At 43.5% G+C, this 538,119-nt stretch overlaps 2 protein-coding genes across 10 annotated transcripts; one reads left to right on the forward strand and one right to left on the reverse strand.

Moving 5' to 3' along the window:
• Window positions 1–160,001: 160,001 nt before the first annotated feature.
• Window positions 160,002–242,553, reverse strand: LOC115473568 (zinc finger protein 124-like). Of its 4 annotated transcripts, XM_030208654.1 has the most exons (7): window positions 242,080–242,467; window positions 236,447–237,633; window positions 221,604–221,700; window positions 214,453–214,695; window positions 184,067–184,200; window positions 175,282–175,452; window positions 160,007–160,085 (listed from the first exon to the last, which is right to left on the reverse strand). In XM_030208654.1, exons 2-5 carry the CDS (start codon window positions 237,606–237,608, stop codon window positions 184,149–184,151), a joined length of 1,554 nt encoding a protein of 517 aa, XP_030064514.1. In that variant the 5' UTR covers window positions 237,609–237,633; window positions 242,080–242,467; the 3' UTR covers window positions 160,007–160,085; window positions 175,282–175,452; window positions 184,067–184,148. The 4 variants fall into 4 exon arrangements, with proteins under 4 accessions (XP_030064506.1, XP_030064496.1, XP_030064514.1 ...); XM_030208646.1 differs by lacking the exons at window positions 175,282–175,452; window positions 242,080–242,467 and adding an exon at window positions 242,507–242,553 and having other exon boundaries at window positions 160,002–160,085; XM_030208636.1 differs by lacking the exon at window positions 175,282–175,452 and having other exon boundaries at window positions 160,002–160,085.
• A 21,530-nt stretch (window positions 242,554–264,083) lies between these two features.
• PRPF4B (pre-mRNA processing factor 4B) lies at window positions 264,084–465,590 on the forward strand. Of its 6 annotated transcripts, none has more exons than XM_030208675.1 (18): window positions 264,084–264,154; window positions 290,288–291,553; window positions 330,043–330,216; window positions 331,408–331,563; window positions 363,102–363,183; window positions 378,541–378,751; window positions 395,804–395,877; window positions 407,278–407,368; window positions 407,547–407,694; window positions 423,640–423,777; window positions 424,102–424,255; window positions 436,596–436,710; window positions 441,723–441,874; window positions 452,114–452,200; window positions 454,136–454,871; window positions 455,394–456,004; window positions 456,843–456,888; window positions 465,449–465,590. In XM_030208675.1, the coding sequence occupies exons 1-15, from the start codon at window positions 264,120–264,122 to the stop codon at window positions 454,337–454,339; spliced, it is 3,087 nt and encodes a 1,028-aa protein (XP_030064535.1). In that variant the 5' UTR covers window positions 264,084–264,119; the 3' UTR covers window positions 454,340–454,871; window positions 455,394–456,004; window positions 456,843–456,888; window positions 465,449–465,590. The 6 variants fall into 6 exon arrangements, with proteins under 6 accessions (XP_030064535.1, XP_030064537.1, XP_030064538.1 ...); XM_030208677.1 differs by having other exon boundaries at window positions 454,136–454,456; window positions 454,738–456,004; XM_030208678.1 differs by having other exon boundaries at window positions 454,136–454,411; window positions 454,738–456,004.
• The last annotated feature ends 72,529 nt before the right edge of the window (window positions 465,591–538,119 follow it).

Here is a 538,119-nt window from a genome sequence, read left to right on the forward strand (position 1 = left end):
AAATTAAAAAAAAAAAAAGATTAGAATGAGAAACCTCCACTCTCCCAACTAGTGTTGGGACTCTCCAACTAGTGTTGAACTAGTGTTCATTTTTAGCCCCAGTTTAATAGAACCGAGAGCCTTGTTAGATTCTTGCTTGTCTGTGGGTTTGTGTGTGTGCCTCCTCCCCTTATTTCTTGGAAATGACTATAGCCTTCATTCCCGAAATTTGCACATTTGTAGGACTGTGGAAGGAAATGTGTCTTTTGTGGTTTTTCTTGTGGCCTGTAGTATTTAAAGGAGCAAGAATCCTGTCTGGAAATCTATGTGCATTGACTGCACATCGGCAACACCAGAGTATTATGAAAGCAATTGAACTGAGGCTGTTTGGATGGCCCACCTTCTTCTTCTACCATTGCTAAACTGTCTTTTATGTCTAAATCATACTTGACAAAATATGTAGAAAGCAATAGTTAGTGCACTTGTGGTGTACTTCATCTGTATTTTATTCTACAGACAAGGGGGTCTTTTACTAAGCGGCGGTAAGCCAAACGTGGGCTTACCGCTCAATAAACCGGAAGTACCATCGGGCTACCTCAGCAGGCCGGCGGTAGTTTCCACCCCCCAGAAAGCGCCATTTCCAGCGTTACAAAAATATTTTTATTTTTGTAGCGTCGGTGTTTACCCGATGCAGGAGCCCTTACCACCACCTCAATGGGTGTCTGTCACTTACTTCTGCTGCACGGCCATTTCTTAAAAAAAAAAAAAACCCAGCCTTTTACCCACTGCAGTAAAAGGGGGCCTCAGCACGCATCAAAAATATATGCTGGCACCAGCGTAGGCCCCCTTTTGCCGCAGCTTAGTAAAAGGACCCCACAGGTTGTGTGACCTAAAATGACTATTCTACTACATTACCACATTATAACTGTGGAATTTCTGTGATCTGTTGATAATACATTTTAAAAATTGTACTCTACTTTGATGCTTTTCTGAGAACACCAGTAATCAAGTTTGATAAATGAAACAAATGCACAGAATAATATAGTACTCATCAACAGACATGAACTTCTTGGCCTCTTAGGTACTCTTGTCTGTTGAGACCCTACATGTTCTTCATCATCTCTCTCTATCTCTATCTCTTTTTTTTTTTTTTTGGTCTTAATCTGTCCCCTCCGTGTCTGTCCAGAGTGTGATTGGAGTCTGTCACTTACTTCTGAAGTGTGCTCATGGCGGCAGGAGCCTACATTCTCTGCTTTACTGATTTGTAACTTGAAACTTTTCAAATTTAGCTCGCCTTCCTGTTATGCTGTCCTTACATAAATATGTCTTTGCAGCTCAAATAAATTCCATGGAAAAGGAAATGCAGAACATATTTATGCTTTGTCTGAAATGGCACATTTTTGCAATAGCTCCCTTTTAGAAGAAAACAGTCTCAAAGGGCACTCATCTAAATTATTTTTGATGTCTGGACTGCAAAAATCTGAAAACTTTGTTATGATCATTATCACAAAAGCAGAATATCAGGAAAAGTTTAGCAAACACATAATATTTGTTATGGCCTGCAAATAGATCTTTGAAGTTTGCATTACTAGAAGCCGATACAGTTCTATTGATGAACTTCACTCTGCCCACAAACTTAGACCTAAAGTGACTTACTGGGTTAAAAACTGGTTAAATGGAAGGAGACAGAGGGTAGTGGTAAATGAAGCTTGCTCTGTGGAAAGGGATGCTATCAGTGGTGCACCACAGGGATCAGACCTTGGGCTGCCTCTTTTTGACATTTTTGTGAGTGATATTGCGGAAGGACTGTTTGGTAAGGTTTGTCTCTTTGTGGATGATACCAGACTCTGTAATAGGGTGTACACCCCAGAGGATGTGGATAGCATGAGGAAGGATCTGGCAAAGCTTGAAGAATGGTCCAGAAATTGGCAACTGAGATTTAATGCTAAAAAAAAATGCAGGGTCATGTGCTTGGGTTACAAAAATCAAAGGAAACAGTACAATATTTATTTAGATTTTGCTCACACCTTTTTCAGTAGTAGCTCAAAGTGAGTCACATTCAGGTACACTGGATATTTCTTTGTCCCAGGAAGGCTCACAATCTAAGTTTGTACTGAGGCAATGGAGGGTTAAGTGACTTGCCCAAGATCACAAGGAGCAGCAGTGGGATTTATTTTTATTTATTTATTGCATTTGTATCCCACATTTTCCCACCTATTTGCAGGCTCAATGTGGCTTACATGATTATGTTAACATTGTCATATCAGGATCAAATTCAGTAGAATTGTGCATAGTTTAAGTAAGGGAGGATAGAAGAAGGAGGGAGTGATTAGGATAGATTTGAACTGGCCACCTCTGGATTGCAAGACTAGTGCTCTAACCACTAGACCACTCCTCCTAGGGGGTGAAGTGTTTCTGTATATGAAAGAAGAGTGGGACTTGAAGGTGATTATGCCTGATGATCTTAAGGTGGCCAAACAGGTAGAAAAGGTGAGGGTCAAAGCCATAAGGATGCTCTGATGCATAAGGAGAGGAATAGCCAGTAGGAAAAAAAAAAAAAGAGGTGATAGTGCCTTTGTATAAGTCTCTGGTCAGGCCCCATTTAGAGTACTGTATGCAATTTTGGAGACCGCAGCTATGAAAAGATATAAGTAGGATGGAGTCAGTCCAGAGGGCAGCTACAAAACTGGTCAGCAATCTCGGTAATAGAATATATAGGGACATGTTTACACTGGAAGAAAGGTGGGAGAGAGGGGCTATGAAAGAGACATTTACATACCTCAGTACAGGAGGTGAGCCCAGAGGCGTAGCTAGGTTTTGATGTCTGGGGGAGCAGACTTTTGTAAAATAGGCGCCAGAAGGATAGGCAGGCCAAAGCATCCCACAGTAGAGAAGGTGCAACTAGACATTCTTGGAAAAGACAGGGCAATGCTAACGTGCCCCAAACCTAGAGGACACTGGTGGCTGCTTTGGAGTCTCATTGGGATTAGCACATCTTCCAAGGCTCTGATTCTCCTATAAAGGTAACAACCAAACAGGAACTTCTCTGACCTTTTACACTATACTGCCAAGTGGCAGCCACGTGCAAACACTAATACAAACATAGACCGAACAAATATTTTTTACACTTGTAGCCTATATTAGCATGGCAAGATGTTGGCATTTGTGTACTGTGACGTGGAATTTCATACAATAGGAAGCAGTTAGGAAAATGCTGAGGTGGATTTAGTGATAGTGCTGGTACAATACTGAATCTGAATGCACAAAAATACAGGTTAATAAATACAAAACAAATATATACACTGATATCTTTTTACTGAAGTAACTTAAGACACTTTAATCAACTTACAAGTTTTGTATTATGCCTCTTAAAACAGAGAGAAAAACCGTAGTTGGATAAATAAATTTGAACTCAACTAAATGCAGAAAACCCAGCATAAAGTACCAATTATGAGCTCAATATTCAAAGGATTTATGCTATTTACTGAGAGTTATGCCCACCTCTGAGCATTTCGATTGCCTTGCTCTCCCCTCCCATTTTCCCTTTTGCCTAGTTTTCTTTTCACCAGTCTATCCTTGGTACAATTGCGATAGAATGCATGGATATCCCTTCCCTCAGTAACAGCAACACAAAACCACTTCACTGCCAGATACTATGAAGCATCACAAAAACCTGCAAATATGCTACTCAAACTATATAGCAAATAGAATCTGTGGATAGCAGACCTGCAACGTTATCAGTTGGGGCTGGAGGAAGTGGTTATTATTGGGGGAGGGGGTAATGAGGAAGCAGAAATAGGGACCACTTATGGGGATTTCAAGAATGTGACTTTCAAGATTGCTGGTCTTCCCAGCTTGCAGGCACTGATGGTTGTAAAGGAAACACAAGCTTGCTTTCTACACAAAATATTTTTGGCATCACCCCTCCCACCTCTAGTCCGACATCAAGAAGGTTGAAGAAAACAGGAGACGGGATGACATCAAAAAGTTGAAGCCAATTAAGTTAGTCTATGTTTCCCCCTTCCCCCACGCAGCCATCATCTAGTAAATTCAAAACAAAGCAAGCAAACCTATGAGCTGCTACATCCTTGTTATTCTTTATTGCTGATAGCATTTTTATTTAATCTCACTTATATTTTCAAACATGTTGGCTTCTGCAGCATATGGTAAACGGAGGAAGTATTGGTTTCATTGGTTAGAGTACTAATTTCACTTTAAATCATTGTGTCATTTGGAGGGGCTGGCTATAGGGACTCCCCCTATATTCGTGCAGAGATGTTTTCACCTAGTTTAGGGCCACCAAAACAGACATCAGATGCAGATTTGATTCCATGTCTCCCAATGAAAGGAGAGTTTAATTTTGCTTCCATTTAATTTCAGTATATTCCATCTTGGATATGTGGAATGCCTTCCCACGGGAGGTTGTAGAGATGAAAACAGTAATGGAATTCAAACATGCGTGGGATAAACACAAAGGAATCCTGCTTAGAAGGAATGGACCCACAAAATTTTAGCGGAGATTGGGTGGCAACGCCGGTAATTGGGAACCAAAACCGGTACTGGGCGGATTTCTACGGTCTACGTCCTGATAGTGACTAAATAGATATAGATGGGCTGGAGTGTAAATTTTAAGGGGTTTCAACCTTAGCTTCAGAAGTGAATTTAGTACAAGAACAGTGCTGGGCAGACTTCTATGGTCTGTGCCTTGAGAATGGCAAGGACAAATCAAACTCGGATATAAAGTATCACATACCATGTAAAATGAGTTTATCTTACTGGGCAGACTGGATGGACCATACAGGTCTTTATCTGCCGTCATTTACTATGTTACTTTATAACACCAGGCTTCCCAAAGGCAGATTACAGAAACAGTTAAGATGAACAGTTAAGATCAAGAAATAGAATATTCTCACTGAAACTTTGCCATCTATATTGTATAGAACAGCGTAGATAAATGAGCACAAAATACAAACATTATCACTGCTATTTCTACCAGCTATAATAATTTTTAAGCTGTTTTAGTGATGTTCAATTTTTAATTTATGATATTTAAATCTAGATATAGGAAGCTTTCAAATACATTAAAAAGCTGTTAAATAAGTAAAAAACGAAAACAAAATCCCACCTCCACCGAAGCAAAGAATTCATGTAATCTCTCTGCTACGGCTTTGTCTTCCCTGATCACCCCTTTTACTCCTCAGTCATCTAGCGGTCCAACCGATTCTTTTGCTGGCTTCCTGTTTTTAATATACCTAAAAAGTTTTTATACTATGTGTTTTTGCCTCCAACACAATCTTTTTTTCGAAGTCCCTCTTAGCCTTCCTTATCAGCTCTTTGCATTTGACTTGACATTCTTTATGCCGTTTCTTATTATTATCAGTCTGTTCCTTCTTCCATTTTCTGAAGGATTTTCTTTTAGCTCTAATAGCTTCCTTCACCTCACTTTTTAACCACACCGGCTGTCGTTTGGTCTTCCGTCCTCCTTTTTTAATACGCAGAATATATTTGGCCTGGGCTTCCAGGATAGTGTTTTTGAACAGCATCCACGCCTGATGTAAATTTTTGACCCTCGCAGTCGCTCCTCTAAGTTTTCTTTTCACCGTTCTTGTCATTTTATCAAAGTCTCCTTTTTTAAAGTTAAACGCTAACATATTTGATTTCCTATGTATACTTACTTCAAAGCTAATATCAAATCCGATCATATTATGATCACTGTTATCAAGTGGTCCCAGCACCATTACCTCTCGCACCAGATCATGCGCTCCACTAAGGACTAGGTCTAGAATTTTTCCTTCTCTCGTTGGTTCCTGTACCAGCTTCTCCATAAAGCTGTCCTTGATTTCATCAAGGAATTTTACCTCCCTAGCGTGTGCTGATGTTACATTTACCCAGTCAATATCGGGGTAATTGAAATCACCCATTATTATTGTGTTGCCCAGTTTGTTTGCGTCCCTAATTTCTGCATCCGTCTATTCATCCTGGCCAGGCGGACGGTAGTACACTCCTATCACTATCCTTTTCCCCTTTACACATGGAATTTCAATCCACAGTGATTCCAAGAAGTGTTTTGTTTCCTGCAGAAATTTCAATCTATTTGATTCAAGGCTCTCGTTAATATACAATGCTACCCCTCCACCAATTCGATCCACCCTATCACTACGAAATAATTTGTACCCCGGTATGATAGTGTCCCACTGGTTATCTTCCTTCCACCAGGTCTCAGAGATGCCTATTATATCTAATTTTTAATTTAGTGCAATATATTCTAACTCTCCCATCTTATTTCTTGTTGCTCCTATTTACATCATGCTCAGTACTTGACAGTATTAATTTGCAATCTTTTGTCTGATTTTTATTTTTATTTAAGGACACCTGATTTACTACGGTCTCTTTTGCAACCTCACTATCAGGATAGACTATCTTCCCTGTTTTGGTGATATCTTTGAAAGATACCTTATCCTGAACCATGCGCTTTTGAGTGACTGTCGGCCTTCCCCCCATTTCTAGTTTAAAAGCTGCTCTATCTCCTTTTTAAATGCTGATGCCAGCAGCCTGGTCCCACCCTGGTTAAGGTGGAGCCCATCCAGGGCCGTGCCTAGGGTCTCTGGCGCCCCCCTGCAGACTATCAGTTGCCCCCCCCCCCCCCCCCCGTGAAAATGATCGCTCACCACTTGCCACACTGACAGGAATTGTCAGCAATATTCTTAGATACAAATTACTATACATTGCAAAATAAGATAGCAGATGTAAATTCTCAAAGTGGACATATTCCAAACACTAAAATGAAAATAAAATGATTTTTTTCTACCTTTGTTGTCTGGTGACTTTCTTTTTCTGATCATGCTGGCCCAGTATCTGATTCTGCTGCTATCTGTCCTCTTAACTCCGTTTCCAGGGCTTCCTTTCCATTTATTTCTTTCCTTTCTTCTTCATTTCTGGTCCTGAGCTTCTGCCTATTTTCTTCATCCATGTGCAGTTTTTCTCCTCGCTTCCTTTTCCCTCATTTCATCTCCTTCATCTCTCTTCCCTCCCCTCTATGTCCAGCAATTTCTCCTCTCTCCCTGAGCCCTGCCCTCCCATCCATGCCCATCCATGCTCCTCTGTCCCCTGCCCCCTCCATTCATTCCTATCCAGCAATTTCCCTCTCTCCCTGAGCCCTGCCCTCCCATCCATGCTCCTCTGTCCCCTGCCCACCTCCATCCATCCATATTAAGCAATTTCTCCTCTCTCCCTGGGCCCTGCCCTCCCATCCATGCTCCTCTGTCCCCTCCATTCATCCCTATTCAGCAATTCCCCTCTCTCCCTGAGCCCTGCCCTCTCATCCATGCTCCTCTGTCCCCTCCATTCATCCCTATCCAGCAATTCCCCTCTCTCTGAGCCCTGCCCTCCCATCCATGCTCCTCTGTCCCCTCCATTCATTCCTACCCAGCAATTTCCCTCTCTCCCTGAGCCCTGCCCTCCCATCCATGCTCCTCTGACCCCTCCATTCATCCCTATCCAGCAATTCCCCTCTCTCTTCCATGAACCCTGCTGCCCTCGCATCCATGCTCCTCTCTCCCCTGCACTCCCACTCCCATGTCCCGCCCTCTTCTCCCCCCCCCCCAACATCCCTTTCCTTTTTTTTCTTTTAAATTTACCTCCGTCCGGCAGCACAGGCGCAGCGTCAGTGAAGGAGGTGGTGCTCCCGATGTGTCTAGCCTTCCCTTCGCTCAGTGTCCCACCTTCTTCTGATGTCATTTCCTTGACGTCAGAAGAAGGCGGAACACTGAGCGAAGGGAAGGCTAGACACGTTGGGAGTGCCGCCTCCTTCACTGACGCTGCGCTGCCGGACGGAGATAAATTTAAAAGGAGAAAAAAAAGGAAAGGGATCTTGTGGGAGAGAAGAGGGCGGGCAGTTGGGCAATGGGAGCGGGAGAGCGAGGTAAGCATGGTGCGGCGGCGCCCCCCAGAGGACAGTGCCCCCTGCCGTGCTTACCCCGCTTACCATGTTGGCACGGCCCTGAGCCCATCCTTTCGGAATAGGCTCCCCCTTCCCCAGAATGTTGCCCAGTTCCTAAAACCTATGTCATTGGTACCCACATATACCAAAACAGCCGACTCCTCCCCAGCACTATCTAAAATCCTATCTAGGTGACGTGTGAGATCCGCCACCTTCGTAAAAGGCAGGCAAGTCACCAGGCGATCCTCACGTCCACCAGCCACCCAGCTATGCCTAATGATCGAATCACCAACTACAACAGCTGTCCTAACTTTTCCCTCCCGGGTAGCACTTGGAGACATATCCTTGGTGCGAGAGGATAGTACATCCCCTGGTGGGCAGGTCCTGGCTACAGGAGTACTTCCTACTTCACCAGGGTGATGCTCTCCTTCTAGGAGACCTCCCTCCTCCAAGGGAGCACAAGGGCTACCAGACTGAAGGTGGGACTTCTCTACAACATCCCTGTAGGTCTCCTCTATGTACCTCTCTGTCTCCCTCAGCTCCACCAAGTCTGCTACTCTAGCCTCAAGAGAACGGACACGTTCTCTGAGAGCTAGGAGCTCTTTGCATCGGGCACATACGTATGACATCTCACCTACTGGGAGATAATCATACATGTGACACTCAATGCAAAAGACTGGATGGCACCCCTCTCACTGCTGGACTGATGACTCCATCTTAGTGTTTTTGAGTTTTTCAATAATTTAGAACTTGCTACAGTATTAAGGATATTGGCCTAATATAAGTGTCTTTTAAATTATATAGTATATTGTATGATTTATTTAGTGTTTCCTTCTTAGATGGTAATGCAATGTATTTAAAACTCTGTAAGATCACTCCTTGCTTATTACCCTAATTACAATAACTGACTATAAATGAAGAGTTGTCCTAAGGGTGGGTGGGAAGATTAAACTGGATCCTGCAGTGCCTGCTAGATTCTGTTAATGCTGTGGTACAAAGTTTTTTAAAACTAAGTGGAAAAGACTATGGAGATTAACATTTGCTTTTTATATTTTTACTTTGCCTAACACTAACCTACAATTCCTCCTTTAAACCCCAATCTTTAAGTTCCCAAAGCACAAAGCAAAATAGCGTTCACTTACCAGAGAAATGTCCTCTTCTCTCGGAACTTCTCAGAAAGAAAGTTCAGTGGGACCTTTCCTCTTTATATAGTTTTGAATCTAAGGGGCCTCTTTTAAACAGGCTCTTTGAAGCTGACTCAGCAACCTATGCAAGTATTCTACTTACCCACACCTTAATTATCACTTAATTGAGGTCGCTACCTCTCCAGCAGCCAAGGAACAGAAAATAACTGCCTTTTAGAACAAGAGTTTTTGGCTGTTTAGTTTCTACCTCAGAGAAATGTCCTCTTCTCTCAGGACTTCATTGGCTCCCAATCAAAGAACGAATTGCGTTCAAAATCTGCACCCTGGTTCATAAAATTATTCACGGCGAGGCCCCGGTCTACATGGCAGATCTCATAGACTTACCAACCAGAAACACAAAAAGGTCAGTATGCACATACCTAAATTTCCACTACCCAAGCTGCGAAGGACTAAAATATAAATCAACATATGCATCTAGCTTCTCCTACATAAGCACGCAACTATGGAATGCACTACCAAACGTCATGAAAACAAAGCACGACCTAACAAACTTCCGGAAATCATTAAAAACCAAATTGTTCAAAAAGGCATACCATAACGATCCAACCTAAACACCTGAACCCTGCAACACAACGAAACTTATACCAGAATTGGACAAAACTTAACTCTTCCTCCTTGACCACCTAATTTACTCTCACGCTTATTTTTGAAAGAGAAGGACGCCCGTCTTTCGACACAAATTGGGAGATGGGCGTCCTTCTCGCAAGGTCGTCCAAATCGGCATAATTGATTTTTTGACACCCTCGACTGCTTTCCATCGCGGGGATGACCAAAGTTCACGGGGCGCATCGGCAGGGTAGTGAAGGCAGGACTGGGGCGTGATTAGGAGATGGTCGTCCTAGGCCGATAATAGAAAAAAGAAGGGCGTCCCTGACGAGCACTTGGCCGATTTCTTTTCACGACCAAGCCTCAAAAAGTTGCCCCAACTGACCAGATGACCACCGGAGGGAATTGGGGATCACCTCCCCTTACTCCCCGAGTGGTCACTAACCCCCTCCCACCATAAAAAAAACAATTTTAAAAATACTTTTTTGCCAGCCTCTATGCCAGCCTCAAATGCCATACTCAGGTATATCGCAGCAGTATACAGGTCCCTGGAGCAGTTGTAGTGGGTGCAGTGTACTTCAGGCAGGCGGACCTGAGGGTGGGGGTTTGGGGGGCTCAGCACCCAAGGTAAAGGAGCTATGCATCCGGGAGCAATTTCTAAAGTCCACTGCAGTGCCCCCTAGTGTGCCCAGTTGGTGTCCTGGCATGTGAGGGGGACCAGTGCACTACAAATGCTGGCTCCTCCCATGACTGAAGGGCTTGGATTTGGACGTTTTTGAGATAGATGTCTTTGGTTCCCATTATCACCGAAAACCGAGGACGACCATCTCTAAAGTCGACCTAAATGTTGGGATTTGTGCGTGCAGTAACTACTCTTTGTGATCTAAGGGCTCTTTTCATTTCTCCTCTTCCCTGCCCTGCCATCCGTCTCCCACAATTCTCTCCTGTACTGTCCTCCCATCCCATCCATGTCCATCAATTCTCCTCTGCCCTGCCCTCCCCTTCCTCCCTCCCACCCCTCGATGTCCCGCGATTCTCTCTTCCTGACATCTTGCCTCCGGCGATTACTTCCCCCTCATTGTTATGCCCTCTGATGTCATTACGTTTTGACGCGAGGGCGGGGCAATGAGTGGGAATGGATGTTACGAACCCAGGCATCCAGACATAGAATGTTGGAGGTGCAAATTATTATATAGGATATCTAATGGTCAGTTTATAATCGGGGCTCCTGGTCTCCTGCAGGGCCAAGGTAAGAACAGCAAAGTCTAGCCCTTACTCTAGAATTCCTCAATCTCTGCAGACCTGCTGTGCAATGTTCCCTCTAAGGGGAGCGCATGAGCGATCACTCATACATTTTAGGAGCGTTGCTAACAGATTTTATATGGTTGCTCACAAAAATGATGCATTGCTAATACTGGTGCTCAAAAATTGTTGGTTTTTAAAACTTGTTGCTCATACCCCAACGACCCTACGTAAACCTCTTCACCCAAAGCACAGCATGCCTAATGATCGCACTGGACAACACACAACCTTCATCCCTTCCGACCCTCCATATATATCTCATTTGATCACTATACAACCTTGTATTTGTTATCAACCAACTGGGCAAACGCCTTTGACGGTACTATGTAAGCCACATTCAGCCTGCAAATAGGTGGGAAAATATGGGATACAAATGCAACAAATAATAATACAAAAAGAAATTTGCACACACCAGGCCACTCCTTAGAGGAAACATTGCTGCTATGTCTCTGGTGGTTCAAGCATGCTGCTCGGACAGTGGGCACTGCTCTTGTCCTACTGTATATTAAATTTACAATCTTCAATCATTTTAAGCCATTAACTTCAGATGCAATATTTTCAGTCTTATTTCGTTCACCTTTATGTTCAAAATATTAATTTGAGGGCACATTGAGGGGCATTTTCGACCGGGGACACCCATCTCTAAGGGCGTCCATCTCCGAGAATGGCGCCATTAAGGGGCAGGGTCAACCATATTTTCGAACGAGATAGGCGTCCATCTTTCATTTCGATAATACGGTTGGGGCCGGCCAAATGTCAGAGATGGCCAGGTTTGAGATGGGCGGCCTTGGCTTTCGCCGATAATGGAAACTGAGGCCGGTGATCTCAAACCCAGCCAAATCCAAGGCATTTGGTCATGGGAGGAGCCAGCATTTGTAATGCACTGGTCCCCCTGACATGCCAGGACACCAACCGGGCACCCTAGGGGGCACTTCTAAAAATTAAAAACAAAATAGCTCCCAGGTGCATAGCTCCCTTACCTTGGGTGCTGAGCCCCCCCCAAAACCCACTCCCCACAACTGTACAACACTACCATAGCCCTAAGGGGTGAAGGGGGCACCTACATGTGGGTACAGTGGGTTTCAGGTGGGTTTTGAAGGGCTCCAATATTCCACCACAAGTGTAACAGGTGAGGGGGATGGGCCTGGGTCCGTCTGCCTGAAGTCCACTGTACCCACTAAAACTGCTCCAGGGACCTGTAGTATACTGCTGCGATGGACCTGAGTATGACATTTGAGGCCAGCGATCTCTTTCGAAAATAAGCTGGATTGTCTGTCCCAGTTCTGAAATAGCAGTCTATATTGTTTCTAATAGAAACTGCTCCAGATGCTGAAGATAAAAAGGAAATTGATGAAAAACGTCTGGTTCTCCTATTAAATTTTTTTCAGTCACCTTAGAGGAAGATACCATCTGTAAAGAAACATCTGCCTCAAATATTTTGCCTGCAATGGCTCCAACACTCATGCAGCAAACAGCTCACACTCATTGGTGACATTGAGAGAATATCATCCTTGCGCCTGATGATCACAAACCAGATCAGTACACAATTTCTCTGGCTGTGCATTAGCTAGACAGGAAACCCCTGGTTGAAAAGGCAGTGTTCAGTTATCAAGGCTCAGAGTGACATCCAATGCTGAGGAGGCTGCCAGTCTACTTGTCTCTGGCATGCTCCAATCAGCCTTGCACCAGATTCTCTAGCCTGCAGTGAGGGTCTCTGAGGGACAAACTTGAGCTTTACCCTTGTTTGCCCATTAAAAGGAAACTTCCCTCCAGAGGTAAGAGAGCACGGATAAATAGTCATTCCACTGCCATCCTCCTCCACAAGGAAATCACAAACCATTTACATCAGCCATGTGAATAGTCACATAAAAGCAAGAAATCATGCTCTATCAACTATATCTCTCACCATACCCTTACTGTTACAGCTTTACTTTCACATGCCATGTTTATAACATTTATTTCTTTTTATATATTATTGAATACATATAAATAATAATTTCCACCTTTCCTTCAGTACCTGGTGAACATACCCTTCACTGCTCCTTGTAAGAGGTGACTTGTTTCTTGTGTCAACCTCCAGCTCTCTTTATTAATATCCCCAATCCCCACCCCTATCCACTAGGTTGTTCTAGAACTCACTAGCTACAGAAAAAACAGTCATTGAGTCTTTAACAAGGTACTATGTAACCTAGGCGAGAGTTGGGCTCATTTTCAAAAGGAAAAACGTCCAAAAAGTGGCATAAATCTACATTTGGATGTTTTTCTCACAAAAACGTCCAAATTGGTATTTTCAAAACCAATTTTCAGATGTTTTTCTATGAAGTCCACCAGAGGTAAGTTCAAATCACAAGGGGATGTGTTAGGGGCGTAGTAAGGGTGAGATTTGGGCGTTCCTAACACTTAGACGTTTTTCAGCCATAAAAGAACAGAACAAAACCGTCCAAGACTAACACTAAGATGTTTTGAGCTAGACCTGTTTTTATAATGAATAAGGCATAAAAAGGTGCCCTAAATGACCATATGACCACTGGAGGGAGTCAGGGGTGACTTCCCCTTACTCCCCCAGTAGTCACTAACTCCCTCCCACCCCCCACAGGAGGTGGTATAAATGAAAACGGTAATGGAATTCAAACATGCGTGGGATAAACACAAAGGAATCCTGTTTAGAAGGAATGGATCCACGGAATCTTAGCAGAGATTGGATGGCAACACTGGTAATTAGGAAGCAAAACCAGACTTCTACAGTCTGTACTGATCGTAACTGAGTGTACATTTTAAGCGGCATTGACGTTAACTTCAGAAATTTTAGTACAAGAACAGTACTGGACAGACTTCTATGGTCTGTGCCCTGAAAATGGCAAGGACAAATCAAACTTGGGTATACATATAAAATATCGCATACCATGTATATAATGAGTTTATCTTGTTGGGCAGACTGGATGGACCGTACAGGTCTTTATCTGCTATCATTTACTATGTTACCTATAAACCGCCAACTCTCCGAGTAGAATTCAAGGCAGGATACAACAAAATAAAAACTGATACAACCATCGGGAATTACAAATAGCAAACAAGAATTTAACTATAAAATTTTTTTTAAATGCATTAATTATATTGAGAATAAATAAGTCTTTAAAGCCTTACAAAATTTTTTTAAATGCCTCAAAAGATGAAGATCAACGGGAAGGCGATTCCAAAGCCAAACCGCAAGGAAATGAAATGAATGTGAGAAAACAACTTTAAATCTAATTTGTGTAACAGAAGGTAAAGCTAAAATTAATGAGTTACAAGTCTGAGACCTAGCACTAGATTGTAAAATTCTAAAAGATTGTGAAAGATCTTCTGCACAGACACCATACAGAAATTTAAAAATCAGGCATAGTGCTTTGAAAGCAATCCTTGAGATCTGTAAAATCCTGCATGCAGTTGAAAGAGTAAATGTAAACTGATTGTGGACCCTTTGAAAAAGTACAAAGACTAAGGGACACACCATGAAGTTACAAAGTATTACATTTAAAACAAATAGGAGAAAATGTATTTTTTTTCACGAGTGCATAGTTAAGCTCTTGAATTCATTGCCAGAAAATGTAGTTAAAGCAGTTAGCATAGCTGGGTTTTAAAAAGGTTTAGACAAGTTCCTGGAGGAAAAATCTATAAACCATTATTAAGGTAGACTTGGGGGGGAAACCACTGCTTATCCCTAGGGGTAAGCCGTGTGAAATTTTGATATTTTGGAGATCCTGCCAGGTACTTGCGACTTGGATTAGCCACTGTTGGAAACAGGATTCTCGGCTTGATGAACCTTTGCTCAGACCCAATATGGAAGTTCTTATATTCTTATGTTAACCTGTTCAGAAACTGGTGTGTGATCTACTAGGAAAATGTTTTGATACTTCCTATAGGAGTGAACCTGAAGAACATAATTGCAGAGTTGCTGCATTTGACTGAATGCTATGAAGTTACAGGTTAGATAGGGTATATTCTGTATCAGAATAACCTGGACTTGAGGTGCTGCTGCTTGTATGACCGTGATAAGTTTTGAATACACAATCTGAATAAAAAGCTGGTTATTCTAACAGCACTCAGACAGCCCCATACTGTGAGGGGGTGAAGTAAAGGGAACTTGTTTATGAGTATTCTTCAGATTGTCTTTTCAAAGGTCAGAATGATGTAAAGTGCATTCTGGGCATACCACTACACTCCAGCTAGCCAGCAACCCAGTTGTAGGAGTCATCTTTCCAAAACAATTGAGGAGTCAAGCTGAATACAAATTACACTTCTCTGGGCAGAGTGAGGGGATTTGCTCAAAATTTGGGTATTCAAGCATCCACAGAATTGACACAGATTTAAGTGAATGTTTTATACAGTTGAAGGCATGATTTTAACTTCTCTTTCAAGGGGGTGATTGAAGAGCAGCACTATTCCTCAGTAGAACTCTGCAAAGTTATCGATTTCTGCATCTATGAAATAGGAACTGAGACCTTTGTCCCACTTACAGTGTGTAGTGTGCAATCTGTGCAAGTTGCTGAGTAAATAAAGTTATTCCCAGTTCCGTTTACGCTGACTCACTACATTCCCAGCTGTAAGCAAGGTGAAAAGTGACCTCTTAGTAATTAAGAATGTGTTCATTATTTCCTGAAAGGAACATGAAACCCTTCAGTTTGCATATGAAACGCAACACTTTCTCCAAACTTCAGACAAAATATGTATATTTTTTTGTTTGAAGTCTTTTTTTTTTATATGCATTGGGTATAATTTATTGCACAATAAAACTATGAAACCAGTCTCTTGTCTAATTATACATTTCCTACAGCTTCAGATAGCTGTTCAAGAGTGATATAATGCTGCCCATCAGGTCACACACCAGACTGTTTTGTAACCTGGAGAAGTGATTGATAAATATTTAAATTCAGTTACATTAGAGAGCACACTCTTAGTACATCGAAAATGAAGCTCCACTTGCTAATCCTTTTTATTGAGAACTGTGAAGGTCTACAAGAAGTTCATAGCATGTCCTAGTTTGGTATCATTGGGTTGTGAAACGTTCTTTGCCATTCGCCAAGGCCCAAACCATCAGACAGTAGCCAGCAGAGACCAAGGAACAGCCACCACATAGTAAGAAACCAACTTGAGTGGCCAGGGTCAGGAGATTCTAATTGAGCTGGGTAAGAGATTTGTGGAATGAAAACCAACACAGCTAGTGGAGTGGAGTGGAGGAATAATCTAATAGAGCAGCAGGCTGAGAACCAGGGAAGCCAAGTTCAAATCCCACTGCAGCTTCTGGTGACATTGGGCAAGTTGCTTAGGGCCCATTTTACCAAGCTGCAGCAAAAGGGGGCCTGCGTTGGCACATGTTTTTGATGCGTGTCGAGGTCCCCTTTTACCGCAGCTGGGTAAAAAGTAGATCTTTCTTTTCTGCAGGAAATGGCCGTGTGGCAAGTAAAGCACTTGCTATGTGGCCATTTGGAGGGGGGAGGGGAGCGCTTACTGCCACCCATTTAAAGAAGGTGCTCACATCATCATGACAAGATAGAAAAGGAGAGACTGATCTGCTTGCTGAAATGCAATGATCATCTGCTATTTCAATTTCTCATACGAGCATTGCCTTCAAATGGGTTAGTTTTGTGCACAAATACACTTACAGGGATGAGCTGTGTCTTACATAGAAAATCGCAAAAATTACTTCAGCTCACATATAGGCAATAGAGACCACTGTGTGAAGATAATACAAATAACCAGGCAACAGTGGGGAAAAAAGACCTCAGGAAAAAACGCACACAGTTCTACACTCAAAAAGCCAAAACTGGGACTGAACCATGTACATCACTAGTCAGAAAAAAAAAAGCCTCCACTACAAAAAACTATGCAATTCAAAAATTTTCGTATTGCTTAGAAAGAAAATCTTTCAATTACATGAGTTCTTTACACAGGTGCTTACATGCTGAAAACAATATGAAAGTTTTTGAATTACATAGGGGGTCTTTTACTAAAGCTTAGCTCGAGTTATCTGCAGCAGAGCCCATTTTATTCCTATGGGCCCTGCTGCAGATAACTTGAGCTAAGCTTTAGTAAAGGACCCCCATAAAGTTTTAGTTTTGTGTGTCCCATGAAAGGGATCCAGGAGAGTTCTAATTATTCAATATTGTACTACAGGCATAGGGCATGAGAGTAGGTGCAGCTACTATGAGGTAAGATGTTTTGCAAACTGCAATTGAAGATTATAGCCTCAGACTTAGCTACTTGGTCAGAGATGACTGGACGCTAAATTGGAGTTCTCTACTTACTGATGCAGGATACTGAAACATGATCATGTCAAAGGGAAGAATGCTCTGAAAAATAAGGTTTTTCTACAAATGTAAAGATTTTTGAAAATCTGTCAACAAAATGATGAAGTTATTATGAACATAATAATAGTATAGAAACATAGAAAAATGAAGGCAGATAAAGACCATATGGCCTATCTAGTCTGCCCATCCATGCCATCCACTATCCCATCCTCTCCCTTAGAGATCCAATGTATTTGTACCAAGCTTGCTTGAATTCAGATACAGTGTCTCTCTACCACCTCCACTGGGAGGCCATTCCACAAATTCACCACCATTTTTGTAAAAAAGTATTTCCTGAGGTTACTTCTGAGTCTATCCCCTTTCACCTTCATCCTATGCCCCCTCGTTCCAAAGTTTCCTTTCACGTGAAAGAGACTCGCCTTCTGTGCTTGGGGTGAGGTATAGGGATGGGGTGGAATGATGAAGGGTGGAGGGGGATATCTAACAGAAGGTGCAGTTCATTAAACCATGGGATAATTGAAAATGTTTTTACAGGTAGGCTGTTGATAACAAATGGCATTTGTATTGGATAATGGTTTGAAAACTAGATAAGCAGAAGTTCTTAAAAAGCTGAATGCCCACAGAACAGTCTACTGTGATCAGCCTCCAAATCATTCCTTCATCTGTAAAAACGCCTTCTATTTCTTACAGTATTTAATATAACGCCTGTATGTTGTAATAACTCCCATTACTCTGTAGAGTACTGATTTTTACTCACCTGTGCAGTATAATCTCTCATTACTCTGTACAGCATTTGCTATTATTACTCACCTGTGTATGAGTGAGTAACTAACTTCTCTCTCTTCTGATTCCTTTGGATCCCAGACATGTGACTCTTCCTCATGTTTAATCTTTGCTAATACTTCAGAATGGATGTTTTTATGGTCTGTGCCTAGGAATTACAAAGATGAATCACAATGCAAATTTTTGCATTAAATGGGCTAATGATTTTATTATGCTATATGGCTTAACTGTAGTTTGATAACCTAATATAATTAGAGAACCAGGGTTCTAGAACAGAGGAGGAACCAATGAGAGAACAGCCTTAACTATTTCAATAATCAAAGACTTAATTAATAATTAATGTGTGTAGGGAGTAGTCTCAGAGTAAAAACTCACCCAAGCAAGGAAACACCAAAGTGATTTATACCTCTAAGGGTGAATAAGCTTCTCAATCATTGATCTACTCCACAACTTGTTATTTTTAATTTTTCTCAAATGAGCAAACACCCAGTGCTCTAAAATTGAACTCAACTTCACACTTAATAGTAATGCCTATTCTCTCATTAGCCCCCCTCGACATAAAACTCACACTAGCACCCCTTAATGGTACTATGGAAGTACTTTCTTATATGTGAAATCTCCAATCCCCTCGGCAATTAAAATGCCTGAAAGTGTCACTCTGAAGCGATAAAGGAGGAAAATTCCCTAAGGCACTTAGCTTGTGTAAAGGTGGAACGTTGTGTATCTCATCCTTCAATCCAAGATCCCCTCTTGTAACAGCATTCAACACTCCCTCTGATATATCTTTCAGACAAATAGCAGACGCTGGAAAAGTCACAATCCTTTAATCATTCCCATGCGTTGCCAAAAATCCTTTATAATCCTTTGTAATCTTAATAATCCACGCTTAACCATTCCAAATAATATTCAATAACCAAAGAGTCCACACCAAACCTCTGCAAGTTCGACTCTGCAGGGTTTTATATTAACTTCATCAGGAAATCCAGAGAGGTGTGGATAAGCTGGAAATGATGTGCCTCTCCAAAATTAATGATTGAGAAGCTTATTCACCCTTAGAAGTATAAATCACTTTGGTGTTTCCTTGCTTGGGTGAGTTTTTGCTCTGAGATTACTCCCTACACACATTAATTATTAATTAAGTCTTTGATTATTGAAATAGTTAAGACTGTTCTCTCATTGGTTCCTCCTCTGTTCTAGAACCCTGGTTCTCTAATTATATTAGGTTATCATATTACCAGTGGTTTATTCTGGGATTTGGGAAGTTTTAAAGTTGGTTAACTGTAGTTTGGGCATGTTGAAGTTCATGTACTTATTGTAAAAATGTAAACAAAATAATAGGAGTATTATATAGCCTTATTTTTTGTATCTCTGTTGACAGGCTAATCATATGTGGAGTGCTATATTTTTTTCATTTTGGACTGGGAAAAGGCATATCTATGTCTGAGACCTCATACGTCCCTGATTCAGGGGGTCTTTTACTAAGCAGTGGTAGCATTTTTAGCTCACGGTAGAAATCAGCTGGTGGTAAATAATGAGACACCCATAGGAATATTTTTTGTTTGTTTGTTACATTTGTACCCTGCACTTTTTCCCACTCATGGCAGGCTCAATGTGGCAAGCAATGGAGGGTTAAGTGACTTGCCCAGAGTCACATGGAGCTGCCTGTGCCCAGAATCAAACTCAGTTTCTCAGGACCAAAGTCCACCACCCTAACCACTAGGCCACTCCTCCACGCCAAGCTCAGAGTAAAAACTCACCCAAGCAAGGAAACATCAAAGTGATTTATACCTCTAAGGGTGAATAATGGGTGTCTCATCGTTTACTGCCAGCTGATTTCTATTGCGAGCTAAAAATGCTACCACTGCTTACTAAAAGATCCCCTCGGTGCCTGAGGATAGAAAAAGAGAGGGAAATTAACCACCCAAGTCAGAGGCTTGGCACAAAACATTCCACCCAACTCCTATTTGCTAATCACAGATATTTCTGAAGTGGAAAAAATGTGGCATGTATAAGATAGAAGAAACAGTCACAACAAGGGTGACAAAGGAAAGGGCAGCAGACGATGTCCAAAATAACACCTCCATTGAAACATCCAGAGACTCAACACGAGTTGTGTTTTGGCCTAACAAGGCCTTCCTCAGGAGTCTACAAACATATGTACATACAAATTAAAATCAATATAAACATAAAATACAATAAAATATATCATTTGACACAGTATAAATAAGTAAAATGATCAGATAAACATATAAGCAACATATATACATGAAATAAATATAAAATCATAACAATAATAATAACAAAAATATGTGACTATGAATGTATATATATATATATATATATATATATATATATATATATATATATATATATATATATATATATAAAATGTGGTCCAAGTAAATACCTTTGGTTGAATGTGTTTTTGACACGTGCCAAAGCCCTCTTTTACCACAATGGGTAAAAAGGCAAGGTTTTTTTTAAAGAAATGGGCATGTGGCAAGTGAAGCACTTGCCGCAAGCCCATTTCAGATGGAAGCACTTACCGCTACCCATTGAGGTGGCTGTAAGGGCTCCCATCTACCCCGGCGCTAACTGGGCAGAGTGTGGCACTGCCTGATTATCACTAAGTACACACTGGCACTACAAAAATTAAATTATTTTTGTATTGACAGAAATGGCGTGTGCTGGGGGTGGGAACTACTGCTGGGCTGCTGTAGTAGCCCAGCGGTACTTCCCTTTTAGCAAGTGGTAAGCCTGCATTGGGCTTACTGCCACTTTATAAAAGGGCCCCTTAATGCACATTAAGCCCCTAACGCTGCTTGATAAGTTCCCCCCTAAGTCACTTAACAATAGTAAAAAGTCAATAGAATGAATCTAAATCAATACAACAAAAATTGCAAGTAGAATAAAATACCAGTAAATAACAAAGTAAAACTGATTATGCACTGTGGGAAAAAATCTTTCTATGATCTGTATTCAATCTGCTGGGTACCAGTGATATTCAGACCATTGCTTGAATAACTACCCAGATATAGTCAGGGCAGCCTCTGTCCTAACTTAAGAATACACAAGCACAAAAGAGAGGGAAAACAGTATACAAATACAACAAGGTAAACAAAAAAAGCAAACACTGGGCCTTCAGGATTGAGAATAAAATGGAGTCCTTTAATATCACAGATACCCGACACGGGCCGTGTTTCGGCGTATAACCGCCTGCATCAGGGGTCTGACATGAAAATACATAAAAAAAAATTTTTTTAAACCATAAATTGATTCAACAATATCAGTAAAGCAAAATTACACATCATTGTCACACCTTAAAGACATATACATATACTGTACATATATATTCTCATTATACTACATACACACCACGCACAAATTTATATATACATATAAAAAAACATTTAAAAGAACATTCAGATAAAATTATAATTTTATCTGAATGTTCTTTTAAATTTTTTTATGTATTTTCATGTCAGACCCCTGATGCAGGCGGTTATACGCCGAAACACGGCCCGTGTCGGGTATCTGTGATATTAAAGGACTCCATTTTATTCTCAATCCTGAAGGCCCAGTGTTTGCTTTTTTTGTTTACCTAACTTAAGAATAGCCATACTGGGTCAGGCTAATGGTCCATCCAGCCCAGTATCTTGCTTCCAACAGTAGCCAATCTGGGTCACGGATACCTGGCAGAAACTGAAATAGTAGCAACATTCCATGGTGGGGCAAGCATCGGCTTCCCCCTTGTCTATCTCAATAGCAGACTGTGGACTTTTCCTCCAGGAACTTGTCCAGATCTTTTAAAAACCAGATACGCTAACCGCTGTTACCATATCTTCTGGCAATGAGTTCCAGAGCTTAACTATTCTTTGAGTGAAAACATTTTTCCTCCTATTTGTTTTAAAAGTATTTCTATGCAATTTCATTGAGTGTCCCCTGGTCTTTGTACCTTTTGAAAGAGTAAAAAAAAAATCGATTTACTTCTACTTGTTCTATACTACTCAGAATTTTGTAGACCTCAATCATATTCCCTCTCATCCGCCTCTTTTCCAAAGCTGAAGAGCCCTAACCTCTTTAGCCTTTCCTCATATGAGATGAGTTCCATCCCCTTTATCATTTTGGTCACTCTTCTTTGAACCTTTTGCAATTCCATTATTTCTTTTTTTGAGAAACAGCGACCAGAACTGAACACAATACTCAAGGTGAGGTCACACCATGGAGCGATACAGAGGCATTATAATATTATTGGTCTTATTTACCATCCCTTTCCTAATAATTTCTAGCATCCTGTTTGCTTTTTTGACTGCAGCCACATGCTGGGCAGAAGACTGTAGCGTATTGTCTACAGTGACACCTAGATCTTGTCCTTGGGTGCTGACTCCTAAGGTGGACCCTAGCATCAGACTGTTACCCAGTTATCAGACTGAATATTGCCACTAACTGGGTAATTGGAAACTCTGTCCAGGCTCTGTCCTCAGACTGTTCTGGCACTACTAAGATAGTAATGAGATGTCTGTCTGGATTTTGGCCTGTCTGGATTTTCAGTGGCACTATCAGGGTAATTCTGCTGAAAATTTGGATATGGGGCTGTGAGCAGTGCGTCAGTGGAGAAGTGCCACTGAATACTGACTGCTATACAGTGCCAAAAAGCAATGTTAATCTGATGTGAACGTGTTTGCAGTTCTGCAAATGTGCCAAGCAATTTGTACAAACATCTCACTAGCAAGAGCCAAGAAAGTTTCAAAGAAATTTCCAAACAGGTCACTGTGTATATATGTAATCTGTGATCTATGGATGTACAAAGCTATATAAAAAATGGCACAGTGACAGGCTGGAGGCTTCTGCAGTAACCAACCACACAACAGTCCAGTAACCCAATCCAGAATTTAAGCTACCAGATAAACAGACAATGGAGGTCGTTTTAGAAGGTTTTACAAGTGTAAAGGATGCCGAATGTACCTTCTTAGATAGTAGCAGAAAGAACATTCTCAGTCCTTGCTCCAGAGTAGTGCCAGTCAAACCAATGAAGGGTGATCTAGTCTGGAAATACAGCCCAATAGAACAGAAGCTTTAGTTTTTAGAGGGAAGTGTAAGACCCAGAGTTGAGGGAGGGTGTTGAGGTTTCTTCCCTCCTTTTAGATGGGTCCAGTTAGGAATATATAAAACCTGCACAGCGTGGGCTTCCCACTTTGAGACCCATTTGAGCCTTGTCTCCCTGCTTTAGGGGCTGAGAGGAGAAGGAAAAAGCACAGAGGCTACCATTCTGGTCCACAGCTGTGCCTTGGGGCCACCGAGATAAAGAAATGCCTGTTTCCCCATGAGAGTAATAAGAATTAGGGGTTCCCAGCTTAGTACTCGGTCCTTGAGTCCTAAAAAGGAAGAGGGATAGATCAGTGGGGAGATGATCCTGTATTCAGGAGAGAGAAAGAGTGAGAGAGAGAGAGAGAGAGAGAGAGAGAGAGAGAGAGAGAGATGCCACTGATAATCTACCATCCTAAAGGGGAAAGGATTGAAGCTGGTGGATCTGGTGCGTGCTTCAGCCTTATACAAGGTCTTGGATTTAGACAGGTCAGGATGTACCCAAGATGTGGACCCTACCTCCTATCTCATACTAGGGCCCACATCTTGGGTTAATCCTGGTCTAAGTCCAAGAAAAGGGAGGCGTTGGGTAACATAGAATCATTGAGCACTGAGAATGGAGAGAGGCACATTGAGAATACACAGTAACAGTTCTATATAAAAGAGTATGAGAGGAGTGAAAACCAGGGTGAAAGGCTAACTAGTACTTGAGAGTTCCAGGAAAGAGGAGAGTGGCTGCTAACCAGTACCACCCTGAGAGAAAAAGAGGCACTGACAGAGTGACAGAGAAGTGCAACATTCATCAAGCATAGACGCAGACCAGAGAGAGCACATCTCGGAGGAGTCCAAGAACTACTAACACTTGGAACATCTTTGATACATTTTTGCAACTACTTTACTTTGTTTTATGGACTGTTTGCCTCATTGTTTTCATGCCCTTGTTACTATATATGTTTTGGCACTTGGGGTAGATTAAATATATCGGGGTTTTATTTATACCCTTTACTAGCCTCCTCTTTTCTTGAAAGGTGGCATTAGTATACCTGCCAGAAACTGTTAGCAGTGAATACCCAGTCATCAGGGACCTTTCTCATAGTCTGTGTGCTTAGGGAAAAGGTTTTTATTTTTTTGTTACATTTGTACCCCACACTTTCCCACTCATGGCAGGCTCAATGTGGCTTACATGGGGCAATGGAGGGCTAAGTGACTTGCCCAGAGTCACAAGGAGCTGCCTGTGCCTGAAGGGGGACTTGAACTCAGTTCCTCAGGAACAAAGTCCACCTCCCTAACCACTAGGCCACTTGAGGAGTTTTCTGTGTTTTTGCCACAGAGACCCTTAAAATTGTTTGTGCATTTGCCTCAACCTATCTGAGAGGTCCATTACCTGTACATAATCAATGCTACTGTAGAAAGCTGCAGTTTATACGTGTTGAGCCACAACATTCACAGTTTCCAAGGGGGAGTGTTGTGGATGAATTCTGGGCAAAACAGAAAAGTATTTACATATATCTAAAACACTGGCACCTACACATGCAAGTACCAGCATTTACATGTTTAAAGCCCCACATGATGCTGCTTTTTCTTAGTAGGTTTATTTTTTACTAAAATAGCTGTGCTGGACAAACTCAAACTCGCACGTGTATTTCCAGACGTCTCTATATGTATTTTGGAAAAGTTTTTCCCCCTGTTATTCAAAACTATTTAACCTGACAGGAACGGCACCTGGCTAGTTAAATGGTACTTAGCTGGCTATGTGGCGATATTCAGCGGGAGATAGCCAGCTGTCTCCCACTGAACATCGCCAGTTAGGAGCTAGCGGCTAGCCAATTATATCATCCAATATAACCAGCTATCTGCCAATTTTTAGTGTGAGTTTGGCAGCCATATTTGGCCATGTGAATACCTAAAATATATTTGGCTAGTTTAAATATAACCAGCCAGTGCTGAATATTGGCTTGGCCAGTTATGTTTAAACTGGTCAAAAATAAACTGGATATTTAATGCCTGCCACCGTAAATGGCCCGGCATTGAATATCCGGGTTCAACGCTCACTGCAGGAGGCAGCCTGGCTACCTCCTGTGGTCTGAATATTGGCCTCTCTCTGTTTAGTGAGCCTTTTGAAAAATAGATAATTGTGTACTTCCCAAACTGAATGTCCACTTACAAAACTAGGAGACTGGGCGTCTAAATGACAGATGACGTTTAATGTGAGCAAGTGCAAAGTGAATCATATGGGAAAGAGGAACCCATATTATGGCTACATAATGCAAGGTTCCACGTTAGGCGTCACCAACCAAGAAAGGGATCCAGGCGTCATTGTTGACGATACGTTGAAACCCTCTGCACAGTGTGCAGCAGCGGCTAAGAAAGCAAATAGAATGTTAGGTATTATTAGGAAAGGAATGGAGAACAAAAATGAGGACGTTATAATGCCCTTGTATCGCTCCATCGTGCAACCGCACCTTGAATATTGTGTTTAATTCTGGTCACCGCATCTCAAAAAAGATATAGTGGAATTAGAAAAGATACAGTGAAGGGCAACAAAAATTATAAAGGGGATGGGATGACTTCCCTATGAGGAAAGGCTGAAGCGGCTAGGGCTCTTCAGCTTGGGAAAAAAGACGGCTGAGATATAAAAGAGGTCTATAAAATTATGAGTGGAGTGGAACAGGTAGATGTGAATCGTTTGTTTACTCTTTCCAAAAATACTAGGATTAGGGGGCATGGAATGAAGCTACAAAGTAGTAAATTTCAAATGAATCAGAGAAAACTTTTCTTCATTCAATGTGTAATTAAATTCTGGAATTCTTTGCCAAAGAATGTGGTAAAGGCGGTTAGCTTAGCAGGGTTTAAAAAAGGTTTGGCTGGCTTCCTAAAGGAAAAGTTCATAGACCATTATTAAAATGGACTTGGGGAAAATCCACTGCTTATTTCTGGAATAAGCAGCATAAAATGTTTTGTACTTTTTTGTTATCTTGCCAGGTATTTGTGACCTGGATTAGCCACTGTTGGAAACAGGATGCTGGGCTTGATGGACCTTTGGTCTGTCCCAGTATGGAAATACTTATGTACTTGTGTACTTATGTACCTAGATGCTCTTTCCAAAATTGGATTTAATACTTTTAAAGAAAACTTCAACAATACATCATACTGGACAATCTTCAGACTAACACATTAATATAACCTCTGCATGTCAGAGTTCATGGGTGTGCATCAAGTTCCATACAGCTGTTTGGCCATCTAAATGCTGGAAATGCCTTCCTAGCATCCCAACATACCTTTTGGATCCTTAAGGATCCATCCAGATCCTGGGGAATGAGCCATATATCAGGCTATCAGCAATTTGAGCCTGCATGTTTCTTAGCCATTCTGTGGCCCTGCAGACAGCACACTGGCCCTCAACTAAGCTCACCCAGTTCAAGTCACTCAAAGTAATTCTTGTTCTAAAACACAGAGGATGTTCAAAGTCTTTATCTTGAAAAGCCTGGTAAAGTCTGAGAGATCTCCCCACCAAATCTGGTCTACAGGATATAGGATAGCCTATATTGCATGATAATTTAACACTTATTTTCTGTTACATAATCAGATGATACCCCAAATGAATGCAGATATCTAAATACCCTGTAATGCAAATGGTATTATAATTGTAGAATGTATAAAGAATTAGTCTCTTAATTACTTCCTGATCTCTAGGAATTGTTTTATCACAATTCTTATTTTTTTATTCCTCTAACTCTCAAAAAGAAAATATAACATCTCTACTATAGTACAGGTGTTATTACAAAGCTAGCTTAAACAATAGTTTTTTGATTGGTCAGGATTTGGTTGGATAGGTGTCTTTAGCTTCATAACAAAATGTGTTCCCATTATCCTGTGTGTAATCTTCAGCAGCAAAAAGCATATATTATAGAATAAAAGTTTTGCAGTCATAAATACAAACTAAAGGTGGTGGTTCTAAAACCAAAAGGGATTATAAATTCACCATCCTTCTAAAATGACTGAATAGTTTCCAAACAGCACAAACCTCTGCTTTATCTCATTTGTTACTCCAACAAAACAGAAGACACTAATCCTCACAAGAATATGTAAATTAAAAAAAACAGCGAAGTTGACACAAAAAAAAAAATAATATTAAACCGAAAAATATAATACAACTCAAAGTTTATTAGAAAATGATGTGACTCGACACAGCTGTGTTTCGGCCCAACTGGCCTGCGTCAGGAGTCTGTTCAAAACAAATGAAAAAAGCGACATCAATATAATAAACATCATAAATTGACAGTAAGTTGACACCCACCAACAAATGGTAACAGCCAATGTGCAATCTACTACATAGTACAGTCTATTAAAATACCTGATAAATTACAAAAACATAACTTTAATGAAAAAATTGGATATATTTGATATTCATTCAAACATACTTATCGTATATATTGTTTTACACGATGCGACAAAATATAAAATCCATTATGTATATTTTTTATTTTATTTTTAAAAAATAACAACTAGCACTTAATAATAAACAATAAAAATACATATGTATGAACCCATATGGAATACCCATATTTTATATATACTAATAACACTACTTGGAATGTCTAAATCCTTTGCTACTAGACAATATAACATATAAAATTAAAATATCAAATTGCCAAACTGTAATGATCTAAAGAAACACACTCCAATCAAGTATGATATAATACAGTGTATAATGAAGTACAATAAAAAAATGGAAATGTAGAAAACAAACAACGTAATTACCTTTATATCATATGTGTATTTTCTGGTCATATACAATTATACATGAAGAAAGTTCTATCACACGAACTCTAGTTCAGAAAAGGACCTGTGCAAAAAGACTATCCAGCTTATAATTGAAAAAGAAAAACGTCTATATTGCGACCCAAATCGGGAGATAGACGTTTATCTCACAAAAATGAATAAAGCGGTATAATCGAAAGCCGAATTTGGACGTTTTCAACTGCACTCCGTCGCGGATGTGGACAAAGTTGATGGGGGCATGTCGAAGGCGTGGTGAAGGCGGAACTGGGGCGTGGTTATCGGGCGATCAGAGATGGGCGCCTTTCGCCGATAATGGAAGAAAAATATGCGTTTTTAGCGAGAATTTAGGGCACTTTTCCTGGACCCTGTTTTTCCACGAATAAGGCCCCAAAAAGTGCCCTAAATGACCAGATGACCACTGGAAGGAATCGGGGATGACCTCCCCTGACTCCCCCAGTGGTCACAAACCCCCTCCCACCACAAAATATGCCGTTTCACAACTTTTTATTTTCAACCTCAAATGTCATACCCACCTCCCTGGCAGCAGTATGCAGGTCACTGGAGCAGTTATTAGGGGGTGCAGTGGACTTCAGGCAGGTGGAACCCAGGCCCATCCCCCCCCCCCCCACATGTTACACTGTGCTGGTAAATGGGAGCCCTCCAAACCGCCCCCCAAACCCACTGTACCCACATGTAGGTGCCCCCCTTCACCCCTTAGGGCTATAGTAATGGTGTAGACTTGTGGGCGGTGGGTTTTGAGGGGCATTTGGGGGGCTCAACACCCAAGGGAAGGGTGCTATGCACCTGGGAGCTCTTTTACCTTTTTTTTTTGTTTTTGTAAAAGTGCCCCCCTGGTCACGATCCAAGATGGCGCAGGTGAACAGACGTGCGTCGTGAGAGCTCCCGTACCTCCGCTGTATGTTTGGCAGTGCGGCGCGTCCCCAGTGAAATGGGCAAAAGAAAGGGTAAAACCGGTACCCCTGCCTCCTCGGGACCGGTTGGGCACCCCACCTCGCGCCAATCTACTTTGGAGGCATATGGGATCCGGGCGCCGGAGACTCCAATGCCTACTTCAACAGCGCAAACATCCGCTTACAGCAGTAGTGAGGGAGTGACGCTCAGTCCTCCTTCGCAAGGCCTAACCCCGCCGCAACCCGGAAGCAGTGTTGTTCTAAGTAGCGACCGCTTGAGGACGTCCGAAGTGGGCTTGTTCCCTATAGCGCTCGGAGGAGGCTTACTCGCTGAATCTTTCTCTGGAGAAACATCAACCGAGGGTTTGAGATCTACCTCGACGCCGTTGCAGCCCAGAGAAGGTATTTCCGGGGGAATTTGTGGTTTGGAAAAACCGGCCTCAGTCACAATTGACATGCTCTGGAATGTCATACAGAGGCTTGACTCATCCTTAATAAAAATCTCTGAATCTCTTCAAGGAGAGACTCAGGAATTAAGAAATAATTTTCAACAACTATCCAGTAAAGTAGAGGGAAATACAGATGGTTTAAAAAAGCTGGAAATTGAAATGGTATCTTCAAAAGAAACTACAACAGCACTAATTAAGGAAAGAAATGTAGTTGCTAGAAAATATGAGTTCCTTGAGAACCAACTCAGGAAGAACAATTTACGATTATTGAATTTTCCTGTTACAACATTTATTTCCCCAATGGAGCTGCTAAAGAAATATTTCTTACAAATTCTGAATTTTACAAATGACAATTTTCCTCCAGTGACAAAAGCTTATTATGTTAAAGGAAAAAGTGTGATTGAACAACTACCAAATGCAGGTGAAGAACCTTTAAACGTAACAGAACTCTTAGAATCCTCTGTGATAACAGAGAGAGCTACTTTATTGGTATCCTTCGCTTTTGAACTGGATAAAATTAATGTTCAACGTATATATTTTCAACATATGAAAGAAGATTTCATGGGGGGACAGATAAAAATTTTTCCTGATTTATCATGGGAAACCCAGTCAAGGAGGAAAAAGCTTTTGGCCTTTAGGGCAAGAGTTTTAGCCCTAGGGGGATCTTTTTTTATTAAGTTCCCATGTAAATGTTTAATTTCTTATGAGTCTAATAATTTTCTTTTTACCGACCCCATGAAACTTCAAGAATTTGTAATTGCTAAAGAAAGTTTGAGAAATCCCTCAGGGGCAATTAACCAGAATAATGCTGCTGTTTGATTGTATAGTTGGTTTAACCTCTGTTCAATAATTTAAGATGATATTGTGTTTAAGTATAATTTCTGATTCTTGGATCCTACCGGTTGTGGTTTTTGAAAATAAGAATATTTTCCTGTATGCCATTTTCAGTAATGATCTAATTTCTAATAATTTCTGTTATTACGTTCTTTTGTGAATGTTATATGTAAAACTAATAAAGAAATCAAACATAAAAAAAAAAGTGCCCCCTAGGGTGCCTGGTTGGTGTCCTGGCATGTGAGGGGGACCAGTGCACTACGACTCCTGGACCCTCCCACGAACAAATGCCTTGGATTTATTCGTTTTTGACCTGGGCGCTTTCATTTTCCATTATCACTGAAAAACAAAAACGCCCAGCTCACAAATTGTCGAATAAAACATGGACGTCTATTTTTTTCGAAAATACGGTTCGGTCCGCCCTTTCACGGACCCGTTCTCGGAGATAAACGCCCATGGAGATAGACGTTTGTGTTCAGTTATGCCCCTCTATATGCACTGACCTTCAAAAGGCTGTATAGAAAGAAAGAACAAATAAATCACGCCATTTTTCAAAAGTCACATATGGTATATAAAACTAAAACTATGGTTGTATATGTATCAAATAAACAAAAATAAGAGGAGACCAAAATGTGTAAGAATAGCGCAAAATACTACTTGAAGCTAAAGGAACTAGCATCTCTAACTAAGTATAGCAATGAAATAAATTTAAAATGTACCAGAATAAAACACTCAAAAATAATAAACTTTGAGTTGTATTATATTTTTCGGTTTAATATTATTATTTTTTTTTGTGTCATCTTCGCTGTTTTTTGTAATTCTCAATTGTTAAACATATCTTAATTTCTGTAGCCTATGCTTCTCAAGTATATGCATACAATATGTACGCTATACAAATACAAGTCCACCTATACAACCAGCTTTTCCTACCTAAGCGCACAACTATGGAACGCATTGCCAAAAGCAGTAAAAACTACGCTCAACCACCTAAATTTTCAGAAAGCACTGAAGATAGACCTGTTCAGAAGAGCATACCCCACTGACCCAACATAAATATACCGGTCACTTGCGACACAATACAACCAAAGACCGTAACGGACATTACCTGACTCTTCTTCCCCCTTTCCCTCTCTAAGTTCCCCCCAACTGTTTCCTACCATACATATACCTCATTATACCACAATATCACTTTGTATTCATTCATACTATGTATTTGTTCAGACCGTAATCGGCTAACGCCGTTAACGGTTATATGTAAGCCACATTGAGCCTGCAAAAGGTGGGAAAATGTGGGATACAAATGTAACAAATAATAATAATAATTATATATATATATATATATATATATATATATATATATATATATATACACTGTCCCCCTGATATTCAACCGCCGGTGGTCAGCAGATTTTTAAATGTCTACTGTTGCTGGCTAGATTAGCCCCCAATATTCACTGCCTGGCCATGTCAGGACACTGGCACTGAATATTGGGGGCTAATTTCTGTAGGGTTGGCCACCAGAGACCAGAGGGTCTCTGCCAATATTAAGCCGGGGCCCACATAAATAGTTATGAAGCACCAGCTGAATATTGGCCAGGACCCACATAACTTCTTTTTTTCTTTAACATGAAAGCATCCCCCCCTCCCCCGATCCTCTTCTTAGCTTCCAAAATAACCCCCTCCCTTCTCCCCCCAGTTCATGAGAATCATATGTCCTCCCCCCACCAACAAAACAAGCCTTCCCCACTCCCCTGAGCTCTAGTTAGGCTCTCTTGGGCTTACCTGATATCCCTGGTGGTCTGTGAGGTTTGTTGAGTCCATGAACAAAGCCCGTTCAAGTGGCCTTTGCTTCTCCTCCAACAACCCTCATGGACCACCAGGGACATCAGTTACACCCGGGGGGGCTTACCTAGAGCTCAGGGGTTGGGAGTGGGGAAGGCTTGTTTTATTGGGGGAGGAGGACCTTTGATTCTCACAGACTGGGGGAAGTTCCGTGAGGCTGCCACTGGAAGTCTTGGCAGCCATTTAAAAAAAGTGGCAACAGTGAGAGGATCAGTGGCAGTGGGCAGGAAAGAGTGGGGATCTTTCTTGCCCCGAGGAAGCCACTTGACCACCATAGAGCCTTGAGGTATGTGCCAGGAGAGCACCCTGTGGCTTGGGGGAGGGAAAGCAAAGCTTGGATTGTCATGCACTCCAGCGGGGACCCCGCATGACCTGGGTTCATCCCACTATCTCCACTCCCATGCAGCTCTCTAGTTCAATTCCTACTGAAGTTCTTTATGACTCTGGGTAAGTCACGTAATCCTCCTTTGCCCCAGGTAAAAAAATAAGTAACTATATATAACATGTAAATTGCTTTGATTGCAACCACAGTAAAGCAGTATAACAAATGCCACCCCCTTTCCCATGTAAATACATACACACACTCTTTCTCTCTCTCTTTTTGAATGTACTGCTTTCAATTCATTCTTGTAAATTATTCTTGATATTGTACTTATTACTGCATTTGAATGTGAAAGCACTGACTCTTTTAAAGGCTCAGCAGAATGACAGATAACATATGGGACCCACATAACAGTTTTGGTGGTTAGGATGGAGAGTGGGGGAGATAGCGTGAAGCTAATTTATTAAATCTGCACAGTTGTGGTAACAGTTCATTATTTTATACAGACCATTTCTTTTGAACATTTTCATTTCTTTCTTTTGATTTTAACTGTGTAGGATTCAAAGTCATTTTTAGGGTGGGGGTAGTAGGATCAGTTACACAGTTGATACTAGCACCTTATATTATGGGGACAAATTATATGAGCCTGGCTTCTGTCTATATACTGCAGTTCAGTCTTGGAGCACCTCTTCAAAGCAGCCAATAAAAGAATGAATGAAAACATGGAGAGCTAGAGCACAATGTATAAACTGAGTGTCATGCAAGCACTGCAATGTGCATTTTTCCATTCACATGAAAAGTATTTTGGAAAACGATGAATGCATTTGATTTGCACTAGAAAGCTGCAATGGAATGGAAATTGTGGGAATCTCGCGGGGATGGACGACATTACCATGGCATTTCCGCAAAGATGGAAAAAGTTGCTGTGGGATTGCTGCGGGAGTGTAGTCAAAATCACTCGTGACTCCAGAATGAGGCTTGCAATGCACTGAGAGAGGCAGTTGGAGCACCAGAATGAGGCTTGGAACACTCATTGGTTGAAGAGTGAATACCATCCAAAAACCCATGGGAGGCTGTCGGGGTCGAGAGGAAACAGAGAACTGTGAGCAAGTAAATAATAGCATTGACTCCTGTGGGTATGGGTGGGGATGGAAGAGATTAATTGTGGGAATGGGTGAACATGGAATGGATCTTAGCAGGTATGGGTAGGTAGGTATGGGTTATATTCCATTGGGGATGGGCAGGGACGGATGAAACTTAAGTTCCGGTGCAATGCTCTAAAGATAGAGCACTTCTGGTACTTACTGAGCACAGATGGCCACACCCATACACATCCTTGCATTGTAAATACCACAAAACTATTCACCATTATCCATTCCTCTCAAGGACAGGAAGTCATATATTCATCTTTTCAGCTGATAAACACCACTTGATTGACTCACTCTGTCCATTTGTACTTGCTAACTGTTCTGGTATAGATGTAAACCCCCTTCTCCCCCTCTATATGCAGGCTTGAGAGAACGCTGTAGATAACAACAAAAGTAGGATATACAAAACATTTTAAAAATATTTTTGTATATAAGTTGTCATTAACTGTGGGGTCACAAAGACTTACACTTGATCTACAAGCCAAACCACTTACCTTACCCTGTACCTAACACAGAAGGTCACATTATAAGTGAGTTGATCATGCAGAACAGAGTTTTATTGTTCGACAAAGCTCTTATAAAATTGCCCGATAGATACACACAAATAAAAAGTAGACACCAAGAAGTCAGAGCACCTATTTTTACATGATATGTCAAAAATTATATATAATCACTCTCTCAAATATAAAATCTAAAATTATAATAAAAATTCAGAAACCAAATCAGATTTCAATTCTTTCCAAAACTGAATATAAGATGGGGACACTCTAAAATCTACAGTAAGCACATTCCATGACTTCACCATTTCAGATATTATAGATCTTTCCTGAACACTTTTAAATGTAATTCCTTTAAAAGAAGGGAATCTCAACATGAGGTAGGAGCAAATCCATTGTGCTGTTCCCGATGGAGGGGCGGGGAAACCCGTATTATCGAAACAAGATGGACGTCCATCTTTCATTTCGATAATTCAGTCAGGGACGCCCAAATCTTGACATTTAGGTCGTCCTTACAGATGGTCGTCTCTAGACTTGGTCGTTTCTGATTTTCGGCGATAATGGAAACCAAGGACGCCCATCTCAGAAACGACCAAATGCAAGCCCTTTGGTCATGGGAGGAGCCAGCATTCGTAGTGCACTGGTCCTCCTGGCATGCCAGGACACCAACTGGGCACCCTAGGAGGCACTGCAGTTGACTTCATAAATTGCTCCCAGGAACATAGCTCCCTTACCTTGTGTGCTGAGCCCCCCAAAACCCACTACCCACAATTGTACACCACTACCATAGCCCTTACAGGTGAAGGGGGGCACCTAGATTGGGTACAGTGGGTTTGTGGTAGGTTTTGGAGGGTTCACATTTACCACCACAAGTGTAACAGGTAGGGGGGATGGGCCTGGGTCCGCCTGTTTGAAATGCACTGCACCCACTAAAACTTTTCCAGGGACCTGCATACTGCTGTGATGGACCTGAGTATGACATTTGAGGCTGGCATAGAGGCTGGCACAAAATATTTTGAAAGATTTCTTTTGAGGGTGGGAGGGAGTTAGTGACCACTGAGGGAGTAAAGGGAGGTCAACCCCAATTCTCTCCGGTGGTCATCTGGTCAGTTTGGGCACCTTTTTGTGCCTTGGTCGTAAGAAAAACAGGACCAGATAAAGTCGTCAGGGACACTCTTTTTTTTCCATTATGGGTCGAGGACGTCCATGTGTTAGGCACGCCCAAGTCCCATCTTCGCTACGCTTCCAACACGCCCCATGAACTTTGGTCGTCCCTGCAACAGAAAGCAGTTGGGGACGTCCAAAATTGGCTTTCGATTATACCGATTTGGGCGACCCTGTGAGAAGGACTCCCATCTTCCGATTTGTGTCGAAAGATTGGCATCCTTCTCTTTCAAAAATGAGCCTGTTTGTAGTTCAAGCCTGATAAAGTCTGTTAAAAGACTCAGAAGCTTTTTCCTAAACACATGCTCCCATTTTTCCAGTAGCATCAGAGAACGCACTGAATGTGGTATTTATGCACAGTATGTTTTTACAAGTCTTTGGGAAATGAATACAGAATACTTTTTCTTGCTTCTTAAGCACATCGCTGAAAATGAAGCATTAAATGTCAGCATACCAGAGGCTCATGTCTTACATAATAAACAAGTGTGCAGTACTACAAAAGAAAACAGTCTATCAATTTATATGTCATGCTGAAATTTCATTACTCAATAAAGCATGATTGATGACTTCTTGTCCATCATAAACATGCTAATAGAGTTATATATGTTCACTACTGTGTTATCACATGATAATACAGTTGCTGTAAGATGGAAATCTAGAGGCTTTTTACTAAAGCACATTAAGTTTCTACATTCACTACCCTAGTGGAGGAGTAGCCTAGTGGTTAGTGCAGTAGACTTTGAGCCTGGGGAACTGGGTTCAATTCCCACTGGAGCGCCTTGTGACTGTGGGTAAGTCACTTAATCTTCCATTGCCCTAGGTACAAAATAAGTACCTGTATATATATATAAACTACTTTGAAAGTAGTTGCAAAATACCCTAGAAAGGTGGTATATCAAGTCCCATTTCCCTTTAAGTTCAAAACTTAATGCATATGCTAAACCCATATGGTAAATACAGGGGCTGTCTAGTGTCACAACACCCCTGGTCATTAGCATTTCAGAGAAACTAAAGACCTGCCTCCCCCAGATTAAGAGACAGGTCTGGTCTCTGATCCTTGATGTCAAGCTAAGGGCCCTACCTCTTTTTTAAAAAAAGGATAAAAGACAATATGGTATATAAAATACCTTCAGTAACAGTAGTGCATATTCCTGGCAGCTTGTACACTCATGGTGAATTCCCATCACTGGTCAAACATCTGCTTCCCCAAATTCTACACTACTTCTGTGAGCTAGAATAATTTCCTTTTAATATTCTGCACCTTTTTTTAATTTTTATTTTTAAAGTTTTTGCTACAATTCCAAGAATAAATCTTGTTACAGAAAAAAAGGAATATTAACACAATACTTTTACATTTACAAATCATAAGAAGAAAAAATTATATAATATCCTAAGTTAGTCCACTATTCCAAACCAGGAGCAAGGCACTATACTAAGGAAAAGAGATTATCAATCACTAATACACAATTAGAGGCATGAAAGGAGAATCACAGGAACAAATCTAAATCTGATTACGGTGTAGATGTCAATAACACTTCTGGAGTTGGGGATGGAGTTATAACCTTCTTAGATTCTAAAAAAGAACTTAAATGTGAGGGATCAAAGAAAACGTATCTCACTGAATTCAGTTTCACTACGCATTTACATGGAAAATTCAACAAAAACAAACCACCTAACTGAAAAACAGAAAGGCGTAATCTAAGAAAACATTGATGCCTCTTTTGGATTGCTCTAGATACATCAGGAAATATTCTAATCTTATAATTCAAGAAAGACTCTTCCCTGTGTCGAAAAAATTGTTTTAATATGCAATCCCTATGAGGCTGTAGTACAAAAGTCATAATAAGCGTTGCTGGTTTTAAACTCATAATATTCTGTACTTCTGAGACATATGCTGAGAAAGGAAAAACAGGAAAACAACATACAAGAGTTCCTTGATTATGCAAATTAGGTCTTGTTCTTTCTCACAGCCTTACATGCAAATTAACTTTCCTCTAGCAGGCTCAGCAGGGTTGGGGGGGGGGGTGTTCTTTTTCCTGATTTCCTTAAAACAGTGTTCAAAACACAAGACTGACTCCTGAGTAATGAAAAGAAGCTCAGTCTAACAGACTCCTCACCCTGGCTAGGACAAAACTCAACATGACTTTACCATCCTATCCTTCATCCATGGCTGATGTTCTTAGTCTAAAACTTGAAAACTCTATGGTTCAATCAATTAAAGGTGTCTTTCATAGTTTCCTCTTCTCTGTCCATCTTTGGCTCTTTCTGGCTACCCTTTCTCCACAGGGCTTCCTTGCTCAGGCCTTCTTCAAGTCTTATGGCTGTGGGCTGTATCACTTCCTCTCTTCCTCCTCCCTTCTAGCATTCTCTGCCTCTTGGAAGATATTTTCAAGGGACACCAGGGTACCAACCTCTCCCTTTTTCTTATCTCATATCCTATCCATGGGCCTGACTCATTACATCCCCAATTAGGACACTTGCTTTGCTCCTCTCCAGTCTTTTCTAATTTGACTACAGCTTCCTCCTGAGTTGAAGACTTCCCAGCTCTCACTCTTCTGGATCACACCTCCCACTTATTCTCAGCATGGGCTAACCCATTCTTAAAGGGTCCTCTCCCTTTCCTAGATTCTTTGATATAATTGCCTTTGAGAAATGCATTATGGGACTCATAGCTTTGGCTTCCTTAAAAGAGAAACCCCTTTTCCTGTCCTGATAGGTCCTGTACCTGTCAGATTAGCATCACATTACAGGCATTCATAGTTATTGTAATAGTGCAAGTGTGCCATGCTATTTGACAATACACTAGCCTAAACAAATAGGTTATCTGCCACTGTGATGATCTGCCACATCTAAAGTACTGCTTTACTCAGGCGGACACCTTTGAAAATTGCTCTGTAAGAAACAATCTTGAAGAGACATGCCTACTTCGGAGTGGAGGAGTAGCCTAGTGGTTAGTGCAGCAGACCTTGATCCTGGGGAAGTGGGTTTGAATCCTGCTGTAGCTCCCTGTGACTCCAGGCAAATCACCTAACCCCTCCATTGCCCGAGGTACAAAATAAGTACCTGTATATACTATGTAAACCACCTTGAATGTAGTTGCAAAAAAAAAAAAAAATCACAGAAAGGCAGTATATCAAGACCCATTCCCTTTCCCTACTTTCAAGCAGATACCTCAGGTCTGTATTTCTAACAGAACCCCCAGGCTTTAGCAATGCACCTTGCACATATGGTGGGCAGAGAACACCTCACTGAGGCCCTGACCTTTGGATTCAAATAAAAGAAATATGTAACCCCTTTTCCATTTAAAATGCTCAAAGTGAGGTACAGCAAAACAAAAGTATATACAAACTAAAAATTATTACAATTTTTAAAAACCTATCTTTAATATATGAATAAAATAGGAAAGGTGAGGGAAATTCTGGTAGCACATCTTTCTTGCAAATGCTGAAACTTTCTGATCTCTGCAGCAGGATATGACTTGTTGCAATGGGTATTTTCACAAAATCAAAACAATGAAAATGTTTTTAAAGAGACATCATGGAATGTGAAAATTGGAGTGGCATTTCACTTCTGATGGTCCTCAGCAAGGTCTTCTGTTATGCAGTTGTGAAATGCTGTTGATGCAAGGTGGGCAAGCAGATTTTTGCAGGGGATCATCATGCACCAAACAATTTTTGACTCTGTGGAACATCATTGAACAAAGCCTCAGGTTTCAAAACCCAATGTCAATACATTTCAATGACTTCAAAAAGGGAGTGACTATTGTGTACAGGGACTCTGTCTGGAACACAGCAAGAATATACAGCATCCCTCAAACAGTATATTAACATATTCAAGAACATTCACCTGAACTCTAGATCTTATGTTAAAGATAGACATCAGCACCACAGACTTCTTTAATATCATCACTGTGTATGAAAAGGCTGCATGCTCCCATCACTGTTGTTTCTTCTACCTATAGACTTTTATCATGCAGAAAACATTGAAAAGGCCAAATGTTGGCATCTAGTGGAAAGATCAGAACTAACTCACAGACTTGGACGTTGCTGATGATATAGCACTGCTAGGAGAAACACGATGAGAGCCTGTAGGAATTGACCACCAGCTTGGAGAAGTCTGCTGGGAAGACTGGATCGAGAATTAGCAATGAAAAGGCCGAGATCACGCAATCCAGTGGTTAAGCCTGTACATGAATATCCATTAACCAGCAACCTGTCAAAGATGTGGACAACTTCACTTACCTTGGCAACATTTAGGTTCATTGTGTAACAGGACACCAAGGTTATGTGAGCAGGGAGGTGCCTCTTTTTGGCAATATTTTATTTATTTATTTTATAAACTTATATGCCACCTAATAACTACGGTAAGTGGTTTACAAAAAAAAACCATAATCATATCCTACATACTAAAAACACATTTTCTATAAGAATCACAACACCAGTCCAAAATATATCAAAACACTCCAGAAACTCAATAAAATGCAGTCACAAACAACTGTGTTTTAAGAAGTCTCTTAAATTTCATCATATTGCTACAGAGCCACAAATGTCCCTTAAGAGCATTCCATAACAGAGTACCTGCAACAGTGAAAGAAAAGGTACTGGTTTCCATACAACATGTCTGCACCACTGGATCTAAGGACAGCAGCATCATACTGTCTGATCTCAAATGCATTTTTGGATGATACACTTTGAGAACTTGTTGAAAATACACAGGGGCAACAGCATAAATAGTTTGATGCACCAAAGCCAGCACTTTATATTGAATATGCTGATTGATTTGTAAACAGTGCAAATATAGTAACATAACATAGTAACATAGTAGATGACGGCAGAAAACGACCTGCACGGTCCATCCAGTCTGCCCAACAAGATAAACTCATATGTGCTACTGACAGGAATAAACCTCACTCCTAAGTCAGGGTACGTGGAGCATGATTTCGGTCTCAAACTTACTGATAGCACTCACTGTAAAACTTGCATCATGCCAAAGGAGCTTCCCTCTGGAATTAGCAAGATATAACATACAACTTATCCATGCACTCTTACAGCAGAAGGGAACATCCTTAAGAACCGGAAATATAGGTGAATATTTTAATACACCAACAATAAGTCTTGCCAATATTTTATAAAGACAGAGATGCCAAGTTACCCAGTTCCAGGCTGGAGATTTTGGGACGATTTTGGTTTTCTGGGACTTGCAGCATTTATTTCAATGGGTAAGATCAGACATTACAAATCCCACACTGCTTTGGGATGTGTAAGTTGAAAATCAGGACTGTCTCAAAATTTCCAGCCTGGTACTTGGTAACTTGGCACCTTTGTATTGTAAAGACATGTGAGGCACAAATGCAGCAGCAATAGCTCCTATATTTAAGGCACAGACATTACGCCTTGCCAAAAGTAGGTGTATATATTAGTGCCCATGTTTCACACATATTTTATAAAATATTTAACTAAATTGCAATTTTGCCCGTGCCCTGCCCTAACTCCTCCCCTGAGCATACCTACTGTAAAAGCATGCACCGCAATACTCTTAGCCAAGACCTAATTTAATAAGAGCACATTTATGCACATAAAAGTGTTAGACATTAAAAAAATGGTTTATAAAAATAAAACAACATCAAAACAACGAAAAGGTTTTTAAAGCTCATTCTTAGCTTTTTCATTTCCCCATTCACTTGGTGCCTGTGTTTCTCCTGTGAATTTGGTTTTTACTTTCTAATGAGTCACTGACTAATTTTATCTTAAGACGATCCACCCTTCAGAAAGAAAATTAAAAAAAATGAAAGGGGCCAAGCGTTTGGGAAGATTATAGGATTGCAAGTGCTGCAAAACCCAGCCTTCTTTTTAAATGAAGCTGCAGCAGTGATGCAAAAGTGAGGTTCCAGCTCACACCACCCTATCAATTTCCTGAACCCGCAACATAGTGTAAAATAACACTCATTTGAAAGAAACCTCATGATTTATCCTCTTTCTAAAGAGAGGACCGCAAACAAAAAGATGTCTTCTCTCTGAGTTATTTCATCTTGTCCCTAGTTAGTCAACTAACTAGAAAGAACTAACTTTCGCAAATCTCTGAAAACCTATCTCTTCAACAAGGCCTACCTTGAGAATCCTTAACTTAATTATAACACACCACCCTATTCGGAAGGTCTTCTTTCTATAACTGTTGCTTAGTTCTTTTATGTTAGCCTTAATCTTTTTGTAACATCAATTGTATCTTTTACCCTGGAATGGCGCTGCCATAACAGGTCTTTGTAAGTCACATTGAGCCTGCAAATAGGTGGGAAAATGTGGGATACAAGTGCAATAAATAAATAAAATAAATAAACTAGGCCTGTGTACAGTTTTGGAAATTTGGCTGTGGCAGTTTGGAGGCACAGGCTGACTTTTTTTGATTCTGCTGCTGAACTGAGATCTCTTTGTTTGCTTTGGATTAGATACTGGACTCTTCGGTGATTTCAGGGGTGAATGGATAGTTTTATCCCCCAAACTATCCAACTTCCTCTATATCCAGTATGGTGGCCTAGGCAGCTGATAAGGGGGATGAAGTACTGGGTTATAGTGATTATGAGGGCTTAGAAAAACAGGATAACCAGCCTAAGGAGAGATCACCAGTCTCAATCAAACAAAAGAAAAAAACCTGTGGTTCACAGATTTAGATTAGGGGTTCTCAGCCCAATCCTGGAGACACACCTAGTCAGTCAGGTTTTCAGGATATCCACAATGAATATGCATGAGTTAGATTTGCCTACACTGCCGCCATTGTATGTCATGCAAATTCATTGTGGATATCCTGAAAACCTGACTAGCTAGGTGTGTCCTGAGGACTGGGTTGAGAATCCCTGGGTTCGTTTGTTTATTTTATTAGGATTTATTAAGTCAGTGGTTCCCAAACCTGGTCCTGGAGGCACCCCAGCCAATTAGATTTTCAGGATATTCACAATGAATATTCCTGAGAGAGATCTGCGTGCACTGCCTCCACTGCATGTAAATCTATCTCATGGATATCCATTGTGAATATGCTGAAAAACCTGACTGGCTGGGGTGCCTTCAGGATCAAGTTTGGGAACCACTGTATTAATTGCATTGATGAACAGATTCACCCAAGGCGGTGTACAGCCAAACTGGTAATTCATCCTTCTAGGCCAGGGGTTCTCAATCTATTCCTTAGGACACTCCTAACCAGTCAGGTTGTTCAGGATACCCACAATGAATATGCATAAGACAGATTTGCATACCATGGAGGCAGAGTATGCAAATCTATTTCATGCATATGTATTCTGGATATCCTAAAAAAACTGACTGGCTGGGTGTACCCTGAGGACTGGGTTGAGAACCACTGCTCTAATGTAGAGTACTAGCTGTAATTATTGTATTTTCTAGCAAGTTCTTTCAATAAAAGTTCTATCTAGGAACAGCGGTCTTAATATATTAGAGATGTGTTTTGTCATACATTAGAGCCCCTTTCCCACTCCATCAAAGAAAACTTTGCAGCCTTCCCACAGCTTCTTAATATCTGAGAAACCTCTCATACAATATGAAACAGACTATACAGCTCTGCTGGCCTGATCACAGTGCTATCAAATCTGTTTCCTGCATCATTTCTTGTTTTCATTTTATGACCCTCAGTTTTTGGAGACTGCGGATTACTGCACTTAATGGAACATCTGTGCATATATCTCCCCAGCCCCTGACGGAGGAAACGTCTCAGAGCAGATGACTCAGTTCAGTGTTCTGAATACTAGCCAAGAAAAGCAGGACAAACTGTTTAAAAACACTAGCAGCTTTAGACATGAAGAATAATAAGAAGAAATAGAGACCTTGCGGAAAGGAAGCCAACAGTCCTCCAGAGCTGGGACTGAATGCCACACCGATGAGCTCAGTATTTCAGCCACTCTCTCCTTTTTTGTTGCTGTTTTCTGACAGAGTTGGAAATGGCTCTGACCAAACCACAAGATTAAAGGTTGCTTCCCTGCTTTATGTTTGTTTGAAAGGAGGAAGGAGATTAAGATTTAATTTAAATAAAGATAAGAATAAAAAGATTAAATGTAATTTAAAAAAAAAAAAATATATATATATATATATATATAAAAGAGACATCTGTCTTAAATGTTTCCCATAGCACTGGCACAGTATTGGGTGTTTTCAGTCAAAGCTGGTGTGTCATAGTCTGCTCTCCAGGACAGGTCATGATGATATTATTTCCAGACAGTTTAATAAATGCTGTTAGACTGAGCCTGTATTCTTCATGCAGTAAACTGGTACAGTATGTACATAAGTACATAAGTACCGCCATACTGGGAAAAGACCAAGGGGCCATCAAGCCCAGCATCCTGTCTCTGACAGCGGCCAATCCAGGCTTCAAGAACCCCCCCTCAAAAAAAAATGTTTTTTTAATAATGTTCAATGGACTTTTCCCTCAGGAATCTGTCAAAACCCCCTTTAAATTCCGTAAGGCCAGCTGCTGTCACTACATTCTCTGGCAACGAGTTCCAGAGTCTAACTACACGCTGAGTAAAGAAAAACTTTCTCCTATTTGTTTTAAATCTACCATAATCTACCATGCTTAGCTGATTAACTAGTTCTTGCCTGATTTTGAATAGACAGTAAGTGAAAACTACTGTTATTGTATGCCAGCGTACCTCACTTCCCTCTTACAGAAATGAACAGATGAAAAGTGTTTCCTAAATGTGGAGGGATAGCATACCTTTATAATATTTAAATGTCATAAGGAGGGGAATGACATTATATAGCTTAAATGATTCTCAGGAAGTAGTTATTTATTTAAATGTATGTAAAAATTCTCTCCATCAACTTCCTGACTCTAAAAAGGGCCATCCAAAGCAGTAGACAAAATTAAAGCATTATTATAGTCTGTGGTAGCTAAGCCCCACCCAGTGCATCCCAGGATGCACTGTACTGGGCAGGGCGCCACCATCTTGAAGATGGTGGCCCAGAGAAGCAGAAGAGAGTGGGCATCATTCCTGCTTCCTTCAAGGTATGGAGGTCTGGGTGGTGGGTTGATCTTCACTAGACTATCAGGCCAAGGTGACTGGGAGGGCCAAGTCTTACTTGGCCAGCCAGGGGGCCACCAGGCAGGCAAGAGCAGGGCCGTGCCTCCATCCCCGATTCCCTGGCGCTTTAAATTTACCTCGCTCCATCTCCGACGTGTGCGCAGCATCAGTGAAAGCGCTGCCTGTCTGACATCTCTCCACCAGCCCAGCCTTCCCTTCGCTCATTCATTCCCTCTGTGTCCCGCCCTCAAGGAAATGACGTCAGAAGAAGGCGGGACACAGAGGGAACGAATGAGCGAAGGGAAGGCTGGGCTGGTGGAGAGACGTCAGACAGACAGCGCTTTCACTGACGCTGCGCAGACGTCGGAGGGAGGTAAATTTAAAAGTCCGGGGGGGCGCACACACACCAACTGATAGTCTGCAGGGGGCGCCAACTGATGGTCTGCAGGGGGGCGCCAGAGACCCTAGGCACAGCCCTGGGTGAGAGGGGTAGCCAATGGACTACTAGGGCATATTTTGTAAGGCTGGGGTAAGGGGGGTGATTGGGTCTGGATAGGTGTCGCTAGACATCAGGGATATGTTTACGGGGATGGGAAGAGGTGTTGGGTCAGATTGACGGTAAGGGGCTATTGCCGCAGTATGCTTTTTTTTTTAATGTCATCTTTCCCATCAGTACCTGAGCCAATCACTGCTCAGGCACTGACAGGAAAATTAGTGCTGCCTGCATTTTAACATGACATTAATTCGCATGCATTGTATCATCCCTATAGTTCCATACTCACATCTACCCCAACCATACTCCATACACTCCCACAACCATCCCCAACCAGGGCTACCTAGGGGGGAGGTGGGGGGGGGGGCAAGATTCCGCCAAGTCTAGCCTCCAAGAGGGACCTGGTGCCAGCAAGGCTTCTGGTGGCAGGCAGGCACACACAGGCAGAAGAAATTGGATTGGACTCCTGCTCCTGTGTGTCAAGCCCAGGGTCCAGGACTCAGGTTATCGCCTTAACTCTGCTCTGCCACCACAGGTTCTTCTTATTCTTGCCTTGTCTCATCTCCTCCCATGTGAATGTAGCGCCCCCTAGGTTTCAGCGCTGCTTCGTTTCACAACAATAACAAAACTTGCTATCGGTCACAGCACCAGGTTCCCCTGAAACGAAGCACACTTCCACCCTTGTCATTACTGCTGCTAAAAATATCAACCAGTGTTGATTTGTCAGAGTGAGTGAGACCGCCACACAGGCAACAGGCAATAAAAGGCTTCCGCAGGCTTTATAGGTATTTCAAGTTTTTATTGCACATAAACATTAAAAAAAATCCTAAACAGTTTTAAAATAGTGAGCTAATACCACTAGCCAAAGTGCATTTTTACATTTTAAGTCATTTTAAAATTCTTAAAACTCAAAGACATTTAAATACTTCAACTAAGCCTTCTAAAGTGCAGAATGTATTCAAGTCAACTATTGTTCTTTCTCTTGCAGGTCGTTTGATCAACACATCAGGCAAGTACTTTTTAAAATATTCTTTTAACCTTTTTCAAACCTTGCATGTATGTGCTACTAAAACTCTCCTTTTTCTTTACAGACCCTTGAACTGCTTTACTTCAACAGGAGTCTTCACAATGAACTAGGCTTAAGCAGCCTCTGTGTTCCTGAATGTGCTACTACATCTTTTCACTTGCTTATTGCTCTACCCTGGCCCAATGTCCATGTAAAAATGCCACCAATACTGATATTTGCATTTAAAATCAAAAACTGAGTGTGCACACCAAAAAGAAATAAAAATATTTTAAAAACTTCACCAGCTCCGGCGCTTTCTTGCAGTGGGTACCATAGGTTCTCAGAGACAGGTTCAATCTCTGGATCCCCTCCTTGGATCTTTAGAGTGTCCTCAGAACCTACTAACCTTCTCAACGAAATCAAAGAAGGAAGACCCTGACTGCCTGTGTGTACAGCTGAATCAGTATCGTCTTTGGCAGAAAAGCAGTGTATACTAACTAATTCAGAAAACAAAATATAATTATTTGTCCTTGTGCTAATATCCCAAAATCTCATAAAGATTTTTTTAATGCACACTAAACAGTTCACTCTCAGCAACGCTCCAAACAACAATGCAGCACACAAATCTTTCTCACTTAAGAAACCATAAATTCTACAAAATAGCAAGGTTCAAGTTTTGTCAGTCTCTAAGCAGCTTCCAGCACAGCTCAGATTCCAACACTCTAAAGGTGCTTCAAGCTTAAGGTCACTTCAGCTTCAATGCAGCACTGGGTATTCTAAACAGTTTTTCAGCTCGGCTTTTCTTTTTCTCCCCAGAAACTCAGGAAAGCAATCAGAAATTACTCTTAAAACCCCCCACAGTATTTCATATGCCTTAACTTCTAAATGAATACTGCAAAAAGCAGTGAATAGCAGTATCGCTATAAATCAAAATGAAATTCTCTGCACAAAAACCAATACGGTAAATAAATAATATGAACAGCTACATAACAGAGGTGCCCTCGAACATTTTCTTACCCATTGCACAGCCTTCACAATTGCACCCATTTATTGGTTGGTCATATCTGCTCTCATTTACTGGGCTGTCTCCGAGCGCATCCTACTAAACTAAACACTTGTGCTCAGGATCCAAAAATGTAAACTGTTCAAATGATGTACATACAACTATAACAATTTCCAGAGCCTTAAAGAATAGTTAAGCTCTGGAACTCATTGCCGGAGGATGTGGTAGCATTGGTTAGCATATCTGGGTTTAAAAAAGGTTTGGACAAGTTCCTGGAGGAAAAGTTCATAGTCTGTTGAGATGGACATGGGGAAGCCACTGCTTGCTCCGGCATTCGTAGCATGGAATGTTGCTACTATTTATTGGGTTTCTGCCAGGTACGTGTGACCTGGCTTGTACTTGGCTTGGAAACAAGATACTGGGTTAGATAGATCATTGGTCTGGCCCAGAATGGCTTTTCTTATGTTCTATATTAAAGATAAAATAGAAAGCCTAAATAAGATATTAAATCTAAATATGAAATAATATTCAAAATATACACTCTATTACAAGATTAGGGGGTATACTGTACTGTGCACTTTTTAATATTAGAGTTTGGTTAAGTGTCATATTTTTTGATCTTGTAATAAAGTTGATATTTTGTATTTTAGTTTGTATCTAGATTTAGTATCTTATTTAGGCTTTCTATTTTATCTTTAATGTGTAATATGAGAAAGTCATGTTTTTTTTTATTCCTATGTTGTATTGTTGATATTCTTATGTTCTAACCAGTGGTATCGCAGGCAGAATACTTATCTGCTGTCAAACTCTTGGCACTGATGCCTTTGTCAATGTCATGCTGAAACTGCTCCCCTCAACACCATGGGTTTCGGTTTCATGACTCCCTCAGGCGCTTGGGTGAGTGCAAACTTTCATCTCCAACAGAATCTCATGGGCATTGGTTCCACTTTACTTCAACATGGCATGACAGCATTCTCACTCCCAGTGGATTTCAAGACTTCCTGAAATTGACATCAGCAAAGTTGGATAAGCAAAGCTTTATTGATACCAAAAACTTCCTAAATGAGACTGCTATTGCATTTAAACTACATAGCACTGCACCGTTTAAAATGCAAGCCACATTAAAAATATTATTAATAACGATAATGATAATAACATCAACAATGAAGGTAATGAAGATGATGAAGATAGTTTTTACCCTCCCCCGTGCCCTATGTTAAACTGAGATAATACTTGTTGACTGATGACTTTAAATTATAGAATTCCACTCAATGCACTCATTTATACCCAATGGACTTACTGTCTATGCTTCAAAGATCCAGAACTGCTCTCAGTGAGCTAACAACAAATCAATATCACCTCCTCGGAAAGGAGGTGAAATCTGTTGAATGATAACCTACTGCAAGTTCTCAAATACATGCTGTTTCTCCAAACAGTGTACTTTAAGAGGCACAAAGACACTGCCTATCTTCAAACGACTTTTATGTTCTGTCAAACGTATTTTCATTTTTCTACTAGTATGTTCTATGTGTATATCAGGTAACAAGGACAGTGAATATCATAAATAATATAAGAAGATGTACAAGTAGTAGATTAGTTAATGATTAGCACTCGCTAAGCGCTAAGTTGCCCATAGGAATATATCAGCGACTAGCTTTTTGTGCGTGCTAATTTTAGCATGGGCTAAAAACGCTAGCGCGGCTTAGTAAACAGGGCCCAAAACCAAATGGCTAAGGACAGCAAAAAAATCAGTGGGGACACATGTCAATGATAATCTTTCACTGCAGAGCACAATGTTCAGTGCTGCTGCCTGAGGTATATTAGAATATAATGAGTTGGGATTTTTTAATTTTTGGGTTAATTTACAAATTAATATTTCACAATCAATTTAAGAGAAATTCTGTAAACTGGGGCTCTAACATTTATGTGTCCATTGCGTGCATAAATGTTTAGAATAGTAGCATATATGCATGTAGGTGCCCACTTATGGTATACATAGAGGGGCATAATCGAACGGGGCACCCAAGTTTTCCTGAGGACGTCCTCGCAGGATGTCCCCGCGAAGGGGTGGGGAGACCCGTATTATCGAAACAAGATGGGCGTCCATCTTTCGTTTCGATAATACGGTCGGGGACGCCCAAATCTCAACATTTAGGTCACCCTTAGAGATGGTCATCCTAAGAGATGGTTGCCCCAGACCTGCCTTCGCTATGCTTCCGACAAGCCCACGAGAACTTTGGTCATCCCCGTGATGGAAAGCAGTTGAGGGCGCCCAAAATCGGCTTTCGATTATGCCAATTTGGGCGACCCTGGGAGAAGGACGCCCATCTCCCGATTTGTGTTGAAAGATGGGCGCCCTTCTCTTTCGAAAATAAGCCTGTTAGGCAACTATCTTGCTTGGCATGAATTTGCAAGTGGGGCTTACACATGGGTGAAGCATGGGTGGTACATAGGCGGGGCTCCCATATGTGAGCCTACCGAATACTATGAGTTATATGTGTCCCTGCTGCATTTAGGTGCCTATATTTACGCCAGCTCTGTGACTCTAATTGTTTGTCAATAATGACAGTGATTGATAGTTATATGAGATTAAAGAGCTTTAAGTGTCATCATCATAAACATACTATTTCAATGGCTAAAGAATTAAGCATAAGCATAAACACCGCCATACTGGGAAAAGACCAAGGGTCCATCAAGCCCAGCATCCTGTCTCTGACAGCGGCCAATCCAGGCTTCAAGAACCCGGCAACCCCCCCCCCCCCCCCCCCAAATTAATAATGTTCAATGGACTTTTCCCTCAGGAATCTGTCCAACCCCCCTTTAAATTCCGTAAGGCCAGCTGCTGTCACTTCCGGCAACGAGTTCCAGAGTCTAACTACACGCTGAGTAAAGAAAAACTTTCTCCTATTTGTTTTAAATCTACCGTATTCTAGCTTTATCTTGTGTCCCCTTGTTTTGTTGTTGTTTGAAAGTGTAAACAAACGCTTCACATCTCTCCGCTCTACTCCGCTCATTATCTTGTAGACTTCTATCATATCACCCCTTAGCCGCCTTTTCTCCAAGCTAAAGAGCCCTAACCTTCTCAGCCTTTCCTCATAGGGTAGTCGTTCTAGTCCCTTTATCATTTTGATCCAACACAGTCTTTAACAATCCCACAATATGTCTGAAATCCAGCAGTTCTTTTAGTGTCTAGTACAAAAGACCTCAGCTGTGCCACTCAGTGGGAAATCTTATGCACTATATTCTTCATTAGTCTTTTAAATATAATTTTTCTTCACACGCTACTACTTTTTATTCTGGGTAACATTAAACATTATACTTAGCTTTGTCAGCTCAGGGGTAATTCATCCTAGATACTTTTGTACTAGATACTAAGAGTACTGCTGGATTTCAGACATATTGTGGGATCATCCTGATGAAGGTGTCTGCTGAAATGTGGCCATGTCAGGTTTTTGGGTTTATGTCAACAATAAATATTTGATTTTTCTGGTGGTTTGTTGTTCATCTGCTTGTGGTTTTTCATTCAGTTCCTGTTATCTTTGGTTAACATTTGCATGCCTATCATGTGCATAAATGTTTAGAGTATTTACACACCTATCAGCCTTATTTTTAAAAGTGATGGGCGCCCAGATTTCGACCCAAATTGGGAGATAGGCACCCATCTTGCAAAGGCGCCCAAATCGGTATAATCGAAAGCCAATTTTGGGCGTCTTCAACTGCAATCTGTCGCGGAAACAGGCAAAGTTGACGGGGGCGTGTCGGAGGCGTGGTGAAAGCGGGACTGGGGCGTGTTTATCGGCCGAGGAGAGATGGGCGCCTTCGGCAGATATTGGAAAAAAGAAAGTCGTTTTTAGCGTGAATTTGGGTCATTTTTATTGGACCCTTTTTTCACGAACAAGTCCCAAAAAAGTGCCTTAAATGACCACATGACCACTGAAGGGAATCGGGGATGATCACCCCTGACTTCCCCAGTGGTCACTAACCCTCTCCCAGCATTAAAAAACAACTTTAACAATTTTTTTCCAGCCTGTATGCCAGCCTCAAATGCCATACCCAGCTCCATCACAGCAGTATGCAAGTCCCTGGAGCAGTTGTTAGTGGGTGCAGTGGACTTCACCCAGGTGGACCCAGGCCCATCCCCCCCCACCTGTTACACTTGTGGTGGTAAATGGGAGCCCTCCAAACCGCCCCCAAAACCCACTGTACCCACATCTAGGTGCCCCCCTTCAGCCATAAGTGCTATGGTAATGGTTTAGAGTTGTGGGCAGTGGGTTTTGGGGGGGATTTGAGGGACTCAGCACCCAAGGGATGGACTTGAGAGGTATTTAAATTTTTTTTTCTAATTGTTACAAGTGCCCCCTAGGGTGCCCGGTTGGTGTCCTGGCATGTGAGGGGGACCAGTGCACTACGAATCCTGGCCTCTCCCACGATCCAATGCCTTGGATTTGTTCGTTTTTGAGCTGGGTACCTTCGGTTTCCATTGTCGCTGAAAAACAAAACCGCCCAGCTCAAATCTGCACCAACCCGTTCACGGACATAGACGCCCATGGAGATGGGCGTTCGCGTTCGATTATGCCCCTCTATGTGTGCACATATGCACATAAATTTCAAAATTGCAGATAAATTTCAAAATTCCACCTAAGCACTATTCTGCAAATACCCACTTAATTACATAGTGGATATTTGCAATGGACTTGTACACATGGGCAGGGCTCAAGTATGCATAAATTATAGACTATTATAATTTACATACATAGCTCCCACACTCTGAAATGCGCTCCAGAAAGGCTTTGTCTAACACAAGACTATCTCTACTTCAGGAAGCAAGTGAAAGTTTGGTTCTTCTCACAAGCCTTTAATGAAAGAAGCAACTAACTAGTTAGTCACACACACAAGGACTAACATCAGCTGCACATATTATAGCACTTACTCCACTTCTACTCCAGATGAAATCATTCCTGCACCTTTTCTGAATTGGAGGAGTAACCTAATGGTTAGTGCAGTGCCCTGAAAACCAGGGGAACTGGGTTCATTTCCCACTGCAATTCTGACTCTGGACAAGTCACTTAACCTTCAATTGTCTCAGGTACAAAATAAATACCTGTATATAATATGTAAACCACTTTGATTGTAACCACAGAAAGGTGGTATATCAAATCCCATTCCATCACCTTTCCTTTTTGACTCCATATGTTTTAATGAGCATCGTGTTAACTTTGTAAGTAGCTTACTATGCCAGTGGTTCCCAAACCTGATCCTGGAGGTAGGTTTTCAGGATATCCACAATGAATATTCATGAGAGGTATATTTGCATGCACTGCCTCCACTGCATGCAAATCTCTCTCATGAATATTATCAAATCTATTACAACTACCTCTATTCAAATATCTTTATTGTAACACTTATAACAAACTATCCTCAATCTAATGTATCAAAAACCAAACACACAACTCACACACTTCACTCAATCACTCAACCTCTCTACATACTTGAAGTCCATGAGGGGCATAATCGAACGTCGCCGGTGAAATAGATCGCCGGCAATCTATTTTGGCGGCGGCGCTACAGCTGGCCGGAACCATATTATCGAAAAAGATGGCCGGCCATCTTTTCTTTTCGATAATACGGTTTAGCCCGGCCAAATGCCAGAGTTTGCCGGGTTTGAGATGGCTGGTTTTGTTTTTCAGCGATAATGGAAAAAAATGCCGGTGATCTCCAACCCGGCGACATCCAAGGCATTTGGTCGTGGGAGGAGCCAGCATTTGTAGTGCACTGGTCCCCCTGACATGCCAGGACAGCAAGCCTAGGGGGCATTTCAAAAAAGTTTGAAAAAATATACAAATACCTCCCAGGTGCATAGCTCCCTTACCTTGGGTGCTGAGCCCCCCAAATCCCCCCCCAAAACCCACTCCCCACAAGTCTACACCACTACCATAGCCCTTATGGGTGAGGGGGGGCACCTACATGTGGGTACAGTGGGTTTTGGGGGGGTTTGGAGGGCTCAACACTTACCACCACAAGTGTAACAGGTAGGGGGGGATGGGCCTGGGTCCACCTGCCTGAAGTCCACTGCAACCAACATAAACTGTTCCAGGGACCTGCATACTGCTGTCAGGGAGCTGGGTATGACATTTGAGGTTGGCATACAGGCTGGCAAAAAAGGTTTTTATTTTTATTGTTTTAGTGTGGGAGGGAGTTGGTGACCACTGGGGGAGTATGGGGAGGTCATCCCCCATTCCCTCCGGTGGTTATCTGGTGAGTTGGGGCACCTTTTTGAGGCTTGGTTGTGAAAATAAAAGGACCAAGTAAAAGCAGCGAAATACTGATTAACGCCACTTTTTTTTTTCCATTATCCGCAAAAGCTGGCCATCTGGTAGCCACGCCCATGTCCTGCCTTTGCTTCGCCGCCAACACGCCCCCTTGAACTTTCGCCAGCTTGGCGACAGGAAAGCGGCGATGGTATCAAAAAAGCAGCTTTCAATTATACCGATTTCACCGCTTTTCCGAGATCGCCAGCCATCTCCCGATTTATGGCGGAAGATCGCCGGTGATCACTTTCAAAAATAAGCCTGCATATCATATATATACACATCATCTTTGATAAACCATAAATACATGCAATATTTTCAAATGGCACGGTGTGTGGATGAAGATTGAGAGCCTCTGTACTTACCTAACAGTTCTCTGACTTGAAGATGATGACAGCATACAATATACATCCTCAAAAATGAATCTCTCTTGTCCAAGTCATTGCAATTCATGCACGCTTTAAAAATATGTTCCACAGTTATCTTGGCTGAATCTTCACACTCCAAGAATTTATTCCACAGGCCGTGTCCAACCATCTCTATCCAATGCTCTTCAGGCTCTTCAATGCTCTTTTAGGTTCCCTGTTATAGATTTGTCTTCCATGTGGCTATTTGCATAACTTTTGGTCCCAGCTTTGGAATGCCATTAGCCTTTCCTCAATATATACAGATACATTTTGGCCAGATACTGACTTATATAAACAAAATGTATTCAATCTTTTTCAACCAGTGTACCATGGCACATTGGTGTGCCGCGGGAGTTGGGTCAGTTTAATTTGTGCCAGAAAGGACTTTTTTTTGTCTCTAGCAATTGGTGGCAGGGAGCAGCGATTCATTCAGCCTGATAGCGCCAACCCTGGAGCCTTCTCTCTGATGTAACTTCCTGTTTCCACAAAAGTGGGAAGCGTCAGAGAGAAGGCTCTGGGGTTGGCATGAGCATGCTGTATGAAATCGCTGCTAGTTGCCGTCAATTGCTAGAGACAAGAAAACTTTTAAAAGGTACATGGGGGGGGGGGGGGGGGAGATTAATAGAGACAAGAAGAGATGCCTGGTTGCCAGCTGGAGAGGGGACAGGAGGGAGAGATACTGGACTATTTTTGTGGTTCTGGAGGGAAAAAAAGGTAAACGCTGGACTATTTGTGAGGGAGGGGGAAGAGAAGGTAAATGCTGGACTTTAAATGGGAGCTGAAGAAGGTCAAATGCTGCACTATGTGTGGAGATACGGGTGGGGGGAAAGAAGGTAAAATGCTGGACCATGTGTGGAGATAGGGGTGGGGTGGGAATGGGAGGGGGAAGGAGGTAAAATGTTGGACCATGTGTAGGGGTGAGGTGGGAATAAGAGGGGGAATAAGTTAACATGCTAGACCATATGTGGGGGTGGGAATGGGAGGGGGAAGACGGTAAAATGCTAGAACATGTGTGGGGGTGGGGGTGGGAAAGGGAGGGGGAAGAAGGTAAAATGCTGGCCAATGTGTTGGGGTGTGCCTTGACAATTTTAGCACCGTATAAGTGTGCCGTGAGATGAAAAAGGTTGAAAATCTCTGTAGCACATTTTAAAAGCAAATCACTTACAGAGCCAGCACCCAGAGCCAGCTGACCGCATATGAGCTTCAAATGCTGAACTACAAGCTAGTATTTAACTGGTGCCTTAGAAATTGTTGTTTTACTGAAATGAAAAGCAACACACTAAAATGCATTGTCTTTTGAAGATAGCTGAAGTGGCTAACAGCTTCTCCCAGATCTACAAACATGGCATCTATTCCTATGAGTCACAGACTGACTCATAGGGCCACAAGTAGCTGTAGCAAATGCTGCCTGTGTGAGAATTGTTCAATTGCACTGTAATTTGTGAAGCAAGATAGTAAATGGTATGACACTTCGTACTAGGTGATCACTAGGAGACGGACAACAAAATATATTGAAAACAGTTTAGGTCTTGATGTTCAATTCAGTCCTGGCCTTCTTTTTCAGCTGTACAATTTGCGTAACGAGTGAAAAGGAAGTTACTTGTTTCCTTTCTCATACTTTATTGTTTGAACATTGCAGCCCATAATCCATTTTTTACAAACACTCAGCGCTGGGCAAGAGAGGAAAGAGATGTGAGGGCTTCAGGAAAGAAGTTTAAAAGATTGTTTTGAATGCTACCACCTATGAAGCAGCTGGGTGTTAAGGTGTCAGAGGATTTATAGGTCTTCCCATTAAATAAACGGAAACAAAGCAGTTCAACTTTCGACTCATAGTTTGAACCCCTGACATCTGATCTTCTGCACCTCATTCTTGCTGATCTACAGCACTTCACATGTCCAATTTTGAACTGTGCAGCTGAAGAAAAAAGCTTTCCGTGGAACAATTAGATTTCCAGGGCCAAGAATTATAGATGTGAATATATGCATAGCAGGATGTCAGGAGGGGCAGAGAGATGACATAAATCCCTGTGTGCTCCAATGACGGCTGCCAGCAAACCAAGAGGCCTCAGAGCAGAAGAACTGGAATTTCTCTTATCCCAACCCCCTACAGACCATTTTTACAGAGCCAGCTACAATAAAAAGAAATAAAACAGAAGCACACAATTGTATCCAAGGGCCAAAAGCAAAGGAGTCCCCTACCGCTCTGTCTCCTTTCTATTGATGAAATGCTTTTGTCACACACAAATAAAATATTTAGAAAGCATTTTAATTTTGCCTTTTTTCCCTTTATTTGTTTTCACTGCTTTTTTGTGTAGCTTTAAAAATGCTGCACCTTTATGGCTGAAATATGGGCACTCTTCAAAGTTAGGCAAAGACTGAGTGGAGGAGTAGCTCAGTGGTTAGAGAAGCAGGTTCTGAATTGAGAAAGACAGGGTTCAAAGTCCATGCGTCCCACTGTGAGCTTGGGCAAGTCACTTCAGCCTCCATGATCTCAGGTACAGCTAGACTGTAAGCCAATTTGGGCAGGAAAGTAATTCAGGACCTGAATATGTAGCTCAAATTTTGGAAAAGACTAGTAAGAAGTCTAAAATCAAAACCCAGGAGAGCACAGTATGTGATGTCATTTTACAGTCAAATGATAAATACAGCTGCATCATAGGAGGCCTACGATATTTAACTCCGTAACAACAACAACAACAACAAATATATATATATATATATAAAAAGTAAGCTGTGCAAAGCTAGGGTCTGGCTCTCATCCAGCATGAGGCTCCAACAGAAGGCAGACTAAGCTTGATCTAAGCCAAAGAAATTCCCCTAGCTAACCAGGAATTCAAAGTGCTTGGATTCAAAGGGATGAGGAGTCTTTAACTTCCTATTAGAGAGGCTGCGACTTAACTGTATAAGCTACTGCAAAGGGAAGTGTGAAGTTGTGTAGGGAGGAAGCTAACAGAGACTGCCCAAGTTTGCATTACTGACATTATAGCAAGTTGGGGTGGGGTCTGTTCCAGTATGGCAATACTTATGTACTATTTTATTATGTGTGTTTTTTGTTCCTTATCTAGTCAATAGAAGGGTTATAAATGACATAAATAAAATGAATAAATAATTGAGCACTAACAATTAATGATTAGCTTCAATTGGCAATAATTGAAATTTCCGTGTACATCTTTATAGTCTGTCCAATTTGGACCGCCCTTTATACAGTAATGTTTAGCGCTGATTTTTTTTTGGACTGATGTTTTTGGCACCATATACAGAATGTAGCCCAAAAGGGGGTAATTCTATAACAGAGTATCAATTTGTAGGTGCCCAGAGGGTTCCATTCCATAAAGTAGGCACCCACTTTCCTTTATAGAATATTAACGTAAGCAGTGAAATTCACACCTATAATCTAGGTGTGAGCACTTACACCAGCCATAGAGCTGGTGTAAGAGGTGTAAGTGCATGTGCCTAAATGCCAGAGATACAACTCATACTATTCTATACGTTACATGTATGTAAGTTCCACCAATGCTCTACCTTGACTACCTGTGAAATGCCCGCTAGGTAAAATATGTGTATTTACAAAATAACACTGTTGGATTTTTGGCATTCACTTGTGTATGTGCGCTCATATGCACATATATGACGTGCTAAATATTTACTCACATAACTGGCATGTCAATGTTAGGATCTCTTTTATAGAGTTACCCACAAAGATGATATAACATAGGCACAGGAGAGTTCCCCATCCCCCTTTCCAGCCTCTCCCTGGCCCCACCCCCCACAACCATGGAACAAGAGGCTGAGCCTCCTCTATTCCAATCTAGTGATAAACTGCTGTATTTTAAATACTGAACTCTATTTTCTCTGCTGGCTTTTAATAAGGGTTTAGGGATAGCTTCCAGCTTAGACATGGTGTACAGGCCCTGGACAATTAAAATCTATCTGGTTAATATTCAAAGCAATTTAATTGGGCAACAAAGCTTCCTGCCCATTTAAATGACGTGTGCCTATCTAACCACTGATATTCACAGGGGTGGCCCTATAATTTGGTCAACTTAGGCGGCGACCTCAGGTAGCACTTTTAAGGGAGCGGTATCTTGCCATCAGCAGGCCTGCTTGCTTGCTAGCTAGCTTTGGTTCCCCTCCTCAGAGTCCATCTCTCCCTCTTTCCAAAGCTTTAGTCATCACATCCCTCCCCCAACATCTTGGGGTTCCCAGTCCAATTTTTGTCTTTATATTTTTATTTTGGGATTCTCCTGGTTTACACCATCCTCCCAGATTATGTGGCATAAGGACCCAGATTATGTGGCATAAGGAAGAAACAAGTGGCTGTGCATCAGACCACTTCCTCCTCCTCTGCTGGTTTGGGCCTAACTGCTGGACAGAGGCCTATGTGATTCAAATAAGCCAGCACAAGAGGAGGAAGTGGTCTGATTGTGAAGCTGCTTGTTCCTTCCTTATGCCACGTTATCCAGGAGGAAAACATGGTAATTTATTTATTTTAAAAAATGTATAGACCACCTATATCTAGGGCGACCTTCTTTCATGGGGACGCCCATGTGCCTTTTGTGTCACTTTTTGGACACCCTTTTCTTTCGAAAATGAGCCAGATAGTATCCCATTGATTGTCCTCCTTCCACCAGGTCTCTGAGTTGCCTATTATGACTACCTCTTCATTTAATGCTATATACTCTCCCATCTTATTTTTTTAGGCTTCTAGTATTTGTATATAAACACTTCAAATAGTGTTTTTTCTCTTGCCTCTACAAGCTGCTTTGAATTTGGCAGGGATAATTTGAATCCTGTACTCTGCTCTCCCATTAAATGTTCCTGACTTTCTTTCACCATTATTGAAGCCTAAAGATCTTGTTTCAATAGTATCCTTCGAGGATACTCCACACCGAACCATGCGCTCCTGGGTGACTTTGCCCCCCCCCCCCCACCATTTTAGTTTAAATGCTGCTCTATCCCCCTTTTAAAAGTTAGCATAGCAGCCTGATTCCCTCCCAGTTAAGGTGGAGTCCATTCTTTCGGAAGAGGCTCCCCCATTCCCAGAATGTTGCCTAGCTCCTAACAAATCTAAATCCCTCCTCCCTACACCATTGTCTCAAACACATTGAGATTTCGGAGTTCTGCCTGTTTCTTGAGTCCTTCTGGGATTAAGGTGGAAAAAAGTTAAATATTGGAGAAGGAGATGAGTGGATGCTGGGAAAGTGGAGAAGGAACTATAGGAGAAGAGATAGGGACAGTGGCTGCTGGGGAAAGGAGAAAAAGAGGGCTATAAAGAATGTTTGAAGGATAAAAGAAGGCAACATAGGTGAGAGAATGTGGAAATAGGGGAGGCAAAAAGGGGGAATGGAAAACTGAATAAGGAGATAAGACTTAAGAACAGGACTCGAGGTGGGGAGGGGATGAATAACAGGGAGAAGCAGAGGTTGGTAAGGAGATGACAGCCTGAGATTGATGAAGCTGCGGAGGCGATGAATACAGAGGCTGGAAATGGGGGCCTGGAAAATGAGTGACATTCAGGGAATAGGAAGCTGGGAAAGGAATGAGAGAGAGGTAGGAATAGAAGGAGAAGGGAAGAAAGTGTAGGAAGTAAAAAGCTGATAAGGAGGTAAAAGAGAAAACTAAGGATTGTGGGGAGAAGGAGGGATGAAATCTAGTTACAGGTTCACAAAAGGCAGATGAGAGAAATGGAGACAAAAATGAAACAGAAGGATCAGTGTCAGAGTCAGGCATTAGGAAGAAGACAGGGCAGTAAAGAAAATGGAAATGAGATCCTAGAAAGGGACTTGGAGAAAAGCAACAAAAGAAAGTAGTAGAGAGAGACCAGGACCAACCCAATTGGGGAAAAAAAAAGGAAATGGCCATGTGGTAAGTTAAAAAAAACTATTTTCTAGCACGCTAATCGGCATGCGCCGGAAGCCGGAACTACTGCCGGGCTCCTAAGGGAGCCTGGCAGTAGGGCCAATTTGGCACATGGTGATGTGGCAATACGACTACCCCACATTGTAAAAGGGCCCCATAATGTTGTAATTCTCTACTGGTCTTCCTTGTATTCTTCTCTAATCCTTTGATCTATCTAGTCTCTGCTGGGCTATACTGTTTATATCACTGCCTTTGTTCCCTATTTCTTTAATGACCCCTCTTAAGGGAACCTTGTTTAGGACACATGTAGATTTAGCAATGTCAGCTCACATACACACACAAAATCTGTTTTAACTTTTCACATTCTTTCTCTACTAACTTAGTTTTTTGCAGGAACATGATAACAACTCTTTCATCCCTAATATGTTTTAGTATTCTTTTCCTTTTAATCAGGTTGTTAAACCCTCCCACGTTCCAGGTAACCACTTTAAGCCTTTCAGACTCAATTACTTAGAATAATATCCAGAATTGTTTCTCCCCCTCCTCCCTCTTATGATTTTCTGTCCACACTTTCCATCCTGGAGCCATGCACTAATCCAATGAGATTTTCCTTCACCAATTCGGGATCTTGCCAGGTCTTGAGACCTGAATTGACCACTGTTGGAAACAGGATACTGGGCTTGATGGACCTTTGATCTGTTCCAGTATGGCAATGCTTGTGTTCTTAATTCCAAATCAGCCCCTCACCTCTTCACTTGCTCTTCCCCTTCTCCATCCACTCTCACCCTCTCCCTTCTATTTCACATACAGTACCATCACTCATGCATCTCCCCCAGCACTTGAACCTTTCATACCACAAAGTTACTCCCCACCCCATCTAATTCACACAATCGCAGTGATATGTTAATACATTCCTATAGTACATGCACTATCAGATAGTAAGATTGGAACCTGTTCTCTTGTCTTTTAAAAAAACTACTTTTAGTGTACACTTCAGAACGGCCTGGCTCTCCTCTCATCGCAAGAAGGCCTTGGTTATATCAGCTGTCAAGAGGTCTTCACTGGTAGTGCCTTCTTGGGTGAGCAGAGTGGCCTAGTGGTTAGGGTGGTGGACTTTGGTCCTGAGGAACTGAGTTCAATTCCCACCTCAGGCACAGGCAGCTCCTTGTGACTCTGGGCAAGTCACTTAACCTTCTGTTGCCCCATGTAAGCTGCATTGAGCCTGCCATGAGTGGGAAAGCACAGGGTACAAATGTAACAAAAATAAATAAAAAGCCCCCCTTTTCCTGGGAATCTTACACATTGCAAGTCTGTTGAGGTCAGACCACAGTGTAATCCAATCCACTTTCTCGTGGAATCATTACTGCAAATTATGATTACTCTCTTTTTTTAATCTTCCTTTGGAGTTCTAGGTTGCTGAGCCCCCTCCCCCCTCCAAGGAGCTCGATTCTCAAGCTAATGTTCCATTGAGGCATTTAAAGACTAACAAAGGACCTTGTTGCCTTTGGGATAATAAGAAATTTTCATCTGCTATTAATCTTAACCACCAGTTTGGCAGGAAAACACATCCTGATTCTCACACTTTTTTTCTTACAGCTCTTCCTTATATTGTGAAAGTTCCTTCCCTTTTGTAGAGTTTCTACGGCTAATTCTGGGGAGATCCCTCTTGTCCACATTGTCATATCTGCATGTTTTTACATTCTTTGATTTCCTCAGGACAAGGTCTGTTTCCTGGAATCAGAGAAGCTTCACGAGGTGCTATGTTGGGGTCTGGCCCTAGTCTCAGTTCCCTGTGGAGGGATGCATTCATTTAAACAGGCCCTGAACCGAATGTGCAGTCTTTGCAAAAAACTTGCACGCTCTTTCAACAGAGCGAACATTTTTAACAACACTGCTTCTGTAATGAAAAATACCCCCAAACTCCAAACAAAACAAGTATTTCTGTAAATGACAAGGAAAAAGGCACAAAGTGAACATTTTCTGGCTTCACACCCTTAGAATATGGAGGGCTAGGGAGGGTATAAGAAAGTGGGGGAGATAAGGAAGGAACAAGAGGATGGAGAAGAGATGGAGAGGTTGGAAAAGTTCATGGTGAGAGAAGGGGAGCGAGTGAAATGGTGAAGGACAAGACAGATAAAAGAATTTGTGCCATATTGATTAATATCTCGGAATCTGCTATTTTATAGCAAATTATCTAACTAATAAGAAATAGGAATTTGGAGAGTTCCAGAAAAGAAGCCTGGAGTAGAATTACAAAATCAGCACAGAGTTAGACATAATCAACTAGATTTTATATAGCACGCCTAAAAATTTGGTACAAAAATGCAATTTGTCTAAGCGCATTCTATAAAGTATGCCTTAATTTTAATTTAGGTGTACTTTATGTGTGGAGGAGTAGCCTAGTGGTTAGTGCAGTGGACTTTGATCCTGGGGAGCTGAGCTTAATTCCCACTGCAGCTCCTTGTGACTCTGGGCAAGTCACTTAACCCTCCATTGCCCCTGGTACAAATAAGTCCCTGAATATACTATGTACACCACTTTGAATGTACTTGCAAAAAAAAAAAAAAAAGCCACAGAAAGGCAATATATCAAGTCCCATTTCCCTTTCCCTTTATAGATTAAGCCTAAATTTCCACACAGTTTATAGAATGCACTGAGTGCCTGTCCGCTTGACTAAATTTAGTCATGGGCAGTTATGCCAAATAAAACCTGGTGTAAATTCTGACGCACGAATAGATTTTAGAAATGCCCATGACCCGCCCATTCCATGCCCATGGCCACACCCCATTTTCAACTGTGAAACTTAGAATTTATATGCAGCATGTTATAGAATACGTCTAGACAGTTCTGCATGTAAATTCTAATTGATGCCAATTAGTGTCAATAATTGCTTGTTAATTGGCAATTATCAACACTCGGCTTGTTAACCAATTAGGTTACACGCATTGTTATTGAATACGCTTTGATTTCTGCACGTAAATCTCTGCACAATATATACAATCTGGCAGATTGAGGTAGAAAGCACAGCAGCATTCACAGAGCCGAAAGCTCAGGAGTGAGATTCATTACTGTCACGGTATGCACAAAAACAACCTATTTGGAGAAAGTTCCCCCAAAACTTTCTTACATGGGTCTGGTTATGGACACATAGGTCTGGTTACAGACATGAGACACTGCTCCAACCCTTAGCAGCCAGGCGGCCCCCTAAGAAAGGATTACATAAACTGAACGAATGATTGACTGAATGATTAGCCTGTTCTTTCAGTCTAATTCTGGTTTTGTCTATTGCCTCCTACAGCTACAATCCTCAGTATCTGAATTTGTGCATTTAAGAGTATATGATATTCCCCCTTCAAGTTTTCTTTTCTTTCTATCCCTGCCTACCCCACTTCTAGCAATCATTATGTCCAAACTTCAAATCTTTTGCTGTCTCCAAAAGTCAAACAGCAACAAGGTGCTATCAGGTATAAAAGAAACTTCTACAGTACTCTGGGAGAAATGCATAAGTCAGTCTGGGTTTGAATATCAACATTAGGAAAGCTGAGCAGGCCTGATTGCACCACGGTCATTTGTATCTTTCCATATTCCTCTAGCTTTCTAAGTTCTCAATTTTAAGCATGCTGGTTTTCTTGAGTTGCAGACTGGCACTGATTTGTCAACTCGCTTCATACCCCCCCCCCCCCCCCCCCCAACCTCCCCGGTCATTAAAAAACCATGGTGAATGCTGGCAGCCTTCCCAGGACACCACAGAAATTTCTCATTCAATCACTATAAATCCAGGACAAGAATAACCATTTTATGGCTATGGCAGATGTCAGCCATGCTCTGTTTGTGGAAAGGATGGCACCTGCCGTTCAGATCGTGGCCATAAAAATTATAAAGACTGGAACAAAGCAAAGATGCATCTGTTGAGAAACAAAGAACATCTGTCTTGAGACCCAGCAGCTTTTGGCAAAGCCTTCCCAAAGCACAAAGGTTCAGGTTGAGTAGTTCAGGCCTCTGCGCTATAAAACAGTCTGTAGGAAGAACCCAGGCAAGGTTGCTTCTTCAATGGACCTTGGGTCCAGCAGGCATGGACTTGCATTCTTCTTCAAAACAACAGGAAAGTGGAATGGGATGGACACTATCACTGTGGAAAGCCCTCTGCAGTGCATCTGTTAGTTGTATTTTATATCCCTTTGTAGACATTGTAGAAAATTTAAATTAACTCTCTCACATATGTCAGTGGTTTGAATAAAGATGGAAGTGGAGGAACAAAGCTGACATTCAGTTTCAAGGCAAACACTTGAAATGATGCCTACCCACTGTATCAGAGATAGGACTTTGATTGGTTATACCTTACATCAAAATTCTAAACACTTGTGATTTGGGGGTTCTGTTACTAAGCTGCGCTAAGAAATGGGCTTAACGCATTCTTACTGGGACTTTCTTGCACCCTAAGTCCATTTTTAGTGTGGCCATCAAAAGGGCTTTTCTCCCTTTCTTGAGTATATGGCCGTGCACTAATGTTAGCATTGATATGTGAAAACACAAAAAGGCACAAATAGACCTTCAGGAGCAGGACAATGAAAAGTTTTTTTTATTAAGAAGACCCGACACGGACCATGTTTCGACGACTAGTCGCCTGCATCGGGGTAAAAAAATTGCAGAATTTCTTATTAAACAATGCATGTCTGCCACTCGCAAAACAGAACAGTACAATCCTGCTCAAAATATCGCTATAAACACATACAATATGGCAGCATTTTCTTGTGTGGCAAAGACTCTTAACAGTTATCTTTATTGCACGCCTATACTGTTTACTAACCGTGTGGCAATGACAACACAGCCCAATAATTAGCGCACGGCAGCCGCTAGTGCAGCTTAGTAAACAGGGGGGTATATTTGGAGCATGCAGGAAGCAGAAACTAAACTACTGTCAGGGTAAGAACCTAATGGGATCTTGAGCCATGGTTATCCCTGGAGTGTTTAACAGCATTAGGCCAGCATTAGCCCTGGAGTGTATAACATAAGTACTAAGCATTAGGCCAGTTAGTGGCCAGAATCAAGTAAAAGCAATAGAAAAGACAACTGTAGTCCATAAGGTCATATTCCTAAGTATCAGGGGTGTAGTTGCAGCTCAATCAAAAGGGGCTACTGGGAAGTTGTTACAAGTTGTTCCAAACTGTGCAGCCTGTTTGAATGCTGGAGTGAAGAAATGTGAGCGCGTGACAACTATTTTGAAACAACTCCACTGGTTACTAGTGGAGCATAGCATACAGTATAAGGTCCCGAAAATTGTCCATCAGGCGCTATATGTCAAAATAGAAGAATGTATCTCAAGAATTTTGACTGTTTATCGACCTAGAAGAGCATTACATTCTGAGGCTGCAATGCACCTATCTGAGGAAATGATGTCCACAGTACGTAATGCCTCTACAAAGGCTCCACCATTTTCTGTGGCTGGTCCACAGTTGTGGAATAAATTGCCAGGTCTATTGCATTTATGTGCAGATAAGATGCAATTTAAAACGTTATTGAAGACTCGCTTTTTTGTGCAGGCCTTTGTTTTTTTAAAGTGGGTTCTTCTGTAATAGACTCTTGCAGAGGCTGTTCACAGTATAGTGGAAGGTGGTTCAGCAGTATTTAAATGTTTGTGATTGTTTTTGTGGATTTATGATCTTATATTTGAATTCTTTTGCAAACCGCTTAGGTGTAAGCGGGGTACAAATTTTTAAATAAATAAATAAGATGTTTGCAGCATTCTGAAGGCCAATCAGCCTCTTTGTTGCTCCTTTTCAGAGTCCTTCTTGCCAGGTCACTCTGCTCTAGGCTGATGTGCTACCTGCTTGCTTACTTCAGTTCCAGCCACTCCTGCAGTTACAGTTCACTTCTAGCCATTGCTCTAGCCTTGTGATTTGCTTGCTGACTCTCATTTCAGGCCCAACACACAAACAGAAAAAAGGAAGAAGAAGAGGGTAGACCAATGTGATACCAACACGTATAGTTTATTAAAAAGGAATTGTAGTAGTCACTTGACGTAGTCCTGCGTTTCAGCGCCACATGCGCTTGCCTCCGGAGCCGAGCGATACTTTCTGTAAAATAATATATGTATAGTATAAACAATACATCAATAATTTATCAAAACTCATATATACATAGACATGAATAATTTATATAAATAGGAATAAAAAGAATATATCTTTAAAAATAATGATACAAAAGCATTAAAAAAGCTGTTACAAACTTATGTGCGTCTTGAACATGACTGAAAAAATAAAACAAAAGAAGAATAATGGAATTAAAATAAGTAACAATAAAAGTAAGCAATTATGCAATATTAGCCTGCTATTGAGGCAGACATGGGAAGCAACTGCTTGCCCTGGGATTTGTAGTATGGAGTGTTGCCACGATTTGGGTTTCTGCCAGGTACTTGTGACCTGGCTTGGCCACTGTTTGGAAAACAGGATATGTTGACACGTGTAACAAGAATGTACATTCAAATCAAGGTTGATGATTAATGATTGATAAAGCAGAAAAGCATCTAAAAGGACAGCACATCCAGGTGTCTAATGCAGAGGATATATGAGGTTAGCATAAAATGGTAAGAACATGGAGAAATAACATAAAGACCTAGAGTGGGGGTGTGTTTAGGGCGCACGCTGGGCCACGGCTGTGAAAAAAGGCATTTTTAATGGGGACAGGAAATGACCCTGCGCTAAAATTAAATGTAGCATGTGGCTATTTACTGCCTAAGCCCTTACCACCACCCATTGACCTAGCAGTAAGGGCTCATATGCTACATGCACAGTACTCATACAGCGTGCGCCAATGTAGCTGCGCTGCCAATTACTGCCGGGAATGGCCCCGCAGTAGAAAATAGAAAACTATTTTCTACTGTGGGAAACAGCACGTGTCAACTTCAAAATTACTGTCAGGTGGGCGTGCTAACCGGGCGCTAGTGTTGATTTAGTGCATACTATATGCACGGTAGCCCTACCGCCGCTTTGTAAAAGGGCCCCTCAGTGCAATAGCCTTGTAAATTGCAAAATGGAAAAATGTGATGAAGAAAGACAGGACAAATAAAATTCAAAATGGGAAAAATATGGTTGAAAAGGATTGCCCCAAAACCACAGATATTTATGCAGATATGTTGTGTATTAAAAATGAGTGAAGAGACACAAAACCAAAAATGACCTAAAAAAGAATTGTAGAAAAGGTAAATCTAAACGACAATGTGTTTCACAAGAAATATTGTTTATATAACCAAGGGGCCCTTTTACTAAGCCGCGTAAGGCTCTAGGTGCGCCCAACATACACCAAAGTGGAGTTACCACCAGGCTACTACGTGGCTCTTGTGGTAATTTCATTTTTGGTGCGCGTCCAATATGTGCAGCCGAAAAATCATTTTTGTTTTCGGACACGCGCCGTGGCATTTGGCGCGTGTGAATCATTACCACCCGGTTACCGTATGAGACTTTACCGCTAGGTCAATGGCTGGTGGTAAGGTCGCAGACCCAAAATGGACACGCAGCAATTTTGATTTTGCCACACTTCCATTTTCAGCAAAAAATTTTAAGTGCTGAAAAATAGATCGGCGCACCCAAAACCCACACCTACACTACCGCATGTCATTTTTCAGCACTTGGCATCAAACATACTATATTGTATACCTGCAAATCGGGAAGACCTAGAGGGGCATAATTGAACACGAACGCCTATCTCCATGGGCGTCTATGTCCAAAAACGGGTAAGTGAAGAGGAGGGACAGACCGTATTTTCGAAAAAAATGGACATCTTTTTTTTCCCGAAAATACGGTTTGTACGGACCAAATGCCATGGATTTGTTCATTTCTGAGCTGGGCGGGGTTTTTTTTAGCGATAATGGAAACTAAAACTGGCCAGCTCAAAAACGTCCTAATCCGAGCCATTTGGTCATGGGAGGGGCCAGGATTCGTAGTACACTGGCCCCCCTGACATGCCAGGACACTGGGCACCCTAGAGGTCAGTGCGGTGGACTTCAGAAACAGCTCCCACATGCAAAGCTCCCTTAACACGGGTGCTGAGCCCCCAACCCCTCCCCCAAAACCCACTATCCACAAATGTACAACACTACCATAGCTCTTAGGGGTGAAGGGGGCACCTACATGTGGGTACAGTGGGTTTTGGATGCCTCCCATTTACCAGCACAAGTGTTACAGGTAGGGGGGATGGGCCTGTGTCCGCCTGCCTGAAGTGCACGGTGGTACCCACTAAAAGTGCTCCAGGGACCTGCATACACTCAGGCCTCTAGGACTTGTTGCTGCTGTAGAACCTTGGCACACCAGTTGATGCCTGAAGACTAATCTCGCTGAAAACATCCTTTATTTGAATAAGCATGTTTACTCACAGTTAACTGCAGATCAGAGGTTGTGCCCCACTGGCAAAGAGTCTCCCTGGTACTGAGATTAGCAGTAGGTCAGAGCTGGCAGAATGCTGTACAATGGCCACTTTCAGTAACATGGGTAACACATGAAAGGGAGCTAAAACTGGCTTACAAAAATGGCCACTACCTCATGGACTACCGGAAACAAAACAAGGCGCACTCTGACCCAGTAAGCAGGGGGGAAAGCATTATGGGAGTAGAGCCTACCAACATCATGAGCATTGAACACAAGCTAGTGGAATCACGGAGCCCAATACCCTACACCCACCACAATGCATTGCTGATGTAACTCTGCAGTGCGCATAACAGAAATGGTGTCACACTCACCTGAGAGCCACATCAGAACCAGGGAAAGGCTGTCACAGGATAGAACACATTCTGCTGTCATGGAGGTGAGTACGGCATTTGAGACTGGCATACAGGCTGGGAAAAAAGTTTGTAAAGTGGAGTTTTTTTTGGTGAGAGGGGGTTAGTGACCACTGGGGGAGTCAGGGGAGGTGATCCCCGATTCCCTCCGGTGGTCATCTGGTCAGTTGGGGCACTTTTTTGGGACTTGGACCTGAACAAAAAGGGTCCAAATAAAGCGGACCAAATTCACGTCAAAAACGCCCTTCTTGTTTCGATTATCAGCTAAAGACGCCCATCTCTCGGCTGATAACCACTCCCCAACCCCGCCTTCACCACGCCTCCGACACGCCCCATTCACTTTGTTCATTCCTGCAATGGAGTGCAGTTGAAGACGACCAAAATCAGCTTTCGATTATACCGATTTGTTCGCCCACGGGAGAAAGACGCCCATCTCCCGATTTGGGTCGAAATATGGGCGTCTTTCTCTTTCGAAAATAAGCTGGCTAGTGTCCTGTATACCAAGGAGCATTAGAGTTTTTAATGTGCCTACAATTAGCGCATGAGCTACTGTGTAGGCACCTGCAGGGATATTATAAGCATGTACACAGTTAACACGTGTTAATGACATTAACGCACCTATAATGCATTTTCCCTCCTCACTCAAAACCTGCAATAAAGGAGGTCTCATTCTACATTTCTCACCCTTCCACAAAAATGTTACCAATGTTTATTCCATAACTGGATACCCTTGTTCAGCAATCTAAAGGGAAGTGTCTGGAGGACATACAACCATTTGGGCAAAAATATCATTTTAATCAAATGTATTCAACCTCCCAACGATAAAGGCAAATCTTCTCAGTTACACATTCATTTCTTCAGTTCCTCTAGTAAGGGCCATATATTTAAATCATAGAGTTTACTCAAATCCCTAAGTATAAATAGTACAAAATATTTCAAACGTCACTTGGCCAAAATAAGGAGAAAGACTCGCTGCCATTTTCCTTCCTTAGCTGCCAACAAAGGCAACATAGAGGATTTATCCTTATTAACTTGTAGACCAGTAAAGGTGCCAAACTGATCAAAAGGAACTACCATGGGGAGTGTATGATGTGGATGATATAAAAATAAAGGATGTTATCTGCAAATAAAATTATCTTAACCTCATATTGGCCGATCTGAATACCCTCTATAGCAGCATGGGGGAAAATGGGGGAGGGGAACCCAACCATCAGTTAGTACTTGGGTTAGGATAGGCATATAATAATTTACATGTAATATTTTTAAATGTTAAATTTATATTATTAATTAAAGGGTACTTCAAACTTTAATTAGAGGGCTTGTTAGCCTGTACCCTATGCCTGCTTCTATTTGAAATGCCGAAATCAATTTCTTTATTTTGTTTTTATAATTCATAATTGTTCCTTGGTTTTGGATGTATTTAATTAATGCTTTTGGCTTATTCATGTGCTTATTTGTTCAATATGTGATTTATATATGACTAGTGGAACCATGCCCGTTTCCTCAACAATGAAACAGGCCCTAGGAAGGCTGTCATGTAAGCTTTTTTCTCTCTCTCCCCTGCCCTCCCTTCCATGTTCAGCGATTCTTCTCTTCCTTGCCCTCCCATCCGTGTCCCGCGATTCTCTCCTCTACTGTCCTCCCATCCCATCCATGTCCATCAATTCTGCTCTGCCCTGCCCTCCCCTCCCCTTCCCTTCCCTTCCTTCCTCCCCTCGATGTCCCATGATTCTCTCCTCCCCTTGATTTGTACCTGAACATTCTCTGGCTGGCTGGCGCTGGCTTCTGTTCCGTTCGTAACATCCCTCCTGACGTCAGCTCGCCTCCAGCATTCCCTTCCCTCTCACTGTTCCGTCCTCTGACATCATTACGTCTTGATGCGAGGGCGGGACAGTGAGGGGGAATGGAACGCTGGAGGCTGGCTGACGTCAGGAGATGTGTGAATTAGGTGTAAATAGTTGCAGCTACTTTTTCTGGGATAATAAGTGTGTGCATAGTTTTATTTTGAAAATCTTTTAAAGTCTGCTATTCACCAGTGAAAGGCAGTTATAAATTACTCCTGGCGTGTATCTGAGGCCTAAAACCTAAAAAATGAAAAGACCTGCTTAGAAACAAGCTGAACAGCATTTTTTGTATTTATAAACTAAGCAGTTCAAAAGATAAGAGTAACAGTGGCTTATTTCCTATTGTATTATTATTATAAATATTTAGAAATAATTAACCACAGCTAAAAATGAATCCATTGAACTCCAAAATTTGAGTTCATCAGCTGCAACACAGTGAGACAGACTGAGCATCTAGGAATCAAAAACTAAACAGAGAGCATTGTGCATGTGCTTCTGATATTGACAAAGGATCTCTATACTCTTCACAGACCACAATGAAAACCACATTCAAGTACATATGACTACTGACAGTGGAAAGAGTACTTGATTGGTGGCTTGTATATGATGCCTTTTGTCAAAGGAATTTTGCCATAAATACAGAACAAGAATAAATCTTTTGAAAGCAATATCATTGTACTTCTCTGTGAAAGACGGGTTGAGAAATGGCTCTGGGGCACTACAGGCCAGTAACATACTTGAGTTACTAGGAGCAGAAAAGACTATTGGTTAGCTGCCCGCAGTACAGATGTCTTTGGAGCTTGTCATAGGAAAGGAAGCTTCGTGTGTCTGAGTGTAACCTTTCTGTTGCCTCTAATTATCGGGGAAAGTTTTGCTGATGCCTAGTGTGAATCCTACTCCAAGAAAACATGTTGATGGGAAGCAGATTACTAAGGGGGATGTTTACTAAACTGCTCTAAGCAGCTAGTTCAGGTGCTAACATGTCGTAGCTGTCAGCATACTGCCTTTCTGTGGTTTTTCTAACTACATTCAAAGCAGTTTGCATATTATATACAGGTACTTATTTTGTACCTGGGACAATGGAGGGTTAAGTGACTTGCCCAGAGTCACAAGGAGCTGTAGTGGGAATTAAACCCAGTTCCCCAGGATCAGAGTCTGCTGCACTAACCACTAGGCTACTCCTAGTAAGGTAAAAATTCAATTCTAGTTGCTTAAGAGCGACAGGGGTGGAATCTGGCTGGGCCATTGTCAGCAATAGGGCATGCCTGACATTGATAGAATGCAAGACAATGCCACATGTTAGCTGTCACAACTGCTGATAGCGTGGTTCTATTTAAAGCCATCTGAAGAAGTGGCATTAAGTGCAGTCATGCTACCAGCAATCCAGCGGCACAACCACAGCCCAACAGAAAAATAAAACATTTGTGAAGTTTCCTTCCCCTGAGTCACTCATCTGGTCCTCAGAACATTTTCCCCCCTCAAATCTCCCTGGCCATCCCCCCGCCTTTCTGGACAACATCTGTCCCCATAAGCAAGTTCCTTGAGATGGTAACTTCCCTCAACAATCCATCCGCCCCCTAGGACCACCCCACCCCAATAGGCCCTCCTCCCGGGATTCCCTGATCAGAAGACCCCCCCCCCCCCCCACTCCCTGCAACACCAGAACCTACCCTTGTATGAAGAATGACTCACTAGGCTGAGTTGTATGCACATCTATCTTATTCATATTTATCAGGGACTGAAAACCTAAATGGACTGTTATTCAAAGGGCTGGATATTTCCTACCACTTCTGGGTGAATATACTTCATTTATAACAATAATTTATGTATATATATGTATCCCTTTGTCAGATCACAGAGACTCATAGCCCCTCTGCATATGTCCTGGCAAACTACTTAGACTGCTATGTTATGGTATTCATCACTATACCAAAGCTACGTTGTTCCTTTTACATAAAGAGGTCCTTTAACAAAGCCGCTGTAAAAAGTGGCCTGCGGTAGTGCAGGCGCATTTTTAGATACACACTGGGCCATTTTTTTACCGCGGCTGGGAAAAAGTTTTTTTTTGGGGGGGGGCTCACACTTTCCACCACGAGTGTAACAGCTAGAATGGATTATGGGCCTAGGTCCTCTTCTCCATAGTGCACTGAAATGACCTCTAGGCTACTCCAGGGACCTGCTTGCTGCTCTAATAGGACTGGCCATAACATCTGAGGTTGTTATAGAGGCTGGTATGTACTGTTAGTTTCACATCTTTGAGGGTGGAAGGGGGTCAATGACAGACAGACAGACTGGAGTTGATATATCCAGCGTTGTTCCTTTTGTAGTAATTTTTTACCCCATCCCCCCCCCCCCATAGAATTCTCCACCTTATCAGTAACGAAATGTCTTAATTCTTCAAAATTATGTGAAACTTCCAAACAATGTGATACCATAGGAGATTCCCTTCTAGACTGTTTTAAACAGGACCTGTGTTCATTCATCCTAATATGTAATGCTCGCTCTGTCTTACCCACATAGATTTTATCTTAAGGGCAACGAATAATGCAAATAACAAATTCACTCTTACAGTTGGTATAATTTCTCAATATATATTTTTTAGAGTCTATTGGATTTACAAACTCTCTTAATTCTTCAGTGATTAGACATGCTTTACAACTGCCACGTCTAAAGTGGCCATATTCTCCCAGGAACAACGCTGGATATATCAACTCCAATCTGTCTTTCCTACAGGATATAAATATTCGCTTGGATTGGAAACCTTTTTGTGAAGAATTCATAACTGGTAAAACATTTAGAATATGCGTTAGTGAACTGACAGTTGAGTTTTAGGTAGTATGAGAAAACAAGCAGACCCTTTAAAGATAATGATACACGTTATTTACTGACAATTGATTGGAGGGCACTCTGACTGCGTCAATTTAAATATCAGAAGCGCCATTTTGTTAAACTTTCAGAGGCTGAATGTATGGTGAAAACTAAGCTGGTGTTACATAAGGCATGGGTTTGAGCTCAAGCTCATCTGCTAATAAATGCCTGTAGCTTTATAAGTTTTATACTCAGTGCCTTAGCGAGGGCTACTGACACCCGGGCTAGTCGCCACTGCGCACCCCCCCCCCCCCCCGGGTGCAGCACGGTGCACCCCCCCCTCGGCGCGCATTCTTACTAGCATAGGAAAGCAGGGAGCGGGCGGGAGGGCCGATCCACCCCGACTGCACGTCGCTGGGAGCTGCGTCGGCTCCGCTGGTTCCCTGCTCTCTCTGTTACTTCCTGTTCCGGGGCAGAAGGAGCAGGGAACCAGTGGAGCCGACACCCCCCCCCCCCCCCAGCGGCATGCACCTGGGGCGGACCGGCCCACCGCCCCCCGCCTTCCTACGCCACTGTTTATACTGAATCTGATTATTTTCATAGGACCGACTGGTGGTGATACTATCAGAGCTCTTGAAAAAGCGGTAATGAAACAGCGGAACACTCTTGAGCTAACAGGAAAATTTATGTGCCAGTTAAGTTTTTTCATTTTCAGTCCATGTGTTATTGTACATAAAGAAGTAAGGGGTCCCTTATCGAAGAAGCGGCAAAAGGGGGCATGTGCTGGTGTCAGCATGTGTTTTTGATGCACACCAAGGCCCCCTTTTACCACAGTGGGTAAAAGGTAGGTCTTTCTGTTTTAAAAGAGATGGCCGTGCAGCAAGTGAATCACTTGCCGTGCAGCCATTTTGGGGGGAGCACTTACTGTCACCCATTGAGGTGGCGGTAAGGGCTCCCACGCTAACCTGATGGTATCCGTGCAGCATGCAGCACTGCCTGATTACCGCTGGGTACACACCAGGGCTACAAAAATAGAAATATTTTTGTAGCAACCGAAATGGTGCATGCTGGGGGTGGGAACTACAGCCGAGATGCTGCGGTAGCCCGGCAGGACTTCTGTTTTAGTGAGCAGTAAGCCCGCGTTGGGCTCACCGCTGCTTTATAAAAGGACCCCTAAAAGCATTATGCAAAGTTTATATTTATACTGAAGCAGTTTTGAAAAACCGAAACTTCATATTAAAAAACTAACACTTATCAGGGTAGGAAGGAGGTTTTTCTGACCAATGAAGAGAAGACTCAACTGGATATAAGGCAGTAAGCTAATATTAGCATATGTTGAGCGTCTGAAGTCTTTTCCTCCTTCTAGCTTATTTTTCTGGATCAGATCAATATTTCCTCTTGTAATTTGATGATATGACTGATCTTGACAAGAGGTTTGCCTCATAGGTTTTGAGTAATAATCCTGAGTAAAAGCCATAGCAAAGCATTCACTTAATGGAATATCTGGGTAGGTAATCAGTGCTGGGGAACAGACAGTCCAGCTAGAAATCCATCCTGGTTTAAGGTTTCGCCAGAGGTCTGCATATGGGCTGAAGATAATACTGAGGGGGGGGGGGGGCAGTGTAAATACCTTCAGATTAGATTGAAGTCAAGCCTAAAGCGGCTTGTAGGCAGAGACAGACAAGCCAGGAGCAGCAACTGAGATTAGGAAAGCTATAATTGGTATTTGTAAATACACTTTGAGATAAGTTGTGTACAGAGCTGTAGGTTTGCTGCAATAGTAAAGCTGTGGTTTCAACTACAAATGGTCAGAGCAGCTGTGATTAGGGAATGCTATTGTTTGTAATTGGATTTTGGATTAAATTGTACAAGGGAAACTGTATGTTAGATGTGCAAATTCCTAATCAGGATCCTATGGTAAAGCATGAAGCAAGCTCTAGGGCAGCTAGACAAAGGAGCCACCACGGATGAGCAGTTGGAGATCTACATCTAATCATTTGAATTGTTTTAGGCTGTATGAATGACATCATTATGCCTGAACTGATACATTTAAATTTTCTCATTGTCAGCAGCATTAGCGGAGATACTGGCCTGGTTGTTTTGTCTTCTTACTCAAGAAACTGTCCACTAATTTGCATAGCTGCTCAGTAACTTGCACAAACTTTTGAGCTGGTCGGAAATGGAGTGGGAGCCAGGTGTCTCCCATATAAGTATTATTATGCCTGAACTGGAATACTTCAATGTGCATCAGGGACAGAATGCTGATGGTGCACAGTTGAAGGAGTATTCTCCTTTATGTGGTCCTTGCTGCGTGCCAGAGGTGTGCCAGGGATTTTTCCATCATGGTGTAAGTCTATTTTTAGAAAGATGGGTGGTGTAATTTTTTTTTAGATAGTAGTCTTTTATGCACGATGAGACTATCTACTACCATGTATGTAGTCCTTCTTAATGGGACTGGGGAGCTATGCCATTATAGTTGGTGGTTCTACCCCTCTTTTTTTGCATTAGAACCTTGGGTATTCCTTTCTTCCGTCTATTGTTGGCTCTGAGAAATATAATTATAGTTGGACTAGGAATAAGTATGAGATTAATGAAAATATTAAAAATGTGTACTTTAAAGCCCATTTTGTTATTTAAAACAAAAGATATTAATGATATCTGACTTTATTTCCAAAGATATTCCCTATTTAAACATAATGGTAGAATCATGGCTTACATCTGACAATGGGCCAGTGATAGCAGTAGAATACTAGTCTTTATGCATCTACAGTTAGACATGAGTGCTTACAGTAGCCATTGAGCTCGCACTTAGTAAGCTCTTTTGTAAGCTAATTGTACCATCTTTTATGGATAACCATAAGCTTGAAATTGAGAAGCCACGTGCTGAGCTTCAGGATGTATATATAGACCTTATAATTTCAATAATTGCCCCACTGGATGTTCTCTCTCAGAGACAGCTGTGTAGAAGATAATACTTATATGTAGATTTTTCTGTATATTTATTTATTTATTTTAAACACTTCTGATCCACTTATACCCTAAGTGGTTTCCATAAAAACATACATACTAAAAATAACACAAGCTCAAAAACATGAGTGAAGAAGTGACCTAGTGGTTAGAGCATCAGTCTTGGCATCCAGAGTTGGTTGGCTCAAATCCCACTGCTGCTCCTTGTGATCTTGGGCGAGTCACTTAACCCTTCCTTAGATTGTGAGCCCTCCAAGGACAGGGAAATATCTATTGTACCTGAAAGTAACTCACCCTGAGCTGCTATTGAAAAAGGTGTGAGCAAAAAATCCAATTCAAAGTGTTCATCTTCCATCAACATACATAACATCAAGGTGCTGCCATTATAAATTGTCCATAATAAAAAAAGCTGCATTTTTAACATCTTCTTAAATTGCTGAAAACTAGCATGCATACATAGTTGGCCAGTTAAAGCATTTCACATAAGCGCTCCTGCAACTGAAAATGCTGATGCTCTTGTAGCAGCATAATGCACAGAGGACACTAATCCTAAAGCTAAAAGTTTAGTAAAATTAGAACTTAACAGCCTCCCAGAAGAGGCCAAGTAATAAATGTTCCAAATACTATGGCATCAAACATATAAATGAGATGTGACTGACTCACCTGCAAATGCGCAGTAGAGTCCGAACGTTGAAAGAGCAACAGTCTAGATGCGGGGCGACTCCGCCACAAACACCCGTCGAGTTCCACTCCCCCTCCCTCTGAAGTTTACACGTCATTACGTCGTCCAGAGGCGGGGCGACTCCGCCCCGACCACCCGTCAAGTTCCACTCCCCCCTCCCTCAGAATTGTAATGTCATCAAAATTACGTCGTCGGGGTTCTGGCGGCAGGCGGCGGCAGTGAAATGCGTGCAAGCTGCGAGCTGCTCGGCATTTCAGTAGCCTTCCCTTCCCTCTCTCAGGTGTGGTCCCGCCCTCCCGGAAACAGGAAATGAGGGCGGAACCAGAGCAGAGAGAAAGGAAGGCTCCTGAAGCGCACAGCTCACATGCGTTTCACTGCTGCTGCCTGCTGCTGTAACCCGACGAGGTAAGATGACGTTTACAATACGGAGGGAGGGGGACTGGAGCTCAGAGGGAGGGGAGCCTCGGAAGGAGGGGGCCTTGGAGGGGGAGGGAGGGGGCCTTGGAGCTGGGAGAGAGGGATGGAGCTGGGAGAGAGGGGGGAGGGAGGGGGGAGGGAGGGGGGCCTTGGAGCTGGGAGACAGGGGGGAGGGGGGCCTTGGAGCTGGGAGAGAGGGGGGAGAGGGAGGGGATGACCATGGAGCTCGGAGGGAGGGGTGGCCGGCCCTGGAGCTCAGAAGGAGCTCAGAGGGTGGAGCTAGGGTGGGGCGGGGCTAAGATGGGGCCCCATCAAATTGGTCTGCACTAATACGTGCCCGTTTTATGGGCTTAACGGCTAGTATTAGCATAAACCACCTGATGAATAAGTGTCAAAACTTTATACTGCACTCTATATTTCACAGGCAACCAATAGAGTTGCCTCAACGCTGGCATAATATGATCAAATAAGGAGATTCCAGCAACCAACCTGGCAGCTGCATTCTGCACCATTTGCAACGTTTTAAGCCTATACTCTGGAACGCCCAAATAAAGAGAGTTGCAATAGTGATCCATTTTTGCTCTGCTCATTGTTCTACATACTTGATGGTAATGCCCAGCAAACAAGAAATAATTTTTTTGTCAAGGCCCAAGTGGCAAGTTCTACTCTGAGAAATCAGCGACTACTTGATCAGAGATGAACACTGATTCAACAAAGTTCTAGTAACCTCTTTGCTTCCAATTGTAATCATATGTTCAGAATCTAGAGCATAGAGACAGAAAATTATGGTAGAAAAAGACCATAAAGCCTATTCAGTCTACTCATTCCAACCAATAGCTTAGTCTCTACAACCTCTTCCTCAGAATTCCTCTGTGCTTGTGACATGCTTTCTTATTTTATCTTGTAAGTGGTTTATAAAAACAACAACCTTACAATCCTCTCTACAATCACCTCCCTCTTCCCCACAAACCAATATATAACATATACAATTATACCCCAAAATTAAAAATCCTAAAAATTATTTAAAATTCCTCCTTCCCAACAGCATAATCCAACTCCTCGTCAGCCTCTACCACCCTGTCCAGGGAATAACCAGTTTTTTAAGTCTTTCCAAAATCTTTCATAATGATCAGTCATATAGAAACAGAAAAATCTAGGCAGATAAAAACTATATGGCCTTTCCAGTCTGCCCATCCATGCCATCTACTCTCCCTATCCATGCCATCTACTCTCCCTATTGCTCTCTTAAAGATCCTATGTACTTGTCCCAAGCTCTCCTGTATTTAGATACTGTTTTCGTCTCCACCACTTCCACCGGGAGGCCATTCCACAAATTCACTATCTTTTCTGTGAAGAAGTATTTCCTCAGGTTACTCCCGAGTCTATACCCTTTGAGCTTCATCCTATGCCTCCTCATTCCAGAGCTTCCTTTCAACTGAAAGAGACTCTACTCTTGTGCATTTATGCCACGTAGGTATTTAAATATCTCTATCATGTCTCCCCCTCTCTCTCCTTTCTTCCAAATAATACATAGTGCGATCTTTAAGTCTGGCCTCATAAGCTTTATAATAAAGAACACTGACCATTTTAGTAGCCACCCTCTGGACTAACTCCATCCTGTTTATGTGGTCCTTGCTGCGTGCAATCTCCAGAATTGTTCACAATATTTTAAATGAGGTCTCATCAGAATCTTATACAGGGGCATCATCATTTCCTTTTCCTACTGGCCATTCCTCTCTCTATATGTGCCCAAGCATCCTTCTAGATTTCACCATCGCCTTTTCTACCTGTTTGGCCACCTTAAGATCATCACATACGATCACACCCATGTCCTGCTCCTCTTTCATGCACAAAAGTTCTTCACCTCTAAACTGTACCGTTCCCTAGGGTTTTTGCAGCCCAAATGCTTGACCCTGCATTTTTAAGCATTATATCTATTTATTTATTTATTACATTTGTATCCCACATTTTCCCACCTCTTTGCAGGCTCAATGTGGCTTACAATACTTCATGAATGGTGGAATTACATTAGAAGATAGACATTTTGTGTTACAGAGGATCTTGGGTAACATGATAATGGCTTACAAAGCTGCCAAATTCCAGACCATTCCTCCAGCTTCATGTTATCCTTCCTTCTTTCCTTCCTTCCTTCCTTCCTCATGTTATCCACACCAACAGGTGTGTCTACCCTATTGCCGGTTTTGGTATTATCCACAAACGGACAAAACTTACCAGACAGCCCTTCAAAAATATTGCTTACAAAATGTCAAAAAGAACCAGTCCAAGAACCAAACCTTGAGGCACACCACTGGTAACATCCTTTTCCTCAGAATGAACTCCATTTATCACTACCCTCTGTCGCCTTCCACTCAACCAGTTCCTAACCCAGTCAGTCACTTTAGGGCCTATACCGAGGCCACTCAGTATATTTATTAGTCATCTATGCAGTACTATGTCAAAGGCTTTGCTAAAATGTAAATACACCACATCTAGCATTCTCCCTCGATCCAACTCTCTGATCATCCAGTCAAAGAAATTAATCAGATCAGGCTATCAAGACTGCCTCTAGTGAAACCATGTTGCCTCGGGTCCTTTAATCCATTGGATTCCAAAAACTTTACTATTCCATTAATTTACTTACCACAGAAGTAAGACTTACCAGTCTGTAGTTTCCAACCTCTTTCTTATTTCCACTTTTGTGGAGAGGTACCACATCTGCTCTTTTCCAGTCCTTCGGGACCACTCCTGACTCTAGAGAAGCATTGAAAAGGTCAGCCAGCAGAGCCGCTAGAACTTCCCTAAGTTCCTTCAGAACCCTCAAATGTATGCCATCTGGCCCATCGCATTGTCCACCTTTAGCTAGCTAACTCCTCATGAATACTGTGCTTGTCCCATGCTTTCTTCAAGGAAAATCGTACGAGGACTACCACCCCTCTATTCCTATTTGTGTTTGTCTTCTGTGGTCCTGCTCCTGGGCCTTCAGCTGTGAATACAGAATGGAAATATTTGTTCCACTTCATGAGGGTCACCACAGAAAAAACTCAGACTTGTGAGTGACATAGCCAAAGGTTTAGAAGGTAAGGTCTGATTTTTGCAGACAATACCAAGATTTGTAACAGAGTGGACACTCTGGAGGGAGTGGAAAACATGAAAAAGGATCTGCAGAAGTTAGAAGAATGGTCTAATGTTTGGCAATTAAAATTCAATGCAAAGAAGTGCAAAGTGAAGCACTTAGGGAGTAGAAATCCAAGGGAGACATATCTGCTAGGCAGTGAGAGACTGATATGCACATACTGGGAGAGGGATCTTGGGGTGACAGTATCTGAGTATCTGAAACAGTGTGACAAGGCAATGGCCATAGCCACAAGGATACTAGGCTGTATACAGAGAGAGGTGTAACTAGCAGAAGAAAGGAGGTGTTGATGCCCCTGTACAAGTCATTGGTGAGGCCCCACCTGGAGTGTTGTGTTCAGTTTTGGAGGCCGTATCTTGCTAATGATGTAAGAAGACTTGAAGTGGTCCAGAGGAAGGCGACAAGAATGGTATGGGTCTTGCACCAAAAGACATATGAGAACAGAATGGACGACCTGAATATGTATATCCTAGAGGAGAGGAGGAACAGAGGAGATATGATACAAACATTTAAATACTTGAAAGGTACCAATATAGAAACAAATATTTTCTAGAGAAGGAAAAGTGGTAAAACTAGAGGACATGAATTGAGGTTGAGGAGTGGTAGACTTAGGAGTAATGTCAGAAAATTCTTTTTCACAGTGATGGTGGTGGATGCCTGGAATGGTGGGGGAAAAAACTGTGACAATTTCAAAAAGGAGTGGAATGAACACAGAGGATCTCTAATCAGAAATAAATTATATAAAAGCCAAAACTTAGAGGGTTACATATGTGTTTGCATGTCAAGTAGTACTTAGATGGTGACTCTGGCTGCATCAACAAAGGGCCGGTGCTAGGCTGGCTTGTACAGTCTGAGTCCCGCATATGGTGATCTGGTTTAGGGTGGGCTACAGAGAGCTTTGACGGAAACTCCAGTGGTTTGGAATGTGAGGACAAAGCCGAGCAGACTTTTACAGTCTTTGTCCCACAAATGACAAGACGGACTTGGATAGGCTGGAGTGGGCTTTGACGGCTTGTCTGGCCCACCAGCTGTGGTTATCTATCTGATCCTCTGGGCCGATGATTTCTTCTGCGCTGTAGGTCTCCCCCCGTCGACGACCTGCTGCTCGATTGATCACTGGCTGTTGGCCGTGGCGGCGGTGTTGTTGGGACCCTTTCGTGTCTGAGGATCTACAGGTGAAGGAGAGTACATCTTCTGGTGAAGTGCCTTGTCTCCTGGTGTCTTGCTGCTCTCATCTGCGTAAATGGCTTGCTTTGTCTGCTTGCCGGCCTCCATTTTTCAATCAGCTGTTTTCATCGACGATGTTGTACACGTGAGCTGAAGTGGTCGGTTAAAGGAGCAGATTTCAACTCCATTTTCACCATGCACGGTCAACTTGGATTGTTCAGACGGTTTTCATCTCTTCCAGCCAAGCGATTCAGCCTACTTCAAGGATCCCATATACAACCTGAAGCCCTTCCCAACAACATTTCCTGGGACCATTTTGGACTCTCTTACCCTTTCCCTATTTCTTCTTCCCTGTTTCTTCTATTCTTTCTTATCTAACTTAATTGTAATTGTTTCACCACTTGTCTGGCGATAGATTAATTGGTACATTGTAAGCCACTTTGAGCCTGCTCACATGTGGGAAAAATGTGGGATATAAATGTGCTAAAATAAATAATAAATAAACTCTAGCAGTTGGAATATAAGGACAGAGCTGGGCAGACTTCTGTGGTCGATGTCCCAGAAACATCAAAGAAAGACCACGATCAAGTAAATAATATCACGTTTATTGTTGATTTAAATCTTGAATTGATAATGAATGTGACTGCTGGGCAGACTGGATGGACCATTCAGATCTTTATCTGCAATCACTTACTATGCTACTATGTTGTTTTATGTAGATCAGAGCCTCCAATATGTTTCACCAATGGGACTTCCAATAACATCCCTTGGCTGGAAAGAAGTTGATGCACTCAGGTGTGGCAGACCAACTTTTTAGCCAAATACAAAGGACCTTTATCAGGTAAGAAGGATAGCCAGCTGGTCTACTAGCCAAAATAAGAGATTAAAAAAAGGCCTTAACCGTACAACATTTTCAATCTAAAAAACACTGTTCTCATGGGGGGTCTTTTACTAAGGTGTGTTAGCATCATTAGCACACGCTAAAAATGCTAGCGCACCTTAGTAAAAAGACCCCCCATAGTCTTAGACTCCCCTGCAAAGGTCTGGTCCCCACACCAGCCCAAATTTCATACATGTCCTCCAAGATAAATTAAAGTTGAAGGTGTTAAACAAGGGCCAGCTCCTACCAACAGGATCTCTTCTTTTAGTCTTAGAACATCTCATCAGAGCATAACCAATCTTTAATTATTTGTACATTGGTATTAAATTCCTCCATAAGGGATTTCCCCCTTCCAGGGGAAGAAAATCTGGATATAAAAAATGTTAAATATCAAAGGGGAAGAACAAAATCCCTGTGGTACCCCACAAGGTAAAGTGGCGAAAGCAATCTCAGAACCATTCACCACAACCTGCACTTGCCATTTCTACACAAATGAATCAAGCCAGTCCTGCACAATCCTCCTAAAGCCAATCTCATCACAGTGCTGCATTCAAAATCTGGATCAACGAGACTAAAAGTGGAGGCAAGACCCAATAAAATAAATAGACCTAGTAAGGCTACTAAAACAGTCTCTGTATTGTCCTCATCTCCGCCACTTCCACTGGAAGGCTGTTCCACATGTTCACTGCCCTCTTGGTAAAGAAATATTTCCCAACATTAGCCTGAGCCTGCAAATATTTACTTTCACCTCCCCTTGGCCCATGGCTGCCTAACCAGCATGATGAAGATATTGATAGATCACTTTTAGAACCATACAACAAAGCAGTTTCCATGAAACAAGAAATAATGGAAATATCTGAGGTTACAATAAGAACCAAAGAAAATTTTAAGCAGAGAAGACATGATATAGCTGATCCAGTAACCCCCATGAAGAGGCTTGTGGGTATCAGTCAGTAGGTGTGTCTATTTCTGGACCAACAAGATGTCAAATTGAAAGCTTACTTAAATGGCCAAGTTTTTAAGCCACATTTGAAAGCAGAATAGGTGAGGTTAACTCTCAGGTTAGTAGGGATAGAATTTCAGAGATAAAATACAGTGTAATTAAATAATGAATGACTAGTGGATTCAAGCCAGATATTACTTGAAGGAAGAATAGAAGTTGAGAAGACTTTAAGGAGAGTAGTGAGGGAAGGAGGGGGCTAGGATACAAAAGGTCAACTAAGAATCCAGATCAGTTAGTAAGGCCAAGGTTTTGAATTTGATTCTGTAGCTGGTAGAGAGCCAATGAAGTAACAAGAGGTGACAGAAAGAGATTAAAAAGGGTAGCGGCAAGAATGAAATATTGAAGGACCGAATATAACAATGTGGATTTCCATTGTACCTAGAGAGTGCATTGTAACAAAATGGGTTAAATCAGCTCAGCACACTGCAATCTATGCAGCAGGAGGAATTTGTTTTGTATAAACTAAATTTTAAAGACATGATAGCAAACCGAATGTGTGCTAATGAATGCATATCTTTGTAGAAGCTATAGCCTAGGGTATCCTACTATGAGAAATGGATCTACGTTTTGGGATCTGCCTGGTACTTGTGACTTGGACTGGCCACTGTTGGAGACAGGATGCTGGGCTTGATAGACCTTGGTCTAATTCAGCATTGTTTTTCTTATGTACTTAAATTGGATTCCCTTTCCCTGTGCAACCAGGAATTTATTACTTGGCTTAGACTTAAACATGTTTTCTCTTCTACAAGACTGTGCTTCGAGCATATCCATGGATATTCATTGGTATCATAAAGGACTGTATGTCCTCGAGAGCCAAGCATGCCACACTGAAAGACAGTGATGAAAGAATAAATCCATGTCAAGTAAGAGGTTATTGGAGTGTTCTTTGCATAGCCATGAAACTACAGTCACAGAAGCTAGAAAGGAATACTATACCTGGCTCTTAAATCGTTATTCCAGTCACCCTAAGAAACTTTTCTTACTGCTCTCTGGACTTGGCAACATCTACAGAAGCCTATAATGGAAGAAGCAACTGACTAGCTAATCACATACACAAGGACTAACATTGGCTGCACTTCCTGCAATAGGATTAGCTTACAATACATGCACCTTTTCTGACCCTCCTGTTGCTCTGTCTTATCTGTCTATATGTTCCATTTTTGCTTATATCCTATGCCATCCATTAAGATGTTTTAATGTATATTGTGTTGACATTGTAAGTAGCATACTATGCCATAATCCCCCTAATTTTATAATCTTGATTTAGTGTGCAAATTTGCACATGTAAGTTATAGGCCCTATGTGAACCACGTTTAGAAGTTCGCTTTTCTGAATTTTGTCACAAAGAGTGTTCTGTTTGGTACCTTTTGTGTCAGCTGACAGTGCTACTTGAGCTTGACAGTGATCGTTTCATACATTGCTGTACTCCTGACACCAATTCAAGTTGGCATATTGATCCACCCTTAAAATATTAGACTCCTGAGGCAGGCGCCTCCAGCGCTGAAACACAGGACTGTGTCGAGTCATCTTTAGGGTGTTTTTATATTGTGTTTTTGGTTTATTAATAAACATCCCTGAGTTGTAACATTAGTGGTTGCTCCCCCCCCCCCTTTTTTTTTATTTGTGTAAGATGATGGTCAGACCAGGAAATATCAGTTGGACTGATCATGCAAGGAAGAGGAAACTGAATTCTAAGGAAAAGATACAAAATCTTGATATGTGAAGAAGTTACTATGTTGTGCACACCCCAGTGCATTTAAGAGGGATAGTGGATGGTGCATCAAAATGAATATTAAAGTCTCCAAGCACTAATAGATTCTGGCTATGGGTGGAAGTATCACCTATCACATCCAAAAATTAATAAAAGTATTTCCCTGCTACAGGTGGATGATAAATTAGCAAGAGATTAAGACAAGGGGAGAAGGAGAATTGAACAAAAACTATTTCAAAAATGATGTAGAAGTAGGAAGAACTAATTCTACCAAAGACACAATATTAAAGTAGATAATTCTCACTCCAACACTTTTTTTCTCTATCTAAATTTAAAAAGGAAAGAATAGTTTGGTGGATAGGCAGTTTGAAGGGCCAGGGCTGCTCCCTTTTTTAACCAGATTTCTGAAAAGAGCTATAGGTTATGTTCAAGAATGAAGTCACAGTTGAGGAAGCTTTAGACTTTACAGATGGAGAATTGAGGAGACCAAAATGCAGGGTGGCACATAGAGGAAGCTTATTGTTGGGTTTGTTCCCATGTTGGCCTACAATGTTGGTGGAAGAGGGGAGAACTGGACTAAGACATTTAGGTTTGAACATGAACCACAGCTTACCTATGTTGGAGCTGGATAAACATTAAGGCTAAATGACAATAATGCTGGGGGGGGAGGAGGACAACTCCATAGAAGAGGAATTGGAAAATTCAAAGTGGAGGAGTTCATACAAAGAGGCAGCAATCCCAGGAAGCAGGGCATACTCAGTAGGAGCACAAAGGAGTCTGCTCCTTAATTGTGCTCTTTTAGCACATGCCCTCAATAAGTAGGGTTACCATATGGCTCCAGAAAAAGGAGGACGGATTGAGCCAGCCGGGTTTTACTTCCATTGCTTTCCATTGAAAGCAATGGAAGTAAAACCCGGCTGGCTCAATCCTTTACTTCCATTGCTTTCCATTGAAAGCAATGGAAGTAAAACCCGGCTGGCTCAATCCGTCCTCCTTTTTCTGGAGCCATATGGTAACCCTATCAATAAGGGAGTCTTTTCAAATTCTGGCAGTATTGCCTGACTTGGTAAGTGGTTGAGGTTAAAACTGGATGGGAGGCCAGACTCCCACTTGCTGGCCACAATCACGGCAGTGGTTAGCTCTGCCCTCTTCCTGATGCAGGAAGGTGACCTCACGCTTCAAGATTTTTTAATTCCATTGCCTACTGCGATGCACGCTAGAATTCCGAGTTTAATTATTTTTTTTTCTACTTGCTGTGCTCTATTGTGCAGACTGACAGTTCTGTGCCTCTCACCTGCTGGCCGTGAATGAGGCAGTGGTTAGCCCCGCCCACTTCCCTGATGCAGGAAAGTGACCTCAGGTTTCAAGATTTTAAAACTCCAGTGTTTCTTGTGGTACACGCTTAAGGAGTGCACACAAAGAACAAGACATGCTCCTTAGTGTGCTCCTTTGTGCGCACCCTATATGTCTGTCCCCCTGCTCAATTACAGCATTATGTATTTATGCTTTGCTACTTGTAGATAGAATGTATTTGGATACAGGCAGCAGATGATGTTTTGTATATTCCTGAGAATCTAGCATGTGATGTTTTTGTTCTTTCCTGAGAAAGTAGCAGAATAGCAGGTGATGTTTGTACATTCCTGAGCAGGTTCACGAGCTGTTCATGTAGAGTTGTTCTTGTAAGCAATGCATGATCATGGTTGTGTAAGCAAAATGTAACCAATAGTAATGATAATACATGTAATATCCATGAATATTCATAGAGTATATAAGAAGGGGATTGACTCCCAAATAAAGAGTTTTTTGCCCAGACACACGAGAGGAGAGTTATTTTGCAACATCTGGTGATCCCCGACGTGATCGGTGAAAACGTGACGTACTTACTACGACTGGAACAGTCAGCGCGCCATTCCTTCTACGGAACACTGTAAGTATGGGGGGAAATTTAACATCATCACATAAACAACATGCACAGGAGCTATATACTATAACGCAAAGATATGGTTCCTCCCGAAATCCAATAACTCTTAAAGATATAGAGCGTTTAATTGAGGAAATAGTTTGTCAATGTCCCTGGTATCCAGAGAAGGGATCATTCGATCCTCAAACATGGGAAAAGATAGGGCAGCAGTTTCGTTTAGAGCCTAGAGTTTCGACTCCTATATTATTGACTTGGAGAGAGATATATTCTACTATAGTAATTCTCTCTTCTGGATTGACAGGCATTACTAACGAAAATATATCCAACAAATTGCCAGGCAAGACCTGGTCTCTTTTACCTCCCGCGACTCTTGGACCTACACCTTCTCCTCCTTCTTGTCGGCTGGCCACCGATATGGGAAGGGAAGAGCAAAACAAAACTCCTGACTTTACTACTACTACCCCTAATAAACCAATTGAAAATATCCAAAACAACAACGCTAATGATAGCGTTATTATTACCAAAACACCAAAGAGCGTAGAACGACCTAGTTTAATTCAATTAGGTATACAGCAAGCACGAAAAAATGGTGAATTCATTTGGAACGATGATCTATGGGATAATTCGGAACCTAATCCTAATTTATACCCAGTTACTAGAACTACAACAATAGAGGCAGGGAACGAAACACATCATGCAGAATGGACTGCTCTACCTTATCAAGTTTTGAGAGAATTACGTAGAGCTATCGTAGAATCAGGTTTAAAAAGTTCATTTGTTCAAGGCATGATAGAAGGGATTAGTAACGGTTACTTAATGACTCCAAAAGATTGGAAAGACCTTTTCCGTATGCTGTTAACTCCTGCGCAATATGTAGTGTGGGATAATGAATATAAGCAAGCAGCACAACTTATCACTGGGACTAATTTGGTGCCTGATCAAATTTATGGATCGGGACCATTTTCAACCCTTGATATGCAAATTCAACAAAACGATACCTGTTTTCAAGCCATAGGCACTTGTATCTTGCGAGCATTTAAAAGAACACCAGAAGGGAATAAACCAACAAAATCTTTTGCATCAATTAAACAGGGTGCAACCGAATCTTACCTTCAATTTGTTAATCGATTGCAGGAAGCTGTAACTAGGCAAATTGATAATCTTGATGCGCAAACAGAGTTATTGATTAAATTAGCCCAAGAAAATGCAAATTCAGATTGCAAAAAGGCATTGCAGACTGTAGCTCATCGCCCAGGAATTACTTTAGCAGATTTATTGAGCGCATGTGCAGATGTGGGGACTCATGGTTATTCTATGAATTTGTTAGCAGGAGCTATACAAAAAGGTAATAAGCCACAGGGGACGTGTTTTAATTGTAAGAAACCAGGACATTTTCGAGCTCAGTGTAGAGCCCCAGGAGGGGGTGCCAACTTTGCAAAAGGACCTTCTCGACCTTCTCGAAAATGTCCTCGATGTCAAAAAGGATATCATTGGGCCAATCAATGTCGCTCTAATCCAATTAATTCCACACCGCCACCCCCAAAAAACTTTGCTCCGGGTTAACTCCTAACCTCGGTCCAAAGGGAGTGCAAGGGTCTTTTGCTCATAGTACTACTGCTACACAAGGTAGTGCAGGAATTGACCTTATTGCAGCGGAATGTAAAACTGCCATCTTACCTCATGAAGTTTTGGTATATAATACTACCTTTAAAGGACCCATTCCAGCGGCTACTGTAGGTTTAGTATTACCTCGCTCCTCTGCATCGAAGGCAGGTATTCATGTTATCCCTGGAGTTATTGATGCTGATTACACAGGCATTGTTAAAATTCAAGTATGGTCCTCATCACCTTTAACAATTTCTCCCGGGGACTCGTGGGCACAATTAATTATTTTACCATATTTTACAGCACCTATTCCTTCTACTGTCTCTCGTACAGGGGGCTTTGGATCTACGCGACAGGTAAGTGCAGTTTTAAAACCGGTTTCTAATGCACGACCCACTGCTCAATTTTTATTGCAACAAAAGCCCTTTGTTGGTATATTAGATACCGGGGCGGATGTTTCTGTCATAGCTTATAAACAATGGCCTGTGGAATGGCCCATTGAAGATACTTCACATGTGACAGGAATAGGGGGAACTCAGTCAGCCTCCCAAAGTTCTCAATGGTTATCTATTACATATCCTAACGATACCAAGGTTCTAGGACATATTAAGCCCTGTATTTTACAAGTACCCTTTAATTTATGGGGTCGTGACCTTTTGGAACAATTAGATGCATCATTGATCCTACCTGATTAACAGTTCATAAATATGTCTTTTTCTCTTCCTTTGGAATGGAAAACTGACAAACCTGTTTGGGTAGAGCAGTGGCCGATTACCAGAGAAAAACTGTTGATTTTACATCAATTGGTGGAAGAACAATTACAATTAAATCACATTGAGCCTACCAATTCTCCATATAATACTCCGGTATTTGTGATCAAGAAAAAATCCGGAAAATGGAGATTTTTACATGACCTACGAGCTATTAATGCGATTTTAGAACCAATGGGCCCGTTACAATGTGGTATTCCAAATCCTAATTTGATTCCTTATGATTATCAATTAGCTATTATAGATCTGAAGGATTGTTTTTTTTCAATTCCTCTCCAGGAAAAAGATTATAAATACTTTGCTTTTACTGTACCTGTTTACAATAATGCACACCCTACTACTAGGTATTGTTGGAAAGTTTTGCCCCAGGGAATGTTAAATTCACCCACTATTTGTCAATACTATGTTCATCAAGCCTTGCAACCATTTCGTGCCTATTTCCCTCAACTTTTGGTATATCATTATATGGATGATATACTAATTGCAGGGATAACTCTTCCCCCTTCTTGGAAATCTACTTTAATTTCTATCTTGGCCTCCTCAGGATTAACAATTGCCTCAGAGAAGGTTCAAGAAAAGGAACCCTATTTATATCTAGGTTTCCGTATGACTAAAGCTGCAGCCCAACCTGTCGCTCCTCATCTCAATTTACAGTCTCCCACGACATTACATCAATTACAAGAGATTTTAGGAAATCTCAATTGGTTACGTCCCTACTTGAAACTTCCTACAGAATTTTTACAACCCCTGTTTCTCGCATTAAAAGGTCATAAAACACCTGCTGAATTAATTACACTCACTGCATCGCAACAAACAATTCTGTCACAATTGGATCAAATCTTACAAACAAAATGGACAGATAGACGAGATGCATTTGCCCTTTTTTGTTTTTGCGTTCTCAAAGACCCCACCCACCGACAACCGTTTGGTGTCTTATATCAAGATACAACTCCTCCGAAATTGATAGAATGGGTCTATTTACAGAATACTCTCCATTCTACTATTACACAATGGCCCCAGCAACTAGCCTTGCTGATTACTAAAGCTCGAGAGCGAGCAACATTCATGACTGGTTTCGACATTCTTAAACTCATCATTCCTCATTCTTTGTGGCAGTGGGAAAAAATGATTCAGTTCTCCGACGACTTGCAATTTATTTTAGCCACTTATGTTGGTATTATAGATTGCCACTATCCTAAAGACCCTCGCATACAGGGCACATCCATTTTGCCAATCACTCTTCATGATCCCATTTCTTTACGTCCACTCCCTACTGCTCTCACCGTCTTTACAGATGGTAGTCCCACTCGTGGGGTGGTTACTTGGTACAATCTGAACAAATGGCACGTCAAATTTACCTCTCCACAAACCTCTGCTCAACGTTCAGAGCTTGCTGCCATCATCCTGGCTCTTTCTTTATTTTCAGATCAACCACTGAATCTTATTGTTGACAGTCAATATTGTGCTAATCTTGTCCGTCGCATGCCCGACAGTTATGTATCATTCAAAATGGATGCCTCTTTTTATGCTTTACTGTTAACCCTCCAAGGTTACTTGGAGAATCGCCTTTCTTCTCTCTTTATAGGTCATATCCGCAGTCATCAACCTTTTCCTGGTGGTCTGTCTGAAGGGAATGCTCGAGCGGATCGCCATCTTCATTTTTTCTCCACAGCACACTGCAGTCATGAACTTCATCATCAAAATGCACCTAGCCTAGCTCGCCAGTTTCAAATTTCTTTAGAAGAAGCTAGAGCTATTATCAAAAATTGTCCACAATGTTCCTTTTCAGCTCCTACTACCTTTTTTCCTGGAGTTAATCCTCGTGGTCTGGAAGTTAATAGCCTCTGGCAAATGGACGTTACTCACTTTCCCCCTTTTGGTCAATGGTCTAAGCTTCATGTGGTTGTTGATACTCATTCTGGATTTTTGTGGGTCACTGCACAAAAAGGGGAAACTACATCTCATGTCCGCTCTCATCTTCTCCAAGCTTTTGCGGTCATGGGTGTTCCTAAAACTCTCAAGACAGACAATGCCCCTGCTTATACTTCCACCTCCTTACAGGAGTTCCTGACCCTCTGGCATATTGAGCACCTTTTTGGTATCCCCTATAACTCCACTGGTCAAGCTATTGTTGAACGTGCTAATCGCACACTGAAAACTGCTTTAAGTAATCTGACTACAAAAAAAGACGGTATTCTCCGTCATAGAGTAAGCATTGATGAATGCTTAGCACAAATCCTTTACACACTGAATCATCTCAATCTCATCAATAATCCTGCTACAAAAACTTTTTCTTCCAGATTTGAACAACATTTTCGTACTCCTGCCCCACCTTTATCTCGTCCTTTGGTCATATACCGACAACTACCTTCTGATCAGTGGAGTTCCCCTGTGCCTCTCCTTACCTGGGGTCGTGGTTACGCTGCTGTTCAAACAGATTCTGGCCCGGTGTGGATTCCAGCAAAGTGGGTGAAACCTCATGTCGTGGCATCAAGGTCTTCACAACCCAATTCCCAATTTCACACTCACCCTTCAAGGACCGCAGATGCAAACACGCAAACGGTCAGTGACTCGTCAACCTAATGCTCCTGTTACTTGGGGACAAATTAAAGCCTTGAGTCAACAAGCTACAGAGACTTTAGAAAAAGCTCATATTGAAAAGACTGATGATAACTTCGTAGTGGCTATTATTGCAGCGCTTAATGCTAATTCCATTACATTGCTTCTACTGTGTTGTTGTTTGTACATACCTTGTGGACAGTCACAATTACTTCCCACAAAAAATATTTGGGAAGCGTTTGCAATTTCACTGAACCAAACTGATTTCTGTCTTTCTCATCAAAAGGCAGTTGGAGAAGTTTTGGCAACTTGCCTGATTCCAGTATGTCATGATCCTAAAGATATGCAAAATGATACTTGGTTTTATTCACAGCTTCCTGTTAATTCATCCTATCGAAATGCTTCTTATGAATACCATAATTGGGGAACACAAACCCTGTTGCCGCCTACTTTGGCAATGCATGTGAGAACCAATCAAATAGCTAGTATCAATATGACATGTGCTCGTATGGTTAATTGTACCCGATCAAATTGTGTTAATTTTGGACCAACTTTGTTAAATTGTAGCTCCTACGAAAATGTTTCATATATTTATAAATTTACTCATTTACCCCCTGGCTGGTTTTGGTCATGTGGAATGTATACCTTTAATTATATTCCAGCTAATATATCTGATGGTACTACATGCTGTCTAAGTCGACTCACTATGGTACTTCCCAGTAAACATATTTTATTTTCTAACTCCTCACATATGCGATCCAAGCGTATGACCCTTGCTGCCAATTGCAATGATAATGTTAAATTTCTGAGTCAAACTGAATATCTGGCACTTGCATTTTCATTAATAGGTGTCCCTGCATTGGCAGCGGCAAATGCAAAAAATATTCGTGAATTAGCCTGTTGGGCAATTAAATCAATCAATGCAACCTCCACTGCTATTAGTTTACTTAATGCTGAGCAACAGCAATTACGTCATGGAGTTTTACAAAATCGAGCAGCCATTGATTATCTTTTATTACTTAACCATCATGGTTGCGAAGAGTTTCAGGACATGTGCTGTTTTAATTTATCTGACAATTCAAAGGCCATTGACAAACAATTAGCTTTCCTACGGAATTTAACTACTCATATTACTATTCATAATAACCTACTCTCTGATGTATGGGATCAATTGTGGCAATGGATCCCTTGGACCTGGCTCCGCCCTATTATCCAGTATTTAGTCATTGGTATTTTTGTTTTCACTATTTTTTGCTGTTGTATACAATGCATTCCTAACCTTTTTTCTTTATGTTTTCCTCGTCCATTCGCTCCAACACGTCACTCTGCTCAATATGTTTATAAGCTATTACAAACATCTCCACCTCCATCTCCAGCTGGCACACCACGGAGATTTCATTAAAAAAAAAAAAAAAAAAAAAAAAAAAAAAGGTGGAGATGTAGATAGAATGTATTTGGATACAGGCAGCAGATGATGTTTTGTATATTCCTGAGAATCTAGCATGTGATGTTTTTGTTCTTTCCTGAGAAAGTAGCAGAATAGCAGGTGATGTTTGTACATTCCTGAGCAGGTTCACGAGCTGTTCATGTAGAGTTGTTCTTGTAAGCAATGCATGATCATGGTTGTGTAAGCAAAATGTAACCAATAGTAATGATAATACATGTAATATCCATGAATATTCATAGAGTATATAAGAAGGGGATTGACTCCCAAATAAAGAGTTTTTTGCCCAGACACACGAGAGGAGAGTTATTTTGCAACAGCTACTCTTCTTTTATTCCATTCTATATCCCCTAACTATAATATCCCAGTCTTCCAGGGTCACAGACCACCATGCCCATCATGCCCAACTCGCCCTCAGGTAAGGGCATTAATCTCAGTGACTGATAATTCCTCCTCTAAACATTCACCTCACTCTTTTAATTATACTCTTCACATTGCCCATCTTAACATATGTTTGTTACATGGTAAGCAGCTGTGAATTACCAACCTCATTTTTACACATCACTCAGATATTTTGGGATGATATTCAAAGCAATTTAAGTGGCCAGTGGGATACATGAAGTACCACGAGCTGCTGTGAGAGGTCACAACAGCCATTTTGGCAGGCAGCTGTGAGGGGCAGGAGTAAGGGGGCTGCCCTCCTGCCCTCAATGTTCTCCACTGGACCACTAGGGATAGAGGTAGGCCTGGGGGGACTACCTGGATGACTGGGGGGTTGGAACGCATTACAACAGGAAGGGAGGATTGCTTCCTGGCTGGGGGAGGAGGAGGGAATGAGGGGGTTCCATGGACTCAAATTTGCTTTAAAAATTTTATACGGGTCCTAGACCGCCCACAATTAGCCCCCAATATTCATGGCCTGGCACTGAATATTGGGGGCTAATTCAGTCGGCAACAGTAAGTGTTTAAAAAATTGCTGACTGTCACCGGCTGAATATCAAGGGGTTAATGTTTAGTTGAAATTTGGCTTACATATTCGGATTTGGCTTATATTGCCCAGGTCATTCCCACAGATTATTAATTTCACTTCTGTAATCGCAAAGGTAGGAAAGGTGGGGGTGTAGCAGGGGCGTAGCTACGGGTGGGCCTGAGTGGGCCCAGGCCCACCCAATTTCACCTCTGGCCCGCCCACCCAATCGCACACAACACGCCCGCCCACTTTTCTTCCAGGCCCACGCCAGCCCCAGCTCCCATTGCCGGCCACTGCTGCTTTTCTAGTTGAGCAGCAGGGCCGGCGCTACAAAAAGAAGCGCTCAGCTGATTGAGCTGAGCGCCAACGCTAAGGAGAAAAATGTTAAAAAAAAAAAAAAAGCGCGGCACCAGGTCTGCTGGCTCTGCAGGCTCCGCCCTTCTCTTACGTCACTGCCCCTGGAGCGAAACAGGGCAGTGATGTAGGGAGACGGGAGGAGCCTGCAGAGCCCGCAGACCTGGTGCCGCGCTTTTTTTTTTTTTTTTTTTAACATTTTTCTCGTTAGCGTTGGCGCTCAGCTCAATCAGCTGAGCGCTTCTTCTTTTTGTAGCGCCGGCCCTGCTGCTCAACTGGAAAAGCAGCAGTGGCCGGCAATGGGAGCTGGGGCTGGCGGGCCTGAATCAGGAGAGGGGAAAACAGATGGAAGGATGGGGAGAGAGAGGGAAAACGGATGGAAGGATGGGGAGAGAGAGGGAAAACGGATGGAAGGATGAGGAGAGAGAGGGGAAACGGATGGAAGGATAGGGAGAGAGAGGGGAAACGGATGGAAGGATAGGGAGAGAGAGGGGAAACGGATGGAAGGATGAGGAGAGAGAGGGGAAACGGATGGAAGGATGAGGAGAGAGAGGGGAAACGGATGGAAGGATAGGGAGAGAGAGGGGAAACGGATGGAAGGATGAGGAGAGAGAGGGGAAACGGATGGAAGGATGAGGAGAGAGAGGGGAAACGGATGGAAGGATAGGGAGAGAGAGGGGAAACGGATGGAAGGATAGGGAGAGAGAGGGAAAACGGATGGAAGGATGGGGAGAAAGAGGGAAACGGATGGAATGATGGCAGAGAGAGAGAGAGAAAACAGATGGAATGATGGCAGAGAAAGAGGGAAAACGGATGGAAGGATGGGGAGAGAGAGGGAAAAAAGATGGAAGGATGGCAGAGAGAGGGAAAACAGATGGAAGGATGGGGAGAAAGAGGGAAACGGATGGAAGGATGGGGAGAGAAAGAGGGAAAACAGATGGAATGATGGCAGAGAAAGAGGGAAAACAGATGGAAGGATGGGGAGAAAGAGGGAAAACAGATGGAAGAATGGGGAGAAAGAGGGGAGATGGATGAAAGGATGCAGAGAGAAAGGGGAGAGACTGGAAGGATGTGGAGAGAGAAGGGACACTGAACAGAAAAGGGTAGAGAGATAGAGAGACATTAGATGGAAGGATCAGGAGAGAGGGTAGATGGGTGGAAGGATGGGGAGAGAGAGGGAAGACGCTGGATGGAAGGGTAGGGAGAAAGAGGTGACACTGGATGGAAGGATGCAGAAAGAAAGAGGGGAGACTATTGGAAGGATGGGGAGAGAGAGGGGAGACACTGGAAGGATGGGGAGAGAAAGAGGAGAGCTGCTGCATGGAAAGGAGGAGTAGTGAAAGATTGGAGAATAAGAGGAAGGGGCATGGGGAGAACAAGGGTGATAAAAAGATGAAAAGCCATAAGTAGATGAAGGAAATTAGAGAATGGATAGTAAGAATGAATTAAATCAGGACAGAGAGAGAGAGAGGCAGAAAAATATTGAAGAAAGCTAAGAAAAAGGAGAGAAAAATGAGAAATGGCCAGGAAACCGTGGCAGAAGAGTTAAGCGAAAACGAAGGAAAGCAGAATCTAGAGACTGGGAGCAACACAATGAGAAAGAGTAAATGGCCATACAACAAAGGTAAAGAAAATTATTTTATTTTTAATTTAGGATAAAGTAATATGGTACCTGTGTTAATAAAGTTTCAGAGACCAATACTTCCTTCCTTAGGTCAGGAGAGGATACCATAACAGCATTATACTGACCTGAGGCAGGAGGTTTTGGCCTCTGAAAGCTCACTGAAAATGTGACTAGATTTTGCTGGGGGAGGGGGGTAGAGAGAAAATTTTGTGCCCACCCACTTTGGGTTCAGGCCCACCCAAAATCAGCAGTCTGGCTACGCCACTGGGGTGTAGAAGTTTTATTCTCCACCTCTCCCTCATTGACTGTTCTAGAATCATAGTCCAATGCCTTGATTGAAAATTTCTCTTTCAAGTTTCCTTTCCAATTACTTTATCACTCACCACCTCCTTCTTTATACACAACTACTGATCTTCAGACTATGATTGCCTACTGACTAATGGAATCTTCCAATTTAGTGATTTTAGGTGATCTCAACTTACATATGGATGACTTACAAGCACCATTTGTTGAGGACTTTCAGTTATTCTTAGACAACTTAGATCTTATACAATATATTGCCACTCCTACGCCCTTAATAGCTATGACCATGCGTATTTCCAGAAACTGGTAAGCCTCTGCTCCCCCAGGTTGAACGTCCCATTGCTTGAGGTGGGAGACTTAACCTGACTCATGACCCTCAAATTGATAGAACTAATTCTTGAACAAGGAATCCCATTTATCTGCACATCTCTAATCCTGACAAACCCATGGCACTTATTACATCTGGGAGAATGGGACTATACCCACATGTCACATGCATACGGGTCCTTATACACCTGCTAGGGCTTTAAGATCTCTGCAAGATAACAGACTGGTTATGCCTTGCCTCTTAGGGCTAAGTGGGAATCTACTTGCAAAATGGCCTCCATTATTATGGAACTCATTACCTAAAGAGCTAAGAGCAGAAGCAAATTTAAAAAAAAATTAAGGGCTTATTAAACACCCATTTTTAAAACAAGCTTTTCATATTAGTATGGAAAACGAGGGCAAAATGTATTAGCTACTCTGTGTTTCATGACTTCCAATTGTACCTCCTTTTATTTTATGCTTGCTTCTTGTGTGATTGTTGTTAGGGCTTTACTATATATTATATGGAGTTATTTTCTTTTGGGTAATTATATATTTTCTATTGTAAACCACTTTCATAGTAACGTGAGTAACATAGTAGATGATGGCAGAGAAAGACCTGCACGGTCCATCCAGTCTGCTCAACAAGATAAACTCATATGTGCTACTTTTTGTGTATACCTGACCTTGATTTGTATCTGCCATTTTCAGGGCACAGACCGTAGAAGTCTGCCCAGCACTAGCCCCACCTCCCAACTACTAGCCCCGCCTCCCCCCACCGGCTCTGCCACCCAATCCCCGCTAAGCTTCTGAGGATCTATTCCTTCCGAACAGGATTCCTTTATGTTTATCCCATGCATTTTTTTAATTCCGTTACTGTTTTCATCTCCACCACCATCCATGGGAGGGCATTCCAAGTATCCACCACTCTCTCCCTGAAAAAATACTTCCTGACATTTTTCTTGAGTCTGCCCCCCTTCAATCTCATTTCATGTCCTCTAGCTCTATCACCTTCCCATCTCCGGAAAAGGTTCATTTGTGGATTAATACCTTTCAAGTATTTGAACGTCTGTATCACATCACCCCTGTTTCTCCTTTCCTCCAGGGTGTACATGTTCAGGTCAGCAAGTCTTTCCTCATACGTCTTGTAACGCAAATCCCATACCATTCTCATAGCTTTTCTTTGCACCGTTTCAATTTTTTTTACATCCTTAGTAAGATACGGCCTCCAAAACTGAATACAATACTCCAGGTGGGGCCTCACCAACGACTTACACAGGGGCATCAACACCTCCTTTCTTCTGCTGGTCACACCTCTCTCTATACAGCCTAGTAACCTTCTAGTTACGACCACCGCCTTGTCACACTGTTTCGTCACCTTCAGATCCTCTAATACTATCATCCCAAGATCCCTCTCCCCGTCCGTACATATCAGACTCTCACCGCCTAACACATACGTCTCCAGTGGATTTCTACTCCCTAAGTGCATCACTTTGCATTTCTTCACATTGAATTTTAATTGCCAAACCTTAGACCATTCTTCTAGCTTCCGCAGATCCTTTTTCATGCTTTCCACTCCCTCCCGGGTGTCCACTCTGTTACAAATCTTAGTATCATCCGCAAAAAGGCAAACTTTACCTTCTAACTCTTCGGCAATGTCACTCAGAAACATATTGAACAGAATCGGCCCCAGCACCGATCCCTGAGGCACTCCACTACTCACCTTTCCCTCATCTGAGCGAATTCCATTAACCACCACCCTCTGGCGTCTGTCTGTCAATCAGTTTCTAATCCAGTTCACCACGTCGGGTCCTATCTTCAGCCTGTCAAGTTTATTCAAGATCCTGCTGTGGGGAACCGTGTCAAAAGCTTTGCTGAAATCTAAGTAAATTACGTCCATTGCACGTCCATGATTCAATTCTCCAGTCACCCAGTCAAAGAATTCAATGAGATTCGTTTGGCACGATTTACCTTTGGTAAAACCATGTTGTCTTGGATCTTGCAACTTATTGGCTTCCAGGAAATTCACTATCCTTTCCTTCAGCATCGCTTCCATTACTTTCCAAAAGCTGAAGTGAGGCTTACCGGCCTGTAGTTTCCAGCTTCTTCCCTATCACCACTTTTGTGAAGAGGGACCACATCCGCTGTTCTCCAATCCCACGGAACCTCTCCCGTCTCCAAGGATTTATTAAACAAATCCTTAAGAGGACCCGCCAGAACCTCTCTGAACTCCCTCAATATCCTAGGGTGGATCCCGTCCGGTCCCATGGCTACTACTACTACTACTACTTATCATTTCTATAGCGCTACTAGATATACGCAGCACTGTACACTTGAACATGAAGAGACAGACCCTGCTCGACAGAGCTTACAATCTAATTCCACTGTTTCCCCAGAAACTGCGTTTCTGTCGAGGCTTATCCATATCCTGTGTTCCAAACTCTGGAACAGCTGGTAATGTCTGAGTGATCTCCATGGCTGTGCTGCTGCTGACTGGCAATGGTACATCGATTGAATTAATCAGGTGTTCAACCAGTGGATGAACAACTGACACAGTAACAATACTGTTCTCCAGATGCAATTGTTGTGGATTCCTCTAAAGCTGCAAGACATCAACGAGTTTTTGGGCAAGATCATAAGTCACGTTCGGCAGGTACACCTTTCTTTGTTTGTCCTGTTTGTCTGTCCTAATTAGATTGTGAGCTCATACGAGCAGGGACTGTCTCTTCATGTTCAAGTGTACAGCGCTGCGTACAGCTAGTAGTGCTATAAAAATGATAAGTAGTAGTAGTAGTCTTTGTGGTTTTATTGCTGCTGCTCAAAGCTAAACCAATGGGTTGCTTCAATTCAACTGCACTTTGCAACATAATGCAAGTACTGTTCCAGCGTGTTTTCACGTCACCAATTAGTTTCTTCACTGGCATTCCCAGCATTTCTTGAGCAGTTTTCAAGCTTTCTGTAAGTATAGTACTTTGATGGAAAGTGCTGACGATATCACAGAATTTACCTATGACATCAGAGATTGCTGGATGAGACCGCAGCCCTTCTTCCACAGATAACTGCAAAGTGTGTCCGAAGCACCAACAGTGAGCGGTACAGATTTCTTTTCAAATAAGTTTCCCTACTGCTTTTTTCTTTGATGCAGCATTATCAATAACAATTTCAAAAACTTTGCCTTCTAGCTGCCATTTCTTCACTGCACTTTCCACGGCATCTGCTGTATTGTCACGACTATGAAGGAGGGGTGCCACTGGGGAAGGTGGGAACATGGTGGCATGGAGGGGGGCGGGACACGCATCCTGTGCGAAGAAGACGGAACTGCAATCTTCCCTGCTTCCCTCCAGCAGAGTGTGCCCTTTAGGCTTGGGGAACAGAGAGCCACCAGGTGTTAGGAGGGGCGCTGTGGTGGAAGGTGGTAACGTGGTGGCATGGAAGAGGGCGGGACACGCATCCTGCGCAAACAAGACAGAAGATGTAGAGGAAGGCGGAAAGGTGGCTGGTGGCAGAGGAAGTGGCTAATAGTGAGTTATTAAAAAAACTAATTTTTAAAAAATGAATTGATTTGAATCTATTCACCATAGTGGCGTTCCTGGCCTGGATGGCACCCGGGGCGGATCGCCGATGCGCCCCCCCCCCCCCCCCGGGGGCAGCGCGCCCCCCCCCCCCCCCCCCGCTGGCGAAATGACCCCCCCCCCCCGGGTGCATGCTGCTGGGGGGGTGCCGCGGTGCGCGCCTGCTCCAAGTTCGCTAACTTGCTCGTTCGCTGCAGCTCCCTCTGCCCTGGAACAGGAAGTAACCTGTTCCGGGATAGAGGGAGCTCCAGCGAACGAGCAAGTTAGCGAACTCGGAGCAGGCGCGCGCTGCGGCACCCCCCAGCAGCGTGCACCCGGGGCGGACCGCCCCCACTGCCCCCCCTTGGTACGCCACTGATTCACCGAAAATGAATTGCTGAATCATGAATTGGACAGCATTACTCCCTCCTAACCCCCTGCCCAAGTCACAGGTTTCCAAGGCCTGGAGGACCCTTCTCCAAGCTGGAGTACTTAGATGGATTCCAAATGTTCAACAATTCAAAATCTAAGCACAATGTGGTATAACAGACCAAAATGGTTCCTATATCTGTTGAAATTGTTTCCACTATGCAGGTAAAGTCCATCCAGCTTTATAGCACTCCATTATCATAATAGCATATAATGCATTGAGCCATTGTGTTATATTTGGTGGTACATTACTCAACCATTGAGTCAAGATTGTCCTCCACACTACCAGAAACATATAATACAACATTCTTTTGGTTTTAGATGGTATGGGGGCTGGAGCCACATAGTAATTATGGCAAAAGACCCAAAGATCCTTATCATATACTTCCCTCCAAACATCTTGAATGACAGGGGAAGACCAGAACACATGTCCTAAGGTAGCCAATGTAGCAGCACACTTAAAACAGTGACCATCTGGAATAATTCCAATCTGAAAGGTCCTCTTAAGAGATATATGCTCTATAGAGGAACTTAAATTGATGTTCTCTATGAATCGCAGAGGACAACCAGACCAAAGATTTATGCACAAACTGCTTAGACTCCTCCTCAGGAATATCCACCCCCAAATCCTTCAACCAAGCCTTTGCCCAATATTGAAAACCCAAGGAAGATAGAACTGCTTGTAAAACCTATAATAAAAGGAAATTATTTGAGGTTTTCCCTGACCAGCAGAAAAACTTCCTGAACGTGTTCACTCATATCTTCTGTTCACTCAAAATTAAGTTGCCAAAGACCTCCAGGTTCCACTAATAATTGCCCAATGTGAGGAAAATTTAGAGAAGTCCAGGAGCTCCTGAAAAATACGTCTGTCTCTCTCAGCACATCACGTGATCTCTCAACACATTGCCCTTTTATCAAACCTCAAAAATGTTGCCAACTTCTCGGTTCCTTAAACATAATCTCAGCTCTTAAGTTCCCACCTTTCCATTAGGTTCTGGCAAGTAAGCCATAAGCATTTCCATCTGCGGATGTTTCTCTCTAATGTATTTTTCTAGTTGCCTTGCTGGTACTCCTCTGGCCTCGGGTCCTCTTCTCTGTCTTATCTTTGCAAATAGGCTGGCTTTTTCTTTAGATCAGGTTGTTTAATTGGGCACAAGTGCTTAACTGCCTCCTCCTGTGGTCTGAGCTCATGCTCTTTTTCTACTACAGTTCCCAGCGCAGTGGTGTAGCCACAGATGGGCCAGGTCCTACCCACTTAGGTCTCAGGCCCACCCAACAGTAGCACACATTTAACGGTAGCTGGTGGGGATCCTAAGCTCTGCCAGCTGAAGACTTCCCTCTGATGGTAACAAAGCCATTACTCTCCACGATACTGGCACCTGCGCATGCTCAGTTTTCAGTGCATGCCTGCTGCAGACTGCCAAGGTGGAAAGAAATGTTTTCCCGCCAGCTGAGATATTGGTGGTGGGAGGGGGGGAAGGGAGAACACTTGGTTTCCACCCATTTCTTGCCTAGGCCCACCCAAAATCTGTTTTCTGGCTATGAACTCACTGCCCTTTGGAGCTCTCCTATGTTTTCTAGAGCTTCCCCTAGTGTCAGGCTTATATATACACAGTGGTAAACTCTTCAGCTTACCCCATTTGTGCATCACAAAGAAATCTCCACTGGGGTAGAGAACCCCCCCCCCCCCAAACATGAACACACATGCATGGACACACATGTGCACATACTACAATCTGTAAATGTAAAGAGGAATGGAGGATGCTGCTTGAACAGTGATCCTACTGGAGTTTGGAGGACCTGTATTGCCTTTTGGTGAAGTGAATGCTATATACCATAAGGATTGGTCCTTCAAAACCCCTGAAGCAGCAGCTATTTGCCCATGAAACGCTGGCCAATGTTGGGAGGACCTCAAGAAAGCACGATAAACTAAGCTAAGTCCTTTAATTTGTGAATATTTGTAAATGAAAGTAAATATTTAAGTAAATAAGAATACCAAAGGAGGATTTTTATGCCAGTGATTGGAAGTGGATGGCACATTTTGAAGTTCTTATGAAACTCTGAAGTGCTTATGGTATTCTGAGGCTTTTTCCTCCTTTGAATTTGAATGTCCCTAGTTTATGCCGATTAATTTGTTTTTGGAGGTTGTTTTATTTTAGTTGAGACACACATGCACATACACACCCACACCCACACCAACATAGATGTACACACAAACACACATCATCCAGGTTAGGCTCAAATTGAGAGCTCCAGTGCTATTTGTGTCATTTCTGGTAGTTTCTTATGCAAGTAAATTGCTGGTTTACTTGATCTTACATGTGTTTGTATTTAAGCTACAGCCTTGTAAAGATGTTAGCCATACCTTTGGAAGCTTCAGAGAATCATCGTGCTGTCTGCTTGCATTTCCCACATTACATATATAGCATGACCTCAATTATAGTTGCAAACCTAACAGGGTATTCTCCCAGTGACTGGACGGTATTCCTGGGACACTTTCCAGGCTTTTTTCAGTGGTTAGTCACCAGGCATTTCTTTTATTTTTAACTTGTCAAAATCAAACAGATGCTGATGTATAGCAGGGGAAAATATTCCAGGAAAGGTAAATGTAGAAGTATAAAAGACAGTAATGCAGTACAGGAAACAATGTAAAACAGACTAATACAGAACATAAGTGTGTAAAACAGAGGGAACAAGGCTCACCACAACCTTACTGTGCAAGAGAAAAGTGTTAAATAAAGACTGCTTTAGGAACAGCAAATGAAGGGTTGTCATGTTTAATGGAGAAATGCTGGTGCAGGACAGGAGTAAGAGGGTGGTTAGATGTGCTGCTTTATGAATGCTCTGCTCTTTAGTTTGGCTACACATGAAAAAAAGAAATAAACGAATCACTGTGCATGAGGCATGCATGAGCTACTACTGAAAAGGCATGAGCTAAATCCAAAAGTTTCCAAACGAGGCACCTGGGCAGATTTAGGTTTTTAAAGCAGGGATTGTGAATGGTATGAAGCATCATCAACCTCCCTATTCCGTCACCACTTTTGTTCCCCCTCTTGTTTTCAATAATCATCATTCAGAGCATCTTTAGCCCTTTCCTATATGTAGTTGCTTTTATTGACTCTTATTTTAAAATTTGTACACTGCCTTGATACCATTGAGTTCTATAAGAATAAATAAATACAAACTTATTCTTTCTCTTTCCCTCTGAACTTTCTGGGTTCCTCTCCATCTCTACCACACCCCCCCCCCAAATGTTTCTCTCCTCCTGCTGCCTTTCATTTCCATCCCCTCCTGTATCTTTACCTCTTCTCCCCCCCCCCCTGTTTAAGATCTTCTCCATCTTCCTCCATCCCCTCTTCTCTCTTTATCTTTACCACCTTATGATTCCTCTCTATCTCTTCTCCAGGCTTCTTCTCATTTCCTTTCCCATAGTTTCCTCTTCATTGAGTGGAGTAGTGGCCTAGTGGTTAGGGTGGTGGACTTTGGTCCTGGAAAACTGAGGAACTGAGTTCAATTCCCAGCACAGGCAGCTCCTTTTGACTCTGGGCAAGTCACTTAACCCTCCATTGCCCCTTGTAAGCCACATTGAACCTGCCATGAGTGGGAAAGCACAGGATACAAATGTAACAAAGGTTGCTTCTTTGCCAGTTGGGGCTCTACCTTTATTCTAGGGATGCATCAGTGGCCACCCTAAATAAGCAAGATCCTCCAGTAAGAACTAATGGAGGAAAAGAAGGGTGATGTTTTCCACTTTCCTAGACCAGCGATTCCCAAATATGTCCTGGAGGAACCCCAGCCAGTCAGGTTTTCAGAATGTCTACAATGAATATTCATGAAATCGATTTGTATACACTGTTTCCTTGGTATGCAAATCTATCTCATACATATTCATTCTGGATATCCTGAAAACCTGACTGGATGGGGTTCCCCCCAGAACATATTTGGGAACTCCTGTCCTACACGCTGGCCAGTACACAGAAGCAGTTTGTGAGTGTGTCTGTGTGCTCCTAACATGTAGTTTTGCTTTGAAAGTGCCTACTTCAGTAATATGACTTGAAAAAAGAAAGCCAGCTTGGTGAGCTCCTGCAGATGTGTGGCAGAGAGGGCTGTGCCACAGGAGTAGTTCTTGCTCTACACCAGCAGTTAACAATTAGGCAACATCTCTGTTTCACATAGTACACAGTGGGAAATGGACCGAGGCTGCCAAAAACACAGTTTCTGCTGCGTGGCACTTGGAAAGCAGCAACAGTGTAATTTCCTTCTGTGTATCTCTAGAAGCTCAGAATAGAAGCAAAACAAGGATTGCTTTCTGGGGGGCTTTTAAGACCAGTAGTTTTATTTACATTGAAATTTTAATTTGCATTTGATAGTAGCTAGGTACAAAACATTCAGCAACAGCACAGGGCCAAGGTGAATAAATTAAAGCTTTGTTTAGAAGATTTGAGAACCTGTGTGGAAGTGTTTGCAATCCTGTATTGATCAGAAGCAGGATAGGGATGATTGTATTCTAACCGGTCAAAGTGTTTTTGCCTTCCTTTTGTCTGTTATTTTCTTGTTTTTCAAGCTCAAGCAGGGGAATCATTAGCAGGGCACCTCCTACATCCCTTAGCAGATGGGTGTTGCTGTTTTTTATTTATTTATAAATAGATATCAAGATTCCAAATGAATACTAGTGTGGCTCCCAAACCTAAGCTCTCAATCAATAAAAACAAGATGTTTCTAGTATAGGGTTATTTGTATTTGCTTTTATTAATTGTGCATGATTTATGAGTTTCTAATGCTGCAGATTTATTGATTTTAAGTCCTATATTGCCTAGGATGTCTGTAGGAATTAAAATGTCCAGGTTAGGATATTCACAAAACATACAAAAGAAAAACTCTTGCATAGGAAAAACAGCCACGTACTGAAATTTATTTTGTTGCATTTGTATCCCACATTTTCCCACCTCTTTGCAGGCTCAATGTGGTTTACAATACATCATGAGTAGTGGAAATACATGAGAAAGTATACATTTAGTAATAACAGAAGGATTTTGGGTAACATGCTAATCATAAGACATAATAGTATTTTAACGAGCAAACATAGTAAGAAATATTTAAGAAATGTATAAGAATTATATAAGAAAATATACATTTTGTAATAGCAAAAGGCTCTTAGGTAACATGATAGTGAAAAACATGATAATAGTTTGGCAAGTAAATATTGTAGAGGCAGTTCTGGATATGTGTATAGGAGTTCATATTTGTTGATCATTGTTGTATGCTTTGTTAAAGAGATGAGTCTTCAGTAGAATTCGGAAGTTAGCTAGTTCATAAATCGTTTTTAAGTTGCGCGGCAGCGCATTCCAGAATTGTGTGCTCAGGTTGGAAAAGGTTGACGCATGCGTTAGTTTGTATTTAAGATCTTTACAGTTTGGGAAGTGAAAATTAAGGAATATACGGGATGATTTTTTAACATTCCTGGGTGGTAGGTCTATCAGGTCTGACATATAGGCTGGTGTGTCTCCGTGAATAATTTTATGAGCTAGGGTGCATATTTTGAATGTGATACATTCTTTGAGTGGGAGCCAATGCAGCTTTTTCCGTAAGGGTTTAGCGCTTTCGTATTTTGTTTTACAGAATATGAGTCTAGCTACAGTGTTCTGAGCTGTCTGTAGTTTCTTGATTATTTGCTCTTTGCAGCCAGCATAGAGTGCATTGCAGTAGTCTAGGTGACTGAGTACCATTGATTGTACCAGGTTGCGGAAGACGGTTCTTGGGAAGAAAGGTCTTACTCTTTTTATCTTCTTGGTTGTGTTTTTCGCGTGACTCTCAAGTATTAGTTGTCGATCAATGGTAACTCCAAGAATTTTTAGGGTGTCTGAAATTGGAAGATTCAGTTTTGGTGTGTCAATGGTGGTGAATTTGCTTGTGTTGTGTTGTGAGGTGAGTATTAGGCATTGGGTTTTTTCTGCATTGAATTTCAGCTTGAATGTGTCCGCCCATGTGTGCATGATATGGCTTTGGTTGATGTCATTGGAAATTTCCTTTAGATCTTGTTTAAATGGAATGTAGATCGTTACGTCGTCTGCGTATATGTATGGGTTAACGTTTTGGTTTGATAGTAGTTTTGCCAATTCAGTGTGCTGTTTGTAGTCCCTCTGGGTAACTTGGTAGTTCAGTCAGTAATACAAATCAATCTTTATTATAGGGTAAACATCCCAATAAAAAATGCCCGACAGGCTGTGTTTCGCCAAAGAGGCTGAGTCAGGGGCTTTATAATAATGTCTTCATTCGCAGCAAATGTTAAAAAGTATATGCCCTAGTTGCCACCAAATGTAGTAAATGGACAAAGAACTAAAGCACAATAGTAGCATAGTAGATGACGGCAGAAAAAGACCTGCCTGGTCCACCCAGTCTCTCAACAAGATAAACTCATATGTGCTACTTTTTGTGTATACCTTACCTTGATTTGTATCTGCCAGTTTCACGGCACAGATCGTAGAAGTCTGCCCAGCACTAGCCCCGCCTCCCACCACCGGCTCTGCCATCCAATCTCCGCTAAGCTTCTGAGGATCCATTCGTTCTGAACAGGATTCCTTTATGTTTATCCCATGCATTTTTGAATTCCGTTACCGTTTTCATCTCCACCACCTTCCACGGGAGGGCATTCCAAGTATCCACCACTCTCTCCGTGAAAAAATACTTCCTGACATTTTTCTTGAGTCTGCCCCCCTTCAATCTCATTTCATGTCCTCTAGTTCTACCGCCTTCCCATCTCCAGAAAAGGTTCGTTTGCGGATTAATACCTTTCAAATATTTGAATGTCTGTATTATATCACCCCTGTTTCTCCTTTCCTCCAGGGTATACATGTTCAGGTCAGCAAGTCTCTCCTCATACGTCTTGTAACGCAAATCCCATACCATTCTTGTAGCTTTTCTTTGCACCGCTTCAATTCTTTTTACATCCTTAGCAAGATACGGCCTCCAAAACTGAACACAATACTCCAGGTGGGGCCTCACCAACGACTTATACAGGGGCATTAAAACCTCTTTTCTTCTGCTGATCACACCTCTCTCTATACAGCCTAGCAACCTTATAGCTACGGCCACCGCCTTGTCACACTGTTTCATCGTCTTCAGATCCTCAGATACTATCAGCCCAAGATCCCTCTCCCCATCCGTACATATCAGACTCTCACCCCTAACACGTACGTCTCCCTAACTCATACATCTCCCGTGGATTTCTACTCCCTAAGTGCATCACTTTGCATTTCTTTGCATTGAATTTTAATTGCCAAACCTTAGACCAGCTTCCACAGATCGTTTTTCATGTTTTCCACTCCATCCAAGGTGTCTACTCTGTTACAAATCTTAGTATCATCCGCAAAAAGGCAAACTTTACCTTCTAACCCTTCGGCAATGTCACTCACAAATATATTGAACAGAATCGGCCCCAGCACCGATCCCTGAGGCACTCCACTACTCACCTTTCCCTCATCTGAGCGAATTCCATTAACCACCACCCTCTGGCATCTGTCCGTCAACCAGTTCCTAATCCAGTTCACCACGTTGGGTCCTATCTTCAGTCTGTCAAGTTTATTTAACAGCCTCCTGTGGGGAACCGTGTCAAAAGCTTTGCTGAAATCTAAGTAGATTACGTCTGTAGCAGGCAAAAGACTAGCGTACAGGCTTCCTCAGAGATAAAATCACACTCCAGAGAATTCCAGCGTGTAACTGCACTCTTCAATTTCGCTGGAATTCTCTGGAGTGTGACTTTATCCCTGACGAAGCCTGTATGCTGGTTTTTTGCCTGCTATTGTGCCTTAGTTCTTTGTCCATTTGCTACATTTGGTGGCAACTAGGGCATATAGAGTGTGTGAGGGATGCCCCTGCTTTTCATCTTTTGGTCCTCCTCCCTCAGCCCTAGTACCTACAGAAACAATCCTTAAAGAAACAGAGAGGAAGTCCCTGTAAAATATCAGAGTTGTTGAGGCATTTTAGAATGCTAGAAGATCAGCATTATGCAGAATGTATATACTGTCACTGTCAAAGGCCATTAGTACAGGAAAGCTAATACACCATCTTTCATGAAGTGACATGCTTCATCATTTGCGGAAACACCCTTTGCAGCTACATTCAAGTTAGGGCCCTGATACTAAGCTGGGGATTCTCTTCTGCCCTGCATGTAGAAGCAGCAGGACAACTACAAAAAAGAGCTAATCTGTTTCCCAAGTTATGTCCTTGGCCTCCTCTCCTAGGGAGGTTGCAGGCAAGCAGCTCTGATGTTTATCTAAGTCAACATGGAGAAAATGGTGTATTGTTTAGCATCAGGGACAAGTGGCAGGCAACACTGAAGGTGGTGACACAGAGCATTAGAAAAATGATTACCCTGGATAACTAGCTGCTGCTGGTGATTGAAGGTATGGGGTTTAAGAGGCTATTGCATTTTTTAGCCCCCAATTGCCAAGTGCTCTCCAGGATAGCTTTCAAGTAAGTATACACAGGAAATCCAATACGTTAGCGTTTAACTTTTAAAAAGAAGACTTTGATAAAATGAGAAGAATGGTGAAAAAAAATGTAGAGGAGCAGCTTCAAGGGTCAAAAATTTACATCAGGCGTGGATGCTGTTCAAAAACACCATCCTGGAAGCCCAGGCCAAATATATTCCATGTATTAAAAAAGGAGGACGGAAGACCAAACGACAGCCGGCATGGTTAAAAAGTGAGGTGAAGGAAGCTATTAGAGCTAAAAGAATGGAAATGGAAAATGGAAGAAGGAACCGACTGAAAATAATAAGAAATAGCATAAGGAATGTCAAGTCAAATGCAAAGCGCTGATAAGGAAGGCTAAGAGGGACTTTGAAAAAAAGATTGCATTGGAGGCAAAAAACATATAGTAAAATTTTTTTTTAGGTATATTAAAAGCAGGAAGCCAGCAAAAGAATCGGTTGGACCACTAGATGACCGAGGAGTAAAAGGGGCGATCAGGGAAGACAAAGCTGTATCGGAGAGATTAAATGAATTCTTTGCTTCGGTCTTCACTGAGGAAGATTTGGGAGAGATACCAGTGCCAGAAATGGTATTCAAAGCTGGCGAGTCAGAGAAACTGAATGAAATCTCTATAAACCTGGAGGATGTAATGGGGCAGTTTTACAAATTGAAGAGTATCAAATCTCCTGAACCAGATGGTATTCATCCCAGAGTACTGATAGAACTGAAAAATGAACTGGCAGAACTATTGTTAGTAATATGTAATTTATCCGTAAAATCGAGAGTGGTACCAGAAGATTGGAGGGTGGCCAATGTAACGCTGATTTTAAAAAAGGTTCCAGAGGAGATCTGGGAAATTGTAGACCGGTGAGCCTCACGTTGGTGCTGGGCAAAATGGTAGAGACTATTATAATGAACAAAATTACAGAGTATATTCAAAAGCATGGATTAATATGACAAAACCAACATGGATTTAGTGAAGGGAAACCTTGCCTCACCAATCTATTACATTTCTTTGAAGGGGTGAACAAAAATGTGGATAAAGGTGAGCCGGGTGAAATTGTGGATCTTCAGCTTGGAGAAAAGACGGCTGAGGTGAGATATGATAGAGGTCTATAAAATAATGAGTGGAGTGGAACGGGTAGATGTGAAGCGTCTGTTTACACTTTCCAAAAATACTAGGTCTAGGGGGCATGCGATTTAGCTGCAGAGTGGTAAATTTAAAATGAATCAGAGAAAATGTTTCTTCACTCAACATGTAATTAAACTCTGGAATTCGTTGCCAGAGAATGTGGTAAAGGCAGTTAGCTTAGCACAGTTTAAAAAAGGTTTGGACGGCTTCCTAAAGGAAAAGTCCATAGACCATTATTAAAATGGACTTGGGGAAAATCCATTATTTCTAGGATAAGCACCTTAAAATGTTTTGTACTTTTTTGGGATCTTGCCAGGTATTTATGACCTGGATTGGCCACTGTTGGAAACAGGATGCTGGACTTGATGGACCTTTGGTCTGTCCCAGTATGGCAATACTTATGTAGTTATGATACATTTTAGTAAGTGGATGATCTTCAGCCTCTATATTAAGCATCATAACCAGCTGCAGGCACAGCTTGCCAAGACAGAGAGTAGTAGCATGCATATTACCAGCAGTCAGAATGCTACACATGCCTACATCTCCCTGATGGCAGATGGATGAGGCAAAGGCAGACTGTGGGTATAGCGGTGGCACACAAGTAGCAGGATACAAGTGAGCTGTGCCTCATACCCAGATAAGAGATGATAGCCATACTTTGTCCATTTCTTAGTGGAAACAAGGGCAATGATGAAAGGCTGGCAATTTCATCAGAGAGAGAAAAGCAACTGAGCTTCCAGCTTATTTTGTAACAGACAGCGGGAAAAGCATGGTTAAAGGATTGAAGAAGGGGGCTCTATGGTATCTGATGCTTTGCACACTTCTACTATAATAATTTCCACCTCCAACGTTCTGAAGCTGACTCCGTGACTTCACTGAAGTGAAGGGTTCGTAAGGTTCGTTAGGTTCGTCAGTCTGTCACCATCTCTCTCTGTCCCGCCCTCGCGTCAAAACGTGATGACGTTGAGGGTGGAACAGTGAGAGGCAAGGAAACCAACCAACGAAAACAGTTGTAAGTGCGCCTGCACACCGCCTACCCTCTCTGTGTCTCGCGGTAGTCGTTCATTGGTTTTTTGCGGCCCAGTGAGCGAAGAACTTGGCAAACAAGAAAGGCGGTGTGGCGGTGAAAGCCGCATTGAAATATCTGACAGCTGCATACGCGGAGACGGGAGGCAAACTTTATCCTGCTGAGTGCCCGTGGCTGCGTCAGTCCCGCCGTTGCCTCTCAATGTGTGTGAGTGAGACAGTATGAGGGAGCTCCTGCTGGCTGTGGGTCAGGCCAGGACTTAGCTGGTGGACGGGAGAAGCACTGTGGTAGGGTGGGAGGCAGGGGACCCTGGAACTGGGTGGGTGGGAGGACCATAAAACTCGGAGGGAGGGAGGGAGGGGACCCTGAAACTCGGAGGGAGGGAGGGACCTTGAAACTCGGAGGAGGTGAGGGGACCCAGAAACTCGGAGGGAGGGGGTGGACCATGAAACTCGGAGGGAGGGGGTGGGGACCCCTGGCACACACTCTCTCTCACACAGACACACTCACACCCAGTCTCACTCGCACCCAGTCTCACTCTCTCTCTGTCACACACACACACACTCGCACATTCACTTTCTCCAGGGCCGTGCCAACATGGTAAGTGGGGTAAGCACCGCAGGGGGGCGCCAACCTCTGGAGGGCTCCGCCGCAGTGCTTACCCTCACCGCTTACCTCAGCTCCGCGCCGGCCTGGGGGCTTTAAATCTTTTACCTCCGATGGTCACAGCAGCTGAGCAGCGTCAGTGAAAGCGCTGCTGACGTCTCCAGCCTTCCCTTCACGCTCGCTCGTTCGTTCCCTCAGTGTCCCGCCCTCGCAAGCAAATGATGTCAGAAGAAGGCGGGACACTGAGGGAACGAATGAGCGAGCGCGAAGGGAAGGCTGGAGACATCGGCAGTGCTTTCACTGACGCTGCTCTGCTGCTGCGACCGTCAGAGGTAAAAGATTTAAAGCCCCCAGGGCGGTGCGGAGCTGAGGTAAGGGAAGGGCAGAGAGGGACATGGATGGGAGGGCAAGGCCCAGGGAGAGGAGAAATTGCTGGAAATGGAGTGGAGGGGAGAGAGGAGAATTGCTGGATATGGATGGAGGAGGAAAGGGCAGAGAAGGACAAGGATGGACATGGATGGGAGGGCAGGGTCCAGGGAGAGAGGAGAAATTGCTGGAAATGGAGGAGAGTGGAGACAGGAGAATTGCTGGATATGGATGGAGGAGGGAAGGGCAGAGAGAGACAAGGATGGACATGGATGGGAGGGCAGGGCCCAGGGAGAGAGGAGAAATTGCTGGACATGGAGGGGAGGGGAGAGAGGACAATTGTTAGACATGGATGGAGGGGAGGGAAGGGAAGACAGAGGAAGGAGATGCACATGGATGGAGGGGAAGGGAGAGAGAAAAAATGCTGGGCATGGATGGAAGGGAGGGAAGAGAGAGGAAGGAGATGAGATGAGGGGAAAGGAAGAGAGAAGAAAAACTGCACATAGATGGAGAAAATAGGCAGAAGCTGGATCCACTGGACAGTCAAGTCTGCGGAGGACCCAGCTTTTACTTATGGATATAGAGCAAGAAATGAAGAAGAAAGGAGGAAAGTAAAGAAATAAATGGAAAGGAAGCCCTGGAAACGGAGTTAAGAGGACAGATAGCAGCAGAATCAGATACTGGGCCAGCATGATCAGAAAAAGAAAGTCACCAGACAACAAAGGTAGAAAAAAATCATTTCATTTTCATTTTAGTGTTTGGAATATGTCCACTTTGAGAATTTACATCTGCTATCTTATTTTGCAACGTATAGCAATTTGTTTCTAAGAATATTGCTGACAATTCCTGTCAGTGTGGCAAGTGGTGAGCGATCATTTTCATGGTTAAAAATCATAAAAAATTATTTGTGATCAAGTATTTCGCAAGAAAGGCTTGTAAGCCTTGCCATGATTGCTATTGAGAATGATATATGTGCCCAGTTAGATATCAAAGATTTAATTACTAATTTCATAAACATGAAAGCACGAAAAGCTAAGTGGTTGTAAACCCTCTATTTGTTGAGCAATCCCACAAAGATGCCATCTTTCAGCTCCTATTTCCTTTGCATCTTGTGCCACATGGGGGGGGGGGGCAACTGATAGTCTGCAGGGGGCCACCAGAGATCCTAGGCACAGCCCTGACTTTCTCTCTCTCACACACACAGTCACTCTCACACACACTCTCTCAAACATACACACTTCGAGGAAAACCTTGCTAGCGCCCGTTTCATTCGTGTCAGAAACGGGCCTTTTTTACTACTGAGTAATAAGAGACTTCCAAGACCTGGGAAACAGGGAAGCAGCAGCCCTGTTCTGCTTAGCAAGTACTGAAAAATAATGGGGTATTTCCATTGGAGTTTAAGGGTGGGCATGAACTGCATCCGAAACAGGGATGCCTGTGCCCCAGCTCATTCTGGATATTGGCAATAGGTGGAATGCCACGAAGCAGGGATGCCTGTGCCCCAGCTCATTCTGGATATTGGCAATAGGTGGAATGCCATCTATTGCTGGAGAGGTAATGGAGAAATGAGCATCCTTCCATCAGATTCCATTGGATACAGAAATTGGTATTGAAAATCTTCCTGGGCATCAGCAAGGAATAAACATGACTCAGATCATAGAAGCTGTTCAAGGATACCAGAAGGACCACTGTGTGTGTTGTCTTCCCAAATATCCTGGATGTAAATTTAGAGAGTTCTCTGGGGCAGTGTCTCCACATGCGTTGGTTTTGCACATAGCATTACAGTAATGAACCTCACTCCTAAGCCAAGGTATGAGGAGTATATCAACTCTCAGACTGACATATACATATATAAATATGCACTCAGTTAAGATAACCCACCTCCTATAATTACCCTACTCATCCCCTTCCTTCTTCTCTCTTCCCTCACTTAATTTCTACACAACACTAAATGTATCTGCTATCCTGTAATGACAATGTTTACAAACCTATGTAAGCCACATTGAGCCTGCAAATAGGTGGGATAATGTGGGATACAAATGCAATAAATAAAAATAAGTTCTGACTGCGTATGTATATGTGTGTGTGTGTGTGTGTGTGTTTGGTTCTGGTGGACTCCTTGTGGCTAGAAGTGCAAAATAAATTCAAACCTTGTAACAAGGAACAGCTTATTGGGAATTGGGATCGGAAGCAAAGCCAGTGCTGGGCAGACTTCTACAGTCTGTGCCTTGAAAATGTCAAGGACATATCAGAATCAAGTATATGTATCATACTTTATATTATTAGTTTATCTTGTTGGGTAGACTGGATGGACCATACAGGTCTTTATTTGCCATCATCTACTATGTTAATATGTTAGCCACCTGTGTGAGCCAGAGAAACACCACACAAAGTGTGGAGGTGCACTTAATCCCCACGAGACAAATAGGAGGGAACAAAGAAAGGGTGAGGAAGATAGGCTCTATCAAAACAATGGGGGAGACGTATAATTTAATTAAACAATGATATTTATTGCAAATGGTTGACTCAACACAGCCGTGTTTCGGCGCCGTAGCACCTTCTTCAGGAGTCTATAAAAACAAATATAGATCCAAGATGGCCGCTAAGCACTTGTGACTGGCTGCACGCTCAGATTCCTATTACCAATATGCCTAAACGGAGAGGGAAAAGTACTGCCCGAACTACCCCTTTACCTCCCTCGATTTCGGGACCGATGGATCGGTTCTTGAGCCTGCAGGGGACTGCGGTACAGGTCGGGAGTAGACCCTTGATGGGCGCTGCTAATTTAGAGGAGTCGACGGCGTCCCTCGGGTTGGATACAACTCTGAGCCCCGATCATAGAGCTCCGCCCCCGCAACCGCCGTTCACGAGTTCGCCGCTCCAGGGAGAGCAGGGGCCGACGCAAGAAAGCGCTGAGACCCCGTTTGCTCTGGGGAATCGATTTCAACTTGATGGGAGTAGGCGAACAGGATCGACTGAAGTAACGGGGGAAGAAGACGCTGGAAGAGAGCAAGAGGAGGAGCAGGAGGACATATTTCTAGCAGAGCTAACCAACAAACCAATAGAGGTAACTTTAGATTCCCTCTGGGAGTTAATGTCCCAGTTGGGGAAAGTATTTATTTCCCAAACAACTAAAGGGGCTCAGAAACTTAAAGCTCTAGAGCAAAAAGTGGTAGAAATTGACAATTCTCAGCAAGCTTTGGTAACTCGCATGGATAAATTAGAACAAGAATCAAAAAAGACAGAAAATCTTCAGATGATCATGGTTAAAGATATTTCTAACCTAAGATTGAAAGCTGAAACATATGAAAATCATATGAGAAACCTTAACTTGCGATTTGTAAACTTCCCAAGAGTTCAAATGATTCAACCATACGATATGTTGAAAAGATATTTGCGGGAAAACTTGGGAATTCCTCAGGACAATATTCCACCTTTCACTAAAGTTTACTACCTACCCAATAAACAAGATATTCAGCAAAATCAACAGGAACAGAGACTTGAAAATTTGTCACAATTTCTAGAGACATCAGATACTGAAATAGCCACAGCGGCCACTTTGGTGGCAACTGTGGCTTTACCACATGATAAACAGTGGTTGTTCTCAATGTTTTTTAAGCATAGGGAAACCCTGTTTTTGGGTTTAAAAATTTCCTTGTTTCCTGATCTCTCTAGAGAGACTCAACGTAAGCGAAAACAGTTCCTTATTATGAGACCAGCAATTCAACAGTTGGGAGGTGTTTTCTTTCTGAGATACCCATGCAAATGTGTTGTTAGGATTGACTCTGTTAAATATGTCTTTTTAGATCCTTCTCAGCTCTCGGCCTTTATAGCGTCCAAAAGAACATCTAGTAGCCTTAGAGAAAGTTAGCACTCTCTTCACAAGTACTTGATTTCCTTTTTTTGTATTTTGTATTTCCTAATCTCCTCATATATTAGGATCTTGGATCTCCTTATTGTTAGGACTTGAGTATTGTATCAGAAAATATTTTCTTTAACATAATGTTTTTTCTTTTCTTATTGTTTCTTTCCTATGATATAATGCTATCCGTCAAGTTATATCTTGAATAATTGTTTGTAAAAATTTATAAATAAATAAATAAATAAAAAAAAAAAAAAAAAAAAAAAAAAAAAATATAATAACAGATATAAAACATAAATATTGCAAACAAAAGAAATATATCTATGTGTATATATATTAAATCTCAAATACACATCTCAAAAGCATATATGAATAAAAACAGGTAAACATACATAAAATGTCATAAGTACAAAAACATAGCGCATTCAAATCAATAAAAAATAAAGATAAATAATGTCAAATAATATCAATTGGTGTCTAAAAGTATCAAATGTCATTAAAATGGTGTTCCAAGGTAAATGAATACATGAATAATACAAAGACAATTGCATATAAAAGAAACCATAAAAGAATATATATAAAAACTCATGTAAATTGTGGTATATTTTCCATGTATGATTTTCATATACATAATAGACAGCAAAAAACAAATAATGTATGATGGTTTACGTATATAAATGTCCAGAGGTCTTTTGCCAGAAGAACATATAAGAAGTATGCAAATTGTGACAGATAAACCACATTACATATAGGCTGTAGATCAATATATGGTCTATGGGCAGGGTAATTACATATGAACAGTGTCTGAAAGGTAATGTATAAAGAACATAAAAAATGAGGTTTGCTTACAACATTTCGCCAATAAAAAATGGATCAATATTTGTGAATATGAAGAAGGAAGATGATGAAACAATATATACTGTATATGAAGGGGGCTCAAAAGAAGGGAGGGGAGGGGAAGGGAGGGGGAGGAGGGGGAAGGGGAAAAGGAAGGGAAGAAAAGAGAGGGAGAGCTACAAAGGAGTGGGAAAAGGACAGAAGGTACCTAGAGGGAAACATATCAAAGAAAATGTATTACTAACCTTCCAAAGGTATATTCAGTGTTTGGGTGGTTAACACACTGGGAGAAAAGCACTGAGGAATACACAATTCCTTCTGAAAAAATAATAATAATGAAAATATATATATAAAAAAAATAGAAATACTAAGTTTATGAAGGGGGCTCAAAAAAGGGGGGAGGGGTTGAAGGAAAGAAAAGAGGAAAAAAAGAGGGGGGAGGAGAGGAGGGGAGGACCCATGGGTAAAAGGCAATGTTACCCTTCAGTACAATGCACTAGTGCACTAGAGGAATAAACTGGTGATTCACATGGAGGAAAGGGAGCAACAGAGGAAGGACAGTGGGACTACAGCAAGGAAAACAATGAGCATGCATCCTTGCACTTCCAGCCACAAGGAGTCCACCAGCTCCAAACACACACACATACATTCATAAGCAGTTTGAACTTATTTTTCATATATATGTAAATGTCAGCAATAAACTGAAAGTTGATATCATACTGCTCATACCTTGGCTTAGGAGTGAGGTTCATTACTGTCATGCTATGTGCAAAACCAACCCATTTGGAGACACTGTCCCAGAAAACTCTCTAACTGTACCTCCAGGATACTCTGCCCAACTTTTGGTGCCCTGGCTTATTCGTGCCATCCTAGCTGCTTCTGCCCAATGTGATCAGCTGCCCTGCCACTCTCTTCTTTCCACTGGGTGCTTTGTTCATTAAGGGAGGAGTGTTGTTGAGGTCATTATTATGATTGTTCTGTTTAATGTTCAGATTCTGGGTAGAGCGCTAAGGGCCTGGAAGTTAATTGAAGGGGACACAAAGCTCCAGGTTCATCTCTACAGATGTGTATATTCCCCATTTTAGATGCATACTGAGTGAGTATCTTTTATCAAATTGCTCTTGTATATAAAACAGCCAGAAAGGTGCGTGGGTGTAGGGTGGAAAATACAATAGACATTGCCAGCTGAAAATAGCATCCCATGATGAGAAAGACCATTCCAAAGAATTTATGATGTCTTTTATGTAAAACAATGTTTTATACTTTCAAGCTGGCTCTTAAAAAATTGAATTGCTTGGCATTATATGCATTATAAAGCAGGCACACAGGCATGTGTGTGTGTGTGTGGGGGGGGGGGGGGGGGGGGTCATTTCACAACACAATGCCTAGCTCTAAGTACCTACAGTGGGGGAAATAAGTATTTGATCCCTTGCTGATTTTGTAAGTTTGCCCACTGACAAAGACATGAGCAGCCCATAATTGAAGGGTAGGTTATTGGTAACAGTGAGAGATAGCACATCACAAATTAAATCCGGAAAATCACATTGTGGAAAGTATATGAATTTATTTGCATTCTGCAGAGGGAAATAAGTATTTAATCCCTCTGGCAAACAAGACCTAATACTTGGTGGCAAAACCCTTGTTGGCAAGCACAGCGGTCAGACGTCTTCTGTAGTTGATGATGAGGTTTGCACACATGTCAGGAGGAATTTTGGTCCACTCCTCTTTGCAGATCATCTCTAAATCATTAAGAGTTCTGGGCTGTCGCTTGGCAACTCGCAGCTTCAGCTCCCTCCATAAGTTTTCAATGGGATTAAGGTCTGGTGACTGGCTAGGCCACTCCATGACCCTAATGTGCTTCTTCCTGAGCCACTCCTTTGTTGCCTTGGCTGTATGTTTTGGGTCATTGTCGTGCTGGAAGACCCAGCCACGACCCATTTTTAAGGCCCTGGCGGAGGGAAGGAGGTTGTCACTCAGAATTGTACGGTACATGGCCCCATCCATTCTCCCATTGATGCGGTGAAGTAGTCCTGTGCCCTTAGCAGAGAAACACCCCCAAAACATAACATTTCCACCTCCATGCTTGACAGTGGGGACGGTGTTCTTTGGGTCATAGGCAGCATTTCTCTTCCTCCAAACACGGCGAGTTGAGTTCATGCCAAAGAGCTCAATTTTTGTCTCATCTGACCACAGCACCTTCTCCCAATCACTCTCGGCATCATCCAGGTGTTCACTGGCAAACTTCAGACGGGCCGTCACATGTGCCTTCCGGAGCAGGGGGACCTTGCGGGCACTGCAGGATTGCAATCCGTTATGTCGTAATGTGTTACCAATGGTTTTCGTGGTGACAGTGGTCCCAGCTGCCTTGAGATCATTGACAAGTTCCCCCCTTGTAGTTGTAGGCTGATTTCTAACCTTCCTCATGATCAAGGATACCCCACGAGGTGAGATTTTGCGTGGAGCCCCAGATCTTTGTCGATTGACAGTCATTTTGTACTTCTTCCATTTTCTTACTATGGCACCAACAGTTGTCTCCTTCTCGCCCAGCGTCTTACTGATGGTTTTGTAGCCCATTCCAGCCTTGTGCAGGTGTATGATCTTGTCCCTGACATCCTTAGACAGCTCCTTGCTCTTGGCCATTTTGTAGAGGTTAGAGTCTGACTGATTCACTGAGTCTGTGGACAGGTGTCTTTCATACAGGTGACCATTGCCGACAGCTGTCTGTCATGCAGGTAACGAGTTGATTTGGAGCATCTACCTGGTCTGTAGGGGCCAGATCTCTTACTGGTTGGTGGGGGATCAAATACTTATTTCCCTCTGCAGAATGCAAATAAATTCATATACTTTCCACAATGTGATTTTCCGGATTTAATTTGTGATGTGCTATCTCTCACTGTTACCAATAACCTACCCTTCAATTATGGGCTGCTCATGTCTTTGTCAGTGGGCAAACTTACAAAATCAGCAAGGGATCAAATACTTATTTCCCCCACTGTATTTATACAAGCAATAAAGGTGTCCAGGTGCCTTTATAATAGGCATCCAGAACTATCACCAATAGTGCATAGAATCTCACATGCAAATTTATACTTGCTCAAAAGGTGTATGCATGTATACATATCCTATATAATAATTCTCACCACCAACGTTCTAATGTGGGACTGCCTATGTCCGTCTGTGGCTCCTGGAGTTGCTGAGCTAGGCTCCGTAGCCAGGATGACATCACTAACAGCTGATTCCCAGGCAGGGGGAGGTACTCCTCCCCCTGCCTGGGAATCAGCTGTCAATATGCCGCTCCCTGCCACTTCGGAGCAAGTGGCAGGGAGCGGCGCATCAAAAAACTACAAGCGCGGCACCACAGAACCCCCCTCCCCGGCCCCCGGTGCATCACCCATTCCCCCCCAGCACATCAAACACCACCTCCCCGCCAAAGCACATCAACCCCCCCCCCCCCCCCCAGCGCATCAAACCCCATCGTAACCCGCAGATGCCAGTAGTAACGCTGTCCGGCCACTGCTGCTTCTCCTGTTGAGCAGCAGCAGCCACTACAAAAAGAAAAGAAGCCATAAATGAGCGCAGTGACATGACAGGTGAGAGGAGGAGCGGCTGCAGAGACTGCATTGTAAGACTCGGGCATTTCCGAATGATTTGGGCTAGGTTTAAAAACATTTATCACTTCTTTTCTTTTTGTAGTGGCCGCTGCTGCTCAACAAGGGAAGCAGCAGCAGCCAGACAGCGTTACCACTGGCAGCTGCGGATTGCAAGGGGGTTTGATGTGCCGGGGGGAAGGGGAGGGTCGCTGGACATGGGTAGCTGCAGGGGGGGTAGGGGGAGAGCAGGATCGCCGGACATGGATGGCTGGAGGCGGGGCAGGGGAGAGGAAGGTGCGGAGGGGGTCCTGAGACCAGAGAGGTGGGGGTGGGGAGGGGGGCCCTGTGAGAGGGGGGGTGGGGGCTCACACTCACTCACTCACTGTCTCTCACATACATTCTCTCTGACACACTCCCTGTCTATCACACTCACATCTCTCTGACACACACACACACATTCTCACACACACACAGACACTCTGTCTCTCACACACTCTCTCTCACACAAACATACACACACGCTGCCTCTGTCTCTCTCTCTCTCATTCTCTCTATGACACACACACTCCATCTCTCACACACACTCTCTCTCTCAAACATACACACTCCGAGGAAAACCTTGCTAGCGCCCGTTTCATTTGTGTCAGAAACGGGCCTTTTTTACTAGTATTGTATAAAATATATGCTCAGACTGTAACTCTGATCTAGGCAGAGGCATTCCCATGGTCAAGATTGGTGAGGAGTTTGGATTTCACACATACTTTATGAGTAAAGTGGTGTGATGGCCGTTTTAGTCCACTTTTAAAGGTAATAAATAGAAATAAATCAAAGCATAGCAAAGAAAATAAGATGATACCTTTTTATTGGACTAAGTACATCTTTTGATTAGCTTTTGAAGGTAACCCTTCTTCTTCAGATCAGAAATAAGCAAATGTTGACAAATACCAGTATGTATAAGTGAAACACAAAAGCATTCCAATCACAGTCTCACAAGAAGAGGGAGGGGTAGGTTAGGTGAGAAACAGGGGGAGCTGGGTGGATGAGAGACAGGGAGAGATGGTTGGTAGAATTCTAATTTTATGGTTTATAATGGGCTAGGAAACCTAGATCTTGTTGAGTTCTGTCTGGTGGATGTCAAAATATTTCATCATTTTGACTTCTAAGGTCTTACGTTCTTGAATTGTCTTAAAATTTCCTTTTAGTATTCTTACCATAAGATTATCGATAAGGTGTTCTGGTTTTGTGAAGTGCTGTCCCACAGAGGTGACATCCTGGTTGGCATTGGAATGTTTAATATTGTATCTATGTAAATTGAGCCTCGTCTTTTTCATCTGGCTTGTTTCTCCAATGTAGCACCCTTCTTCACACTTTTTGCATTGAATGATATATACCACATTTGAGGATGAGCACGTGAAGGATCCCCTTATGCTGAATATTTTTCCCATGTGACTGTGGGATCCTGCGAGATGTATTGGCACAGTTTGCAGCTAGGTATATTGCAGGTACATGTGCCATTCTCTTCTTTTTGAGCTTGTATTGGGAGTTTGCTTTTCACTAATTTCTGTTTCAAATTAGGTGACTGTCGGAAGACCAGCACTGGTGGGGCTGGGAATATCTCTTTCAGTAGTCCATCCTCCTGGAATACTAGCTGTAGATCTTTAATGATTCTTCTCAATTTCCCTAGCTCTGGATTGTATGTCACTACAAGAGGAATTCTCTCTGTAGCTTTCTTGTTTTTGTACTGCAGTAGGTTTTCTCTAGGTGTTTTAATGAAAGAAGCAATATTCTTGGAGATTGTATATTAAAGAGAGCCTTGACTCAGATAGATTACAAATTCAGCAGGACACAAATCACACCTTTGAATCACTGTGGGTTGAAATTCCATGTATAAAAGGGAAAAAAATGGCGATAGGAGTGTACTACCGTCCACCTCGCCAGGATGAGCAGGTAGACACAGAAATGATAAAAGAAATCAGAGACGCGAACAAAATGGGCAATGTGATAATAATGGGTGACTTCAATTCTCCGAGGACAAGCAGGCTGCTTGTTCTCACTGATGGGTGACGTCCACGGCAGCCCCTCCAATCGGAAACTTCACTAGCAAAGTCCTTTGCTAGCCCTCGCGCGCCCGCGCGCACCGCGCATGCGCGGCCGTCTTCCCGCCCGAAACCGGCTCGAGCCGGCCAGTCTTCTTTTGTCCGCACTCGGTACGGTCGTGTTTTCGCCGTGTCGAGCCCCGGAAAGTCGACCTCGCGCGTCCAATTTGTTTGAACGTGTTTTTTTCCTTCGGGAAAGCTTTGTCCTTGTCGGGAAGTGCTCCGGAAACCCCCCGCCGGGTTTCGTGTAAATCCTCCCCGTACTTCCAGCTTTTTTGCCCCGGTAAGTTTTCTTTCGTCGTCGGGGTAGGCCTTTTTTCGGCCTCGGTCGAGATTTTTTCTCCCTCTAAATTTGGTGCTTCGAATTTCGCCATTTCGGCTTTTGATTTCGCCGGCGTGATTTTTCCGCCCATGACATCGAAGCCTTCCAGCGGCTTCAAGAAGTGCACCCAGTGCGCCCGGGTTATCTCGCTCACTGATCGACACTCGTCGTGTCTTCAGTGTCTGGGGGCCGAGCACCGCCCTCAGAACTGCAGTCTGTGTTCCCTGCTTCAAAGGCGGACTCAGGTAGCGAGACTAGCCCAGTGGAACGTGTTGTTCTCGGGCTCTTCGTCGGCATCGGCACCGGGATCTTCGAGTGCATCGACGTCGTCAGCGTCCAGACCATCTTCCTCGGCCGCCCCTGCATCGAGTGCATCGAGGCATCGGGCCTCTGCATCGGCGCCGAGACATCGGATAGCTGCATCGACGTCGGTGGTACCAGGACCTCGTCTGCTGATGTCGTCGGACGGTGGTGCATCGGGTGGAGTGCAGGTGAGGGCTGTCCATTCCCCTGCTGGTGGCGGTGAGCCCTCGGGTGGGTCTCCGCCTACCCTGAGGGCTCCTGCGGTACAGCCCCCCCGAGATCGACCTTCTTCAGTCTCGGCCCCGAGGAAGCGACGGGTGGATTCGACGTCCTCCTCGTCGGTGCCGGGGAGCTCCGGTGACATGCTTCGGAAGAAATCGAAGAAGCATCGACACCGGTCTCCTCCCCGTGTCGGCACCGAGAGCTCTGGGTCGCCGAGGGATTCGGCACCCAGCAGGCATCGGCACCGAGAGGACCGCTCACCCTCTGTTCAGGAGGTGTCGATGCGCTCCGCTCTGGACAGCCCGGAACAGCCTCCACGCCCGGAACAGGTACTGACGTCGACGCCTGCATCGACCTCTCAGCCTTTCTCTGCAGCCGCTCTAAACGAGAGCCTCCGGGCCGTTCTCCCAGAGATTCTGGGAGAGCTGTTGCGCCCTACCCCTCCGGTACCGGCGGTGCTTGCGCCACCGGTACCGTCGAGCGTGGCGCCGGCTGGCCCATCGCCCAGGTTGAGGTCCCCGACGTCGGTACCGCGTGCGGTACCGACCGCGGCCACCTCCCAGGAAGGCTCCCCGACTACGTCGGCGGAGGGAGCTTCGCCGATGCGGGCGAGGGAGTCTACCTCTCGACGCCCCCATCGTGGACAGGGTTCCACGGAGTCGAGCAGGGCGAGGTTGCAGACACAGGTCCGTGAACTTGTGTCTGACACCGAGGGTGAGGCCTCGTGGGAGGAAGAGGAAGATCCCAGATATTTCTCTGACGAGGAGTCTGGGGGTCTTCCGTCTGATCCCACTCCCTCTCCTGAGAGACAGTTTTCTCCTCCCGAGAGTCTGTCTTTTGCCTCCTTTGTCCGGGAGATGTCTACGGCCATCCCCTTCCCGGTGGTTGTGGAGGACGAGCCCAGGGCTGAAATGTTTGAGCTCCTGGACTATCCTTCTCCACCTAAGGAAGCGTCCACTGTTCCCTTGCACCATGTCCTGAAGAAGACATTGCTTGCGAACTGGACCAAACCATTAACTAATCCCCACATTCCCAAGAAGATCGAGTCCCAGTACCGGATCCATGGGGACCCAGAGCTGATGCGCACTCAGTTGCCTCATGACTCTGGAGTTGTGGATTTGGCCCTAAAGAAGGCTAAGAGTTCTAGGGAACATGCTTCGGCGCCCCCGGGCAAGGACGCTAGAACCTTAGACTCCTTTGGGAGGAAGGCCTACCATTCCTCTATGCTCGTGTCCAAGATCCAGTCTTACCAGCTCTACACGAGCATACACATGCGGAATAATGTGCGGCAGTTGGCGGGCTTGGTTGATGCTCTTCCCCCTGAGCAAGCCAAGCCTTTTCAGGAGGTGGTCAGGCAGCTGAAGGCGTGCAGAAAATTCCTGGCCAGAGGAGTTTATGACACTTTTGATGTTGCGTCCAGGGCCGCTGCTCAAGGTGTGGTGATGCGCAGGCTCTCATGGCTGCGTGCCGCCGACCTGGAGAATAGAGTCCAGCAGCGGATTACGGACTTGCCTTGCCGTGCGGATAACATTTTTGGCGAAAAAGTCGAGCAGGTGGTAGAGTCTCTCCACCAGCGGGACACCGCATTCGACAAGTTCGCCCGCCGGCAGCCTTCAGCTTCTACCTCTACAGGTAGACGATTTTTCGGGGGAAGGAAGACTGTTCCCTATACTTCTGGCAAGCGTAGGTACAATCCTCCTTCCCGACAGCCTGCGGCCCAGGCTAAGCCCCAGCGCGCTCGCTCTCGTCAGCAGCGTGCGAATCAGCAAGGCCCCGCGGCTCCCCAGCAAAAGCAAGGGGCGAGCTTTTGACTGGCTCCAGCAGAGCATAGCCGACATCCAAGTGTCAGTGCCGGGCGACCTGCCTGTCGGAGGGAGGTTGAAAGCTTTTCACCAAAGGTGGCCTCTTATAACCTCCGATCAGTGGGTTCTCCAAATAGTCCGGCAAGGATACACCCTCAATTTGGCCTCTCAACCTCCAAATTGTCCACCGGGAGCTCAGTCCTACAGCTTCCAGCACAAGCAGGTACTTGCAGAGGAACTCTCCGCCCTTCTCAGCGCCAATGCGGTCGAGCCCGTGCCATCCGGGCAAGAAGGGCTGGGGTTCTATTCCAGGTACTTCCTTGTGGAAAAGAAAACAGGGGGGATGCGTCCCATCCTAGACCTAAGGGCCCTGAACAAATATCTCGTAAAAGAAAAGTTCAGGATGCTTTCCCTGGGCACCCTTCTCCCCATGATTCAGCAAAACGATTGGCTATGCTCTCTGGACTTGAAGGATGCCTACACACACATCCCGATACTGCCAGCTCACAGACAGTATCTGCGATTTCAGCTGGGCGCACGCCACTTCCAGTACTGTGTGCTACCCTTTGGGCTCGCCTCTGCGCCCAGGGTGTTCACAAAGTGCCTAGCTGTGGTAGCAGCGGCGCTTCGCAGGCTGGGGGTGCACGTGTTCCCATATCTCGACGATTGGCTGGTGAAGAACACATCCGAGGCAGGAGCCCTGCAGTCCATGCAGATGACTATTCGCCTCCTGGAGCTACTGGGGTTTGTGATAAATTACCCAAAGTCCCATCTTCTCCCAGTGCAGAAACTCGAATTCATCGGAGCCCTGCTGGATTCTCGGACGGCTCGCGCCTATCTCCCAGAGGCGAGGGCCAACAACTTGTTGTCCCTCGTCTCGCGGGTGCGAGCGTCCCAGCAGATCACAGCTCGGCAGATGTTGAGATTGCTGGGCCACATGGCCTCCACAGTTCATGTGACTCCCATGGCCCGCCTTCACATGAGATCTGCTCAATGGACCCTAGCCTCCCAGTGGTATCAGGCCGCCGGGGGTCTAGAGGACGTGATCCACCTGTCCACGAGTTTTCTCGAAACCCTGTATTGGTGGACGATTTGCTCCAATTTGACTCTGGGACGTCCCTTCCAAATTCCTCAGCCTCAAAAAGTGCTGACCACGGATGCGTCTCTCCTGGGATGGGGAGCTCATGTCGATGGGCTTCACACCCAAGGAAGGTGGTCCCTCCAAGAAAGCGATCTACAGATCAATCTTCTGGAGTTGCGAGCGATCTGGAACGCTCTGAAGGCTTTCAGAGATCGGCTGTCCCACCAAATTATCCAAATTCAGACAGACAATCAGGTTGCCATGTACTATGTCAACAAGCAGGGGGGCACCGGATCTCGCCCCCTGTGTCAGGAAGCCGTCAGCATGTGGCTCTGGGCTCGCCGTCAAGGCATGGTGCTCCAAGCCACATATCTGGCAGGCGTAAACAACAGTCTGGCCGACAGGTTGAGCAGGATTATGCAACCTCACGAGTGGTCGCTCAATTCCCGTGTGGTGCGACAGATCTTCCGGGCGTGGGGCACCCCCCTGGTAGATCTCTTCGCATCTCAAGTGAACCACAAGGTCCCTCAGTTCTGTTCCAGGCTTCAGGCCCACGGCAGACTGGCGTCGGATGCCTTCCTCCTGGATTGGGGGGAAGGTCTGCTGTATGCTTATCCTCCCATTCCTCTGGTGGGGAAGACTTTGTTGAAACTCAAGCAAGACCGAGGCACCATGATTCTGATTGCTCCCTTTTGGCCGCGTCAGATCTGGTTCCCTCTTCTTCTGGAGTTATCCTCCGAAGAACCGTGGAGATTGGAGTGTTTTCCGACCCTCATCACGCAGGACGAAGGGGCTCTGCTGCATCCCAACCTCCAGTCCCTGGCTCTCACGGCCTGGATGTTGAGGGCGTAGACTTTGCCTCTTTGGGTCTGCCAGAGGGTGTCTCCCGCATCTTGCTTGCTTCCAGGAAAGACTCCACTAAGAGAAGTTACTTCTTTCATTGGAGGAGGTTTGCCGTCTGGTGTGACAGCAAGGCCCTAGATCCTCGCTCTTGTCCTACACAGACCCTGCTTGAATACCTTCTCCACTTGTCTGAGTCTGGTCTGAAGACCAACTCCGTAAGGGTTCACCTTAGTGCAATCAGTGCATACCATTACCAAGTGGAAGGTAAGCCGATCTCAGGACAGCCTTTAGTTGTTCGCTTCATGAGAGGTTTGCTTTTGTCAAAGCCCCCTGTCAAGCCTCCTACAGTGTCATGGGATCTCAATGTCGTTCTCACCCAGCTGATGAAACCTCCTTTCGAGCCACTGAATTCCTGCCATCCGAAGTACTTGACCTGGAAGGTCATTTTCTTGGTGGCAGTTACCTCGGCTCGTAGAGTCAGTGAGCTTCAGGCCCTGGTAGCCCAGGCCCCTTACACCAAATTTCATCACAACAGAGTAGTCCTCCGCACTCACCCTAAGTTTCTGCCAAAGGTTGTGTCGGAGTTCCATCTGAACCAGTCAATTGTCTTGCCAACTTTCTTTCCCCGTCCTCATTCCTGCCCTGCTGAACGTCAGCTGCACACATTGGACTGCAAGAGAGCATTGGCCTTCTATCTGGAGCGGACACAGCCCCACAGACAGTCCGCCCAATTGTTTGTTTCTTTTGATCCCAACAAGAGGGGAGTGGCTGTAGGGAAACGCACCATATCCAATTGGCTAGCAGATTGCATTTCCTTCACTTACGCCCAGGCTGGGCTGGCTCTTGAGGGTCATGTCACGGCTCATAATGTTAGAGCCATGGCAGCGTCGGTAGCCCACTTGAAGTCAGCCACCATGGAGGAAATTTGCAAAGCTGCGACGTGGTCATCTGTCCACACATTCACATCTCATTACTGCCTGCAGCAGGATACCCGACGTGACAGTCGGTTCGGGCAGTCAGTTCTTCAGAACCTGTTTGGGCTTTAGGATCCAACTCCACCCCCCGAGGGCCCTGTTTGTTCTGTTCCAGGCTACACTCTCAGTTAGTTGGTAAATTTTTTAGGTCAATCTCAGTTATGTCCTCGCCGTTGCGAGGCCCAATTGACCAATGTTGTTGTTTTGAGTGAGCCTGGGGGCTAGGGATACCCCATCAGTGAGAACAAGCAGCCTGCTTGTCCTCGGAGAAAGCGAATGCTACATACCTGTAGAAGGTATTCTCCGAGGACAGCAGGCTGATTGTTCTCACAAACCCGCCCGCCTCCCCTTTGGAGTTGTGTCTTCCCTTGAAGTGTATTGTCTTGCTACATACTGGACTGGCCGGCTCGAGCCGGTTTCGGGCGGGAAGACGGCCGCGCATGCGCGGTGCGCGCGGGCGCGCGAGGGCTAGCAAAGGACTTTGCTAGTGAAGTTTCCGATTGGAGGGGCTGCCGTGGACGTCACCCATCAGTGAGAACAATCAGCCTGCTGTCCTCGGAGAATACCTTCTACAGGTATGTAGCATTCGCTTTATCCAAATATAGACTGGGTAAATGTAACATCGGGACACGCTACAGAGATACAATTCCTTGATGAAATCAAGGACAGCTTTATGGAGCAACTGGTGCAGGAGCCGACGAGAGAAGGAAAAATTCTAGACTTGGTCCTTAGTGGAGCGCATGATCTGGTGAGGGACGTTATGGTACTGGGGCCGCTTGATAACAGTGACCATAATTTGATCAGTTTTGACATCAACCTTGAAGTAACTGTACACAGAAAGTCAAATACGTTAGCGTTTAACTTTAAAAAAGGAGACTATGATAAAATGAGACGAATGGTAAAAAAAAAACTTAGGGGGGCAACTGAGAGAGTAAAAACTGTACAACAGGCGTGGACGCTGTTCAAAAATACCATCCTGGAGGCCCAGGCCATACATATTCCGCGAATTAGAAAAGAAAGACGGAAGTCCAAAAGACACCCGGCCTGGTTGAAAAGTGAGGTGAAGGAAGCTATTAGGGCTAAAAGAAACGCCTTCAGAAAATGGAAGAAGGAACCGTCTGAAAATAACAAGAAACAGCATAAGGAGTGTCAAAGCAAATGCAAGGCGCAGATTAAGAAGGCCAAGAGGGAGTATGAAAAAAAGATAGCATTAGAGGCAAAAAAACATAGTAAAAATTTTTTTTCGGTATATTAAAAGCAGGAAGTCGGCAAAAGAATCGGTTGGGCCGCTGGATGACCGAGGGGTAAAAGGGGCGATCAAGGAAGACAAAGACGTAGCGGAGAGACTGAATGAATTCTTTGCTTCGGTCTTCACCGAGGAAGATTTGGCTGGGATACCGGTGTCGCAAATGGTATTTCAAGCGGACGAGTCGGAGAAACTTACTGACTTCACGGTAAACCTGGAGGACGTAATGGGGCAGTTCGGCAAACTGAAGAGTAGCAAATCTTCTGGACCGGATGGTATTCATCCTAGAGTACTGATAGAACTGAAAAACGAGCTTGCGGAGCTACTGCTAGTGATATGCAACTTATCCTTAAAATCGAGCGTGGTACCGGAAGATTGGAGGGTGGCCAATGTAACGCCCATTTTTAAAAAAGGCTCCAGGGGAGATCCGGGAAATTATAGACCGGTGAGTCTGACGTCGGTGCCGGGGAAAATGGTAGAGGCTATTATCAAAAACAAAATTACAGAGCACATCCGAGGACATGGATTACTGAGACCAAGTCAGCATGGCTTTTGTGTGGGGAAATCTTGCCTGACCAATTTACTTCAATTCTTTGAAGGAGTGAACAAACATGTGGACAAAGGGGAGTCGGTTGATATTGTGTATCTGGATTTTCAAAAGGCGTTTGACAAGGTACCTCATGAAAGGCTACAGAGGAAATTGGAGGGTCATGGGATAGGAGGAAATGTCCTATTGTGGATTAAAAACTGGTTGAAGGATAGGAAACAGAGAGTGGGGTTAAATGGGCAGTATTCACAATGGAGAAGGGTAGTTAGTGGGGTTCCTCAGGGGTCCGTGCTAGGACCGCTGCTTTTTAATATATTTATAAATGATTTAGAGATGGGAGTAACTAGCGAGGTAATTAAATTTGCTGATGACACAAAGTTATTCAAAGTCGTTAAATCGCGACAGGATTGTGAAAAATTACAAGAGGACCTTACAAGACTGGGAGACTGGGCGGCTAAATGGCAGATGATGTTTAATGTGAGCAAGTGCAAGGTGATGCATGTGGGAAAAAAGAACCCGAATTATAGCTACGTCATGCAAGGTTCCACGTTAGGAGTTACGGACCAAGAAAGGGATCTGGGTGTCGTCGTCGATAACACACTGAAACCTTCTGCTCAGTGTGCTGCTGCGGCTAAGAAAGCGAATAGAATGTTGGGTATTATCAGGAAAGGTATGGAAAACAGGTGTGAGGATGTTATAATGCCGTTGTATCGCTCCATGGTGCGACCGCACCTTGAGTATTATGTTCAATTCTGGTCGCCGCATCTCAAGAAAGATATAGTAGAATTGGAAAAGGTGCAGCGAAGGGCGACTAAAATGATAGCGGGGATGGGACTTCCCTATGAAGAAAGACTAAGGAGGCTAGGGCTATACAGCTTGGAGAAGAGACGGCTGAGGGGAGACATGATAGAGGTATATAAAATAATGAGTGGAGTGGAACAGGTGGATGTGAAGCGTCTGTTCACGCTTTCCAAAAATACTAGGACTAGGGGGCATGCGATGAAACTACAGTGTAGTAAATTTAAAACAAATCGGAGAAAGTTTTTCTTCACCCAACGTGTAATTAAACTCTGGAATTTGTTGCCGGAGAAAGTGGTGAAGGCAGTTAGCTTAGCAGAGTTTAAAAAGCGGTTGGACGGTTTCCTAAAGGACAAGTCCATAAACCGCTACTAAACGGACTTGGAAAACTCCAAAATTCCAGGAATAACATGTATAGAATGTTTGTACGTTTGGGAAGCTTGCCAGGTGCCCTTGGCCTGGATTGGCCGCTGTCGTGGACAGGATGCTGGGCTCGATGGACTCTTGTTCTTTTCCCAGTATGGCATTACTTATGTACTTATTTTGGGGTTGTGGCCTTTTTGTTTGAAGGAATCAGTCAGGATTTTGAAGTTTTTATCTCTGTTTCTTGGCCCAGAGTAGATATGGTGGTATCTTCTGGCTTGGCTGTGTATAATGGATTTTTTGTGTGTGTGTGAAGGGTGGAAGCTGGAGTTGTGGATATAGCTCCATCTGTCTGTAGGTTTCCTGTATATCGATGTATGTCTATAGCCATTGCTGATGGAAACTGTGGTGTCTAGAAAGTTGACTTTCTCTGAGGAGTAGTCAATTTTCAATTTGATTATAGGATGGTATGTATTGAAGGAACTGTAAAATTGTTTGCGAGTCTCTTCTCCCTCAGCCCAAATCATGAAAATGTCATCAATATACCAGTAGTATTTTAAGGGTTTAGTTTGATATGTATTCAAAAACGTCTCTTCCAGTTCTGCTATGAAGAGGATAGCATATTGGGGTGCCATTCTGGTGCCCATAGCAGTGCCCTTAAGTTACAGATAGATATCGTTGTTAAAACCGATCTGAAGAAGAAGGGTTACCTTCTAAAGCTAATCAAAATATATACTAAGTTGGTCCAATAAAAAAGGTATCATCTAATTTTCTTTTCTATGTTTTGATTTATTCCTATTTATTGCACATACTTTATAAAATATACACATATTTACTTAAATAAACTGAGAAATTTAGCATTTGTTCTGTAAGATGTGCCCTGTTTTGCCAGAATATTCTTTGCTGATTAACTTAAAATGATCTTTATGATGTGTTAGGATTCCACTCTGATTTAAATTATACTCTTTGTGGATGCACACTATTCAATCTTGAGCATGTGCATGTGTGAGCTGGCAGAGAAAGGAGGAGGGGTGTGTTGTCATAATTGCAGACTTTAGAAACTGGTCATCTGTTTGAAGTTAATGATACAGCTAACACAGAGGGGATAATTAAGGTTCTGCCCATTTGAAATGCCATGGCTTCCCTCTAAGTACAATATTCATCGGTGACACCACTTCCAGTTAGCTGCACTGCTCTGATTGTATGTTGACTGGGAAGAAGATGCAGACAATTGAGTCATATAGGTGCTCATTTCAAAGTACATAGACTTACAAAGTTACATGGAGGGTTCATTTTCAATATTACATCCAAGTTGGACTTTGTATGTTTCGCGCTAAACGTCCCATATCCGAATAGGAAATATAGCCATTTTTGAAACAGCAAAATGTCTATCTTTTCTTTTTTCAAAAATGGCCACATGGAAGATGTTTTTTGTGCTCTGTGAGTTTATCTGTTTGGTCCATTTGGAAAAAAAAAGTCCAAGTGAAAAACGCATAAAATGAAGCCATTGGGATGTAACAGAAGCCAGCATTCTTAGTACACTGGCCACACAGACATCCCTAGGGGGCACTGCTGTGGACTTCATATAAAAGCTCCATGGTACACATCTCACTGTTGTTCCCTTAGCTTATCTGCTGAGCCCTCCAAAACTCCCCCAAAACCCACCGCCCCCAACTGTACACCACTACAATGGCCCTTATGGGTGAAGGGGTCACCCATAAGTGGTACAGTAGGTTTCTGATGTGTGTGGGATGACTCACACTTTCCACCACAAGTGTAATAGGCAGAGTGGGATATGGGTCTGAGTTCTCCTCTCTACAGTGCACTGCACCAAACTACTATACTACTCTAGGAACCTGCTTGCTGCTCTAATGGAACTGGCTATGACATCTGAAGCTGGCATAGAAGCTGGTATGTGCTGTAGGGGGGGGGGGGGGGTCATCCCCGGGGGGGGTCATCCCCAATTCCCTCCAGTGGTTATTTAGGGCACCTTTTTGTGCCTTATTCATCCTAAAAACAAGTATAGACCAAAACATTGAAGTTGTAGCCCTAAATGTTTTCATTTGACTGTAAAATGTCCATGTGTTAGGAATGCCCTAAGCCCGCTCCCAACATGCTGCCGACATGCCCCCTTGTAATTTGGATGCAAAATAAGTTTTGAAAATACCGATTTGGACGTTTTGAGAAGAAATCAATCCAAATGCTGCTTTATGACACTTTTTGGACATTTTTCTCTTTTGAAAATGAGCCCCATAGTAACCTATATAACTTTGTAAGTCTATGTACTTTGTAAATGAGCCTCATAATATGCCACACAGCAACCTACATTTCATTTCAAAGACAGGGACAGCAGAGGTCATCGTGTTCCCTTATGATTACATAGCTTTGCAAAGACCTACATATTGGAGGAAGGGTTTATTTTTGAGATACGAGTCAGTTCCATTAGAATAGCAACTCTTGTGGCTATGACTCTGTTGCTCTGCATAACACTTTTTGGTCTTTCAGTCTGAAGAAACGTGGGTGTGCATGGGATATGCCTGCTTTTTAAGGCATTGTTCATTGTGTTTCTTGGATCTTTACCTTATATAATTCTTTTATAAATGTAATCCTGGGGTACCTCCTCTGTAGAACTGGGCCTAGGTTAGAGTTATAAGCAGCCATATTACACTCCATACCTCTGGGGGCATTGCTGGGCAGGAGAAGTTCTCTTTTAGGGCCCTGATTTTGTAGATCTCACTGGAAAATGTTACAAATAGATATATGCTTTCAAGATCACCCAATTTGTGTGTTTAAACAAGGTAGAACTATTGGGGAATCATTGACATATAAAGGACTAGACTATGAAGTGATGACATTGATGAATATAGGACATGTAAAATGTGGATCATGTCAGTGGTGTATGTATACCATTGAAGGTATTTCATGGACACCACCGGGAGGCTCACGAGCTATTTGCACACGCTCCTTTACGAACTGTAACACTTCTAATATAATAAATGCGATTGTGTGCCCATGTCAATTAGTATATATAGGGCGTTCTAGTCATCCTATTAAAAAACGTATAAAAACGAGCATAAATCGAGGATAAAAAAACAGATATTAACTGCTCCAGTAGTTCAGCATTGGGTGGATTTTCAGCATACCCTTGAAGATATCCGATGGCGTATCATTGATCATGTCCAGCTGGGATGGGAGGGTGGGAATGCTGGACGTTTATTAAATTTTAAAGAACAAAGGTGGATATTTTATTTCCATACTCTAAGCCCGGGAGGGTTGAACTCGGAGATTGATTGGTGGTCCCTGCTGTGGTAAGTTATGAATGGCGATTTTTTGCCCTATTAGAATGGACGATTCCTGATCAGCTGAGAGCTATTTAAATGGAGGAGTCCACGTCAGACGCCACGGCCATTTTTTGTAGTTGCAGAGCAAATGGTGAAATGGTAAAACTACTTAGTTGTATGTTAAGAAGAACAAAATATAAGTCTTGTGAAGGGAAGATCAAATGATTAATAATATATATATATATATATATATATATATATATTTTTTTTTTTTATAGCAAACCTCTACCCTGATGAAGGAATTCGAAACCTGGCCAAGTTGGCGGAGGTTTAGCTTTGACAAAATTTGCTGCGAAAAAAGCTAAGTACTCTGTTACTTCATTGAAGACTTTACTTTATTTAAATTGTTAGATGACAATATGAAGACTTAAAGAAAGATAAGATAAAATTAAAAGGAGAAAAAAAGAAAAAATGTATAACATTGGGTTGATCTATGAGGAGTTATAAGGCGCCCTAAAATGAGGGACGCTGTACCCGCAAGGGATTGCTGTTAAAGATTCTGATGATCCCCATAAAGAAATGTTCTTCTACATACATTTGAGAGTACAGTTCATATATTTAAATAATAGAAAAGAGTGGATGTTTGGGAAATAATTGTAATATATATGCTATTCTTACTGGCACTGTGGCACATATACACAATTATTCTCTATGTGCCCAATAATCAGTGCTATTTAACCGGCCAGGAACAGCTCCTGGCCTGTTAAATGATACTTAGCAGAGCTGCCAAGAGGGGGGTACAGGGGGGGCAAAAGTCCTCGGGCCCGGGCCTCCGGAGGGGGCCCGGCGCCGCCGATGTCCGGTCCGCCCTCCTTCCATCGCTCCCGGAAATGAGTTTAAGTGCCTCCCTCACCTTCGTGCAGCAAGCAGCGGCAGGCCACTCCTTCCTTCTGTGTCCCGCCCTCGCCTGATGTAACGTCCGTGAGGGCGGAGCATGGAAGGAAGGAGAGGTTTGCCGGTGCCGGTGCTTACTGCGTCTAGGTGAGGGAGGCGCTAAGGTTAGTGCAGAGGGCCCACCCGGTAGCGGGTGGAGGGGGGGCCCGGCGAGCTCGGGGAGGGACCCGGGGGCGGCCCTGTCCCAGGCCCAGCCCAGTCTCTCGGCGGCCCTGATACTTAGCTAATATTCAGCACGAGATAGTCGGTTATCTCCACTAAATATTAGCGCTTAGTGGCTAGCTGCTAACCGGCTATGCCACACAACTTATCCAGCTAAGCATGAATACTCAATGCTAAACTGGCTAAGTTGATTGGTTAAGATAAGCTGCTTAAATAGTAGACCTATCTTTAACCGCTATTAACTTAACCGGCTAGAACTGAATATTTGCTTAGCCAGTTAAGTTGCCGCGGCCCAATGCTAAAACTGGATATTTAATGCGGGTCACCAGATACGAATATCTGGGGTCAGCACTGGTGGTGGATTTTGATTTGTGAAATTACTCAATCTTCTGACAATTACTCAGATTGCCATCAGTGTCAAGTGTAGCTCTGTAAGCAGGTGAACTTATGATCTCCTCTGGCTGTCGAAAGTCCATCTGGGCTGGCCATTTGCATTGCTCCCATTTTATATCCGTCCACAGGTCTTGTGACTCTTGCTGGGTACCTACTACCCTAGTTTAATCAAATAATATGTGAAACATCTTCTCTGTTCTAGTCTAATGGGGTATCACTTTGCTTTGGACAACTCTCAATAGCTATTAAAAAAAAAGAGGAGTTCAGAATGTCTATCTAGGATACAAGGGAAAAGGATATGATATTGTATTTATTTATTGGGATTTAATAACTGCCTTTATGAAGAGATTCACCCAAGGTGGTGTACAGCAGGTACAGTTTAACATAAAACATACTATTTTATTAACAGCATAACAATAGTAAAATAACCAAGAATAAACATAAATACAATAAATGAGGTAAACTTGAAAAAAGTAAACTGACATTCACTTAGACAGGAGCTTTTATTTTCACAAGCGTGGCTTCAGTAGTGGTGCGCTCAGGATTATCTGGAACCCATCACTCTCTCTCTCTCTCTCTCTCTTGCTGGCCTCTCACTGGCTCGGATCCTCAGGCTCTTGTAGTTCTTCATCTGCATTCAGCTTAAGCAGGCAGTCTCTCTGTCTCTGTATGGCTCCCTAGGCCAGTCTTCAGTCCACACCACCAGATGTTCAGCAGAGTTGCTTGACACAATTTCCTCCAAATTACTTGCTCAGGCCTCTCAGCCCCAAGACCAGCTCTACCACTAGATAGATTAGCCCCCTAATTCTAGAAAGTTATGTGCTCAAATTTGTGACTAGCATGCAGATTTGCACACACACGTTATAGAATGTCAGTTGCGTGCATAACAATTTAATAATGAGGCAAGGAGTGGCCTAGTGGTTAGGGTGGTAGACTTTGGTCCTGAGGAAGTGAGTTCAATTCCCGGCACAGGCAGCTCCTTGTGACTCTGGGCAAGTCACTTAACGCTCCATGTAAAGCCACATTGAGCCTGCCATGAGTGGGAAAGTGCAGGATACAAATGTAATAAAAAATAATATAAAGGGTCATGGATTTAATATATTACCTTTCTGTGGGTACAACCAAAGTGGTTTACATATATTATATGCAGGTTCCATGGGCTTCCTTTTTTTTCTCTCCTGTCTTCCTGGGTACCTCAATGTTCTTATTTTTCATCTTCAGGGGAAATCAAACTTCAGCCCTCCTCTGGGCCTGCTTGGAGGAAGCCTTTTTCACTTCACCCATGTTTTCAAAGTGGGGGGCTCCATCGGTGTATTGCATTTCTTCTTAAGGCCTGCCTGGTGGTCACTGTTGGCTTAAGTCAACTGTCAGGGCTGAGGAAATGTATATCATGGAGATTGCTTATTTATTATCCAATTTTATGATCACCTCTCCTGCTGTGGTACTGTTTACCTCCCCTGCAGCTCTCTCTCAATGTGGTGGTTGGAAGGCATTAGGTCACTGCTGCTGATGCTACATGCCCAGTCTGTAACTGACTTTCCCTACTGTACCCACAGCTGCTACTTTTTTTTTTTCTTTTTTGCTGCTACCACCACGGTTCTGCTTCTCCCCAAAGTGTGGTTCTGGTGCTGCTGATTCTCTTCTTACATTCCATTGCTGTCTTCTTCTCAGCTGCTGTATTCTCTCTCCCTCGCCAGTTTTATTTGCAGCTGCAGTTAGTGGCTGAAGCAGCATCTGCTGCTCTTTTCCTGCCTGCTACTGCCTCTCCCTGCTGCTGTGCATGGCAGTGGCTGTGGTGCTTTGGTTTCTGCTGCAGCCGTTTCTGTGGCTCTGCAATTCCTAAGTGAATAAATAAATTTGTTTAACCCCAGGCTGCAATAAAATAGACACAAGATATGTGCCTATGTGTTTTTCCTGTCCACACGCCCTGTAATAAAATTATCCTTTATTTACCTTGATCGCTAGGCCCATGTGGTGCCCTTCTTTTTATGGTTTATTGGTTTGTAATTTTTTTCCATGCATGTTGACTCCTTTGCATCCTAACTGGAACAGCTGTTTCGAATACTGCAGAGCCTTGTTTACGGTGGTTGTGATCATAAGGGTTATGATCTCTGAGATTTCCTTCCCATATGGCTGCAGCTGACTGTTTCCATTGTTCCTACCTGACGCACAAATGTAAAATTTCTTTCAGTTCCAGAGAATAGTCTAAAAACCACAGTAGATACAGCCAAGAAGACTCACCACAACTAGATGGGGGGAATTTCTCAATTAGCCACACCAACAGCTGAACTGAGACTCAGGCAAGATGTAATTCCACTTGTACACTGCAGTTACTTAAGCAAAAGAATGCACTATGTGATTAGGATAAGCTGCACACTATTAGATAATTATATGTGGTTTGTTTATTTTATTTTTTATATATTTTAAAGTGCTTATAGTCTGCTGACTGACGTAGTCTGCAAGGCTGTTCACAGTACATCACAGCATAACCACACATAATCATCAGACTAATAAAACATTGCAAAGCTACAATCCAAAAAAAAAAAAATAATCTGAACAGAGATTATAAATAAAACAAATGAGTTCCAAAATAAATCCTCTGCCTTGAAGCTGTGCCTGTTGTAAAGTCACATTATCATCGAATGATTTCCAATGCATCCGGATACTCAGCTAGTACTAAAATTTAGCTTTTAGCCTTATGTATATTGCACAGAATCTTTTGGGTTTGTTTTTCTGCTTTGTTTTCATCATCATATTGTTAAGAAGTTGTTGATGTTTGGCTCTCTGTACTGCAAATAAAAATTATTTTCATGAAAACAATCAAACTAGCTAAACACCTAATGGAATAAATTGGTTTTTTGTTGTTTCTTAAAAGCCAGAAAATCCTTTCCAAATGAAAGACATCTAGCAAGGAATTCCTTAATATGACATCGGCCACCAAAAATGAAGAGTTTCATGTGGTAGTGAAAGGAGCAACCTTCATGGACAGGACCGGTAACCTATGTTCCCTTGTGGAATGCAAGGAGTGAAGCACCAACTTATCCCTCAAATAGCTTGCTTTTGAAAATTAAAGTGCACATTTTAATGATTCTCTGGTATGCTGGGAACAAATATAATATCTGAAGATGAGTTGCGATGTGTAAAACTGAAAACAAACACTTCTCCTGTAAAATTGCTGCAAGAGGCTGTCATAAATACTAAAATGGACAATCTCAGTGGCTGCCATGAGGATTATCATTGCCCACTACCCGATTCTGAACCAGCCCAGTCAAAAATGAATGAAACTACTACTACTACTGCTTATCATTTCTATAGCGCTACTAGACTTATGCAGCGCTGTACACTTGAACATGAAGAGACAGTACCTGCTCGACAGAGATTACTACTACTACTACTAATAATAATAACAAAATTTGTATAGCGCTACCAGGCGTACACAGCGCTGAACATGAGACACACAGAGACAGTCCCTGCTCAAAGAGCTTACAATCTAGGTAAAACCAGACAGACAAGACATTTACGGGCAAGGGAATTACTGGTAAAGAAGAACAGGAGAGAAGGAGGGTAAATGAGTAGGGTTAGGAGCCAAAAGCAGTAGTGAAAAGGTGTTTTTTTTTTTTTTGTTACATTTGTACCCTGCACTTTCCCACTCATGGCAGGCTCAATGTGGTGGGCAATGGAGGGTTAAATGACTTGCCCAGAGTCTCAAGGAGTTGCCTGTGCTGGGAATTGAACTCAGTTCCTCAGGACCAAAGTCCACCACCCTAACCACTAGGCCACTCCTCCACCCGCTTGCAGATTTTAGTCCCTTCTCTTACCTCAGTCTCACTCCTTCTCATCCTTTGAAGTCCATTCCATCCGCTTATTCAACCCGCTGCCACTCCGAATTGCAGTCATTTACCGACCCCCCCCCCCCCCCCCGATAAGTCCCTTTCTTCTTTCCTCACTGACTTCGACGCCTGGCTCTCCGTTTTTCTGGAACCTTCATCTCCGTCCCTCATTCTTGGTGACTTCAACATCCACGTTGATAATTCCTCTGATTCTTCTGCTTCCCAATTCCTTGCCTTAGTGTCCTCATTCAGTCTTCAGTTGTGTTCCTCTGCACCCACTCACCAAAATGGTCACTGTCTCGACCTTATCCTCTCCTCTAACTGCATTCCCTCCAGCTTCTGTTCCTCAGATCTCCCCCTTTCTGACCATCACCTGTTAACCTTCACAATTAAGCACCCTCCTCTCTGATCCCACCCAATCTCAATCCCCACATCTAGAAATCTTCAGGCTATTGACTCCCTTACTCTATCCTCTTATGTCTCTAACCTTTTCTCTACTGCCACTCTATCTAAGTCTGTCAATGAAGCTGTTTCCTCCTATGATACTATTCTCTCCTCTGCACTGGACACTCTTGCCCCTCCCATGCCCCGTCCTACTACTACTACTATTAAACATTTCTATAGCGCTACTAGACTTACGCAGCGCTGTACAAATTAACATGAAAAGACAGTCCCTGCTCAACAGAGCTTACAATCTAAATTGGACAGACGAACAGACAGCTAGAGGTGGGGAAATTGCAGTGGTAGGGGTGATAAGTGAGGGTGTTGAGTAAGAGAGTCATGGTTAGGAGTTGAAAGCAGTAGCAAAGAGGTGGGCTTTAAGCCTAGACTTGAAGACAGCCAGAGACTGAGCCTGACGTACTGGCTCAGGGAGTCTATTCCAGGCATAGGGAGCAGCGAGATAGAAGGAACTGAGCCGGAAGTTAGCAGTGGGGGAGAAGGGGGACAACAGGAGACATTTACTCAGCAAACAGAGTTCACGGAGAGGAGTGTAGGGAGAGATGAGAGCGGAAAGGTACTGAGGAGCTGCGGAGTGGATGCACTTGTAGGTCAAAAGGAGAAGTTTGAACCGTATGCGGAAGCGGATAGGGAGCCAGTGAAGCGACCTGAGGAGAGGGCTAACGTGAGTATAGCGACTCTGGCGGAATATAAGACACGCAGCAGAGTTTTGGACAGATTGAAGAGGAGATAGATGGCTGAGCGGGAGACCAGCGAGAAGCAAATTGCAGTAGTCTAGGCGAGAGGTGATAAGGGTGTGGGTAAGGGTTTTGGTAGCGTCCTCGGAGAGGAAAGGGCGAATTTTGTTAATATTATAGAGAAGGAGAGAGCGGAGTCAAAGATGACTCCAAGGTTGTCCTACTAGGTGTGCCAAACCCCAGCCTTGGCTGACCTCTAAAATCTGCTACTTTCGTTCCTGTGCCCGCTCTGCTGAACGCTCTTGGCTTAAATCCCGCACCCTTGCCGACTTCATTCTTTTTAAATTCAGGCTTAACTCCTTCCAGTCTGCCCTTTCACTTGCCAAACAGGATTACTTCACCCAATTGACAAATTCCCTTGGCTCCAACCCTCGACTCCTCTTCACCACACTGAACTCTCTTCTCAAGGTACCTCCGCCCCCAATTCCCCCATCTCTTTCTCCTCAGACCCCAGCTGAGCACTTCCACGATAAAATATGTAAGATTAACCATGACTTTTCATCCAAACCCTCCCCACCTCTCTCTCCCTTAGTCCTCACCCCCTACTCTCCTTCTTTTTCCTCCTTCTCTGAAGTGTCTATTGAGGAAACTACCCTTCTTCTTTCCTCCTCTAAATGTACTACCTGTTCCTCTGATCCCATCCCCACTTATCTACTTAACACTATCTCTCCTACTATCATCCCAGTCATCTGTCACATCCTTAATCTTTCACTCTCCACTGCAACTGTTCCTATGGCCTTCAAACATGCTGTGGTCACTCCACTCCTTAAAAACCCCTCACTTGACCCTACCTGTCCCTCCAACTATCGCCCCATCTCTCTTCTCCCTTTCCTCTCCAAATTACTGGAACGTGTCATTCACTGCCGATGTCTTGACTTTCTTTTTTCGCAACCTATTCTTGACCCACTCCAGTCTGGTTTTTGCCCTCTTCACTCTACTGAAACTGTACTTACCAAAGTCTCTAATGACTTACTACTGGCTAAATCCAGAGGTCTCTATTCTATCCTTATCCTTCTTGACCTATCTGCTGCTTTCAACACTGTTGACCACACTATACTTCTGGATACGCTGTCCTCGCTTGGATTCCAGGGCCCTGTTCTTTCCTGGTTCTCCTCTTACCTCTCGCTTTGTTCTTTCAGTGTTCACTCTGGTGGATCCTCTTCAACTTCCATCCCGCTTTCTGTTGGTGTGCCTCAGTGTTCTGTCCTTGGACCCCTCCTCTTCTCCATCTATACCTCTTCCCTTGGCACCCTGATTTCATCCCATGGCTTCCAGTACCATCTTTACGCTGATGACTCTCAGATCTACATCTCCACCTCTGAAATCTCAACCTTGATCCAGGACAAAATCTCAGCCTGCTTGTCTGACATTGCTGCTTGGATGTCTCAACGCCATCTAAAGCTCAACATGACCAAAACAGAACTTCTCATTTTTCCCCCTAAACCCACCTCCCCTCTCCCCCTTTCTCTATCTCTGTTAATGGCTCTCACATCCTCCTTGTCTCCTCGGCTCATAACCTTGGAGTCATTTTTGATTCCTCTCTCTCCTTCTCTGCCCATATTCAACAGATCGCCAAAACCTGTCTTTGTTCAGAGAGCGGAGTTCACGGGGAGGAATGTAGGGAGAAATGAGAGATGAGAGGTAGTGAAAGGTCATAGAGTGGATGCATTGAAAGGTAAGCAAGAGGAGTTTGAACTGAATATGGAAGCGGACAGGGAGCCAGTGAAGTGACTTGAGGAGTGGGCTAGTGTGGGCATAATGATTCTGGCGGAAAATAAGTCGTGCTGCAGAATTCTGGACAGACTGGAGAGGAGTGAGATGGCTGAGCGGAAGACCAGTGAGAAGTAAATTGCAATAGTCTAAGCGGCAGCATAAGGAATGGCATAAGTACATAAGTAATGCCATACTGGGAAAAGACCAAGGGTCCATCGAGCCCAGCATCTTGTCCACGACAGCGGCCAATCCAGGCCAAGGGCACCTGGCAAGCTTCCCAAACGTACAAACATTCTATACATGTTATTCCTGGAATTTTGGATTTTTCCAAGTCCATTTAGTAGCGGTTTATGGACTTGTCCTTTAGGAAACCGTCCAACCCCTTTTTAAACTCTGCTAAGCTAACCGCCTTCACCACATTTTCCGGCAACGAATTCCAGAGTTTAATTACACGTTGGGTGAAGAAAAATTTTCTCCGATTTGTTTTAAATTTACTACACTGTAGTTTAATCGCATGCCCCCTAGTCCTAGTATTTTTGTAAAGCGTGAACAAACGCTTCACATCCACCTGTTCCACTCCACTCATTATTTTATATACCTCTATCATGTCTCTCCTCAGCCATCTCTTCTCCAAGCTGAATAGCCCTAGCCTCCTTAGTCTTTCTTCATAGGGAAGTCGTCCCATCCCCGCTATCATTTTAGTCGCCCTTCTCTGCACCTTTTCCAATTCTACTATATCTTTCTTGAGATGCGGCGACCAGAATTGACACAATACTCAAGGTGCCATGGAGCGATACAACGGCATTATAACATCCTCACACCTGTTTTCCATACCTTTCCTAATAATACCCAACATTCTATTCGCTTTCCTAGCCGCAGCAGCACACTGAGCAGAAGGTTTCAGTGTGTTATCGACAACGACACCCAGATCCCTTTCTTGGTCCTAATAAATAAATAATAAATTTGTCCAAAAAATCTTGATTGTCACAAGCAATCTTAGTGCCTTTATAAACCTGAAGCCTCTTGGTATCCTTTGAACTCTACACGATTCAAAAGTGTTGCATAATTAATTACCTTTTCAATATTGGTGAGTTTGGCCCATTTGTGAATAATAGATTCTTGTTCAGATTCATTTTGTTCAAACAATTGAGGTTCTTGTAATAGCTGATTCAGCCTATCTTCTGTGAAGCTGTAAAATTGGCCCCAGGGCTTGAAACCCATGGCTATTCTTCAAAATGCTGCGATAGAAGCCAAAAGAAGAATCAAATTCTGCAGATTCGATCAAACAATAAATGAGTAGCAGTAGCCAGGAAGAGGTGAACCAAAATGGAATAAACATTTATTAACCAAGCCATTCAAGTTGGTGTCATCAACCCAATACGGACGGCCCCATGACTTCATCAGAAGGGGTCAGATTTGTTTACAAAAAGAACTGTTCCTTGTGGTGCATGGCCACATGTGTGTTCTTAAAGGGGCATGTATCGCCCCTTTAGAGTCACAATCAGGCTCATTTTCGAAAAAGATGGACATCCATCTTTCGACATAAATTGGAAGATGGACGTCCTTCTCCCAGAGACATCCAAATCGGTATAATTGAAACCCGATTTTGGATGTCTCCAACTTCAGTCCATCGCAAGGACGTCCAAATTTCTAAGGGGCATGTCAGAGGCGTAGCAAAGGCAGGACTTGGGCGTGCCTAACACTTGGACGTCTTTGACCCATGATCGAAAAAAGCAAGGACGTCCCTGACGAACACTTTGGACGTTTTCACCGAGACGTGATTTTTTTACGAATAAGGCACAAAAAGGTGCACGAAATGACCAGATGACCACCGGAGAGAATCGGGGATGAGCTCCTGTTACTCCCCCAGTGGTCACTAACCCCCCTTCCACCCTCAAAAACATCTTTAAAAATATGTCTTACCAGCCTCTATACCAGACTCAGATGTCATACTCAGTACCATGGCAGCACATGAAGGTCCCAGGAGCAGTTATAGTGGGTACTGCAGTGCACTTCAGACAGGCAGACCCAGTCCCATACCCCCAACTACCTGTTACATTTGTGGAGGAAACAGTGAGCTCTCCAAAACCCACCACAAACCCACTGTACCCATATATACAAAGTAACATATTAGATGGCGGCAGAAAAAGACCTGCACGGTCCATCTAGTCTGCCCAACAATTTAAACTCATATGTGCTACTTTATGTGTATACCTGACCTTGATTTATTTCTGCCATTTTCAGGGCACAGACTGTAGAAGTCTGCCCAGAACAAGGCCCACCTCCCAACCACCAGCCCCGCCTCCCAATCTCGGCTAAGCTTCTGAGGATCAATTCCTTCCGAACAGGATTAATTTATGTTTATCCCACACATTTTTGAATTCCGTTACCGTTTTCATCTCCACCACCTCCCGCGGGAGAGCATTCCAAGTATCCACCACTCTCTCCGTGAAAAAATACTTCCTGACATTTTTCTTGAGTCTACCCCCTTCAATCTCATTTCATGTCCTCTTGTTTTACTGCCTTCCCATCTCCGGAAAAGGTTCGTTTGCAGATTTGTACCTTTCAAATATGCCCCTCTTCACCCGTAAGGGCTACGGTAGTGGTGTATAGTTGTGGGTAGTGGGTTTTGGGGGGCTCAGCACACAAGGTAAGGGAGCTATGTTCCTGGGTGTCACGCTTTCCAAAGCAGGAAACTCGGTTGTGAGCCCTTGGGCCACTGCCAAGGAGCGGCAGCGGCAGGCAAAACCACCCTCAAACTACGGACAGGGCAGAACAGGACTGGAACCCCGGACTGGGGTTGCAGCAGAGGCAAACAAGCTGGAACAGGCAGAGTAGGAACCCTAGTCTTCACCTGCGCTTAACCACTTTTCCCCAGGAGTTGAGCCCCTGGGTGCAGGCGGCCGGCAGGGCTTTGCAGGACAGGGCAGGGGCAGGATACCAACAGGCAACACACAACAGAGAAGGACTAAAAGCTGCCAGCGCAGCCACTAAACAAGAAACACAAACAGATAAGAAATATGACTGAAAGCTGCCAGGCAGCCACCAAACAAGACATACAAAGAACCAAGAACTAGACACAGAAATACAAACAAGAGTCAAGACTAGGACAGTACAAGCTAAACTACACAAAGACTAAACTAAAATCAGGCAGGAAACTTGAACCAGAAACTAAACTAGGCAGAAGTGCCACAAGCACCAACATACCAGGGCCTTAGGCGATGCAAAGGCAGAAAGGTTCTAAGTGGCTAATAAGCCCAGCAGCAGCTGAGGCTCAAGCTGCAGCAATCACCAGGCAACTACGGGTGCTGTGAATGTCCAAACAAAACAAGTCTGGCAGCCCGGAAGATCCAGACCGGACTGGGCTGAAATCTGGAACGGATGACAGTAACCAAACAGTTCATCGCAGCCACCAGGTCTGGCCACCAGGTGGCGAGAAGGAGAGCACAAAACATGGGCACAACCCTGACACTGGGAGCATTTTATGAAGTCCACTGCAGTGCCCCCTAGGGTGCCGGTTGGTGTCCTGGCGTGTCAGAGGGACCAGTGCACTACAAATGCTGGCTCCTCCCATCTCCAAATGGCTTGCATTTGGACGTCTTTGACATGGACGTCTTTGGTTTCGAAAATCACCGAAAGTCAGAAATGTCCATGTCTAGGGACGTCCAAATTTAAGGATTTGGATGTCTCTGACGGTATTTTTGAAATTAAAGGTGGATGTCCATCTATTTTCGAAAATACGGTTTTCTCTGCCCCTGGATTTGGACGTTTTGCAAAGATGTCCAAATCGCAACATGGACATTTCTGTTGAAAATGCCCCTCATTATAAGCCAATTATTTAAGTTATGATGAGGGTGCTTCAACTGAAGATACTTCTTCTTTTTTCTCCATCTCTACTGTTCAAGTAGAGGTCTCTCCTACTAATGTGGATAACTTAGTCACATCGGGTGCATCCTTAAGTTCTGAGGGATGATCCCCCTGTCTTTTTTTCTTGAATGATGGAACAGATCTTCCTATAATAGGTTCTCCAATTTCCAGCATTCCTACTGTTCTGCCCTTGTATCTAGTTCTGCCCATGTCAAGGTTCCTCCTCCCATGGCAGGAGGTTTCTCTTGCAGAGATTTGGACTATCATTACTAGAATTGAAAAGATTCTGACCTCACTAATTATTCAGTTGGCTGAATTTTCTAAACAGACTGCAGATAAACTGAGTTAGACTTTAGATTTTCTACTACGGACAGACAATTCAAATTGAAGCTCGGTTAATTTGCAAGGGACTGCCACATCTGCAATTAAAGATAATTTAGTTTAGTTGGAGATTTTAGAAAACCAGTGTAGACCAAAGAATCTACATTACCTGAGTTTTCCAATTTGTCCTTTACTTTTCATTGAAATTCAGCTTAGAAAATTCTTTAAGGAGAACTATTCTTCTTGGAAACTGTCCAGCAAAATGAGACTGAGGGTGCTTTAGTTATCTTAAATGCACCCAATTCTTTCAGTTTTACTAATTTCTTTTCTACTCTACTTAATATGGACAAGGACTTCATTGGTGTGTTTATTTATTTGGAGTTTTTCTTTGACTTATTAACTGATCCATTGTTAATCATTCTTTATGATGAGTTTACAAGTGTAAAAAAAAACCCATTCTAATAAAAAAAAAGTTTAAAGATTACTGCACAAATTCAGCCTAAAGAAGCCACTGCTGAATAAAAGCCATAGGGGGCTACATTTTATATATGGTGCCTAAAATATCAGTGCTGAAAAATACCCACATAAGCAGTATTATATAACTCATGCCTAACGTTTGGTGCAGTTTATAGAATAACTGCTTAAGCGGAGAGGTCACACAAATTTAGGAACCACCATTTGCACCAACAAAAACATGGTACAAATGCCCATGCCTGAATTTATATGCGGAGCATCCATATTCTGTAATTACATGCACAACTCAAAACCACGCCCCCATTCTGCCACGAAACACTCATGACCCTCCCAATTCTATGTCCCCTTTTTTGTACAGCATCTAATTTTACACGTCAGTTCCAATTAAATCTAATTAGTGCCAATAATTGCTTGTTATAAAGCCAATTGGCACTAATTGGCTCAATATTCTATTAAATTGAACGTGCAAATCGGGAACGCATCTCGTGCAATTTTTGGCAACCTTTATAGAATCAGGGGGATGATGTGCAGCATAACAATGTTTGCAGAGAAACACTTACTGAACATTGCATAAATGTGGGCGAAGGCTTTGGGGCCCTTTCCTAAGGTGTGTAGGCTCCTAAGTGCATCCGAGCATCAATTTGGAACTATTGCCCGGCTACCGTAAGCCCCGGGCAGCAAATTCCATTTTTTACACGTGTCCAATATGCACGGCAGAAAATATTTTTTATTTTCTACCGTGTGGCACTAACCAGGCGGTAATCGGCAGTATACGCAAACTGATGATTACTGCCCGGTTAACACGCGAGACCTTACCGCTAAGTCAATGAGCAGTGGTAAGGTCTTGAGCCCAAAATAGATGCATGACAATTTTTATTTTGCTGCATGTCCATTTTTGGCCAAAAAAAAGGCTTTTTTTTGCAGGTGCGCTGAAAAATGGACCTGCACGCATCCAATACACGTGCCTATAAGAGCGCAGGCCATTTTTCAGTGCACCTTAGTGACCTGATGAGAACAAAGTGGAACTTTTTTGTCTCATTGTGAAGCAATGTGTGTGCTATAAAAAAAATAATGCACATCACCCTCCTAACATTATCACTACAGCAAAGCATTATATTGTGGCAAAGCTTTGCAACAGCAAAGTAGCCTTGTGGAGATCAAGGTGAAGATATTCAAAGCAAAATATTGGCAGATTCTGGAGAAAAAGCTGTTCTAGTCTGCCACAGACCTAGGACTAAGGAAAAGATTCATCTTTCAGCAGTACAATGATCCTAAGCAGAAAGCAAAAGCAACAATGGAATGATTGAGTAGGAAGAAAGTAAATGTCTTGAAATAGTCCTGTGAAAGCTTAGACCAGCATCTAGTAGAAAATTTGTGGCACGATTTGAAGGCTGTAGTCCAGAGATGATCCACAGCCAACATGTAAGATTTTGAACTAGGTAAAAGTGCACCATCCACTGTCAAGGCTGGTAGCCATCTATCCTAAATAACTTATAGCAAAATGGGCTTCCACCAATTATCAAGTCAAGGGATATGAAGATATATGCAGTCAAAACTCTTTGGTTGCTTATTCTTAATTCATTTTTGAATACATCTACACTTACTTTCTGTTGAAAATGTAGTGTGTGCATCATTGATCAAACTCCTACTTTAATGCATTCTAAACTGTATTTTTTAGACAGCAAAATGTGAAAAATATACAAGGTTGCAAAGGCTTTTCAAGTTCTGTGTGTGGTGGGTGTTTTATGTATAGATGTAGATATGCATTGTATATGTCTGTTTAGTGCAATATAGCATTTTTAATTTAGTGGACAGTCTCTTCTGTGCTTCATTTCCTTTGTTCTTGTACATACTGAAAATATTAATTTTTCTTATACAGTTGTTTTTTTTCTCATAAATAACATGCACCAATAATCTGCATTTAATCTACTTCACACTTATTTTTATTTCTTCTTTTGTCACACATTTTGCCATCCCTCATGGAGTGATGACTAAGAGTCCACAGTAGATAAGTTACAAAGGGTGACAAGTCAGAAAATAACTGGTCAGAAGTACTGTAATTTACTTTTGTACATGCTTTCCCTTTCAGATATTTGTAAAGGTCCCACCACTCTTCAGCAAACAAAAGCATATCTGGTGAAAGCACTACCTACAAATCTGATTGAGATAATTCGAGGGCAGCATCAAGGCACTTCAGCTCTCGTAGCATAAAAATCTCCAGTCTAGGTCATCCGGCATGCCAGTCTCTTCCATACACTTCCGCAGTGTTACAGCACAAACTGTGAGATGTCCGTTCATTCCGGTGGCCGTCCTTCCTTCTCTCTCCCACTGTCTGTTCCACTTTATAGCAGCCTAACAGTCCATTAGAAATTATAGCAGGCCACAGGTGCTTCTAGGTGCTCTTTAATGATGCCTCCATATTGAGGTGGTTTTTCTTTGTATGTTTCTGGAGAAGCTGCTTGTCAGGAGAGGAATAGGAACAAAAACTACAACTGAACACCTCCCCAGTGTGATGTCTACGCACATGCAGGTCCAGACTCTTCTTCTGAATGCTGTAAGAAAAGATATAATGTATTTTACTTACAACTCACCACTTTATACACGCAGGTGATTCATCCAATTTAAGTATGAACAAGGGTGATACATGATTTGGAGGGGCATAATCTAACGGGGACGACCATCTCTAAGGGCGCCCATCTCTAAGGACGTCCCGGTGAAGGGGCGGGGCAACCCGTATTATCGAAACAAGATGGACATCCATCTTTTGTTTCGATAATACGGTCGGGGACGCCCAAATCATGAAATTTAGGTCGACCTTAGAGATGGTCGTCCTTAGGTCGTTTTTGAGATGGTTGTCCCCGGTTTTCACCGATAATGGAAACCGAGGATGCCCATCTCAAAAACGACCAAATCCAAGCCATTTGGTCATGGGAGGAGCCAGCATTCGTAGTGCACTGGTCCCCCTCATATGCCAGGACACCAACCAAGCACCCTAGGGGGCACTGCAGTGGTCTTCAAAAATTGCTCCCAGGTGCATTGCTTCCTTACCTTGTATGCTGAGCCCTCCAACCCCCACCCCCAAAAAAAAAAAAAACCCACTCCCCACAACTGTACACCACTACCATAGCCCTTAGGGATGAAGGGGGGCATCTAGATGTGGGTATGGTGGGTTTTGGAGGGCTCACATTTACCAGCACAAGTAGGGAGGGGATGGGCCTGGGTCCGCCTACCTGAAGTACACTGCACCCATTACAACTGCTCCAGGTACCTGTATACTGCTGCGATGGACCTGAGTATGGCATTTGAGGCTGGCAAAAAAGTTTTTAAAGTTGTTTTTTTGAGGGTGGGAGGGGGTTAGTGACTACTGGGGGAGTCAGGGGCAGGGCCATGCCAACATGGTAAGCGCCACAGGGGTCGCCTGCCTTCAAGGGCGCCGCGCCATAGTTGTATTTTTTATAAAAAAAAACCTTACTCCTCCGCTCCATCCCCGATTCCCCGGCGCTTTAAATTTACCTCGCTCTGCCTCAGACGTCTGCGCAGCATCAGTGAAAGCGCTGCCTGACGTCTCTCCACCAGCCTTCCCTTCACTCGTTCGTTCCCTCTGTGTCCCGCTTTCACTGACGCTGCGCAGACGTCGGAGGCGGAGAGAGGTAAATTTAAAGTGCCGGGGCGCGCGCCAACTGATAGTCTGCAGGGGGGCACCAACTGATGGTCTGCAGGGGGTCGCCAGAGACCCTAGGCACGGCCCTGGTCAGGGGAGGTGATCCCTGATTCCCTCCGGTGGTCATCTGGTCAGTTCGGGCACCTTTTTGAGGCTTGGTCGTGAAAACAAATGGACCAAGTAAAGTCGGCCAAGTGTTCATCAGGGACACCCTTCTTTTTTCCATTATCGGCCGAGGACGCCCATCATGTTAAGCACGCCCCCGTCCCACCTTTGGTACGCTGTCGACACGCCCCCGGGAACTTTGGTAGTCCCCACGACGGAAAGCAGTTCAGGGGGCCCAAAACCAGCTTTCGATTATGCCAATTTGGGTGACCTTGGGAGGACGCCCATCTCCCGATCTGTGTCGGAAGATGGGCACCCTTCTCTTTCGAAAATAAGCTAGTTGCTCACACAGCACATAGTAGAATCTGGATCTATAGGTGTCACAGCAGTGTGCTATAATCCTTACATTTCCAGGTTTAAAATCAAAGGTAAAATGAAAATTTCACTTTAGCTTCATTTTAAAGAGCCAGCAGTATAGGGATTATCCCCCATATTCTACATATGGGGCCCAAATTCAAGATGTGTGTGTAACTTAATTGGATGAGTCATTAGCAAGCAATAATTGAGGGCTAACCAATTATTGATGTTAATTGGCACCAGATTTCTGTGCACATCTGATTGTGCGCCATTTTATAACGCGAAGCACCCAAATCCCATAGCATGCAACCCAAAAGTGGGTGTGGCCATGGGAGGGGCACTCTCAAAACTTGGGTGCATTATTATAGAGTATGGGGGATCTACCAGGATTTACACCAGGTTTCAGATGGCTTAAGTCTGGCACCCAGAATTGGATGTGAAAATCAACGCTAAGTGCTAGTCTATAAAGAGCGCAAGCCCTTTATAAAACACCATCAGTGCTGATTTTTTACAGAGCCAAATTCTGAGCAGCATTTATAGAATTTCCCCCCCTGTGTGTCACAGTGTGCCCCTCCTGAACAAGTTATACATTCTGCCTGGTTTTGCCCTGGATTTTGTCATTATAGCCTGCTCCTTTACTTATTTTGGTGAATGGCTTGGTTCTGGGTAGCATCCTGTGAAAATTTGCCCTTTGCAAAACTGGTCATCTTTGTAGATCAAATATGTGTTGTGATCTATACCAGGATTTCTGCAGGCAGTGACAATTTTTACTAGTCCAAAATGATTTCTTTATATGTATACATACCGGAATAATTTTATGAAGGTTTTTCTGCACATAAAGCAGGCTTTGTGGGTGGAAAAGGCCTTTTAGAAAATTACATGGCTGTTTATAAATGATCACTTCATACCCAACAAAAGAAAAGGATCCACAAATCACTATGATCTACTCTTACTGTACACCGCCTTGAGTGAATTCCTTGAAAAAGGCAGTAAATAAATCCTAATAAATAAATAAATATGTACAAACTCAAATTATCCCTTGTGGAATTATTGTAGCTATTCTAAGGCTCCATCTAGTGTTAGGAATACACACACCAGCTTTCATACCTCTCTTCCCTGTGGTAAGGCATCCAAATGTGCTCTTTCCTTCTGACATCTGATATAATCTCTTCATCTCTGCAATTGTCCCATTTAGGTTTTTTTTTTCTATTTTCTTCATTTTATCACAGTTACCCTTTTAAGCGTTAAATGTTGGTGCAGTAGATTTTCTTTTCTTTCTAGTTATTAAGTCAGATTTCTTCATATTATGACACTTTTATCAAATGGGCCCACTATCATTCCCTCTTGCACCAAATCCTGTTTTTTTTTACTGAGGAGTAGGTCTAAAACAGCTCTGTCAGTTCCTGAACCTGTGCTTTATAAAGCAGTCATTTATTTCATGTAGAAACTTTACCTCCCTAGCATGAAATAACCCATTTATTATTGTGAAACCTGTCTTAAATTGAATGCTGGCCATTTTTTGTTGTTGTAGGCCATTCCCCTGCCTTGTGTCCTGCAGGCCTCTGTCTAATGGATTTTCTATCATCCTATATGTTTGAGACCTTGTGTCTAGTCCTCTGTTTACTTTTTAGTTCGGTTTGTCTTTTATTGCTTTTGTCTTGCTCTCTTTGTTCAGTCATTTTCATTGAAACTTTACATGGTCATGATATGCTTCAGATGTGTGGTCTATAAATTATGCAAATAAAATAAAAATAAATTAAGAGAAAGCAGCTGGCATATTTTGTTCCCTTCTGTTTCAAACTGACCACAACAGGAATATCCAGTGCAGTGCCCAATGTCTCATGGCACGTCTGATTAAATGGTGTCACCTGAGGTGCTACTGAATTTCTGAACTGCAGCTGCGTTAAGCCAAAAAATAATGCAGCAATATCTAAGCAGAAGATGTCTAACTTTACATTTCCCTGGACATAAATGCATTGGAAGCTATGAGTAACAAATCTCTGTTTGAAAACAATTTGGAACGAGACCATGGCAAATAAGCTGTAACTACATCCAGGAAAATTAGAGGTCTTTCCTACGGGTGCGACTCTTGGGTGGTTTAGAATAAATGACGTTCTCCTCTCACTGAAGAGGGAGGTCATAATTTGGGAATGTTTCTGGAATGGGATTCGAGTTTAACTAAGATACTAGAAGTTCATTTTGCAATCTTCTGATTAGAACACTTAAGTCTTTCTTTGCTTACAAAGAATTGGCTAGTTAAAGTTCATGTATCGGAGACATCCTGATTGGATTATTATATGCTTGTGATGTAGTGTATAAGAAGTTGCCAGACCCCCTTAACAACACTCCCTCACAGAGCCACATTAAAAAGCCAGGTCCTGCAGTACAGAAAAAGGAGGGTATGGCTCAATCAGGTCAGAGCAGGGGAGGCATGGTTCAGGCAGCACAGACAAGCCAGGGAGGCCCAAGAAAGAGAGAAACAGCCCTACAGTGTACATCTCATATATGTGTAAGCTATCAGAAACCTGGCAAAGCTTTATCTGGAGTCTTGTGAGAATCCTGTTTCTCAAGACAGGCAAAGATCTATGTAACACTACAGATAGGCCTGTATTAAGACTGAACCTGAATCCCAAGAGACTATCAGGCTCATTTTCAAACGAGAAAAACATCCAAAAAGTGACATAAGTTTGCATTTGGACGTTTATCTCACAAAAACGTCGAAATCAGTATTTTTGAAACCTCTTTTTAGACGTTTTTCTCTGAAGTCCATCAGAAGGACATCTAAATCTCAAGGGTGTGTGTTGAAGGCGGGGCTTGAGTGTTCCTAAGACTTAGATGTCTTTCAGCCATAATGGAACAAAACAAAAACGTCCAAGACTAAACTTGGACGTTTTGAGCTAGACCTGTTTTTATAACAAATAGCTGCAGTGGGACTTGAACCCACTTCCCCAGGATCAAAGTCTGCTGCACTAACCACTAGGCTACTCCTCTACTCCATACAAGAGGTGCCCCAAGTGACCAGATGACCACTGGAGGGAATCGGGGATCACCTCCCCTTACTCCCTGAACTGCTATGGATTTACAGCCTGCTTCACTGACACAGGCTACTCAATAATTACTGTAGATTCTTTTGGATTCGTATTAAGTAAATGAGACCTTTATTAGAGGAGCTAAATTCTACAATGATTAAGATATATACAATGGTTAGCACATATACAATGATTAGCTCTATAAACACAATGATTAGCTATATAACTGAAAAGAAACAATACCTATCTATAAACAATTATTACATCACTGGTCTTTACATCATCTAGGCTCCTAACATCAGCTGGGGGCCCCGTTACAGCGAAAGCCAGGAGCTTTTTAGACCAGGAACAGATCCGCTGTGCAGTACGCACGTTACTCACAGATGAGCTCCCACTCTGCTGTGACAAGCCCTCCTTTTTATTAGGCTCTGAGCTCATGTTCAGAGCTAAGAGAAAATTACAGAATGCTTCTCTGTTTAGGTAAACAAGCCATACTTTGGGAACGTGGTCACATGCTCTCCAACTCCAGGTGGCCAGGCTGGACCTGGAAAGCAAGCCATCCTCCCCTTCACATACCAAATTAATTAGAGCTGTGTCTTATTTTCTGCATTCCAACTTATTTTCACATAATCAAAGTTAAACAATCATTTTTTAAACAGAATTACTTCTAATCAACAATACAGACCCCGAGTGCACTAGTCAGTCAAGACAGAGATGAAAAACAATCTTTAAAATTCACTTCCATTACACTCCCCCAGTGGTCACTATCCCCTTCCCACCCCAAAAAATGTGATTAAAAATATTATTTGCCAGCTTCTATGCCACCCTCAGATGTTATACTCAGGTTCACTAGAATAGCATGCAGGTCCCTGGAGTAGTCTAGTAGTGGTGCAGTGCGCTGCAGACAGGTGGACCAAGTCTTCTACCTCCCCATACTTGTTACACTTCTGAAGGAAACTGTGAGCCCTCCAAAATCCACCAGAAACCCACTGTACCTACATATAGGTGCTCCCGTCACCTGTAAGGGCAATGGAAGTGGTGTACAGTTGGGGGGGGGGGTGTTTTTTGGGGGGGAGGGGGCTCGGCAGACAAGGTAAGGGAGCAATGGTGAGATGTGTAGCTGGGAGCATTTTATAAAGTCCACTGCAGTGCCCCCAAGGATGCCCTATTGCTTTCCTGGGATGTCACTTTTCCATTATTCTACCTGATGCCAAGCTATTTTTTTTATAACATCTGAGCCTTGTGTCTATTGTTTATCATTAGAATTGGGCTTTGAATTCAGATCTATAGATGAAAAGGAGGTCTCATTACATATATCTAAATACCAGAGTGCTATTTTTCCATACTTCATAGCAAGAGTGTAATTACCTGTCCCAATGCAACTGAAGCTTTTTACCTCCTCAGTGCATGTAAATGGTTTCATCCCTGTGTGGATTCTCGGATGCCATGTGAGGCTTTCTTTCCAACCAAAGCTTTTACCACACTCAGGACATGTAAATGGTTTCTCTCCTGTGTGTATTCTCTGGTGCATTGTGAGGTTTATCTTCCGACCAAAGCTTTTACCAGACTCAATATATGCAAATGGTTTCTCTCCCATGTGGACTTTCTGATGTACTTTGAGATTTACATTACAACCAAAGCTTTTACCACACTTAGAACATGTGAATGGTTTCACTTTATTGTGGATTTTCTTGTGTATTTTGTACGTTTTGCATTTGGATGTTTTTTTATTTGAAAATGGACCAAAAAAAATAAAACATCCAAATCACAAAACATTTTTCGAAACTGCATTTTCAAAAGGAAAAGATCGACTTTTTTTTGTAGAAAATGACCTTTCCTGTTCTGATTTTGAATGTTTTACAAAAAATGTCCAAATTCAGACTTAGATGTCATATCCAAAAATGCTCTTGTGCATTTGACTTGCCCAAAGTCACAAGGAGCAGCAGTGGGAATTGAACCCATGTTGCCAGGACCAATGCCCACTGCACTAACCATTAACCCCCTCCTACTTTGTTTTGGATGTTTTGCGTTCGAAAATGGACCCAAAAGAAGACGTCCAAATCACAAGATACCCATAGTATTTTCGAACATAAAAGATAGATGTCTATCTTTTTCGAAAATGACCTTCTTTCCTGTTCAGAATTTGGACGTTTTTGGAAAACGTCCAAATTCTGATTAAGACGTTCTATTGAAAATGCCCCTCCACAAGGCTCACTTACTATCAGGGACATTTTCGAAAGAGAAGGGTGCCCATCTTCCGACACAAATCGGGAGATAGGCGTCCTTCTCTCAGGGTCGCCCAAATCGGCATAATCAAAAGCTGATTTTGGGCATCCTCAACTGCTTTCCGTCGCGGGGACAACCAAAGTTCACGGGGGCATGTTGGAAGCGTTGCAAAGGCAGGACTGGGGCATGCCTAACACATGGGCGTCCTCGACTGATAATGGAAAAAAAGAAGGGCGTCCCTGATGAGCATTTGGCCGACTTTTCTTGGTCCATTTGTTTTCACGACCAAGCCTCAAAAAGGTGCACAAACTGACCAGATGACCACCGGAGGAAATCAGAGATGACCTCCCCTGACTCCCCCAGTGGTGACTAACCCCTCCCACCCTGAAAAAAAACAACTTAAAAAACTTTTTTTGCCAGCCTGAAATGTCATACTCAGGTCCATCGCAGCAGTATGCAGGTCCCTGGGAGGGGAGGTATGTGTGTGTCAGCGGAGGCATAGCGAAGGCATGGACATTCTTCTTTCAAACATTTTGGACATCCTGAACTGCCCCCCCCCCCCCCCCCCCCACAGGGACAGCCAAATTTCAAAGGAGTGGAGGAGTGGCCTAGTGGTTAGAGCAAGTCTTACAACCCAGAGGTGGCCAGTTCAAATCCCACTGCTGCTACTTGTGATCCAAAATCCAAATAAATAAAGGGGGTGTCAGAGGCATAGCAGGCTTGGACATCCTTCTCACAGAAACATCACATTTTGGACATCCTCAACTGCCATCGCAGGGAGAGAGGCATAGCGAAGGACGTCCTTCACCCATACGCTAAAAAAAAAAAAAAAAAAGACATCCCTGACAAGCACTTGAGACGTTTTCACCTGGACTCGTATTTTTCTAAGGTTGTAGATGGCAATTTATTTAAGGTTGTAGACAGCTATTATACACACAGCTTGTCTGCATGTATGAAGCCGTCTTTGGCATGCGCAGAGCAGCCACTCATAATGCTTGGCTGCTCTGCACTGGCTTCCCCTCCTTAGGAAGGAAATCGTGTGCAAATGAGCTAACAGTGATCAGCTCATTTGCATGCCCGTTCCTTTCCGAATCGCTAAGGGATCAGTAAGAGAAGGGCTTTTTCCATTCAGTTAGTGCATCAGTTAGTCCACTGCAGTGCCCCCTAGGGTGCCCGGTTGGTGTCCAGGCATGTCAGGGGGACCAGTGCAGTACGAATGCTGGCTCCTCCTACAACCAAATGAGTTGGATTTGGTTGTTTTTGAGATGGGCATCTTCGGTTTCCATTATGGCTGAAAACCGGGGACGACCATTTCTAAGGTCGACCTAAATGTTGAGATTTGGGCATCCCCGACCGTATTATCGAAATGAAAGATGGACGCCCACCTTGTTTCAATAATACAGGAAAACTTGGGCGCCATTCAATTATGCCCCTCCACGTAACTTTGTAAGTCTATGTGCTTTGGAAATGAAAACCTATATTTACAATTTACAGGTAACACCCATATATTTCTATGGGTATCTCTAGAATTAGCACGCGTTAAAAACACTAGCACACCTTAGTAAACAGGGTCCTAAATGTTCCTAAAAGATTGATTGCTCAGTTATACTCCAACTTATGTCTTCAGATTCAAAGAAATGGCTTCATTTAAAGTACCTACCATTAGGCAGAAAAAAATAATTATCTGCCAAGAGTCCAGCTTTTTCATGTGGTGCACCAAAATCTTGACATGATCTTTCAAGGAAGATTTCATTAATTAGATTACCATCCTTTACAAAAGTTATTTAAGACATGGCTGTTTACTTACACGTTTGGTTAGGTTTTTATTTCTGTATTATTTTTTTAGGGGGATTCTTGGTTTTAATCATTTTTGGATGGTTTGACTATGATGTCAGGAATGTGTTTATTATGGATGTAATTTATTGTAATAAATTATCATGTGCTTGATAGGGTGGTTTTATTTTTGGGTATATGGTTTGATGTTATTGTGTATTTATGTTTGTTTATATATTGTTTGCATGCTGGCACTGATGATTTCATCAAATAAGCTTCCTAAATAAACAAATGAATAGATCACAGAATACCCTGATAAGTTTATTTATTAGGATTTATTTACCACCTTTTTGAAAGAATTCACTCAGGCCCTCTTTTACAAAGTCTCGCTATCTATTCTCGGTACGGCAAATGAGAGGAAGCCCATTCAATTCCTATGGCCTTCCTCTCATTTGCGCGCAGCTTTGTAAAACAAGCCCTCAAGGAGGTGTATAGAAAAAAATAAATCAAATATGTTTCACTCCCACAGGATCCGTATCATAGTGCAGTGGGATGAAATCCTGGGGAACTGGGTTCAATTCCCACTGCAGCTCTTTGTGATGCTGGACAAGTCACTCAACCCTTCATTGCCCCAGATACAAATAACTTTAGAATGTGAGCCCGTTAGGGACAGAAAAGTACCTACAAAAATAGTATATGTAAACCGCTTTGACTGTATCAAGGCAGTATATCAAGTGTGGAATAAACAAACAAACATCCCTTTCTCTCCCATCAATCTGTGTTATACAGAAAAGGTCAATCCTATGGCATCTTGGAGTACAGATTTTTTTTGACAGCCATCTTGAACTACATATCCCAAACCATTCATTATATATAACAAACAAAAATACAGTTGGAGATAAAACCAGCTTACTGTGGCCTCCTTTACCTTTTGTTCATTAATATAAAGATGTCCGGCCACGCTCCATGTTAGCCACATGATAAACACAAATGATATTGTTCCTTTCTGAGTCAAGAAGCTGGTTATTTGCAACTGCTAGTGCTCACATTGTTCTTACCAGATATACTATACATTGTGCCCTATTTACTTGCACATTGAGGGGTCAAATTTTTAAAACCTGTGCCACTGTGATATAATAGATTCCACACCCTAGAATACCTACTCGTTAACGACTCACTATAAGTTAGATATAAGTACATAACTGTTCCCATACTAAGACAGACCGAAGGTCCATCAAGCCCAGCATCCGGTTTCCAACAGTGGCCAATCCAGGTTACAAGTACCTGGCAAGAACCCCAAACAGTACAATACATTTTATGCTGCTTATGGATTTTCCCAGGTCCATCTTTAATGGCTTATGGACTTTAATTTTAGGAAGCTAGCCAAACTTTTTTTAAACCCAGTTAAGCTAACTGCTTTTACCACATTCTCTGGCAACGAATTCCAGAATCTAACTATAGTTGAATGAAGAAATATTTTATACATTTTTGGTATGCAAGTATTTTTCCTAGAGTTATGTGTAGACGTCTCAGTCTACGAGATATAAAATCTTAGAAGAAATCAAATGAGAGAGAATACTGAATAGCTACTTCTACTGCTGTTGCCCATGGGAAATTCCACCTAATGAATCCAAAACTCAGTTCATTCTAGTGCTCCTTATTTCCACAAGACGAACTACTGGAAACAGCAGATGCTAATTAATTTTTTTACTTTCTTGAGGAATAGGAATCATTCACACTTACCAACTGTATGAACAAAGCTGGCATTTGTATGGCCTCTCACGGGTATGAGTCCTAAAATGCCTGCGCAAAGAGCTGGAATCAATTGAGGCATAAGAACAGAGCTCACATTTGAAAGGCTTCTCACCTAGAAAAATACAGCATTGAATGTTATTCTATTTGGTCTTCTGTGCTGTTCATCGTTGTCATTTCTACTGTACGCCTTATTTACTGCTCGTAACTCACCCCTTTCTAGGGTCCAAGAGTTCTGCCATATCTGTTAAGCATTTTAAAAATAATTCCTGCCCTGACTAGAACACTAATATCACAAAAATACAGAACACTGCCTTCACACAGCTCTACCTAATAACCAATCTTTTGGTTTGCTATCACACTGTTATCACAATAAAAATAATAGAATTTGAAAGCATGTACAACATTTACCTGCCTATACCACAATGCAATGAATGAAGATGTTTATAATGGAGTGGAGTGGCCTAGTGGCTACAGCACCCAGAGGTGGCCGGTTCAAATCCCACTGCTGCTCCTTGTGATCTTGGGCAAGTCACTTAACCTTCCATTGCCTCAGGTACAAAAATTTAGATTGTGAGTCTTCCAGGGACAAAGAAATACCTGAATGTAACTCACCTTGAGCTACTACTGAAAAAGGTGTTTGAGCAAAATCCTAACAAATAATTTAGGCATGATCACTTATACCAGCTTTACAGCTGATGCACCTAAATTTCATAGTAGATGATGGCAGAAAAAGACCTGCACAGTCCATCTAGACTGCCCAACAAGATAAACTCATATGTGCTACTTCTTATGTATACCTTACCTTGATTTGTATCTGCCATTTTCAGGACACAGACCGTAGAAGTCTTGCCCAGAACTAGCCCCACCACCCAAACACCAGCCCCACCTCCCAATCTTGGCTAAGCTTCTGTAAATTAATAATAAATAATGTCACTCATTACTTCCTCTCATCTGCTTAAAGAACAGTAATGGTGGGACCAGTTCAGCGTGGTAAATAGCAAGTGGTACGCACTGCATTTAGGATGACCTAGGCTTGACATTTGGGCCACACCGCGTTTAATTTTTAGGAATGCCAGGACCCGCCCATGCCCCTCCCATGGCCACACCCCTTTTTGAGATCCACACATTACAATTTACATGCAGCATTTTACAGAATATGCTTAGAATGTTATGTGCATAAATTCCGATTAGTGCCGATAATTGCTTGTTATTGGCACCAATTGGCTTCTTAATCAATTAAGTTGCGCGTGCAATTTGGCTGCACTGCCAAATTTGCACGAGCAACTTTAGTTGCCATATACAGAACCCGGGCCACAGTGTATAAAGGAATGTAGGTGCCTATTTTACTTTATAGAATACTAGCATAACTGGTCACATGCGTGCGTATGCGCTTAGACGCGAGCACTCAATCCATCCATACAGTTGGCATGTACATATCTCCATTCTAAGTGCTGGAGATATGTTCATAACTTACACTATTCTATAAGTTACACACATAAGTGTGAGTTCCGCCCTGTCATGTAACATATGCAGATATTAAGGGAATAAAAGTTAGGCACGTATGACATTTATTCAACAGACTGTACTTGCTCAGCGGTGGGCAGGGATCACATTGCCCAGTGCCCACTCAGTTTACAAGTTATCCTTGCCCCCATTCAAAACAATGAAAAGGCCTCTGTAGGTCCACTTGATCTATTTTCACCTTCAGTGCTCAAGGGAAGACTGGTCTCTATGCATCACGTAAAGCTGCAGTCAGCACAGCATCAATGCACCTGTCTGTAGAGCCAGTCTTGCGGTATCAACAGCAAGACCCAATGATCCCACGACTCATACCATTAGACTGGCCATCTGAACAGAAGTTGATGCTGTGCTTAACGCCTGTGTTTCTCCTGTTGACCAGTGGAGTAGGATGGCAAGGAGATGATGTGCTCACATGCCCCTCCTTTGATTCTACAGGCTGGCTCTGCTGTAACACACTCTCAGAGCTGCCATCATCTACCGCACAAGTTTCTTTTATCAGGTGGGAATTTCCTGCTTTTGTGCAGGACAGTGGGATATTTCAAAGGCAGCTACCCTGTTCACTTAGTGCTTCCATTGGTCTTGAGTACAAAAATGTTCTTAAGTCAGTCATTAGACATCAGTGTTCAGTGATGACGGGGACTTCCTTCATTCTAGGAGTAGTATGTGCTGCTTCCACAGTATTCTCATTCTCTACTCAAGTACCAGTTGTGGGGTTTATTTTTTCAGGAGGCACAGTCTGTGGGATGGTGGAGCAGTAATGGGGGGGGGGGGGAGTTAGTTTTTGGAGGTTCAGAAGTTTGTGGTGTGGTAGAGCATTTGTAGGATAGTTTTTGGGGTTGGGGCAATTACAGAGGTAGAGGGGTAATTTTTGCAAGTGGGGCAATTTGTGGGGTGCTAGAGGAAGATGATGAAGGGTCAGTTGGGGGGGGGGGCAGTTTAAAGGTAAAGATAGTAGAGAATGGTAAGAGAGAATTTGAAAAGGAACAATTCCCTAACTGCTGTGTTTCATTATAAATTATTTTTTACACTGCAGAAGCTGAAACTGCTTCTCCCATAGAAATGCACTGAACCTTTTTTTTTTTTTTTGGGGGGGGGGGGGGGGGGGGGGAAGGCATATTAATCTGGAACCTCCATCTGACCTGGCCCATTTTTTAACTCTTGTCTTTTCACTGTTTTTTTCCCCTCAATGCCAAGTTTCATCCCATTCTGCTAACTTTTTGGAGTTGTTTTACCTCCACACAGACGGATGCACACACATTCATTCATTCTTGACCACTTTTGTATAAGTCTTTCCAACTTCCGTTGGGTGGGAAAAAATAAAAACTGTGGATGAAAACATGTATTGCTATCAAAAAACACATACTACATTGTTGCTTTAAACTGTACATGTCAAGTTGAAGGGGGTTCTTCATGTGTCCCCTGTCAACATTTCAAAACAGACAGCAGTAAATATATCAAACAACCTTTATTAACAGTTATTTGTACAGTACTACCAGGTACATGCAGCAATCAGCATGGCCATTAACACAAAAAATAAAAAAATTGCCATTTTTTTTTAAACAATAACCCCCTTGTTTACTAAGCTGCGCTAGCGGGTGCAATCCGCTAATATCAATACAGCCTCTTCACTTTGAACAGGCTATGTCGGCATATTTTAATACATACCCAAAAAATGTCCAAATGAAGGAACAATAATACAAAGCAAAAACATTATAAACCAAGCTGTGTAAATAAAAGAAAATAGAAATCCCCATCACACTACCCATAAGACCTCATACCCCCCACCCACCAAACATAACCCCCACACCTCTAAAACCCAACTAACCCCAAACCCTACCCCAGCAAAACGAGATTCCTCATGACGCCAAGCACTCAGTGGACTCTTCAGAGTGCCCAGCCAACTATCCTAAAGACCTCAACTCCCTCCCCCAATAAAAAAATAGCCATTTTTACAACTGCGGTATAAATGGCCTTAGCGCGAGGAAAGACCTGTGTAAGAGCGTGCCAAGGCCACTTTTTAATCACAGCTTAGTCAAAGGACCCCTTAAGAAATAAAAGGATATCAAACATTACAGGTACTGATAAATGACCATGAAAGTGTGGCCACTTATCAGAGCTGGTCACTTGATTCTGTCTGAATGGATTCCTGCATTATTTTCAGTCATTAATGAAACTGCAAATGTATTTCTCCTAACCCTTTAAAACCTTGACCCTATTGTGAAGGATTACACTTTTCCTTCACTTGAAATCACATCAAATCTGGAACAAAATAGCATTCAAGGAACTGCATTTCTGGTGTAACACTTCTCGTATCAAGGTAGGCATTGAGAACATTTGTGCTGTAATTCAGTATTATTTATTTATTCAAAAACATTTATATCCCACATTTTCCCACTGGATGCATTATGCATCACTTCATTGCTTACATAACAAGCTGTATATAAAATGAATAAATGGAACAGAATGGAAAGCAGAACTCTTACAGCACTTTTTTTTCCTTTGGCAGAAAGAATGACTTTTGAGTAGCTATAGAAACGTAACTTGTATATACAGCAATCCCTTCAACAAAGCTCAAAGCCCAAGAGCATCAGCAAAGAAAAGGTTCTTGAGCTTTCTTCCTGGAACCTGTTACAGAGAAATGAATTAATCCTTCCAGAAATGAAAAGAAAGTTCATTTGTACAGCAGCAAAGTGTTCCTTCCTTACCCAAGGAGGGAAAATGATTTGTACGTTTTTTTTATTCTCATAGCATTTAAGAATTTGCTTTGTGAGAATCAGAGCCAAATGACTTTTAGAACAGAAACAAAGCAGCTTCCCTAAGGCAATATAAATAAGATGGATGAGAACATGGTTTGTACTGTGATATCAGGGTTTTGTTTCAGTTAAGTCCTGGTATAGAAGACAAATAAATGTACAAATTCATGTAAAATAATAATGTGTAAGATTTGCCACTGTTGTATACACTGTATAAAAATGACCACCAGGAAAGCTTTTGAGGAGGAAATAACGTCACCACCAAACATGGATTCCCTAGGAAAGCAGTGCCTGGGCTGCTGTTCTGAACAGGCAAAAGGAGCAGCTTCCCCCGGCCCTTGCATAAAGGGGGCCCAGCCACACAATTACCCATTGATAAATTTAGCCCTCGCTCTATGTTGCTTTCTTCCCCCGCTTCCAGGCAGTAGAAAGATGCTGGCTACAGGGTGCGGGAATAAGGGAAGAGAGAGGGGAAAAGCTGAGCATGTGGATAAACAGGGACAGAGAGAAGGGGCAGACAGGAACTATAAGGACAGGGACATAGAGTGGGGCAATGCTGAAAGGGAGGGGTTGATTGAGACCCCGAGGGGAATGATGCTGAAAAAGGGGAGGATAAGAATACAGAGGGGAAATGGTAAACACAGAGGAAGAACAGGGACAGGGACCCAGAGGGGCAATACCGGAAAAGAAGTGGAATGGGGACACAGAGGGCAGATGCTGAACATGGGAGGAGGATATGTACAAAGACACATAAGAGAAATACTGGACAGGAAGAACAGGGATGCAGAGGGAAGATGGATGGTGGACACGGAGAAAGAAAAAAAATGTCAAATGGAAAGAGACCCGGCAAAGACAAGGAAAAAAAATACAGAGGAAAGTAAAAGAGAGATACTGGAACTAAAGTGAATGGGGAAAAAAACCCAAAATGTTCAGACAAAAGGCAGAAAAAAATTATTTTAAATTCATTAATTGGAGTATGTCAGATTTTAGAAATGCACATTTTTGATATCTTGCATTTCAGTTTCTTTTTCTCTATGTTGCTGTACGCAGAGTTTGACTTCTTGAGGTTCCAGTTCAGTCTTTTACCTTCAACTCTATTACTGATCTGTGGTACCTTGTGTTTCATATTTCTTGAAGTTCTGTCTGTATTTTGTGCATATTACCAAGGTGCAGTATTCTGCTAGTATGTAGTTTCTGTATAGTGATAAATAGCAGTTCCATTTGTTCTATTTTCTCACTAGTTGGTGTATTGGTGTTTTAGGGTCCAGTGTAATATTTAGTGCTGCCTTTTCATGGATAAGGTTGTTGCTGTTTGAGTCCTGGAAGGTAGTGCTGTTATAGTATGGTAAGGTTCTAAATGTGTTTATGAATAGTGCTTGCAGTGGATGGATTGTGTGTTGGTCTTACTTAGACATCCAAACTTTAATATAGTTTTACTTTGTTATATCAGACTAGTAAAAAAGGCCCGTTTCTGTAGGCAAGGAAACGGGCCTTAGGCAGGAAATTTCCCCCCCCGCCCACCCGTGCTACGGCCCCCTCGAACCCCCCCTTCCGCGAACCTGTCGATCCCCCCCCCCCGGAACGCCGAAAACTGCCGCCACCGCCGCCACCGTTGTTGTGCTACCTTCCCTTCCCGTAGGTTCTTCAATCATCTTCTTAGAAAGTTTAACTCCGTGCGTCTGACGTCAGACGCACTGAGTTAAACTTTCTAAGAAGATGATTCAAGAACCTACGGGAAGGGAAGGTAGCACAACGGCGGCGGTAGTTTTCGGCGTTCCGGGGGGGGGGGGGGGGATCGACAGGTTTGCGGGAGGGGTGGGTTTCGAGGAGGCCATAGCACGGGGGGGGGGGGGGTGACAGCTGATTCCGAGGCAGTAGGATGAGTAGGGAAACACGCGCATCAGCTGTGTTGACGTCAGTGACGTCCGTGCGTGTCTGCCTCGCAGACCACTTGCAGCCAGGGATCCACGGTCCCAAGCATAGAACGTTGGAGGTGAGAATTATTATATAGGATGGGGGTTTTAGAAGATTTTGCAGGATCTGATGTGTGTTGAGGTGGTGGTCATTATAGCAGAATTGTATCTGATCAGGTTTAAATTATGAGACACTGCCTCTTGAGAAGTCTTTACATACAACTGATTGTTTCATAAATGCGTGTGTGGGGGTGGGGAGGGATATGTGTGTAGAATATATCAAGTAACTCAGACAACCTGGTGACTCAGTACTGCTAATTTAATACTCAGACTGGACCATCCACACAATTGGAGAGTTGAGGCAAGTATGCACTTTTTACAAATGCCTTAATCCTAAAGGTTTGAAATCTCCTAAGAACAGACATCTATTGTGGGACAAAGTACAACATAGGAAGTCAGGAAATCAACAGAGCCAGAGATGAAAGGTTTATGCCTAACAAAAGGCTGAATACAGTGGTGTGCTGGTAAATGTTTAACAACAGGCTCTCTCCCCGGTCCACCTCTGCGCCCCCCCCTCCCCCAAAACTGTAGAGCTGGCTATAGCTGGGGGGGGGGGGGGGTGGCGGCAATGCATTACTCTCTCCAGGGGAAAAAAATTTAAATGCTCCCAGGTTCCAATCTAATTAATGTTTAATGTGGGATAAAATGCCATAAATAAGTAAATACATATAAACGTTTAATGTTGAGAACCTGATTCTCATAACATGATGTCTCTGTTTTAGAAGCCCTTTACCAGGGGGGGGGGGGGGGGGGGGGGGGGAATCTCTGCAGTATATCCAAAATGAGACAAACCAAATTAGTAAACACACCAGGATTAGGAGAACAGACAGTCTTGCCAACTCTGAAAACAATGTGTTATCAAAATCTCAGAACCTAACAAACAGATCCTTATTCAGATACTTGGCCTTGCAGTCACACATGCAAGAATTCTTCAAAAATTAACCTAAAATCCTAAGAAGTTAGACTCTGCATGCAGCACAATACCAGAAAAAACAGAAACACGTTGCTATACACTGCAAAATATGATAGCAGATGTAAATTCTCAAAGTGGACATATTCCAAGCACTAAAATGAAAATATTTTTTTCTACCTTTGTTGTCTGGTAACTTTGTTTTTCTCATCATGCTGGCCAGTATCTGATTCTGATGCTCTCTATCTGTTCCCTTGACTCCTCTTCCAGGGCTTCCTTTCCATTTATTTCTTTTCTTTCCTCCTTCTTCTTCATTTCTGGTCCTCCGCAGACTTGACTGTCCAGTGGATCCAGCTTCTTCCTATTTTCTCCCTCCACGTGCAGTTTTTCCTCCTCTCTTCCTTTTCCCTCATCTCATTCCTCTCTCTTCCCTCCATGTCCAGCATTCTTCTTTCTCCCTTCCCTCTGCTCCATCCATGTCCAGCATGTCTCCTGTTCTCCCCTCCATTCATGTTCATCTCACTTCCTCTCTCTTCCCTCCCCTCCATCCATGTCCAGCATTTCTCTCTCTCTCTCCCTTCCCCGCCATGTGTATCTCCTTCCTGTCTTTCCTCCCCTCCATCCATGTCCAGAATTTCTTCTGCCCTCCCCTCCATCCATGTCCTGAAACTCTCCTCTCTCCCCTGCCCTCCCCTCCATCCACTCATGTCCAGCAACTTCCTCTCCCTGCCCTCCCCTCCATCCACCCACGTCCAGCAACTATCCTCTCCCCTGCCATCCATCCATCCATATCCAAGAATTCTCCTCTCTCCCCTGCCCCCCTCCATCCATCCATATCCAGCAACTCTCCTCTCTCCCCTGCCCCCCTCCATCCATCCATATCCAGCAACTCTCCTCTCTCCCCTGCCCCCCTCCATCCATCCATAACCAGTAACTCTCCTCTCTCCCCTGCCCTCCCCTCCATTCCAGCAATTTCTCCTCTCGCCCTGGGCCCTGCCTTCCCATCCATATCCGATGGCTTCGATGCTCCTCTCTCCCCCTGCCCTCCCGCTGCCATGTCCACCTGCCCGCCCTCTTCTCCCCCCCAACATCCCTCTTTTTGCTCCTGCCAGCCCTGGGGGGGTCTAAATCTTTGATTTACCTCCGTCGCAGCAGCCGCAGTGAAAGCCCCTTCGTTTCCTGTCAGTGTCCCCGCCCTCACGGAAAGAGGAAATGACGTCAGAAGAAGGCGGGACACTGACGGGAAGCCTAGAGACGGGCTTTCACTGCAGCTGCTGAAACGGAGGTAAATCAAAGATTTAAACCCCCCCCAGAGCGGCAGGAGGTGAGGTAAGCATGGCTTGTAGCACCCTCTTGCCATGCTTACTTCACTTACCGCCAGGTTGCACAGCCCCTAGGAGCCAGCTCACCTGCCACAACAACCGGCTCGCAAGAGCTTTAAAAATTTAACAACCAGCTCTTGTGAGCCGGCTCCAGCACACCACTGGCTGAATAGAATATTTTGGCTTCATATTTCATAAAAAATATTTGTGTGGGAATATTAGTACATATCCATGTACACATGCATTCAACGGATTAAAACACACCTTAAGGTCAAATTTATCTGTATAAATATAAAGCTGAATAGGCCAAATAAAAGTGCTCTAATTTTGGAAGATTTTGCCATTGTAATTTAGAGTAAAATCAATGTTTGATCTGTGGATATATGGCCTATTGAATCCTGATGATAGTATTGTATTGTGGAATTTGTCTTATATGTTGCTGCATTTGTTTTATTTTTGTCAATGATTTTAATTATGTATGTATGTTACATTGTGATCTGACTAGAATTTGCAAGATACTGCAGAATATAAATATTGAAATAAATAAATGGATCAGAGTCTGTTTTAAAACACTTACCATTAACTTCTTTATTATGACCCCAATAATAATCTGGTGAGAGGAATAAGGGAGTTGATCAGTCAAGGTTGCTCAGGATGCTGTTAATAAGCAGTGATATTAGTTTTGGAATTGGTGGATATTTGTGGAAGAAGCAGAAGAGGAGTGAGTACAGAACCAGGCTCTTCAAAAAACAGACCAATGATGTACAATATTTGAAGATAAGTTTATTGAGGGAGGACTCTACAAGGTACCCTGTTTCGGAACTAGAAGTGCCTTTTCAGGAGTCTTGGTACTTTGTCTCCAAGAGTTAGTGTACAAAGCATTCAGGATCGAGTCTCTTGAGAGCAACATTCTGGTCTTGAAAAAGACCTTTGATGTGCAGTACAAAGTATGACTTCTAAATGCCACTAGATTGACAAAGAGGATATTTGTGGAATACACACCGCACCTATGGAGATTTCATTTTCTTTTCCTATTCTCATGGCATATTCTCTCATATTGATAGATTTTTTTTTCGGTCAGCATGGCAAGGAGAAAAAAGGTGGCTAATGCTGTAAAACATTTGGCAAACTGGTTCGAGTGTGTTCTAGTTAATTTCATAATAAATGATTCATCCCAAAGAAAAAACAGAAGGCTTGGGATGGGTTTTAAGCCTTTATTAGAAATTCATACAGATTGCAGTCAGAATGAAAAAAAACTAAAAATAAGGAAATGGACAATATTAAAAAGGAAATTGCTCATCTTCAAGCTCCCCCTCCCCCCCCCCCCCAAAAAAAAAGAAGTGTAATGCTTTTTTTTTAAGCTCTCAGAATTTAGAAAAATGATTACAAACCCTTCATCAGAGATGATGGCCTTAAACTGGAAAAGATCAAATTTTATGAAAAAAATAAATAAACCAGTTAGCTACGACTAAATGGCTAAAGCAAAAGGATAGAACTTCAGACTCTTCCTCAGATGCCATCCATTGGGCAGTGTTTCATAGGTAACACTGCTGAAAGGAGTGAGATTAGGAAATTTTGGATTTGATTGAGATCCTATCTTAGGCATTCTTTGCAGAAAATAACACACCATGTAAAGGTTGTGTTTGTCAGTTTATGACAGTATCAATTCTGATGACTTTCATATTTGACAGTTATATAGTCTAACATAAAACATTCCAATTATGTCCTTGACAAAAAATTGTACATTATTAAAGACACCACTGACATTTTTATGCACAACTGATGAGAGTATACTTCATCTATTTGATTCACTACAGAAGATATTTAATTGCATTGAGAAAAATCTCAGGAGGATATATCTATTTATTAGAATTCATTAATTGGAATATGCCAGATTTTAGAAATGCACATCTTTGATATCTCAGAGTATTAACTCACCCAAGCGAGACTACACGCAAGTGGTTTATATCTCTAAGGGTGGTTGAGCTTCTCAATCATGGAACTTCTCCATGGTCTGTTTTTTTATTTTTTTTAAATTCTTTAACAAAACCACTCAAATGTGCTCTAATCACAAAATAGTGAGTAACTCAATAAAGAAATTTCCAAAATAACCCCCAAAAAAGGAATTTTTACAAGAAAATATTTTTTTTTAAGTCAATCACTTCTATCTATTGTTTCACTCAACCTCAATCTCAGATATTGTAAAGGATTAGTTGACCTATAAAGGTCTAATAAACTTCTAATTCACAATGAGGCACTTATCATATTGTGTCAAATGGTTCTCCTTCCAGATTTTCAATGAGTTGCTCTTATTTTTTCTCCATCTTGCTTGCCGCAAGAACACCAAAACATTGTCACATTGTTCTCAACTTTTCCACGGTATCTGGTAAGGACTGTCTATCAACCTCACTAAGGTATGCTAGTATTCTCTCCTTAAATCATAACAAGTCCGACTCTGCAGGGTTTCGTGAAAAACTTCCTCAGGAACTCCAATAAGATTTCTTATCACACAAGAAAAGCAAAGAAAGGTGCCTCTGCCGTCTTTCCGCCCGCACGCGTCCGTTCCCGCTCAGTTAGATCCAAAAGCAAAGAAGAAGAACAACCACCAAAAGGGGAGGAGGGAAGGTTGGTGAGAACAATCAGCCTGCTGTCCTCGGAGAATACCTGCTAGAGGTATGTATCTTTGCTTTCTCTGAGGACAAGCAGGCTGCTTGTTCTCACTGATGGGGTATCCCTAGCACCCAGGCTCACTCAAAACAACAAAGAAGGTCAACTGGGCCTCACAACGGCGAGGACAGAACAAAGATTGACCTACAAAGAAACATCTGAGAGTGCAGCCTGGAACAGAATAAAATGGACCTAGGGGGGTGGAGTTGGATTCTAAACCCCAAACAGATTCTGCAGCTCCGACTGCCCAAACCGACTGTTGCGTCGGGAATCCTGCTGGAGGCAGTAATGAGATGTGAATGTGTGGACTGATGACCACATTGCAGCCTTGCAAATCTCCTCTATGGCGGCTGACTTCAAGTGGGCCCCTGACGCTGCCATGGCTCAAACACTATGAGCCATGACATGACCCTCAGAGTCAGCCCAGCCTGGGCGTAAGTGAAGGAAATGCAATCTGCTAGCCAATTTGAAATTGGTGCGTTTCCCGACAGCGACTCCCTTCCTGTTGGGATCAAATGACACAACATTTGGGCGGAATGTCTGAAGGGGCTTGTCCGCTCCACATAGAAGGCCAATGCTCTCTTGCAGTCCAATGTATGCAACTGGACGTTCAGCAGGGTGGGTATGATGACGGGGAAAGAATGTTGGCAAGACAACCGACTGGTTGAGATGAAACTCGACACCACCTTCGGCAGAAACTTAGGGTGAGTGCGGAGGACTACTCTGTTGTGATGAAACTTGAGGTAAGGAACGTTCACTCCAGGATTGGAGAATCATCTGCATGGACTATAGAGCTCCTGCCTCTGAGGTGTTCTTCACCAGTCAATCGTCGAGATAAGGGAACACATGCACTCCCAGTCTGCGTAGCGATGCTGCAACTACTGCCAGGCATTTGTACAGACCCTGGGCACAGACGCAAGACCAAAGGGTAGCACACAATACTGAAAGTGCTGTGTTCCCCAGACGAATCGAAGATACTGCCTGTGAACTGGAAATATCGGATGCGTGTATAAGCATCCTTTCAGTCCAGAGAGCATAGCCAATCGTTTCCTGAATCATGGGAAGAGGGTAACCAGGGAAAGCAGCCTGAACTTTTCTCGTACCAGGTATTTGTTCAGGGCCCCTTAGATCTAGGATCGGACACATCTCCCCTGTTTCTTTGCACAAAGAGTACCTGAAATAGATCCCAGCCCTTCTTGCCCTGGTGGAATGGGCTTGACCGCATTGGCGCTGAGAAGGGCGGAGAGGACTGAGCTCCCGGTGGGCAATTTGGAGGTGTGGGAAATCAAACTGAGGGAGTATCCAAGCCGGACTATTTGATGAACCCACCGATCGAGGTTATGAGAGGCCACCTTTGGTGAAAAAATGTTAGCCTCCCCCCGACCAGTAGATCGTCCGGCACAGGTACTTTTATGGCGGCTATGCTCAGCTAGAGCCAGTCAAAAGCCTGTGCCTTGCTTTTGCTGGGGAGCTGCAGGGGCCTGTCTGGGCGCAGGCTGTTGACGCGAACGAGCGCGCTGGGGCTGAGCCTCAGAAGGCTGTCGGGAAGGTGGATTGTACCTACGCTTATTGTAAGCATAGGGAGCAGTCTTCCTTCCCCGGAAAAAACGTCTTCCTGTTGAGGTAGATGCTGAAGGCGCCCGGTGGAAGAGCTTGTCAAGGGCGGTTTCCTGCTGGTGGAGCTGCTCTACCACCTGCTCGACTTTCTCGCCAAAAATATTATCTCCCCGGCAAGGAACATCCGCAAGCTACTGCTGGGTTCAACTATCCAGGTCAGAGGCACGCAGCCATGAGAGCCTGCGCATCACTATACCTTGAGCAGCGGATCGGGATGCAACATCAAAAGTGTCGTAGGCATCCCTGGACAGGAATTTACGACACGCCTTCAGCTGCCTGACCACCTCCTGAAAAGGCCTGGCGTGCTCCGGAGGGAGCTTGTCCACCAAGTCCGCCAGTTGCTTAACATTGTTCCGCATATGGATGCTCATGTAGAGCTGGTATGATTGGATCTTGGACACGAGCATAGAGGACTGATAGGTCTTCCTCCCAAAAGAGTCAAGAGTCCTAGACTCTCGCCCCGGGGGCGCCGAGGCAAAATCCTAGTACTCCTGGCTCTCTTGAGAGCGGAATCCACAACCACAGAGTCGTAAGGTAACTGCGACCTCATCAACTCAGGTTCTCCGTGAATCCGATATTGGGACTCAGCTTTTTTGGGAATGGTGGGATTACTGAGTGGTTTCATCCAGTTCCTAAGCAATATCTCTTTAAGGACATTATGCAAAGGAGCAGTGGACAACTCCTTAGGTGCTGAAGGATAGTCACGGACCTCAAGCATCTCAGTCCTGGGCTCATCCTCAGTTACTACCAGGAAGGGAATGCCCACAAACATTTCCCGGACAAATGACGAGAAGGTAAGACTCTCCAGAGGAGAAAGCTTCTGCTCAGGTGAAGGAGTAGGATCAGAAGGAAGACCACAAGACTCCTCGGAAGAGAAATACCTGGGGTCAACCCCTTCATCCCACGAGGCATCCTCCTCAGTATCAGACAAGAGTTCTCGAACTGCAGTCCGAAACCGGGCCCGTCTTGACGCCGAGGAACGCCGTCCTCCATGGCAATGCCGAGAAGTCAACTCCCATGCCAGTGGCAATGAAGCTCCCTCCAGCGACGTTGACGGGAAGTCGACCTGGGTGGCAGCCGAGGCCGATCCTGCAAGCAGTATCAGCGTCGGGAACCGCACCACAGGCACAGAGCCAGCTGCCGCTGCCATTGATGGTACCGAGGGTGCAAGCACCCCCGGTACTGAGACAGACTGACACAGCAGCCCTTCCAGGAGGCCTAGAAGAAGGGCTCAGATGCGCTCGTCTAGAGCCACTGTCGAGGAAGGCTGTGGGCCGGTGCAGAAGTCGGCGTCAGAATCTGTAGAGGCCTGGGAGGCGGTACCGGGCTGTACGAAGATCGACGCACCGACACCTCTTGTATGGAGGGTGAGCGCTCCTCCCGGTGTCAACACTTCTCGGGTGCCAAATCCTTCGACACCGTGGAGCTCCCGGTACCGTGAAGCACAAGAGACGTTTCTCCGGGCCTGAGGGAGAGAGACTGTCATGCAGCCCCTCTCCTCTGCGGAAATGAAGAAACAGAGCGGGAACGGAAGCGGGCGGGAAGATGACCGCGCATGCGCGGTGGGCATGCCCCACGCGCCAGATTCTTCCGCAAAGATCTGGAATTTACTTGGAAAGTTCTTCCGTTTCCTGGGCCGCCATGGACGCCAACCCATCAGTGAGAACAAGCAGCCTGCTTGTCCTTGGAGAAAGTTAGATCTTTATTGAGTAATGGTCACAGAGCTCTTATATTGCAATTTGATCTTTCAAATGCATTTGACTTAGTGGATCATGAAATTTTGTTGTTGGAACTTGAAAACATTGTTGTTAGTGGCAGAGTGTTAAATTGGTTTTCTTTCCTCTAGATCTTATAGAATTAAACAGAAAAACATTTTTTTTGCAGATGGTTGGTGTAATCCTTGTGGAGTTCCACAGGGATCTCCACTATCTCCTACTTTAATGTTTTTCCTTATAGCTTAGGTTTAATTCTGGAATCACAAGGATTTTGTAAGTTATATCTAGGCGGACAATATTACTGTTATGATTCCTGTTTATCAGAACTATCAATAATTCTCCTTTTGCTTTTCCATGTTAGAGGTTGTAAGAGATTTAAGTAACATGAAATGTTATTGGCTTATAAGCTCCTAAAGCTTGTATTAATCAAGCTTACTCTTACCAGGTTTCCTGGTTACCAGTTGTTAAGATTCCGTAGGAATCTTAAGACCTGGTTATTTAAGAAATATGTTGTAAGTTATTGTGCATTCTTACTCTGTATTTTTATTGTAATTTCCAGGGTGTCTCCTCTTTGGTAATATGAGCTGCTTAGCAGTATATAAGTACCCATGTTATGTTATGTTCACTCCTGAAGACTTTTAATTGTTGACTGGCTAGTTCTAGTGAGACGGCCATATTTAAATTGGTATGGGGATAATTCTATAAAAAAAAGCACCACAGATAAAGTGACATCATCGGAGGGTGATGGATGCTTAGGCTGTTAGCTCCGTGTGGGGCTTCTGCAATATTGTGCTTTTCTTGCCCTTGCAATTAGACAGCAGAGATCTTACCTGGGTCCAAGGTCTGGTTGTCATGAGCACTTGAAAAATAGCTGGAAAAGTTCTGTTTCACCACTGCGGGAGAAGAAATGGCCCAGCGATCCCAAGCACAAGCAGCTAGCGTACAGTCCAAGATAGCGCCGCAACACACAGATTCTGAGGATGACGAGTCAGTGTTCAGCACTGCGAAGGAAGACGAAATCACAAGAGGAGATCTGCAGTGCTGGTTTTACAACTCTTAAAAGTGAGATGCAGCAGTTCAAGGGGATGTTAAGGCGGCAGTAGCTAAGCTTCACAGTAATGTGAAAGATATCGGGGGCTGGTTGGACTATGTGGAAGAGCAAATGGAGAGTGTCAATAGCACATTGCGTGCTTTGCGAGAGGTGAAAAGGGAGATATCGCAACAAGAGGAGGTAATGGAGCTAACTGAAAATCTAGAAAATCGCTCCTGTAAGCGTTACCTGCAGTTTTAAAGCCTACCCCAAAGACTCAGCCAGTGTCTCCACTTCTTGATGCACATCATTTAATGATAATCTTGGGCACACTTACCCTTCCACCTTTTCCCCTGTTTTCCCTGCTCCCTTTTGTTCCTCCCCTTTCCTTCTTATGTAGGTTTTATCTTGTATTAGTTTAATTTACCGGATCAGCGTTAGCCTTTGCGGAATGATGTAAGCCACATGAGCCTGATGCTGTTGGGAAAATGTGGGGTATAAATATGATAATAAATAAATGTGTCCTTCAGCTTTGTGAACTTTTATTGCAAGACAGTAAAGTTGTGACTAGTAGTGCGGAAAAAGGTTCCATAAAGCTGAAGAGGGCTCATCGGAGAACTGGGTCGCAATGGAGTCTGTCCTAGGAACATAATCGCCTGTTTTCATGATTTTGTGGTTAAGGAGGAAGTGCTGTGCAAGGCTCACCTCCTGAAGGAGCTACTTTGGAATAATGCTCACATTACAAGATCTGGCTGGTACTACTCTGCAGAAGCCATGTGGAATGTTACCAGATATTTACAAGACATGGGCCTCAGTTACTGTTGGTTGTTCCCCCTTTGGACTGATTACAGTTGGGGGTAAAACTAAGACAGTGAAAACTATGGTGGAGGCCTGGAAAGCTTTGTGTGAGATGGGATGTACTAATTTGCCTGTGCTGGGCTCTCACTGAAGAGCCCCTGTTGGGAGCCCTTTTGTTATTAACGGGGTGTCTTTCTTGTCATGTAAAGGGGGAGGGATGGGCGAGGGGGGTATTTGTACCACTGTTAATCAGTGTTCGTTGTACTGTTCTGCTTGTTTGGATTTTAAAAAAATGTTCAATAAACATGGATAACAAAAAAAGAAGAGCACAAACAACACATAAAAATGACCAGAATGATGGCATATATGTGTGCCCATGTATTCTGACTATGTACTATTTTATAAACCGACACCTATATGCGATGGCAAACGGTTTGAAAGTGGGTGTGCACATGGGCAGAGTCTGGGTGGGGTATACAATTAACGAATATAAATTATATTATACTATGATTTACCTACACTTTTGGCACTCTTGGTATGAAGATTTTACATCAGCTCTATGGCTGTTGCAAGTGGTTTTGCCTAAAATATGTGTGTGTATTTGGCCTGCTACACTAACAATTTATAAAGGAAAGTAGACGCCTGCTTTCTTTGTAGAAAAGGCTTCAACACTGGAAAAAGAAACAAATGCATTTCATTCTTACTGTGAAAAACACAAATATATTACAAATATATCACATTCCTAAAGCTGACATATTCTAATCGCTACACAAAATAAAATGATTGTTGTCTGGGCCTGGCCTGTGGTCTCTGGATTGGTGTGTGGGCCTCATAACTGCAGAGCTCTACTGCTGTGAGCTGGTGGCAACCAGTCATGCTGTGGGAATTTTGATGTTGCAACATCTGCTGATGAGCTGAATCATATCATGTGACTCTGCTTCTTCTTTGTTCAAATCTTGCTTGTTCTGCTTCTCTATGGCCCAGGACAGGGGAGGGCTGGTGTTAGGCCTGGCTCTCTTCAGGTCTTAAGAGCAGCTGTCTCTACAAGTGGACCCATCTCTCCGTTCTTCCTGCCTAGATGGGGAAAGCAAGCAAGCTGTATGTCTGTCCATTTGTGAAGTTGTGCCCTGCGAGACCAAGGAGCAGGTAACAAATCATCTCAAGGAGGCGCAGTGTTGGAGCATCATACATGATCAGGAAAAAGAATGCAAAATGCTCAGACGGATAGTGTTTTTCCATGGGCCATGAAATGGATGCCCAAGAAACAGAAACAAGTGTTTTTATTGATATATATATATATATATATATATACACACACACAAACAAAAAATGGAACAGGAAGAGCACTGCTGTCTCACATGCACTCACCATCATCTTTCAAGTACTTTGTGACAAAACATGTTGACATCACATTTAATCCTTTTTCTACACCACCTATGACTACAACATCATTCCAAGACGCACCGCCACCACCTATGGACTACATCATCATTCCCTGCAATGTTTCATATGGTACAGTACCATTTCTGTAGCCTTCTGTTTAAGCAGCAAGTAGACTGCACTGCATAACCAATGCTTTCTTGTACTGTATGTTTATTCCATTTCACAAATGGTGAATGGCTGTCTCTATTTGCACCTCCACGGATGTCAAGGGTAAATGGTGCACGCTGTAGATGCTGATGCAGTTCTGAGACCAATGGTGACCGATTATTCTGATGCTCAAGTTGATGGACTAGACTTCTCTCAGTGTCAAAAAAAAAAAAAGCAGCACAAACACATTTTATCATAAAGACTTCCCTTGTCCATCTGTGATTACAATTTAAAATAAGAGGGATCATGAGGAGTGGCCTAGTGGTTACAGCACCAGTCTTGCATCCAGAAATGCCTGGTTCAAATCCCACTGCTGCTCCTTGTGATCTTGGCAAGTCACTTAACCCTCCATTGCCTCAGGTATAAACTCCGTTTGGTGAGACCTCCAGGACAAAAAATACCCAGTGTAACTGAATGTAACTCACCTTGAGTACTATTTGAAAAGGTGTGTGCAAAATTCAAATAAATACATAAATAAATAAATGATTATGTCCCTCACATTGCAAGCCATCAATAATGGATATGGTCCTGTTCCACAGGTGCATTTGTTAAAGCCACTTGGGGCTCTGAGACAACTCATTGGAAAATAGTCACTAGGAAATCAACCGACTTGATTTTAAATACAAGTACCCTGACTGGGGGGAGCCCATGCTCTCAAACCAGTCTACAATGGGATAGCACAGGAAAAAAAAAGAAAAAAAATGTCCAAAAATCCTAAGACACGAAAAGAGAGAAAAAAACTATGATATGATGAGACAGGAGTACAAGAAACATACAAAACAAAGCTTTTAATGAAAAAAATGTCATCTTGATATGACTCTGATGACATGCATCCAACCAGTTCAGTGGAAAGACGATGACCGAGGAGGTCCCAAATGCAGCAAGCAGGTATAAAGTGGTGCACATGCATGGTGAAGCAACTCAAAAGCTTCTGGACTTAATAAAGCTGAAGAAGCTCTCCCAATGGGCTCCATCGCTAATGTTGCCCATGCTAATGTTGCTACCCTGCTTATCTTCAGAGAACTGGATTTGCTGAACTGACAGTCAAGTGGCATTTGCAGGTAATTTATAGAATGCCTATGTAAGAAATCCAAAAAAGCACCTCTTTCAAGTGGCCTAGACCCGGGATCAGGTGAGCATCCGGCTGACCGTTCGTTTTCAACCTTCTCACCTCTTTCTGTAGATTCTGTTAAGCGGGAGTTCCACAGATTTTCCAGGAAATTTTGCAAGCTGGATGTTTGCCCAAACTACTTACTCCAATGTGCCCCTTCCTGCTTTCTAAACTGACCTGACGCTACATTTACACTTCATCCTTGGTAATGGTAAGTTCCATCAGCCATGGAAACATCATACTTACCCCAGTACCCAAGGATGCCAAGAAAAAAGCAATGACCTGTCCAACTATCGGTCGATTGCATTTATTCTACTTTGTGAAACTAATGGAGAGCATGGTGAATAAACAAACTCAATGAGCATTTGGACAACTTCAATATTTTGCATGACTCACAGTCGGGTTTCCGTCCACTCCATAGTACTGAGCTCCGTGCTCCTCACTCTCCTGACCAACTTTAAGAGGGAAATAGCTGTTGGAAAGAGTATTTTGCTTTTACAGTTCACATGTTCTAGTGCCTTTGATATGGTGAACCATAACATCTTGCTGCTGCTCATTGATTACTTTGGAGCCAATGGAATGTATTAGCCTGGTTGAAAGGCTTTTTAACTTCAAGAACCTACCAGTTAACTCCAGCTCTAGCTTATCACCTCTTTGGAAAGCAGACTGTGGTGTGCCGCAGGGTTTCCCACTTTCGCCAACTCTCTTCACATAATGTTGATTCCTTTGGCCACAGCCCTTTCCAAACTTGAACTCACCCGTTTATTTATGCACATGACATCATGATCTTTATTCCTTTTAAAAAAGACCTAAGCGAAATTACCAATGAAATACGGCTAGGATTACAAACCATGCTTGATTGGGCAACTCATTTAAATTCAAACTCAATACTGAGAAAACTCATTGTCTAAGTTCTCTCCTCTCCCTATAACAAATTCACGCCCCCAACATTAATCACGCCTGAGCTTGTCTTGCCAATCTCGGAGTCCCTAAATATATTAGGCGTCATTGTTGATAGAAACTTAACCCTGGAGCAACAAGCGAACTCTACAACCCGGCAAATCTTCTTCTCTCTTTGGAAACTAAAACGTAGACAACCTTATTTCCCTAGAGCAGTATTCCGCAACTTGGTTCAATCACTAGTCATAAGCCGCCTTGATTACTGCACTGGAATTTATGCAGGGTGCACAGATATGCTCCTAAAAAAAACTGCAAACTGCCCAGAATAGCGGCTAGGCTCATTTTTGGTAAATCGAAATTCGACAGTTCAGATCACTGCGTGAGAAGCTGTACTGGCTCCCAGTGAAGGATTGAATCACTTTTAAAATTTGCACTCTGGTGCACAAAATCATCTACGGTGACACCCCTGCTTATATGGACACCCTAATCAACCTGCCACCTAGGAACTCTCACAAATTAGCTCGTTCGTACTTAAATCTCTATTATCCTGTATTTTGTGGCCTCAAGTACAAGACCATCTACGCATCCACCTTCTCCTATATTAGCGCTCAATTGTGGAATGGGCTGCCTCACTTGGTCAAACTTACTCCTGATCACCCGACCTTCAAGAAGCGCCTCAAGACCTTTCTTTTTGGAAAAGCTTACGCTCCAAACCCGTCTGGCATCTCTTATTTCTGAATTACAACTGTCGTAGTGACATACTGCTCATTGCTACTCTTTCCCCTTTTCCCTCCTTAGCTATTACCCTCTCTCTCTTACGCTCTTATGACATTGTATGTTTGTTTGCTGAATTGTTGTATGCTTTTGTAGACTGTTGTACGCCACATTGGGCCTGCCCATGGGTGGGAATATTGTGGGATATAAATAAATAAATATTTTATAAGACAATATAAGCTTATCTGTACGTTTATAAAATAAACACCCAGAACCAGCCCCAAATGCGGGCACATGGCCGACACATGCACTACACCAATTCCGAAGTTGGTGTAAATGTGTGTTTACTCTAAGCATGTTCTCACATATTCTATAAAATACATGCATACATCAATCAATCACAACTCTGCTTCGCCCAAACTACATCCCCCAAGAATGCTTAAACACGGATCGAGTAAAAGTAGGCCCACACTTTCCATGCCCCTTTTTGTGTGTGTATAAAAGTCCTTCTCTGCATGTAAAATAGATTTACACACAGGAAAAGCTTTATAATTACCTATGTTTAGGGCAACTCTATAAATAAGGCACTAATATTTTCATAACTAGAATATGCTGAAAATCTACTTAAGTCAGGGCTCGACAAAGTTTCTTAGGATCTAGGAGACAGCCCAAAAATCTAGGAGCCTGAAGAACTGGAATTTTTTTTTACGCACATTTATAAATTGCACAAGTTATTTATTTAAAGTAGTATTCCTGGGGGAATTCTACACTACTGCACAATGCAGAATTTGTGCAGAATTTCTACCCTCCACAGACTGCGCAGAATTCTGTGTAGTCTGCTGCTGCAATGCAGTGTGGCACAGATGCTTTGTTTCAGGCTATCTCCTTCCAACCCCCGCACACACACCACTTCAGTGCGGTAAGAGAAAGAGCTTCCCAGCTGCAAACTGAGCTGCTTCTGCCTTCTCTGCCACTTTGGCACCCAGCAGCTCCTCCTTGAGCTGGAATGGTGTGTATGCAGGGAGGAAGCCAGGGGTAGGGGGTGTGCCCGGAAAAAAGTTGGATGGAATGGTATATGCCATGGGGGGGGGGGGGGGGGGCGCCTAACCTGGGTTGGGGGAGGGGTGCAGTAAGGGTTGGATGGGGTGGTCTGTGCCAAGGGAGAGGGAGAGCTAGGGGTTGGAAAAAAGTACATGTGTGTGTCATGGGTGGGGGGGTTTGGAGGAAGGTAGGCAGTGTGTGAGTCATTGATGGCGGGGGGGGGGGGGGGGTGGAGAAAGATGGATGGTGTTATGTCAGTAGAGAATGACACGTGATGGGGAACCACAGTAACCACGGGATGGGACGGGGACAGAGCTCGCAGGGACAGGGCGGGGACAGATCCCATGGGGATGGGGACAAACTTTGTCCCCGTGTCATTTTCTACTTTGAAGCCTGTTAATGAACTGGACTGTTACTTACGTTTAAGTGATGCCTACAAAGATATTTTGATTTTTTTAGAAAAACAAGCAAACATACTGGCCACAACTAGCAAAATTTGCATGGGAGATCCTGTACATCCTGCTACCAGCACATCTTCTAAGAAGACATCTTCTATTCCAGGAAGGACTGTGGAAGACAGGAGAGCTAGATTGAATCCTGAGACTGTTGATGATTTCTTATTTATCCACAGATTAAAAAAATATAACAGTACTTTATAGGGCATATTTTTCCCCTCTAGGGAACAGGTTGTATTTATACCCCTGGACATTTTAACAGTGTGAATTAGGATTCCCTTGTGTAGTAGAAATCACCTAATGTTGGGGTTGGAAGGGGTAGAGGGTGGTGGTGGGAAGGAGGGTTATTATAGCTGCTCATTGTTATTATTGTTCTCTATTTGTAATTTATACACAACAGTTGCACAGCATGTTGTTCCTCTTTATATTTTAATAAAAAGAAGATTTAATATAAAATCATAAGTGTTCGAGGCTTCTGCAGATGAGGACAGAGCCCGCGGGGACGGGGCGGGGACAGAACCTGCGGGGACAGGGCAGGGATGGAGATAGGGCCTGCAGGGACAGAGACAGAACCTGCGGGGATGGGGTGGGGACAGAGACAGAACCTGCGAGGAAGGGGTGGGGACGGAGCAGGGACGGAGACAAACTTTGTCCCCGTGTCATTCTCTATATGTCAGGTCTAAGCTGGCACAGGAGGAGGAAGTGGCCCACTGTGCCGCAGTTCACTTCCTCCTTGCCGGGGGAAGTTTAGTGCTGGAAGGGAAGAGTGAGAGCTGAGCTGCAGTTGCCTGTGCCTGCCCTGAATGCCACGGTATGAAGTAGGAGACAAGATATCTGAGCTGGAACTGCTTGCTGCCTTGTGGTGGTCAGGCAAAACCCAGGCGCCAGGCCCGATTTTTCAGTCGCCATGACAACCTGATGCCTGAGGTTTGTTGAGCCCTGGCTTAAGGGATACTTTATTGTTTTTATATATGCTTTATCGAATCCCAACTAGAACAGCGGAATGTTGTGGCTTCTAAATACTTAAAATAAATATTCTGTAAATATGCATATATCTTACATAGCGTGTGTTTGATAGTGAGTGCACACATGGATGAAGGAGTCTAGTGGAGTGTGGACAGGACTCACACTTATGCGTGTAATGTGGGTATCACTGGCATTTAAGTATGAGCATGTACACCAGCTCTAGGGCTGGCATAAGCACATATGCCAGGTATATACCCAATTAAATTACTTTCTCAAGGTTATAAGAAGCACAGTGGGAAAAAGCAGGACTTGATTTCTGACAATAGTGCTACTGTAAACAAAACAGTAAGCTACAGCTCCATACTTCAAGCTGTTGGTGTAATTATTTATTTCTGCTTAATCCTCATTTTCTCCATATTGAACAGTTTTATGTCTTGGAAATTACAGTTTTGAACCAACAGGTTCTGGCTTTCAACATATATTTCGTGCTTAGACATCAACAGAGCAATCCTATAAAGGGTGCGCATAGAAGGAACCTAACTGGAGCCTATTCTGTAGAGGAAAGTAGGTGCCTACTTTCCTTTTAGAATATTAGCTTAACTCTCCATTACGTCAGGCACCATACTTACAAGGTAAGCCTTCCAGAATAGGAAAATATGTACTGTGGCCTATGTACTCACCTTGAGCCTGGATTTGGAAAAAGTGAATCAAAATCTAAATCCAAATCTATGGATTACTAGTAAGAGACTTAGTTGAAACACAAAATTTCAGGAGAGAAGACTTTAAAAAATGTGGGACCATGAGATGAGAAGAAAGATCTGAAAAACATTTTATAGTATTTGAAGAAAAAAAAAACAGGAAGCACAGCATATTAATGTAATGTAATCTGAATGTGTTGTCAATTAGTTTAATGTTTTATGTGAGCCACACTGAACTTGAACTTGCTCGGGATAATGTGGGATACGAATATCATAAATAAATAAAATAATAAAATATTCTACGTATCTCACCAGTATGAATTCGCACATGTTTATCAATGACGCTTTCAGTCTGGTCTTGTAATCACAGTGCGGGCAGTGATATGGTTTAACTTCAGCATGCACTCCCATGTGTCCTCTGCAAAGTCATTTTGGAGGAGCACTTCCTGTCACAGAGGGAAACAAGTTTGTTAAGGCTGAAAAAACAACATATCCATTTATTGAGGATAAAACACAGAAAAGGTGACAATGCTATATTAAACTATACTACAAATCAGGATTTGTGTGGGCCAAATGGTGGTATCCAGCTCAATTCACTCCCGTCCTGGAATAGTGGAATTTGTGACTTTTAGGCACCTATAACACAGATCTTAGGTGTCCCTGCTCTAGAAAAGTACTATAGAACCCAAGTTATGTCAACCAATATAATTAACTTCAAGAGTTCCACCACCACCTCCAGTGCTGCAGGAAGTGAGTGAATTGAGCTGGACTTCTAGGCACCACCATGTGGGTGCCCATATGGAGAAGAGCAAATTGTAGCACCCTAATAGCTGTGTCCAAAAGGCGCACACTAGAGAATGACACAGGGACGGGGGAACCACAGTAACCAAGGGGATGGGGACGGGGACAGAGCTCGCGGGGACAGATCCCAAAGAGACGGAGTGGGGACGGGGACAGAGCCCACGGGGACGGGGCCAAACTTTGTCCCCGTGTCATTTTCTACTTTGAAGCCTGTTAATGAACTGGACTGTTACTTATGTTTAAGTGATGCCTACAAAGATATTTTGATTTTTTTGGAAAAACAAGCAAACATACTGGCCACAACTAGCAAAATTTGCATGGGAGATCCTGTACATCCTGCTACCAGCACATCTTCTAAGAAGACAACTTCTATTCCAGGAAGGACTGTGGAAGACAGGAGAGCTAGATTGAATCCTGAGACTGTTGATGATTTCTTATTTATCCACAGATTAAAAAAACGTAACAGTGTTTATAGGGCATATTTTTCCCCTCTAGGGCATATAGAACAGGTTGTATTTTATACTCCTGGACATTTTCACAGTGTGAATTAGGATTCCTTGGTGTAGCAGAAATCACCTATTGTTGGGGTTGGAAGGGTAGAGGGTGGTGGTGGGACGGAGGGTTATTATAGCTGCTCATTGTTATTATTGTTCTCTATTTGTAATTTATACACAACAGTTGCACAGCATATTGTTCCTTTTTATATTTTAATAAAAAGATTTAAATATAAAATCATAAGTGTTCAAGGCTTCTGCAGATGAGGACAGAAACAGAACCTGCTGGGATGGAGACAAGGCTTGCGGGGATGGAGTGGGGACGAAGACAGAACTCATGGGGACGGGGCGGGGACGGAGACAAACTTTGTCCCCATGTCATTCTCTAGCGCACACCCTGCTCAGGAATCTCCAAGCAATATTTATGAAGCATAATGTTGTTAATTGTAACCTTTCATGTTAAGCAGTATCTTCTGTTGCAATTTTGGTGGAGCTCACCCCTGCTCATTCTCTGCCTATGGCATGCCCCAGCCAAAAAGAAATAAATTTAATTAGTCCAGCTCAATTCACTCACCCCTTGCACTTTTGGGCACCCAAAACTGCTCTTAGCATACGCTGATCAGGATACCGAATACTTACTGGTGCTGGGCTTTTGGGCATTCAAATGGTGGTGTCTAAAGTCCGGCTCAATTCACTCACTTCTTGCAGTACTGAAGGCAGTAGAACTTGCTACCTTTAGGTGCCCAAATGGAGATGAGCAAATTGTAATCTTTCATGTTAATTATATTGGTAGACATAACTTGTGGTTCTATAGTATTTTTCTGTAGCAGGGGCAGCTAAGAGCAGTGTTTTGGGCATCCAAAAGTTCCGAGTCAGACTTTTAGGGGTTAATTAATTTATTTATTTATTCATTCACTCATTCATTCAAGACTTGATATACCTCCAAAACTGACGGCCAGACAACAGCAGTTTACAAGCAAAAAAAAAGCATAGAAAAGAACTACAAAATGCAATAGGAAAGAAACCATGCACACAAGGGAATTAATTAAAATAGCATCCACATTCGGAGCTAACATTTATACCTGCCACCTCCCAGGTACCTGCACCGAGAGGGTTGCCTCACTCGCTGAAGTATGCCTTTTGGAAAAGCCATATGTTTAGAAGTGCCTTAAATGTTTTTAAATTACCTTCACTGTATATCATCAAAGGCAAAGAATTCCAAAGTTGTAGAGCAACAAAGAAAAAAAAAATCACTATTTATTTATTTTATTATGACAATTCTTACCCCGCATTTTCCCAAGAAAGCTCAGGTTCAATGCAGCTTATATAACAAATTAAGAAGAAGCACTACAAGACAATTAATATTAATACAAGAATACAACCCAAGAGGGCTTTAAGTAAACTTCTAAATGGCATATAATCAACTGAGTGTCTGATATACTTGGGTAATGAGTTCTAGAGTTTGGTACTTTGGTAAGAAAAATTAGCATTATGGATAGTTTTGTAGGTAAAGTTTTTACAACTTGGGAAATGTAATATGAGATTTTCTCTAGATAATGAGGTGGCATTTTGTGGTGATAACTTAATGAGATCTATCAAAAAAGTACTACTACTACTTATTTCTATAGCGCTACAAGGCATACGCAGCACTGTGCACCATACACAAAAAGAAAGTCCCTGCTCAAAGAGCTTACAATCTAGATAAGACAGATAACAGACAGAACAATTAAGGGTAAGGGAATAAAGAGGTGAGAATAAAAGGACAGGGCAAGTGAGTAGTGGTTAGGAGTCAAAAGCAGTGGTAAAGAGGTGAGCTTTAAGTTTGGACTTTAAAACGGTCAAAGACTGGGCTAGACGTACAGGCTCGGGAAGTCTATTCCAGGCGTGAGGTGCAGCAAGATAAAAGGAACAGATTCTGGAATTAGCAGTAGAGGAGAAGGGGACAGATAAGAGAGATTTATCTACAGAACGGAGTACCCGAGGGGGGCGTAGGGAGAGACAAGACTGGAGAGGTACTGGGGAGCAGCAGAGTGAATGCACTTATAGGTCAATAAGAGAAGCTTGAATTGAATGCGGAAACGGATAGGGAGCCAGTGAAGTGACTTAAGGAGAGGGCTAATGTGAGCATAGCGACTTAAGATACCATAAAGAATCTGATGAACAAGAAACAAGAGCTTAAATGAAATACTTTCATTGATAAGTAATCAATGTAGATCCTTAAGAAGAGGAGATGCTTTAATATAACGTGGCGATCGCTTCATAGAATACTTGCATTTGCACACGTAACTGCAGCATTTAGGCACGCCCATTTACCCCAGCCATAGACCTGGCAGAGGTGGTCATAGCTATAGTAGGGCACATATACGTTGACACGTTAGCATTCTGTAACAGTTTAAGGGCCCTGTTTACTAAGGTGCGCTAATGTTTTTAGCGCATGCTAAAAATTAGTGCACACTAACACTAGAGATAACCATATATTCCTATGGGTGTCTCTAGAGCTAGCATGCGCTAATTTTTAGTACGCGTTAAAAACGCTAGTGTGGGGGGGTCACGTGATGCCTGCTTCCTAATCGGCAGCAAGATCGGAAAGCTCCGCAGAATCTCAGCAAAAACTTGCATTGTAACAGCTTTTTAATCACCCCAGTAGATTCTTTATGCTCACGATCTGTTTGAAAACTGCGAGAAAGCAGCTGAGAAGAGGAAGGAGCGTGAGGGTGGAAAGTATGCCCGCGAGGAGCCAGGGAGGCCTGAAAAACAAAAGTGCTCCATCACTGAAAGCTTACAAGATGGCGTCGGCTCCGGATTCCCCACCAACAAATAAACTGGCGGGGACTGGGCGTGAGAGATATCGATGATGGTAACCACGGCGTTGGAAGATCGCCTGAATAAAATACAATCAGCAGTCGACAAAATAAACGAGAAGTTTGACACGCAGACTCGGAGATTAACAGAAGTGGAACAGCGGGTGTCAGTGCAAGAGGAAACCGCACAGGGCATGGCGGTACAAATTGAAGAACTCCAGAAAGAGGCAGCAGCCCTGAAAGATCGGATAGAAGAGCAAGAATACAGGAATCGCCACAACAACTTGCTGGTCATAGGACTGCCAGAGTCCGTGCAAGAAAAAGACTTATATAAGTTTTTTGGCTCATGGTTGCCGGCACAACTGGGCATCGAAGGCGGCACAAGCGCATGGCAGTGTGATCATGCGCACCGCATCGGGGCTCGGAGCAAGGGAGAAAGCAAGCCTCGTACAGCAATTGCACACTATATGAATTGGAGGGAAAAAGAAATGCTGCTGAAAACAAGTCGATCCAGGCAAGAGCCTTTGGAATATGAAGGCCACAAATTATTATTATTTAATGATTACTCCACGGCGGTGGCACAGTTACAGAGAGCCATGGCCCCAACATGTACATGCATGCACAGAAAAGGCATCAGATTCTCGCTGCTCTACCCGGCCAAATTGAGAGTGTGGCATGCAGGAAAATCTCTCATGTTCTCGGAGGTGTCGGCGGCCAAGGCTTTTCTGGATAATCTAAATAGAGATCCAAGGAAAAGTAACAAGTGATTGTACGATCAGCAGCTTTTGGATGATCCATCGTGTGGAACGAACTAAATGAAGTACTTTTAAAAAAAAGAAAAAGAGAGGACAGTGGCGATCGGAACCATTGTGCTGGAAATGACACAGTGATGAAGAATATGAGGAGCATGCTAGGAGAGAGCCGAGGAGGCCGTGGTATAAGGCCATGCTGTAGTTTTAGCTATCCTTATAGACTCTCTGCACATTTTGGACGGTTTGTTTATTCTGTTGTGGGTGTTGTTGTTTAGAGGGAGGGGGTGTACGTGTGGGCAGAGAGGATGGGGGGTGCTCAATCCTGTTCTCTTGCTGTGTGGATCAGGGAAGGGGGAGGATGGTGTGTTGGTTAGTTCAAAAGTGAAGGGTGGTAAGGCAGGGTGTGACTGTGCTGTTGGGGGGGGGGAGGGCATGTGTGAGGGAAGGGAGGCTGGGAGATCAGTAGGGGGGATGCCTGCGGGGGGGGGGGGGGAGGGCTAGAATGCTTGTATGGGACAGAAAGGTGTTGTTATTTGGAATGGACCGCTGTACAGAGGAGAAAAGAATCTGGCAAGCTTAGCTGGGAGGCTTGCTGGACTGTAAGAGAGAATAACATGTACATTATTGTTAAACATATCAGTGATGGTTAACTTGAAATTTATATCTCTTAATGTGGACAGAATACACTCGCCTGTTAAACGTACCAAAATATTGTCACGGCTGAAAAATGAAGGGGTAAATATTGCCTTTTTGCAGGAGACACATTTGTCCAATGCTGAACATGTAAAGCTGAGGAGAGGATGGGTAGGGGAGGTAGTATATTCTTCCTTTAACAGCAGGAAGAGGGGCGTGGCCATACTAATACACAAACAGCTTCTATTAATTATCCATAAAATGATACAGGATAAAGATGGCAGATATGTTATAGTCCTGGGAGAACGATGGGGTAGAAAGTTAGGCTTTTGCAATTTGTATGGTCCTAATGTATATCATCATAAATTTTTTTCAGATATAGTGGCCAAAATGGCACCATATTCAGATTACCAACTGGTCTTGGGAGGCGACTAACACATATGCAGACCCAACTATTGATTGTAAACCAGCAAAAGCACCAGGCAGGGGTATGGAGAATAGGGGAGTCAACTTTTTGATACATCAGTTGGGGACGGTGGACATTTGGAGACTACTACAGCCGCATGATACAGATTTCACCTTTTACTCCATTCCACACAACACGTATTCTAGAATAGACTACTTCCTTATCTCGCAGTCCATGTTCTCGGTAGCAAAAGAGGTACACATCATTGATAATACTTTGTATGATCATTCAGCTATTTCACTAGGTATATCATATACAGCGGGAGTGTCAGAGAGGATGTGGAAGTTCTCACCTTCGCTGTACAATGATAATGTTTTCCGAACTTATTTAAGGGAGAAGTGGACAGAATATCAAACTCACAATGAGACCCCAGAGGTGGACCCAGTTACTTATTGGGAAGCAGCCAAGGTGTGTTAAGAGGACACATTTTGGCATACACAGCAAGTAAGAAGAAAAAGATAGAGGTCAAGCTGTTACAGTTATCCCTCGAGTATCAGAGTGTACGACGGCAGCATGCGGGTAGTTTGGCTAAGTCGCTGAAGGACACTATGGTGGGGCTACGCAGACAAATTGATCAGCTGCTTACTAATCGAGCTGAAAGGGATATCTATTTTCAAAGATTTAAATTGTTTAAGTGGGGGAGTAAAGCTGGAAAGCTTATGGCTAACCTAGTGCGACTGTACAAAAAAAGACAGGTTGTTACTTCTATAAAGGATAGCTCAGGACAGATATTCCATCTGTTTTGAGGTTTCATAGGATTCACTGGTAGAGGGCCGGGGCACATCAGGCGTGGATGCTGTTCAAAAACACCATCCTGGAAGCCCAGGCCAAATACATTCCGCATATTAAAAAAGGAGGACGGAAGATCAAACGACGGCTGGCATGGTTAAAAAGTGAGGTGAAGGAAGCTGTTAGAGCTAAAAGAAAATCCTTCAGAAAATAGAAGGAACCGACTGAAAATAATAAGAAATAGCATAAGGAATGTCAAGTCAAATGCAAAGCACTGATAAGGAAAGCTAAGAGGGACTTCGAAAAAAAAAGATTGCGTTGGAGGCAAAAACATATAGTAAAATTTTATTTTAGGTATATTAAAAGCAGGAAGCCAGCAAAAAAAATCGGTTGGACCGCTAGATAACCGAGGAGTAAAAGGGGCGATCAGGGAAGACAAAGCCGTAGCAGAGAGATTAAATGAATTCTTTGCTTCGGTCTTCACCGAGGAAGATTTGGGAGTAATACTGGTGCCAGAAATGGTATTCGAAGCTGACGAGTCAGAGAAACTTAATGAATTCTCTGTAAACCTGGAGGATGTAATGGGGCAGTTCTACAGACTGAAGAGTAGCAAATCTCCTGGACCGGATGGTATTCATCCCAGAGTACTGATAGAACTGAAAAATGAGCTTGAAGAGCTACTGTTAGAAATATGTAATTTATCCTTAAAATCGAGCGTGGTACCGGAAGATTCGAGGGTGGCCAATGTAATGCCAATTTTTAAAAAAGGTTCCAGAGGAGATCCGGGAAATTATAGACCGGTGAGTCTGACGTGGGTGCCGGGCAAAATGGTACAGACTATTATTAAGAACAAAATTACAGAGCATATTCAAAAGCATGGATTAATGAGACAAAGTCAACATGGATTTAGTGAAGGGAAATCTTGCCTCAACAATCTACTACATTTCTTTGAAGGGGTGAACAAACATGTGGATAAAGGGGAGCCAGTTGATATTGTGTATCTGGATTTTCAGAAGGCGTTTGACAAAGTACCTCATGAAAGACTCCAAAGGAAATTGGAGAGTCATGGGATAGGAGGTAGTGTTTTATTGTGGATTAAAAACTGGTTAAAAGATAGAAAACAGAGAGTAGGGTTAAATGGTCAGTATTCTCAATGGAGAAGGGTAGTTAGTGGGGTTCCCCGGTGCTCTGTGCTGGGACTGCTGCTTTTTAACATATTTATAAATGACCTAGACATGGGAGTAACTAGTGAGGTAATTTCATTTGCTGATGACACAAAGTTATTCAAAGTCATTAAATCGCGGGAGGATTGTGAAAAATTACAAGCGAACCTTATGAGACTGAGCGTCTAAATGGCAGATGACGTTTAATGTGAGCAAGAGCAAAGTGATGCATGTGGGAAAGAGGAACCCGAATTATAGCTACATCATGCAAGGTTCCACGTTAGGAGTCACGGACCAAGAAAGGGATCTAGGTGTCGTCATTGATGATACGTTGAAACCTTCTTCTCAGTGTGCTGCTGCGGCTAAGAAAGCAAATAGAATGTTAGGTATTATTAGAAAAGGAATGGAAAACAAAAATGAGGATATTATAATGCCTTTATATCGCTCCATGGTGCGACCGCACCTCGAATATTGTGTTCAATTCTAGTTGCCGTATCTCAAAAAAGATATAGTGGAATTAGAAAAGGTGCAGAGAAGGGCGACGAGGGGGATGGGACGACTTCCCTATGAGGAACGGCTAAAGTGGCTAGGGCTCTTCAGCTTGGAGAAAAGGTGGCTGAGGGGAGATATGATAGAGGTCTATAAAATAATGAGTGGAGTGGAACGGGTAGATGTGAAGCGTCTGTTCACGCGTTCCAAAAATACTAGGACTAGGGGGCATGCGATGAAGCTACAATGTAGTAAATTTAAAACGAATCGGAGAACATGTTTCTTCACTCAACGTGTAATTAAACTCTGGAATTCATTGCTTAGCGGAGTTTAAAAAAGGTTTGGACGGCTTCCTAAAGGAAAAGTCCATAGACCGTTATTAAATGGACTTGGGGAAAATCCACTATTTCTGGGATAAGCAGTATAAAATGTTTTCTACATTTTTGGGATCTTGCCGGGTATTTGTAACCTGGATTGGCCACTGTAGGAAACAGGATACTGGGTACAATGGACCTTTGGTCTTTCCCAGTATGGCAATACTTATGTATTTATGTAAATCAAATGCTGCAAAAGCACAGTAAGCTTTGAAAATTCCCCCCTGAGTGCCCTAACTTTAGGCGCCCTTTATTGAATCTGACCCAAGATACCACCATTTGGGCGTCCAAAAGTCATCTAATCACTAGCAGAATGTGCTCTGAATCATTCAATCACATCATTTTACTTATTTATACTTGTATCCCACAATTATCCAAAAATGAGTTTCGATTCAATGTGGCTTACATTTAACAGTTGTTAGAGATTACATTGATTCAATTACTTTACAAGGTTGTATGATGCTGTGTTTTACAGTGGTTGGCCAGATAACTATTAGTGCGTATGGAATAGTCATTGGGTTTCTGAGGAAGATATGTCTTAGTTAATTTCTTAAGTGAAAAGATATATTACAGTTAGAGGTTGTTTTGTGTACTGTTGTTCCAGAATGATTAGTGCATATTTTACTCTTATAATTTCCTGAAGAGGTAGGTCTTTAGGACTTTTCTGAACAGGACGTAGTTTGTGATGCTTCTTATGACTATGGGAATTTACACTATTTTGAGCCCAGGTAGCTAAATCCTGCCATGTAGGTGGACTTGTATAGTACGTTTTTGCAGGTGGACAGGTGAAGCAGTAGGTAACCTCTGGTTCCTGGGTTTGCATTTCTTGGCGATAGCTTGATTGTGTTTAGCATGTAGTCCGTTGACATGCCAAACAGTATCATGGTCTGGTACTTTTAAACTTTCAGCAGAATGAATAATGATTAATCTATTAAGGAAAAGCTGGGTGAAGAATAAGTATTCTGATACAGGATTTCCTCAGCTGTCAGGGATGGTACTGTATTTTAAATATTTATGTATACCATGTAACTTAGAATGCATTATGTAGGCACTCTACTAGCAGACAATGAAGGTAAAGTGGTATTAAATGAATGTTCAGGCCATACAAGTTAACAGTGCCCTATTAATTTTTAATGTCAGTGCCAGAAGTAGATCCCATTTAATTTAGTGACCTCTTCCTTCGACTTCCTTCTAACAAATTCATGACAACAAGAAAGGTGTTCTTAAAAGATGCACATGAATAAAGGACCTCTTCTTTTGAACCTGGATTATACCCAAGTATATTGATTTCTGTATATCCTAGACTGACCTGAAATCCATCACCCACTCCACCTAATAGTCACATTCCCAAATCAGCTGATGAATATGTAAAGGGATTGTAGCTTTCATTGGAAAACAAACAACAACAAAAAACTTAAGTGTCAACCAAAATGTTTATTATAATCCAGGGTATTAAAAAAATTATAAATTTACAGTTTACTGCACTTGTATGTTCACTTCATTTATTGGTTTTCCTTTTTGCTTAGAGGTTTTGTGAAGGGGCACATTTGGGTGCTGAAGCCCCTTGGGTTCTACAGCAGGGAGAAGCAATAGATTTGGAGCCCACAGAGTTAGGGTGCAGTCACCAAACAGCGAAAGCAATCCCAATGCTCACAAGAACACTGCTGTTTACTGAATCTTGCTATTTAAAAGTTTACTGAAACATTAGATTAGTAGTGTTCAATTGACAAAAAGCAAGTTTTTGTACCTTATATCCAGAAAAAAAAAATCTGCACAAGGGAATTCTTTCCTACCAGATGCCTTACAATTACTCTTCGGAGGCACTTCACTCTGGGACTTTCCCTCTCTTGGTACTTGTTTTGCATTGTGCAGATCAAATTCTCCAATAAATGCACTATAATACTTCTGAACAGTTAGCTACAAATGAGCTCCTGATCTCCTGCAGCCATTTCTTCCAAACAGAAATTCAGTATAACAATAATAACCTGCCTAAACCAAAAGATCAAATTGGCTTTTAAGGAAAAGCAGTTACAAGAGACTGCTTATAAAACAATATACACTGCGATAATATACATTTATAAGAACTAGTTACAAGCAATGCACAGTTAAATAACCCACCATCAGTTCAATAAAGAAATTTTAAAAATACATAACTCCAACATAAATAACTCCTAAACTGTGACAGAGAATCATCAAAAAATATAATGAACAACCAACTTTTTTATAATCTAAATCTCATAGTTGTCCTCATTTCTGAGCACTAGTAGTAAAGGAATTCCATATTCCCGGCACAACTCCTCTAAATAGCTTTAATATCATGGCAGGAAAGGCAGCTTATTAAGATGAACACAAATGGATTTCATTCTAATACAGAGTTGCACATGAGTAGCTAAGCAGGAAGAAACTAAGCCATAGAAGTCTCAGCCTTCAAAGGGCAGTTCTCATAATATGAGCAAGTAAAATCCACCCTCACACAAGATAATGTCCAGTGCAAATGTCCCATTGTGTATTTTATCATCTTCTGATGCTCTCAAAAGAACTCTTGTTCCATGAAGGAGGCAGTACTACTTCAAACGCCTGTGTATGTGTTTGTGCACGAGCTCATGTACTCACAAATTTATAAAAAAAATCAATCATGTGCAGGTCATGCACTGAAAAACCATAAATGCTGACAAGCTTTCGGGCACATCAAATGTTAATAGAAGTAGGAGCCAGCATATCACACTCAGCAGTTTAGACTGAAATAGGATTTATCATCATTCTTCCTCCATACCCTCTTCCTTTTACATATTTACGAACCAGTCTATAAAAGACAGTACATGCTAAAAGCTAGTATGGAACACGATGCTGCCCTCTCTTGGAAAGATGTGTAGAAATTCAATTTTTAGAACATATTTCACTACATTTCAATATTCTTTTAAATGAAAGCTTGTTTGTAATACATTATTTGGAAATTCATTTATTTGGATTTATTTACCGCCTTTTTGAAAGAATTCACTCAAAGTGGTGTACAGCAATAACTAATCAAACATAAGCCATAGACAATTACAGCAGTAAAAATATTCAAATATCAATACAAAGTATGGCTACATTATAATGGGTAGACACAAGAGTAACAAGGAAAGTAAATCTGTCTACATGTAAAAGATGTCTCTCCAATGACAACAGTGTAACGAGCCACACAGATGATGCATGTGACCGCCTCATGTCAGTACAAAGGATATCTCAAGGACTTTCTAGGCAATTTTTCTAGAAAGAGCACCACCACACCTGCAACGTTTCAGCTTAATGTTTGGCTAAACTACCAACTCCTAAGTTTGTGATTTATATGCCTCTTCGCATTGTCCACAAGATAACACCTACATATTTATTTTAAAAATGTATATCCCGCTCCTTCCTACAATCTAGGTGGGCTCCAATAAAATATACATAAAAAGCTCCACAAAACCAAGACATAACTACAATAAATAACAAATCAAAACATTAAATTAGCATAAAATATCAGCAAAATACAGTGAAACCCTGTGAAACACAATAAATGGGGTCTATAAAATCTGATCACATTAGATGAGGGGTTGTGTTATTGTGAGGTCAGAAAACACAATTTAACCACACAAATCTGCATCAAAACCAAAATAGCGTTAATGCAATTGAGTGCATTATGAAACTTCACCTGGCGCGGCTGACCTTTGACATGCACTTACAAAGTTCAATGAAAGATGCAAGACTAGTACAGGAACTTAACTAGCATGGTTTTTTTTTTTTTTTTTTTTTTAATGCAGACTGTTGGCTTGTTGCAAAATCAAGAATGTTTCGCAGCTGTTAAATTTCGATGCTGTCCACATCCTGAGTTTCTAGTCATCTCAAACTTGCCTCAAGATGTTCTACATCCTCTGACACTTTTGATGGTAGAGCAGGGGGAGCATCATCATCTTCCTCATTGTCAGCATTAAATTAGGTGCATTGGCTTCCAACTGAGTGGCTGTGATCTTTCACTGAACATCTGCCACAATTTCTTCATCTGTCACATGCTCATAAGTGGGGCATTCATTTATATTTATTGTTTAGGCTTGATACATCGCAATTAGCTGTCTAACAGAACAATTCCGTTTATAAAAGACATTAATTAAGAGGTCAAGCGGTACCATGCAGGAGTGAAGACGCTGAGAAGCGGAGCTCCTGCGCTTCCTCATTAAAATTACTCCCTAATCAAAGCTGAATATATATTTAGCGGCTTTAGAATCTCAGTGGATTACATCTGTACCTGGGGCAGGGTGCTGTATTGGTGAATTGCCCGAGCAGAGTGAGATGGCAGCTAAATTGCAGGAAAGAAAGAAAAGGACAGAAGCAAGAACCTTGATCCCAAAATGGCAGACGTGCAGAATTTGCCCTGCTCTAATGTATGCTCCACGTGGACAGCAGAGACCCAGACTTTGCCCTGCTCTAATGTATGCTCCGCGTGGACAGCAGAGATCACCGCGGAAGTCACTGCCGCTGTGGAAGCGGCACTGGACAAGAAATTGCAAGCCCTGTTTGATAGAGTGGAGTCCGCGCATGAGAGGCTGGATGGTTTTCATTTAGATCTTGATCATATGCAACAGAGGATAAGCGACATAGAAGACTGCATGGCGAAGGCCGCTGAGCCTGCGGAGGCCTTGCAGAAAAAACTAACAGAGCTGGAATTAAAATTAGACGACTTGGAAAATCGTTCCCATCACAACAATTTAAGACTTATTGGCCTGCCTGAGCAGATAAAAGATTCGGAGATGGTGAGTTTTCTTGAGTGCTGGATTCCTTAGTCCCTGCAGCATAACAATTTACATGGCCCGCTGAGAGTGGAAAGGGCGCATCGGGTGGGCCCGAGGAGACAGAGCACTGCTAGGCCACGAGCGGTGATTTTGAAAATCTTGCACTATGGCCATAAACAAGTTGTCCTACGAGCACTTCGTTCTGGTCTTACTCTCTGCCATGAGGGGCAAACAATTTAATGCTTTCAAGATTATTCAGCAAGGGTCGCAGCAGCGAGGGCGTTCACGCCCATTTGTGCAGCTTTATTGGACCGAAAAATCAAGGTTGTTTAGTTTATCCTGCTAAATTGAAAGTGAACCAAGAGGGATCAGAAAATATCTTTGATACAGTACTTTCTGCACAAGAATTTCTTAAGTCTCTGGCAAATGTGTCCGCTGAGTGAATATTCAACACATTATCATTGGTATGTCATCTGGATTGGTTATGTTGGACCTTGCAGTCACCTCATTGTGGCCTTGGTGGGGTCTCTGAAGGGCTGACAAGAGAACTGGCATTTGAATTTTGGAGGTGAGAGGCGAATCTGTGATCTACGGTGAACATCCTGAGAGACTTGCTAAAGTTAGTCTACTTGCTGCTGGCATTAGACTGTTTGATATCCTTCTACGAAAGTTTTTTTTACGAAAGCTTTTTGAAAACACTCTTTTGATGTTTCAAGGGTCTAAGTGGGCTTTATGCCTCTTGCTTGAAGGGTGGAGGGCAGGAAGATACACAGGATGTATTAATGATAAGGAGAATAACTTTACGGGCTGTACTAATCGAAAGGCTTACTGGTGATTATATGATTAGCTTCACCCTCCCCCTCCCTTTTTTTTTTTTTTAAAGTCGGGGGTGAACACCTAGGAGGCCTTGGCAAAGTGGAGCTAATCTTGTAGGTCTTTCTTTTTGGCCTTAGCCTAATTACATTTGTATGGGGAAGTAGGGTGCTTGTACGTGCTGAGCTCACTTCAGAATTCTTAGGATGGGGCTTGGAGGGTACTTGGGGATTTTAGGGGGGTTAGTATTAGTTTTGGATTGGGTAGTGGGTGTGGCCCTTATGGGGGGGTCTGCTCCATGGTCATTTGTGGTGGGATGTGGGGGAGGGGGATGGGGGCTTCATTTGGTTGTGTGTGCGGAGGGAAGGGTGTAGGCTGGGACGCCCCTCCCTTGTTAATAAAAGTTTAAGCCTGAATATGTTCTCTTACGCATGGGATGGCCCCAAGGGGTCACATGGTTAAATCTGTGTCATGAAATGTGGGGGGTATTTCCTCCCCAGTCAAACGTAGTAAGATCTTAGAGACACTGAACAGACAAAAAGCTCATATAGTAATGCTTCAGGAAACTCATTTAAGCGCTCTAGAGCATTAAAAATTGTGTTGATGGTGGGTTGGAGGGTCCTACGCAAAATAGAAAAGCAGGAATTGTTATCCTTTTTCGTAAAGGTCTCCACATTGAAAAAAAGGGCATGAATGTGGATCCTCTGGGTTGGTATATAATTTTAAAGATTTACTTAAATCACAAGCCCCTGCTATTAGTCAATGTCTATGCGCCTAATCAATATGACAGAGGTTTCTTCCAAACAATATTGAAATATGTACATTCCTTTGATCAGATCCTAATTATCATTGGGAGGGACTTCAATTCAGTGTTTGACCCCATGGTGGTGTGAGAGTGCATGTGAAAGGGGATCCGGGAAGGCACGAAGAAAGGGGGTACAGAGTGCCAGGGAATCCCAACGGGGCAGATTTCATGTGCACAACACCCACATCCAGAAAGCTGGGCTACCGGAAGCAGGGAGGTTGGCTGGGTTAAGGAAGAAGGGGAGGAACTACCAGTCCCAGAATCCTTCTCTTCCCCACCCGGTTGTGCAAGAGTTAGGGGAGGAGATAGAAGATTGGGATATGGTCTCTGAGGAAGGTGATGAGGGCCAGCTGGAGAGATTGGGGGCGGGGGAAGTTGGAGAGGAGGATAAAATGGAGATTACTGAAGGGCTAGGGGAGGAACAGATGGAGATTGGAGCCCTGGCTCAAACCCAAAAAGCTGCTGTAGGAGGGTGGCTAGCTGTACCTTGGAGAGACTGGTGGAAGACCGGAGGAGAGAGGCTAAGGCACTGGGGGAAACCTCTACTAAAGAGGAAACAGGTGCAGTCTGGGGGAGAGAAAGAGAGCTGGGCACAATTGAAACCCCAGCCTGAACCAGGTGGGAATAAAGCTGTGTAACCGTGCTGTAAGAAGGTACAAGAAAGACTGTGTAAACTGTTTCATACTAAAAAGGTCTGGGCTGCAACCTACCAAGCTATTGGGTTTTTCCCTCTGATATTGTACTGTTCCCTAAGTGAAGTAATCTGAGCTAAAGTGAAGGGAAGTTATATGGACTGTTTTTGAACCTGAGTTTGAAGTTATATGGACTGTTTTTGAACCTGAATTTGACTGTGTTGAACCTGAATTGTGCTCTGGGCTGCTAGCCTAAACAACCTGGAGTGAAGGGTGTTTTGTTGATTTGAAGCAAGAAAATAAAAGCTCTTACTTATAAACATTGGGCTTTGAATGTGCCTCTGTGAAAGGAATGGAGGGAGGAGGAAGTCCTGGGAGTTCGCAGGGCCTGGAGCCAAGGCTCAGAGGAGCCAGATTGCTGTGGATTGAAGGCAACAGTCGTGTGGAGGAAGAGGCAGCTAAGCAGGGTCGAGCCTGGCTGGGTCCTGGATGGGCGACCCAGCTACAGTGGACAGTACTGGACCCTCTAGGGTAAGGCCTGTTAATTATGCTAAGGGGGTACCATGGTTGTATTCCGCGTTGGATTTGTTGGATTCTTGGCGTTTGTTTCATCTGGGTGAAAGAGACTTTACACATCTTTCTAGAGCTCACGACACACAATCGTGTATAGATTATTTCTTAGTATCGACGGGATATGCTTCATCCCTACTCCAAGCAGAGATAGGGCCAACTCAGGTGGCCAATCATGCATTGATCTGGGTCTCCATTTCATGGGACACTTATCGGAAGTATCGGGCTCGTTGGAGGTTTCCTAGGGAGTTGTATTATGATACTCAGTTTTTCTCCTATATACAACCTCAATGGTGGGAGTATGTAGAGTTTAATAGGAAGAGCTATCAGAAGGATTCAATATTATTTGGGGAAGCAGCTAAAGCGGTGTTGAGAGGCTCTATTATATATTATTATACACATAAAAGGAGAGAGAGAGATGCGGAATTGCTTCGTTTGGAAGCCCAGGTTCGGAGGGCTAGGCAACTCTTTGGAGCTACTCCAAATTCACTTAACAAGGCCCAATTACTAACAACGCAGGCTACCTTGAACCAGTTGATCCACTCTAAAATGCAAAAGTCGTATAACTACTATTGATTCCAGTTGTACAAGTACGCTAGCAAGCAGGGAAAGCTGCTGGCTAGGCTGGTGAAACAGGTAGGGAGCACGCGGTTTGTATCCCAACTACGGGACGCAAAGGGACTCTATCATCTCACAACTGAAGGTATAAAGTGTTTAAAAAATTTTATGCGCATTTATATTCTCCTCCAGAAGATCTGGGGCTGGAGGCTGAGATGAACCTCTCGGGACAAAACCTCCCCAAGATTACAAGAGTCCAGCAGGATCGCCTTAATGCTGACATTTCTGAAGAAGTGAGATGGTGTATTCGAGATAATCTGTTACATAAGTCACCGGGAGTTGATGGCCTTCCCTCGCTCGAGTACTGCCAGATATAATAGCCCCTCAGGTGGGGTTTGTGAGGGAACATTCAGTAGCATGAAATATGAGAAAGATCTTGGCTTTGTTGGAGAGACTGCATCGCCATTCAACGCCTTCATTACTAATCAGCTTTGATGCAGAAAAAGCTTTTGACTGAGTTCATTGGGATTTTATGCTCGCGACTTTAAAGGTGTATGGTATTGTTGGTTTTTTTCAGAGGGCAGTAAGTACTCTCTATCATGGTCCAACCACAGAGGTGTGGGTAAATGGGATGTCCTCCGAAACATTTGAGATTGCAAGAGGCACGAGACAGGGATGTCCCCGATCCACGCTCCTTTTTGTTTTGGTTATAGATCCTTTGATTCGGGACATTTTGGAGGCAGAGGATGTGAAAGGAGTCAGGATAGGCACTGAACAATTCAAGATATCTTCTTTTGCAGACGACCTCCTAGTACTTTTGTGTGAGCCTCAATCATCCCTCCCAGCAATACTAGGAATTTTTGCAGAGTTTGGGGACTTCTCAGGTTTTTGTCTTAATCTAGATAAGTCTGAGGGCCTTACTATTTATTTGTCAGACAAGCAATGGGAACAATTAAATTGTTCATTTAAGAGAGCGGGGACATCTTTTACTTATCTAGGGATTCAACTCACTGGGAACCCTACGCATTTATATCAAGCAAATATTGCCAAATTGCTTTCCGTTTCTAGGGAGCTTCTGGGGAGATGGGAGGGACTCCCGGTATCATTAATGGGACGTATATCTTTGTTTAACATGATTATTTTTCCTAAATGGCTATACTCTCTACAGACCTTACCACTGTACCTTGGTAAAAAGGATATAACAGCTTTAATGAGTATGCTTTCAAGATTCTTTTAGGCAAAAAAAAACAGCCGCAGATTCACTTTTCCAATTTAGTGGGTAACTGGAGTAGAGGTGGTTTAGGTGTACTAGACATTAAACTCTATAACATGGCGTATGTGTTGCATCATCTGGGGGATTGGCTTTTCAGTACGGAGCATTACACTCTGGTACAGCTGGAAGCGGCTCTATGCCACCCCCTGACCTTACTTTATGTCTTACAAGCAGTGCCAAAGGAGCTACTGGTGCACCTCCGTTCAAGTGTATTGGTGCGTCCCTTAGTGGCACTATGGCAGGATCTGGCAAAACTTTGGTCCTTTGACCCCCCATTGTAGTAGGCTATTGCTCATATGCGGGAATGGAGACTTTCCTCCGAGAACAGAGAACCCGCATTTGGTGACTTGGGTGGAGAGAGGACTTGATTCTATACAAAACTTTTTGGAGCCAGGAGGTAATATCAAGGCCCTAGAATCATTACAGTTAGATTCCATGGACTGGGCGGATAGATTTGCATATAAACAGGTTACACATTATATAACAGCATTGCCTAGGGCTTCTCTTGGAGTTGACTTGTTCACTAAGTTTCTTGAATTTTTTGAGATGGCAACGAGTGATCCTATATCGATCTCCCTGCTTCATAAGAGACTATTGCAGTCGTGTCCACAGAGGGATCTCGGTATAGTTGCCTGCAGGTGGTCAGCGGATCTGCAGAAGCTGGTCGCAACTCAAAGATTTGTTGAGATGCTTGAGATGAATTCTGAGATGGGCACGAGAGGCGGAACTTATAGAATGCCAGGCTAGAGTGATTTATATGGCCTATACTTCTAAGTCGAGGTTGTGTAGAATGGGTGTTGTAGATTCCCCCCAGTGTGAAAGATGTAAGGGCTCCCCAGATACTTTTTATCATGCTATCTGGGCATGTCCAGCTATTAGAGCTTTTTGGATTAGAGTTACTCAGTTCTTAGAGGGAATACTGAAGCAGAAGATACGAATGTTGCCAGATAGTGTCCTTTTGGGCTGTGTTGCTCCTTTGGGGGTCAGGACTGTCCACAAAAATTTCATGGTCCATAAGGCATATCTTATTGGAAAGAAATGTATCCTAGCAAACTGGACACATCCAGAGGCTCCCTCATATTGGCAATGGCACAACAGATTCCATGCATGGAATTTCAGGAATCCCAAAATAACTTCAAAGTACAACGCCGCTTTTATTTGACCTGGGAACGATATATATTTAGTTTGACACATCGGGCCCATAGTAATATTCTTAATAAGCTTGGGGCTTTAACTGGTTCACATTAATGTTTGAGGGCTGGGTTTTGACGAAGGGCTCTGCACCCCTATACTCACATTACTAGGGTGGAGGGATTTTTTTTACTTGGAGCAGAATGGGGGGGTGGAGAGGGTTTTGGGGGAGGGATGTCCTTTTTTTTTTATTTCTTCTCTATAGGTCCTAATCTTGGGTTTGGGTAGGTGCCAAGGCAAGGGAGGCTGGGTAGAACTAGACTGTTAGAGAATCCTTTAGTGGGTTTTGGTCTTAACTGATCAGTTTTCCCTGGTAGGAGTGGGATTCCTTTGGCTTTCTGGGCTGATAATGCTGCAATCATTTGTACTGTGATAATATATTCATGGGGTTTGGTTGTAATGGGAGAGGGAGGGCTTTGGGAGTCAGTTAGGGGGCAGAGAGAAATGTTATCAGTTTGTCGAGGTGAGACTCACCATGTCCATTCTAAGAGTGCATCGTTGTCACCCGGTTGAATAAGGACCTTATAGTCTGTTTACTTTGTTGATCTATCAATATATAGTTGGAAGATAAAGCTGTTACCAATTTACAATATTGATGAGGGAAGTGGGGGGGGGGGGTTAAAAATGTTGTTAAACTGGATGATAGAAGGCAATACTGGTTGTCATTGTGCACATTTATTACCTGAAAGATGTATATGCATATTCTTTGGTTATTTGTGCTCTGAATTATAATCAATAAAATTGTTGAAACATTAAAAAAAAGGTAAAAACATTAAAAATTAGGAAGGAAAAGGAATGGCAATAAATGGAAAAGTTAAAACAGTCATATCACTCAGAAGGGAAAAAAGAAAAAAATGCTTTCCAGGAGAGAGCCGGCACAAAGTAAATGCTCAAATGTTAGCTCAAAATAAAAGGTTTTCAGGAGGTTTTAAATTTGGAGTGACATTTTTCAGTCACATATCAGGTGGCAAACTATTCCAAAGCTGAGGAGCAAGAAAATAAAATGAAGTTTCAAGGAACACGAGGTGGAGTGAGGGTAGAATCACATGATGTGAATCCAAGGATCGAAGGGACCGAGTTGGAGTTCAGGGTATCATGTGGACTGAAAAATAAGACGGGGTGCCTTGATGGTAGGCTTTATAAGCTAGACAATATATTTTAAGTGAACCCTAATGCGAACTAAAAGTGAGGAAACATGATCTGATCGGCATGCTTTGCAAAGGAGACGAGATGCTCTATTCTGTAACGTCTGCAAACATTTGAGCTGGGATTGTGGCAAACCTGCATCAACAGTGTTACAGTAATCAATGTAAGACATCACAAGAGCATATACAAAAGTATGAAGAACAGAGAAATCAAGAATGTTCCAAAGTGAGTGAATACAAATCCGGATTTAACAACATTAGAAACTTGCTTATGAAATTTAAGACCAGAATCAATAATTACACCTAAGTAGCGGAATGAGGTGACTGTAGTTACTCGAATATCAAAAAGACGGAGCGGCAAATGAGGTTGTGAGAGTATGCCAGTAATCCAGCAAACTGTTTTCATCGGAACTGAGTACTAAGTTATGTGTTGAAAGCCAATTAGCGACTAAAGAAAGACATTGTTGCCATGGTCCAATATCTGTGACAGACAGGTGGGATAGTGAAGGAGAATATCTTCTGCATAAATTTGCGCTTTAATTTCCACAACTTGGATTACAGTTGCTAACAGGCTAAGAAAAATGCTTACCAATAAAGGAGATAAGATAGACCCTGGGGCATGCCACTGACAATAGAATGTTGATGAGGAGGAGGAGGAGGTATTTGTTTTAACTGTGAAAGAATGATCACAAAGAAAAGAGGAAAACCATTTTTGAACCTGGTCACAAAGACAAATGTCACAAAGGCAAGCTAGTAGCAGAGAATGATCAACTAGGTCAAAAGCCGAAGAGAGGTCCAGAGAAACAAGAAGAATTTTTTGACTATTATCAAGGAGAGAATGAAGTTCACTCAGTAGACTAGTTATAATGTCTCTGTGCTGTGATTTGATTGGAATCTGGCCTGGAGAGGATGAAGAACAAGTTTTATGTTCAAGGTAGTCAGATAATTGTGAGAAAACAACTTTTTCAGTCAACTTTGACAGAAAACATAAATTTGAGATAGGACAGTAGCTTGAAGGGATAGTAGGATCTAAGAGCCCTTTTTTAAGTATTGGTCTAATCATGGCTCGTTTTGGGGATAATAAAACTATCAATTGAAATCCAATTTAGGATATTGTGCACGTTTGAAAATTTTTTTTAATGACTCTTCAGCTAACCACATGTCCTCTGGAGAAAAGCCTGTAAAACCTCTTCATCGGCATCTTCGTCATCAATTGTTGGTGAAGGGACTGCAGATCCAAACCCCTTCATCCAGAATCACTCAATGCAAGTTGCCTGAGATAGCATCCCAAGCCTTTCTGCCAAGGCGACAAACTTCCTTCAGGCTGAGTGATGCCAGTGCTGCATCAATTATGGAATTATTAACCACCATCTTCCTAATCAGTTCATGTCTGTAATTTGTTTTGAAGAATGGTATTATGACCTGGTTCAGTGGTTCGATCTCTGAAATTGTATTCTTTGGTAAATAAGTCACTTTGATGTTACCACCACAGCTCAAAAGCTCTTCTGCAGGGGGGAGGGGGGTGAACTGGGCACTTATCCAGAAGAAGTATGGCCTTTTTCTCCTCTTTAATTTTACACAAATGAGCTCCAACTGCTGGAACAAAGGATTTATGAAGCCAGTGTGTAAAAATTGATTGACTTCATCCAAGCATTCTTGCTGTGTGTATATTCAAAAGGCAAAAATTTCATGTTTACAAGGTGAAAACACCTGGATGATTTGGACTTCCCAATCATGAGGTCACTCTGTCCTTCCTTTCTTTTTAAAGCCTTCCCGTTTGGGTAGGTCATCCTTGGCTGCTAACATACGATCAGGTAACATTTTGTAAAATAGAGCTGTTTCATCGCAGCTGTACACTTGATTCTCAGTGTACACACCTTTATCCAGCAGTTTTAAGTTCACTTGGGTAAGAATTTGTGCATTCTTGTCAGCTGAACGGATCTATCCTGAGACAAGGGCTTGACTGATGGCATGCCTTTTCTTAAATCTGTGGAGCCATCTATTACTGGCTTTGAACACAGACTGGTGGCCATTGAGCTGTTGGTCAAATTTTTCCACCTGAGCTTTCAGAATGGGGCTAGAAATAGGCACTCTCTGGGACCATGACTGGAGAAACCATTGGTACAGCACTGAATCCAAGTTTTCATCATTAGTCAGTTTAATTCTTTTCCTCTGTAATCCAGCTTCCTCTTCTAACACACAGGGTAAACTTTACAGCTTTTCTTCTTTCTTCCACCCTCTTTGAGTAGATTCATTGATACCGAGTTCTCTGGCATGCTGAGTTTCTTTCTTACCAGACTTCAGTTGACTGAGGGCCGATTTCCACTTATGAGATGGTTTCTCCATGATTAACACCAACCGTTCCCTGTTTCAGCCATGTAGTCAGACCTCGCCCAAAGTGATTCTCATGCATGTGCAGGGGGGTGGGTCTCAGCTGCATAGCCAGACCTCATCCAAAGTGGTTTTCATGCATGCCGACTGCCAGAGGAACACTGTTGTAAATAAGGAGGGTATGTACATACAATTCAACAGAAATGACAGTCATGCTATTGAGGCCAAAAGATTGGGGGGGGGGGGGGGGGGGGGGGGGAGTAGGTTGCAAAGAAAGGGAGCCATGGCATGATTGCGTTTTATACAAATCTGAATAACCGCAGTTTCACTGTACTACACTATACAATACACAAGCCAATTTATCACAGTACCACTGCATGCTGAAAAAAATGCAGTCTGCTGCACCTCACTACCTTTCTACCCTCATCTCCCCTTACATTCCTGCCCGAAACCTCTGTTCACAGGACAAATCCCTCCTCTCAGTACCCTTCTCCACCACCGCCAACTCCAGGCTCCGCTCATTCTGCCTCGCCTCACCCTATGCTTGGAACAACCTTCCTGAGCCCTTACGCCAAGCCCCCTCCCTGCCCATCTTCAAGTCTTTGCTTAAAGCCCACCTCTTCAATGCTGCGTTCGGCACCTAACTCTTACTGTTCAGTAAATCCAGACTGCCCCAATTTGACTGCCCCTATCGGACTGACTGTTCACTTGTCTTTTAGATTGTAAGCTCTTTGAGCAGGGACTGTCCCTCTATGTTAAATTGTACAGCGCTGCGAAAACCCTAGTAGCGCTTTAGAAATGTTAAGTATTAGTAATACTATACTATGTCCATTGACCAGTGGATGGCAACAGAGAAAGAAAGTAGTTCTTTGTGATCCACCCCTTTAATGGTATCATGCCTCCATGGGACTTCAGTATTTCACATGACAAAGCAATGGGAGGGCAGAGCATATATCATAATGGTACAGCACTCAAGCAGCTAAATCATAATGATGCATTACCCAGATCAATAAGGGATTATAAATATTTTAAATAAAAAAATTAAAACAGCAGGAGAAGTTGATCACCCAACCCAGGGACTGTAGGACTACCACTACCCATTCGGTGGCCAGGCGACAAGATAGGTATGCACCCATACCCCTTCCTTCTGCAGAACTGCCGCCACCACCACCATGACTTTGGAAAAGGTGCAGGAGGCCATGGCAAGGCAAAAAGACAGTGCCCAAACCTGAAAATGGCACCCCAGCACAGCATACCAAAGAAACTGCTGATGTAACAGACAGATCGGGATATGCAAGTAAGCGTCCTTCAGATCCACAGCCATCAAAAACGCCTTCAGCTGCACTGCCGCTATGTCCAACCACATAGTTTCCTTGCGGAATTGTCGAACCTTTAGATTCACCTTCCTGAGGTCGAAAATGGGCCGGAAGGAGCCCTCTTTTCTGGGCACCATGAAATTGATAGAGTACCGCCCCGTGTGCACCTTGAGAGGGGGACCCGGAATCACCACCCCAATGGCTAATAGGTCCTGCAATGTGGTTTCAATCGCCACCCTTTTGGTGGCTGTAGTGCACAGAAACTCCAAGAAAGGATCTCCGATGGGAGACCCAAATTCTAGCCTGTAACCATGTCTGATAACCTCTAGGACCCACTGAGCCGAGGTAATGTTGGCCCTTGGTAAGAAAGAGTCAGATGACCCCCTATTTGACTCACTGAGGAATGGACCAGCACCCCATCATTGGGTTGGACGACCTGCAATCCCTTGCCGGACTGCAGCGCCCGACCCTTTTTTATCACTACAAAAGGAAGAGCACTGCTGAAACCTGGGAGGCTGAAAGGACAATGCTGTCCAACCCCGACGATAGCAGCGAGCCTTCAAAAACCGAGGCCTCGAGGTACTAGCCCAAGCTGCCACCCTGGGCTTCTCTTCCAGGAGCCGTTGGATTTGGAGACCCCAAATCCTTCACAATCTTTTCCAAATCCTCCCCAAACAGCAGTTTACCTTGAAAAGGCAACTTGGTGAGCTGCTACTTAGAAACCATATCTGCAGCCCAATGATGGAGCCACAACAACTGGTTTGAAGTAACCGCTAAGGTCATCTGCTCCGCCGAAGCATGCATGCCAAACCTGACTCTAGCTCAGGCATAGCCCCTGCAGGAGCCACCTCCTGGTCCTGCTCCACAGCCAGCTAAGGCAAGCCTAGACCATGTAAGAACTACAAATAGAGGCCTGAAGCTCCAGTGCAGACACCTCAAAAGAGCGCTTTAAAGACACTTCCGAACGTCGATCCTGCATATCCCTCAACGCTACCCCCCCCCCCCCCTCTACAGGGAGGGTGGTTTTCTTGGTGACAGCTGTCACCAGGGCATCAATCTTAGGTAGAGCAAACTTATGGTCCACGCAGACCGGATACAGTAGGGACATTGCCTTGGCCACCTTAAGACCCGCATCAGGGTCTGTTCACCAAGATCAGCTCTTGGATGGCCTCATGAATGGGAAAGGCCTTAGATGGCTTCTTAATTCTAGTCATCAAAACATTAACTGTCACAGCTCTCTGAGCCTTGGGATCAGCAATGTGCAGTGCCTCCAAGGCGCTGGAAATAAGAAAGGGTAACTCTTCCCTGTGAAAAATACAAACTGCGGTGGAATCATCCGGTTCTTCCTGGAGAAGCTCTCCCTCCTCCATGTCATCCATCCTCAAAGAGCCCCCTAAACATACTGCAAGCGACAGGGCAAGCAAGGGAGGCTCAAAGACACCCCCTCCCCCAACACGGAGTCCAAATGCCTGCGCTTATGCGCCTGATCATCAGAAACTGGCTGAGAGGCAGGGAGGGCCCGCTTGAGCAAATAGGCCTGATGCAGCAGTAGAACAAAATCGGGCAAAAAAAAAAAATCAAAAGAAGATACCGACCCCGCAGGTATCGCAGGGACCACCCCAGAAGCAGCGAGGGACCCCCCTAGCAGCAGTGCTACACCCACCGCCGAATCCAAAGTCGCATGGGCCGAATCGGACGATGCGATCAGCAGCAGTGCAGAAACTGCCACTGCTGTAATATCCAACATGACGTGCGCATCTGACATCCCCATGTAGGAAACGCCCACACCTAAGGAGAGAGAAGTATCATCCCCCACTAATGCTTCTGGGCATCCAGCGCTGCACTGCCCCGCTGCATTCTGACATTTCTCACAGAGGGAACATCTTTTAACAGTCTCCGCTGCCATTTCCTCAAGAACAGACTGCCTGACGGGAACAAAGGAAAAAAAAACAACCAATTTGCACTCACCATGCGGTGCAGCTCAGCAGCGGAGTCTCCCAGCAGCAAGCTTGCCACCAGAAAGGTTCAGCAAGCTCCTCAATGCCAGTACTCACTCAGGCACCGGGCTCCCGCACTGCACTCTCCTGCAGGCTTGATCTAATTAGTTGTGCAGTTTTTTTATATTTTGGGTTTTTTTGCGAGCTGATAGGTTGTTTTTTTTTTTTTTTTTGTTATTTGTGAGAAAGGGAACAGTGCAGCCACAAACAAGCCAGAGAATCACTGGGAGAAGTGGGAGATCCGGGTGAGGAAGGGACCCGACAAAAAAAGTATGCCTCTAAAGATGGCTCCCAAGGCCAAACACCCTCAAACTCAACAGGCTATCAAGCCCAGGAGTACCCCTAAATCACTGAATCCAGGAGCTCGAGAGAATCTGTCCACCACCTGCTGGAGACAGAGATATACTAACTGATGAAGGGGTTGGCCATTTAATATCACTGCCTTCAGTTCAGTTTCTCTATCTCCACCTGCTGGTAGATGGATAAAACCCACCAGTTTCTGGATTCATCTGTTGCAGAGGCTAAGGAAAGGCAGGATATATATATATATATATATATATATATATATATATATATATATATATATATCCTGCCTTAGCCTCTGCAGCAGATGAATCCAGAAACTGGTGGAAAAACCATGCACAAAGCCAACCTTTCTGGCACTGCTACATATATATATATATATACTTATACATATATATATATATATATACACACACATATATATATCTAATATAATAAAACGCACCGTGAACGTTCTAATGAGGACAACGTTCTGAAGTCACTAAAACACTCCCTGAAGGGTTCGTGGTGTTCAGCCACCCAGCCGTCTCTGCCCCGCCCTCACGTCAAACGTCATGACGTCGAGGGCGGAAAAAAAAAAACCGGATCGCACCCACGCAAGGGGAGGAGTAGGGAAACATGCGGAGCGTGTTTCCCTACTCCTCCCCCTGCCGACCCACCCGTGGAAAGGGAAAACACCTCCAAAGCTCCGGAGTCCACAGTCCCGACATCCAGCACCCCCCCCCCCCCGCACGCAAAATGTCAAAAACTAGAAGCCCCACCCACATAATGATAGATCCGCCTACCTTCGCCCCGACCCGACCCCCCCCCCCCCAAAGCTGCAGGTCAAAATAAGGAGGTCCAACACCCCCCCCCCCCCGCAACAACCCCCTACTAAGCCACCCACCTTCGCGTTGCTTTGCCAGCGGGGGACCCAAAACCCCGCCAGCAGTCCTGTCTGCTGACTACGGCGTCATCTTTGGCGTTGCTAGCCTGTGCAGGCAGCCAGGGCTTCTGTGCATCTGACGTCCTGCACGTGCAGGACGTCAGACGCAAAGAACCCCGCCCTGCACAGGCTAGCAACGCCGAAGATCGCTGGAGGAGTCTGACTCACTCAGCACACACACAAGACTTCTGCTGGCGGGATTTTGGGTCCCCCCGTCAGCAAAACTACGCGATGGTGGGTGCGATGGCCACGGTGGGTGGGATGGCGGCGACCGGGTGCATCGCTGTGGGTGGGATGGCAGCGGGAGGGGGGGCATCGCGCGGAGGACACGCTTCATTACTACTACTACTACTACTACTACTTCTTCTTCTTCTTCTACTTCTTCTTCTTCTTCTTCTTCTTCTTCTTCTTCTTCTTCTTCTAAAAAGCAGGATCCTCCCTCCCCCCCCAAAAAACTGAACCATACAACACACACACACACACACTCATCCTCATCTGGCACCGCTTCCTTACCCCCCCCCCCCCCCACACACACACTTACTCACTCACTCTCATTTGGCCACACTTCCTCAACACCCCCCCCCCCCAACACACACACACTCTCATCTGCCAGCGCTTTCTGAAACCCCTGCCCCCCCCCCCACACTCACTCATCTGGCTGTGTTTCCTGACCCCCCCCCCCCCCAAACACACTCACTCTCATTTGGCCACACTTCAACGCCCCCCCCCCCCCCAACACACACACACTCAGTCTCTCTCTCTCTCTCAACTGGCAGCGCTTCCTGAAATCCCTGCCCCCCACATACACTCGCTCACTCATGTGGCAACCCCCCCCATCACACACACACACACTCAGTCTCTCATATCGCACCGCTTCCTGAACCCCCCCCCCCACACACACACATACTCTCGCTCATCTGGCAGCGCTTCCTGAAGCCCCCCACCACACACACACACTCTCATGTGGAAACACTTGATAAACCGCCCCCCCACACACTCACTCACTCATCTCGCAGCACTTACAGACACCCCCACTCACCCCTCCTCTTCCAAGCTGAAACCCCCAACACACACCCCCCACACACACCCCTCCAACACACACACACACACTCTTTCTCACTCTCATCTGCCAGCGCTTCCTGAACCTCCCTCCCCCCACATACACTCTCTCTCTCTCATCTGCCAGCGCTTCCGGAAACCCCGTACACACACACACAGACACTCACTCTCTCTCATCTGGCAGCGCTTCCTGAACCCCCCCCCCCCCCACCCAACACACACACACACACACACACACACACACACACACACACTCTCATCTGCCAGCGCTTCCTGAAACCCCTGCCCCCCCACACTCACTCATCTGGCTGTGTTTCCTGACCCCCTCCCCAAACACACACACTCACTCTCATTTGGCCACACTTCAATGCCCCCCCCAACACACACACACTCAGTCTCTCTCTCATCTGGCAGCTCTTCCTGAAATCCCTGCCCCCCACATACACACTCACTCACTCATGTGGCAACCCCCCCCACCACACACACACACACTCAGTCTCTCATATCGCACCGCTTCCTGAACCCCCCCCCCCCCACACACACATACTCTCGCTCATCTGGCAGCACTTCCTGAAGCCCCCCACCACACACACACACTCTCATGTGGAAACACTTGATAAACCGCCCCCCCACACACTCACTCACTCATCTCGCAGCACTTACAGACACCCCCACACACCCCTCCTCTTCCAAGCTGAAACCCCCAACACACACCCCCCACACACACCCCTCCAACACACATACACACACACTCTTTCTCACTCTCAACTGCCAGCGCTTCCTGAACCTCCCTCCCCCCACATACACTCTCTCTCTCTCATCTGCCAGCGCTTCCGGAAACCCCGTACACACACACACAGACACTCACTCTCTCTCATCTGCCAGCGCTTCCTGAACCCCCCCCCCCCCACACACACACACACACTCTCACTCATCTCGCAGCGCTTCCTGAAACTCTATACACACACTCACTCTCTCATCTGCCAGCGCTTCCTGAACCCACTGCCCACCCCCACCCACACACACACTCAGTCATCTGGCATCGCTTCCTGAACCCCCCCCCCCCCACACACACACACACTCTTTCACTCGCATCTGGTAGCGCTTCCTGAACCCCCCGCACCCCTCTTCTTTCAACCTGAACCCCCCCCCCAACACATCCCCCCTCGCCCTCCTCCAGCACACCAATTGCTTGGGTGCAGTGGCAGGAATCTCAGACACCACAGACAGAGGGGAGGGGGCCTGACACCAGAGAGACACAGGAAGGGAGGTATCTCTGTCACACACACACTCTCTCTCTCATATACAATGTCTTTCTGACTCTCACACACTCTGTCTCACACTGTATCACATTCACTCTCTATGTGCCACACACTCACTCACACACTCGCTTGGTCTCATACACTCACTCTCACAGAGAATCTGTGTCTCACACACACTCTCTCTCGCACACACACACACACTCTGTCTCACACTGTGTCTCACATACACACTTGCAAACACTCTCATTCTCACACACACACCCAGACTCACTCTCTCTCTCACACACACACACACACTCACACTTTCACTCTGTCTCTCACACAGTCACTCTCACATACACTCTCCCAAACATACACACTCCGAGGAAAACCTTGCTAGCGCCCGTTTCATTTGTGTCAGAAACGGGCCTTTTTTACTAGTATATATATATGTAGCAGTGCCAGAAAGGTTGGCTTTGTGCATTGTTTTTCCTCAGTGTTCAAGTGCAGAAAGTAATTCTTAAACAAAAAGTGGATGGTATTAAATTCAAAGTTGTTTTTTAGCAAATTAACATTGTCATATAGAAATATTGCTTGACCTTTTGTCTTTGTTTACAAGGAAAACTGTTAAGAAAAGCTGAAGAAAAGCCAAAAGATAAAGTGAAACCTATGGTAAGGACTAATGGGCCTGAGGAACCTCATATGCCATCCAGGGCTGAATGTAAGACATTGGCACCCATAAACAACATGAGAGCAGTGAGGTTATTTCTCACCTCAGAAATAATACAGCATGGTCCTAAAGCAAACACAAAAAGGTTCCTCTTTAGCTCATGTATTTGGTGCCTTCAAATTTTGGCACCTTAGGCAGTTACCTATGTTGCCTCTGCTAAATCTGGGCCTGCTGTCATCATAATCTATGCTCTTTTTGTGAATCTGGCAGATTGACAGTGATTGGACCTCACAATATGTGGCGATTTGGAGAAAAGAACAAGATTTTAGTTGTACTGTACGCATACTGTCAGTTGAACACAGCATGCACTGCATATATACATATGAGTAACAGGTTTACATTGTTTTCATGATCCATACCTGTGGCAAACGTGGCAGAAAAACTCTTTAGAATGTTTTCGCTTATGGCCTGTTTCCTCCATGTCTGGATGGCCATGCTTAATTTCTTTCTTCTTTCCCCATCTCTCTCTAGCCTTCTGATTTGAATGTACAAGTCTATGATGCTTGTTCATCTCACGCCTGCATTTCAATGTCTTGCCACAGAGCGAGCAAATGCAAGCAACAGTGTTTTTGTGCTTCGCCATGTGACCTTTCAGGTCAGCACTGGTTAAACAGAAAACAGAAGACAAACAAAATAGAAAAAAGTAAAACCAGTAGGCTGTGAATTATAATTTGACTGCCTAATGGTGATCACATGAGTGCTTTTACTATCCCCTATGTAACAACATGGCCTTACTGTGTTGCTTTAAAATATCTGGTAGCTTCTGTCCAATACTCACTCATATGCCACAGTACAAGTTTATACGAGAAATGTTTCTCTTTGGCAAATTTTAATTCAAACACTCTTTATTTAGTTAATATCCAGAAAAAGTACAATGATTAGTCCTCAACTACAAAAATACATAGATAATGGAATCGAACGGTACATCAACTAAGCATTTTTGATCAGGGAATTATATCCGTATAACAAGAGATTATTCTATCCTCCCAGCCCTAGCAAAACTGTGACAAATTTTAAAAATAAAAAGTGGGGAAGCATGGCTCATGGAATTCTTTTCAGTCCATGTGTGCGTACATGTTGCCTTTGTGGTTGACTCAGAGAAGAGTAAAGGGGGCAGCTCTGTTCATGGGGGTGGGGTAGTTGTGAAATGTGCAGGTACAAGCTAATTGTGAGGTACAGTTTCAGGATGGGGATAGGTTTGGGATAGAAGGTAATGGAGGGGTGGTGTTACTATGTTTCATGGTATCTAAGTTCTATGCTGCACAAGCTGGAACTACTTCTCCTACAGAAATACACCAGGTCAGATGCTCAAGGCTCCTCACTGCCAGTCCAGCTTGCAGTTACCTTCCGTGTCAGCGGTAGATTCAGACTCAGGGCCAGATGCACTAAACCTAACGAGCCCACAACTTGCGTTTTAAACTGGTTCCAGCCAGTTTAAAACACAAGTAGTTTACCGGGGGCATGCACTAAGGGCATTTTCCTTGTCATGGTAGCTGGCAACGGAAACGGAATGCAAATTATCCAAAGGCTATTATAATGAGCTGCACTACCGTTGCAGCTCATTATAATGAGATGCACTACCGTTTTTCCAATTCCCTTACCGTGGGAACCCTAACGGGAGGTCTGCACCTCTCATTAGGGCTCCTATGAGGGAATCGGAAAGGAAAAGGGCCCCAAAAAAAGGTAAAAAAAGAAAAAAAAAGCAGCGAGCGCACGTGAGGGGCGTCCTTTATGGTTGTTCTCTGCCTGCGCTTGTGAGGGACGTCTTTTATTTGTCTTTTCACAGGTTTTTTTTTTTTGTCTCCTCAGTGCTGCTCACCTTCTGTAGCTGTGCGAGAAGGGAATCGGGGACGTGCAAGTCGATCCGGAGTTCGGGACGTCCCTTTCCATTATGCTCCTCTTCCAGGTCTCTTCAGCCAATCAGAGTGCGTTTAACTGACACCAGCAAGCTAGACGCGCTTGATTGGCTGAAGAGACCTGGAAGAGGAGCATAACCGAATGGGACATCCCGATTCTCTGACTGGCTACCGAAGTAATGGTGAATGCAACAGAGCTACAACGAGTAGCTCATTTGCATTCCCTTTCCTTAGTGAATTCTCGTTCCCTACCGATTCGCTATGGAATCGGTAGGGAACGGGAATTACCGACGACTTTAATGCATCTGGGCCTCAATAGGGATACTATACATTCTATACCAGTAAGAATCGTGGTTACTGCAGGGGCGGGGGAAAAAGTCACAGTGCTGGTCATTGCAGGGGGGGGGGGGCGGCGGAGAGGAGAGGAAGGCGGTGCCAGTCATCAGGGGGAGAAGAGAAAGACAGTGCTGCTGATCATTGTGTGTGGGGGTGGGGGGGGAAGAGAATAAGACAGTGCTGATCATCGCAGGGAGAACATTAGAGTGGAAGGGAAGACAGTGCCGGTCATCGGGGGGGGGGGGGGGGGGGGGGTGAGAACAGAAAAAACACTAAGAATCACAGGGGGGGGGGGAGAAGACAAAAGGATGGTGCTGAATCATTGTGGAGGTGAGAGAGGAGGTAAAAGTCCTTTGGTAAACCTTTGATATATTTTTCAAGGGCGGTTCTAGCTTTGAAGCTCTGCATGTCATGTGTTCAAGTGTTATGTGTTACTGTGTGAAGTTTTTGAGGTGTCATCTTCAGACAAATGTGCTAAACATGATAATACTGTAATATATCAAATAAAAAAAAGTCCATGATCCTTCACTTTTTTGTCCCTTTTCTGTTGTATACTCAAAACACCCCTCTGAGGCTGTATGGTTTTTGTGTGCTGAACTAACAGCTGTTTTATTGGCTGTTAGTTGGCATTCCTTAGTTTGAAAAATCTGGTTTAGGTTTGTGACTTTTGTACCATGGACTAAACATCCAGTGTAGTGGTTCCTCAAGATCACAATAGAAAAAAAGGAAGACACACTCCACAGTGCAATACTACAACCAAACAAAAACATGTACAATACACTAATTTATTTATTTTATTTGTATCCCATTTTCCCACCTCTTTGCAGGCTCAATGTGGCTTACAATAGTCATGAATAGTGGACATATATTAGAAAATATACAATTAGTGTTACAGAAGGATCTTGGGAACATGAAAAAGATAAAGCACGATAGTAGAGAACAAGCAGATATTTTGGGATAGTTCTGAATATATGTGGAGGAGTTATGTATTTTCACATTGGTAGATCTTTGTGGTATGCCTTGTTGAAGAGATGGGTCTTCAGTAGTTTGCGGAAGTTCATTAATTCGTAAGTCGTTTTTAAGTTACACAGCAATGCGTTCCATATCTTTGTACTCAAGTAGGTGAAGTTTGACGCATGTGTTAGTTTGTATTTCAGACCTTTGCAGTTCGGGAAGTGCAGGCTATCAAAGATATGAATCTTTGAATTTATTAGTAACTAGGAAAAAATGCCCGTTTCAGAGCAGAATGAAATGGGCACTAGCAAGGGGCCCCCTCCCTCCGTCCCTCCGAGCTATTTGCCTTGTTTGCTGAGGCGTTTCCGTTTCGGCCCTCGAGTGTCATAGCTCCGCCCTCGACGTCATGACGTTTTGACGCGAGGGCAGTGCAGACACTCCAGGGCACACCGGATATCTCGGGCGCCTCAACTTCTGTGGAGGTTTCAGAACGTTGGGGTTGCCTTTTATATAGAGAGATGGTTGTGGTTAGAGCTGAATATCTGGGTTGCAATATTTGGACAGTTTTTGGCACAAAAATAAGCATGCAACACCATGATGTGCCTTCTAATCTGAAAATCACAATTCATAGGGTCTCTAAGGTTTGACTGCTTGGATGATTTGGCTGCATAATGTTCCATACCCAGAGCAGATTTGTGAACTCATAACGAGATGAACACATGATGTAGTACACCTGTGGGATGGCCCAAAACTCCAGGAAAATTCAGCTTGGAAGAAGGGACTGGTCTCTGGTCTGGATCACTGTTGAACTGGTTACAGAGAGATTACTTGTGTTTAGATCCTTGAATAGGTCTAGCTGTGGGATCTATCATCTGACTTGATTTGAAAATTATTGGATATTGTCAACTTCTCTTTCTCATGTGGTTCAATATGTTGAAAGCAGCATTGGTTAAGCAAGCCTGTCTTGAAAAAACCTACTTTGGATAATGGGGCTTTGGAGAAAGTTTCCAATATCTTATTTTTGAAAAATGGAAAAGCACCTCAGAAAAGTATTGGTATACTGAGCTATGATTATATTGTTGGATACGAAGTTTTATATACTTTCACTGTGATGAGGTGGGGGCAGGGGATTTTTAGAATTTTTAATAAAGGGTATGACATGTACTCTTGGGTTTATTTTGTACTTTTAGATGTTGTACATTAACCTGAGCCTTTTGTTAGAGGTAACAATAAAGTACTGTACTACAGTAAGGTAGGTTCAGTGATGGAGGCATTGTAAGATGTTTTTGAATACCGCCAGTAAGATGGCTCAGGCAGTGTGCTAGCTGTATCCAAATAGTCAGGCAGGAAGGTGGAACTATATGGATAGTGTCACTGAATATTCTTATAGATTGCCTTGGTATGATCCAGATAGGTGGAATGCCCATGCTCTGCCCAGTGCTAACTCTATGGACAGTTGCCAATATTCAGACACTATACAAATAGATAGGTGGATAAAATTAGGTCAGTAAAAAGGCTGTCCTAACAAAACCACAAAACTATTTTTATTTATTTATTACATTTGTATCCCACATTTTACCACCCATTCGCAGGCTGAATGTGGCTTACATAGTGCCGCAAGGCGTTAGCCAAGTCCGGCAGAGAAACGAATACAGGTGATGTTGTGGTCGAATATGGTACATTAGAGTCAGGCACAAAGGGGTTTGAAGAGAGGGAAGATTATATCGTTGGTTATGCTGTGTTGCAGAATGTAGACATTTATGTTGGGTCAGTAAGGTATGCCTTTTTGAACAGGTTGGTTTTTAGTGATTTCCTGAAGTTTAATGGTCATAGATTGTTTTGATAGCTTTCGGTAGTGCGTTCCATAGTTTTATTTCTTTTTTTTTTTTTTTTATTACATTTGTACCCTGTGCTTTCTCACTCATGGCAGGCTCAATGCGGCTTACATATTGTATACAGGTACTTATTTGTACCTGGGGCAATGGAGGGTTAAGTGACTTGCCCAGAGTCACAAGGAGCTGCCTGTGCCTGAAGTAGGAATCGAACTCAGTTCCTCAGGACCAAAGTCCACCACCCTAACCACTAGGCCACTCCTCCACTCCACTGAGTTGTGTGCTTATATAGGAGAAGATGGATGCATAGGTTGTTTTGTATTTGAGTCCTTTGCAGTTTGGGTAGTGGAGGTTTAGGTATGTTCGTGATGACCCGGTTCTGTTTCTGGTTGGTAGATCTATTTTTACTTATTACATTTGTACCCCGCTCTTTCCCACATACAGCAGGTCCAGTACGGCTTACATAGTAAAAGAAAGCATCTTACATGGTAAAGAATACAGTAAAAACAAGGAAATGTAGGAACAGTATTATAAATTGTGATGATCATAACTACTTACATTATGAAAGGCATTACAAAGGACATGTGAAAAGAACGTAATGAACTAGAATAGGGAAGGTAGACAAGGATATGATAGGTGAAAGGGAAGGAGAATGGGAGGGAAATGGTAAAGGATGGAGGGAAGAAGATGAGGGATTGAGTATAACCCTGGGGTCAGAGTAAGCATCGACGTCTTAGCAGGAGTGTCGTAGGTGATCTGGTGGAATTAAGCTGGTCCATTAGGGTAAACCTGCTTGAAAAAATGGGACTTTAACATTTTCCTGAAAGGTAAATAGTTATTAATAGCTTGGATGGGTCTTGGGAGAGCATTCCAAAGTTGACTAAAGAAAGGAGAAACTGGAAGCATAGTATGTTTTGTACTTGACACCTTTGCAGTTTGGGAGGTGTAGATTGAGGTATGTTCGCGATGACATTGTTCTATTTCTAATTGGGAGGTCAATCAGGTTGTTCATATAACTGGGGGATTTCTCCTGATATGATCTTATGGATCACTGTATGGACCTTGAAATATATTTTCTCTTTGATGGGGAGCCAGTGAAGCCTTTTTTGAAGGGGTGAGGCACTTTCAAATCTTGACTTTCCAAATATAAGTCTGGCTGCCGTGCTCTGGGCAGTCTGGAGACTTTTCAGGACTTGGGATTTACATCCAAGGAAAACACTGTTGCAATAATCAACCTGAGTGATGACTGTGGATTGAACCAGGTTCCGGAAAGTGTTCAATGGAAGATAGGATTTCACTCGCTATGAGGTCTGTCATATATCCTGGGACACTGTCGTAGATAATTTTGTGGACCAGGGTGCAGATTTTGAAGGTAATATGTTCTTTAATTGGGAGCCAATGTAGTTTTTCTCGGGGGGGGGGGGGGGGGGGGGGGGTTGGCACTTTCGAATCGTGTTTTGCTGAATATCAGTCTGGCTGCTGTGTTTTGGGCGGTTTGGAGATTCTTTATGAGTTGTTCTTTACATCCCGCATAGATTCTGTTGCAGTAGTCTGCTTAGTACCATTGATTGTATTAGATTACGAACTATTTCTCTCGGGAAGAAAGGTTTTACACGTTTAAGTTTCCACATTGAGTGGAACATTTTCTTTGTAGTGGAGTATACTTGGCTCTCAAGAGTAAGGTTACGGTCAATTGTGACGCCGAGTATTTTTAGGCTGTCTGAATAGGGTGGGTGTGGGATGTTTATGGTTGTGGGTTTGTACTTATTGTGCTGAGATGAGAGGATGAGGCAGTGTGTTTTTTCGGTATTCAGTTTCAGTTGAAATGAGTTTGCCCATGAGTTCATGGTGTGCAAGCCGAGCTTGATTTCATTGGCGATTTCTGACAGGTCGTGTCTGAAGGGGATGTAAATTGTGACATCATCTGCATAGATGAACAGGTTGAGGTCTTGATTGGATAAGGCCTTGGCCAATGGGGTCATCATTATGTTGAAGAGTATAGGTGATAGTGGTGATCCTTGAGGTACTCCACAGTCTGCTTTCTACGGTGGTGATACACAGCTGAATATTGGTCTTATCTATTCAGCCAGTGACAGTCACCACTTTCCAGGTATATTCCATGCCCTTTGCTACCTAGACAGTGGCAACGAACATATGGAATAGATTTAAATGCCACAGCCAACTTTTAAAAATCATGCTGACTACAGAATTTACTGACATGAAAATATCAAATAAAACTGCCACAGAACCACCCATTTGTTTCCTCTGATTTCAATGGGCAATTTAGCCTGACAAATACATTGTTTAAATGTATATAGATCAAAATCATCACTAATTTACAAGCATTAATTTAATACAATAAGATGTTTCATTTCAGTAAATGTATCATGCCTTAGCATATAACCCCCCCCCCCCCCCCACAAAAAAAAAAAATTTTTTTTTTACATTAGTCATTCCTTTACAAAGTATAACAACTGAGCATCAGTTCAGAGATATAGAGATTATGACACATACACTGTAAGAGTTACCTACATTCTGAAGAATTTCTGGCCACACTGGCTGCAGGGACGCCATTTTAAGTTGATGTCATGGGTGCCCAGATGTTTGTAGACTTTGCTCCATTCTTTATCTGCAATAAACAATAGGTCATGGAAGGATACAGTGTTAGAAGATGCAGAAATATAATGACTAGAATTACCAGCTATTTTCAAAAACAGGGAATATTGTAAATTTATGATTATCATATTCTCATTTATGTTAGCTTCTGGTTCAGTTTTCTGAATACTTAAAACACAGAGAGGCATATTTTCAAAGCACTTAGCCTTCCAAAGTTCCATAGAAACCTATGGAACTTTGGAAGGCTAAGTGCTTTGAAAATGAGTCCCAAAGGTGGTGAAATTTATTCAGACTTGATCATTTCCTTTCCTTAAATCCTGCCAGACCTGTCCAGACAAGTGGGTTGTGACCTTTCCCAACCAGCAGACTGAGGTACATAAACTGATTTCAGCTAGTGTTATCACCATTGTAAGGGTTGATGCTGGCTTGAAAACCTCAGTATGTAACTAACAAAGGAGATTGGACACTCAAGGGAAACCACTGAGAAGCTCAGAAGCAAATTAAAAAAAAAAAATATATATATATATATATATATATATATATAATCTGTAAAACCTCTGGAATTGATAAAACAGACAAAAAAAAAAATCAAAATCCCACAAGTCTCAGTTTTCCATGGTGAACACTGGACTGGTGTGGCAGGATTCAAGGATAGGAAATTAAAAAGTTATGAATTTCAGCTTCCTCATCAACTTGCCACACCAGTCCAGACAAGTGGGATGTGCAAGTGCTGTACCCTAACAGATGGGGGAAGACGAGGTTCCCAGTAGTACCACCCTGCCAAAATATGCATCTCCCCTGGCTAAAACATAAATCTTACAGCATTTAAAAAAAGGAATACAACAATGACTACCGTGTTTCCCCGAAAATAAGACACTGTCTTATATTAATTTTTGCCCCCCAAAATGCGCTAGGTCTTATTTTCAGGGGCTGTCTTATTTTTCAGGGAAACGTTGGGGTTGGATCGGGGTTGGCCCGCCCTCCGTCGCTCCCGGAACTAACCTTAAACGTCTCCTTTCACCTTCGCAGCAAGCAGCAGCAGGGCAGGCCACTCCTTCCTTCCGTGTCCCGCCCTCGCCTGACGTAACGTCCGCGAGGGCGGGGCATGGAAGGAAGGAGAGGTCTGCCCTGTTGCTGCTTGCTGCGAAGGTGAAAGGAGGTGTTTAAGGTTAGTTCCGGGAGCGACAGAGGGTGGGTGGAGGGGGGCCCGGCCTTGTCCGGCTCTTGGCGGCCCTGCTTTCAAACAAAAATTTGCTAGGTCTTACTTTCGGGGGAGGCCTTATATCTACCAATTCAGGAAAACCTCGACTAGGTCTTACTTTCGGGGAAACAGGGTATGTCACCATCCCTGCAGATATCCTCTGGCACAAGCACTTGCACCTCTGCCCATGACATAGCCTTGGCCCCGGTGAAGTGAGCTTGAAGCCTGCTCAGCACTGCTTTAAGCCAGTTCAATCACTGAATTTATCCAGCATGTGATGGATGATTTAAAAGCAGCCTGCTCCTTACACAGATTGTGGAAGAGCACAAAAAGTCAGTCAACTTCCAAAACGGATGGGTGACCTTTAGATACCGCATGAAAACCCTGTAGTCATTCCATTTGTGAACTCTCCAGGCAGAAGAAGCCACCTGCTCCTCAGAGAATGCTGAAGAAGTAATTAAGGTGAAATGGCAAAACTATCCTAGGGAGAAATGAAGAGGGCTACCGCATCATTTTTAACAGAAAAGTACTGGTCCCTAAAGGATAAGGTCTGAAGCTCGAAGATTCGTCTTGCTAAGCAAATGGTGATCAAGAATATTGTCATAAGGATGAGGTCCTTAAAGGACACCCTCCTCAAGGGTTCAAACTATGGCCCTCCCAAAGAACTGAGAACCAAGTTGTGATCCCACTGGGGAACCACTGGTCTGAACAGAAGATGAACGTGTTCGACTCCACACAAAAACCTCACCACACCCAAAAGCAGGACAGGCCTACCACCTGTACCATGAGAGTGCCTACCTGCCTGCTGCCTACCATTCCAGTTTTAAGCCTCTAATCCAGCTCTGCCGTTCTATCTATCGCTTAACACCTCAGTCACTACATATATACCCGTAACACCTCAGTTACTACTTATGGCCCCTTTACACATTCTCTTCCTTGCCCTGTCCCTTCCTAATCTTTTTCCCCTCCCCCTACCGCTGTCTACCACTGGAACTCACTGCCCACCCATGTCCTCTCCCATCTTGCTCACTACTGCAATACCCTACTCACCCCCGTCCCTCACTACCTCACCATTTCTCCTGTCCCCCTCCTCCTTCCTAGCTCTCAACCTTCAACACTTCCTTCCTGCCATTAACCCATCCCCATTCCTCCTAAGTGCATCCCGTCTTCGTCGCCTTCGTCGCCCTACCTCCCCCACCCTCCTCCGCACTCTCTTGCTCCTCCTCCTGCTATCCGCAGGAGACATCAATCCCAATCCAGGTCCCCCACACCTGTCCTCGTCCTATCCATGCAAACGTTTCCGGGATGTCTCCAATCTCATATCTATTCCCCTCCTCCCCCCCTCTTCCCTCCCCTTCTCATGTGCACTGTGGAATGCCCACTCGGTCTGCAACAAACTTCCCTTCACCCACGATCTCTTCATCTCTCATTCCCTTCACCTGCTTGCCCTAACTGAAACCTGGCTCTCCCCTGACGACTCTGCCTCAGTTGCGGCTCTATGCCATGGAGGCTATCTCTTCTCCCATACTCCCCGCCTAGTTGGCCGTGGAGGAGGCGTCGGGTTACTACTCTCGCCCTCCTGTAGCTTCCAACCCCTCCTCCTACCACAGTCTCACTGCTTCTCATCCTTTGAAGTCCACTCCATCCGTCTATTCTACCCGTTGCCACTCAGAGTGGCAGTCATTTACCGCCCCCCTGATAAATCCCTCCCTTCCTTCCTCACCGACTTCGATGCCTGGCTTTCTGTTTTTCTTGAACCCTCATCTCCATCCCTCATTCTCAGAGACTTCAACATACACGTTGATGACCTGTCCAACTCTCACGCTTCTCAGTTCCTCACTCTAACATCCTCCTTCAACCTCCAGCTATGTTCCACCACCCCTACTCACCATGATGGCCATTGCCTTGACCTCGTCCTCTCCTCTTCCGGCTCACCCTCCAATTTCCACACCTCAGCTCTTCCTGTCTCTGATCATCACCTGATCACCTTCACACTTCTTCACCCTCCCCCTCAGCCCCGCCCAACATTAACCACTACTTCCAGGAATCTCCAGACTATTGACCCTCCCACCTTATCATCTAGTATTTCTAATCTCCTCCCCTCCATCATGTCCTCCGAGTCTGTTGACGAGGCTGTCTCCGCTTACAATGTCACTCTCTCCTCTGCTCTGGACACCCTTGCACCATCCACCTCCCGTCCCACAAGGCGTACTAATCCCCAGCCCTGGCTGACCCCTTGCATCCGTTACCTTCGCTCCTGCGCCCGATCTGCTGAACGCCTCTGGAGGAAATCTCGCACCCATTCAGATTTCCTTCACTACAAATTCATGCTATCCTCCTTCCAGTCCTCACTATTCCTTGCCAAACAGGACTATTACACCCAATTGACTAATTCTCTCAGCTCTAACCCTCGTCGTCTCTTCGCCACCCTTAACTCCCTCCTCAAAGTGCCCTCCGCTCCCACCCCCCCCGTCACTCTCTCCTCAATCACTGGCTGACTACTTCCGCGACAAGGTGCAAAAGATCAACCTTGAGTTCACTACCAAGCCACCTCCTCCTCTTCACCCTTCAACCCTCTCCCTCAACCAACCAACCCAGACCTCCTTCTCCTCCTTTCCTGATATCTCCGAGGAGGAAACCGCCCGCCTTCTTTCCTCCTCAAAATGCACCACTTGTTCCTCTGATCCCATCCCCACCAACTTACTTAACACCATCTCTCCTACTATCACCCCCTCCATCTGTCATATCCTCAACCTCTCTCTCTCCACTGCAACTGTCCCCGACACCTTCAAGCATGCTGTAGTCACGCCACTCCTCAAAAAACCATCACTAGACCCTACCTGTCCCTCCAACTACCGCCCCATCTCCCTCCTACCCTTCCTCTCCAAGACACTTGAGCGCGCAGTCCACAGCCGCTGCCTTGATTTTCTCTCCTCTCATGCCATCCTTGATCCGCTTCAATCCGGTTTTCGCCCTCTTCACTCGACAGAAACAGCACTTTCTAAAGTCTGTAATGACCTGTTCCTTGCCAAATCCAGAGGCCACTACTCCATCCTCATCCTCCTGGATCTATCCGCCGCTTTTGACACTGTCAATCATGACTTACTTCTTGCCACACTGTCCTCATTTGGGTTCCAGGGCTCTGTCCTCTCCTGGTTCTCCTCCTATCTCTCCCACCGCACCTTCAAAGTTCACTCTCATGGATCTTCCTCCACCCCCATCCCCTTATCTGTTGGTGTTCCCCAGGGATCGGTCCTTGGACCCCTTCTCTTCTCAATCTACACCTCTTCCCTGGGCTCCCTGATCTCATCTCATGGTTTCCAGTATCATCTCTATGCTGATGACACCCAACTGTATCTCTCCACACCAGACATCACCGCAGAGACCCAGGCAAAGGTATCGGCCTGCTTATCCGACATTGCTGCCTGGATGTCCAACCGCCACCTGAAACTGAACATGTCCAAGACCGAGCTTATCGTCTTTCCACCAAAACCCACTTCTCCTCTTCCTCCACTTTCTATCTCAGTTGATAACACCCTCATCCTCCCCGTCTCATCTGCCCGCAACCTCGGAGTCATCTTTGACTCCTCTCTCTCCTTCTCTGCGCATATCCAGCAGATAGCCAAGACCTGTCGCTTCTTCCTCTTTAACATCAGCAAAATTCGCCCTTTCCTCTCTGAACACACCACCCGAACTCTCATCCACGCTCTCATTACCTCTCGCCTGGACTACTGCAACTTACTCCTCACCGGCCTCCCACTTAGCCATCTATCCCCCCTTCAGTCTGTTCAGAACTCTGCTGCACGTCTCATATTCCGCCAGAACCGATATACTCATATCACCCCTCTCCTCAGGTCACTTCACTGGCTTCCGATCAGATACCGCATTCAATTCAAGCTTCTCCTTCTTACCTACAAATGCACTCAGTCTGCTGCCCCTCACTACCTCTCTACCCTCATCTCCCCTTACGTTCCCGCCCGTAACCTCCATTCACAGGATAAATCCCTCCTCTCAGTACCCTTCTCCACCACCGCCAACTCCAGGCTCCGCTCATTCTGCCTCACCTCACCCTATGCTTGGAACAACCTTCCTGAACCCTTACGCCAAGCCCCCTCCCTGCCCGTCTTCAAGTTTTTGCTTAAAGCCCACCTCTTCAATGCTGCGTTCGGCACCTAACCCTTACCGTTCAGTGAATCCAGACTGCCCCAATTTGACTGCCCCTATCGGACCGACCGTTCACTTGTCTATTAGATTGTAAGCTCTTTGAGCAGGGACTGTCTCTCTTTGTTAAATTGTACAGCGCTGCGTAACCCTAGTAGCGCTCTAGAAATGTTAAGTAGTAGTAGTAGTAGTAGTAGAATTCAGCACAAGACTTTACTCCACTCCACTTTGCAAACAAGCTAAAATCACTACCAACTGAGCTATGCTGTCCATCAATTGCTGCTCCTCACACTTACATTTTGAATGTCCTCCAAACCCGAACATATGCTAAGAAGTGGAACACCTGCAAGCTTCAAACAGGGTCATAATGATAGTCTCTGCGTAACCCTTCTGACTCAAACGCTACCTCTCAAGGGCCAGGCTGTAATCTAAAAGGAATTATGTCCACCATGACTGGATTCTGAACCAAGATTCCCTTAACCCTTGGAAGGTACCGTGAAGGCCCAACCAAAAGACAAAGAAGATCCATATACCAAGGGTAACAGGGTCAGTCCAGAGCTATCATGATCAGGAGGAACAGATGACTGGACATCTTGTGAAGAACCCTGTTTATGAGAAGCCAGGGAGGAAACTGAAAGGCTCTTTGCCAGGGCCAGGAATGAACCAAGGCAGAAATGTTAAAGGGTCAAAAATTCACATCAGGTGTGGATGCTGTTCAAAAACACCATCCTGGAAGCCCAGGCCAAATATATTCTGTGTATTAAAAAAAGGAGGACGGAAGATCAAAAGACAGCCGGCGTGGTTAAATAGTGAGGTGAAGGAAGCTATTACAGCTAAAAGAAAATCCTTCAGAAAATGGAAGAAGGAACCGACTGAAAATAATAAGAAACGGCATAAGGAATGTCAAGTCAAATGCAAAGCACTGATAAGGAAAGCTAAGAGGGACTTCGAAAAAAAAAAAAAAGATTGCGTTGGAGGCAAAAACACATAGTAAAATTTTTTTTAGGTATATTAAAAGCAGGAAGCCAGCAAAAGAATCAGTTGGACCACTAAATGACCGAGGAGTAAAAGGGGCGATCAGGAAAGACAAAGCCGTAGCGGAGAGATTAAATGAATTCTTTGCTACGGTCTTCACCAAGGAAGATATGGGTGGGATACCAGTGCTGGAAATGGTATTTGAAGCTGACGAGTCGGAGAAACTTAATTAATTCTCTGCAAACGTGGAGGATGTAATGGGGCAGTTCTACAAATTGAAGAGTAGCAAATCTCCTGGACCGGATGGTATTCATCCCACAGTACCGATAGAACTGAAAAATGAGCTTGCAGAGCTATTGTTAGAAATATGTAATTTATCCTTAAAATTGAACGTGGTACCGGAAGATTGGAGAGTGGCCAATGTAACGCCGATTTTAAAAAAGGTTCCAGAGGAGATCCGGGAAATTATAGACCGGTGAGTCTGACGTCAGTGCCGGGCAAAATGGTAGAGGCTATTATTAAGAACAAAATTACAGAGCATATTCAAAAGCATGGATTAATGAGACAAAGTCAACATGGATTTAGTGAAGGGAAATCTTGTCTCACCAATCAACTACATTTCTTTGAAGGGGTGAACAAACATGTGGTTGATATTGTGTATCTGGATTTTCAGAAGGCGTTTGACAAAATACCTCATAAAAAGACTCCAGAGGAAATTGGAGAGTCATGGGATAGGAGGTAGTTTTCTATTGTAGATTAAAAACTGGTTAAAAGATAGAAAATAGAGAGTAGGGATAAATGGTCAGTATTCTCAATGGAGAAGGGTAGTTAGTGGGGTTCCCCAGGGCTCTGTGCTGGGACCGCTGCTTTTTAACATATTTATAAATGACCTAGAGATGGGAGTTACTAGTGAGGTAATTACATTTGCTGATGACACAAAGTTATTCAAAGTCATTAAATCGCGGGAGGATTGTGAACAATTACAAGCGGACCTTACGAGACTGGGAGACTGGGCATCTAAATGGCAGATGACGTTTAATGTGAGCAAGTGCAAAGTGATGCATGTGGGAAAGAGGAACCCGAATTATAACTATGTCATGCAAGGTTCCACGTTAGGAGTCACGGACCAAGAAAGGGATCTAGGTGTCGTCGTTGATGATATGTTGAAACCTTCTGCTTAGTGTGCTGCTGCGGCTAAGAAAGCAAATAGAACACTAGGTATTATTAGGAAAGGAGTGGAAAACAAAAATGAGGATGTTATAATACCTTTGTATCGCTCCATGGTGCGACCGCACCTCGAATATTGTGTTCAATTCTGGTCGCCGCATCTCAAAAAAGATATAGTGGAATTAGAAAAGGTGCAGAGAAGGGCGACGAAAATGATAAAGGGGATGGGACAACTTCCCTATGAGGAAAAGCTAAAGCAGCTAGGCTCTTCAGCTTGGAGAAAAGGTGGCTGAGGGGAGATATGACAGAGGTCTATAAAATAATGAGTGGAGTTGAACGGGTAGATGTGAAGCGTCTGTTCACGCTTTCCAAAAATACTAGGACAAATCAGAGAAAATTTTTCTTCACTCAACGTGTAATTGAACTCTGGAATTTGTTGCCAGAGAATGTGGTAAAGGCGGTTAGCTTAGCGGAGTTTAAAAAAGGTTTGGATGGCTTCCTTAAGGAAAAGTCCATAGACCGTTATTAAATGGACTTGGGGAAAATCCACTATTTCTGGGATAAGCAGTATAAAATGTTTTTGTACATTTTTGGAATCTTGCCGGGTATTTGTGACCTGGATTGGCCACTGTTGGAAACAGGATGCTGGGCTCGATAGACCTTTGGTCTTTCCCAGTATGGCAATACTTATGTACGTAACATTTGTTTCTCTGGGGCCGATCCTCAAAAGTTGTCATTAATAACTGCATGTGTTTATAGCCGCGGCTGAACATACCAAATGAGGAACAGTGATAGATGCTCAAAGGAAATCGCATGCGAATGAGATGTGCGGAAAATCTGTGTACACTTCAGTAGGTAATTGCCCAAAATATGCACAGAATGGTCTCATGGTAGGAATTGATGTTCTGCACATGCTCAGGCCAGAAGAACAGGAGTCGGGGGGGGGGGGGGGGTGGCAACTGAGTGCAGTAGTGTGCTCCATTACACATGAAAAAAGCAGAAATAAAATAAAATACAAAACAAGACAAGACAAAATAAAAACAGAACCTGACTTGAAAAATGGCAACAACTACTTATTGGACCCTGCAGTAAAGGTGAGCCTCATATGTGTACATTCATGGATGATTCTTCTAGTTAGTTACTTTTTTTTTTTTTTTAATTGTTCTATTTTGTATATGGCAAAAGAAGCTGCCTTTTCACATGCAACACCATCTCAGACCTGCTGGAAAATTTTGAATGTTACAGGTAGACACTCCCTTCTGTGCATCGCACGGAATGCTCATTTTAATACATTTACATCTAGTTTTCAGCCGTTGCTTTCATAAACAGTAAAAGCAGCACCAAAACACTTTGAGCATTAGGCACACAATAACATTCATGTAAAACCAGCTAAACCTGGTCAAAATGGAATGTTACAAGCCTAGTAAGGTTTGAGCTGTTGCCCCTATGTCAGGAACAACATGCTACATTTGGTATCAAACAGGACTCCTAAGTACTCAATGCTCTTAAACCACACCAGGTGATTCTTTCAAAGTTGATCACCCAGCCAAGACACTGAAATACACTGACCACCAGGCTCTGTTGCTCTCTGTAAGTAAGGATGCACTCGAATGCCCTGCTTCTTCAGGAGATGACCACCACCACCATGAACTTGGGGGAAGGTCTATGATGCCACTGTGAGGCAAACTTTCTCCCACAAGATGCAGAAGTGCAAAAACTGCCTGCATGAGGTTCTGATGGCAATGTGAAAATAAGCCTCCATGAGATCCAGAGAAGAAAAAAAAAACCTCCCTGTGTCTCACCGATGCTATCAAGGAGCATGCTTCCATCCTGAAACGTGGTACCCATAAAGAGGTATTGATGACATTAGGATGAAACAAAACAGCCCCCCCTTTCTTCTGGGGGGGGGGTCCTCGGCCTTGTTCCTGCCATGGGACCAATTATACTGCCCCCAGGTTAAGGAGCCTGCAAAAAATGTCCCATATAGCCTGCTATTTTTGAGGTGACCCATCGGCTTTGAAGGTCCAAGGATAATCTTGGAGATTCACCTCCAGAACCCAGTGGTCTGAGGTGATAAGGGTCCAATGACGGTAAAAGAAGGTAAGCCTGCTGCCCACCCAAAATGCCAAGGGGCCCAGCTGAGCATCATTGAGAGCTTTTGGGTTAAGGTGGAGATGGCGGAAGGACCAGTATCCCTTGCCCATCCAGCTCTATAAAAGCCCCCCCCCCCCTCTGTGGAACTTAGGGCCCTGTGGATTCGAGAGTTTCCCCCCCCCCCCCCCCTTCTCTGGAGCTTAGGACCTTGTGGATTCGTAAGCTGGTGCTGACAAAGCCAAAACATCTCAAATCCCTTGAAAAAGCATGACCCCCCCCCCCCCCCTTCTCCTCCTTTCCCTGTGCTCCAAGGCCGCCTGCAAGAGTGGTGCACTTGGAGCCACTTATGCCTCAGCTCTCCCAGATCCTAATGATCTACTCCCAGATTCTTCACGATCTACTCCAAATCCTGGTCAAAGAGTAATAACCAACCCTCAGAAAGGGAGTCTGCTCAGGCAAGCCTTGACACCACGGACACCACTGATCAATACTATAATCAGTCTAAATCATATATGACATCCACCAAAAAGGTCACACAAAACTCTATATGGGCTGCCTCTGGAGACACCAGTAATTACTGCACCTAGAGTAGCAGAGTCTGCACCGCATATCCCCCACACACTGAAATCTCGGACTAAAGTGCCATGGAAGAAAATGCCATTTTTTTTTATTTCTCAACATAGCAAACACAACAGCAAAGATCAACAGAAGAACATGGTGGATACACAGTGGTTTCTGCAGTGTACCCCCCCCCCCCCAACTAATACAACAGCCAGATACTAAAAGCAAAACCCCCTCCCCCCACCCACCCAACCCCTCAGAAATCAACTGGTCACAGAAACAAAGAAGATTAACTCGCAGAAGATCCAGCTCCTGGGGAGCAGCCGGTCACATTCCAGTACTAAAAGGCCCACCAGCATCACTCAAAACTACTCCGAAACAACAGAGGGCTATGAAGTGATATATATCATACCACTGGTCCACTTTTTGCACAACCAAATCAAGGTCAGGTGTCTGAGGTTGATTCCAGGCAGTAGCATTACTACTCGAGCTGCTGTCATACCCCAGCAGAATAGAAAGTCTTCCCCCATGTCTAAGTGAGGGAGTAATCTGTTCAGCAAAGCAATCTCCAAATCAGGCTGCAAGGTCCCTCTGGAACATGAGAGAACATAACAAAAACCTTTTGCCAAAACAGCGGTAAAACAGGATAGTGACACGACCACCACCACCCTTCCAACACACAAGCCCAAGTGCAGGTGAGGCTGGGCATTCCCTTCAGATGGCTGCAGGGCAACCCCAGACGGATGCTAGGCATTTCATGACATCTATGCTTTACATGGCTTTCCCCACTTGTTTTTTTTCAACCTCAGTTTTCACACTAATGCTGAAGTAGCTAGGCATCTTCAGCTTGGAGAAATGTCAGCTGAGGGGATATGTGATAGAGGTCTATAAATAATGAGTGGAGTGGAACGGGTAGACGTGAATCGCTTGTTTACCTTTTACAAAAAATACTAGGACTAGCACGCAATGAAGCTACAAAGTAGTAAATTTAAAATGAATAAGGGAAAATATTTTTTCACTCAACGTGTAATTAAACTCTGGTATTCGTTGCAAGAGAATGTAGTAAAAATGTAGTAAAAGCAGTTAGCTTAGCAGGGTTTTAAAAAGGTTTGGATAGCTTCCTAAAAGAAAAGTCTATAAGCTATAATTAAAATGGACTTGGGGAAAATCCACTGCTTATTTCTAGGATAGACAGCATACAATGTATTGTACTGTTCTGGGATCTTGCCAGGTACTTGTAACCTGGATTGGCCATTGTTGGAAACAGGATGCTGAACTTGATGGACCTTCGATCTGTCCCAGTATTGCAATACTTTTATACTTATGTACTTGGTCGTACACTTGTTCAGTTAAGGCTGTGGAAGCTGAAATCTATGAGGAAGTTTTAATGTCAGTGCTGCAAAGGATTCTAAGCATTATCCAGATTCATTTCCAGAAATAGAGGTTGGATTGGTGGTCTCTGATCTGATTGGAGGGGGAGATATTTCATTTCGTGTGATCCAATCACATCTTATGTTCTGTAATCAGCTGTGGACTATTTAATCAGTCAGATGTGCCGGGAAACAGCAGCCATTTTTACATGTTTTTGCAGGAGCATGACGATTCTGTAGCTGTAAGTACATAAGTGTGCACAAGGGGTATATTTCTCTTATACTATTGATGAAAGCAGCAGAGGGAAATGTATGAAGATCATAATTAACTTCTGTTTTTCCAGAGAACCTCTTCCCTGAGGAAGACATCGAAACTTGGCCATGTTGGCGGAGGTTCTCCTGTTGTTAAAATGCTGCCAATGCGAAAGATAAGTGCTGCTATGCAAGAGTGGTGGTTACTTCTTAACATTTTTTTAAGAAGTATTAAGCAGGAAAAAATACTGTTAGGATTTCTTTAAATCTTAAAAAAGTGCTAAAAATCCCCCCAAATTGAAAAAAGTAAGTGGGTTGATCTATGAAGATTTGTGCCTCAGCCATTTCTTTGGATGAACATTGAATATTATGTTCGTATGGTGAGAGCAGCATTACTATCTGATGATCCCCAAAAAATGAAGATACTACATAAAAGTGTTTATTATAAAGTGTGAGATTGTTGGCTAAAGGGAGATATACTGCTGTTGATAATTGTAATGAAGTATATCATTTAGGAAAATATACAGTTGTTTGGGACAAAGCATAAGCCATATCCTAGAAATAAGCAGTGGATTTTCCCCAAGTCCATTTTAATAATGGTCTATGGACTTTTCCTTTAGGAGTTAAGAAGCTATCCAATCCCTTTTTAAACACCAATAAGCTAACTGCTTTTACTACATTCTCTGGAAATTAATTCCAGAGCTTAATTACACGTTGAGTGAAGAAATCTTTTCTCCGGTTTGTTTTAAATTTACTACTTTATAGCTTCATTGCGTGCTAGTCCTAGTATTTTTTGCAAAAGGTAAAAAAGCGATTCACATCTACCCGTTCAACTCCACTCGTTATTTTATAGACCACTATCATATCTTGCCTCAGCTGTCTTTTCTCCAAGCTGAAGAGCCCTAGCCGCTTCAGCCTTTCCTCATATGGAAGTCGTCCCATCTCCTTTATCATTTTTGTCGCCCTTCTCTACACCTTTTCTAATTCCACTATATCTTTTTTGAGATATGGTGACCAGAATTGAACACAATATTCGAGGTGCGGTCGCACCATGGAGCGATACAAAGGCATTATAACATCCTCATTTTTGTTTTCCATTCCTTTCCTAATAATACCTAACATTCTATTTGCTTTCTTAGCCGCAGCAGCACACTGAGCAGAAGGTTTCAATTTATCGACGATGACACCTAGATCCCTTTCTTGGTCTGTGACTCCTAATGTGGAACCTTGCATGACTTTAAACGTCATCTGCCATTTAGATGTCACTGAGTAATATCCTGAAAGAACCGAGTGACCCTTTTACAAAGGCACGTATAGGCCTACGCGCATGCAGCACATGTCAAATTGGCATTACCGCCCGGCTAGCGTGTGTGCCTGGCAGTAATTCCGAGTTTGGCTCGCCGAAAACCCACAAAAGAAAATAATTTTCTATTTTCTACCACAGAGGCATTTCCAGCAGTAATCGGCAGTTGGTGCACACTGGATGGTTACTGCGCAGTAACACGTGAGCCCTTACCGCTAAGTCAATGCGTGGCAATAAGGGCTCAGGCTGTAAATAAACTCGTGGTGGTTTTAATTTTGCCACTCATACATTTCTCCTCAAAAAAACCTTTTTTCCAGACGCAGTGGAGAAATGGTCCAGCGTGCGTCCAAAACTCACGCCCACACTACCGCAGGCCACCTTTTGACATGCCTTTCTAAAAGGGCCCCTTTATTAAGTAGACAAACTAAAGGGTTAAAAGAAAAAAATACTAACAGAAAATACTCAGAAGTAAAATGAATATATACAAAAATAATAGCCTTAATAAATCTGCATATATGTAGATGGTAAAAAGCTAACAGACATAAAAATAGATTTTCTTTAAAGGCAACAATCCTTCTCCATTAAAGGGCCATACTGTTCCTGAAAAGGCTAATTTTCAACCTCCCTGCAGACCAGTAACATGTAACAATGGGCTTACATGTTGATCTTTACGCATCGCCCCCTGGTGGAGTTTGTAGGTATAAACTCCATTTCAGTCACTTCACACCTGTCATCTGAAGTACCCAACCTGGAAGTTTTTGGTTTTGGTGGCGGTCAATTCAACCTGCAGGGTAAGTGAGCTCCAGGCTGTAGTAGCTGGTCCACCTTACATCAAATATCATCACAAAGAGTGGTACTGTGCACACAAAGTACCTTCCTAAGGTCGTGTCGGAGTTCCATCTTAATCAATCAATTGTTCTGCCAACATTTTCCCTCCCCCCCCCCCCCCCCCCCCCCATCATGGTGAAGGCGCCCAGATTCTGCTACAGAATATTACTGTAACCAGAGATCAGCATGCCTACATTTAAATGCCAGCAGTTACACCAACCATACACTTGGTGTAAAAGCAGGCACCCAAATGTGGAAAAGGCATGCACAAATTACTGTATTCTATAAGCTGCATCAGTGGCAGCCCCACACATGCCCCGCCTATGTTCTGTCCTCACCTGACACTTACATGCACTGACACTTACATGCACCCTTATAGAATAGCACTTAGGTCAGACCCTGTTTATTTTACAAATCTGCAGTACCAACCTTATCAATCTTTTTGTGGCTGTGACCCCATGACCGTGGCCAAATTGTGACCCCCCCCCCCCCCCAGAGATGTAAAATAATTATGCATCTATGGACACCCAACCCAGGTCATTTATTTATTATATTTGTTTCCCGCACTTTCCCACTAAAAGCAGGCTCATGACCCCAAACATGGGTTTTGTGACCCCAGAATTTGAGACACTCTGTCTCAGGTGTTTCAATGCCACTTATATGCATGCATGTACATTTATTTTTGAAGAGGCATATAAATGCACTTGTCAAGTTATAGAAGTAAGGGGTATGAGCTTGAATTATTTGGGGGGGGGGGGGTTCCAGACACACAAGAAGAAACACTTTAGTGAACCACGCTCTATGACTGACAAATTCAGCTGTTCAACCACTTTATAATACCACTTACCCATCAAACCACAGTGGAGGCACTTAAATAGGTCTTCATAGTGGCAAGCCACGTGAAGATCTTTTACACGCTCAGTTCCATAAAAAGAGGGGCATTTAGTGCAATAAAAACGATCCACTTTTTCCTGATGTCTTTTCTTATGCATCTTCCAGGCACTTTGCCTCATAAAAACTCTTTTACAGACGAGGCAGGGATAGGTCTCTTTTACTGGCTTATGGGTTTCTATATGTTTTTCCATCGATTTCCACTCAGACATGCAGCAGCTGCAATAAATGCATTTAAATCCTTGCTCGCTAGTGTGACACTTCAAATGGATTCTATGCATACCCTTCGTCTTGAGCTCTTGGTTACATATATTACAAAAATGTCTTTGCCCCTCAGTAATCATTTCTGAACTATGGGAGTTCTTCAAAGGCTGAATCAAGCCCTTGTTATCCACTGTGGGGGTTCTCTCATGTTTACTGCCTTCAGGAACTTCTTCTGCAGTGGCTGGTCTGGATTCTGTACCTGCGGGTTGGGATTTCATATTAGAAATACGACAGAGGCCAAGAAACATGAGGTGTTCGGACTGGGCCTCCACATCATCCCTGCTGCTTTTGGATTCAGGAGACCGGGAGGAGCATGGTATGTGATTTGACACCTCTGCAGTGGGCTCATCCAGCTGGAACGGAGATGACTCCTCATCAAATAGTGTGTTCACTTCGCATGTGTGAGCTACATGTGCACCATCACTGTGATCGCCAAGATTCATGTCACAGGACTCGGGGGTCATGTTATTAAGAATTCTATACATGGGCAAAAGGAAGGGCATCTTCTCCAAGCTTTCTTCATTTTCTTTGGCTCCTTGGCCAATTTCATCTCCAAGACTGTAAGAATCATTCTCTTCATGGTCTGAACATATTTCTGGATTCTGTGCCCCATGATGGATTCTATCCAACTGATGCACATTAGATATGTGGAGCTCAATTTTAGTCTTAATGCTGCTGGCAAACTGGCAGAGTTTGCACCTGTAGACCTCCACCAAGAACATATCTACCAGATTAGCAATTTGTACTTCAAAGCCCTCATTGACAGAGGTGTAGAGCCTGGATGTCATGATCTCGTCACCTAGATGCAAGGTGACAGGCGGAATATACTGGTACCTATATTTAAACCCGTTCATTTCCAAATCTGGAATGCAGGGGAAGCTATAAGAGAAAAGTAACAAGAAGTAAGGTTAGATTAAAAAAAAAACTGATAACTGCATTAGAAAATTCTACAGAAAATAAATTCAGCACTAGTCTTCAATATTAGTCATAGTATACAGCGTATTGAGTGATGGAAGCAGTAGCTGCTTTCTTCTTTCTCCTCCTGAATCTATTTCATCTGTCCCAGTTTGATAGGATGACAATAATACAGCAGGGCAGGACGAAGCTGCTGTCCTCCTGTTTTACTGGAATAGCAAAGAGGCGCTGAGTGTCTTGCAATAACAGAAGAAATAAACAGAAAGCAGACACAAAGTCCAAACAGGTTCTTTATTTGTACAAACCTGACGTGGCCATGTTTCGCCAGTTAGGCTGCATCAGGGGTAGTGACATAAAACAGCTAACCGGGGACAAGAAAGGCTTAGCCCGGATAGCAAAACTGATCATCCAAGATGACTTCAGCAGTATACTGAGGTATGAAGTTGCTGCTCCACTCTCTGTGAAAAGGACTTTTTTGCAGGTGCACTGAAAAATGAACCTGCATGCGTCCAATACACGCGTCTATACCAGCACAGGCCATTTTTCGGCACACCCTAGTAAAAGGACCCCTCTACGCATTGGTAGAACTTGCCAATCATTGAAGAAGTAAGCGTTAAAACCATGCCTGCAATAATTATGGTAATCTATTTAAGTTTGCTACTTACATTTTAATTCAAGGAGTCACATGTATTTTATTTTAAGCTTGTCATTCTTTATCACGTTTTATGATTTTACTTTTTAATCATTTTGTATAATGTTTGTACTTTTTCACCTTTAAATCATTAATTTTCTGTATGTTTTACAAATGTTACTGATTTGCATTATTTTTAATAGACCCCTGATGCAGGCGCTTTGCCAAAACACGGCCTATCGGGTCCTTCAAAAAACTGTAAACAGCAACCCATTCTTGGAAACTCATCATGCTTTCTGCATTTATCTATAGTTTTGAATGACTTCTGAGGTGACTGCACTTCTCTAGCATGTTAAATGGATTCTTCTAGGTTTCCTTGACAACTCACTTTAGGCATGGGTGCCTCTGAAGTGGTTGGCATCACTTTGAAAGCTCCCTGGTACTGCTCCTTTGTAGCTGGACTCTTGGAAAGTCATTGTGCTTGGTGGTAGAGGCGACATCCACCAAGGAAGAACTGCTAGAGTGGGCACAGTTAGTCAATCTCTGTGCAGACGTCCTCCTTTCCCCTTTCTGGGTGACCAGGAGTCTCTTCTCACCCTCAAAGTGATTGTGAAGATAGTTTAGGTGGTCCTCTAAGCTCACGGTGGCATCCTACTTACAATGCTAGACAAATCAAGCAGATAGAATGGATGATGTCAAAGGTCTGAATTTTTCTCCCAAATTCAAGACACGACTGGAACCCCAACTGTCAGGGACTTTTTTTTTCAGAAAAATTAAACACAAATCTTTAAACAATGAAGAACATCACAGTCAAGCTGAAGAAAACTGTTCAAGACTCAAGAACTTTGTTTTCATATCTCTCAATAGAGCAGGAAACAAAATCAAAAATTGAGGAGCTGAAAACCACTGCACAAAGGAAAGGTTATGCATGCATAGAACTTTACATTAGCTCTGAAATGTTCCTGCCTGGTACCATCAAAATGATGTTTCCCATTTGTGTCTTTGACTTAGTCCTGCTTAACTATGGAAAACCAACTGTAAAATATTCTAGAACCTCTGCAAAATTCCACATACTTTATTTGTTAATTTATCTTTTGAAGAATTCCCCCATCATAAAGCCTGAAAGACTGTTCATTGCCTTATGTACCTCCACATGTGACTTAGGCCTGATCCCTCCAGCTTTTTCCATCCTCAGGCTCAACTCTCCCCATTAATATTCTACAGGTTCCCTCTTCTCCAGTTCTCACCGCAACTGAGTTTGAACTCTCTCCCTCAGCTCAATTCTTATTCCCTCAACCCTCCCCCATCAGGTTCAGCCACTAGCTTTCTTTGCCACTTCTCCACGGTGGACACCTCTCTGCTTTCCTACCCCAATCCCACCCCTTTCTGTGTAGATCTCTCTCCCCATCCATCAATCCTCTAAGTCATCCCCAAAGTTCTCTCTTCCAGAACCCCAGTTCTCTCCCTGAATTTCCAAGCATTGAAACCAGCCTAGAAGTTCCTGCAGTAAATGGCTCAACAAAGTAAATGACAGCAGATAAAGACCTGAATGGTGCATCCAGTCTACCCAAGTCAACTATGCAGTCCACTTATTATCTATTCATAATTAAACCAACAATGAACGTGATATAAAATACTTAATCATGGTCTTTCTTTGGTACTTCTGGAACATAGACTGTAGAAGTCTGCCCAGCAGTGTCCTTACGTTCCAACTACTGGAGTTACCATCAAAGCCCACTCTAGTCTCTCTGAATCCGTCTTGTCATTTGCAGGACACAAAGTCTGCCCAGCACTGTCCTCACATTCCAGCTACTGAAGTTGCTGTCAAAGCCCTTTCCAGACCATCCTAAACCAGATTGCCACATATAGGACACAGACCATACAAGTCTGCCAAGCACCGACCTTAGTCCTTCACAGCTGGAGTCATCATCTAGACTTTACTTGACACATCCACACACATGCAGCCATTTAAGTTTTCTTTTTTTTTTTTTTTTTTTTTTGGGGGGGGGGGGGGGTTAATACCATCCATTTTCTAATTAGAGATCCTCTGTGTTCATCTCACGCCTTTTTTAATTCCGTCACCATTTTTGTCTCTCCACCTCCCTCAGGAGCATTGATCATACTCTCCATAAAAAATAATTTCCTAAGTCTACCACCTCACAACCTCAATTCATGCCCTCTAGTTTTACCATTTCCCCTTCTCTGGAAAAGATTTGTTTCTATATTAAACACCTTTCAAGTACTTAAACATCTGTATCATATCTCCCCATCCCTTCTTTCCTCTAGGGTACACATATTCGGGTCTTCCAGTCTCTTCTCCTACGTCGTTTAGCACAAGCCCCATACTATTTTTGTCACCTTCCTCTGGACTGCTTCAAGCCTTTATACATTCTTAGCGAGAAACGGCCTCCAAAATGGAACACAAAACTCCTGGAGGGGCCTCACCAATGACTTATAAAGGGGCATTAACACCACTTCTCTCTATACAGCCTTATTAAGAACCGCACACAGAACTTTAACTAGGCATTATAGTATCTGAACTCTATTGACACTCCCACCTGGATCTCCGTTCTCCCTCTCCCCACTGAAGTATGATCCTCGGTCCTCTTTCTATCACTTCCTATCCTTTCTAACCTGGATGGGATGAAAATATTAGTGCTCTTCTAGGTTTTTCAACTACCACCAGTCTATGCTTGCATTTCATTTATTTTTCTGTCCCAAGAGACTTTGTACCCTAGACGGTTGCCCCTCTCACCCACCTATAGTTACAGGCCTGGCCACATGTATGAACCCAAAGGAAACAGCTGTTCAGTGGTAGCAGCTATAATTAACAGACCACAAGGCAAGGCTGAGATGGCTATACAGAATGTCAGTAGGGTTGGTTGGTTGGTTGGATGGATGGAAGGAATGGATGGTTACATTAATAGGAGTATTAGGGAGCTAGTTGGCTAGCTAGAGGGGGTGAGGGCTGACTAGATGGAGCAGTGGTTGGCAGCCTGGAGGGATATTTGAACACCAAAGATTAACAGACTGATAGGGATGAGAGAGAAACTTGACAGGGTGGGGGAGGAGGGAAAATCTGGGCACAAGATAGGGATATATGAGTGGATTAAGAACAGGTTGGAGGCTGACAAACAGGAACAGAAGGAAGCTGCTGGCCGCTGTGCATCTCTACCTGTGGTGTATTAAGGGCCTCATTTACTAAGCTCTTTTTCGCCTTAAAGGCAGAATAGGTAAACAGCCTTAGTAAATGCTGCCTAAATGGAGATGTGGAAAACCTCAGAAGGGATCCCTCTCCCCACTCTCTCACTTCTGGTAGGGACGAGGCCTTCACTGCTAACTCTAATGTTTTGAGGGTGAAAATCTGACAAGGCCTGCTCTAAAAACTCTGTAAAAACAGGTAATCATCAAGTAAGAAGCCAGGAGGCAAAAACCTGAAGTGGTACAGAAAGACCTTCTGTTCCATCCTGCCCCTTTGACCCATAATGTCACTAAGGGTGGCTTTTACTAAAGCTTTGCTCGAGTTATCTGCAGCAGGGCCCACAGGAATAAAATGAGCACTGCTGCAGATAACTCGAGCTAAGCTTTAGTAAAAGACCCACTAAAAGTCCAGGGATGAATTGCACCAACATGCAATGCTACCGTTTCAAAACAATCACAGTCCATTGACATTAGGTAACATTCCAAAATCAAGAACAGGAACCCTTACTTACTTAATGTAAATAACATACTACAGACTTATTTAATGTAGCCAGGGGAACTGGTTCGGCGGTTTTTACCTGCAAGAGGAGAAGCTGTCCCTAGATCACAACGCTGGGGAGATAAAATGGCAAAACCCGGAAGCAAGTGAGTGTCACAGTGAGAGAGAACAAATCACACGCATTCGGCTGCCCTTTCACTCACACACGCCGATCAGTTCACCCCTCTTCATACACGCATTCGGAGAGCGGGGGGGCAGGTCTCTCCTCCCAGGGTTTCCCTCCTTCTTTCGCTCTCCTCCTCCCTGTCCGCGATCCGGCAACTCTCCCCATGCTACGGAGAAACTCATGCCTTAGGTCTCCCACCAGCCAGTGCAGCCACCTAAAACGGTGCCCCAGCCGAACCCCCTCTGACGCGATTTCCTGGCTCTGGCTGTAGCCTGTTTTTTCAGCAAGACGGGACGGTGTAAAAGCCAGATCTGCGGGATCCTCCGGATCTAAGTACTACCTTAAGCGGTTGTTTGTTTTGACGGCCGCAGCGATCACCGATCACCAGTCGCATCGCTGCGAAGCGGAAATATGGTTCTTTGTTTTCGCTGTATCCGGTTTTTCGTCCCATTGCTATATGCCTTTCTTTTTGCTTATGATGACAATAAAGATATTCTATATAAAAACAATAGGAAAGGCGATTGTGTTTTTTTTATATGACAGCTTCTAATATCACGAAATAAAATTGAAAATCACTAAAACAGCATTAAACACGGTTGTAGCTGGTAGACAGCAGTAATAAACTCTCTGTATGTTGTGCTCATTTTTCTATACTGTTCTATACAATAAATACATAGCCACTGAGAATATCTTGTTTCTTGATAGGTTCATCTTAACTGTTCCGCGAATCTTTGGGAAGTCGGGTGTTATTAAGATGGAATGATATAATATGTTTAAATTAAATGGAAGTAAAATTAAACTCTCCTTTCATTGGGAATCACATCTTCACTTCATCTCTTTTGTAGTAGTTTGCATTTTAAATACACAAATGGATTATTTAGTATCTCCAGTCCAAGGATGCACTGCGGATCACAGAATAAGAACCATCACAATCGGATGGAATTACAGACCTTACATCTCAACTCAATTCAGAACTTACTTTATCTCTCAGAATTTTACAGTTTTCAGTGGCTTCCTACATTGTAAATAAGAATTGATCTAATCTGATAATGTAAATTATTGCATAATTTTAGTCCCAAGTATTGAAAAGAATTAAGTACATAGTTTTTAACCTTAATTCCCTTGAAGCCACCCTCCCACCCGCAATGTAGTGGTTAGATTGAGAACAGGAGCCTATCTGGTCCATTATCCCCCAGATTCTATATATGGCACATTGAGCAGCATGTGTTAAATTATGTGCGTAGCCTGTTTTCTCATGCTACTCATTTAACAAGCCTATTTGTGTTGATAATTGGCTGATAACAACGTCAGAAGAAGGCAGGACACTGAGGGAACCAACGAGTGCAAGGGAAGGGAGAAGTCGGCAGCGCTTTCACTGACGCTGCTGCGACCGAGGTAAAAGATTTAAAGGCCTCGGCGGCACGGGGCGAGGGTAAGCACCACGGCGGCGCACTCCAGAGGTGGGCGCCCCCCTGCGGTGCTTACCCCACTTACCGCATCGGCACGGCCCTGGTTTCAGTTCTTCCTACCATCTTGAACGAGCTTGTACCTCATGACATTTTCAATGCTGACAAAAACGGTCTCTACTGGCGAGCGATTCCTAATGGAACACTTGCTTTCAAACATGCTGAAACTACTGGAGGTAAAACGTCGAAGGACCGACTGACGATCCTCCTTTGCTGCAATATGGATGGGAGTAAGGTTGGAACCCCTCATCATTGGAAAGAGCAAACAGCCCCGTTGCTTCAAGAAAGTTAAGTGACGTCCTGTGTCATACGAGGCTAACACAAATTCATGGATGACTGGGGAAATTTGGAAGCAGTGGCTAAAGAAGTTAGACACTAGAATGCGGGCACAAAAGCGTCAGATTTTGTTGCTTTGTGATAATTGTTCTGCACACAGAGATGATGTCAGGCTGTCTAACGTCAAGGTGGTCTTCCTGCCACAAAACACTACCCCTCTGATCCAGGGGCGTAGCTGCTATGGGGCCATGGGGGTCTGGGCCCCCGTAGATTTGGCCCTGGACCCCCCTGCCAGCAACCCTATCAACCCCCTCTCCCGCCGCCAACCTATCACCTGCTACCTTTGCTGGCGGGGGACCCCAACCCCCGCCAGCCGAAGTCTTCTTCCTTCGTTTGGTTTCTCAGACGTCAGACTCATGGAAACAGAACAAAGCCTTGAAGGGCTTCGTTCTGTTTCTGTGATGGAAGAAGACTTCAGCTGGCGAGGGTTGGGGTCCCCTGCCAGCAGAGGTAGGCGACGGTGGGCGGGGGGTTGAGAGGGTCATCGGCAGGGGGGGGTCAAAGTTGTTGGAGGTGTCGGCAATGGCGGTGGGGGAGGGGGGGTTGGCGGCAGAGGGGGGACTAAAATGTGCCCCCTCACCTCTGGACCCCCCTACCGCTGAAGTCTGGCTACGCCCCTGGTGTTATCCACAGAAATAGAGAATGGGGGAGGAGGAGAGGTTGGTTTAGGGGGAAAGATAAGAAGCTCAGTCTTGGTCATGTTAAGTTTCAGATGGCGCTGAGACTGTTTCACAACTTTGGGAGCCTTCCCCACTCCCTCTTCTTTTCCCCATCACCAAATTCTGCATATCTCCTTCCCACACATCTGTGCTGTAGCCACTGTGTCCTCTGCACTCCTTCCACAGTTCTATGTCTAACCACCTGACTGTGTGGCTCTCTTGCACATCAGTCTCTGTAGTACACTGCACTCCTCACCTCCAGCTCTGTACCATGTACAATGACATTTGTGGCTTGCCTGCCAATCCCATTCCTCACCATCTCTTTGCTGGGACTCTGCGTGTGGGGCTATGTATATGAATGCTGAAAAACAAAAGTGGGTTATTTTGACCAATACACTTCCTCCCCTTTTGCTTTGCAGGTGATGACAGCCAGTCAGAGGAAGAAGCTGGCCCCAGTGGCCACCAGCCCCAGCACACAGAGCAGCAAACCAGTGGGCCTGGAGGTGTGCCTGCACAAGAAAGCACACAGGACCATGGGGTGGAACCACATGACCCAGCAGCAGCAGCAGCGCTGGCTCTCCCTCCACCACCCGCAGCCTTTGCCAATGGTGGCACAGAAGAAGAAGAAGATGCAGAAGGGGGAGCACATCCTCAGCAGAGGCCATCCAGCCAGAGGAGGCAGCTACTGTGCCTTGCGACACAATTGCTGCACCTGGAAGATTACCGGCGGCAGAAATTGGAGCTACAATGAGAAGCGCTACAGGCCCAACGTGAAGTGGTACAGCAGCTCCAACGGCTGGAGCACAGCATCGAGGGCCTATGCTGTGACCTGAAAGCACCTAGTACAGCCCTGATGCAGCAACAAGTGGCATGTACTTCCACCACTGCACAGCAACCACCCGCAAAGAAGAGGAGCTTGAGATCCTCAGCCTCCCCAGCCACTGGACCAGCAGCCACCACGCCAGCTCCCCTTCTGGGTCTTGTGCCCAGGTTGCAGGGCAAGCCACAGACCGCAAGGTGGCCGGACTTCCACAGGGCAGCCGAGGCAGCAGGCTGCCTTGTGGACATAGAGGAGGAGAGTGGATGCGCATCAGAGGAGGACTCAGTCTCAACAGAGTTCTCCTGCAGCACCAGGTGTAAAGAAACATGGTGGGAGGGGTAGGAGGGGACGGGGCCAGGGGAGGGAGTGGGGAAACTGATGGGACATGCTGGGGGGTGGAGGGTGAAGGTTGGAGGGAGGGGAATATGCAAAGAGCGGGTGATGGTGGTGGGTGTGGGGTGGTGGTGGTGTGTAAGTACTATGTGATAGAAATAAATGTCAACTTACTCTCACACAAAAATTGTCTCAATCAATCTTTGCCTGGCTCTGACCCCCAGCTGGTGTGCACTCTGCTCTGCGGGTGGGAGGTGGAGGGGGTTCCTTATCTTGTTCATCTGGGGCCTATTGCTGTGGTTGCTGTGGCTCTTCTAGGAGAGAAAGGGAAAGGGAAATGGGACTTGATATACTGCCTTTCTGTGGTATTTTGCAACTACATTCAAAGCAGTTTACATATATACAGGTACTTATTTTGTACCCTTGTGGGGACGACCATAGATGGGTGTCCTCGCACTGAGGACGTCTTTATGGCCCTGTTTCGATTATTGGATTTGGATGACCTTTTTTCACAGGGACGCCCATGTGCCTTTTGTGTCGCTTTTTGGACGCCCTTCTCTTTCGAAAATGAGCCTGATAGTCACACCAAGATTCTTCAACCAAATTTCTAAATGGTAGATATTATCATCGATGGAAAAGTTGTTAATGAGGCTGATTAACATGAAATGCAGAAAATACATTTGGGGGAAAGGAAAGAGCAGTCTGAAAATTCAGCAGAACTCCCAGGTCTATATCGTTTCGCATCACGAAAATTAATAAAACTGGAAGGATCTGTAAGAGGATTTTGATTTGTCTTCAGGCAAACAATGAGACTTGCAATATCCCAAGTCCTTAACTAACTTTTCCAGGTCTCCCCCAAACAACAGCTTAGCCCAAAAGGGAAGCTTCGTAAGGGTAGTTTTGCATGCCATAATAGGTGCCTAGCTAAAACTGCCAAGGCCATATCTTTAGCATATGATCTGAGACATCTGTCATAAAGGCCAAAACAGCTTCCAAAGTGGGGAAGTCCAAGTGGAATGGGGGGAGGAAGAGTTGGCACCACCTGGTGGCGTTCCACATTTAGTCAATTTGGTGGGGTGGATGATGTAATGGTCTTGAATAGAGGAGGACATTTGCGGATTTAGTTTCAGTTGCTTTGGCATTGTAAATGTCTTAGATAACTATCCAGACAACTCAAGTTGCTTGTGCCAACCACAGTCTATATAGTAGTCCAGATTAAAATAAATTATTGCCAAGGAAAGCCAGACCTCTGACCACTGGCATCTTAGTATTCACAGGCTTTCTTTTGCTGAGGTCTAGTGGTCCAGCACTACCTCCGGTCCATAGGATATAAAGGTCTTCCAGGTGTATTTTCTACAATACATGCAGCCCCAAAGATACAGATTAAAAGTTCAAGTAGCACCAGTTCTTTAGGGGGGGTGGGGGTCACTGTATATTAGTTTACTTTTTTACTTGTTTACTGAACTGATTATATCCATTCTGTTACACTTATTCTGTATGTAATTAATTGTGTATCTACACTTGATATTCACACTGTTTACTTGTTTACTGAACTGATTAATCCATTCTGTTACACTTGTTCTGTATGTAATTAATTGTGTGTCTACTTTCTAACGATACTTGTGATGATGTAATATTGTAAGCCACACTGAGCCTGCAAATAGGTGGGAAAATGTGGGATACAAATGCAATAAATAAATAAATAAATATTAAAATCGAGTTGTATCATGATCCCAAGTAATGATACCATCAAAGCTGCCATGCCTTAGCAGCACCAGTAGATATTCTTTCCTCTCAGCATGTCAAACAATATTCCGCTCCTCAGCATCTTCAGTGTGATCACCCCTTAGGAAGCAGGCAGGAGAGGCCAAGATCATGGGCCGGAGAGTTTAAGCCGCCCAGAGTGCATCACCAGCACCTTGCTCTATTGGGGCAAGTCACAGTGGCTTCTATTTCCAGTCCCCAAAAGGCTGTGGGCTAGCATTGTGCCCAACCCTTTTGTGGGTATATAAGTTGTAATATTAGGGGAGTTTCCCAGCCACCAGGGGCACTTAAGTACCTTGTCCAGCAACTTATCTTCCTTGAAATTCCCTTTGTTGACTCGCATCACTGCCGCAGTGATTTTCCTCTAGAGCTGCAAACACATGGATGTGTTGTCCCGCTTAGCCTCTGTATCAGCTCTGGAACAGATCATAGTCAGCTGTAAAGTCTTGGCTCTCATGTGGCTACATAGTGCATTTGTTTAACAGGACTCCAAAGTGTCTGCTACCGCTAGTAAGAAGCTCATTAAACCGTCCCAGTTGGGTCAACATTGGGAGAAGCTGACTCGAAGCTCAAATAGCCATGGCCATCTTGACCTGCAGCTCCACCAGAAGTCATATTTACTTATTTAATGGTGAGTTGGAAGGAGAAACATCTACCTTTTATTATTGGTGAATGTGGAATGTGTTACAGAACTGGAGGTGCAGAGTTTAATTTATCGACATTCTGTCCAATCTTGTATAGACGTCAGATTTCACTCCCACATTTAAAAAATAGTTGAAGGATGCATCAAATAATTACAGTACTAGTTTTACAGGATGACTGAAATTAGAATTGGTGACCAAGGGGGATAGTGAGGTGCAGAGATGTCAAGCATAGGTGCCCGGTATAAGAGGCTTGGACAGGCTAAGCCTCCCCTGCTGTGCTCTGAGGGGTTTAAATTGTTGATTTACCTCCATCCTCACAGCAGGAGCTGTAGTGAAAGCCCTCTAGCCTTTTGTAAGCAGTTGTAGAAATTGGTTTATGGTTTGTTTACCTTACTGCTGGGAGAGCGGGGGAGGGGGGGTTGGCTGGAGGTGTCCTGTGTTGCCAGGGAGATATTTAAAGAGGATGACTTCCTGACCTGCACTGAGGACAGATAGCAACAGAATCGGATACTGGGCCAGCATGATCAGAAAAAGTCACCAGACAAAGGTAGAAAAGATCATTTTATTTTCATTATAGTGTTTGGAATATGTCCACTTTGAGAATCAGGTGCTCAACATTAAAAGTTTATATTTATTTACTTATGTATGGCATTTTATCCCACATTAAACATGAATTAGGATGTTTTGTGGCTCTACATGAGAATTGTGATATTATGATCCTTGTTTCATATTGATGACGGTCTGCATTTTCCGTATGGGTGGTATATTGGTGTATTAGGTTCTGCCCAGTGTAATATTTATGGTACAGTAAGGTTCTGAGTGTGTTTTTGCACAAAGTTGTGCATAGTGTTTTGCAGTTGAGCGATTGTGCTTAGAATATGCTTTGAGTAACCACTTTATTCTTTGACATATGATACATATCTAATATCTAAATTTAATAAAAGGTATTAATTGTGATTATTTCATTTTTATTTATTTATTTTTTCTCTGTTATCAATTATGTATATAAGCTCCGCCCCTGGCTCCACCCCCTAACCTCGCCCCCTTTAGCCTCCCCAAACAGTTGGGCCACCAACCGCCTATGATGTCAAGCTACTCAATTTCAGGCTGGAGATTTTGGGATAGTTCTGAATTTCTGATCACACCATCCTGGCACATTATAGGACTTGCAGGATACATTTCAATGGTCAGGATCAGGCAGTACAAATCCCACACTGCTTTGGAACATAAGTTCAAAACTAAGTCTGGCCAAAAAGTCTCCAGCCTGGGACTGGGTAACTTGGCATCTCTGGAACTGTTGAACGACTACTGGTGGGATTATATTGCATGGTAGGAGTTGGGCACAGGGTTGCTAACCCACCCTAGGATGACCAAAAAGATTGATGCATTTTTTTATATTGCTCTACTGCATGCATGGAGTTGTAGTTGCATTTGTCCAACTGGAGTCCACTCTTTGTTCTAGTCTGTTACTGTGCTTCCTTGTCTACATCACCAGATAATTGTGAATCTCTCTTGCAAATTTTGGTAGATGCCTCAATTCAGTTCTCTGACCTTCTCATTGTTCACATGGATTCTTCAGCTCATCCTTGCTTTGCTTCTTTTTTTTTCACACCTGGGGTTCCATCAGTTTATTGATTTTCCCACGCATAAAGCAAATCATACTCTGGACCTTGTTATTGTAGCTCCATCATAATTTTTACCATCTGTTTTTTTTTCTGGTCAGCTGATACTGGTTCCTTTTCCCTCTTGACTCCTCGTTGCATTTCTTCTTCGTCCCCTTCCTGTTTCCGACAAGAATCAAAGTCAGTGATTACGTTATTGTGATCCTACATCCCTTTTTTTTCTTTATTCCCAGATGACTTTGCAGCGCTCCTACTTGAAAACCAATCTATCTGTCAGGACAGGACACTTAGATCTTGTGTCGCCTTCTCTGCCCATTCTCCTATTCCTACCTGGACCCATTCAAGAAAGGAGCCATGGTATCATCATGGACTCTGGTTACTTAAATGACAAGAATGGAGGGCCGAACATTTGTGGTGTAAACATCAGACCGTAGCTCTTATGGAGGTTTGCAAATAAGCTCCAGAACCTTTGTCACCTAAAACAGGCAAGATCCCCTCCCCCCAGTTATTCACACTTATTAATATCTCCACTAACCCTACAAAGAGGCTCTTTAGTATTGTTTTCTGTCTTACTCCCATCCAAAACTTCTTCCTCCAGCCAACACCATAGCCCAATATTTCTCCTTCAAAGTTTCATTGCTTCAAAATTCAGGTCCACTTCTGGTCTCCAGATTGACTCTACTGTAGCTCTTGCTGATTATTTATCTACTTAGAGAAGTTGGAGGTTTTTTTTCTCCTTTAACTCTATCTGCCAGACCACAATTGAATATAAGGATATCCATACTGGGTCAGAGCAATCATCTATCTAGCCCAGTATTCTGTTTCTAACAATGACCAATCCAGATCACAAGTACATTCCATGTTACCAATTCTGGGGCAAGCAGTGGCTTCCGCAATGTCTACTTCAATAACAAACTATAAATTTTTCCTCCAGGAACTCATCCAAACCTTTTTAAAACCCAGATATGCTAACTGCCCACGTCCTCCAGCAACAAATTCCAGAGCTTAACCATTCTTTGAGTACAAAAATATTTCCTCCTATCTTGTTTTAAAATTATTTCCACTTAATTTAATTGAGTGAAAGAGTGAAAAATCGAATCAAAGTTTTGAGATCAATAAAATCCTGTGTGGTGTAGAATGGGTGGAAGTTAATTGATTTTTCTCTCTTTCAAAAAGTACAAAGACCAGGGGACACTCAATTAAATGACATGGAAATAATTTAAAAACTATTAGGAGGAAATATATTTTCACTCAAAGAGTAGTTAAGCTCTGGAATTTGTTGCTGAAGGATGCCCGTTCTACACCACTCAGGATTTTGTAGACCTCAATCATATCCCACCAGGGGACACTCAATTAAATGACATGGAAATAATTTTAAAACGATTAACTCTAGTTCATTTAAATCACATTTATCTTCTTGGATTTTTACCCTCGAAGCTAAAGATTGCTGATTTTGTTTAATTTCCATTACTTCAGTTTTAAATAGATTTGTTGTTTGAAGTAGAGATGAATTTAGTACCTGGATTGCATCCCACAGGGCCTCTAGGGTCACAACAGCCGGTCTCGATTTCTTTCCGATACTCACAGGTGGAGCTGCCATGATGGGAGAAGGCGAGGAGTCGACTCATCTGGCGTTGAGAATCCGACTGGGCCTCCTCTAGCTAGCGAAAATGCCATTCGCGGCTCTTCAGTCGGAACCAAATCTCCTCCGGGTCTCGGTGGGGCTGTTTGTAGGGGCGGGCTCAGTGACACCGCCTCTGTGCTAAGATCCACCGGTAATCCTGGGGATCCAAAGAAGGTCTGTATCTGTGTTCCAGGCGTTTGGACTCTAAAAGCTTCAAGAGTCGTTTGCCAGAGAGTTGGCATATCAGCGGGGCTAGGAGAGGCTTTAGCCCCGGTTTTACCCTTTCTTTTCCCCATATGTTTAGGGGAAAAAGAAAGAAAACTCTATGGTATGTTCTACGAGAGTTCCAGAGCACTCACGCTACACACCCTCTCACGAGCGCCATCTTGAATCATGCCCCACTAGTTTATTTTTAACATACAACTGTGACTTATCTCTACCTATCTTATACTTCAGCGGGTGCATAAATGGCAGCCACAGTCTTCTCCATTATGTTGAAGTTGCTCTCTCCTGGGTGATATAGCACACGTGTGGTAGACTTGTATGTAGTTATCTGTGTCCAAAAGGCTTGAACATGGGGACATTTCCAATTTAGTCCAGGAGGTAATTTCTCTAAATCCTTTTTATTCTCGAGAATGCCTCCACCACATTTAGGGCCGTTTACTAATCTGCACTATAGGTGTGTTAACGTATTTAACTTGTGTTAACTATGTACATACGTTAACAGCGTACGCGCCTACAATAACCCTATAGGCACCTACATGGTTAGCATGCACACTAATTGTAGGCATGTTAAAAACGCTAACGCGCCTTAGTAAACAGGGACCCTAGACTATTCTAAAAATATAGACGTAATTAGACTACTATTGCTTATTGCCAAAGTGTGTATTGCACAGAAATGGAAAGATGATACCCTACCTTCCCAGAAGTTTTGGTTAGATAGTTTGGTGAGTAGCTGGAATGGAAAAGTTGTTTGGCTTCAAAGATGCAAGCCCTGGAGGTATAATTATTTTTGGTCACCTCTTTTCCGCTCCTCTCCAACTCTCACTAGTAACATAGTAGATGATGGCAGATAAAGACCTTTTCAGTCCATTCAGTCTGGCCAAGATAAACTCATTATGTATGGTATGTGATACTTCATATGAATACCTGATCTTGATTTATCCTTGTATTGTGAACGGATGATTTAGTCCTCATATAATTTAATGTAAGGCCCTTTTCCCTTTTTATTTATGCTGAGCTTTAGTAGCTCCCCTATTTGAGTTTATAGTGGAATAAGGTGTAATTTCTCTGCCTTATCTATATAAAATAAAAAAATGAAATCTGGGTTTCTCATTCCATGTCTCTGGCAACCTTTCTTTTCAGTTTGTCATTGCTGATTCGTCTGAAGGGAGTTTTTGTTTTAAAAGGTTCATGTTTATGCTGCAGCTTTCTTGTACGATGTATGTAAAAAAATGTTTATAATGTAATTTAATTGATGTATTTATAGCTTGCTGCATTGCTCGTTAATGTTTATAAATTTAAATTTTTTAAATGTTAACAATAATCAAAACCTTTATAGAGGTAAAATAGCATTTTACCAGCAGAAATCATTGCTTTTATTGTCAAGTATACATGTCTTATTTACCCACTACTGAAACAGGTGGGAAATCAGGAGACGAAAGGCAAATTTTGGTTCCAAATAAGGCAACTTTATTGCTAGCAAGTGAACAGCACCGAGTAGCCTCGGGACACTGTGTGTCATAAATCATCTGACGCTTACATTTATACTTCCCTACTGGGCCTGCGCATTTGGCCCCTTACACGTCACAACTGTCATGCGCAGTAAACATTTGTAGTTCTTACAGTACAAAATTGTAGTCCCAGTACGTACACACGTCATAACACTGAAATGATACTGGCAAGAAAAACGAAACTTAGCAGCTTATTCTGTACACACACAATGCTCCTTTCTAGCACAGGAGATAAGGTGCGGCTCAGGAATGCAGGGGGGTGTCAGCACCCTCCAAGGTCGCCTATTCAGATGGCGTTGCTACGTGCAAGCTGGTCTTGTATAGGCCTTGCAAACTACTGTTACAGGCTATATATCTAATAGCCCTGCATTCTGTCTGTACATTAGTAAACAGCAAACTTGTCTTGTTAGTAAACAGTAAAACTGGATAAGGCACAAATGTCCAGTGCAGTAATAAGGTGTGGCCAAACAGCCAAAAGCAGAGGTAGAGTGCATAAGTAAAAGTCCATCAGTAGGCACAAAACATGAGGTTGTCCTGTTGCTCAGTAGTATTCAGGTAGTACCGGCGTTCCACTCCTTCATTCCCCCCTTTTGATACTTGAACATCCATTCTGGTGGAGAGTATCACCTCCATGAACCCTGAAACGGAAAGAAAGGACAAGGATAGTTAGCGAGGGAGGCAACAAGCGAGCCCTAAGCCCTTGCGCAGCCGTTGGTTGCTTCGCCGGGGTTGAGACGGAGGGCCCCTAGTGGAATCCCCCCCCCTTTGTAGCCGGTCTTTTGCTGGCACAAGGGTGATGGCCCATTGAGTGACTCAGGGGGTTCAAAGTGCACATCAGCCACAAGGTGCTTCATCGTCAGCTTCATCAGACTGGGGAATGGGGGAGTACATCTGGAGAGCCATAAGTTGGGCAGCACCACGGCGGTCAGCGATGCTTTCCATGGTGGAGCGGAGACACCTGAAAACTAAGGGAAGAGACAAAGGTATTATTAGGCAAGACAGCAAGAACAGGCCACCCATGACGAGGAGGCCTTGCAGGCTCCCGGAGGTTGGGAGCCAGCTGGTGAGGGAGGAAGTCCAATCCCACGCACTGTTCCAGGTCTGGACGGGGACGTGGGCTAGTTTGACCATCCGGTCAGTTATCTCCCTGATGACATGGCTCTGGTCATCAATCTGTAAGCAGCAATTACTGAGGTTAAACTTGCCACACACCCCGCCCTCCTGGGCTAAGAGGTAGTCAAGAGCCAAGCGATTTTGGTAGACGGCGGTAATGAGCTTAGTGTTTTGTCGAGCTAGGATATTGAGGGCCAGGGCAGAATCGTTAGTGAGGATTTCGAGTACGGCCTGTAGGCGAATAATGCGATTTAGCATGTAGATAGGGGTGCGGTACCCGTATGTACCATCTTCAGCCCATGTGGCCGGTCCATAGTAGTGAATGATACGTTCAGGCGGCCACTCGTTGTCCTTCCAGTCTCCAATCTGTACTTTGGGCTTGATGATTGGGAAAGACTGTTTTCGTCGGGTAGGGTTATCAGGCCCCTTTTCCACGTATAGGGGGATACCCAAAGTTTCGCCGACTTGTATGGGCAGAAGGAAAAAACTAGGTCGGACCGTGCCCAAGAGGCAGGTACCGTACCAGCGGGTCGGGAGTTGTTCATAGGCCCTGCGTCCGCAGATATAGTAGTAGCCCGCCGGGGCTACCCACTTGAGGGAAGCGTTCCCTCCGTATGTCCATGTCATGTTCAAGGTGGGTTCTGTCCAGATAGGCTCCGGGGCGGGCAGGTTGTCCGTTTGCCACCAGGTCGTCCGGCTGCCATTATACTGAAGAACCCCCGTACAAGCAGAGTCTCCCACTGGTACAGAGTAACGCTTCGATGGCGCTCGACTAGCGCAGAGGGTACCTATGATATTTGTTCTCAGGGCCCATTCGTACGGCTTCGGCCGTTGGGGAAAGGTAATGTTAGTGGTGTTGAGTGCATCCCATGTGTGGCTTCGGCCGTTGGGGAAAGGTAATGTTAGTGGTGTTGAGTGCATCCCATGTGTGTTGTCGGATCTCTCTCGCTTCCCAGGGCCATTGTTCACCCATGTCGGTGCCTCCACAGACGAAACAGTTGGCAATTCCGAGGGAGAGGGCGATGTTTTCAGCCAAATTGAGGAACATATTTCGGGCTTCTGGGGAAATGGGGAATTTAGTCTCGGTCTGCTCAGCACGAGCAATTTCATCAAATACGTCTTGGTAGCCGACAACAGTAGTCTGGTAGTGCGTAGGAGGCTTCGTTTCGAGACTCTGATATATGGTAATATATGTCAACGGATCCATTCCTCCGCCGTCAATGCCGAGGCCCCACGTTCCTCTCCAGGGCATGTCGTGTCCTCGGATGGGCCAGTCTAGGGACACATAGTTACCAGAACCTCGACGAAATTCGCCCAGGCCGGCGCATCCGGCATATCCTCCTCCCGTATAAGCACATACTCGGTCCCAGCCCGAGGCTCGAGTGTCGCCGGCGCATGGGAGCCACACCCACGGGGAGCAGCATCTCATGTCTGGACTGAAGGGGCAGACATACTTGTGGTCCTTAACGTATGCCTCTCGCCAACTCTGGCTACCACACTTGCGAGACCAAGGGTGCTTGTCCATGGCGGCACAGACGTCGAAGGTGAGGGTTGCTACAGTTTGGATGCCACCGACAAGGATACGAGTAGAATTAATGTAATACAGAATGCCATCTCCCTCGACTCCCGGAGGTCCGGCCACATACGCAGGGAGTCCTACGCTGAGGGTGACATTGTAGTATCTTGGTTTGGTAGGGCTGTGGCAGATAGTGAGATTTCCTTGGAGGCATCTGTGGAACTGTTGGAGGCCATTCGGAGTGATGAGGGCACAAGTCGGGAGAAACTGGCAATCGCCTTCCGGGGGCTGCGTCTGGTGAATGAGGGTAGTGACTAGGTGATATCCTCCCTCTATACGGTGGCGCACGAGGCGCAAACATTCAGTACAGTTCTGGCTCAAGGGGTAATAGCTCGGGACTGAGCAAAGGAGGAGTAGTAGGCTAAGCATCATATATGCGGTGGAAGGTATCCGAGCCTTTGCAGCAAGAAGATGATAAGGCCCACGATTATGGCTGCGATAAAGAGAGAGCCAAAAACGCAGTGGGTCCAGAAACTGAGTTCCTGTTGCTGGGCAGGCATGAATCTGGTGGTTCACGTCTTTCTTAGAGTCAGCCGTAATGGAGCGTCAGGATGTTGGTGCGCAGTCCAACGCTTCAGGGTGCTGCTAGTGGGAGCAGCAGGCTTCAATCGGGTCCAATGTATCCACACTGGGCTTCCTGCAATTTTAACAGCGGTGGAGGTCGTTAGGAGAACAAGGGAGGGCCCCTTCCATTTTGGCTTTAGGCAGTCAGATTCATCCCACTCTTTTACCCAGACCTCGTCTCCCACCCTGAACCTGTGCGTAGGATTGGTGAGGACCAAGGGAGCTACTCTTTCAGTGTACTGCTGGATGTCTTGCACTACCTGGTGTAAGGCTCTCATCTGTTTCACTAAGGAACTCTCACCCTGTATCTGCAAGGAGTCGGGAAAGGAGGGTAGTGGTGGTGGCCTAGCATACATCATCTCGTAGGGAGTAAGGCCGGTAGCCTTGGGGGTACACCTAAGATGCAGCAAGGCCAGTGGAAGCAGGTCGGGCCATTTGGCTTTTGCTTCTTGGCATAGCTTGGCTAGCTGGTTCTTCAGGGATCGGTTAGCCCTCTCCACTACTCCACTGCTTTGGGGTCTCCAGGCACAATGCAACTTCCAATCGAGGCCCAGTCTGGTACTGAGCTGTTGTGTTACTTCGCTAGCGAAGGCGGGACCGTTGTCAGAGTTTATTTGCTTGGGGAGGCCGTATCTGGGTAGGATTTGATGAAGCAGTAGGGAGGTAACTTCTTTAGCCATTTCCGTTCTAGTAGGCTGGGCTTCAATCCATCCGGTGTAGGTACACACGGCGACGAGGATAGCTTTGTAGCCGCGCGCCGGGGGCATGTGTGTGAAGTCAATCTGGCACACGTGAAAAGGGCTGGTGCCTCGGAGAACATGTCCTGGCATAGGGCCGGGCCCCGTTCGAGGGTTGTTCCGGGCACAAGTCGCGCATCGGCTGGAAGCGTTTTTGGTCCACAGGGATAGTTTGTTGATGTAGTAGGTCTTCTCAAGTAAGCGCCCCAGAGCGTCCCTTCCCAGGTGTGTGCGGTCGTGAGCCTCCTTGGCCACCGTCCAGGCCAAGGCTTCGGGGATCCATATGCGCCCATCCTGTAGTATCCACCAGCCATTGCGTGACTGTAGACCCTCCTGTTGGGCCCATTCCGTTTCTTGGGGGGTGTAAATAGGGGTCTCCGTAGGGAGCTGGACGACGAGTACGGGGTCAGAAGGGTGAGAGGAGTAGGGGAGCTGACTTGCCCTTTTTGCAGCGTCGTCTGCCCGCTGATTTCCCCGGGCGATAGGGTCCGTTCTTCCAGTATGGGCCCTGCAGTGCATCACGGCCACCTTCTTCGGCTTCCATACCGACTCGAGTAATTGGCAGATTTCAGCGGCATTTGCAAGTCCTTTCCCTTCAGCCGTCAGAAATCCCCTCTCCTTGTACAAGGCTCCGTGCACCTGGAGGGTGAGGAAAGCGTATTTGGAGTCGGTGTAAATGTTGACAACTTTTCCTTCAGCCCACAGGAGGGCTCTGGTGAGGGCGATTAGCTCCGCTTTCTGGGCTGATGTTCCGGGTGTCAGAGCCATAGCCTCGATCACATGGTCCTCAGATACCACCGCATAGCCAGCTCTTCGAATTCCCTCTATCACCTGGCTGCTTCCATCGGTAAAAAGGGTGATGCCCCCTTGCCAGGGTTGATCCTTCAGGTCAGGTCTGCTCGAGTGCACAGTGGCCATTACCTCTTCACAGTCGTGGAGTGGTGGTTCAGGGGCCGGAAGGAGGGTGGCAGGATTGAGGTTGGTCGTGTCCAGGATTCGCACCTCCGGATTTTCGCACAGGAGGGCTTGGTATTTGACCAATCGGGAGTTGGTCATCCATCTGGGTCCGTGGCTCTCGAGTAGGCCGCGGATGGTGTGGGGTGTGGTCACAAAAAGTGTTTGGCCGAATGTGAGTTTATTGGCCTCGTGTATCAGGAGACAGGCCGCTGCAATGCTTCGGAGACAGCCCGGCCATCCTCGTGCCACGTTGTCCATGCTCTTGGAGAGGTATGCTACAGGGCGTTGCCAGGTACCGACCAGTTGGGTAAGGACTCCAAGTGCCAATCCCTTCTTTTCGTCGATGAACAAGTAGAACGGCTTAGTCACATCTGGCAGTCCGAGCGCTGGTGGGGCCACAAGGGCCTCCTTGAGGTCCTGAAGGGCTTTCAGTTCGCTTTTCTCCCACCGGAGATCTTGGCCCTCGAGTTCAGGTCCTTTCAGTTTGGCGTACAAATCTTGGGTCAGGACAGCAAAATTGATGATCCAAATGCGGCAATATCCAGCGGCTCCGAGGAGTGCCCGTAGTTCCTTCTTATTTGCAGGAGTGGGTTGGTTGCGGATGGCTTGGGTTCGGGGGATACCGAGCCTTCGGGTTCCTTCTCGGAGGCGAAACCCCAGATACTCGACTTCGATCTCGCATATCTGTGCCTTCTTGCGACTGGCCCGGTACCCCTGGGCTTCCAGGGTCTTCAAGAGGTAAAGTGTAGCTTCAGCACATTCGGTGTACGTTTCACGGGCCACCAACAGGTCATCCACGTATTGGACGACCGGCCCATACTCGTCCTGATACGTCTTCAGGTCCTGGGCGAGTTGGTCGCCGAAGAGGGTAGGCGAGTTCTTGAACCCCTGGGGAAGACGGGTCCATGTGTATTGCTGCTTGGTTCCCGTCTGCAAGTCTTCCCACGTGAAGGCAAACAACTTTTGGCTGTCGACAGCAAGAGGGATGGAAAAGAAGGCGTCCTTCAAATCAATGACACTGTACCACTTGGTCTGAGATGGCACTTGGGCTAGGATGGAGTATGGATTTGGTACGAGGGCAACTATGTCGGCTACCTGGTTGTTGACTTTCCTCAGGTCCTGGACGGGTCTGTACTCGGATGTTCCTGGTTTCTTAACGGGCAACAATGGGGTATTCCCTGCGGATCTGATTGGTTTAAGGACTCCCTGTTGAAGGAGTTTCTGTAGATGTGTATGCATACTATGCCGGGCTGCATAGGGGATGTGGTATTGTCCTTGGTTGACAACTTGAGCATTTGGTTTGAGCTCAATCCAGATGGGGATAGCGTTAACGGCCAGTCCGCCGGGGTTCAATTCTGCCCATACATCAGGCACTTCATCCATTATGGCTCGCCTCTGCTGGGCGAAAGGGGTGTTCTGGTCGTAACGGCAGTCGCCGGGTCCTACAGTTGGGGGAACATGTAGTCTCCATTCTTCTCTTACTGGACAGATAAGTGTTACTGGCCGATCTTCAAAGCGAGCTTCCACTTCACCCGTAGTCTTGAACTTCAAGGTGGCCTGGAGCTTACAGAGTAGGTCTCGACCAATCAAGGGGACCGGGCATCCAGGGATGTGTATGAACTGATGGGACACCATCGTCCCTCCGATCTGGACTTGGCGCTCTTTGAGGAGGGGGGCCGCAAGGGATTTCCCGGAGGCTCCCACAATTGGTATAGTTTCTTTCGTGGCTGGGGCTATGGCTGTGGTGATAACAGATCGCTGGGCCCCTGTGTCTAGTAAGGCCTTCATAGATTCTGTCCCCACCCGAATTTCCACCAGAGGGTCAGTGGGGACTCTGCCCTCCCGGTCTCTTCATGCTGTGCCGTCTCGGGTAGCGTCCACAGCCATCTGCCATTCCCTCCGGTCATCCCGTCCTCTCTCTCTTCGGCCCCTTCCACGGCCTCGCCTAGGGGCCCCCGTGCGGTCGCCGGTCTCCTCCTCTCTCTGCCGGTCCCATGATTCCTCTTCTCTCGGGTTGTCCCGTATCTCCTCTGGGCAATCAGCCCACCAGTGTCCTTCTTGTCGGCAATTTGCACACTGGTTACGCCCTATGGGGGACCGCGTTCCTCTTGTTCTCCTGCCCCTCCCCTTTGGTCTAGACCTCATTCGTTCTTCCAGCACCGTGGCCAACACATCTGCCTTCTCCCGCATCCGTCTGGTCGATTCCTTCCGGGCCTCCACCTTCTCCTCCTGGTCGCGATATCCGAATACGCGATCAGCTATAGCTTTCAGTTGGCTTAGGCTCATCCCTTCGAACCCCTCCGTTCTCTGTAGCTTTCTTCGTATATCCGGTGCTGACTGGCTAACAAAACTCATAACCACGGTTGGGAGGTTCTTAGGGTCTTCGGGATTTATCGGGCTGTGCCTTCTGAATGCTTCCATAAGTCGTTCAAGGAAGTCCCCTGGACTCTCGTCCTTTTGTTGGACTACACTGTGGATTTTTCCCATGTTGGTAACCTTCTGCTTCCCCTTCTTTAAGGCGGCCAGGTACGCCTGTTGGTATCGGCGGATAAAGGTTTGGCCTTCGGCGGTTCGGTAATCCCACGTGGGGGCAGCGATGGGCGCCTCCGTTTCTAGTAGGTTCTGTAAATTGGCATGGGCCGGATTCGCATCCCGGATGGCTTGCTCCATATTTTGTTGTAAAAGGCGGCGTTCTTCAGAGGTCAGGATGTGGGCGCTCAACTGCCTAAGGTCTGCCCAAGTTGGATTATAACTGTATATAATGCCTTCCACCAGCTCTATCAGCTGCTCGGGTTTCTGGTCGTAGGACGGCCCATGGAATTTCCAGTTATACAAGTCGGCACTTGAGAAGGGAACGTGGCTATAGACTGTCGATTCGATGGGCTGGCCCCCCCCTTCTGCCGGGTTAGGGGTATAGGTGGTGGACTGTCGGACTGGGAATAAGTGAGAGGTTTCCCCTTTTCGGCTGGACGGAAGGGCCTGTTGCGGACTCGATTGGGGAAACCGAGTAATATTCTTCACAACCCGTTTACTCTTCCGTGTGGTTGCGAGGCCAGGTGACTCAGGTGAGGCTGGGCGGGACGTCTCCCCGGCATCCGACTCTGACCCGGAAGTCCCGGCGTCAGCGGGGCCTTCTGCTAGGCCCGTAAGGTCAGGGTACATAGGAGCATAGGGCGGCGGCGCAATGTCGTCTTCGTATGCTTCCGCCGTAGCAAGTATCGGGGCTTTTGGAGGCTTCTTCTCGGCCGAACCCTGAACTTTCCCTGCGGTTTTCTTTGGGGGTTTTTTCCTAGAAAGTGTGTTGGTAGTACTGGGCGTAGTTCCTGCCTTGACTCTGGTAGCAGGGGGCGTGGTCTCAGTGGCTTCAGTGCTAGGGGCGGTAGGCCGTATGGGGGCGGTCCCTGCGGCCTTCGGGACGGCAGCGGTTGCCGAGCTTTGAAGAGCGAAGGCATGGGTCGGCAGGGTTCTAAGCTTGGTTTTCCGGCCTTTTCTCTGCTTTACCAACATAAGGGCGGCCTTTTCTACCTTCCGTTGGGCCCAAGCCGGCGGATCCCGGACTACATCCAACCACGCTTCTATGTATGGAATGTCCTCGGGACAGCCTGGGTTTCCCTCAATTATAACAATATTCATGACCGCCGCCACTTTTTCATACTCGAATGACCCTTCCGGGGGCCATCCAGCAATTCCTAGCCCTGGCCACATGAATTGACATCTCTGTATCATCCCGGCCCTGCTACATTTATCTAGGTCGAACACTTCGCTAAAGTGTTCCGTCATTAAATCTAACGGTGAAGACCCACCCCCGCCCATCCTAACCTGAGTGCCAAAGGACAGGTGACGGACAAAGGGGGAAAGGGGAGGTGGAGGAGTAAGGGGTCTCGTTCCACCAGACACAGTAGGGTCAACACTCGGCCTGACCAGGACGCGGTCGCCCGGCCTGGAACTGCAAGCCCACTCACACACTTTCATACGCCACAAGAAACCCCCCCGTTCGTTCGCCGCTCGGTTTCGTCGCCGGAGCCTAGTGAGTTTCGGGACCTAGTCGGATACCAATAGTCCGTATTAGTCACTGGCTAAAAGAGGGTGATCACGCCTCTTCTTCGGTCCTTACTGGGCCGGTCACTACGTAGAGTATACTCGCCTGTCCGCCGGGGTCGCAGGCCGCGCCGTCGTGCGCTTCTCCCTGAAATGAAAAAAGGTGCCTTGTCGGAACCACACAGCCCCCTCTACAGTCAGGCGGAGTGGATCGGCCCTCCTCCGGGAGATGGACGCTGAAATCAGCGGTGGCCACTCACCACCTCCTCGGGTGGGAATCGATGACCCGATCCGACTGCAGTGGGGGAGGGGAAGAATATAATCCGATTCCCCTTTCTACTTCTGTCCCATCTGGGTCGCCAATGAAACAGGTGGGAAATCAGGAGACGAAAGGCAAATTTTGGTTCCAAATAAGGCAACTTTATTGCTAGCAAGTGAACAGCACCGAGTAGCCTCGGGACACTGTGTGTCATAAATCATCTGACGCTTACATTTATACTTCCCTACTGGGCCTGCGCATTTGGCCCCTTACACGTCACAACTGTCATGCGCAGTAAACATTTGTAGTTCTTACAGTACAAAATTGTAGTCCCAGTACGTACACACGTCATAACACTGAAATGATACTGGCAAGAAAAACGAAACTTAGCAGCTTATTCTGTACACACACAATGCTCCTTTCTAGCACAGGAGATAAGGTGCGGCTCAGGAATGCAGGGGGGTGTCAGCACCCTCCAAGGTCGCCTATTCAGATGGCGTTGCTACGTGCAAGCTGGTCTTGTATAGGCCTTGCAAACTACTGTTACAAGCTATATATCTAATAGCCCTGCATTCTGTCTGTACATTAGTAAACAGCAAACTTGTCTTGTTAGTAAACAGTAAAACTGGATAAGGCACAAATGTCCAGTGCAGTAATAAGGTGTGGCCAAACAGCCAAAAGCAGAGGTAGAGTGCATAAGTAAAAGTCCATCAGTAGGCACAAAACATGAGGTTGTCCTGTTGCTCAGTAGTATTCAGGTAGTACCGGCGTTCCACTCCTTCACTACCAAAGAGGTTATCATAGAAATGGAGGTAGGTGGTTGGTTTTCTCTTTCAAAAAAGTTTGCAACACTAAAAATGTCCCTGTTTCAAAATTCAAGGCCCCAAGGAAATTAGCCCAAGGGCGGGTGGAACCCACTCCAGGCGCCTGAAGGTGTGTATTAGGCCTATCTCTTGTTGGGCAGGGCCCTGGATGCTTCAGACACCAAGGTCACCGAAGATTTTTCAGTCTTGCTATTTGATCCAGGTTAATTAAAAAACAATATTTTTTGTTGTGTGTGTGTGTGTGTGTGTGTGTGTGTGTGTGTGTGGGGGGGGGGGGGGGGGTCGACATTTTTTTGTTGTTGTTGTAGCTTTCGGCTTAGTCAATTCCGACCTCCATAAGACTACAGCATCTCTTAACCCTTTTTTGGTTTTAATAAAACGGAACTGCTACCGATTAATTCTATCATTCCGCTCCACAGCGCCTGGAACGCTCTCCAGGAAAGATGTTTAAAAAAACAAACAATGTATAGAAATGACTCAGGAATGGCGGTACATAAATGTAAATTACACTGAACTCTGGTTTTCTAAGAGGATCCCGCTGCAGCCGTCTTTTACCTTTTGACTGAAAGCACGTCTACAGACACCCCACTTTCAATCCTTTTACTAAAACTTAGGTCGAGTTATCTGCAGCAGCGCCCATTTTATTTATATGGGCCCTGCTTCAGATAATTCGAGTTAAGAATGATGTAGTGGAAATAAAACCCGGTTCCCAAAACCAACACCACCACCGAACCGACGACCTAAAAACTTGACACCGGAACTAAAACTGGTACGTCGCGTTGTCACGCAGGTGCTGTTTCGTTCCAGTTCTCCTGCGCTTGCGTGACCCCAGTGCGCTGGGCACTGCGCAGGCGTAGAAGATCGAAGGCGCTTGGAGGTTGAAAATGGCCGTCGTGGACGCTGAGCTGCGGAATCCCGAGTAAGAGATATATAGCTTTTTATTGTATTTGTGTGTTGGTGTCTTTTGATTAGTCGCATGTTTTGCTGGGTGGTTTAACGTTGGTTCTGGCCTTCTTCCTTCCAGCTTCTATTGACAACATTTAGAGCGGACGAAAAACACTGTCAGAGTGATTGTCTTGCTTTAGATGTCTCGGCCTAGCGATATGCAGTCACGCTCTTTCTCTCTGCGCGCGTGTTCGGAGCGGTGCCAACGGCGGTAGCAGTAGAAAGGGCAGGGTGAGCACGCGGGGCCCTTTGTGTTGTCTTAGTGTTTGACTGAGGGGATGGTTCTTGGCATCACAGTGTGAGCGTAACACCGCCCTCTAGGTGGGTTAGAGGCGTTTGTTTGAAGCACTTAGTCTTACAAAGTTACTTAGAGGCATATTTTCAAAGCACTTAGCCTTTCAAAGTTCCATAGAAACCTATGGAACTTTGGAAGGCTAAGTGCTTTGAAAATATGCCTCATTGTAGGCTAAGGAACTTTGGAAGGCTAAGTGCTGTGAAAATGAGCCCCTTAGTATCTCACAACCTATGACAGTATAGATGGTTTCTTTTGCTAATCCAGGGGGAGGGGGGGTATAGCGCAAAACGCAACGTTTGGTTTAAATCAGAAGTGTTTGTATTCTGTCTACGAGTGAGAGTTGGAGCTTTATTGCATTCAGAACATAGGAGTCAGCTTTCCAAACGATCGGGGTGCTAAATGCAAAATGAATTACTCCTTGGACACAGTGAAGAAGTTTTCTCAGCTAGGCCAAGCATCCAAACATCTGGCACCTATGGTTTAGTAATGCTACGTGAGGTGAATAGCCTGGGAAAAAGCAAACTTGGCAGCAAAGGTACGCACACACATAGACACGCTTCTGATCATAAAATTAAGTGTACATGATTTAGCTGGCAGGAATTGCTGTTATTTTAACCTGCCCCCTGCCTCTATGAATCCGTTTCCTTGATTTTATGATGGTAAACCAAGAATACTGAAACCTTAAATGGGCTTAGAGTCTGAGTACCTGAAGTGGTTTTCTAGTTTTTGTATTGGAAGCCAGGTAATACCACCTTTCGTATCAAATTCAACAGAGCCGTTTACGGTGTCAGTGACAGGAGACGTTAATACAAAACAAGATGAAATAAAACTGGTAGACATCACAGACAGCCCTCATAGTGGGTGAGTATACATTAGGGAGGTGCAGGGAAAGAGAAAGAGAGGCAGTATTATTGTAAGTACACCATGTCCAGTGGTTTCTGAAGAGCTTTAGTAAAGTAATAGGTCTACAGACCTCATACAATTTAGCTTAGGAGTTTGTAGTTCATAGGTAAGGATCTGCATTAGGAGGTGCAGTAAAAATGAAACTTGCTTTCAAGTTGGGCACATGAAGCTGTGGAAGATGACCTTATAGACTGAGGAGCAGATGCACAAAGCTTACCGAACTTTCAACATTTGCTTTAGACTGGTTGTAGCTGGTCTAAAGCAAACAGTGAGTAATGCACAAAGGGGTTTTCTAATGTGTGCTGTTAGCATCTACCAAGAACCCTATGCAAATGCATTACAAACTCATTATTATTAAAGTGAGCATTCCAAGGAATATACAGACCGTGAGCGCTTACATGATATACATCCCAGGGTATTGAAAGAATTCAAACATGAGATTGCTTATCTGCTGCTAGTGATCTGTAACCTGTCGTTAAGTCGTCTGTACTATCTGAGGGCTGGAGGGTGGCCAGTGTGACGCCGATTTTTAAAAAGGGTTCCAAGGGTGATCTGTGTAATTACAGACCGCTAATCCTGACTTCAGTGCCAGGCAAAATAGTGGAAACTATTATAAATAATAAAATTACAGAATGTGTAGGCAAGCATAGTTTAATGGGACAGTCAGCATGGGAGGTCTTGCCTCACCAATTTGCTTAATTTCTTTGAATGTGTGAATAAAGGTGAGCCAGTTGATATAGTGTATCTAGATTTACAGCACGCCTTTGACAAAGTTCCTCATGAGAGCTTCCTGAGAAAATTAGAGAGTCATGACTGACATGGGAGGCAGTAATCTGTTGTGGATTACGAATTGGTTGTTGGACAGAAAACAAAGGGTAGGGTTAAATGGCCATTTTTCTCAATGGAGGAGGATGAATAGTGCCGAGTGCTGCAGGGATCTGTACTGGGATCGGTGCTATTTAACATTTATAAATGATCTGGAAATCGGAACAATAAGTAAGGTGGTTAAATTTGTGGATGTCATGAAACTATTCAGTGTTGTCAAAACACGTGTGGACTGTGAAAAATTGCAGGAACAGGTAAATGTGAACTGATTTATTTTTTTCAAAAGTACAAGAACTAGGGGGCAATCTGTGATGCTATATAGTAGTACATCGTTTAAAACATGAGTAAATACTTTTTCACTCAATGTATAGTTAGGCAACGGAACTCATTGCCAAAGCAAATACTGAAAGTAGTTTATGTAGCTGGGTTTAAGGTTTGGAGAATATCCTGGAGGAAAAACCAATAAATATTATAAGGCACACAATGAAGCTACTAAGTAGTAAATGTAACAAATCAGAGAAAATATTTCTTCACTCAACATGTAATTAAACTCTTTAATTTGTTGCTGGAAAATGTGGTAAAAGTTAGCTTAGCAAGGTTTAAAAGAAGTTTGGGCAATTTTCTAAAAGAAAAGTTCATAAGCCAGTATTAAGATGGACTCGGGGAAAAATCCACTACTTATTTCTGGGATAAGCAGTATAAAATCTTTTTGCTCTTTTGGGATCTTGCCAGGTACTTGGATCCAGATTGACCACTGTTGAAAACAAGATACTGGATTAGATGGACCTTTTCGTCTGACCCAGTAGGGTGACTCTTATTTTCTTTTGTTCTTAAAGGGGATGGCTGGTTTGTCAAGTAGGAAGTCATAAGGCTTTGGAAGAAGCAAGGTCTTGAAATGCAGTTGGTAAACGATAGGGAGATAGTCTTTTTGGATGAACACAGCAGCTTAACTGTCCTATTCTGAATGTTTTGTAAACATTTCAGATTCATAAGTTATATACCAGGATAGAAGATATTACCATATTCTAAATGACTAAATGTGAGATAATGAACTAGTATCCTCAGTGCTCTCTTTCCCAAACATGAGCAAATGGACCACAGCTAGCATAGAGTAAAGGGCTATGAAGTAAGTCTGGCTTGTCTATAAGAACATAAGTGTTGCCATACTGGAACAGACCAAAGGTCCATCAGGCCCAGTATCCTGTTTCCAACAGTGGTCAATCTAGGTCAGAAGTACCTGGCGAGATCCCAGAACAGTAAAACAGATTTTGTTCTTCTTATCCTAGAAATAAGCAGTGTTTTTTTTCCCCAAGTGCATCTTAATAATGGCTTATGGACTTTTATTTTAGGGAAGTATCCCTTTGTTAAACCCCGTTAAGATAACTGCTTTTACCACGTTCTCTGGCAACAAATTCCAGAGTTTACACATTGAGTGAAGAAATATTTTCTCTGATTTGTTTTAAATTTACTACTTTGTAGCTTCATTGCATGCTCCTTAGTCCTAGTATTTTTGGAAAGAGTAAACAAGCAATTCACATCTATCCGTTCCGCTCTATTCAGTATTTTATAGGTCTTTATCATATCTCCCCTCAGCTGTCTCTTCTCGAAGCTGAAGAGTCCTAGCTGCTTTAGCTTTTCCTCATATGGAAGTCATTCCATCCCCTTTTCATTTTTATTGCCCTTCTCTACCTTTTCTAATTCTGCAATATCTCTTTTTTGAGATGCAGTGACCAGAATTACACACAGTATTCAAGGTGCGGTTGCACCATGGAGTGATACAAAGGCATTATAACATTCTCATTTTGTTTTCAATTCCTTTCCTAATAATTCCTAACATTCTGTTTGTTTTCATAGCCACCGCTGCACACTGGGCAAAGAGTTTCAATATATCAACGATGACGCCTAGATCCTTTTCCTGGGTGATGATTCCTAATGTGGAACCTTGCATCGACTAGCTATAGTTTGGATTCCTGTTTCCCACATGCATCACTTTACACTTGCTCACATTAAATATCATCTGCCATTTGGCTGCCCAGTCTCCCAGTGTCGTAAGATCCACTTCTTAATAACTTTGTGTCATCAACAAATTTAATTACTTCACTAGTTATTCCCATCTCTAGATCATTTAGCCTTTCCTTATAGGGAAGTCATCCCATCCCCTTTATCATTTCCGTTGCCCTTCTCTGTACTTTTTTAAAATTCCGCTATATCTTTTTTGAGATGGCATTGACCAGAATTGCACACAGTATTCAAGGTGCAGTAGCAGCATGGATTGATGGCATTATAACATTCTCATTTTTGTTTTCCATTCCTTTCCTAATAATTCCTAACATTCCATTTGCGTTCTTAGCCATCGCTGCACACTGAGCAGAAGGTTTCAGTGTATAATCAGTCTTCAAGGGCCACAAGCAGGCCAGATTTTCAGGGTATCCCCAGTGAATGTGCATGAAGAGATTTGTATACAGTGCCTATTTCATTTATTTGTTAGGAATATATTCTGAAAGTCTGGCCTGTTTGTAGCTCTGAGACTGAACTTTTCCACAAATTCACCGTCCTTTCTATGAAGAAGTATTTTCTTGGGTTACTTCTGAGTCTATCCCTTTATCCTTTGCCTCCTCATTCCAGAGCTTCCTTTCAGTTGAAAGAGACTTGCCTCCTGTACTTTTATGCCACACAGGTACTTAAATGACTCTCATATCTCCCCTTTCCTGCCTTTCTTCCAAAATAACAGTCAAAAACAGCGAAGATGACACAAAAAAAGAGAGCAGGGAAAAAACTGAAAAAAACAACAAAAAAGGACAACAAGAATGGTAACAAAAAAGTCCTAAAAAGTAAAAAACAAAAATATAAATAAAATAAGGAAGCCAAAAAAAGGAAGACAACACAAGAAAAATGAAAAAATGTTAAATAAATTTATTAAGGTGATATGACTCGACACAGCTGTGTTTCGGCCCAACTGGCCTGCGTCAGGAGTCTAAATTAAAACAAATTTAATTTAATTTAAAACATATCGATTATAAACATTTTGAACTATAATCAAAGATTTAATCAATATACAATAAAAGACAAAAAATAATATTATTAATAATAATGTATGAACTACAAACATTGGTCTAATGCATTCTTTAAATACAATTTTAAGAAGGAAAATATCTAAAGGCAATATAAAATGGTAATATAAAATGATGAAAAACAGCCCAAGTCTGTATTTTTTAAATGAGCTAATTATATTTTGAAAATCACTCATTTTTAAATTTATATTCATTAATACATCTCATCTTGTTAGTAAAAATTATAGCCATTAAAACTAGTCACATATATTGAGATGCACCAGAATTATAGGAACTTTACAATTTCTAAAGATCTTAATTGTTCTATATACATATAGTTTTATAGTGATTGTTGATCATTGTAGAACTAAAAAGTGTTATATTAAATCATAATTAACTATTCTTATTTAGGAAAAAGGTAATTTAAATATTTGAAGTTACCTGTTACACCATGTATGTATTGTCTGGTAGTATCGATCTTTAAAGGGTATTCAGTCAGACGCGCCTTTATTTAAAAGCACTCTACCTTTAAAAAGGCTGTGTGCACGGTTTGGCAATAATCTGTATGGTAGAGGAAGAACTGTTTAAGCTATACAACTCGGTATTACCAATCATGCTGTAACACTTCTAGCTCCTTATTGTTGATTATATACCGCGTATCAATTATCTACTGACTCTTACAGTATTCTATGTGTAAAAAAAGGAAAAGAATATTTAGTGATTAAAATCTTGAAAGGGTACCTTGTTTACGTATTTTATATGACGGAAGACTCATAGGTAAAATAATATGCATATAAAATAAAATAGATCTTATTGACATCGCTTGTCATGTTTTACAACTAAATGTGTCTAATAAAGATCTATAGCTGAAACGAAACATATGGACCGAGAGGCTCAAGGATAAATTCATGTGCATGAAACAAAAGCTCTTGTAGATTTCTCTTATATCGTATTCCAACTAAGTCTGTCTGTTGAAGATCTATGACTAAAACAAAACTATGGAAGATGTTCGATATTCCTATATTTTTACACATACTATATGTTGTTCGAATATTTTATACAACCAATGCAATGGGATCTGCTTCATCTAATTTTTTTTATATACCCAAGGGATTATACGATATACATGGTATATATGCATTTCTATGTATCTGTTTTATGATTATAGTGTCTAATGCCTGTAATTTGTTATAACCTCTTACCGTTATAGAAGACTCTGGTTCAAGAAAAAATATATATATATATTTTTCACTGGAATAGCTGCACACCAGCGTTAGCGTTCACTAGCAGTAACTTAGCGTGACGTATACATCTTCTTTTATAAGAAATGTTTGGTCTAATTAAAACGTCATTGTTCACGTCATATCCGCATTTTTCAAAATGACGTTTTCAAAGTGACGTTTTAATTAGACCAAACATTTCTTATAAAAGAAGATGTATACGTCACGCTAAGTTACTGCTAGTGAACGCTAACGCTGGTGTGCAGCTATTCCAGTGAAAAATATATATATATATTTTTTCTTGAACCAGAGTCTTCTGTAACGGTAAGAGGTTATAACAAATTACAGGCATTAGACACTATAATCATAAAACAGATACATAGAAATGCATATATACCATGTATATCGTATAATCCCTTGGGTATATAAAAAAAATTAGATGAAGCAGATCCCATTGCATTGGTTGTATAAAATATTCGAACAACATATAGTATGTGTAAAAATATAGGAATATCGAACATCTTCCATAGTTTTGTTTTAGTCATAGATCTTCAACAGACAGACTTAGTTGGAATACGATATAAGAGAAATCTACAAGAGCTTTTGTTTCATGCACATGAATTTATCCTTGAGCCTCTCGGTCCATATGTTTCGTTTCAGCTATAGATCTTTATTAGACACATTTAGTTGTAAAACATGACAAGCGATGTCAATAAGATCTATTTTATTTTATATGCATATTATTTTACCTATGAGTCTTCCGTCATATAAAATACGTAAACAAGGTACCCTTTCAAGATTTTAATCACTAAATATTCTTTTCCTTTTTTACACATAGAATACTGTAAGAGTCAGTAGATAATTGATACGCGGTATATAATCAACAATAAGGAGCTAGAAGTGTTACAGCATGATTGGTAATACCGAGTTGTATAGCTTAAACAGTTCTTCCTCTACCATACAGATTATTGCCAAACCGTGCACACAGCCTTTTTAAAGGTAGAGTGCTTTTAAATAAAGGCGCGTCTGACTGAATACCCTTTAAAGATCGATACTACCAGACAATACATACATGGTGTAACAGGTAACTTCAAATATTTAAATTACCTTTTTCCTAAATAAGAATAGTTAATTATGATTTAATATAACACTTTTTAGTTCTACAATGATCAACAATCACTATAAAACTATATGTATATAGAACAATTAAGATCTTTAGAAATTGTAAAGTTCCTATAATTCTGGTGCATCTCAATATATGTGACTAGTTTTAATGGCTATAATTTTTACTAACAAGATGAGATGTATTAATGAATATAAATTTAAAAATGAGTGATTTTCAAAATATAATTAGCTCATTTAAAAAATACAGACTTGGGCTGTTTTTCATCATTTTATATTACCATTTTATATTGCCTTTAGATATTTTCCTTCTTAAAATTGTATTTAAAGAATGCATTAGACCAATGTTTGTAGTTCATACATTATTATTAATAATATTATTTTTTGTCTTTTATTGTATATTGATTAAATCTTTGATTATAGTTCAAAATGTTTATAATCGATATGATTTAAATTAAATTAAATTTGTTTTAATTTAGACTCCTGACGCAGGCCAGTTGGGCCGAAACACAGCTGTGTCGAGTCATATCACCTTAATAAATTTATTTAACATTTTTTCATTTTTCTTGTGTCGTCTTCCTTTTTTTGGCTTCCTTATTTTATTTATATTTTTGTTTTTTACTTTTTAGGACTTTTTTGTTACCATTCTTGTTGTCCTTTTTTGTTGTTTTTTTCAGTTTTTTCCCTGCTCTCTTTTTTTGTGTCATCTTCGCTGTTTTTGACTGTTATTTATTTTTTGCGAAGACAGGTTTCTTCTGTTTTTTTGATAACGATGATTTCTTCCAAAATATACATATTGAGATCTTTGTCTGTTCCCATATGTTTTATGATGAGCACCACTGACCATTTTAGTAGCCACCATCTGGACCGACTCCATCCTGTTTATATCTTTTTGAAGGTGCTGATGTAGATATGATGAGGGATGATAAGCAGATCGCTCTGAGAGGATCTAAGAATTTGAGATGGTTGATATGGAATGAGTAAGTTAATGAGGAAACCATGAGTGAAAACCAGTCTTGTATTTGATCCAGGAAAGTACAGGACGCCAGTGTTCTTCTTGTAGTAGAGATTAGAGAATGACACGGGGATGGGGGCAGAGACCACAGGGATACGGCGCAGACAGATCTCGTGGGGACGGGGACAAACTTTGTTCCCATGCTGGTCACAATTAGCAAAATTTGCATGGGGGATCCTGTACATTCCTGCTACCAGCAAATTTTCTAAGAAGACATTTTCTATTGCAGGAAGGACTGTGGAAGACAGGAGAGCTAGTCTGAATCCTGAGATTGTTAATGACTTATTCATCCACAGATTAAAAAATCATAAAAGTGCTTCATAGGGCATTTTTCTCCCCCGCTAGGTCATATAGATCGGGTTGTATTTTGTACCCCTGAACATTTTAAGAGTGTGGATTAGGATTCCTTGGGGTAGTAGAAGTCAGCTATTGTTGGGGTTGGAAAGCTAGAGGATGGTGGTGGGGTTTCTGTAGTTGCTTGTTGTTGTTTTGTGTTTGTGATTTATAAACAACAGTTGCATAGCATATTGTTCCTTTTTATACTTTAGTAAAAAGATTTAAATATAAAATCATAAGTGTTGGATGCTTCTGCAGATGGGGACAGAGACAGGGCCTGTGGGAATGGGACGGGGACAAACTTTGTCCCGGTGTCATTCTCTAGAAATGTCATATGGGAGAGATGGTGTACGGCTAGAACAAGTGTGGTGGAATCTGTGTGGGAGAAAGTACTAGTTACCCCGCTTTCTAGTTGATCAGAGATGAAACTGCACATCTGAAGACTTGGTGCACTACCTAGCTTTGTTATAGTCTTTATCTTTTGTGATCTGACCTTCCTACATGCTATAAGGAAGAGTGAGACTTTTGTTTACATTGGTATAGTGTGGTTTTCAGGTATTACTTGAATACTGAAATGTTCTGTGATCAGTTAGCTATAATAGCTTTCTCAGCAAGCAGTTTTGCCACTGGAGAGAGAGGTGAATATTAATGTGCCCCGAACATGAGTACTGGTACCAGCTTGTTTAATATATTTGTTAATCTGGAAAAAAAAAGGGGGGGAAGCATGACATAAACTTGTCAATTAGGTAAAACACAAGTAACATGTAGAACACATGAGAATCTGGTAAGACTGGTGACATGGGTAACTAAATTGAGTCGTTTTAATTTAAATGGGGTATAAGAAATATTTCATAATCGTTTATCCTAGTTAATCCTAGCCCTTTACCATTTTCCTCCATATTTCAATTATCTAGCTTAAATCACTATTTAATTTAATCTGGTCCTAACTCAAGTTTTACTGGTCTAACATTATATGATGTATTTTACTTTCTGTTAATATATTTGAAAATGTTCATGCTTTTCTAATTGTTATGTAAGCCACATTGAATCTGAATTTTATATTGACTAATGCAAGATATAAATATCATAAATAAATATGATTGAATCCTTTTATATTGAAGAACAATTTGATGGGTGTATTTTGAATTGGTCTCAAGCAGCTTATAGTGAATAAATTGCTACCTTGTAAAGCTTATTTCAATAATTTAACCTTTTAATTACCAATAAAAGGACAGGTGAATGTAGTTGATCGTATCCAAAAAAAGGTGTTCACAAAATTAATCTCAAGGCAAAAAAATATTCCTTAGCATCTTGCTACACTGTTCTGCACAAGTGGGTGTTATCCCTTCCTATCAGCAGGTGGAGGTAGAGAAAACTAAATTTTGTTTATTATGTTATACTTTGCTTCTAGTTCACAAATACCTGGATGGTTCAATGTGGATTACAATAAAAAGAGACTGACCAAACAAAATTCAGGAAATTACATATTCCCAAACAATAGTAATTGGTTAATTAGACACAAAATGTATACCAAATAGCCAAGTTTTTAAAGTTTTTCAAAACGTCAAATAACTAGAATCAATTTGTATTCCCAGTGGTAGAGAATTCCACAATAAAGCAGACTGATAATAAAGAGAAGAGTTAAATATAGACCTAAATTTGAGTTGTCTGACAGAGGGGAAAATGTAAAATTACAAGTATTGTAAGAAGAGTTGATATGAAGTACACTAGCTCAGTCACAAAGATAAAGAGGCAGTAGCCATTCAGGATTTTATAGATAAAAGCACAAAGCTTAAATTGGGTTCTGGCCTCTACAGGAAGCCAAAGTAACTCCATCAGCAATTGAATAACCGATTGTTATCTAGAGGCTGAAAATATAAGCTGAACTGCTATATTCTGCACTAGTTGACTTCTATTAGAGATCCTGTATATATATGTGTGTATGTGTGTATATGTATATATGTGTGTGTATATATATTATATATACGTATATATATATCACACACACACACACACAGTGCAAGCCGCTTAAGTGCAAGGGTCTGAGACCAAAGAAATGCATGCGGTTAACTGGAGCGTGCACTTAACCGTTGTGACCCAAAGAAGCTTGACATCTGATAAACATATGTACAGTATAAAGTCTCCGTTAACTGACAGGCTTACTTGAAGTAATCAGTTATAGTCCTCTGTACAGTAATGGGTCTATGAGTTCCATAGACTACGTCTGCCAGATGGTAAAAACTGTCATAGCACTGATATCCAGTGGCCTCCAGATAGACGCGCACGGTGTTGATGCTCTCCAGCGCTCTTGCAAAAGTGACAGGTGGAGGTTGTTGAATTTTGTCAGCATCTGCCTTGCTGCTCATTTCATCCTCTGTTTCATCATCCGCCGTTGTTGCCTGCGTGTAGGCGCATATCTTCACATCACTGCTGTCGTCAGCTGTTTGTAGATCATAATCAATAGCTACGTAGCGATGAAACTCCTTCTTCAGTAACACCGGCTGGGATGTCAATAACCTGTTCATCTGACACATTTGCAACAGCTGCATCTGTTTTGTCCCTTTCCACATCCTTAACAAAGCTTGTCCGCTTGTAGCAGTTCACAGTGGTTGCCTGTGTAACATGATTCCAGGCTTCTTTCTGCATATGTAGGGAATCCAACAGTGATAGATTATGAGCCAGTTCAACAGCACGTTTATCGTTGCCAGTCTGGTCATTCATAACGCTCATCAGACGACGTAGCACAAGAGCCCGATAATGTTGTTTGAAATTGGCTATTATGCCCTGATCCATAGGTTGGATCAGAGAGGTAGTGTTAGGTGGCAGGAAGACCACCTGTTGACGTCTGACATCTTCTCTGTGTACAGCACAATTATCACAAAGCAACAAAATCTGACGCTTTTGTGCCTCATTCTAGTGTCTAACTTCTTTAGCCACTGCTTCCAAATTTCCCCAGTCATCCATGAATTTGCGGTAGTCTCGTATGACACAGGAAGTCGCTTAACTTTCTTGAAACAACGGGGCTGTTTGCTCTTTCCAATGACGAGAGGTTCCAACTTCTCACTCCCATCCATATTGCAGCAAAGGAGGATCGTCAGTTGGTCCTTCACGTTTTACCTTCAGTAGTTTCAGCATGTTTGATTCCATCAGGAATTGCTCTCCAGTAGAGACTGTTTTCGTCAGCATTGAAAATGTCAAGAGAAAACCTACAATGGCTCCCACTTAAGGAACGTATCGCTTTCAAGGTATGCTCACTAGTTCATAAAATTATCCATGGAGACGCACCAGCTTACATGTCAGACCTGATTGACTTACCATCTAGGAATGCCAAAAGATCATTCCGCACATTCCTTGATCTGCACTTCCCCGGCTGCAAAGGAATGAAATACAAACTAATGCATGCGTCAAACTTCACCTACCTGAGCACGCAGTTATGGAATGCACTGCCACGCAGCTTGAAATCGATTTACGAAAGAACGAACTTCTGCTCATTACTGAAGACCCATCTCTTTAATAAAGCCTACCACAAAGATCAACCAATGTGAATATGCACAACTCGCCCATTTATGGTGGTGAATGGAATTCGCTCGGAGGAGGGAAAGGTGAGTAGTGGAGTGCCTCAGGGATCGGTGCTGGGGCTGATTCTGTTCAATATATTTGTGAGTGACATTGCCAAAGGGTTAGAAGGTAAAGTTTGCCTATTTGCGGATGATACTAAGATCTGTAACAGAGTGGACACCCGGGAGGGAGTGGAAAACATGAAAAAGGATCTGAGGAAGCTAGAAGAATGGTCTAAGGTTTCACAATTAAAATTCAATGCGAAGAAGTGCAAAGTGATGTACTTAGGGAATAGAAATCCACGGGAGACGTATGTGTTAGGCGGGGAGAGTCTGATAGGTACGGGCGGAGAGAGGGATCTTGGGGTGAGAGTATCTGAGGATTTGAAGGCAATGAAACAGTGTGACAAGGCGGTGGCCATAGCTAAAAGGTTGTTAGGCTGTATAGAGAGAGGTGTGACCAGCAGAAGAAAGGGGGTGTTGATGCCCCTGTATAAGTCGTTGGTGAGGCCCCACCTGGAGTATTGTGTTCAGTTTTGGAGGCCTTATCTTGTTAAGGATGTAAAAAGAATTGAAGCGGTGCAAAGAAAAGCTACGAGAATGGTATGGGATTTGCGTTGCAAGACGTATGAGGAGAGACTTGCTGAACTAAACATGTATACTCTGGAGGAAAGGAGAAACGGGTGATATGATACAGACGTTCAAATATTTGAAAGGTATTAATCCGCAAACGAACCTTTTCCAGAGATGGGAAGGCGGTAGAACGAGAGGACATGAAATGAGATTGAAGGGGGGCAGACTCAAGAAAAATGTCAGGAAGTATTTTTTCACGGAGAGAGTAGTGGATGCTTGGAATGCCCTCCCGCGGGAGGTGGTGGAAATGAAAACGGTAACGGAATTCAAACATGCGTGGGATAAGCATAAAGGAATCCTGTGCCGAAGGAATGGATCCTCAGGAGCTTAGTCAAGATCGGGAGGCGGGGCTGGTGGTTGGGAGGCGGGGGTAGTACTGGGCAGACTTATACGGTCTGTGCCAGAGCCGGTGGTGGGAAGCGGGACTGATGGTTGGGAGGCGGGGATAGTGCTGGGCAGACTTGAACGGTCTGTGCCAGAGCCGGTGGTTGGGAGGCGAGGATAGTGCTGGGCTGACTTATAAGGTCTGTGCCAGAGCTGGTGGTTGGGAGGCGGGGATAGTGCTGGGCAGACTTATACGGTCTGTGCCCTGAAGAGCACAGGTACAAATCAAAGTAGGGTATACACAAAAAGTAGCAAATATGAGTTATCTTGTTGGGCAGACTGGATGGACCGTACAGGTCTTTTTCTGCCGTCATCTACTATATTACTATGTATATTCAGAATTGTCTCTTAATATCTGCTTGTATACTATTACTTTGTTTTATTATCATCATGCTGACCAGAACCCTGCAATACTAAATGTTTATTTACTAACATTCTTCCACTGTTCATGATGTATTGTAAGCCACTTTGAGCCTGCAAAGAGGTGGGATAAGATGGGATACAAATGCAACAAAATAAATAAATAAACAAACTCATTCAAGATGGTAGGAAGAACTGAAACAACCCAATTTTCAGCACCAAAGTCATCAGCGTCTTGTTTCTCACCATGCTGTTTCTTGAATGTTATGCTGTTCCTCTCCTTCCATCTTTCCAACCATCCAACAGTGGCTTTGAATTCAGTTAGTCCAAGACTTTCAGCTAGCTTGTTAGCTTTCTCCATAAGCAGTGGACCACTGACAGGAAACTGCTCCTGATTCGAGAAAACCACTGAAGAGGAGCATCTTACCTCCTCAGCTTTTCCCGCCTGTTTTTGTTTCCGTTGTGGATTTGTATTGTTTTGCCAGTCTTCCAGAAGCTGGTCTTTCTGCTTCAAGACACGTGAAATTTGACTGGGATTGCCATATTCTTTAGCAGTAGATGCTTGACTGTTTGTTTTCTAATTTTTAAAGAACTTCTATTCGTTCAGCCACGATGACGACCCCATTGTATACTCTAACTACATTCTTTTGCTTATTCTGCCTGTGGCAGCTAAAGGGGCAGTAAATTTGAAATCTCATTGGTTGTCACGCGCCAGTCGGCTTCCATATTCCATGTGTGCACTTATGCGGAGTCTTCCCTGCAGAGGAGCTGTCTTAAACCATGCATGTAAGCGAATCTTGCACTTATCAGTGGTGCGCTAAACCGAAGTTTGTCCCCATAGAAATTGATGGCACCAAAAACGGGACCGAAGTACGGCATGCAGTTAAACAGAGCATGTGCTTATCCGACATGCACTTAAATGGAGTGCACTGTATATATAAAATATGATGTTAGAGTAGTCTATTCTAGAAAGTATCAAAGTTTGAACCAACAATCTGAATTCAGCAAACCCAAAATATTTACGGATGGGCCGTAACTTCTGCATCAAATAAAGGATTTCCGTATTAAGTTTTATTTGACCAGAAAATGTCATTAAACTATCAACCTCTACTCCCAAACTCTTAGAGGAATTCTCAAAAACAAAGGACTCTGAACCAGTTGAAAAATTTGAGGAAATTTGTGTTTGATATCTTAACCACAGAAACTTAGTCTTTTCCTGTTTAAGCTTTAAATGATTAGTAATTCAATGTTCGATTAGTCAGACAAGACTGGAAATATCATTAAAGATGAAAGACCAATTGTGTGAAACCAGTAACAGTAAGGTGATATCATAAAAATTCTGTTTTAAGTTGTTCTAGCGCCTTACCCAAGGGTTACAGCAGAATATTATACAAAGGAAGAAAGAACACTGAGCCCAAGTAATGCCACAACCTCGTAGAGAAACTATCATTTCTTTTCACCACATAACTTCATGTGCATAGAAAACCCCTGAACTAAGACATAATACATCCACCAATACCCAAGTAACTCAACCTGGATAATAAAGATCATGATCGACCAAATTGAATACCAAGGAGAGGTCAAATTGAATAATAGCATTCTGACCTCTGCTCAACAGCGGTGATCCCTGGAAAAATCTAGTATTTTTTTTTCCAAATATAATTTTTATTGTAATGCAAAACACAATTAGAAGCACATGCCATCTATCAGAACAGTCCCAGGACAAAGTGGTGTCAAAGTGCTATATCTAGACACACAAATAATGCTATAAAGAAAAAGGACCTTATGGACAGGCTGGATGAGGCAAGGCTCTCCAAGTTTCATGGAGCTGCTAAACCTCATAAAAGTTAGTCATCTGTGTTGCAACGCTGTCAACTTGAACATTTGAAAAATAAAGTCCAATTTCTGTAGAACCTGAGATATAGAGGGCAAACCAGGCTGCTTCCACGCTTGTGCTAAAGCCAGTTTCCTTGTCATCAAGCAGATGAAGCCATTACGTATGGGTTATGTCCATCAACCAGCAGGGAAGATAGAGAGCACTCACACTTTCACAGTGCCCTCTTGGCCAGCTAGCTCCACTGCCTCTTCAGTATTCTCTATCTCCCCTAGCAGGGTGGCTGCAGCTTGTTCGAGCTCCAGAAAAATCTGCCGGGAGGTGGTTCCTGGCTTGCCAGTTGTTAACCGGGGTGTTGGAGGCTATAGCAGCCTCACTTTAAAGGCACATAGGTTAGCCCTTTCCCTGCCTTACCAATACCTCTGTGGATGTGGACATATTGCCTTGCTTTCCCTGTCCTTACCCACCAACAGTGGATGCAGGCATATAGGTTCGTCCTTTCCCTGCCTTTCCCACTCATCTGAGCCTCCGGAGTCTTCAATACCTCTGCTTTCCTCACAGCTTAAAAAAAAAAAAAGTCGCGTCGCGTTTTTAAACGCAGAGACACTGGAACAGAGGTTTTTGACCTGATTTTCAGCAGGATCGCAGTTGTACACTAGATCCTTTGAAGTAAGAGTGTTTTCCAACTCCTCCGAGGTGGGCCCGCGATCGGGGCGATTTTGGCGCGAAACCGCCATCTTGGATTTTACCGCCGTTTTTTGGCGATGGCTGCGGACAATGTAAAGCGCTGTTCCACTTGTGGCAAGTGCAAATCAGCAGCAGGGCTCTGTAAATCGTGCTGTACAAGGTCTGATTCAGTTAGGGGCAGTGACCCCGGTGCCTCCCGCCGAGCAAGGCTGCGGCCGATACTCCATCTACTTTGTGGTGCCGCGAAAAGGTGGGTCCTTTCGCCCTATTCTGGACTTAAAAGAAGTGAACAAGTCCCTGAGAGTGCGGCATTTCCACATGGAATCCCTGAGAGTTTCTCACGTCTCTGGACCTGAAAGAAGCTTACTTGCACATACCGATTTGGCCCCCGCACCAGAAGTTTCTGAGGTTTGCGGTGTTGGGAAAACATTTCCAGTTCAGGGCCTTGCCTTTTGGCCTCGCCACAGCTCCCCGAACCTTTTCGAAGGTAATGGTGGTAGTAGCTGCTTTTCTCAGGCGAGAAGGTATCAGGGTTCACCCGTACCTAGACGACTAGCTCATCAGAGCAGACTCTGCAACAGAGAGCTTACAAGCTACAGCCAGAGTGTTCTCAGTACTGTAATCTCTAGGCTGTGTCGTCAATATGGCCAAAAGTCACCTGTCCCCTTCACAATCTCTAGAGTTTTTGGGGGCCAGGTTCGACACAGTCTCGGGCTATGTGTTCCTACCCGAGCTAAGGCGGTGCAAGCTTCAGAATCAGGTCCGTCTGCTCCTGAGGATGCCCCGCCTGCGAGCTTGGGACATTGTCCAGCTGCTGGGATCGATGACAGCCACGATGGAAGTGGTACCCTGGGCGAGAGCGCACCCGAGACCTCTACAGTATTCCCTACTCCGGAGATGGTCTCCTTTTTCTCAGGATTACCAATGCAGACTTACTTGGCTCCCTGCGGCCCGACTCAGCATGGAGTGGTGGCTGTCGGACAGCATGCTGCAGTGAGGAATGCCGCTGACGCTCCCCGTTTGGTGCCTGGTGGTAACAGATGCCAGCCTGAAGGGCTGGGGCGCACACTGCAAGGGGAAGCATGCCCAGGGTCTATGGACACCCGAGGAATCGGAGTGGTCCATCAACCGCCTAGAGTTGAAAGCGGTGTTTCAGGCGCTTCTGGCCTTTCAAGTGACCGTGGAAGGTTTGGCTATCAGAGTGATGTCGGACAACACGACAACGGTGGCCTATATAAATCGACAAGGCGGAACAAGGTGCAGAGCACTAGCCGCGCAGTCCGAACTGATTTGCCACTGGGCCGAGCTGCATCTTCAGTGTCTGTCGGCAGCTCATATTGCAGGTCAGAGCAATGTGCAGGCCGATTATCTGAGCAGGCATCAGATCGATCCAGCAGAATGGAATCTGGCAGACGAAGTTTTCCTGCAGATCTGTGCCAAATGGGGCAAGCCCCTGATGGATCTAATGGCGACAAGTGCCAATACCAAAGTCCCGTGCTGCTTCAGCAGACGGAGAGATCCTCGCTCGGTGGGGTTGGATGCCTTGGCTCAACCCTGGCCTCCGGGTTTACTTTATGTGTTTCCCCCATGGCCCTTGATAGGGCGCCTGCTCTTGCGGATTAGGCTGCACCCAGGAGAAGTGGTCCTCATCGCCCCGGATTGGCCAAGGAGACCTTGGTATGCAGACCTCCGACAGATGCTCCTGGAGGTTCCTCTGCCGTTACCTCTGGTACCGAACCTGTTGACTCAGGGACCGGTAGCCACGGAGGACGCCAGCCGCTTTGGTCTTACGGCATGGCTATTGAGAGGGCGCAATTGAGGGATAAAGGTTATTCCAATAAAGTTATTTCCACTCTCCTGCAAGCCCGCAAGCGGTCCACTTCCGTGGCTTATGCCAGGATTTGGTGCCTGTTTGAGTCTTGGTGTGCTTCCAGAGCCATTGCTCCAATGCGGGCTCCTGTCTCGCCGATTCTGGACTTTTTGCAGGAAGGTGTACAAAAAGGCTTGGCCTATAATTCCCTGCGGGTGCAGGTGGCAGCGTTGGCCTCCCTTCGTGGTAAGGTGGAAGGCGTGTCTTTGGCTGCTCACCCAGATGTGGCACGGTTTCTTAGAGGGGTGCTTCGGCTCCGACCTCCAGTGCGAGCACCCTGTCCAGCTTGGAACCTGGGGCTAGTTTTGAAAACCCTGCAGGCATCTCCTTTTGAGCCGCTTCGGCGAGCATCGGAGAAAGGCCGTTTTTCTGTTGGCCATTACCTCGGCGAGACGGGTGTCAGAGCTCCAGGCGCTGTCCTGTAGAGACCCATTTCTGCAATTTTCAGAGTCCGGAGTCACGGTTCGGACCGTGCCTTCCTTTATGCCTAAGGTGGTGTCAGCCTTTCACCTAAACCAGCCTATTTTCTTGCCCTCTTTTTCAGAGGAAGAGTTTCCAGAATCTTTTGGGCAGCTGCACCTTTTGGATGTGCGCAGGACTCTGCTGCAGTATCTGCGAGTTACTAACTCTTTCAGGACTTCTGATCATCTGTTTGTTTTGCTATCCAGTTCTCGCAGAGGGTCTCCAGCGTCTAAAGCCACTATTGCCCGCTGGCTCAAAGAATCTATCTTTTCAGCTTATCTGCTGGCCGGCAGGGTTCCGCCTGTAGCCTTTAAGGCACATTCTACTAGAGCGATTTCTTCCTCTTGGGCTGAAACTGGAGCACTCTCTCTTCAAGAGATATGCAGTGCAGCAACATGGGCTTCTAAGCTCTCCTTTGCCCGACATTACAGGCTGGATGTGGCTGCCAGGAGGGATGCGCGTTTTGGTGCACAAAATTTTTAAAAAGGTTCTCTCTCTTTTTTTTTTTTTTCTTTTTTGTCGGTGGGGAGAGAGGAATTGGGGGTGGGGTTAGGAGGAGGGATTCAGAGAGGCTCATGCTGGGGGTGGGGGTGGGGATGTGACAGCAATGTTTCTACTGGGATGGCTGTGTAGGTGATGAAGAGAGGTTTTATACTCCTGGGAGAGTTCTGCGCTACTATACAACACAGAATTTGTGTAGAATTGCCCACCTCCACAGACTGCACAGAATTCTGCAGAATTGTGTGCAGTCTGCCTTTGCAGGCAGAGCAGCACAGACACTGGCAGCTGGAAAGTGACTCCCACCTTTCCTACACACTCACTGGTCCAGTGCGTAGAAGGAGGAGATGCACAGTCGCAGATTGTGCTGCTTCCTCCTCTGCTGCAGCGATACAAAGGCCCACTTGGTTCAAAGGAACAGTTGGGCCCGGGACAGCAGAGGAGCAGAAAGCAGCCCGATGTGCGGCTCTGCAGCTCCTGCTCCTACTGTGCTGGACCGGTGAGTGTGCAGGGGGTGGGGTATGGAAAAATGTAGATGGGTGAGTGCAGGGAGGGGGTCTGGAAAAAGGTGGATGGAGTGTGGGTGCATGGAAGGGGCTGGAAAACAAAAAGATGGATGAGGTTGTATGTCTGTTCCATGGGAAATTGGGTGGAGGTCTGCATGAAAGTGCATTGGAAACTGGGATGGGGGTGTTTCGTACCCAATCTTTTCCTGCCCACTGCCACTGATCCTCCCGCTGTCTCCACTTTTTTTAAATGGCTGCCGAGACTTCCAGTGGTGACCTTGCATGACTTCCGCGAAAGGCAACCATTTTAAAAAAGCAGGGGCAGGAAAGAATGGTGATCTTTCCTCCCTAAAAGAAGCCACTTGACCACCCGGGTACCTTTAGGTATGTGCCGGGAGGGCACTCGGATGAGGGAAGGCACTTCCGAAGGACCTGGGTTCATCCCCATGGGATCCCTGAGACATGGAGGGGATCCCCACAGAAATCACGCTATCTGCACAAAAATATTACGAATAAAGTGTGCAGAAATTTGAAGAATTTTCAGTTTTTTTTGTACAGAATTCTCCCTGGAGTAGTTTTAGGCTACAGCTGCTGGGAGCAGGTAGATAAGCAGTGGGGAGAGGTAAAAACTGCAGTTGCTGGGGACAGATGGGCATTGCAGAGGGTCTAAGGCTGTAGTTTCTTGGGGGTAGGTGGGGGGGGGGGGTATATTGTCACATCCACCCTTAACAACTGTAGCTATAAGCTGTCCCCCATTGCCCTAGCACACATCCTAAAGCCTCTCTTCATTGCCAGATATACTGCAGGTGGGTGGAAAATTGAGAGAGCAGTAGCCTCTCTGCTACTGTAATAAGCTTTCTGTACATCACATTGAGCACATTATGAGCATGTGATTTATAAGTATACATAAATCAATTCGTTCCAAGGCTGGCTTCTAGTAGAGGCAAGCTGAATTTTGGTTTCAGCTTTGGTTCCAAAACCAGCTCGAAGTCCGCATTCTGCCTTATTTCGGCTGAAAATACCTGTGCACTTTTGGCTGAAACCAAAACCTTTTCTAGTCCCATGGCTCTCCTCATTCTCCTCTCCGCTCCCTCATCCTCCCTCTTTCCACCCCCTGAACACAAGACCCCCGCCCCCCCCCCTCCGGCCTACCCATACCTCCCTGGCGCTCTGCTGGCTAGTCATATCCATTCTAAGTCAGACTAATGGTCCATCTAGCCCAGTATCTTGCTTTCAACAGTGGCCAATCTAGGTCAGAAGTACTTGAAAGAAACCCAAATAGTAGCAACATTTTATGCTACCAATCCCAGTGGCTTCTCCATGTCTATCTCAATAGCAGATTATGGACTTTTCCTCCAGCAACTTGTCCAAACCTTTTTTTAAACCCAGATATGCTAACCATTATTACTACATCCTTCAGCAAAGAGTTCCAGAGCTTAACTGTTAGTTGAGTGAAAAAATATTTCTTCCTATTTGTTTTAAAAGTATTACCATGTAACTTAATTGAGTGTCCCCTAGTCTTTGTACTTTTTGAAAGAGTAAAAAATCGATTTCACTTCTGCTCGTTCAATACCACTCACGATTTTGTAGACCTCAATCATATCTCCCCTCAGCTGTTCCAAGCTGAAGAGCCCTGACCTCTCCAGCCTTTCCTCATACGAGAGGAGTTCCATCCACTTTATCATTTTGGTCACTCTTCTTTGAACCTTTTCTAATTCCACTCGATCTTTTTTTGAGATACGGTGACCAGAACTGAACACATACTCAGGATGCATTCGCACCATGGAGTGATACAGAGGCATTATAGTATTCTTGGTCTTATTTACCATCACTTTCCTAATTATTTCTAGCATCCTGTTTGCTTTTTGGCTGCAGCCACACACAGGGAAGAACATTTTATTGTATTGTCTACAATGACACTTGGATCTTTTTCTTGGATGCTTACCCCTAAGGTGGACCCTAGCATCAGATAACTAGGATTTGGATTGTTCTTCCCAGTGTGCCTCATTTTGCATTTCTCCACATTAAATTTCATCTGCCATTTGAATGCCCAGCCTTCCTGCAATTTTTCAAAGTCCGCAGGTGTTTTAACGTTGAATAGTTTTGTGTCCTCTGCAGATTTAATCACCTTGCTTGTCTTTCCGAATTCCAGATAATTTCTAAGTATGTTAAATAGCACTGGTCCCAGTATGGATCCCTGCGGTACTCCACTGTTCACCCTCCTCCATTGAAAGAACTGGTCATTTAACCCTACCCTCTGTTTTCTGTCTAATAACCAATTCCTAATCCACAACAGAACATTGCCTCCTATCCCATGACTTTTTAATTTTCTCAGGACTCTCTCATGAGGAACTTTGTCAAAAGCTTTCTGAAAATCTAGACACACAATATTAACTGGCTCACCTTTATCGATTTGTTTATTCATGCCTTCAAAGAAATGAAACAAATTGGTGAAGCAAGACTTCCCTTGGCTGAACCCATTCTGATTATGTCCCATTAAACCTTGTTTATCTATGTGTTCCGTAATTTTGTTCTTTATGATAGTTTCCACTGTTTTATCCGGCACTGATGTCAACATTACCAGTCTGTAATTCCCTGGTTCACCCCTGGAACCCTTAAAAAAAAATTGGCGTTACATTCGTCACCCTCCAATCTTCAGGTACTACAGACGACTTTAATGACAGGTTACAGATTACTAACAGCAGATCAGCAATTTCATGTTTGAGTTCTTTCATTACCCTTTCGAAAATTAAATGCTTCTACAGTAGATTTCCTTTGTGACTTCACTCCTGGTAGTAGCTCAAACTTGATCATGTTATTATTATTTCCTAGCAGATCTAATTCCGTTACCTCTCATACTATACCCTGCTTTCCACCAAGGACTAGATCTAAAATGGCTCCCCCTCTTGTCACTTCCTGGACTAGTTGCTTGAAGAAGCAGTCATTTATTACATCTAGGAATTTCATCTCCCTAGCGCTCTCTGATGGTAACGATTATCCAGATAGCATTGGGTAATTTGAAATCACCCATTATTATACTGTTGCCCAATTTGCCAGCTTTCCTAATTACTGTATCCATTTCTTAATTTGTCCATTCTTTCCTTGTGGATAGTAGTACAGTCCTACAATACTCCTTTCCTTCACACATTTAATTTCTATCCATAATGATTCCACACTGCTGTTTCATGTAGAATATTTATTTTGTTTGACTCAATTCCTTCTGTAACATATAGTGCAACCCCCCCCTTTAACTTGATTCCCTCTATCATTGTGATAAATTTGTACCCTGTTAACACAGTGTCCCATTGATTGTCCTCCTTCCACCAGGTCTCTGAGATGCCTATTACATCTGCCTCATCATTTATTTCTATACTAACCGTTAAGCCCGTAAAAACGGGCGAGTATTGCAGCCCTCCTCTCTCCCCTGGCCTCACCCCATCCAGCGACCCTCCTCTTTCCCTTGGCCTCCCCCCATGTCCAGCAACCCTCCTCTGTGCCCTGCTCTCACCCAAGTCCAGCAACCATGGCCTCTCCCCCTGCCATCCCCCCATGTCCAGCTACCCTCATCGCCACCGCTCCCTCCCCCCTCTGTGCTGGGCCCCCTGCACTGACCTGACAGCGTCGCTCACCTCCATGTGAAAGCGCTACAGGCAGCAGCAGATCACTCTGCTGCTACCTGCAGCGCTTCCACACGGAGGTGAGAGGCGCTGTCAGGTCAGTGCGGGGGGGGGGGGGGAGGGTGGAGGTTGTTTCGCGCGATGTTCCTTTCCAGGCGGCAGCGGTGGCGTCCGACAATTCTACTACTACTTAACATTTCTAGAGCGCTACTAGGGTTACGCAGTGCTGTACAGTTTAACAAAGAAGGACAGTCCCTTCTCGAAGGAGCTTACAATCTAAAGGACGAAATGTCAAGTTGGGGCAGTCAAGATTTTCTGAATAGAGGTGTAGTGGTTAGGTGCCAAAGGTAACATTGAAAGGTGGGCTTTGAGCAAGGATTTGAAGATGGGCAGGGAGGGGGCCTTGCGTATGGGCTCATATGTTTCTCTCTCTGTTCCGCCCTCTGATGTCTTGACGCGAGGGCGGGACAGAGAGGGAAGTCTGTACTGCACATTTGCAAGTGAGTATGGTCACTTGCCGTTTATATGTTTGATACTCTCTCCCATCTTATTTTTTAGGCATCTAGCATTTTTATACAGGCACTTCAAATTGTGTTTTTTTTCCCCTTGCATCTACAAGCTGCTTAGAAGTTGATAGGGATAATTTGCATCCTTTAACCTGCTCTCTCCTTAAACACTCCTGGCTTTCTTTCACCATTATTGAAACCTCTTTAATGAGATTCCCTAAATGTCCTGTTTTACTCCACACTGAAAGATGTGCTCTTGGGCGACTATTGGCTCCCCCTCGTTAGCACCAGCAGCCTGGTTCCATCCTAGTTGAGGTGGAGCCCATCCTTTTAGAATAGGCTCCCCATTTCCCAGAATATTGTCTAGTTCCTAACAAATCTATATCCCTTATCCCTGCACCATTATCTCAACTACGCATTGAGACTTTAGAGCTCTGCCTGCCTCTTGGGTCCTGCGTGTGGAACAGGGAACATTTCCGAAAATGCTACCCTGGAAGATCTGTACTTCAGATTTCTACCTAACAACCTAAATTTGGCTTTCAGGGCTTCCCCACATTCTCCTATGTTATTGGTATCCACATGTACCAAGACAGCCGGCTGCTCTCCAGCTCTATCAAGAATCGTATCTAGGTGACCCATAAGGTCACCTAGATAGGAGTGATCCCCAGTTGCTCTTGCTCATCTTGTGTTCACAATCAAAATACCGACTTCCAATGGCAGTCTTGCAAGATAGCTGCTGGAGGGCGCAGCAGCCATTTTGAGATAGGAGCCAGAATGGGCAGCAGCAATCTGTAGTCACTCTTACCTGTGCCAGCTGCAGTCCCAAAATGGCTGCTGTGACCTCCAGCAGCAATTTTGCATGACTGCTGCGCGAAGTTGTGGCATCCATTTTAACTGCGAACACTTGATGGGAAGAAGCAACTAGGGATCGCTCCGACCCCAGTTAGCCAGTAGTCCACCAAGTAGTTTTTTTTTTTTTTTGGGGGGGGGGGGGGGGCAAGATGGTGGAAGGAGAAGGAGGGAGTGGGGGCTTTTCCTGGTCAGGGGTTGGGACGGGACGTTTTCAGCTTGGCTTCAGTTTCAGCTGAAATTAACAGTTTTGGCCAAAATTGAATGCCCTCCCCAGTTTTGGTTTCCCTCTGTCTTCTAGACCCTAATAAAATTTGGCGAGGCCTGGATTAAGAGGATGGGCTGATATGAAGAAAGACTGAAGAGGTTAGTGCTCTTCAGCTTGGAGAAGAGATAGTTGAGGGGAGATACGGTAGATGTCTATAAAATCTGAGTGGAGTGGAACTGGTAAATCTAAATCTATTTTGTTTACTTTTTTCAAAAAGTACAGTCTAGGGAACGCTTCATGAAATTACAATATTAGTAGTAATTTAAAACAAATAGTAGAAAATATTTTTCCACTGAATGCATAGTTAAGCTCTGGAACTCATTGCAAGAGGATGTGATAAAATTTGGGGATTTTTGACCTGGATTGACCACTGGACACTGTTAGATGGACCTTTGATCTGACCCAGTGTGGCAAACACATTCTTATTTAATACAGTGCACTCAAAATTTTCAAATTGCTGGGACCCCACATTCCCACACTTGCCTTTTCCCAAGTACCTGCTTCCCCCCTCCCCCCACTATCCTAAGGTTGTCTTTATCCTTTTTCCCTTGAGTACTTGCTCTCACCTATCAAGACTCTGCTGTCCCCCCAATTCCTAATTTCTAATTCTTGCATCCCTTTCTTCTGTTCCTTTTCCTTCCCTTCCCTTCAACCAGAGTCCCTACTTCCCCTGACATTTCCCAGTTCTGTTTTCTCCCCCACTGCTCCCAGTTTATTTTACTGCTCCTTCTGCAGACTTGTACCTCTAAACTATTTGCTTGCTGCTTGTGCTGCCGCTTCTTTTCCCACCATTTGAACCATGGGGCATTTTCAGAGCCCCTGCCTGCTCCACACTGTTTGTTTGAACTGTTACAGTCCCTTGCAATTCAACTAGCCTACATGTGAACTGTGTGGGACTCTACATATAGAATGCTTTGTGGTTCAAATAGGGGATGTTTCTACCATACCAGTCACAGAAAGGAGGAAATAGCAGCAGGAACAGGAAGCATGTAGATCAGAAGTAGTAGCCTGAGGCTGGGATGGCAAGCCATTTTTGAGAGGAAGCACTTGCCATTCCATAGCAGTACTTCTTGGTGACCCTGGAGCAATTTTAGCTGGCGGCAGAAAAGATGCCATTACATACTATCAGAATTTGCCACCTGCAGAAATCCCTGAATGCAATCATATGTGAATAAGACATTTTAATAATTACCCTAATCTCTTGGATTCTAGTTTTGTTTTCCTTTGTTACACAGTAAACATAGAAATGCTTAAATAATAGAGTGGTGTTTGATATGTAGTTTGTTAACCTCTGTTGAATTGCTTTACAGAATGGAGTATGCAGATATATCTGACAAAAGTGTAAATCAAGAGAATGGGGAAGTTTCTGAGGAAGACCAAGCCCAGAATAAACATAGCAGCAAACACAAAAAGAAGAAGCACAAGCATCGAAGTAAACATAAGAAGCATAAACATGCACCAGAGGAAGACAAGGAAAAAGACAAGGACAAAGACAAGGAAAAGGACAAGGGCAAAGACAAAGACAAGGAAAAGGACAAGGGCAAGGACAAAGACAAAAAGCATAAACACAAGCATAAACATAAGAAACACAAACGGAAAGGTATTGGGGACAATGACAAGGAAGATGGGTCATTAGCAAAAAGAGCTAAAATTGATGACTTTGCTCTGCTGGAAGATTTGGAGAAACAAAGAGCTTTGATAAAAGCTGAACTTGACAATGAGTTAATGGAAGGAAAAGTTCAATCAGGAATGGGATTAATATTACAGGGTTATAACTCGGGCTCTGAGGAAGAAGGAGAGATTAATGAAAAGGTAAGGAATGGCAATAAATCTGCTAGTAAAATATCAAATATTAAGGGAAACCAAGAGCTTATGGACTCTAAAACAAGCTCAAAGAGGAGAAGTAAGAGCAAATCAAAAGAAAGGACAAGGCACAAGCCTGAAAAGAAGAGAAACAAGGCTAATGCTGAGCCGGTGAAAGAAAAACCAGCTAGAAGCAAGTCCAAAGAGAGAAGAAAATCCAAAAGCCCAGTTAAAAAGTGTAAAACTGAAGATCAGCCAAGGAAGTCACGATCTCCAACACTTAAGAGACGTTCTCAAGAGAAAATTAGGAAGTCCAGGTCTCCTGTAGAAGATAAGGTCAAGTCAAAAGATCGAAAGAAGTCTCCAGTTGCAAATGAAAGCAAAAGCAAAGATCGACACAAAAAATCCAAATCACCAGTAGATCATAGAAGTAAATCCAAAGAGAGAAGGTCAAAATCTAAGGACAAAAAACCCAGAAGGACTGAGACTGAGAAAGAGAAGAAACCTATGAAGTCCCCATCTAAAGATGCATCCTCAGGGAAGGAAAACAGGTCACCTAGCAGAAGACCTGGGCGTAGCCCAAAAGGAAGGAGCATAACTCCAAAGCAGCGTGACAAGACAGCAAGGCGAAGTCGTTCACCTCCGCTTAATGATCGGCGTGGTAAGCAGAGTAAATCTCCAACCAAAATGCAGTCACCCCTTCGAAGAGGTAAAAGCCGATCTGCAGAAAGAAAAAGAAAAGAACCCGAGAGGCGGAGGCTTTCTTCTCCTAGGTAATGTGTTTACATATACTGACTCAGTTTTCTAAGAACTAACAAAAATAAATATATTAAACCCTGAAAGGAAAATGCCTCAAAAAATGTAAGGAAGCACCTTATGGTTTAGTGCCACCATATCTCAGAAAAAAACTTCAAGGTTTAATGTCCTAAACAATTAGTTTTTCAGTGTGGGATATTTGACCTGGAAGGTATTTTCTGCCTGTGATTGAAGTATGGTGACACTAAAAGGAATGCTTCCATAAATTTCTGAGCCTTTTTCCTGCAAAGGTTTAATATGTTTGTTTTTGTTAGTTCTTAGAGAATTGAGATAGTATATATTTTTCTTGTGTGTTTATTCTTTTTCTACGGACAAACAGTCCATCGGTATTCTCATAGCTGGGTGACATCATCCGACGGAGCCTGACGTGGACGCTGCCTAGTGTATATAGATATTAGAAAATTCTAGCAGTGTCCCACTGCGCATGTGTGGGTGCCTTCCTGCCGGATGCATGCGCACAGGTTCTTGAGTCTGTTTTTTTTCCGCAGAGCTGAAAGTTCATTGCATATTGACAGATGTTTTTCTGTGCCTTCCCATGTGGCTTTTTCCATGTGGAGTGGAGGAGTAACGTAATGGTTAGTGTAGCAGACCGAGATCTTGGAGAACTGGATTCGATTCCCACTGCAGCTCCTTGTGATCCTGGGCAAGTCACTTAACCCTCCATTGCCCCAGGTACAAAAACTTAGATTGTGAGCCCATTAGGGACAGAGAAAGATTTAGATTTTATTGTTTATATCCCAACCTTATCTAGAGCGAGGTACAAAATACGCTCATAAAACTCATAAAAACATACTACACAAACTAACAAAATCCATACTTGGCAGGTTCAAAAAAGTTCAAAAATACCAGGAATCTGTTTAAACTGCAGAAGCAAAAAAAAAAAAAGCGAGACACATTGAATGACCTGTTAGCTTGTGCTTAAATGTCAGCAAATGAGTCTGTTTCAGTCCAGCTGGCAAGCAATTCCATTCAAAAGGCCCAGCAATCAAAAAAGGACCCTTTCCTCATGACATCCAGGCGAAACAGATTCATAGCAGGTACAATTAAATTTCCAGCTTTCATAGACCGCAATTGTCTTGATGGAACATAGTGCTTAATAGCATTCTTCAAATACACAGAAGTATCAAACATATAAACGGCAAGTGACTGACTCTACTACTACTACTATTAAACATTTCTATAGCGCTACTAGACTTACGCAGCGCTGTACAAATTAACATGAAAAGACAGTCCCTGCTCAGTAGAGCTTACAATCTAAATTGGACAGACAAGCAGACAGCTAGGGGTGGGGAAATTGCAGTGGTAGGGGAGATAAGTAAGGGTGTTGAGTAAGAGAGTCATGGTTAGGAGTCAAAAGCAGTAGCAAAGAGGTGGGCTTTAAGCCTAGACTTGAAGACAGCCAGAGACTGAGCCTGACGTAATGGCTCAGGAAGTCTATTCCAGGCATAGGGAGCAGCGAGATAGAAGGAATGGAGCCGGGAGTTAGCAGTGGGGGAGAAGGGGGACGACAGGAGACATTTACCCAGCGAACGGAGTTCACGGGGAGGAGTGTAGGGAGAGATGAGAGCGGAAAGGTACTGAGGAGCTGCGGAGTGGATGCAGTTGTAGGTCAAAAGGAGAAGTTTGAACCGTATGCGGAAGCAAATGCGCCTGCAAATGTGCAGTACAGACTTCCCTCTCTGCCCTGCCCTCGCGTCAATACGTCATGACGTCAGAGGGTGGAACAGAGATGGAAACGGAGTCGGACTGTCGGACCCCGCTGCTGCCGCCTGGATACGAACATTGTGCAAACCAACCTCCACCCTCCCCCCCCCCCCATCCCCTCCGCCGCTCCTGCCCCCCTCCGTTTCGGGCCCCCTGCACTGACCTGACAGCGCCTCTCACCTCCGTGTGGAAGTGCAGCAGGCAGCAGCAGAGCGATCTGCTGCTGCCTGTAGCGCTTTCACACGGAGGTCAGAGGCGCTGTTAGGTCAGTGCAGGGGGCTCGGCAGGAAGAGGGGAGGGAGCGGCGGCGAGGAGGGTAGGAGGGCATGGTTGCTGGACATGGGGTGAGAGCAGGGCAGGGAAGAGGGTTGCTGGACATGGGGGGGGGGCCAAGGGAAAGAGGAGGGTTGCTGGATATGGGGGGGAGGATCGGTGGACGGGATGAGGCCAGGGGAGAGAGGAGGGCTGCAATACTCGCCCGTTTTTACGGGCTTAACGGTTAGTTATGATATAAAACATGATGAATCAACATCAACAACTTGAATTTATTTATTTATTTTAGTTACATTTGTACCCCGCGCTTTCCCACTCATGGCAGGCTCAATGCGGCTTACATTGGGCAATGGAGGGTTAAGTGACTTGCCCAGAGTCACATGGAGCTGCCTGTGCCGGAGGTTGGAATCGAACTCAGTTCCTCTGTTCCCCAGGACCAAAGTCCACCACCCTAACCACTAGGCCACTCCTCCACCCTGAATGTTACCAGCAACTACCCAATTGCTTTAAATAAGCTGAAATATGATCATTTTTCAGCAAGCCAAAAACAAGGCATACTGCTGAATTCTGTACAATTCCGCAGTCATTTGCTACAGGCTGCAGACAATCCAAGATATATGATGTTACAATTGTCAATACCAGATAACACCATGACTTCCACAACTCTCACAAAATCATTCATAGGAAGTAGATCATGTAGCCTACTTAAAAGATGCAATTTAAAAATTGAAGTTTGAATCAGGTGTTGAATCTTTTGCCTGAAAGAAAAAGCAGAGTCAACCAATACCCCCAGAGTCCACACCTGAGACGATACCTGCACAAGGACTCTTGACAAAAGAACGAACTCAGGAAATAAAAGGTTCAATGCTCACAAATAACAATTCAGTTTTATTCACGTTCAGCTTGAAACAAAGTATCTGCCTATAATGTGTACAGCACTGCATATGTCTAGTAGCACTATAGGAATGAATAGTAGTAGTAGTTTTTCCTTGATTTCTCTCATTTTCTTTATAGTTTTTAGTTTCAATATCTTCCCTTTATTTTCTTAGATTTTCAGCTTTTCAAGTTTTCTTTCTTTTTTGCATGGCTCTTTAGGCCTTTTTTAGGCCTGCGCACTGACCTCGATTTGAGCCTTGTCCCTTTTTGACACTCAAGTTGAGGAATTTAATTTAGCCGCGATTCTTTTCTTGAAGTCAAAGAGTGACCCCCATTGGCTTCAAAAGTTGCACCCATTACAATTGTATGATTTCTGCCATGGACCTTCACAATTGGTGCATCAGTTGCCTTGGGCCTAACCACCAGCCCAATTCTTGTTTTCTCTGTTTACAAATGCAGCTTCTCAGTGTTTGCGGCTAAGAAAGCAAATAGAATGTTAGGTATTATTAGGAAAGGAATGGAAAACAAAAGTGAGGACGTTATAATGCCTTTGTATCGCTCCATGATGTGACCGCACCTCGAATATTGTGTTCAATTCTGGTTGCCGCATCGCAAGAAAGATATAGTGGAATTAGAAAATGTACAGAGAAGGGTGACGAAAATGATAAAGGGGATGGGACGACTTCCCTATGAGGAAAGGCTGAAGCATCTAGGACTCTTCAGCTTGGAGAAAGGACGACTGAGGGGAGATATGGTAGAGGTCTATAAAATAATGAGTAGAGTGGAACGGGTAGATGTGAATCGTTTGTTTACTCTTTCCAAAAATACTAGGACGATGAAGCTACAAAGTAGTAAATTTAATACAAATCAGAGAAAATATTTCTTCACTCAACATGTAATTAAACTCTGGAATTCGTTGCCAGAGAATGTGGTAAAGGCAGTTAGCTTAGCGGGGTTTACAAAAGGTCTAGACAGCTTCCTAAAGGAAAATTCCATAGACCATTATTAAATTGACTTGGGGAAAATCCACTGCTTATTTCTGGGATAAGCAGCATAAAATGTATTGAACTTTTTTGGGATCTTGCCAGGTATTTGTGACCTGGATTGGCCACTGTTAGAAACAGGATGCTGGGCTTGATGGACCTTTGATCTGTCCCAGTGTGGCAATACTTATGTACTTACATCTCCACCTCAAAGGACGACACTGCAGTGCTCACGTCCAAGACAGCAGCTTGGCCAAAAATCTCAATTTCTTCTCAGTCTAAACAACAACACAGGTTTTGACTCCTTTCTAGAGAGCGTTGCCACTGTACAGTTGTCTGTGCCAAGCAATCTATCGCTGGGAGGGCAACTCATTAGCTTTCATCAGATGTGGCCTCTCATAACTTCTGACCGTTGGATGCTACATACCATACAGCACGGCTATGTTCTGAGTTGGCGATGAAGACCCCCACCATCCACCAAAAGAGCCTGGTTTTAACTCTCTCCAAAGGAAGCTACTTTGAGAAGAGCTCTCAGCCCTCCTCCAGCAGAATGCTATAGCACCAACTCCTCTGTTAGACAGGGGTCGCGGGTTCTGTTCCTGATATTTTCTCAGAGTAGAAAAGATGGGGGCTGGATGTCCACTTCTCGATCTACGAGACTTAACCAAGTTTCTCCTCAAAAGAAAAATTTTACAAGGTATCTGTGGGATCACTATTTCCCGTGATGCAACCCAACAGCTGGCTTTGCTCTCTAGATTTCAAGGAGGCAGATACACACATTCTTTTTTCCCTGCACATAGAAAGTTCCTGCATTTCCACTGAGGAACTTTACACTATCAATACAAGGACTTACCTTTTGTCTTGGCCTCTACTCCACGAAGTGTCTGATAGTGGTAGCTTCGACACTTTGCAAAAGGGGCACTCACGTCTTCCCCTATCTGGATCGCTGGTTAATCAAGGCAGCTTCCCAGGAATCAGCGAATGCCTCCATTCAGTCCACCATAAAACTCCTATACTCGGATTTGTCATAAATATTCTGAAATCACATCTTCAACCGGTTCAAACCTTAGAGTTCAGAGGGCTCTTCTCGATACTATTCAGGGGAGAGCCTTCCTTCCTCAACCGAAGGCAAATAATATATTGCACCTCACCTCTCGGGTGTTCAAACCATCTAGGTATCAGATGCTCCGCCTTCTGAGTTACATGGCTTCTACAGTCCACGTAACACCATTAGTGTGTCTCCAGTTCAAATTCCTCAGTGAATGCTGCTCTTTCAATGGTTCCAAGCCACTGGACTACCAGCAGTTCGTATTCAGATCACTCCGCAGCTCTGCCACTCTCTGTAGGGGTGGATGTTGTCTCAAAATATCACCTGGGGTCTTGCATCCCAGCGTCTTCTGCATCACTAAGTCCTCATGACAGATGCCTCCATGATAGGGTGGGGAACGCATCTTAACGGTCTTCTCACACAAGGTTCTTGATCTCCACAAGAGAAAAGACATATCAACCTCCTAGAATTGCGAGCTGTTTGGAATGCTTTCAGATCCTTCCAGAACCATATCCTCTGTCAGATCATACTCGTTCACATGGACAACCAGGTAACGATGTGTTATTTGAACAAACATGGACGAACAGGTTCTTACCATCTCTGTCGACAAGCAATCCAGATAATGGACTTGGGCAGCTTCTCAAAACTTCGCCATAAAAGCTGTTTACTTAGCTAGCAAGCAGAGTGCTGTAGCAGACAAACTGAGCAAAGTCCTTCAACGTTACGAATGGTCCCTCGGTGCCTTTCTAGTTCGTCAAATATTCCAGCAGCAGGAGACCCCAGCAATCAACCTCCTCAGAACAACAAGCTTCCCCGCTTTTTTTCCAAGATATATGCCCCCCCAATGAATATCCCCAGATGCCTTCCTACTCCACTGGGAAACAGAGCTTCTCTATGCTTTCCTCCCATTACCTCTCATAGGGAAAACACTTCTCAAACTGTTTCGAGACCAGGGGACCATGATTATAATAGTGCTCTAGGTCATACAATATCTGATTCCCTCTTCTGGAGTTATCATTCAGGGAACCATGTAAGTTAGATCATTTTCCAGCCCTTTAACACAGAATGAAGGGTCCTTCCTTCATCCGGACTCTAATTCTCTAGCCCTGATGGCTTGGTTTTTGATGACAGAGATTTATGTGCCTTAAACCTTCCCGATGCAGTCTCTAGAATACTTCTAGACTTTAGGAAACCTTCTACGTGAAGATGTTACCATTTAAAGTGGAAAAGATTTTTTATCTGGTGTGCAACCAAAGCATTTGAATCCAACAACTTGTTCTCAGCCTACTCTTATGGAGTATCACCTCTGATTTTCTAATTCTGGCCTCAAACTAATTCGGAGTACATTTGAGTGTCATCAGCGCTTATCATTCTCAAATTGATAATAGGTCAGTTTCAGGTCATCCCTTAATAGGTAGATTTATGGAAGATTTGTTTCACATCACACCTCCTATCAAACCACCCCCAGTGGTGTTGGGATCTCAGTGTTCAAACAGTTATCATGAAACTTATTTGAACCACTTTGTTCCTGTTCTCTGAAGTTTCTCACATACACGTTAGTCTTCTTAATAGCTCTTACTTCTGCCAGAAGAGTCAGCAAGCTTCAATTCCTTGTGACGGACCCTCCTTACATCAGGTTCTATCATGACAGGGTTGTTCTCCGAACCCACTTCAAATTCCTTCCTAAAGTGGTATTGGAGTCTGTCTCAATCAATCCATTGTACTACCTGTCTTCCCTAAGCACTGCATACTTTAGACTTCAAACATGCTCTAGCATACTACCTAGAATGCACAAAACCTCATAGGAAATCCTCCAAGGTTTTTTGTGTCCTTTGATCCTAATAGGTTAGGGATTCCTGTCACCAAATGTACAATCTCAGCTTGGCTGGTTGACTGTGAGGCATATTTTCAAAGCACTTAGCCTTCCAAAGTTCCTAAGTGTTTTGAAAATGAGCCCCTGTATCTCCTACACATATACTCAGGCTGGGCTGACTCTTCAAGGCTGGGTCACTGCTCACAGTGTAAGAGCTATGGCGGCTTCAGTAGCCTATTTTCACTCTGTCTCCATTGAAGACATTTGCAACACGGCTACATCATTTTTTTTTTTTTACATTTGTACCCCGTGCTTTCCCACTCATGGCAGGCTCAATACGGCAGGCAATGGAGGGTTAAGTGACTTGCCCAGAGTCACAAGGAGCTGCCTGTGCTGGGAATCGAACTCAGTTCCTCAGTTCCCCAGGACCAAAGTCCACCACCCTAACCACTAGGCCACTCCTCCACTCCATCTTCTATCTAGACCTTCACTGCTGTCTGGAGCAGCATTTGAGACGGGATAACTGGTTTGGACAAACAGTCCTGCAGAACCTTTTTACTACTCGAATGCCAACTCCACGGCTGGTAGCTAGTGAATCCCCCATGTGAGAGTATTATATCTGCTTGTCCTCAGAGAAAGCTAAGTTAGTTACCTGTAACAGGTGTTCTCCAAGGACAGCAAGCATATATTCTCACATCCCTCCCGCTTCCCCTTGCAGTTTTCTTCTTAGCTTTAGTACTGTACTGCTGGTCCTGCACTCGAGCACCGAGTGGGAAGGCACCTTCACATGCAAGGTGAGGATACAGCCTGAAAGATTTAAAGTGACAGTACACTTGGTAGTGTCCGCACTGGGCTCTGTGGATGAATTCACCCACATGTGAGAATATATGCCTGGTGTCCTCAGAGAACACCGCTACAGGTAAATAACTTAGCTTTATGCTTTCCAAAAATACTACAGCTAGGGGGTGTACAATAAATCTAAGTAATAAATTTAAAACAACTTGAGAAAAATTTTTGTCATTCAATGTGTAATTAAACTCTGGACTTCGTTGCCAGAGAATGTGGTAAAAACAGTTAGCTTAGTAGGGTTTTAAAGGGTTTGGATGATTTCCTAAAAGAAAAGTCCATAAGCCGTTATTAAGATGGACTTGGGAAAATCCACTGCTTATTTCTAGGAAAAGCGGTATAAAACCTGTTTTACTGTTCTGGGATCTTGCTGGATACTTTGATGTGGATTGGCCACTGTTGGAAACAGGATTCTGGGCATGATGGACCTTTGGTCTGGCCCAGTAGGGCAATGCTTATGCTTTTATGACACTAAGTTGGCTCACTTCTTCAGAGGCAGAAGAAAAACTGGATCCGGCAACATTACTGCTAGAGTGACTCCGGCAGGAGCCACTCTATGTATTTCCTTCTTTGCTCCTTAAAGGGAGAGTGCTGTGCAGAGTGGCCCAGGATCCCATTCTGATCCTCCTCGTGGTCCCTGACTGTCCTTGGTACATGGACTTGATGTATTTGCTTGCAGTCGCCCCTGGCACTTCTCAGAGGCTGAGGTCTCCGGCAGGGGTCATTGGAGATAGAAGCAGCATCTTGAAAGGTGAGAGCTTTCAGCCTTGTTGATTTCCACTCTTCTAAGAATCCATAAGGCCTCCTGTTCCATGGCCTATGTTTGGGTCTGGAAGGTCTTTGAATTCTGGTGTGTGGAGTGTTCTCTTCCTCCATGGTGAGCACAGGTCACAGCTGTGCTAGATTTGTTGCAGGAGGAGTTTCAACAAGGGCTGACCCTCAGCTTTCTGAAGGTTCATATGGCCACAGTTGCATGCTACAGATGGAAAATTGGCGCCCTTTCCCTGGTGGTACAGCCACCGCCATTTGTCTTCTCTCCCTTCTTACGACTTGCAAGTCTGCCCTTTGAGCCATTGAGGGCAGCCTTTCTAAAAGATCTTACACTGAAGACATTTTCCTGGTTGCTATAGACTCGGCACACATCATTTCAGAATTAGGCTTGCTCTTGTTCTTTTTGGACATGTCCGTCTCCACCCACACAGTCCCGGCCTTTCTGCAGAAGATGATTTCCCTGTTTCATGTTAATCAGCAGGTTTTCCTCTCTTCATTTGAGGACTGGGGAACGGGCGCTCAGCCCAGAAAGCTTCATAAACTGGATGTACAGAGAGTATTGCTTCACTACTTGAAGAAAACAAATTATTCTGTCTCTCAGACCATTTATTTGTACTCTTCCATTGACTGTGCATGGGTCTAGTGGATTTCAGGGCAACAGTAGTGTGCTGGATTGGGGCAGCTAATGAGGTGGTTGTATGTTTGTTGGAACAGACCGGTTCCAAGAGGCATCAGGACCCATTCTGCCTGTGCGCAATCAGCCTTGTGGGTAGAGACTGCACAGTTTTGCCCAAATATATTTGCAAGGTGGCCACTTGGTTGTCTCTTCACTTCTTTATGAAGCATTGTAGACATGTTTTAGCCAGAGACCACTCAGCCTTTGGAAGGGTCAGTGATCCAGGATGTCATGTCTTTCCCATCCTAATGGGTTTCTGCTTAAGTACTTCCCAGGTCAGACTGGAGTGACGGGGATGCTAAGAAAGATGAAATGTAGTCATACCTGTTAATTTCCTTCCCTTTAGTCTAGCCACACCAGTCTGGGACACCCCTTGGAAGAATGCAGTCTGGGGACTCCCTGGGCTCTCTGCTTTTCACTCATTGTGGCATACTGGAAAGTTCTAGCAGAGCACCAGCCTATGTCCCAGTGATGTCCCTGGAAGTTTCAACTCTCTACCTCCATTTGGTGGTAGGAAAGAGAGCAGAATCCCACTTGTCCAGACTGGTGTGGCTGGACTAAAAAAAAAGGAAATTAACAGGTATGACTAAAGTTCAACTTATCTGCCAATTTCCTTTCCTTGATTCCTGCTAGACCAGTCCAGGTCCTGCCTGGGGAAGACTGCAGCTTTTGGAAGTTCTCATCTCTGTTTCTATTTTAAGCACAGTTTGGCTTAAAGCGATATATTTGGCCATATTGTTCTGAACAAGTGGATGTTATCACCTCCTACCAGCAGCTGGAGGTAGAGAAAACTGATGTTTTCCAGTGAATTCACCAGTATAACCTGCCAGTGCTCACTGGGAAACTCCAGTATTTTCTCTAGCAGATGGTAGGTTGTTCAGGCTGGTGTTCCTGGTCCCTGGCCTAGCTTCCTGTTCTGCTGGCCAAGGCCGCACAGTGAGGTTGATCCTAATGGCCACTGTCAAGTTCCCGGTTCCTGACTGGATCTGGTTGAGCCCCCAGTCACGCTTCTTAGTGTCCACAGGGTGAGGATTTGTTTCAGCATTTTGCAGGGCCCTGCCAGAGGAGTGTGGGTACCCATCTTCCTCACCTCATTGCCCATGCACCCTATTTGGGTGTTTTTCCCCCTGGCTCCCTTGCCTAGTTTACCTTTATTTCCTTGTACAAGGTATGAAGGTAATTAAGTTAAAACAAAACAAAAACCCTGTGAGGGGGGTGGGGGATGGCGTTGATGCCAGAGCCTTGTGCTGAAATTGGCCTAATTGGTCAATCAGGCTTGCATGTGCTAGTCACATGGCCAAGCATGCCTATCAGCAGACACTGTTCTGCCTGCAAGAGCCATCAGCTGAGCTCAACTGCTGGCTCTGTCTGCCCCCTCTTGCGATGGACTTTTTCTCACTTTGGAAATGGCTTTGGGGGATCAGCGGGGCCTCTGGATTTGCCTCATAGATTCCCTGCATTGCCGCATTGGGACCTGTGGTCCTGATATCTTCAGCAGAAATGGCAGCCATGTTTGAACGTACCCCTTTTTCTCCTGCTGCAGTTTCTGTGCAGGCAGAGGATGACCCCTCAACCAGCAGTGGGGCCTGAGTGGCTTCTGGCTAGGATCCAGAGGGTCTTTAGAACCCTCAGTTCCTCTTGAGTTCGGATTCTAAGCAGGATCCTACTTCAAGAGAGGAGGAGGAAGAGTAGTCCCATGAGATCTGCCTTTTCTGATGAGAGAAGTTCTCTCACCTTATGGATGCATTTATGAGGCAATCAAGCTCCCCAGAGCTTCTGTTGCTGACCCTTATGAAGGGGGACCCTCTGTTGGAGGGATTGGCGGGGCCCCTGAAGCATTTCCCACTCCACAAGGCCCTCTCACGCATGGTGTTAGCGCAGTGGGAGTCCATCTATAGGGTTCTCAGGGAGGGTCAAGGTCTTGGACGGCCTGTATATTTTTGCCCCTGTGGATGTGAATAGATACTGAATGCACCTTAAGATCACGGTCACAAGTAAAACCGCCATACGAGAAAGAGGGCTTGGCCCTCCAAGAGCTCCATGAAATGCTAATGCAATAGCAGTTTTTGCTAGGGTTCACCTTTGGGGTATCTGGAGTCCAAGCCACCATCTGTGGAGGCTACATAGCTCAGGCTATGCTGCATTGTTTGCAGCAGATGCTGGAGTCCAGAGGTCTCTTGCTTGGAGTCAGGCGCAGCCTTCCTGGCGGACATCCTTTACAATTTGGTGCATCTTTTCTCTCGGTCTGTGGCCACCTACCTTTGCCATTGGTCCATAGACACGACATCCAAGAAGCTTCTCAGCTGCCCTTTAAGGGGTTCTGCTTGTTCAGAGAGGTCATGGAGAAGTTGGTGATATGGTGGAGGCTTGGCCTCTCCGACTTATGAGTTGAGGCCAAAAGGTTCCCAGTGATCCTCGGTGACTAGAGGTTGCAGTAAAGGAGTGGGTCGTTTTCGGTCATCTCAGTAACCCAGGCTTCAGGAGGGGAAAGGCCCTTCAAGTCAGGTTCCTTTCGTGGCCTCAAGAGATCATAGGTAATCCTCTGATTCTTCCAGCATAGCCAGAGGTCCCATGCCTGCCCAGTGAGGGCACGCTGGGCCCTTCAGTGGTTTCAGTAGGGTGCAGGTTGTCCCTCTTCAACCACAAGGGGGCCTACATCACTTCAGATCAGTGGGTCCTGGAGGTAATTGAGAGGGGTTACTCCCTGGAGCTCGCTCGCTTGCTCATTCTGTCCCCAAATTCTTCATGGTGTCTCCTTATGGCTTGTTGCTAAAGTGATAAGGCTGTAATTCTTCCTCTTCAGCATCATCTTGAGCTGGGGGCGGTGGAGCCCATCCTAGTGGTGGAGCAGGGCCTGAGGTATTATTCCTTTTATTTTATGGTCCTAAAGGATAGGGGCTCCTTTTGGCCCATCCTTGATCTCAGAAGGGTGAATGCTTGCTTCTACGTGCAGCTCTTTTGGATGGAAACCCTTTTGCTATGATCACCTTGTTTTGCCCAGGCAAGTTCTTGACCTCCTTGGACCTCACAGAGGCCTATCTGCACATTCCCATAGTGGATCAACACAAGTGGTTCCAACACTTTCGTGTGATGGGCGCTGTGTTCAGTTTCAGGCCCTTCCCTTTGGGCTGGCCATAGCTCCCCTGCATCTTTTCCAAGGTGATTGTGGTGGTGCAGCTGCGGTGCCAGGGGATTCAGTTTAATCCATACCTGGACGATTGGCTGACTCAGAGGTGGAAGGACTGGCCACCTCCTGGAGAGTCTGGGCTGGGAGATGAATCATGTCAAGAGTCATCTGCTCCCCTCCCAAGTCCTGGAGCGCCTGAGAAGAATCTGGTTTTACACAACATGGAGGATGGTTTTCCTCCCGGAGGACTTGAATGGCCAAGCTTCAGGCCCAGAAATGCAGATTGTGTTAGCTGCTGGGTTCCAGGGTTTGGGACTTTCTGCAGCTGTTGAGCTCCATGGCAGCGATACTGGAGGTGGTACCATGGGCATGAGTGCACATGTGGCCTCTACAGCCGGCTCTTCTATCTTGGTGGGTCCCGGTCTCTCAGGACTGCAAGCGCCGCTTGCCACTCCCCGCCAGTGTGAGGGCCAGTCTAGAATGGTTAGACAGCCCTGTTCACCTCCTGCAGAGAGTTTCATTGTACTCTCTGGAGTGGGTGGTGGTCACCACTGATGCAAGGCTGCTTGGATGGGGAGCACACTGTCTGGGCTGTGTGGTGCAGGGGACTTTGTCCCTGCTGAAAGCTTCTTGGTCCTTCAACCACTGAGATCTGGACATGAGATCTGGACAGTGTGCCTGGCCTTGGTGGATTTCGTCCCCCTGATTCAAGGGAAAGCGATCTGAATGATGGTGGACAAACGGCATAGTGTTAGCCTACATCAGCAGACAAGGTGATACTAGGAGCCAGGCTGAGGCACTGGAAGCAGCAATCTTCTGCCATTGTGCAGAGGGACAACTGCAAGCCCTCTCAGCGGTCCATATTTGTGGGCAAGGATAGTGTCCAGGGAAACTTTCTCAGCCATTTCCTGTTGGGATTGGAGATAGAAGTGACTGCAGTCCAGCTTATCCTGGACTGATAGGGACCTCCTGTGTTCAGCCTGATGGCTACACTCTCCAATACCAAAGCGAAGCATTTCTTCAGCTGCAGGAGGGAGGCGGCCTTGCAGGAGGATAGATTTTTTTGGTCCAACTGTGGTCTGCGTGGAATCTCCTGTATATCTTGTGCCCCATGGCCTCTGATAGGCTGGGTCTTGTGCAGGATTGGCCCTGCCTGCCATGGTATGTGCAGACCTGATGCAGCTATTGGTGGCCAAACCTCTCCCACTACTCAAGGGTCACGGTCTTCTGCATCAGGGTCCAGTGGAAATGAAAGATCCGGATCCTTTTTGGCTTAGGTTTGGACATTGAAAGGAGGCATTTAGTGAGGTGGGTTTACCTACCATGGTCTGTACCACGCTTAGTTCATGAAAGTCTTCCAGGTCCCTGGCTTATGTCTAGTTTTGGAAGTTTTTCGAGAATTGGTGTGCCAGACTGGTGCTCTCCGCCTAGAAGGCACAGATCCCTGATATTCTGGGTTTCTTGCAGCAGGGCCTGGATCAAGGTATGGCACTTAGCGCCTTAAAGGTTCAGGTGGCTGCCCTTTCCAGTTTTTGGGGCAGAATGAGGGGCTTCTCCCTGATAGCACATGGGAGTTGACCTGGTTTTTGAAGGGGATGGTGCATTTGCACCCTTCATTGTGATTCTCCTTTCCCTTGTGGGATCTGAATCTGGTTCTCCTTGCTCTCTCTGGGGCTTCCTTTTAGTTTTTGTGGTCGGCCTCCATTAAGGCTCTCATGCTCAAGATGGTTTTCCTTGTTGCGATTACCTCAGCTAGGAGGGTCTTGGAGCTGCAGGCTCTGTCTTGTCAGGATACATGCCATTCCTTTTCAGAGGTCCCTGTGTCCATTTGCACCATTTATTCATTTCTCCCCAAGCTGATTTAAAAAAAAAATTTCATTTATTTTAAAATTTTCTTATATCCCATCTACCTACAAATCTAGGTGGATGTTTGCCCTCCTTTGTTGAAGAGGGTTCTGATCCTTTGATTTGGAGACTACATAAGTTGGATGTCCAGCTGATGTTGCTGTGTTACTTGGAGGAGACAAATGACTTTTATAAGTAATCAGCAAAAGCAATTTAACATGTAAGGACAAATTTCACCTTATGATAACTTCTGCTGAGAAAGATGGAGTATCACACCTGTGGAGACAAATCACATATTACCAAAATCTCAGCAGAGATATGGTAGCGAGTGAGAAATATAATTTACCTTAGCACTCTGGATATCTAACACAACCTCTCATTTGCGATCCTTATTCCTAACTATCCAAAATTATACTCACATTTACACTTATATTGAGAGTAATAGACACCAGGCTCAGATGTTATTATAAACCAAAAAGTTTACATCAGCTCCAATTAATTCGGAATGATGCAGCACAACTGATAGAAGGCTGGCAGCAAATAGATAAATGTAATCCGAGACAGTGAATTACGCAAAATCACTCAGAATGGTGGTAAAGGGTCTCAAGTACCTGTCAAGGGAACAAAGATAGCGCACACTTATTCTAATCCAGAACTTATTAGGATGCCTAATCCCCAGTCACTACCAGGCACTGAGCAATAGCAGTTCAGCCTGACAGATGATATCACTTCACTCATGAACACTGAATCCAAAGGGAGGTCAAGAAATGATGGTGGACCAAGATTCAGGAACTCAGGCAGCAGGTGCACTCCCCCAGCCGGGTAAGAGTCTGCAGGCAGGTGATGCCACAGTTTAACGAGCCTTCATCCTGTGGCAGGCTTGGAGTCAGCTGGTGGCTGTTATCTAAGTTCCGTCAAATAAACAGCTCACTTGCCAACTAGCTGATAACACCTTCAAGGTAAGGTTTTTTATACCCTCTCCCCAAGTCTTGGTCCCAGGTTAACTGGAGCATGGTGACCTGATATTCCTGCAGTGATGTCAAATGCTGATAATAAATACAAGAACAAAAGTTGTTGTTGTCAAAGATGTTTTGCCTTTGTCGGTCTGGATGTCTTTACATTGTTCTTGAGGCCTTAAACAGTATCAGGCCTCTGCATTACGGCTGACAATGGCCATGCCTGTAAACGTCAGGTTCATAAAAGCTAGGTCTCCATTGTAGTGCTTTATTCAGGGTTTTGGCCCTACATACTCAGCTGCAGGTTTTGACAAGGCCCAACTGCTGATTTAGTTTTTCAAATCCTCACGGCTTGGTGTCCCTAAATCAGGTGCCTGAACCTTGAAAACTATTGAGAGGCAAATTATTAGGATACTGTGCTGCAGTCCCACATAACCTCTTACCAACTTTATATAGTTGAATATTTGGATACTATTTTGTAAGATGCTGCAGTTAATTGACCATCTTCAAGAGAGGCAAAATGTATTTCATACACTTATGAAGATGGTTAAGCACGAGAGAAACCATAAGGGTACACGGCTCTACTAGACATTGAACCATTGGCCTGCTCCAAGCTATTGGGTGCTTCTGGCAAGTTTAGGCTCTGACAAGCTAGTAGAACTTGAACTGAGCCTGATGATGTGACCAGTGATCTTGCCAGTGAAGAAGCAGATTAGTCCTGAGGCCTTGAAAAGGGATTGATAAGTGCAAAGAAATTTGCTTCCAAAAGGGTTCATATACTGATACTGATGATGCAATCCAGATGATCTTTGAAATCAACCTGATTGTGTGAGAGACTCTAGCATGGTCTTTGTCCCTGAGGTTTAACTGTAGCCAATTTCTGAATGGCTAGTACTGTTTTCCAGTTGCTCTGGCTCAAAGGTTTGGAGGAATCTGATGAACCGTACCTGAAATTATACCATAACTTGCATCCAGATGGGGTATTGTCCTGTTCTACGTTTTTCCAGCCCCTATTGATCAAGCATACACACGTGGATAATGCTCCTAATTTATTTATTGGAATTTATTAACTGTCTTTATGAAGAGATTCACCTAAGGTGGTGTACAGCAGGTACAGTTTAACATAAAACTTAGTTTTGTTAGCATGACAGTAGTAAAATGATCAAATATAAACATAAATACAATAAATGAGGTAAACTTGGAAACAGCAAATTGAAACCTAATAATAGGGCTACCATGAAACAGTATCAAAAATATATACTTCCTTGTCATCAAGCAGATGAAGCCATTACGTATGGGTTGTGTCCATCAACCAGCAGGGGGAGATAGAGAGCACTCAGTTTTTTTACAGTGCCTCATGGCCAGCTAGCTCCACTGCCTCTTCAGTATTCTGTATCTCCCCAAGCAGGGTGGCTGCAGCTTCTTCGAGCTCCATCAGAAATCTGCCAGGGGGTGGCTCCTGGCTTGCCAGTTGTTAGCCGGGGTGTTAGAGGCTATAGCAGCTTCACTTTGAAGGCACATAGGTCAGCCCTTTCTCTGCCTTACCCATGCCCTCGTGGATGTGGACATATTAGCTTGCTTTTCCCTGTCTTTTCACACTCAGTGGATGCAGGCACATTGGTTCGCCTTTCCCTGCCTTTCCCACTTATCTGAGCCTCCGGAGTGTTTTTATTTACCTCTTTTGCCTCTGCTTTCCTCACAGCGTTAAAATAAATAAATAAATAAAAGTCGAGTCGCGCTTTAGCGCAGCAATCTTGGAAAAGAGGTTTTTTTCTTGAGATTCTTCTGCAGGACCGGAGCTGTGATACTCGGTCTAGTGAGGTAAGAGTGTTTTCTGAGTCCTCCGGGGTGGGCCTGCGATCGGGACATATTTTGGCGCGAACCGCCATTTTTTAATTTTACTGCCATTTTCGGCGATGGCTGCGGAGACTGTAAAGCGCTGTTCTAAATGTGGCAAGCGCAAATGAGCAGTGGGGCTCTGTAATTCGTGCTGTACAGACGGTAGAGCCGGCCCGAGCATGGCGAGCGGCGATCTTTTGCGCTCTGAGCTGGCAACGGACGCCATTTTGGATTTTCCACATTGCGCGGCCTCCGTTGCGACGGAGAGCCCTGAATCCGGGGGGGGGGTCCTCTGAGTGAGGCTAATAATAGAGCTGATAGCCCTGGGCAGGATCCGGGCGGTCAGGGAGTGGTTTTCTCCCCTGATTTTGTTTTAATGCTGCATAGGGCGTACATGCTTAAAAGAGCTCTTCCACAGGGTTCTTCGGACCCTCTGCCTGCCACCCCGGTGGATCCTGGCCTTTTGGAGTTGGCTTTGCCTGTTTCTTATCCTCCTGATAAACACAGAAGGGCTAATTCCCCTTCTGAGTGTGACGCATCCCCCCCCCCCCCCCCCCCCCCCCCCGTGGTCGGCCTATGAGGATTCTGAGCGGTCTGGCAGAACTTCTTGGGCTGAGGAGCCAGAGTCGGGTGCAGAATTGCCACAGGAGCTTGATGATCCGTCTGCGGTGAGGATTTTCCACCGCGAGGAGCTGCCGGTGCTTATTTCAGATGCCTTACAAGCCCTCTCGATTGAAGATCCTGGGAGTGGCACAGCCTCCTCTGTTAATCCAAGGATGGCTAGTACCAGAAAGCCTGCTCGAGCCTTTCCTTTGCATGACTCCATCCAAGAGCTTATTTCGGCTCAATGTGCTGACCCCGAGGGACCTTTGAAGGTTGCCAGGGCTATGGGGCAATTATACCCTCTGAGTGAGGAACTTTTGGCTCGCTTTGCAATGCCTAAAGTGGATGCCCTGGTCACGGCTGTGACAAAGAGAACTACCCTCCCTGTTGAAGGAGGTGTTGCCCTGAAGGGTATTCAAGACCGCAGGCTTGATTCAGCTCTGAAGCGGTCCTTTGATTTGGCAGGTCTCACTGTTCGGGCGTCTGCATGCAGTTGTTATGCTGCTAGAGCCTGCCTGGCTTGGTTACAGCAGGCAGTGGAACAGCCCGGTGATGGAGCGGAGACCTTATCTGAAGTGGCTCCGCGGATGGAGTTGGCCTTGTCCTTTTTGGCTGACACCCTTTATGATATGGTCAGAGCTTCGGCTAAACAAATGGCTGTAGTAGTGGTGGCTCGCCGCACTCTTTGGCTACAACATTGGGCGGCGGACATGGCCTCTAAGCAAAGGTTGGTGAAGTTGCCCTTTCAAGGCCTTCTCCTGTTTGGTGAGGAGCTGGAAAACATTGGTAAAGGCCTGGGGGATTCCAAACCTCAGCACTTGCTCGAAGATAGGCCGAAGCCTTCCTCTAAGGGTCATGCGGTCCGCTCCTCTTACAGACCTCGCTTCCGTGAAGCTAGAAGGTACAGCCCAGGGCGTGCTGCTGGATTCACTTCTCATGCCCGCTTTCTGCAGAGAAACTCCTTTCGCTCGGACAAACGTTCCGCAGCTGCCGGATCAAGGCCTGGAGTTCAGGGGCGACCCTCTCGATGGTGCGCCGGCCCCCTCCTTGTTTCCTGTCATCGGAGGAAGACTTTCCCTCTTTTTCGAGGAGTGGGCCAAAATCTCCGCAGATCAGTGGGTCTTGGACCTGATCAGAGACGGATACCGAATAGAATTTGATGCCCCAGTGAGAGACATGTTTGTGGAGTCCCGATGCGGTTCTGCCGCCAAACGGGCGGCGGTAGAGGAGACTTTGCACAGTCTGTGCCGGATAGGGGCTGTGACCCCGGTGCCTCCCGCCGAACAAGGTCTAGGCCGCTACTCCATTTACTTTGTGGTGCCACGAAAAGGCGGGTCTTTTCACCCGATCCTGGACTTAAAAGAGCTAAACAAGTCCTTAAGAGTGCGGCATTTTCACATGGAAACCCTGCGCTCCTTCATTGCGGCGGTACAGCCAGGAGAGTTTCTCACGTCTCTGGACCTGAAAGAAGCTTACTTGCACATACCAATTTGGCCCCCACACCAGAAGTTTCTGTGGTTTGTGGTGTTGGGAAAAAATTTCCAGTTTCGGGCCTTGCCTTTTGGCCTCGCCACAGCTCCCCGAACCTTCTCCAAGGTAATGGTGGTAGTAGCTGCCTTTCTCAGGCGAGAGGGTATCCGGGTTCACCCGTACCTAGACGACTGGCTCATCAGAGCAGACTCAGAAAAAGAGAGTCATCTCGCTACAGCCAGAGTGGTTTCAGTCCTTCAATCTCTGGGCTGGGTCGTCAATATGGCCAAAAGTTACCTGACCCCCTCGCAATCTCTAGAATATTTGGGGGTCAGGTTCGACACAGCCTTGGGCTATGTGTTTCTTCCCGAGCAAAGGCGGTGCAAGCTTCAGAATCAGGTCCGTCTGCTCCTGAGGATGCCCCGCCCGCAGGCTTGGGACATTGTCCAGCTGTTGGGATCGATGACGGCCACCTTGGAAGTGGTGCCATGGGCGAAAGTGCACCTGAGACCTCTACAGTATTCTCTACTTCAACTATGGTCTCCAATATCTCAGGATTATCAGTGCAGACTTTCTTGGCTCCTTGCGGCCCGCCTCAGTATGGAGTGGTGGCTCTTGGACAGCATGTTGCGGCGGGGAATGCCGCTGGCGCTCCCCAATTGGCGCTCCCCGATTGGCGCCTAGTGGTGACAGATGCCAGCCTGAAGGGCTGGGGCGCATATTGCCAGGGGAAGCATGCCCAGGGTCTGTGGACGCCCGACGAGTCGGAGTGGTCTATCAACCGCTTGGAGTTGAAAGCGGTGTTTCTGGCTCTTCTGGCCTTTCAAGTGACCCTGGAAGGATTGGCTGTCCGAGTGATGTCGGATAACACGACAGCAGTGATCTACATAAATTGACAAGGTGGCACTCAGTGCAGAGCTCTAGCCGCGCAGGCCGAACAAATTTACCGCTGGGCCAAGCTGCATCTACAGTCCCTGTCAGCAGCTCACATTGCAGGTCAGAGCAACGTGCAAGCCGACTATCTAAGCAGGCATCAGATCGATCCAGCGGAGTGGGAACTAGCAGACGGTGTATTCCTGCAGATATGTGCCAAATGGGGCAAGCCAGTGATGGATCTTATGGCAACCAGTTCCAATGCCAAAGTCCCGTGCTTCTTCAGCAGACGGAGGGATCCTCGCTCTGCCGGGTTGGATGCCTTGGCTCAACCCTGGCCCCTGGGCTTGCTGTATGTCTTCCCTCCGTGGCCCTTGATAGGGCGAGTGCTCCTGCGGATTCGGCTGCATCCAGGAGAAGTGGTGCTCATCGCCCCGGATTGGCCCAGGAGGCCTTGGTATGCGGACCTCCGACAGATGCTGTTGGAGGCTCCCTTTCCGTTACCTCTGGTTCCGCACCTGTTGTCACAGGGTCCGGTGGCCATGGAGGACACCGGCCGCTTTGGTCTTATGGCATGGCGATTGAGAGGGCGCAATTGAGAGATAAAGGCTACTCAAATAAGGTAATTTCCACTCTCCTGCAGGCCCGTAAGCGCTCCACTTCCGTGGCTTATGCCAGGATTTGGCGCCAGTTTGAAGTCTGGTGTGTTTCAAGAACGCTTTCTCCGTTGCGGGCTCCTGTCTCGCCGATTCTGGACTTTTTGCAGGATGGTGTACACAAAGGCTTGGCCTATAATTCCCTGCTGGTGCAAGTGGCAACATTGGCCTCCCTGCGTGGCAAGGTTGAAGGCGTGTTCTTAGCTGCTCATCCAGATGTGGCACGGTTTCTTAGAGGGGTGCTTCGGCTCCGTCCTCCCGTGTGGGCACCTTGTCCAGCTTGGAACCTGGGGTTAGTATTGAAGGCCCTTCAGGGGGCTCCCTTTGAACCGCTTCGGCATGCTTCAGAGAAAGATTTGACAATGAAGGCCGTCTTTTTAGTGGCCATTACCTCGGCGAGACAGGTGTCGGAGCTCCAGGCGCTGTCCTGTAGAGACCCTTTTCTGCAATTCGCAGAGTCAGGGGTCACGGTTCGGACCGTGCCTTCCTTCATGCCTAAGGTGGTTTCAGCGTTTCACCTAAACCAGCCTGTTTTTCTTCCCTCCTTTGTTGAGGAGGAGTTTCCAGATTCATTTGGGCAGTTGCTCCTTTTGGATGTGCGCAGGACTCTGTTGCAGTATCTGCGAATTACAAATTCTTTCAGGACCTCTGATCATCATTTTGTGCTGTTTGCATGTCCTCGCAGAGGGTCTTCAGCGTCTAAAGCCACTATTGCCCATTGGCTCAAAGAAGCTATCTTTTCAGCATATCTGCTGTCTGGCCGGGCTCCGCCTGAAGCCTTTAAGGCACATTCCACAAGAGCGATTTCCTCTTCCTGGGCGGAAACTGGAGCACTATATCTTCATGAGATTTGCAGTGCTGCAACATGGGCTTCTAAGCTCTCTTTCGCCTGACATTACAGGCTGGATGTGTCTGCCAGGAGGGATGCGCGTTTTGGAGCACAGGTGCTAGCGCGTGGTGTGGCTTGTTCCCACCCTATTTAGGGATTGCTTTGTTACATCCCGTACGTAATGGCTTCATGTGCTTGATGACAAGGAAGGGAAAATTAGGTTCTTACCATGTTGATTTTCTTTCCTTTAGTCATAGCAGATGAAGCCATGAGCCCTCACTGTATGATTGTCTGTATTGCAGTGATTCTGATTTTAGGTGCTGTTCTTGTTTCCTGAAGTTATATTCCTTCCTTGGGGAGTCGGAAAACAGTCTTCAGGATTCTTGTTACAGTTATAGGAGGATGAGTTCATTCCCTCCAGTTCATGTTTTGGGAGGATGAGTTTATTCCCTCCAGGAGGATGCAAGTATTCCCTCCGTTTGTACAAAGTGGAGGACGAGTTTATTCCCTCCAGGAGGATGCAAGTATTCCCTCCGTTTGTACAAAGTGGAGGACGAGTTTATTCCCTCCAGGAGGATGTGTTTATTCCCTCCTTTTGAGTTCATGCCGTTGTTAAGGGGCCATCGTTCGCTGTGAGGAAAGTTCATGTTATTCCCATTGTGGTTTGCCATACTGCTTTGGAAGCTTCAAATACTGAAGAGGCAGTGGAGCTCGCTGGCCATGAGGCACTGTAAAAAATTGAGTGCTCTCTATCTCCCCCTGCTGGTTGATGGACACAACCCATACGTAATGGCTTCATCTGCTATGACTAAAGGAAAGAAAATTATCATGGTAAGAACCTAATTTTCCCATTTGACAGCACTGCAGAACAAATAGGATAAATGTCAGTACAATACAAACAATATCAATATAGAATAAAAGAACATTCAAATAACATAGATATATGATGTCAGCATGAGTGGAGGAGTGGCTTTGTGGTTAGGGTGGTGGACTTTGGTCTTGAGGAACTGAGTTCAATTCTCACTTCAGGCACAGGCAGCTCCTTGTGACTTTGGGCAAGTCACTTAACCCTCCATTGCCCCATGTAAGCCACATTGAGCCTGCCATGAGTGGGAAAGCGTGGGGTACAAATGTAACAAAAAAAAAAACCCAACACCTAATAAGCATGTATTAGAACATTCAAATAATATAGATCTGACACTAATGCTTTTTTACAATACAGCTTACCATGTAGCTGAGGGGCCAAATGCAGATATCTATCTATCTAGGGACTAGATGGGTAGTACAGAGTCAGTTGGGACAAATAGATGGGTGAATAAACTCAAGGCAAGTACTTTGTACAGTTAAACAAGATATAAAGGAACTGATCTAAGCTAGTCCAGGTTCAAAATGAGTGTGTAGTCAGTCACCGTGTATATTAAAGGTTTTGTAAGAAGAGCCAGACTTTCATCTGCTTCCAGAAATAGAGGTAGTCTAAGTTAAACACAGTCCATCTGGAAGTAAGTTCTAGAGTGAGGGGGGAGGGACTACTCCTGAGAAGGCTTACTGGCGGGTATCATATCATACAATTTCTTTTGATTAGGTACAGATAGTGATGCTCTTTGAGAGGACCTTCGCGGTCTTAAAGATGTTTAAAGGTCTAACTTATTGTTTAAGTACTCTGGCCCATTTTGTCTGAGGACCTTTAAAATCAGAGTTTTAAATTTAGCCCTGTAAAGTACTGGTAGCCAGTGTAGGTTTTGCAGGAAGAGTGTGATGTGGTCATGCCGCTTAGTTGTGCTGCATCATTCTGAATTAATTGGAGCTGATGTAAACTTTTTGGTTTGACCAGTGTACAGGGCATTATAGTAGTCTAGTCATGATGTTATCATGGCTTGGACCACTGTGGTCAGACTCATCTTTTCAATATATGGAGAGAGATTTCATAGCTGCTGCAGGTGATAGAGACAGTTTTTATGTTTAAATCATCTTTATTGATGGAAGTATGCACACAAAGAGAAAAACATAGCACAATGCAAACCATCCTGAATCTTCAGAGTTGTGCAGTACAAAACAATGGAACCAACAAGTTTTTCAAGAAAATGAAAACCCCCATTCCCACCTGCACTGCTGGAGATCCAAGTAATAGAGAGCTTAAGTAAAGGTGAGAGACTTAAATGATTGAGAATCCTGCTGCATGCAGCTGGCTGCAGTTTTACCCAAAATCGCTCCCAGGTTCATTGAAACTTCTCACCCCTCGCAGAAGCAATGTCTAGACACTTCAGCTCCAGCAAGAAGATCATTTGAGTGCACCACATAGCAAACGTAGCAATTGGCTCCCGCCAACAAAGCAGAATCACCTTCTTCCTGATCAGCTTGGCTCAGTGAAGAAAATTCTGTTTGCCCACTGTCACTGGCAGTGGGACCGTAAACACATCAAAGAGAAGCAGGGAAATTCTATGTGACCACTGGTCTGCAGTAGATTGAAATACCTGTGACCAGAATTGCTGGACTCTGGGACAAGCCCAAAACATGTGACTCAGAGTTGCTGGGTTTGCATGGTATTTCAAGCAAGCCCCAGAGGAACAAAAGGAGACTTTGTAGGCTTGGTGAGGAGAGATGTGAAGTTGCAACATAAAGTTATACTGTAATCCCCATAGTAGTACATGCGCAAACAGATGTTGAACCCCCTGTACACAGTTTTGTACCTTGGTGGACGTTACCTCAAGGGCCAGCTCAGTGGACCACACTGCAGCTAATTTAGTGTAGTCAACGTCTTCTGTAGTGTCCTGCAGATACAAATGATGGTATGCTAGAAGGCCATGGTTCTGGGAACCCAGGATAAGCACTGTATTGAGAGTATCCTGGACATCCTCACATATTCTTACCCATTGTGGGCCAGCTAAATATAGGCAAAACAGTCTGAAGATAGTAAAGAGTAAGCAATGTACAACTCTCTGAAGGACTTCAGTTTACCATCATCTATCAGAAGTTGATTATGGTAATGAGTATCCAATGATCTCCGGCGCACAAACACCTTTTTATCCGTGCTAGGTGGGAAATCTGGATTCCGATAAATGGCAAGATAAGGAGTCACAGCAGCAGAGAAATGCTGATGCTTACACAATTGGCGCCAGGTGGAGCAGGCCGAATGTAGAATCTGATTCCCTGCAGAGCACTGGGGAATTTTCTGGGCATTGTGTATAACAGCCAGCTGAAATGTTCCAAAGTCAAAAATGAAGTTTTCAGAGATGTAACAGGGAAATTATAAACCCCACAAAACCAGTCTTTTAATGTGTCTCATCGTGCAGGCCACTGTCAGATAACGTAAATTGAGAAGTCTCGAGCCCCCTGCAACACTCTGATTGGAAGTTGGGCGCTCCTGCCCTGCCAAAGAAACAGTTGGAGCACCTAATGAAGACAGAATGTTCGTCTTTAACTTTTAGATAAAGCGGCAACATATGAAATGGACCTGCCCAAGCAAAGAAAGAGGATAGGCATGCCAGAGTTTCAGTTGGGAGTGGTTTCAGATTACAAGCTTACAACTTCACAACAGATCAGAAGGGATATACACTCCCAGGTATTTAAACTGGCTCTCTGCCCACCAAAGAGGGAATGTACTCATCCACACAAGTACGATCATCAGGAGAAAGCGGACGCGTCGAAGACTTGGTGAGATTTAGGTGAAAACCTGCTAATGTGCCATAGTAATCAATAAGACCGAAGCAGCTGAGGTAAAGAGTGTTGTGGTTTCCCCAAAGCCAACAGCAAATCTTCAGTAGGCTAGGACTTTGTTTGCCGTGCACCTGGACACCAGCCTCCGAATTACGAAGTACACACAATAACTGTTCCAAGGATAGCAGAAACAATAGTGGGGAGAGAGGACACCTCTGTTGTGTGCCACACTGTATGGGAAAGGTGGAGGGGCAGACTACATTAACCAGAAGCACAACCTGAGGATCTGAATATAAAGTGAGGACAACACACACACAAGGTGTCCTCTCCACAGGAGAAACGCAAAGGGAAGGAAACAGTGGATCCAAAAAAGTCCTCTCTCACGTGGTGTCTTCTTAAACAAGGTCTTTATTTGACATCAATAGCACAACAACCCGACACGAAACGTGTTTCGGCCGTAACGGCCTGCGTCAGGGGTCTATAGATAAACATAAATATAAAATCAATAAAAACAAATAGATACTCAGCTCAAACAAAACATATATAGCTTTACAAAATACAATATGTCCATTAGTGTAAAATAAAAGAAAAAGGTAAAACATGTGTACAAAAAGGAACGTACCTATTGATTTTCAATGTAAAAAATAATAATGTAGATCAAATTACCAAGCATTTAGCACTCTGCTGAGATTATCTATGATAAAAAAATAATATATATATAAAAAAATGTTACATCTGAATATTATGCAGAAAGCATACAACTGTGATAACCAATACATAACAGAATATATATTTTTATTTTTACACCATATATAAAGGATTCGTACAAAACAAGGATAGACGATTTATATTATTATTATTAATAATGAAGTAAAGATGTGTATGCATCCCTATAGCAATTGACATTTGTATAAAGTGAGGACCACTTGCAGAAACCAACCCTGAACATCATTATAGTGCAAGGTGTGAAAAAGAAAAGGCCTTTGCACTTGGTCAAACACCCACATCCAGGCTGGTCAAAAAATAAGGTTTGCCCGACACAAAATCTTGCATCGTAGGCAACAAAAGTTTGCAAGGTCCCTGACAAACCACCATTGATGACAGCAAGTAGCAAGGTCACCTGGCGGTCAGCTAGAATACGAGAGAGGATTTTAGCATAGACATCGATTAGGTAGATCAGGTGGTAGGCCTCAGGAAAAGAAGCTGGGCACCCCTGGTTTAAGTAAAAGACTAATGAGAACTGTGTTAGAATGGAGGAGAAATGTACACTTGGCATTGATAGAGTTATAGAAGTCTAATAGTGGACCAATAAGTTGACATTGTAGTAGCTTGTAGAACTCCCCCATAAAACTGTCTGGACCTGGGGTAGAAAAAAATTTCAACGCTCGAATGGCCCCTTGGTTGACAGAGGATCCACGCGTCCCGGTCTGGACTCGCAGCACCAGCAGCATAAAAAATATGCAAATACTGAAGAAATACCTCTGCAGTGCCGCCCATGCTAGTAGTAAATCCCAGGATTCCTGGCCTGTGATTTTAGAGGGTGTTCATACTTCCCAAAAGGTATTTTGAAGTCCAGTATGTATCCACTTGTGTTAGGTACTCAAAGAATCTGTTTTGCTTGGGTTGTGGTTTTACCCATTCCTGAGTTGAGGTTAGACAAGTTTACTCAAAACTGTGGGGAGATCTAGTTCAATAGGTATGAGTAGTTGTACATCATTAGCGTAGAATTTCATGCCAGTCGACTGAAGCAGCTTAGCCAGAGGCTTGAGATAGATATTAAAATGGAGACAGTATGGATCCCTGTGGCACCCCACAGTTCAGTGCCCAAGGTAATGATGTGCAGTTGCTGAACAGAACTGATTGTCTGTCTGACAAATAGGATTTGAACCATGTAAATATTGTGCTGCTGGTACCTATTTCTGCCAGCCTTGTAAGCATGATATTATGATCCACAGTATTAGAGGCTGTTGAGAAATCTGGCAGCACTAGTATCGAGGCAGATCCCTTGTCATGGTTTTTGTGCAGATAATTAAGAAGGGACACAAGAACTGTCTGTTCCGTATCTGGGTCTGAAGCCAAATTGACATGGGTCTAGCCAATTACTTTTATTTAGCCAGCCATTGAGTTTAATGCAGACAGAATCTAGGCTCAAGGGGTGGGGGCATTCCATCTGTCATGTTCCACACTTATGCTCATAGTTTTTGCCCTTTGTCATTTCCCAGAATATGTGCTCATAGAATGCTCTAATTCTCATTTCTAATTAAGGAGCTGGTTCCCATTTTCTCTGTTCTGGAACCACACAACTGTCTTTTCCCAGTGGATAATGCTCTTAAACCTGTGGCCACCAGAGATCCATCTCTGCATTTGCCTTCAGTAAGACAGCTAGATCCTGGGAGCCATAGTCTAGGACTGCTTTTGTTAACTGAACATTTACTTTTGTGGCTCCTGAGATTTCACAGAATGCTGGTGAGTATGCATCTCAGTCTGACTCCTGCTTTGATTAGGTAAAGGAACAGCCTTTGACTTCTGGTCCTGTTCTTTGATTCTGGATAATGCAAGCATTATTGTCATCTTCACCAATCGCATTGCAGACTTCCAGACTGACATTTCCTTCACAAAGATCTTCAGTACAGCCTCCACTGGCACCTATTCCAGTAGTAGTTACTGCAGCAGATGAGTCTACACCTGTTTTGCTACCTGTGCCAATGTAGCTTCACTCCTCTTGTACAAGATATTTAATAACTCTATCAAGGGTTACTGTAAGGGTCTTCTCTATATGCAGTGTCAAGCAATAGCTTCAGTTCAAACCTCTCAGTCCAGAGTCATTACCTATGCAAATAGGGAAGCTAATTCATTATAAGATCCAGTAGTAGCTCAGTTTTCTTTTTTTGTCCATACCAGACCAGTCCAGCTCAATGGGTTATGTCCATCTACCAGCAGGAGACAGAAATAGTTCCAAATAATTTGCCCCTTAAGGGTATCATGCAGCCTGGAATCAGTATTTTTCTCTGTCTCCAAGCGGATGGTAGACGGACCGTGCAGTTCTTCCTTGATGCTTATATGTTAGCTCCTGACCTGGTTTCTGGCTGTCAGTTGAACAGGGGCTTGCTGCTGGTGAATTTTGCTCAGTTCTTTCCTGGAATAATATTTGTGTTAGGATGATACTCGGTGGCACCGAGTCCCTCATCTCCCAGCTAGGGTAACACTTGGTGATGCTGGTTCTCTCCCCTCCTCCATCCACCCATACTCCTTCCCTGTGGTGAGGCTAGAGATTTCTGTTTTCTGGGGAACCATTTCCTGGCTGGTTGACAGCTGTTCTCTCTTCAGTTCTGCTGTTATAAGAGCTGTGTTAATGTTTATATTAATCTGTTTTCATGTGAGAGAGGATTGAAAAAAAAAATTATTTCAATGGCATTTATAGTTTTCTGTAGCATATATGCTTTCATGCAGCATTGGCTCGATTGTTTGGCAGTCTTAAATAATTTGTTATCTCCTGCAGCGGAGTTAAGTCCTTTTGGATTTTGCGTGACCTCAGTTTCTTACTGAATTGATACACGGTTCAATTCCTAATTTGGATTTCTGCCCAAGGTAGTCTTCTCCTGCGATTAATCTCGTGTACCAAAAGGGCTCTATTTTCACTATATCTGCCTCAAACAGAACTCTGCCGCACGCCTTATCTTTCGCATGGACTGATATGCTCATATCATCCCTCTCCTCAAGTCACTTCACTGGCTTCCGATCAGGTACCGCATACAGTTCAAGCTTCTCCTACTAACCTACAAATGCACTCAATCTGCAGTCCTTCATTACCTCTCTACCCTTATCTCCCCTTACGCTCCTACCCGAAACCTCCGCTCACAGGACAAATCCCTCCTCTCTGTACCCTTCTCCACCACCGCCAACTCCAGGCTCCACCCTTTCTGCCTCGCCTCTCCCTATGCTTGGAATAAACTTCCTGAGCCCATACGCCAAGCCCCCTCCCTGCCCATTTTCAAATCCTTGCTCAAAGCTCACCTCTTCAATGTCGCCTTCGGCACCTAACCATTTTACCTCTATTCAGGAAATTTAGACTGCCCCAATTTGATTGACCACGCATTTTGTCCATTAGATTGTAAGCTCCTTTGAGCAGGGACTGTCCTTCTTTGTTAAATTGTACAGCGCTGCATAACCCTAGTAGCGCTTTAGAAGTGTTAAGTAGTAGTAGTAGCTTAGAGCAGCATTTGCTCCTGTTTCCTCTGTGCTATGGTCTACTAAACTGCCTTTTACAGAATCCTTCTATTTACTCATTTTCAGCAACCTTCTCAGCTGCTTCATGGCACCCTCCTGTCTGCTAACAGCAGCCCCCTATTCTGACAGATGACAGGCTTATCTTGTCTTGCTAAGTGGCAGTAATGTTCTCAGCAGCTGGATGACAGTCTGGTCTTATACAGCACATGACAATCACGTCCTATTCAGTTTTTTATTTTGAAGACATTGACCTATGCTGATTTTTGATGGAACTGTTTTGTGCTTGTGTTTTCACAGCAGTGTTGCTAATTTTGGCAGCAACATTCTCTGTGGATTTTGGACAGCAGTGTGTTCTGCTGCTGGATGGCAGCAGCCTCCTGTCTGGCTGAGTTGTGCATTTGCTTGATCACATCCACCTCTAAGGCTATTTTCTCACAGTTACATCAATCGCCTGGGTTACATAGCTCCATCAGCTACCTATGTGGCTCGCTGGTATCATCTTCCAATTTGATTCTCTGTAACTTCCATATCAGTGCCATCATTGCTAGGATGTGCAGATTTCACAGCTGTATCAACTAGTAGCATGGTGCTGCTGGACTTCCCCTTTTCTTGTGTCCTTTTTTTTTCTGTTTGCATGTTATGGCTGACCCAACACAGCTGGGTATCCTTTTCCAAACGAACAAAAAAAAGCTTTGCTGGGATTTTGAGGTCTAACAGGTATTCCTTCAGCTGTTGCTATCTCAGCTTCATCTATTTTCTGTGGGACATGGATTTGGTTGCAGTTGGTGTGATTCTAATGATATAGTAGTGTGTAGGATATGTTTAGGGCATACACGGAGGTGGCTTTAAATTCAGGCTTAACTCTAAATGCAGCCTCCTCACATGTGGTTTCAGATTAATCTGTTCTGTTGTGGCCTTGGATACAGCATTCTCATCTGTGGAGTCAGATACAGCATCCATGGAGGTGGATTCGGATGAGGCATACACAGGTGTGGCATCAGTTGCAGCATGAACAGGAGTGGTTTCAGTCGCAGCTTTCACAGTTCTGCATGGGATACAGTGGCCTCTTCTCTCTGATCAGTTGTCACATTCAACGATAACACTTAACCACAGCCACATGTATGTGACCCCATTCTGCAGTCACCTGTCTCCAGTTCTCATAGCTACCTTTTCATTGTGTGCAGGACTAACCTCATGGTTAAAAGCCTGCTGAGAGCCAAGAAAGGGAGTCAGACTTTGTTGATTCTGGTTCCACTGTTCTTTTTACTCGTGTTTGTGGGAACATCTTCTGTAGCTACATGCATGGTACCAGTTACCACTTTTGTATCTTTACGTCTTTTAGCGCAATAGCCAATGTCGTGTTATGTATAGCTGAAATAGGTGCCTCGATGTCTCCCATTGCCGCCTCTAAGGATTTGACTCCAGCAATGGCATTGGCTATAGAGACTACCTGTATGGCACTGGCTTTACGTATGGAACCGACAGTGAGGCGCAGGTTGCTGCGGTCACCCGGGGGTGGGGAGTGAGGGCAGAATACTTGAGCTGCCTATGAGACATTGACTACAGTGGTCACTTGCATAGCGAGGGCTGCAGTGGCAGCCTGCAGGATGCTGGCTACAGCAGAAACCTGTTAGGTGCTGGCTACAGTGGCTGATATGGTGTTGGCTGCAGCTGCCTGTAGAGATCGGCTGCAGCGGTCACCTTTGGGGCCTTAGCGGCACTGGTTTGTATGTGCTGACATCTGCAGTCGCCTGTTCAACACTGCTTAAGGCAGACGCCTGTTGGGCTGTGTCTACATCGAATGCCTGTAGGGCGCTGACTACAGCAGGAACCCATAGAGTGTTGGGTACGGCAAATGATCGGGGAGTGTTGGTCACAGCAGTCACCTGTTGGGCACTATATTCTTCTCTCTACTTTCCTGCAGGTTTGTTTCTTGTGAAGGTGGTAGCCTATATCTTTCTAATTGCATCTGCTGCTTCCAATCTTCCTACTCTAATCTAACACAGAACTTGGTTAGTTGCAGAATCCCTAAAAAGGTTAAATGCGACTTAAAAAAAAAAAAAAAGAAGCCCAAATAATAATGGGGAGGAGAACATAATTACAATAACAAGTTACATTCCAAACTCATTACTCATTTAAATCAAACAGGTATGTCTTCAGTCGCTTTCAAAAAATCAGATAGTTTAGAGCCATCCTTTGAAAACTAGGAAGAATGTTTCAAACATAAATAGCCTGGAATGGAAACATGGATTTAAGAAACTGCTTATAGCGAATATCTTTAACAGAAGGGCATTTTTAACAATTGATCTCGCAGTCTGAGGAAACGACAATAGGGAGATTGGGAAAATACATGAATCACAGGTTCAGGGATTGCACCTTGCAAGACCAAAAGCATAATACAAGCAGTTTTAAAGATAACACAATTTTTCAAAGGAAGCCAAAGCAGCTCATGCATATATCTAGTAACACTGCTGGGTAATGTGAAAAATCAGCTGAATGGTTGTATTCTGGATTAATTGTAATTTTCTAGATAAAAGGGCTCTCAACCCAATATACAAAGAATTACAATAGTCTAGATGAGACTGAACCAACATTCGCACTAGGTAAGCAAAATAATGTTGATGGAAGTAGGACCTAATGAGCCGAATTTGTCTCATACAAAAAAAAGGTTTTTTTCTCCCAAAGTTGGGAAACTTGAAAGTCGTATGTAAGAGAAGAATCTAAAATGATTCCCAAACCCTTGAGCTATTTTCAACAGGCAAAGAAATTCCTGATGACAATGAAAAAGAAGGGATCTGAACATCAGGATTTCTGAACCATAAAACCTTGATTTTTGTCAGTGTTAATTGTTAGAATATTGGAAAGCGCCCTACTTTGGAGCTCAGAAATACAGGAAGATAGCCTACTAAAAGTATCAGTTGGAATGTCAGAGGCAAGAATTAACATACAATATCATCTGCATATGAAAATAATCATTTGCCTTGACAGAGTTTGATTGAACCAAGTAAACTCATAAAAAGATTAAATAACAGAGACAAAGGGGAGCCCTGAAGTACCCTGCACTTTGAGGGCTAACTGTGAGAGCAGATCCCATTTTTACGTACACTATGGGGCTCCTTTTCAAAGGGCTTAGACTTAAAAAGTTCCATAGGTTACTGTGTAACTTTGTAAGTCTAACTGCTTTAAAAATATGCCTCCATATGACCTATTAGAAATAAATTCTTTAAACCAATTTAATATAGATCCCACCATGCCGAATTCACTTAGCCAATTTAACAGTAAAGAGTGGTTGACTGAGTCAGAGGCTGCTGAGATGTCAAACTGGAGCAATACAGCCTTCCTACCCAAACTAAAGCAGCTCTTGATCTGAGTCACCAATTCAGGTAGTAAGGTCTCAGTACTATGCTAGGGTTGAAACCCAAATTATGTAAAGTTCAAACAAGAAAATCTCTCTACTTAATGGTCCAGTTGTTTGCTCACAAGAGTCTCTAAAATTTTAGTGAGAAAAGGAATACATTGTATAGGCCTAAAATTAGGAGCAGATGAAAGATGAAGACCTCGTGCTTTAGGTATTGGCATTAAAACTATTTGCTCAATATTCTGTGAGAGGCAGCATAATATTAAAAGAGATTAAAAAAAAAGATACAATCCAACCAATTAGGGATATAGGAATAGACAAAAATAATTTGGATCAAACACAAGTGCAATGGGAAAAGGAATCAAAGATTTAACCTCAGCTACAGTAATAGGATCAAATGTTGTCCAGAGTTGATCAGCCCTTACATTATTTAGATCACCTAAGAACCTAGATGGAGAATAACATGATAATTGAGAGCTTAATTGTTATTGGCATACTTTATTGATTTTATTTTGAAAAAAGTCTGCCATTTGTGCATTTGGCTCAGTATGTACCAGGTGAACAGTAGGAGAAGAAGATATTATCTTTTGGCAAACTGAAACAATTTCCTAGTATTTTGATTTGTAAGACCAATTTCTTTAATGTCGTATAATTTCCTAGCTTCAGCAAGATGTAGGAAGAAATGCAATCGTAGTGATAAGCTGCAGTAGGAAGAAATGCAATCGTAGTGATAAGCTGCAGTGGAAAAAGGCTTTAAGCTCTTATATTTTCCACTACGATTGCATGTCTTCCTTCATCTTCTCTCTAGTTGGCGGCAGCAGCTCTGCTTTAATTGTTTAAGATGGTCATTGAACTAGGGAGAATTAGTATGTCTAAAATCCCAATTTGATATATTAACATCTGGCTCATCCTGAATTGAGCCTAAGGAGTTGGAATTGGAAACCTGAGACCAAAAATTAGCTCCATCAATCTTTTCCCTTGTTTCAGTAGATTGTAAATGATGTGTAGGAACAGAACGAGACATAATATTCATAATGAACTGAGACAAAAAATAATCAGACCAAGGAACTGGGGACCAATCTGTTATATGCACAAAACTGGAAGGATATGAAGAAACCTTCTAGTGTATAGGAGGAAAGCAAGGCAACACCACATTACAGTTGGATAACAGAGATAAAAAAATTCAGTATCGGCAAAGTATTGCAGATGGAGATTCAAATCTCTTAGCACCACAAATCTAGAAAGCTGACATGCAAAGTGGCTAATGGCTTTAAGTAAGGTAGACTAAATAGAAGCCCATGAGCCAGAAGGACAATATATAAGCATCAGACCAATCGATGAATAAGAAGCCAAGTCATCTTGAAAGCTACAAATCATAAATTCTAAACAGGTGAAATTACAGAAGTAACCAAAGTTAGATGAAAGAAACTTTTATAAATTATAGCCAACTCCCCCTCCCCTTTTACCCAGCCTTGGGGAATGTAACATAGTATAACCAGAAGGACATAAATGAGGTATAAGTGGACTATTTGCCTCAGCTAACCAGGTTTCCACCATAAAAAGAGAGTCAACATTTTCTGATATAGTTGTCATTCACAAGCAGCAACTTATTTGCTACCAATCTATTATTAACATAACCACATGGCACAGGAGTAGGTGAAATGCATAAAGATGAACTCAGAAGGGTAGCGACAATCTTAGTTCACATATCATTTTCCAGTCTTTATAACTCATCTTTGATAAACTATAATTCCCCTTTGTAATTCTTTAGCTCCTTTGTTTTCCCATGGTGCTTGGTGGCTCTAGCACACTTTTCTTTCTTCTCACTGGATGCCTCTCATAACTTGCCTACTTTTACCTTGGTTTGGTGTGGTTTTCTGGGCTGTCTGTTTGCTCTTATTAGGACCACATGTACATAAGTAATGCCACACTGGGAAAAGACCAAAGGTCCATCGAGCCCAGCATCCTGTCCACGACAGCGGCCAATCTAGGCCAAGGGCACCTGGCGAGCTTCCCGAACGTACAAACATTCTATACATATTATTCCTGGTATTGTGGATTCATGTGTCCTGCAGATAACTGTTTCCACTATTCTCTCAGGGCCACAGAGGCCTTGACCAGCATGGTTAAATAACTTCTGAGGTCTGTGAAGTTGAGACCCATGGACTTGGGTTCTGTCTATGGCTTTTCCTCCCTGTTTGCCTGGCTGTGTCTCGCTCATTTCATGCACTTTTTCAGGCTCTTATATTCTTTTATTATTCCTATCTGAATTATTAGGGTTTAACTGACCGAGTACTGCCTTCTAGGCCATTCAGCCAGACTCTGCTATTTTACTTAGACTTTGCTGGCCTTCCTTGTTTGTTTTATTCTTTTGGGATCTTCAGTTTCCTGCTTGTTTTCCAGCTTTCCCTGTTTCAGCTTCTCTGGCGCTCTTTTTAGGAATTTGGTGTTCCCTTCCAAAGCTGTCCTTGTTTGTGGATAGTTTTTGCACAATATCCTTTAACTACCCATTTGGGCCATCTAGTAGTTCATACATGTCTTGTATTTTCTCCAGTACTATGGGCCAGCATTCCTACCTTGTCCATGGCATGGCCTTTCCTTCTTGGTGTTTTTTCCAGAAAGTCATTCTTATTGTTTGACAGAAGGTCTTCTCATTTCTGCATTTTAATCCCACCCTGTTAGGGACACCGTTGTGCTACATCTCATTGGTTGGGACAGTTCTGGTATGGACTAAAAGGAAGGAGAAATTATTACCTGATAATTTTCTTTCCTTTTGTCCTATCAGACCAGTCCAGACACCCTCCCTTAGATCATACGCTATATGTGGATGATGCCATTTCTTCAGCTTACCATATCATTTCTTTGCGTATCACGCTTCTCCTGACTCGGTGAAATATCTGTATGTCAGTTGAGTATGAGCCACACCTCCATATTGCAAGTCTGAACGCATCTCCGGACTTGATGAAATGTCAGTATATCAGTTGAGTAGGAGCCACACTCCATGTTACAGCTCAGATCACATCTCCTGACTCAGTGAAATATCTGTATTTCAGTTTAGTATGAGCCACACTGCATGCTGCAGCTAAGTTCGAGTGGCCTCATTGTCAGGTCAATTTTTAATGTTCTTCGTTGTAGATGGCAAGAGCACGATTGCTTGGCTATTCGAAATGCTGAACATTCCAGGCTGCACGATACCCTTAAGGGGTGAATTACTTGGAACTATTTTTCTCTGTCTCCTTCTGCTGGTAGATGGATATAACCCATTGGTTTGGACTGGTCTGGTAGGACTAAAGGAAAGAAAAATATCAGGTAAGGTATAATTTCTCCACCTACCTCAGACTCTAAACTGCTAGGAGCTACTTCTTTGCCTGAAAGATTATCCAGATCCTGATTTTATGATGTAGGAATTTTCTTTTCTAGTAGTAGAGTATTTTACATGTATTCCTTTTCCTCCCACTCAAAATTAAGTTTATAGGAAGATATTTATTGGATTTCCAGAGAGATGCAGTAGTAGTTCTCAAATCTGGTCCTAGGGTACCAGTTTTTCAGGATATCCGGAATGAATATTCATGAGAGATTTATATGCACTGCCTCCACTGCATGTGAATTTCTCTCATGAATATTCATTGTGGATATTCTGAAAACCTGACTGGCTGGGGTGCCTCCTGGCCCAGGTTTGGGAACCCTCTTTACAAGTAGCAGAATCAAGGTCTGATTTTGGTCTCTTGAAATTCATTGAGGTGGCAAAGGCCACAGTGGCCTTTTGATTCCTGGCCTCTTCCATGAGCAGTAACTTGACAACCTGGCTTAGAAACAGGCTGAATTATAAGAAGGCTGGCCTTAAAATAAGAAGTCCATCAACTCCTGGATTTAACGAAGTTTGATTGTCTCCATTCTTCTGTAGTAGTTGAATTGACGAGGAAGGAGGCAATTTACTAAATACCCCAGCTGAAAAAGATGCTAGACTGCTGGACCATTTGGGAAGAAAGTATTCCAGGGAGCTATGTTATCTGCAAGAATTGCAGCTCATCAGCTTTACATGGTACATTATATGCCTACCATCATTCAAAGTGCAAGGATTTTCATTTAGTTTTTCTCCCCAGTGACAATGAGAATTAGTGGCTATTCTCTCTGAAGGCAGTAAGTGTGGAACCCATCTTATATGTTCCGCATATGATGTCTTAAAATACCTTCCTAGAATTTCAGCTTCTACCGTCAATTCTAGATTTTTGTGGCTGTGAGTTTTTGGCTTACGTGAAGATGGGTATATGAATTTGGCATATGCTCCATGGCACAGATGATTTCCTCTTTTGCAGCAAGGTGAAACATAGTGTAGATACTGTTAAAGGGCCCTGAAGTAACTCAAGTATCTAAATCGTTCCCTAGATAAATAAGCACAGTCCAGTATTGGAAGGAGTTACAGGAAGAGAAGTTTTATACCCTTCTCCAGACAACCACTGCAAGCCCAGTGTCGATTTTTTTTCCCCTAGACCTCAGAGAGAATGCAAGAGCAAGATGCAACTGCAGTGAGAGTAGACCTCTTTTTTTTTTTTTTTTTTTCAGTCCTCTGCAGTCACAGCCACTTCCCTATAAAATATTGTTCCTGGCCTACCTATAGGGGATCAGTTGTAGTTCTTTGAGTAGCAGAAGATCACAATAGATTGTTGAATCTGGGTGCCATCTGGGGTTTCTGTCATTTTTGCTAAAATGTCTTATAACTCTCTCAACCTTGCACCTGCCTGCTTTGCAAAAGGTTGCACTTCTGCAAACTAGTACAGAAGAACCTGTTATAGCCCAGGAAAGGACTCGGGAGGGGGGGGGGGGGATTCTATTCCAGATATTTCCTCGTTTCCTTGAAGATTGTGGAGGGAAGGGGGTGATGTTATGGTCTGCCTCAGACTTTAGAGATCTCAAAATGTTTCCATGCAAAGAAAAATTCAAAATGAGCACACTTCCATCCATTATCCCGAATTTAACCAAAGGGAATTAATGGAATTTGCTGGATCTCAAGAATGCTAACACGTACATTCCAGTTCATCCAGGAGTAAGAAATATCTGCAGTTGATCCTGCAAACTGAACATTACGAATACAAACTACTTCCTGTCAGCTTCTCCTTGTTCCATGTTGTTTTGAGCAAATGCTTAGTAATTATAGAAGTCCACATCTGGTCTTTTCATGTGAAAACTGGTTGTTGACAACTTTCCCAAGTAGTGTTTCCAACCGGATCCAGATTCACCCAACAGGGTTGATCCAGTCCAGGCCTTACCCGAAGGCTTGCAGGGAATTGTAGCCTTTTTTTTCTTAGGGAATCCAATGGGGAATCAGAACCACAAATCCCTACTTGCAATGGGGTAAGCCCAGGACTGGATCAGCCCTGTCTGGTGAATCTGGTTCTAGTTGACAACCCTATCCCCAAGAGATCTTGTTCGTTCTCTCTCTCTCTCTCTCATGTAACAATCATCTCCTCCAAAACTTAGGTTTTCTCATTGACTTTGTAAAATCAACAGTTCAGTCTATGAACAAGATTTAATTCATGTGTTTTATTCTAGATGCAGACCAGACAAAAGCTTTTCTGCCACAAGGCAGGATTCCAAATGGTGAAAATCTATTTTTTTCTCAACAAAAAGTTTTTCTGTCCATTGGTAATTCCTAAAATTTGTTTTCCACATATTTTGTTTAAAACAGCCTTTATCCATGTCATTTGAATAGGTCTTTCTAGCTAATGTGTTTGTATTGAAAGAAAGCAAATGTGTTTGTCTACTGTATTCAGAGAAACCTGTTTAGTTTACCCATTCACACACATCTTCCTTTCTCCACTTGGGTGTTTTATCTCTCTTGATGAAATGAGAACTGATTCTGCCACCATGCAGGAAATCCCTTGTATGATCAGAAAGTAATAATGATCCACTTGTGTGACTAGTGGACTTCTGTCTTCAGAGAGCACCTATTACGCTTAAGCAGTTTTGCTGCTTCTTAATACAGTTCTTCAATTTCTATTTTATTCTTTTTCATTTGTAGAACACGAGTTCGAGATGATCTTCTCATCAGGCATGAAAGATCAAAAGAAACTAGTCCACTCAGATGGTCTCCATCTAGAAGAAGAGCAAGCAGGTCCCCCATCCGAAGAAGATCTCGTTCACCACTCAGACGCAGCCGGTCTCCTAGGAGAAGAAGCAGATCTCCTCGCCGGAGGTATAAATATAGTGAAGCATCAACATCACTGCTTGAGAAATGTTGAAATAATTTTATTTTTATTATTTAGCTCGTGCCTTACCTATGGTAGTTCAAGGCGAGTTATATTCAAGTACAGTAAAGGTATTTCCCTGTCCTCAGCAGGCTTACAATCTAAATTTGTACCTGAGCCAGCGGAGAGTTACGTGACTTGCCCAAGGTCACAAGAAGTGCCAGTGGGATTTGAACCCTGGACTCTCTCCAAAAAGAATAAAGGATCATGAATTTGAGCTACAGAAAGAGCTACTGCCTTTCTGTGACATAACCAAAGTGGTTTACATATTATATACAGGTACTTTCTCTGTTCCTAGTGGCCTCACAATAAGTTTTTGGTAACCTTGTAATAAATTCCCACATTACTGTGGTGGAAGATACGATTTTGACTTTTGATAACTGAGCAGCATGGTCTTTACAAAATGTGTAATATTGGAGAGGTCATATTCTACTTCCCGGTAAGGTATGTGCATGCCAAGTCTTGAAAGTTTTACAGAACTACTTCAGAAAGCTGCTGCTTTGCCTTTACATGAAGAATTAGGGAGAGTTCTCACTGGAGTGAGTCTTGGGCTAAGAGATATGAGTAGTGAAAGCAATACTCATATGCACTTTGCCTGTTAAAAGGACAGAAAAAGAAGAGAACCGCCTTTGAAATTAATTTGAAAATGGAATTAATGTAATGTAAAATGATGATTTTCTAAGGTGATCTTTAAAATTTTCATCAGATATTCTTTCTTCATTAAGGCATTCTCAAGCTTTCTAAAGAATTTCTTTGTACTTACTGTATAGCTTGTCTATATACACAAGCTATATAGTAGCTTGTCTATATAGGCCTTTTATTAAAACTTAAGTGTGCACTAGTGGACATTAGCATGAGCTAAATGCTGCGTGTCTTATTTTATATCTGTGGGTGATGTGGCAGTTGGCACATTCTAATGTCTGATAGCGCACACTAAGCTATAGTAAAAGGGCCCCTTAATATTTTAATGTATTCTGTCAGCAGTTGTCACATCTCATAATGTACTTAACCAAACATTTACAGTTTGTTTCTCTTTGGTGATGGCTAGCATTTTTTTTAAGTGTTATATCTTGCAAGGTTTTTATTTGTAAATTGCCTTTGTGTTAAACTACATAATACTTCTCCATCGATGTTAACAGGGACAGAGGTCGGAGAAGTAGATCTCGTCTTAGGAGGAGATCCCGGTCACGTGGAGGTCGCAGACGTAGGAGTAGAAGCAAAGATAAGGAAGACAAATTTAAAGGAAGCCTCTCTGAAGGAATGAAAATTGAGCAGGATTCTTCGTCAGATGAGAAGTAAGAAAGGAGCTCTGTTATTTTTGCATGTACTATAATCACTCATAACTGAGAAAGCACTAGAACATTTTCCTTTAAAAGAAGACAGGGGGAACCTTTCTTGGCTGAAAGGCTGCATTTCCATTCATGAGCCATTCTGGGGGCAGTTGTAGATAAGTGTCCACCATGATCATTTCATGAACTAGTATCAACTTCTACCCTCATCACCTCTTTCTCCCCTTTCTTTTCAAAGAGAATGTTATTCTGTATCAGCAGGATGGGGAGGAGGAGGAAGAGATGTGACGTGCTTTTGCTCTGCTTCTGTTACCAAGATTTAATTCTGAGGGAGGTAGGGAGGAGTATGAAAAGTAGTCAGAGCTCTTGCTTTGCTCCTATTGCATGAACTGCAGATTTCCAGTAGGAGCACAGAGAGCATAAGAAATACATTAATATAGTACATAACTAGGAGAAAAAGACCAAGCTGACTCATCTAGTCTGCCCAGTTATTTCTTTCTGTATTGCGAGCATAAAGTTTGGCTGCCAGTCACAGAAGCTTTACAGCTTATAAGATCTCATCCTGTCAGGACTATGTACCCATAACGTACACCAACTATACTCCAACCATACAGACAAAATCACAAGCACCCCTCTCCCATTCAGTAGAAATTGTATCTCAGAACTGTCACCACAATCTCCCATCACCCCTACCCCCAGTGACTATGCCATATTCACCCATTTCATAGAACTCTCCTCTTCTAAACCTTTCATCTCCAATATAATTTCCGCCTTCTCTTTCCCTTCCCAGAATAGGTCACTCATTGTTCACAGAACTTTACCAGCAGATATTTATGGTCCTGTAGCACCTCTCAAAGTTGATTTAATTCAGCACATCTTGGATACTGTCTGTGCTGGTGACCATAGCCAGGGCAGGCACAAGAGCAGTGCAGGCTGCAGCAGGCTATGAGGTACATGATAACAGTAGTGGGAACAGGCTGGAGGTGGTACTATGATGACAATGTGAGTGGCTTTCAACAGTGTCTGATTGTTGCAGTGCTTGTGACTCTTCATAAGCTCTGACCGGCTGTTGTGTGTGAGGCTCCGTTTTTACATTATCTTAAAAAGACACTGCTTGCAATTTGATGTGCTTTGCTTCTACTGTGAACACTGATTTGTCAGAGGCAGAAAAGAGCCAGGCATGATAGACTGGATGCAATTTTGCTGTGGAATAGAGGTGTGCTACCCCTGCTTTCAATATAAAGTTTTCCTTGCTAACTTCATACAATGACTGTTAAGACCATCAGTTGTATCATTAGTAAATAAGTGTCTTTATCTGAGCTACTACACGCATCCCTTTATATTAATTATTCCAGTGGCTTGTATATGTCATTGGTTCAAAGATCTAAATAAATCTAGATAGCTAAGATAAAGAAAATTAGATATGTTATTTTTACTCATTGATTTGTATCTGTTGTGTTAAATGCAGTTTACATTTGTTTCCACCCTCTTCTAGATTCAAACACTTATTGTAATATATAAAACTTGAAGAGCATTCTTACTGTGAAAAAGAAGTGAATATATAAAAAGAATATAAAAATAAGCAGAGGTAATCTGATACAAAGAACTTGATGGGCACTAATCAGACCTAGGTAACAAGATTTAATAAACTGCCTCAGTTATTGTAATTGACAGATATTCCTCTCTACTACTACTACTACTATTTAGCATTTCTATCGTGCTAGAAGGCTACGCAGCGCTGCACAAACATAGAAGAAAGACAGTCCCTGCTCAAAGAGCTTACAATCTAATAGACAAAAAAATAAAGTAATCAAATCAATTAATTTGAAGCAACTTTAGCATGTGTAGAATACCACCATTAACCTCTATAATGCAAAGCAAAACAATCATGTTTCTCCCTTTTTGAGCTCAACTAGCTCCCTTCTTGCACTATATAAATTTTAAATTCTGATATGTGCCCATCAAGTGTTTTATATCAGATTACCTCTCTGCTTATTTTTATATATATATGTATTTTTTTTTATTGAAGAGGTCTTTAACTACAAAATCATAAAGAACAAGTAAAAAAATTTTTTAGTCCCAAAATGACACAGAATACCACAAATAGAACACCAAACAATCTGCACTTTACAGAGTCTCCAGTCTTTTTCCTCCCCTTCCCCCACCCCTTTTAGAGCAAAAGGGGAAAAGTGAAGGAACACTGGAATAAACTAATATTCAAAAGGGGAACAGAGAAGCATGATAAACACAGTCGTCAACACCATAAAGGCCCAAAAGAAGGGCCCAACCCAGCCAAGGAAACTCAGATTTCGGAGCAAGCCTGAAACTTTTCCCCAAGATCTTGTATTGTTATGATGGAGTGCTGTTAGTTTTCCATGCTGTAGACATATTGCAGCCTAACATGCCATGGTGAACGATGGGAATCCCGGAGCCTTCCACTTAGTAGCTAAGGTCAATTTTGCTTCATTTAACAGATGTCTAATCAATGCAACTTGTGGCTTACGGTATCCTGGGATTTCCCTGTTAAATAGAAAGATCCCGGGCTCCCATGGATCTTGCAAGCCGGTCAACCAGAGAATCTGAAATCGTATACTTTTCCAACATGCCTTTGCGCACATCCACCAAAATGTCCCAAGGTGACCTTGGGCCCACATCACCTCCAACAGAGTTAAATTGAGGGTACCAATGACCAAGGTGACCTGGAGTCAGACACCAATGGTACATAATTTTGATATAGTTTTCCCTATTAGAAGCAAAAACATAAACTTTTAAACAATTACCACTTTAGATTCCAAATCAGTGGGGGTATATACAGAACCCAGCTCACATTCCCATCTTGTTCGAGGGCCTTTGTCAACAAGGAGGAGGTCTCTAAGGTAATCGTAAAGTGTGCCTATCAAGGGTGTCTCAAAACAAAAAGTCATCACAAACTTTTTCCAGAAAGGACGCTTTCTGAGCTTCAGCTCCAGTGTTCTCAACTAGTGGGTTGTCATCCCTTCCTACCAGCACATGGAGGTAGAGAAAACTGAATTTTACCATTGACATCACTGTATAAGCTGTGGTTCTCCCTGGAACAATTTAGTATTTTATCTACCTTCCAGCAGGTGATAAGTTGTCTGTGGTGCTCTGTCTCTGGCCTAGCTCCTCATTCTGCTGGCCCCCTCTGCACAGCATGGATGAGCCTATTGGCCACTCCCAGGTTCACAGTCCCTGACTGTACCTTGTTGAGCATGGAGTTTGGCTCAGCAGCCCCCAGTTGCATACATCCCTTTGTAACCTCAGCAGCTCTTGAAACAAATCTTGTTTCATAGGAGAATTAAGCCTTCACACATTATATGATATTACCTTAAATACAGGATTCTGCTTGATGACAACAAAACTCACATATGTCCCCAAAGCATACCCAGCCCCCCCCCCCCCCCCCCCCGTTCCTCATCCTTCCAAAACTAATACCCACCCATCAGAACTTTGCCTTTGAAGAAATCCAGAACTCTGCTTCCCCCCTGCCCCCCAATTCCCCACTCCAATATTGGTAAGAACAGCACCCCTCTCCCAGTCCACTCTCAGGAAGCAGCCTCCCATGGGTCCATCTACCACATCTAAAAAAAATTAAAAATAAAAAAAAAATCCTCCCTGTCAACCCCCATCCCATCTCACCACCTAATCCACCCTTCACACATGCATTCCTGACCTCCCCCTGTTACCCGCGCACACCAAGGTCTGTTGCCCCAATCACACTATTATAGCATACATCTAAGAGCTTGCAACCCAATATCCAAACATACACAGCCCTTTTCAACAGAAGCGAGCATTTAAAATAACCCAAAAGGTATTACCCCATTTCAGTGACCTGGATAAAGGTCCTCAGATGGTTCCTTTACTGATCCTAAGCTCCCCAGAACATTTAGCTCCCTTGTTGTTGTTATCCCTCTCCACCTCTGCCATCTGAAGCAAGCCATGTTTTGATGCACATCCGAACTAGCTGACCCAGAACCTGCTGTAGTTGGGTCACGAGATGCCGTGTTACTTTAGCAGATCCCAGGCTTCCTCCACAGTACTGATCTTTTTGCGCCATCCACTGTAACTAGAAGACCATTAGGCCTGAATCATGGTCCTCATGACATCCCAAAAGGAGTCATTTAAGTTGCTGAGATGCTCACAGAGGGTCCTGTGCTGGACTCATGATTCCTAAGGGAAATGTTCCTCCTGAAGAAGGAGTGTTCGAAATGCGGTCTCGCATCGAGGAACAAAAGAGAGAAGGTGTGAAGAGTTAGAAGGTGCTTAAAGTCTGGAAACAGTATGTAAATTCCAGGAAGCCCTTGACACACTGCACTGATTCACTCTGCTGAACTAACACTACTCCAAGAAGAGTGCTGGAGAGACTTTGTTGTGAACACTGTGCTCCTGCTTGATGTGATTTAGAAGATTTTTATGATTTATAAGGACTATAATTTGAACCTTTAAGGACAATATCTAAGACACAAGTGGAAGATTTGAAATTGAGGAAACAACAATTGGGGAGCATGTACACAGATTATGGAAATATAGAAATGTGCCCACACAAGGTTTATGTGAATGGGTGGTGAAGTGAAGGGTGTGACTGGGCAAGTTCCGGAACTTACACAGCATAAGTGGTTTTATGTGATTTATGTATTGTAATAAAAGAAATTAAATATTTTAAAGGAAGAACGTTTTTTGTGATATAATCCCAAAAGGAATGCCATTTCTGCAGATTAAAAGCCAAATCTTGGTATATCTTGATTTTGGCTCCCTTCAGTGGAAGGTCTCCATCTCCCAAAAGAATATAAGCATTGCCATACTGGGACAGATCGAAGATCTGTCAAGCCCAGTATCCTGTTTCCATCAGTGGCCAATCCAGGTTACAGGTACCTGTCAAAATTCCAGAAAAATAACAGATTTTATGCTGCTTATCATAGAAATAAGCAGTGGATTTTCCCAAGTCCATCTTAATAATGGCTAATGGACTTTTCTTTTAGGAAATTATCTAAACCCTTTTTAAACCCTGCTAAGCCAATTTATTATTTAATAGCTTCTTTGCATGCCCCCTAGTCCTAGTATTTTTGGAAAGGGTAAACCAGTGATTCAGGTTACCTGTTCCACTCCACTCAGTAGATGAAGGCAGATAAAGACCTTCCCAAGAAGATAAACTCGTTACATAAGGTATGAGGTGATACAACATACGTATACCTGAACTTGATTTGTCCATGCCATTTTCAGGGCATAGACCTTAGAAGTCTGTCCGGCACTGTCCTTGTTCTAAAACTTCTGAAGTTGTCATTGAAGCTCCTGAAAAGCTCCATTCCAGCCCATCCAAATCTATCCAACCACGATCAGGCCTGTAGAAGTACTGTCTTGCTTCCCAATTACTATTGTTGCCACCTAGACTCCACTAAGCTTCTTTGGATTGATTCCTTCTAAACTGGGTTCCTATGTGTTTAATCCACGCATTTTTGAATTCTGTTACGGTTTTCATCTCCACCACCCTCTCTGTGAAAGAAAACTTTCTGACCTTATTCATGCGTCAGCCTCCCTTCAACCTCAGTTCATGTCCTCTAGTTCTACCACCTTTCCGTTTCTGGAAAAGGTTTGTTTGCAGATTAGTATCTTTCAAATATTTGAACGTCTGTATCATATCTTCTCCGAGGACAAGCAGGCTGCTTGTTCTCACGACTGGGTTGACGTCCACGGCAGCCCCCACCAACCGGAACAAAACTTTGTGGGCGGTCCCGCACGCAGGGCACGCCCACTGCGCATGCGTGGCCGTCTTCCCGCCCGTGCGCGACCGTTCCCACTCAGTCTTTTCTTTTCCGCGCTGGAGAGAGCCGCGTTCGTCTCTGTCAGCCCCGGGAACCGGATCGCGCTTTCGCTGCGAGATTTTCTTCGTGTGTTTTTTCTTCGCTTCTTTGTTTTATTTTGTAAAAAAAAAAAAAAAACGAGAAGAACTTGTTTTCCCTCGTCTTTTTAGCGGGGGTGTCTCGTTGCGGCCTTGTGGCCGCACGGTCGATTTATTTTTCGAGGTGTGAAATTTACCACCACCATCGACGACTTTGACTTCGCCGACGCGATTTTTCCGTCGATGTCCTTGAAGGTCCCAAGTGGATTTAAGAAGTGTGGTCGGTGCGGCCGGCATATCTCGCAGACTGACAAGCTTGGTGCCTGCAGTGCCTCGGGCCGGAGCATGATACCAAGACGTGCACCTTGTGTCTCGGTTTACGGAAATGGACACAGGCGGCGAGGCAAGTTCTACGGGACCGTCTTTTTGGAACTTGCGCCGGCCCCTCGACTTCGACGGCATCGGTATCGATGGCCGGATCTTCGGTACCGGTACTGATGTCCACGAAATCGGCACCGACGGCACCGACCCCAGGAATACAGGTCCCGTCGGCCCGCCGGTCTTCCGGAGACGGCAGGGGTGAGTGGCCGCGTGGGCAATTGGCCCCAGTCACTCCCTCTACCCAGGGCCCTCGGGACCGAACCCTGTCGGACCCGATCCCTCGAGGCCGAGGGGGATCTACCTCCTCCTCTTCAGTACCGCTGAGCGCCGATGACGGGCACCGGAAAAAGACAAAAAAGCACCATCATCGGTCGCCCACGGTGCATTTGGCTCCCGGCTCCAGAGACAATTCGACGCCGAGGAAGCAGCAGCGCCGAGAGGAGCGGTTTCCCTCTGTAGTAGAGGTATCGTCACGTCAGGGCGCCAGCACTTCGGTGCCGTCTCCTGGACCCGAACAGCTTCCGGCACCGACACCTCTACCGGCCCCCTCGCCTTTCCCGACAGCGGGCCTGGACGAGTGCCTCCGAGCCATCCTTTCGGGGATCCTGGAAGGGCTGATGCGCCAGACTGTGCCGGCGCCGGGGGTGATTGCGCCCTCGGCGCTGTTGATGGAGGCCCCGGCGTGCTCTAGCCCGGTGCCGAGGCCTTCGCCGCCGCCGCTTGCGGCACCGGTCTCGACCGCCACGCAGGTGGAGTCCCCATCGACGTCGATGGAGGGAGCTTCATCCCCGCCGGCGCGGGAGTCCACCGCTCGACGACGCCACCGAGGACTCGGTGCCTCGAAGTCGAGCCGGTCCCGGTTGAGGTCTGAGCTACAGGAGCTCATGTCCGACACCGAGGAAGAGGCCTCGTGGGGGGAGGAGGAGGACCCCAGATATTTCTCCTCAGAGGAGTCTGTGGGCCTTCCCTCCGACCCCACTCCTTCACCAGAGAGGAAGCTCTCGCCACCTGAGAGCCTCTCCTTTGCCTCCTTCGTCAGGGATATGTCGATCTGCATTCCCTTCCCCGTGGTCTCTGTGGATGAGCCGAGGGCTGAGATGCTCGAGGTCCTCGACTGTCCATCACCACCTAGAGAGTCCTCCACGGTACCGTTGCACAATGTCCTCAAAGAGACATTGCTTCAGAACTGGTTGAGACCGTTATCTAATCCCACCATCCCCAAGAAAGCGGAGTCCCAATACAGGATCCACTCTGACCCAGAGTTAATGCGGCCTCAATTGCCTCATGACTCGGCGGTCGTGGACTCTGCTCTCAAGAGGGCACGGAGTTCGAGGGATACCGCCTCGGCGCCCCCGGGGCGGGAGTCTCGCACTCTGGACTCGTTTGGGAGGAAGGCCTACCAATCTTCAATGCTCGTGACCCGCATCCAATCCTACCAGCTCTACACGAGCATACACATGCGGAATAATGTGAAGCAACTGGCGGACCTGGTCGACAAGCTCCCCCCGGAGCAGTCCAGGCCTTTTCAGGAGGTGGTCAGGCAGCTGAAGGCGTGCAGAAAGTTCCTGTCCAGGGGTATATATGACACCTGTGATGTAGCATCTCGTGCTGTGGCCCAAGGTATAGTGATGCGCAGGCTCTCATGGCTGCGTGCCTCTGACCTGGACAACCGCACCCAGCAGCGGCTGGCCGATGTCCCTTGCCGGGGGGATAATATTTTTGGTGAGAAGGTCGAGCAGTTGGTGGACCAACTACATCAGCGGGAAGCCGCCCTTGACAAGCTCTCCCACCGGGCGCCTTCAGCATCCACTTCAGCAGGTGGACGTTTTTCCCGGGCCAGGCAGGCTGCGCCCTACGCCTACAACAAGCTTAGGTACACCCAGCCGGCCCAAAGGCCTCCTCAGGCACAGGGACAGTCCCAGCGCGCTCGTTCCCATCAACAGCGTGCGCCTAAGCAGCCCCCGGCGCCTCCACAGCAAAAACCGGGGACGGGTTTTTGACTGGATCCATGGGAACGTAGCCGCCATCAAAGTGTCCGTGCCGGACGATCTGCCAGTCGGGGGGAGGGTAAAACTTTTTCACCAAAGGTGGCCTCTAATAACCTCCGACCAGTGGGTTCTCCAAATAGTGCGGTGCGGATACGCCCTGAATTTGGCCTCCCCTCCACCAAACTGTCCTCCGGGAGCCCAATCCTCCCAGCACAAGCAGGTACTTGCAGAGGAACTCTCCGTCCTTCTCAGCGCCAATGCGGTCGAGCCCGTGCCACCCGGGCAGGAAGGGCAGGGATTCTATTCCAGGTACTTCCTTGTGGAAAAGAAAATGGGGGATGCGCCCCATCCTAGACCTGAGAGGCCTGAACAAATACCTGGTCAAAGAGAAGTTCAGGATGCTTTCCTTGGGCACCCTTCTACCAATGATTCAGAAAAACGATTGGCTATGTTCCCTGGATTTAAAGGACGCATACACTCACATCCCGATACTGCCAGCTCACAGACAGTATCTCAGATTCCGCCTGGGCACACGGCACTTTCAGTATTGTGTGCTGCCCTTTGGGCTCGCCTCTGCCCCACGGGTGTTCACGAAGTGCCTCGTGGTGGTAGCGACGTATCTACGCAAGCTGGGAGTGCACGTGTTCCCATATCTCGACGATTGGCTGGTCAAGAACACCTCGGAGGCAGGAGCTCTCCGGTCCATGCAGTGCACTATTCACCTCCTGGAGCTGCTGGGGTTTGTGATAAATTACCCAAAGTCCCATCTCCAGCCAGTCCAATCTCTGGAATTCATAGGAGCTCTGCTGAATTCTCAGACGGCTCAGGCCTTTCTTCCCGAAGCGAGGGCCCACAACCTCCTGTCCCTCGCTTCCCAGACCAGAGTGTCTCAGCAGGTCACAGCTTGGCAGATGTTGAGACTCCTAGGTCATATGGCCTCTACAGTTCATGTGACTCCCATGGCTCGTCTTCACATGAGATCTGCTCAATGGACCCTAGCTTCCCAGTGGTGCCAGGCCACCAGGAATCTAGAAGATGTCATCCGCCTCTCCATCAGTTGCCGCACTTCACTGCACTGGTGGACCATTCGGACCAATTTGACCCTGGGACGCCCATTCCAAATTCCACAGCCCACGAAAGTGCTCACGACGGATGCATCTCGCTTGGGGTGGGGAGCTCATGTCGATGGGCTTCACACCCAGGGACTGTGGTCCCTCCAGGAAAAAGATCTTCAGATCAACCTCCTGGAGCTCCGAGCGGTCTGGAACGCACTGAAGGCTTTCAGAGATTGGCTGTCCTGTCAAATTATCCAAATTCGGACAGACAATCAGGTTGCAATGTATTACATCAACAAGCAGGGGGGCACCGGATCTCGCCCCCTGTGCCAGGAAGTCGTCAGGATGTGGCGTTGGGCTTGCCAGTTCGGCATGCTTCTCCAAGCCACATACCTGGCAGGTGTAAACAACAGTCTGGCCGACAGACTGAGCAGAGTCATGCAACCGCACGAGTGGTCGCTCCATTCCAGAGTAGTACGCAAGATCTTCCGAGAGTGGGGCACTCCCTCGGTGGACCTTTTCGCCTCTCAAACCAACCACAAGCTGCCTCTGTTCTGTTCCAGACTACAGGCCCGCGGCAGACTAGCGTCGGATGCCTTTCTCCTCCATTGGGGGACCGGCCTCCTGTATGCTTATCCTCCCATACCTTTGGTAGGAAAGACCTTACTGAAGCTCAAGCAAGACCACGGCACCATGATTCTGATAGCGCCCCTTTGGCCCCACCAGATCTGGTTCCCTCTTCTTCTGGAGTTGTCCTCCGAAGAACCGTGGAGATTGGACTGTTTTCTGACTCTTATTTCGCAGAACAACGGAGCGCTTCTGCACCCCAACCTTCAGTCTCTGGCTCTCACGGCCTGGATGTTGAGGGCGTAGACTTCGCTGCGTTGGGTCTGTCTGAGGGTGTCTCCCATGTCTTGCTTGCCTCTAGGAAGGATTCCACTAAAAAGAGTTACTTTTTCAAGTGGAGGAGGTTTGTCGTTTGGTGTGAGAGCAAGGCCCTAGAACCTTGGTCTTGTCCTGCACAGAACCTGCTTGAATACCTTCTGCACTTATCAGAGTCTGGCCTGAAGACCAACTCAGTAAGGAATCACCTTAGGGCGATTAGTGCTTACCATCTTCGTGTAGAGGGTAAAGCCATCTCTGGAGAGTCTTTAGTCGTTCGATTCATGAGAGGCTTGCTTTTGTCAAAGCCCCCTGTCAAGCCTCCTGCAGTGTCATGGGATTTCAACGTCGTCCTCACCCAGCTGATGAAACCTCCTTTTGAGCCACTGAATTCATGCCATCTGAAGTACTTGACCTGGAAGGTCATTTTCTTGGTGGCAGTTACTTCAGCTCGTAGGGTCAGTGAGCTTCAAGCCCTGGTAGCTCATGCTCCGTATACTAAATTTCATCATAACAGAGTAGTGCTCCGCACTCACCCTAAGTTCCTGCCAAAGGTGGTGTCGGAGTTCCATCTTAACCAGTCAATTGTCTTGCCAACATTCTTTCCCAGACCGCATACCCGCCCTGCTGAACGTCAGTTGCACACATTGGACTGCAAGCGAGCGTTGGCCTTCTATTTGGAGCGGACACAGGCCCACATACAGTCCGCCCAATTGTTTGTTTCTTTCGACCCCAACAGGAAAGGGGTCGCTGCCGGGAAACGCACCATCTCCAATTGGCTAGCAGATTGCATTTCCTTCACTTACGCCCAGGCTGGGTGACTCTTGAGGGTCATGTCACGGCTCATAGTGTCAGAGCCATGGCAGCGTCGGTGGCTCACTTGAAGTCAGCCACTATTGAAGAGATTTGCAAGGCTGCGACGTGGTCATCTGTCCACACATTCACATCACATTACTGCCTCCAGCAGGATAACCGACGCGACAGTCGGTTCGGGCAGTCGGTGCTGCAGAATCTGTTTGGGGTTTAAATCCAACTCCACCCTCCAGGACCCGAATTTATTCTGGGCAGGCTGCACTCTCAGTTAGTTGTTCTTCGTAGGTCAATTTCTGTTAAGCCCTCGCCGTTCGAGGTTCAATTGACCTGGGTTCTTGTTTTGAGTGAGCCTGAGAGCTAGGGATACCCCAGTCGTGAGAACAAGCAGCCTGCTTGTCCTCGGAGAAAGCGAATGATACATACCTGTAGCAGGTGTTCTCCGAGGACAGCAGGCTGATTGTTCTCACCTACCCTCCCTCCTCCCCTTTGGAGTTGCGTTTTTTTGATCATTTTGCTTGTCATTCAACTGAGCGGGAACGGTCGCGCACGTGCGGGAAGACGGCCGCACTTGCGCGGTGGGCGTGCCCTGCGTGCGGGACCGCCCGCAAAGTTTTGTTCCGGTTGGTGGGGGCTGCCGTGGACGTCAACTCAGTCGTGAGAACAATCAGCCTGCTGTCCTCGGAGAGCACCTGCTACAGGTATGTATCATTCGCTACCCCTGTTTCTCCTTTCCTCCGGGATATACATGTTCAGGATATCAAGTCTCTCCTCGTACGTCTTGCTACACAAACCACATACTATTTTCATCGCTTTTCTTTGAACTGCTTCCAGTCTTTTTACATCTCTAACAAGATACAGCCTCCAAAACTGAACACAGTACTCCAGGTGGGGTTTCACCAACTACTTCTACAGGGGCATCAATACCTCCTTTCTTCTACTGGTTATACTCCTCTCTGTGCAGCCTAACGTCCTTCTGGCTGTGGCCATCTCTTTGTTGCATTGTTTCATCACTTTGAGAAACCTCAGACACCATCACCCCAAGATCCCCCTCCTGAGCTGAGCTTACCAATCTCTCCCTTCCTATCTGCTTTCGGAACTTGAAGATTGGGGTTTAAAGGAGGAACTGTAAGTTAGTGATAGGCTGATATCCTTAATACTTTAGCAAGTTTTAAATTACGGAAAAACTCAAAAAACACTAAGATGGAGTCAGCAGTCCAGCAGCGAGAGGGGTGCTATCCAGTCTTTTGCATTGAGTGTCACATGTATGATTATCTCCCAATTGGTGAGGTGTCATATGTGTGTGCCCGATGCAAAGAGCTCCTAGCTCTCAGAGAACGTGTCCGTTCTCTTGAGGCTAGAGTAGCAGACTTGATGGAGCTGAGGGAGACAGAGAGGTACATAGAGGAGACCTACAGGGATGTTGTAGAGAAGTCCCACCTCCAGTCAGGTAGCCCCTGTGCTACCTTGGAGGAGGGAGGTCTCCTAGAAGGAGAGCATCACCCTGGTGAAGTAGGAAGTACTCCTGTAGCCAGGACCTGCCCACCAGGGGATGTATTATCCTTTCGCACCGAGGATATATCTCCAAATGTTGCCCGGGAGGGAAAGGTTAGGACAGCTGTTGTACTTGGTGATTCGATCATTAGGCATATAGATAGCTGGGTGGCTGGTGGACGTGCGGATCGCCTGGTGACTTGCCTGCCTGGTGCGAAGGTGGCGGACCTCACGCGTCACCTAGATAGGATTTTATATAGTGCTGGGGAGGAGACGGCTGTCTTGGTACATGTGGGTACTAATGACATAGGAAAATGTGGGAGAGAGGTTCTGGAAGCAAAATTTAGGCTCTTAGGTAGAAAGCTGAAATCCAGATCCTCCAGGGTAGCATTTTCTGAAATGCTACCTGTGCCACGCGCAGGGCCCAAGAGACAGGCAGAGCTCCAGAGTCTCAATGCGTGGATGAGACGATGGTGCAGGGAGGAGGGCTTTAGATTTGTTAGGAACTGGGCAACATTCTGGGGAAGGGGGAGCCTATTCCGAAAGGATGGGCTCCATCTTAACCAGAGTGGGACCAGGCTGCTGGCATCGGCGTTTAAGAAGGAGATAGAGCAGCTTTTAAACTAGAAATGGGGGGAAGGCCGACAGTCGCTCAAAAGAGCATGGTTCGGGATAAGGTATCTTTCAAAGATATCACCATAACAGGGAAGATAGAGTATCCTGATAGTGAGGTTGCAAAAGAGATTGTAGTAGATCGGGTATCTTTAAATAACAATAAAAATCAGACAAAAGATTGCCAATTAATACTGTCAAGTACTAAGCATGATGTACTTAGGAACAACAAACATAGTTTGAAATGTCTATATGCGAATGCCAGGAGCCTAAGAAATAAGATGGGGGAGTTGGAATATATTGCACTAAATGAAAAATTAGATATAATAGGCATCTCTGAGACCTGGTGGAAGGAGGATAACCAGTGGGACACTGTCATACCGGGGTACAAATTATATCGTAGTGATAGGGTGAATCGGATTGGTGGAGGGGTAGCATTGTATATTAACGAGAGCCTTGAATCAAATAGATTGAAAATTCTGCAGGAAACAAAACACTCCTTGGAATCACTGTGGATTGAAATTCCATGTGCAAAGGGGAAAAGGATAGTGATAGGAGTGTACTACCGTCCGCCTGGCCAGGACGAACAGACGGATGCGGAAATGTTAAAGGAAATCAGGGACGCAAACAAACTGGGCAACACAATAATAATGGGGGATTTCAATTACCCGCATATAGACTGGGTTAATGTAACATCTGTACACGCAAGGGACATAAGATTTCTTGATGAAATCAAGGACAGCTTCATGGAACAGCTAGTTCAGGAGCCGACAAGAGAAGGAAAAATACTAGACTTAGTCCTTAGTGGTGCTCATGATCTAGTGCAGGGGGTAACGATACGAGGGCCGCTTGATAACAGTGATCATAATATGATCGGTTTTGATATTGGCATTGAAGGAAGTGAAACTAGGAAATCAAGTACGCTAGCGTTTAACTATAGAAAAGGTGATTACGACAAAATGAGAAAAATGGTGAAAAAAAGACTGAAAGGAGCAGCTCGCAGAGTAAAAAACTTGCATCAGGCGTGGATGCTGTTTAAAAACACCATCCTGGAGGTTCAGGACAAATATATTCCACGTATTAGAAAAAAGGGAAAAAAGACTAAACGTCAGCCGGCGTGGCTAAACAGTAAGATAAAGGAAATCATTAGAGCCAAAAAACAATCCTTCAGAAAGTGGAGAAGAGAACCAACTGAAAGTAACAGGATAGATCATAAGGAATGCCAAGCCAAATGCAAAGCGGAGATAAGGAGGGCAAAAAAGGACTTTGAGAAGAAATTAGCGTTGGAAGCAAAAATACATAGTAAAAATTTTTTTAGATACATTAAAAGCAGGAAACCGGCCAAAGAGTCGGTTGGGCCGCTGGACGAAAATGGTGTTAAAGGGGCGATCAAGGAGGACAAAGCCGTAGCGGAGAAATTAAATTAATTCTTTGCTTCGGTCTTCACCGAGGAGGATTTGGGGGGGACACCGGTGCCGGAAAGAATATTTGAAGCGGGGGAGTCGGAGAAACTAAACAAATTCTCTGTAACCTTGGAGGATGTAATGGGTCAGTTCAGCAAGCTGAAGAGTAGTAAATCACCGGGACCTGATGGTATTCATCCCAGAGTATTAATAGAACTAAAAAATGAACTTGCGGAGCTACTGTTAGAAATATGCAATCTGTCCCTAAAATCGAGTGTAGTACCGGAAGACTGGAGGGTAGCCAATGTTACTCCGATTTTTAAGAAGGGTTCCAGAGGAGATCCGGGAAATTATAGACCGGTGAGTCTGACGTCGGTGCCGGGCAAGATGGTGGAGGCTATTATTAAGAATAAAATTGCAGAGCATATACAAAAACATGGACTGATGAGACAAAGTCAGCACGGATTTAGTGAAGGGAAGTCTTGCCTCACCAATCTAATGCATTTTTTTGAGGGGGTAAGCAAACATGTGGACAATGGGGAGCCGGTTGATATTGTATATCTGGATTTTCAGAAGGCGTTTGACAAAGTGCCGCACGAAAGACTCCTGAAGAAATTGCAGAGTCATGGAATCGGAGGTAGGGTATTATTATGGATTAAGAACTGGTTGAAAGATAGGAAGCAGAGAGTAGGATTGCGTGGCCAGTATTCTCAGTGGAGGAGGGTAGTTAGTGGGGTCCCGCAGGGGTCTGTGCTGGGTCCGTTGCTTTTTAATGTATTTATAAATGACCTAGAGATGGGAATAACTAGTGGGGTAATTAAATTCGCCGATGACACAAAATTATTCAGGGTCGTCAAGTCGCAGGAGGAATGTGAACGATTACAGGAGGACCTTGCGAGACTGGGAGAATGGGCGTGCAAGTGGCAGATGAAGTTCAATGTTGACAAGTGCAAAGTGATGCATGTGGGTAAGAGGAACCCGAATTATAGCTACGTCTTGCAAGGTTCCGCGTTAGGAGTTACGGATCAAGAAAGGGATCTGGGTGTCGTCGTCGATGATACGCTGAAACCTTCTGCTCAGTGTGCTGCTGCGGCTAGGAAAGCGAATAGAATGTTGGGTGTTATTAGGAAGGGTATGGAGTCCAGGTGTGCGGATGTTATAATGCCGTTGTATCGCTCCATGGTGCGACCGCACCTGGAGTATTGTGTTCAGTACTGGTCTCCGTATCTCAAAAAAGATATAGTAGAATTGGAAAAGGTACAGCGAAGGGCGACGAAAATGATAGTGGGGATGGGACGACTTTCCTACGAAGAGAGGCTGAGAAGGCTAGGGCTTTTCAGCTTGGAGAAGAGACGGCTGAGGGGAGATTTGATAGAAGTGTATAAAATAATGAGTGGAATGGATCGGGTGGATGTGAAGCGACTGTTCACGCTATCCAAAAATACTAGGACTAGAGGGCATGAGTTGAAGCTACAGTGTGGTAAATTTAAAACGAATCGGAGAAAATATTTCTTCACCCAACGTGTAATTAGACTCTGGAATTCGTTGCCGGAGAACGTGGTACGGGCGGTTAGCTTGACGGAGTTTAAAAAGGGGTTAGATAGATTCCTAAAGGACAAGTCCATAGACCGCTATTAAATGGACTTGGAAAAATTCCGCATTTTTAGGTATAACTTGTCTGGAATGTTTTTACGTTTGGGGAGCGTGCCAGGTGCCCTTGACCTGGATTGGCCACTGTCGGTGACAGGATGCTGGGCTAGATGGACCTTTGGTCTTTCCCAGGATGGCACTACTTATGTACTTATGTACTTATGGTACATCTTTGGATTTTTGCACCCCAAGTGCATCAGTCTGCTCTTCTTTGCATTAAATTTTAACTGCCAAACCCTTAACCATCCTTCCAACATTTGGAGATCCCTCTTCTCATGGTTTCTATACCCTCCAGGGTATACTCTCTATTGGCTATCTTCATGTCATCCGCAAAAAGGCAAACTTTTCCTTCTAACCCTCCAGCAATGTTTCTCACAAATACATTAAACAGAATCGGCCCCAGCACTGATCCCTGAGGCACTCCACTACTCACCTTCCTTTCCTCTGAACGAATTCCATTTACCATCACCCTTTGTCGCCTGTCGGTTAATCAGTTTCCAATCCATTTCACCACTTTGGGTCCTAAGTTCAGTCCTGTCAGCTTATTCATGAGTCTTCTGTGAGGCACCGTATTAAAGGCTTTGCTGAAATCCAGATGAAATTTAATGCATGTCCTTTATTTTGTTCTTTGGTCACCCAGTCAAAGAAGTCAATCAGATTTGTTTGGCAGGATTTTCCTTTGGTAAAACCATGTTGCCTTGAATCCTGTAACCCATTGGCTTCTAGAAGGTTAAGTATCTTTTCCTTCAGCAGTGACGCCATTCCTGCCACCGATGTGAGGCTTATTGGCCTTTAGTTTCCCACTTCTTCCCTGTCCCCACTTTTGTGAAGAGGGACCTCCCCTCAGCCATCTCTTTTCCAAGCTGAAGAGCCCAACTGCTTTAGCCTTTCCTCATAGGGAAGTCACCCCATTCCCTTTATCATTTTCGTTGCACTTCTATGTACCTTTTCTAATTCCGCTATATCTCTTCTGAGATGCAGTGACCAGAATTGCACACAGTATTTGCGGTATGGTTGCACAATGGAGCGATACAAAAGCATTATAACATTCTCATTTTTTTCCATTCCTTTCCTAATAATTCCTAACATTCTTTTTTTTTTTAACTCTTTATTTATGAATTTTTCATTTACATCAAACGATATAAAGATTGGCAATATCAGAAAAAATAAAATAAAGGAATATACATTTATATCATTACTTATAGAAAATACTGGTTCAAATTTTGACCTCAATAAATTGAATCAAGATACTAGGAAATATTTATACAAGAAATTATTAGTAATAAACAAAGTTATTTAAACGGAAGGGTCATAACAGATATCTGCAGCCAACTAAACAGCATTTCTAACTAGGGAGGCAAGTCTCCAGGTAAATTAACACTCTCCTTGGAATCAATAAATTCTAACAGCTTCGAGGGAGTAAAGAATATGTAATTAACCGATTCAAAAGTAATATAACATTTGCAAGGAAATTTTAGCAAAAAAGTAGCACCCAGTTTAAGGACTCTAGTTTTATAAATCAGAAATTCATTTCTCCTCTTTTGCGTACTCCTTGCCAAATCTGGAAAAATTTGAATCTTTTGACCCAAGAAGACATCATTTAAATGGCGAAAATATAGTCTCAGAATATTATTTCTGTCCATTTCCAGGGCAAAAGTCACAATAAGTGTTGTTCTCTCTGTGATAACTTCCAGAGAGTTCTCTAGAAATTCTGTCAAATTTAAATCTGGAGTAGTTGATGGTTGCTCCTTTGGAAGTTTAGAAACACCCATAATATACTGGGTTCTCGTTATAGGGGGATAACCCTCCATTGGGATTCCCAGTATTTGGGTAAAATATCTTTTCAGCATATCTATAGCTTGCGACTAAGGGTGATTTTGGAAAATTTATTAGCCTTAAGTTATTACTTAGAGCATTATTTTCCAAATGTTCTAATTTCTTTTCCTGTATTCCCTTTTCTTTAATTAAAGAAAACGTCAGATTTTGAAGTTTTCCAACCTCAGCTTCCATCTTCAGAACTTTTTCTTTTTGTTCCTGAAAATTATTAGACAGATTTTCACTAGTCTGTTTTAATTCCTTAATTTCACCCTTAATAGAGGTATTCATCTGGAGTAAAGTGTTATTGACCCCTTGAATTGCATCCCATAATGAGTTCATAGTCACCACTGCTGGTCTCTGTAATCCTCCATTACTCCCGGTAGTGGAACCTCGGGCAACAGGGGCATCGACCTGCAATTGCTCCTGCATTGCTGTTTCCTTCCCCGGGGTTGAAGTGCTCGAAGGTCCTCCTCCCAACGGCGTTGCAAATGACACTTCCAACTGCCGTGGTCCCTCGGGCAGCCTTTCACTTCCGGGTTGTGGAGGAGCGGTGTGAGAAGGAGGGCTCAGCGTCGCTCCTTCAATGCTGCGGTCCGTACCCAGAAAGGTCGAACCCGTCAAAGCAGTCATCTGTTCGCCATGGATCCCAATTCCGAAGCTCTCCAAAGTTGCTTGTCGAGAGATTGGCATCGTCGGTGGAATCGCGGAGGTAGAAACCACCGTCTTCCCCTTTCTTTTCCCCATCTTAAAGTCGGAGAAAGAACTTCTCTCGCTAGTTTAACAATGGGTCTCAGGAGCTTTGGGAGCACACATCCGTTTCTGACGCCATCTTGATTCAATTCCTAACATTCTATTTGCTTTCTTAGCCACCACTGTACAGTGAACAAAGAGTTTCAAGGTATCATCAGCGATTAGAGAATGACATGGGAGCAGGTAACCGCGGTAATCTGCAGTAAAACCGCAGGAATGGGTAAACTTTTAAAAGTTTTACCGCGGGTGCAAAAAGAGGTTATTGCCCCGCAGGAGCAGTAATAACCCCTGCACCCGTGGTACAACAGACGCCTACCCATGGGCATAGTTTGGGGGGGGCGAGGGGGGGCATTGTGCCCCCAAACGCAGGGCTGGCGCAACTCTGCAGGCAGCTCTTCCTGCCCTCAGGTCCCGGACAGGCTTCCTCTTTGATCCTTCCTCCCCCCCCCCCCCCCCCCCCCCCCGCGCGTTTAAACCTTTTATTTTCCTCACAGCGACAGCAGTGAAGCATACAACACAGCGAGCTCGCCTCTAGCCTTTTCTTTCCCTCACTCAGTGTCCCGCCTTCTTTGCAATGATGTATTTCCTGTTTCCACGAGGGCGGGACACTGTGTGAGGGAAGGGAAAGGCTGGAGGCAAGCCCGCTGTGTGGTGTGCTTCACTGCCGTCGCTGTGAGGAAAATAAAAGGTTTAAATGCGTGGGGGGGGGGGGGGGGGGTCAGGAAGGAACAGAGAGGAAGGCTGTCTGGGATCTGAGGGAGGGCAAGGAGAATCGCTGGATTGGGAGGGGGAAAGAAGAGTTAGCTGGACATAGAGGGGAGGGCAGGGTAGGGGGAGAGAAGAGATCACTGGACATAGAGAGGAGGTGATGGCAAGGGAGAGGAGAATTGCTGGACATGGATAGATGAATGGAGGGGGCAGAGGAGAGAGCAAATTTGCTGAATATGGGTGGATGGAGTAGAGGGCAGAGGAGAATGGAGAGTTGCTGGACACAGATGGATAGATGGAGGGGAGTGAGGGCAGGGGCGAGAGAAGAATTGCTGGACCTCGATGGATGGAGGGGGCAGGGGAGAGATGCTGGACATGGATGGATGGAGGGGGCAGGGGAGAGAGGAAAATTGCTGGATGATGGATGGAGGAGAGGGCAGGGGAGAATGAAGAGTTGCTGGACATGGATGGATGGAGGGGAGGGGAGGGCAGGGAAGAGGGGAGAATTGCTGGACATGGATGGATGAATAGAGGGGACAGGGGAGAGAGCAAATTTACTGGATATGGGTGGATGGAGGAGAGGGCAGGGGAGAATGGAGAGTTGCTGGACATGGATGGATGGAGGGGAGGGAAGTCAGGAAGGAGATGCACATGGATGGAGGGGAGGGAAGAGAGGAGAAATGCTTGGCATGGATGGAGGGGAGGGCAGGGAAGAGAGGATAAATGTTGGACAAGGATAGAGGGAAGGAAAACAACACTAGACTTTATGGAAAGGGAAATGGGACTTGATATATCGCCTTTCTGAGGTTTTTGCAACTACATTCAAAGTGGGTTACATATAGTCAGGTACTTATTTTGTACCAGGGGCAATGGAGAGTTAAGTGACTTGCCCAGAGTCACAAGGAGCTGCAATGGGAATCGAACTCAGTTCCCCAGGATCAAAGTCCATTGCACTAATCACTAGGTTACTCCTAGTTAGGGGGAGAGGGAGGGAAAATGACAGCGGACCTTGGAGGGAAGGAAGAAGGGAGGGAGGGAGAGTGACACAACCTAGCAAGGGGGAACCGGAAGGAAGGGCATGGGGTATAGGGCCTTGGAAGTAAGGGAATGAAAGAGAGAAATAGATGGAGCTGGGGACTGATAAGGTGATGAGATCCAGTGGAGGGTAGATGAGGGCTAATAAGATGGGAATGACGGCTAAGGAAGTGGGTGAAAAAAGATAGGGGTTTAGGAGACTGGATATTAAGTGAGAGACAGAGGGAGCAATGGTAAAAGCTAGTAGGTAGATGAGAAGTGAAACAGAGACTAAGGTGAGAGGGGGATAAACACAAATAAGGTGGGGGGGGGGGGGGGACATGAAATGAAAGGTCACTGCCAGACAGAGGTAGAGAAGGAAAGGACAAAGCCAAGAGGAGAGAAAAGAAATGGAAACGCCAACATGGAAAAGAATTTAGAGAAGACGGACATGTGGAAAGTGGAAAAGAGACTGGGACCAGCCCAATTAGAAAAATAAAGTGCTTGGACAACAAAAGTAGAAAAGAAATATTTTTATTTAATACTTTTTAAGAACTGAGATGTGCCTGCTTTGTGAAATGTACATCTTTTCTATTTTTGTATATTGCAGAGTGCAGGAGAAAATACATTTCTGTTTCTGTTTTACTGGTGTTAACCTGGCTTTCTTGAGGGATATCTCTATTTCAGTTTTTCTGTGGTTCCCTGTTTTGTATAGTGAGAAAAGAATTAAATGTGCTTGGAGTAGTAGAATGATTAGAAAAATTATTGCTCATTATTGCTTGTTATGTGAATGAATATTCCATCACTGTTTCATTAATTATTGCTTGCCAGATCAGTCCAGTAGTATTACATTTTATGGGTATTTGTTTTAATTCGTGTATGCAGTCCTTACATGCACATGATTTTGCTTTTTATTATTATTATTTGTATAACGCTACCAGACGCACGCAGCGCTGAACACCTGACATAGAGAGACAGTCCCTGCTCAATAGAGCTTACAATCTAAAAATAATACAGACAGACAAGACAATTAAGGGCAAGGGAAGTACAGGGTGAGAAGGAACAAGGGGAGGTAATTGAGTAGTAGTTAGGAGCCAAAAGCAGTGGTAATTTAGTAGTTAGGTGCCAAAAGCAGTGGTGAAAAGGTGGGTTTTCAGCATAGATTTGAAAACAGGTAGAGATGGAGCTTAGACGTACAGGCTCAGGAAGTCTATTCCAGGCATAAGGTGCCACGAGAGAAAAGGGACAAAGCCTGGAGTTAGCGGTGGAGGAGAAGGGGGACGACAAGAGATTTGTCCAATGAGCGGAGTTCACGGGGAGGAATGTAGGGAGAGATGAGAGTGGAGCGGTAATGGGGGGGCTGCAGAATGGATGCATTTAAAGGTCAGTAAGAGAAGTTTGAATTGTATGCGGAAGCGGACAGGGAGCCAGTGAAGTGACTTGAGGAGTGGACTAGTGTGAGTATAACGATTTTGGTGGAAAATAAGTCGCGCTGCAGAATTTTGGACAGACTGGAGAGGAGAGAGATGGCTGAGAGGAAGACCAGTGAGAAGTAAATTGCAATAATCCAATCGAGAGGTGACGGGTTTGGATAAGGGTTCTGGTAGCATATTCAGAAAGGAAGGGGCGGATTTTGCTAATGTTGTAGATAAAGAAACGACAGGTTTTAGCGATCTGCTGAATATGCGCAGAGAAGGAGAGAGAGGAATCAAAGATGACTCCAAGGTTACGAGCCGAGGAGACAGGGACGATGTGAGAGCTATTAACAGAGATAGAGAATGGGGGGAGAGGGGAGGTGGATTTAGGGGGAAAAATGAGAAGTTCAGTTTTAGTCATGTTTAGCTTTTTAAACCCAAAGGTAAATCTTAAGTGAGGTTAAACAGCGAGGCTTCTGTGGATAGGGACAGAGTTCGCGGGAACAGGACGGCGATAGAATTTGTGTGGACGGGGACAAACTTTGTCCCTGTGTCATTCTCTATCAGTGATGACACCTAGATCCTTTTCCTGGGCGATGACATAGTAACATATAGTAACATAGTAAATGACGGCGGATAAAGACCTGTACGGAACATCCAGTCTGCCCAACAAGATACTTTATATGTATACCCAAGTTTGATTTGTCCTTGCCTTTCTCAGAAGTCTGCCCAGCACTGTTCTTGTACTAAGTTCTGAAGCTAACGTCGAAGCCCCTTAAAATTTACACTCCAGCCCATCCCTTTCTATTCAGTCACGATCAGGGCATAGACCGTAGAAGTCTGCCCAGCTCCTGTTTTTTTTCACAATTACCAGTGTCGTCACCCAATCTCTGCTATGTTTCCACGAAACCATTCCTTCTAAACCGGATTCCTTTGTGTTTATCCGACGCATGTTTGAATTCCATTACCGTTTTCATGTCCACCATCTCCCGCTGGAGGGCATTCCACATATCTACCACCCTCTCTGTGAAAAATACTTCCTGACATTAGTCCTGAGTCTGCCCCCCTTCAACCTCTATTCATGTCCTCTAGTTCTATCGCCTTCCCGTCTCCTATTGTGGAACCTTGCATCACGTAGCTATAGTTGGGGCTTCTCTTTCCCACATGCATTCCGAGCCCCGTATAACAGCTTTTCCTTATCCACAAAGCTCTGAAAACAATATAATGTCCCTAAGGCAGTCATTCAGATGGACACCCAGTGAATGGTGTTCCCTTTCAATAGGAGGATCAATAGTGCTATGAGGCCCAGGTTCTCCTCCCTCCACAACACAATGATAGAGAGATCTGGCCATTGCCATCGCATCTCAGAACTCCAAACTTTCTGGTACTCCCAAATGTGCACATTATTGGGGTTCATTTGCTTCTCCGGGTCCTCAAGCTTATTGTTTGGCTTTATATATTGTTTCTGTAGCTCTAATGAATCCTTGCAGCCATCAAGCCTCACCTCTACATTTTCAATCCAGACCGCCAAATCAGTAAGATCAAATTTGATCTCTTGCACTGTGTCTTTGATATTTAACTTTCTCTGAGGTCAACTGGACCAGTTGTATTCTCACAGCTGGGTGATGTCATCTGATGGAGCCCGATGTGGGCGACTAGCAAGGTTATTATAGAACTTTTTAGCAGCTTTGATGTTGATATAAATATATTGGCTAATTGTCTTACAAGATGTTGATTCCATTCAATGTGGAAACTCAAACGCGTGATACCATTCTTCCTGAGGGAAACATTTCACAACCTGATACAATCAATGGTACTAAGCCACGTAGACTACTGTAATGAAATTAATGCGGGATGCAAAGAACAAATTTTAAAGAAGCTTCAGACAGCCCAAAACACAGCAGCCAGACTTATATTTGGAAAAACGTGATTTGAAAGCGCAAAACCCCTCCGCCCAAAACTTCACTGGCTCCCAATCAAAAAACGAATTGCTTTCACATGACAGACCTTATTGACCTACCAACCAGAATACATCTAAAACAACACAAACATATCTAAATCTGCACTACCCAAGCTGCAAAGGTCTTAAATACAAATCAACTTATGCATCCAGCCTTTCCTACATTTATTTATTTATTTATTATTTATCATGAACACTTGTATCCCACATAATCCCACTGAGGCAGGCTCCATGTGGCTTACAACATTCAAGGAAAAGAATAGCATAGTAATTCTAGGACAACAGAGAAGAAGGTAGTAGAGGGGGAGGGTGGGAAACAATAGGAAAAGGGATGAGGGATTGCAGGAGGTCAAGCAACAGAGGAGTATGAGCGATCACATAGGTAGGTCTTCAGGGACTTCTTGAACAGACCGTGATCGGCTATCTCTCTTAACGTTAATGGTAATGCGTTCCAGTAACGGGGACTCATAAAGCAAAAAGAGGAGGCAAAGAGTAGCTTGTATCTTAAGTTTCTGCAGTTTGGAAAGTGAAGATTGAGATAGGTGCGGGACGACTTCTCGGAATTTCTGGGAGGAATGTCAATCAGGCTGTACATATAAGCTGGAGCGTCCCTGTATACAATCTTGTGTGTAAGAGCACAGAGTTTAAATTCAATACGTTCCTTAATCGGGAGCCAGTGGAGCCTTTCACGAAGGGAGATTTGCCAAATAGAAGCCTCGCCGCCATGTTCTGCGCAGTCTGGAGTTTCTTAAGGTTATTTTCTTTACAGCTGGTGTAAATTCAATTGCAGTAGTCGAAATGGCTCAAGACGAGTGAGTGGATTAAAGTCCTAAAGAGGTCAAACGGTAGGAACTGCTTGATATGCTTAAGAGACCTCATGGAAAGGAACATGCGCTTCGTAACTGATGATACATGAAGGTCGAGAGTCAAGTGGGAATCCAGAATGACCCCGAGTAGCTTCAGACTTGCTGCGATAGGGATGGAGAAGTCCAGCATAGCAATCGTGCCAGGGATAGACTGTTTGAATGGGGAGGAGAGAATGAATGAGGCAATGTGTTTTTTCCTTATTTAGCTTAAACTTAAATGTGCTAGCCCAATTGACCATAATGGCGAGCCTGTTCTGAATGTCTGCTGAGATTTCGGCTAAGGAAGTTTGGAAAGGGATGTAGCTAGTCACATTATCAGCATAGATGTAGGGATTCAGGCCATGGTTGAAAAGGGATGTTGCCAGTGGAGTCATCATGATGTTAAAGAGGGTAGGCGAAAGGGGGGAGCTTTGAGGAACTCCACATTGAGACCTCCAAGATGGAGATATAGTGGACTGGACTTTGACCTGATAGGATCGGCAAGATAGAAATTCCCGAAACCATTCCAAGACAGTGCCTCCAACACCAAATTCATTTAGCAGCGTAAGGAGGAGATTGTGGTCAACCATGTCGAACACACTTGACAAATCAATTTGGAGAAGCAAGATGTTTTTTCCAAAAGACAGTTCTTTCCGAAAGTTGGACAGAACAGTAACCAGCACTGTTTCGGTACTGTGGTGAGATCGGAATCCAGATTGGGAGGCATGAAGAATTGAAAATTTGTCTAAATAATCAGGGAGCTGGGAATTTACCATGCTTTCCATAGTCTTGACAAGCAATGGGATAGTAGCAACAGGGCGGTAGTTAGAAATAATACTAGGCTCACACTTCGGGTCTTTTGGGATTGGTGTTAGGAGAATGTGACCGTGAGCCGCGGGGAAGTGCCCAAGTTGAAGCATGTAGTTTAGGTAGGATGTAAAGTCAGCAACAAAACTCTCTGGTGCTGATTGCAGCAGGTAGTTAGGGCAGATATCCAGCTTGCAGTGCGTCTGAGAAAACTTGCGAAGGGCCAAGGAGACCTGCGCAGTAGTGACCTGCTCAAAGGAGGACCAATAATGGTCAGCTGGGCTAGAGGGGACGTAAGGCCAATAAGGAAGTCATCAACACTAGTGGAGCTCAGGGGGAGCGAGTTCCGAAGTAGAAGGATTTTTTTTCCTTGAAATAATTGGCCATCTGGGACGCTGAAGGCATACCATCACTTGGTGAGGTAACAGGAGTGGTGTCTAGAAGAGAATTCAACTGACGGTATAGCTTCCGTGCATCCAACATAACCGCTTGAATTTTTTTATGGAAGAAAGCTCTCTTGGCTTGTTTGATTGCATATTTGTAAGTGTGACAAGATTGCTTCCAAGCTGATAGGGTGCGGTCGCTTTTGGACTTAAACCAAACTCTCTCCAGCCTTCTAGTTTGTTGCTTCAGCACTTTAAGTTCATGAGTAAACCAAGTTTTAGATTTGCAGTGGAAGGAGTTGGAAGGAGGATTTAAGTTGCAAAGGGGCAAGACTTAAGATGCCTTGACACCTGCTCTCCCAGTGAATGAGGTAATCAAAGGAGTCTGCATTTGCTTGCCAGTTGCACCCATAAATTTGTTTCCAAAACGATTTCAGATCAACTTCCCCTCTTGCACAGTAAGTAGTGGGCTCCTCGGGGAGTGGATGGCTGATCTTCCGCCAGCGGATAGCAAACCTTAGTTGGTAGTGATCTGTCCAAGGGATGGCAGACCATGCAGAATTTGCTACACAGTCATTAAGGAACTTGAAAGCAAAGAGATCAAGGGTGTGACCTTTGAAGTGCGTCGGATGCAGATCAGGATAATGAAGATCCAGAAGGTTGAGGAAACTCAGGCATTGACTAGCGTGGGGAGAGTGCCGATTTTCTTAAATGTAGGTTCAAGTCGCCAAGAATAAGGAGGTTGGAATAATTGGTGCAGGAAGCAGAGATAAAGTCCATGAACTCGGCCTGACTGACAATCCAATTGTTTGGTGGTCTGTAGAACAGAATACAGCATAGACAATCTTGAAGAGATCTGCTGTGGACCTTGATGGAAGCGATTTCCAGATGGGGCGATATGGATTCATCTAGGGAGTCAACTCGGAGGCTCGAGTGATAAATCACGGCAAGGCCCCCACCTCTTTTCCCCGGCCTAGTCCAGTGTACGATTTTGAAGCCAGGGGGGCAGAGGTCAAGGAGAATAGGGTCCTTAGAGACACGTATCCACGTTTCAGTGATGAAGAAAAGATCGAGATTATCCTGGGTGAGCCAGTCCGAGGTTGTTTCTGGCTTGTTAACCACTGGCCTTGCATTGATGTGGCCTACTTTGACGGATAGGTACGGATCCGGATGACTGTCGGAGCAGGAGAGATACTTAAGGTAATTTTCCCTGGGGGAGCAACTGTGGTACGTGACAAGCCGATGGAAAGCGTTGGAGCGGTGGCCAGAACGAGTATCTGTAGAGCGATGATTTGAAAGTCTAGTAGCTGTCCGAGCAGTGACCAGCACAGGAATGTTACTGCAGTCAGATATGAGTGAAGTGAGGGATGCACAGATGAGAGTGACGAAATAGAGATTGGAGAGAAACTTGGAGGTGGGCATGGCAGGGACTGCACTATTGAACCAAAATTACAGAGCATATCTGAGGACATGGATTACCGAGACCAAGTCAGCATGGCTTTAGTGTGGGGAAATCTTGCCTGACCAATTTACTTCAATTCTTTGAAGGAGTAAACAAACATGTGGACAAAGGGGAGCCGGCTGATATTGTGTATCTGGATTTTCAAAAGGCGTTTGACAAGGTGCCTCATGAAAGGCTACAGAGGAAATTGGAGGGTCATAGGATAGGAGGTAATGTCCTATTGTGGATTAAAAACTGGTTGAAAGATAGGAAACAGAGTGGGGTTAAATGGGCAGTATTCACAATGGAGAAGGGTAGTTAGTGGGGTTCCTCAGAGGTCAGTGCTAGGACCGCTGCTCTTTAATATATTTATAAATGGTTTAGAGATGGGAGTAACTAGCGAGGTAATTAAATTTGCTGATGAGACAAAGTTATTCAAAGTCGTTAACTTGCGAGAGGATTGTGAAAAATTACAGAAGGACCTTACGAGACTGGGAGACTGGGCGGCTAAATGGCAGATGACGTTTAATGTGAGCAAGTGCAAGATGATGCATGTGGGAAAAAAGAACCCGAATTATAGCTACGTCATGCAAGGTTCCACGTTAGGAGTTACGGACCAAGAAAGGGATCTGGGTGTCGTCGTTGATAACACACTGAAACCTTCTGCTCAGTGTGCTGCTGCGGCTGGGAAAGTGAATAGAATGTTGGGTATTATTAGGAAAGGTATGGAAAACAGGTGTGAGGATGTTATAATGCCGTTGTATCGCTCCATGGTGCGACCGCACCTTGAGTATTGTGTCCAATTCTGGTCGCCGCATCTCAAGAAAGATATAGTGGAATTGGAAAAGGTGCAGCGAAGGGCGACCAAAATGATAGCGGGGATGGGACGACTTCCCTATGAAGAAAGACTAGGGAGGCTAGGGCTTTTCAGCTTGGAGAAGAGACGGCTGAGGGGAGACATGATAGAGGTATATAAAATAATGAGTGGAGTGGAACAGGTGGCAGTGAAGCGTCTGTTCACGCTTTCTAAAAATACTAGGACTAGGGGGCATGCGATGAAACTACAGTGTAGTTAATTTAAAACAAATAGGAGAAACATTTTCTTCACCCAACGTGTAATTAAACTTTGGAATTCGTTGCCGGAGAGCGTGGTGAAGGCGGTTAGCTTGGCAGAGTTTAAAAAGGGTTTGTACAGTTTCCTAAAGGACAAGTCCATAGACCGCTACTAAATGGATTTGGGAAAAATCCACAATTTCAGGAATAACATGTATAGAATGTTTGTGCGTTTGGGAAGCTTGCCAAGTGCTCTTGACCTGGATTGGTCGCTGTCAGGGACAAGATGCTGGGCTCGATGGGCCTTTGGTCTTTTCCCAGTATGGCATTACTTATGTACTTATGTAATGCAGAATCCAACGTCAAGCAGCTAAAGAGCTGGCAGCAGGTGGCTGATGTAGAGCAGCACCTGGAACAAGAGAGCACTGATGACAATCAATACAGAGTCACTGTAGCAGGAGAAGCTTCATATTTTTCACCAAGCCGTTTAGCTCTCCTGGATGAGCGCTGAGTGAGTGAGACCACTGATGACAGCAGCAGAAGGAGGGGAAACGAAGACCAGGGCAAAGGAGCAGGGCAAACGATGCTCCTCCCAAGTCACAGCCGGATAGGTCCACTCCTCCAGCACAGGAACAACAACAACACAGCGCAGCTCCGAGATTTCGACGGCAACGAACAGCTGATTGGTGTTGGAAGCTGGCGGTGGTCTGTAGCTGAGTGGCGGTGGAGAAGGCTGAGCTTGATGGCAACAGACGAGGCAGGCCGCGAATGACCGGCAGTTAAGCCTCGATCGCGACAGCGACGAGCGGTCTGGGCTTGCCAGACAGCAACTGTGATTGGGCTTCCCTCAGTGGTCTGGACCAGGAGCAGCTACGATTCAGCGAAAGTGAGCCCAACCACGCTTAAGTGGCAATTTTCACACACAGACGGTCGGAGCTTACGGTTTTCCGTCCGTTGTAGGCGGCCATTTTCGAATGATAAGCACACAACTGTGGAATGCGTTACCAAAAGCCATGAAAACAACATACGACCACCTAAACTTCTGGAAATTACAAAAGACTAACCTGTTTGAAAAGGCATACACTACCGATCCAACCTAAATGCCTGATCCCTGCAACACAGCAAAAGTAAAGTACGTCTTGGACATGATACAACTCTTCTGCTGACTGTTCCATATGAACTCTTTATTACCACAACATCACTTTGTATTTGTTCACACCGGAGTCTGCGAACACCTCTCCGGTACTATGTAAGCCACATTGAGCCTGCAAATAGGTGGGAAAATGTGGGATACAAATTAACAAATAAATAAAGGAAGTGAGCAGTGTTACAGAAGATGCTCTTGTCAGTTGCCTACTTTCTAAGAGTGCAGAATGTGATTGCAGAGAAACTTAGTCACCACTGTCTACCTCACAAATGGTCCTTGGACCACGAAATAATAGAAGCTAAATTCCAGTAACAGGGTGTCTGAGCAGTGGATCATTTTTTTTTTTTACTTGGGAATACCATAAATATTTGCTTTTCAGCTCCAGATGACCAAGCAGCAGCAGACACTTTCATACTTAGCCCCCATTTTGCAAATACTACAAAAGATAAAACAAGATAAGGTCTCAGTAATCTTCATAGCTTGGTCCTGGCCTTCACAAGTCTCTCCTTTGATTGTATGAACAGCTAGTCAAGACATTTGTCTAGAATAATCTTATTTACTACTAATGTGAGATCACATAGAAAGATCTTCTACCCATGCATTCACTCCCTATCACAGACAGCATGAATGCTGAATGCTCATTAGTAGAAGATATCCTAGTAGCTTCTGGAAAACAAAAATCCTACAGTTTCAAGTGGAAAAGGATCTGTATGTTGTGTATTCAAGGAAAACTTGATCCCTTCACCTAATCAGTATCTTCAGTATCTATTCCACCATTCATCTAATCAATAACCTTCTAATCAATAACTTTATAATTCCATCTTTTCAATTTCTGATCTAAATACATTTACAATAAAGGTATATCTCAACACAATAGTAGCATACACAAAAACGCTCCATTTTGATCTCATCAGACCACAGGCAGCCTCTCACGTGTATGCAGTGTCAAGACTGGTTTTCTAACCACTAAGCTACTCCTCTACTATATAGCTTTGTGTAACTTTATCCGGGAGTTCCCTGTAGTTCATTCTGTAGTTCCCTTTTAAGCATGCTTAGACCTTTGCTTTATATTTATTTCATACAAAAGATATAGTTATAGTTGAATTCTTCATCCAGGAGTATTTAGATCAGCTATTGTAATTACACACAGGTGGGCTCAATTTATTATGGACCTTGTTAAGGCAATTTTTTGGAACTAGAAGTATTTTGGGTTTGGTATGATAAAGCATGTGTAGACTTTTGCAGTCAAGATTTTGATTGTGTATTACATGTTGAATATTTATGTAGTTGTTCTTTTCATGTTGAATAGAGTATGTTGTGTAGATCAGTAAAAAAAAAAACCAACCCAAAACTCCTTCATTGTATTTTGAATTGAAAAATGTACAAAGTTGTGAAAGTTTCTTCAAGGCACTGTGAAACTAAATCAAGATAGGGCAACTCTCAGTTGTGAGATTCCTCACTTGTGTGACTGATTCACCCTGTTGTTTGATGGGAAAAGCAAAGTCGCTTACCTGTCAAGGGGGGGTTCTCTGTAGACAGATAAATCAGAAACAAACCCATTGATCTTCCCACCAAGTAGATGTCTGTGCTCTGTATTAACTTGAGGGGACTTCTGAGGTAGTGTCATTTCCTTCTATATTTTTCTGAGTTGTAAGAGAATTATTTATGGTAGCATCATCTGACAACATTACCCACTTGTATGTCTAATTGATCCTATTGACTGTATAGAATTTCCATTACACCTTGGTCCACTTTCCTTTTAGGAAGGATCCTTTAAAATAAAGCAATTTATTTTGAAAACACAAAATAAGTCTTTAGCAGTGCAGACAGTCCTAAAAGTTATGAACCCGAGGTCCTATGTGTGGTTTATACATGCCATCATTTGCCCCAGAAATACCTAGAACATAACTAAAGTCTGTGTGGCAGGTAAGAAATCTTCAAGTGACAGCATACTGGAATAAAATGACCATTAAATTTTGGATATGGAGATTACTTTTAAGAAATAAGCATTCAGATGACTTCTGGTATGGATTTTTACTTGAAATGGTAATGCACAGGGTAATTTTTCTTCTAGCCTTGAAGATTTTGATGTAGAAGAAGAAGATGAAGAAGCTGTCATAGAGCAAAGAAGATTACAGCGACAAGCTATTGTTCAAGTATGTGATTGTATTGAAGAGTCCTAATAGGTAAAACTGCACTTCAGTATAGACTCAAAGAACAGCCTTCCCTTGGGTGAATGTCTCTATCGTTCCTTAAACTAAAAATCAATAAATGCATTCTGAGAGTTTTCTGAATGCCTTGGTGTTGGCATACTCTGTAGTGACTAATGGTCCACTCGAGCTACAAAGATAATTGAAAATCTAGACACAGCCTCACACTAGCTATGTAAATAAAGTATTGAACACTCACCCTGTTGTAGACTTTATCACTCCTATCCTATATAATAATTCTCACCTCCAACATTCTGAGGCTGCCTGGAACCGTGGATCCCTTGGAGGTGGTCTGGAGTTGGAGTAGATAATAGTGACGTCACACAACCCACACCAGATTGGCCAGTAGAAGGGAGAGGGGCGGAGCCACGATGCAGGGAGCAGCGAATCAGCACAACACGGGGAATGCACAGCAGCAGGAACAGAAGCCTCTCTCACACAGTCACTCTCACATACACTCTCTCAAACATACACACTCAGAGGAAAACCTTGCTAGCGCCCGTTTCCTTTCAAACAGAAACGGGCCTTTTTTACTAGTTTCACATAAAGGTGGAGAAAAAAAGCTAGCTTTTTTCTCCACCTTTATGTGAAATAGGAGTGATAAAGTCTACAACAGGGTGAGTGTTCAACACTTTATTTACATAGCTAGTGTGAGGCTGTATCTAGATTTTCAATATTCTGTAGTGAAACAGACTTCCTAAAGGGTCCCAGGAAGGTTGAAGGTGGGAAGAGATTGTTAGTTTGAGTATTAAGGGAAATGCACTTTCCAATTTTTTTGTGATCAAAAGGGAAAAGTAACTCCAAAATATGTGTATTTATCCTGTACAGTATAATGGGGAAATTTCTTTTCTCTTTTATTTTTTTTTTTTTAATATTATTATCTGGAGAAACCCAGCAAAAAACACAATACAGTCACCAGTTGTGTACAAATATCACATATCATACAGGGATGAAATGGTACAATGAAGCCCTCTACAGTACTATACAGCATAATGTGTATCCATCACCCACTATTGTGACCAGCTAATCAGACATAAGTCACAAAGGTCTGTCTCTCTCCTTTTACTTTTCCCCCCAGAGAATAGGAAAAAGGAACCCCCCGCAAGATACCACCCTCCCTCCCTCCCTGCCTCTCTCTTCCCCCCCCCCCCCCCCCCCCCCCCCTGCTGAGAAAGACTCTCATACAACTGTGTGGGTTGTTCTCTGTTTGGGAGACACCTGCAATATTTTTTCCTGGCAGTGCCGCCAAAGGCTGTTGTACATAGTATCACACTTATGGATTCGATCAGGGGTCCCCCCCCTCCCATTCCACTATCTGCAGCATACTAGCATGCCATTTAGCTATGGGAAGTAGAGTTTTATCTACCCACTGCTGCAAAATGACTCTTTTAGCTAGCACTATGGCCAGGAGGATGAACTTGCAGTGATAAGTAGAAAACCCCTGGGCCACAAGATCCGAGTCTGAGCTTAGCAGCAAAATTCCATTGAACCACTCCAATGGGGAGTAGAGGACCTCCTCCAATTTAGCAAGAACTCCCCTCCAGAAATCCTGCAAGACAGGGTATTCTAAGAAATGGTGTACTATGGTGTCTCTGCCTCTCAAACACTTTTCACAATCCTCGGAGTCCCAAAGGTCCATTGCCTTGCCCTTGCATCTAGTGACGTGCATTGTGTAGAATTTTAAGTTGGGTTTCATGAAGCCTTGCATTAGGAGTAACCTTAAATGCCAAGAAGAAGCATCAAGAATGTTTCTTCTCTGTCACCTCCACCCCAAAGATTGTACTCCATTGCCCCGCTAATTGAGCAAAAAAAGGGGAAGGTCGCCAAGCCTTTCCTATCCGGTACCATTGGGATAGTCTATTGTGTTCAGTAGGCATCTGCATAAAAACTGTGTCTAATATGGTGAATGTAGGATATTTATTATCAGAGGTTCTCAGAGTTTGAATATAATGCACAAGTTGTAAATAAGAAAAGAATAGTTTCTGTGGAAGGTGCTAATTGGCCTGGCAAACTGGAAAGGAGGGGGACCGTCCCCCCCCCCCCCCCCCCCCCCCCCAGCGACAGTCAACTGACCAACATAGCGGCACCCAAGTCTAGCCCAATCCAGGAAAGGCGACCTACCCTGCCCTGCAGGAAACTGGGAGTTATTCTGTATTTCTAAGAATGGCGATATACCAACTGACCCCCCCCCCCCCAGCCTAGTCCGCCACCAATTCCAGGCCAATCTGAGCGGTCACATAAGTGGTGACAACTTAACCTGCAAGCAGAAAAAAAACGAAGAGGGTACTGCAGCAGTCTCCCACACACCTGGGGGAGAAAATACAAAAGTCCCTGCATGTAATTCATGAATCCATCTTAAGACCGCTTCTACATTGTATAGTCTGAGATCAGGTAAGTTGACTCCCCCCTCGCCCCTTTCTCGAGTCAGTTTATTATACCCAGTTCGTGCCCTCCGTGTTCCCCATATAAAGGAAGAAATCACTCCTCTGAAAGCTCTCTCATCCTTACTTGTGACCCATAGAGGCATCATCTGGAGAGGGTACAAAGCCTTTGGAAAAAGAAACATCTTAACCAATGCCACTCTGTCTAAAAATCATATGGGAAAGTCCTTACATTTACTACAAAGCGCCCGGATTGCATCTAGCTTGTCAGATATATTCTTCTTGTTCATAAGAAAAAAGTCTAAGTGCAAATACACTCCTAAATATTTCATAGGACCCAAAGACCACCAGGTTAGGGGAAAATCAGGCAGCTGCCTACAGGCACAGTTAGTTGACATCACCGGAGCCTCTGATTTCTCAAAGTTGATTTTGAGACCTGAAAAGGTCCCAGATTGCTATATAAGGTCTATAAGGGGGAGCCCCCAAGATGCATGGTCCAAAAATATCAACACGTCGTCTGCAAAGAGGTTGATTTTATATTGGTGCGCGCCGACCATTATTCCCCATAGCTCTAAAGATTGTCTAATTTTGCAAGCTAATGGTTCAATGGAGAGGACAAACAGCATGGGGGATAAAGGGCATTCTTGTCTTGTGCCCCTTTCTAATGCAAATGTGTTCGACAACTCTCCATTTATCAATATCTGTGCTGTAAGTTTACTATAAAATGCTCTTACACCAGTCAGAAATTCACCGTATATGCCAAACCGCGGTAAAATCCAAAATGGGTGAACCCAGAGTATTTTGTCAAAAGCTTTTTCCGCGTCTAAGCTGGCAATAATGGCATCCCCAGGTCGTCCCCCCTTTACCTGTAGAGCACTTAAAGCACGCTATATATTTGTAGAAGCATACCATCCTGGCACAAACTCTGATTGATCTCTCTGAACCAGGGATGGAAGGACTTTTCCTAGTCTGGAAGCCAAGATACTGGCAAACATCTTAATATCCTGATTTAATAGGTATAGCGGGCGATATGACCCCAACTGCTCCTTATCCCTTCCAGGTTTGGGTAGCACTTATTATTGAGGCATGGGTCAAAGTGCCCATGGACTGACTCGGGGAAAGCAATGCCTGACCCAAATCACTAAATGGGCCCACTACATGGGACTCCAGAATCTTGTAGTACTCAGAATCCAGTCCATCTGGACCAGGCGCCTTCGCTAGCTTAAGCTTCTTAAGAGAAGCTTGAATTTCCGTACCCTGTATAGGCGCATTCAGAGTGGACAGTTGGTCAGGGGTCACAGTCAGGATACGGAGCCCCTGAAAAAAAGCTGCTCGCTGGGCCATGTCACAGTGCCCAGAATCATATAATGATTTGTAAAACTCCAGAAACGCTGCCTGGATCTCTGACTCCGTTGCCAGCAGCTTTCCCGAGAGGAATTAATATGGGCAATCACCTGTTTCGCAGGTCTGTTGTGCACTAAAGTTGCCAGTAGCCTACCCGCATTATTTCCCCATCTATGGAGTTTGGGTTTAAATAGTTGGATATCTCTCAGGGCCCTTTGGTTCAGGATTTCATTAATTCTACCTTTCAAAACCTTATAGATGTTCCTTGCTGCTGAATCTCTCCGCGAGACCGCCACTCTTACTTGAAGTTGCTTTAAAAAAGTGAGGAGTTCCCCATCTCGCTTCTTATGCTTACGGGCCATGTATACTATGATTTTGCCCTGCATCGCCACTTTCCCCGCTTACCAATATGTGACTGGGTCTGTGTCCTTATGGTCATTATCCCCACGGTAATGTTGCCATTCCTCCAGTAAGTAAGACCTAAACTCAGGGCCCAGATATAATGTAGGGTTCATATGTCACCCCAACGACATCGTCCCCTGCAAAATACACAGATCTACCCATGCTGTGATCTGACATGGCACCCGCTTCAATATCCGCAGAACGGGCCACCGAGAAAAGAGAAGGAGGTACCAATATGTAGTCTAACCTAGCCTGGACCTTGCACATGAGAATAAAATGTAGTCTCTAGTGTCTGGGTGAAGCGCCCTCCAACTATCCACCAATCCTAACTCATGATGCAGTAAACCTATGCCTTTTCCCTCCATCCCCTTAGGCCTCTTTTTCGGAGGGTACAGTCAACAAGAGGGTCTGCTGTAATATTAAAGTCCCCTCCCACCACCAAGTGATAGTTGCATAGGGGCACCAATGCAGCCAGCAATGAGGAGAAAAATCTCTGAGAATGTACATCAGGGGCATAGACAGAACACAGGGCCACCCTGCGTCATTGCAAAACTTCAGCCCATATTACAAACTGTCCTTCAGGGTCCTGTATAATCTTATGGCGAGTAGAATCAAGAACTTTATTAATCAGTATAGCCACCCCCCTCTGTCTGTTATTAAAAGAAGCAAAAGCAAGTTCCCCTACCCACTCCTGCTTCAACTTGGCATATTCAAATGGGGAAAGATGGGTTTCCTGAACCATAAGGACATCCACTCTCAGATGCTTGCTGTATTTTAATATTTTGGTTCTTTTGATAGGCGAGTGGATGTCGTCCACATTCAAGGTGGCCACCCGCAAACTGCCCATTCCACCAATCCCCTGCCCCAACTGTATAGAAATGAACCTCTGCACATCTCAGGGTGGCGTCCCAGCTGAACCGCCCCATAGGAGTAAATATTCTGATTTGCTGTTGTAGAACTGTCTCCCATAAGCCACTCCCATCCCAGTACTCAATCAGTCACTTAAGCCACCTTCCCCCCCTACCTAGAAATGCTCCCACCCCTTGTATGCGAACCCTCTCCGCATCCCATCCCTTTAGCCCACCCTTCCCCCACTCTCACAGCCATACACCAACCAATCAACTCCACAATCTCATACCTCCCCTCACCCTACACTAAGCTTCAATACTCCACCTCACCTCCCTAGAGTATCCCCAAAAATACAACGTCCCTTACCCTCCTCCCTCTCCTCAATGAAGCAACATGGCTTGCCCGCTCTTCCACAGTGTACAAATCCCAACTTGTGGGTTAACCAACATAAGCAGACCATACGCCCTAATACCCAAGTGAGCACTGGAATCATCGTAGTCAGCACTATCACCATACTGGGGCCTCAGTTCGTAGCTGCGGGGATCCTTCAAGCTGTCAATCTGTAGTAAATAAGCATGTGGCCGTATTCCTGCCTCCGTGGGACCCCTCCCTAACATGTTTGATCAGCAGCTTGTATACTATAACCATAATTAACAAAGATCTACCAACTCCCTACGCCAGCAAAACACAGTCCCATCATAAAACAGAGACTCAAACCTGAAATAGTTGGATGGCTTCATGCAGATCAAATCTTTCCTATGCAGGCAGGATCTTCTCCAAGAATGCTTATAGCTCCTCCACTTTAGTCAGTGTAACCGTGCAATTGTCGTAAGTGATCTGGACCCGAGTGGGGTACTGGAAAGCAAACTTAATTCCCCTCACAAACAGTTGGGAGCAGTAAGGCGCCAGAAGTTTCCTTTGTTTCATTACTCGCATAGAAAAGTCTTGAAAGAGCAACAAACGGGTGCCCTTGTACTCAATCGTACGTTGTTGTTTGTACAGCTCCAGCAGCTTGGCTTTAATTGTGTAATTTAAGTACCTGGCAATGACCGGTCGCGGCTTCCCGGTCTCATCTCTGCGCACTCTGATCCGATGTGCGCGCTCCGCATGTATGCAGCCTACCTCTGAGGGGAGCCCCAAGGCCCGTGGAATCCAGCTCTCAGCCAGTTCTTGAATCTCATTATCAGGCATGCTCTCGGGAACACCAGTAATGCATAAGTTGTTCCTGTGTCCCCTATTTTCCTGATCCTCCACTTTGTCGATTAAAGTGTGAGTATTATTAGGAAAGGGATGGAAAACAAACACGAGGATGTTATAATGCTGTTGTATCGCTCCATGGTGCGACCGCACCTCGAGTATTGTTTCCAATTCTGGTTGCCGCATCTCAAAAAAGATATAAAGGAATTAGAGAAGGTGCAGAGAAGGGCGACGAAAATGATAAAGGGAATGGAATGACTTCCCTATGAGGAAAGGCTGAGAAGGTTAGGGCTCTTCAGCTTGGAGAAAAAGCGGCTGAGGGGTGGTATGATAGAAGTCTACAAGATAATGAGCGGATTAGAGCGGACAGATGTGAAGCGTTTGTTTACACTTTCAAACAGCAACAAAACCAGGGGACACAAGATGAAGCTAGAATATGGTAGATTTAAAACAAATAAGAGAGAGTGTTTCTTTACACAGCGTGTAGTTAGACTCTGGAACTCGTTGCCAGAGAATGTAGTGATAGCATCTGGCCTTACGGAATTTAAAGGGGGTTTGGACAGATTCCTGAGGGAAAGGTCCATTGAACATTATAAATTTTTTTTTTTTTTGGGGGGGTTGCCGGGTTCTTGAAGCCTGCATTGGCCACTGTCAGAGACAGGATGCTGGGCTCGATGGTCTCTTGGTCTTTTCCCAGTATGGCGGTGCTTATGTACTTATGTAATTTGTGTTTCCAAGGCTCCAATTCGATTCTCTGCTGCAGTCAAAAGATCTTCCTGGGCGGAGATGCATTCTTCTGCCCGCTGAATCCGCACCGCTTGGCCTGTGATGCTGTCTTTAATCTCCTCCATTCCTGCATGGTTTAGCTAGTTTATCATCCAAAAGCTGGGATAAATGTCTCATCGATACTTGCATAGTGTCTTCTTACAAGACCGGCGGTGTCATAGGAAGCTGTGGGGGTGGCGACGCCATCTTTTTCAGGGCTGTGCTTGATTTCTCTCGCCCAGGCCGCAACAATTTTACTGACATCCTGTAACCACCGTGTGAGAAACACCGATTGCCTCACCATAAACGTCCCCCCAATCTTCATGCAGCACTCACGAATATTAGGGCAATCCAAACCATGGGAAATCATCAGTTAAGCAGGTTTAAGGAGAGAAGGGGAGAGGAGCCAAGGCAACAGACATCCGCTCTGGCTGCTACCATCACGTGACACCCATAATGGGGAAATTTCTGAACAACCAGGTATCAAGTAAGTCATGTTGAGATGATGCTTCAAAGCCACTTCTGGAGAGGAAGTGATGTCACCCTAGTTAATGGCTGCTTCAGTGTCTTGCTCCCAACCCCGGAGTTAGTCTCTACCAGATATCTCAGGCATCTTTAGCTATTGAAATCTTTAATTAGTGGAGTTACCACCCTTTTTGCATTCTGGTAGGATTCTCATGGCTCTTGATGAAAGGAGTGGATCTCGCAAAGTTCTCTTCAGCTGTTTAAGCTTCACAAGGTGAGACATCTAACATGTTGAGTCCGTGAAGAGAGATTGGCCGAAAAAGCAGAGAGGCATGCTGCGCAAGTATAGTTTACAACGCCAAGAATGCCTCCTTTCTGCCCATTATAAATGAATCCGCCTATTATTGAGAAGGTCTGAGAGAAGAGGACATTTCTCTGGTAAGTGAACACTATTTTGCTTTGTGCTTTGGGAACTTAAAGATTCGGGTTTAAAGGAGGAATTGTAGGTTAGTGATAGGCAAAATAAAAATATAAAAAAGCAAATTTTATCAACTAATCTCCATAGTCTTTTCCCTTTAGTTTTAAAAACTTTGTATCACAGCATTAACAGACTCTAGCAGGCACTGTAGGATCTAGTTTAGTAAGTCGGAGAAACTTAATGAATTCTTTGTAAACCTGGAGGATTTAATGGGGCAGTTTTACAAATTGAAAAGTAGCAAATCTCCTGGACTGGATGGTATTCATCCGAGAGTACTGATAGAACTGAGAAATGAACTTGCGGAGCTATTGTTAGTAATATGTAATTTATCCTTAAATTACTGGTACTGGAAGATTGGAGGGTGGCCAATGTAACGCCGATTTTTAAAAAAAGTTCCAGAGGAGATCCAGGAAATTATAGACCAGCGAGTCTGACATCGGTGCCAGGCAAAATGGTAGAGACTATTATAAAGAACAAAATTACAGAGCATATTCAAAAGCATGGATTAATGACACGAAGTCAACATGGATTTAGTGAAGGGAAATCTTGCCTCACCAATCTACTAAATTTCTTTGAATGGGTGAACAAACAGTGGATAAAGGTGAGACGGTTGATATTGTATATCTTGATTTTCAGAAGATGTTTGACAAAGTACCTCATGAAAGACTCCAGAGGAAATTGGAGAGTCATGGGATAGGAGGTAGTGTTCTATTGTGGATTAAAAACTGGTTAAAAGATAGAAAACAGAGAGTGGGGTTAAATGGTCAGTATTCTCAATGGAGAAGGGTAGTTAGTTGGGTTCCCCAGGGATCTGTGCTGGGACCGCTGCTTTTTAACATATTTATAAATGGCCTAGAGATGGGAGTAACTAGTGAGGTAATTAAATTGGCTGATGAGACAAAGTTATTCAAAGTCGTTAAATCGCGGGAGGATTGTGAAAAATTACAAGAGGACCTTACGAGACTGGGCATCTAAATGGCAGATGACGTTTAATGTGAGCAAGTGCAAAGTGATGCATGTGGGAAAGAGGAACCCGAATTATAGCTACGTCATGCAAGGTTCCACGTTAGGAGTCACGGACCAAGAAAGGGATCTAGGTGTCGTCGTTGATGATACGTTGAAACCTTCTGCTCAGTGTGCTGCTGTGGCTAAGAAAGCAAATAGAATGTTAGGTATTACTAGGAAAGGAATGGAAAACAAAAATGAGGATGTTATAATGCCTTTGTATCGCTCCATGGTGCGACCGCACCTCGAATATTTGTTGTGTCAGAGTTCTATCTGAACCAGTCAATTGTCTTGCCAACACTTTTTCCTCATGCCCACCCTAGCGAAAGCAGCTTGCACACCTTGGACTTCAAGAGAGCATTGGCCTTTTCCGTGGAGCGGAGGAAGCCCTTCAGACAGTCCGCCCAGTTGTTTGTTTCTTTTGATCCCAACAGGAGGGGAGTCACCATCGGAAAACGCACAATCTCCAATTAGCTAGCAGATTGCATTTCCTTCACTTATGCCCAAGCTGGGCTGACTCTGGAGGGCCATGTCACGGCTCATAATATTAAAGCCATGGCTGCGTCGGTGGCTCACTTAGTCAGCCTCCATTGAAGAGATTTGCAAGGCTGAAACGTAGTCATTAGTCCACACATTCACATCTCACTACTGCCTTCAACAGGATACCCGATGCAACGGTCGGTTTGGGCAGTCAGTGCTGCAGAATCTGTTAGAATCCCACTCCCACCCCCTTAGGCCTGTTTTATTCTGTTCCAGGCTGCACTGTCAGCTAGCTGTATATAGTTTCAGGTTAGCCTATGTTATGTCCTCGCCGTTGCGAGGCACAATTCACTAATGTTCATTGTTTTGAGTGAGCCTGGATGCTAGGGATACCCCATGTGTGAGAATAAGCAGCCTGCTTGTCCTCGGAGAAAGCGAAGATACTTACCTGTAACAGGTATTCTCCGAGGACAGCAGGCTGATTATTCTGACAATCCCTCCCACCTCCTCTTTGGAGTTGTTATTTGTTATACTTTTTGATTTAACTGAGGTGCACGCTTGCGCGGTGGGTGGGAAGTCCGTGCATGCGCGGTGCGCGCTGCATGCATGCATGCCAGAAGACTCTAGCAAAACATTTTTGCTTTTGCTATGGCAAAATGCCGGTTTCCGGGCCGACACGGACGTCGACCCACGTGTGAGAATAATCAGCCTGCTGTCCTCAGGGAATACCTGCTACAGGTAAGTATCTTTGCTTTATCTGCCGTCATATATTGTGTTACTATCGGGCTCAGTTTCAAAAGAGAAGAACATCCAAAAAGTGACATGCCTGCATTTGTACGTTTTTCTCACAAAAACGTCCAAATCAGTATTTTCAAAACCCCTTTTTAGACGTTTTTTCTCCAAAGTCCGTCAGAAGTACGTCCAAATCTCAAGGGGGCGGGATTTGGGCGTTCCTAAGACTTAGACGTTTTTCAGCCATAATGGAACAAGACAGAAATGTCCAGGACTAAAACTTAGATGTTTTGAGCTGCACCTGTTTTTGTTATGAATAAAGCACAAAAATGTGCCCTAAATGAGCAGATGACCACTGGAGGGAATCAGGAATGACCTCCCCTTATTCCCCCAGTGGTCACTAACCCCCTCCCACTTGTGCCACCCTTAGATGTTATACTTAGGCCCATCAGAATAGTATGCAGGTCCTTGGAGTAGTCTAGTGTTGGGTGAGTGCACTTCAGACAGGTGGACCCAGGCTTCTACCTCCCCCTATAGTCAAACAGAGAACCTGGAGAAAACCTGAAATTCTTGTCCATTTACAGACAGGCTGAAATTTATCTGGTTCAATCTAGACCTGAAATTTTGTGCACCACTGGGAATGGAACGTTTCCTGCACACCTCCTTCAAAAATATGTTTACCTGGTAGAAGTTATTTTATTCCTCAAAGAGGAAAGCAATATAAAATCATCAAGATGACTGCATCACTGTCTGGTTTCTGGTGGCTGAAAGACATTTTTGATTTTACATTTACTTTGATGGCTTTCAGAATTATTCATTTATAAAACAACTTTATTAACGGTTGGAAGGTGGTCTCACCTGCATCTGTGTTTCATGAAAAAGCTGAACCCTGCCGAGAAGGCACGCGGACACATTGGTCCCTTATACTAAACGATAAACTAAGCTTTAGCAGTGGCACGTCTCGTGCTTTACCTTTCAGGTGCTGTGCGTAGCACGCTCTGCCCTCGTGCATCTGGTGGGGCCGGGGCTTGACACGCTGTTCCCCATGGCTTGAGGGCAGCGGGCAGGCTGCTCTGATCTGCAGGGGAGAGAGCTTGCTCTCTTTTGTTACCTCACCCCTCTGTCTCTGAAGTGCTGCCTCGTCTCCTCTTCTTCACCCCGTTTCACCTCCCTTTCATGCACTGTCCCCTTATCCTCACCCTCTCTGTCACTGCCTCCAGCCTGTCTGGACTCCCTCTAACCCCTCTCTCAGGTACAGCTCCTCTCCCGAGCCCTCTTCTACTCACTCCTCTGAGGCACTGCCCTCCCTGTCCCACGCTGCTCAACCTCTCACTTCTATCTCTTAAGCACTCACCCCCTACTTTCTGGCTCAACCTTTCCTTTCTGTTTCTGTAGCACTGTCTGCTTCACCTCAGCCCTCTCTCTTAGGCACCACCCTTCGCCTGGCTCACCCTCTCATCTCTTCTGTCTCTAGTCTCCTCATATTTAATCTATATTCCTGGGACTGTGCTGTCTCTCTTTCCCTTGAGAATTTCCATAGTCCATGTACTACACTTCGCTCACTGCTTTCTGTAACTCTATCTTTCCTCAGCAACAGCAGCAGATCCTGTTTTTTAACACCCCCCTCCTCTATATGAAAAAAATATTTTTAATAATAATCCACGACTCACGCAACAAGGGTGTACCTAGGAAAACAACCAAAATACAGAAGAACACCTAGGAAAAGGCAGCATCTTAAACGCTTGCTTGCTATACTAATATCGTGCTTTTTACTATCATGCTACCCAAGATCCTTCTGTAATACTAAATGTTTATTTCTTATACTTCACCACCATTCATGATGTATTGTAAGCCACATTGAGCCTGCAAAGAGGTGGGAAAATGTGGGATACAAATGCAATAAATAAATAAAATTGCAGTGAGCACTAGAACATCAATACACCAATTGTAAAACTGCACAAAACATTAGTAAAAGTGATCCTGCAAACACAAAACCATGTCTTTTTCACATAGAACACAGATACATCCTCACCAAGTATAGAATAAGTAACCACAAACTAAAAACAGAAATATGTAGACAAAAGTTAAACTGAACCCCCAATAAGTCAGATTCTGCATACAATGCAACACCACAGAAACAGTGATGCATGTCCCCTAGTACTGTGCAATATAAAGACAGCAGATGTAAATTTGAAAAAAAACTGACAAATACCAGTCACCATTTTACAAATTAACAAACAGAAATAAAACAAAAAAAATGGAAAATAAGATGATACCATTTTATTGGACTAATACATTTTTCAATTAGTTTTCAGAGGCCAACACCTCCTTCCTCAAGTCAGTATGTTCCGGTATCCTGTCCTGACCCGAGGATGGGGTTTTGGTCTTTGAAAGTTAGTCAGAAATATATTAAAATTAGTCTAATAGAAAGATCACCTTATTTTCATTTTCTATTTATCACAACTATAATACTACTTTATCCTAAAGCAATAAAATAATAATAATAATAAATCTTTTTTGTACCTTTGTAGTCTCTAGTTTCTGCTTTCCTCATCTTCTCTTCACGCTCTCCCTTCCATCCAGCATCTGCTCCCTCTCTCACCCTCCCATCCCGTATTTGCCCACTTTCTCTGCCCCATCCAGCATCTGCTCTTTCTCTCTCCCTTCCATGCAGCGTTTGCCTGCTTTCTCTGCCCCTTCCATCCACTGTTGCACTCTCTTCCATTCTGTCTGCACTCTCCCCCTTTCCACTGATGTCTGCCTGCTTTCTCTGCCTCTTCCATCCAGCATGTGCCCCTCTGTCCTTTTTACATAATGCATTCCAACATCTCCCCCTCTCTCCATCTTTATCTCTCCTCTCCCCCTCACCCCGTTCCCTCCCCTCCTTTTCCTCCTCCTTCCCACACTTTGGGTTCCTTAAGGCTTTCAAAAGTCTATGTACCCCCGTGGCCCTAACGCTCAGTATCCGGATACCCCACCGCTTTCCTCCTCACCCCTTCCCCAAGATGTAATACTTTCATGTCCTTCATTTTTTTAAAAAAGTGTCCTATCTACCCTGTGTACAAATGGTCGGCATTCAGATTGTGTTCCTCTTGTAAATTTTCATTTCTTTCATTCATTCAGAACTTGCCCCCCCCCCCCCCCCTGAACACTTTTGGTTCCTTCAGTCTTTTAAAACTCTCCTATGTACCCTGTGTGCTAATGGCCAGCATTGAGATTGTTTTCCTGTCCCAAATTTGCATGTCTTTCAGTCATTCACAATCCCCCCCCCCCCCCCTTTCTCCAGTTTAACACTTTCGGTTCCTTCAGTCTTTTAAAACTCTCCTATCAACCCTGTGTCCTAATGGCCAGCACTCAGATTGTTTTGCTTTGCCAAATTGTCTGTCACTGATGTCACTGAGGTCAGTGCGTGCCTGCCTAGCAGACCACTTCCGGCAGGCACGGTCCCAAGCACATCCTGTTGGAGGTGAGAATTATTATATAGGATTTGTTGCATTTGTATCCCACCTCTTTGCAGGCTCAAAGTGGCTTACAATACATCATGCAGTTAACACCCAACAGAAAGGGCTTAACAAGGATCTGGGGTTCCTAGCCCATTATAAACCATAAAGCTGTATGTCTCTGTTGATCACCCCACCCCTCACCTATCCACACCCATCCTGTTAGAATATTAATGATATGCTTTGTCCCCATGCATACCTCCTACCCACCCCCATCCTCCCACCCTGTCAGGCTGTCATAGTAATGCTTGAATGTTTTCACTTATATACACTGTCAGCTAGCACATTTGCTTATTTCCGATCTGACGAAGAAGGGCAACCTTCGAAAGCTAATCAAGAAATGTATTAAGTTATGTCCAATAAAAAAGGTATCATCTTATTTTCTTTTCCATGTTTTATTTTGTTTGATTTCTATTGATAACCTTAAGAGTGGACTAACACGGCTACCACACTCCTCTACTTAAGATATACATGATAAAATGGCTGGCTGAAATTTGTTCTGCCGTTTCCCATCTAAAAGTATGTATGAGGATCAGCACATTTGTAGGTTTTTGTGCATGAACTACTCGTTTCAGGTCCTGCTACACAGCATCTCTATTGGTTTGAAGCCAGTCCTAAACTTTAATTTTGTTTCTCCTCAGCCATTCAGATATAGACTTGCTTTTGTGTGTCGGATCCGTCGCCTTAATAATTTTCTGTTATAGTGCAGAATTCATGGTTCCTTCAATAATGGCAAATTTTCCATTTCCGGATGCAGCAAAGTATTTCCACACCATCACACTACCACCACCATATTTACATGATGTTCTGGGATGTTATATGACTTCCCGGATGAGTTGTTGCTTCACCCTAGCAGTAAGTTTGTCAGGCTCTGACCAATCCTGGGAAGATTCGACACCCAAACCACCTTCATTTGGAGATAATGGCTCTCACTGTGGTTTGGTAGAGTTCAGGAGCTATAGAAATGGCTTTGTAACCATCCTTTGATCATGCATAGTGTTTTTGTAGAAACTTTGTGATGACTACTTCACACTTATGATATGGTTCAGTGAGGTTTAGATTCAACAGGGCTGGCTATAGTCAAACTTTTGCTATATTCAATCTGCTGAATCTAATTAAATGTGGTCAATTGGTTGATTGAGTGATTAAAGGGACAGTTACTTTTTCACATTGGTGATATTGGTGTTAGGTAACTTTATTCCTTAAAAAAATGAAGTATGATTTAAAAACTACGTTATGCATGTCCTTACATTCCCTTTGTCTAATACTACATTTTCTTTACAGATCAGAAACCATTCAGTGTGAGATATATGCAGTAATAGGGGAAATCAGAAGAGGGGAAAACTTCTACATATCAGGAAGGGAAATAATGTCTGTAGATTGGCTGGCTGAACCTCTAAGGGTGTTATAAAGCAATCAAAATAAGCTTTAAGTGACTCATGACTATGTAATTGCATCACTAGTGATAACCTGGTTTCAGAATGACATTTTGAATCTTATTTCCAACATTTGCAGCAACATAATTGGTTCACTGGTACTAAAGTTGTGATAGTCATTTTCTAACACACAGATTTCAGCTATTTCTTAGAATGTATCCTGCTGCAGTTTGTTTTTTGACAACTACTACTACTACTTAACATTTTGCTATTGTTGCATGAGTATGTGGCTTCATATTAACTGAGGTTTAACCTGCATCCTATTATAGAAATACAAGTACCTGACTGAAGACAGTAATGTATCTATGCCATCTGAGCCAAGCAGCCCACAGAGCAGCACACGCAGCCGATCCCAGTCACCAGATGACATCCTTGAACGTGTAGCTGCTGATGTAAAAGAATATGAAAGGGAAAATGTTGACACATTTGAAGCCTCTGTTAAAGCCAAACAGAATTTGATGGCAGTTGAACAGACTAATGGTGAGTGATTATTGAAGGAAAAATACTATTTAACTGCATTATGCCAATAGAAGGGTATCTACTACTACTACTACTACTTAACATTTCTAAAGCGCTACTAGGGTTACGCAGCGCTGTACAAATTAACATAGAGGGATGGTCCCTGCTCAAGGAGCTTACAATCTAAGAGACAAGTGAACGGACAGTCCGATAGGGGCGGTCAAATTGGGGCATTCTGGATTTACTGAACGGTAAGAGTTAGGTGCCGAATGCAGCATTGAAGAGGTGGGTTTTAAGCAAAGACTTGAAGATAGGCAGGGAGGGGGCTTGGCGTAAGGGCTCAGGAAGGTTGTTCCAAGCATAGGGTGAGGCGAGGCAGAATGAGCGGAGCCTGGAGTTGGCGGTGTTGGAGAAGGGTACAGAGAGGAGGGATTTGTCCTGTGAACGGAGGTTACGGGCGGGAACATAAGGGGAGATGAGGGTAGAGAGGTAGTGAGGGGCAGCAGACTGAATGCATTTGTAGGTAAGAAGGAGAAGCTTGAATTGAATGCGGTATCTGATTGGAAGCCAGTGAAGTAACCTGAGGAAAGGGGTGATATGAGTATATCGGTTTTGGCGGAATATGAGACGTGCCACAGAGTTCTGAACAGATTGAAGGGGGGATAGATGGCTAAGTGGGAGGCCGGTGAGGAGTAAGTTGCAGTAGTCAAGGCGAGAGGTAATGCGAGCATGGACGAGAGTTTGGGTGGTGTGTTCAGAGAGGAAAGGGCGAATTTTGCTGATGTTAAAGAGGAAGAAGCGGCAGGTCTTGGCAATCTGCTGGATATGCGCAGAGAAGGAGGAGTCAAAGATGACTCCGAGGTTGTGGGCAGATGAGACGGGGAGGATGAGGGTGTTATCAACTGAGATAGAAAGTGGAGGAAGAGGAGACATGGGTTTTGGTGGAAAGACGATGAGCTCGGTCTTGGACATGTTCAGTTTCAGGTGGTGGTTGGACATCCAGGCAGCAATGTCGGATAGGCAGGCACTAAATATCTAGCACTAAATATTCTAGTTGTAGTCAGATAATAAAAACTGAGCACTTTGCTTTCAGCGAGTAAGTGATCATACCCTATTTACACCCCAGGGAATTATGCATAGTTTTGCTTAATGTTGAATTTTTTTTTGTGCATAATTTCCCTGGGATGTACCTACCTCTTCCCAGGTATTACTTCTCCCCCTTCTCACCTAGGCACTCTTTCCTTTTTTTACTTCCTCTCCCAGCACTCTCTCCCTGTCCTGATACACTTGGTCCTCCCCAAGGTCCAGCATGTCCTGTTCTCTCTCCCCTTTACCACCTCCTCCCATGAAATTCAGCATCTCTCCCTCCCCTCCTCCTAATCAGGTTCAGTATCCCCCCAAGTCAGGGTCATCATCTCTCCCCCCCCCCCCCCCCCCCCCCCCAAGCATCTCTTTCTTGTTCCCTCCCCTCCTAACCACCTTCAGTATTTGTCTCTGCCTCTGTGGCTCCCTTGACTCACCTTCCACCTCTAAAGGCAGGAGTGGTGCCAGTTACTACTATCCTTCAATGTTGCCATCTTTCAAAAAGGCAGCGTCTGAACCATGGTGGTGCATTCTGCCACGATTGTGGTCATGACCCCTCTCAGGCTCACCTTATTTCTGGCGGTCAGCTTCTGAGCTGGCTTCTGTCTGTTCTTCCTGAGTTAGTTCTGTTTCTGTCTCTGTGTGCTGGCTGCTTCCAGCATGGCTCTGATTACTCTACTATACTGCACCTGTGTGTGTTTAAGCCTCTCTGTACTTCAGTATGCTTTCTGCCTGTGTTTTGGTTTGTGTTCCTCTTGCCCTCTGGTGACCAGACCTGGTGGCTGCATTGGATTGTATGTGTGCTGTTTCCCCTTCCAGACTTCAGCCCAGTCCAGTCCGGATCTTCCAGCCTGCCAGACTTGCTTGTCTTGTTTGAGCCTGCACAGCACCCGTAGGTGCCTGGTGATTGCTGCAGCTTGAATCTCAGCTGCTGCTGGGCTTATTAACTATTTGGAAACTCTCTGCCTTTGCATTGCCTAAGGCCCTGGTTTGTTGGTGCTTGTTGCACTTCTGCCTAGTCCAGTTTATAGTCTGTATCCTTGCCTGATTCTAGTTAGTCTTTGTGTAGCTTCTTGTACTGTATTGCTTGTGTCCCAGTCTTGTTTCTTGTTGTATGTCTTTGTCTAGTTCTAGGGTGCCTGTGGTTCTTGTTCAGTGGCTGCCTGGCAGCTTTCAGTTCTGTCTCTTATCTATCAGTGTTTTTTCCCTGTTTCAGTGGCTGCTTGCAGCTTTCAGTTCTGTCTCTTGTCTGTCTGAGAGTCCTAGTCTAGTATTCTGCCTAGCCTCCCTGTGTATTCTAGACCCTGTGTGTATCGGCTGGTTTCCAGTTCCTGCCCTGTCCGGTAAGTCCTGCCGGCCACCTGCACTCAGGGGCTCAACTCCTGAGGAATGGTGGTCAAGTGCAGGTGAAGTCTAGCTGGCCCTGTCAGAGTTCTGCCTTATCCCTGTGTGGGGTGGTTTTGCCTGCCAGTGCCGCTCCTCGGCAGTGGCCCAAGGGCTCACGATCCTAGTTCCTGCTTTGGAAAACGTGACACATCCCTTATTTGGCAGACTGGCTTCTAGCACTGCATCAGTGGGTGCTACTGAGGGTTAAGTGCTGCTAATTGGGCATTGCTCCTATCTTTAGAGGTGGGATTGATGGAACCCAGGAGAGACCAAGAAGTCCGGCTAAGGTTGGTAGGGTCAATGGAGCTGGAGATATTTCAGGTGGGGGGAGGGGTGGCGGAAAATTATACAGGATTACTCACTCGCATAATTCCCCAGGTGTACCTGATGATAAAATAGGGCATTTTTTAGACTCGTTCATCCAAATAGTTAACCCATCGCCACCCCTCACTGCAGGAAGGCGTTATATGGTGGTTAGAGCAAAGGACTGCAAATTAGGGAAATGAGAGTTAAAATTTAATTCCCTCCTCCACCCGTTGTGACCTTAGGCAACTAACTTTTTCTCCCATTGCCTTAGGTGCCCGCTTTTTATCTCTGTAAAAAGTTTAAAGTTTATTCTATATATCGCCCTGGGATATATCGTCTGAGCAGTTAACATTCCAAAATTGGAAACCACATTTCCTTAAAATTTGAAAAGTAGTATGGAAATTTTCTTTTTAAATTGTGATCTCTTTTTAAATACATTTGCCGCCTACAAGTATAAAGTCTCAAGACAAGGCATTTTCAAATATTCCATATCTAGTTGACTAATATAGCATGAAAACAACTAATGACCATTTTCCATAGCATCCTATAAACCAGTCCACACTAATGGGTTGTGTCTGTCTGTTAGTGGATGGAGACGGAATGAAAATAGGTCTCAAGTGATTTTCAGTTTATGGGTATTGTGCTGCATAGAATGTTCAGTTTTTCTGTCTCCCAAGTGGATGGATGATGGGTTAACAGCCCTACTCCTGACCTGGTTTTTAACTATTTTCTGTTGAGCTTTATCTATCCTGTTGGGGTTTGGGGCTCCTGAGCCAGTTTTATGGTGAGTCTCAGTTGACTTAGGGGTGCCTGTTTGGCTTTCCTCCTGAGTCAACTTCTCAGCTGTTCAGTTGAGTTGGGGGTGCCTTCCTGGGCTTGTTCTCCTGACCCAGTTTAATATGTGGGTCAGGAGAGTTGGGGTGCATTCTTTGGCAAAAGCTCCTGTAAAATTCAGTTGTTCTATGGAACTGAGGTATATCTCAGAGGTCTCTGAGATCCTTCTCCCCCTCCCCCCCCCCCCCCCACCAGACCATCAGTGTCAGCTTTGGAAGTCAGCCTGCATTTGGTGAGCCTGTTCTAATCTATTTCAGTGCACTGGTGTTGTCTGTGTTTGTTTCTTTTTAAACACACACAGGTATCTGGCTTCTTCATTCTACACAGCAAAGACTCTTTCCTACTCAGCTGCATGAGTTACTGACAGAATTGTTGTTCTGTTTCCTTCAAGCAGTTAATATTTGTCTGTGGCTCTGTTATGCAATGGGGCAGTTCTACAAACTGAAGTGTAGCAAATCTCCTGGATCGGAAGGTATTCATCCCAGAGTATTGATAGAACTGAAAAATGAACTTGCAGAGTTATTGTTAGTAATATGTAATTTATCCTTAAAATTGAGCATGGTACCGGAAGATTGGGGAGGGTGGCCAATGTAACGCCGATTTTTAAAAAAGGTTCTAGAGGAGATCCGGGAAATTATAGACCGGTGAGTCTGACATCGGTGCCGGGCAAAATGGTAGAGACTATTATAAAGAACAAAATTACAGAGCATATTCAAAAGCATGGATTAATGAGACAAAGTCAACATGGATTTAGTGAAGGGAAATCTTGCCTCACCAATGTACTACATGTGGATAAAGGTTAGCCGGTTGATATTGTATATCTGGATTTTCAGAAGGCGTTTGACAAAGTACCTTATGAAAGACTCCAGAGGAAATTGGAGAGTCATGGGATAGGAGGTAGTGTTCTATTGTGGATTAAAAACTGGTTAAAAGATAGAAAACAGAGAGTAGGGTTAAATGGTCAGTATTCTCAATGGAGAAGGGTAGTTAGTGGGGTTCCCCAGGGGTCTGTGCTGGGACCGCTGCTTTCTAACATATTTATAAATGACCTAGAGATGGGAGTAACTAGTGAGGTAATTAAATTTGCTGATGAGACAAAGTTATTCAAAGTCGTTAAATTGTGGGAGGATTGTGAAAAATTACAAGAGGACCTTACGAGACTGGGAGACTGAGCGTCTAAATGGCATATGATGTTTAATGTGAGCAAGTGCAAAGTGATGCGTGTGGGAAAGAGGAACCTGAATTATAGCTACGTCATGCAAGGTTCCACGTTAGTAGTCACGGACCAAGAAAGGGATCTAGGTGTCATTGATGATACGTTGAAACCTTCTGCTCAGTGTGCTGCTGCGGCTAAGAAAGCAAATAGAATGTTAGGTATTATTAGGAAAGGAATGGAAAACAAAAATGAGGATGTTATAATACCTTTGTATCGCACCATGGTGCGACCGCACCTCGAATATTGTGTTCAGTTCTGGTCGCCGTATCTCAAAAAAGATATAGTGGAATTAGAAAAGGTGCAGAGAGGGGTGACGAAAATGATAAAGGGGATGGGACGACTTCCCTATGAGGAAAGGCTAAAGCGGCTAGGGCTCTGCAGCTTGGAGAAAAGGCGGCTGAGGGGAGATATGCTAGAGGTCTATAAAATAATGAGTGGACTGGAATGGGTAGATGTGAAGCGTCTGTTTATGCTTTCAAAAAATACTAGGACTATTATCTACGGAATTGTGTTTCTACTGAATATAGATTGTGTTTGTAGACATTATGCGGTCCCTCTACAAGGGGAATACTAGGACAGGAAGTCATTGAACCTGTAATAAGAACATGTTGATATCTGTGATGGGAGAGGGAGAGATAATGTGGAACACTTGTTTAATTGCTCAATTGTTATATTGTTTGTCATTCACAACAATAAAATTGTTCAAACATAAAATACTAGGACTAGGGGGCATGCGATGAAGCTACAATGTAGTAAATTTAAAACGAATCAGAGAAAATATTTCTTCACTCAATGTGTAATTAAACTCTGGAATTCGTTGCCAGAGAATGAGGTAAAGGCGGTTAGCTTAGCGGAGTTTAAAAAAAAGGTTTGGACAGCTTCCTAAAGAAAAAGTCCATAGACCATTATTAGATGGACTTGGGGAGAATCCACTATTTCTGGGATTAGCAGTATAGAATGTTTTGTACTTTTTTAGGATCTTGCCAGGTATTTGTGACCTGGATTGGCCACTGTTGGAAACAGGATGCTGGGCTTGATGGACCTTTGGTCTTTCCCAGCATGGCAATACTTATGTACTTATAGAGTAAAAAATTTGAAACTCCCATGCCTCCTTTCAGCTGCTTAGGTTGATGGAAAACACCTGCACATACCTGTGGTGGCTTACGCTTCCATATGTAGGCAAAAACTTTTCAATTGAGCTGAGAAGAAAATTGTTTGGGTATAGGCAATGGCAATGCTAGGAAGAGATAAAAGTTTAGGAAAAATCATTATTTTGATTGCATGCACTCTCCCCAGCCATGATAGTTCTAGACCTTCCCAGCACTGTGACTCAAGGAATGACTCCTACTCTTGGAGGGGGAAGTTAGCTTTATATAGGCCCTGCAGGGTAGGTGTAAGATTAATTCCTAGGTATTGGAGACATCGCTTGGTCCATCAAAAGGCATATTGGTGTTGTAGTGAGCGGGTGACTTCGGGAGTTAGATAGAGGCCGATGATCTCTGATTTGGGCATACCGAAACCTGCCTGCATTGGTGTAGGCTTTTTACCACCGGTGGGAGGGAACGTTTGGGGTCTGCCAGGGTGAGTAAGATATCAGCAGCAAAAAGTATCAGTTTATATTCTTCAGTTCCTATGAGAACCCCACAGGTATCTGGGTGAGCTTGAAGTATCTGAGCCAGTGGTTCAGTAGTGAGTGCAAATAATAACGGAGATGGTGTACAAGCCTGACGTGTACCTCAGTATAAAGGGAACATTTCAGAGTGTGTTCCATTAATCTGCAGTGAAGATAGTGGGTTTACATACAAGAGCTGAAGCCACGAAACAAATCGTCCTGTAAAGCCCATTTGATGTAAGACCGAGAACATGGAAGGCCAATGCACCCAGTCAAACGCTTTTTCAGCATTCAGAGAAAGCAGTGTGGGTTGTCGTGTGGCATTCACCTCATGTATCAAATGGAGAACCCTCCTAATGTTTTTATATTTACAATTATGTTACATATATATATAGCCATGTCGCATAATTGTAAATATAAAAACAATTACATGCACAAATATACTTTATAAGATACCAGCCTAATAGCATGACATTAAAGATATCATGTTTTTACAAACATATAAATATATATATGTGTATACATTTGTGATGTAAAGAGTTCAAATATAGTTATGTAAACAAAAATATATATAAATACTAGTAAAAAAGGCCCGTTTCTGATACAAATGAAACGGGCGATAGCAAGGTTTTTCTCGGAGTGTGTATGTTTGAGAGAGTGTGTGTGAGAGTGACTGTGTGAGAGAGAGAGTGAATGTGTGAGTGTGCGTGTGTGACAGAGAGAGAGTGAGACTGGGTACAAGTGTGTGTTGAGAATGAGAGTGTGCGCCATGGGCCCCCCTCCCTTCCTCCATGTTCCAGGGTCGTCGTCCCCCCTCCCTCCGAGTTCCAGGGTTGTCGTCCCCCCTCCCTCCGAGTTCCAGGGTCGTCCCCCCCTCCGAGTTCCAGGGTCGTCCCCCCCTCCCTCTCTTCCTCCGAGTTCCAGGGTCGTCCCCCCCCTCCCTCTCTTCCTCCGAGTTCCAGGGTCATCCCCCCCTCCCTCCCTTCCTCCAAGTTCCAGGGTCGTCCCCCCCTCCCTCCCTTCCTCCGAGTTCCAGGGTCGTCGTCCCCTCCCTCCCTCCGAGTTCCAGGGTCGTCGTCCCCCCTCCCTTCGAGTTCCAGGGTCGTCGTCCCCCTCCTTCCCTCCCTCTGAGTTCCAGGGTCGTCGTCCCTCCCTCCCTCCCTCCCTCCGAGTTCCAAGGTCGTCGTCCCCCCTCCCTCCCTCCCTCCGAGTTCCAGGGTCGTCCCTCCCTCCCGAGTTCCAGGGTCGTCGTCCCCCTCCTTCCCTCCCTCCGAGTTCCAGGGTTGTCCCCCCCTCCCTATGAGCTTCAGGGTCATCCCCTCCCTCCAAGCTTCAGGGTCGTCCCCTCCCTCCCTCTCTCCAAGCTTCAGGGTCGTCCCCTCCCTCCCTCCCTCTGAGTTTCAGGGTCCCCACTCCATCTGAATGTTGATACGCAGCTTTTTAGAACGGAACATGAGAATAACTGTACTGGGTCTTACCAATGGTTCATCTATCCCAGTATTCTGTTTCCAACAGTGGCCAATCCAGGTCACAAGTACCTGGCAGAAACCCAAAGAGTAGCAACATTCTATGCTAGTAAGCCAAGGGTAAGCAGTGGCTTCCCCATGTCTGTCTCAATAGCAGACTAGACTTTTTCTCCAAGAACTTGTCCAAACCTTTTTTTAAACCCAGGTATGCTAATTGCTGTTCCAAAGCTTAACTATTTTGGTGAGTGAAAAAATATTTCCTTCTTTGTGTTTAAAAGTATTTCCGTGTAACTTCATTGAGTGTCCCCTGGTCTTTGTACTTTTTGAAAGAGTAAAAAATTGATTCACTTCTTCTTGTTCTACACCTTTCAGGATTTTGTAGACATCAATCATATCTCTACTCAGCTGTCTCTTTTCCAAGCTGAAGAGCTCTAGCCTCTTTAATATTTCCTCATTGAGAGGAGTTCCATCCCCTTTATCATTTTGGTTGCTCTTCTTTTTGAGATATGGCGACCAGAATTGAACGCAGTACTCAAGGTGAGGTTGCACTGTGGAGCGATACAGAAGCATTGTAGTATTTTTTGTCTTATTTACCATCCCATTCCTAATCATTCATAGCATCCTGTTTGCCTTTTTTTGCCGCCACCCCACACTGGGCAGAAGATTTCAGTGTATTGACTATAATGACATCTAGATCTTTTTCTTGAGTGCTGACTCCCAAGGTGGACCCTAGCATCAGGTAACTAAGATTTGGATTATTCTTCCCAATGTGCATCACTTTGCATTTGTCTACATTAAATTTTATCTGCCATTTGGATGCCCAGTCTTCCAATTTCCTAAGGTCTTCTTGCAATTTTTCACAGTCCTCATGTGTTTTAACAACTTGGAATAGTTTTGTGTCATCTGCAGATTTAACCACCTCACTCATCATTCTGATTTCTAGATCATTTATAAATATGTTAAATTTCAACAATTTTTATTAATGAAGCACAAAAATGGTGTTTACATAATGTAAATGTCTCTACAATCAATCAACACACACCAAGTACTGAAATTGTACAATATTACTCGTCTCCATTAATCTTTTAACTTTTATCCCCCCCCCCTTTTTCATACTATTAACTAACATTTAATCAACAAGATCTATTAACAACAATTTCCCAACAACCCTTCCTCCCCATCTTTCCCTTCTACCAATTGACACCATATGTTCAAATGTTTGACCCCCAAAAATATAACCACCTTCAGGTGTCAGCTGTGCATTCGCAAAGCCTTGAATTAAAATCAAATCATATTGTGTGAATTTACTCCCCTCCGCAAGAGAGCCAGGGGGCCTGTGGTCTGATGGCCCTCCTACCCCTCTCCGGAAGATGTCCATATCGTGCTGGGGAAGGGCTAATATAACTCTAATTAAACCTCCCCCCCCCCCACTACCCCCCTCCTAAACCCTCCCTCCCCCCCCCCCCCCCCCCCCCCCCGCCTTGGTCTGCTCTACTGTCTTTCCAAATCCTAAAAGGTGGTAGAAAAAGGACTCTACTCCCATTTAGTTTCCATTAGTTGCCAAGGGAAGCTTGGGCAATGCTCCAAGTTTATTAATAATATGACTCCTCACCCTATGGGACAAGGTGTTAATATAACCTTCCCAGGTAAGGAAAAAATTGCTTTGTGACCGAGTGTTAAGCAGAGAGTCCTGGAGCTCCATCGTAAGTAAATCATGTAAGCGATTCCTCCATTGCCAAAAGGAGGGGTTCAGTTCTTGTGTCCAGTTAACAAGTATGCACTTCATGCCCACCAAAAAAGCCTTATGGGCCATTATATTCTGGTATCTCGTACCCCCCTCCACTGGGGCATGGCAACCCAAAAGAATACTCGTAGGCTGCTGATTAACCTTTTTCCCTCCTATTCTTTCTAAGTATTTAACTATCCTGGTCCAGAAGGCTGCTATAGCTGAGCACTTCCAAAAAGCATGGTAAAAGTTATTGTCCGACGCCCCACAGCGTCTACATTGGGCAGATTCTATGTATCCCATCTGATTCAGTCGAGACTGAGAGGTATATGCCCTATATATCACTCTGACCTGACATTCTCGAAGGTTTGCGTTTTGCGTCCATTTCAAAACTCCCCTCCAACCCTTTAACAAATCTCCCGGGGTGATCCCTCTTTGTGTATCTGCTGACCATTTTGCTGCCACTCGTGTGAGGTCTCCCTGTGGCCTAGCCAGTAACAGCCTTTTATGTAATATAGATATCGAGATAGGATCCTCTGATATCATCTCAAATAATTCCCCCATCTTAGTGGGCAGATCAACACCAAGTGCAGCTCGGGGGAGTGACGCTATATAGTGTCTAAGCTGTTCGTATGCAAAACATACCCCCCAATCTGCTACGTCTAGGTTTAATTCGGCCATTGTTTTAAGATTACCACTGGGCTCCAACCAATAATGTATAAGTACATTATCCCCTTCTCCCCAGGATCTCACTATAGGATTTTCATCCCCTGGGCGGAAAGCCTCATTCCCTAGAAGGGGTAGTAATCTACTACATCTAGGATCAAAGGACCACAGCCTAGCCAAGTCCTTCCATATGGCCTTTAAGGGGCACACCAATACACTAGTCCTCAACCTTGTAGGTAGGTCCTTCAATGCCCCATGTAAGACATACATCAGGTTTAAGGGGCTACACCTTGCTTTTTCTATCTCCAATGGGGTATAATCCTCTCTCTGCAGATACCAGTCCCCCAGGTGGCGCAATAAACATGCTACATTATAGCGTTTAATGTCCAGCAATCCCATCCCCCCGTTTCTCCAAGGCCTCACCAGTTGTGAAAATCGTATCTGAGGTCGTTTCCCAGCCCACAAAAATTTTGAGAGCAATTTTTGTAAAGATCTCACTTCCTGGTGCTTGAGATACATTTATAAATATGTTAAATAGTACCAGGCCCAGTACAGATCTCTGTGGCACTCCACTATTCACCCTCCTCCATTGAGAAAAAATGACCATTTAAGCCTACCCTTTTTTTCTGTCCAACAACCAATTCCTAATCCACGGCAGAATATTGCCTCCTATCCCATGACTCTTTAGTTTTCTCAGGAGTCTCTCATAAGGAACTTTGTCAAAAGCTTTCTGAAAATCTAGATAAACTACATCAACCAGCTCAATTTTATCCGACATGTATGTTCACACAGGTGCTGTGAAGGACTTGCAAGCCATCTGCATATCCTCCCAGCATTCTCCAGGGTGACAACCAGGTCCACCCCAAGTTACTCAGGGCCTCCGCTCCAGGTGCCTAGCGCTTCCACCAGCTGTCTTCCAGGTTCTGTAAAGGACTTGCAGCCCATCTTCATAATCCTGCAGGTGCCACGTGCCACAATTTCTCTCTACATGTTTTATTTTCTTTCTGTTATTCCCAATGACTCCAGTACAATTTCTCCTCTTGATAACTATCCCTTCCCAATCTCTCTCCATCTGAAACCACTGTATACGTTGGGCCACATTGCCCACCTTCTGTTTTCATCACCTCATCATCCCTTTTATCTTCCCCCTTCTCAGCTCTCAACCTTAAACATTTTCTTCCTTTCATTCAATCATCTCCATTCTGTTTGAGTGCATCTCATCTTTGTCACTGTCATCATGCCTCTCTGACTGTTGTCTATACTCTCTTTCTCCTTCTACTCTCTGCTGGGGATATCAGTCCCAATCCTGGTCCTCCAAATCAGCTCTCACCCTACTCGTGCAGGTCACACTGCAATATCTCCAATCTAATTTCTGTTTCTCTCCTCTCCCCTTTTTTGCCTTTCTTGTGTGCCCTGTGGAATGCCCCTCCTTTCTCCAACAAACCTACGTCCACGACCTCTTTATCTCTTGTACTCTCCGTCTGCTTGCACTAACTGAGACATGGCTTTGTGCTGAAGACTCTGCTTCTGCTGCTGCCCTGTGACATGGAAGTTACCTTTCCTCCCATACACCTTGGCTATGGAGGTGGTGACTGGCTACTACCCTCACTCTTTTGTAGATTTCATTTCGTTCTCACTATGGTTTTTACAGAGTTTCTTTCACCACTGTGGTAGTTGCTTCTTGTTCTTTCTGTTTACTATTTTGACGAGACAGTTAACACCCATTTTGTACTTTGCTCTTTTCATTTTGACAGGACAGTCTCAACGGGTCTGTGCAGCAGCCGCCGCCTGCTTGTAGTTTCGCCGCTTTGTTGTAGGGCCGCTATCGGTCTGTAGATACATTTTTTGCACCTCTGTTCTGTCTGGAGCCTTGCTAACACTTAGTTTCATTTTCTTTTAGTTCCTCCAGTTTGTTTTGTATTTCCAGCTCTTCATTTTTTTCTTTTATCTCTTAGGTTATTACTTTCAGATGCTGTAGAATGCTGAGAAGTTTAACATTTGCACTTTACAGGTACAGATTCATGTAGTTACACAGAGTATTCCTGATCCCCATACACATATCCTCTTATTTTATTTTTCTTAGTTATTACATCCCTTTTATCCATTAACGCAACACTGTGGTAACCCCTTTTAGTAAAGGATTTTTCCCTTTTTGTGTCCACTTTTTAAACATGGTTCATACAGCCAAATGTGTAATCCCATCTTATACGTGCATTGCTTTGCACATACATGCTATCTAAGCATGGTCCATTCAGACATATTTGTTTCCACCTTAGTTGTGCATGGCCTTATTCTGACACACGTTTCCATGTTTTTTTTTTTGTACATTTTTTACTTGCATTAAATTCAATTTTTTTACTATTTTAGGAATCCCTAATGACACTTTTAAGCTTATAAAGTATTTAACTTGTTTACTTATATGGTACTTTTAGGTCTCTCATGTTGTTATTATTTTGTATATTAATTTTTATGTACACCATATATAAATACCCACAGAAGGTGAACTCTCCACAGGAAAACCAATGAAAGGCAAAACACACAGTGGATCCAAAAAAGTCCTCTCACAATGAGTGTCTTCCTGAACAAGGTCTTTATTGACAGTAGCAGAAATGACCCGACACGTGACGTGTTTCGGCCGTGAGGCCTGCGTCAGGGGTCTATAAAATAATATAATATACAAAGACATGCATAAAAATACAATTATGATTAAAAACATGAATAAAAACTTGAACATCCATATACAATTTCTTGTACAAATTTAGACAAATAAAACATCAGAATGAAAGATGCAAAGTATATATAATAAAAAATATATGATAAAATATGAAATTATACCACATAGAGATAATGAGGACAAGGCATGGAATAAAATACACAACATAATAAAGTATAAATATAGAGGACATACCTGGTATTATCTGTAGAAAAAAGTACCTTGTAGATCAGATGAAAAAAAGCACTAAAGCTGCTAACAACGATATCTATAATAAATATGTAAGCGAAGGCATAAATCACTACATACTCTCCATACATACATATACAACAAAATGAAATGATACTGAAAAAAGTGAAACATAGAATATATGGACAGGGATCCCAAAAAATTGTTTTGATGATGGAGAATAATGAAGAAGACCACACGGGTATGAAAATAAAAATAAAAAAATGAAAATGAAAACAAGGCACGGCTGCCAAATGAATCAGCAAATGTCAAAGGTGATGAACCATAAAATGATAAGGGTCATTTCTGCTACTGTCAATAAAGACCTTGTTCAGGAAGACACTCATTGTGAGAGGACTTTTTTGGATCCACTGTGTGTTTTGCCCACCATATATAAATGTCATATGTTGGGCGTTTTTTTACATTCAGTCTTATATTTCTTTTGATTTTATTCACGATTAACACATATATCATCATGTGTTGCTGGTGGTAATGTATGATTTATATATGGTGTCTTTGGACTTCCTCTGTGTTTGCATGTACTTATTTTTACTTTTTGTCTTTACAATAGTTTTTTATGTTTATATTTTTTGTATTGTTTAGGTACTCCTGAAGCAGGCCTCTGTGACCGAAACACAATTCGTGTTGAGTTCATTGCATGCTTTGAATAAAACTTCTGATGTGAACTCTTTGAGTCCGTTGGACGTTTTGTTTCTCAACATCTTTGGTGTCATCTTCGCTGTGCTTGTTTGCTTGTATTGACCTGTGTGATGGTCCTTTGTTCTTCTATGCTTGTCAGTTTAACTGGCGGGCAAACACAACTGCCTGGCCAACAATGAGCAGGATTATGCAACCACATGAGTGGTCTCTCAATATGGGTGTTGCCCACAAGATTTCTGAGCGTGGGGCACCCCCTCGGTGGTTTCTTTTGCCACTCAAATCAACCACAAGGTTCCTCATTCTGTTCCATGCTTCAGGCCCATGACAAACTAGCGTCAGATGTCTTCCTCAATTGCGGGACAAGTCTTCTGTATGCGTATCCTCCTATACCTCTAGTGGGGAAACCTTTGTTGAAACTCAAGCAAGACCACGGAACCATGATTCTGATTGCGCTGTACTGGCCGTGGCAGATATAGTTCCCTCTACTTCTGGAGTTATCTTCTGAATAACCTTGGAGATTGGAGTGTTTTCTGACCCTTAACACGCAGAATGAGGGGTCCCTTCTACATCCCAGCCTCAGGTCTCCGGTTCTCAAAGCTTGGATTTTGAGAGCCTAGAATTCACTTCTTTGGGTCTTTCGGAGATTGTCTTCCAGGTCTTGCTGGCTTCCAGGAAGGATTCCACTAAGAGGTGCTATTCTTTCAAATGGAGGAGGTTTACCGTCTGGTGTGAGAGCAAGGCCCTAGATTCCCTTGCTTGCCCTACACAGACCCTGCTGGAATACCTTCTACACCTAATCGAGTCTGGTCTCAAGACCAACTCTATAAGGGTTCACCATAGTGCAATTAGTGCTTATCACTGTGTAGAGGGTATGCCCATCTCTGGACAGCCTCTGGTTGTTTGCTTCATGAGAGGTTTGCATTTGTCAGAGCCCCCTGTCAGACCTCCTCCTGTGTCATGGGACCTCAACCTCATTCTCACCCAGCTGATGAAAGCTCCTTTTGAACCACTGAATTCCTGCCATCTGAAGTACTTGACCTGGAAGGTCATTTTCTTTTTTTTTTCACTTTAAATATTTTTATTAATGAAGCAACTTAAAACATTCAAGACAGTACAGATAATGCTAAGTTGTCCTAAAATATTGGACATCCATATAATATAACAGAAAAGAACAAAACAAAACAACCCAGTCACCCTTATGGTGAAAATTGAACTATCAACTCCCAATCACTATAAACAAGGGTCTACACCCTCAGCTCTGTCCTACCCCCTAAATTTGTTCAAGCAAATAATTGCCTCACTTCCCCCTCTAGCCCTCCTCTTCCGTTCCCTACTGCCCCCTCCCTTCCTCCCCCCTCCTCAACTACCACCCGTTCCTATCAAAGGAAGGTCATTTTCTTGATGATTGTTACTTCAGCTCGTAGGATCAGTGAGCTTCAGGCCTTAGTGGTGGATGCACCTTATACTAAGTTTCATCACAACAGAGTAGTCCTCCATACGCTCCTTACGTTCCTGCTGAAAGTGGTACCATCTGAACCAGTCGATTGTCTTGTCAAAATTCTTTTCCCGACCTCATGCCCATTCTGGCAAAGCACCTTGCACACCTTGGATTGCAAGAGAGAATTGGCCTACTACGTGGAGCGGACCAGGCCCCAAGGACAATTCTCCCAACTTTTTATTTCTTTTGATCCCATTAGGATCGGGGTCCGCCATCAAGAAATGCACCATTTCTAATTGGCTAGCAGATTGCATTTCCTTCACTTATGCCCAGGCTGGACTGGCCCTAAAGGGTCATGTCACGGCTCATAATATCAGACCCATGGCTGTGTCAGTAGCCCGGTCAGCCTCCATTGAAGAAATGTGCAAGGCTTCAACGTGGTTTTCAGTTCACACATTCATATCACACTACTGCCTTGAGCAGGATACCCGATGTGACATTCGGTTCGGGCAGACAGTGTTGCAGAATCTGTTTGGAGTGTAGAATCCAACTCCACCTTCCTAGGCCCGTTTTATTCTTTTCCAGGCTGCTCTCTCACTCAGTTTGTATGTAGTTTCAGGTTAATCTGTGTTATGTCCTTGCCATTGCGAGGCCCAGTTTCCAATGTTTGTTATTTGTAGTGTGCCTGGGTGCTAGGGATGCCCCACACGTGAGAATAGATAGGTCTGCTCATCCTCAGAGAAAGCAAAGATACTTACCTGTAGCAGGTATTCTTCAAGGACAGCAGACCTTATATTCTCACAATCCCTCCCACCTCCCCTTGAGGTTATCTCATTTATTATTTTTACTTTTTTGCTTTTATGCTCAACTGAGGTGACCGCGTTTGCGTGGCAGGTGGAGAGTGTCTCACGCTCCACAAAGCTCCTCTTATGCTTGTCATAAGATCTAGATCAGGTAATACGACCTGTGTTACACACTTCTGAGAATATAAGGCCTGCTTTCTTCAGAGAATACCTGCTACAGGTAAGTATCTTTGCTTTGCAGGAAGATCTTGAGTGTGCTCAAGAGGCCCCACATGGGCTTTCATGAGCTCTGGTGAGTTGTGTATTAATATTTCTGTAAGGGCTGCAGCCATTCAGACATCACCCATAATTAAAACCCTTCCTGTTCATGGAGAAATTCCCATTATAGGTAAGCAATTTTGTTGACAGATTAGTCTTAATTGAGCTTGGTCTGACTCAACATGACCTTTCTTATGTTCTTAGTGTTAAAGCTTGCTTTTCTCTTTTTGAAAATAATTTTAATTCCTTGCTGCAGTCAGCAGTGAATTTGCTTATACCTTGTGGCTCCGAGTATGAAATTCAGCCCACAATATTTGCCGTTTTGCTGTGTGTGAACCCTGGGGAATTGGCCCAGTACTTATGAGGCTAAATTCTCCCAAAGATTGGTCATTTCTTAAAATTGTAATCATTACAAAACTGACTTTTATCTTAGACAAAGGTAGAGGCAATCTTTGTGAATTAAGTTTCTTAGATTTTAAAGAGCTTTGAAATAGCATTTGGATTTCGTTATTGAATAATTTATGTTGACACTTTGGTGTAAATAGTAATCTAGCATTTATCAGAATAATTTAGAGCAGTCCATAGGCACCATGTTAGTTTCCATTTGTTATAAGCCATGTAAATGAACTAGATCTGTGATTAAATGCATGCTGCTGCTTTTTTTTTCTTTCTAATAAGGTTCAACTCAGAAGAAACTGGTGGCTCCTGATATGTTCACAGAATCAGATGATATGTTTGCAGCATACTTTGATGTAGGTATTTTAGTTTTAGATTATTATTTGGTGCTCTCGTTTTCTCTATAGTATGTCCCTTCATCTGCAGAAGCTTTTTCTCATGATTGTGTCAGCTTTGCTAGGATTAGAGCATGAGAATTCTATCTTGGATATAAAAACAATAAAAAGATCATAGTACCGTTACGCTTATTCTAAGTTTTTTTAAGAATAGTGGTGGAATAGGAAGCAGATGGAGAATCAGCACATTGTAAAAGTTAACAGTTTCAGCGTGTGCCACATTTTGCCTAACAGTCATCTATGTAGGATTGAAGAGGTATCTGAAAGCACTAGTTTGCTGGATATGATGGAGACAATAAAATACCTCAGAGAGATGCTGAGAAAGTCAGCTAGATGATTAAGGAAGGCTAAGGGGATGGGAAGCTCTTAATTGCTGGAGGTAAAGATTACCTTGGAAAACTGTATGTACTTCATGGAGTGTACCTTTCCAATCTTGTTCTGTTCTGTTTTCTATAACTGATGGTCTTGGCACTGAGCTTTGCTGCCTAGTAAATTGCCCTTGCCTTTATGTTCTATTTGTACATTTGAAAGAAGAGCAAGTTAAGGGTAGTTTTGGTGTGTTCATGAGAACATGTAAGTTCAGTGTTTTGTCCTTGCCTTGTATAACACTTAAATTTTTAAAACATAAACCTAAGTAAAGTTAAGAGGTATAAAAAGAAGCTAATGTTTTGTCCCTGATTCTTTGATTCTCTGAGGACATGTGGGGTGACATCATCCAATAGAGCCCCCTTTGAGAGAGTTTAGTGTACATGTGCACTTGCCTTCCCACCTGCCATTGTCACATGGGACCTAGCCAGTCACCATTTTTTTCATGGAGTGTAATGGTCACACTGTTCTGGTGCTCCCTGTCAGCTTGTGTCTACTTGAATTATTGAGGCATTTTTGGCCAGTATTAGTGCTTTCTCACAAAATCGTGTCACTGTTGTGTGGGATCTTTTTTCAAGTTTGTTTATTTTGATATACCACAAAATCATCATAAGATATCTAAGCAGTTCACAATATCAGTTAAAATTGGATAATAGGTTTAATAAAACAGCAAGAGGAAATAGAGGGGAAAAAAACAAAAGGTAAAATATGCTGGACATGGATGTAGGGGGAGGGAAGAGAGAAGAAGTGAGATGAACATGGATGGAGGAGAGGAGAGAGGAGAAATGCTCGACATGGATGGAGAGAGGAAGGAGATGCATCCTGACAAGGTGAGGGAAAGGGAAAAGAGGAGAAAATCTGCACATGGATGATAGGCAAAAGCTGGATCCACTCTATACCTCCTCCAGTCAAGTCCGCAGAGGACCCAGCTTTTACCTATGGATGTAGGGCAAGAAATGAAGGAGGATAGTAAAGAAATAAATGGAAAGGAAGCCCTGGAAACGGAGTTAAGGGATCAGATAAAGAGCCTCAGAATCAGAGACTGGGACCAACATGTTCAGAAAAACAGTCACCAGACAACAAAGGTAGAAAAAATCATTTTATTTTCATTTTAGTATTTGGAAGATGTCCAATTTGAGAATTTACATCTGCTGTCTTATTTTGCACTGGGTATACTAGAGCTCTAACAGCTTATAGAAATTATTTATAATGAAAAAAAAATCACAAGTTATTTTTTGCTCCTATACTGGTATAGTATTTTTAATGATACTGCTTATATGCGCCATGGCTGATATAGGGGGTGTGGCTACCATGGATGTGGCCACCATAGGGGGCGCAGCCATAGATGGTGACCCCACCCATAATGAGTACCGGTACCTTTTTTCCTACAAAAAAAGCACTGGGTAAACCATGGTATAAAGAGTTACAGTAATCCAATTTTGTGATAACAAAACAGTGTCGAGTGAACTTTGTTTCTTGGCTCTGCTATTTATTGAATTGTGAGCTGTTGCTCTGCCTTCTGCTGTGCTGGTGGTTCCATGTTCGATCCCTATTATAATCTTTCGTAGGATTAATCGCTCCGTCCCTTCCTGTACAACCTTGTTCAGATCAAGTTTATCTCATTCTCGTGCAAGGAAAGGAACCTTCTTCTCCAGGTGCCATTTAATCACTTTATCTTCAGTTAGTTCGGTCTCCATCTCCTACCTCCCTATTCCAATTGTGTATGTAAATGTTAGGTTGGTGGTCAATAAAACTGTTGTTTACAATCCGTAATGGTTTCTCCACCAACCAATCCCTAATGATTATTGCCTGCAAATAAAGTGATCCTGCGTTGTTGGAGCCCATATGCCTTGTTCTCTTCTTTCGCCCTTCAGGAAGCTGTTCTGCCTCAGAAAGCAGTTTTACTGAATTCCTCTCCGATATTTGTGTTAAGCTTGCTAATGTTTTAATAGTGGGTGATACTAATTTGCACCTTGATAACCCTAGGGATGTTAAGACAAAGAGCTTACTTGATTTTCTCGCCTTCTCCGATTCCTTCTGCTGTATTCCCAATCCTCCCACATTAGGGGTCATCTAGATCTGCTGGCTTATAGAACTGTACATATGGAGAATTTCTACCTGTGTGACCCATCCTGGTGCCATGTCCCTTGGTCAGACCATAAGATTCTGGAGTTTGCTCTTTACTGGAGGGAAGCTACTAGAGCTTTTCAGTCCACTGTCACCTCTCCTCCTTTTATATCAAGAGGCAGAACTGATTATGTAAAATTTTGGTGTATCTTTCATAATCCACAGCTTCCAGATACAGACAGTGAGGATTTCTTGTGTAAGTGGGATTCTATGTAGTTCTACCCTGGATAGTACGACTCTCATCAAAGTTTTGCCCAAACTCACCCATTGGTTGTCACCCTGGTACAATCAATATATTCTCCTCCTGAAGAGGTGGTATAGAAAATTTAGCGAGAAGTGGTCCACACATAAATCTGACGAGAACAAAATGCTTTGGAGGAAGGCTACCAGGGATCATAAGAAAAAGATTGTAGAAGATAAAACCCTCTACTATCAAGAGCAAATTGGTTGCAGCCACTTAAATACCCATAAGCTCTTTAGCCTTCTTAATAGGCTTCTGTCACTTGAAAACTTAACATCAAGAACTGTAGCCACTTCCTCTGCTAATCAATTAGCCACGTACTTCGAACAAAAAGTAATTAAAAATTAAGGGGGGGGGGGGGTTTATACTGCAACTTTAGGCCACTAGCATTCAATCTTGCATCAAGCAACCTAGTCTGGATGCTGGTATTGCAGCTGTCCGACTGTGGTCCTCCTTTCTGCTACCCACTCATGAAACTGTCAAATCCTTTTTCAAAAAGTATTCTTCTTCTGGATGCTTGTCTTAGTTTTTTATTAGAAACTGCACCAACAGGGTTCATTGACTTTCTTCAAGCTCGTATCTCATTTATGCTGACTCGGGGTGCTTTTCCTCAGCGGAAGGGTTCCATGATACTTACTCCAATCCCTGAGAGCACCTCAGCTTCATTGGGAGACGTTACTAATTACAGGCCTGTCGCTTCCATCCCATTGTTGAAAGGTAATGGAGGGATTAGCAGGTACTCAGCTTATGATGAATTTCCTTTCCTCTTTCTCCCTCTTGCATAAATCCCAATCAGGCTTTAGGCCTTGTTATAGTACTGAGACAGTCTTGACCACCTTAGTATTTGATTTTAGGAAGGCAATCAGTCTAGACTTTAAGTTTTTAGTGTTGCAATTTGATATGCCAAATGTCTTTGACCTCGTTGATCATGAGTTGCTTTTAGGCCTGTTAGACCAATTCAGACTGTGTGGGAAGGCTCACCAATGGTTCTGCGGTTTCCTAAAATCTAAATTGTATCAAGTGAAGTTGTCAGGTTCTCTCTCACCTTCCTGGGCTCCTGACTACGTGGTACCACAGGGCTCGCTATTATCTCCAATCCTGTTCAGTGTTATGATGACTTTGTTAGGTGAAAGACTGGAGGCAGCAAGGTTCTGCACTTTCATATATGCAGACAATGTTGCAGTCTACGTCCCTTTCAAGATTGGTCTTCCAGAAATCGTCCATAAGATTAGGCTTCGTCTCGATTTTTTGGAATCATGGACTTTCAAATTTAAATTAAGTTGAATAGAGAGAAGACTAAATTTCTTGTGGTAACCAACCCCTTCGACCGTACTGTATATAATAATTTTACCATTGACGATGCATCCTACCCCCTAGACACTACACTTAGGGTACTGGGTGTATTAATTGACAGTCATCTCATGTTCGAGCCTCAGGTTTCCTCAGTAATGAAAAACTCCTTCAGGTCTCTTTGGAAGCTGAGGAGAATCAGATCATAATTCTCACCTGACATCTTTAGACTGCTAGTTCAATCTTTGGTGTTAACTCAGTTCGATTACTGCAGTTCCATCTATTATGGATGTTAAGGAAGGTGTCCTAAAACAGCTGCATACAGCAGCTAGGCTTGTCTTCAAGTTATCGTGTTTTGATAGTCACTCCATTATTATTCAAGCTGCACTGGATGCCCATTAAAGCCAGGAATATTTTTCAATTGTGTTTTTGTATTTCAGATATATGACATGACACCGGATTATATTTAGCCCTTAATAACTGTTCCCCTACACAGTATAACCTCCGGTTCTAGGGACTACCTTAGTCTTCATCTTCCAGATTGCAGGAGAGTGCGCTATAAATTGGTTCACTCCACAGGCTTTAGATACCAGGGTGCTAAGTGGTGGAACTCACAGCCAATGGCAATGAAGGTACTGAAAACTTTCCTCTTTGAGAGGTTTCTACCCATTGATGGAGTGCATTAGATTGTAACTGGCCATCGGTGGTTTATTATTTAGTTCTTATTTGTATCTTATTTGTGCTTCTTTGCTCTTACTTGATATTTTGTTTATAGTATTGTAATCCTTGCCTGTTTTATTTATTGTAAGCCACATTGAACTCGAGTATGTTCAGGATAACGTGGGGAATAAATGTTAAAATAAATAAAAGCCGTATTCTAAGAGAAGTCATCTCTAGCATTGAATGGACAGAACAAATCTGCCTTAAAGTTAAAAAGCTATGTCGGATAACAGTTGAAATCGGTTTTCAAAAAGAGAGAGCGCTGTCTAAATAGACCCCAAGAACTGTCACTGAGTGTTCAAGGGGGATCGGTACCATGAATGAGAGGGGGAGAAGAAAGATGCATAGAGGGACCTGAGGAAAAAATAACCAATTCTGATTTAGCAGGGTTAAGTTTCATGTGATTTTCAGCTAACTAGTCTGCAATAGTGTCCAGTTTTGATGAAATTAAAGGCATGGACTGAAAGGAGGACGAATCAAAAAAAGGCAATAACTTGAATGTCATCCGCATTTATATAAAAGGAAAGGTCAACTGACTTTATCAGTAAATCAAGTGGAGGAAGAAAAATATTGAAGAGAAGTGGTCCAAGGATAGAGCTCTGAGGAATTCTTGAGTTGAGGGGGTCTGGGATCAGAAAGTGGAGAGAGGTGCAATATACCCGAAAAAAAATTTGTTAGATAGGTAAGAATGAAACCAAGCAAGAATAGGTCCACAAATGCAGAAGTTGGCCGAGCATCTGAGAAAGAGAGAGTGTTTTACTAAATCAAAAGCAGATGATAAGTCAATTGTAATGAGACTGGCATCCCTACCACTGTTTAGAATGAGTTGAATAGAATTATCAAGACCTAGGAGATAGTGTTCAGTGGAATGATGGTTGCAAAAATAGGCTTGGCAGGGATGGATGAAAAGCATTATTTTTTTTCAAAAACGTGTCATATGTGCTACTTCAATCTTGTCAATCACTTTAGAAAGGAAAGGGAGGAAAGATCACCGTTCTTACAGTGAGGGCAAATGATAACTGTCTTCTAACCCTCTGGGAAGTCACTGATAGACAAACTTGACACCACTGAGTAGAGAAAAGGTAAAGAAGGTTCTGCAAAACGCTTCAACCGAGGAAGAATGAGAGGTGAGGGTGTTGTATTTGGGGGAAGACTTTGGGTGTAGACAAAATTAGGGGTCTTGTTGGGAGTTAGAGATAGAGAGAAGTTGGAGTGACAGATATAATGGGGGGAAACTGGAACCTGAGGAGGGAATTTCAGGCCTTAGGATTGGGAAATTCTGTGCAAAAACACTACAAATAATCAATGTAGAATTTTAAAAATGTTTGTGCAGAATTCCCCCAGGTGTAAAAAAAATATATATAACAAAAGTATAACAAAAAACACTGTCCAGTGGTAAATTCCTTCAGCTTACCTGATAATAGGTCTCGGGTTCTGTTGGCTTCCACTAGGTGGTCATACGGTTTTAAATGGAAGAGGTTTGCATCTGATGTGAGGGCAGGGCTGTAGATCCCTTTGTCCTGTCCTACACAAAAACTGCTTCAATACCTTCTGCATCTCCGAGACAGGTCTGAAGACAGATTTTATTAGGGTTCACCTTAGTCCAGTTTTGGTGCTTATTAGAGAATGATGTGGGGACAAAGTTTGTCCCCATCCCCGTGAACTCAGTCTGATCTCATTCGCAGAAGCCTTGAACAGTTATGATTTTATATTTAAATCATTTTATTAAAGTATTAAAAAAACATTCTGTATAACTGTCATTTTATAAATCACAGCAAATACAGAACAAGGATTTTTTTTAAACCCTGTCTCCCCTTGCCCCTCATAAATATCCCCTCCACCTTTGGGAAAACTGAACAAGCCAAATTACTACAGAATGCTACATAGAAAATTTCATGCTAACAGAATACCTCGGTCACACACACACAACACAAATGCTAAATACATAATAGCTGACCAAAAATAAAAAACATTAAACAAAACCCCAAGAGCACACACCAAAAGATAGGAAGAGATGCATTTGCTCCTATACTGTTCAAAATATAAAGATCACACATGCCAGGGGTGGTGGTAGAGGAGTGCAGCTAGGAAAACTGCCCTCTGGCTAGAGAGACCCCTAAGCCTGCTGGAAGCTGTAGGCATGGCCTGTTAGTGGGGTTCTCCTGCCCATTTGACATTTCTTCTTTCTCCATGCTCACTATCCATCTTCCATCTCTGTGTACCTATCTTTCCCACATGTTCCTTGTGTTCCTATACTTCCCTGTCCATCATCTCCCGTGTCCCATCTCCCTGCATCGTTACCACTCTGTCCCTATCCCTGCCCCCTGTGTCCAGCCATCACTCTTGTGTCCCTATACCCCCCAAGTTCAGCATCTCCCTTCTATGTTCCTATTGTTCCTCTGTGTCCATATACCATCCTCATGCAGCATCTCTTCCTCCCTCCCTTCCTTCCCTCTTCTCCAACGCTGCCTCTGTCCCCTTCAGCTCCAGCCCTCCCTCCAGTGCTGCATCTGTCCCCTTCAGCTCCCTCTATCCAACGCTGCATCTGTCCCCTTCAGCTCCCTCTATCCAACGCTGCATCTGTCCCCTTCAGCTCCCTCTATCCAACGCTGCATCTGTCCCTTTCAGCTCCCTCTATCCAACGCTGCATCTGTCCCCTTCAGCTCCCTCTATCCAACGCTGCATCTGTCCCCTTCAGCTCCCTCTATCCAACGCTGCCTCTGTCCCTTTCAGCTCACTCCCTCCAGCGCTTCCTCTGTCCCTTTCAGCTCACTTCCTCCAGTGCTTCCTCTGTCCCCTTCAGCTCCCTCTCTCCGTCCCTTTCAGCTCCTTCCCTCCAGCGCTTCCTCTGTCCCTTTCAGCTCACTTCCTCCAGTGCTTCCTCTGTCCCCTTCAGCTCCCTCTCTCCGTCCCTTTCAGCTCCTTCCCTACCTCTGTCCCCTTCAACTTCCTCCCTCCAGCGCTGCCTCTGTCCCCTTCAGCTCCCTCTCTCCGTCCCCTTCAGCTCCTTCCCTACCTCTGTCCCCTTTGGCTCCCTCCCTCCAGCGCTGCCTCGGTCCCCTTTGGCTCCCTCCCTCCAGCGCTGCCTCTGTCCCCTTCAGCTCCCTCTCTCCGTCCCCTTCAGCTCCTTCCCTACCTCTGTCCCCTTCGGCTCCCTCCCTCCAGCGCTGCCTCTGTCCCCTTTGGCTCCCTCCCTCCAGCGCTGCCTCTGTCTCCTTCAGCTCCCTCCCTCCATCCCCTTCAGCTCCCTCCCTCCACTGCTATCTCTTTCCCCTTCCGCTCCTTCCCTCCAGCGCTGCCTCTGTCCCCTTCAGCTGTATCCTTTTCATGTCCGTTCCCTTCATCTCTCCCCCTCCCTCCAATGCTGCCTCTGTCCCCTTCAGCTCCTTCCCTCCCTCCAACGCTGCCTCTGTCCCCTTCAGCTCTGTCTCCTTCAGCTCCCTCCAACGCTGCCTCTGTCCCCTTCAGCTCCCTCCCTCCAACGCTGCCTCTGTCCCCTTCAGCTCCATCTCCTTCAGCTCCCTCCCTCCAACGCTGCCTCTGTCCCCTTCAGCTCCGTCTCCTTCAGCTCCCTCCCTCCAACGCTGCCTCTTTCCCCTTCAGCTCCATCCTTCCCTCCAACGCTGTTTTTCCCCTTCCCCCGTGCGGGTCTATCACTGCCCTCCCCTTACCTTATGTGGGTGCAGCATTGTTTTCGCTGCAAAGAAGATCCCCCACAGGCCTTACATCAGAAGGCGGGAGCCATCAGAGAAGAGAAGCCCCGGAGCAGGCCTATGGGGGATCATCTTTGTGGCTCAAAAAGGTAGAAAGATGCGACGTGGAAGGGAGGGAGGGAGGAAGGAGACACCTGACTTGAGATAATCAGTTTTCAGGGGGGTTTTTAATGATGGAAGCAAGGCTGTTCCCTGCTCCCACTGAGTGTTAAAAATTTTGCTCCTGCACATGCAGTAGATTTTTTTTTTTTTTTTTTACTGTGGGTCCCCATCCCCATGTCATTTTCTAGTGCTTATCACCAGCTAGAGGGTAAATCCACCTTTGTTTAGTTCACTTTATTCAGAGCTGCTTCCATTGAAGCATCCTATTAAACCTCCTACAGTTTCATATGAATTCAACATTGTTTTAAGCTAGCTGATAAAAGTTCTTTTTGCCATCTTAAATACCTATGGTTACCATATGTCTGGGTTTGGGGGTGCTGCAGGGCATCCCGCCGGGCTTTTCCAGCCTGCCTGTTTGTCCAGGTTTGTGTGCAGGCTGGTGTGCAGGTGGGTGAGCCTCAGGATGCCCTTCCCTCACATTGTGCCCTGGTGCTCAAGTGGCCTCTTCAGGTCAGGAAAGAACCCCACTCTTTCCTGCCCAGTGCTGCCACTGACCACTCATTGCCGGCGCCACTTCAGGTAGCACCTCGTGAGACTTCTGTAGAAGTCTTGTGAGATCACCGCTTGAAGTCTCGGCGGCCATTTTGAAGCAGCACCAGCCCGGAAAGTGTGGGGTTCTTTCCTGCCCTGAAAGAGGCCATTAGACCACCAAGACTCTCAATAAGATACAGGAGGGGAGCGGAGGGGATGTGGATGGAATCATGGGTGGAGGGAGGGAGCTGTAAAAAATAAAAATAAAAAGGACGGTGGAGGGAGGCTGGAGAAAAGATTGGGGAGGGGGACGTGCCTAGGGGGAGATAAAGAGGGAAATTTCTAGAAGGGGATGCAGAGAGGGATATCATGGATGGGAGGGAAAAAGAATGGGAGACACGCTTTTGAAATGTACATTTCTCAGCAGTTCATGAGCATGTCATGTACATCTTTTCATTTGTATTTGGCTTTCTTGGGGGGGGTCAAGGTGATTGGGTGGCGCAAGGGTGTCATAGGGGAGGCAGGGTGGGGGGGGGTGTTGAGGCGGGGCTGAATTTCATTTTGTGTACTCAATTTTTTTTTTTGTCATGGTAAATATAGTACCCTTTAAATAATTGACTTGGAAGATCCAATTTTTGGTGGTAGCCACTTCAACCTGCAGGGTCATTCAGTAATGCATTACTACTACTACTCATTTCTGTAGCGCTACAAGATGTACGCAGAATTCCACAAAGACGCATAAGAGACATTTGCTGCTCAGCAGAACTTTACTGCAGCTGATCCAACTTTCACAATGTTTTCATCAATAAATGGAGTCTATCCTAAGATCCTTCCTAAGCACTGCAATTCCATCTTAACCATTCAATTGTTCAAGTACCATTGTTTTTTTGTTTTTGTTTTGTTTTTTTTACAAATCTTCATGCTCACAAATGTGAGAACACACTTTAGACTGCAAGAGTTTTGGCCTTCTGTCTGAAGCAGACTAAAGCCTCTAAAAGTCTACCCAAACAAGATGGGGCTACCATTGGCAAATACATTCTTTCAAATTGGCTATCATACTTCCTTCACTTTGCCCAGGCTGGGCTGACTCTTGAGGTTTATGTCACAGCTGATATTTTCTGTGTCAGTAGCCCACTTCAAATCAGCCTCCATATAAGAAATTTGCGGAGCTGCAATGTGGTCTTTGGTCCACACGTTCACATGTCGTTATTGTTTGGAAAAGGACTCCCAATTTGACAGTCGGTTTGGCCAAACAGTTCTCTAGAATTTATTTAGGTTTTAGAATCCAACTCACCCCCAAAGGCCCATTTATTTGTGTTCCATACTACTTTCAAAAAAAAAAAGTTGTTGCAAACTTTATAGCTAGGTCTACTGTGTTCCATATTCTTGCCTGTTGCAGGGCTAACAGTTTATTATCCCCTTTTTTTGAAGGATCTAAGCTATGGAGTCCCACAGTCCCACATGTGAGAAGATATCCTGCTTGTTCTTGGAGAAAATAAGTTACTTATCTGTAGCAGATGTTCTCCTAGGACAGCAGCATACATATTCTCATATACCCTCCCATTTTCCCTAGAGTTGAATGCTGTTTGCCCAGAAGCTTGACTGGCTAGGTCCTGTGCTATAGTAGTGGGCAGGAAGTTGCATGTCATGCATGTGAACTCTCGGATTTTTTTTACAAAACTGTTCCCACATGGGACTCCATTTTAGGTAACATCACCCCACATGTGAGAATGTGTATCCTGCTGTCCTCAGAGATCACCTGCTACAAGTAACAGGGGTCCTTTTATTAAGCTGCAGCAAAAAAGTGGCCTTAGCACAAACTTACACAGGTTCTTCCTGCGCACTAAGGCCATTTTTACTGCTGCAGTAAAATGGCTGATTTTCCAAATTTTGTATTAATGCTCATGTGTGTGCAGCCTTTACAAAATATTACTGCATGAGCAATTACCGGCACCTATTTTGTAGGCAGTAAGGGCTGGAATAGTAATCCTGCGCTTAGATGCGCTAACTGATTAGCGCAGGAGCACTCGCTCTCCACCCCCCCCCCCCCCAGACACACCCCCTCAAAAAATGTTAAAACATTTTTAGCACATGGTTACCATACTCACAGTTGGCATTTGCCACAGGACACTTGAGCATGTCCCTCAGTATGCCATTTTAAGCTGAATTAGCGCCTAACACAGCTCACTGGGTAAGTAATACAGTTTAGTACTGGAGCAGAGAAGCATTTTGAAAAGTGGTGAAATAACTTGTTCATTTATTATATTGCAGAGCGCTCGTTTTAGAGCTGCAGGAATTGGTAAAGACTTCAAAGAGAATCCTAACCTCAGAGATAACTGGACTGATGCGGAAGGCTATTATCGTAAGGAGATTTTAATTTGACTATTAATTGGCATGTGCAAAAGCCCTTTATTGAGAAGATCTACATTTTAAAACCAAGCTGCAGATTAATTTTTTAGGATTGCTACAAAAATGTTTTCCTTATGTGATCGATTTTAAGGCCAAAATTATTTTGGCGTTTTCTTTTCTCCACCCCCCAGGTGTCAACATTGGTGAAATCTTAGAAAAACGATACAATGTGTATGGTTACACTGGCCAGGGAGTCTTCAGCAATGTAGTGCGAGCTAGAGATATGGCAAGAGCAAACCAAGAAGTGGCAGTCAAGATCATCAGGAATAATGAGCTAATGTAAGTATCTTCAGATTCACAATTAAGAATGAAATATATGATACGGCGAGTAGTACTTTGGCTTCCTGCTAAATTTTTAGTCTCAAAATAGAAAATAGCTAAAAATAGGAAACACGCAAATACGCCACTAAAATGAAACATATATGTATTTTGAAAAGTCAACTTTACAAATTTCACAGTGGGGGTAATATACAAATCAGTACAAAATAAACCCAACACCTATAAACTTTTCTTAGCATAGCGGGCACAACTACCCTTGACTTCAGCAGACATAGCCCAGTATTTCACTGTACTCGTTATTGGTCCACCAATATTCTTTTATGATCTTTAATCCCTTACGAAACTTCAGCAATATGACACTCTGCTGTTAAAGCCAAGTAGCTTTTTTTAATAAAATAAAATATTAGCAAAGTGCTTCAATTAAAATGGTCAGGTGGCTCTATCACACACCCACATATAGAAGTTAATTCTATTTTTCGGCACTATTTCAAAACATTATATGGTCCGGCTGATTGTATGCCAGGGTTGCTCTGTTTAGAAAATTTGGCTCTACCAGTCCTGAGTCCTTCTCAGCAGGCCCTATTTAATGCACCTCTCATCTTGGATGAGATCCAGTTAGTAAATCAGACTAGTGCATTGGGTAAGGCACTGGGCCCGGATGGTTTTTGGGCTGAATTTTACAAATTACTATCACCGTCCCTCAGCCTCCATCTAGTTATGATGTATACCACTATTTTAGAGACTTGTCAGATGCCAGACTCGCTTCATTTGGCACAGATGATAGTGTTACCTAAACCAGGGCGAGATCCCCTTCATCCTTTGTCTTATATGTCTATTTCTCTACTTAATTATGAGATAAAATTACTGGCAAAGTTTCTAGCTAATCGTCTTTCTCGGGCTCTTCATCTTTGGTTGATGTGTCCCAAGTGGGCTTTGTATGAGGACGCACTGCCGTTAGAAACATCAGGGCAATTCTGGCATCTCTGGACTGGGTCAGCAGCAAGGAATGTCGTCTTTGCTAGTCAGTTTTAACGCAGAAAAGGCGTTTCATAGGGTTTCTTGGGAATTTCTGTTTGCTACTTTGGCTCGATATGGGTTTCAGGGACTCTTCATGACAGCTATTCAGATACTGTATTCAAATCTGCAGGCCACACTTTTAGCTAACGGGATTAATTCCCCTCCATTTTCCATCTGTAGAGGTATATGCAAAGGCTGCCCCCGTTCCCAATTTTTATTTGTTCTTACCTTATATTCCTTAATTAGAGAAATGCAAATACATCCAGAGATATAAGGAGTTTCTATTAGGAACAGTTGTTTTAAAATTTCTGCTTTTGTTGATGATTTATTGGTACATCCAGGGGTGTGCTGGTAAATTTTTATCAGGCTCTTTCTCCGGACGTAGCCAGCTCTGCAGTTGGAAGGGCCAGGGGTGGGAGGGGGGTGGGGAGCAACACTTGCCTGTCTCTCCTCCCTCCCTTCGTGCGGGCACGCTAGGCATACCTTTGCTGGCAGCCACCACTCCCAATGTCTTGCTCTGAGCAGCATGCTGGAACTTCTCTCACATGCTCGAGAAGTCTCAGCTTGCTGCCCAGAGCTGGAAACAAGGAGTGGGGAGCAGCAGTAGTCTATTTACTTGGCTGGCAGGGCTCAGCATCCCCACCAGCAAAGTAAAAGAGAATTCAGCAGGGGGCCCAAGCCCACATTTTGGGAGCCAGTTGTTAAAGTAGCCATGGAGGGCCTTACTTTAACAACCGGCTCCCAAAATTCTTAAAAACTTAACAACCGGCTCTTGCGAGCCTGTGAGAGCCTGCTACAGCACACCACTGGGTACATCTAACACATCCACATCAGTCTTTATTCACGTTACTGGAAGTATTTGAGGAATATGGGGATTATTCGGGTTTTATATAAAATTTTAATGTCCATGGTTTTGGCCACTCAGGCCAACCTGTGTACCTAGTGGCATGGCCATTTTCATGGGCTGATGGAGCTTTTCCATATATATATATATATTTTTTTTTTTTTATTTGCACCCCGCGCTTTCCCACTCATGGCAGGCTCAATGCGGCTTAGATACTTATTTGTACCTGAGGCAATGAAGGGTTAAGTGACTTGCCCAGAGTCACAAGGAGCTGCCTGTGCCTGCAGTGGGAATCGAACCCAGTTCCCCAGGACCAAAGTCCACCACTCTAACCACTAGGCCACTCCTCCACTCCACGTTTCCTAAGAACATAAGAATAGTCATACTGGGTCAGTCCAGTGGTCCATCTAGCCCAGTATCCTGTTTCCAACAGTGGCCAAGCCAGGTCACAAGTACCTGGCAGAAACCCAAATCGTGGCAGCATTCCATGCTACAAATCCCAGGGCAAGCAGTTGCTTCCCCATGTCTGTCTCAATAGCAGACTATGGACTTTTCCTCCAGGAACATGTCCAAACCTTTTTTTTTTTTTTTTTTTTTTTAACCCAGATACACTGACCACTGTTACCATATCCTCTGGCAAAGAGTTCCAGAGCTTAACTGTTTGTTGAGTGAAAAAATATTTCCTCCTATTTGCTTTAAAAGCATTTCCATGTAATTTCTTTGAGTGTCCCCTTACTTCTACTCGTTCTACACCACTCAGGAGTTTGTAGACCTCAATCATATCTCCCCTCAACCTTCTCTTTTCCAAGCTGAAGAGCCCTAATCTCTTTAGCTTTTCCTTATACAAGAGGAGTTCCATCCCCATTAGAACATACCTCAAAAATTATCAAATTAATATAGATAAGTTATTACAGGATACTTCTCATACTTCAGCAGGTTGGAAACCTCTGCTGCTTAGTTTATACAATAGAATAACCCTCATGGAGAGAGAACACACACACACACACACACACACAGACGCCAGGAAGGCAGTAGGAGAATTCAGTACAGGCTGAGCCTTATTTCAGTGAGAGAGGCCAGAAATATGGCTCACTTAGCTCTTAAACATCATTAAGACTCCTGCCAGTATTCCTTTCCCTTTGCTCTGTGTTTAAATTGTACAGAATAGAAGTTTTATGTTGAAATATATAAAAGACTTAACAGGTCCACAGCTATCCAAGAAGCGCTATAATACAAAATCTAAGTACTGAAAAAAAATCCCCCAAAATAAGTCCATAGCATCATAAACTACGGACAGCACCAGAAATTCAAAAAAGCAGTGAAAAACTTATCTCAATCTGCCGTGACTTTTTTCATAAACTGCCCAATCAATACAAAGGCAGGTATGGTTTTCTTGATGCAGGATAGGATATCCAAGTTGGTTCAACAAGTCCACAGCATTTGTTCTCATCCAACACCTCGAGATTGGGGACAATCATCATTTATTTTCGATAGTGGAGACCTTGAAACTGGTTTCTGGTCATTGGTCATCGCAATCACAGAAGTTCAAGGTTTGTTTGGCGTTTCTGCATGTAGTTGGGGACAGCCTGACATGGTGATGCTGAATTCTGGATCTCTAGAACGGGATGGTGCTGCAACCGCACCCTCGATTGGACTGTGGTTACCGTAGTGGGTGGAAAAATTAGACTTTACCTGACTGTGTTCTTTCCTTTAGTCCTTCCCACTGATTCAGAGGCCCGCCCGAGATTTATGAGGTGTTTGGTTGATGCAGAGTAATGGCTCAAATAACTACTGTCACCTTGCATGATGCTTCCTGCATATCTCTTGTTCTTTCAAAGTTGTCCAAAGACAAGAGAGGTCCACACATTTGCTGGTCTGATTAGTTTTAGATTAGCGAGTTGTTTAAGTTTGTTTTGTGTGTTCTTAGTTTCTCCTTACTATTTGTCTATATAAATACTGAGGAGCTGGACTGGATGCCAATAGAGATCTTTCCGTTCAGTTTTCTATCTCCATTTGCTGGTTGGTGGACAAAACTATCCCCACAGGACAAATGGAAAGAAAATAATCTGGTAAGACCTAAATTCTCCTTACCTAACTTTCATTCTGAAAGTTAATAGTTCAGCTTTTTTAATATACATCAAACAATAACAGTATCTAAGCAGTTCACAAAACTAAATTTAATGAAGGATTAGAGATGTGAAATAGAAACAAAAGATAAAAATTTAAATTACATGGTGGAGCTAGTTAAAACCCAAGAGTGGGAAGAGTCAATTAGAATTAAAAAGTGGATAGAAATAACATAAGGTAGGGAGGGGAAATGAAAAGAGAGACAGCGGATATAATTATGCAGAAAACAGTCTCGCCATAGGGGGTTGACAGGAAAAGGAGAATTACAATCATTGGGGAGTAGAAGGGAATGCTTTATGAAAAAAATGTGGGCTTTGAGAATGGTTTTAAATCATAACAATGAAAGCTCAGTACATAGGTACAGAGGGTTTTCATTCCATAGGGTAGGTGAAACAACTGAAAATGAAGTAGTTCTTGCAAGATGTGAGCGGAACTGAAAGAGTGAAGGCACAACAAAAAGTTGTTGGGAAGAGTGCAAAGTACGAATCGGAGAATATGGTATAAGGTGTTTTACTAAGAAGAGCGGGAGACTTGAATGAAGAATCTGAAACATAGTAACAATAATCTTGAAGAGAATCCAATATTGAATGGGCAGCCAGTGTTCTACTTGAAGAAGAGGGGAAACACTGTTGAATTCTTTAGCACCATATATCAACTTAACTACTGTATTTTGAACCAGCTGTAGTCTACATAACTTGCATAGTGGTAAACCATGAAGAAGAGAATTACAGCAATCAAGGCGTGAGATCACCAGAGATTGAATGAGAAAGCGGAGGAAAGAGTTGTCAGAGATCTTGCAAGACGTATTTGCAGGAGTATGAAAAATGATTTCTTAACTAAAGAAATGTGAGATTTTAAATTAAGATGGTTATCAATTAGAACTCCAAGGATTTTAATTTCCTCCTTAATGGGTATAGGCACACTGGAAATAGTGGGAACTGTAGTGAGACAGGAAGAACTTAATAAGGGAAAGAACAAAGCCGTGGTTTTAGAATGGTTTAGTTTTAGGCAATGTGATGAAAACCAATCAGCAGTTCTGGTCAGTTTATGGAAAATGTCTTTGAGATAAGGAATGAACCGACACAATAACATTTCGAGCAGTGCTCTGCATCAAGGTGTTGCAATTCAGAAAAACAAAATTCTATATTAGTGTCACTCATATATTGTGATCCATTTATATTTAAGATATTACGCTATATACCTCTGTCACCCAGCTGTGTTCCGTGGCGGGCTTATTTTGAAATCTGCTGGGTCTTGAATGATTCATCGACAACAGCCATAGTAGCTGCTTTTTTCCTTGAACCTCCCAATCCAGCATTCTGCGACTTTCTTCTGTTGAAATAGACTGGGCCTTGATTGAGTGATCAGTCCTGTCTCCCCCCCCCCCCCCCCCCCCCCCAAAAAAAAAAAAAAAAAAAGCAATCATGAGTGACATCTTAAAGTTAAAACACTGCTAAATTCACAATAGTGTTATAATTAATTCTAGCAGAGAATTGTAAAAATGAAAATCAATTTTGATTTTAAAAAGAAAATGAATGAAACCGATGTGGTATGGAATGCTGAACAACAACAAACAGCAAATGTGTGAAACTGACTATGTAAAAAACCGTAATTAATTTAATAATGAATTCTGTTATACAACCTGAACTGGAATCAAGGACATGCAAGTATCCCATAACTTAGTATGTCTTTAGTATGTCAAACATTTTTTTTCTGTTCTGGTTATAAGAATTGATACTGAAAACCACCAATCATGATATGAACACAAAATTGTGTCTTATAGACACAAATTTTGTCTAAACAACCTACAGGGATACAAACTACAAAAATTGACTATACCCAAAATTAATATAGCTTAATAATAAAGCTATTCTACATCCATTGTTCCTGTACATAACATATTAAGGGCCCTGTTTACTAAGCAGCTTTATAGGCGTGTTAACCATGTACGTGCCTACAATATCCCTATAGGCATCTACATGGTTAAGCGCGTGTGCTAAGTGTAGGCACGCTAAAAACACTAATGCACCTTAGTAAACAGGACCCTAAATAAAATTGAAACCTCAAATCTCCCGATAGGGGAATTTACAAGAAATTTACCACCCTACTGGGATACAAACTTCAAAAGTTGACTATACCCAAAATTAATATAGCTTAATAATAAAGCTATTCTACATCCATTGTTCCTGTACATAACATATTAAGGGCCCTGTTTACTAAGCAGCTTTATAGGCGTGTTAACCATGTACGTGCCTACAATATCCCTATAGGCATCTACATGGTTAAGCGCGTGTGCTAAGTGTAGGCACGCTAAAAACACTAATGCACCTTAGTAAACAGGACCCTAAATAAAATTGAAACCTCAAATCTCCCGATAGGGGAATTTACAAGAAATTTACCACCCTACTGGGATACAAACTTCAAAAGTTGACTATACCCAAAATTAATATAGCTTGCTTAATAATAAAGCTATTCTACATCCATTGTTCCTGTACATAACATATTAAGTAACTGAAAACTCATATCTCCCGATAGGGGAATTTACAACAAATTTACCACCCTCTATCACAATGGGAGTCGGTTATTATCATTGTTTCCTAGGAGGAAAAAAAGAATCAGTGTAAAACAAACTCCATTTAATCAGAGAAAAACTAGTTCCAAAAAATCCTCCTCCTCATAAACAGGATAATTTGAATGAAAATGTTTTATTAAATAATTTGTTTCAAAAGGGTTCTACTATTAAAACTAAATAACTATAGAGTGCTGGCTAGACAGACTGAAAAACACTAAAAATATATCAAATTGGCAAAAATATAGAAAAACCCACGCTTACCTTGGAAGAAAAAAATTCTCCTTTGACCTGGACACGCTACATTCCTTCCAGCATCGCCATCTCACATAATGTGCTAGGTACTGTTCCTCTAAGCAAAATCAATCCAGTTCCACTATGCAAAATCAGTCCAGAAATGCACCTCTACTTCAACTTCCTCTTCCAACAAGAGCACCTTGTTTCACTATTTTCTTGGTGCCTCAGGAAGAAACACACCGCGTGCACGGCTTATATTGGGCATGGCTTGTTCAGATCGTATTACCCCGGCTCAGATACAGCTTCACTGGCTGCCATTGAACAACGTATACAATATAAAATGCTTATGTTCTTGTTCCTTTTACTAATTTCCATTTGTTTCTTCTGAGTTTGTGCATTATTATGTTTTTGTTTATTATAAATGTTTGTACCCCACCTTGTCCCATGACGATTTTGCAGATTATAAGCTTTGTAAATAAATATGGACATGAACCAATATAATTAAGTATATTAGATGTATTACAGTGCCTGAAACATAACTGCATGTATAGTGATAAATGTCTGGAGGCACCCCAGCGAGTCAGGTTTTCGGGATATCCACAATGAATATTCATGAGAGAGATTTGCATGCAGTGGAGGCAGTGCAAGCAAATATCTTTCATGAATATTCATTGTGGATATCCCGAAAACCTTACTAGCTGAGGTGCCTCCAGGACCAGGTTTGGGAACCACTGGTCTATAAGAGATTCAACTATAATAAATCAGTGAGAATGTTGACCTTGATTATATGGCGCATGATTAATATGTATGAAAAGTGCTATGATGACTGTGAATGCCCACAGTATCATGCAGAGATGACTCCAAGATGTTTTATTTGTAGTTGTTAATTTGTAGTACAGTGAATGGAATATTTGAAATTTTATGTCTGCTATTTTTATAGCAAGGGGAAATATTTTTGTTTTATCCTGCATGCCAGAGTCTGGTTTTTGGGGGTTTCAGCTGATTTTTTTTTGTCTACATATTTTATTAGTTTATGGTCAGTCTAAAGGGTTTTTTGTTAGGCCTAGGAACTTTTGTACTGTTTTCAGTGATACCTTTTTATATGCTCCATGGCTGGTAAAATGGGTGTGGCTACTGTGGGGTGGGGCCATATATAGTGACAACCACCCTTAAAGTTGGCTCTATATGTGTACCGGCACCTTTTTTCCTACAAAAAAAAGCACTGGTTTTAACAGTTGACTATATGGAGAGCAATATGTTTGATGTGAATTTTGGTTAATGCTGCCTGTGAGATAAACAGATCACACTATAGGACTCTTGAGAGAAAAACGTCTTATATTCCGCCAGAACCGATATACTCATATCACCCCTCTCCTCAAGTCACTTTACTGGCTTCCGATCAGATACCGCATACAATTCAAGCTTCTCCTCCTTACTTACAAATGCACTTAATCTGCTGCCCCTCACTACCTCTCTACCCTCATCTCCCCCTACGTTCCTGCCCGTAACCTCCGCTCACATGACAAATCCCTCCTCTCAGTACCCTTCTCCACCACTGCCAACTCCAGGCTCCGCTCATTTTGCCTTGCCTCACCCTATGCCTGGAACAACCTTCCCCAATCCCTACGCCAAGCCCCCTCCCTACCCATCTTCAAATCCTTGCTTAAAGCTCACCTCTTCAATGCTGCATTCGGAACCTAACCTTTCGAACATATAGGTTGCCCCAATCTGTCTGACCTATCAGATTAACTGTACATTCCTTAGCGTCCCTCCGGACCGGACCAGGATTGGACTGTTGGGTTGTGCCCGCCTACCAGCAGGTGGAGACTGAGAAAAACTCTGACTCTAGAGAGCCAATAGGAGCCCTGGCCATGTGACCTTAGCCTCAGTATTTTCTCAGTCTCTCAGCAGGTAGGAAGTGAGCCCATTAGTCTCTCTCTCTCTCTTTTTCTCTATAAGATATTACAGATATATTTATAATACTTCTTCTGTGCCTGGAATCATAATTAGAGGCTTGACAGGGTTTCTTTTCTTTCTTAACTGTACATTTGTCTTTTAGATTGTAAGCTCTTCGAGCAGGGACTGTCCTTCCATGTTAAATTGTACAGCGCTGCGTAACCCTAGTAGCGCTTTATAAATATTAAGTAGTAGTAAAAACGGCATAAAGTGGCATTTAGACGTTTTCTTTTCTCTGATAAACATCCAAATCGTGATTTTCAAAACTCTATTTTGAGCCTTTTTTTCTGTGCAGTGCATCCAAATCACAAGGGGACGTGTTGAGGGAGAATTTGGGTGTCCCAAAACTTGGACTTTTTTCTGCTATAATGGAACAAACTAAAAGCATCTGGAGCTAAAAGTTAGGTGTTTCGGTCTAGACCTGTTTAATCATGACTACGTTGCAAAAAGGTGCCCTAAATGACCAGATGACCAGGGATTAAGGCATGACACTCCCTTACCCCCTTACTCCCTCAGTGGTCACTGACCCCCTCTCACCCCCCCAAAGTTGTGAAAGAAACAGTACATACCAGCCTCTGACAGGTTCAGATGTTATGGTCAGTCGTCTTAGAGCAGGCAAATCCCTGGAGTACCCTTGTGGTCGATGCAGTGCACAGTAGAGAAGGGTGCCCAGGCCTATAACCCACTTATGATGGAAACTGTGAGACTTGCTGCCAATAAGGGCTATTGTACTGGTGTACAGTTGGGTACAGTTAGGTTTTTGGAGTGCTCACCATACAGTATAAGGGGGTAATGGTGCGATGTGTACCTGAGACCTTTAATGTGAAGCCTGGTGCCCCCACTGCTTTGCTGGGATATCTGTGTGGCCAGTCTATTAAAAATGCTGCCCCCCTCCCCCTCCAGTGCATCCCAATGGCTTGTTTTTGTATGTTTTTCCCTTGAACTCTTCCCCCCCCCCCCCCCCCCCCCCCCCCCCCCCGAAAAATGGTCCAAAAAGATAGACGCACTGAGCACAAAGACTTCAAGCAAATGGCCATTTTTGATGCAGAAGGTTGGACGTTTTTTGCCATGTTCACTACTGGAGTTTTGGATGTTTTCTGCAAAACGTCATTTAGATGTCATATCGAAAATGCTCCTTGACATGATTTTTGCCTCAATGAATTTTACAAATTTAATTTCAGTTTCTCTTTGAAATTTAAAAATGGCACCAGAAATGAAAGTTTACTAAGTGTCACTGTCTTAGTAATCTGATTTATACACTCACTGCCTTAGTAATCTGATTTATACAATTGTCTCAACTTATGTTCTGATTCCTGATTGGTTCAATATTTGTTTCTAGCATGCCTCCTACTGCAGGATTGAATCAGGAGCTGTAATTGGGCTCAACAAATCTCAGACACCAGTTCACCATGGAGACTGGAAATTTCCTGCGCCCTGTTATTTTAATGTTTTGGGGGTTTGTTTCCTTTTCTTTTGTTGCCGCTTCTAGAGCTGGATCTTCCTCCCCTTTGCACCACATGGATCTGTGAACCGTGCAGTGCAGAGTGGAGGAAGTTCTATCAGCAGTCACAGACAAGATTGAGATCATGATCAGCTGGCCTAAAAGGAAGTTTGGGGGAGGGAAAATGGCTGGGGTACTGGTGATGCTAGCTGAGTGGCTTGCGGGGGCTGGGGGAGTGGTTTCAGGGGGGGTGTTAACTGGGTGATGAGGTCTTGCTGGGAGTGTGGCTAACTGATTCCCAGATGATCGAAAGCCCACGCTGTTCCAAACAACATCAGAAAATAGTTCTGGAATAGCGCGGGGCTTTACTCCCCTATGATCAGAGATAATAGCATTCAAATTTATGTGCACTATTATCTCTGATCATAGGATAAAGTGCGGGAGGATTGTGCCTGAGCATGCGCTCAGGCATAATCCTCCTGCACTTGTTTGACCTGTCAAACACAGGGGCTTGGAGGTCCATGGGACCACCAGACCCAAAACAGCATAGCCCTGGCGGCCTAGTACACCCACCTCGAGCCAGTGACACAGGGGCTGGAGGTCTGGCGTCCCGACACAAGTTCTTGGGGGGGGGGGGGGGGGCTGGAGATCCGTTGGGTCTCCAGCCCCCTATTCCCCCCTAGCATCCCCCCAAATAAAACCCTGGTGGTCCAGTGGGCTGTGAATCAACCCCCCCTCCAACCTAGTGGCCTTCTTCCCTGCCCCCCCCCCCCCCCCGGGTACCTTTATTGGAGGAGGGAGATAGACTCCTTCCTCTTACAGCAGCGCCTCGAAAATGGCGCACAGCCCTTCCCTGTATAAGGGAGAAAACACCATTTTCGAGGCGGCACTGCTGGAAAAGGAGGGAGTCTATCTCCCTCCTCCATCAAAGGTACAAGGGGCCGGCCTGCTAGAACACAAGGTTGGGGGAATTTGATTTATGGCCCACTGTGCCACCAGGACCTTACTTGGGGGGATGCCAGGGGGGCTGGAGATCCACTGGATCTCCACCACCCCCCCGAACTTGTGTTGGGGGGGGGGGGGTTCAGGGGGACTGGCAGTCCGCCAGACCTCCAGCCCTGGTGTCGCTGGGGGGGGGGGGGGGGGGTTGGGATTCCTGCTCCTGTGGGGGGGGGGGGGGTAGGGGGGCATGGGGGGGGCCTGTTAGCATGCAAATACATGCTGGACAGGGCTCACCATTCCTCCCCAATGGTCTACAAACTCTAACAGCAGCTCCAGGCTCTTGTGTAGGGTTTGCCGTGGACAGCGCACCAATGTTTGGCGTGCTTCCCACTGATCATTGGGGAGGAATAGTTTTAGCATGCATTTGTATGCTAGTTGCATTCAGAGCCCGCGAGCATGTTTCACGCGCTCGGGGGCTCTGATCATGGGGTGGTAGCAAACGCAGGCTCTAGTATGATGCTAATAGTCTCTAGTGCCCACGTTTGCTTCTGATCATCTGCCCATGAATGGAATGGTGCCGATTAGTTGAGCTGGGGGGGGAGCTGAATGACTTGCAGGGGTAGGGTGGTGACTAGCTTGCTGGGGCTGGGTTAAGAGGTTTGGGAGAGGAAAGAACATGAGATTGATTGGGGAGAGGGACTGCTGGCTGTGTAATTTGTCAGTGTCGTGCAGGGGTTCATTAAAGTAAAATCTTTCTTTCCTCTTAGACACAGAATGGGAGAACAGCCTTTAGATAATGAGGACCTTAGAGGAGCTCTCTCTTCTGACCTCTGCTCCTCAGCTTCGGTGGAGACAATGGGGATAGGAAGTTCTCAACCTCTGGCTCTTAAGTTGTTGGGCTGATTTCTAAATCCAAAGAAAATTTGCTAAGGCCTTCACTGCGGCAGTGCCCACTGCAGCCTGGCTGCAGAAACTACTCATCATTCAGATCTGCACAGGAATGGTGAGAAATGTGTGTCAGGTGCTTACCCAGAGGTACTCAGCCATGTGAAGGGTAAAAAAGGAGAAAGAGAGCTAGGTGATGCTTAGGAGTGTAGAGGAGAGATTCAACCATTTTGGATAAACAAGTGCAAGAGATTTTTAGGAGTCAGAATCCTGCATCAGGCAGTGAGGGATGGCCCAGGAGATACTGACCATAGTGGTCAGAAAACACTATTCTGATTCCTCTTTCTTGTATGCACTTCAATAAACTCTTACAATGTGTATCATTTTGCTTTGAGGAATAATTTTCCTGGTATAAAGTTTTACTTTAGGGTACCAAACCTGTGTGAAGTGTCTCCTTGGAACTCTTTTCAGCTAAATGTGTTTGCCCCTAGAGGTAAATTTAGCTTCTCCACCCCCCTTCCCTCCCCCCCCCCTACCCCCCCCCCCCCCCCCCCCCCCCCCCCCCCCACACACACTCAGAGAATCTATGCCAAGGTTTGCAAGTGCTTAGTGGGAGTTCTGGTATTAAGTGATAACATCTCAGGCTTAGAAGGAGGGGCTACATTTAGAACGGTTGGAATAGTAGGTCTTCTGGAGTTATATTATTGATTTTAATAAACTGGAGAAATAAATATTAAAATATTAAATATATAAGATTTAATAATTTTAAACACACGCATATCAAAATACTCAATTTTCATGACCAGTTGTCCTTCATTTTTTTTTCCTTTGGAGGAGAAAAAATGCGTTCCCCTTTTTAATTCTTTAGGTATAGCACTAGATTGATTGAAGTTGTGGTATTTTGTTAAAATCATCAACCCAGTGTAACAGGTGCATCCTAACCAATTCTATGTACTCAAAAACCGTGAGAGCATAGGGTAAGCACTGCAATAAACTAACAATGCAGCTTTCAACATAGCAAATGACAGCAGAAAAAGATCTGCCCAACAGTCACATTATCAATTTATTTATTTTTTTTATTTTTGTTACATTTGTACCCTGCGCTTTCCCACTCATAGCAGGTTCAATGCGGCTTACATATTATATACAGGTACTTATTTGTACCTGGGGCAATGGAGGGTTAAGTGACTTGCCCAGAGTCACAAGGAGCTACCTGTGTCTGCAGTGGGAATTGAACCCAGTTCCCCAGGACCAAAGTCCACCACGCTAACCACTAGGCCACTCCTCCAACAGTATTACTAACATTTTACTTGCTAAGGGCCAGTGATCAAATTCCCCGCGCTGTTTTGAACAGCACTGAAAAATTAGTACTGGAACAGCGCGGGGAATTAAAGCCCAGATGATGAAAGCTAATAGCATTTTAATTTATGTGCTCTATTAGTTTTGATCATGGGGGGACTTCTGTTGTGCCTGGGTATGTGCCCAAGGCACAGCCCTCCTGCAGAAGTTGTTTGACAGGTCCAGGCAGTCAAAAAAGCCTGAACCTGTCAAACAGACCAGGCTGGAGGTCCCCCTACTCCCCTCAGACAAGTTTCCCTGGTGGCGCAGTAAGCTACCCCCCCCCCCCCCCCCCCCCCCCGGACACCAAAAATCTTTCCTTGGTGGCCTGTGGGCATCCCTACCCCAACACTTCCTGGTGTTCTACTGCCCCCAAGCCCCCTTCCCCCATACCTGTAGAAGCGGAGGAGGGAATAGCATCCCAGCATGGGCAGGGCACTGCTGTTTTGAAGGTGGCACCCACTTCTAAAGGTACGGGAGGGGTTATTTGGCGGGGCACCACCAAGGTGAATGGGGGTACAGTTGCCCACTGGGCCACCAGGGAAAGTTTTTTTTGGGGGGGGGGGGTCGGGGTACAGGGACTTACCCGACTTCCAGCCCCTTGTGTCCAACAGATAGCCACTGGGCCACCAGGGAAAGTTTTTGTCATGGGGGGGGGGGAGGGTTGGGATACAGGGACCACCTGACCTCCAACCCCCTGTGTCCGGAAGATAGCCACTGGGCTACCAGGGAACTTGGCCAGGGGGGAGGAGGCCTGTAAGCATGCAGTTGCATTCTGGACAGGGCTCCCCAATGCTGCGCAAACCCTAACACCAGCTCCAAGCTGGTGTAGGGTTTTTCGCGGGAGCAACGCCAATGTTTGCCCCTCTGTTTGCTGAGCATTGGGGAGGAATAGGTAATGCCCAGTTTTTTCATGATTTGCATGCTACTTGCGGTCACAGCCGGCGAGCTCATTTCATGCGCTGGCCTGCTCTGATCATGGGGCAGGAGCAAACGTGGGCACTAGTAGGGCGCTAATAGCCTCTTGCACCCACGTTTGCTTCTGATCATCGGGGCTTAATTTCAGCTTTAAGATGTCTTCTGCTCCCTCACAGAGATACACAGCACTCACATTTATAGCAGATAATATGAACATGCATGATTTTGATCTGTCTTAGCCATTTTGAGGACTTTTGTAGGAGTTCTTGGTAGTTTATATGCTAAAGTTTTCAGATTTCTTTTTTAGTTCAGATATCTTTATTGAATTTTAAAGAGAACAAAGAGTACAGTTACAAAAACAACATAAATCTTGAGCTGCATGGTACAGTCACACTAAATATTTTATTTTATAGATGGAAACAAATGGTTGTCTTCTGCCGCAGTTGCCTCATGCTTCCTAGTTAAACTATATTCCACCAGTATGCCTATGTAGCCAGTATTATTTTACCAGAGGCAAAAAGAAATCTAACACATTTGTACCCTCTTTGGATACTGTAACAGATTTACATATTGCTAGTTTAAAGGAAAGTTGCTCCTTTAGACTTTTTTGCCTTTTTGCCTTCCATCTGCGTCTACTTTTTTCAAAATGAGTGAAGCAACCTACCTCTTTTTCTTTTATTTCCCTTTCTTCATACCCAAATTATAGCAGCACCATTTCAAATGAAATGTGTACCTTCTGGAAAAAAAACCACACATCTCCATTTTGTTTAGTAATTGTCACTTATCTGTTTTCATTTGTGAGCGAGATACAGAGAGTGGATGATGGTGAAGTGAGTGGCCTGTGTTGTATTGATGTTACTGCCTAGTTGTAACTCATGCTAATTCAGCTGTATTCTGTGTAATAAGTTATGAAAAGCAGTAGACAGGTAGATAGACTGCCCTGCACAAAAAAAAAATCAAATATCCAGCCTGTTCTTTAGTGGAGCACTGTTGCTTTATACCATAGGAGAAGCAAAATAAAATTCACTTTTCAGGTTGACTTGCTTTTTAGCAGAGCAGCTTTTTTAATACTATGCAGTGGCGTAGCCATGGGTGGGCCAGGGTCCACCCAGAATTGTGGCACTCTTGCTGTGGCTAGCAGAGATTCTCAGATCCTGAAGATTTCCTCTTCAGGCAGCCAGTACTCTTCCAAACAGCAGCTGGCTGCACTTGCCTCAAGCTGACACCAACACTGACCCGTCTGCATATGCTCAGTTTTCACACATGGGCAAGCACTGAGCTTGCACGTGGCATCAGCTCGAGGTAAGTGCTGCTGGTTGCTGTTTTGAAGAACGCTGACTGTCTGAGCAGAAGGAAATTTTCAGCTGGCGGGGGTTTGTAGATCCCCTCCAGCTCAGGTATTTAATATTTTGGATTTGCAGATGGAGGGAAGGATGAGGAGCGAACAGCAGAGCAGAAGGGGTCTAGGGATTGGGTGGGGGGGGGGGGGCACGAATTCCGTGCCTGCCCACCATGGACTCAGACTCACCCAAAATTGGCTGTCTGGCTATACCTGTGATACTACGTGCAACACTTGTTTTTATTTTTTTTTAACTATTGAGATAGAACATGTGTAAAATTTCTTTAAAAAAAGTACTGTAATTCATGAAAACAATGCTTATCTGTTTGTAGGCAAAAAACGGGCTTAAAAGAACTGGAATTCTTGAAAAAACTGAATGATGCAGATCCTGATGACAAATTTCACTGTTTGCGGCTATTCAGACACTTTTATCATAAGCAGCACTTGTGCCTGGTATTTGAGCCTCTAAGGTAAAGTGATGAAATACATATACTAGTCTGCACTGAACATAATACAATGAAGTACTACTTGTGCCAAATGACTTTGTTTAGTGCTTCCCAACAGGGAACAGCAGTATCATCATAATAACAATAATGACTCAGAATGGCAAGTTTAATATGTTTACTTATTTGTTTGCATGTGGTTATGTTTGAGTGATTTAATGTTTGTTGAGAAGCAGCCTTTTCAATTTGTTTTTTCTTAAATTTTGTGCTTTTTTTGTATAAAAATTTTCATTTGTTTGTCATAAAAACAGTGTTGTACCTGCTCACTTTATCTCTTTCCCTCTCTTCAAGTATGAATTTACGTGAGGTATTAAAAAAGTATGGGAAGGATGTTGGTCTCCACATTAAGGCTGTAAGGTCCTACAGCCAGCAGCTGTTCCTGGCATTAAAACTTTTAAAGCGGTGCAACATCCTGCATGCAGATATTAAGCCAGACAACATCTTAGTAAGTGATATTTGAACCTAAGTAATCGAAAATGGCAAAATCCATGCACCATTATGTTATTTTGTGAGGGTGTGCTTAAACATTTTCTGGAATTGTATTTTTCAGAGCCAAATCCCAAACACACAAACACTCTGTGTGTGTATGTATATGTGTGTGTGTGTGTGTTTACAATACTTTTCCATGGAAAATCAGGACTGCAAAGGACACAGCACATTTGGGAGGAGGAGTTTTTTTTTTTTTTAATTGTGGTTAGAATGGCATTTTATAGGAGAATTGGGTTGACCAGATTAGTATGATAACTATAATCTTATCTGTTTGATTTGCAGTCTATGGCTTGCAGTATATGACAGTGTAATATGATACATCAATATATGGAAAACATTCTTTAATAAATTGTAAATGAATCACGATTAATGATGCTGTGAATCTCCATAGCCAGAAATTATTACCAGGCACCAGAGTATCTTCTTTTGCATTCATCTCCTGGGGAAAATTACTTCATAATGGAATGAGGATGCTTAGTCAATGTTTTTTGTTTTGTTATTATTTTTTTGTTTTTATTGAAGAATTTTGAATAGAACAATCAGTACTTTTACTGCTAGAGAGTACACTAAACAGTAAAGCAAAGATACATACCTGTAGCAGGTATTCTCCGAGGACAGCAGGCTGATTGTTCTCACTGATGGGTAATGTCCACGGCAGCCCCCAGGAATGGAAATCTTCCTAGCAACAAAAGTTTGCTAGAGCCTTCGAGCGCGCGCACCAATCTTCCTGCCTGTCGCGCGAGAGTCCTGCTTCAGTTAAATTATAAAGCAATAACAAAGAAAAAGGACAGCTCCAAAGGGGAGGCGGGCGGAATTGTGAGAACAATCAGCCTGCTGTCCTCGGAGAATACCTGCTACAGGTATGTATATTCGCTTTCTCAGAGGACAAGCAGGCTGCTTGTTCTCACTGATGGGGTATCCCTAGCACACCAGGCTCACTCAAAACAACAAAGAAGGTCAATTGGGCCTCGCAGCGGCGAGGACATAACCAAGATTGACCTACGAAGAAACATCTAACTGAGAGTGCAGCCTGGAACAGAACAAAAATGGGCATAAGGGGGTGGGGGTGGAGTTGGATTCTAAACCCCGAACAGATTCTGCAGCACCGACTGCCCAAACCGACTGTCGCGTCGGGAATCCTGCTGAAGGCAGTAATGAGATGTGAATGTGTAGACTGATGACCACGGCCCCGGCTCTCGGTGGCCCTGCTCTAGGTGAGCTAGTTCCTGGCAAAGCTCAAGCTCCCTTGCATAGCGCTCCCTCTTACGTATGTCTGCCCACTTCACCAAGTGTCTTCTTACCACTATCTTGAGGGCTTCCCATAGTATGTCGTCTGAAACCTTTCCATTATCATTAACTTCTAAATAATCCTTAATAACTCCTCACACTTCCTGACATATCTTCCTATCACCTAATATTGATTTGTTAAGTCTCCAGAAAGTACAGCGCTTCTCACCCCCAAGCCCTGCAAGCGTATCCATGTGGGGGCATGGTCAGAAGCATGTATATTCTCTATTTCTGTATCGCTCACCTGCCCCTCATAAAGAACAACTGCACCAGAGTTCATCAATTCTAGTGTAAGTCTGCTGTGCATGTGAGTAAAAGGAGTATGATCGTTGTCCAGGTTGTTGCCATCTTCACACATCCAGTAAGTCCAAATCCCTAACCAGATGTAAAAGTTTATCTCTGTGAGCCATATTCCCACCTTTCCCTCCTTTCGAGTGGTCTAGGTCTGAAAAAGTTATGTTAAAATCTCCTCCCATAATTACCTGCCCAGTGACAAATTGAGAGAGAGCCTCCCATAGAGAACCAAAAAATTTCCCTGCCGCACATTGGGAGCATAAAGATTAATAAAGGTTACAGGCTGATTGTAATGACACCCCCTGACCGCTATGCATCTCCCTTGTTCTTCAATATAGACATGTTCTTTGATAAAAGGCACCCCTGTTTTCACATAGATCACTAATCCACCCGTTTCCCCCCCCCCCCCCCCCGGGGGGGTCCTCCAATGTACAACACCCACTAAATGCCTTGTTGAGAAGCAGTGAAGCATCCTTCCTCCTAACATGCGTTTCCTGGAGCATAGCAACGTCCCACTCAAGGCGTCACCGTTCTCGAAAAATGATCCTTCTCTTCCCAGGACTTCCAAGACCCCACCCAAAAACCCCTCCCACACCTCCCCCCCCCCCTCCCCCCCCCCCCCCCCCCCCCCAAGTCCTTCACCCCCTGACCATCCCATCCTCTAGCCAGGGAAAACACGGAGGAAATGTGTTCGGCCTGGAGGCCTCCTTAAACATATCTGTTGATGGTACACCCTCTTTTTTTTTCTTTGCCAAGTTACTCTAGCATATATAGTTCATCATTCACTCCAACCACCTTTAAGTCATTCATTCTCCAATCGTAGAGTAATCTCAAATGCAACAACCCCTTTGAGATTCTCCCCACTCTGTAAATAGAAAATGTCCGGTCTCTAGGCAAGTCAAGTTGAAGCAGATCGCGCAGCCTGCGACTCGATGGGAGAGCGTGCTTTGCCGCCCCCAACCTTCTGCCACTGAGGGCGCATGGGTCCCGGAGAGCTCTGACTTCGCCCCTGGACTGCTTGAGCTTTGGCTGGTATATCGGAGCATCCCAGCTCCCGAAGAGCCCTCCAGGCCCCTGCTTTGGTTTGAACCCTTGTCGATTGACTACCAACACTGAATTGTATTCCAAAAGGGAAAAGCCAGCGATATAACGTAAGTCAGCTTTTTGTAGGTATCCAGTCATCTCCTTAAAATCCCTCCGCCGCTGGGGGGTCGACCGGGCTAAATCTTGAAAAGCTTGCACTTTACAATTCTTCCATACAATCTTCCCTGAGGCGCGGGCTTTCCTCCAGACTTCCTCTTTTACATTAAATTCATGAAAGCATGCTATAATGGCCCAGGGCACAGAGCTCCTTTGAGGCCCAAGGCTCCTATGGGCCTTATCCAGAACCATAGGAGCAGGTTGAGTCTCATCATGCGCTTGCTCTCTTGGGTTCAGTAACAAATCACAGAATTCCTGAACCACTTTGATGCAATCCTTATAGTGATCTTCCTTTGGTACACCCTTAAAGTGCAGGTTACATCTCCGGGATCTGTTTTTTTAGATCTTTCAATGCAAGCTCCATCTCACCACTCAGCTGCTTCTCTCACTTAAGATCTGCTTGCAACTCTTTTACCTCATCTGTGATTGCATCCATCTGTTCCTCCGTCTCAGCCAAGCGGTTGCCAATTTCTCTTACCTCTTCACGGAGTTCTGAAACCGCCGTTTGAATATCCTTCCAGACTGCCACCATTTCAGTTTTCAGTTCTTTAAACCACCGTGCAACTTCAGTCTTGGTGAGCTCCGTATCACTTTCATACTGCTCTGCGTGGTCTGGGTCAGAGTCTCAGTTTTCCGCCACCATTTGGAACCACGTGTCGTCACTTGCTAGTGCTCACTCGATCCGGGTGCCCTTTTTTCTGCTCTGAATTTAAACTTAGCAAATTTTTTCCAGGCTGCCATATCGCCAAAAGTTATCACAAGGTGGTGGGGAGAATAGCTAGCTATATTAACCGGGTGTAACCAGCGGTTTTCTATCCAGCTCCGATGGAGCAACAAAGTTAGGCAGCCATCTCTCAGTGGTGATGTCACTTCCTCCCGTTATGCAAATCTTGTATAGTCCAGGTGACCTCATCTAGTGATATGTTGAGAGAGAACATCCCCTAGTGACTGCGAGAGCCTGGGCAGATCAATCTGGGTCAGGTAATACCGGATCTCTCTCGTTGTAGGGGTTATGTCGGGTTGGTATAACTTTTTATAAAAGCTAAGGAAAGCTGACCTAATATCCTCTTTGTACAGTTCTGCCCTGTGTCATCTAAGATGGTAAAAATATGATTACTGGTGGAACGTTTTTCCGGCTTGCATGCTAAAAGCCACGAGGCTTTTTTATCAAATTCAAAGTAAGTTTGCTGAACCCGCTGAAGGTGTTCTGCTGTCTCTGCCAATTGGAGCTTGTGAAGTTCCAACCACACTTGATAGAAACAGAGAAACATGACGGAAGATAAAGGCCATAAGACCCATCCAGTCTGCCCATCCTCTGTAACCCCTAATTCTTCCTGTTCCTAAGCGATCCTACATGCTTATTCCATGCCTTTTAAAATTTTGGAACAGTCCTCGACTCCACCACCTCCACCGGGAGGCTATTCCACGCCTCCACCACCTTTTCTGTGAAATAATACTTCCTTAGGTTACTCCTAAGCCTATTCCCTCTTAATTTTGTCGTATGCTCCCTAATTCCAGAGCTCTCCTTCATTTGAAAAAGGCTCTCTTCCTGTACATAAATGCCCTTGAGATATTTAAACATTTGTATCATGTCTCCTCTGTCCCTCCTCTCTTCCAGCGTATACATGTTGAGGTTCATAAGCCTGTCCCTATAATTTTTGCATTCAAGACTGCTTACTAATTTCGTAGCCGCCCTCTGGACCGACTCCATTCTGTTTATATCTTTCCGTAGGTGCGGTCTCCAAAACTTCACACAGTACTCGAAATGAGGCCTCACCAGAGACTTATACAACGGCATTATCACCTCCTTTTTCCTGCTGGTCATGCCTCTCATTATGCACCCAAGCATCCTTCTGGTTTTGGCCATCGTTTTTTCTACCTGTTTCTTTAAGGTCGTCAGACACAATCACAATCAATGTATTTTGTCTGCTATTTGGGAGGAGTGAGGATTTTGTAACGCCTGTATGGTGAGGTTGGAGAGTTCGGCATGCAATTTCTGGGTCTGGGCTCTTGTTTGCTGTCGTAAATCGCCTGTAGTGCTGTCACTTTTCCTCGGATGATGGCCTTAAGGCCCTCCCACACTATCACTGAGGAGACTTCCCCATTATCATTAATAGCCATATATTCTTTGAGATCTTTTTCTATACGTATGATATTGGAGGAGTCCGCCAGCAATTTGTCATCAAAGCGCCACTGTGAAAAGTGGTGGGGAGATTACTTCTAACTCCAATACCATAGTTAGAGGGGCATGGTTAGACCAGGTTCTGGGTTGAATTTGTATATCCTGAATACATGGTATTACAGTAGGATTCCCCCAACCATAAATCTATGTGCGAGTGGGAATTTTGGACAGCAGAGTAATACGTATAACTGTGCATCGAGGGGTTTAGATGCCGCCATAAGTCAAGCAATTGCCATTTGCCCATAAAATTGTGTAATCGGGTACAATCTGATCAAGAGTACAACACTCTTGCTGTGGAGTTATCCAGAGCTGAGTATAAGGTAAGATTAAAGTCACCACTAGCCAGCAGGGTACCTTCTATATATTTGGAAAGGATCGCTGACAGCTCATCAACAAAAACTCCTTGTTGATCATTGGGAGAATATATGTTTAGCAGGGACAGCGCCTCCACCCCGACCTGCAAGACTAACTGTATACAGCGCCCTCCCCAGTCTCAGGAGATGTGTTTCATCTGCCAGGGATGCCTCCCGGAAAGTTCTATCAAGACTCCCTCCTTTTTTTTTGTCAGTGTGACTGGATGCAAAGTAGATGTGGGGGAGTCGCCCATGGTGACACAAGTGCTCAAGAGCAGGGAGCAAATGCATCTCCTGTATAAAGGACACATCTGTATCTTTTTAAACATTAGTTGTCTTTTCACAGGTGAGTTTAGCCCCTTAACATTAAGAATGAGGAATCTAAGAGCACTCATAGCATCATTAGAATGATCCCAGGCTGGAAAGTAAATGAGGGTCTTATTGTCGGATTGGAAACCTGAGAGTCAGCCATCATCTTGGATAGGTAGCATAGGAATTCCCTTCCTTCCCCCTGCCCACTCAATCCCCCCCCCCCCCACCCTCCCCCCCCAAAACATGGCACTCCTACTATTTTAGTGCAAGGGTGACAAGAAAGGGAGAAAAAAGAGGAGGCGGAATAGCTATAATTCACAAACCCGAATTCACCATCACAATCACGGGCGAATCTACCTCCCCGCAACTCGAAATTGCATCGACTAGAATTAACCATCCAAACTTAACAGGACACCTTAACACAGTCCTATTCTACAGGCCACCAGGAAAATGGCAAGACTCCCAAACACAACTCATGGATTTCATCTCGAACTCCTGCGTATCTGCCTCAAACATCCTGATACTAGGAGATATCAACCTACACCTAGAAGATGACACCTTACTAAGCACACGAGAGTTCAAAGAATTCCTAAAACTCTGGGATCTGCAATCACCCAACATGCAACCAACTCACGAAAAAGGACACACACTAGATATCATAACGAACAAATTCGAATCGGACTCGACAATCATACTCACTGACACAAGATGGACACCTACATTATGGTCAGACCACCATAAAGCAAATGTCACTCTTTGCTGGCGAAAAACACATCTAAACACGACCAACAAACACGAGCGAACAACATACACAACAAGAGGAAAAATAGACCCCACAACATTCTGGCAACAGGTCTACCAGAACGAATGGACAACAAACGCTGACACCATTCAATTCCTCCAAGAATGGGACGATATATGCACAACAACGTTAGACAAAATCGCCCCAATCCAAACCAGAACATCACACAGGAAAAAAGCAAACCCATGGTTCACCGAAGAGCTGAAAAAACTTAAAACACAAGTCAGGCGACTAGAACGAGCTTGGAACAAAAAGAAAGATGAACAAATACTAAACGACTGGAAGTCACTTCGGAGAAAATACAAATACACCATAAAACAGACAAAAAGACTACATTACAAAACAATAATAGGACCAAACTACAAAGACACACATAAACTCTTCAACCTCGTGAACAAACTGCTAGACACCACACCAGTTACAAACAACGGCAAAGATATACCAGACGTCGACAACCTTGCGAAATACTTCAAGGAGAAAATCATACTACTACGAAACAAAATACCCGCTAGTCCTATAGAATACGCCACTCTTCTAGACTGTCTAGATCCAGAAGAAGGAACACACCCAGCAGACAGAACCTGGACTGAATTCGAAATAATATCAGAAGACCTCATCTCTAAAACTCTCAAAAGATATGCCAAATCCAATTGCAAACTTGACGCATGCCCAAATAACCTCATGAAATCTTCTCCTCAGCAATTCATAATAGACCTAACGAACCATATAAACTACATGCTACAAAACGGACTCTTCCCAAAAGCAAAAGGAAAAATCTTACTCACCCCAATTCCTAAAGATACTAAGAAAAACACAAGCGAATTAACCAACTACAGGCCTGTAGCATCCATCCCACTAATAACCAAGATAACCGAAGGAATGGTAACTAAACAACTCACATACTATCTAAACAAACACTCAATACTGCATGATGCCCAATCAGGATTCCGATCGAACCATAGCACAGAAACAGTATTAGTCACCCTTATGACTAAATTTAAACAAATAATAGCAACTGGCAATAATATACTCCTCCTACAATTTGACATGTCAAGCGCCTTCGACATGGTCGACCACGGAATCCTACTACACATACTTGAGTACTTTGGAATTGGAGGGAATGTCCTGAACTGGTTCAAGGGGTTCCTAACCCTGCGTTCGTATCAAGTCACATCAAATTCAACCACGTCCAAGGCATGGATACCTGAATGTGGAGTTCCACAAGGATCACCTCTCTCACCTACTATTTTCAACCTAATGATCCCTTTAGCAAAACTCCTAGCAAACCATAACCTCAACCCATATATATACGCCGACGATGTGACAATATACATCCCTTTCAAACAAGACATCAAAGAGATCTCCAAACAAATCAATCAAAGTCTATACATCATGAGCACATGGGCAGATGCATTTCGTCTGAAATTAAATGCAGAAAAAACTCAATGCCTGATACTCACCTCCCAATACAACACAAATGAATTCAACGCGATAAACACACCAAACCTAAACCTTCCGATCTCAGAAACGTTCAAAATCCTTGGAGTCACTATCGACCGCCATTTGACACTCGAAACCCAAACAAATAACACAACGAAGAAGATGTTCTACTGCATGTGGAAATTGAAAAGGATAAGACCATTCTTCCCAAGATTCGTCTTTCGCAACCTAGTGCAATCCCTCGTGCTCAGCCATCTGGATTATTGCAACTCACTATACGCAGGCTGCAAAGAGCAAATACTGAGGAAACTTCAAACAGCCCAGAACACAGCAGCCAGACTGATCTTCGGAAAACCAAAATATGAAAGGGCAACACCACTACGAGAGAAACTACACTGGCTTCCACTTAGGGAACGCGTCACTTTTAAGGTATGCACATTAGTCCACAAGATCATTAACGGCGAAGCCCCAGCCTACATGTCCGAGCTGATAGACCTACCACCCAGAAATGCTAAGAGATCAACCCGAACATACCTCAACCTCCGCTTCCCTAATTGCAAGGGCGTGAAATACAAGACGCTACACGCGTCAACCTTTTCTTATATAAGCACACAGCTTTGGAATACACTGCCGCGCAACCTAAGAACGATTCACAAACAAGCTTCCTTCCGCAAATCATTGAAGACCCACCTGTTTGAAACAATCTATGGAAAGAGCCAAAACACATAGAGTCCACACTCACTATTCATCAATGTATCACCCCCCTTAATTCCACATCACCCATACATATACTCACAGAAATATGTACACCCAACATATGTCTTTGTGCTTTACTACTGCCCTTAAGCTTCCCATTGTCTCCTTCCAATGTTTCAATGTTGATGTCCCATTGTAATATTCCTAACGATAGTTCGATTCTCGCATAACATGTACAATGTAACCCATAACCAAGCTGTACAACTGTATTTCCACTATTCATATCTTATTGTAAGCCACACTGAACCCGCAAAGAGGTGGGAAAATGTGGGATACAAGTGCAATAAATAAATAAAGGAGGAAGTGACCGTACCCTGCCAACAGAAGAGAATTGTAAAACTTACAAATCACACACATCTACTATAAATGAAAGAAGTAGGCATTCTTGGATCAAGTAGTCCATTTTCCAGGGTGTGAGGAGGCCAGAGCCTCTCATAGACTAGTCCTGAAGTGTTGCCTAGCAAAGCAGAGGGACAAAGGCACAGTAAGTGTCTAAAAAGTCTGTGGTGCCTCACGATTTAGCCAATGAGCCTGAATGTTTTTAGGCAGTATCAGAATGTTGATGTTGGAGGCGTCCCTTGCCTTTCTTGATCCTCTGCCAGCGAGGTCTTACGGCCTTCGATGTCACAGGCCGCTGTGCTATGGGTACGCCTTATTGAGGGCACCCTTTGGAAAGATCTCGTCAGCTTCCGAAGCCTTTTGCACCTGGTGGAGCTTGCCATCCTTATAGAATCGTAGCGCAAACAGTGGCCCCACTTATATCGGATGCCCTTAGAGTGAAGAAATTGTGTGAGAAGTTTAAGCTCTGCCCTCTGCCTCAGTGTAGCCACAGCTAAGTCTTGGTAAAGTTCTATGGGATAAGTGTCCCACTTAAAGTTGGGCATTGCGTTCGACGCATGCATGATTTTTTCCTTCAATTTGAAGTCTGAGAAGCATGCAATCAAATCTCGAGGTTGGTTAGCGCTGGGGGACCCCAATGTTTGGCATGCCCATTTTATTCGTATCTTAGAGGAATCCATGTTGATTTGTATCTCGGCGAGCAGTGCGCAGACTATCTTCTGTATAACCGCCTCACAATCCGCGTAAAGTGGTGTATCAGGCAGGCCATGAAATCGTATGTTACATCAACGACTCAAATTCTCGAGGTCCTCCAGCTTATCCCACAGCTGCTGGGCTTCCAATTGTGTGTCTTTAACTCGTAAAGTCAATGTGTTCAGTGTTTCCGCCTGCTCCTCCATACGGTCTTCTGCATCTGCTACACAGTTTTCCAAAGTGCTAATCTCGCCACGGAGGTCCGTGTCCAGCGTGGCGAGTTCGGTGCGTGCTGCCTTTAAGTCTGTTTTTATTTCCTGCATCCATGCTTGAATTTCTTGCAATGGCTCACCTTCGGGTTCCAGAGGTTCTCCGGATGCAAACAATAGCAGAGAGTGCTGCGTGGCACGTGGTGGGCGGTAGATTGTTCTTCTGGGGCCCCCATGTGAGCTTGTACAGCAGGGCCTGAGCAGGCGAACTAGGCGAGATCCACTACCAGTGTCTTGGAACTCATCAACAATTGCAGTAGGTGTTTTTACAAAGGAATATGCTGTAGGAGGTATTGGCTGTTGCAGGTATTTAAGTGGTTTAGCTGATTATTGTTTGGGGCTGGTCAGAGCTCCCGGCTCAGGCAGCCATTTCTTACGATGACGTCGCTTCCTCTAGTCTTTTTCTTACTCACCTGAGTATATATAGACAGTTATATCTCCATGAATATTTCCATAAGCTATTTCATTATCCATATTCTTGTCAGCTAAAATAAAACAACTGTTGTTATGAAACAGAAAATAGTAATAGCAAAATACATCTATTTTAGGTAGTGTAGACACTTGAGTCTTCAGTGTCAGTTGAATTTTACTGTATGAAAACAGCAAAAACATGCCAAGAAAAGGGAACAGAATATCAAACAATGCACACTCCAACACTCCTACAAAAGAAATATGGTTAAAAATGTTTTTTTAATAGAAAATTATTTTTAAAACTAGTGAAAAAGGCCCGTTTCTGTCCGAAATGAAACAGGCGCTAGCAAGGTTTTCCTCAGAGTGTATGTTTGAGAAAGAGTGTGTATGAGAGATGGAGTGTGTGTGTGTCAGAGAGAGAATGAGAGAGAGAGACAGAGTGTCTGTGTGTGTGTGAGAGAGACAGATAGAGACTGTGTGTGTGTGATAGAGAGTGTGTCAGAGAAGAGTGTATGTGAGAGAGAGAGAGTGAGTGACTGGTCTCAGGACCCCCCTCACTCCCTCCCTCTCCCCTGCCCCCCCTGCAACCACCCATGTCCAGCGACCCTCCTCTCCCCCTGCAGCCACGCAGCCACCCATGTCCAGCGACCCTCCTCTCTCTCTGCAGCCACGCATGTGCAGCGTCCCTCCTCTCTCCCCTGCCCCCCTGCAACCATCCATGTCCAGCTACCCTCCTCTCCCCTGCCCCCCTTACAGCCACCCATGTCCAGCAACCCTCCTCTCCCCCTGCTCCCCCGTGGCCACCCATGTCCAGCGACCCACCTCTCTCCCCTGCCCCCCCTGCCCCCCTTCAGCCATTCATATCCAGCAACCCTCCTCTCCCCCTGCAGCCACGCATGTGCAGCGTTCCTCCCGTCTTCCCTGCCTCCCCCCTGCAGCCACCCATGTGGTCTCAGAACCCCCTCCCCACCTCCCTCTCCCCTGCACCCCCTCCAGCCATCCATGTCCAGCGACCTTCCTCTCCCCCTGCAGCCACCCATGTCCAGCGACCCTCCCCCCCCCCCAAAGCACATCAAACCCCCCCCCCCCCGGGCACATCAGCCCCCTCGCCAACCGCAGCTGCCAATGGTAACGCTGTCTAGCTGCTGCTGCTTCTCCTGTTGAGCAGCAGCGGCTGCTACAAACAGAAAAAAACCCAAAAATGTTTTTAAACCTGAAACACCACACTGTAGACAGCCATCTGGCATTGGCTGTCGTCTCTGCAGCCGCTCCTCCTCTCCCCTCTCACGTCGCTTCGCTCCTCCGGGGTTTTACTCCAGGGGCAGTGACGTGGAGGGGAGAGGAGGAGTGGCTGCAGAGACGACAGCCAATGCCAGATGGCTGTCTACGGTGCGGCGTTTCAGGTTTAAAAACATGTTTGGTTTTTTTTTCTTTTTGTAGCAGCTGATGCTGCTCAACAGGAGAAGCAGCAGCGGCCGGACAGCATTAACATTGGAAGCTGCGGGTAGCGAGGGGGTTGATGTGCTTGGGGGGGGGGGGGTTGTCTGCGGTGGGGGTGGGGTTTTTTTAGCGGCCACTGCTGCTCAGCAGGAGAAGCAGCAGCGGCCGGACAGCGTTACCATTGGCAGCTGTGGGTGGCGAGGGGGTTGATGTGCGGGGGGGGGGGGGGGGGCTTGGTTGATGCGCCGAGGGGGGGGGCACTGACAGCTCATTCCTAGGCAGGGGGAGGAGTAGTACACCGCCCCCTGCCTGGGAATCAGCTGTCAGTGACGTCAGCCAGACTACGGAGCCTAGCTCAGCAACTGCAGGAGCCACGGACTCAGGCAGCTACTTTAGAACGTTGGTGGTGAGAATTATTATATAGGATATTTTGCTAATATTTTGTGTGCTGCAGTTCAGACTTAGTCATGGTTTATTATTCTTCCTCTGTTTTAAAATTTTATAACATTCTTTTTCAGGTAAACGAATCCAAAACAATTTTAAAGCTTTGTGACTTTGGATCAGCTTCACATGTTGCAGATAATGACATTACGCCTTATCTTGTCAGTAGATTTTATCGAGCTCCTGAAATCAGTAAGTGTGGGGGGTTTTTTTCAGTGCATTTGTTAAGATGATGTTGATAGTAGTGCATGACAAGTTTCAGTAGAATATTCCTTTAGATGGTTTGTTTTACTTTACAAATATTCTAAAATGCGATTAGAAAAGTAAGAACACTGATTTTTATTTATTTATTTATTTTGGCTCAACAGTTTCTTCCTATTCCTTTGAGCCTACTGCAGGACCCAGAGTCATTCTATGGGGATTTTATCCCTCATATATATTTATTTATTTATTTGTAGCATTTGTATCCCACATTTTCCCAACAATTTGCAGGCTCAATGTGGCTTACATTTGCCGTAATGGCGGTTGCCATTTCCGAGTAACAGAATTATAAATGGTAATGTGTTAAGTTGCATACATACATGGTAACATACATGTAACATAACATACGTGAACAGATCATGGTATAGACATATATCATGTCCATATATATGTTAAGGAAGAATAAATTATGGTAATACATGAAAGTTCCTGAGTAAGAAATTGGAAGAATAAATTATAGTAATACATAAACTTTCCTGAGTACGAAATTGGGTTGTATCATTCTTTAGGTCATCGACTATGGAGAGACCATATTCAACATAGAGATTGAAATGGTTATGCGTATTCATTAGTGGTAAGGAGGTTGACTCTCCACCCAGTCATTGGGATAACAGTCTTCAGGAACTATACACCAGAGCTCTGTCTAGACCAGTAGTTCTTAACTGGTGTGTCGCGACACAGGCACCCAAAGCAACTTTTTTTTTTTTTTTTTTTTGCACCACTCTTTCCTTTACTTTCCCTCTCCCCGTGCCATGGATCCAGAGCCTCAACCTCTTCTGACCTTAGCTCTCCTCCCCCACCCCTCCCCCAATGGCTCACTTCTTTGCTGGCAGCAGTAGTCTAATTGAACTCCCTGGGCTGACCCAGAGCCTTTCCTCTGCAGCTGTTCCTCCCTCGTGTAAACAGGAAGTTGTGTCAGAGGGTGGGATAACTACATAGGAAAGGCTCCAGGTCAGCAAAGGGAGTTCATTAAGACTGCCGCTGCCAATGAAGAGGTGAAGTTTGACCGCAGGTGGAGGGGGCTGATGAAGGAAGGGCGCTGGAGTTGCTGTGGGGGGGGGGGGGGGAGCTGAGATCAGAAGAGTGAGGTGCTGGAATCGTGGGGGGTCTCAGGGCAGAAGGTGAAATGCTGGCGTCATGGGGAGGGGCTGAGGGCAGATGAGGAGTCGTGGGGGGGAGGGAGGTTCAGAGCAGACTAGAGGTGCTAGAATAACAGGGAGGCTGAAGACAGAATAGGGTGAGGTTTTAGAGTCACGTGTGGGTTCAGGGCAGAAGAAGGTGAGGTGCTAGAGCCCCGGGGAGGGGCTGAGGGCACAATAGGGTGAGTTACCAGAGTTTTTTTTTTTTTTTTGGTGGGGGGGGAGATTCAAGGCAGAAGAGGGTGAGATGCTGGTATCACAGGGAGGCTGAGGAGAGAAGAGGCTGAGGATTCAGAGTTGCAGGGGGTGGGTTCAGGGCAAAAGAAGGTGAGGTGTTGGATCCGGGGGGGGGGGGGCTGGGGGCAGAAGAAGGTGGGGTGCTGAAATTGTGGGGGCTAAGGGCAGAAGAAGGTGAGGTGGAGGGGAGGATAGTGGGGACAAGGAAATGCTGAACCATGGGGTTGGAGGAGAGAGGGACAGGAAAATGCTGGGCTTCAAGAGTGGGTGAAGAATGAGAGCGAAGATGCTGGGTTACAAGGGTGTGGGAAGGGGGAAGGAGGGGAGATGTTTGGTATGGTGGAACCATATGGGAGAGCCCATGGGAATTCTCAATGAGATGCGTGAGAAAGGAGGATGGTGAGTACAGAAGGTAGAGGGTGTAGTATTGGGGAGTGGGTGAAAGAGAAGGGAATAGGAGGCTAGGGAAGGAGTGAGGCAGGAGAGCTATGGGGTGAGAGAAGGAGATAGAAAGTTGATAGGAAAGTGAAATGTACCTGGAGGACTGAAGTGTGAGAGGGTAAAATCTGAGTAGGCAGAAAAGAGAGAGAGGAAATATGTCAGAGATGGATGTATTAAGGGACTGGAAGAAGATAGGAGGAAAATGGAGAGAGAACAGATGGACAGCACCCACTGGGAATAGAACAGAAGACAAACAGGAAAGCACAAAAGAGAAACTGGGACCAGACTAAAAAGGTAGAAAAAAAGTGTTTTATTTTAAATTTATTAGGTGGTATATGTTACCTTTAAGAAATGTGTATTGTTCAGTAGAAGAAGAAATACATTTCTGGTTTTATTTCTCCTATGTTATGGTACATGCATAGTTTGACGACTTGGGGTTCCCAGTTCAATTTTTGTCTTCATATTTTTATTTCAAATTTTTGATCCCTTGATCTGTATTTGATGTGGATCTGTCTCTGTTTTGTGTGTTGCCAAGGCATGGTATTCTGTCTGCATGTAGTTTCTGTGTAGAACTCTGTAGCACTCCCACTTGTTCTGTTTTACATGTAGTAGGTGTATTGGTGTTCTAGGGTCCCATGTAATATTTGTAGTGCTGCCTGTTCTTAGGTAAGGTTCATATTGTTTGAATCATTTCTGTTAGTGCTAACTGTTGTATGGTAAATTTGCTACATGTATTTTGAGTTAGGATTTTTTCAGGTTTTGCATTTTACAATGTGTCTGGTAGTGGAGAGATATTGCTATTACACTCCAGTGACATGAGAATCATAATTTTATTTATTTATTGTATGGTAACTTCCATGGAGAAAATGTGCTAGTTATGATCTGTGCCTATTGTGGGTAGATAGGGTATTTGTGGATGCAATGCGTGTTTACATTTAATTCATAAGAATTGTCATATTGTGTCAGACCAAAGGTCCACGAGGATCATGTATTCAGTATGTCATGTATGTGAGCATCGTCTATCAAGTGTGTCCCTACTGAAAAAAGGTTGAGAACTACTGGTCTAGACTGAGCCATGCATGGATCCTAAGTTCTTTCACTAGGTGTCTTGTATGTGAGGTCTGGGAACACTGCCTCTGCAATATTCCTAGCCAATCTGAAGAAGAAAAATTGTGACCTATGAATTAAATCCAGCATACTGAACCATCAAGCCACCCAAGATCAAATATTTTTTCACTATTAAAAAATGCATTAACTTTATATCATATGCTTTACGTTTTGAGTTTGACTTACATTCCTGGTTTAGATTTGTACTTTGCTGAAGTTTAGCTGTTTTCTGAGGTCATGAACCTTAAGTCTTGATGCTAGTGCATTCACTTGCATTTTTAAAGCACACAGCCATTTAAGTCATATACTGCAGAATTTTCTTTTTCCTAAATGATATTTTAGAGATCTTTTCAGTTAACTTAAACTACCTTAAAATTAAATTCAATATTCTTTTTTCATAATTTATTTTCTATTATAGACATTGTTGAAAACATTTACATTAGAGGTTTATATCCTCTTAACACCTTTTCAGCTCTAAGTGGCTTACAAACATGTTAAATCAGAACATTCCTTTGAGCATTATATTGAACTGCTTTGGAGACAGGCAAAGGTTCGATTATATTACGTGTTTCTTGAATAAGAAAGTTTTTCTTTTTTTGAAACATGAGTTGTGAAGGGAAAAACGATCTGGCAATGTCTTTCCAGAGTCTGTCTGATTGAACGGCAAGAGATTTGTCAAAGAGCGCCAGTCTCTTCTTGCCCTTAGATGAGGGGAAAGTGAAAAAGTTAGCTGGTTCTTATCTCCTGGTTCTTGCAGGGGTTGTGAAGCAGGTGAGCTAGTAGATAGGTAAGGATTAGACCTTGTAGTGTTTTAAAAAGGAAGCATTCTAATTTGAAGGAAACACTCGCCTCAATGTGTAGCTAGTGGATCTACTTCACCAATGTAGTCATTACTTTGAATATCACATTATCTGTATGGGTTTCATTTAATTCATTATTTATGATTTTTAAAGTTACAACAACTAAGTAAACATTTGTATAAAATACAACTGGGATACAGAAAAAGAACTGAAGAAAAAAGAAAAACCTCAGTTGAGTGAAGCCCTCAAAGTAAAGGTGACCAAAATAGAAAAGGAAAAGCCAAGAAAAACAGAATATTGACAAGTTGCACCCAAATAACCCAGCTAATCATCGGTGGATAAATATCATAGTGACTTTTTTTTTTTTGGGGGGGGGGGGGGCATCCTAGGAAGTTCAGACTGGATGGCCTGTACAGGTCTTTATCTGTCTTCTTTTGCTATGTTGTTTAGAAATAAAGTTAATTGATTAAGCACAAAGAAAATAGCCTCCACACCCCTGTATTTAACAAAGTATTTACAAGGGAATTTTAAACAAAAAAGACACACCCATCTGGAGTACTTCCATTCTAAGAAGCAAAAATTGATTCCCTCTTTTCTGAGTTTCCTTGGTAATATCAGTGGATATCCTCACCACATGTATGAGTTTCACACAGATGTTAGTAAGACAGTAATGGATAGAAGCAGTAAAATATTGCAGATTTTACATTTTGCTCAAAACAGACTTACTGGAGTCCTGAGAGATCCCTTCATAAGAGTGGTCTCATTAGGTTTTTCTTTTGCTCTCAAAACTTACATTAGTAGTATATGAGGACTGGATTTGATTCCTGTCTTTTCAGTAGTAGCTCCAGGGGAATTTCAGGTACATCGGGTTTTTGCCTGTCCCCACAGGGCTTACAATCCAAATTTGTACCTGAAGCAGTGGATGGTTAAATGGCTTATCCAAGTCCACAATGAACATCAATGAGATTTTGAACCCTGGCTTCCCTAGTGCTCAGCCCACTGTGCTAACCATTAGGTTACTCCTCCACTCCTTACAGTCTCTTAAAGCGGACTCTGTGGCATATTATTACCTTGATGCCATCACTACCACCCAAATGGAGGTTAATGTGGAAATTGTGTTAGCTGTTTCATGTGATATGATATGTCTGGCCTAAATGCAACTTTCATTATTTTGTGTTTTGATGACAAATTTGATTATATTTATGTAAATCTGTTTCAGTTATAGGAAAACCTTATGATTATGGCATAGATATGTGGTCTGTAGGCTGTACTCTCTATGAACTTTATAATGGAAAAATATTATTCGCTGGTAAAACTAATAACCACATGTTGAAACTTTCCATGGACCTGAAAGGAAAGATGCCCAATAAGGTAAGAAAAACATTATAATTAAAAGACGTGTTGTATAATTGTTTTATAAGCAGAGATGGTGCATCCCTTCCCTAGCCATGACCACCAGTTTAGTTTGCTGTTGAAATTGACCTTTTAAAAATGGCACACTGAAAGAAGATTCTTCCTAATTCTTCATCTCTTATGTAAATCACAAACACACAGAAGATGATATCTAATATGTCTGGCTGACTGCAGTCTGTCAGAGCTACCTGATTCGGATTTTACTCCCTTTGCATCTGTCTTCCTTTGTTTGGACCTGCTGCACATGTTCATGGGCAACCCTTAGCTGTGTCTGGAGGAAGAGAGGAAGAAGCAATTTCATAATGAGACATCTTTGTGAAGTGTCAAAAAAGGTGCCTGTTTTATACAAGCAACATAGGGAGGATTTGGATTTCTCACACTTTCTCAGTAGCTCAAGGCACAATTCTTTGAAGTATAATAGATATTTTCCTGTCCTCAGAAGGCTTATGATCTAGGTTTGTACTTAAGGCGATGGGGGAGGGGGTGGTTTAAATGATTTGCCCAAGATCACAGTGACTGGCCCGAGATTTGAACTCTGTTGTCCCTGGTTCTCAGACTACTGCTGTAACCATTACGCTACTTCTCTATATGCCTATGTGCCTTTATAAAATAGCCTTTTAGAAATACGCTAACAGTGCACAAATTCTCTTGCACCAGTGTTCCTTTTATTTTATAAAATACATGTCTGTTTTCCAGCTCTTCCTTATCTCCACTCAAACTACACCTCCAAGAATGCCTGAGCACAGATGCATGAAAATATGCATTAGTGGTGTAGACATGGGTGGGCCCATGTGTGCAGCAGCCCACCCACTGTGAACTCAGACCCTTCCAACATTGGCACATTCTTGCTGTTACTGGCAAGGTTCCAAGAGGCCTGCCAGCTAAAGACCCCTTCCGATGGCCAGAACTCCTTCAAAACTCATCAACGAAAGCCAAGCATGTTTTTTTTTTTTTTTTTTTTTTTTTTTTTTTTTGGGGGGGGGGGCAGAAGTGGCTTGGGTACTCTGAGTTCTGGTCACCAGAGGAGGTCTTTAGTTGGCAGGCCTTGGGAATCCCTGCCAGCTCAATTATTTGTTACTTTGAGGTTTGGAGCCAGGGGTGGAGAGAGAATTTTATGCCACCCCAAATTGGCCATCTAGCTATGCCACTGATACATGTGCTTTTGTAAGCATGCACACTTGTATGCATGCTATAGTCCCAGGCAGTTTTATGATAACTACATGCTTACCTGTGGAGCATGCTGTATAAAATTATCCAGTAATCTTTAGGTAGCTTCAGAATTTTATCTTGTGCATGATGGCAAATGCAGCATTTTGTAGTCCCCCAGTTAGTCCAGTTTTTCCTGGATGATAGTACACTGGTGTGATCTTTGCCTCATTGGTGTCAATTATATACTGACATGTGACCACCTTGTTCTCCAAAATAATCAGAAATTGAACTGTATATCATCTGTGTTAATTGTCTCAAGAACAGATCTCCAAGTTCCTATGTCCACTATTTGGGTTGGGAACATAGCGGTTAGATATTCCCATGCACAATCGTGTCGCAAACTTAGAGGTGTTTAGCAAAGAACCAGTTCATTTCATAACATAATATTTGGTGGACAAGATAATAGTTGGTTTTGAGGTCAGAGTAATTGGTTGATTCTTTACAGAATCAATCAATTCCTCTATTAGCATGCACTGATTTTTTACCCTCTGTATAAGAATTGAGTTCTCTCCAAGAAGGTTGGAGAAAGAACAGGAGACTGCAGGAGCATGCTTGGCCCATTATGTGGGCTGAAGTAGGTGGAGCTTGCAGCCACGTCGAGTCACCTAAACAATAGCAATCACCTATTAAAATAATAGGAAACTCTTATTAGAAATAACGGACTGCCTGTGCCTGGTCCATCTGTAAAAAGTCTAAACGTGTTACAATTGGATAAGCAGTGCCTTAAAAGAGGAAGGATAAATGATTTTCTTGTTTGACATTTATATCCCATATTAAAATGCTTGCAATGCAGTCTTAGAACCTTTACATTATAAATTTTGCGATGTCAGCACATCAAAAAAGCAATTAAATTTGGAAATAAATGTAACAGGAGTCATCTATATACAAACACATTAAAAAACAAAAACACCCATGACATTTATATCCATGTAGACTTTAAGAAAAAATAAATATATACAACAGAACTGGAATAAGTTGCCACATTTAGACTGACTGGACAGAAGTTCTGCATGAACGTAGCTCTTCCCTCATTATTCAATATCTCTATTTTAAGTAGTAGTAATAAAAAATATCAAGCGCATTTTTATAATATACCACTGCATTCCACAAAACAAAAGGAGCACTTTCCTACATACCATCTTTTTCTTTTGATCTATACACATGAAACAAACATTTAAATGCTCCCAGGTTTCAACCTAATTAAAAAAAAACAAAACCTTTGTACTTCAAAATAAAAACTCAGTGTTGAGCACTTGTTTCTCATAACACAATAACATAATGTCTGTTTTTGGTGGCTCTTTATTAGGTGAAAAAACCACAGCACCAATACAGTGCCTGCTAGGGTGTCCCTATAACCAGTACCTCCAAATGAGATGATGGTTACAATTTAGAACTAATTACTATTCTAACCGATGAAAGATTATTCTGTTATGATAGTTCTTCTGTGTACACCTATATGCTATCTATATGCTGCACAAGCTGGCATGTTTACCAATATAACTGAGATAAAATATCAGTGAACAACAGCAACGTGGATGCAGCAGCTGATAGATTGTTTGCTTTGTTTTGGATGTACCAACATAGCGGCTGCTAGTGGAGGGGGGATCCTTGTGACGTCAAGCCATCTCCTGTTCTTTCTCTCCATGTTGTCTTGTGATTCTGAAATAACTAGTTTGGGATGCCTTTTTCTGTTGCTGCTAAAGTGATAAGCACTGGAGCTAAACCCTCAGTGGTTTTGTCTTTGATTATCAAGCCATGTCTGTGCTCATATATATTCAAACTAGTGAGCAGCTTAGCACCTGTCCTTGAAAAACAGCCTACTATAGTGCCGTCAAGAATAGTTTGTTCATCAGTACCCAGATAATGATATAGTGAGTCGTGATCACCAAGATGGCGCTATATGTTTCATATATAATTCTATGTAAAACACTGCTTTCAATTTTAGAGAGGTATTACAGCTCCATACAGGTACACATAAGGGTTATTTTATAAAGAATTTTCCTCATGCAAAGCATATTTTACACATGGAAAATGGCTCGTGCAGCCATATATGCACACAGGTATTCCTGGAGGTATAGTTTGGGGTGAAGGAGGATTGGTTGCAATGAGCGTGCATTTTTTAAAATAAAATACATATGTATACACATCTAAATTAAAAAAATAATAGTGTCTATGCACATATTTACACCTTTTTTTGGAGCAGGTTTATATTTTTGTGAGAGCATGACTCGAAGGTCAAGAGGGATAGCAGGTCCTTACAGATTTATGTAGAAGCTTTTGAGAAGTCTTTGTGCATGCATGCAGATTCCTGATCATTACTGTCAGGCAGTACCTCCCTCAGTTTTCTTTTTTCTTCGATGCTGTGAAAATGCGTCCTCACTGAGCTCTGAAAAAGATTTATCAAATGAGAAAAACCTTTTCTCTTGTACTTCACTGTTGTACCGGGCCTCTGTAAGATGCCCCTTAGTGCTCTCCTTGTCGGGATTTCAGCTGATTTTTCAGTTATTACTTTTTCCACTTTTGCCCAGTCAGGCCTCACTTTAGGCCTAGGAGCACCTCATCTAAATATATTTTTTTCCAAATTCATTTGATTTTCCTGCAGAAGTTTCGTTTGTTTTGTTTTTTATTTTGGTGGCATATCCCAAAAGATACCCCCAGTGACTTTAAGAAAATGGGAGTGGTGTGAATGTGATTAGACTATATTTAGATTGGATACTCATAACTGGTGCTTTTGCAGTCCCTTGGGCTTGTTCAGGATACTTCTTGACATCACCTCAGGTGAAAGAGGGGGCTTCATGGCCCTGAGGAGGAGCATGAGAGGATCTTTTGCACTTCTATGTCCAGTCCATTGGTATTGAACTCATCAATCTCTAAGGGTCTAAGAGCTACACCAGATGCTGGGGGTGTATTGATCACCATTGACATTGAACACTAATAGAGCCCATTAAGATCAGATATGACTGATTTCAGCCCCGAGAAGAGGAAGGATTATTTTCTTCATTGTGAGAGAGAGGGCCCATAATGCCAGGAAGCAGGTGAAAGCTTGGCTTTTCAACCAGGCCTTTAATGGAAGAAGTAACTAACTTGTTAGTCTCACTCACACACACAAGGAATGACATAGGCTGCACATACTGAATCAGGACATGTTTATCCAGTTCTACCCTAGCTAAGATAGTATTTAACCATCTCTCTGACCTCATGTGCACCTTTCGTTAAATTAGTCACCTTATTTTCTAACTCCTCTTATTCTCTTACCTATCTATATATTAACCATCTCTCTGACCTCATGTGCAACGTTCTTTAGTCACCTTACTTTCTAACTCTTCTTACTCTCTTACCTATCTATATGTTCTATCTTTGCTTATACCCTTCACTAAAATGTTTTATTTCGTATTGTGTTGACATTGTAAGTAGTATACTATGCCATACTTTGTATTGTTGTTTGAATATTTTTACTGCTTTAATTGCTTATTGCTCGTGTTTGATTTATTCTTACTGTACACCACCTTGAGTGAATTCCTTCAAAAAGGCAGTAAGTAGAGCCTCATAAATAAAATAAGTAGTGAATGGAGGCCAGGAAACATCTGCATTGTATGCTATCAGGACACAGCATTGAGAGAAATGAGACACTGCACTCTTGAGTACTCTCTTGAAATTATTCGCTTCAGTGATGGCTGAGTTACAAAAGCCTCCAAGAACCTGAGACGAGGCCACAGATACTCAAGAAGACTTGGCCATTCCTACTGGTATGCCCACACCTTTGGCACAGTCTTTGAGGAGGAGCTCACTAAGGTGGTGATTGAGTACCTGGAACATCTTTCTCAATTTGCCCTACCTTTGATTTCATTGTTGGTGCAAAGAGAGTTCCACCTAATAGTCGAAAATCCTGCATTGCCTGAAAGAGATTATCTTGCTGCACCATATGCCTGGAATAGACTTCCTGAGCCGGTACGTCAAGCTCCATCTCTGGCCGTCTTCAAATCTAAGCTAAAAGCCCACCTTTTTGATGCTGCTTTTAACTCCTAACCCTTATTCACTTGTTCAGAACCCTTATTTTATCATCCTCACCTTAATATTCCCTTATCTCTTGTTTGTCTGTCCTAATTAGATTGTAAGCTCTGTCGAGCAGGGACTGTCTCTTCATGTTCAAGTGTACAGCGCTGCGTACATCTAGTAGCGCTATAGAAATAAGTAGTAGTAGTAGAAACTTCACCAAGGTCTTGAAGATCATCAGTGTCTAGATCTCCTCATTTGAGATCCACTTCCATCAAAGTATGGAGGTCTAACCAGGCACAGACCCAGACCAATGAAGTTCTCTGATTCTGAGTACTCCTGGGACTCCAGCTATGAATCTGCTTGTTCTTCTGAAGAAGAGAGCTCACCATGCATGCTATTTAATCTGAATTCTCCCCATAAAAAGAGAAATTCCCCACCTGAGAAACTCCTCCATTGATTTTAGTTGGAAAATGATGAAAGCCATTCCGTTTAAGATAGAGACTGAGGACCCCAGGCAGAAATATTGGATATACTCCACAATCTTTTCAAGGAAGCTGTGAAAGTGCCTGGCCACAAAATCTTTAAAAATGTTCAGGTGAGAATGTGGGAGCCCCCCCCCCCCCCCCCCCCCCCCCCCCCCCGTACATCCTATCAGTTTAGAAGGTTGACAGCAGGTATAGAGTTTAGAATGTTCCTTGATTCGAGTAGCAGCAGCTTCTTCACCATATGCAAAACATTGTATACAGCATGAAGCGGCCGAAGTCTGTGGCAGATCCCTTATGAAATCCTCTCCCAACTGAGATGAAACGGTCAGAGTTTGGACAAACTGAATACCCATATCATACACTGCTGATTCAGTCTAAGATCCTTGCCAAGCATTAGCAGGGAATACATCTGTGTGGTAATTAACATCCACACACTTTAAAGGAATATGCATAGTGGTACAACTGCCCAGATGAATTTAAAAAAAAACAAGGATTACGTGTAACCATTCTTCTATTTAACATTTATTAAGCAACATAATTTAATCCCACCTATAACTCTCTAGTTTAATTTTGTCTTTTTGTTGTGTGCTGTAAGCTCCAAGGATTACGGGAGTAATTCTATAACAGTTCTATAACAGTATGTATAGGCTAATTTCCTTTGTAGAATTCTAGTGTAACAGATATCTGTACAACCTATAATTTAGGCACAAGCACTTTTGCCAATTGAAGAGCTGGTGTAAGTGCTTGCACCCAAATGCATATTTACAGAACAGCGCCTAGGTGGAATTTTTGCATTTACACATTCATATATGTCATTATTTTAATCATTACTGTGCATAATCTGTGCAGAAATATTAGTGCCCACTTTACATAATTTCCCTTATAGGAGTTATTCTATAAAGAGGGTGTCAACATTTGTTACAAAGAATGAGCATAAATGACGATAATGCCAGTATACAGTATACATGTATGTACGTAAATACCAATGTTCCAGCAACACACTAGACTATAAAATGGCACCTAAATGCAATAATTTGAAAGTAGAGGCACATATAGACAGGTGCACATTTATATAAATGATGATAAATTATTATGCTTTAGCAATCTAGGCATGAGCATTTACACCTGTTCTTTGTCTGGTTTAAGTGGTTGCACCTAATATAAACATATGTATTTTTCCTGCTGTGTTAGAATTCTGTACACAAAGGTAGATGCATGCTTTTCCTTTACAGAATCTGTTCCAAATAGATGCCTCATTATAAAATTACCTACTGTGAGGGTAATGGTATGATAAGGCACCTAAATGACAAAAGTCCCAAAAGATACATATTCTATAAAGGTAACTAACTTAATATCACATGACACTTTATCACTACCTCTGCTACTCGCTGAAGGTTAACCCCATGAATGCTTAGAGGGTTCTGCCATACTACTGCTCATATTCTGTCTGCACCTGTGTGTGTGCCTCTACACTGGCAATCACCTGCCCTGAGTTTCTACACTCCCTGCATCCACAATAGTTTCTAAGGAGACTGAGACTCCCATAAATCCAGGGTTTACACAGGTCATAGAAATTCGTCTACAGACCAATTCTTTTTTTTTTTTTTAAGAAATACTGACCAATCACAGATATAAAACTAATAAACTGAAAAATGTATTGCAAAAAAAACAATTGGAAACTGTGAGCAAGAAAATAAGATTTAATTTCTGCAAACCAGCAGATAGAATAACAAAGATTCATACAGATAACATTATCTAGTCAAATTTCAGTGTTCACTGTAGTTAACCATTGCCTACAGAGGTTCAGGACAGACTGTTCTCAATTAGATGTGTAGAACTGGGACAGGACTTTAGCACAGCACAGGTCTGCTTCCTCTGTATTCAAAACCAAACTAAGATTTCTGGCTAATTCCAGGCTAGGTCTTCAGGAGCTGTTGTTGCAAGACCAGTTCTAATGCAAGATACTGCGCTGACCAATAACATAAACATGAAGCTAACAAAATATTGTACTGTTACAACTTCTGGTGAAAGACAGGAAATCCAATATCTTCAACATAAAAGTTTATTATCAAAATAACATACACCGTCCAAATCCAACACGGGCCATGTTTCGATAGTGTGCCTTCTTCAGGGGTCACAAGTTAACGGAATACAAAAGACAATATGGAGAATAACCACAGTGTCAGTAGAAGAGCACAGTAGTCAGCAACTGCAGCACAGTGTGTCTGTCCAGCAGACTAGTGAAGAAGGCACACTGCTGAAACACAGCCCGTGTTGGGTCTAGACAGTGTGTGTTATTTTTATTGGAGAATAAACTTTTATATGTTGAAGATATTGGACTTCTGGCAGTTTTTGGAATTATCTCTTCAACTCTCTGGGTTGCTTGTTTGATTGCTGTGGAAGCACTCACCTACTATTTTTGGTTTGATGAAAGACAAGTTTAACCCATTCAATCCTGGCAGACATAAAGAAAAACCTTCCTGCTGCTAGGAATTACTGAACACGACAAAGATCAGAAGGTCACTTGTATGGTAGCTTAAGAGTGCAAGGCAAAATAAGCTTTCATCACAATATGTATAAAAACCACTTGTTTCACCACAGCAGGTTTAGGGATCACATGCCTTATTGACTAAAGCTGCAAGAATCAGATAATCTATATAAGAGCAGAAACTGTGGTGCATGGGCATAGATGTGAGCTCTGTGAGTGCTTGCGTGCCCCCAGCATTGTCTCCTGCCCTTCCTTGATTTACGAGCTGAAAGTTCAGTAATGCAGGACCATAGTGGAAGGCAGACTTGTGTCTCCTTCATTTCTGTTCCTGTCTTCTCCAGTATTCTGTTGGCTGGCTAAGGAGCATCTGAACATAATGCTGCAGGAGGAACAGAGAGCACAGCAGCAGTATAGGACAGGCAGGCTTTTTACCATTGGTCTGCCATAAAGAGGGGGAGAGGCACTAAGAAAGGCTCTGGGAGAAGGAATGAGATGCTGACAGAGGGAAAAGGGAAGGGAAAGATGGACTGAGAGAGAGGGGTAGAGCACCTATGAGAGGAGCTCTCTATTTATTGGGAGCTATAATATTGTTGCAGGGACCTAGATGAGAAACTGAAAGATGTAATCCTGGCCAGTGGAAGAGGGTGGCCCAGTTATAGGACTGTGGGTTAGGGAGAAGAGTAAACAAAAGCTGAGAGGGCTAGAAGAGGAGGACTTAAAAGGGAGAAGGGAGCCATGGGCTTTAATAAAATAAGTGGTTGGGGATTAGATAAAGGGAGTTTAAGAGAAGAATTGAGAGGTGAAGAGGACTGGAAGAGATGCCTTGTGAGACAGATGAGCTGAGAAGCTAGATGGAGGAGAAGCTGAGAAAGATATCATGAGAAGATCATTTACAGAAGAAAGAGGTTTGAAGGAGTGAGAAGAGGTATAGAAGTGGTAGGAGGAGATGAGAGAACATAAGCTGCAGAGAAACAGCCTGCATAAGGGTAGGTCAGTGGCAGGCCATCTCACATGGAATTTGCCACTAGTCTGGAATACTGAGAGAATTGCTACAGGGGGGGTGAGATGGGGTGGGATAAGGGTGCAAGAGCAGTCCTAGACAGGGATGTGCTTGGGCTCAGGAAGGGAGATCAGGGAAATTAAGTGGAATAGGGAATCACAAACTGAGAGGAGAGTTGAGTCTGTCAGAGAAAAGAAGTCTTACCTGCTAAGGAGGTGTGGGGGGTGGGAAGCTATGAAGGGATGGGTGAATCAAGCCTGCAGAGGAGGAAAGCTGACTAGGAAGAAATGAGGGGGAATCTGCTGGGGAGTAAATGGAAACAGAAGGATGGGCCAAAGGAAAGAGGGAAGCAGAGCAAGTAAAGAAGGTACAGGAAGAGGAGCAGCAGGGACCTTGTTAAACCACCCACCTACAAATACAGAATGTCAACTATGCCCATGCAGAAGGGGAAGAATTAAAATGTACAGAGAGAGTAAGAAGGGGAGGAGGAAGTAGAGATTAGACGAATGTAAGAGAGTAGAGTTGTCAAGAGAGATGATAGAGACAAGCTGGTGGGGAAGAAAGTAGTGTGAGGGAATTGAGGAGAGAGGATTGACTGGGGGATGGAGGGGGGAAGTATGCTATGGATGGTTTGGAAGTGAGATGGAAAATATTGTGTAGACAGACTGCAGTGGATGAGGACAAGATAGAGTGGTGGGTATGAACAGGGCTTTGCAGAAATGAATGACTGATGGGATTTTGAGTACTTCTCTAGGTTTTGATTTGGCCAGATGAGGGCTAGATAACTTTATTGGCATGACATGTCCATGTGATCTGCTGACTCTTGTCATGTAGATATGATCTGTTCAGTCACAATTCCACCATGTTTTGTGTGGTGTTTATTGCTTGGGGAGGGTGTAATTTATGTTGAGTTCATTAGTTTATTACCCCTGATCATTTTCAAAAGTTGTATCCTATAGGCTTGGGTGGTTGACTAGTAGTTTTTGTAGATAACTTGATTCTGATTGTTTTTTGTTCAGATGATCCGAAAAGGAGTATTTAAAGATCAGCACTTTGATTCAAATCTCAATTTCATGTACATTGAAGTTGATAAAGTAACAGAAAGGGTAAGTTTAATTTATTTACTTGGAATTACTGAACTGCTTTCAATATAGTAATTTCAGTATAATCTAGCTGCTTGCTGGTAAATGTTGAGTGATTGTCAGCAATGAGAGAAACAACATTAAAAATGAACTCCCTATTATCTAGGAATTTATTGAAGAAACTGTCAATTCAGACTTCCTTGAGAACTGGGAGTGATGAGTAGTTACTGCTGTTAACATACTTAACATTTTACTGTTGTCTTGAAATACAATAGACTGCACAACAACTATTCTGTATTAGAGGGGATTTTGTTGGGTTTTTTTTGTTGTTGGGGAAGGTTATTTTTTTGTTAGTGTTTTTTTAAAACTGATTTGGCTTCAGTTAAAAAAAGTTATGTTCTTGATTGCTGTTTGAAAGTTAGAACAAATAACAAAATTCTAAGAAGCTGTGAATGAAAAAGTGAGCAGGATTTAATGAATGGTATTTTGGCCAGATATTAATTGTCTTGGAAACTTGTCATTTTGGTTTGTGTTACTTAAGTCAGTGACACTTTGTGGTGGTGATGCTGGCACTGGAGTAGACAAAAAGAATCAGAGCATCCTGGATCTACCAGAGCTACTGCATCTCTTTACATTCTGATTTCCTGATTTCTTAAAAACCTTTGGTGAATATTCCCTCTCATAAAAATAAGGAAACATTTCTGCACTTGTCTTAAAATAAAATTGGTTCCTACAGATGTTATATGCAAGTGCTTTCATTATTTTTCTTGTCATTAGCACTGATTATCCCCAATTTCATATGACAGAATAGCTTCTCTGTCCCCTTCTTAAGTGATGGAGAATTAGTTATGAAAATACTTTTGTGTAAAATGAAAATATCAAAATATATTTTGTATGGGATCAAAGAAATAAGTTTATTTTTTACCCTTAAGACGTGATGAATATGGCAACCTTTTTTGGAGCTACTCTTGGTAGCTAGTCACGCCACAGATACATTCAGTTTTGTTGGAAGAATATGCTAATGGTGGCTGCATAATTTTTCATTTCAGACACATAGGTCAGATCTTACTTAGAGGCATATTTTCAAAGCATTTAGACTTAGGATAGTAACCTATGGAACTTTGTAAGTCTAAGTGCTTTGAAAGTGAGCCCCTTAATGTCTTTAAACCAGAGCCACTGAGGTTCGCCTTCTAATGGGACCAAGTGTTAAAGTGTTATGAGCATATATATTACCCATGCTCTTATAGCTCTTCAGTGGTTGCTCATTGAATGACAGCTAAATTAAAAGCTTTTTTGATAATTTTTAAAGCATTGACTTTAGGGCCCTGTTTACAAAGGTGCGCTAGTGTTTTTAGCACACGCTAACTCTAGAGACACCCATATATTCTTATCGGTGTCTCTAGCGTTAGCGCGCTAATTTTAAGTGTGAGCTAAAAATGCTAGCGTGGCTTAGTAAACTTGGCCATTAGGTTTCAAGTTGGAATTGAAATTCATTTTGTTGTTTACCAACTGGTTAAAATACTACAATTTTCAGTAGACTTTTTATAAAGGACGCTTGCAGTGTTTGAAACGCTCCAAAGAACTTTCAGTGTTTGGGCCAGTATTGAAGAACACAATATATTTTGATATTAGATGTTTGTGGGTTGTGTTCTTGTGAGAAAGCTAAACAGCATATCTTTTTGAGAAGGCATACAATTCTGTGGGCTTTTTTGGGGGGGGGGGGGGGGGGGTTAATGTTATTTACTGTGTATTTTATTATGTATGTGGCTCATATTTGCCATGAACTTTGGGATTGGTGGACTCTAAACTTAAATTTTGTTTTAATTGCCATGTTTCAAACCTGGCTGTAATTCCGATATACTCTTATATTCATTAAGGATATTTTCTGTTTCACATTTCTCTACTTTTTTAGTTACTGTATTTGAAGACCTGGGTATTTATTGTGTTTTATATTTGCAGGAAAAAGTTACTGTTATGAGCACTATTAACCCAACCAAGGACCTGTTAGCTGACTTGATTGGGTGTCAGAGACTCCCAGAAGATCAACGTAAAAAAGTACACCAACTCAAGGACTTGTTGGACCAGATCCTAATGTTAGACCCAGCTAAACGAATCAGTATCAATCAGGCCCTGCAGCACGCCTTCATCCAGGAAAAAATTTAAAGCCCACGGAGAAGCTTCAAAGGGTTTGCCTAATTAAGATCTCAAGACTGAAGAAGTTTCACAACAGTTCGTGTATATAAAAATATAAATATTTCACCTGCAATTTGAGGAAGCATGGTATATTTGAATTAACACCAAGGCTGATATTTCTTTTAGATATTTTAAAGTAAAATTTGGTCATTGGGAAGAACTTTACACTATAGAAGTGTTATATTTGCCAAGACTGCACAGATATACAATGTTAATGTATATGGTTGCAGTGCACATAAGAAAAAGCTTCTTGCTCTCAAAATGAGCAGTAATGCTGGGTGGTTGGTTTGTTTTAGCAGACATGGCTTCATTTTTGTCTTAAAGAAAAATGGCCAGCATAAATGCTGTTTATATTCACATTTTCCTAGGTTGTGTGTGCAGGCCACAGCAGCATGCCCTTGGTGTAGTCAGTGCCGAAAGGGGTCTGTTCCTTCTTGAGCCTGCCCGCAGTGATGGTCTCCTCTTTTAAAGCAGGTTGTGTACAACTTTCAGTACACTGAAGGTAAGCTAAACCATCAACATCACTGGTGTTTAAGATGTTATTTTACTGAAACTGGAAAATAAGGTTCAGTAGCATATGTTGCAGAAGTCCGTGCATGTTCAATAAATGGTATTTCACATTTTTGGTTTTTTGGCATTGCAACTTGTGACATAACTTCAACTTAAGTTCTGTTCATCACATTTACAAATTTGGAATGTGTGCACTTGATGGATAGAGCGCCTTCAGTGTACTGTTTCTTATTACTTTATTAATTTTTATTATCAACTTGCTACATAAGACTTTGTATGCATTTTGTTATAGTTCACAATGACATAGAACCAATACTTTGCCATAGAGTTTTAATTTGCTAATTATAGATGTTGGGGTTAGATTCTGAAATTCCTTATGGTTAAGAGGTAGACAAACAACACAAATTACATTTTTAACTATTCATATGCCATTTTGAAAGTGTACTGCTTTATTGTAAAAATGTTTTTTGTTCATTGTTTTCATTATTTGTGATCATGTTGTCTTTCAATACAGGCATAAACCTTCCACTCTTGAACAAAGCAGCTGCTTTTTAAAAGCGGTAATTGCTTCTTTACCTTTTATTTCTTTTGTAAATGAAGCTTTTCTTTAAGACTGTGACTTTAAAGTGTTGTCTCTTGCATAAAACAGTTGAAACTCACTTATTGTAAAGTGAAGATTGTTCTGCTGCATGTAAAGTGGACCATGCAGATTTCTGTATGTTTTCAGTATGCATCATTAGATAATAAAGTCTTTTGTGAACAAGGCATTTGTAGCCATTATTAATAGTTATTGTCTTCAGTTCTGGTAAAATCAGGTAATCCACAAATGGTTGATTTTATTTGTAAACCCCTTTAATGGAAGAGGCTTTTTGGGGCATATTATGAAGCATTGATTAAATTTAAAGTCACCATTATTAAACTAATGAGAATCTACTGATACTTTATATCCATTTGCAGTGTAGTGAAATTCTCCCTTTGGGTATGGTTTTAACTAATATTTATGCTGTTTTCTCACTTTTCCTTTGGATGGTGCTGAGAGAGAAAAAGGAAAACGAGGCACAGGCCACCCAACGGCTGCTCCAGGGGTCTGATTTGCTGAGACACCAACTTCACCTTCTTAACAAGGTCATTCCTGGCAGCATGTGTAGATAAGCATTTAGCAGCAAAGTTTTAAAGAAAAAAATAGTTCAACACATTTAATAACGCAACATGATGAATCCAATATTTGTCATATTTGTTGTTCGTTTTCTGTAAACAAGTGTATCAAGTTCACTTTTTACTTACACTAAAATGGCAACTTGAGGATTTACTCATTTTGCATAAAAGGAATAGAAAAACAATTGTTTCCAATTTATATCTTTTAAAATTCAATAGAATTTTTTGTTCACTAGTCACATAATTTCACTACTCATGCACACTTGGAGTGCAGTCAAGGATGGAAAATCAGAACACAATAGTAGATATTCTCCTTGTGGGGTATGATACAAACTGCATTACAGGCAGGTGATGGGTGAGGTTAGCATTCCTTTTTTTTTTTTTTTTTTTTTGAACCTTCAAACCAATCTGTTTGTCGCAAACCAATCTGTTTGTCTTTTTTTTTTTTTTTTTTTTTGCCTTTTTTAAAAATAAACGTGTTCCTCTTCATATGAGAAGTTAATTGTTGAAAAGCAAATCAAACTACAGTTCTCATACTTAAATAAAAAATGAGGAGCTATAAGCTTGTTTAAATCGAGCATCCAGTTTTGCTGACACCTATGGATATTCAGGACTTCTGCTAGCAGATGGTGGAAAATATATGGCTGTTGAGCATTACCATCATTCTGTACAGTTGGTGTTGAAAGTATCTGGCTATATGCACTCCACCACACCCATAGAAACAATGCACCACATATCTACAGAAGAACTTTTAAGATCTGTCCCACAGATGTAAAGTTGCTGGTTTACTTGTTTCTTTGTGTTGTAGGTGCAGCCAGAAAGAAGATGATGTCATCTGGAAGACAGGCTCAAAGGTTTTTGTCCTATAAAATATGAACAGTGCTCTTCATTTAATGATCTAATTCTTCCATTTGTAGCAATCATATGTTATCCTTAGCTTTTATACAGTATTAACCATGCTTACAGTAGTACTGATATTTGTAGTGTTGTACCATCAGTGTACTTTCTGTTTTAGTTATTAATGCAATGAAAATGTATTGAGGTTGCATCTGTACATATAGCAAAGATACTTACCTGTAACAGGTATTTTCTGAGGACAGCAGGCCAGTCATTCTCACATGTGGGTGACATCATCTACGTCACCCAGTGCAGAGCATAAAAAAGCTAATATAATTTTAAGAGCACTCGCAGCATCCCTACCTCGCATGCATGAGTGCCTTCCCACCTGCTGCGAGAGCGCAGGCCAATCAGTACAATACTATAGCATAGAATCAACTCAATGGGAAGTGGGATGGTATGTAAGAATGAATGGCCTGCTCTCCTCGGAGAATACTTGCTACATGTAAGTATTTTTGCATTGTCTGAGGACAAGCAGGCCATATTCTCACTTGTGGGAATCCCTAGATACCAGGCTCACCAAAAACAACAACCATTAGTCAATTGGACCTCACAATGGCAAGTTCAAAATAGTAATTAAACCGAAACTGTATACAACTGTGTTGAGAGTTCAGCCTGGAACAGAACAAAATGGGCTTAGGGGAGTGGAGTTGGATTCTAGACACCAAACAAATTCTACAGCACTCTCAGTCCAAACAGACTATCGCGTCGGGTGTCCTGCTGAAGGCAATAATGAGATGTGAATGTGTGGACTGAAGACCTTGTTGTGGCCATGCGTATTTCTTCAATGGAGGCTGGCCTCAAGTGAGCTACCGATGCCACCATGACTTTGACATTATGAGCCTTGACATGACTCTCAGCCCAGCCTGAGTTTAAGCGAATGAAATGCAGTCTGCTAGCCAATTTCCCAGTGATGATTCCCATCCTATTGGGATCAGTAGAAGTAAAAAGCTGAGTGGACTGTCTGTAGGGCCTAGTCCGCTGTAAGTAAAAGGCCAGTTCTCATTTGTAGTCCAAGGTGTGCACTGTGTTTTTGCCAGGATGGGCATGAGGTCTGGGAAAATAAGTTGGAAGGACAGTTGACTGGTTCAGATGGAACTCCAACACCACCTTAGGGTGCATGCAGAGAACTACTCTATTATGATGAAATTTCGTGTAAGGTGGATTCACCACTAGGGCCTGAAGCTCACTGACCCTGCAAGCTGAAATAACACTCACAAAAAACAAGACTTTCCAAGTCAAGTACTTCAGATGACAGGAATCGAGTGGCTCAAAAGGAGCTGGGTGAGGACAGCGTTGAGGTCCCATGACACAGGCGTGGAGGCTTGACTTGGGAGCTTACCGTCTACATGATGATAAGCACTAATTGCGCTAAGGTGAATCCTTAAAGTGTTAGTCTTGAGACCAGTCTCAGAGAGGTGTATAATGTATTCTAGCAGAGTTTGTGTAGGACAGAAAGGAAATCTAAGGTCTTGTCCTCACACAAGATGACAAACCTCCTTCATTTGAAGGAATAACACCTCTTAGTGGAATCTTTCCTGGAAGCCAACAAGACCTTGAAGACACCCTCAGGAAGATTCAAAGAAGCAAATTCTAAGCTCTCAACATCCAGGCTGTGAGAGCCAGAGACAGGAGGTTGGGATGTAGAAGAGGTTCCTTGTTCTGTGTTGTGAGGGTCGGAAAACACTACAATTCCTAAGGTTCTTCGGAGGATAACTGCAGAAGAAGGGGGAACCAAACCTGCCTGGACCATTATGGAGTGATCAGGATCATGGTTCCTCAGTCTTGCTTGAGTTTCAGCAAAGTCTTTCCCACAAGAGGGATGGGAGGATATGCATCCAGAAGGCTGGTCCCCAAATGATGGAGGAAGGCATCTGACAATAGCCTTTCATGAGTCAGAGCCTGGAACAGATATAGGTAAAAAGTGGGATGTTTGACCACAGAAATACAAATCTTGGAGACAATATCATAAAAACTTCTTTATTGAAGAAAAGACTCGACACAACTGTTGTGTTTCGGCCTACAGGCCTGCATCAGGAGTCTATAAAAACATAAATCAAATAAATCTTTCAAACAAATACATATACAGAATCAAATAATCAAATAAAACATTCAAATAAGTAATAAATATACAATAAGAGGTCAACATATAATAAAATACAACAATAAAAATAATGATAATAAATAATGATGATAATAAATAAGTGACGTATACACAGATTATGCATATGTGGGATGTTTACATATATTCAGGTACTTATTTTGTACCAGGGGCCCAGAGTCACAAGGAGCTGCAGTGGGAATCGAGCTCAGTTCCCCAGGATCAAAGTCTACTGCACTAACCACTAGGCTACTCCTCCACTCGGCAACACCCATGCTGAGTGATAGCTCCTGCGGTTGCATGACCCTGCTCAGTTTGTCAGCCAGGGTGTTGGATGTGCCCGCCAGGTATGTGGCTCAGAGAGCCATCCTGTTCTGGACAGCCCATCTCCATACCCAGATGGCCTGCTAACAAGAGGGTATGATCCTGTATCCTCCTGCTTGTTGGTTTAATACATGACAACCTGATTGTTTGAATAAGTACAGTTTGGTTGTGCTATCACTCAGCATGGGCATAACCAAGATGAAGAACCTACCAGTTAGAGGTTACAAGGGGTCACTTTTCTTGGGAAAAATTCAGCCAGTAGGTCATCAAGGATGGTCAGTTTTATTGCGGCTATGCTCTGCTGGAGCCAGTCAAAAGCTCATCCCTGGGTTTGACTGGGGAGTTGGCTGGGCCTTGTGTGCACGCTGTTGATGAAAACGAACGTGCTGAGGCTGGTGAAAAGGAGCGAATCTGTCTCTGAGAGTAGTAGGGACCCCTCTTCGACTTGTCCAAAAACCTCCTTGATAAGGAGGAATCTACAGAAGATGTCCGGCGAGAGAGAGTGTCAGTGTTGTCAGTGTGTTTCTTGATGAGGTCAGCGACCTCCTCCCCCTTGTCTCTAAAAAGGTTATTTCCCTGGCACAAGGCATCCACCAACCTCTGTTGGACTGCAGGGTCTAAATCAGATACTTGTAGCCATGAAAGCATGCACATCGCTATACTCTGGGCAGAAATCCTGGATGCCACATCAAAAGCGTCATAGGCGCCCTTGGCCAAGAAGTTTCTACGTGCCTTTTGCTGCTTGAACAACTGGCGAAGATATTCGGCCTGCTGCTGTGGGAGAAAATTCACCAAATCTGATATACTGTGCATCAAGTTTCACAAATATAGTCTCGTGCAGAGCTGGTAAGATTGAATACGGGAGATGAACACAAAGGCCTGATACATCTTCCACCCAAAGGAATCCAGGGTTCTAGGTTATCCACCAGGGGACACCGAAGCATAATCTCTAGAACTCCTGTCTCTTTTAAGCATGGATACAGGGGCCTATCAAATCCAGGAGAGCTCTAGATCCGATACATCATGTCTGTCTTTTTGGGCAGGACCGAGAGAGGGGACTCCCAATGCTTCACCTGAATGTTCCTTAGGATCTTGTGAAGCAGGACCATCATAACCTCTGTTTCTAAATGAATTGGAATGTCAGCTGCCATTTTCCTGACAAAAGATGGGAAGGAAAGGATCTCAGGTAGAGATTTTCTTCTTTCCTCAGAAGGGGAGGGGTCAGATGGGATACTATAGGACTCCTCCAATGAGAAGTACCATGGGTCCTCATTAGACTCCCATGAGTGCTCCTCATCAGTGTCGGCAAAGAACTCCTCATGGGAGGGCTGAGACCGAGCCTGCTTCGATACAGAGGAACCATGTCCTTGAGATGGGTGTCGAGGTGTGTGCTCCACTCTCAACTCTGACGAAGCTGCCTCCACTAGCGTCGAAGGGGTGCCAGCATGGATAGTTGTTGACACCGGTGTCGGAGACCTCACCGCAGGCTGGGGGCTTGGCGGGCAGCAGCTAGAGGCATGGTATTTATTTATTAGGATTTTTTTTAACGCCTTTTTGAAGGCATTCACTCAAGGCGGTGTACAATAAGAATAGATCAAACATGAGCAATAGACAAGTATAGTAGCACCCCAGACACCAGTGCACTCTTGTAAAAGCCTTACTATGTGCTCATTGAGAGAAGCCATTGGGAAAGACTGGGGTGTCTGGTCACAGACAGGCTTCTAAACTGCTGGGGTCGAAACATGTGCCGGGTCCTGGTTGGATGGAGACCTGTTGTTCGGCACCTCTGTATGGGGGGAGAATGGTCTTCATGGTACCGACGCTTCTTGGGGACCATGGGCTCCTCGGAGCTCCCAGCATTGATCAATTCCGATTCTTCTTGACCTTCACCCAATGCTGTTCATTGACACTTCTCAGTGCCGACGAGGACGACATTGAATCCTCAAGTTGCCTCGGATTCAGTTCCTATACTGACTGATCCCAGGGGCCCTGCATAGCATTTGACATCGAGGCAGGTGGAGACCCATTCATTACTGGCCTAGCAGCCATATGGACTGAAGCATCTGATGCCAGAGCAATTCTCAATCTTGAGGATTTTGACCAGGCCCCAAAAAGTTCATCTCGCTGAGCCTCTCTGGCCAGCTGGGTTCTTTTCTTCATACGAAGACACAGAACACAGCTGGAAGGGGTATATATAAGTATACAAGTATTACATACTAGGACAGACCGAAGGTCCATCAAGCCCAGCATCCTAGTTCCAACAGTGGCCAATCCAGGTCACAAGTACCTGGCAAGATCCCAAAATAGTACAATATATTTTATGCTGCTTATCCTAGAAATAAGCAGGGTAATTCCATGCCAAGTGGTCTAAAATTAAAAAAAGTTCCCACCATCATGTTCTCCAATTTTGTCTGTTGCACGAGTCAGGTATTAAATGAAGTTTCCCAAAATTTGAGGTCTCTAACTGCCATAGTTGCAGATCTAGACCCCCTTTTCTGAAAGGTTGTCAGTCCATGAGTGTGTGACATTTACCAAAATGCCATTTTTGGGGTCTAATAAAATCCAAACACATTTATAAGAATGGCTAAAAAATTCAAATCCTGTACAGTTTTTGATGCTAATTCCTTTGAAATACATTTTAACATTATGGATGCAAAATCCAGTCAAACAAGTTGACTCAAAGTGTGCATCAAAATTGGTTGTGACTCATCGGAACATATTTGGACCAATATTCAGACCACAACAACTTCCATGCAAAGAAAGATACGGACTTGAAATTTTGAACAAGCATTATGCTTGTGCTGGATATAATTCTGCCAGAGTTTCAACTAACCAGCATCTATAACCGCTCTGCAGGATCTCTTCAAAGTTGGCACTGTCAGCACAAATGGTAAAATATACCAAAATTCAAAGCCAATTATTAAAAAAGAGTCTGCCTGAATCAGCTTGTGAACAGTATCATCTGAAAGAGAAAATTGTGCTCTACAACACTGGTATGTTTTTGTTTTGCAACGCCACCATTAAGTTGCCATTTACTCAGGTCAAAGTATGTTATATTTTGTGTGCGCAATGTATTGCGTTGGTCCATGATGGCTGAGCCATTACGGGTTATCACATTAAAACCAGCATCCCCATCGCCATAGGGTACACGCCCGATAGCCATGCAGTAACAGCCACGGGTGGGTATCTTTACTGCAGGATCCCAAGCCTGATTGTGGGTTTCTTTACTGTAGGATCCCAAGCCTGATTGTGTGTTTCTTTACTGTAGGATCCCAAGCCTGATTGTGTGTTTCTTTACTGCAGGTTCCCAAGCCTGCCTTCTTCAGTTACTTCACTGCAGGTTCCCAAGCCTGCCTTCTTCAGTTACTTCATCATTCTGAAAGCATCATTGATCTGCAAGAGAACAGTTTCAGGGAAATTATATTGCCGACCAGATGGTGTCACTGATGGAGCTGGAATAACAGCAATGATAAGTTGTTCTGGGATCCAGCAAGTATCGCGTCTTACCGGCCAATAAAATGAAGTAGCGGGACCATGAGGATGCATAAAGCTTATGAAAGCATCTTTCTGTGCAACTGACGTTTCACAAACGTTTCCAATCCACCATAACAGCGCACAATAAACGATTGGACAACGAATAAAATATGAATGAATAAATATATCAATACTTTTAAGTGACTATTAAGACTCAATTTCCTAGAAATGAAGAAAATTAGCGCATCAAGTGTACTAAATATAACATACTTTGACCTGAGTAAATGGCTACTTAATGGTGGCATTACAAAACAAAAACATAGTGTTGTAGAGCACAATTTTCTCTTTCAGATGATACTGTTCACAAGCTGATTCAGGCAGACTCTTTTTTAATAATTGGCTTTGAACTTTGGTATATTTTACCATTTGTGCTGACAGTGCCAACTTTGAAGAGATCCTGCAGGGCGGTTATAGATGCTGGTTAGTTGCAAATCTGGCAGTATTATGTCCAGCACAAGCATAATGCTTGTTCAAAATTTCAAGTCCGTATCTTTCTTTGCATGGAAGTTGTTGCGGTCTGAATATTGGTCCAAATATGTTCCGATGAGTCGCGACCAATTTTGATGCACACTTTGAGTCAACTTGTTTGACTGGATTTTGCATCCATAATGCTAAAATGTATTTCATCGGAATTAGCATCAAAAACTGTACAGGATTTTAATTTTTTAGCCATTCTTTTAAATGTTTGGATTTTATTAGACCCCAAAAATGGCATTTTGGTAAATGTCGCGCACTCATGGACTGACAACCTTTCAGAAAAGGGGGTCTAGATCTGCAACTATTGCAGTTAGAGACGTCAAAGTTTTGTAAACTTTGTTTAACACCTGACTCGCGCAACAGATAAAATTTGAACAAAATTGGAGACATGATGGTGGGAAGGTTTAGACCACTTGGCATGGAATGACCCAGCAGTGGATTTCCCCCAAGTCCATTTCAATAATGGCTTATGGACTTCTCTTTTAGGAAGTTATTCAAACCTCTTTTAAACCCCACTAAGCTAACTGCTTTTACTACATTCTCTGGCAATGAATTCCAAAGTTTAATTATACATTGAGTGAAGAAATATTTTCTCCAATTCATTTTAAACTTACTACTTTTTAGCTTCATTGCGTGGCCTCTTAGTATTTTTCGAAAGAGTAAACAGTCAATTCATGTCTACCCAAATACTTGAAGACACCAGAAATGAGTGTCTTTGCCACCTATTACATGCACCAGGTATGGCACTTAAAGCCACTGGGAACCTTTGATGATGTGGAAGGGAAAACAGCCATGGCCAAATCAAATGGCTCGATGATGCTAGAAAAAAAGGGGCAAAGCACTCAAAAGCATTAGAGGAATAAGTCCCGAGTGAAGCTGAGGCCTAAGAGAGCCTAAAGAGCGCGAAAAAAACAAAGAAACTTAAAAGTGGGGGAAAAGAATACCTGAACCAATAAGGGACTAGAAATAAGGTGAAAAAAGAAAAAAAACAGGAGAAAAATCTCCTAAAGAAGGCATTATTTGCTTTGAAATAACATGCATCAGATGATGTGAGGAGCTGCAGAAAGCACGTCCTCTCCTCACAATGGATGATAAGAGACTGATGGTCCCATTCTCTCATGTAAGCAGGGGAAGGCACTTGTGCATGTGTGATGAAGATGCGTATGTTAAAGCAATATTAGCTTTTTTATGCTTCATATTGGACGACGTGGATGACATTACCCACATGTGAGAATATGGCCTACTTGTCCTCAGAGAAATATTTGTTATAAAAATTAAATATTTACCTCTAGAAGGTAATCTACTTTTAATAAATCTTAATGGTAAGAATGTATTTTATAATTAATGAAATGATTAAGACTTTTGTTTAAGGGTGAAACAATGATTCCCCTGTCTCCTCCCATTATGTACTTGTTGTTTCAGCTGCTCTGTCTGTGCTGATACTTCTCTGTGCTTAATGCTTTGCCTTGGGAGGAAGGCTGCTGGTTTGGTTGCTTATTAAAATTCAAATTATTTTGAAATTAAAGATTTATAATAAGAGTCTACAAGAATTAATTACAGGAAAATAATAAGCCTGGGGAGCCATTATCATGGAAAATGAGTAATAAGTATGTGCATTGTAATATTAGAAGATTAAGGGTTTCCTGTAGGTCAGTGGTTCCCAAACCTGGTCCTGTAAGCACCCCAACCAGTCAGGTTTTCTGGATATCCATAATGAATATTCATGAAAAAGATTTGCATGCAGTGGAGGCAGTGCAAGCAAATCTGTCTCATGAATACTCATTGTAGATATCCTGAAAACCTGACTGGCTGGATGCCTCCAGGACCAGGTTTGGGAACCTCTGCTGTAGGTAAATGATGATAGTAGCAGAACTGTTTCCTACACATTTTTTTATCTAACTGATTTAAAACCAGTATTTTTAAGCCTAAGATATTTCTTGTCCTAAAGAGCTATGAACAAAAGGTTCGTTTTTGAACCTTTGTCTTCTGAAGGATAGTGGACTATTGTTCTGTATTTTGTGTGTGGGTTCTGACATTCAGAATAGTGTTTCTAGTAATAATTTTTTCCCATTTAAATGTAGGGTAAGTGAAAATAGTCATCCCTGGAAAATTGCATTGATCTGAACACTGGACTAATGACCCTATTGCAACACTGAAGATGTGGCTATCAGTACCTTGCAATATTATTAAATCATCAAATATTTCAACTACAAATTTGTTAATAAAATATGGTTTATGAGTTTGCATCTCTGTTCTATTTGAGTTTGTTTTGTTGAAATACATCATTGCTAAAAGGATTTTACCTACTCAGAGTAAAATTGAAAAGAGAAGATGTAAAGGCTTTTTGATTCAGGCCACAGCCCTGGATTCTTTGGTGTCAGAGACATCAGTTGAGGTCTACTGTCTAATGGGATCAGCAAGATTTTGGTATACTGCAGAGATGACATGCTTACATACATGGAGGAAGGGGGAAAGCTGCTGCTTTTGAGGTGAGATCTTCTCAGCCATAGCGTATCACTGATGGTTACTTTCAGGTGAGATTTTCTTTCAGTCCTGTGAGGATACTTAAGTGATTGGAATTTGTTGCATATTCGTAACCTGGACTGAACACTGTTAGAGACAAAATCCTGGGCTTGATGAACCTTGTTCCTAAGTATGGTTTATCTTATGTCCATCACAGATTTAACATCTCCCACAATATCTTCTGAGGATAAGCAGGCCATATTATTCTCATATGTGGGTGATGTCATCGCCCAGGGTGGAATGCTTTTACAGTGTAGTGCAGCTTTAAGAGCACATAGTAGTGTCCCCACTGCGCATGCACGAGTCCCTGCACATGCACTGCCGCGAGAGCATGGGACCACCAGTCTCTCTTCATCCACCATGTGGACAGAATGTATTGCTTGTGGCTCCTCACAACAGTATCTGGCATGTTGCTGCTTTTTGAGCTCTTTTATGCCTTCCCTTCCAGTATTATTTTTGCTCGATTTTTGCCTTTTTCTTTTTTTCGAGAGATTTTCCTTCCCTCCCCTTACAGTTTTAGTTATTTTTTCCCCACTTGTTTTATCATCATTGAGTCATTTGATTTGGCCATAGCTATTTTTCCTTCCGTGTCATTGAAGGTTCTCAGTGGTTCAAGCACTGTACTCGGTGCAGTCGGACCATCTCTGGAATAGACACCCATTCCTGGTGTCTCCAGTGTTTGGGGCCCAAAAATAACCCTACCAGCTTTCTTGTTTCCCTGTGTATGCAGAAAAGAACATGGTTGTCCAGAGATGCTCAGAGAAATAACTTTTTTGGAGCCGGGTCCGAATCATCGACATTGGCATTGGCGCATTCACTAGCATCAGGTGCATCGGTTTCTATGGCCACTAGACCCATGTTCAACACAGAGTGGATGTACATCGAGGAAGTCTCTACTTGTCTTGACACTGTCCATTGTGCTGAGCCCCCAGGACCAGTCAGCATTGAATCCCTCATACCAACACCATTGAGGTGTGAGGATTCAGTGCCATCCTTGACACAGGGCTGTCGATGCTTAGCATCGGGTGAAGGCCAAGAAGCACACATATCGATCCCCAAGAAGTGTTGGCACCAGGAAGAGCGCTCCCCCTCCAATGAGGAGGTGCTGATGCTGTAGTCTCCATGCAGCTGGGACCAGGTACCTGAGTCAATACTGGCAGTTCAAAACCTCCAGCGAAAGGTGTTTTCCTTCATCTGGAAAAAAAGACCCCCGCGTGTTCGAAGGGAAGTTATGTACCAACCTAAAGAGCGAGGGGGGGTGGGGGTCCCGTCTTTTGCCCTATATTTCCAAGCAGCACATTTGAGGGCCATAGTCACACGGTTCACGGACGTGGGGAATATTGGGACGCAGATAGAACAGGGCTGGATGGGACCCTTTCCGCTTAGGGCCATTCCCTGGCTGGCTAAACAGGAGTTAGAGGAATTAATAAAACGATGCCCACCATTGATACAGTGGCCCTTGCTTACTTGGAGTAAGGTCCGGGAGCGCTTTTTCCCGGTGCGCAGATACTTCCGCCACATGTATCTTAGATTTGCTCCTCATTTTGGGCCAGGCAGGGAGGACACAGCCTATTGCAGTTGGGAGAACATGGGATTATGTACATTAGGCCAAATGTGGGAGGAAGATGGGACGCTGTCTTTTGAAGAGCTTCGTAGGGAGCACGGGCTGTCCCCCTGCAAGCTTTCCAGTACTACCAAGTGCGAGACTTTCTAACCCAGCGGGCAAAGGGAGAACTTAGCCTAGCAGAAACAAAGGTAGAAAATGGATTAATGAAGGGGGGAGGCAGGGGTAGCATTTCACGACTTTATGCAGCGTTACTTCTATACACCAACCCAATAGAACATTATCTAAATAAATGGGATGATGCCCTAGGGGTAGCATATACGTTTCCCCAATGGAAATTAGCATTTAGATCCCTGCTCAAAGTTTCAGTCTCCAGCGCTATGGTCAAAAATGGCCATAAAATATTATACAGTTGGTACTATACTCCACATCGTATTGTAAAAATGTTTTGCACTGGCTCAGCTAAATGCTGGCGACAGTGTGACACTACAGGTGATATGACTCACATCTGGTGGACCTGTAAACATGCCCAGGCCTACTGGGGAGAGATACTGAAATTCCTACATGAGGTCACTGGGGTGAGTTACCCAATGAAAATGGACCACTGTTTACTGCATTTCAAACCTAAAGGAGTCCAAAATTCAATACATCAATTTGCTGGCCAAGTATTTGTGGCCAGCAAGCTGGTCCTGGCAGCAGCTTGGAAGCAGCCCGTGCTACCTGGTCTTTCGAGAGTCCTGCAGAAACTGGACTACATTGGCCTGATGGCTAAACTCACTGCGCTGCGGACCGGTCGATTGATGCAGCACCAAAAAATCTGGAAATCTTATGAACAATGGCAGTCCTCACAGCGCATCCCTGGACAGTAGCGGATAAAATGCAATGCTGGAATAGATAGAATTACGAGAACACTGAAGCAGGAAGGGAGGGACGGGGGGGGAGGGAGAGGGGGAGGTTAAAAGAACACGTTCAGACGTGACAGGAGGGAAACAGTCATGGAAATTTTTGGCTAGCAATTTGGTTGTATTGGAAACGTTTTCCTTACTGCCCTGTTTGTACATGAAAATAATAAAATAAATGGTTAAAAAAAATACTGGCAGTTCAGCAGCCTCTCTGAATAGATGCCCTAGCCCTTCCCAATGCTGACACTCGATGAACACTTCCGGGCCATTTTCCAGGAGCAATTGGCGTGCATACTGCAGCAGACTGCATTGGCATCAGAAGTGCTTGCACCAGCCATGCCTCTTCCTGCTGTCTCGTAAGGCCCTTAGTCTGTGATGAGATCACTGATGGGGGTGCCGTGTGCAGTACTGGCATCGACAGCTGCCCATGCAGGTACCCCCTCAATATCAATGCAGGAAGTTTCAATGGAGTCGAGGGTGGGGCCTACATTTTGACACCACTCCAGTCAAGGACCAAGTTCCTCACACTCGAGGCAGGCTCGGTCTTAGCCCTCCCATGAAGAGTTTTTTGCTGGGCATTTGATGAAAAACCTAGATACTTCTCAGGGGAGGAGTCCTATGGTATCCCATCTGATCCCTCTCCACCAGAAGAGAGACAAAAGTCTCCACCTGAAAGTCTCTCCTTACCCTGCTTTTGTCAGAAAAATGGCAGCTGCCATTCCGATTCATTTAGAGGTGGAGAATGAGACCAGGGCTGAGATTTTTGAGGCTCTGAACTTTCCTCCTAGAAAGACTGTAACTGTCCCGCTTCACAAGATTTTGCGTGATGTTTAGATGAAGAACTGGGAATCCCCTCTGTCGGTATCTGTCCTCCCCAAGGAAATTGATACCATGTATCAGATCCAGTGTTTCCCTGGGTTTGGGAGGCCACTGTTGCCTCACTCCCTGGTGGTGGAATCTGTGCTCAAATGATCAAGAGGTTCCAAAGACTTTGCATTGGTGCCCCAAGCAGAGAAGTTCAAACTCTGGACTCTTTTGGGTGGAAGAATTGTCAGGTTTCAATGCTCATCTCCGTATACAGTCATACCAGCTCTATATACATCTCTACTTGTGGAACCTGCTCACAGTATGACTGATTTTGGCGGATTCTCTCCCACCGGAGCAGGCCAAATCGCTTCACCAGGTGCCCAAACAAAAGGCTTGTCATAAATTCCTATCCAGGTGTACTTACGATACTTCTGATGTGGCATTCAGGATTTCTGCCCAAAATATAGCGATATACAGAGTCTCATGGCTGCTTATCTCGTTTGGACCCAGTGGTCCAGAAGAGGTTGGAGAATGCCATGTGCCAGAAGGATAACCTATTTGAGAGAAGATGGGAGAGGTCACAGACCTCATAAAGAAGCACACATATATATCGATACTCATTCCCACCGGACATCTTTGGCACCCAACTCATTAAGGAGGTTTTTGGGCAAGTCAAAGAGAGGTCCCTACAACTTTCAGAGGCGTAGGTACACTCCTCCTTCTCGCCCTCCTTAGCAGCTTCCATCCCAGCATGCTCGTTCTTGTCAACAGCGTGTGCCTAAGGCCCAGCTGTCCAGTCAAAACAGGGGACGAGTTTTTGAATGGCTCCAGCAGTGTATTGCCGCCATATCAGTGACCATGCCAGATGACCTACCGGTGGGAGAGAGGCAGTGTTTTCCCCAAGAAAGGTGGCTCCTTGTAACCTCTGATCGGTGGGTTCTCCAAATAGTCCGTCGCAGTTACATCCTACATTGGTTTCAAAGACCACCAAATTGCCCTCTGAGAGCAGCTTGCTTCAGCTGTCATCACAAGGAAATACTTGAAGAGGAACTCTCCAGCCTTCTGAAGGCCCATGTAGTCAAACCCGTTCCACTAGGGGAAGAAGAGAGAGGATTTTATTCCAGGTACTTCCTTGTCCCAAAAAAAGACAAGGGGGGTGCGTCCCATCCTAGACCTAAGGGCCCTGAACAAATTCCTAGTCAAAAGTTCAGATCTATTTCCCTGGGTGCCCTTCTTCCGCTGATTCAGACTCAAGATTGGCTATGCTCTCTGATACCTACACTCGTATCCCGATACTTCCAGGCTACAGGAAGTATCTCATCTTTTGGGTGGGAACACATCACTTTCACTACCTCATGTTGCCGTTTGGCTCGCATCATCTTCCAGGGTTTTCACCAACTGTCTAGCAGTAGTCGCAGTGTTGCTACGCAGACTGGGAGTCCATGTGTTCCCCTAGCTGGATGATTGCCTCGTGAAGATCATGTCGATGGAAGGTTCTCAGGAGTCCATTCCGAGAACTATTCGGGTGTTAGAGCTACTACAGCTCAGGAGACAGATCTTCAGATCAACCTTCTGGAGCTGCGGACAATCTGGAACGCTCTAAAGGCTTTAAGAGATCGGCTGCACAACCAAATTGTACTCATTCAAACAGACCAACAAGCAGTGGAGTATTACACCAACAAGCAGTGGAGTATGAGATCATACTCTCTGTGTCAGGAGGTTGTCCAGATGTGGCAATAGGCTGTCCAGAACTGGATGGTTCTCAGAGCCACATACCTGGTGGGCAAATACAACACCCTCGCCGACAGACTGAACAGGGTCATGCAACCACACAAGTGGTCACTCAGCATGGGTATTGCCCACGAGATCTAGTGTGGGGCACCCCCTCGGTGGATCTCTTTGCAACTCCTTTCAATCACAAAGTCCCTCAGTACTGTTCCAGGCTTGGCGCGCATGACAGGCTAGTGTCAGATGCCTTCCTCCTCCACTGGATTGGATTGGATGTGGAGAACAGCCTTCTGTGTGCCATTCTCCCATCCCTCTCGTGGAGAAGACTTTGCTGAAACTCAAGCAAGACCAGGGAACCATGATCCTGATCCCAGGCAGATCTGGTTCCCTTTTCTTCTGGAGTTATCCTCTGAAGAATCTTGGAGATCGGAATGTTTTCCGACCCTCATCATGCAGAACAAGGGATCTCTTCTACATCCCGCCCTCCAGTCCATGGACCTCACAGCCTGGATGTTGAGGGCTTAGAATTTGCTTCTTTGCATCTTCCTGAAGGGGTCTCCAAGTTCTTGCTGGCGTCCAGGAAGATTCCACCCAGAGGTGTTATTTTTTCAATTGGAGGAGGTTTGGTGTGAGGGCAAACTCTTGATTCTCTTTCTTGCCCTACAAAGACCCTGCTTGAATACCTTCTGCATCTCTCTGAGTCTGATCCTTAAGACCAACTCTGTAAGGGTTCACTTCAGTGTAATTAGTATGTGGACGGTAAGTGTGTTTCTGGATAGCCTTAAGTTGCTCACTTCATGCTGTTGACAAAGCCCCCTGTCAAACCTCCGCCTGTGTCTTGGGACCTCAGCGTCATATTCACCCAGCTGATGAAAGCTCCTTTTGAGCCACTTGATTCCTGTCATCTGAAGTACTTGACCTGAAAAGTTTTGTTTTTGGTGGCTGTTACTTCAGCTTGCAGGGTCAGTGAGCTTCAGGCCTTGGTAGCTGATCCACCTTACACAAAATTTCATCATAACAGAGTAGTACTCCACACTCACCCTTGGTTCCATCTGAATCAGTCTGTTGTCCTTCCATCATTTTTTCCCAAGCCTCATGCTCTTCCTGGCGAAAGTGCACTGCACACCTTGGACTTCAAGTGAGCATTGGCTTTTTACTGGGAGTGGACTAGGCCCTTCAGACAGTCACCCAGCTTTTCGTTTCTTTTGATCCCAACAGGATGGGGGTCACCATCGGGAAACGTACCATCTCCAGTTGGCTGGCAGATTGCATTTCTTTCACTTATGCCTATGCTGGGCTGGTTCTTGAAGGTCATGTCAAGGCTAATAATATCAGAGCCATGGCGACATTGGTAGCCCACTTGAGGTCAGCCTCTTTAGAAGAAATTTGGAAGGCTGTAACGTGGTCTTCAGTCCCCACATTCACATCTCACTATTGCCTTGCGCAAGATACTTAACACAATAGTCAATTTGAACAGACAGTTCTGCAGAATATGTTTGGTGTCTAGAATCCAACTCCACTTTCCTAGGCACATTTTGTTTTATTCCTTGCTGCACTCTCACTCAGTATGTATATATAGTTTCAGGTTAATCACTGTTTTAACTCGCCATTCTAAAGTTTCAGTTGTCCTACTGTTATTGTTTTTGGTGAGCCTGGTAGCTAGGGATTCCCAGATGTGAAAATAATATGGCCTTGTCCTCGAAGAAAGTGAAGATACATATCTGTAGCAGGTATCCTCCCACCTTCCCTTGGAGTTGTCTTGTATAGCTATTGTACTATATAGGTGGTACCATGCTCTCGTGGCAGGCAGGAAGGCAAACGTGCATATGCAATTGGGACGTCACATGCTCTTAAAGCTGTCCTACGCTGTAAAAGCGTTCCACACTGGGCAATGTGGATGACATCACCTATATACAAGAATTAATTTGCTTGATGTCCTCTGAGAATACGTGCTACAAATAAGTATTTTCACTTTAACAGGTAGCCTTGACCTTCACAGTACCCACTCTAGAATTATGGTGGAAGACTTATTTCCATTGTAAGTCCAGACCTCATATCTTAGGTTGACTAGGTATTAGAAGCATAGAAAATGACAGCAGATAAAGGCAATATGGCCTATCCAGTCCACCCATCCATACCATCTACTAATCTCTACTATCCCGTCCTCTCCCTTAGAGATCATCTCTGCTTGTCCCACACTTTACTGAATTCAGATACAGGCTTCATCTCCACCACCTTCATTGGATGCAGCACCTCCCGGACAGCTGCAAGAGCCATTTTCACCAGGAGACCATTCACACATCCACCACCCTATCCATAAAAATATATTTACTCTCGTTTCCCATTCACCTTCATCCTATGCTCCTTTGTTCCAGAGCTTCCTTTCAACTGAAACAGAGCTGCCTCCTGTTCATATATGCCAGAGATGTATTTAAATGTCTCATATCATCATAACACTGATATCGAAATCTTCTTCGACAACCTGGACCTAACCTCGGGTGGATACCCAGCTCACCGAATCTGGTCAATATTTAATCCACTCACCATCGAATCAGTCACACAAGCGACCCGCAGGTTCGCCAAAACCCACTACAAACTGGACACATGCCCCAGTCACCTACTTAAATGCGCCCCCAACCGATTCTTAGAAGACCTCACATCCTACCTGAACTTCATGTTACAACAAGGCTCCTTCTCCAAGGAATATAGCAAAATCCTACTTACCCCAATACCTAAAGATACTAAGAAAAAAAACAAATGATCTCACCAACTACCGACCAGTTGCACCTATCCCTCTAGTAGTAAAATTGATGGAGAGCTTGGTAACTAAACAGCTCATGGAATACTTGGACAAATTCTCAATACTTCACGATTCACAATCAGGATTCTGCTCCCACCATAGCACTGAGACTGTACTAGTTACTCTCCTGGCCAAATTCAAGCAGGAAATAGCCATAGGTAAAAGCATACTCCTCCTCCAATTTGACATGTCGAGCGCATTCGACGTGGTAAATCACAATATATTACTGAGACTCTTTGACCACATTGGGATTGTTAGAAATGTACTCAACTGGATCAAGGGCTTTCTTACCACCAGAACATACCAAGTAAAATCGAACTCAAATATATCATCACTGTGGAAAGCAACCTGCGGAGTACCTCGAGGATCACCATTATCACCAATACTTTTCAACATGATGATGATCCCACTGGCAAAGTCCTTGTCCAATTGAGGTCTCAACCCATTCATCTATGCAGATGATGTCACAATATACATTCCCTTCAAACAGGACTTGACAGAAATAACCAATGAAATTAATGATAGCCGTAACATCATGGACTCCTAGGCAAACTCACTCCAACTGAACACTGAAAAAGCACATTGCCTCATCCTTTCATCACACCACAACAAGTACAAACCCGCAACTATAATTACCCCAGGACACACACTCGCTACCTCAGAAAGCTTAAAAATACTCGGTGTCACACTCAATCGGAGCCTCACACTAGAGAACCAAGTAAATACTGTAATAAAGAAAATGTTCCATGCAATGTGGAAACTCAAACGAATAAAACCTTTCTTCCGAGGGAAACTTTTCAAAACCTAATACAATCAATGGTCCTAAGCCATGCAGATTACTGTAACGGAATCTACATGGGATGCAAAGCACAACTCCCAAAAAAACTCCAGTCCGCCCAAAATACACCCTTGCACCGTCCATCTCCCGTCCCACAAGGCGTACCAATCCCCAGCCCTGGCTGACCCCTTGCACCCGATACCTTCGCTCCTGCGCCCGTTCGGCTGAACGCCTCTAGAGGAAATCTCGCACCTATACTGATTTCATTGACTACAAATTCATGCTATCCTCCTTCCAGTCCTCCCTATTCCTCGCCAAACAGGACTATTACACCCAATTGACTAATTCCCTCAGCTCTAACCCTCGTCGTCTCTTCGCCACCCTCAACTCCCTCCTCAAAGTGCCCTCCGCTCCCACCCACCCCCTCACTCTCTCCCCAATCTCTGGCTGACTACTTCTGCGACAAGGTCCAGAAGATCAACCTCAAATTTACCACCAAACCTTCTCCTCCTCTTCATCCTATAACCCACTCAACCATCCAACCCAGGCCTCCTTCTCCTCTTTTCCTGATATCACCGAAGAGGAAACCGCCCATCTCCTCTCCTCCTCAAAATGCACCACCTGTTCCTCAGACCCTATCCCCACCAACTTAACACCATCTCTCCTACTATCACCCCCCCCCCCCCCCCCCCCCCATCTGTCATATCCTCAACCTCTCTCTCTCCACTGCAACTGTCCCGGACACCTTCAAGCATGCTGTAGTCACACCACTCCTCAAAAAACCATCACTTGACCCTACCTGTCCCTCCAACTACCGCCCCATTTCCTTCCTACCCTTCCTCTCCAAGATACTTGAACGCGCCGTTCTCAGCCGCTGCCTTGATTTTCTCTCCTCTCATGCCATCCTCGATCCACTTCAATCTGGCTTTCGCCCTCTACACTTGACAGAAACGGCACTATCTAAAGTCTGCAATGTCCTGGTCCTCGCCAAATCCAAAGGTCACTACTCCATCCTCATCCTCCTAGACCTATCTGCCGCTTTTGACACTGTCAATCACAACTTACTTCATGACACACTGTCCTCTTTTGGGTTCCAGGGCTCTGTCCTCTCCTGGTTCTCCTCTTATCTCTCCCATCGTACCTTCAGAGTACACTCTCATGGTTCGTCCTCCACCCCTATCCCGCTCTCTGTTGGAGTTCCTCAGGGATCTGTCCTTGGACCCCTTCTTTTTTCAATCTACACCTCTTCCCTGGGCTCCCTGATCTCATCTCATGGTTTCCACTATCATCTTTATGCTGACAACACCCAGCTTTATCTCTCCACACCAGATATCACTGCGGAAACCCAGGCCAAAGTATCGGCCTGCTTATCTGACATTGCTGCCTGGATGTCCAACTGCCACCTGAAACTGAACATGGCCAAGACCGAACTTATTGTCTTCCCACCCAAGCCCACTTCTCCTCTCCCTTCACTCTCTATCTCAGTTAATAACACCCTCATCGTCCCTGTCTCATCTGCCCGCAACCTCGGTGTCAATCTTCGACTCTTCCCTCTCCTCTGCGCATATCCAGCAGATAGCCAAGACCTGTCGCTTCTTCCTCTATAACATTAGCAAAATTCGCCCCTTCCTCTCTGAGCACACCACCCGAACTCTCATCCACTCTCTCATTACCTCTCGCCTTGACTACTGCAACCTACTCCTCACTGGCCTCCCACTTAGCCACCTATCCCCCCTTCAGTCCGTTCAGAACTCTGCTGCACGTCTTATCTTCCGCCTTGACCGATATACTCATATCACCCCTCTCCTCAAGTCACTTCACTGGCTTCCGATCAGATACCGCATACAGTTCAAGCTTCTCCTACTAACCTACAAATGCACTCGATCTGCAGCCCCTCATTACCTCTCTACCCTCATCTCCCCTTACGTTCCTACCCGTAACCTCCGCTCTCAAGACAAATCCCTCCTTTCAGTACCCTTCTCCACCACCGCCAACTCCAGGCTCTGCCCTTTCTGCCTCGCCTCACCCCATGCTTGGAACAAACTCCCTGTGCCCATACCCCAGGCCCCCTCCCTGTCCATCTTCAAATCATTGCTCAAAGCCCACCTCTTCAATGTCGCCTTCGGCACCTAACCACTATACCTCTCTTCAGGAAATCTAGACTGCCCCAACTTGACATTTCGTCCTTTAGATTGTAAGCTCCTTTGAGCAGGGACCGTCCTTCTTTGTTAATTTGTACAGCGCTCTGTAACCCTAGTAGCGCTCTAGAAATGTTAAGTAGTAGTAGTATATATGGTAAAATACGATTCAAAAGTGCCAAACCCCTACGAAAAAAGCTGCACTGGCTCCCAATCAAAGAACGGACCATCTTCAAAATCTGCACCTTGGTACACAAAATCATCTACGGCGTAGTACCAGGTTACATGATAGACCTAATAGATCTACCAACCAGAAACAGAATCAGATCATCATGATCATACCTAAACCTACATTATCCAAACTGTAAAAGACTAAAATACAAAACAACATACGCATCCAACTTCTCCTACATAAGCGCACAATTATGGAACGGACTCCCAAATATGATGAGAACAATCCATGACCACTTAAACTTCAGGAAATCACTCTAGACTCACCTATTCAAAACAGCCTAGCCCAATGATCCAACATAAAATCCCAGCACCCAGCGACACAGCATAACTAATGATCGTACTGCACAATTTATAATCTTTACCTCTTTCGACCCCTTGATACCTGATCCAAACCTACCTCATCTGATCACAATATAACTTTGTATCTGTTACCAACCGAATTGGCAACAGCCTCTAAGGTACTGTGTAAGTCACATTGAGCCTGCAAATAGGTGGGAAAATGTGGGGTACAAATGTAACAAAATAAATATTATATCTCCCCTCTCCTACCCATCTTCTAAAAGTACACATATTAATATCTGTAAGTCTGGGCCCACACATTTTTTGATGAAGACCATTAACCATTTTAGTAGCAGTCCTGTGGATATGCACCATTACTTTTTTAATTTTTAAATGTGCAGTCTCCAGAATTGTACATAGTACTCCAAATGATGCTTCACTAGCAACTTATACCGAGGCACTATCAACTCTTTTTTTCCTGTTGGATATTCTTCTGCTTATGCACTCAATCAGCCTTCTGGCTCTTGTTACCTCTTGTACCTGTTTGGACTCTATAAGGTCATCAGATATCATCTCCAAGTCTTGCTTTTCTTTTTGTTCATAGAGATACTGCATCCCCTATATTGTACTGCTGTCTCAGGTTTTTGCTGCCCAAATGTATGACCTTGCATTTTTTTAGCGTAAAATTTTGGCTGCCAAATTCTAGACCATTCAAGTTTAGCTAGATCCATCCTTGTGTTATTCACCCCATTAGGGCTGTCTACTTTAATATAGATTTTGGTATCATCTGCAAAGAGGCAAACCTTACCAGACAACCCTACAGTATTGCTTACAAAAATGTTAAAAACCAGACCAAGAACCAATCCCTGTGGCACACACCACTGGTGACACCCCTGTTCTCAGAATGAACTCTGTTTATCACTGCCTCCATTGTATGCAGATAGATCTTATGTGTATTCATTGGGGAAATCTTGAAAACCTGACTGGGTTGGGTCCTCAAGGACAGAGGTTGCCCACCCCTTTTGTAGAGAATCCAGGATCCAAAAGACTGCAACAGAAATGTTCCATTCAATATCCAGCATATTGAAATTACCTGTTAGTAGTAGTTCCCCTTTCTTAGCTATTTTGTGAATGTTCTCAATTAAATCTGTTCATTTTATCTGCTTGTAAAGGAGACCTGTGTATCATATCAATGTAAATACATGTTCGATACCTCTTTCCAGATTAACCAATAGTGTCTCTTCCTTACCCTGTAAGTCTTGCAGTTCTGTTGCTTTAATGTTATCTTTAGTGTCACTGCACCTTCCTTTCTTCCTACTCTGCCCTTTTTGAATAGATTATAGACCAGTGTAATTACATCCCAGTCTCAGTTCTCTGTGAAAGCTATATCTCTATGATGACCACTAAATCCAAGGCATCATTTTCTATTACAGCCTCAATATTCAGAATTGTATTTCCTATAATGTGGGCATTAAGACACACAGCTTTCAAAATGTTGCCCTTTTTTTCCTTTTCTGTAGAGGTATTTGTTTTGCTTTCCTGGGGAGGTCATTATCCACTATAAAAAAAAAATGAAGATACATACCTGTAGCAGGTATTCTCGGAGAACAGCAGGCTGGACATCATCACGCATGGGTTGTTGTCTGCGACGGCCCAGGACACTGGAAATCAAACCAAAAACTTTGAAAAGTTCCAGACGTGGTGTGGCACGCATGGGGACAACGCACTGCGCATGCGCGAGTGACTTCCCGCCCACTTCCCTCAGTTTTATGAAAAGCAAACGAGAAGAAGAACAACTCCAGAGGGGAGGACGGTGGGTTGTGATGATGTCCAGCCTGCTGTCCTTGGAGAATACCTGCTACAGGTATGTATCTTCATTTTCTCCGAGGACAAGCAGGCTGGACATCATCACGCATGGGGAATCCCTAGCACCCAGGCTCACTCAAAACAATGAACATAGGTCAATTGGGCCTCGCAACGGCGAGGACATAACTGAGATTGACCTGAAAATAAACACAACTAAGAGAGTGCAGCCTGGAACAAACAGAAAAGGGCCTAGGAGGGTGGAGTTGGATTCTAAACCCCGAACAGATTCTGAAGCTCCGACTGCCCAAACCGACTGTTGCGTCGGGTATCGTGCTGAAGGCAGTAGTGAGATGTGAATGTGTGGACGGAAGGCGACGTTGCAGCCTTGCAAATTTCTTCAATGGAGGCTGACTTTAAATGAGCCACTGATGCCACCATGGCTCTAACATTGTGAGCCGTGACATGGCCCTCCAAAGTCAGCACAGCTTGGGCATAAGTGAAGGAAATGCAATCTGCTAGCCAATTGGAGATTGTGCGTTTTCTGATGGCAACTCCCATCCTGTTGGGATTAAAAGAAACAAACAGCTGGGTGGACTGTCGATAGGGCTTTGTCCGCTCCACGTAAAAGGCCAATGCTCTCTTACAGTCCAAGGTGTGCAACTTGTCCTCACCAGGGCGGGTGTGTGGACGGGGAAAAATGTTGGCAAGACAATTGACTGGTTCAAATGGAACTCCGACACCACCTTTGGCAAGAACTTAGGATAAGTGCAGAGGACTACTCTGTTATGATGAAATTTAATATAAGAAGCATGAACTACGAGGGCTTGGAGCTCACTGACTCTACGAGCTGAAGTAACAGCCACCAAGAAAATGACCTTCCAGGTCAAGTACTTCAGATGGCAGGAATTCAGTGGCTCAAAAGGAGGTTTCATCAGCTGGCTGAGAACGACATTGAGATCCCATGACACTGATGGAGGTTTGACAGGGGGCTTTGACAAAAGCAAACCTCTCATGAAACGAACAACTAAAGGCTGTCCAGAGATAGGCTGACCTTCTACACGTTGATGATAAGCACTAACTGCACTAAGATGAGCTCTTACTGAGTTAGTCTTAAGACCAGACTCTGATAAGTGTAGAAGGTATTCAAGCAGGGTCCGTGTAGGACAAGAAAAAGGATCTAGGGCCTTGCTGTCACTCCAGACAGCAAACCTCCTCCATTTAAAAGAATAACTCTTTTTCATGGAATCTTTGCTGGAAGCAAGCAAGACTCGGGAGACACCCTCTGAAAGGCCTAAAGAGGCAACTTCTAGGTTCTCAACATCCAGGCCATGAGAGCCAGAGACTGGACGTTGGGATGTAGAAGCGACCCCTTGTTCTGGGTGATGAGGGTCAGAAAACAGTTCAATCTCCACGGTTCTTCGGAAGACAAGTCCAGAAGAAGAAGAAACCAGATCTGACGGGGCCAAAGAGGTGCTATCAGAATCATGGTGCCGCAGTCTTGCCTGAGTTTCAGCAGAGTCTTCCCTACTAAAGGTATGGGAGGATACGCATACAGAAGACCTGTCCCCCAATGTATAAGAGGCATCTGACGCTAGTCTGTCGTGGGCCTGAAGCCTGGAACAGAATTGAGAGACCTTGTGATTGGTCTGAGTGGCAAACAGATCCACTGAGGGGGTGCCCCACGTTCAGAAGATCTTGCGAACAACTTCCATATTCAGTGACCACTCGTGAAGTTGCATTATCCTGCTCAACCTGTCGGCCAGACTGTTGTTTACGCCTGCCAGATATGTGGCTTGGAGAAACATGCCGTGCTGAAGCGCCCAAAGCCATATCCTGACGGCTTCCTGACACAGAGCATTCCAGATCGCTCGTAATTCCAGGAGGTTGATCTGAAGATTTGTTTCCGGAAAAGACCGAACTCCTTGAGTATGAAGCCCATCTACATGAGCTCCCAACCCCAGGAGGGATGCATCCGTGTTCAGCACTTTTAGTGGCTGAGGAATTTGGAATGGACGTCCCAAGGTCAGATTGGAGCGAATGGTCCACCACTGTAGGGAATTGCAAAAATCGATGGAAAGATGGATGACATCCTCTAGATTCCCTGTAGCCTGACACCACTGGGAAGCTAGGGTCCATTGAGCTGATCTCATATGTAGACGTGCCATGGGAGTCACATGAACTGTGGAGGCCATGTGACCCAGAAGCCGAGCTGTGATCTGTTGAGATGTTCGAGCTGAGGACACTAAGGCTAGAAGATTGTCTGCCCTTGCCTGGGGAAGATAAGCTCGAGACGTCCATGTGTTCAACAGAGCTCCTATGAATTCCAACTTCTGTACTGGAATCAGGTGGGACTTGGGATAATTTATGACAAACCCCAGCAGCTCGAGCAGTTGAATAGTAATCTGCATGGATCGTAGAACTCCTGCCTCCGAGGTGTTCTTCACCAGCCAATCGTCGAGATAAGGGAGCACATGCACTCCCAGGCTGCGTAGTGATTATGCGACAACTGCCAAGCACTTTGTAAAGACCCTGGGCGCAGATGCTAGACCAAAGGGTAGTACACAGTACTGAAAGTGCTGAGTTCCCAGTTGAAATCGGAGGTACATCCTGTGACTTGGGAGCACCGAGATGTGAGTATAGGCATCCCTTAAGTCCAGAGAGCATAGCCAATCATTTACCTGAATCATGGGAAGAAGGGTGCCCAGGGAAAGCATCCTGAACTTTTCTCGAACTAGGAATTTGTTCAGGGCCCTTAGGTCTAGGATGGGACGCATCCCCCCTGTTTTCTTTTGCACAAGGAAGTACCTGGAATAGAATCCCAGCCCTTCTTCCCCTGGTGGTACGGGTTCGACCGCATTGGTCTTTAGAAGGGCGGAGAGTTCCTCTGCAAGTACCTGCTTGTGCTGGGAGCTGAAGGATTGAGCTCCCGGTGGGCAATTTGGAGATTTGGATTACAGATTGAGAGCGTATCCTCACCGGACTATTTGAAGAACCCACCTGTCAGAGGTTATAAGAGGCCACCTTTGGTGAAAAAATATCAACCTCCTCCCAACAGGTAGATCATCCGGCACGGATACGTTTACCGCAGCTATGCTGCTGTGGAGCCAGTCAAAAGCCCGTCCCTTGCTTTTGCTGGGGAACCGGAGGGCCTTAGGCGCACGCCGCTGACAAGAGTGAGCCTGCTGAGATCGAGCTTGAACAGGCTGTCGAGAGGTAGGAGTGTACCTACACCTATTATAGGAATAGGGAGCACTCCTCCTCCCTCCAAAAAACCTCCTAGCGGAGGAGGAAGTAGCAGAAGGCGGCCGGCGGGAGAGAGAATCCATTGCATCATGATGCTTCTTGAGGGTATCGACCATATCCTCAACCTTCTCCCAAAAAGATTATCCCCCTGGCAAGGAACATCCGCCATTCGCTGCTGGGTCTTCTGATCCAGGTCCGAGACACGCAGCCATGAGAGTCTGCGCATCACGATACCCTGAGCAGCTACTCGGGATGCAGCGTCAAAAGAGTCGAAAGCCCCCCTGGCCTTGAATTTTCGACACGCCTTCTGCTGCCTGACCACCTGGTGAAAAGGTTCAGCAAGCTCCGGAGGGAGAGCTTCAACTAAACTAGACAGTTGCCTCACCAAGTTCCGTAAGTGAATGCTCGTGTACAGCTGGTATGTTTGGATCTTGGTGGCGAGCATTCCAGCCTGATACGTACGCCTCCCAAAAGAATCTAAGGTCCTATGCTCTCTGCCCGGGGGCGCCGAGGCATAGTCTCTAGTACTCTTGGCTCTTCTGAGAGCAGAATCCACCACCATAGAATCGTGAGGAAGTTGGGCCTTCACCATCACAGGCTCACCATTCTGTACTGGGACTCGGACTTCTTGTTTACAACTGAATTAGAGAGAGGGCAAGACCAATTCCGCAACATCACTTCCCTGAGTGTATTGTGCAGGGGGGCCGGTGCAACCTCTGCAGGTGGAGAAGGATAATCCAGGACCTCGAGCATCTCAGCCCTGGGCTCATCCACAACCTCCATGGGAAATGGAATGTCCTTAGACATTTCCCGCACAAAAGATGAAAAAGTAAGACTCTCAGGTGGAGACTGACTTCAATAGGTGGAGTAGGATCAGAAGGAAGCCCACAGGAGTCTTCCTCCGAAAAATACCTGGGGTCTTCCTCCTTTCCCCATGAACGCTCCTCTTCGGTATCAGACAGAAGCTCTCGAAGAGCAGCCCGAACTCGAGCCTGTCTCGACTTCGAGGATCCACGTCCTCGTGGAGGATGTCGAGAAGTCAACCCTTGCCTGGACTGCGGCGAAGCTTCCTCCACCGACGTTGAGGGAGTCGACCTGGGTGGCAACCGGCTCTGGTACCGCAAGCGGTACTGAAGGCGGGGACCTCCTCACAGGAGATGGGCCAGATGCCGTCTCAGCAATAGGAGCGGGAGGCGCAAGCACCTCCGGTACCAAAGCAGATGGACGGAGCAGTCCTTCCAGAATTTCTGGAAGAATGGCCCGGAGATGCTCATTGAGACCTGCCATCGAAAAAGGCTGGAGGGCCGGTGCCAGAAACTGAGGAGGCTCGAGAGCCGGTACCAGGCTGCCAGATGACCGACGCATCGGTACCTCCTGAATGGCGGGTGATCGGTCCTCCTGGCGCCGACGCTTCTAGGGTGCCGACTCCCTCAGCTCCCCGGAGCTCTCGGTAACGTGTCTGGAAGGAGATCAATGGCGATGCTTCTTGGCCTTCGCCCGATGCCCATCATCGACACTCGGTACCGATGAGGAGGACGTGGAATCCTCACGCCTCCTCAGGGCCGGGTCCGACTCAGGTCGGTCCAGGGGGGCCTGCGTAGCAGTAGGCCTCGAGATGGGTGGAGACCTGCTCGATGCGTCGCTGCTCCCAGCTCGAACTGGTTTCTTGGCAGCTATTACCTGGACTCTCAGTGCTGCTTCCCTCAACGTTGACGCCGATGCCGCTGACCTCGGTACCGATGCCGACGTTAAAGGACCGAACCAGTCCGAAAAAAGTCTCTCACGTTGAGCCTCTGGAGACACCACATGTGAGGGTCGGTAGATGAGATGGTCCGGTTGCAGCGAGTACAGCACTTGAAGCCGCTGGGAGTCCTCGTTGACATGGACAGGAAAATAGCGTCCGCAAAATCAAACGACTCAATTGTGCCACTTCAAAGGCACAAAAAGAGGAAAAAAAGACGCGGCCGCAACGAAAAAGAAAGGAAACGTGAAAAAAATGAGAAAAAATCTAAAAATTAAGGGAAAAAACTTTTTTTTAAATTTTGAAGAAAACTAATGAAAAAGAAAAAAAAGGGTGTGATAAATGCGAAAAAAGCGATCTGGACAAAAAAGACGAGGAGCAACGAAAAACACCACCCCTTCGCAGTCAGGAAGCGGGCGTCACAGGCGGGAAGTCACTCGCACATGCACGGTGTGTTGTCCCCGTGCGCGCCATGCCGCTTCTGGAACTTTTCAAAGTTTTTGGTTTGATTTCCGGTCTCCTGGGCCGTCGTGGACGACGACCCATGCGTGATGATGTCCAGCCTGCTTGTCCTCGGAGAATAGGTAATAACAGAACAGATAGAGGATTAAGTTAGAAATTATAGTGAGGTCAACAGATGTAAGTGAGAGAAGCTACCTAATGATTATTGCAGTGAACTCAGATCCTGGGGAAGTGGGTTTGATGTGCACTGCATCTCCTTGTGACCCTGGGCAAGTCACTTAACCCTCCATTTCCCCAATTACAAAACAAAACAAAAATCTTAGATTGTGAGCCCACTGGGGACAGAGAAAGTGCCTGCATATAATGTGTACAGCGCTATGTACATCAAGTAGCACTGTAGAAATGATAAATAGTAGTAAGCACCAGAGTTGAAATTTGCCAGTAACACAATAGGATGATATCGGCAGAAACATTATTTAACTAAAAGTATGTTAGTACAAAAACCACATATATAGTAGCACTTTATAGGACAGGTGTTGCAAGCCATAGAAATAAAAAGGTAGATATTCAGTGTGGGAAAAGGGGTAGTAGAGGCTCCTTTCCACTTAAACCATGCAGAGCATGCCAGGAGCTAATATTTAGTGGCACTTAACAGCACCCTGGTTAGTAGTGGGGTGGAGTCAGGGAAGAGTAGGGAGTTATTTGGGCACTGAAGATACTCAGTATGGGTGCTCACATAACTAACCAGGCAAGTTGGGCTGTATAAAATGCAGTTCAAACTTTGCCTAATTAGGTATATGGGTACAACTTCAAGTTATCAGCTGTACTTGCATAACTTGGGAAATGCTAGTGATCCGGATATTCAATGTTGATGTCTGGATATGGCCTGACACTTAATATCCAGGTTGAAGATAGCTGGCGGCAATCAGCATTTTAAAAAACAGTCGCTGATTATTGACCCATATAACTATCAAATAATTAGAGTATAATTTTTTTTATTTAACACACAATAGTTGGGAGAATTAAAAAAAAATCATGGAAAGAAATGCCTGCATCCAGCAGCAGGTTTTCAACAGTGCATAGAATATTCACATTCACATAGGTAATGTGCGGATAAGCTTTGGCAGTCAGTGTAGGAGTGAGGTTCTGTAAAGTTGAACAATAAGTAAAATATCTTATATTCCAAGCCGGAAGGGATGGGGTCTGTTGTGTAAGAAATAGGAGCCACTAAATCACAAAACCAGTAGGGTGTGGAAATACGAAATCGCTGGATTATAAACACAAAAGATTTCCACCAAATGAAAATGTCTTAATAATGTAGTCATGCATGAATTGTAGAACATCAGTTCTATTAACACCCAAATCTACCTGAAGGAAAAAGGCCTCACAGAGCTCCTAGATCGTAAAAATCTACCAGAGCTGACCAGATCACAACGATCTTCTGTTCATCATTGGCCAGAAAAAAACCTTCCAATGGCTAAATCTTTCAAGCAATTTTTTTACATGCTCTTTCACGTAATTTTTTACATGCTTATTTCAATACTTTTCAATTCATTTGTGATGCCCTAATGCATCTCAAATGTTCACCAAAAAAAGAGAACAAAGCAGGACTACATTTATACATTAAAGTGAAATTGATAGTGCTGTGCTTGAATTGCTTGAACTGGCTCTATAATCAATTTGAAGCATAAAATAGGTTTCTGCTTACCTAGAAAGATGAGTGAAAAGTGTCAGTCAGCCTGCAGAAAATCCTCTGACTTCACTTTCTAGCAGATCTGGCTTGGTGGAAGTTCCATCTCCCTCCCTGTACAGTGACTTCAAGAACCCAGCTGCAGGAACAGTGCTAAGGATTTTCCAAATTGGCGCAAATCTCCTTTTAGTTTTCTAAGCCCAGAAGGCATCTGTCACCTGAGCTCTCGCACAGACCTGAGGGTAAGGCATCTTTGAAAGTTTCTTCCAGTCAACGGGGACGTACAGACATGTTTGTGCTGACATCTTGCAGCGAGCTTCTCCTAAGGGCAAACCTGTATACCTATCTCATACACCATGCAGTCAAAAATATTCCAGCAAAACGATTTTGCTGACAAGTCGTATCCTCTGTAAGTGCAATCATTTTAATGCCTTCTCAGCACAGGTAAACCAGCGCAGTGGGCCAGTGCACAATGTGAGCAGACTGTTCAGTGCCAAATTTTTTTACAGCACAGGTTCAATACAAGCATTTGATTCATCTTCCAAGATCTCAACTTTCACAAACACAGCTAGACATCTTGGGCATGGTTGCATACATCCATTCTATGTAAAGACAGTACAGTTGAGGATAGCAGATATTCCCTGTATTGGAGGCTCTTTGTTTGAAAATAAAGGAGACTGCTGTATCACCAACATCTAATTCATCTTCTAGATGAATGAGTACAGAAGTTTTTACTGCTGTGAAAGAATCTCTATCCTAGACAGCAGACTCGGTGTCCCACTTATTTATTTTTGTTACATTTGTACCCCGCACTTTCCCACTCATGGCAGGCTCAATGCGGCTTACATATTGTATACAGGTACTTATTTGTACCTGGGGCAATGGAGGGTTAAGTGACTTGCCCAGAGTCTGTGCCTGAAGTGGGAATCGAACTCAGTTCCCCAGGACCAAAGTCCACCACCCTAATCACTAGGCCACTCCTCCACTATGCTAAGCCTTGTCAGTGAGAAAGAAGATGAGAAAAACAGACCATGCCTGTGCTAGTGAAACAGTCTTCTATTTTTTTGACAATGGCTCCCCAGAATATGCATCTTCTCTTCAATGTTCCCTCTAAGAATTGAGTTGATGTGAACAAAAATTGTTCTTTATAAGCAAAGGACTGAGTCAACATAGGAAAAATGTTTCCATTACATTACCTTGTGAGCACTTCTTACAGATACAAAAACAGATGTGTGTACATGCATACACACATACAGGAAGGTTGGAAAGAGTTCCATGATCCAGACCCCATCACTGTCTATCAGTTGCCTCCCTCATTACCTCTCAGCATTGTAAAAATGAACTACCACCTCTTCTATGTTGTAACTCGAGTCTTAAATAGCCTACTTTATAAAGAATTTTCTTTCCTCCTGCAGCCAGTTCCAATTTGTCCCATATTAGATCTCTGAGATCTCAACTTCTTTCTGTATAAGGAAAAGTTTGAAATGAGCACCCTTCCCTATGTTCTCCCCTATTTGAAGAAAGGAGACTGATATGCTAACTGGATCTCAAAAGATGCTTACACACATACACAATCCATCCACATGGCATTCCATTTCCATTTTGCTCACACCTTTTTCAGTAGTAGCTCAAGGTGATTTACATTCAAGTACACTGGATATTTCTCTGTCCCAGGAGGACTCACAATCTAAGTTTGTACCTGAGACAATGGAGGGTTAAGTGACTTGCCCAAGACCACAAGAAGCAGCAGTGGGATTTGAACCGGCCACCTCTGGATTGCAAGACTGGTGCTCTAGCCACTAGGCCACTCCTCCACTGTCAGAGATAAGTACTATTGTATACCACACTTTTTGTAAAGTGGAATTTTTGCATCATTTAATATTGAGTATTATTTGTACATATGTTTTGTGTGGTGGAGATTTTGATGATTGATGTTGGTCCATTAGTACAGCGTGTCAGTCCTGGCTATAATGAGGGACATATGAGTTGCTTTAGCTGTGGATCGCTAAGGTATTTTCCTTCACCAGAATTGTTTATATGTACATTGTAATGAGCAGTTGTTACTCGCAGTTTTGCTTATTTTTGTTTTGTGGGTTTTCCCTTGTTTGTAGATACATTGTTAACATTCTAATGCATTGTAAAGACAGTATAGATAGATGACATGAGTTTCACTCTTGGCTAAATTTGCTTGATCCTAACCTCAAATTCGCAATGCACTGAAAGTAATGCATTCTTGAGCATTCTGATAATCAAATGGAGTTAATGGTTTTGAAACCACAATTTTTAGAAAACAGATTAAAAAATATATTTTTTTACATTTTGAAAGCTTCCACAGTATGAGGCTTGAAGAGAATCTACCATTTTCTCAGTTTCTTAGGCTCAGTTGGTTATGCAGCAAATAGAGATGAACTTTTGGCCCCACAGGTCAATAGACCCAGTCCTGATATTTTTTGTACCTTAAGATTTTCAAAACTGTCCAGGAACATTCAAAAATTATGAAAAAACATTGGCATATTCTAGAGGGACACTCATGCACTCTAGAGGTAAAAATATTACATTGTCACACCATCAGCTCTGCTGGTGCGCATCAGGCCAGCTGATACTAATTTCGACCACTTTCCTTGGGTCTTTCATTAAAGAACTGATGCTTACCCATTCTTGGAAGCCCTTGGTGCTTTGTTCTAGTTCATTTGTCTTCCTGTGCTATGGATTCCCTCTGTTTCTCATCTGTTGGCATAGTTGTACTTTAAAATCTGTTGGATCATCATGTAGTTTCATTCTATTATCGAGAAATTGAGCTGAAACCTGAAAGGCTTGTGGAATTGCCTGAATATAGCAATTTAATGTCCAAAGTGTCATCTAGGCATTTGATGTATCCAGCAGACAATTATTTAATTTATTCAAAAAATCTGTAGAATCACAATTGTAAGGGGGAATAATCTCTACCAGTGGTCGAAGGAAACAGTCTACACAAATAGTGCTTCCAGTAAAGAACCTTTACTGGATTCTATCAGGTGACCAGGTGGAGCCCCAAGGACTTGTGAATCTTCGGCAGTGTATAAAATACTGGTATCTTAGGGGGTTTACAGTGGGGTTTAGAAATTTTAACTCTTTATTAGTCAAAAAATCTGTATGTGTTTATTTGTTAAATTTGCTCTTGTAAGGTGGGGGTAGGTTCTTCTAGAATCTGTTTGATAGTTGGCGGAGCACTTCAGCTAAAGTTGTTTGATCCTTAAAACAATTGTGCTGCCTTTATTCACCTGATGTATAACTATGTCAGTATTCTTTCTCAAATTATAGTATGTTGACCTTTCAGCTTTAGTTAAATTGAAGCTCCTTTTACAAAGGCCACGTTTCAAGCTTATCAATCTTTCAAAACAGCCTGTTTGAATGTCATAATTATAGGATCCACAGCACCAGGAGGAGGTCATGATAATTAAGGATATACCTGAGAGAGACTATTCAAATCATCACCATATTTTGAAAAATATAATTTAAGTTGCAAGAGACGTATAAACTTTCCTAAATCCACCCTATTTTGAAAGGTATTGTTGAACTTGAATAAATGTTAGACATTTAGAAAATACACATCTCTTCTGGTGTTGAGAGATTAACTATTAGTACCTCTGTTCCATTGGGAGCGAGTCACTGGGCATTGCCCTTGAAATTGATTCTTCTTGATTGGAGGTCTCCATTTGTTTCTTTGTCTGCGGGGTTGATTTCCCCCCCCCCCCCCCCCCAAAAAAAAAAAAAAAAAACAAACCTCAAACCCCTCTCATTATCGGGTCCAGAAAAACAACTACTAGTAAAATCCCTGGAGCCTTCAAGAAGAATGTTTTTTGTAGTAAGTTTGATTTTGACTAGTCCTGTATAATAATTCTCACCTCCAGCGTTCTGAGGCTGCCTGGAACCGTGGTTTCCAGCCAGAGCTGCTCAGGAAAGTGGAGTAGATAAAAGTGATGTCATTCCTGAAGTGCCACTGATTGGCTGCAATGACATGCTGCAGGACGTTCAATAGACAGGAGTGGAAGTGAACAAAGCAAGTCTATGGTAAGCAAGGAAGCCCATTGGTTAATCTCTGATTCCACTCCCCAAAGCAGCCATCATTCCTATACACTGAAGAAAAAAAAAAAACCTAGGAGCTGCTTCTCATTGCCATTTTTACAGCTGTTTCCACTGGACAAAAGGTGGGGGGAGACACAGACCCTGCAACTGGGAGGGGGAGAGGGGGACCCTGCAACTGGGAGGGGGAGAGGGGGACCCTGCAACTGGGAAAAGGGGAGGGGGGACCCTGCAACTGGGAGGGAGGGGGGACACCCCTGCAAATGGGAGACATACTGGGGGGATGATGACCCTGGAACTGGGAGAGAGGGGGGAACCTGGCACATACTCTCATTCTCACATACACACTCGCACCCAGTCTCACTCTGTCACACACACTCGCACATTCACACTCTCTCAAACATACACACTCCAAGGAAAATCTTGCTAGCGCCCGTTTCCTTTAAAACAGAAACTGGCCTTTTTTACTATTTTTATATAATGATTTTCTGTGGAGAGTTTGATTAATATATATTTTAGTTTCTGCACAATGTTTTGCATTGCAATAGCCAGTGAAGTAGCTAGGAATGAATGGGACCTGTGCTGAAAAATTAAGACGCACCCCTCCCCCCCCCCCATATGCCATTTTTAACAAGGTAACAGGGGAGGAGAGGGAACCCCTTAAGACCTCCAGTAAACAAACACTGCTAAGAGCAAACACATTGTAGACCTATATAGAAAATGTACATTAATAGGAATTAGAAACTAAAGTACAAGATATCAGAGATGCACATTTCCCAAAGCTGACAAATTCAGGAAAAGAAAATATGTTTCTACCTTTGTTGTCTAATCATTGCTTTGGGCCCAGTGTCTTTTCTGCTTTTTTCTGGGGGGTTTTTCTTAATTCTTTTCAGGGTCACCTCCCACTTCTCCATGCTCTTCCATAGGGACGCCATCTCCTCCACTTGCTCCTGCTGTCTCGGCAGCAGGGTTTGCCGGGTTCTCAGGCGTCAACTCAGCACCCGCACCAGGAAACCCCGTTGTGTCCTGCGCTTCTGGGGTTCTCCGGACTGAGTTCAGTGCCACGGCCGGCATGGGAGGAGGATTCCTCATCTTGGGGCTGAATGATGTCTCCTGTTCAAGCTGGGGGAACGGGAGACCTCTCCCCACACACACACTCTTATTTACTTATTATTGAAGAACAAAGATTAACAACAGGAATACTACAACATCACAAAGGGGTTTAAGAATACAAGTTTATACGTATGTCAGAAGAATAGTATCACTCAACTTGGACAAGCGCTCCTTCCTTCGTGAGCAACAATTGAAATAAGTATCCTTCCCACTGATTTGCCCAACTTCCCCCCCCCCCATCCCCTTTCATGCATCCACAGTACTACAGGGAGGAAACTTGTACATCAAAGATAGAACACCCAGTTGTGGGCCGTGTGGTAGGGAGTTTCAAAAGTGTTCCCACTTTTGCTGGAGTTTTCTACCCTTAACCATGAAGGATCCAACTCGCAGCTTTTCAGTTATCAGCAATGATATCATAAGAGAGTGCCATTGTAATAAAGAGGGGGCAGCCCCTGTCAGACAGTTAATATAATACACATTTTTTGCCATCAAGGTAGTATGTGTAAGGAAACCACGGTTCCCTTAGGTATCAGACACACCACATCAACGTATCAGATGTGCTTTGCCATCACCCCCCCCCCCCCCCAAATACTTAAGAGATCTGAACACATACCTCCTGCCAAAAGGCTGGGGTTACAGGACAGTGCCAGAACATTTTATTGTAAGCCACATTGAACTCAAACTTGTTTGGGATAATGTGGGATATAAATGTCACAAATAAATAAACATGGGTTAAGGTAGCATTGAGTTGTTGACACCACAGAAATCAGAGTCGCTGAGAGTTGATTTAAATGCCCTGTAACATACTTATTTTCTTCTTATCATTGTTTTGCATCTAGTTTACCAGTACTTATGCTGTTTCCTGTTTTCTTCATTTGGATTCATTTTACATTTTTTCAAAGATGTTCTTGAAAAATTGCCTCTTTCACCTCACTTTTTAAACCAATCTGGCTCTTATCTGGCCTTCTTTCTGTCTTGTTTAATAAATGGAATACATCTGGCCTAGGACTCCAATATGGTATTTTTAAATGACATAATTCCTAATGTAAACAAGTTTTATTTTTATTTTTTTTTTGGGGGGGGGGTGCCGTTTTCCTAATTTTTTCACAGTTTTTCTTCTGAAAGTTAAATGTTAGTGTAATAAATTTCCTTTGTATCCTTACTCCAGTTTTTAGTCAGAGTTCCAAGTGGCCCCAACACTGTTGACCTTTGCACCTAATCCTGTATTCTACTAAGGACTAAGTCTAAAAATATCCTGCCCCCCCCCCCCCTTGTCAGTGTGAAAGTAATATGGCTCAAGCTATGAATAAAAGTATGCTTTGCTGCTCAAGAAAGCAAGAAGGGCAAATCAATAATCATTTTACCTGTTAGAGCAGCAGCCTGTGAACCAGGGGATCCCAGTTCAAATCCCACTGCAGCTCCTTTACATTGTGAGCCCTCCAGGGACAGGAAACATTGTACCTGAATGTTCACCATTTTGATAGCTTTCAGACTTGCAGATGGTGTACTGTATAAGAAAAAATTTTAAAAAGTTGATTATTTGTCTTTAGTATAAGACATAGTAAATGATGGCAGATAAAGACCTGAATGATCCATCAGTCTGCCCAATAGTCATACTCATTATCAGTAAATGATTAAATCAACAGTGAATGTGATATATACTTTATCAGGAGTCTTTCTTCGTTATTTTTGGGACCATAGAAGTCTGCCTGGCTCTGTCCTTGTGTTCCACCTACTGTAGTTGTCATCAAAACTCACCCATCTTGTAATTTGTGGGACCCAGATCATAAAAGTCTGCTCAGCACTCTCCTCAGTTCCAGCTACTGAAGTTGCCATTGTAGCCCGTTCCATCCTATCCTAAACTGGATTGCCATATTCAGACACAGACCTACAAAGTCTGCCTGGCATTGGCCTTAGTTCTTTACAGTTGGAGTAGCCATACAAGTGTCACTCACATATCCACCCCCTGCAGCCATTTAAGGTTTTTTTTAAATTATTTATTTTTGTTTTCTACTGTCTATTTTCTAAATAGACATGTCAGAAGGATTGCATAGTAAGGAATGGGTTAAGTGAAATCAAGTTGATTGTGTAAATATGGATTGTAATAATATAATGGAAAATCACCAAATGAATAATAAAAGTTTTGCTGCCAATAAAAAATTGGGTAAAACCAGTTTTGTCCAGTTGATCAAGTGGAAAGGAGAAGTCAGTGTGTCCAAAAGTACTCTAGTCACATTTTATGATATAGCGAGACTTAAAATACATGAGGAAAACAACATCAAGGACATTACAGTAGACAGTGTGAGAGTGAGCACACTTGACATAGCCATGTGAAAAGAAGTACATGGGTTTGAATTATAAAGGACTTTCATGGACATAAGGGGCATGGGGATAGCAAAAAGGAGAAATGTTGCCGATTGTGTATGCTAATAATAGTTGATTAAGTGAAAAAAAATCAGATTTAAAATGCATTTTTATCCCTTCAGTGCTGTTGCAATAAACTACAAATTTACTACTAATCTCACTTATCTGAACTTGCCTTCCTTACATTGGTTCCTGAACCAGCTGCCTCATGAAGCAGTCATTTATTTCACCTAGAAACTTCCTAGTATGTCTGCTAAAAAGTGACGCACTATTTTTAGCATGTATGTTTCCTGTTCGCTGAGGCCACTTTTAGTGGCTGTAAAATGGCCACACGCCTAATTTCCCAATTTGCACATAGCTGTTAGCACAGGAGTCTTTACTGCCACCTATTTTGTAGGCAGTAGAGGTTCCCATGTTAATCCTATGCTAACTGGTCAGTGTGCACTAATACCCATGTCACTTTATGCAACTTAAGAAAACTTGAAAAATAAAAAAGGTTATGGTGAACAATGCAAAACCCAAAACATCACAGTAAGTAACTAAAGAGTTCTTAAATATTCTTGAATATCAAGTGATTTTCAAGTTTTTGGATATTGAAGACTATTGTAATAACTGAATTATTGTCATATTCGCTTGGATATTCAAGAATATTTAAGAACTCTAGTTACTTACTGTGATGTTTTGGGTTTTGCACTTCTTTCTCACAGAGATGCTTATGTTTTACAGAGAGCTGAACCAGTATTTTGTAATATAATGCAGAGGCTGAAAACTGTAGTTCACCATAAACCTTTGTATTTTTGAAGTTTTGATAAGTTTTACAAAGCAACATAGTGGGAGTTTTATTTTTTTTAACTAGTGATAAAAATATAGCCAGATTGTATTGTGTTTTTGGAACAGCTGACATTTTTGTTGGCTGAGGATTTTCTCCACTATTTTTTGTATTGTTTTAGTTTGTGACATTAGTGCTTCCATTTCATCATTATATTGGAGCACATTTTCTTGATCCTTTTTTTTTCAGTGTATTTTTTTTTGCTCTTTTTATTCATAATTGAAATCACATATTATTTCATTGCCACATTTGTTAGATTCCCTAGTTTCTGTTATGATTTCATCATGTATCTTTTCATTCTGGCCAGACAGACAATATACCCCCCCCCCCCCCCCCAAGCTTTTCTTTCCCTTCGCATGTGGAATTTCTATTCATGAAAGTTTACACAGGGGCAGATACAACAAGCCTTGTGGTAGAGCCATAGTTGTACTAAAAAAAATGGCATGCTATAATCAATGAGCATGCAAATTACTGCTGCATTAAATTTATAGCGTAATCTGCAGCTCACTGATAAATGTCACCTTTCCTGTCAGTGCTTGAGCAGTGATTGGCTCAGGCACTGACAAGAAGGTTGTCATTTAAAAAAAAAGCTACAGGCAAGCATGCTGCATCATTTTACTGCTCCCATCCTGACCCAACCATTGAACAATCCCTAGTGGCACCACCTAAGATGATTGCCCCTCTCCCCATTGTGACCCCCGAACATTCCTTGGTATTTAGTGCCACCTCTAACTTGACCAGCCCTACTCCTGTCCTGATCCCAGAACCAAATAGTGGCATCCTTTCCTCCTATCCCACCCCTCCCCAAATAAACTGTCCCAGCCAAAAAGGTAAGGGAACTCAACCCCCACCCCCCCAAGAAACGGGGCCCAAAGGGAGAACATGAACTAGACCTGAAGAAAAAGGTCTAACTCTCCTGAAGTACTATCATGATGTGGAATGTTGGGCCCTTGCAGTGGACCAGCTCTGAAATCCGAAGGTACAGCTGGAACTCACACCAAACAGCAAGAACTGCTGATACCAATTAAGCCCACGGGCCAACACTGCCATCCCCGCACATGGCAGGAATAGGAGAAAGGGTGCACCAAGGAAAACACGGACCTGAGCCATGAAGATGCCACGTGCCCTAATCCTAGTATACCCTGATCCGCTGCTGAAAAGGGGCAGGAGAAAAGCACCCAGGCAATTTCCTTGAAGTAATGCCGTGCCCTGCAGTGACAGCAGTTTGCGACCCTATAAAGAGAAGCTTGTTGCCAGGTCCCCTGCAGCCATGCAGACCAAAACTACACATGCCCTTGCAGAATGAAGCACCAAAAGAGGCCTAGAGCTCCCGCAGCTGAGCCCGACTGCCCTTATCCCTTCAGGGAATCAGAAGCCAGAGAAATGGCAGGGAGGTAGCAGAATCCTGACATGAAGTCGCATCTGCGCCTTAATGGACTCTGCTGTCTTGCTGGCTTTTTTTGTTACGCGAAACAGCTGCGTTGCTTAAGACATAGGTGGCCCTTGCAGATGAGCTCCCCCAGGGAAAGGACCCTGAGCTGCATGAGGAAACCCATCACCAAAGAGAGAGGTAGGAAAAATTAGGCTGTGCTGTCATACCTGGCTTGCACGCTAGCAAAATGGCTGCCAAAGCCATGTTTGCACCAAGAGACATGCATCCTGCATGTGGGAACAACCTGCAAGGCCTATACCAGTACTGCCTCGGGAGACCGCTGGGAGCCTGTATCCCCCACTTGGGAAAAAACTGTCGCTGCAACTCCTGCAAAATGGATGAAAACTGTAAGACACAACACAGCAAAGGCAATAAATGGAAGACCGAAGAGGTGGAGGAGTGGCGCTGTATGTGAGAGACAATATCAGAGCGGCTGAAAATGCGGGGAACCTGGGGAAAAGAAGCTTTATGGATTGACCTGAAAGAAGATGGAACCTGTATCCACACAGGGGTTATCTACAGATCTCCAGCACAAATGGAGAAGCTAGATAAGGATCTGATAGAAGATATTCAAAAGATTGGTATGAAAGGGGAGGTGCTACTGTTGGGAGATTTCAACTTGTCTGATGTGGATTGGAACATCCCATCTGTGGAATCGGAAAGAAGTAGGGAGAATGTGAACGCCTGTCAAAGTGCCTTGCTCAGACAAATGGTGACGGAACTCACAAGGGAGGGGTCGATGCTGGATTTAGTGCTCACGAATGGAGGAAGTGTTTCCAATATCTGGGTGGGTGCCCACCTATGTAATAGTGATCACCACAAGATATGGTTTGATATAAGGGCAAAGGCGGAGAGTGGATGCACAAAACTCAAAGTACTGCATTTCAGACATACTGATTTTGATAAATTGGGGGAATACCTGAAGAAGGAGCTGTTGGCATGGGAAGGCGTAGAAGTGGAACATCAGTGGTCAAAGCTGAAGGCTGCTATAAATATGGCAACTGATCTTTACGCAAGGAAAGTAAACAAAAACAAGAGAAACAGGAAGCCTATGTGGTTCTCCAAACAAGTAGCTGAAAAAATAAGAGCAAAAGAGGCTTTGTTCAAGAAATACAAAAGAATGGAGGATCACAAAAAAGATTATCGGATTAAACTCAAGGAAGCGAAGAGAGAAATACGGATAGCAAAAGAGTGAGCGGAAGAAAAATGGCTAAAGATGTTAAGAGAGGTGACAAGACCTTTTTCAGATATATTGGAGAAAGGAGAAAATTTAGGAATAGAATTGCAAGACTGAAAGATAATGAGAATGGCTATGTGGAGAGTGAGGAGGAAAAAGCGAATGTGCTAAACAATTACTTCTCTTCAGTGTTCACAGAGGAAAATCCTGGTGAAGGATCGCGGTTGGCAGCCGAGGGAATATATGGGAATGGAGTGGATACTGCACCATTTATGGAAGAAAGAGTTTATAAACAGCTGGAGAATCTGAAACTGAACAAAGCTGGGGCCGGATGGGATACATCCCAGGATACTGAGGGAGCTCAGGGAAGTCCTGGCAGGACCTCTTAAAAATTTATGTAATAGAACAGGAGAGGTTCCGTGGGATTGGAAACAAGTGAATGTGGTCCCTCTTCACAAAAGTGGAGACGGAAGAAGTGGGAAACTATAGACGGGTAAGTCTCACGTTGGTGGTAGTAAAAATAATGGAGTCACTGCTGAAAGAAAGGACAGTTAACTTTCTAGAAGCCAATGAATTACAGAACCCGAGGCAACATGGCTTTACCAAAGGAAAATCCTGCCAAACAAATCTTATTGATTTCTTTGACTGGGTGACCAAAGAACTGGATAAAGGATGTGCAGTAGATGCAACCTACTTGGGTTTCAGCAAAGCCTTTGACACTGTCCCCCATAGAAGACTTGTGAATAAACTGAAAGGGCTGAACTTGGGACCAAAATTGGTGAACTGGATAGGCAACTGGTTGACTGACAGATGGCAGAGGGTGGTGGTAAATGGAATCCGCTCGGAGGATAGCAAGGTGAGCAGTGGAATTCCTCAGTGGCCGGTGCTGGGGCTTATTCTGTTTAATACATTTGTGAGAGATATTGCTGAAAGGTTGGAATGAAAGGTTTGCTTTTTTGCGGATGACACGAAGATAGCCAATAGAGTGGATACCCTGGAGGGAGTAGAAACAATGAGAAGGGATCTCCAAAAAGAATGGTCTAGGGTCTGGCAGTTAAAATGTAATCCTAAAGATACAAAGGCAGCACTCTGCTTACAAGACTAAATATGAACTAAAAAAGGGGAATGATAAAACAAAGGAATTTAATGGAAGACCCAAAGGTCAAACATCAAACAACAATACCCGACGTGGCCACGTTTTGCCCTCAGGCTGCGTCAGGGGTAATACTAAAAAAGGGGGGAGATATTAAAAAATACACCCCTTGAAAAATGTATAATAAAACTGTGCTTATATAATAGCTCAGCATCCAAAACTTCTTTTAGCTGTATCACAGCATTACCGCTTGAATTCCGTCTCGTGCTTTTATGCCTCTCAGTTACGTCTTAGGTCACTAACCATCATTTCTTAAAACTCTCATTCTTTTAACTCTGAGGTCGCTCTGTGGGATTCTGCTTTTTTAGTTCATTGTTAAAATTTAATGCCAAGAAGTGCAGAGTGATGCATTTGGGGTGCAGAAACCCAAAAGAGAGGGGAGAGATTAGTAAGTTCGACTCAGGAGACAGACTTTGGGGTGTTGGTGTCGGAGGATATGAAGGTGGAGAAACAATGTGACAAGGCGACGGCCATGGTCATAAGGATGCTAGACTGCATAGAGAGGGGTATAACCAGCAGCAGAAGAAAGGAGGTGTTGATGCCCCTCTACAAGTTGTTGGTGAGGCCCCACTTGGAGTATTGTATTCAGTTTTGGAGGCCGTATCTTGCGAAAGATGTAAAAAGATTGGAAGAGGTGCAAAGAAAAGCTACAAAAATGGTATAGGATTTGCGTTGCAAACCGTACGAGGAGAGACTTGCTGACCTGAACATGTATACCTTGGAGGAAAGGAGAAACAGGGGTGGCATGATACAGACGTTCAAATATTTCAAAGGTATTAATCCACAAACGAACCTTTTCTGGAGACGGGATGGTAGTAGAACTAGAGGACATGAATTGAGATTGAAGGGGGGCAGATTCAGGAGTGATGTCAGGAAGTATTTTTTCACGGAAAGGGTTGGTAGATACATGGAATGCCCTCCCGTGGGAGGTAGTGAAGATGAAAACAGTAATGGAATTCAAACATGTGTGGGATAAACACAAAGGAATCCTGATTAGAAGGAATGGATCTACAGAATCTTAGCAGAGATTGGATGGCAACACCGGTAATTGAGAAGCAAAACCGGTGCTGGGCAGACTTCTATGGTCTATGCCCTGATCGTAACTGAATAGATATCGAAAGTTCAAGAATAGTGCTGGGCAGACTTTTACAATCTGTGCCCTGAGATGGGCAAGGAAAAATCAAACTCAAGTATACATATAAAGTATCACATAGCATGTAAAATGAGTTTATTTTGTTGGGCAGACTGGATGGACCATACAGGTCTTTATCTGCTGTCATTTACTATGATACTATGTATATGTTACTCACACCAGGGTGCAGAAAGTAGCCTTGTTTGTGTCCCAGTGCAGCCAGAGATGGAGCACCATCCTCTCCAGTTACAGCCCTGATACTAGGGGTACCAGTATCTCTCCTGAAGCCAGTTGGAGGTCCAAATTAGAAAGCCCCAAACACATGGCTCTCTCTCTTTCTCTTATTTTTCTTTTAACTGAACTTCCACGGCATGGAAGAAGGAGAAAGGAGTTGGGCAGGAGAGGACAGTAGGGTGGGGGAGGGACCTCAGGTGACCAGTTGTACTCCCTATAGGCAGCACCGCTCAGCCGCACACCCCACAGCTCTACTAAACTGGGAAACCCAGAATAGGCACTGATACCAGATGAGGCCAGGAGCATGTGAGAGACCGTCCATCCACCTGCTGGAGATAGAGAATACTGACTGGCCAAGGCGCATTCCATCCTATAAAACAGTGCAGTTCAACGCTCTTTATCTCCACCTGCTGGTAGATGGTCACAACCCACAAGTCTCTGGCTTCATCTGCTGCTGATGTTAAGGAACTATGATTCAGATTATTCTTACCAATGTGCATCATTTTGGATTTGTCCACATTAAATTTCATCTGCCATTTGGATGCCCAGTCTTCCAATTTCCTAAGGTCTCCCTGCAATTTTTCAGTTTGCATGTGTTTTAACAATTTTGAATAGCTTTGTGTCAACTACTAATTTAATCACCTCACTTGTCATTCCGATTTCCAGATCATTTATAAATATGTTAAATAGCACCGGTCCCAGTATAGATCCCTGTGGCACTCCACTATTCACCCTTGTCCATTGAGAAAAAAGGCCATTTAACCCTACCGTCTGTTTCTGTCCAATAACATTCTTAATCCACAACAGAACATTACCTCCTATCCCATGACTCTCTAATTTTCTCATGAGGATCTTGTCAAAAGCTTTCTGAAAATCTAGATAGACTACATAAACCAGTTCACCTTTATCGACATGTTTATTCATGCCTTTAAAGAAATAAAGCAAATTGACAGTTAAAACAACCACAGAACCACAAGATCCTGTTCCTTGTACTTTAAGAAATTTGAGGCCCTCTATCTTCATTACATGGTAAAATTGATTAGACTCTGGCAAAGTTCTAACAGCCTAGAAAACTGCATATAAATATATATCCAAGGTTAAAGGATGCCAGGAAGGGCATACAAGATATAACTAATTATCGACCTATTACTACTCTTCTTATCTAAACTGGCAGAATAATTTTAGCACAACTTCAAAAATTCTTAGAAAACACAAATGCCTTACACCGTTATCAGACAGTATTAGCAATTACTCTATGGAAATCACATTGTTAGGGGTTACAACACCCAATAAAACTTACCTAGATCAGAGTAAATCTGTAATCTTAATATCCTTAGATCTTTCAACTGCATTCAATCTTGTTGATCATAACCTACTGATAGACAAACTCTAATACTGGTGTAATACCACACTATGATGGTTTTGATCCTATCTTTCATCACTTTCAAGTGCTCTTTCATGGAAAGGAGTTACCTCACACACCTATCATCATACCTTCAGTGCTCCACAGAGCTTTATTCTAGCACCTAATATATTTCTTACCCTTGTTGGGGGTAGACTGGCATTGGTGCTGATAAGCTCCTTGTACTCCCCAACACAAGAACACAAATCTTTAGTAGTAAGCCACCAGGAACATAGTCTTAACTTCAGCAGACCCAGTTAACTCAGCAGTACACCTGCCCTAGGTTCTCCAAGCTCTATCCAGGCTTCTTCTCTGGTTGCCTCTTAAACAGCACTCTGGCTTACAGCAGTCCATTCTTTTTCTGCAACTTAATCATCTCACTTCCTCTACGTCTCCAGCCTTCAGGCTTACAGATAAGGGCTTTTCCTCTTGAGCCCAGTAGTTTGTTCTCACTACTCCCACCTGGTTCACTGCTGCTATGTCACAGCGCACTGCTTTGGCCCTTATTTGGCCTCTGCCTTCCAGGGCTAATGAAGGCAGAGGGGGAATGGTCCCATCCTGTATTTCCACTGGCATTGGAACCCTCCCACTGACCACTTCCCAGAAATGAGGCAGATCAATTACATTGGACTCACTGTTCCTTTAAAGCAATCTCTCAGCTCTCCATAGCGTCTTGCAATCCTAAAGTCCTTATCTTCTTTGGGCATTCCAGTTCCCAGGCAACCCCATGTCCATAGCCTCACAGGTAGGGCAGGTACATGGCTCTCTCTCTGTCTTTTGGGAGCAGCTGTCTTTCTTCTCCTACTGAACATGCTGACTGCCCTTTTAGTTGCCCTCTTCTGTTCCAGTAGCTTCTGAGCCCCTCCTTCCTTCCTCCAAGGATATCTTTTTCCGATTACTCTTTTTTTCCCATTGGATGAATCAGGAGATTACAATTCCCAGACCACCCACAGGTGCCTTCCCCTCCAGCTAGGGCTAGGAGACTACCTTTCCCAGCATGCCCACAGGGGTCCTCCCTTCCAGCCTGGGCTTCCCTGCATGATTTTCAGCTTATGCCTGCCCCTCCCCCATATCGTTCAAAGAGCATTTTTCTGAGGATCAATCTGGTTGGCCTGGAGGTAAGCTTCTTCTCTGCCTTCCCCTTCCTGGCTTTCCCATTGTCACTCTACTATGGGGAACACGAAGGCTCTCACACTGTCCAGGGACAACAGACACACAACCCCACAGCCTCCCACCCTTTGTCATTCTTTCAGGTAAGAGCTTATTTATTGTCTGTTTCTTTATGACTCCCCTCCATGCTTAGTGCTGGGGCTTCCCTTACAGATTCTGAGGGATTCGTGGGGCCATAACTACCCTGTTTCATCCCCACTAGTCTCCAGTGACACCCCTTCAGTGTCACACCCTGTATTGAACGTTAATTCAATTGTTAGACCTGAGCTCAGTGACATATTAAATGCTTTAGATATATCTTCTCCTTCTTCCATTTCTACTACTACTGCTTCTGAACGTAACAAAGAAACAACACAATTGCAGTTTTATTAACATTCTATAAATTAAAATTTGAATGTAAATAAAACTAAAACATTGGTCTTCAATACTTCACAACTGCCCCCATTGGCTGCACCACTTGGAATGGACATTATCTAGATTGAGATTATCTTGGGTATTCGTATTGATAACCAGCTGAACTACTGATCATTTATTTCATCCACTGTACAAAAATGTTTCTTTAAATTATGGCAGATAGTTCAGTGCAATCATTTTTTGATCAACAGGCCCTAAGGAAGATACTCCATTCCTTAATTTTAGGACACTTGGGCTACTGCAATGCATTATTCATAAGATTACGATTGATGGATATGGAACATTTACAACTAATACTAAACACCGCTGTTAAATGATCACAAGAGCTCAATGTTGGCATCATATTTCACCTATGTTGCAACAACACTGGCTGCCAATTTTGGCCAGAATTACCTATAAAATTCTATCTTTAGTACATAAAATATGTCAGATAGAAGCGCCCCTTTTCTTGTTCTGCCTTCTCATATCCTACGTCCTTCTGTCTGCTCTGAACATCCTCACAATCGCTTTTTGTTGTACCCTCATTTCATCAGCTATGTTTAGAATCTATATGCTCATCTATTTTTTTTCAGTAATTGCACCATCTTTATAGAATAATTTCCCTATTCATCTGCATCAGGAACCCTCTCTAAATTTAAAACAGGTTTGAAACTTTTCACAGTGCTATGGTGGCTGACACTGCAGCCCTCATCGTGCTTGATATCTGGCTTGTGGCAAAGGTGGCCACTTTACACTCAAGATAACTGCTAATCCTTTCTTTTAAGTTTTAGTTCCTTTCACACTTTTAAAGACTGTCTAGTACTATTTGTAAAACATCTAGATGTTATTACCAATAGGCAGTGTGTTTTTTCTAGCAAAAAAGGTACTGGTACTCAACTGCTAGGCCACTCTTCAGGGGTGGGGTGATCACTGAGGGACCCCTGTCCCCCACAATAGCCAGGCCCCCTGAAACCAGTCACAGAATATGACAAGGCAGAATGTGTGTGTTGAGCCTGAGCTCTTTCATTAAAACTTGGGGTCTGTGGGTCAATTTTAGCAGACAATAGAAAAGGTGCCAGTACACAGTACCTCTAAGTACCCTCTCAAAAAAAGTCCCGTCACAATAGGTAGTATGTCAAGTATGTTAATAAACTTGGAAAACGTATCTTTAGAAAGCTTTCTAAACTATACTGCAATAAAAAAAATTTCACCACCAACAATAGCCACTGTTTCACCATATCTGGCTTCCTCAGGGTGGCGATCTACAAAGAGACATATAAAACTAAATAAACAGTTACAACTAAATTGTGTACAAAATTTTAAACTTCTGTTTCGCAGGCCTGTAACTAGTGGCTGACTTATTCAATCTGATAGTAACAAAATGGTGCCTGCCTTTTAAAAAGATTCTCAGTCATTTGGTTTTAAACAGAAAATGAATAAAATACATAACTTTTCACTGGCAATTTTCTTGCAACTTTTTTTAGATTGGGGGGAGGGGGAGAAACCATAACTAATAATCCATTTTTGCATAATGTTCCACAGGCTTACGAACAGAGGCAATTACAGGTGCCATAACACAACCAAAATTTTCCTTCCATGCCTCTTATGGCAAAGTGTTTAGCTTTTTATCTTGCTTCCCCTGGGGCAGTGATGTGATAGCATTACAGAAGAAGTTTGGTAGGGGCAGGACCTGGCAGGCCTTTAGCATGCACGGATGCTCAATGTCCCATGCTTGCCAGCCAAGATGGCTGTTCTGTAATGCTGGTTGTAGTGTCCCTGTAACAGTTCCAAAGGTGTAATCTCTAAGGGGCCTTTTACTAAGCAGCAGCAGCACCACCACCACCACATCACTACATGCCAAATCAGCCCTACCACCAGGCTTGCTCGGGAGTCTGGTGGTAATTCTGGCTTCCGGTACACCATGTGCTGCCCAGTTTCCACCACAGCCCCTTCCATCTAACTTACTAATTTAAAAAGACTACATTCAGCTCCATTCTCGTTGCAATCCAAAATGGCACTCATGTTTAAGTTCAATGCCAATGCATGCGCTATAGCCATTGCTTCCTTATTTATAAGGTTACATCTCCTAACATCAGAGATGTTATTTAAAAAAAAAAAGGGGGGGGGGATTCTCTGAAATATTTAAGCTCCCTGATTTTTCTTATTTTTAATTTATAATATAATATCGCACAGCAAGTACATTAATAAAAAGGCATTACATTCTATTTGATTATTAAGTCCCAAAGGTTTCAGTGTTTGTAACCTATAAATCCAACGTGATTCTTTTTGCTGCAATCTTCTTGTTTGATTACCTCCTCACTCCCATACTGGCTCCACAACAATAGCAAAACATCTCAAACAGTTAAAGATATACTGATGTTCAACTAGTGGTTTGTTATCCTTGCACCTCTTCAAATTAGATTTGTGGTCTATCATTCGTGTTCTTAAACTTCTGGTCGTACCAACATTTTAAACATTGAATAACATAGACAATATTTTCGGTCTTGCAGTTAGTGAATGTTTTCCCATCTTACATTCTTTAATTTGTATGTTAATTTCACAGATACTACAAAAAATTGCAGCAAAATGAATCATGCTGGATTTATAGGTTACAGCATACAACAGAGAGGGTCAAAGTACACAGCAAAGCAATCCAGAAAAGAAACACAACATAGTAACACAGTAAATGATGGCAGATAAAGACCTGTATGGTCCATCCAGTCTGCCCAACAAGAACTCATTTTACATGGTATGTAATACTTTATATGTATACCCAAGTTTGATTTGTCCCTGCTTTTCTCAGGGCACAGACCGTAAAAGTCTGCCCAGCACTGTTCCTGTACTAAAAGTTCTGAAGCTAACGTTGAAGACCCTTAAAATTTACACTCCAGCCCCTCCATATCTATTCAGTCACGATCAGGGCATAGTCCTTAAAAGTCCGCCCTGCACAAGTTTTGTTCTCCAAATACCAGCATCACCACTCAATCTCCGCTAAGATTCCATAGATCCATTCCTTCTAAACAGAATTCCTTTGTGTTTATCCCACGCATGTTTAAATTCCATTACCGTTTTCATCACCACCTCCCGCAGGAGGGCATTCCACATATCTACCACCATCGCCATGAAAAAATACTTCCTGACATTACTTTTCTGAGAAGTTCTGAGAGAAGAGGACGTTTCTCTGGTAAGTGAACACTATTTTGTTTTGTGCTTTGGGAACTTAAAAATTGGGGTTTAAAGGAGGAATTGTCGGTTAGTGATAGGCAAAATAAAAATATTTAAAAGCAAATTTTATCAACTAATCTCCATAGTCTTTTCCCCTTAGTTTTCAAAAATTTGTACCACAGCATTAACAGATAGACTCTAGCAGGCAGGGCCGTGCCGACACGGTAAGCGAGGTAAGCATGGCAGGAGGGTGCCATCCTCTGGGGGGCGCCCCGCCGCACCATGCTTACCTCGCCCTCTTCTCCCCAGATCCTTGTCCTTTTTTTTTTTGTTTAAATTTACCTCTCCGGCGCGTGGCAGCGTAGCATTAGTGAGGAGGCGGCGCTCCCCCGCCCTGACGTGTCAGTCTCTTCCCTTCACTTGGTTCCGCCTTCTTCTGATGTCAGAAGGCGGGACACTGAGCGAAGGGAACAAGACACGTCGGGGCGGGGGAGCGCCACCTCCTTCTCACTAACGCTACGCTGCCGTGCGCCGGAGAGGTAAATTTAAACAAAAAGGAAAAGGATCTGAGGAGAAGAGGGCGGGTAGTGTAGCGATCGTTTTCGGGGGGGGGGGGGGCACCGGTGGGGCCAACTGCAGGGGGGCGCCGGAGACCCTAGGCACGGCCTTGACTGCAGGATCTAGTTTGGTCTTCCCACCCACACCCCAACACCCGCCCACCCCTAGGACAACTCTTCATTTATAGTCAGTTATAGTAATTAGGGTAGCAAGCAAGGAGTGCTCTTACAGAGTTTTAAATACATTTCATCAACATCTAAGAAGGAAACACTAAATAAATCATACAATATACTATATAAACTAAAAGACATTTTTTATATCAGGCTAATATCCTTAATACCGTAGCAAGTTTTAAATTATTGAAAAACTCAAAAACACTAAGATGGAGTCAGCAGTCCAGCAGCGAGAAGGGTGCTATCCAGTCTTTTACACTGAGTGTCACATGTATGATTATCTCCCAGTTAGTGAGATGTCATATGTATGTGCCCGATGCAAAGAGCTCCTAGCTCTCAGAGAGTGTGTCCGTTCTCTTGAGGCTAGAGTAGCAGACTTGGTGGAGCTGAGGGCGACAGAGAGGTACATAGAGGAGACCTAAAGGGATGTTGTAGAGAAGTTCCACCTCCAGTCTGGTAGCCCCTGTGCTACCTTAGAGGAGGAAGGTCTACTAGAAAGACAGCATCACCCTGGTGAAGTAGGAAGTACTCCTGTAGCCAGGACCTGCCCACCAGGGGATGTACTATCCTCACACACCGAGGATATGTCTCCAAGTGCTGCCTGGGAGGGAAGGGTTAGGACAGCTGTCGTAGTTGGTAATTCGATCATTAGGCATATAGATAGCTGGGTGGCTGGTGGACATGAGGATCGCCCGGTGACTTGCCTGCCTGGTGTGAAGGTGGTGGACCTCAAGCGTCACCTAGATAGGATTTTAGATAGTGCTGGGGAGGAGTCGGCTCTCTTGGTACATGTGGGTACCAATGACATAGGAAAATGTGGGAGAGAGGTTCTGGAAGCCAAATTTAGACTCTTAGGTAGAAAGCTCAAATCCAGAACCTCTAGGGTAGCATTTTCTGAAATGTTACCCATTCCACGTGCAGGGCCCAAGAGACAGGCAGGAGGGTTTTAGATTTGTGAGGAACTGGCAACATTCTGGGGAAGGGGGAGCCTATTCTGAAAGGATGGGCTCCGCCTTAACCAGGGTGGGACCAGGTTGCTGGCATCGGCATTTAAAAAGGAGATAGAGCAGCTTTTAAACTAGAAACGGGGGGAAGGCCAACAGTCGCTCAAAAGCGCATGATTCAGTATAAGGTATCTTTCAAAGATATCACCAAAACAGGGAAGATAGGGTATTCTGATAGTGAGGTTGCAAAAGAGACCATAATAGATCAGGTGCCCTTAAATAAAAATAAAAAATAAACAAAAGATTGCAAATTAATACTGTCAAGTACTGAGCATGATGTAAATAGGTACAACAAACATAGTTTGAAATGTCTATATGCGAATGCCAGGAGCCTAAGAAATAAGATGGGAGAGTTAGAATATATTGCACTAAATGAAAAAATAGATATAATAGGCATCTCTGAGACCTGGTGGAAGGAGGATAACCAATGGGACACTGTCATACCGGGGTACAAATTATAGCATAGTGATAGGGTGGATCGAATTTATGGAGGTGTAGCATTATATATTAACGAGAGCCTTGAATCAAATAGATTGAAAATTCTGCAGGAAACAAAAACCTTCTTGGAATCGGGGAGTGTACTACCGTCGGCCTGGCCAGGATGAACAGACGGATGCAGAAATGTTAAAGGAAATTAGGAACGCAAACAAACTGGGCAGCACAATAATAATGGGTGATTTCAATTACCCCAATATTGACTGGGTAAATGTAACATCGGGGCAAGCTAGGGAGGTAAAATTCCAAGGACTGTTTTATGGAGCAGCTGGTACAGGAGCCAACGAGAGAAGGAAAAATTCTAGACCTAGTCCTTAGTGGAGCGCATGATCTGGTGCGAGAGGTAATGGTGCTGGGGCCGCTTGATAACAGTGATCATAATATGATCGGATTTGATATTAGTTTTGAAGTAAGTATACATAGGAAATCAAATACGTTAGAGTTTAACTTTAAAAAAGGAGACTATGATAAAATGAGAAGAACAGTGAAAAAAAAAAACTTAGAGGAGCGGCTGCGAGGGTCAAAAATTTACATCAGGCGTGGATGCTGTTCAAAAACACCATCCTGGAAGCCCAGGCCAAATATATTCCGTGTATTAAAAAAGGAGGACGGAAGACCAAACGACAGCTGGCATAGTTAAAAAGTGAGGTGAAGGAAGCTATTAGAGCTAAAAGAAAATCCTTCAGAAAATGGAAGATGGAACCGACTGAAAATAAGAAACAGCATAAGGAATGTCAAGTCAAATGCAAAGCGCTGATAAGGAAGGCTAAGAGGGACTTAGAAAAAAAGATTGCATTGGAGGCCAAAACACATAGTAAAAATTGTTTTAGGTATATTAAAAGCAGGAAGCCGGAGGAAATTGGAGAGTCATGGAATAGGAGGTAGTGTTCTATTGTGGATTAAAAACTGGTTAAAAGATAGAAAACAGAGAGTAGGGTTAAATGGTCAGTATTCTCAATGGAGAAGGGTAGTTAGTGGGGTTCCCCAGGGGTCTGTGCTGGGACTGCTGCTTTTTAACTTATTTATAAATGACCTAGAGATGGGAGTAACTAGTGAGGTAATTAAACTTGCTGATGAGACAAAGTTATTCAAAGTCATTAATTCACGGGAGGATTGTGAAAAATTACAAGAGGATCTTGGGAGACTGGGCGTCTAAATGGCAGATGACGTTTAATGTGAGCAAGTGCAAAGTGATGCATATGGGAAAGAGGAACCCGAATTATAGCTATGTCATGCAAGGTTCCATGTTAGGAGTCACAGACCAAGAAAGGGATCTAGGTGTCGTCGTCGATGATATGTTGAAACCTTTTGCTCAGTGTGCTGCTGTGGTTAAGTAAGCAAATAGAATGTTAGATATTATTAGGAAAGGAATGGAAAACAAAAATGAGGATGTTATATTGCCTTTGTATCACACCATGGTGCGACCGCGCTTCGACTACTGTGTTCAATTCTGGTTGCCACATCTCAAAAAAGATACAGTGAAATTATAAAAGGTGCAGAGAAGGGCGACGAAAATGATAAAGAGGATAGGACGACTTCCCTATGAGGAAAGGCTAAAGCAGCTAAGGTTCTTCAGTTTGGAGAAAAGGCGGCTGAGGGGAGATATGATAGAGGTCTATAAAATAATGAGTGGAGTGGAACGGGTAAATGTGAAACGTCTGTTTACGCTTTCCAAAAATACTAGGACTAGGGGGCATGCGATGAAGCTACAATGTAGTAAATTTAAAACGAATCAGAGAAAAATTTTCTTCACTCAATGTGTAATTAAACTTTGAAATTCGTTGCCAGAGAATATGGTAAAGGCGGTTAGCTTAGCAGAGTTTAAAACGTTTGGACGGCTTCCTAAAGAAAAGGTTCATAGACCATTATTAAATGGACTTAGGGAAAATCCACTATTTCTGGGATAAGCAGTATAGAATGTTTTGTACTTTTTGGGGGATCTTGCCAGGTATTTGTGACCTGGATTGCCCACTGTTGGAAACAGGATGCTGGGCTTGATGGACCTTTGGTCTTTCCCAGTATGGCAATGCTTATGTACTCCTGAGTCTGCCCCCCCCCCCCTTCAACCTCAATTCATGTCCTCTAGTTCTACCACTTTCCCGTCTCCGGAAAAGGTTCATTTGCAGATTAATACCTTTCAAATATTTGAACATCTGTATCATGTCACCCCTGTTTTTCCTTTCCTCCAAGGTATACATGTTCAGGTCGGCAAGTCTCTCATATGGTTTGCAACACAAACCCCATACCATTTTTGTAGATTTTCTTTGCACCACTTCCAGTCTTTTTACATCTTTAGCAAGATACGGCCTCCAAAACTCAACACAATCTCAAGAAAAGGTACAAATGTGCTTTATTTATGACCCAACATGGGCCATGTTTCGGCATAAAACAACGCCTGCTTCAGGCGTCAATTCTAAAATAATTAAAAATAATTAAAAAACCAATGATAATTACAATCAAAAATCCTAAGAAAATATAAGGCACTATAATTGTGGATGTAGGCGTAAGGTGCAAAATATACATTACTGTTCTCCAAACTCTATCATAATTACTACTACTATTGAGCATTTCTATAGCACTACAAAGCGTACGCAGCGCTGCACAAACATAGAAGAAAGACAGTCCCTGCTCAAAGAGCTTACAATCTAATAGACAAAAAAATAAAGCAAGGAAATCAATTGTGTAGAGGAAAGAGGAGAGGAAGGTAGGTGGGGTGAGTGGTTACAAGTCAAAAGCAATGTTAAAGAGGTGGGCTTTCAATCTAGATTTAAAGATGGTCAATGTTGGGTCAAGACGTAGGGTCTCAGGAAGTCTATTCCAGGCGTAAGGTGCAGCGAGACAGAAGGAGCAAAGTCTGGAGTTGGCAGTAGTGGAGAAGGGAACAGATAAGAAGGATTTATCCATGGAACGGAGTGCACGGGAAGGGGTGTATGGGAGGACGAGTGTGGAGAGATACTGGGGAGCAGCAGAGTGAGTACATTTATAGGTCAGTAGAAGAAGTTTGAACAGGATGCGAAAACGGAAGACATGGGATGAAATTAATGAACCAAGGGAAGAAGTGTAGATAGAAAAGAGGAGGGGACCAAGAACAGAACCCTGAGGTACGCCGACAGGCAGAGGGATAGAAGTAGAAGAGGATCCACCAGAGTGAACACTGAAGGTGTGGAGGGAGAGGTAGGAAGAGAACCAGGAAAGGACAGAGCCCTGGAATCCAAGTGAGGACAGGGTATCGAGGAGTATGCTGTGATCGACAGTGTCAAAAGCAGCGGAAAGATCAAGAAGAATGAGGATGGAATAGAGACCTCTGGATTTAGCCAGTAATAATCAGTAATAAAGTAATAAAGAGATGAGTAATAACTATCTTGACAGTCACTGATGTGAACGGTAAACAAGCAGAATACTGCAATATGCTGATGACTTCTAGCTGCAAAGCTGTAGTTGAAACCATCACTGTGACACAAATATCATTTCTCTACCAGATCTTATCAATTGCACTGTAGAGCAGACTGGAAAAATCACCCTAATAAAACCATGTCCCTCCAGAGGGTCTGAATATTCGTGGCAGTGAACTGACTGATATTTCAGTGAGAAGCATTAACAGCATTGCGCAAAAGGAAGATTAAATCCCATAGGAAAGCTTTAAAAAAAAAAAGACCTTACCTTAGAATGGTGAAACATTGACTTGATGTGGTGCAAACCGCCATGAAAGTGTGCCAAAAAAAAAATAAAGACACATATGCACACTAAGCCTTTTAAAACAAAGATCGAAAACGAGGCTCCAGAGGAAGGGACAAACTGCTCCATCTTTGAGTGAAGCAGCAGGTTACAGTGTGCTGGTGATATCAAACATAGAATGCCTTCATAAGAAGAGGATGCAATAGGAGTGTGAGAGTTGTTTAAAAAAGACTAAAAATAGCTAAACACTAGAAACCATTAGCGGGTCAATTTTATCTACCAAATCTCACCAAACAATACTGTGCACTTCTTAATCAGTGGTGATGTGTATGAAAAAACAGGTTTGAATGAATATGAAAGGACCCAAATGGATGTAGTGCACTGCTAACAAATGTACTTGATATACTGAGAGTGTTGAAATCAAAACTTATGTAGATGGTGATAGATATTATAAACCATCAAATGAAGTGCAGCTGACCAAGATGTCAACAAATTGGCAGTCAGTCCGAACGGACAACATAGAAATATGTGGTACATTACAGACCCTTAGTAATTTATGAAATAATGGGTGATCCATATAAACATAAATTATACAGACAATGTACAATGAACATATGAAAAATAAAATAAAATAGATAAAATACAAACCATGGAGGATAAAAGATCTCATTAATAACTGACATCATAAAAATGCAATAAAAAAATGGACTTTGTAACAACAAATGCAACTTAACATCATAAAATGTGTATAGCATAACAATAAAAATAGTATCATAAAGAGTAATAGATAATAAATAAACAGACTGGGTGACAAATAGCAATTTCTCAACAGTACTGAATACTCAAATGGAAGTGTATCATGACGACTGGACATAAAATGTACAGAGTCATGATAAAAATAAACACATCATAGAAAAGACAATTCATAAAAAAGGTAACATCATGAAACGGGCATGGTGGCAGACAACAGTTTCATAAAAATACTGAATAATCAATTTCTGCATTCAACCCTGCTGGTTGAACAGTGTTGAGTTCGAAAATGCATTCTGTTGTAACAGTATTTGATGTGTGTCTCCTGCACACCATGGTTTGTTGATGACCTTGAGTACAAAGAATCTTAGCTCATCAAAAGTGTGTGATAGATGCAGACAGTGTTGGATAAGAGCAGCAGTGATATTCTTTCTACGCACATTACTTCGGTGCTCAATGATCCTTGTTTTCACTTTCCTCATGGTTTTTCCAACATAAACGAGAGAGCGGGGCAAATAATCACATAGAAGACCCTTTCAGTGTTACAATCAGCGTTATGTTTAAAATGATACATTTGACCTGTACCTGGATGTGTGAAGGTATCTAGAATCAGAGATAAAGTGCAGACTGAGCATATTCCACAAGAGCAATGGACAGAGAAGATGGGCTGATGGTGCTATTATTTCTTTGATACTTCTCCCCTGTATATAATTAACTTGTCAATTTTTTGTTTTTAAAACATGAGTGTCCTTCCAAAAAATGCCAGTGTTTCCTCAATATCTTCTGTATTTCACTTGACATGTTTGAAAACGTCAGCCAACATACAATGTCGGGTCTTATTCTGTCAGTCCTAGGGCATAGTAAGGAATCCTGGTCAGTTGCCCTCGCCCTATTCAGGCCTTCACTGATATATTGTGGTGGGTATCCTCTTTCTTGGAACCGTCTTGTCATTGTTGTGGCCTGCTTCACAAACTCATCAAAGGAGGTACATAACCTCTGTAATCTTAAAAACTGTGAGAATGGAAGGTTCTCTTTCAGATTCCTGTTGTGGAAACCATTAAAGTGTAGAAATTGGTTATGTCTGTGGATTTCCTGAAAATGGTGGTATTAAATCCATATGTGTTCTTGATGATCAAAAGGTCCAAAAAAGCAATCTGTTGAGTGCCATGATGCATAGTAAATCTAAGATTTGGATCCGAGTTCAGCCATACATGAAATTCCTGTAGCCTTTTTTCGCTGCCTCTCCATAATATCATCGATGTACCTTTTCCAGAAGCGGACTTCCTCTGAAAATGGATGTTCAATCAAGAATAGGAATTCAAAATGGGTGACGTAAAAGATGGCAATGTCAGATGCCATTGTTACTCCCATTGCTGTTCCTTTAATTTGCTTGTAAAACTGATCTAGTCGCTAACTAGATAATAAAAGCTGTAGGAACCCTGTGTGGTCTAACTGTCATTCAGGACTTCCACTAAAATCTCTAGAGCTTGTTCTTGAGGAATTTTAGAATACAGGGCTTCGATATCAAATGTTACCAAAATAAGATCTTCCAAGTCACCATCAAAATCATTCAAAAGATTAACAATGAGCAAGGAATCCCTTACATGTGATTGAACTTGACTGATGAAAGGCTTCAGAAATACATCCACAAAAATGGATAGTGGCTTTAAAAGAGAACCTTTGGCTGAAACTATTGGTTGTCCTGGAGGGTTGACTAGTATTTTGTGGATCTTTGGTAGAATGTATATTATAGGGGTTACTGGATTCTTTTCCAATAAAAAATCTTTTTCCTTTTGTGTAAAAAATCTGGAGTCCAAACCAAACCAAACTGGACCCAAAATTCAATATTCTTCTTGATCACTTCTGTACGATCATGATCTAATACCATATAAAAAGTAGTGTTGGAGAGTTGGTATAATATCTCTGCAGTATAGTCATGTGTATTCATGATGACAATGCCACCACCTTTGTCAGCTGATTTTATTGTAATGTCCTTATTCCCTCTTAGTTCTCTTAATGCATATTTTTCTCTTCTTGAAAGGTTGTAAAAAGTGTATCTCTTGTGGTTTTCTAATCTGATCACATCCTTCAATACACAGTGAAAAAAAGTTGAAATCACAAGATCAGTCAGATCCAGGGAACCCAGCGAGAGTTTTTCTTAACGAGTTACCAAAAAAAATGTAGTTTTCTTTCAAAATAACACGTCAATCCTGGTTTAGGAACAAACTTCATGCCCTTCTGTAAAACATCCTTTTGGTCTTGACTAAGAATATGTGTGGAGAGATTGACTATTGGGATGTCGAAAATCTGTTGGGTTGATTGCAATAATGGTATGGTCTCCAGATTCGACCCCTGCCTCTCCCTCATCCTCTCCCCCTGTATTCCAGTCTATATTGTGGTTGATAATCTGTTCTGTATTGTCGACGATATTCCCTGGTCGATTCCTTCTTCTTGATGTTCTGGTCCCACAGTCTGTCTAAAAAAACCACTTTGCTCCTGGATTGTCACTGCACAGTCCTCTTTTGGTGTTGAACATGGTGAGATGAAGACCTCCTCAAAGTCATTCCTGATTTGTTTTCGTGCTCTCTCATTCAAAATAGCGCATGTGCCTTCATCTTGACATCTATGTACTGGTTTTCTAGAGCAGATTGATTATCTTTTTAGCCACAGCTTATATTAGTTGAGCTGTCCTGTTGGTAAGCCTTTTTTCCATTTACCAATTAGTTTCATCTGTTAGTCACCAGTTTCTGGTATCCATTCTGTCACTTGGTTATCGTCACTTATTCACAACATTTAACTTTAATGAATATCGGTACTTCTTCACACATGCGCATATTGTCTCCACTATGTACGTCACATTGCATTAGGGTACACTCAAGTCAATATTGTCCAGCCAAGGTGTTTTTTGGTACACACACTTAATTTTCTATTAAATTTCTTCTAATGTGGCTTTTGGGCACAGTACAGTATTTGTTATTTTTATGGTATCGTATATGTTTTTTAATACATTTTATGTTAAAAATTTCTTTGTTCATATTTTAGAATTGACCTGAGGCAGGCGTTGTTTTATGCCCAAACATGGCCCGTGTTGGGTCATAAACGAAGTACACTTGTAACTTTTCTTAAGAGCTCTTTGTGCTTCTTTTCTGGATTTATAAGTTACAAATGCTGAAGCTTTTGGGACTTCATAATCAAATAGAATGCAATGCCTTTTTGTGAATGCACTTGCTGTGAGATGATATATTATGAATTTACAAATAAGAAAAATCAGGGGGTTTAGATATTTAAGGAAATTCCCATTTTTTGAATGACATGTTTATAGTGGCGCCTTAGGGAAGGCCATAATATGGTCCTCCCATGATAACTACCCAGTCCCAGAGTAGGCCATGATATTCTTCCCTCTTATCCTTCCACTTATCATAAGGAATATAATAATTTGGACAGGTGAGGCAATAGGGTTTCTGCCTCCTAACACTTACCCCAAGATATAGTGGACCAGCCATCCTCAAAATAGAGTGTAACAGAATAGACAGAGAGAACAGAGTAATTAGGATGGAGACTATGTTTCTGCAGAAATAAGAAGTATTTATTACTTACCAATTATAGATGATAACCAAGCAATCAGGTAATAAGGCAAGGTAATCAGACAATGTAATTAGCCAAAGCAATTAGACAATAAAGCAATTACAAATAGCTACAAAGGCTTACGCTCTGTCAATCATCTCACCCTTCCGACTAGATACAATCACAGCAGTGCCTTATATACAGTGGATTGGGCATCAATCCCCCTCCCAACTTGCAATTCCAGCTAAATTATGTGTTACATCAGCTAATTTCTGTGTCACCTTATTGTTTACATAGAAGGGTACATACTATCTCAATGTTTATGAAACTCAGCATCTTAAAATAGGTCCAAGTTTTCTTTTACAGAGGATTATAGATGCCATTCTGTTATATGGATTTCCCCAGCACAGGGGTCTTATCAAAGTACTATCTAACCCTCAACACTCTTCTTTCTCAAACTGTATATTCATCCTTGTGTCCTTGTGATTGGTTGGACTAGTGGCACCGACTCTGCCAGGGTGGGGGAAGAGTGCTCCTTGCTGGGTCAGCATGACCTTGCAGCTCTCAGCAGAAAGTCAGCTTATCAGAAAATACAGTTCTGAGGCATTTTGAGTCTTTTTAGCCATACAGTTCGTAGGTCATAAATGAGCTGTCAGTGTATAAACATCGGGGGAAAAAAGTCGAAGTTACCTGGGGATTTATGGTAGATTGATACAACTTATTGCTACTGTTCATTTCTGTACTAAGACTTCTGTTTTCTTATTGAGGTGTTATATGATGTCTACAATCTGTCTTGTATCAACATAAGTTCAATAAAGACTTCTATAAATTAAAAAAAAAAGAGCTGTCAGTGGTCAGAAAAGTGCACATCAATTCATTTCCCTCTTGATGATTGAGAAATCATCACCTGTACAGATAATGATCGTGATTCCACAGGTTGCCCATCTGATGTCCCTTGATGAAGGGTACAACAGTTTGAAAAGGAAGGAACCCAAACTAAACCTATCTATGCCTGGGGAGCTGAAATAAGCTCTAACCGGAGAAACCCATGTAACAAATAAATGGCTAAACCAGGAAAAAAATGCTGAAGATAAATTTAAACATTACATTCAATTTCATAAAGACAAGATCCAAAATTAGTGAAACATTACAGAAATTCAACTCTGAATTAAGTGTGAAAATTGTAGCATGGATGACAGGGGAAAGTATATGAAAGAAATAGCAAAATGATAAGACAATAGAAGTGAGTGTTGTTTCTGATACTAGAAAGTCAAAGTTGGTGCACAAAATTAGCAAAATATAAAAAAGCTAAAAAAACATATAATATTTCAACTAAAAGTAGTATAAGCAGAATAAATGTTTTCCTTAGAAAAGGAGGTGTACTTGCGTTACAGGCAGTAGAAGTACTAACAATAATAAAAGGGATAAGGTCAACAGCAGTACCTTCAAGAAGTATATTTTGTTTTGTACTGAGAGCAGAAGTAAGAAGTTTGAGGACAAGCCCATGAGCATAGGGAATAATGCAACAGACAATTAAAGCAAAAACTAAAATGACAACCAAAATGGAGGTAATAATAGACACGAGAAAGGATTCCCAGTTAGCAAAAACTGTATCCAACCAGAATGTCCAGCTAGTATCAACACCTGAATTGGTAGCTAATTTGTTGGCTAAGGCAGAGAGGTGTGGTAGCCGTGTTAGTCCATTCTTAAAGCATTTCATTGATATTCTAACAGAATGGGTGTTGGTAGGTGAGAGGAGGGTAATAAACAGAGAAATACAGCTTTATGTTTTATAATGAGTTAGAAAACCCAGATCCTTATTAAGTCCTGTTTGTTGGGTGTCAAAATATTCAATCATTCTTATTTCAAAGGTCTTATGTTCCTGTATTGTTTTAAAATTACCTTTCAGTATTCTTACTGTGAAATCACTGGTGCCGTTTTCTGGTCTTGTGAAATGTTGGCCCACAGGGGTGGGGGCCTGACTGGTACTGGCTATTTTCATGTGATGTCTGTGCAGATTGAATCTTGTCTTAAGCATCTGGCCTGTTTCTCCAATATAGCATCCTTCGTTACATTTTTTACACTGAATGATATATACCACATTGGAAGATGAGCATGTAAAATAGTCCTTTATGTTGAATATTTTTCCTTTGTGAATGACTGTGGGGTCTTGTGAAATGTTTTGGCATAGTTTGCAGCTGGCTGTGTTACACGGAAACGTGCCCTTTTCTTTTTCCATCTGTGTTGGAAATTTACTTCTGATCAGCTTGTGTTTTAAATTTGGTGGCTGTCGGAAGGCCAGCACTGGTGGGGATGGGAATATCTCTTTCAGTAATTCATCTTCCTGAAGTAGTGGCTGTAGGTCTCTTATGATTTTCCTCAGTTTCTCCAGCTCTGGGTTGTATGCCACTACAAGGGGAATTCTGTCTGTGGCTTTTTTTTCTTTGTACTGTAGCAGATTTTCCCTGGGTGTTTTGAGGGAGGAGGCAATATTCTTGGAGATTATTTTGGGGTTGTAGCCTTTCTGTTTGAAGGATGCAGTCAGGGTTTCAAGGTGTCTGTCTGTATCCTCTGGGTCCGAGCAGATACAGTGGTATCTTGTGGCTTGGCTGTAAATAATGGATCTTTTTGTATGTGAAGGGTGGAAGCTGGAGTTGTGGAGGTAGCTGCATCTGTCTGTGGGTTTCTTGTATATAGATGTTTGTATACAGCCATCACTGATTGAGACTGTGGTGTCCAAAAAATTGACTTTTTCTGGGGAGTAGTCAATTTTGAATCTGATTGTAGGATGGTATGTATTGAAGGAATAGTAAAATTGTTTCAGAGTTTCTTCCCCCTCCATCCAAATCATAAAAATGTCATCAATGTACTGGTAGTATTTTAGAGGTTTGGTCTGGTATGTATTCAGAAATGTCTCTTCCAGCTCAGCCATAAAAAGGTTGGCATATTGGGGTGCTGTCCTGGTGCCCATTGCAGTACCCATTATTTGTAGATAGATATCATTGTTAAAGTGGAAGTAGTTTTTTTTTTTTTTTTTACATTTGTACCCCGCGCTTTCCCACTCATGGCAGGCTCAATGCGGCTTACATATACAGGTACTTATTTGTATCTGGGGCAATGGAGGGTTAAGTGACTTGCCCAGAGTCACAAGGAGCTGCCTGTGCCTGAAGTGGGAATCGAACTCAGTTCCCCAGGACCAGAGTCCACCACCCTAACCACTAGGCCAGTAATTTTGTAATAGTTTCTGGTGAGTATTGATGGTCCAGTGTGGATTTTTTTTAGGAGTCTTCCACATGCAGCTATGCCATCCGCATGTGGAATGTTGCTGTATAGTGATTCTACATCCATCGTGACCAGAAGGGTGTTTGGTGGTAATTGTTTGATATTTTTCAATTTATTCAGAAAGTCTGTGATGTCTTGTATGAAGCTGTTAGTTTTGTGCATGAGATGTTTCAGAATTCCCTCTATGAGTCCAGATATTTCCTCTGTGAGCGTGCCAATACCTGATATGATTGGTCTGCCCCGGTTTCCAGGTTTGTGGATTTTGGGTAACATGTAGAATGTGCCCACAGAAGGCTGGTTTGGTATGAGTTTCTTCCGATGTGGCTGTGCTTGTGTAGGAAATGTTCTGATAAGATCTTTTAGCTGCTTTGTATAATCCTGTGTGGGGTCCTCAGTTAGTTTCCTGTAGTATTTGTTGTCTGAGAGCTGTCTGTGTCCCTCTTCAATGTATTTTTGTGTGTCCATAATTACCACTTCGCCTCCTTTGTCTGCGGGTTTGATGATAATGCGTTCGTTAGTTTGTAGAGTTCTTATGGCCGCTCTTTCTGGTGGGGTAAGATTGTACAGAATACGTTTTTGTTTGTTGGAGAGTTGTGATTTAACCCCATGTCAGAAACTTTCTATGTAATTATCCAGCTTGTAGATTTGTCCCTCCTGTGGGGTGAAATAAGTGTTCTTTTGTTTAAGACTGTATTCCGGTCTGTTTGGTGTCCCTCTAATGTGGAAATGTGCTCTAAAACGCATTTTTCTGAAGAATTCTTCTAGGTATGAATATAGTTGGATTTCATCAAGTTTGCTAGATGGGCAAAAAGAGAGTCCCTTGGAGAGTACAGAGACTTCATGCTGTGTTAACTGATGGTTCGAGAGGTTTATTATACCCATCTGATCTGCATCTCTGAAGGTGTGTCAGTATTCCTTGGTTTGTTTGGGCTCTGATTTTCACATGCCTCAGATGTATATCCAAGTGTCTCCAAGGTGTCTGGGGATGTTGTTTCTGCAGAGCTGTGGTTATCCAAATATAGGCTGTTTTTCTCTCTGTGATCCTACAGGAGAAAAGATAGCTTTATTTCTTTCTTGCGGATAGCCATGTGTTGCTTTTCTCTTTGGATGTTATGTAGGTCCTCTTTAAGTTGGTTCCTATGGTGGATGGAGTTCCTCCATGTTCCTCATGATTTTATCCCTTTGGGTTTGTATTATTCTCTTTTTCTTGTAGAGTTGATGTATGAGTTCATGTCTTAGTTTCTGACTAGTGCGTTTGCAGAATTGTAAGTGGTAGCCAAAGGATTTTTGATCCTCAGTCCTTTGGGAATGATGTTACCCTCCTCTCACCTACCAACACCCATTCTGTTAGAATATCAATGAAATGCTTTGATGTCCCCATGCATACCCCCACCCTCCCACTCTGTCAGACTGTTAAAGTAATGCTTTGATGTTTCTCTCATATATACTATCTGCTACCACATTTGCTTATTTCCGATCTGAGGAAGAAGGGCAACCTTCGAAAGCTAATCAAGAAATGTATTAAGTTATGTCCAATAAAAAAGGTATCATCTTATTTTCTTTTCCATGTTTTATTTTGTTTGATTTCTATTGATAACCTTGGCTAAGGCAGAAAGGCCATGTAAATGCCTTCATAACAGACCCATAAGTGTCAGTATTATTGGGAATGTAAGTACAACAATGATTTCTGACTTTAACTTGATCAGGTACCCCTCTTGGAACTCCTATAGCGTCTATATAGACAGTGTCATTAGGAGAGTTAGGAACGTGTCTTTTTGACACGAGATATCTGGTGAGGATAGGCAATTACAATGGGTATAACTAATTGAACAAGCGCACATATACCAGACTACATATACCAGACTATTGGAATGGCAAAATGGGATATAAACTCTTGGTCCCACAATACCATCATACATCAGAACGTGGGATAGAGAGGCTAAAAAAATTAAGCATTGGGAGGTCAAAAGGTTCAAAAGTATCAGAACAATTGGTAACATTTCCTAGAAAGCGAGAATATGCCTGAGTAGTGTAGCCCTGCAAGCATATAGAAAAGGTCAGATTAAAACGCACACCAAAAGGAGGAGGAAACAAAGAATTAAAAGTTAGAGGTAGATACAAAGAGTAAATAGACTTGCATAAAGTTGAAATAGGGTGTTCAGAGGTAAAAGACAATAGCATACACAAGCGAGTATTATAATGTTGTTTGAAATTAAAAAGAAAGGAAAATAATTGTAGGACGGGGTCTTATACACATGTAGCAGTTAAAAATCTTAAGGGAAGAAGCAGCATAGTGCAGTCAATTTAACCATCTAAAAACTTCATATCCAGTCTCATGAAATATGGTATCCTGAACAAGAAATGGAAAAAGAGGCGGCGGAATAGGCATTATTTACAAATCCGAATTTACCATCACAACCACCGGTGAATTCACCTCACCACAACTTGAAATTGCCTCGACTAGAATCAGTCTCCCAAACCTACAAGGACACCTCAACGCAATCCTATTCTATAGACCACCAGGTAAATGGCAAGATGCCCAAACACAACTCATGGACTTCATCTCAAATACATGTGTCCTTGCCTCAAACATCCTCATAATAGGAGATATCAACTTACACCTTGAAGACGACACCTTAACAGGCACACGAGAATGCAAAGAATTCCTAAAACTTTGGGATCTACACGCACCTAACGCTCAACCAACACACAAAAAAGGACACACACTAGATATCATCACATACAAATTTGATCTAGACTCAACAATCCTACTTACAGACACAAGATGGGCACCTACACTCTGGTCAGATCACCATAAAGCAAATGTCTCCCTTCACTGGCGAACAACAAATAAAAATGCAATCAGCAAACCTGAGCGAACATACACCACGAGAGGAAAAATAGATCCCACAACATTTTGGCAACAGATCTATCAAAACGAATGGCCAACGGATACAGACACCATCCAATTCCTCCAAACATGGGACGATATATGTAAAACAACATTAGACAAAATCACCCCAATCCAAACCAGAACATCATACAGGAAAAAAACAAATTCCTGGTTTACCGAAGAACTGAAAGACCTTAAAACACAAGTCAGGAAACTAGAACGCGCTTGGTACAAAAAGAAAGATGAACAAACACTAATTGCCTGGAAACTACTTCGGAGGAAATACAAATACACCATAAAACAAACTAAACGACTACATTACAAAACAATAATCGGACCAAACTACAAAGACACACACAAACTCTTCAACCTCGTGAATAAATTGCTAGACACCAAGCCAGTTACAAACAACAACAAAGACTTACCAAGTGTAGACAACCTTGCGAAATACTTCGAAGAGAAAATTATACAACTACGACTGAAAATACCCACTAGCCCTAGTGAATACACCACACTCCTAGACTGTCTAGACCCAGAAGATGGAATATACCCAGCAGACAGAACTTGGACAGAATTTGAATTAACATCAGAGGACCTCATCTTTGAAACACTCAAAAGATTCACCAAATCCTATTGCAAACTAGATATATGCCCAAACAACCTCATGAAATCAGCTCCTCAACAATTCATAATAGACCTAACGAACCATATAAACTCCATGCTACAAAACGGACTCTTCCCAAAAGAAAAAGGAAAAATTTTACTTACCCCAATACCCAAAGACACAAAAAAAAGTGCAAGCGAAATAACTAATTACAGACCAATAGTATCCATACCACTAATAACCAAAATGACCGAAGGGATCCTAACAAAACAACTCACAAACTATCTAAACAAGTTCTCCATACTGCATGACGCCCAATCAGGATTCCGATCGAATCACAGCACAGAAACAGTATTAATTACCCTGATGACTAAATTCAAACAAATGATTGCAACCGGCAACAACATACTCCTACTACAATTTGACATGTCAAGTGCCTTTGATATGGTCGACCACGAAATCCTACTACATATACTTGAATACTTTGGCATCGGAGGTAATGTCCTAAATTGATTTAAAGGGTTCCTAACCTTGCGCTCATACCAGGTCACATCAAATTCAACTACATCTGCAGCATGGACACCAGAATGTGGAGTACCTCAAGGATCACCCCTTTCACCAACTATTTTCAATCTGATGATGACACCCTTAGCAAAACTTCTATCAAACCACAACCTCAACCCACACATATATGCTGACGACGTAACAATATATATCCCTTTCAAACAGGACACTAAAGAAATCCTTAACGAAATCAACCAAAGCCTACAAATCATGAACACCTGGGCTAATGCATTTCAATTGAAATTGAACGCAGAAAAAACTCAATGCCTGATACTCACCTCCCAATACAACACTAATGAATTCACCGCAATAAACACACCAAATCTAAACCTTCCAATCTCAGAAACCCTAAAGATCCTTGGAGTCACTATCGACCGCCATCTAACACTCGAAACCCACGCTAGCAACACAACCAAAAAGATGTTCTACTCCATGTGGAAACTGAAGAGAATAAGACCTTTCTTCCCAAGATCCGTCTTCCGCAGCCTAGTGCAATCACTCGTACTCAGCCATCTTGACTATTGCAACTCACTATATGCAGGCTGCAAAGAGCAAACACTGAGGAAACTTCAAACAGCTCAGAACACAGCAGCCACACTCATCTTCGGGAAACCAAAATATGAAAGTGCAAAACCACTACGAGAGAAGTTACACTGGCTCCCACTCAAGGAACGCATCACTTTCAAAGTATGCACACTAGTCCACAAAATCATCAATGGTGAAGCCCCAGCCTACATGTCCGACTTAATAGACCTACCACCCAGAAATGTCAAAAGATCGTCTAGAACTTTCCTTAACCTCCACTTCCCAACTTACAAAGGCGTAAAATACAAAGTGATGCACGCATCAACCTTTTCCCATATGAGCAAGCAATTCTGGAACAAATTACCACGAAACCTAAGAACGACCTATGAACTAACCAACTTCCGCAAACTACTAAAGACTCATCTCTTTGAAAAAATCTACCAAAAGGATCAAAGCACATGAAGACCACACACACTGTTGGCAACGCATTAACACATTCTCCTATTACACCTATCCCCATAATTCTAACACACCCAGCCTTTCTCTCTTCAACTTTATTCTTTCCCCTATCGATACCTGGGCATTGTTTCAACTCAACTCCTCATAATGTAACCATAATCAAGTAATAACTTATTGTACTTCCATCGTTACAATGTATTGTAAGCCACAAAATCATGTAATAACTCATTGTACTTCCATCGTTACAATGTATTGTAAGCCACACTGAGCCCGCAAATAGGTGGGAAAATGTGGGATACAAAAGCAATAAAATAAATAAATAAATAAATAAAATTAGCATTAAGAATTTGGAGATCATAGTGATGCCTGTGTGGTTTGGGTAACTAGGGTTCAAGGGTTATAGTAAACAAGATTATTTTCAATTTGGTCATCAGGACAGATGTATATGTGTGCAGTGCCATATTAGCATTCTTGAGCTAAGCTTGTGCATGTAAGGACATTAAGTGTTGACCTAGGACTGAGAATAATGTCAAGTTGCATCGGGAACTGATGCGTTGTTACTTTTTAACTGTGCAGGGTCTAAAGAATGAGTGGCAGAAAGGAAACAAAACAAAGATAGAAAGGTGTTTTGAAAAGTAATGGTTAGAGAAGACATAATGTTATGATCCTAGAAAAATAGAAAGTACACATTAAGTTGAGGTAGAATGCAGTAACGAGAGGTATGGCACCTATGCATCCATATATGCAAAAAAGTCTAAAAATTTCAAGATAATCTATTTCCAATTTTTCGGACAAAAAACAAGGGATGCCATCCACTATGAACAATATTGTAAGTAACATACCAAAAGAATACAGGTTCTCCGGTAGAGGGTCTGATTAATGGATGTGTGCCTTGCTCAATTTTAATTTGTCCACATCCTTGAAAAATGTCAATGGCGTTGAACACTGTCCTACCAGGTCCAGCAGTCCATATGTCAAGTAAAGGGTAACACAAGATATCAAATCTAGTTACAGGGTCCCAGTTAGGATCATCATCCATGCCAGGATCCCAACCTAGGGGGTATGTGGGATAGGCACCGTTTAGAGGACTATTAGGGTGATCACCAATTGTTTGGTAGGAAAAGAAAGAAAGGAAAAAAGAATGGTGTGATGCAAAGTAAAGTAAAAAAAACAAAACAACCTAAATCAAGTCCATAGCAAATCAGTCTCTATTAACTTGTAGGTGATATGATCACAGCTCCAGTGTCCTGTTCGGAGATCACAGAAAACGCTTCATCCCCTGTTCTCTGACGTTCAGTTGCAAACGAAAATTTTGTATCATGTAGAATTTCTGATGAATGAGATTTTCAACTTAGATCGAAGGTGTTGTTGTAGGAACAGATTCACTAGAAACAGAGGAAAATGCGGACAAGCCAGTTATCGCATTCTGTAATCGATTCCAATATACAGAATAGGTATCAGGCAAGTGATGATTTGGATTGCCAGGAATGATAGAAGTAAATAGAATTAAAAGGAAAAAGTGGTCATACAATGACGTAGGTGCTGACCTGTACCAGAAAAGGAAATACATAGAAGACAGGAGAAAGTAATAGAGGATGATTACAGGACTAGATAACAGTTAACTAGGAACAGTTAATTAGTAGAACAGCAGACAGCATATGATATCAAACATTAGAAAAGCAAGCAACAGAAGCTGCAGACACATTAGTAATTGTAATAGGGGAATAGCGAAGAGTTGTAAGAATAAAAACAAATTCATCAATATGGCAAATACTTCATTGTGGTCAAATTAAACAAGTCTTTCTCAAGCTCCAGACAAACAGTAGGTGAAGGGCCCCGCCAGGTCGTTTGGACCTAAAGGACCTGAATGAAGAAATAGTGGAGATGTAGTGATTGGGAAGGAATGCTGTAAATTCTGCATCTTATTGACAAACTAGTAAAAAAGGCCTGCTTCTGTTTTAAAGGAAACAGGCACTAGCAAGGTTTTCCTTGGAGTGTGTATGTTTGAGAGAGTGTGAATGTGCGAGTGTGTGTGTCACAGAGAGAGAGTGAGACTGGGTGCGAGTGTGAGAATGAGAGTATGTGCCAGGGTCCCCCCTCTCTCTCAGTTTCAGGGTCGTCCCCCCCCCGGTATGTCTCCCATTTACAGGGGTGTTCCCCCTCCCTCCCTTCCTTCCTCCCAGTTGCAGGGTCCCCCTCCTCCCATTTTCCCAGTTGCAGGGTCCCCCCCTCCATCCCTTCCTCCTTTTTTCCCAGTTGCAGGGTCCCCCTCCCCCTCCCTTTTTCCCAGTTGCAGGGTCCCCCCTCCCCCTTGCAGGGTCTGTGTGTCTCCCCCCTACTTTTGTCCAGTGGAAAAAGCTGTAAAAACGGCAATGAGAAGCAGCTCCTAGGTTTCCTTTTTTGTGTGTGTGTGTGTGTATAGGAATGACGGCTGCTTTGGGGAGTGGAATCAGAGATTAACCAATGGGCTCCCTTGCTTACCATAGACTTGTTTTGTTCACTTCCACTCCTGTCTATTGAATGTTCTGCAGCATGTCACAGCAGCCAATCAGTGGCACTTCAGGAATGATGTCACTTTTATCTACTCCACTTTCCTGAGCAGCTCTGGCAGGAAACCACAGTTCCAGGCAGCCTCAGAACGTTGGAGGTGAGAATTATTATATAGGAAGAGTCTGCCAGAGAATTTGGAGAGGGAAGATAAGTGGATCTCTGGTGTTGAGAATCATGACAAACCAGAGAACCAAAAATGGAATGAAGTTCCCTACCTGGATTGAAAGATTTAATGATTCTTGCCGAAAAGTATGCATGCTTAGCATTTTTAAGATGGTAATTAAACTGTCAACGCCTATCACAACATAAGTACAAATCCGCCGTCTTTCTAGATGTCTTCCACTGCCGTTCCGCCTGCCTAAATTGGCCTTTTGAGTACACGCAAGCCACTGTGGTAACAGGGCTGTTTGCAAGACTTAACCTTAGCTGAGGTCACCAGTGGAGCCAACTCATTGTAAACTGCTGAGTCATGTTCTATATTTAAGCATGTTCTGATAGTGTAGCAAAATCAGATGGAAAACGAGACACCAAAGAAAGAAGTGCAGAGAGATAATCCAGAAAGAGTGCTTAGAAGGCCACAGAAGAACAGCGGGTAGGACACGCAAGTTCAACAAGCGAATAGTAAATCGAACTATAAGACAGTCATATCAAGAAACCAATTGACTATTAAAAGAATGAAGATCAAATGTGGAAAGGTAAGGTATTACCAAATCGAGAGTATGGCCTGTAATGAGTGTGAGGAATGAAATCCATTGTTGCAGTGACAGATCAGCTAGATAGGAGCCAAAATAGCTCAAACGATAATCATGCAACATGGGTACTGAAATCACAAATTATTACAAGATGAGTGTAATGAGTACCCAAATCCACAATAGCTTGATACAATTGGTCTCAATTCTGGGCAAAGAAGGTGGGCCGTAAAAGAGAGAGGTGTAATGGTGTATGTGCTTCTATCCCGGTAATTAGAACGTCTGAGTAAGGGAGATTCTACGGTAATTCAGTAACCTGGATAGAAGAAGAATAAATGATAGCCAGGCCACCCTCTCTCCTCGAAGAACGTGAAAAAGAAAGGACGTCAAAGCCAGGAGGCAGACATTGATAAAGGAACACTTCCTCACTGGGTTTTAACCAGGTCTCAGTGAGGCAGAGCAGTTGGCAACTGAAGAGATGAGAAAATCATTGATCAAAGAGGTCCCGGACTTCAAGAAGCGGAAATTCAACAGAGCTATGGGCAAGGAGCAGGGTTTGAGAGATTCAACAGAAGCAAAAGCCGGGACCGAAACTAGATGTTATACAAAGCTAGAGTAGGGACACACAGCGACTGGACAATTTCCCCAGAAAACTGGAATATGCTGCAGAGTGACAATTGTTACTATACAAGACAGTACTAGCCCCTGTGCCAGAAAAGATATTAAAAAGATGAAGGGTACTGAGGATCTATACATACCAGGATGATACCACAGGCCAGGAAAATTTCGGAAATGGTGCGGGATACCACTAAGGCTCATGAAGATAGTAGAGATCTGAAGTGTTCATACATTGCAGGTTACGTAACCCGGCATATCCAGGGACATCGAAGCAGGCAAGCAAGCTATCCAAATTCGGTAAGTAACAGCAGCAGCAATACCTCAAGCAGACATACAGAGAGCAGTCATACAAAAACAGTAAAAATACAAACAGGACGCCACTAAGGCTCATGAAGATATAGTAGAGATCCAGAAGTGGTCTCATGATGTGTGTCATGTGACTCAGAGTATCCAGGGATGTGGGAGCAGGATAGCAAGTGATCCAAATCAACAACAGCAGCGATTAGGCAGCAATAGCTGAAAGAGACATACAAAGAGCAGTCATACAAAAACAGTAAAAATACTGAGTGGAGTGGAATGGGTAGATGTGAATCGCTTGTTTACTCTTTCCAAAAATACAAGGAGCATGCAATGGAGTTACTAAGTACTACATTTAAAACAAATCAGAAAAAAAAATTCTTCATTCAAGATATAGTAGGTTATAAATAAAGTTTTATTATTATTATTATTATTAAACTCTGGAATTTGTTGTCAGAGAATGTAGAGAAAGCAGTTAGATTAGAAGGGTTTTAAAAAAGGATTGGATAATTTCATAAAACAAAAATCCATAAGCCATTATTAAGATGGACTTGGGAAAATCCACTTCTTATTTCTAGGATACACAACCAACTAATGGTAAAACACGTAGTACTCTGTGCCTCTGATTGCTGATTTGTGAAGGGGAAGTCTCATACGGTCACTTAGGCAACTTTTTTTATCACCAAAAGGTGAGCCTGTACTTTGTGACTATTTATAATCATCGACTACCCCCAACCTTCCATAGTGCAATTTTAACATGCGAAAGTGCCCCTCCGAAGGGACACCACCTTGTAGAGGTGGAGGGGCTTGTGTGTTTCAATGACTTAGAGGGCTATGCTGAAGGGTTACCCATATCAGACAGGCCTCTGAGGAGAAACCAGACAAAGAGTGTCCCAAACTGGGAGAGTGGTAAGATGGTGACCTGAAGTTCGTATGCCCAACGCCCCAGCTGCCCTCTGAAGTTTCGTCTTCTTTACATAAATTTCCTCTCTGCAATTGCAGTTACCTTAACTGAGAGGAAGGGGACAACCGGCGGTCAGCCGCCGATGGCCAGCGTTTTATCCCCTGAGCAGCAAGTGCGGGACTGCTGCGCGACGAACTGCCCACAGATGAAAGGGTTGGCAAGTCCTTTGAATTACACCGGCGAAGAAGCATCAATGCTCTTGGACCTGGAAAAAACAACTCCATCGCTCCCAAATTATTCAACCACCATGTCCAAAGGAGTGGAGGAGTGAGTTAGAGGTATATGCTGAAACGGAGGACGTTTACAGCAGAACCTGAATCGGCGGAACCACTCCTAAACACATATGAGAAATCAACTTGGAGTTTTTGGCTCCCGCAGAGGTTACATTGAATACCATCTGGAAGGCGCTTCGGGACCTAACGGGGGCAGTAAATTTGTTTCAGATATAATTTTATTAGAGTTACATGGACAATTCAACTGAACCCTTTGAGAGTAAAAAATTGATATAACAAATGATTCTACATGAGCAAGAAGTGGTTATGATAATAGACCAAAAATTTTGAATAAAATGATTATTATTATAGATGATTAATATTGAGATTATTGTTTTTCCCAGAGTTCCGGGTATGACTCCTAAAGTTTTCCTCAGAAATATTTCCTCAAATTATTACTTTAAAAGGAGTGAAGCCTGTGAAAACTGGGATTACTTTAATCAGTGGAATTTGAATTAGAGACTTAAGTATATGTATTGTTAAATAACTTCTGGTTTTTAAAAGAGAAAGAATGTGATCAGATGTATTATCCTATATAATAATTCTCACCTCCAACAGAATGTGCTTGGGACCGTGCCTGCCGGAAGTGGTCTGCTAGGCAGGCACGCACTGACCTCAGTGAGACAATTTGGCAAAGCAAAACAATCTGAGTGCTGGCCATTAGGACACAGGGTTGATAGGAGAGTTTTAAAAGACTGAAGGAACCGAAAGTGTTAAATGGGGGGAGTTCTGAACGACTGAAAGACATGAACATTTGGGAAAGGAAAACAATCTGAATGCTGCCCATTAGGACACAGGGTAGATAGGAGAGTTTTAAAAGACTGAAGGAAACGAAAGTGTTAAACTGGAGAAGGGGGGGGGGGGGGGGAGTTGTGAATGACTGAAAGACATGCAAATTTGGGACAGGAAAACAATCTCAATGCTGCCCATTAGCACACAGGGTACATAGGACAGTTTTAAAAGACTGAAGGAACCAAAAGTGTTCGGGGGGGGGGGGGGGGGGCAAGTTCTGAATGAATGAAAGAAATGAAAATTTACGAGAGGAACACAATCTGAATGCCGGGCATTTGTACACAGGGTAGATAGGACACTTTTTTACAAAAAATGAAGGACGTGAAAGTATTACATCTTGGGGGAGGGGTGAGGAGGAAAGTGGTGGGGAATCCGGATACTGGGCGTTAGGGCCACTGGGGTACATAGACTTTTGAAAGCCTTAAGGAACCCAAAATGTGGGAAGGAGGAGGAAAAGGAAGGGAGGGAACGGGGTGAGGGGCATTAGGAACAGGGGAGGGGGCCCTGTCACACACTCTCATTCTCACACACACACTGTCACACAGACAGTCTCACTCTGTCACACACCCGCACATTCACTCTGGCTCTTTCTCTCAAACTTACACACTCCCAGGAAAACCTTGCTAGCGCCCGTTTCATTCGTTCCAAAAACAGGCCTTTTTTACTAGTTTCTAACTAATATTGGACAATAAGTATGTTTTTCAATTAAATGATTTGACTACGCACCGTATTGGCCTTGAAGAAGCCAACCAGATAATCAATATGGAATAATGAATTAGACGAGTAATATCTGGGGATAATCAGGTTAATACCACAATTTTTTTTCTGTTTACTGTTTAATTGATCTCCTTATCTTGTTTCACTCTCCCTATTTAGTGGTCTAAGGAAGAGAATAGAAATTACCTGACTGAAATAATTCCTACATATTACTTTCTCTGTATTTCCAGCAAGTTGTTTTATCGCTTGTAAAAATTTAAATGGTTATAAATAAAAAAAATTTAAAAAAAAACATGCGAAAGTGTCCAGTGCTTTACACCTAATCCTGTTTTCCTCTATTTTTTCTTTTTGTATTCACTATAAGCTTAATCACTTGCCATAGCTACAGCACTCGTACTATCATCTCTTACATGCAGGAAGTGATTCAATTTCTTCCACCTGTGTATGGCCACAGTCTTTTGTATATTCATTCAAAAGTATTGGAGACGAATTAATGTCACTTATCTGTACTTAGTCACAGGTATATTCAAAGTCCCGACAGAAGCCTGTTTCGCGTTGACAGGTTTGTCAAGAGAATATTTTTCATATACGGTCTCTCTCCATAGACATCAGATTCAGACTGGGATAAGCAGCATAAAATCTGTTTTACTCTTTTGGGATCTTGCCAGGTACTTATGTTCTGGACTGGCCACTATTGGAAACAGTATACTGAGTTTGACAGACCTTCGGTCTGTTCCTGTATGGCAATGCTTATGTTCTAGCAGGATGATATACAATGCAAAATTTGTTCTTACCTGCTAATTTCCTTTCCTTGAGTTCTGCTAGACCAGTCCAGCACTCACCTAGAAAGACTAAGGTATTGGTTCATTTCTCTGTTTCCCAGCAGTTAAGCTAGGCTACCAGTTTTGTCCTAGAGGAACTTCCAGTGACACAGTCCTGTGGGGGGGAGGGGGGGTCCTGAGGGTTTGTTTACAATATGCTCAAGAGAGATTGAGAAGAGGAAGTAAAAGAGTGGGTCATTCTAGCTCCTGAGAATTTCAGATCAGTTCTCCAGGGATTGGTATTAAGAATTTCAGATTATTATGATGCCATATAGCTAGGTCTATCAGCAGGGACCACTCCTGTTCAATCTGCCCAGGTGATGCAGTCTTCAGGAACTAATAGAGTGGTTCATTCAGTTTGTGCAGTGTGTTTGATTGCTATACAGAAAGTTACTTGCTTGTCAGACCTGAATTGCAAAATAAATTACTTGCATTTACGTCAGACAAAGATTGTTGTAAGTTTCAGAAAGATCTTTCTCTTTGATGCTGCCTTTGAGGTGAAGGTGGGTACTTCAGTAGATTGACTGTTATATTTGATTTTCTGCTAGGTTTTAATGTTTTATTGTCTGATTACTGCTCGATTATGGATGTTTTTGTGTCAGCATTTGCTAGAAATGACAAATTGTAGGGAGAGCAAAGCTGAAACCAGGGGGCCCCTCCCTCTCCCCTTATCTTCATCAAGATCCCCAAATTTCCCTTTTGCCTTTTTGGATTCCCCACCCCCACCCCCCTTGAGCACAAAACCATACCTCTTCTTCCTTTCTCTGTATGCTTTATCTTATCACTTTTCTCACTATTCTCCCTATCAATGAAATCTATTCTATTCACCTCTCCCCCTATATCCATACCCAAGATCCTTCACCCATAAAATTCTTCAAAGAAAACAAATTACAAATACAGGTTCAAGGATGTTTAGAAAAGCTATAATATGAAAATTTGCCACAGAATTTTTGAAATTTGTTGCAGAGTTTCCCCAACTCATGCTAGAAAATTGACTTCTGAGCTGCCACAGGACGCAAGGACACTGACTATATCAAGTCAGGATACTGTGGTTTGGATGATCCCAAAGGAGCACTATGGCCAATGACTGTAGGTTTTTTTCAGAAGTTCAGCATGAAACAAATCCTACTACGCTGGACAGGCACTAAAGTAGATCTTGACAATCAAAATGGGGGCCATTATGCACTACAAACTTCAAAGAAAGATGGCACTAGTATTTCCCAGAGTACATCAGGGAGCAGACTGTGAATGAGTGTGGCTAGTAGGTATGCAAAATATGCAAAAGAGACCATAGTAGATCAGGTGTCCCTAAATAAAAATAAAAATCAAAGGATTGCAAATTAGTACTGTCAAGTACTAAGCATGATGTAAATAGGACCAACAAACACAGTTGGAAATGTCTATATGCGAATGCCGGGAGCCTAACAAATAAGATGGTAGAGTTAGAATATAATGCACTAAATGAAAAATTAGATATAATAGGCATCTCTGAGACCTGGTGGAAGGAGGATAACCAGTGAGACACTGTCATACCGGGGTACAAATGATATCGTAGTGATAGGGTGGATCGAATTGGTGGAGGAGTAGCACTGTATAGTAACGAGAGCCTTGATTTGCAGGAAACAAAACACTTCTTGGAATCACTGTGGATTGAAACTCCATGTGTAAAGGGGAAAAGGATAATGATAGGAGTGTACTACCATCCGCCTGGCCAGGATGAACAGACGGATCCAGAAATGTTAAAGGAAATTAGGGATGCAAACAAACTGGGCTATACAATAATGGGTGATTTCAATTACCCTGATATTGACTGGGTAAATGTAACATCGGGACACGCTAGGGAGGTAAAATTCCTTGATGTAATCAAGGAGAGCTTTATGGAGCAGCTAGTACAGGAACCGACGAGAGAAGGAAAAATTCTAGACCTAGTCCTTAGTGGAGGGCATGATCTGGTGTGGGAGGTAATGGTGCTGGGGCCGATTAATAACAGTGATCATAATATGATCGGATTTGATATTAGCTTTGAAGTATACATAGAAAATCAAATATGTTAGCGTTTAACTTTAAAAAAGGAGACTATGATAAAATGAGAAGAACAGTGAAAAGAAAACTTAGAGGAGCGACTGCGAGGGTCAAAAATTTACATCAGGCGTGGATGCTGTTCAAAAACACCATCCTGGAAGCCCAGGCCAAATACATTCCGCGTATTAAAAAAGGAGGATGAAAGACCAAACGACAGCCGGCGTGGTGAAGGAAGCTATTAGAGCTAAAAGAAAATCCTTCAGAAAATGGAAGAAGGAACCGACTGAAAATAATAAGAAACAGCATAAGGAATGTCAAGTCAAATGCAAAGCGCTGATAAGGAAAGCTAAGAGGGACTTCGAAAAAAAGATTGCGCTGGAGGCAAAAACACATAGTAAAATTTTTTTTAGGTATATTAAAAGCAGGAAGCCGGCAAAAGAATCAGTTGGACCACTAGATGACCGAGGAGTAAAAGGGGCGATCAGGGAAGACAAAGCCGTAGCAGACAGATTAAATGAATTCTTTGCTTCGGTCTTCACCGAGGAAGATTTGGGTGGGATACCGTTGCCGGAAATGGTATTCGAAGCTGACAAATCGGAGAAACTTAATGAATTCTCTGTAACCCTGGAGGATGTAATGGGGCAGTTCTACAAACTGAAGCGTAGCAAATCTTCTGGACCAGATGGTGTTCATTCCAGAGTAATGACAGAACTGAAAAATGAGCTTGCAGAGCTATTGCTAGAAATATGTAAATATCCTTAAAATCGAGTGTGGTACCGGAAGATTGGAGGGTGGCCAATTTAACGCCGATTTTTAAAAAAGGTTCCAGAGGAGATCCGGGAAATTATAGACCGGTGAGTCTGACGTCGGTGCCGGACAAAATGGTAGAGACTATTATTAAGAACAAAATTACAGAGCATATTCAAAAGCACGGATTAATGAGACAAAGTCAACATGGATTTAGTGAAGGGAAATCTTGCCTCACTAATCTACTACATTTCTTTGAAGGGGTGAACAAACATGTGGATAAAGGTGAGCCGGTTGATATTGTGTATCTGGATTTTCAGAAGGCGTTTGACAAAGTACCTCATGAAAGACGCCAGAGGAAACTGGAGAGTCATGGGATAGGAGGTAGTGTTCTATTGTGGATTAAAAACCGGTTAAAAGATAGAAAACAGAGAGTAGGGTTAAATGGTCATTATGCTCAATGGAGAAGGGTAGTTAGTGGGGTTCCCCAGGGCTCTGTGCTGGGACCACTGCTTTTTAACATATTTATAAGTGAGCTAGAGATGGGAGTAACTAGTGAGGTAATTAAATTTGCTGATGACACAAAGAGGGGCATAATCAAACGTGAACGCCCATCTCCATGGGCGTCTATCTCCGAGAACAGGTACGTGAAGGGGCAGGACAAACCGTGTTTTCAAAAAAAAAAAAAAAAAAGGGGGCGTCCATCTTTTTTCCAATAGTACGGCTTTGTGCCAGCCAAATGCATCATGGGAGGGGCCAGGATTCGTAGTGCACTGGTCCCCCTCACATGCCAGGACACCAACCCTAGGGGGCACTTGTAACAATTAAAAAAAAACGTTAACTGCCTTTGAAGTCCATAGCTCCCTTCCCTTGGGTGCTGAGCCTCCCAAATCCCCCCCCCCCAAAACCCTACATCATTACCATAGCACTTATGGCTGAAGGGGGGCACCTACATGTGGGTACAGTGGGTTTTGGGGGCGGTTTGGAGCGCTCCCATTTACCACCACAAGTGTGACAGGTATGAGGGGTGGGCCTGGGTCCACCTGCCTGAAGTCCACTGCACCCACTAACAACTGCTCCAGGGACCTGCATACTGCTGTGATGGAGCTGGGTATGACATTTGAGGCTGGCATACAGGCTGGAAAAAAAAGTTTTTAAAGTTCTTTTTTTGGGTGGGAGGGGGTTAGTGACCACTGGGGGAGTCAGGGGTGGTCATCCGGTCATTTAGGGCACTTTTTTGAGACTTGTTTGTGGAAAAAAAAAAAAAAGGGTCCAAAAAAAGTGACCCAAATTTGCGCTAAAAACGCCTTTCTTTTTTCGATTATCGGCCGAGGACGTCCATCTCTCCTCGGCCGATAAACACGCCCCAGTCCCGCCTTCACCACGCCTCCGGCACACCCCCTTCAACTTTGGCCGTTTCCGCGACAGATTGCAGGTGAAGACGCCCAAAATGGGCTTTCGATTATACTGATTTGGGCGCCCACGGGAGAAGGACGCCCATCTCCCGATTTGGGTCAAAATATGGTTGTCTTTCTCTTTCGAAAATAAGCTGGAAAGTTATTCAAAGTCGTTAAATCGCGGGAGGATTGTGAAAAATTACAAGAGGACCTTAAGAGACTGGGCGTCTAAATGGCAGATGATGTTTAATGTGAGCAAGTGCAAAGTGATGCATGTGGGAAAGAGGAACCCGAATTATAGCTATGTCAAGCAAGGTTCCACATTAGGAGTCACGGACCAAGAAAGGGATCTAGGTGTCGTTGTTGATGATACGTTGAAACCTTCTGCTCAGTGTGCTGCTGCGGCTAAGCAAGCAAATAGAATGTTAGGTATTATTAGGAAGGGAATGGAAAACAAAAATGAGGATGTTATAATGCCTTTGTATCGCTCCATGGTGCGACCGCACCTCGAATATTGTGTTCAATTCTGGTCGCCGCATCTCAAAAAAAATATAGTGGAATTAGAAAAGGTACAGAGAAGGGCGACGAAAATGATAAAGGGGATGGGACAACTTCCCTATGAGGAAAGGCTAAAGTGGCTAGGGCACTTCAGCTTGGAGAAAAGGCGGCTGAGGGGAGATATGATAGAGGTCTATAAAATAATGAGTGGAGTTGAACGGGTAGATATGAAGCGTCTGTTCACGCTTTCCAAAAATACTAGGACTAGGGGGCATGCGATGAAGCTACAATGTAGTAAATTTAAAATGAATCGGAGAAAATTTTTCTTCACTCAACGTGTAATTAAACTCTGGAATTCTTTGCTAGAGAATGTGGTATAGGCAGTTAGCTTAGCAATGTTTTAAAAAGGTTTGGACGGCTTCCTAAAGGAAAAGTCCATAGACAGTTATTAAATGGACTTGGGGAAAATCCACTATTTCTGGGATAAGCAGTATAAAATGTTTTCTACTTTTTGGGATCTTGCCGGGTTATTTGTGACCTGGATTGGCCACTGTTGGAAACAGGATGCTGGGCTTGATGGACCTTTGGTCTTTCCCATTATGGCAATACTTATGTATGGATAATATGTCAATAGAGCAAGACAACATAACACAAAAGAACAGTACAGTGCATCTTAGTGTGACAGTAATGAGCAGGGAAGAAGAAATTGGTAATTCCCACTTGCAAGAAGGTGAGGGCATACAGCAAATGGATGAATGACCTAATGCAGGCCCCTCTAGGCAGAACTTTCTGTCTTGCAGGAGCTAAAGTGTGTGTGTGTGTGGGGGGGGGGGGGGGGGGGGGGTGAGAGAGAATAAATCACACATGCAAAAAATAGGAATCCAGATCAAACTGTAGAGGTGGTGATTCCTCTACTTCATCCCATTCTAACTTGCCATGGGATGATAGAGTTCCAGTCCCCTTGCAGTGGAAGACAGATGAAATGGAGATAGGTACTGACTTCTCTGACAAAGCTATGGAAAGTGGTCCTGAATTCTAGTTCAAGAAAATTAGGAAGTGTGTATATGTATATAGATAGATATTACTATCTCAAAGGTAGAAAAAAAGGGCTATGGAAGGAAAAGAGGAAAGGGGTACCTGGAATATGGTTAATTAAATGAGGGCCTATCAACAAGTGACCAATTTTATAGGGCACAAAGAGATATCACAATATGGAGAATGTGATCATTTATGCAGGTATTATCTAGATTACAAAGTATGGGCATGGTTTTTATTTATAACTTCAGTTTTAAACCACCTCCTACATATAAGCTCTGGAAAGTATACGACATAAGAACAAACATATTAAAAACATATTACTCATCTTAACTGCCTTAATCATCTGGCACATGTTCCTGTGGGGCTGGGAAGTGATTTTATGTCATTTTGTGTAATTCTGGTACAGTGACATAAGGAAAATTTATTTGAAAAGTCAATGATCAGTATCATGTAGTCTAGTGAT

The sequence above is a fragment of the Microcaecilia unicolor genome, chromosome 1 (genome assembly GCF_901765095.1).
Source record: "Microcaecilia unicolor chromosome 1, aMicUni1.1, whole genome shotgun sequence".
Classification (NCBI taxonomy): domain Eukaryota; kingdom Metazoa; phylum Chordata; class Amphibia; order Gymnophiona; family Siphonopidae; genus Microcaecilia; species Microcaecilia unicolor.

Excerpts from the sequence above, each read along its gene's own strand:
- PRPF4B (XM_030208674.1), top strand. The coding sequence starts at position 264,120 with ATGGCCGTCGTGGACGCTGAGCTGCGGAATCCCGA. Across the intron at positions 423,778-424,101 it reads CTGGTATTTGAGCCTCTAAG|TATGAATTTACGTGAGGTAT; the intron begins GTAAAGTGATGA and ends CCTCTCTTCAAG. Across the intron at positions 424,256-436,595 it reads TTAAGCCAGACAACATCTTA|GTAAACGAATCCAAAACAAT; the intron begins GTAAGTGATATT and ends ATTCTTTTTCAG.
- LOC115473568 (XM_030208646.1), bottom strand. The coding sequence starts at position 237,608 with ATGAACGGGTTTAAATATAGGTACCAGTATATTCCGCCTGTCACCTTG. Across the intron at positions 221,701-236,446 it reads CCTCCACTGTGGTTTGATGG|ATAAAGAATGGAGCAAAGTC; the intron begins GTAAGTGGTATT and ends TGTTTATTGCAG. Across the intron at positions 184,201-214,452 it reads TTCTGCCACGTTTGCCACAG|GAAGTGCTCCTCCAAAATGA; the intron begins GTATGGATCATG and ends CCTCTGTGACAG.